We start from the raw sequence: 576716 nt of genomic DNA on the forward strand, positions 1-576716 counted from the left end.
CACAGCCAGGTCACAGAGGCATACCCAGGATTTAATGGGGGGAGGGAAGAGGCCACACTGTAGCGGAACCATGTGGGAGCTGCGTTTAAGGACAAAACACACTAAAAGGACTTTCTGAAAATGCACCTTTAGCAGAGGGAAGCTGCGGGGTTGCTGCGGATTGGCAACAGCATCATCTGTCATGAACGACCCTAATGTGCTCTCTCTTCACACTAAATTGGCCATGTAGATTGGGCCTAGGACCTCGAAGTGTTGGCAACTCTTTATGTTAAATATTAAGACAAGATAATCGGAATATTCTAGATCTTTCATGCCTAAGACTGATATTATATGTACACTTATGTGGGAGTAAGCCTCATTGAGTCTAGTTGGACTTGCTTCTGAGTAGATGTGCATAGGACTGCACAACATTTATACATTAATTAGAGTTAAATAAGTGTATGGTTTAAAAACAAATAGTTTAAAAAGTGCCATATGTTCTTTTCCATATGACATGTAATTGTTGGGGAATTGGCACAGATTGTGTGAGGTTCATATGGGGGAGGGAGGGCGGCACTGTAGTAGTAACACTTTTTAAGAAGTTGACCTGGATTTTAAAGGGCAACTCCATATGCCATTTCTAACTGCAGATCTTTCTTCAAAGCACAATTTTCAAAGCTGAAAAGATTCCGTATATATTGAGAGAATATATAATCTAAGTGAGGGAATTTATGCAGAGAGATAACTATAAGAAGATACTATATTGGCCTATGTGCCAATAAGAACAGATTTTCAGAGGTGCCTTAGCACTCAGCATGAAAATCACCCCCTGCCCCCAAGTAGGATTCCCAACTGACCAGGATAAACAGCCTATCATGTTCTTATGGCTTTAACAGCATTCAGATGTGCACAAAATAAAAGGTGAAGGTTTCACAGCATTGAAATCGGTGTGGCTGCTGTGTGCAGATTCGGTCTGTGTGCAGCACTGGTGGTTTTCTCTTCTACTGCAACCATTTTGAGAGCTCTTCAGCCTTTTCACATCTGATCCATGTGTTAGAGTGTCCATCTGTATTTTTATCATTGCTAGCTGCCTTGAGCACCATTGAGGGTGGAAAGGCAGGATACAAATTTAATAAATAAAAACAAACAAATAATAAATTGAGACAACATTATTGCCTACTTAAATGTGCAGCAAGAGCAGCTGGCTGGAAAGTTGGCAGTTCTATTAGATAGGCATGATAAGGCATGGGAAGAGAAGGCAAGTGTTAACAGATCATTGAGCTGTATCACAGATGATGCTAATCTGACATCTACGACTACTTTGCTGATAGATAGGGGGTTTCCCCAACGTGGTGCCGTCCAGATGCTTTGGATGACAGCTCTCGTCAGTGCCAGTCAGCACAGCCAGTGGACAGCAATAACAGGAATTGTATGCCCAAACATCTGGAAGGCACTAGGTTGGGGGAGGCTTTGTCATACTGAACATGCCTGAGTCAAGAAACTAATTGGTTATGTGTTGTAAGGCATAACAAAAACTGATCATTTCCTGTTGACTATCATGGTGAGTTTGGTATCTGATTGATGTGAACGAGTCCGGGGTTTGGGCAAAAGAATGTTAATGGATTAGAACAGGGGTGGGCAATGTGTGGCTCTCCAGATGTTTTGGCCTCCCGTGATACCTCATCATTGGCTATGCTGGCATGGGCCGATGGGAGTTATAGGCCCAAACGTCTGGAGAGTTACAAGTTGCCCACCCCTGTAGGAGAATGACTGCTTAGTGGTTTTAATAGTCAGTGGAGGTCTCTTATTGAGAGCTAATTCTCAGAAGATGGTTTCTCTGGAATATTCTGCATGGATATTAGAATATCCACACACTTGGGTACCACTTTCCCAAGCCCTTAGTCTAACCTTCCTCAGAGCCTAACCTGCCTCACAGGGTTATCATGAGGATAAAATGGAACAAGAGGAACTGTGTACTCTTCCTTGAGCTACTTGGAGGAATGGTGTGTTATACATGTAGGAAATAAAAATAACAATGAAAATAGTGCTACTGCTTGGGGAGCATGTAACAATATGTTTCCTTGATCCATAAGGAAAGAAATCAAAACACACACAAAAAGGGGGGATGTTGGCATGTTCCTGCTAAAGTTTTTGAAAGAATGAGTTTCAGATTAGCATAAAGCTGCCCAGATTTCAGCTGAAGAGAAGAACTAGGCTACAGCCTTATACCCACATAGATGAGATTAAGCCCCAACGAACACAATGGGATTTGGTTCTGAGCAGACATGTAGGGGATTGTGTTGTAAGACTGCAATCCTGTAGCCACTTGCCTGGGAGTAAGTTCTATTAACTCAGTGAGACTTCTGAGTAAATATGCATAGGATTGTGCTATAAAAATGCTGCTTACCACCAGCCTATTGGGAAGCAAGGGAAGTGTAGCTTAATATTGCTTGAAATATATGCATTTTAATGAGCTGTACTTTCTCTTTCAGTCGCAAATGAGACTGGTGACAAGAATGCTCGGCCGCTTGCAAGATTTGCTCGTAAGTAGTTTGGTTTTGTTGATTTAATTCCTGAATGTGGGTTAGGGTATTTTAGAAAATGTTTTTATTGTAGAATTTTATTGTTTTAAACTGTTTTATTATACATTGTACATCGCCCAGAGTGGCTGGGTGACCAGCCAGATGGGTGATTAATAAATTTAATAAATAAATAAATAAATAAATAAATAAATAAATGCAGTTGAACTACCACCTTCCTAGGAGCCATGCCATATGTCCTGGAAGAAAAGCCTTTCTCCTGAATGCAGATTGCTGGAAACTATCTATGGCAAATGAGCAGTTTACAGTCCCCTCTCTCTGATATTTATGCTTTTTTCTTTCTTCTTTTCTGCCTTCAAGTTAGCAGGTCCCTCTGTGACATCTTTCCTCAAGATGCCTCCACCATTGGGAGCAGTGCCGCCTCCAGATTTTTGAGGGCCCTTGGGCAAGGCACCTTCAATGGGCTCCTCCTGCAGTGAGCCCACTTTCTCACCACCACTGTCACCAGCCTCTATTGCTCCCCATCCTCTCTCTCATCATTGCTACTGCTTGCTTGACCGGCAGAGAGCCAAATAGGCTGTGGCATCTGCTTCTCCTCTTCTCACCACTTCCGTTATTTGGGCCAGAGTGAGAGGCAGGTAAACAAGCAGGTTTCAGTGGAGAAGAAGAGGGGCAACACCAGGGGTCTTTGGTCGGTGAGCCTCTGCTGGGATGTGGGACCTCAACAGGTGACTGATCATGCTGTCCCTAGACACTGGCCCTGGCTGAGAGAAACTGCATTGTTTCCTAGATGCCACCTCCTCTGGTCACTATTTGCAATGAAGTGGCCATGTGTCCTACTTTACAAAGGATAATCTTCTATTTGAAAGGCTGTGGGAAAACAGTCCTCTATTTGCAGGTGTCCTCTGTTTAAAGAGCTGCCTAGTTCAAGACATGTTTAAAGATAAAGAACCCTAAGACGGGAGAGCAGCAGGGGCCTTGAAGTTGCCCATCAGCTGTTAGCCCCTGGTCAGCAGTCTGAGCAGGCACATGGGTCAGTTGGTACCAGTCTTCTGCCCTATGGTGAGATGAATTGTATTTATATTAAAATTATAGTAATTCTTTCTAAATTTGCATCAACACATACATTAGCATATGCAACTTTTATGCAAATCTGCACCTTCTGTTGTCCTCTTTTTTGGTGACGTATTTCCTGCTTTTTTGGTGACACATAAGTGGCCAACCTAATTGGCATGCTCAGTTCAAGCTTAGTGAATAATCAATAAGTATGTAGATTTAAACCGCTAGAAAGGAAGTTGCTCTAGGAATATCTCAGATGCAGTATTCCCATATAGTCACATGATGGCACTGTAACCACGTTTTGCATGCTGTGGACTTAGTAAATGATAGCCATAATGCAAATAAACAGATGATTCACTCCACATATGCAGAGGGGTTTTTTCTTTTTCATTTTTGAAAAGCAACCGCTCAAGATCCAAGGAAAATTATTTTTGAAATTTGGGGACATCACTACATAGCACAAGGGTGCTAATGGCAAAAGACCTGCTGATTGTATAATCAATTAAGCGTGCTTCAAGGCACTCTCTGGATTTTGTCCTATGGCTATTAAATTTCATTACCAAGTTACTGATTCACATCTACTGAGCACCAAAAGCTGACAAAAAGGAGGGAACTCCAAGTTTTGTTGATAATTAAATGCTGAAGGATTTAATGGGATTCATTTCATTGTGATTATCTTCCATAGTGATTCTAAACTACTAAAATATAGAAGTACCTGGTGCTTAATTTCTAGAAAAAGATACACCAAGGCCCAAGTCTGTCTCAAAACACCACTCTCAGTGTCTGTCTGTCTGGAAGCCTTTCCCACAATTCCTGACATGGAAAGACATGTGTAGCTTCTCAGTAGAGATGGTGAATCATAGAATCATAGAATAGTAGGGTTGGAAGGGGCCTACAAGACCAAAAAGTCCAAACCCCTGCTCAATGCAGGAATCCAAGTCAGAGCATCCCAGACAAATGGCTGTCCAGCCTCATCTTGAATGACTCCAGTGTGGGAGAGCCCACTACCTCCCTAGGGAATTGGTTCCATTGCCGTATTGCTCTAACAGTCAGGAAGTTTTTCTTGATGTTCAGCCGGAATCTGGCTTCCTGTAACTTGAGCCCATTATTCCATGTCCTGCATTCCGGGATGATCGAGAAGATATCCTGGCCTTCCTCTCTGTGACAACCTTTCAGGTACTTGAAGAGCGCTATCCTATCTCATAGGATAGCTAACCTATCAGTCTTCTCTTCTCAAGGCTAAACATGCCCAGTTCTTTCAGTCTCTCTTCAGAGGGCTTTGTTTCCAGTCCCCTGATCATCTTTGTTGCCCTCCTCTGAACCCTCTCCAGCTTGTCTGCATCCTTCTTAAAGTGCGGTGCCCAGAAATGGACGCAGTACTCAAGATGACATCTAACCAGTTCTGAGTAGAGGGGAACTAGTACTTCCCGGGATTTGGAAGCTATGCTTCTATTAATGAAGCCCAAAAGAGCATTTGCCTTTTTTGCAGCCACATCACATTGTTGGCTCATATTCAGCTTGTGATCGGCAACCATTCCAAGATCCTTCTCGCTTGTAGTACTGTTGAGCCACATATCCCCCATCTTGTAACTGTGCATTTGGTTTCTTTTTCCTAGGTGCAGAACTTGGCATTTATCCCTATTAAATGTCATTCTGTTGTTTTCAGCCCAGCGCTCCAGTCTATCAAGATCACTTTGAATTTTGTTTCTGTCTTCCAAGGTATTAGCTATCCCACGCAGTTTTGTGTCATCTGCAAATTTGATCAGTATTCCTTGCACCTTCTCCTCCAAGTCATTAATAAAAATGTTGAAGAGCACTGGGCCCAGGACTGAGCTCTGTGGTACCCCACTCGTTACCTCTCCCCAGTTTGAGAAGATCCCATTGATAAGCACTCTTTGAGTCTGGTTCTGTAGCCAACTGTGGATCCACCTGATCCACAGTTTCACCTAGCCCACTTTGAACTAGTTTGCTATTCAGGATATCACGGGGCATTTGGTCAAAAGCTGTGCTGAAGTCGAGGTATATGATGTCCACAGCGTTCCCACAGTCCACAAGGGAGGTTACATGATCAAAAAATGAGATCAGGTTTGTCTGGCAGGATTTGTTCTTGACAAATCCATGTTGGCTTGGAGTAGTCACTGCATTGTTTTCAAGGTGCTTCCAGATGGATTGCTTTATCATCTGCTCCTGAATTTTCCCAGGGATTGATGTCAGACTGACTGGTCTGTAGTTCCCAGGTTCCTCCTTTTTACCCTTTTTGAAAATAGGAACAACATTAGCCCTCCTCCAGTCATCTGGCACTTCACCTGTCCTTCATGATTTCTCAAAAAGAATAGACAGTGGTTCTGAGAGTTCTTCTGCCAGTTTCTTTATTACTCTAGGGTGCAGTTCATCTGGCTAATTACTCATTCAAAGTAATTAGATGTTCCTTGACCATATGCCTATCGATCTCAAGCTGCAATCCTGCCCCTTCAGCCTGTACTTCACCTTTGCTGGGGTGTGTGTGTGTGTGTGTCATAGACCCTCTTTTGGGAGAAGACTGAGACAAAGTAGGAATTGAGCACTTCTGCCTTTTCTTTGTCATCTGCTATCATTTTGCCATCCTTATTTAATAGCTGAACCATTTCTTTCCTTTGTCTTTTACTTTGCACGTAACTAAAGAAAGCTTTTTTGTTGTTTTTAGCATCCCTCGCTAACCTCAGCTCGTTCTCAGCTTTAGCCTTTCTGACGCCATCTCTGCAATTCTGTGCTACCTGCCTGTATTCTTCCTTTGTTGCTTGGCCTTCTTGCGACTTCCTATATGTGTACTTTTTGGTTTTTGGGTCATCTCTTAGCTTTTTGTGAAGCCACATTGGCTTCTTCTGTTGTCTTCCACCTTTTCTTCTTGTTGGAATGGTTTGTAATTGTGCCTTGAGAACTTCCTTTTTTAAAAACTCCCACCCATCTTGGATTCCTTTTCTCGCTAGAGTCACTTGCCATGGGACCTTACTTATGATTGTTCTGAGTTTATTAAAATCAGCTTTCCTAAAATCCAGGTTTGGCTACACTACAGGTTTGGCTTTTGCTTCCTTTAGAACCATGAAATCAAGTATAACATGGTCGCTTTCCCCCAGAGTTCCTGTAACTGCTGCTTTACCCACTAAGTCATCTCTGTTGGTTAGGATCAAGTCAAGGATAGCCGATCCTCTAGTTCCTACCTCTACTTTCTGTAGGAGGAAGTTATCCGCCACACAAGTCAGGAATTTCCTGGAGGGGCCATGTTTTGCAGAATTTGTCTCCCAACAAATATTGGGCAAATTGAAGTCCCCCATTACTACTACATCATGCTTCCTTGAAACTTTGGCTATTTGCTTTTCAAAAGTTTCATCCTCATCTTCTCCTTGATTGGATGGCTGGTAGTAGACTCCGACCACTGTGTTCCTTTTATTCTTTGCTCCATTCATTTTAACCCAGATGCTCTCGATGGGGCTACCAAGCTCATCCTCCTGTATTTCTGTGCAGAGATATGTATTTTTTTTAACATATAGTGCAACCCCACCTCCCTTTCTGTTCCTCCTGTTCTTTTTGAACAAGTTATATTCTTCAGTTGCTGTATTCCAGTCATGAGAGTCATTCCACCAAGTCTCAGTTACACCTATCAAGTCATATTTTCCCTCCTGTATTAAGAGTTCAAGTTCGTTCTGTTTATTTCCCATACTCTGGGTGTTAGTGCATAGATATCGAAGACCATGTGCTTCATAGTCTGGCTTTCTTCCTACATGTTTGTGAAGACTATTATTAGGTGCTATTAGAGCTGTTCTAATATCCATTGAGGTGTCCATTGAGGTGCCTGAGCCTTCGTCCATTGTTACCCCCAACTTTACGTCTCCCTTCCCCGTAGGATTCAATTTAAAGCCCTCCTGATGAAGTTCTTCATGCTGTGGCCAAACACATTCTTCCCATCCTTTGTGAGGTGCAACCCGTCCCTTGCCAACAGCCCATCTTCCAGGAAGTATGGCCCATGGTCCCAGAATCCAAATCTCCCTCATCGGCACCACCTTCATAGCCAGTTATTCCAAATCTCCCTCATAGCCAGTTATTCACCCGGAGTATTTTTGTTTCCCTTTCTTTCCCTCTTCTAACTACTGGAAGGATGTATGAGAAGACTATCTGGGCCCCAAAGTTCTTGAGTTTCCTTCCCAAAGCTTCAAAGTCTGACATGATTTCTTCGTAGCTCCGCTTAGCGGTATCATTTGTTCCCACATGGATGAGAAGAAAGGGATACCCTTCAAGGTTCTCCTCAGTTTGGCTTGGGTTTTTCTCAAGCTTTCTTCAGCTCCCCTGCCCCCAAGAAAACCAGAAACATTCCCTGAGCCAAATAGAGAATTCAGGGAGTTTTGTCTGCCCCTGCTGCCTGTGCCACTGCCTGTGCCACCCGCAAAGCCATATCTGCCACCCTGCAGTGCCTAAACACACTCCTTCCCTTCTCCTCCTCTCCTTTTCCCTCTCCTTTTCTTAACAGGAGTGGTGGCACAGAATCTATGTAGGTTCACTTTACCCTTTTTGGTTTCATGAATATGGCATATGTCTGTCACTGTAAACTGCACAGGGCTTACCTCTGCAACTTCTATTTAAATATATCTGTTTTCACCCTAGGATGAAATCCCCGCCCCTCCCTCCCAAGTTTGCAACATGAGGTGTCTAAGAGTTAAGTTATTCCAATTGGGATCTCAGTGGAAGAGCTAATGCCACATCAAAGTTGAGCATTTGTGTTGATGTGTGTGGATGTCAGTGAGAAATCTCAGTTTCCAGAGATGTCTTTCCCATTCGCTCCCATTACGAGAGGAGCTTTGTGAAATGTTGAACATTAACTGAAGCAAAAAGCATGAATAGTAATTGCGGCAGTGGAAGGCAGTCCCTCTGGGACAGCAAAGTGAAATTATCTCAGATACAGCACATGTTTTTCTTAAAAGCAGTAGCAGCTAAATTTCACATTTTTAAAGCTCACGTGGAATTTCTAAGCTGCAGTTTTCATGTCTTCGTTGCAGAAGGCTGTCAGATGCTGTGCTTCATGAGCTATTTTTGTATATGATTTTCCAAGCCATGGTTTTATTTATGTAAATGTATAACTTGTGTTATCCTTGCTGCTCCACTGTAAGTAGGAAAGAGAGTTGCATGAACCCACCTAAAGTGCTTGTGAACTACTAACTGAAAGGAAATTATCTCCCAACATTAGTAGACACATTAGAAAGACCCCATATTCATACATTAACTCCACATTTTAATAATTAAGGAACTGCAACAGGGGATACTAGGCAACTTAGATAACATTGGCATAATATAGAGAATCAGAATTTTATAGAGCTGGAGTCCTCTCCTAGGCTTAATATTGAGCCTGTAGGTAGTCATGGGCTGGAATTCTGCATGGGCAAATTCTGCATGGTTATTGTTCTTCAGTCTGATGAAGAGATGAGTTCTTGTATTGATTTATTAACATCTTTCATCTTGTCCAGGGTCGAAATCTCAGAACTGCCTGTGGAGCACCATTATTGGTGGGCTTACAGGAAGTCTTAAGGAAAAACAGAAACCAACCATCATCCATGATCCAAGGCCTCCTGAAGAAATATTAGCAGATGAACTACCCCCAGTGGAGAGTCCCGAAGCACTAGTGAAAACCTCATTCAGGTTTGATGGATATAGATATGCATTTCTTAAGCTTGATTTGTCTTAACCATTTGAATACTGAGATTTTGGGGCTGGGAAGGGTAACCAGTATAGCAGACAACTCCCCACTGTCCTTTTAAAAGAAATGAAGAAAGAGTAGCATAGTAAATATGAGTGCTAACCTTTTTCTAAGGTTGTAACCTAGAAAGATACAAATGCTAGAAGACTAGCAAATCAAGCGCTTACATGAAATTTAGCATTTGAAGGATATTGATGCCAGGTTCATAACTGGGTAACCCTTGATCTTTGTAAGCATATAACTGCACCCTGGAAAAGTTCAAGAATACCCTCACAAGATGATTATTATAGGAAGCTCTGGCATGATAAACCCGACAGCATTCTTGAAGGCACACAAAAGGACAGCATGGCAACACCATTAAAAAACCAATGAGAAAGGTCATGAACTACTGGAACAATAGATTTCCTAAAGACAATTTAAGGTTAGAAATACTGTCAGTTTTGTAATGATGGGTATAACATTGTTCTACAATTGGAGGGGATTTTTGGTCTGTCTAATGGTCTTTTTCTGGCCCTAAGATGTATTTTTATTAGCTTTTTATACATGGATTTTGTTTTGTTTTCTATTTCATAAATATTTTTTCCAAAAAAGTATGTGATGTACTATAGTGCTATACTGACAAAACAAGAGGTAGGTCATTACTCTCTTGTTCTTGATTACTCTGTTGATGTTGATCTGAACAAAATGTGCAGGCATTTTATGCTATCAGTTGTTTGATTACCAACAGATTTTTATTAAAAAAAATTACATGATTACTATTTATTACATTGAATGACACTTCAGCACCAATGTTGATGTATGAGGGTCATGGTAGGAATGACAATGTGCAGACATAGTATTAACCAGTAGTGTTAACCAGTGCTCTGTGGATCTAGAGGAAGGTGTGAGATTATACATTGCTTCTACAACTCCCCCCCAATTCCAACAACCCTGATTTAGTATTATATGTGGCCATTGCTAACCTAGATGGAGGTGAGCCAGCGATACTCATAAAGCAGCTAATAGTAGCCTCCCTGGTCTAGTTGCATGTAAGCCCTAACATTTGGTTGATCTTTATGTCTGCATAGCACCAGAACTTTCTATTCTTCTCTGCCACTTACTTCTGTTCCCTTCAGTTCTCTTATTGTTAAGGCCAGTTTGACTAATCAACCTCTTTGTCTTAAGTTTTCAATTAAGCCAGCCTTCCCTAACCTGGATCTTTCCAGATGTTTCAGACTAAAATACCCATCAGCCCAGCCAGCATGGCCGATGGTCAGAGATGATGGCAGTTGTAGGCCAGAACATTTGGAGGAACCCAGGGTGGGGGAAGGCTGATTTAAATGTTTATATCTCTGTACCACAGTAAGATTTAATTTAATAGATTCATATGAGAACCTAGTGCTTCCATTTCAGTAACGTGGGAACAAACATTGTGGAGTGCTGAGTAAAGAATCCCCACTTGGTTACCAAAAAATTCTCCAGCCCCAGCCTTGTATCAACATTTGTTTTCAAGGGCATCTGATTTCTTGCTGAACGTTCTTATACATCATTATGTGAATTCTGAGATTCTCTTTATCCTGCTGTCTAAAACAGGGTCCCCAACCTTTTTGGACCTGTGGGTACTTTTAGGAATTTTGAGAAACTGCTGTGGGCACCACCACAAAATGGCTCCCACAGAGGATGTGGCTAGTTACATAATGGCTGTTGTGGGGGCCTGGCTAGTCAAAAGTGACCTAAATTGGTGTGGGGAGGAAGAGAAATAGTGTGGCTAGAGATTTGGACGGAGGGGGAAATAGCCAGGTAAAGGGGTAGAGGGGAGAAAACATGCAGTGCTAGAGGTTACAAAAGGAGAGAAAGAAGACTGCCCAGACATCTGGTTGACTACTGTGGAAAAGGGACAAAGTCTCAGAACGTTGAAAAAAAGATACATAGTTTTCATTCCCTGAAGTATACCAACACGTTTTGGCCCTTTATCATATATCTGGGCCTTTTTCAGGGGTTAACTGTCTAAAAACTGCCTGGAGGGATCTCTTAAACATTGCAGGATTCATTTTGGAGACATTTTTCTATCATTTTTTTAATGATTCTTGTCACCAAAGATTTAGAACAGTGTATGTTGTATATATAGAGTGATAGCTCTATGTTTATGAACTTGAGCACGCTCCAGGAGAGAGAGGAGGACAGCAAGGCCTGGCGTGCTATGGTCCATGGGGTCACGAAGAGTCGGACACGACTTAATGACTGAACAACAACAATCTCTATGTTTGCTCTTGTCCTTCAATATGGCTCTTTTGTTAACGTGTTCGAGGATTTGGAGAAGGGCTTTCATTATGAGATGGCCTACAAGCTCAGTAGTGGTAACAAAAATAACTCAGCTAGAAGCATTCCTCTCTACTCCCTACCAGCCATGAAGGCTTGTGACTGCATCAAACATGACTCAGATACTGTAACCTGGAACTTTTTCCTGGGGCAGTATTGCTATTTTGTATCTCTGAGCCTGCTGCTATTTGTTTTTTATTTTGCACTTTTGTTTTAATGCCCTGTTTAATTATAAATTGCTTTGAATGTGTGTGTGTGTGTGTGTTTTTACAGGAAAGTAAAAATGATAAAAATGAAAGTGATATAAGTTTTGTAAACACATAATCCAGTGTGAGTGGGCCTGCATTTAGATTACCATAATGTGGCTTTGGTTGCAATTTTTTGCAGTGGCTGCTGGTGGCCAGTCTGACTGGTGGGTTGGAATGCAGATCAGCACAAACAGAGCCAAGTCACTGGAGGTGGAGCCATTGTGTACAGAAGATATTTTAAAGATATAAAAGTTGGCCAGCCAGCCAACAGGACTTTTAAAGACATAACATTGTGCAAAGGCATTCTAAGCCAGCCCATGATTTTTTCCTACATTCACAAATGCATTATAAGCCAGCACATTCCCAGATGAAGTATAAGTCAGGCCATAATTTTTCCATACTTACAATAAAGTATAAGACAGCTCATGATTTTTCTAGGCTCACAAATGAATTATAAGCCAGTTTATGTATTTTTTCCAGACTCACAAATGCATTAGAAACCATCCCATGATTTTTCCAGACTCACAAATGAACTATAAGCCAGTTTATGTATTTTTTTCCAGACTCACAGATGCATTAGAAACCATCCCATGATTTTTCCAGACTCACAAATGAATTATAAGTCAGCTTATATATTTTTTCAAGATTCACAGATGCATTAGAAACCAGCCCATGTTTTCCACACTTACAAATCCATTATAAGCCAGTTTTTTTTTTTTCAGGCTGACAAATGCATTATAAGACAATTATGATTTTCCAGACTCACAAATGAATTATAAGCCAATTTATGATTTTTTTCAGTCTCACAAAATGAATTAAAAGCCACTTTATGGTTTTTCGAGACTCAGAAATGAATTATAAGTCAGTTTATGTTTTTTTCCAGACTCACAAATGCACTGTAAACCAGTTTATATTTTTTTCTAGACTCACAAAGGAATTTAATACCCCTCTTTAGTACCCCATTAAAACAAGTTTACATACCAGGATTGTTCTGGGCTGGTCTGCCTCCTCAAAGCAAATGGAGAACAAGCAAGCAAGCAAACACAGTCATCTATCTCCTTTTCTGCCTCAAATTCAAGAGTTTGATTTACTTGCTTGACTCAGCCAATGAGCCAGCCAGCAATGTGCCCCTGGGCAACCATTGGTCACATGGATGGTAGACCCTCCCCTCTTTTGGAAGGAAGGGGTCTTCTCCTAGGAGAAGGCCTCTAGCCTTTTCAGGCTAAGAGCCTGAGCTCAGCCATTTTTTTGGTAAATCCTCTGATCCAGGGGAGCGTGCACTGCCAGGTGGCCTTGAAAAGCCTTTTCCTTGTGATGAAAGGCTCTTTGCATGTGCATCAGTGTGCACACATGAACAGTTCTAAATAGGATGCTGCTGTGCCAGACCAGGAGTTCTTGGTACCTGCGCAGCATTGCAGCAGCTAGCTGCCACAATGGGAAGGTGGTGGCAGTGTGGTGAATTTTTTGTTGTTAAATACAGGTCAGAGTTGTTGTGGAGGGGGGGAGGTGCACCTCCAGCCCTGAGATTGGAATTGCCCCTGACCTTTTGTCACCAAGCCCCTTGCACAGCAAATCTCCTGGGCCCCAGCATCTTTACAAAGATGTGTCTGGAACTGCAGCTGGAGGAAAAGTAGCTAGGGGGGATGTTTACAAGGGAAAAGTGGAGGGTAGGGGAAGGGTTAAGCAGCCCACCTCCCACTCGTCATTGGTCCTCTGCAAACAATCCATTCCAGGACCAGCCCTGCTATTAGGCAAAGTGAGGCAGCTGCCTCAGGTAGCAGTTGTTGGGGAAACAGCAATGAAGTGTTGAAGGACAGAGCTATGGATGCTATGCAGCCTGCCCTGCACTCCCTAAGCTATCTTGCTGGTCTCGGCGATGGTGGAGGATGCTGTCCCATTGCCAGTGTGGAAGTAAGATTCAGTTTTAACTCTGGTCAACTTCTGTATTTGGAACAGTGTGTATGTGTGTGTGTGCGCCATTTTTCCACCTCAGGCAGCAAAATACCTTGGGCCAGCCCTGCCCACTTCTAATGCTGATTTGCAGTAGAGAAGCCATGGCAGGTTGTTTAAAAATGATAGTTAGCCGCAATGTATCATTCTGGCCCATCAACAGCAGCATGTTTTTGAGTGCTTCAGATTAGCCCAGGAAATTCCAAAACGTTCGTTTAAGAATGCAGAATTAAAGTTCCACTAGAGGGTGCAAAGTAACAACAGAAAATGCATTTACATAGTACATTCTCTTCTTGCACACTGCAGAAAGGTCAGAGAAATGTTAGATATGCAAGAACATGACAGTTTTCTTCCTGAAGTACTTTCTGCACTGGATCAAAACAGCACTGTAATGTTGTAGTATAATTTCAGGTGGAAAGCATAGAGTTACACCAGTGTATTTTCTTTTCTTTTAAGTGCCACTTTTATTTGGAAGTTACACATAAAACAAGGCAAAAGTGCTGGTCTACAAGAAGAAGTAAAAAAAATCCACAGTCAGGCAAAACCTTTATTGAGACCAACAAAATATGCAAGCAATTGTGGGCAAGCTTTAGAGATCTCCAGACCTCTTCATCAGGCAAGATGTTACAAAAGTTGGCGGTGGGTGGGGGGAGAAAGGCTGTCTTGACGTTGAAGTCATGAAGACTGCACGGTCAGAACTTAAGATGGAGTATAGAGGAAGAGATGCAGACTCAAATGGATTAGGCTCTGCTAGGTGTCATGCAGTTTTCATGTTGCCCTTACAACTGTTGGAACCAACATCATGGCTGATGCCCCCACTTTTAAAATTGGCAAACATTTGTCTCTAACCTTTGGTAAAACCCACTAGTTCCTTGGCAGATGTTACCTGAAACTAACATTTTCAAACTTAGTCTGGATCCATCCTGTTGCATCTTGGGAGCTGTCTCCATGACAATGAAAGGGGAAGCGAAGGGAGGCTTACCTGGATTTTTTCAAGGAATTGGCTTTCGTGTGCTGTGGTCTGTGCAAGGCTCCACGAATGAGTACACCGCTCCAGTATAAGCCACTTCACAGAACATACTTCCGGGTGGGATGGGGGGAATTGGAGTACACATCATCAGACTGGCAGGGGCTGCTCAACCAATAAGAAAGCCTCCCCTCTCCCTAGTCCAGGCTCTCCTTTTCCTTCCCTGTAAAATGGTGGATAGAAGTTTAGCCTCATTGACCACAATGGGAGTTACTTCTGAAGAGACCCCTTCCTCAGGCTATGCCTGATTCCAGGCTGTCCTTTTGTACATTCCAGCACTGTACAAGCTCTCGACTCAACTGCGGCCTCAAACACGCCACTGTGCTCTGTTCTTGCTGCAAAGAAGAAACCAGAACTTGTCATGCCCCGTTGCTTAGGAGAGGTGTTGGGAGCTGCGGGAAGGGTGCCTATGGCATTTTGAGGTCAGGCCAGGCCTCCCCTCACTTTCCAAGAACTCTGGATGCTTGGCCGTTTTATTTCTTCCGCCTGCTGGAAGCATAGTCCATTAACTTGCATTTGTGCAGAGAAAAAGAGGGGTTATGCGTGGGCTGGTAATGAGGTATATGACGATGATGGGGTTTTATACTTCTAATGAAGCATGTAGCTGCACATTCCCGTATTAGTCATTATCCCTGCTATTAGGCAGGAAGAGTTCGGCACATTTACCCAAGTGCACACTCACCCAAGTGCACACTCTCTTTCTAACACAGGACGGCCTGCCTTCAGTCTCTGAAAGACATGTTGCTTCTCAGATTTCCATTTGCGTGTATGTGCAGCTGAAACCAAGACAGGAAATGAAATGGAGCAGGAAGCCTTTAGTATTGTTAGTATTATTTGTATGCCTGGCCGCAGAGTCATCGAGCTCACCCCTCCTGTGCTGATCAGGCTATGTATTCTGGGTCTTATAGTTCAAGTGGTAGAAATGATTTTAATAGTTCCTTTTGTACTGTTGGTTTAAATTAAATGCATTTCTTACTGCCAGGGGAGTCCCTGGACTGAAAGGGGTGGTGGTGTAAAATGCTTTTAATAAATAAAGCAGTTGGGACAGACTGATATTTCATTTCAGTGTACTAAGACCCAGTTTTAAATGAGACACTGGGTATGTAAAAGGCACTTAGGTGTGAAATGTTCCAAATCTCTAAGAGTCATAGGACTGGTGGGGGATTCAGGACAGAAATACTTCTTCACACAGCACATAGTTAAACTATGGAATTCAATTCCATAAGATGCAGTAATGGCCACCACTTTGGATGGCTTTAAAAGGGGATTGAAGACATTCCTGGAGGAGAAGGCTATCCATGGCTACTAGTCTTGATGGCTCTATGCTCCTTCCAGTATCAGATACAGTATGCCTATTTATACTAGTTGCTGGGGAACATGGGTGGGAGGATGCTGTTGCACTCAATTCCTGCTTCTGGGTTTCCAATGGGCAGTTGGTTGGCCACTGTGTGAACAGAATGCTGGACTAGATGGACCTTAGGTCTGATCCTGCATGGCTGTTCTTATGTTCTTATGATTCTAAAACCATGCAATAACTCAGCCTTCCCTAACCTGGTGCCTTCCACATGTGTGAGACTACAACTCCCATCATTCTCAACCATGCTGGCTGGAAATGATGGGAGTTGCAGTCCAACACATCTGGAAGGCACCAGGTTGGAGAAGACTGGGCTAGCCCATAAATTCGGCATTTACACACCAGTGTGACTTCTCTCCAGACCAGACATCCCTGATCATTGCACCATTGGGACTGTTGCACGGGTTAAGAGTGCTACAGATGTGGTGCTGGGCTGTGCAGAATCCTGCACAGATAAATACCTTATGGGTGTCCAGTGTTTCACTTCAATGAGGACCAAAGTGTCCATGCACCTCGTGTTCTCAGGGTGCTCCCTTATCCCTGCCACCTCGTTTGTTTCAGTGTTGCATGTTCTGCCGGGAGAGTTTTGAGGATCACCTTGAATGAGACAGCAGTGGTTATCCCCTTCCGAATCCTCCAGCCATCTGAGGTGATCAAGGAAAAGTCTTTTAAGCCATGGCATGCTTTATGTGGAACACCCTTCACAGGGAGACTCACCTGGCACCAAATCTGCTGCATTTCCAGCACCAGGCAACCCCTTTTTCACTTCCCCATGCCTCCCAGCATGTAACCGATGCTGGTTTTCATTGATAGTTTTGTTGGTTTGGCTGCTTTTATTCTCTGTGGTGTGCAGTGCTTAGAGTGTTGGGCTAGGACCAGGGACATCTGAGTTCAAATCTCCACTCAGCCATGAAGCACACTGGGTGACCTTGGGCCACTTGCACTCTGTACTTCAGCCTAACCTAACTCACTGAGTTGTTGTGAAAATAAGATGGGGTTGGGGAAGAACCATATAAACCACTATGCCGAACTTGAAGGAAAGGTAGGCTATACATGTAATAAATAAATAACTAAAGCTGGAGACTGCTGGAAGTTGTAGGACTTTTTTCTGTCTAAACATACACAGGATTGCACCCTAAATAAATAAAATGCTGATTTTTTACTCTATTATTATTGTGAGCTGCCCTGGGAGATTTTTAAACTGAAGGATGGCATGTAACTTTTAAAATAAACAGCAGGCAGCCACAGCAATGTAGCTGACTGCCTTTGTACTCTTTGCATTTCCTCCAGCAGTATGCAGAAAAGTTGCCCAATGTGGAATTAATCACTCGAGAACTTGACGGCCCGTTGGGGTTCTTTTGCTGCATTCAGACAAAGTCATTTAGCATTTTGGCTTTAGTGGCATAATAATATAATTAGACTTCTCTTCAAAATGCAGTTCCAGAAAATGATTTTAAAAAAATCTATTAAAGTTAATTCCTTTGTGATTTTATTTTCTAGAGTAAGAACAAAAGATTTCTCATTCTGACAGCAACTTCAGAGTGACGAGGGTGGGGGGGAGTTGGAAATGACAGATTAACTTCAGATAAATTTCTTTGCTAAACTGTAATTTGGAGAGAAACTGATAAGACAACAGGAACAAAGAGAATATCTAAATTGTTCTGCGTCATATGCTCCATGGTAGGTTTTATATAAATCGTTTTGAATGGAGAGTCTGCCCATTATATTTTGAGTCACCAGACCCCTGCAGGGCTGGCCCCTGCAAGTCCATTCTTTGACCAGCCACAGCAGTGTCTCTTAGGGATCACGTGAAAGACTAAAAAAAGTGTTTGCAGCTAAATTTAGCTTTAGATTTGGGTTTTATACAGGAGTTTTATACAGCTGTTTCTGATGCTTTTTAAAAAAGTGTTAACTGTTTTAATTATGAAATGTGCACATTATTTTACTTTGCTTTGTTTAAAATTGTGTAAGCTGCTTTATGAGCAACATGTGGAGAGGCTGGGTAGAAATCAAATAAATAAGATCTGGGCCCTGCTATGAAAGTCCCTAGTTCAGGCCATCTTACAGTGACCACCTCAGTGTACTGAACTTGTTAAAGTCAACCTATGTTGACTTGCCATGTCAACTAAGCCATGGCTCCTATGCTTGGAGTTGTCCCAAGAATTGTTATATCTTGTTTTGTGGCTTTATCCAGGCACTTGCAGCATCTGTTATTATCATCATTATTAATAATTACATTTCTATTAATAATTACAAAAGTTGAAACATTAAAATACAATATACAAAGTTTAAAAGCCATTTACATGAAAGCATACAAACAACATATAACTAAAAACAACTTTGAATGAAACAACTTTGAACTAAAAGCAACTTAACAAAAAAGACCCAACAATAAAACAACGCAGCTTAAAAACAGTACACAAGAGTCAGCAAAAGGAACCACAGTTCTAATGAGGGAAGGCCTGCTGGAATAATAGTCTTTAATTCCTGCTTAAAAACCTTCAAAGAGGTCAGCAGGTAGGGATATCGCGGGCGCCCAACTGGGTCCGGGAGTCCGTTGGGCCCCCCCCCCGCCCACAACTCCCAGACTGTACCCACTGAGACACTGTCCTAACTCGTCCTCTGGAGCCCCCTCACCCCCCGCTTGCGCCCTCCTGGACTCACCGCAATTGGACTGGTGAGCTCCCGCCATTTTCCCGCCTTTGTTTTCCACGCAAAAAGGAAGTTAAAGAATGCACATATTAAAATATGCACAGTTTGGGGCCAGGTAAGCTTAATTTGTGCAATATTAGAGGTATAATGCCTCTAATACTGTGCGTATTAAGCTTTCCTGGCCCCAAACTACATATATTTAAATATGCACATTTTTAACTTCGTTTTTGTGTGGGAAAATGGCAGGCACTCACTGGATGAGATCATGGTGAATCTGCATAACTCACTGAGCTCATGGGCAACCCAAGTACAGGTGCTGGAGGGGCGAGCAGGGTACACACTTCTGCAGGCCCCCGTAGAACCCGAGCTGGGGTGGGTTCTCACATCCCTACTGGTAGGTCATTCCACAACTGAGAGGCAGGTGGCAAAGGAAAAGGTCCTCTTGCGTGTGGATGCCAATCTCACATTAGGCAGCTGAAGCAGATAGCCCGCAGAGGACCTTAGGTGGCGGACTGGGACATAGGGGAGAAGGCACTCCCTAAGGTACCATGGACCTTGTAAGTAGGGATGTACGAAAGTCACTTACCGTTCCGCGGATCTGCTTTGCGATGTGTGGGGGGGAGGCGCTCCGTCCCTCCCCCTGGAATCCTCGATGGGGGGGAGGCTCTCCGTCCCTCCCCCCGGAGTCCTGCCTGGTAGGATCCGCTCTGCGGGGATTCCACAGAGCCGCCGGCCGGCTCCGCCAGCAGCCGGACATCCAGCTGCTGGGTAGCAGGGACGCAAATGGCGGCTGCTGTAGCCGCCGCCGTTTGCGTCCCTGTATTCAACCGTGATAGGCTACGTAAATATTTATGTAGCCTATCACGTCTCGGTTAAAAAAAACAACAACGCGTACGCAAATGGCGGTGGCTACGGCGGACGCCATTTGCGTTCCTTATTTTTCACCGTCTTAGTCTACGTAAATATTTAAGTAGACTATTACGGCAAAAATAAAGGGGAACACAAATAGCGTAGTGGGCACTATTTGCATTCCTTTTTGATTCGCCGTTTTAGCCTATGTAAATATTTACATAGGCTAAAACAGCGAATCAAAAAGGGACGCAAATAGCGCCCACTATGCTATTTGCATTCCCCTTTATTTTCACCGTAATAGTTTACGTAAATATTTACATAGACTAAGACGGCGAAAAATAAGGAACGCAAATGGCGTCCGCCGTAGCCACCGCCATTTGCGTACGCGTTGTTGTTTTTTTTAACCGAGACGTGATAGGCTACGTAAATATTTACGTAGCCTATCACGGTTGAATACAGGGACGCAAACGGCGTCTACGTAAATATTTACATCAATACAGACAAGATTGCCAACACCACTGGCAGAAATGCAGTCCCAAACCAGGACAGACCCTCCACCATGTTTCACTGAAGGCCGCAAGCACTCATTCGTCCATCTCTCTCCAACCCTTCTTCTCACATATTGTCAACGATTGGACCCCAAAATTTCAGACTTCGATTCATCACTCCATAATACGCTTTTCCACGGATCCTCATTCCAATCTTTGTGAGCTTTAGCATATCTTAGCCTTTTCACGCTGTTCCCCTTCTGCAAAAGTGGTTTATTGGCTGCTACCCTTCCACGAAGACCATTCCTGGCCAGGCGCCTGCTGTTACTCTCGTGTAAGGGGAGGTCACACTCAATACTTGCCACTTTAGCCTATGGAAGCTGTTTTTTCTGATTTTTTTTTTTCTGTTGTTGAATACTGCATACAAATTTCCTGTATTTTCTGGTTGTATTCTAATGAAGAGACTGAGAAATAATTATATATGGTCATTATACCATTGCTGAAACAACAAATCTAATTGTGGCCTAAGACTTTTGCACAGTATTGTACATTTGTATAAGACAGAGTAAACTGTGTTGACTCTATTGGTAAATTTGAATGAAATTGGAATCAGGCATAATATTTCATAAAATATGGCCTAATTCTAAATTGATGCGTTGTTTGATAGATATTTTCAACTTTAAACCATAAACTGGGGAAACTGGGGAAACTGCGTTAATAGGAAGAATGATTAAAATAGTGACTGTAATATTAACTTAGCTTATCTGTTGCAAATAATATTGTTTACAGGGATGCACAAGTATCTGGCTGCTTGTGCCCAAAGTGGTTGACAGTTGTTAGTGTTTGATGCCGGTGCTTGGAGGGCACCCACAAAGTGCTTGCCTCTGCCTCCCTGTTCTCCTGACCCCAAGGGCCCAGTGACTTACCTATGGCAGAGGGTGTCAGGAGCGCCCTGGTGGCCTCTTTCAGTCTACTCCAATAGCCAACTCAAGACTCAGAAAAAAGGATTCTTTTCAAGGCTTTAATCTTTTTACAACTTAATGACTCTTTCAGATGCTAATCACCAGCAACTAAGCAATGAACAGCAGAGTAGCCTATGCTCTGGGTTAGGCAGTTGGTCCCCGTTTGAAGGAGAATCACTTGCAGACCCTGAACTTATGGGCTAGGGAGAGTTCCTCCCTCTTTCCCTTGGGTCCACGGGACGTGATCGTTGCTTGCGTGCCAAACGGGCACTACGCCTCCTTTCCGCGCCCTCCATCGCTCGTTGCTCCCTGCGTCTGCGTTGAGCGTCTAGCAAGCTCCCCTCCCACACTCTCTCACTGCCAGGGTCACTATCTATCTCAGGAATGCTGGCAGGAGGAATCTCTGCCAGCTGCTGTGCCTGTGAGGGATGAGCGGGCTCGTCTCCCACGGATTGCTGTTCCTCCTCAGAATCAGAACTGCTCTGGGGTTCTATGGGCTCAGTTTCCACCCTGACAGAGGGAAGGCAGCAGAGGGGGTGGGAACTATATATTTCAAATGAGATAGATAGATAGATAGATAGATAGATAGATAGAATCTGGTTGAGCATCTTTTCCTGCTGGGGGTGGGATTGGGACTACCTGGAGGAAGTGATGTCAATAACCAGAAGTGGTACAGTCCAGTCCAGCTGTATGTCAGATGAGCATGTGGCATATAGTGTCAATTTCCCACTGGAGATTCTGGGACGAGTAATCCCAGTCCTATCTGCAGGAGGAAAAGATGCACTGCAAGGGCCCGAGGAGAACCTGCTGCCTCCACAGCTGAATGCATTTATAGTCCTCCCTGTGATTGGGAATCCTGTGCGATCAGAGGAAAGCTGTAAGTGCATCCGGTCAAATGTGATTATAATCCCTCTTCAGAGCTTCCTACTTGGTGTGAGAAGGTTGGGGGTGGAGCAGGGTGAGTCTGGCTTTCATAAGTGAGTCTGGCCATGCATGTTGCAAGCGAGATAGTTGCACCATGTTTGCAGCGTAGGAACTAAAGCGTTGGGGCAATATTTTCTGCCAGCATTTTTAAACACCTTTAAACGACCAAGGCAATGGCTTTAAACCATCATGGTGAAGGGGGAGTCGTAGTGCGGGGAGGTTAAACTTTATGTGAGTTGAGCAGGGGCTGGCAACTACTGTTGTTGAATTATTATTGGCAAAGCTGCAATAATCAATATCTGTAACTCTGATGGGGGTTTGGCTCAGTGGCCTTGTAGGCCCGTTCCAACCCTACTGTTCTACTATTCTATGAATCCTTGCACACCTTTCTTCTGCTGAATGGCAAAATTAGGGTCCAGGCAGCCTGTAAAATTATAGGACCTTCCTCTTCTTTTGTGGGGCAAAAATAATGTAAATTATGCCTCTATGTAGAGTTTCCAGCTTACACATTACATGAAATACATGTGAGAATCGCCAGTCTGATCAGTAGGTGAACCAGGCCCATTATCTTCCAGTTCAGTGTGCGATTTTGTTGTTGTTGTTTTGATCCTTGTCACTTCTTTTTGGTCAAGTTATCTGGCAAGAGATTGTGACATTGATCTGTGTGCTTAGCCTGTGATAATTACAGATGGCTCTGACTCTCTCTGTCATGGCAAAAGTATTCACTGACAACTGATATGTGTAAACCAGGGGTGCATGTTCCCCCCTCCCCATTACTCTAAATCAGCCTACCCTCCAGATATTTGGGACTACGGCTGTACTGGCTGGGGACTAATGGGAACTGTAGTCAAAAACATCTGGAGAGCACCAGGCTTGGGAAGGCGGCTGTAGATGAATGTATAGTAGGTACGTTAGAGAATTCCGCCACAGATCCCAGGGAGGCCAAATTCCAGTGAATTCAGCCTCCCAGAATCCATGGTGGAACAGAGCAACCCACCCCACCACCCCGCGAAAGCCCTGGGAAATGGAGCCTACCTGGCTGCGGCTCCGGCGGTGGAGGTGGCTCTGGTGGCGGCACCAGCCGCAAATGGTGGTGGCTACGGCGGCCGCCATTTGAGTCCCTGGCAAGCCGTGATAGGCTACGTAAGTATCTACGTAGCCTATCATGGCTCAGGGCAGGGACACAAATGGCGTAGCCACCGCCATTTGCATCCGTGTCTTTAGCCGTGATTGGCTACGTATATATTTAAGTAGCCTATCACGGCTAAAGACACGGACGCAAATGGTGGCGGCTACGGCAGCCGCCATTTGCGTCCCTGTGCAGCCCAGTGGCCAGATATCCAGCTGTGGGCAGCCCCGGCCGGCGGCTCCCGGAGTCGCCGTGGAGGATTCTGGGGGGAGGGACGGAGCGCCCCCCCCCCCACGGATTGCCTGGCATGGAGCCAGGTAGGTGTTTCGTACATCCCTAACATATAGATAGATGAACCTAGCAGGAGCAGCATGGCTTACTTTTCATTAAGTCAGAGAACTGACATGTTACGTGGGCATCAGATTGTATGTAACGGCTCTTTTGCTGTTCTGATTATTTAATCCAGATAGATGTATTTTGTGGACTGGAATGAAATCAATTTATCACAATAAAAATTGCTCATTTTGCTTTATTGTGTCTTTCCTCTTGAACTTTCTTTGTTAAATGGAAAATCTAATTTTGTGCCAGCTTGTTATGCAGCCATGATAAATGTTGCAGCTACTCAGTGATTGGAGTGAATAGTTACACTGAACAATGTAAGATTGAGTTTAGGTTACCATATTTTTGTCCATCTGGTTCAATCCCCAGCACCTCCCCAGGTAGGGCAGGAAAGAATCCTGCCTGAACCCCTGGAGTGCTGCTTCTATTCGGAGTCAACCTTACTGAGCAAGATGGAGCAAGGATCTGACTCAGTACACCTTCCTATGGTCCCATGTCTTTCTTTTTATTCAATGTAAGACCCAACGTCTCATATTATATAGGCAGAATTGGCTCTGAAATAGTTAAGACTAACATTGCTTTCATTAGATAGGAGCAGTGGTCAGGAGTTGATTCGGCACATGTTGAAGCCCCAGTAAGGGGGGCATTGCCAATCTTTGGAGCCTCCTTGTCTTTCTGCTTCTCCTCTTCACTGTTACTGTCTGTTTCCCTGCTCCCTTTGAGTGTGTAAGCCATGAGAGGAGCAAGGAGAAAGATCAGTAAGTGCCCCATGTAAGCTACCCTTTCTCTCTGGAAGGTGGTGTGGATTGGGCCCAGAGGGAGAGGCAAGCAAATGGGCACTGACAATGGGGTAAGGAGGAGGTGGGTGCACTCTGGGAAGGGGATACACTGAGAGCATCTTGCTCAAGCCCACCCCACCCCAAACCTGCAACTCACATTGGCACTAGAGTTGGCTTGCCAAGTGTGATGCAGGCCTATCATTGGTTGGTGGTACCCAGCGTGTGGCTGAGAGAAATCCTGGCTTTGAAAATGCAAACATGTTTCGTTTCGGTGACTTTATTTTCGGGCCACAGGACTAAATGGAAGCAGTCCTACTAAAATCTTTGAGGTCAGAGATTATTTTTCAAAAGTTTCCCTTTTAACAATTAAACCGAAGTTCTTTTTCAGAGTCTTTAAAATATCTTACTCTGCCTGACCTTTCAACAAATTTAGTGAAATTTAGGAAGGAATATTAATATAGCGCTTGCTGTATAAGTAGAGTTTTACCCCAAATCCATCTACTTGTAGGTAAGCCCATTGATTGCAGTAGAACTTTTTTTCAGGTAAAGGTAGTGGCTAGGGATGGACGAATCTGTCAATTTCATTTGGTCATTTTTTCAGTTAAGTGTGGTTTGTCCCAAACACTGAATGTTCTTAAAAAAGAAAACAACAAAAAAAAGTTAATGTGAAAATTTGTATGCATCTTTGTGCTCATTTCTCCTAATACATGCATTATTGTACACAGTTTTGCCTCATCTACACATTTTTTTGCAAGAAATGTTCCTAATATAACACATTTTGAACATTATTTCTACCAATATATGCATGTCTGTGTGCCGTAATGTACAAATGTTCATACACATCTTTTGATAGAACTCCATTACAAAATTCAGAGAGGTGCACATTTTGAAGAATAACTGAGTTTTGGTTCATGCATTGATTCAGAAGTATGAGATTAGGTAAGTTTACATTAATATGTGAACGGAACAAATGTCTCCCCCATTCCTAGTTCTTACAGTCCAGCTGACAGTCTTGACTATGCCTGCGCAACATTTTGCCCACCAAGCTGAATGCAGGCCACTGGCTATGTATTGTTGCATGCTTGGTGCTTGACAATGTTCCTATTTTTGTAACTTCAGGCAAGGAGCAAAACCAGGAGGTTTTATTATAAATATAATAAATTTATCTTTATTTATTTAATTACATTTCTATACCACCCAATAGCCAAAGCTGTCTGGGCAGTTCACAGCAATTAAAATCATAAAATACAAGATGATAAAATATGATATAAAAGTTTCAAACTGCAGTATAAAAATAAAAAACAGTAACCAGTAACCAAATAGAACCTAGCAGCAGTGCAAAGATTTAAAACACAGTACCAGATTTAAAACATAAACTGAAAAGAGCGGTGAAAAGAGTACAATGCTGGTACCAGGCGAGCCTCTCTGGGAAGCACATGCCACAACAGAAAAGGCCCTCTTCTTAGTAGCTACCCAGCTCGCTTCCTTTGGCAGGGGCTTCTGGAGAAGGGCTGCTGAAAATGATCTTACAGTCTGGGCAGCTGAATATGGGAGGAGACAATCCTTCAGGTTTATCAATGCCTTGGTGGGCCATGGCGGGCTGCTGGGCTGTGTTCATCTTGGTGGGTCACTACTTGTGCAGGCCTAGTCTAAATTAAGTACCACTCTCCAACAGAACACTTTTTGTGAACGACTTGACCGCTCTTTAAGTGCTTCAACAAAATGGCAAGAGAGGATGTGTGAGTGATTTGTGCTTCCTCTCCTCATGCTTGTGGACAGCATTAGATTGGCTAAGGTGAGCATATTGTCCACATGGAGTTGCGCATCCTGCCTATAACCTGAGACAATGCCAAAACTCCCCATAGGGGATATACACATATCTTCCTTTTAGAAGAGGCCTAGAAGTACAGGGATGGGAAGCATAAGGCACTCAGGGTTACTCTCCTGCTGAAACATCTGAAATGGCCTTGATAGTTTGTGTGTATTAACGTTTTGTTTCCTAGGAGGAACCTTTGCATCCTTTGCAGCTTAATCAGGAAAACGTACATTGTAAAATTCATTTGGAAATTGCATTATAATATTTGGCTTGGATATCAGTCTTCTTGTTCTTTGTTACTAAGATTTGGTCCCTGTGGAATATTGAATGTATCATGAAGGGGACTCTGCATGAAAACAAATAAACCTTTCTTTCTAATCAGAAGAGATGATAAAGCTAGTAAAGCTAAATTGCTAGTACATTTGGTCTTTTAACTACAAAATCAAATGCTTTGGAACAGATGGAGAAAATGTCCTGTATGTTCTGTATTTGCTCTATGCAGGCTCTCATAGTAGGGGTTATAAGTTTTGATTCACATGGCTTTGTAGGGACATAACAGTGGCCTTTGTTTTGGCATTGTTTCATTTATTTACAATATTTGTATACCACTCCATATCTAAAACAGATTTCGGTGTGGTGAACATAAAAAGGAAAATGGTAAATGGATAAAAAGATTTAAATACCATATTAAAATTATGCTTTTTAAAAACAGAATGCCAATAAAAACCGTGACTGGTCAGTTAAGGAATGCCTCCTGGAACAGTGCTGTTTTCAGGAGGCACCAGAAGCAACACGATGTTGGTGCCTACCTGACCTCCAGGGGCAGGAAGTTCCAAAGAGAGGAGGCCACCACACTGAAGGCTCTTCTCCTGGTGGACTCCAATCAGGCCATAGGTCCATGTGGAACCATCAGGAGCAGGAGCATGGCCTCTGATGAACTCAGTGACCAGGCAGGTTGGTAAGGGAGATGGCATATGGGGAAACATGAGCTACTCCTTGGATCCTATCTGAGTCCATCCACTGAATTTATCCCAGCCCTGCCCTTTTGAGGACAACAATATCAGGATAAATAAAAGTGATTTGAAATGAATTACTTGTAGTGTTTATTAATGAAGATATATTTTTAAAGTATTCCTCTCAGTCTCTTTACGTCTGAGTTGTAGCCCATTTCTGATCGTAGCAGGACTGCTAGCCCATGGAGAGGTTAATGTCACCCAAATTCAGAAGCTGTAATCACGGCAGAGCCTCATGACTCTGCAGTGGACTGGTGCTCTATTTAAGAAATGACAGGAGGGGTATGACCGTGTACGTATGTATGGGCAGGGGGTATAAGGTGTGTGCTGTTGCATCCTGCAACATTACCTATCTGTGAAGCATTTTCATTTTATTTTTAAAATTTCCACCCTGCCTTTTGACAACAAGATCCCCAAGGCAGCTTACAGCAATCTAAATGGATGGACTCAGATAGGATCCAAGGCCAAGTAACAAAGGAAGAGTACAGGCAGATAGCACAGAATTGCAGGGATGGCGTCAGGAAGGCTAAAGCTGAGAATGAGCTGAGGTTAGCAAGGGATGTTAAAAACAACAAAAAGGCTTTCTTCAGCTACGTGCATAGTAAAAGGCAGAGGAAAGAAATGGTGGTCCAGCTATTAAATAAGGATGGCAAAACGATAACAGATGACAAAGAAAAGGCAGAGGTGCTCAATTCCTACTTTGGCTCAGTCTTCTCCCAAAAGAGGGTCTATGACCCCCCTGGCAAAGGTGAAGTACAGGCTGAAGGGGCAGGATTGCAGCTTGAGATCGACAGGCATATGGTCAAGGAACACCTCATTACTTTGAATGAGTTCAAATCTCCAGGGCCAGATGAACTGCATCCTAGAGTCATAAAGGAACTGGCAGAAGAACTCTCAGAACCGCTGTCTATTCTCTTTGAGAAATCATGGAGGACGGGGGAAGTGCCAGATGACTGGAGGAGGGCTAACGTTGTCCCTATCTTCAAAAAGGGTAAAAAGGAGGAACCTGGGAACTACAGACCAGTCAGTCTGACATCAATCCCTTGGAAAATTCTGGAGCAGATCATAAAGCAATCCATCTGGAAGCACCTTGACAACAATGCCGTGATTACTCGAAGCCAACATGGATTTGTCAAAAACAAGTCCTGCCAGACAAATCTGATCTCATTTTTTGATCAAGTAACCTCCCTTGTAGACCGTGGGAATACTGTAGACATCATATACCTCAACTTCAGCAAAGCTTTTGACAAAGTGCCCCATGATCTCCTGATGAGCAAACTAGCTCAAAGTGGGCTAGATGAAACAACGATCCGGTGGATCCACAGTTGGCTACAGAATCGGACTCAAAGAGTGCTTATCAATGGGAACTTCTCAAACTGGGGAGAGGTAACGAGTGGGGTACCGCAGGGCTCAGTCTTGGGCCCAGTGCTCTTCAACATTTTTATTAATGACTTGGAGGAGGAAGTGCAGGGAATGCTGATCAGATTTGCAGATGACACAAAATTGGGAGGGATAGCTAATACTTCGGAAGATAGAAACAAAATTCAAAGTGATCTGGATAGACTGGAGTGCTGGGCAGAAAACAACAGAATGACATTTAATAGGGATAAATGCCAAGTTCTGCACCTAGGAAAAAGAAACCAAATGCACAGTTACAAGACGGGGGATACGTGGCTCAACCACACTACAAGCGAGAAGGATCTTGGAATTGTTGTCGATCACAAGCTGAATATGAGCCAACAATGTGATGTGGCTGCAAAAAAGGGCAATGCTCTTTTGGGCTGCATTCATAGAAGCATCGCTTCCAAATCCCGGGAAGTACTAGTTCCCCTCTACTCAGTACTGGTTAGGCCTCATCTGGAGTACTGTGTCCAGTTCTGGGCACCACACTTTAAGAAGGATGCAGACAAACTGGAGAGGGTTCAGAGGAGGGCAATAAAGATGATCAGGGGACTGGAAACAAAGCCCTCTGAAGAGAGACTGAAAGAACTGGGCATGTTTAGCCTTGAGAAGAGAAGACTGAGGGGAGATATGATAGCACTCTTCAAGTACTTAAAAGCTTGTCACAGAGAAGAAGGCCAGGATCTCTTCTTGATCATCCCAGAGTGCAGGACACGGAATAATGGGCTCAAGTTACAGGAAGCCAGATTCCGGCTGAACATCAGGAAAAACTTCCTGACTGTAAGAGCAATACGACAATGGAACCAATTACCTGGGGAGATGGTGGGCTCTCCCACACTGGAGGCGTTCAAGACGAGGCTGGACAGCCATTTGTCAGGGATGCTCTGACTTGGATTCCTGCATTGAGCAGGGGGTTGGACTCGATGGCCTTGTAGGCCCCTTCCAACCCTACTATTCTATGATTCTATAAATGAAATATCCTAACACCAATGAAATACGTAACAGAGAGCTAAAAGAAAAAGGAGCGATTACATAAGTTAGTAACAGAGGGCTAAAAAAACCAAGATCAACAACCACATAAACAAAGCAGGAGAATAAGTAAAACAAAACACCTGGCAAAACTAGAATGTCTTCACTGCTCACATGAAGGCCAAGAGAGAGGGAGCCAACCGGACTTTCCGAGGGAAGGAGTTACATGAGATAGCATTTTATTTATTTATTTATTTATTGACCCACCTTTCAACTACAAATGGCACTCCAGGCAGTGTAGTATATTTCAGAATTCTTTATATTCTTATCAAGATGCTCTACTATGGCATGCTCCAGTCTCCATTTCAAGCATTCATGTCCCTCTACCATAAAGATTATAAATGTATTTACTGCCTATAATGAAGCACGTTTCTTGCTACTTTTCCCCAGATCTCATGAGTTTGAGTTTTAAGAAGCCTGTAAAATTATGACTTTTCCACTTTCTGACAAAGTGAAAGTAGAAAAAGTGAGAGCAAGAGCAAATGGCACCTCTGTGTACAGGAGGCAATATTCCTCTGAATATCAGATATTTTGTAGGTGCCTTGGGACTTCTTGTTGGCCACTGTTAGAAGCTGAATGCTGGGCTAGAAAGAATAGTCTGATCCAGTGTTACAATTCTTTCCTTCCCAAGAAAAGGACACAACTGGAGTAGCAGTTCTTCAAAATGTTTAGAAATAACGTAGCTTGAGCAAAACATAGCCAAATCTAGGAACTTCCAATAGCTGATCTACACATTGAGCAAAAACACATGGGCTGTACCACTTCACTGTGAGAGGTTACATGATTGAACATACCCCATGTAAAAATTTCCCTGTGTGTGAAGACATGTTCTAGCCCAGACTTCTAATTTATGTTAGGCGTCTATGTGCAGGGTTTAGTCCTCCCCACCACCACCCCATGCTGCAACGTGTGAGTTTAAGACACCCCCGCCCCACTTGCATTCTGATGTTGGACAGTCCCAGGAGGGGACTTGTTTCCAAGTGCCATTACATTTTTGGGAATAGGACTTTAACATCACAGTCTTATACATGCCTACTCAGATGTAAGTCCCATTGAGTTTAATGAGGCTTGCTCCCAGGGGATATAGGACTGCAGGCTAAAATTCTCAACTTTGGCTGAATCATGCCCACCGTTAGCATTAAAAGGGAATAAATAATGTCAGGTCATAAAACCTTAAAATAGGTCTACGTGCCATGCAAATTAGAGGTAAAAATAAAGCTGTAGGTGAACCTGTTAGCATGTACCTACTTCACAAAGTAGCTTAATATTTGTGAGCAGCCTATTTTATCAATTGTGCCTCATACTTCTCATTTACTTTTTTATTCACCTTTAAACGCCATATAAATAAAAAAGGTGGCAAGCTTCCTCACTGCTTTTAACTTTTGGCTTCATCACCAGTAATAGATGCAGAAGCAAAGTCCTCTTTGAAGATAAAATGATAGTAAATAGTTTTCAGTAACATAGATAAATAAAAAGCCTCCTACTATCAAAGCACAGTGTGACAAGATATGAATACAGTCTCACATCAATTAAAGGCTACAGCTAAGTGCAAATAAGAAGATAATTTTATAGAAAAATGGTATATGGTGTAGTGGTTAAAGTGTTGGACTGGGACTCTGGAAATCCAGATTCAAGTCCTCACTTGGCCATGAAGCTCACTGGGTGATTTTGGGCCAGTCCCTGACTGTCAGCGTAACCTACTTCACAAGGTTGTTGTGAGGATGAAATGGAGGATCATGTATGCCACCTTGGGCTCATTGGAGGAAAGGTGGGATATAAATGTAAGAAATGAATAAATGTGATCGACTTGGCTAACTTGAAGTACGAATGACCATTCAGCTTCTCTTATTTACTGATTAAGGCACAATCATATATTGCGCCTTAAATGATATATCTGTCTACATTGTAAATACATGTAAATACTCAAGCAAACATTGGTTATATGTTGTAATAATCCTGATCATTCTGATTTCTTTCCTTAACATTTATTTGTTAATTTATCTTCTCCATTATTCTAAATTGGTCAATCAGCCACAGGAAAAGATAGTACGGGACTATAGTACTGGTTTATTTTTATAAGCCTTTGCCCTAACTCCTTAGTCCTCCTCCCCATCTTAAATAAAACCTAAGTATGTAAAACTGCAAGAGCTTACTTCCATGGCCGCTCTTGGATCTATTTGAGCATGTCTGTTCACCTTTAATTTCTGTCTCTCTCTCTCCCCCCCCAGAATCACATGCCGTGTTAATTAATTAATTAATTAAAATATTTACCTCTCACCTTTCAGTCCCTCAGAGCATATAACATCATTTGCTCATGGACAAATGTTTAAAAACAATTATGAGAGCCTCTCAATATGGAATTATGACACTGGTAGCAATCCCCCAAGCAGCATTTTTTTGTAGCTGCATCTATCAACAGGAACCAACAGAAATCTAGGATTTCTCACATTTTTTACATCCTTGCTGTGCCATCAACTTCTGCATATCCATGTTTGCCATATGGATTTGGCACACACATGATATACTTTTCAATAAATCACAGAGATTATTTATTTATTTGATTAATATGAGAGGGGCCATAGCTCAGTGGCAGAACATGTCATTTGGATGCAAAATGTCCTAAATTCAATCCCCAACAACTCCAGATAGGGCTGAAAAAAGCTCCGGCCCACAACACCCAGAGAGCTGCTACCATTCAGTGTTAACAATACTGGGCTAGATGGACCCATGGCCTGACTCAGTATAAGGCAGCTTCCTATGTTCTATGTTTCAATGTTCCTACCCTGCCTTTCCACCAAGTAAATAGCGCTCAAGGCAGCTAACAATAATAATAATAACCAAAATTTAAAACAATCACAAACAAATACATTAAAAACAGAATTAAAACACACAGTAAAAGAATAAAGGCCACACCCAATCCAACAGACCAGCATACATGCTTAAATAAAAACGTCTTACATCAGGTAATATGGGAATACATGATTCCTTAGTTATGTATGGCCCAATTCCTGTCTTAAATCAGATCTACTGATGTGTAAAACCACCAGAAGGGTGGTTCTGATCTCTAATTCTGTATGCAGATCTCCAAACAGTGACATTTTGCATAAAACCCATATCCTTCTTCAGTTCTTGGGTGGGCCAATTTGTTCTGCCATTCCTTCAATACTGTGAAGCACTCACTTCATTTAAAGGACCTTCAGTTAAAGTTTTTATACATCCAGCACAGGTTTTATATCCAGTCGTATTACATCAGGGGTAGGCTATGAAGTGCCCGTGGGCACCAACGTGCCCACAGACTCTTTCTTTGGTGCCCACTGAGACACCCCACACCTCCCAATTTTTATTTTAAAAATATTTTTGTATTTTCTTACTGGCAACTGGGATTGCTTCAAAGTGAAGTGGAAGCCTCTAGCTGCTGCCATCTTAATTTCCCATGAATGCCTCTGGGCAGGTTACTTGTTTTTTTGTGATTAGCCATGTCCACCCATGGCAGCCATTTTATTGTACCCAGGATTGTTTCTCAAATTTCCAAATGTGCCCACAGGCCCAAAAGATTGCATGTCCCTGCATTACATGATGGGTTTTGCAGTCTTAAGGTTTCTGTTAGTTCTTGAGCACTGAAGATGGCTTGATGGAACAGGAAGTATTGGGACAATACAGATGGTTGACAAAAACATTGGTTTGATTCCTAACTGAAGTCCTGTTGATTTCAATGGTTTGCTTTAAGTGTGACTAACTTTAGATCCAACACATTAAAAATATAATGAGAAAAGCATTGTGCAGGCTTTCTTCATAATAATAAAGGTTTTTTTAAAAAAAGGTTAAAGTAGTGTGGGAATATAGACATCTTGAAAATATCTCATGTTCATTAATGAAAGTGTGATGCATAAGCAGATTTGTCAAAAACATGGCATATTTCAGATCAGGTTTGGAGGCTATTGAACCACAATATTCAATGTGATTTTTTCAGATTTTTGTACAGATGGATGGATTGGAGGCTGGGATGCTATGGGATGCTTTATCTGAGAAAGGGATAGCAGATAACACAAAGGGTGAGGCTTTAAAAATGAGGATGTAATAGAGATATAAAGAGCTTAATATTCTTGTTTCGTTGAAAGTATTTCAGCATCAAAAACAACTATTTCAACATCAACATTTCTAGCAAAGAGCTAAGCTTAGCTTAGTATGTTCCACACTATTGGTGGCTGAAGAGGGTTAAGGACAAAGAGATGGAGGATAAACAGGGAGGAATGCAGCATTCATCATGCCTATTTTTTTTCTCTTCCATTCAATTACTATGTTATTGTTAAAGTAAATTAGCTGTGTGATTTTCCCTACCAATGATGTCAAGGAGTTTTACCCTATGATCTAGGTAGCATCTGCAAACAAGCAAGTAAGAAAGACAGAATGGGATAGAGAGAAAGGCCTTGGGAGCTTGTTATCATCTCAGATCACTGCATCTGAATGTGACAAATATTGTTATTTGTAAGAGAGATGGTGTTTTGAAAAGAGAATGTGGTAATAAAAACCTTTCAGCAATGCAAGTGCAGAGGGAAATCTAATATTAATCCCCTGCAAGATGAAATGTTCCTGAAGGCAGCTCTGTTAGCCTGCAAACTTTTTATCAGCTGCATGTTCATATATGAAATTTTGAAAGGTTTGATTGCTGTATTTCTCTCCCCCTGCCTCTGCCACATTGGTCACATTGACCTTGTTATGGCTTTGTTTTTGCATCCGTTTAAAGCTAAATGAAATCTAATTGGAGATAGTGCTAATTTAATGCATGAAAACTGTGCAGATAGTGTCATTATATAGTTTAGTCATGAAGGGTGCAATCCAATCATGTTTAGACAGAAATAAGTCCTACAACTCCTAATATCCCCCAGCCAATAGGTGGGGAAGTCCACTGTAGTTGGATTCTTCTCTGGAGCCTACAAAAATCTGGAGTTGGCTCTGGGCAGACAACTCCTCAATCTGCTCTTTTAAACAAAAATAAACATACTGCATGTGAAGAATGAAGCTGCAGTCCTTCAGTCTGATGAGTTGTGACAGATTCAGGTACCTGATTGTGCATAACTGAAAGTGAGAGGACGAAAATGAAAATTGTAGGCAAGAAGCTGAGCACCATGTATAAGACAACCTATGCGGAGGAGAGATTTATCTTGAATATACAGGCTGCTCTTATTGAAAAAGAAGATGGCATTGGCAATGCTCACCTGAGTCTTCTGATCAGTGGTAGGGAATAAGCATGACATGATTTTCTTTTTTGTAAGTAACTGTATGAATATTGTGATGCTCCTGCACCCCAGTCCTGAGAGGGGTGAACTTGCAGGGGCTTCAGCACCAAGTTGGGGAATTTTGTCCTAGCTGTTTGGAGCAGTACTATCTGCAAAGGAAGATGGGGGAAAACTTTTAAAGGCAGCCCTTAGACGACCACAAAACAGTAAGTTTTCAAAGAACTCCTGTCCTGCCATAATTCAGAGGCATACAAAATCTGAAGGATAACTATGTTAGTGCAGGAAGTGCAGAACTCTTTAATGAGCTTCCGCCGTGCATTAAAAGTGTGGTTGTTCAGGCAGGCATTTGGGCTGGGTTAGGGTATTTTAGAAAATGTTTTTATTGTAGAATTATATTGTTTTAAACTGTTGTATTATATGCTTGTACATCGCCCAAAGTGGCTGGGTGACCAGCCAGATGGGCAATTAATAAATTTAATAAATAATAAATAATAATAATAACAACAGGTGAGTTCATACTAGAATACAAACTGATCTGATACTCAAACTGGTACTTTTGAGTATCCCTCGTCCTTGCTCATATCAGCAGCAAAACCTACGATGGTTTGTGACTTATGGTTGAACTGAACACACAAAAGCCGGGAAAAATTTTTTCCAACCGTAACACCAGCCCCCTTTCAAACCACAGCACGCCTTGGGCAAAGGGACCAGCTCATGTGTGGCAAGCAACAAAGGGCAGGAGTCCTTTGGGATGCACACGTGACTGTTGAACCACAGGGCTCTGGGTCATCTCAGGCAACAACCTGAGTGCTTGGACCTGTGAAATATTATGCATGCAAAGTCAAAGTCGTCCCCTCATGCCTGAGTGAAAACAGCTAACATAAATCTAGCAGGTTAACAGTGGCACCCATAGTCTCCACCCCATATGCCACTTCCCATTTGTTCCACTACCCTCTACCCTGTGCCACTGTCAGCAGTGAAGGGGATAACAACTCGAGCCCTGGTACGCAGAGAGGAAGTTGGGATGTCATACTGGATTGAGAGGAGAGCCAATGCTCAGCACAACAAAAAAGTTAACAGTTTGGCCCCCATTGGGCTGCAGTAGCAAACAGCCCCCCCGGCCTCCACCCAATTTCTACCCGCCTATAGGAGTGCAGGAGTTAATTTCAGGCAGCTCTAGTCACTAGCTACAAATGGTATCGGCCATGATTTTAATAGGCTATTAGTGGCTGAAGATACATTTGCAGTGGCTTGTAATTAGCTGGGGAATGGGGATGCATTTTCAACTACAATGTATCAACTGATTGTTGAAGCGTAGCTACCACAATGAGTGCCGCCCCTGCAATACTATATGCTGCTAGCAGCTTCTGCTGATGGCACAAGATTGGGAGAGCTGGAAAAAAGAGAGAGAGGGACAAGAGGTGTAGGCTATAGGGGATATTAACCCCTGCAGTGGTGGTGCAGCCCAATGTGGGGGGGAGCAAACTGTTAACCCTTGTGCTGCTGATCACTGGCTTTCTCTCTGTATCCCAATTTCCTCTCTGCTAGCCGGCACTCAGGCTGATAACTCCTTGATCTTCAGGTACAGAGAAGGGTACAGAAGCAGACAGCCAGAGATGCTTAATCAACATGAAATGAGGGGGAACTGTGACTTGGCATGCATAATATCTCACAGGTCCGAGCACTCAGGCTGTTGACTGATAGGTCCCAGAGCCCTGTGGTTCAACAGTCACGTGTGCATCCTAGTGGGCTCCTGCCCTTTGTCACTTGCCAGACATGTGCTAGTCCCTCTGCCCAAGGCACGTTGTGGTTTGAAAGGGGAAAATGATTTCCCAGCTTTTGTGTGTTCAGTTCAACCATAACTCATGATTCACTGTAGGTTTTGCCAGTGATTTCACAGGTTTTGTTAGGAAGGGTGTGGAGACTCTGGTGTTTATCAGCATTGGAGTTGTAAAAGATTTCCCCACATTTAGAGCATGGGGAATACTCCAGCCCACCTGCACAAACAAAGGGTTTGCTTAGAAGAATACCATGATCACAGTAGATTACCCCTGCAAGGCATGGTTCATGCTGGGGGTGGGTGCCTGGGGGTGAGGGCTCATGCCTGGGGTGGGGGCCTAGAGGTGGGGGCTCCAGGCTGAGGACAGTGATTTGGGGAGGAGCTCTTGCCTAGGTCTGCTGGGTTGGAGCTCATGCTAGGGATGTGTGTCTGGGCTCATGGCTCATGATGGGGATGGGTATCAGCAGTGGGGCTTGTGCCAAGGGTAGGGGGCCTGTGGGACAGCTTGGGTGGGGGATCCATGCTGGGGGAGCAGTTGGTAGTGGAGGTTTGGGTGGGGGTTCATGTCTAGGTCTCTGCAGTGGAGGCTCATGGCCAGTATAGCTGGTGGGGTGAAAAGGGGGGTCAACAGAGGCAGAGACAAGGGGATCACCAGACGTGGACCCAAGGGCACCTATTTTGCTATATACAAGCCTTTTGCTACACAGTTTAACCCACCAACCCCCCTCCCAGTCATTTCTCCAGAATAGCAACAGAGAGAAAGCAGTTTGTGGCTGAGCCCACTTATTGAAAGCAATGGGGGGAGGGGGAGGAAGAAGCCCATTTCACACACAGGCAAACTAAAGCAAAGTCAATGACTGCGAGACAGAGAGAGAGAGAGAGTTTGGGTTATATAATTACATCATGCTAAGTTCACAGAACCAGAGAGCAGGCTTTCTTTTTTTTTAAGGTGGCTTAAAAAAACACACCCCAATGTATCTAGAGTATGTCACAACACAGAGAAAGGCATTTGCAGAAAAGCCCACTTCTCCAAGATTTAAATTAAAGGGAGACTGGAGACCAGGCAACCCATTTCACACACAGGCAAACTGAGGAGGCAGGCAACTAAGAGTCCATAAGTGTAAGTGAGAGAGTTTGGGTTACATAATCCCAGGTGTTTTTTTTTTCAAAAGTGTGGCCAGCAAACACTAAATAGGAAGAATTTAGCTGGGAATATGTATTAATTTGCATGAAAAGGAAAGAAAGGATTTTTAATAGGGATGTACGAAAGTCACTTACCTTTTCGACGGGGTGATTCATGGTGGGGGGGAGGCGCTCCGCACCTCCCCCCGAAATCCTAATCCGGCTGGCTCCACTCCGTGGAGATTCTGCAGAGCTGCCGGCCAGGGCCGCCTGCAGCCGGACATCCAGCCACTGGGCAGCCTTCTGGAACCCCCCCCCCCGCGTACGCAAATGGTGGCGGCTATGGCGGCCACCATTTGTGTTCCCTTTTTTTCACTGTTTTAGCCTACGTAAATATTTACGTAAGCTATTATGGCGAAAAAAAGGGGAATGCAAATAGTGTAGCGGGCGCCATTTTAGCCTATGTAAATATTTACGTAAGCTATTACAGCGAAAAAAAGAGGAACGCAAATAGCGCCCACTATGCTATTTGCGTTCTCCTTTTTTTCGCCGTAATAGCTTACGTAAATATTTACGTAGGCTAAAACAGCGAAAAAAGGGAATGCAAATGGTGGCCACCGTAGCCGCCACCATTTGTGTATGCGGTTTTTTTTTTAGCTTGCCGTGATAGGCTACGTAAGTATTACGTAACCTATCACGGCAAAGGCAGCTACGCAAATGGCGTGGTGGCCGCCATTTGCGTGGCTGCCTTTGCCGTGATAGGCTACGTAAATACTTAGGAAGACTATCACAGCAGCCTGGCCGGATGCAAATGGCGGCTGCTATGGCAGCTGCCATTTGAGTCCGCAGCAGCCAGCCAAGAGACCAGCTGCCGCCACTGCCGCCGGAGCCGCTGCCGCGGGAATATCCGCCCCAGGTAAGCTTCGTCCCAGAGGGGGATTCTGCGGGGGGGCGGGGGGTGGGAGGCTGTTCCGCCACGGGTTTCGGGGGGTTTCGCCACGGGTTTCGCCACTGAAATCTGTGGCGGAATTCTCCGCCATCCCTAATTTTTAAAACCACATGTTCACAATGTGACTCAAATGCATTATATAGCTAAACAAACTGGATTCCAAGCCCAAATTTACAAACAGTTCAGCCCACCAACCCCTCCCCTCCCCAGCAAATGTATCCAGAGTAACAGCACAGATACAGCAATTTCTAGCAGAACTGGCTTCTCCAACACTGAAAGCGAAAGTGAAGGATGGGGTAGAGGGAAAACACCAATTTCTCACACACATACACATGCTTACATGGGAGTAAGTCCCATTGAATTCAGTGGGACGTACTTCTGAGTAGACCTACATAGGATTGCTGTACAAATACCATCATTTAAAGCACTTGGCACACACAAGCAAATAATGGCAACATGTATTCTATCCCAACAATGACAACAAGTGTCATCTTAAGTTGCAGCACCATAAATTGAAAAGGATTTATATTAAGGATAGAATCCACCCACACCAAGCACAATATACAAACGCACATACACAGACATAAGAAATTATCAGTTTGCAATTCGCTCCCCCTCAACACACACACCAATACATTTTACACAGTGTGGCAGCACAGACCTAAATGCATTCCCCTAACCCCAATTTATTCAGTCACAATCCCATGGAAAGAAAGAATATGAATCAACCACCCTTTAGGGGCAGGGCACAGCCCTCTCAGTCCATCACCCTGCCTTGATTGATTGACCTGGACCAAACTGCTCTGCCATGGGGCTCCAGGGGGCCCCTTTAATCCCCCCCCCACTCTGGCTGCATGCCACAGCTCAGTGCGAACATTCTGAAGCCTCCAACTGACTTCTTTCAATACAAACAAAAGGGATTGGGGGGGGAGTTCATATCCCCCTAATCCTTGACCGATCTTGCTGGATTTCAGCCTCGCTGCTAGTTAGCCCATTCTCTCCCAGCCTGGCAAATCTGGCAGCTTTCCACCCATATTTTGTGCGACAGGTGGTTGGTCATGCCTTTTCACTCTTTTTTCTCATATTTTCACACTTATTTTTTTCTGCCGTAGCCTATGCACTAGAAGAACCCCCTGTGGACCTATATCTCAAAGAGCAATGCTTTTTTCCATCCATGAAGCCCTACATGAGGGGCAAATCCTTTTTCCCTATAACATTCCATAATATGCTTTGTTATGGACCAAACCTAGCTAATCCACTAAAAAATTACATTGCTCTCTACGTGCAAAATTTGGGGCAGATTGGACAAAGGAGAACATAGCTATGCCCCCAAAACTGACTTTTTGCCCCTATGGGGAAAATGTGCAAAATGGTGTTCCCAACCATTTTTTTTTATTTTGGGCAAATTTCATTAAAGGCAATTATGGGTGACTCATCTCCTCAGAACACTCTTTTTCCTTCCCAGCTGACACGATATCTGCAGTATTTAAGGGAAAGATAAAACTGTATAAAGTGAGTGATCTTTGTGCAGGTAAGTAGCTCTGTTAGGACAGCCAAGGGCCGTTGAGAGAGCTTCAAAGCAACTTTCATTCAAAAGGAATTAATGTTTGCAAGAAAAAGTTGCTATCTTCCGTCCCCTCCATTTCTGATTCTGATAGACGTATCAAATGTTCTTTTTGAAAATTCTAATACGTGCTCCCCCCACCCCCAAATAGTTCAAGATCTTACTTTTTCAGATATTGTGACTCTCTCTAGGAATGGTCAGATCAGTCTTGGGACAGTTTTCCAAAGTTGAATTATAAACCACCAACTAGCAAAATGTACTTTCATTCCTTTGTGTATAGCTTGAGGACATTTGAAGAAGTTGTTGAGCTTCTGAATAATTTATGACAGCTGTGGTGAACCAGGATGGAGGTGACATTGCACATTTGACCTTTCAATCCAATGAAAAAGCAGCGGCAGGAGGTGGGCTGGGTGGGGGGTATAGAGTCTTATCATATAACAATTCTGTGAGACTGGCAAGGATTAAAAATAACCGTTTTTAGAAATTTACAAAGGGAAGGAACATGACCTTGAGCTTAGCTATCAAAGAGAGGTGTTCCTCACCTCCCACCCTGATTTCAACTCTGTTCTGTTTCTCCCCTTTCCCCTCTCGCCAAGCAATATTAGGTGCCTGAATGATATTGTTTTCATATATTTTGGCTGGTAACAAAATACAGTAGTCTGAATTCTATAATTCTTAACATCTGGTTCCATCCATCTTTACTGAATCTTCAATATGGCTAATAAGCTACAGTGAAAAAAATACCTGTCTGGTTACTTCTGTTTTCTCCATAACCATATTGGCTAGAAATGTATTCTTTTTAAAACAAACATTCAGTGGTGGGATCTAGATCTATGCTAGATCAACTGTGCTGATGGAAATGGACTTCCTCACACCCTGCTTCCCATGGCAGCCCCTCCAGCCCCCTGAAAATACTACACAGAGAGTCAGGAGACCTCTGATGAATGGGATGATCTGTGGTATGAGGGGGAAGAGGGGATCCCCTAAATCAGGCAGAGGGACTTTCTGCAAGTGGAGCCCTTCTCTCATGGATGGCAGATCCTAGATCCAACCCAAGAAGGTCATGATTTGGAGTCCATTATCAGGTTCTGCTGTGGAGGCAATAAGTTATTCATTTTTGCCTGCCGTAAGCAGATTGTTCTAAGTGGAGTGCGCTGTTGGCTTGCTCCAGCTACGTGCTCAGCAAACAGGTGAAATAATTGCACTGATCAGCTATTCTAGCGGGTGAAGGAACCAGGGGCAGTTACATCCAACGCCCTGTTCCCATTGATCTCCCCAAAAAGCAGTTTCTCCTCAGAGCAATATGTATTCAGCCCCAGCTGCTGGATTGGGATAGGAACTAGTTCACAGCCCCCATCTGCACACCTGGTTTCTCATCTAGCTTGAGAAATGTGGAAGTCTATTTCTGTGCATTTATGTCCCCTGACTTGATTGAATATTTGCCCTCAATAAATCATGGACACTGAGGACTCCTTATGTTACTATTTTACTTCTCACCTCTGCCTGTATTTCTGGCACATCCAGGGAAAACATATATGGTTTTAGGGCCAGGGTGGGCAACTTTGGGAGGTCCTGAGGCCATTTTTGCCCTCCTGCCCCCCATAGGCTACAGTCTCTTGAAAAAATGAATTTGTAAAAATGTTTTTAATGGAAAAAAAAATGGCATCAGGAGCACAACCAAGTGATGAAAATGTCAAATTTATCTTGCAAACAAGCTAGATTTGACCTTTTCAGCACTCCATAGTGCTCTGGATGCCCTTTCTCATTAATTTTGTAAAACTTTTTTTTGGAATGGGGGTGGGTGGGGGAGCAGTGGCTGCATGGGCCCATGGGCTACATGTTGCCTATCCCTGTTTTAGAGGAAAAGAAAAGTGAGAAAAAGTAAAAATAAACTACAAGAATGTTATTAGCATTTGAGGGAAAACTGTGTTTTCTATCTGCTTTTTCTTCAGTATAATAACCAAAAACGGATAGTTTGACTTGGGAGTTCAAAGTGTCTCTTGTCTGGTTGTTTATGATGTAATTCTCTAAACTGGAGCAGAGAAAGGCAGGTCCATTAACATAACTACAATTGACAGAGCAATGCTGGGGGCAGGAGGCAAAAAATATCCTTCAGAAATTACTAGGACTGGAGGGTAGGGGGAGGATGTCACCGATGCAATAGACAAAAATGTATGAAACTAATTTTGACTCGGGCTCCATTTTTATAGACATTCCATTTCACAAGGATTGTGTTAAAATGTAAGTGGAATGCAAATGAAGATAAAAGTCACTAGCAAGTGTCCGCAACAGAAAGAGAAAAACCATGGGAAAAAGTACTGCTTCATCTATGGACAGTGGACTTTAGCATTATCTTTAGGAATGGGTACAGTGTTTTAATACCACTGGCAGTTTGTTAAAATAATAAAGCATAAGGTGATGTGATTCCCAAGGGCTTCAATCCTGCATCACTGGCTTGGATAGTTCCTTAGAGTTCTGGCTAGTTCTGACTGAAACTTGGAATGGATTTACAGCCTCACTGAAATCGAAGCCACCAGCCACCACTGTTGCAGACCAAACCTGTGACTCACAAACTGATGAAGCTGATACCCTGGCATGAAACTGACTTGGTGATGGCCACTGTCTTAGATTACTTTCAAAGGGGATTAGACACGTTTGTGGAGGCTAGGTCTATTGGTAGCTGTTTGCCATGATAGCTTCAGTTTTGGAAATATGCCACTGGATAACATAAGAAGAGCCATGCTGGATCAGACCAAGGGTCCATCTAGTCCAGCGTTCTGTTCACACAGTGGCCAACCAGCTGTCGACCAGGAACCCACAAGCAGGGCATGAGGGCAACAGCACCCTCCTGCCCATGTTCCCCAGCAACTGGTGTACATAGGCTCACTGCCTCTGGTACTGGAAGTAGCACATAGCCATCAGGACTAGTGGTGATAGCCTTTTCCTCCAGGAACTTGTCCAACCCCCTTTTAAAGCCATCCAAATTGGTGGCTGTCACTACATCCTGTGGTAGCGAATGCCATAGTTTAACTGTTGCCATTGAGTGGTAGTGGGAGGCACATAACCGCTGGAGGGCTATTGCATAAATGCCTAAAGCTTTATCTGAGGCATCTGGTTGGCCACTGTGGAAAATTGGTTACTGAACTAGATGGGCTTGTAGTCTGATCCAGCAGGGCTCTTCGTACATTCTTATGAGTTGCTTAATCAGGTGCTTAATTATTGTGTGACTTCTCAATGATCCAAAGTAAACATGGAACCAAACCCTATGCGTATTTCTTTGGAAGTAAGTCCCACTAAGTTCAGCTAGGCTTGCTCTCAAGTAAATGTGCATAGGACTGCAGGCTTAGAGAGCCCCATGTCCACAGTCCTCCTGGCACTGTAGCCGTTGTTACTGTCACTACTGTGAGCAGAGGTAGACTTGAAAGGGATACACATGCACACGGCGCATGCAGAATTCATGGATCTTCAGCACATCTCTTACGGCTACTTTTGTCGCCGTTGACCGTCACACAAATGGCTCCACCTGTGGTAATGGTGGCTTGCTATCAACGCTAGCACAGACTGCCTTGCCGGACAGGGGTGGTAAAACTGGACTCTACCCATGAACTGTTCCTTTGTCCAGTGAAATCACAGGGGCTTGTGACAACGTGTGTTATGGAGAAGGGTTACTTTGTATTCTGAAATATTTAATTTTTCAGGCATAGGCAGCATGCTATTGTTACTACAATATTGTTTTTTTCCTGTCACATTGTCATAATAATGATTAAAAGGTCTGAATTAGCTGTATACTGCAAACTGTTCAGGCTCCACTTACTGGGGGAAAAAGTCCCATACCTCAAAACAGATTGGCTCTCTGTTATGTGGAGTACTCTCTGTTCTTTTTGCTACTTTGCATAGCAGAAAAACATTCATCAATCAATGCCAGATTTTCTTATTTATTTTCCTGTTTTACATGGACTTCGTGGCAACCAACTAATTTTACTGTACACGTTTGTCACCAGGGGCGGGAGGGAGGCTTAAGATGTGAAAGAGCCAAATGAAACTAGATTCCAAAGTTTCAACCTCTGAAAATTATGTATTACTAGCCCAGTCACAATCAAAACCATCAATGTCAGTGATTCTTAAATACTGGTGTATTGAAGATCATCATATCAGTTTTCTTGTTCTTTGTGAACTGTCATATTTTCTTACATTATAGATGTCTTAGCTGCTTTAGAAGTTCCTTTTCAGGCTTCAAGTGTTCCTGCACTCTGAACAGCTGTATGGGTGAAGGAAAGTGTTGCTAGATAAAAGGGTGGGTGAGGTGTTGCTAGGTTGGCACATTTTCTTTGTCAATGAGATATTTGTTACTCAAGACATTGCTGTTCAGGCTGATAATAGTTATATCTCGAATAATAGGAGCCTGTGTGGTGTAGTGGTTAGAGTAATTAAGCCTTAGTAGCAGCTTTTCAGCCTTTAGAATGGGGAAGAAACTTCACAGAAAGCTAGAAAGCCACCACCTTTGGCAGTCAGGGGGAAGGAATGGGGCCATGTGAAGGGGGCATGGCTCTCTGAGGAACCCTGAGGGCTGGATTGGGACCCATGCTGGGCCAGATTCGGCCCATGGGTATGAATTTTGACATCTCTGGGTCAGAGTATTGGCCTGGGATTGGGGAAACACAGGACATTCAAATCCCAACTTAGCCATGAAACTTAATGGGTGATCTTGGGCTAGTCACTAACCTACCTCACTGGGTTGTTACGAGGATAAAATGGCAGAGTGGGGGAGGATGTATGCCACCTTGCACTCCTCCTCATCTGGCCCTGAAAGATCAAGGAAAAGTGTGGGTGTGTGGAGGGTAAGTTGTAAGCAGGCACAAGTTGTGACATTGGACAACATCCTCACTGATTACAGTGAACGTCTGTTATGGCATCAGCCTCTGCTTCCCATTTCCTGGCTTTGGGGAATTTTATCCAGCATGAGATAGACTTTACTCTGGCCTTTTAAACTGGCGGGTTTTTTGATAGTTGAATATAGGCTGTAAGGTAGGGGTGGACATCATGCCGCCACTGAATTTGTTGCTGTGGCAGCGGCAGCGGCATCAGAACAATTGGCAGTTTGCCAAAACAGCATCAGAACAATTGGCAGTTTGAATTTCAGCAGAAAACACAACAGTGGCCTAAAAAGGCCAAATTTAGCTTTAAGGACTTGGTTTAAGGCTAAATTTGGCATTTTGGGGTGACCATCATGGTTTACCTTGTTTCGATGCTGCCGCTGCTGAAATTCCCTGGAGCTCAGCGGCAGCGGTGCAGCCCCCAAGGGGTTCCTGGGGGGTTGAAATTGGTCCTTGGATCCCTTGAAGTTGCCCACCCCTGGTATGGAGCATCCATAAACCTAGCAAAAGAAAAGAGAAAGCTGCTGCTTCCCTGCTGGCTGTTTTAGACTGCTGGAAGCAGGGGCATATCTGTGTTCGCTACATATCTCTGTAAGGCACTGATGGTTTTGTATAAACAACAACAGCAGCAGCAACAACAATGCTGCTGCGTCCCTGCTAGCCAGCGGCTGGATGTCCGGCTGCTGGCGGAGCTGGCCGGCGGCTCCGCGGAATCCCCAAGGAGCGGAGCTGGCCGCCGAGGATTCCAGGGGGAGGGATGAAGCACCTCCCCCCCCTAGCGGAACCCGGCGGAGCCAGGTAAGGCCAATTTCATACATCCCTATCTCTAGTTCCTCTGCCTCTTCTAGGGATGTACGAAAGTGACTTACATTTCACGGATTATGTTGATGGTGGGGGGGAGGCGTTCTGTCCCTCCCCCCAGAATCATAGAATCATAGAATCATAGAATAGTAGGGTTGGAAGGGGCCTACAAGGCCATCGAGTCCAACCCCCTGCTCAATGCAGGAATCCAAGTCAGAGTATCCCTGACAAATGGCTGTCCAGCCTCGTCTTGAAGGCCTCCAGTGTGGGAGAGCCCACCACCTCCCCAGGTAATTGGTTCCATTGCCGTATTGCTCTGACACTCAGGAAGTTTTTCCTGATGTTCAGTCGGAATCTGGCTTCCTGTAACTTGAGCCCATTATTCCGTGTCCTGCACTCTGGGATGATCAAGAAGAGATCCTGGCCTTCTTCTCTGTGACAACCTTTCAAGTACTTGAAGAGTGCTATCATATCTCCCCTCAGTCTTCTCTTCTCAAGGCTAAACATGCCCAGTTCTTTCAGTCTCTCTTCATAGGGCTTTGTTTCCAGTCCCCTGATCATCTTTGTTGCCCTCCTTTGAACCCTCTCCAGCTTGTCTGCATCCTTCTTAAACTGTGGTGCCCAGAACTGGACACAGTACTCCAGATGAGGCCTAACCAGTGCTGAGTAGAGGGGAACTAGTACTTCCCGGGATTTGGAAGCGATGCTTCTATGAATGCAGCCCAAAAGAGCATTGCCCTTTTTTGCAGCCACATCACATTGTTGGCTCATATTCAGCTTGTGATCGACAACAATTCCAGGATCCTTCTCGCTCGTAGTGTGGTTGAGCCACGTATCCCCCATCTTGTAACTGTGCATTTGGTTTCTTTTTCCTAGGTGCAGAACTTGGCATTTGTCCCTATTAAATGTCATTCTGTTGTTTTCTGCCCAGCACTCCAGTCTATCCAGATCACTTTGAATTTTGTTTCTGTCTTCCAAAGTATTAGCTATCCCTCCCAATTTTGTGTCATCTGCAAATTTGATCAGCATTCCCTGCACCTCCTCCTCCAAGTCATTAATAAAAATGTTGAAGAGCACTGGGCCCAGGACTGAGCCCTGCGGTACCCCACTCGTTACCTCTCCCCAGCTTGAGAAGGTCCCATTGATAAGCACTCTTTGAGTCCGATTCTGTAGCCAACTGTGGATCCACCGGATCGTTGTTTCATCTAGCCCACTTCGAGCAAGTTTGCTCATCAGGATATCATGGGGCACTTTGTCGAAAGCTTTGCTGAAGTCAAGGTATATGATGTCTACAGCATTCCCACGGTCTACAAGGGAGGTGACTTGATCAAAAAATGAGATCAGATTTGTCTGGCAGGACTTGTTTTTGACAAATCCATGTTGGCTTCGAGTAATCACGGCATTGTTGTCAAGGTGCTTCCAGATGGATTGCTTTATGATCTGCTCCAGAATTTTCCCAGGGATTGATGTCAGACTGACTGGTCTGTAGTTCCCAGGTTCCTCCTTTTTACCCTTTTTGAAGATAGGGACAACGTTAGCCCTCCTCCAGTCATCTGGCACTTCCCCGGTCCTCCATGATTTCTCAAAGAGAATAGACAGCGGTTCTGAGAGTTCTTCTGCCAGTTCCTTTATGACTCTAGGATGCAGTTCATCTGGCCCTGGAGATTTGAACTCATTCAAAGTAATGAGGTGTTCCTTGACCATATGCCTGTCGATCTCAAGCTGCAATCCTGCCCCTTCAGCCTGTACTTCGCCTTTGCCAGGGGGGTCATAGACCCTCTTTTGGGAGAAGACTGAGCCAAAGTAGGAATTGAGCACCTCTGCCTTTTCTTTGTCCTCTGTTATCATTTTGCCATCCTTATTTAATAGCTGAACAACCATTTCTTTCCTCTGCCTTTTACTATGCACGTAGCTGAAGAAAGCCTTTTTGTTGTTTTTAGCATCCCTCGCTAACCTCACCTCGTTCTCCGCTTTAGCCTTCCTGACGCCATCCCTGCAATTCTGTGCTACCTGCCTGTACTCTTCCTTTGTTACTTGGCCTTCTTTCCACTTCCTATATGTGTCCTTTTTTGTTTTCAGGTCATCCCTAAGCTTTTTGTGAAGCCACATTGGCTTCTTCTGTTGTCTTCCACCTTTTCTTCTTGTTGGAATTGTTTGTGATTGTGCCTTGAGAATTTCCTTTTTTAAAAGTTCCCACCCATCTTGGACTCCTTTTCTCGCTAGCATTGCTTGCCATGGGACCTTACTGATCATTGTTCTGAGTTTATTAAAATCAGCTTTCCTAAAATCCAGGGTACGCGTTTGAGTACACTCGGCTTTTGCTTCCCTTAGAACCAAGAACTCAAGTACAACATGGTCGCTTTCCCCCAGAGTTCCTGTAACTGCTACTTTCTCCACTAAGTCATCTCTGTTGGTTAGGATCAAGTCAAGGATAGCCGATCCTCTAGTTCCTTCCTCTACTTTCTGTAGGAGGAAGTTATCTGCCACACAAGTCAGGAATTTCCTGGAGGGGCCATGTTTTGCAGAATTTGTCTCCCAACAAATATCGGGGAAATTGAAGTCCCCCATTACTACTACATCATGCTTCCTTAAAACATTGGCTATTTGCTTTTCAAAAGTTTCATCCTTGTCTTCTCCTTGATTGGGTGGCCGGTAGTAGACTCCGACCACCAGGTTCCTTTTATTCTTTGCTCCATTTATTTCAACCCAGATGCTCTCGATGGGGCTACCAAGCTCCTCCTCCTGTATTTCTGTGCAGAGATATGTATTTTTCACATACAGTGCAACCCCGCCTCCCTTTCTGTTCCTCCTGTTCTTTTTGAACAAGTTATATCCTTCAATTGCTGTATTCCAGTCATGAGAGTCATCCCACCAAGTCTCAGTTATACCTATCAAGTCATAATTTCCCTCCTGTATTAAGAGTTCAAGTTCGTTCTGTTTGTTTCCCATACTCTGGGCATTAGTATATAGACATCGAAGACCATGTGCTTCATAGTCTGGCTTTCTTCCTACCTGTGTCTGAAGACTATTATTGGACGCTATCAGAGCTGTTCTCTCCATTGCAGTGCATGCGCCTACGTCCATTGTTACCCCCAACATTACATCTCCCTTCCCCGTAGGATTCAGTTTAAAGCCCTCCTGATGAAGTTCTTCATGCTGTGGCCAAACACATTCTTCCCAGCCTTTGTGAGGTGCAACCCATCCCTAGCCAACAGCCCATCTTCCAGGAAGTATAGCCCGTGGTCCCAGAATCCAAATCTCTCTCGTCGGCACCACCTTCGTAGCCAGTCATTCACCCGGAGTATTTTTCGTTCCCTTTCTATCCCTCTTCTAACTACTGGAAGGATGGATGAGAAAACTATCTGGGCCCCAAAGTTCTTGAGTTTCCTTCCCAAAGCTTCAAAGTCTGACGTGATCTCTTCGTAGCTCCGCTTGGCGGTATCATTTGTTCCCACATGGATGAGAAGAAAGGGATACCTGTCAGTGGGCTTTATGAGTGCAGGCAACCTTTCAGTCACGTCTCTAATCTGTCCTCCCGGGAGACAACATACCTGGCGAGTCCACGGGTCTTCGCGACATACTTGGGTCTCGATCCCACGCAGCAAGGAGTCTCCCACTACTACCACTCTTCTCTTCTTCTTGTTGTAGGCCTGGGTTTCATCGCCTCTGTTTGACTGACCTTTAGCCTCTTGCTCACTCTCATGCAGGTTCCCCTGTGATTCTTCCTCTGCAGGCTGTCCTCCAGTCTCATCTGCAAGTACCTGGAATCGGTTCCACAGCTCCACCGCTTCCACTGGTGCAGAGTGTCGTCTAGTTCTTCTTCTCCTAACTGTCACCGTTTTCCAAGGAGTATCCTCTACTCCATTTTTCTTCACCTCAGCATTTCCCACTGCCTCATCTTGCTGTTGCTCTTCAAGCTTCTGGTCTGCCCTTTGCTGCTGTAGTTCCCCCATTCTGTCCAAGAACTCTTCGTGTTCTCTTATTCCCCGGAGGGTTGACAGTCGCCGCTCCAGTCCACTTACTTTTTCTGGCCGGGGGGGGAGGTGCTCCGTTCCTCCCCCCGGAACCCTCGAACGGCCAGCTGTGCTCCGCAGCAGCTCCACGGAGCAACCGGCCAGGCCCGGCCTGGCCAGGCCAGAGTCATCCGCAGCCAGATTTCCGGCCGTGGAGGGCTCTGGGTAAAAAACAACAGCAACAAAAAACTGCTATTTGCATCCCTTTTTCATTAACCGTTTTAGATTTACGTAGGCTAAAACGGCGAATCAACAGGGGACGCAAATAGCGCCCGCTATGCTATTTGCGTTCCCCTTTATTTTCACCGTCATAGTCTATGTAAATATTTACGTAGATTAAGACGGTAAAAAGAAGGAACGCAAATGGTGGCGACCGTAGCCGCCGCCATTTGCATACGTGTTTGTTTTTTTTAAACCCACCCCCAACCATGATAGGCTACGTAGAGATTTATGTAGCCTATCATGGTTGGGGGTGGGTTTAAAAAAAACAAACGTGTATGCAAATGGCGGCTATGGCCGCCACCATTTGCGTTCCTTCTTTTTACCATCTTAATCTACGTAAATATTTATGTAGACTATGATAGCGAAAAAAGATGTGATAGGCTACGTAAAGATTTACGTAGCCTATTATGGCTAGGTTTTTTAAAAAAAGAAGAAAAAAGCCATGATAGGCTACGTAAATCTTTACGTAGCCTATCACGTCTTTTTTTTTTTCCTCACAAGCCTGGAAATGGCGGCGGCGGCAGCCAGTTGGAAGACCGGTCGCCGCCGCCGCCAAAGCCACCGCCGGAGCCGCCGCCGCCCGGAAGATCCGCCCCAGGTAAGTCTCGTCCCGGGGGGGATCCGCGGGCGGCAGGGGGGTGGCAGGCTGTTCTGCCACAGATTTCGGGGGGCGAAATCGGCCTCACCGAGATCCGTGGCGGAATTCTCTGACATCCCTAGCCTCTTCTAAACCCAGCTTGTACTTCCGGTAGTTCTCGGTTCACATACTGGTGAAGCCTAGCTTGTAGGATATTGAGCATAACCTTGCTGGCATGTGAAATGAGCGCAATTGTACGGTAGTTTGAACACTCTTTGGCATTGCCCTTCTTTGGAATTGGAATGTAAAATGACCTTTTCCATTCTTGTGGCCATTGCTGAGTGTTCCAAATTTGTTGGCATATTCAGTGCAGCACTTAACAGCATCATCTTTTAGGATCTTAAATAACTCAGCTGGAATACTGTCATGTCCGCTAGCTTTGTTGTTAGTAATGCTTCCTAAGGCCCACTTGACTTCACTGTTTAGGTTGTCTGGCTCAAGTTCAGTGACCGCACTATCATGGCTATCAGGGACATTCAGATCTTTCCTGTATAGTTCTTCTGTGTATTCTTTCCACCACTTCTTAATTCTGCTTCTGTTAGGTCCCTGCCTTCTTTGTCCTTTATCATGCCTGTCTTTGCACAAAACGTTCCCTAGGGATGTACGAAAATCACTTACCTTTCGCAGATTATGCTGATGGTGGGGGGGGAGGCACTCCGTCCCTCCCCCTGGAATCCTGGACGGGGTGGGAGGCGCTCCGTTCCTCCCCCCCCCGGAATCCTGGCCGGCTGGCTGTGCACCGCAGCGATTCTGCGGAGCCGCCGGCCGGCTCCGCCAGCAGCCAGACATCCGGCCGCTGGCTAGCAGGGACGCAAATGGTGGCGGCCGTAGCCGCTGCCGTTTGCATCCCTGCAGTCAGCCGTGATAGGCTACGTAAATGTTTACGTAGCCTATCATGGCTGACTTAAAAAAAAACAAAACAAAATGTGTGTACGCAAATGCGTTCCTTATTTTGGCACGTCTTAGTCTACGTAAACATTTACCTAGACTAAGACGGCGAAAATAAGGGGAACGCAAATAGCGTAGCATCTATGCTATTTGCATTCCCTTTATTTTCGCCGTCTTAGTCTATGTAAATGTTTACGTAGACTAAGACGTGCCAAAATAAGGAACGCAAATGGCGGCGGCCATGGCCGCCGCCATTTGCATATGTGTGTGTGTGTGTGTGTGTGTCTTTTTTTAAAGTCAGCCGTGATAGACTATGTAAACATTTATGTAGCCTATCACGTTTTTTTTAAAAAACCTAGCTGTGATAGGCTACGTAAATCTTTACGTAGCCTATTACTTTTTTTTTTTTTAATCTGGAAACGGCGGCGGCAGCCAGTTGGAAGACCGGCCGCCGCAGCCGCTGAACCGCTGCCGCAGCCGCCACCGGAGCTGCTGCTGCCAGGAAGATCCGCCCAAGGTAAGTCTCATCCCGGGGGTGGCGAGGGGGTGGCGGGCCGTTCCGCCACCGATTTCGGGGGGCCGAATGCGCTGGCATTCGGCCTCCCCGAGATCCGTGGCGGAACTTTCATACATCCCTAACGTTCCCTTGAGATCTCCGATTTTCTTGAAAAGATCTCTAGTCTTTCCCATTCTGTTGTTTTCCTCGATTTCTTTGCATTGTTCATTTAAGAAGGCCTTCTTGTCTCTCCTTGCTATTCTCTGGAAATCTGCATTCAGTTGGGTATATCTTCCCCTTTCTCCCTTGCTTTTTGCTTCCCTTCTTTCCTCAGCTACTTGTAAAGCCTCTTCAGACAGCCACTTGGCTTTCTTGCATTTCTTTTTCTTTGGGATGGATTTCGTTGCTGCCTCCTGAACAATGTTACGGACCTCTGTCCATAGTTGCTCAGGCACTCTTATCAGGTCTAATCCCTGAAATCTATTCCTTACCTCCACTGTATATTCATGAGGGATATGATTTAGGTCATACCTGAATGGTTTAGTGGTTTTCCCTACGTTCTTCAATTTCAGCCGAAATTTTGCAACAAGAAGCTCATGATCTGAGCCACAGTCAGCTCCAGGTCTTGTTTTGACTGACTGTATAGAGCTTCTCCATCTTTGGCTGCAAAGGATATAATCAATCTGATTTCGATATTGACCATCTGGTGATGTCTATGTGTAGAGTTGCCTCTTGTGTTGTTGGAAAAGAGTGTTTGCTATGATCAGCGTGTTCTCTTGGCAAAACTCTATTAGCCTTTGTCCTGCTTCATTTTGTGCACCAAGCCATGCTTGCCTGTTATCCTGGTGATTTCTTAACTTCCTACGTTAGCATTCCAATCCCCTATGATGAAGAGGACATCTTTTTTTGGTGTTAATTCTAGAAGGTGTTGTAGGTCTTCATAGAACCGATCAACCTCAGCTTCTTCAGCCTCAGTGGCTGGGGCATAGACTTGAATTACTGTGATGTTGAATGGTTTGCCTTGGATTCGTACTGAGATCATTCTATCATTTTTGAGATTGTACCCCAGTACTGCTTTTCCCACCCTTTTCTTGACTATGAGTGCTCCTCCATTTCTTCTAAGGGATTCTTGCCCGCAGTAGTATATATAATGGTCACCTGAATTAAATTCGCCCATGCCTGTCCATTTTAGTTCGCTGATTCCCAAGATGTCGATGTTCAGTCTTGCCATCTCATGTTTGACCACCTCCAGCTTACCTTGATTCATTGATCTGACATTCCAGGTTCCTAAACAATATTGTTCTTTACAGCATCGGATTTTCTTTTCACCACCAGACACATCCACAGGTGAGTGTCCTTTCGGCTTTGGCCCAGCCGCTTCACTCTTTCTGGCGCTACTATTCCCTCTGCTCTTCCCCAGTAGTATATTGGACACCTTCCGACCTGAGGGGCTCATCTTCCGGCGTCATCTCTTTTAGCCTTGTCATATGTTCCATGGTGTTTTCTTGGCAAGAATACTGGAGTGGGTTGCCATTTCCTTCTCCAGTGGACCACATTTTGTCAGAACTGTCCAGCATGACCTGTCTGTCTTGGGTGGCCCTGCACGGCATAGCTTATGGCTTCACTGAGTTACGCAAGCCCCTTTGCCACAACAAGGCAGTGATCCATGAAGGAGATCACCCTCCCCGCCCCCGCTATATTTTCAAAATAAAGTACAGTGTACATGTATTCTAACACTTTTGTGATCTCACTGTATTTAGTAACTCACATAAGGTTGGGCTAGATATTTGTATAGTGCTCCATATAGAGTACCGTGTAATGCCAATTGGGAATAGCTTCTTGGCTAGTTCAAACATAACAATCTTCGTCTGATAAACCATTGTTAAAAATACAGGGTTTGATATCAGAGGGTAGTATCCTATTGCACCCATGTGCTCACAGGACCCATGGCTTGAACAATAGGGCTTTTGCAGTTTTAAAAATAAGCTGAAGTGAATATTTCTGTTAGTTTCTGGGGTTATTTTTAGAAGCGCAAAAGCCCCATTGTACAAGTGGGCTCTGCAGATGCGATGGAAAAAGCGGAGGTAGAATAGCACCGTTGGATACTGTCCCATTGGATATTTCCCCTAGTTTGTAAGCATGGCATACCCTGGTTTGTAAGTTTGGATGTTACAGGACACAGTGGTTTAACACACCATGGTATCTTCAGTGAAGCCAGGCATGAAGGAGGGAAGTAGAGGGCCACGAAGTGACCACACAGGTATAAGATTCATTCTTGCCCTGATAAACCATGGTGATTGGACTGGGACTGTTACATCTGAACTGGGCCATTTTATTTATCCTGTGTTTTCAGACATGCCTCTCCTTCCCCCTATCCATTATTGTGGTCACTTCTAAATGAATATGAGAAGGGCGGGGAGTCATGCACATCAGTCCCACCCCCAACATCTCTGCAGAAGGGGCTTCAGGTGGCATTCACCTGAATGAGCTCAGACACCTCTGTGTGATTCGGAGCCCTGAAGAGGACTACTGTAGACAAATGGATCTCGCTTTTTGCATGTGAAAGGGCCCTTACCCAATCTTGCAACCTTCAAGAGGTCCTACGGGTGGAGACATCACATAGGCATAAGATGTATTTTTTTTAAAAAAAGATTAGTGTACAATACTGTGACCTACTACTAATCTGTAAAGTTTTGGCTCACATTCAGTCTGATTAAATGGCAGCTTTGGTTTTTTGTTTTTTTATTTTTCCTGACTTTGACAGAAGCAGGATCCTATTCCTCTTTTGAATTGGCTGGTGAATTTCATTACTGAAAATTAGCTACTAGCTCCATTATGATTTCTTTCCTCAATCCTTGGCATCCATTAGAATGAGAAATTCTGTGATTTAGCTTGAGAGGAGGAGAATGGCACTTTACAGTACTCGTGGCAGGAGTGCGCATTTAACGTAATGTAGAGGGACAGACTAATTTTAGGGGTGTAAGGAATGGATTGCCAGCACACAAATGAGACTGACAACCAGCAAGATGGCAGTGGAACATCTAGGAACCGCCGCTGAAAAGTTAAGATTGTGTGATATCATGGGAGTCTTTTTGAGGGCCTTCCTTCTGTTCGGTAAATAGATGAAGGTGTTTGGGGCTTTAGATGTCAGCATTTGGCACATTTATCAGATACTGTTAAATTTAAAGTTTTGGGGTTGGATCCAGACTTAATTTAGTCACACTTGGGTCCTGTTGAAATCATTGTGAAAAGAATGTCAGTGATTTCAATGGGTACTTAAAACCTACGGTGCAATCCGATGCATGACTATCAGAAGTCAGCCCCACTGAGTTCAACGGGACTTACTACCAGGAAACTGTATAAGATTGCAGCCTCAGTCTGGATTCAAGCCCTTTCCTTTAGGGCCATATAAATGGGGAAGTCCAAGGTCCACAAAAAGGGATCTGCAATGTGCCCTTATACAGGGACTACTTCTGTTATGGTTTTAAAAACAGCAAAGCAGCACATGGGACATTGACAACACATAGAATTCATGCACATGGCTTGGGGCTAATTCACTGGTTATTATGTCCTTACTTGAGGTCTTCTCACATGCTGATCCAAAGCTGAGAGCTGAGCTACACCATCAACAGAAATATGTGGTGAAGCTCTTGCTGGATTGTACTACTTCAGAGTGCAGGTGGGCTGCCTGCATCCCTGCTCAGATCTTCATTGAGGGCCCTCTTGTGTGTCCCAGAAATACGCTTAGCAACAGGGACAGGGCCTTTTCAGTGGCCATACCCAGGCTCTGCAACTCCCAAGGAAGGTCCATCTTGACTCTTCATTAATGGCCATCTGCTTCATGGCCAAGAACTTCTTTTTTAGAGAGGCTTTTAGGATATAAATAGTTTTTAACTTCCTACCCTGTTAGTGATTTGTGTTTTTTGAACCACTGCTTTTAATTGTTCATTGTTGAACTGTGATCTATTTTAATATCTTCTTGTCTATTTCAATTCTGCTGTTTTTAGAAATGTTTGTAATTTTTAATTTTATCTGTTCTAAACTATTTACTTTATCAGCTTTGAGCTTTATAATAGAAAGATGGGTGTTATCAATCATTCAATAGGTTGGTGGTCCTGAATATGTGAATGTGTATCCTTTGAAAAGCACTGTCTTTGAGGTGACATTTATTTTCACACTGGCATTCTGCTCTTGCCAGGGTGGCATAGATGTGGGTGTCTTCACAACAACTCTGTAAAGTAGTCTAAGGTGAAGGACAGCAATTTCTCCGAGGCTACCAGAGGGTATTATGGCTGAATGGGAATTTGAACACAGGTCTTTCTTATCCAACTCCAACTGCACTACATGGGTTTTCAATATGAAAACTTTGTCTGTGGACAAATCTGCTGTACCTGTTACACACATGGACATTGTAGTGACTGAGTGATGAACATTTATACTTAAAGCTTTGTGCATTGTTATGAAAATGAGGTATAGCAATTTATTAAAAAAAATGCATGTGCGAACTCACTCTTGCATGTGATTAGTAGAACTGCTGATGGTTTGTTAAACTGTGCTTTTTCTTGTTTCAGGTTGTCTCACTGTTTGATTTGTGGCTGTTCAGGAAATAATATGCTTTAGCATTTTATTATCAGAAGTTCCCTGGTTTATGATTACAGTTGGTGTACTGGTGTGCTGCAATGAAGTAACAGCAATGTCCTGAGGGCAAACATTCTCCTTGCAATGGAGCTGCCTACCTTGCTTTCATATCATAAAATTTTAAATGTGCCAAAAAATAGTTCTCCATCCCCAGTGTTTTTAGAATTGTGATAGATAGCTACTGTGCTTTTAGGATATTTGTGGGAGAATGAGTCACACTTTTAGTCTTGTTAAATTGAGGCAAAAGAAAGTGAAAGTGTAATTTAACTTACAAATGGAAATAATGTTTTTCTATTGCTGGAAGTATTATTATTATTATTATTATTATTATTATTATTATTATTATTATTATTTTAAGGAGTGGGCAACTACTGGGAAAGTTTTACCCACAAGAGAGTGATCATGAACTGTTTGACACCGTTCTTGCACAAAGTCAGGCTGAATTGGGGACCTGCTTATTCTATTTGTATAGAGCCTCAGCAGTTGTGTTTATTTTATTTATTCATTTCATTTAATTTCTATACTGCCCAATAGCCGAAGCTCTCTGGGCGGTTCACAAAAATTAAAACCAAAGAGCACACAATAAAACAATACAAAATATCTAAAACATTAAAACCACAGTAAACAACATAACCAGAATAAAACCAGAATAAAACCTAGCAGCAGTGTAGGGATTTAAAATACAGATTTAAAACAGCAAAGCTAAAAAGCTAAAATGCCTGGGAAAATAAAAAGGTCTTCACCTGGCGCTGGAAAGAATACAATGTAGGTGACAGGCAAACCTCACTAGGGAGCTCATTCCACAGCCAGGGTGCCACAGCAGAAAAAGCCCTCCTCCTAGTAGCCACCTGCCTCACTTCCTTTGGCAGGGGCTCATGGAGAAGGGCCGCTGAGGATGATCTTAAGGTCCGGGCAGGCACATATGGGAGGAGGAGATCCTTCAGATAATCTGGCCCCAAATCGTTAAGGGCTTTGAATGTTAATACCAGCACTTTGAATTGGGCCCGGAAATGGACTGGCAGCCAGTGCAGCTGGAAAAGTACTGGTATAATATGAGGTCATTGGCCAGTCCTTGTTAACAATCTTGCTGCCCTATTTTGGACCAGCTGAAGTTGCCGGACCATTTTCAAAGGCAGCCCCATGTATAACGCATTGCAGTAATCCAGACGAGAAGTTATCAGAGCATGGATAACTGTAGCTAGGCTATCTCTGTCCAGATAAGGTATACCAGCCTAAGCTGATAAAAAGTGCTCCGTGCCACTGAGTTCACCTGTGCCTCAAGTGACAGTTCTGGATCCAAGAGCACCCCCAAACTACAAACGTGATCCTTTAGGGGGAGTGCAACCCCCTCCAGCACAGGTTGAATATCACCTAGCTGGGCAGACGAACCACCCACTAACAGTACCTCCGTCTTGTCTGGATTGAGTTTCAGTTTATTGGCCCTCATCCAGTCCATTACCGTGCCCAGGCACTGATTCAGAACAGCCACTGCCTCGCCTGGGTTTGATGAGAAAGAGAGGTACAGCCGTATATTGATGGCACCTCAGCCCACACCTCTGGATAACCTCCCCCAGCGGTTTCATGTAGATGTAAAACAGCATGGGGGATAAAATAGAGCCCTGTGGAACCCCATGGCATAATTGCCATGGCACAGAGCAATAATCCCCCAGCACCACCTTCTGGAATCGGCCATCCAAGTAGGAGTGGAACCACTGTAGTGCAGTGCCTCCAACTCCCAACCCAGACAACCTATCCAGAAGGATACCAAGGTTGATGGTATTGAAAGCCGCTGAGAGGTCCAGGAGAATCAAGAGGGTTGCACTCCCCCTGTCCCTCTCCCGGCAGAGGTCATCCCACAGGGCAACCAAGGCAGTTTCCATTCCAAAACCAGGCCTGAAGCCCGATTGAAATGGATCTAGATCTTGTGTTAAAATAGTCCCTTCCTCCACTGTCTTCTCTGGACAGTGCTTTTTTTTGGTCCTCTGTTGGTTTCCCCAGTCTCTTTCTTCTCTCCAACATTCAACTCTCTCCCACTGAATCATCTCACAACCCCACCTCCCCTCCTTCTGAAAATCTCCTATGGCAGCTCCTCAGATCCCAAAAGGGTCATGCTGCAGGCATCCTGTAGGGCGCTATAGTTTATGGAATTACATAAAGTTATAATGTGTTCATCAGTTCACACAGCACACACACAGCTCTGCAGATGTCCTGAACCCTAGATAGGATAGTTTTCTAGTACGTGTGTAGAAATCAGGTGTGAATGCATGCAGACAGAAGCCCGCTTTGTATGATAGTTGCATGAAAGGGCAAAGAGTGTAGAAAGGGGCTGCACCTTTGACTCCGCTCCTGACCACACATGGCTCCTCCCACCATCCATTTGTTCGAGACATCTGAGGCATGCAGGCCTTCTCACTTAGAGCTTGTCTACACAAGGCCGTCAAGCTGCTGTATTACTTTCAGTTTTGTCTCAGAACTGAGATCCAAGCACTACAAAAAGAGCATTTCCTTTCTTGCTTTTCTGCTACACAACCTCTAGGTGATGCTGTGGTATAGTGGAATAGCACAAATACACAAATGGAAAAAGCGTTTTCATCTGCTTTCACGAACAATACTGTATTTTCCCTGTTCTAAAAAAACCTCGCCGAAAGTTCTGTTTAAAAACAGGAGTGAAACTGGAGGGTCACAACATTGTCTAAAGAACCCATAAACAACTCTGAGTAGGGAATGATGAGTGCACACTAAATGCCTCATGTAGAAATGCTCATCGCCCTCGATGCACTTAGGCTTCCCCAGATCCAGGAACAATGCACAATCAGGGTTCCAGGATCTGAAGAAAACTACATGCAGTGGAGGCTCTGATGTCAGTGGGGTGGTGAACCTGCTCTGGGTTTCAGTCAGAACCCTAAAGGAGCTATCCAAGGTCTGCAGGTTTAAGGTCTTTTAGAGTTCTGACTGGTTCTGACTGAAACCACAACCGGATTTACAGCCCCACTGACATCAGAGCCACCAGCCTCCACTGCCTATGTGCATGAAGATTTATGTGTGAAGGCTCCCCCACCCCCATCCCCGGCACTCAGACATCCATGCTAATAGGCTGGGGCGGAGTGGTGGGGAAGAAGCCATGTGTCATCAGGGGCATTTTGAATTGGACCAGACATATTTGTATGAATGTGCTTTATCCCCACCATTCACCATTCTAGCAGATAATTTTTGAATCAAATGGAGATGAATGAAATCAGCACCTCTCCATTCTCTAAAGGTATGATCAAATGTGAGACTTTAGAAGCTACCTCTTCTTTTATTTTGTAAAAACAACCCAATACTGATTTCATACAGCAGAACAGGAACTGTTAAGGAAATTAGGTACTGAAAAGGAGTTGCAAATAAATGGACTTTCATCCATAGAGAGGCATTTGCAATCCCAGACAAAATGAAGGTTAATTGTCATGCAAATAACAGTATAAAAACTGTTGTTCGGTGTTGCTTTTACATGGTTCTGTGCTCTAGGAGGAGAATGCAAAAGACCAGCTAAATGAAGGGGATTAAGTACAAAAATTTTCCATGTACTCCATTTAAACCCTGAAAGCAAAACTGGGGCGGGGGGGAGTTAGCTCAGGATTGTCCAGACATATTTTCTGACCACAGCTTCAAAGAGAATATTTTAGGATTTATAAAACTGAAGGCGGAGAAAAGGTTCAGAGTTGACAGCTAGTAGTGGTGATTTCCCCCTTCATGGATCACTGCCTTGTTGTGGCGAAGGGGCTTGCGTAACTCAGTGAAGCCATAAGCTATGCCGTGCAGGGCCACCCAAGACGGACAGGTCATGGCAGAGAGTTCTGACAAAACGTGGTCCACTGGAGAAGGAAATGGCAACCCATTTGGCAACCAGTATTCTTGCCAAGAAAACCCCATGGAATGTATCACAAGGCTAAAAGAGATGACGTCGGAAGATGAGCCCCTCAGGTCGGAAGGTGTCCAATATACTACTGGGGAAGAGCAGAGGGTATTTCCAAGTAGCGCCAGAAAGAGTGAAGCGGCTGGGCCAAAGCCGAAAGGACACTCACCTGTGGATGTGTCTGGTGGTGAAAAGAAAATCTGATGCTGTAAAGAACAATATTGTTTAGGAACCTGGAATGTCAGATCAATGAATCAAGGTAAGCTGGAGGTGGTCAAACGTGAGATGACAAGACTGAACATCGACATCTTGGGAATCAGCGAACTAAAATGGACAGGCATGGGTGAATTTAATTCAGGTGACTATCGTATCTACTACTGTGGGCAAGAATCCCTTAGAAGAAATGGAGTAGCACCCATAGTCAAGAAAAGGGTGGGAAAAGCATTACTGGGGTACAATCTTAAAAATGATAGAATGATCTCAGTACGAATCCAAGGCAAACCATTCAACATCACAGTAATTCAAGTCTATGCCCCAACCACTGAGGCCGAAGAAGCTGAGGTTGATCGGTTCTATGAAGACCTACAACACCTTCTAGAACTAACACCAAAAAAAGATGTCCTCTTCATCATAGGGGATTGGAATACTAAAGTAGGAAGTCAAGAAATCACCGGGATAACAGGCAGGCATGGCCTTGGTGTACAAAATGAAGCAGGACAAAGGCTAATAGAGTTTTGCCAAGAGAACACGCTGATCATAGCAAACACTCTTTTCCAACAGCACAAGGGACGACTCTACACATGGACATCACCAGATGGTCAATATCGAAATCAGATTGATTATGTCCTTTGCAGCCAAAGATGGAGAAGCTCCATACAGTCAGTCAAAACAAGACCTGGAGCTGACTGTGGCTCAGATCATGAGCTTCTTGTTGCAAAATTTCAGCTGAAATTGAAGAACGTAGGGAAAACCACTAAACCATTCAGGTATGACCTAAATCATATCCCTGATGAATATACAGTGGAGGTGAGGAATAGATTTCAGGGATTAGACCTGATAGACAGAGTGCCTGAGGAACTATGGACGGAGGTCCGTAACATTGTTCAGGAGGCAGCAACGAAATCCATCCCAAAGAAAAAGAAGTGCAAGAAAGCAAAGTGGCTGTCTGATGAGGCTTTACAAGTAGCTGAGGAAAGAAGGGAAGCGAAAAGCAAGGGAGAAAGGGGAAGATATATCCAACTGAATGCAGAGTTCCAGAGAATAGCAAGGAGAGACAAGAAGGCCTTCTTAAATGAACAATGCAAAGAAATCAAGGAAAACAACAGAATGGGAAAGACTAGAGATCTCTTCAAGAAAATTGGAGATCTCAAGGGAACGTTTTGTGCAAAGATGGGCATGATAAACAACAAAGAAGGCAGGGACCTAACAGAAGCAGAGGAGATTAAGAAGAGGTGGAAAGAATACACAGAAGAACTATACAGGAAAGATCTTAATGTCCCTGATAGCCATGATAGTGTGGCCACTGAACTTGAGCCGGACATCCTCGAGAGTGAAGTCAAGTGGGCCTTAGGAAGCATTAGTAACAACAAAGCTAGCGGAGATGACAGTCTTCCAGCTGAGCTATTTAAAATCCTAAAAGATGATGCTGTTAAAGTGCTGCATTCAATATGCCAGCAAATTTGGAACACTCAACAATGGCCGCCATGCCAGCAAGGTGATGCTCAAAATCCTACAAGCTAGGCTTCAGCAGTATGCGAACCGAGAACTACTGGAAGTACAAGCTGGGTTTCGAAGAGGCAGAGGAACTAGAGATCAAATTGCCAACTTTTGCTGGATCATGGAGAAAGCAAGAGAATTCCAGAAAAACGTCTATTTCTGCTTCATTGACTACGCTAAAGCCTTTGATTGTGTGGATCACAACAAACTGTGGCAAATTCTTAAAGTGATGGGAGTACCAGACCACCTTACCTGTCTCCTGAAAAACCTGTACGAGGGTCAAGAAGCAACAGTAAGAACCAGACATGGAACAACCGAGTGGCTCAAAATTGGGAAAGGAGTACGACAAGGCTGCATATTGTCACCCTGCTTATTTAACTTATATGCAGAGTACATCATGAGAAACGCCGGGTTGGATGAATCAGAGGTCGGAATTAAGATTGCCGGGAGAATTATCAACAACCTCCGATATGCAGACGATACCACCCTAATGGCAGAAAGTGAAGAGGATCTAAAGAGCTTCTTGTTGAGGGTGAAAGAGGAGAGTGCAAAAGCTGGTTTGAAACTCAACATTAAAAAAACGAAAATCATGGCATCTGGCCCCATCACTCCCTGGCATATAGAAGGGGAAGAAATGGAAGCAGTGACAGATTTTACTTTCTTGGGCTCTAAGATCACCGCAGATGGTGACTGTAGCCATGAAATTAAAAGACGCTTGCTCCTTGGGAGGAAAGCTATGGCAAACCTAGACAGCATAGTAAGAAGCAGAGACATCACCTTGCCGACAAAGGTCCGTCTAATCAAAGCTATGGTTTTCCCAGTAGTAATGTATGGCTGTGAGAGCTGGACTCTAAGGAAGGCTGAGCACCGAAGAATTGATGCTTTCGAACTGTGGTGCTGGAGAAGACTCTTACGAGTGCCCTGGACTGCAAGGAGGGGTCAAATCAGTCCATCCTAAAGGAAATCAACCCTGAGTGCTCATTGGAAGGACAGATACTGAAGCTGAAGCTGAAATATTTTGGCCACCTAATGTGAAGAGAAAACTCTCTGGAAAAGACCCTGATGCTGGGAAAGACTGAAGGCAAAAGGAGAAGGGGACAGCAGAGGATGAGATGGCTAGATAGTATCACCAATGCAATGAATATGAACTTGAGCACACTCTGGGAGAGAGCGCAGGACAGGAAGGCCTGGCGTGCTATGGTCCATGGAGTCACGAAGAGTCGGACATGACTGAACGACTTAACAACAAAGTGGTGATTTCATGGCTGGGTAGGTGTACAACAAAGGATGGATAGTATAAAAATATAACTCTGAAATCCTATGTTTCTTATTGTTAAACTTTTTAAATGTACTCCTGCAAATCTTGGATTTCCCCCAAGCATGGAGGTCCCTCCCTCTTATTTATGGGTGGGGCTGTTTTTTGGCTACAAAGCTGTCAACATATCCTGCCCAAGTTTTGTATTAGAGCCAAAGGACATGTTACTTATAATACACAGCATGCAGCTACATCCCCCCCCCCATAAAGTAAGCACAGATATCTGATTCAGACTGGGACCCTAGAAGGTAGGGTAAAGGGGCTTTAACATTTTGTCTCCTGTTGTGGTCCCAATCCATATTGCGCCCCCTCCCCACCCCGCACCTGCAATTTGCATAGGAAAAGAGCTTCCATTTGCTTTAATGGGAGCTTCTTTCCCTTATGCCAACTGCAAGTGCTTGGACCATCAATCTGGATTGGGACCATACTGGGGGCAAAGGGTTAACCCCCATACCCATGGTAGTAGGATCCTGATCTGGATTGGATCCCCTACTCTTACTTTTGACTAAGACAAAAGAACAGATGTAGCTACATGCTATGTAGTAAAGGTAACGTTTAGTTTGACCCTTAGAAGCAGTGATGGCCAATGAATATCTAATGAATATCCATGAATTTGTCTAATCCTTTTATTAAGCCATCAGAGCTAGTAGCCATCACCACTCCTTGCAGCAGTGAATTCCACAAGGACATTATATGTTGTGTGAAGAAGTACTTTTGTTTCTCTCTCTTCTCCTGAACAGGTGAGACAGCAACTGGGAGCCAAATGTAGAGCTTTTCTAGACAAAGCTTTTATTCTGCGCTCACCATTCCTCAGTCATGGAAATTTACTGATGCTTTAGATTATGACATCAACCTTCAGTGTTTCTCTCTTCCTTTCCAATCAATTTCCTGGGGGTTTTGGGGGTGGGGAAAATGTGGCCTTTGGGGAAATCGTGAAACAAAGTGCAACTCTTCACAGCGTAGTTGCCTTATTCTGCTTTGTTCCACTATACCACAGTGCCACCTAGAGGCTATGTGGCAGAAGGTAGGGAAAGCCAGGAAAGGGAGAAAAAAAACATCTGTGTAGACATCCGATCTTAATTCTGCAAAGAATCTGAAAGCAGAATTAGCAGGGTTAAAAAGCCTCAACTAGAAAAGTTCGAAACAAGTCATAAGCCTGCTCTTTGACCAGTTTATTATTTTCCAAAATCCAGAGCAAGGAAACCCACGCCAAGCCAATTTGACTGCTTTTGGAAGGATTCCACAAATCAGTGCAGCCGCTTGTAAGCGTGAGGCTGGATATTCTGCTCTTATTCAAGTAATTGTTGGAGAAGATGTCACTCTTTCATGAACTGAAGTAGGGATTTTTGAGTTGGGGAGATGTCTTCTTGCATACTGTGTGGGAAGCCAATTCATCTATAGCCACATTAAAGTTTAAAACAGTTTTTTTTAATGCAATTCTTATTTCTACAGGTTGGAGCTTGTTGTGGCATGAGGAGCAATAACTCATACCACAGAGATTTGTGTTTCCCCCCTTTTTGTTTTGGTTCAGTGCCCAGATAATGTGAAGAAAGAGAAAAAAAAACCTCAGCTATAGAAAGTTACACAAGACAGATTGTAATTCATTTGTATGCAGAGCATGAGGAACAAACCATCATGAAGCACAAGGAAAGTCCTGAGGGTTCTTCCACAAGCAAACCAAATTGCACCTTAATAATATTCATTCAGGAAAGAGATCATTTAAACACAGTATTCCCTTAAGGTGCTAAACTACAAGAGGTCTATAGTTAAATTACCAGATCCATCATTTGGCAAGAGTGTGAGAAAATGTAGGGGAAAAGGCAGTCCCTTGGGTATCATAGGGTAGGCTGAAGTTGTTTAGAGCTTTAGGATGTAAAAAAGAAGAAGCCCTTGAACCAGACCTAGAAGGCTGCAGCCACTTGGCCTGGTACTTCTCTTCACGGCACCGGCCCATACGTTTCTTTTTAAAAATATGTTTTTAAGGGAAGTTGGCATCAGTCATGATGGGCCCTCTGGAGCCTATGTGCCCTGGCCTTTACCCCACTGTGATGGATGCAGACGTCAGACCTGCCCTTTTGCACACCTAACATCCACCTATTGGATATCACATTTCATAGGGACGATGCATAAAGCACTGTTCTTTTTGTTAGTGTGGGAGTGGGAAAGAGCGCTTGCCAAATTCTGTAACATGGACCCTTCTGTTCCTTCCTTTTGCTCCAAGTAAATTGTTCTACTTCCAGGATCTTGTGCCTTTGGTGATCCTATTGAGCATTCTGGGAGAGGAGATTCTTCTTTCCCCTCCGTCTTCTTGGTGATGATCCCGTTCCCTCATTCAATGCTAGATGACAGGCATTACCTAAAATTAAGTTTATGTAACTGTGCAAACATTTTAAATATTTGTACAGAAACTGGCATATAGAAAAATAATAATTCCTCGCTAGATCAACATTTCAATCTATGAAAAATATTAAAAACACTTTAACAAAATGCTTTGGCTTGAATTATTATTGTGGCAGATGTTTTCATATATTTAAATCAAACTTTCCCCCCCATTGCGTGAACTGATGACTAGTAATATATTTTTTAAAAGGGAGAACAGAATCCAGAAGGAAATAAAACAGGATGGAATTTAGATACAGCTGAGAGGGGCCTAAACCTGTGTCCCAGATGCTGGCAGATTCCCCTAAGTCCATCCCTTGACTTGATCCTATATAAACTTATGGCTCCCATTCGTTCCTGTTGGGGAAAATAAAGCACTGCACTTGTAGGCAAATGAAAAAAATAAAAACTAAGTGTGGCAATTCCACACTTAATGCCTACTACAGAAGCAGCAACTGTTGTAATGAAGGCAAGGCCTGCCCACCACCCCCGATTCCAGGTGGCACGGACCCTGGAAACAGTCGAGGGGATAGGGTATGTGGAGAGTACATGCCAGCCCTCAAAAGGGGACTTACAGTATATTTGTAGTTTGTGGAGGGAGGGTTCTTCCTCCACAAATATACAACCCATCATAATGACAGGTACGTTGGTTGTATAATTTTAAAAAATGAAACAGTCCAATGGGATGTCTGATTTTGTGATACATATATCAGGTCAGTAAGGAGCTAGGGTGGCCACTTCTGAATCACCCAAAAGAGAAGGAGGAAATGCATCCCCCCAAAAGAGGATGTAAGAGTGCACAGATTTACATAAATTTTGCATATGCTAATATATAAATATAGATGCAAATATCAAAATTGTTACTATAATTTGAACAGAAAATACATCTTACCATAGTGGGGAAGACTGTGACCAGGTGATCTGTGTATCTGCTCAACCTGCTGTCCAGGTGCTGTTTATGGGCAAATTCAAGGCTCCTGCTCTCCCTTCTGATGGTTCTTTATCTTTAAATTGGACCTGCAGAACACACTTTCAAATAGAGAACTGTCCTCTGTGTAGTAGGAGACATGGCCACCCTATAAGAAACATTTACGGCACAATCCTATGCATGTTCAGACAGAAAAAAAGGCCTACAACTACCAACGTGCCCCATAATGCTAATACGAATACTATTATTATTATTATTATTATTATTATTATTATTATTATTATTTACATTTCTATACTGCCCCATAGTCGAAGCTTTCTCGGCGGTTTACAAAAGAGCCAAAGCTCTCTGGGCGGTAAACATGCATAGGACTGTGCGTTCAATGTATTTTTCTCTTTGTACAAAAGGCTACATAACCTAACTAAAGGTTACAATCTTTTCATACATACCTGAGACTAAGCACTATGGAGTGCAGTGGAAAATGGGTAAGATTGGCTTGTAAGATTCTAATAACTGCTTATGGTGTCCTACCTACCATTAAAGTCTTGTAAAGAATAATTCTCAGTCTTTTCTATTAAAGACATTTATAAAGTACTTTAACTGGAAGATTTCATGATGCTAAGGCCACTTTCCTATTAATGTGGGGGGAAAAAACACTGTTCAGATTTTTTTTAGGACTACTCTTTATTATGATATAATTTAGATTTTATATCAAGATTTCATTTTATATCAAATATTTCATTTTTTATGTAGAACTTCTTAATGGTTTCTGAAATGTCACTCTGCCACCCATTTTCTCGCTAATAAAGCTATTTCCATCCTTTGTACAAGTTCAGTGGTTTTCTATCTAATAAATGGGAAAGTGGCTCTCTCCCTTTTGCTGAGATACTCAAAATGATGATGCAGATGGAAAAATGGCATATCCCAAATTAAGATGTCTTTGGGATCTATGGTTAGAAACCTCTTTCTCAGCTATTGTAGGGATTTTAAGTGGATCTTAAAGATTCCCAGACCCCTTCCTGGTAATTCTGGAGAGGAAAAGACTATTAAGGGTGCAATCCTATGCAAGTTTAGACAGGAAAGGCCTACAACTCCCAACTTTCCCCAGCCAGCAAGGCCTTTCCTCTGTCTAAAAAAACCAACAAAAAACGTGCGTAGGATTGCACCCTAAACCAGTTTAAGTCTGTGGTGCAGATACACTCTTTAGTCAGGGGTGTTGAACCTCTTTCAGCCTGAGGGCCAAATTCTATTTTGGAGACGCTCTTGGAGGCCACATTCTAGTGGTGGAAGTGAGGAAAAGGCAAAAAGGGAGAGGCCAACATACCAGCTTATTGTAGGTTCAAGCTCTTACTACTTCCAGTCACTAAGCCTTTGGAGAGGCATTTTAAACTTTTAGAATGGGGAAAGAACTGCACATTTGCTGGGGCCGGGGTGTGGGGTGTGGCCATCTGGGGCATCCTGGAGGGCCAGCTTTGGGCCCTGCGCTTGAGGTTCTGCACTGCTGCTATAGTGTCTTTCTGTGTGTGTATCTCTCTGTATGCATTGGTTGGGATTTCTAATTCTGCTGCCAACACCCAGCATCCTTGGTCAGCTGCCAGGGCCCCGTCACCTTGGCAAGGCTCTCTGTTGAGTAGGGATGTACGAAAGGCACTTACCTTTCACGGATTATGTTTATGGTTGGGGGGGAGGCATTCCGTCCCTCCACCCAGAATCCTCGCTGGGGGGGGGAGGCGCCCCGTTCCTCCCCCACCCGGAATCCTGGCCAGCCGGCTGTGCTCTGCAGTGATTCTGCGGCGCCGCTGGCCAGCTCCGCCACCAGCCGGACATCCAGCTGCTGGCTAGCAGGGATGCAAATGGCGGCGGCCGTAGCCACCGCCTTTGCGTCCCTGCAGCCAGCTGTGATAGGCTACGTAAATATTTACATAACCTATCACGGCTGACTTAAAAAAACCCACACAAACGCGCGTACTCAAATAGCGGTGGCCATGGCCGCCGCCATTTGCGTTCCTTATTTTGGCACGTCTTAGTCTACATAAACATTTACGTAGACTATGACGGCAAAAATAAGGGGAACGCAAATAGCGTAGTGTCTATGCTATTTGCGTTGCCCTTATTTTCACCGTCTTAGTCTACGTAAAAGTTTACATACACTAAGACGTGCCAAAATAAGGAACGCAAATGGCGGCGGCCATGGCTGCCACCATTTGTGTACGCGCGTTGTTGTTGTTGTTGTTTTTTAAAGTCAGCCGTGATAGGCTACGTAAACATTTACGTAGCCTATCACGTTTTTCTTTAAAACCTAGCCGTGATAGGCTATGTAAATCTTTACGTAGCCTATCTTTTTTTTTTTTTTTAAACTGGAAATGGCGGCAGCAGCAGCCGGTCGGAAGACCGGCCGCCGCCGCTGCCGCACCACCACCAGAGCCGCTGCCAGAGCCGCCGCCGCCAGGAAGATCTGCCCAAGGTAAGTCTCGTCCCGGGGGGGTGGCAGGCCGTTCCGCCACCGATTTCAGGGGGCAGAATGTGCTGGCATTCGGCCTCCCCAAGATCCGTGGTGGAATTTTCGTACATCCGTACTGTTGAGGAATCCTCCAACCTGGTGTGCCAAGCAATGCCGGGGCAGCTAGGTCTAGCAACCATTTACATTTTTCATGGTGCCCTGAATAGGGCACTGTGAGAAATGTCAGTGGCAGTGGGACCCAGCTGCCAGCCACTGCATTGAGTGCTGCTCCCTGCCACCTCTGTTAGGGGCTCAGCAATGCAAGAGGGGGCTCTTTCGAGGGCCATTTGCCCCCCCCCCAACCTGGACCGTTTCTGCCTCACCAGTTTTAAACTGGCTTGCTTGGAGTTTTAGATTCAGCCTCAATACTAGTGAAAAGGCCATTTTCATTTCCATCTTTTTCAATGAATTCTGATATTCAAATGAAACAGGACTCTGTGTTCTACTTGAGGAGAGATGGCAAAGCAAAGAGCAAAGCAAAGACAAGTGGATCCATATGGGTGAGAGAAGTGTATGGCCTCAGAAAAGTGTTAAGAGTAGGACCCTAGGTCATGTGGTGCAGCACTAACTATGCATGGACATGTTAACTACCAAGGGCAATGTCATGTCCCTACTGGAGCTCCCAGAGATGGATGACATCACGGAGCCACCCATGTCAGGAGACCTGGGAGAGCCTGGGCCCTCAAGGGAGATGACAGCAGATCCAATTGCTTGATTACAAATCAGGCCCAATTGCTTGATTACAAAGGAGAACTCCTCAAGAGGAAAGGACTAATCAGGAACAAGGCCCTCCTAATGTGTAGGATTTTTGCCAGAGGGCCTGTAATGAACTGCAGCTGAGCCCTCAGCAGGGCTCAGGAAGCTTTGGCTATATAAGCCTTCAGTTTCAATCCAGACATTGCTGGAATTCCATATCTTCAGCTCCAGTGTACAGTATCCCTGACCTTACCTTGGGTTTGAACCTCCATGCTACTGACCTCTGGACTTTGCCTGCCTATATTTTTGGGCCTCATTTCTACTTGATTATTCTCCTGTGTTATAACCTTGGCTGTGCATCAGACCTCTTGTCTGGAAACCATTTCATTTCATTCATTTATTACATTTCCATACTGTCCAATAGCCAAAACTCTGGCGACAATTTACAAAGGTTGAAAACCTTAAAAACATGATATTGTACATGATATAAAAACTATTTTACATACAAACATAAAAACAGATGGCACGCACGCACACACACATCTATCCAAACAAATTTAACAGTCAACAATAAGAAATCCCATGTCTTGATTGAAAATTTTACCATATGCTTCCAAATGCCTGAGAGTGAGAAAGGTCTTAACCTGTCATCGAAAAGTTAACAATGTTGGCACCAGGCGGGCCTTGCTGGGGAGATCATTCCATAATCTGAGGGCAGCCAACAAGAAGGCCATCCCCCTTGTTGCCACCTTCCAAGCCTCCCTTGAAGGAGGCACCTGGAAAAGGGCCTTAGATGATGAGTGTAGTGTTCAGTGTCATCGATGCTAAGCCCTCCCTCTGAGTAACGAGGCAGCAGAGACTCGCTGCGCAATCCACATACTCTTTATTCAGCCAGTAGCATCTCTTTACCTCTGAAGTGACTACAAAAACCTAGAGTGCCCTCTAGGTCTAATCTGCAAAGTAAATCTTTTGGTAAGAGAGCTACTAAAAGCAAGTTAGTTGCCTTTCAACTCCGGATGGGTTTTCTGCCATGCTCGGCTGGCTTTTTCTGAGTTCCTGTTTTCAGGGAGAATCTTCCCAACCCAAATTCCAATGGGCAGCCAATCTGGTGTGATGCCTCCCACCTCCTCCTCCCACTCTGCCAGCTTAACTTGGTGGTGAATTCTGGCATCTGTCTGTCCTGAAACTCCCTCCCCCTCTGACAGGGCCTGAGTTCCCATGGGGAGGGGGGAAGACAGACTTTGAGCCTGGCCCTCCTCCTCAATAACCCCCTGGGAAGGTTCTTTGCTGACTCCTGGGGAGTCTTGGGGAATTTTCTCCCCCACACCCTTTCTCTGCTGGGCTTCTTCTAACTCCACCTCTGAATTTGAATCAGAGTCTGAAACTAAAACAGAGAGCCTGGGCTCAATCCTGACATACAGGTGAGTTCATGCTGGTGGAGGCACTCCATCAGGTATTATGGTCCTGAGCTGTGTAAGGCTTTATAGATCAAAATCAGCACCTTGAATTAGGCTCGGAAACATACAGGCAGCCAGTGGAAGTGAGCCAGAATATGTGTTATATTTTTGGACCTTCTTGTCCCTGTCATCAATCAGGCTGCTGCATTTTGCACAAGCTGCAACTTCTGAACTGTCTTCAAAGGCAGCTCCACGTTGACTGCATTGCAGTAATCTAATCTGGAGGTTACCAGAGCATAGAAACTGAAGCCAGGTTATCCCTGTCCAGATAGGGGCATAGCTGGGCCACCAATCAAAGCTGGTTGAAGGCATTCCATGCTACTGAGGCCACCTGAGCCTCAAGTGACAAAGATGGCTCCTGGAGGATCCCTATGCTACTTGCCTGGTAGTATTGTGCTTTGACCATTGCCTATATCTTGACCACTGTGTGTCTTAGCCTGATCCCATAGTGGACTGAAACCTTTGTGCTTGACCATTTGCCTGCTTACTTGCCTTGCCTATTGGATTCATTCCTGTATTTGCCAAGCATAGGGTCTGACTCAGCTGGAGCAATACAGGTAAACTGTATTTTTGTAAATACATGCATCAATTGCTTGGAGGAAGAGATGCTGTGGGGTCTAAATGAGATATGCAGTTCAGGGTGCAATCCTATCGGGATAGGCAGCTGCCTCTGAACTTGGAGGCAACCGCCTATCCAATGCAGGGCAGGAGCAGCGTGGAGGGGATCTTCCCTTCCATGCTTCATCTGCCCTCCATTCATGGCTAGACAGCCAATTTCGGCTGTCTAGCTGCAGGAAGTCGGAGCGGGGCGGGGGATGCCAGATGACACAGGAAGCATCGGAATGGCATGTCTGCCCTCTCTGCTCCAGCCTGCCCGCAGGAACACCCTGTTTTTGCCGCCCTGTGCCCCTCTTACAAGCGCGGAACCAATCCATCCTGCCTGCAAGGCAGTGCGGGAGGGAGTGGAGGTCGGTTCCCAGGAACTGACCTATCCTATGGTCATCTAGCTGCTGACTAGCAGCCATAGGATTGCACCCTCAGTCTTGTTTCATGTAGGATGTTTACTGTTCACTTTGGAGAGTAGGCCTAAATGCTGTACTTTCAGCTTCCTTTCATCCCTAGAAAGAAAGTGCCATGGAATTATTTGCTTAGAATTTAAGACTTTACTGAGGTGCTTCTCAAAGGAGATGGTGGAGGAACAGCTTGATTTATGATTAGTCCTAAATGCAAATTCCCTAGCTGTTTATAGCATGGACTAGATCCTTCCACTCATATGTAAAGGCAGCTCTTTTTCCTCCCTGCAACATAACCAATTTTCCAAAGGTTTTCTGTGTTTTGGAATGGTATAGGGTAACTGTATGATGGATTTCAATGAATGATGGTCATTTTCTTCATTGAACTTGTGTTCATGGAGGAAATGATGCACTCTTTTTCATGAATTTGGAGCTTTAGCTAATGAAATATGTGCTGTAGATGCCACTCTTTACGACACATCACACCATCACACCCATTGAGCACATCACACCATCACACCCATTGCTCCATGGCTCACATTGTCTCCATAATGTGTTCTGGTCATAATTTAAGCTGTTTGTCTTGGACAGTAAAGCCCTAAATAATTTGGTGTTACTTAACTTACGGTCAGTTTGTTTGTTATTGGAGTAGTATAGTGGCTACGTTCCTGCGGTTCACTCTTACTCTGTATAAGTGTTACTCTGATAACACTTCGATGGCTGATTCACATGGGGCCACTAGTTTCACGCCCATGCCAGCATCACCCCTCCCTGCAATCTGACCCATAGCTGCTGGCACTGGTAGTCCCATGTAACCCTAGCAATCCTTGCAAGAGGAAAAAAGGCAGGATATTTAAATGTAATAAATAATAATTTTCCCAGCAACAATATATTGTTCCCTGTTGTAATGCAAATTATTTCAGGTTGGCTTTGTCTTGAATGGGTAATGAAGGCCCATTCACTTTACAAAAGACCTGCTCCCAGTGGAGATGAAAATGGCTAGAACTGGTTTGTTGACATGGATCAACACAGCTGCTTGAATTTTTGGACTGTCATTGGGGGTGTTGCTATGGGGGCTGTCATGATGAGCACCTTCTCTTCAAAATTTACCACTACACCACTGCCAAAATGTGTTGAAACCACCCGAATGTGGTGAGAAAATTCATGACTGGCTATATAGCAAACAGTGCAACTGGTTACTCTTAGTGAAATTTCTTAAGATACATTGCATATGTCTTTTTTTTTTTTAACCATTTAAATCTGTTTCACCCTTGTCACACTTTGCTCCCCTTTTAACCCACACACCGACTTTCCATTCGCTCCTTGAGGCATGGAAAAATCCCTTTAGGGAATTGTTTATTTTTCTACAGCAGGATCTTTACTTTGAAATGTGTAGTGTGAAAGTGGATTCCTATAGTGCCACATTTTCACCTTGTGTTGAGCATCCAATGTATGTCTGCTGTCAAAGATATCAAGCCTTTGGATTCCAGCAATCAGTTGAGAGGAAAGGTTCTATATCATAAACGTATCACATTCTAATTGCCACATATGGTGGTTTGTGAGCACATCCTGAGAGATGACATTAGAACAGCCGCAGTTTCCCAGTAAGGTGAAACTTCTCAGATTTATACTGCTGTAACTGATTTATACCACTTATTTCTCATACCCTTCTATTCTCGAGTATGCAAAATACTTGTGCACCCCATCAAGAATGAAGGTCGCATGTCAAGGTTTTGTTGCACTCCCCTTTAAAATACATGTTAAGTGGAAGCCTGATCTGAGTCTGATCTCTGCTTGTGAGTATTTTAAAGTGAGCCATGGTGAGAAAATAAATGCATGCACCTTTCATACATGAGGGGGAATGTATGTATTATATACTCGGGAATCTATACCTGAGTACAAACTGTTGAGTGAGAATTGCCCCTGGTTCATTGTCCTTGATGGGCCCCTGAAATGTCTCTGGAACAGCAGCAATAACACCTTTACCAGAGAGGTTGACCCATATTAATCTGTTGCTGCAAAAAACAATCAACAATCCTGTGGCATCTTATGATGGCATAAGCTTTCGTGGACAAGTCCACTTTATCAGACTGCATGAGGTGTACCACTCAGCTGTTGGGTATAATGTACACATGGGTGAAGAGGAAAATAATGTAAACATTTTTTAATAATAACAATGCAGACTTGGGGGTCTGTTAGTTTGTTACTAAAATAGTCCTATGAAACATGAAGATTTGGTTAACCTGTAGCAAAACAGTGTCGCAGATGGCCACTGGGATTATCCAATGGAGCCTTCCCCAATGGGGTGCCCTTCAGATGTCTGCCCTCCATGATGAATAAGAATAGGAGTTGCAATGCAGCACACCTAGAGGGTGCCAGCTTGGGGATGGCTGATCCAGTGAAACCATTCACGCTAAAGCAGATGCCCTGTACCTGAATTATACCTGGCAGACACCCAGCTACTTTTCTTTACTAAATGCTTCCAAGGATAGAAATTTCATGACTCCATTGAGCAACTTTTTTCTGTTGGTCAACTGTTTGTATAGTCACCCCTTTTATTGATACTGTTTAGTAATGCATAATTTGTTGGTAATTAGCCATACCTTTCATGGTTATTTGGTCACTAGTTGATTTTACGTTCTAAACAGAATTCTCTACCAGTTTCAGAATTCTCTACTTCTGTCTTGTGCCTTGCTTGCTCACGAAGGCAAGGCTGGCTGCACTCTCAAACAGATGACTTTATCAGAGGTGCATTAAAGCAATTGCTTTACTTGGTTGCTCGTTCCATTTTAATTTCCCCCTTTTGGATTACCCTCTCCCAGTGTACTCCTGTACCTTTTCTGTGCTTTTTGCATCTGAAGAGAGAAAGAGAGGGAGATGTTGGCCAGGCTTGTGCTGACAGATGACTTTTCCTCAGTTGTCGGTTTTCTTGCCTGTCAGCAAAGCGGCTGGTAAGTGGAAGAACACGAGAAGGGGAGGGCATTTGTGGGTGTGTGTAGCAAAAAGGGAGAGAGAGGGAGGGAGAGAGATTCAGCACTGGAAGGAATGAGGGCTGCCTTTCATAGCACAAGGCAAAGACGCAGAGTCCAGCGAATAGCAAGGCAGATAATTGAAAGCTGTGCATCTGCCAGTACTTCCAGGCCTCCCATTCAGACAGCTTAATAGTCAGCAAGGGTTTTCTGCTCCACCCTCCCTGGCCCCTGATAAAGATCCTTCAGCTGGTATTACTGATTGTATCCTTGACTTACTGTGTAAAAATATATCTATCTATCTATATATCTGTGGTTGCGTTCAGTCTGGAGATCAGCCTCTAATCCCTTCCATCACTCTCTCTGAGGAGCATGGCATGCCACCACCACTACCTCCAGTGTGCACCTGGAATTCTTGCTGGTTGCACATGCTCCTTCTAATCGAAGTGTGGAACAAGGGGGGTGGTGAGCACTGAGAGGCAGGAAAAAAATGTTTGCTGCTTCTGGTCGCTGTTAAAAAAAATAAATAAATTGGAGCGTGTGCATGGTTCGGGGGACGCATCCATTCTCTCTAAGCTTTAACCAAAGTGAAAACATAGAGCTATGGAGTCTCCAACGAAAGAAATTGAAGAATTTGAGAGCAACTCTTTGAAATACCTACAACCGGAACAAATAGAGAAAATATGGCTTCGTCTCAGAGGACTGTAAGTAATACTTTATTTTTATTATTCTCCTCCCCTCCCTGTCTTCTCTAGCTTCTGTAATGTTGTTTTAGACTTCGGTTCTTTTTCATGTACTTTTTAGTACAGTCCAATGCCATCCACACCTGCTTACTGTATATCCAATAACTTCCAGTCACTTAGAGGGGTAAAACAAAGCCAGAATGTTTCCCTGAAATTGCATGTTACAGTGAAGAAATATCATTTACGGCAGCACAATGCTTTAATAGGCAAGTGTGAATGAAAACCAGCCACACCTCTGTCAAATTAAAACTAAGCATACACACAGTTCCGAATGCTTCTTTGTGCATCCCACCTTCCCCCGCCCAAAGGCTGCTTGAACAAATGTTGAGAAAGACCCAACTGAAATTCACTTTTAATGGCAGGAAATTCAAGTTCAGTTTTATTAATACTTAAGCCTGTCAGCTTGTTTTCTTTATTCAGACTTGTCAAATGAGCATTGTTTGTGGCATGCTGAAGGTATGCCTAGCAGTGTGTGACAGAAGAAAGATGAGGTACCTGAAGAAAAGTGATATTCTATAGCTTAGGAATATTTCATATTATCTTTTTCATGACTGAGTCTCTTGTTTCTCTCTGTGGTGTGTGTGTAAATTATTAGAAGCATTAAATCTATTTAATGGCTGGACAGGACTTGCTTACTTTATTCCATTTCTGATCAAGCCTCAAAAGAGTGTTAGTGTGTTAATCTGCATCTGTCCAGATGTTCAGGCCAAAATGTTTTTTTCTCCATCTTAACGTAGCAGACTGTGATTTCACTAGGGAGATGCTGAGTATGAGGAGAATACATAGAAAAAAGTAACCGACTCCCGCCCCTCTTTCCACTGAAGAATCCAAACTTAAACTTGAAGCATTCTCCCAGCTTGTTGGGGTGTGTGTGTGTGTGTGTGTTTGTGTATGTGGTTTTTTTAACCTGGTGATAGGACATTTTATAAGGAATGTTGACTGCTATTTTGAAAGCATTGTAATTGCCTAAGACCAGGAATGAATGCATGTCACTGTGAGGATTGGTTCCAGGAAGTCTGTTTTGTGAAGAAATGTAATCAAGCCCAATGACAGCTGTCTCATAGCGATTCCAAACAGAGCAGCTCCACAAAACAAAACCCCTTGATTTTTAAATCTCTCTGCTAGATATCATAAGCCTGGCTCATGATTGTCTAAAACATGCTGTGCAGGTTCAGAATATCCCTGATGTTCAGAAATGTGTGTGTTTTCTGGCTAGGCAATAATATCCTAACAATCCACAATGTATTATGGCTGCGCAACCTTGGGCCAGATTCTGCCTGGACTTAGAGAACAGAGCTCATTCAAAAGGTCCATGCTGTATTCAAGACAGCATCATCTCACAGAGTGATGCAGTAGTTGGAACCCCCTTGGAGGTCTCTGCAGTATGTGATCTCTGTGTTAATAGTGCTCCCCCTCTGTAGGTAGTGTCAGGATGCATGCAGAAATGCAAAACAGAGTACCAAATGTATGTTCCCCTTTGAGCTTCATGATCTCTTTCTGTAAGAAGTCATGTGTTTGAAAGGCTCCTCTTCTTCAATGATGCCGCTTTTTGCTAGTCCTTTAGATGTGGACTTGACACATTGCAGACATAGTCTTCCTGCTGACCTTTGGGCAATAGGTATTTCACAGTTGATCTATTTTCTTTGGGTGGGGGTGGGGTTGGTCCCTCCAACATATAAGCAGAAACGCCCAGTCATTTTTAACAAATAGCTTACACATATATAAAAACGTGTAGCTCAAAGGATCAAGCAAGATTTTCAAGAAAGGTACGCAGTTTCATGTAAATAAATATAATAGATCCATCTATTGGCAGGATGGGAATCAATTCATCACCATAATGTACATCTGCAGAGCAATTCACAGGAATTGAAACAGAATAGAACAGTATATCAGAAGACACTTGCAAGGGAATATTAGCTTTGTAGAAATAATAATAGTTGTAGTAGTAGGAGTTACTACTAGCTCAGTATAGTTGCTCAAGCTGGATCTACTTTTATAGCGATCATTTTCACATGGAAAAGACTGGCACTGTATTACTAAGTAATTTGGTTCTGCCTTTGTGCCTCAGATACTACCATAAACCTGCATTTTGTCATGAGCTGGTATAGAGTATTTATATGCTGCATCCTGGGCTAGAAAAGATAATGAAGAATCACAGATTTACAGTACTTAGTATAGTCAAAAAGGCAGTGGCCAGGATCCAAAGGCCTGTGTGCGGAGTTCCACTTGTGCAAGGGTGCTTTTGCAGCCCTCTTTCCCATGGCAGCTCATCACATAAAGTTGGAGGGTCAGAGATTCTTCAGAGTGGAAGGCCTGCAACTGGAAAGGAAAACTGGAAACTCCTTCCTCACAAACAGATGTGTTTTGAACTCTCTAAGGGGCTCTTTGGTTTCTGGCCAATACTTATGGTGTCCTCTGCTCTTTATAGCTATGCTGATGGAGCCACTTACCCATAGATTCATCCTGAGGCTCCAACCGTGTGGACAGTGCCAATTGTTTGGGTCTTGGCAGCCTGTAGGGATGTCAGAGCATTCCGCCACAGATCTCAGTGAGGCCGAATGCCAGTGCATTCAGCCCCCCAAAATCTGTGGTGGAATGAAGGCCCCTGCCCCCCACCCCACGAAGGCACGTGAAACGGAGCACCTACTTGCTGCCGTTCACGCTGCTTTCTGAATGGCGGCCGCGTCTGCAGCCTCCATTCGCTTCTTCATTATAGCTGTGATAGGCTACGTAAATACTTAGGTAGCCTATCACGGCTAACGCAGGGACACCATTTGCATCCCTGCGGAGGCCGTGATAGGCTACATAAATATTTACATAGCCTATCACGGCAAAAAAAGGGAATGCAAACGGCAGCCGCCGTAGCTGCCGCCATTTGCGTCCCCTTTATTTTTGCCATAATAGGCTAAGTAAATATTTACGTAGCCTATCACAGCAAAAGACAGGGGTGCAAATGGTGTAGTGGCCGTCATTTGCGCCCCTGTCTTTAGCCGTAATAGGTTATGTAAATATTTACATAGCCTATCACAGCAAAAAAAAAGGGAACGCAAATGGCAGCCACTGTAGCCGCCGCCATTTGCGTTCCCTTTTTTTTTGCCGTGATAGGCTACGTAAATGTATATGTAGCCTATCACGGCAAAATACAGGGATGCAAATGGCGGCTACGGCAGCCACCATTTGCATCCCTGTGCAGACTGCCCAGCAGCCAGATGTCCGACTGCAGGCAGCCTCAGCCGGCGGCTCCGTGGAGTTGCTGTGGAGCGGAGCCGGCCGGGGAGAATTTTGAGGGGAGGGACGGAGCACCTCCACCCCACCGTGAATGTCACCCTTCGAAAAGGTAAGTGACTTTCGTACATCCCTAGCAGCCTGCCAACAAGGAGAGTAACCATTCTAGGGGAAAGACAGGACAATCAGCCCTGCCCATGTGGTTGCAGGCTTATACATGCTACAGCCATGCCATGGAATGAACTCACGGAAAGCGGCTCTCAGCGGCTATAACAGGTAAAGGACACCTGTGTCAAGCACTTTCAAAGGGTTGATTCTGATGTATTTCCCCATCCACTGGGGAATAAGCATGTAGAGATTCAGCAGAAAATAAATTTAGAACTTTAAAGAATGATATATTAGCTTCTGTCTGTTCCTGCGTACATTTTCTTCCTGCAGAATCATACTTTTTTCATCCCTGGCATAATATTTTACAATTACATAGCTATTGCAGTGCCCAGCTTCTGGACTCTATAGAGGATCAATTACTTTTTATCAGGTGGTAACTACCACCACAGTGTACATGTAACTTCTTGGTAAGCCAGAGAGTCTATTGAGATGACAGTGCTAACCAGCTTGCTCATCTGTACCACCTTCCTAAGTTATAAGGATTTTACACCACGTGCAAATGTGTGGTAGAACATGCAGTAAAAGTACCATCCATATGAGCTCTTTGTATCGTTCTGTCCAGTGGTGGGGAGAATTTTACTACACATTTGCCCTGATCAGAAATGTTGGGGAAGCAAGAGAGTGGTAAAATTCTCCTCATTACTTGGCGGGATAGTACAGGCAAGCAGCTGTAGCTGCAGGTACTCAGTGGCAAAGCATCACTTGGTCAACAGCTGACTGTAGTCAGTGTCTGATCAGAGAAATGAATGCCTAGAAGGAACCTCTGATGTTGCTTAGCCTAACTTCCCTAATGTGATGGGGATGAGATTCTTCTGTTCCCCAAGCCATCTTCTGAACATGAGACAACTGTATTCTGTTGTCAAACCTCTATCACAACCTTCCCCAACCAGGTGCCCTCCAGCCATTTTGGACCAACTCCCATTAGCCCCAGTCAACATGGCCAATGATGAGGAATGCTGGGAACTGTAGTACAAAACATCTGGGGGGCACCAAGTTGGGGAAGGTGGCTCTCCCATCATTAGTGTTCCATAAAGTGAGCACAGGAAGCAAAAGCAGCACCAAGGCCAGATGTGGCTGAAAGGCAATGAGCAAACTGAGCCAGGCATTCCCAGATGACTCTGGCAACAGGACATTCAAATGAATGAGCAAGTGCAGCTCCTCTGTTTATACTCTACTTGCTCAATGAAGAGCTACTGTTTAATATTAAAACATACAGACCACCTTTGTATTAATGTATCCAGGGCAAAAAGATACATCACCCCTTGTGTGGGGGAGTTTGGGGGACAGGCTTAGGAAGACTGGGGAAGAGAATAAATTCTGGTATTGGTGAGGAACATAGGAAGCTGCCTTGTGCTGAGTCAGATCATTGGTCCCTCTAGCTCAAGATGCATTGACCGGCGGTGGCTCTCCAGGGGGTAAGATGGGAGTTTTCCCATCTCTACTTGGGAACACCAAGGATTGAACCCAGGGCCTTTTGTGTGCAAAGCATGTACTCTACCACCAGGGCCAGCCCAAGACATTTTTCTGCCTGAGGAAAACAGCAGGATGGCACTCTCTCCTGTTCCATGTACGAAAGCCAACTGGACTGCTTCTTAAACCCTGAGAGTGGCACAGCATCCTCCACTGCACCTGAAGGAGCAGGTTAGCTTGGGGGGCCACAGGGCAGGCTGCCTGGCGCTCAGCTCTCCTCTCCAACACCTTGCTGCTGCCGCCCAGCATCTGCTGCCTGAGGTGACTGCCTCAACCTGCCTAATGGTAGGGCCAGCCCTGTCTACCACCCTTCCCCTGAAGGGAGAAAGCTCCCAGGATACGTAGTAACAGCTTCTTTTTCTCTTTTTCTTGTTTGCTTGTCAGCATAATATTAACATGGTAACTAACTGTTCCTTCTTGAAAATTAACATAATGTTATGAAATTTCAGCAGTGCTGGAACAAACGTGCCTTGTGAAAATCCTGCAATCCATCTTATGTTGCAAAGCATCCATGCATCTCATAGATGTATATAAGTAGTGATGTATGAACATTTTGCTGCTTCCCTAAATGCATATTCATTGGATTGATTTTTGCAACTCGGACTGCTTCATTGGGGCACAACAAAATGGTTTTTAAAAGCCTCCGGCTCCCCGATCCTAAATTATTGCATCAGCGTTTCTGCTTATGGTGCCAGAGTTACATCATTGTTTAATACTGTTTAAGTGGTTGGTTAGTTTGCCCTTTAGTATTTAATGCCACACTTCACTGGCAAGAAGAAATGACCAGTTCCTTAGCTGATACGACAGATTTTAACAGGCGTAAAACAAAATGCTCTAACTGTCCCTGGGTACTGGTACCAATCTCTTAATAACATTGCCTCTATTTTGCCTTTTGGGATGTTGTTGGGGATGACTTTTGAATTGTATTTGTTTGTTTGTTAATATGATTTATATCCTTACTTTTCCATACATAATGCCCAAGGCTGCTAACAACATTAAAATCACAATATAAAAATACAAGAGAAACTAAAAAGAGCAAAGATAAAGGAGCAGAAATAAAAACTAGCAGCTGGCAGAAAGCTAAAAACCGACAACATACACTAATCATATTACAGGGCAGAAATGCAACAATGAATTCAGACACCCAAAGGCCTGGGGAAAACAAAACCTTGGCCTGGGCCTGGCAGTGAAAGGCCATCAGAGAGGGGGCTAGATAGGCCTCCCTAGAAAGGGAATTCCAGAACCTGAGCGCAGCCACTTGCACTAGAGTTTTTCAAGTTTTAACTCCCTGCCCTGGGTCTCAAGATGTTCAGTCTCAGTTGGGGCTGCATCTTGACTCCAATGTACATCTCACATTACCTAGTGACCCTGACAAGTGAGGATATCTGGCCTGCATTCTGCCCATGGGCAGGTGGGCATCAGGGCTGATGACTGCAGGACATTATAAACAACTGGATAATATTCCTTGCCCATCCCCAAGCATTATAAACAACTTTGTAATGTTTCTACCTCACTTAAGGACACGTGAAATAATTTCAAAGTAATGCAAATGAAAAAAAGTAATGTACTTTTATGCATGTAAAAGTAAATACACATGTGGAAAGATCCTCTAACTCTGTATTGTGTAAATCTCTGCTTTACAGAAACTTCAGATGGACTGTTCTCTACATGATACCTCTTCTTAGGGAACAATCCTATGGCTGCTAGATGGCCATAGGATATCTGGTTTTGTGGGAACCAACATTGGAGCCCACGCTCCAAGGTCATTTCCTGGAGAACCAACCTCTGCCCCCCCTTCAGCGCTGCCTTGCAGGCAGAGCGGAACAGCCCCAAGCTCCACGCTCAGAAGAGAAGCGTGAAGTGGCCAAAATGGGGCGTTCCAGGGCGGGTGTTCCGGTGCAGTATGACACATCCTATGTGTTGTCTGGCAGCCTCTTCCCCTGCTCCACCTTCCCGTGGCTGGACAGCTGAAATCAGCTGTCTAGCCGCAAATGCAGGGCAGGAGAAGCGCAGAGGGAATGATACCCTCTGTGCTTCTCCTACCCTGCATTTAATAGGTGGTCACCTCCAAGTTCAGAGATGGCTGCCTATCCCCATAGGATTGCACCCTTACTTGCTTACTCCTCTCCTTTGGCTGGCTGAGCAACATTGGCAGCAGGAGGCAACAGGTAGAATCATAGCTGCTGAATGAGCAAAGGAGGCCTCATCATACATCCCCCAACATTTGCGCATACACGAGCCAGTTTCTCATTCTTTATCCCCTGTGTTGTTTTTCCCCCTTGTGCTTCCCTTGCTATTCAGTTTTGTCATCTGCAACTGAGCCAGAGCCCATGTTCCTTGGCTACTGCAAAGCATTCCCCACTGCTGTTTCACACATGCAAGTGTATTCCTTAATTGAGGGGTGGGAAACCTCAGGCCTGAGGGCAAAATCTGACCCTCCTGGGGTCCCCTCTGGCCGTCAGGGGTTCCTCAGATTATTACTTCCCCTTCTCCTGGTCCTACCCCCTTTCCTCCAACCACTGATGATTTAGTGGTTTCCTGAATTTTGTGCAGCCCCCCCGCCTTCTGAAAGGTTGAAATGCCTCTCTGAAGGCTTAGTTTCTGGCAGTAAGTGCTTTAAGCAACAATATGCTGGTATTTTTGTACTTTGTATTTTTTACCCTACCCCTTGTGTGTTTGGCCCCACCCCTTTTGCCTTCAGCCCCGCTCACCATTGGAATACAGCCCCTGAGAGCTTCTCTGAAACTGAATTCGACCCTCGGGTTGAAGAGGTTCCCCACCCCTGCCTTAATTTCTCATCTCTTGGTCATTCCACCTACGACAGAAGGTTGCAACAGCTGGGATTGTTTAGCTTAGAAAAAAGGAGTGTAAGGGAAGACATGATGGAGGTCTACAAAATCATGCATGGTGTGGAGAATGTGGACAGGGAGACATATTTCTCCCTCTCTCATAATACTAAAACCCAGGGTTATCCTATGCAGCTGTTTGGTGGGAGATTCAGGAAAGATAAAAGGAAGGAAGGACTTCTTCACACAGCGCATAGTTAAACTATGGAATTTGCTACTACAGGATGTAGTGATGGCCACCAATTTGGATGGCTTTAAAAGGGGGTTGGACAAGGAAAAGGCTATCAATGGCTACTAGTCTTGATGGCTATGTGCTACGTCCAGTACCAGAGGCAGTGAGCCTACGTACACCAGTTGCTGGGGAACATGGGTGGGAGGGTGCTGTTGCGCTCATGCCCTGCTTGTGGGTTCCTAGTCGACAGCTGGTTGGCCACTGTGTGAACAGAATGCTGGACTAGATGGACCCCTGATCCAGCAGAGCTGTTCTTATGTTCTTATGTTCCCTCAATTCTTGATTATTTATGGCAAAATGTGTGAACTGACTCCATGAACTATTATGTTTGAGGTAATTTGAACTGAAAGTTCTCTGGTGTTTGATCTATAATGGCTCAACCTCACATGCCACTCACCACTTGATGTTGCAATAGCGATGAATGAATCTGTCCATTTTGGTTTCTAAGTTTCTCATTTTTCCAATCTTAAGTTCGGATCATTCCAAACTTTGAGAATTTTGTATGTAGTTTTGTGTGCATTTCTCCTAATACATGCATTTTAATGCAATTTTTCTAATTTTGTTTGCAAGCAATTTTCCTCATACAATGCATCTTTAATATTACTTTCACGAATATATGTATTTTATGTGTTTTCCTCTTGTATATGCATTTTTGCAAGCATTTTGTGATTGGAGAACTCCGCTGCAAAATTCGGTGAAGTGTGAATTTTGAAGGATAACTGAGTTTTGAGTCACATGCTGATTTGAAAGTGTGAGATTAGGTAACTTTGCATTAAAATGCAAACAGAATTAATTTCTTTCCCAAATTAATTTAAAATGCAAACAGAATTAATTTCTTTCCCATCCCTATGTTGCAGTCATTAAATCATTGACATGCTTGTGTAGATCAGGTCATTCATAATTAATCCTCAGTTTTTGAACATGAAGCTTAATTGATACATTTCTGGTAGTTGGTTTATGTTGGTAGCAATGCAACTAACTGATCAAATATTTAATTCTTGGCCCTAACTTTTCCTGCTGTTATTAAAAAAACTATGTCGTATATGCACTTTAAACCTTTTAGTGTGAAAAAAACACCAGCACGGCCTTTTTGAGCAGAGGGTTGGACTCCATGGTCTTGTAGGCCCCTTCCAACCCTATGGTTCTATGAGCTGCTTCTTCTATATTGGACACCTATGCTCATTTGACATGTATGTCTTATTTGGAACATTCAACATGCATAGATAGATAGATAGATACACACACACACACACACACATATATACATACTATACACACACACACACACAGACACTGTGTGTGTGTGTATAGATAGATAAATAGATAGATAGATACACACACATACACACACACAGTGTGTGTGTGTGTGTGTGTGTATGTATGTGTGTATATATATATATATATATATATATATATATATGGGGCAGTGCTCTGCTCTCCCCTTTGTTGGAAGTTGGATATAAAACTATATATAAGTTGGATATAAAACAATATATAAGTTGGATATAAAGCTACTTCTTTGTGTGGGGGTCTGCTTTAAACAAACTCTCTCTTTATTTCCGAAGAGAATTCTCTCATGAGGACTGACAAATTTACAAAGCTGTAAAAACAGTGATCCTTAGGCCATGCTGAGTGCATTTTCACAGTTCCCTATCTCCTGCTCATGACAGAGGGGAGACCAGAAAATGGCCCATTTTTCAAGCAGGAGGTGAGCTCCTGGCTCACACCTTTCATATTTGAGATTCTCAAATCTTTTTTCAGTGATCTTCCTTGATAGCTTTCCCAACCAGAAGCAGAAAATGTAGTCCAGTGGATCATTGTCCTTCTGCAATCTGCAATGAACCATTTAGGGTTGCTTGGATTATCCATGATGCTGAGTAAGATATGGGATAGGCTGCAGCCAAACAGGGGCCTTTGCTGTAGTGTAATGATCCCAGTCTGAAGAGTGCCCCCCCTGATTTTTCCCTGAGTTTCTTTTAAATGGCCTTCATGTCAGAACGTGGTGGCTGTCTACATGCTTTTAGGTGTGCTGATAGTGTGATAGACCAGACAATACAAGAAGCTAAATGCAGAAAAACTTTGGGGCTGGATGTGAATTACAGAGGCTATGACGGAGATGAAAGGGATACCTGGGTTTTCTTGGGTCTGTCACTGTGCATGAATACTGTCGCAGGAGCAGAACAGAGATTTTGAGATGAGAACATCTCAGCATTCAAGGCTGGGCTCATGTTTGTGAGGGCTTCTGTGCCAGATGCACTGCGGCTCACCAGTTGCTCTTTTCCAACTTCTGCATGTTCCCTCAGGTGTACATGCCACAGAGGGAAGAAAAAAGTGACATTTAATGTGCAATACTCTTCCATCTCCAGGGGTATTGCACACTCCTCTTGCCTGCCACTCCGATCAGGCCTCCTGTTCCAGGCGGCCCAGAGCCAAGGCCTGAGTGGCCCATCCTCTGGAGGTAGCCATGACAACACCACTCAGAACAGAGCTCCATCCTTCTTCATCTTGTTTAGCTGTGGTATGCTGCTGCCAACATGAAGTTATTGCATCCCTCACAACCTTTGTCCTTCAGGACATTTTTCTTGCTGTTTTTCCCCAGCAATTTCCATTTGGTTGTTACACATTACTTCCTACCTTTGTGCTCCCACCCTCTTAGCTGTGGGTGGTGAATGGCAGCTGACAGAAGCAGAGGGTGGAAATCTCATGATATTGCAGTAGGGTTAGGTGTAGGTTTTTATACTTTTTTCACAAAATAATGTCTGTTTCTGTGATTTTGAGGCCTTGGTTTTGCCTTGTGGGTTGTTAATGGGATGTCACTTTTGGCAAGATGCTCATGTAAACAGCAGGAGGAGAGAAGACTGGAAACAGAACAAACTGAGCCCATCCAAACCACCTCAAGGTGAGCATTCTCACCCTAATTTAGCTTTGTCACATCTATAATTCAGCCGATCAATACGGAGAATTTGACCAATGCCAGTGCGTGGTAGAATGAGCAATAAAATGGTTTATCTGTGTTGCCTCAAGATAATAATATATTGGGCAATAAAGGATATGCATATCTATATCTATATATCCCATATCCCCGGTAAATATGCAACAATAAAAATGCAATGTAATAAACTCTCAGTATTTCACTGTCCCCCCCAAACTGGCTCTATTGGTTATAACGACTGAATCAGTGGCTATTACCAAGGAAAAGCCAAGGCCTCTTCTTTTTTCAGAGCAGAATTTGGTTTCAGGAACTGGAAATAGTATCCTATTGTGTCTGTGTGCTTGCGGGACCCACCACTCATGCAATGGGGCTTTAGTGCTTCCAAAAATAACCCAAAGTGAACGGAAACTCCAGTTTCTAGAACTGGGCAGGTCAGCAGAGTTCGCAGAAGGGATTTCCACTCATTTCCAGGGCTATTTTTAGAAGTGCCAAAGCCCTGTTGCACAAGCAGTGGGACACAGGAGTGCAACCAAACCAGCATATGTGACTGCCTAATGCAGGACTGGTTTCAGTATATGCCATCTTCAGGTAGCTTCCAAGGCTCTGGCAGGGTCCACTGCTGAAACCTGTCCTGCCCCACCCCCCTATAACTTTTGTTTTCTTAGCTTGGTGATCTGAGCCGTGGTGGGCAACAGGGCCAAGCAAGACACCATTTTAATTTCCCTCAGTGCCCTAGTGCAACGCTTCATTGAGAGCATTGTGGGAGATTTAAAATGTGGGTGTCCCGGTCCTGCCCGTCATCACCAGGTAAACCACTAATGCCCACAGACAGAGGAGAGGGCCCACTAGAGGGCATTTTTCTCAGGTCCCCCTGAAATGTAGAGCCAGCCCTGATCTAATGACTGGACTGGAGCCTTGAATCTGTAGGCTGGAGGTCTAAGCACGAATGGTGTGCATATGATTGTAAAACTGGACCTTTTGTAATACCTCTAAAATGTTCCTTTCAAAGGCGTTTAAAACACAAGGCGTTATGATCCTTGCTTGCAGGACTTGATTTGAACTGTGTCCCCAGTCTAAGATATCTGGAGAGGTGTGTGTGTGTGTGTGTGTGGGAGAAACCTTTTTCATTGTCAGGGCTTAACATGAAATGAGTGAAGAGTTCATAAGAAGAGAGCACCCTCTGAGCATGTTCAGAGTGCCTTTGATTCACCAGAGCTAGCAGAAAACCAAAACAAGCCCTTCGCCACACTTCCAGGTCGGAGGGCATTACTTGCAAGTAGGCGACAGCCCTAATACTGCTTACCAGGTATTATAGGCATTGTTCTTCCGCCACTTTTAAACTGATTTACATGAGCTAAAGTTCTTTTCCCTCTGAAGAGTTTGTAGGAATGGTTTTCCCGCTTGCATATAACAAAGCCTTTTTGCTACTGTCCTCTCCATTCTTGATAATACAGTATTTAACCAGCATTGCTAGTCCTGTTCCCTAAATGTTGCAGAGAAGGAGGAAAGAAACAAGCCTTAATCTTACTGCTTGCCTGGGGGATTAGAATGCAAAATTGCTCGGTTCATAATGGCACTTGCTCCAGTTTTAACCAATACAGCTGAAAGGAAATTGCGAATGCATTCTGACCACCTTCCTCCCCCTTCGCTAATACTACTACTACTAATAGTAGATAATAATAGTAAATAATAATATCAAATATAAATTGATTGATTGATTGCATTTCTGTGCTGCCTAATGGCTGAAACTCTTCCTCAGAATTTTATTTGACCTCTTTCACAAAGGGGAAAACCCCCAGAATGAGCACACATAATGTATACTACAGAGAGTGATGACTCCAGAAATATTGGCAGCTACATGCTCAAATGAAGTCTTCAGTCTTTCTGAAGAATTTCCTCAGTTTGCCTGTATTTCCCCAAGGAAGTGCCTGAAATTCTGCAGGCATTTAGGTTGTCCACTGCAAATGCTTATTTAGGACCTAACCAGGTTCCGTAGAAATTAGAGATGGGATCTTAATTGCTTTTAGGAAAGACAGATCAGACCTTTGTTACCTGCGTATAACTTGCTGAGATTACCGCTGCAGTGTATGATATAAGCAAGCATTTGTGAGTGCCACAATCTGATTTCTTCCTTCAAAACAAACATATTGCAAATATTAGTATTCTCAGCCTCTCTTTTTCAGTTATCTCTCTTGATGTGAAGGGCCAGGGAACTCCCAGAACTGTTGATTACACATGGGCCTTGTCCCCTAGGTATTTTAGTTGGCACCAGGGAGTGAAGGTTTTCAAAGTCCCCCCCAAAGCACTGCTTTGTTAGGAAATCTGTAAATTATTCATTTTTCAAGATCTGTCTCTCTGTCTGTCTGTCTGTCTGTCTGTCTATCTATCTATCTATCTATCTATCTATCTATCTATCTATATATCTATCTATCTATCATCTATCTATCTCTTTTCTGGAGGTGTGGGAGTCACTACTGCTTTCTCTGTTGACACTTGCTGTCTTCCTAAACCTCCCTGGAGAGTTTAGTGATATAACAGTGTCCCAGTGTGCATAGTTCCAGTCATTTTAACCAGCTTCTTAGGATTGTATCTATGGTCCTAATAAATGGAGCAAGGGATGTTTTGTCTATGAATTCAATTATAAAAATAGTTTGACTGTGTTAGCAAATGTGACTTGTACATTTTAATCTATCTCTGGGATATGCAAAGGAATAAAGCTCTTGGCATATAGTTAATTCATTTTAAGGTTGTTCAGCAGGCTATTTACTCAAGAAAAACTATGTGTCTGTTAACAACCAGCACACTTAACTACATTTTTGGATCGAGGCTTGCGCATTTTATTCATACAGGTAGTTTTAAAGCCACATCTGTAATAATCCACAGCCTGATCCTATGCATATGTAGTTGGAAATAGATCCTACTGAGTTCAGTTGCACAAGTAAATTCACTAGTAAATGTGCAAAGGACTGTAGCCTTAAAGCCTGATCCTTTGTGTGTTTATATATGGAACATACATATATAGGGAAATGAATTCAGCTGAGTTCAGTTGGACTTACAAGTAAGAATTCATAGGATTTCAGCCCAGTTATTGGAAAGTAAGTTCCATTGACATTGGTGCCTATATTTTTGGTTGGGGCATAAGACAAATTCATTCAATAGTTCCATTTGCCAGGCTCCCAAGAAATAATCTGAGCGTGCCAAAAAGAAACAACCAGAATATAGGCTTTAAAGGTGAGACCGGGATGCTGTTGTGAGCCCTCCACACCAACCCTGCCTGCAGGTGCCTCCTCTTGCCAGAACTTGTTTTGGGAAAGGAGAGGATACAAAGCAGGAAGTGTGGTACCACAAGTCAGCGATTATGAATGAAGCCCAATGTTCAGGAAGATGTGGGCCCGGCACATATTATCTTTAACAAACTGGAGAAGTACATTGCAACCCTTGCTTCTGAATTTCAGTGTGTGTGTGCGCACGCATGTGTGTACACACATAGATAATGGTGAATAAATAAATAGGAGACTTCTGTCATGCTGACATTTCTCTGTAAACATTGGTACCATAGCCTCAATTGGCCTGAATCCAGTGGTTGAAACAGCAATGGAGAAAGTATTGATTGATTGATTGATTTGATATGATTTATTAGCCGCCCATCTGGCTGGCTACCCAGCCACTCTAGGCGGCATACAATACTAATAACAAATTTACATAATCAACTGAACAAAAACAACAAAAACCCAACACTGCTCTACAAAACCCTACCCCACCCCAAATGCCCGCCTGAACAGCCAGGTTTTTAAAGCCTGGCGGAAGCTCATCAAAGAAAGTAGGAAGTATTCTTTATGAATCAAATGAACAATGCGTCAAGCAAAGTTAATTAAAAAGCGCAAGATACTGGAAGGTGAAGCAGTGATTAACTTCACCTCAGTCCATCACGCAGTTTATTATTCAATCATGTAATTGTATGTAAGCTTAAATCAATGCTGGTAAAAGCAAAATGACAAGGCAGAAGGGTCCTGTTTAACACTTCACTGTTGGCTAGGAGATAATGGGCATCACATTTTGAAAAAACATGCTAATAAAAAACATCTTATCCCTTTGCTTTTGGTAAGAAATGAGTCATACCCACAGTCACCCGAGCAGCAATTATTTATTTCCCAAGGTTAAGAGAAAACATGCTTCTTAAATAAATATAATTCTGTAAGCCATCCTGAAAATATTTATATTCAAGGGTGGCATTTGAATGCTTCATCCTCATCCTCAAGATTGGCCACAATCATTTTAGAGGATGAACAGCCTCTAATATTAGAGGCCTAGCAGCACAATCCTACACATGCTTACTTAAACATAAGTCCCATTGAGCTCAGTGGGGCTCCTTTTGGATAAGTGAGTATAGGATTGCATCCTTAAACTAGCTTTCCTCTGTGCTGGATTGTGGCCATTAAATATAGCCCTTCCGAAGCAGGTATATAAGCTTTAAATTCTAAATAGAATGGTAGAATTTGGAAAAGTTGTTTAGGAAGCATGCATTTAAAAGCTAGACTTACACGGTATAAGAACATATGTATGAACTCTTTAAAAAACCCTGCATTCTATTTATTGAGTTTTATTAAAGATACATGCCAAGAAGTACAATAAATACAAGGAAAAAACAATGGACCAAATAAACAACTGAACTAACAGCACAACAAATAAAGCAAACACAGCTCAGATGGATAACACAGAGTATAGGTATGCAGCTACAATCAAACATAGATAACACTGGAGAAATCTCTCCAATCAGCAAGATGCAATTTGTGACAAAACATTAATCTCCCTCAATCCACAGCATGCGCGCGCGCGCGCACACGCACGCCACGCCACGCCAGCCTCTTCAATTTATTAACTTAGTTATACAAATTTGACCCGTCATTGCCTCGGTGATTTTCTTTTTCTTCAGGAGACTTCATATGGAGAAAAAGGAACCATCCATGTATCATAAAAAGATTGTTGGTACTTTTGATTCCTGGCCTCCCTAGCCGAACATGTAAGCATATGACCAAACATTATCTCCCTCCATTTGGCCTTCCAGTCCCAATCATTATGACTGGAAGAAAATGGTAGCTCCCGTGTATTCACCCAAGCTCTTTAAGCCACCAGGAACAAGCAGAATAGTGCATTTCTATTGTACTATTAGAGAGCCAGTGTAGTGTAGTGGGGAGAGTGATGGACTGGGAGCCAGGAGAGCTGGGTTCTAGTCCCCACTTGCCATGGAAGCTCACTGGGTGACTTTGGGCCAGTCACAGACTCTCAGCCCAACCCACCTCACAGGGTTGTTGTTGTGAGGATAAAACGGAGAGGAGGAGGATAATGTAAGCTACCTTGGGTTCCTTGTTGTTGTTGCTCAGTCGTTAAGTCATGTCTGACTCTCCGTGACCCCATGGACCATAGCACGCCAGGCCTTCCTGTCCTCCACTCTCTCCTGGAGTGTGCTCAAGTTCATATTCATTGCATCGGTGATGCTATCTAGCCATCTCATCCTCTGCCGTCCCCTTCTCCTTTTGCCTTCAATCTTTCCCAGCATCAGGGTCTTTTCCAGTGACTTTTCTCTTCGCATTAGGTGGGCAAAATATTTGAGCTTCAATTTCAGTATCTGTCCTTCCAATGAGCAGTCAGGGTTGATTTCCTTTAGGATGGACTGATTTGACCCCTCCTTGCAGTCCAGGGGACTCGTAAGAGTCTTCTCCAGCACCACAGTTTGAAAGCATCAATTCTTCAGCGCTCAGCCTTCCTTATAGTCCAGCTCTCACAGCCATACATTACTACTGGGAAAACCATAGCTTTGATTATATGGACCTTTGTCGGCAAGGTGATGTCTCTGCTTCTTACTAGGTTTGCCATAGCTTTCCTCCCCAGGAGCAAGCGTCTTTTAATTTCATGGCTACGGTCACCGTCTGCAGTGATCTTGGAGCCCAAGAAAATAAAATCAGTCACTGCTTCCATTTCTTCCCCTTCTATATGCCAGGAAGTGATGGGGCCAGATGCCATGATCTTAGTTTTTTTTAATGTTGACTTTCAAACCAGCTTTTGCACTCTCCACTTTCACCCTCAACAAGAGGCTCTTTAGATCCTCTTCGCTTTCTGCCATTAGGCTGGTATCGTCTGCGTATCTGAGGTTGTTGATAATTCTCCCAGCAGTCTTAATTCTGACCTGTGATTCATCCAACCCGGCGTTTCTCACGATGTACTCTGCATATAAGTTAAATAAGCAGGGCGACAATATGCAGCCTTGTCGTACTCCTTTCCCAATTTTGAACCAATCGGTTGTTCCATGTCCGGTTCTTACTGTTGCTTCTTGACCCTCGTACAGGTTTCTCAGGAGATAGGTAAGGTGGTCTGGTACTCCCATCTCTTTCAGAATTTGCCACAGTTTGTTGTGATCCACACAATCAAAGGCTTTAGCGTAGTCAGTGAAGCAGAAATAGATGCTTTTCTGGAATTCTCTTGCTTTCTCCATGATCCAAAGGGGGGATATAAATGCAATAAGTAAAAAATAAATAAAGTACACCAGATGGTTACTGTCCATAGTGTCAAATAGCACATATTTGGGGTCCTTATCAACTGGGCATTCCAAAACTTCCCCAAATGTTGCCAACATCAGGTCCCAGAATTTTGGGGCATCTCTACGACACCTAAAAGAAAGCGCCCACCTGCCCATACTGTTTCCAACACTTTGCAATGCTTTGCGGATGTAGTCTGAATAGTCTGACAGGTGTTGGATACCATCTTTAAAGAGTCATGTTCAGAGCAGAGTCTTTTTTCCCAAGAGAGGAGAAGGTAGAGCACGGCCCACATCTTCCGCTTTTTCCAAAGGCCTTGAAGCCAGAAAGTTGCCTAGTCTACCAGCCTTTGGTATATTAAGTCCGACAGTGTCCAATCCTATATTAAGACCAACATTCCCCCCCTACTTTAAATTCATATGGCAACATGTAGCCAAAGTGAAGCATTTTTCAGTCCCGTGGATTTTACTGGGAAACTTAAGTACATGCTTTAATCTCTCCTATTGAAATCCGCAGGATTTAGAAGTGCTGCACTTTGACTAGATTGTGCCATAGCATGAACATTTGGCTTTTCAGTCTTTTCTAGTCATTACTAAAATGTTGCATTCATTCTCATGTCATTAACAGTAAAATCAACTTCTTAATAAATCATGGCTGATCTAGTAGAATTCCAAAGTGTTAACATGCAATTAAAATGGAGAGGGGGAGGATCATGTAAGCCGCCTTGGGTTCCTCGGAGGAAAAAAATGCAGGATATAAATCTAATAATAGTAGTGATGATGCATTTCATTGCTGGTTTGAAAATTCATTCCATTCAAAGGAATGGAAAATAACTTAAAAAAAGAAAGATCTCGCTTCGCAAAAGGAGCTTGCATCTTTGCATGGTGTGTGTGCATGTGTGTGTATGTGTCCGTCTCTTTTTAGGCTTGTCAAACAGTAATCCGAGTGTTTCAGCCTATATTCCAGAAGTAGGAGAGGGTCTGGCACAAACACGGGATTTAAAATTCTGTGTCACACCAGCTGTTAGGAGCAGACAGGCGGGTGGCAGTGGTAGTGGGCGAAACAATAACAGCCTGATAGATTTACTAGAGCTTAGAGCAAGATACGGTTTTGCTTCTGTGGCCTGGCCTGATGCAACTTCAATCTTTGCTTCTTTTCTCAACATTTAATCCAAGTGGTGGTTGGTAATTTTTCCTCCTCCTCTGCTTCCTGCTGTTTTTGTAGCTAACACCCCAAACAAATTAGAACTGGGCAGTTGTCCATTGGGCTCTACAGGAGTTTCCATGTGTTAATTAATGCCACATAGAGGTTCTGACTGAGCAATGGAATCTACACCCTTTGATTCCTTTCAAGTGCATTTAAACACCCCCCTTCTTTAAGCTGGAGCAGGGATGAAAGCAAAAGATGCTTTCTTGGCTGTGTATTGTCACTGTTTGTTCTGCTAGGATCTCTTCTGTCTTTATTCCCAAATGAGAGGTGGTGCAATTTTGCCCTTCTCCTCAGTGACATGAGGTGTTTTTGTAGGTTTTGTTTCCTTAGGCAGGTAGACAGGATACAGCTAAATGATGTAAAGGCAACATTTATACATGTCCAGTGCTAAAAATGTTGTAGCATCAAGCAAGTTGCTTCATGTCAGTGGCAGATTTTCCATCTTACTTGTAAGGCACAGCACATTTGCCAGGATCTGAGAAGGAGGAAGCTTGGGGAAAAGTCATTTTCACCTCTGTGTTCATTGCTTAAGACTCTTCACAGAAGTCTTACAGAACTGCTTACAGAAGTTGTAATTAGAGCCTGCATGCGGTTTGGGTACCCACCCACCCAATTCTGTAGTTTGAGGACAGTACTAAATGTTCTATCACTGGTATCCAACAGATAGCAACTTGGAAGCATGTGATCCAATTTTTGATCAAAGTGTAAACAAACATGTTTTCAAACAGCACCTAATGATGTAGAATAACAGCATGAGGTGAATTGTGTGTGCATGGCAAACAACATGCTGAAGGACTATCTCAGTGTCCTCAATTTTTGTGATTGTCTTCTTATTTATTGTTATGAAGAACACCTTAGCACCTTACTCATGTCAGTGCGTGCGTGTAACATGCCCAGCTATCTATAAAGAAACATGAAAAATATGTGTAAAACACACCTTCTCTGCCCCTTTTCCATTCCTCTCTCATTTAATTCTTGTTTAGCACATCTCTTTAGAGGTCTTTTTTATGTCTAAGTTCTAAAAAACATACTTAGAGATGTGCTTGACCGGCTTCATTTCGTTTTCATTTATTTCACTTCCATACTGCTCAATAGCCAAAGCTCTCTGGACGGTTTACAAAGATTAAAAACCTTAAAAATACATTATTGTACATAATATATAAAAAAACTGTTTACATGCAAACAGACAGATAACACACACCTAAACAATTTCAACAAACAACAATAAGCAATCCCAGGACCTGATTAAAATCTTATCATATGCTGCCAAATGCCTGAGAGTAGAGGAAGGTCTTAACATGGTGCTCAAAAGATAACAATATTGGTGCCAGGGGGGCCTCGCTGGGGAGATGGTTTCATAATCATAATCGAGGAGAGGGGGGACTGAGAAGACCTTCTTCCTTGTTGTCACATTCTGAGCATCTCATTGGAAAGGCACCCAGAGGAGGGCTTAAGGTGATGAATGTAGTATACAGGTAGGTTTGTGCTGGGAGAGGCACACCATCAGGTATTGTGGTGTAGGGCTTTATAGGTCAGAATCAGCACCTTGAATTGGGCTCAGAAACATACAGGCAGCCACTGCGAGTGGGCCAGAATTGGTGTTATATCTTCTTGTCCCTGTTATCAATCTGGCTGCCATATTTTGCACAAGCTGCAGCTTCCGAACCATCTTCAAAGGCAGCACCATCTAGAGTGTGTTGCAGTAATCTAACCTGGAGGTTACCTTGCCCAGAAGCTACAACCTTTTTCTTCCCTGAACTAAAGGTTTAAATAGTTGGATAGATACAGGTTTGTTTGTGGTGAGAGGAAATTTTCTACACCTGGGCTAGACTCTAAGTCTAAGTCTGGACTAGACTCGAAGTCTTTCTTCCTGGCAGCCTGTATAGCAGAGAGCAGGTGTAGCCAAGATTGTTACACCTCTGAAACCCAATATTGGCTTCTGTATGTGACGAACACCTGATAACTACTTCCATATGGAAAAAAAGCAGCTTTGGGAGGGGGATTTGGAGTACAGAAATAGTGCCTGGGAAGGGGGAACAGGAAATGTTTAACCCATTCCCTGCACACAATTCTCCACTCCAAATCCCTCCCCCCAAATCTCCCCACCCCACACACCCAGGGAAAGTAGCTTGTAGGTGTGGTGGCTAGGGATAGTGTTAAGCCTCTCTCCCCTCCAGGAGGGGGATTTTCGACAGAGAAGCAGAAGGGGGGGGGCACAGAGTACTTGATACTCTCCCACCATATCACCGCTCCAAATCCCCCTCCTGCAAATGCTTTTTCTAAGGAAAACCTTTCAGGCTTTTGAATCACACATTTTTCATACGATGTGTAATGAGGCCATTTGAATCTAAATATTGTGAAAGTGTCCTTGATATATCCCATTGGAGGATATAGTATTCTATATTTGACTAGAAAAGAAGTACCAGTGACTCTGGAACAGGTGCTAATAAGGGCTAAAACAAATTTTAAAACTTGTTTTTAAGCAGAGGTATCATTTGCACCATTTTTGGTGGAAAGGTGGGACATTAAATAAACAAACGAATAAATAAATAAATAAATAAAACATGCTACTTTATGTATTCCAGAGCTGAGGCATAGAACTGAGTCCAAATCAAAGCTGTACCCTTTTCAAAATTAAGCTCACTGCATGGCATGGCATGATACCAATGGTGTAATCAACATAGCATCCAGTCCCTGCTCCAGGGCAGGAGCCCCTCAAGTGCTCAACTTCGTATGTGCTTCACGACTCCCTCCTAATGGGAATGGAGAGATTTTAAACCAGACGTAGCATGATGCCAGCTGATGTTATGATGAAATATACACTGGGCATGTGGTATGCTCAGTGATGGAAGGAACACAGGGAGCTGATTTATGCCAGGTCAGATAATTATGTGCCCATCTCACCCAGTACTGACTACTCTGGCAGGCAGTGGCTTTCTAGAGTCGCAGGCGCAGGTCTTTCCCTTTGCCTGCTACCTGAGCCCTTTGACAGTTATAATGTAACTGGAGGTGCCGGGGATTGAATCTGGGACCTTCTGCAAGCAAAACATGTGCTCGACCACTGAGCTGTGGCCCCTCCCCTAAATGAAATAATGGTGAAAGAAAGTACAACAGTAAAGTTCTTTGAATACTGGAAAATGCTATAGAAATGCTAAACTATAAAAAATATTTTTTAAAAAAATCTCTCTCTTTCTCAATCTTTCCATTAGATCCAGGCAGGTGGCAACCAGCTGAAAATCCCCCAAATCCAAATACCTATTATAATACCAGTAAAAATACAACTAACATGCCTCCATCTGCTCCCAGTCTTACTGAAGCCGGAATGCCAGCAGTCACTTGCAACTTGATTTATGCTGTTTATTAATAAAGGCAGAGATAGTGTTTAGTTTATGCACCATTAATTCCACTATAATGGCACTAACATTAGTAGAAAATGCATGGGGTATTGATTCCACATAGTGAGCTGACTGGCAGAGAAGATTTCAATTTCTTTAAATGACCCCATTAGTCTGCAGGGAGTTTAACTCTTGACATAGGTGGAAGTAAAAATAAGACTTGAAGTTGTTAATCAATGGAATAAAATATCGACTGTACAGATATTACATTCCTGCTCTCTTTTCCTCTTGTCTCCATTGTCATAGGCCCAAATCCAGAGCTCTGTGTAATGTGCTCTCATGTGCACAGAGAGTCCCCATTACTGGAAGCAGCCCTGCCCAATGCTAGCCTAGGTAAACTACTCCCTCTCCCACCCCCAAATTCATAGAAATAGACAAAGTTTCTTCTAAGGCAGAATAGGGAACTGTTCAACACCACCCTATCCATATGAAAACTAAAAAAACATCTGGTGCATGCATGCATGCATAACTGTGTACATGTGTGAGAAGGATCATACTCAATGTTAGGAAAACATTGGCCTCATTCTCGCAAACAGTGGGTTAAGTGCAGAATTGTGTCTGGTATATATAATATTGATGCAGAAGCATTCAGCCATAGAATCTCTCACCTGTAATTGGAAATTTAAAACCTCATTTGCTGTTTGTGTGAACTATGCCCGTATGCTACGGCAAGATCAGAAATGCAAGTCTGCAACATGCAATGAAAATCGAGTATGCCGACATATGTTGTTGGGCATCTTTAAGTGGCAGATGTTTAAATTCCAACAGATATTGTCAAATGCTAACATATAAATATCATTAAAAAAGACTTCTCACTAGGGGTGTACGAAACATACTCACTGGTCTGCTGGGGGCATCCGCGGGGGGGGGGGAGGCGATCCGTCCCTCCCCCCAGAATCCTCCCTGGCCGGATCCGCTCTGTGGCGAGTCTGCGGAGCTGCCAGCTGGGCCCATCCGCAGTTGGACTTATGTCCGCTGCAGGGCTGCGGACGCAAATGGCATCCGGCATAGTCAACGCCATTTGCGTCCCTGCACTTTTCGGTGGTAGGCTACATAAAAATATTTACATAGCCTATCACGGCAAAGAGCAGGGATGCAAATGGCATTGGCTATGCCATTTGCATCCCTGCTCTTTTCATGATAGGCTACATAAATATTTACGTAGCCTATCACCGAGAAGTGCAGGGACACAAATGACGTCGGCTATGCCGGATGCCATTTGCGTCCACAGTCCGGGGCAGCAGATGGACGGCAGCAGACAGACCCGGCCGGACTGGCCAGCAACAGGTAGGGTCTGTCCCCGGGGGACTGGGAGGGGGTAGTCCGTTCCGCCATGGACTCCAGGGGGCTGGATTCTAAAGAATCCAGCCTCACTGGAGTCCATGGCGGATTTCTCCGCCATCCCTACTTCTCACATCCTAAAGAATTAATCCAGTTTTAAACTCTCTTCTTCTGTTGATCTCATTTGATCTCTATATTTTCCTTGCGGATTAGCAAAGCACAACAGATACAGGTAAAAGAAGAGTGATGTGAAGGGACTATTCTACCTCATGTGCCACCAAGATGAATTCATTTAAGTTTTAAGGAGGCCACATCTCCAAAAGGTTCAAACTTTGATGTTAATTACAACTGGATTCTAGAAGACTGTATGGGTAGAAGAGCCAAAACAGACATTACTTTAAATCTGAATCTAGCAGCTATGTCTTTTCTTTCCATTTTTACTCTAGACTGACACTGGGGAGTGGGGTGGGGGATGACCCTAGGGTGGGAGGTAGTGGGGCTTTTAAGATCCAGATCAGGGGCCTGCACCCACTCTAGAATGAAAATGGCGGTGGGAAGACATAACTACTAGATGTGGATTTAAAGTAATGTCTGTTTTGGCCCTAAGACTCCAGTTTGTACTCTCATGACTCACCAAACTTTATAAACTGGAGATAAGTGTAGGAATTAACTTTCAACATGACAGGTTCAAAGTGGAGTTTGCTTGGTTGGAAAACAAAAAAAGTATTCTCACTTGCAAATTTGCTCATTTTACTTAAGTAACCGCAGATACAATAAATAGAGAGATGTGCAGTGTCAATTACTGAAGAGTTAACTAGAGCTGAACTTAACTTAAAGCAATTCAGATTATTTTTAAAACCTGAGTAGGAGTGAAGAAGCAATTGGTTTGACTAAGATATGAAGTCATGTGATAAAGTGGCGTGGGGACTATGCTGTTGGGGAATCTACTTTCCCCATTTCCCATTGTTTTGGGTGGAGGGAAAAAAATAGATGACTGTGGGCTCTTTCACACGGAGCTTTTATCCTGCAATTGAGATTGCTCCTTCACGGAAGTTTGTGGGCTCTTTACATGACACCGTGATCCTCCGAGGCGTCTCCTGCACTAAATGCCCTTTGTTCCATTTTTAAATAGATCGCAGATAATGAGCTATCAAATTAGCCCGTTGTGTTCCGCTTGAGTTTCCTCCGTGAAAAGAGTAAAAGTGGCAAGAAGAGGAGAGAGATAAATGAAAGATAATGGAAGACTCAGATACAGGGAGAAGGAGGGGGAAGGGGAGGGGAAAAAGGAAACACGTGAAAAAGAGAGTCGTTGTGATCCTGCACTTAAAACAGAAGCAGAAAGTCCCATTTTAAATGCAGGATTTTAGGCTGGTGTAGAGATGCCCTGGTTTCCCCAAATCAGTCCACCTCTGAGAGCCGGTTTGCATGGCCAGTTGAAGTGCTTGGCTGTATTCTCATCAACCAGTGCAACCCTGTAGGACTCACTGAGGTGTCAGAGCCGTACTTCTCCTGTTCATATACTTTATATTTGACAGCACTTTCTCACACTGTCCTGCTGGATTTCTGTCATAATTATAGGGAAAGCCTCATTCATGCCAGAGAGTTGCTTCCTAGAGCGGTATGTGTGAATTTTTCTTGAAGATCCAAAACCTCTCTTATAATGACAGTTGCATCCCTGGTATTGGCTAGTTCCAGTCTGAGAACATCAATGCATCTTCAGCAAATGTGTATCTATTTATTTAAACTATTTTATCCTATTTCTCAGACAAAGCAGATTACATACAATCAGCAAAACAAGACGGTCCCTGCCCACAGGCTTATAATATAAAGAAGACACAACACACAAGGAAAAGGGAATGGGGAGGGAAGAGGAAAAAATGAAGCAGTCTTTCAGGAGGACTGGTGGAATGGCTCTCTCCCTCTGTACAGCCTGCTGGAATGGCTGCTGGTGGCAACAATAGAGGAAGGAGGAGCCTTAGCCGGGGCTGGTGGAATAGCCCTACTTGCCCCTCTTCAGGCTGCTGGAGTGGCTGCATTGGTGTTACCACAGTGAAATGATCTGTCTTTCTCTTAACTTCCACATGCCACTTGCACCAGCTTATAGCAGATTCTCGCTGTTGGCAAGAAGGTTAATTCAAACGCCTGTACTTTCCTACCTTCCTTGTTTGAGCCCACATGTAACACAGGCTGCTACAAGGTCCCCATGGCAGTCTGTTTCAAAGATGTCTAAGATAAACTGAAAGTGCATGAACAAGGAGGGTATGGTACAGAGGTGTTCTCAGTGGTTGGCAGTGGTCAAAACTCACCAGTACCACTGTAGCATCAAGTGACAACCTGTATAGATGAAACAGCCAATACAGATCACCTGAGATTTTTTTATATCACCTGGCATCACCTTAAATGTAATGCATGAATTGGAATCAGCTGAATGCATGAAGCTGTGTTATAACTGCTCAGGCCATCGGTCTATCTAGTAGCCCGGTATTTCCTACTCTGATTGGCAGGGGTGCTTTTGGTTCTTGGGCCTGGGTCTTTTCCAGCCCAGGACTGGAGCTGCTGGGAAGGTTATGCTTTAAAAGCATATGCTCTGCTATGAAGCCATGCTCCCTCCCTTTCCCTGTTCAGCTAAGGATTGTTGAGTTCAGGTAGGTTTTAGACTACCTACCTGAACTCAAGGTTTTTTGTTCTTCAGGACTGCTGCTTAGAGGTTGTTCCTGCAAACTTAAAACTGCCAAGGTATTTTCTATATAGCCATGATGACCTTTGTGATGCTTGCATTGCAAATACAGACAAATAAATGTTACCTAGAGATGGGAAGTCTTTGTTACCTCACAAACCAGTGTGGGAACATCTAAGAGTTAGCTGCTCTTGTACCTATGTTATTTTCAACTGTAACATGCAAATGGAAGGTTTATAAAACCAGGGATTTATATTGCCTGCTTATGGTGACTGGTGTGGATATACATGGTGGTGTGGAAATGACGTTGCTTTTGTCCCCAACCAGTTGCATTGAAAGTAATGGGGCTCGAATTAGTTATGATCACCTTTAGCTGGTGTAGGGTCCTTGTCAGAGAATTTCACTGGTATTATTTCCTTTAAAACACAACAATACTGTTATTTCCTTTTAAAAAACAAATACAATTTACTTAATAACTAAGGGCGCAATCCTATGGCTGCTAGTCAGCGGCTAGTTGGCCATAAAATAGGTCGGTTCCCGGAGAACCAACCCCCCCCCCACGCCGCCTCGGAGGTAGCGCAGATTGGCCCCGCGCTCATAAGAGCAGTGCAGAGTGGTGAAAACAGGGCATTCCCACGGGCGAGCTGGGGCGGGGAGGTCAGAGGTGCTGGTACGACACATCCCGTGTGTTGTCCAGCTGCTGCTTCCTGTGCTCCGAGGTCCTGTGGCTAGACAACCAAAATCAGCTGTCTAGCCGTGAAAGCCAGGTGGGGGGACAAGGAGGAGATCTGCTTCTCACCACTCCTCCCGCCCTGCACTGGATAGGTGGTTGCCCCCCGGGCTCGGAGGTGACTGTCAACCCTGATAGGATTGCTCCCTAATACAATTTAATTTTTCTGAATGAAATAAAGTTACATCAGAAAGAAAATGGTACTGAGCAAATCTTTAGGAATATCATTGAATGATTGGAAAGGTGAAATGTTATGTCACAGTGTGAATCAACCACAGTATGAGGCCAGCTCTGTCAAAGAGAGAAGGAAGGTAATATGTTAGAGAACACTGGAAATCACAAGACTACTTCTGAGGCATAACAATGGCCCTGAATTGACTTTTCTCAAATTTAATATGGGGATGCTTGAATAATTTGATGTTTCCAAATTCTTGTACAAAATGACCTGATTCACAGCCCATGGACTAATGTGCTGATCAGAACATAGTTATCCATCAGATTTTGCACTTCTCCAAATGTTGCGATGCAGTTTCCAATGGTATCAACAAAACAAAACACACATTAACATTCATATTTTGAGAGAAAATACACATTAAAATAATATTCAAATGTATATTTAGATGTTTTAAAATGCAGATTAATATGGAAATGGAACAGAATTAAGGTGAAAGCAGAAAAGTGGCAGAGACCGGAAATAGATTAGTCCACCCCTATTTTAATATAGTGGAGGAAGCAATCCTAAGGCCCCTAGACATTGTCTGAGGAGCCATAGGATACTGGGGATCATTCCCCCCTCTGAAGTCAGAGACAGCGCTCCAACCTTGGAGGGGGAGTTGGAGATTCAACCCCCCTCCGCCACCCCTTGCAGCTGGCATGGAAATAACCACGCCGGCTGGCCTCTGAGGTCAGGAAAGCAACCTCTGAGAAGGGGAAAAGGGAGCGTTTCAGTGGGGGGAGGGGGGAGGAGACCCTAGAAGCCAGAATATGAGTTATCCTGAGCTTCTTCCAGCCCCCTTCTTCCCCCTCTGAAATACAGTTGCTAGATGGACTACAAAGATCGTCTGCCACTCCTCCTTCTGCTCTGCATTGGATGATCAGAATTCTTCAGGTTCGGGGGCTTCTGATTATCAAGGGTGAAATCGATAGGATTGCACCCTAAGTGGTCTTGTGAAAGTATTCCATTTGTTGTAAGACCTCAAGCTGCCATATCAAGGAAAACATGTTCTTTTTTCCTGGACAAGTCAATCTGGTGAGGAGTGAGAGAAGCCATCAAACAGATGATGTTTCCTCCAGCTTCCTCCACATGACACTGGTAACTTGGATGCTCGTCCGTAAGAACACAGGCCACTCCTTACACTTCTTGAGCTACATCACCCAATAATAAGGCAATAAGCTCTTACTTTGCTCATACACTACCACATGCAATAACACTTGGAGACACAGGGTCTACTCTAAGGAGGAGTAACATTAGATACAACCCTGACAGGGAATATCAGTTTGTGATGAGGTTAATGGGCCTTTTACCTCAGTAAGGAATCATTTGACTGCAAGAAGTTATTTGCTTTAGTTTTTTCTCAGTAACAAACTTATTGTCTCTTGGATCTGATACTAAAACCTAATTTTTTCATATTATTTAACACTGATCCACTCCCTATCTCCATCCACATTCCACGTTGACCATACTTATTTCTCATTTTTATTTATGCTCTTTTCCTGCAGGAGAAAGTATAAGAAAACATCACAGAGGTAAGATGGAAGAAGAACTAGAAGGCATTTGGGGGGGGGGGGGGAATCACCTAAATATGATTCTGAAATGATTTGTTGTTGTATTAGTATTGGTCTTGTTCATGCTGTGAACCCACTTCACCAGGAATAGGCAAAGTGTAAGAGCCATGGAGAATATCCATCCCACCAAAGCTTTCCCCCCTGACCTGTGTAGCCTCTTATTGCAACTCACCCATGGGGCTGGTTGTTAGAGAAGCATTGGAAAGTGGTGTGGTCATAGGTCATGCCTACTTCTGCTGTCCCCAATCTGACATTGGTAAAGTGGGGTTTGACCTGTACTTCTTAAACAAATCTCATACTGTGCAACCCTATTCATGTCTACTTGGGAGTAAGGCCCACTGAGTTCAATGGGACTTACTCCCAAGTCTGTGTGTGTAGGATTGCACTTTTATTCACATAGTGAGACCAGACAAAAATACATCTGCACCAATGTTTATAGTTCCTGACATGTTTTGAGAATTTCTTATCAAAGGCAATTTTTATTACATTCACAACTTTGAAATAATGCTTAGAACTACTTGCTTGAAGGAAGCAAGCATTATTTGGAAGTTGGGAATGTAATAAGAATTGCCTTTGATAAAGAGACATTCTCAAAACGTGTTGGGAACCATAAACATTGGTGCAGCTGTCTTTTTTGTCTGGTTTTGGTTTTTACAACTTTTTTTAAAAGTCCCTTTTGTAGTTGTTGATTCAGTGGGACCTCCGACTAAGTAAGAATTGGAGGATTTGACCTTGATGTATGAATCTTAATAAACTGACTTCCACTTTCTTCTGAAAAACCTGCCTGTTTGATTTTTTTAAAAAAATGTGTTCTGTAATATAAATCAATGGTGGCCTTGTACTCTTGCAAATACCAAGCAACTCTGCTTTACATCGGAAAGCCTTGAAATCTTGCCATGTTGTAAGGATAAGTGATATGCAGTCCAGTCTTATATATCAGTACTCAGAAGTCAGTCCCACTTTCAAAAGGGCTGTAAATGTGGATAGGACTGCAGCTTTAGTCAGCCTGGACACACTTCCTTGGGAGTAAACCCCCATCAAAAACAATGGAACTGAATTCTCAGCAAACATGCATAGGACTGAGTCAACTGTTAATCATCTTTCTGTATGTTTGCCATAAGAAGAAGCCCTAATGAGAAGCCTGAGTGATTCTGATCTTGATTTGGTTATTTCTGAAGCCTTCTGATGATGTTTACACAGTGGAGGCTGGTGGCTCCGATTTCAGCAGTGCTGTGATTCCATTCTGGGTTTCACTCAGAACCAACCAGAACTCTAAAGGAGCTATCCAAGGTGCTGAACCCTATGGGTTCAGCAGCTTGGATAGCTCCTTTAGTATTCTGGCTGGTTCTGACTGAAAACCAGAATGGATTCACAGGCTCACTGAAATCGGAGCCACCAGCCTCCACTGTGTTTACATTTATTTAGTTTCATACGGTATGATTTCGAAGTGGCTGTCTGTAACCTTTTTTTGTTCTCATTCAAAGTTAATGTGGTGGAGCGTGGAGGGTGGAGTACATTCAAACCGTATCGTGTTTTACACAGGGTCCTTGCAATTTTCACATGATTGCCTAATCATTTTTTAATGTCACTTGAACCTTGGCCATGCTTATGGCAGCTTTTCCTGCCAATGGAGATGTTACCTGAATCCTCCTGAAAGTTCAGAACATTCCTGAAAAGGGTTGCTGAGGACTCTCAGTTCTTACTGGGTCCTCTGGGATCAAATGGTATTCAGCACATGATAGAGCTCAAGGCATAAAGGCACTATTGAATGCGTTCTTCTATGCGACGGGTCTGCTATTCTGGTGAGTCCGGTTTGCTGGCTGAACTGTGCATTTATTTCTTGCAGTGCTTGCTTGAGATAGTGAGTTAGTCTCAGCTCTTCTTGAGGAAGAACTTATTTATTTATTCACGGCATTCATTATAATTGGCCTTAAGATGCATTTTTCTCACCAACAGAATATTTTTATATATATAATTACTTATTTGTTTATTTAAAATATTTCTAGGCTGCCTTTCAGGGCAGAAGCCCTCCCATATAATAAAAACTGATACAGTAACAAAGGAGCAAAAATTCATGCAAATAACAAATTTTATTTTATTTATTTATTTATTTATTTCTATACTGCCCAATAGCCGAAGCTCTCTGGGCGGTTCACAAAAACTAAAACCAAACAACACACAATAAAACAATTTAAAATATATAGAACATTAAAACCACAATATAACAATACAACCACAATAAAACCTAGCAGTAGTACAGGAGTTTAAAATACAGATTTAAAACAGCAAAGATAAAAATTTATAAAGCTAAAATGCCTGGGAAAATAAAAAGGTCTTCACCTGGCGCCGAAAGGAGTACAATGTAGGCGCCAGGCGAACCTCACTAGGGAGCTCATTCCAGAGCCGGGGTGCCACAACAGAAAAAGCCCTCCTCCTAGTAGCCACCCGCCTCACTTCCTTTGGCAGGGGCTCACGGAGAAGGGCTGCTGCTGATGATCTTAAGGTCCGGGCAGCACATATGGGAGGAGGCGATCCTTCAGGTAACCTGGCCCCAAGCCGTTAAGGGCTTTGAATGTTAACACCAGCACTTTGAATCGGGCCCGGAAATGGACCGGCAGCCAGTGCAGCTGGAAAAGTACTGGCGTAATATGAGCTCGCAGGCCAGTCCCTGTTAACAATCTTGCTGCCCTATTTTGGACCAGCTGAAGTTTCCGGACCATTTTCAAAGGCAGCCCCACGTATAACGCATTGCAGTAATCCAGACGAGAAGTTATCAGAGCATGGATAACTGTAGCTAGGCTATCTCTGTCCAGATAAGGGCGTAGTTGGTATACCAGCCTAAGCTGATAAAAAGTGCTCCGTGCCACTGAGTTCACCTGTGCCTCAAGTGACAGTTCTGGATCCAAGAGCACCCCCAAACTACGAACCTGATCCTTTAGGGGGAGTGCAACCCCCTCCAGAACAGGTTGATTATCACCTAGCCGGGCAGACGAGCCACCCACTAACAGTACCTCCGTCTTGTCTGGATTGAGTTTCAGTTTATTGGCCCTCATCCAGTCCATTACCGTGCCCAGGCACTGGTTCAGAACAGCCACTGCCTCACCTGGTTTTGATGAGAAAGAGAGGTAGAGCTGGGTGTCATCCGCATATTGATGGCACCTCAGCCCACACCTCCGGATAACCTCCCCCAGCGGTTTCATGTAGATGTTAAACAGCATGGGGGATAGAATAGAGCCCTGCGGAACCCCATGGCACAATTGCCATGGCACAGAGCAATAATCCCCCAGCACCACCTTCTGGAATCGGCCATCCAAGTAGGAGCGGAACCACTGTAGTGCAGTGCCTCCAACTCCCAACCCAGACAACCTATCCAGAAGGATACCATGGTCGATGGTATCGAAAGCCGCTGAGAGGTCCAGGAGAATCAACAGGGTCGCACTCCCCCTGTCCCTCTCCCGGCAGAGGTCATCCCACAGGGCGACCAAGGCAGTTTCCGTTCCAAAACCAGGCCTGAAGCCCGATTGAAATGGATCTAGATAATTCGTTTCATTCAAGAGTGCCTGGAGCTGTCCTACAACCACCCGCTCAAGCACCTTGCCCAGGAAGGGGATGTTGGCCACTGGCCTATAATTGTTAACATCCTCTGGGTCCAGGTTAGGCTTTTTCAGGAGTGGTCTAATTACTGCCTCTTTTAAAGTGGCAGGTACCACTCCCTCTCTCAAGGAGGAATTTACAACCTCCTGGACCCAGCCGGACAACCCCTCCTTGTTTGATTTAATAAGCCATGAAGGGCAAGGGTCAAGCACACAAGTGGTCGATCGGACTTGGCCAAGCACCTTGTCCGCATCCTCAGGCCTCAGTAACTGAAACTCATCCAATAAAACTGGACCAGACGGTGCTCTGAACGCCTCTACCAATGGAACTGCATTAATCGTGGTGTCCAATTCATGACGAATCTGAGCGACTTTATCCTCAAAGTGCCGCGCAAACCCGTCACAGCGTGCTACCGAGGGTTCCACCGTCTCTCTCCCTGGCCCAGAATGTAACAGGCCGCGAACCACTCGGAAAAGCTCCGCCGGGCGACACTGAGAAGATGCAATGCTGGTGGAAAAGAACTGCCTCTTTGCCACCCTCACCGCCACAGAGTAGGCTCGATAGTGGGCTCTTACCTGTGTTCGGTCAGACTCAGCACAAGTTTTCCTCCACCTGCGTTCTAGCCATCTCCCCTCTTGCTTCATTGCCCTCAGCTCAGGTGTATACCAAGGAGCTGGCCGGGCTCTGCTCAGAGGGAGAGGGCGCTTGGGTGCAATCGTGTCAACCGCCCGAGTCATCTCTGCATTCCACAGAGCGACCTGGGCTTCAACAGGAGCACCAGCCATACCAGCAGGAAAATCCCCCAGAGCCCTCTGGAATCCATCGGAATCCATTAATCTCCGGGGGCGGACCATTTTAATAGGTCCCCCACCCTTGCAGAGGGGAAAGGCCGCCAGAAGTCTAAACCTCAGCAGGAAGTGATCTGACCATGACAAAGGGACAGATGTTAATTCCTCTACTTTCAGATCACCATCCTCCTGCCCAGTCGAGAAAACCAGATCAAGCGTGTGTCCTTTTATATGCGTTGGGCCAATGACATGTTGGGACAGCCCCATGGTTGTCATGGCGGCCATGAAGTCCTGAGCCGCCCCGGATACAGCGGCCTCGGCATGGAAGTTGAGATCCCCCAGGACCATCATCCTGGGGGTCCTCAACACCAAGCCCGAGACCACCTCCGTCAGCTCAGGCAGGGAGTCTGATGGGCAGCGGGGTGGGCGGTACACCAACAGAATCCCTAATCTGTCCCGGGTACCCAACACAAGGTACAGACACTCAAGATCTGCACATGAATGAGCAGGAAGCCTGGAGATGGAGATTGAATTCCTACAGACCACGGCAACCCCCCCTCCCCGACCCTCAAGTCGGTGTTGGTGCTGCACTGAGTACCCAGGAGGGCACAGTTGGGAGAGAGTGACCCCTCCCAGTTCCCCCACCCAGGTGTCAGTAATACATGCCAGCAATAAAACAGCTGACCAAGAAGACAAGTACTAAAAACCTACAAAACAATTGCAGGTACAAACCAGAACAGTCCAGTAATACGTAATCAGGGGAAGGCCGGAGTAAAGAAGCCAGTCTCCAGGGCCTTCCTAAAAGCCTACAATGATGGGACCTGATGGATCCTTGATGGCAACCAATTCCAGAGGTGTCATGCAACCTTGGCTGGATGGCATAGTGTCACCTATATATACTTGCAGGTATATTTAAATCCTTCTGTATAATGGGCCTACTGTGTACCTACTATATACTTCACAGTATATTTTAATTTAATGTGTACTGTATACATCCCTGGAGCAGTGGGAAAACTTTCCCACTGCCTGAGGTGAGAGAGCACACGCGCTTCATTGCAACGCTCTTCCCTTTAATGTGTCATGCCCCCCACCATCTCCTGTACAGATCTTCTGGGACACCCTTCTCATGCCTGGCTCTGAGGAAGAACCGCCTCAGAGCCAGGCTTTTCAGCTTAGCGGGCTCTCTGAAGAGCCATGCCAACTGCTTCCTCAGGCGTCACAGTTCTCCAGAGCCCAGCTGCTCTGGAGAGATCCACCAGCTGCTCTCTTGCTGCGGCAAATGTCATGGTGGGAGAGCAGCTGGCAGCACTCTCTGAAGTACCCATGGGAGACAGCAGTGGAGGACTCTCCTGGCAGGGTGGGAGAGGCAGAATTCACTGTTCCTCGCACTCTGCTGCCTGAGGTGGGGGCTTCATCCCACTTCATGGGAGGGCTGGCCCTGACTGTGTATTTTATTCTGTACTTATTATATACCTTTAAGTCTTTTAATTATCCCTTCCCTTCAATTCAGAACTGGTTTGGACCTCAGAACTATCCTTGTTTTGGAAGGTCAAGAACCATGGATTGCGGTAACACCTGATTAAGGAACAAAATCTTTTTTCAAGAAAACGTTACAATCTCTTTTCCTAGCCTAGACATTTAAGGAGACTGGATAAACAATTGCCAGGATGGAAGGGAAGAAGTAATGAATGACTACTTTGTTCTCCAGCAGAAGGTTGACTCCCGCACAGACTGTCGGGGTCTGTAATAAAGTTGATGCCATCTTGCATAAGACGTTCACAATTTTGGAGACCTGGACATAGGCATATTTAGAGTATTAAATACAAAACCCAACGAAGGATGCAATAAGTGTAGGGGTGGGGAACTCCTTTCACCCCAAGGGCCAAATTCCATTTTGGAGAAGCTTTTGGGGCTGAAGGGAAAGGGGGGGGGACAAAAATATCAGCATATTGGTGCTTAAAGCTCTTACTGCCCGTAACTTATCCTTAGGAGCGGCTTTTCAGCATTTTAGCGTAGAGAAAGAACTGAGGTCCTTTTCTGTTAATCTGCTATTAGCACTTTAATGAGGAATATCTTGTGTTCCTACTGTGTTGACTTAATGTTTTTGAAAACTACTAACGTTTTCATCATAAACATGGGCATTTCACGGCTCCCTAAGCAACACCCAATTTCATTAGTCTCAAGTTTGGAAGGGCACTTGATCAGCAAGCTGTAATGCCAAGTAATCATGGCAATGCCAAGGAACACAGGGTGTTTTAATCAGGATTACTCATTTTTCACATCCAGGTAACCTTGGATAACAGAAGGCCTAGCTAGCTGTTTAGGTAATTAGTACTTTGAGGTTTATTTTATAGAGTAGGATGATCACTGGAGGGAAGGGAGAAAAATTATCTAGAACTGTCTCGTGTCAAGCTGTTTGGCATCATTCTGTTCCTTTAATAGGGAATCTGAACATTTAGGGAAAAGGCTCATTCTACAGAGCACTCTTCTTAAATTAACATCAAGTACCTGACCTGGTGAAAAACTGGCTTGATGACCCTGTGTTGACTGAATGAAAATCAGTGCTGATTGGGAGTGCCAAGTACCTGGCTTTGATTTCATTTGCCTGCACAGTTTGCCCTTGTAGAATTGACTCCAGAGCATGAACTTGCACAAGGCCTAGACATTACTTCATACCCACAACGTCTTGCAAAACAAGAGATGCTTTCTCCCCCATTATTACTATTTTTATTGTGAATTTTCAGCAATACAAAACAAAAGAAAAGACAAAAATGTAGCTACATAAATTTGAATATATCAATTTCCATACATGCATATGAAATGTGTATATATATGAGAATACAACTGACTAAGAATTATACATAAACTTCAACAAAAAGAGACTAAATATCCAATAAATCTCCATTTCCAGGTGGTTATACACCACCCGTTCAAATGTTGATAGCGTTATAAGGTCTTGCATTATAGGAGGTGAGCATTTATCCTTCCAATGCTGTACTATCAGTCTTTTAGGGTGCATATGGAGATATGCACCCTATCTCCTAAGGAGATAGACGTCAGCCTCCGAACTCAGAGACTGACGCCTATCCAATGCAGGGTGGCTGGAGCGTGGAGGGAATCCCCTCTTCTGTGCTCCGGCTGCCCTGCATTTTCGACTACACATATGATTTCATGCGTCTAGCCGGGGACGTCGGAGCAGGATAGGGGGAGGCTGCACAGAACATAGAAACAGTCCACAGTTCCACAGTCCCCTCCCTGCCCCTGGGACTGCCCCATTTTTGCCCTCTCCGTGTTCCATTCCCAAATGTGGAGAAATAGCCAGCATGGAAAGAACTGCACCAGCTACGAGGGGGTAGGGGAGGGGGAGGGAGCGTGGTTTCTGGGAATTGAGCTTGGAGCCCTGGCTCCAAGCTTGGTTCCCAGAAACCAAATCCTATGGCCCTCTAGATAGTGTCTAGTGGCCATAGGATTGCTCTCCCTGTTGTAAAGAGGGCATGGGGAGTCCCACAAAGCAGGCAAATAATTTAAAAGGACACGTACATCAGTAAATATGAAAGAGTGTTCTAATACAAAGTTTATCCATATAATAACATCCTCCCCCAAAGAGGTAACTATTGGGGATTGCCAAAACATATGATTAAAAGAAGCAGTAGCTGTGTTATACCTCCAGCAATTAGCCAACTTAGACAAACTCGTATTGACAAGACATTGTGGCATCCAATGTACTCGGAACAAGAGTTTTTGCTGAATAAGGCATAACCTGAGATTCATGGATGCTTCAGATACAGATGTTAAAGCAGCGATCCATTGCTTAGGCAAAATGGGACAATCCAATTGTGTATTCCATTCCTGACCCTGTATATCATATTTATTCACCAAAATAAGTATTTATAGACATGGATTGTGGGTCAATATAACTGATTAGCCTCAGTAAGTGCTTCCAAGAACAAAGGAGACTCTGCAGCTGTAAAAGTGGCAGGGCCTCACCTAGATTCTAACAAATGTTACAATTGCAAGTATTGCCACTCAGCCTTAGCGGGCAAATCGTATTTGACCCACAAAGCTGAAAACAATAAAAATTCATCAGCAGCACCCCCTAGTTGATCCAAGATAAAAATCAATTTCTCCATCCAGGGTTTCCCTATAGAGTCAACTTAGCATGAGAAAGTGGATCAAAATGTAATTGATGTGACATTATATGCTGCACTTTTCTAACAGCCATAACTCTGGGAGGAACCCTATCGTTTTTAATGTGCCGAGAACCTACTGCCATCCATTTAGAGAGAGGATCCAGACAAGAAGATTCCAAAACTGACCAAGGTGGAAAATCTGATCTAAGTGGAAAAGTCCAAAATTTAGTACAGGTCAGCAAATGGGCCTGATGGTATAAAGCAAGATCTACAAAGCCAAACCCACCTTCTTTAACTGGAAGTTGCATCCTTTTTAAGGCTATCCAAGGCAGGGAGGACCCCCCACCCCACCCCAAATTACAAAACAAAGCATTGCATTTTTGAAAATTTTTGCCAGGTATAAATAAAGGAATACCACATATAACATAAACAACCCAAGGTAAAGTATTAATCTTGAATGCATTTACCTTACCTCACAAACTCAACTTTAAAGATGCCCATCTATCTAAATCCCGTGTAATCTCATTAATCAGTTTATTCACATTTAGCTTGATATTTGAGATATGTCTCTGGGAATAAGCATTCCCAAATAAGTAATAACATCTGGGCACCAAGGGAACTGCCAATTAGCTAATACACTATGAGGTATAGTATCTCTAATTGGCATCAATTCAGACTTTGACCAGTTAATGAAATAGCCAGACAAGTTACCAAAAGTATTAATCTGCTATATCAAAGCCAGAACAGACAACTGGAATTTTTAACAATAAAAGAGCATCAACATAAAGAATAATTTTAAATTTTAAACTATCATGCACAAAACCATGAATGTTACTATACTGTCTAGTAGCACAAGGCAGGATTTCCAAACATAAGTCAAATATCAGATGACAAAGTGGACAACCCTGTCTAGTGCCTCTCTCTAGTGAAAAGAAAGCTTAAAAAAAGAAGACCATTAGTCATAACTCTAGCACTTAGAGTTAGAATATAAATTCTAACCCATTTCAAAACTTCTGCAGGAAAGTCAAAATTACAGAATGTGGCAAAAATAAATTTCCAATGAATTTTGTCAAAGGCCTTTTCAGTGTCCATAGAAACAATGGCCGCCTGCTCAGTTCTATCACTGTTTAAAGCTATCAGATCCACAACTAGTCTAAGATTATCAGCTCCCTGTCTGTGTTTAATAAATTCCACCTGATCTGCTTGCATCAAGATTATGATAACTTCTTGCAATCTATCGACCAGAATTGCAGTTAATATTTTAATATCTACATTAATTAATGAAATAGGCTGATAGTTAGCTCAGTAAGTATGATCTTTGCCAGGCTTTTTTTTTTTTTAACTAACAGGTTGGAAAATATTTTATACCACTCAATTGGAAACCCATCTGGATCCAATGATTTCCCAGAATTCATATTCCTAATTGCTTTTCTAATTTCCTCAATACACAAAGAAGCCATTGTGAAGAATCTAGCATTGTGAAGTTCAACATGAGAGAAAACAGCATCCATTTTTGCAATATACAAATCTGAATAAAACTTTAAACATTGTAAGTTTATATCTATGGGAGAGGTGTATACCGTATCATCTTTGATAGCTGAAATAAAATTCTGATGTTTTTGCTGCTTAAGACAATGTGCCAGAATGCTACACGCACAATTTTCCCAATATGCCTTTCGTAAACAGGTTAAAGCAAATTCTGCCTGCTGTGAAGGAATATTATTTACCTCATATTTAACATTTTGCAACTCCTGATAAAGTTGCAGAGTTTGGGAAGTGACAAATTGGGTTATGAGAGATTTCAACTTCTTATTTAAAATGTTTGTTGCTTTCTTTTCTTCTTATAAGAAGCATAGGCAATAGTTTGGCCCCATATAAAAGCTTTACTGGCCTCCCAGTCAACGGTGCAAGAATAAGTGGTACCCTCTTTGAAATATTCAGATAATTCAACAGAGTTCTGTGATGTATACACCTCATCATTAATAAGAGAAGGTGCCAGAGACTGGCAGGTTGGGCTTGGCAAATCTAAAAATTGCAACCCCAAGCAGACTGGGACATGGTCTGAAACTACCAGCATATGAATCTTGCAAGCATTTATTTGATCTAGCAGAGATGTAGAAACCAAAAAATAATCTAATCAAAAGCAGTTATGGTGGACAGGTGAAATAAAGGTATAATCTCTCTCACTGGTTTGATTGATGCAAAATTCTCCAAGCATCAATCAAAACAAGTTCAGCCATATAAGCCTGAAGTATAAATTTCACCACAGGTTGCCTCTTGGGAGCTGACGTATTCCTATCCAGCAATAGATCTAAGATCTCATTGACCCACAATCAAATAATCATAAGCAGTATCAACCAGTTTGCTAAAACGCTCATGAAACATAACTGGAGAATCATTATTAGGCCCATACACATTAATCATGGCAGTTACTTTATCGATATATTACCCAACCCAAATCAAAAAGCGACCATCAGGATCAATAATCACCTGTTGAACTGAAAAGAGAAGTCACGTATGAATTAAAACAGCAGCCCCTTTCAACTGTGTTGAAGTACCTGTTACATAGACCTCCCTGACCCAATCTTTTGTCAACAAATGTTCATCAGCAGCCATCAGATGGGGTTCTTGTCAAAAAAAAAAAAAAGCCACATCGGCATTAAGCTCTTAGAGAGAACTCTTTTCTGCTTGTTTAAATTCTGCAGTCTCTTGACATTCCATGAAATCATGTTAAACATAGAAAGAAAAATAATAAACATATTGCTCACCCACGCCACATGCAGACAAATCTTTTCAATTTTACAAAGGTTAGCTACTTTTAAATGATACAATGTATAAATCATAGAATTAATACATTTCAAACTAATAGTTATGCTACAACTTACAAAACTAAAATAAAAATTAAAAATTGACATTTACAATAAAAGAAAAAGAAAAACAGGTGTCCCTCATTATACCTACGTCCCCAACAAAAAAGACCCCAATAATTCAATAAAAAGAGTGTAAATAAACAAAAAAGAAAAAAGAAGAACGTCTGTCTTCCAGTAAGCAGGCAAGACATTCACCACAGCCTGCCCCTTTTCCATCAGTTATTAAATACATATACTAAACTAGGATTAAATTGTTATTTTAGAAGGTATTTTAATCTGCTTGTGAGTGCGTAAAATATTTTGTATATATAAAAAGTATATGAAAGGGAAAGGGAATGGTAAAGAGAGAGAGAGACTGGAACAAACTAAAATATGGCCACATGCCCAGAGCATTGATGGCATAAACATTAGCAAGCCTAGGGCCAACTGGCTGAAGGCCAGATTCAAGTTCGTAGGTTCCCGATGATGTAGCTAAAGAATCCATAGTGCGAATACCTGTTAAAAAAGACTCAACTGCTTCAGGTGATTTAAATTTCTTTAACTGATCTTGATAGGCAACACAAAATATGGCTGGAGAACAAATATGATACTGGAGCTCCAGCTGTTTTGCCAACAATCTTATCGTGGTAAATTGTCTTCTCCGATCTGAAACCTCCTTGGTATAATCCGGATAAAGCATAGTCTCATCATTGCCAGAACCTCAATGAAGCTCTCCTCTTTGCCTAGCTTTACAAAGCAGATATTCTTTTGTTGAAGTCTGTAGAAGCTGATGCCTGTAGGCCCCGCTCTGGCTGTGTTGTTTCAATTAAAAGATAAACATTAAGCATTAAAACTCAAAAATAGCAGCAAACAATGCAACAGCATTCAGAACATATTTGAAAAAAATAGTAACAGATTCAAAACAGCCACTTAAAATTACCCACTATATGCCTTCCTAAAAAGGAAGGTCTTTACCAGCTTCCAGAAGGTCATTTGTGAAGAAGTGAGGCTGGTCTCCCTGTTCCAGAGCCTAGCGACCAAAAAGGTCTTCTCCTTCATCTCCTCACACTGGTGTCATTTATTCACATGTGTAGTGTAATGTCAGAAGAGTTAATTCATGTGCGTGCACTCCTTCCTTTCCAAGAGTGGGGAAACAACATGATTTTCCTATTTACAGAAGAGAAGCTACAATCATGGCAACAGCTCTAACTCTTCCAACTGCTAGGATCTGTTACACTGTTACCTTCTGCTATTGGGAAAACTACTTTAGATTAATTCAGATATTAATGGTGACATTGAAGTTCTGAATAATTAGCAAGAGCAGAAGAAGCTGAATGCCAAAGCCACAGTATTCTCAGTAAGAGGTTCAGTGATAGTTGTCGTTGGTATTATTTGGAGAGAGAAAAAGTTTTCAATCATATTAGATATATCTTAGCATCCAGCATTTTGTCTCATTTAAAAATAGCCTCAGTTTATTCTTCCTTAACACTGGTTTAATTTTCTTTTTACATCTTATCTTTTGACTTTGCAGAATGATCTTAATTATCTAATTTTTTAAGCTCCCCAAGTAATTACAACGCTGTTCAGCTCAAATGAAGCAATTCTGTTAAAAAAAACCCAAACCTGATAAGGTAACCAATCAGCAATGCATATGCTATATTCATGGCATGTGAAAAGAAACACCATAGTACTTAATGATCACTTGATTTGTATTAAGATAAGGTGGGATAAAAAAGTTATAAAGAAATTAATGATTGAATTTATCACAGGGGAAATTATCAATTTTAAATATCTCCTGTAAGAAACATAATCTTTGGAATGATGTTAGTCACCCCCTATCAGTGTAAAAGACTAACAACTCATAGGTCAAGCTAGTTTGAACATGTGTACACAGAAGTCTTGGTGGTTCAGGGGTTAACAGGTGTGTGACATATTGTAAATGAAGTCTAGTGTGGGTCAGAATTTGTCATCATATTCAGGTGTATGTGAATTCCCATCACCCTTATCATGTAGCATACCCAATTTCACAGGGATCATATTTCCATATAAGAGCCTAATGAAAGTTTTTGGCTGTATTTCTGTCAGAATGGTCAGAGGCTAAAACCTTATGCATAAAGTTAACTTGCAGGCAACACACTAACATTACAACTAAAGCATCTATTTATCTTCTTTGGCCATGCCAAACATTTCAATTATGGGAAAGTGGCTAGTTTGTCTGTTATAGCAAAAACAACAAAGGACTAACAAGTTCATTTTGGTATGAACTGTCATAGGCAGATGCATCTGATGAAGTAGACTCATTTCTGAGAAGAGCCATAAGACTCTTAGTTATTTCAGTTCAGTTTTTCTGGAGGACTAAGGCTATTAGCGCTCCACTTATACAATGTAGAACTTCAAGGTAAACTAGTTTCATGCCAATGGGGGAATACTGGCTTACATACAAGTACCACTATTTTACATAGTGGTGGAAAGACTTTTTAACCTTCCATCGATAGTGGGGCTCAAATGTACATAATTTATAAACCTTTTATGTACATCTTCCACAACTCCATGTTCCAGGTATTCCTCAACCATGATGAGGTTTGAATTGCCATGTTCAGAGCTTCAGAGCTCCCCATCCTCCTAAATCTAGTGAAAAATTGATGTGTTTACTTTCACAGCCCTACCAGTTCTGAGGCTATCTCTCTTGATGTCTTAGGCAAGATGGCTATGTCCCTAGACTCAACCCAGGGTTTGATCTACTCTAGACTTGTTGTGGTAAGAAGAGACACCTTTTGGGATGCTCATAAATTGTGGATTGTTCAGCTTCCAAATAAGGTAGTTGTTTAAATAAGCAATGTCCACCTTTGTAGAAAAAACACAATTGACCCTTTTGATCATGCATGTGGAGACCATCTGATAACCAGATTAATACCGTACATTTTTCTACTGAAAGCAGGTCAATAGAAATTAATACTTTCCTACTGGATGTCAGTCCTATAGCCTGATCAAGTTTTAAGAGATTAAGGGTGCAATCTAATGGGACTGCCTTCCACTAGACAAAAACCACCAAGATTGGAGATTGGATTCCAAGTATCCTATGCCCTGTTGGGCTGTTGCCAGCAGGGTGGGAGGAACAACTGAGGTGATTTGTGCCTCTCCATCCTCCTTTTTTAGTTTTTCGTCTAGACTGGCCTCTGAATCTGTTTAAAGAGATTGTGCTGCTGGAGCTGGGGCCAGGACTGGAGAGGCCAGAGGATACAGCAGATCTCAGTCACTCCTGTCCCCTCCTTTTGTCACTCACTGGAACACTGCCTTTTTGACCTCAAGAGCTCATCTGAGGTTACTTTACTGACCTTAGGAAGCATCCACCGGTTTTTTTTTTACCATGGTGGCTGAAAGGGGGCAGGGGAGGGGGTGGGGCGTGGGAGGGATCGGAATGCAGTGCCCCCCCCTCAAAGTCATAGGAGTGTTATGGCTTTGGGAGGGGGACTTGAACATATCCTATGGTCCCTGGGAGGCTCTCTCAGGGACCATAGGATTGCTCTTTAAAATAAATTTGCTGAAAAGTTAATCTAGTGCAGGAAAACTCAATAAGATTACCATCACAACATACCAATTTAAAAATACAAACCCAGAGTTTTAGTTCAAGAAAATGTGTATTTGGAAGAGACTTCCAGCCTTGCTTGCCATTTAATATAAGCAAGTCAGTTATTTAATTAATTAGAGAACACCTTCCAAATAGTTCCCTCTCCATTATGTCATACTCTGTGGGAGGTTTACCACACATCTTTCACCAAGCTGAGCTGATTCAACTGCTACATAGAAGCAGGGAAAGCAGGCCAAGAATGAGTGCCCCTTGGGTGGTATCCAATTAAGTCCCCACCACCACCAGAACTGCTTCTATGAGTAGCATGGGGAACTGAACAAATTTCTCCCCCATCCCTACTGGTGACATCTCCCATCCTTCTCCTAAGCCTGAAGAAGGTCAGGGGGTCCAGACCACACACTGTCTTTGGAAAGGATCAGAAAGCAGCAAGAAAAATTACTGTTTCCTAAGCTTTTCCAAGGCTTAGCACAACGGGGACAAGCTTTTGTCCCCCAGCTTTGAAGGCAGGATGCCATCCCTCAGGCATGGGGAAAGCTCATGGTCCATAGTGAGCACAAATGTTAGCCAGCCAAAATGTTTGGACCCTTGTTATGTGGAAGCTTTGTTTTATTGTGTATGCTACAGTCAGTTGCTGCTCAGAGACCTCCTTCAGTTCTCTGACATATATAATCTGGAGCTCCATACCCACTTCTTTGTAGTACAAGTCAGGTGAGATATTTGCTGTAACTCCACCTGTTGGATAGGAGGATGTTCACTGTAACATCTCCAATGTCCTATGTGTTGGAAAAAGAATGCAGCCAAACAACAGAGGTATTGTGATGTTACTTCTCAAAGCAAGATGAGCTTTGAACAATGAGTATTTTAACTAGTGATGCTAATGATGTGCTGATAAAATAAGCAGCTTATCTATCATCTAGCACAACGTATTTGTAAAGTGCAGGAGGCGACTGTTGGTACCAGTGCACTTAGTGGGATAAATGCAGCAGAATGTTGCTTTATTATTTTTGCGATCCTTTCTTTTCTCTCAGTGGAATGGGTACGGTATACAGGGCAAGTGCTGCAGTGACTGGATTGTTTCATCTCCTTTAAAATACAGTGCATCTGAGAGACATCCATGTCCTTCAAAGTTGTCACTGTAATTTTTGAGGATTGTGCTTATACCTTCTTCTACTACTTGACCTGGAGCCACGTTTCTGTCAGCCTTTACATCAGTTCTATGGCTGGCTTGTGATGTCCTTAATGTTATGAGTTTCATGAATTCATTAATACTTGCTAATAGAAGGGGCTTCTGTCTGGGGTTTTACAACCCAAATTTCTATCTAGCAGCTTGCGTTCTTCTTCTCGGTGCTTGTCATACCTGTTGCTCTAGTGTGCTGAGGATAGGACTATCATACTGCCACCACTTGGCTTTACTTGATGATAATTTAAGTTTTCCTGCTCTGCCTTTCATAATGTTTCATACTATTAAGAAAGACCTTGCAATCCATTACATAGACAGATACACTAGTGTCTATTTATAATTTGGTTTCTGTTTCTTGTTTGAGCCAGGAATTAAAAAGTTTCTTTTCAGTTTTCATACGCAAGTTCGTAATAAGCTAGCTTAGCATGTGCTATTTTGATGTTATGGGAATGAGTGTGTGAGTAAACATTATAAAAGGATCTTGGCCATGGGGAATGGCATCACTGGATAATAAAGTGCTATACTGCGCTGTATAAAACCTCTGTTTTAATCCCATTTCTGGTTTATTAAGGAAAAGGAATATCTCAGCAATACCAATGGCTCTAATGTGGAAAAACAACCCATGTAATCACTCCGGGTTGGATTCAGGCATAATCATACTTAGAGTACACCCACTGAAATAAATGGGACTTGGGTCTGGATCTAGCCCCCAGATTTTATTACATAAACTATGCAGTTTGCTGTCAAACTCCTCCCTCAGGTCTCTAACCTGTAACTTGGAGCTGCATTAACAAATCATAGTTGTGCAAGTCAGATGAGAGCTTTGCTGCAGCTGCCCGTGTTGGATGGGAGGGGAACAGTAATGTGTTCTTTTCCCTGGGGTGCCGGGAGTTGAACCTGATGCCTTATGCATGCACTGTCTCTGAGAAAAGGCCCATCTCCTACATATGGCATGTAGCTTTTTGAGAAACTCAAGTTCAAACCCCTCTTGAGTTTGTTTGACTAGTGGAGTGGTTCTTTGAATCCTGGCCATTGCATTTGAAGATACTTTCTTTTGTATGAACCCCACTCTATGATCAGATCATCTGCAGAGACACTGCTCTGGGTGATTTTATTTTCTAAGCCTATGATTACAGGGAATGATGAGCCTCAGGCTCAATTCCTGGCTTTCTCAGTTGGGACATCTTCTTCATGGAATTCTCTTTTCAAGGAGGTTGTCAAGACTGTACTTGGTTTTCTTTTAGGAGGATTACAAAGATGTCCTTCTTTTGAAAGGCCGTTGAGGCAGAGGACTAACGTGATTGATGTTATTTAGTACTGAGAGACGTAAGCAAGTGTGTTGCCATCAATATGCTGATGACGCACAACTCAGTTTCTCCTTTTCATCTCCATCAGGTGATGCTCTGGGTGTGCTAGATCGGTGCCTGGCTGCAACAATGGACTGAATCAGGGATAATAAACTGAAGCTCAATCTAGATAAGATGGAGATGCTGTTAGTGGCTGGTTCTTCTGAGTGGATGGAGGGTTTTCATCTTGTTTTGAATGGGATTACACTCCCCCTGAAGGAGCAGGTTCATAGCTTGGGAGTTCTCCCGGAGTCATCATTATCACTTGAGGCTCAGGCAACCTCAGGTGGTCACTACCAGCTTTAGTATAACTTGTCTTCAGTAGTCTATGCTCTGGTAACCTTCACATTAGATTACTGTAATGTGCTCTACGTGGGGCTGAACCTGCAGCTCGTGCAAAATGCAGCAGCCAGACTGATAGCAGGGACCAGAAGGTCTGAACATATTTCACCAGTTCTGCCCCAGTCGCACTGGCTGCTTGTATGTTTTGGAGTCCAATTCAGGTTGCCCTTAAACTTAGGGATGTCAGAGAATTCTGCCACGGATCTCAGTGAGGCCGAATGCCAGTGCATTTGGCCCCCCGAAATCCGTGGCGGAACGAAGCCCACCCCACCCCGCAAAAGGCACGCGAAACGGAGCACTTACCTGATGCCGTTTGCACTGCTTTGCGAATGGCGTCCGCAGATGCGGCCGCCATTCACTTCCCCATTTAGGTCATGATAAGCTAAGTAAATACTTACGTAGCCTATCACGGAAAAAAAAGGGAACACAAATGGCGGCCGCCGTAGCAGCCACCATTTGTGTTCCTGTTTTTTTGCCTGGCTGGCTTCACTCCGCAGCAACTCCACGGAGCCACCAGCCCGGTGCATTCGCAGGCGTGTGGAGCCTGTGGACGCAAATGGCGGCAGCTACGGCGGCCGCCATTTGCGTTCCTGTTTTTGGCCATGATAGGCTACGTAAATATTTACGTAGCCTATCACGGTAAAAAAACAGGGGCACAAATGGTGTAGCAGCCGCCATTTGTACCCCTGTCTTTCGCCGTGATAGGCTATGTAAATATTTACGTAGCCTATCATGGCCAAAAACAAGAACGCAAATGGCGGCTGTCATAGCTGCTGCCATTTGCATCCACAGGCTCCACACGCCTGCAAATGCACCGGGCTGGTGGCTCCGTGGAGTTGCTGCAGAGTGAAGCCAGCCAGGTTAGGATTTCGGGGAGGTGCAGAGCGCCTCCCCCCCACCGCAAATCACCCCTGCGAAAAGGTAAGTGACTTTTGTACATCCCTACTTAAACTACAACCAACATCTGAGGCTGTCTTCTGAGTGCCTCCTCTGAGGGACAGGGCCTTCTCAGTGGTAGCCTCCCCTCACCAATTTTGGAATGCTCTCTCCAGTGAGGTCTGCCTTGCACCAACATTGTCATCTCTTCAACAACAGGTTGACTTTCTCCTACTCCCAGGCATTTGATGGCATATCATATGATGGGGCTTTCCCCCCATTTTTTATCAGATCCTGGTCGTTCATTGTTAATTGTTTTTAATTTGTTTCATACTGTTTTAGATTTGTGCACATTAAAGCTTTTATATTATGTTGTGAGCTACCCAGAGAGTTTTGGGTGGTATAGAAATGTAAAAACTGAATGAAATTAATGAATATATTCCTGCTGCTATGGTAGTATTGCATTACCTGTGTTTTAAATTGTTTTAGTTTTTTAATAAATGTTTTATATCATTGGAGGGAAATATTTTTCAGTCCAAGGGCCACATTGGCTCTGGGCAAGCATGTTTGGGACCACATGCCAGCAGTGGGCAGGACCGCCCCACAAAGTGGACACTGCTGCTCAATGTGATTGCTCAGACCCCATTCACACAATACTCCACACACACTCATATAAACATGTAAGGTGCAATCCTAAGGGGGTGGCAATATGCCTCTGAATTTGGAGGCTTATGGCCATCCAATGCTGAACGGGAGGAGCAGCGGAGGCAATCTTTGCCTCCATGCTCCTCCCGCTCTGCATTTTAGCTAGACAGGCTTTTTTGCCCATCTAGCTGGGGCTGGGCGTGGCAGGAGGGAAGGAGGCTGTGGAGGCCAGAGGTTTCTTCATAAGCAGCTCTCCCCAGTCCCCTTCCCACCCACTGGGATCTGGGATGCTCCTTTTCCCTCCTCTCTGAGGTCTCCTTTGTGACCTTGGAGAAGCAGTGGGAGCTCAAGGCTCCTTGATCTCAATGGCCTTGTAGGCCCCTTCTAACCCTACTATTCTATTCTATGATCTGAGGTTGGAGCACGAGGTCAGATCTAGGAATCCAAACTAACCTATGCCACCCCCCCCCCTTGGATCTGTCTAGGGGCTATAGGATTGCTCCCTTACTCATATACACATGAGCACACATACACACACACTCCCATCACTCACGCTCCCACATCACCTGTCCTCCACTGCAATCAGACTTTTTAAAAGTCTCCATTGTTGGTAATGGAAGCACTTTTAAAGCCTAAATACAGTGTGGGAGGGATGATTGAAAGGTGTTACAGGGCTGGGGAGGGGACGGTCCCCACCAGTGACCCCCAAATGCCCCCATGTTGTACTAAGGCTTTAAAGCCTCACTTTCTTCTCTGATCGGAGATAAGGGGCCAAAGGGGATTTTGTGTTATGTGGAGCTTAAGTTACTTTAAGGAGGACCCAGCTGGGCATACGTATAGTCTGTGTTGACAAATTAATTTTTTACATAAGAATAATATTAAAACTAAATCTATAGAAGAGGATATCATCATTATATTATCAATCTGGGATATGTATTAGTGGTCCTGTTGTTTAGAAAATTCAGAATTGTGTTGATTGGAACAAAGAGTGCTGTGAATGTGAATAATTGTATCATTTGAAGATGCCCCAACAATTTAAATAGGTATGCCGTTGCTCTAGAAATAACCTTTACTTTAGAAAAATGGTTAAGTTCGAGAGAACCTCACATGCATAACACTAAACCTTTGTGAGATCTTCCCCCATAGATTTATTTTCACAGATTGCTGTAATCTTTACCCCTAGATTCATGTTAGCTAACACGAAGATGGCTACAATCTGGGATATTTTTAAAGCCGTCTGCTGTTCATCAGTGATAAATTTAAATAGTAGTTCAGGGAGCCAGGGAGTTGTAGAATGAAGCCAAGATTTAATATATTTGCAGAGTGTAAACATACTCGGTAAATGTTAGTTATAATATAAATTGGTTAAAAACCTTAAAACATATGTAAAAATGGTTTGACAGGTTTTAAAATTAAAAATAGCTTTTGCTCAGGATCCTTCTTCTACAACAATTCTTAGTATGACATTACCAGTTTAAAGGCCATAAAATATGTCTGGGTTTTTAAAACAATAGCAATGACAAACATTAATATAGCATACCTCCCAGTATTCAAGGAAACAATACAGATACTGGATTCATGGCTCTTTCTCCTAGGGCACAAGCTTATGCATGTTTAGACCAAAGGAAAAAAAAAAGTCCTACAACACCCACCATTCCCCAGCCAGCATAGGATTGTACCTCTAAAGTCTGAATGGAAGCTCTGTGTTCATATGCATTATACATAGAAAAATACTTAGGAAGCTCCTTTATACCAGGTCAGATAATTTATCCATTTAGCCAAGTATTGTAGCTCACAGCAGCTCTCTGAGGTTTCGTGGGGAGGTCTTCCATTTCATCTGCTACCTGATCCTTCTAAACTGGAGATGCCAGGGATTCAGACTGGACTTCCTGCATGCAAAGTCAGTGCTCTGCCCGATGTCCTCTCCCTAATGGCCTTTGATTACCTTGTCACATGACAGGGGATGGCTCACATTCATGTCCTGTTTCTGAGGTTAGTTGAGGTGTTTGGCTGGATACTGTCGATGACAGATTAGACAGACCCTGGGGGCAGTTTCGTTTCCCCCCATTTTTGAATTTTGTAAATCTCAAGTTCTTTCTCTCTTGAATATGAAGAGCTTTGTGAATATGGGTAAATTCTTATAAAAAACAAATTCCCTAGCTATTCCCAGCATGGAGATGACCATGATGCACCTGCCTACCATATACCTATTAACAGTGAAGAGCTCGTCAGAAAAAAGAAGAGGCAACCCTCATTCAGCAACTAGCATGGCTGAATAAATAGGAATTCAAGCCCAGATGTTTAAGAGCTAAGCACTCAGAGCCCTGGCTGGGCCTGGATGGAGAAACCTGCCAGTTTAGTTTTCTCCTATATTCAATTTTTTTAAATCTCAATTTGTTTTTGTCCTGAATGTGGAGAATTTTGTGAATTTTGGTAAATTCACATCAAAAATGAACTGAAACAAACTTCCCACCCATCCTTAATGGACCTTTGATTTGTATGTCCTTAAAATGGATTATTACAACAGTAGGACTGTGCTAAAAATTCTTGATGCCTATTTTGTATTAATTTAATTCAATTCACTTATTCATACAGCAGCATCGGCATGCATGCTGCGTTACAGAATATAAGAGGGCAGGTCCTTGCCCCAAGGGGTTTACAATCTGAAATTCAACACAGAAGAAACAACAGAGGTAGGAAAAGGGAGCCGGGGGTAAACAGGGGAAGAATGTGCAATTATTTCAGTTACACCAATTTAGGCTTAGTTACTTGAAAACTATGGATTTTCACACTATATAGGTTTTCACATACATACCAGTGCACACACATTGTTTTAGGGAGTCCTTGAGTCAGAAAACAGCCTACACATTTCCTTTTGGATGGTCATCTTTTTCTCTCCTTCCGCTTCCTCCCCTTGCCCTTTCTCTGTTGCCTCCCTTGTGTCTTTTTGTAGACCATAAGCTCATGGGGCAGCGACGTCTCTCTTTTCTGAAGCACCACATTAACAGTGCTATAATAATACATAATAATGGAAATTTATTTTTACATCCAGAAACTTTGCAATGCATATAATTGACACCTTCCCAAAGGTTATCTCTTAGCCCCTTTGAGAACCTTACAGTGCTCACAGAGGGTTCTCCCCCCGCCCCGGGTCATTTACATAAGGGTTATTGTGATCTTGGAAAAATCCACCCTGAACTAGGATGGTGAATCTTGGATGGGCAGAGTTGATTCTGGAGGGTGGAGTTTGGAGAATTACCAATTTGGAGCATTCCACTTGCCACTGATTTGTTTTTTGAACAAGAAAATGTTCTGTTCTAAAAGTAAGCTCTGGTGCTCCAGACAGAAACTGTAATATCACTTTAAAAAGAAGCCTATATTAAAAAAATGTATAGTGCAAACCTAAGCATGGGTTATTCAGAGGTAAATCCTGTTCACACTTGTAAGCGTGCTTAGTTGTGGTGAAGCAGTGGTATGGTCAGGGCAGTGAAGGTGCTGGCCCTGTTCTGACTTCAGCTCTATGATGAGCAGTATTAAAACAAAGGGCGCAATCCTATGTATGTTTAGACAGAGAAAAGGCCCCAAACTCCCAGCATGCAAAGCTGGCTGGGGAATGGTGAGAGTCATAGGCCTTTTCTCTATCTAAACGTGCATAAAATTGCAGCTTAACTGTGTTATTCTGCATTGCACATGTACCTCTTTGCAGGGTGGGGGGCACCACAGAGTAGAGAAAAAAGCTACAAAATGCATCTGTGAAGTCAAGTGCTTGTAAATACATGGAGCAACAGTTAGTAGAAGTAGTAGTGGTGGTAAATGCTTGTTGTTGTTATTTATGTACCACTTTTTTGAGCAAAAGCCCCCCTCAGAGCAGGCTACAAAATTCAAAACATAAACAATTGCGAAGAGAAAATACTAAATCATCATCATCTTCATCACAGTATGGCACTGAAACAGTTACTCAACGGGAGCAGTCGGGTTTGGGGAGATGCTGATTAATCTCAATATCTAGTGTTACCAACATTCCAAATGTCATCCCTTATTCATTTCACCCACTTGAGTCTGTCATGTCATTTTGTGAATAGGATTCTTAGAACACATTTTAATGTGCTGGGTATGATAACAGATGGGCACCCCAGGAACTGTCTATTATAATCCAGTTCTCGAGCTTTTAAGGGACAGGGGATTGTTCAGCCTTTGCTTTGGTTCCATGAAGATTGTCTTGACATTGTGTTAAAACAAGCTGGGAAAAGCCTCTTGGGTTTTAGAGGAGAGAACTATGAATATGATCAGCCTTTACGACACTTCTGTTCATCTTTCACAATACATTCCTCCTTTAGATAAGGGACCTGGAGTCCCAACAAAGCCCATTCTGTCACATCACCTGTCATCTCGCCAAAGCGATAATGGCAGAAGAAAAAAGGCCTGCGCTCCACTACTTTTCCCTATGACAGCAGAGCTGGGCAGAGGCACAGGCTGTTCAGAACGTGTAGTGCCCGCCGCAGTGAGGATCTCATTCACCTCAAGTATTGCTTGTAATGCCTGTCTAACTTCATTGCCTGACATGTTTACCCTCCAACATATGTCAGATAAAACCAGGTGTTCGATTTACACGCCAGAGTTCTCCCTTGGGGAGAGTGTAGAGATCAAGTAATTGGAATGAAGAATCTGGTTTCATGGGCACTTGGTGGCCACTAAAAAATTTGCGGGCAGCTTGGCTTCAAAATAAACATGTCCCTATTGCCTATATTTTAATTCTGATTCAAGTCTCTGGCTGCCATTGCTTATGTAACTAAAACGGCAACAGAAGAGGAAAATATCAGTTTTCATGAACAGCATTTAGAGAACTGAGATGACAATCATTATTAGACGTGAATCTATTTAAATGAACCTCCATGTTCAGAGGCAGTACATGCCATTGACTGCCATCATTCAGGAGCAACAGTGGGTACGGATGTTGGAGAATTCCGCCACAGATCTCAGTGAGGCTGAATGCCAGTGCATTCGGCCTCCCGAAATCCGTGGCGGAACGAAGCCCCCGCCCCACCATCCCATGAAAAGCATGCGAAACAGAGCACCTACCTGGTGCTGTTCGTGCTGCTTTCTGAATGGCAGCCACGTCTGCAGCCACCATTTGCTTCTTCATTATTGCCATGATAGACTATGTAAATACTTATGTAGCCTATCACGGCTAACGCAGGGGCGCTATTTGCGTCCCTGCGGAGGCCGTGATAGGCTACGTAAATATTTACGTAGCCTATCACGGCAAAAAAGGGAATGCAAAAAAGGGGACGCAAATGGCGGCTGCCGTAGCCGCCGCCACTTGCGTTCCTGTGTTTTTGCCATGATAGGCTACTTACGTAGCCACTACGCCATTTGCACCCCTGTCTTTAGCCGTGATAGGCTACATAAATATTTACACAGCCTATCATGGCAAAAAAAACAGGAACGCAAATGGCGGCCACTGTAGCTGCTGCCATTTGCATCCCCTTTTTTTTGCCGTGATAGGCTATGTAAATATATACCTAGCCTATCACGGCAAAAGACTGGGGCGCAAATGGTGTAGCGGCTACGGCGGCTGCCATTTGCGTCCCTGTGCAGCACAGCGGCCCCGACTGGCAGCTCTGCAGAGTTGCTGCGGAGTGGAGCCAGCCAGGGAGAATTTCGGAGGGAGCGACGGAGCACCTCCCCCACACCGAGGATGGATGTCCCTGGATGAAACCAGGTGTTTCGTACATCCCTAACAGTGGGGAAGTCTATTTCCTTCATGCCCTGCTGGTGGGCTTCCTGGAAGAACCTGGTTAGTCACTGTGGGAAACTGGAGTAGGGTGGCCACTTGTGAATCACCAGAAAAGATGACAAAAGAGGGTGCCAATTTGCATAACATTTGCATATGCTAATTTATATGTGCAGATCCAAATTTAGAAATGCTTATTGCAATTTAAACAGAAATATACTACACCTTATCATAATTTAGACCAGGTTGTGGCTGGCTGTGACCAGGTGACCTGTGTGCCATACTCAATCTGCTGCCTGGGAGCTAACTCTTGATGGACAGCTTCAAGGCCCACCTCTTCTTTCTGATGGTTCTTTGTCCTTAAACTGGACTTGGACTGGACAGCCCTTTAAATGGAGGACAGCTTCAGAACAGAGGACAGTCCTTAGGCAGCCGTCAAATAGAGGACTGCCTCCTATAAAAGAGGGCACATGGCTATGCTAAACTGGAGTTCGGATTGTGGAAAACTTGGGGTTAAAACCAATGTTAGTCATATTTAGAGTAGACCCATTGAAACAAATGAGTCATGATTAATGCTGGCTGCTCCCAGGGAAGGCTAGGCTGGCTCCCTCTCCGTTGTTCTTTCACCAGCAGGCAAATGCATTTTTATTCAGGCAGGCCTTTGGCATGAAGCTGGTCTGTTTCTCAAGAGGGATCCAGTCAGTTGGGTGCTGATTATTTCTTTTATTGTTGTTTTTAATTGTGCTTTTGATTAATTTATTTTTCATGATTGTTTTAATTATGTCTTTATTTTAATCGTTGTTGTATTATCCAACTTAAGTGCCACTTTTGGTGGAAAGGTGGAATATTCCTTAATGGTGAGGTCTATTTGGAATTTTTATTAAAAACCGTGGCGGTGAGTTCCATAGCCTCAAAGGTTTTTTTCTTTTTTTAAGGAAATATCAGTGGGATAACTGACAGGGCTTCTGACCCCCACCTCTCAACTCTGCAGCCAGTCAAACTTATTCACTTGTTCAACACCCGAGGGCAAGAGACAAGTGAGAACATGTGGGGCTAGCTCTGCCCCCTTAATGATGGTGCATGTGTGAGCCATACCCCTAGCTGATGAAGCCCCTATTCAGCCATTCAGTACCCATAACCAGCAGGTTCAGACTGACACCATTCATGTGTCAGCTGGTGGCATTGGCCAGCATGAAAGGGGCAGGGTTTGCCCTAAATGTTCCTGCCTGCCGTGGGTACTGAATGGCTAAATAGGGTTCCTGAGGGCTCCTTAACTATAGAAGTAACATTGACAAGGTGTTCTCTAAGATAACCTAGGAGAGCAGGAGGGGGAGGGTGCTACAGTGACAGTGATGGAAGAGGGGTGAGCAGGTAATATGGAACGGCTGGAGGTTACACACCATCGACCAATTTCAGGGGCATTATGGATCAGCACACGAGGTGAGCAACTCATCTTTCTCCTTCACTAGTAGCTGGGATGTGTGTGATGACTTTTAAAGAAAGGAAGTCATAACGTGAATGGTAGTCACACAGATGAACTGAAGCAGGGGAAGATTCCTGAGTAATAACTAGGGAGGTGCATGGCAACACAAGCCCACCTCCCCCTGCTCAAATAGGCACAGCCCCCCACCCAGCAGGCCCTTACTCAGATTGGAGCATACACTTCACCTTTGTCACGATCTGCCTTCTCTGCCAGCCCACAAGAAAAAAGGACTGGCAAAAATGGGGCGGGGACAGCAGGCAGTGGAGCGCTCCCATTAACAAAGGACAGGCTCCAGTCCCAGCTTGTTTTGGCGGTGCTGAGGGAGAAAGAAAAATATCTACTTTAAAATGCCCCTGTGGTTTTGGCTTTAGGCCAGGGACAAGCAACCTGAAGCTCTAGGGCCACATACTACCCTGGCCTTGGCCTAATGGTTAAGCGGCCCTTAGCCTAACTTCAAAAGGCCCTCTGAATGCCATCTGGCAAGAGCGATCCGTCCCTTTGACAGGAAGCCTACTGAGCAGGAAGGAAGAGGGAGAGAGAGAGAAAGGGTGACCCGCCTTCTTTTGGCTCTGGCCCAGCCCTCTACTGGCTTTGGCCCCACCCACCCCCAAAGTGCAGCCCCTGAGAGATTACCCCTGAGGAAATGAGGCCCTCGACAGAAAAAAAAGGTTGCCCACTCCTGCCTTAGGCAAAGGAAAGCACTCTGCCTTGTATTATTATTACAAAGGAATTCCTATATAGAAATCGTATACCACTTGAAGCAGCCTTATTATAACACAGGCCCTGACTATGCCATGGCTACTTCAGAATAGGTCCTGGGTTAAATCCTCCAGCAACCCCCAGAAATGTTTCTATCTGTCTGTCTGTCTATCATCCATCCATCTATCTATCCATCCATCCTTCCATCCATCCATCCATCCATCTATCTCGTTTCTAGAGCCTAGCTCTAATGCGCTCTGTCATCTCATATTCAGCTTTGAGTTGATTCATGTTTAGTTTCATACTGAATTCTGTATTATTTATATTCATTCCTTTTCATGTTATTGCAGCTATTGATGTATGGAAGAAAACCAGGTGTGATTAATAAACTGCCAGCAGCAATGAAGATATCAGTACTGTAAATTCTCCACTTTATCAAAAGGCCAATTGTTTAATGTACATGACTAGGGCGAGCTTCAGGCAGGGACGGAAAGCAGCTAGTTCAGTGACAAATGATACTTAGTATAAGTCTTATATTTAAAGTAAAATAGCACTACTGTAATGTGCACTGAAATGTGCTCTTGGCTTTAACTACAGAATTGCTTCAGGTTAGGTGGGGAAAGAAGATTGAAAAGCTGGTGTCTACACTCAGGCTTTGCATAATAATGCCATCTTCTCGATATAAATCTCTGTCAAGGCCAAATGCCAGGACACTATGCTTGTTATAGCAAATTCGTAAAAAATGCCATGGTTTAACAAAAAATGGAATGAAATTGCCTGTTTTATTTCAAAAGCCATCCTCAAGTAAGAATTGTACAAAATGCATCCATGCTGGAGGTTGTTGTGAGATTCTGAAAATCCTGGTTCTTTATTTATTAAGCATGTTTTCCCATGAAAATGGGTTTTCCGCAATAATTATCACTTTCATTGTAGTAGTTTATGATATTCTTCTGCTATGAGCTGGCTAAAAGTATTATGTGTTAGATTCTGGATTACTGTTACGTACCAGGTGACATGGCAGAAGAGGGTATCCATTGGTGAGTTTCTGTGAACCATTTGTCATTCGGTGTGCTCCTTTCATCAAACTGAAAAGTAGGTAGAAATGAAATATGGAAAGAAGGTAGAAGAAGACGTTGAGGCAATCAACAGGGAACAGTTTGCCCTGTGTTTTTCACAAAGGAAAGAAATGCCTTGCAAATGTAAAGCACAATCTTTTCCATATGTTTACATTTTTAATTGATGAAATAATTGTAATGTTTTCCCACTGTGGTGATGGGAGAGAATAAATCCAGTAATCACATTATTAATCATGTCAGTCTAGTTCCATAAGAGTGTCTTTTGATGGGCGACCACACGAGAGAGGGCTTTTTCCACAGTGGTCCCACATCTCTGGAATAAGTTGCCATCAGGGGTCTGCCAGGTTCCATCACTGCAGGCTTTTAAGAAGGCCCTGAAAATGTACTGCTTTCCTCTGACCTGCTCTTGATTATGTTTCACTGGACTGAGTTGTGGCTGCAGTTGTCTGTTGTAAGTTTTATTTTATGCTGGTGTTTGCGGTTTTTAAGATGTTTGTTGTTGTTGCTGTTTGTATTGTGTTTTTACTATTTTTATTGTGTTTTTGCCATTTTTAATACTGCACTGCTTTTTTATTATGTTTTATTATTGTACACTGCCTTGGGAGGGCTTCTGCCCTGAAAGGCAGCTAAGAAATATTTTAAATAAATAAATATATCTATACAAATAAATCAATTTCTGTTCCCTTTTAAAAATCTGACCTGTCTCTTAGTGGAACCTTTCTATTGATCTCACTGTACTTTGAATGGGGTCCTAAAGCCCTTTTATTATTGCACTTTTTTCTTTAAATGAGAAAAGTGGGCACCTTCGCTTGGTGAAAGTTGTGCTTAATTTCAGCAGAGAGAAATTGCTGTTTATTTTGCAAACTCCATGGCTGCCTTTAGCAGGTGGGTCGTTCTAATGAGGAATTTTGTGTCCCTTGTAGAAATGTAGACTAATAAAGCTCTTTATTGGCATCAGTAGAGATTCCTTTAATGGAATGCCGTTCCTTAAAAGTGTGTGGGTGTGTGGGAGGAGTTGTTTACCTTTGTTTCTTCTGACCAAAATAAAAAAATAAAATCCAGGGGGATGGACTGTTTGTTCAGTGGAAGAGTAGAAGGTCCCAGGTTCAATCTTTGGCATCTCTAGTTGAAAGGATCATGTAGGAGGAAATCTGAAAGACCTCTTCCTTGAAACCTTGGAAAGCCAGTGCCTGTCAGTACTGACAATATGGGGCAAGATAGTCAAATAGTCTGACCTGGTATAAGTCAGCTTCCTATTTCTAAAAGTTTTAACATTTGTTTTTACTTAACATGTTGTGACTTGTGAACTGCTGAAACCGTGTTCTTCACTCCTTTTCTCTCATGACATTCTCTTCTTAAGTAATGATTTTTTCTCAAGTTGAGCAGTCAAGAATATTATTTCTTAAAAGGAGTGCAAAATTACTCTTATGGTTTATTTACAAGCCCTTTCCTGAAGAAATGGCACAGTAACTGTAAAGGTGACCTTTCCCCCCATGCTACTGGCTGTTACATAGTGTGTTTCTAAAATTAAACTGTTGCTCTCAGTCCACAGTACTGAATTGGTAAATCTGCTTTCCAGTGTAATCCTATGTGAGTTTACTCAAACGTAAGTCCCATTGTGTTCAATAGGGCTTAGTCCCTAGCTGTGTTTAGGATTGCAATCTTAATCACCAAATAAAATATGCATTTGCTACTGAGTGGTTGTGGGTTTTTGACCTGAATTTTTTGATATTCGTTTCTGTTCCCCTGCTCAGAGAAGATCCAAGGGGTTTATCCTGGCAGGAAAATTCCAGAATCACAATACTAAGCCCCGTGTTCCATTTGCACAAATGTATATATGTGTGCTTAAATTGTTCTCTAATCTTTATTTTAAATTACATTAGTAGAAGTTATATACTGATTGACTTCTTACACGACTAAGAAGTTATATATTGATTCTTTTGTGAATGAAATCTTGTATTGAGTTAGAAGCCCATATAACATTTTTTAAAATCTTGCAATTATACACAGATTTTCATTGTTGTAATGTCTGCCTATAATGTTCAAAAAAGAAAAGAAAAAGAGTATATTTGTTCTTTAAAAAATGGTATTGAGCAGCTGTCTTTTCCTGTAGAACAGAGGTGGGGAACCTTTTTTTTTTTTGCTGAGGTCCGTATTTCCTTGCTGGTAATTTGTTGGACTGCATATTGGGTGAGCAGGGCTGAAGCCAAGGTGGATGGGTTGCCCCATTTTTCTCTCCCTTTCTGCCACTCTCTTTTCTCTCTTTCTGCCACTTGCCACTCCCAACCCTTTCCCTCATACCCTCTTCCTTCCCATGCAGCAGGCTACCAGGGAAGGAACAGGTTGCTCTTGCAATTTCAGGCTGAGGGCCACATGAAATCAGGTCGAGGGCCACATGCTAGTTGCCCATCCCAGCTGTAGAATGTTGCTGATGCTTCAAATACTCCTGGGTAAGGCATTCCTTGATAAAGAAGATGCAAAACTGAAACATCACTTGGTAATTTTACAAGCACAGATACAAGTCGATCTGAATGCAATAAATATGTCCCACGTGTGAAATTAACAGAGATCTAGGTAAAACATCTATCCATATTGAGTATATTGGCTTCCTCCTCAGTCATTCGTGTACATTTGCAACCTGCTGCTCTTTTATAAAAGTGTTAATTAAAACGTGAAGGCAGATGGCAAATCTGAAATGGAACACATTAGGGTAACCGCAATACCTTGATGCAATGTAAATTACTTAGCCAGGCCCAAATACTTGGCTAGCATAAATTGCTGTGATCGTTGTTGTACTAAGTGGCAGGACTGTAGCTACAGTGGGGAGGCTATGGGGTGGGTCCCTCAGGGATATTCCAGACCTCCCTGAATGTTCAGTTTTCATTTAAAAAGAAAATAAAATACTTCTTTTATTCATGGAGATATAAGGGAAAGTGTGCAGGCAGTACCTTCTCCCATTGCCCAGTAAGAAGTAAGGTTGCTCCATCTTCTTGTGTTCTGGCCAATGAATGAAAAGGCCAATGAATGAAAAGGCACTAGGATAAATCACAAGAACTAGGCCCTTCTCTTTTAATATATGAAGGTACATTTTATTTTATCAGTATTTTGGAACACAGGAAGACCATTGGCCCATGTTGCTCAATATTGTTTAGACTGACTGGTAGTGGCTCTCCAGGGATCCAGACCGGGGTCTTCCCTGGCCCTGTCTGGAGATACCAGGGATTGAATCTGGGACCTTCTGCATAACCCCTTGAGCTACGGCCCTTCCCTAATTGAATATCTCTAGACATATTAGGCTACTTGTTTTTATGTTCTGTCTTGGAATAGTTCCCCCTCCCTCTTAGGACCCTTCACCCCAACGTTTCTGGCTGTGGGCTGGTGTAGTAGAGTTCTGCTCACTTTTGAGAGCTGAGAACTCAGTTCAAAGCATTCACTGTGCATTACAACATACTGTGATATGGAACTCTTCTGTAAAGAGGAAATGGACTGTGTACTCTCCAGGGCTTCAGAAAAAACACCCTGAGGCACTGTGAACCAGTATGTTTTGTGTTTGCAATTGCTGTGAGAGGGGACCCCAAGTCCACAACTTCCCTGATCACTGCAGGGCTGGTCTCGCATTCTGTTTGCACAGTAGCCAACCAGATGATTATGGGAAACCCACAAGCAGGACATGAGTGCAACAGCACCCAGCAAGTGGCAGAAGTAGCCACATCTGTTGGACTTCTCTCTGCCATTGATTCACAATAAGGAATCAGCAACCTGGCTATTACTATTGGCTTTAAATCAAGGGTGCATCCACCTGTAAAACAGCACAATGCCCTTGATATAGATCTGGTTGGAGTATACCCAGGAAGTGAAAGAAAGAATGAATGAGAGCAGGATTACTAGTCAGAAGTGGGAAAGCTCCTTTATTGTGAGCTTTGGCACCTAAAGTATGGATAAGAGGATGTGGTTGTGCTAATCCTGGCTCTTAGCTGGATTAACTTTTTCAAAAAGAAAAAGAAAATGCTGCTTGTGCCACACAATGCTGCTTTTTGATGTTTTAGTATGCTTAGGGGGCACAACCTGCTTTAAACACACACACACAAAACCCCTTGCACATTAGTAATTGTCTTTAGAAGAGAGCAGAAACATGTAAATATTTGCTATGTCACATGTTTGCTTCACTGAAGCACCTTTGTAGATAGGGTAGGATTTAAATAATGTTTTGATTGGAAACTGTTAAGCACCTTTTTTGTAAGACAATTCTACTTTCCAGACCTTGGGTGAATTGCATTGTATGATCATTGCAAAGGTTCTGAAGCCTATACTAGAATTACCATGGCATTTGCAAAGTAGCATTTATCATTCATCATGAACATGAATCACATGCCATAAATTGCAATCCTTTATCAGACATTCTAATTTGATTGTCTAAGTGTAACAATTACTGTTTCCTCTTGAGTTCAGTCTTCAGAATATATTAGGCTAAAAAGACATTTTAAGGCAGCATCTATTAATCTTTTTGAAAATTGTGGCTGGTCATCTATCAAGAGTCATGATTTGACTGCCAGAAATGTGCTAGCTTGCATCTGAAATCATCTTTATCACTGTTCAGCAAACTACATAGATTTTGAGATTAGTCCCTATGTAAAGAATCCATGAAAAGTTTGTGACAAGCTTCTGAGCTAGAGAATGCGATAATAAACTTGGAAGGAGATCTGCATTGGAATACGGATCCCTTTTTTCATTATCCATACATCTCTCTTATTTGGTTCTATGGTGGTAGTTGAAAAATGTTCTTCCATCTTTTATGGTTGTATACTCAACATGGATGCTGACAACCAATACTCTTTTGTTGTTCTGATTATTTTTGTTGTAATTGCACTTTGACATGTAGGTGGAATTGGGTTGTCTGAATGGTTCGAATGCCTTGTTGACATTGCAGTCATCCCAGTATCTTACCAAGTAGTCAGTGTATTTACCAAAAGAATACTGGCCATGGAACCTATTTTTCAGACTCCTTTCCTTCCATGGTGATCCCTCAGCATAGACGAAAAACCCACTGCTTGTCTGAATCCAGCCTTAACCTGGTAATAAGCAACTTATTTTTCTTACACCTTTCATCTCATCACCTTGGCTTGTCTTTCATCTGCATTTTTTTGTCTTTCTTTCTATAGCAACCACATCTTCACATATTTGATGAATACTGTTAAGTTCCACATTTTTGGGATGTGGTTACATGATGTCAATGTCAATCTCTCGGGCAAAAGCCTACGGTTGTAACTGAGCTCAGTCAAAAGATGAGATGAACCACCCTTGTGTTGATTTCAGATCTTTCTAGCTTCACTGAAGCTTTTCCACCACAAAGGAAGCCCTGCACATTTAACACAGAACCTGGAGAAGGATCTGTGAAGGAGCTGGTAGGGCACATTCTAGAGCACATGCACAATTCATGTGGGGCTCCAGGAGGGGTACATGCATTGAAGGGAAAAGTTAGTAATGAGAAAGGGAAGGTTATCACAGAGTGACTCCTGATGAAATTCCAAGGAATCAGAGGGTTTCCCAAAAATAGTTTTTTTGGGAAACCGCTGCTGTCCTGTTTACAAACGCTTGGAGAGGATCTAGGGTAGTGATTAATGGCCCACACTGTTCTCAGAGTCCTGTATAGTTAAGGAGCAGGCAGGTAGCAAGGTCAAAGCAGTCTAGGGTCAACGTCGCCAGCACAGTTCTCAGAGTACAGTGGCAGACAAGGATTCAGCAAGAGACCTAGACAAAGGCAATTCAAGGTTACTTACAGGAGTTTCATCAGAAGGAGTGCTAGGGGTGGCAGACAAGGATTCAGCAAGAGCAGTGGTCAAAGGAAGTCCAAGGTGGTTTGCAGAAGTCCTGTGAGAACTACAGAGAGAGACCGTGTCTCAAGAAACTGGAAAATATAATGTTATTTTCAGTAAATACAGACATTCCAGCAACTCTCCCAACCTGGAACTGCGGCTTTTAGGCAGGAGCTGCCAGAACCCCATCCAAGGTTCAGCTGTGGCTCATCAGAGGGTTTTGGTGGAAGTTCTCCTCATGAGAAGGACATGAGGAGCCATTTACTCACAAGGAGTCCCTTGCTGCAATCATGTAGTTCTCCAAGTGTACTGGCTCTGGCCAGGCTCTTCAGGTGTCGACACTCCCGGGGGCTCAATGGTCATTCCATCTCTGCCTCTGAAGCACAGCTCTCTTCTTCCTGGCGGTGGGGGGAAGAGGTTGTGGACCCTCAACTGTCTTCTCTGAGGGGCAGAGACTTCCCAGAGAGACTTCCCATTCCATGAATTAAGTACAAGTGGCCCCAAGTTTGGTCCATGGCTTCTAAAGCTCTCAGTTGAGGCACAGTTGAACCAAATCAATCTATCTCTTTTAGGTTATTCTGTCGGAGGTAGCATTTTCTTCTGGTGTATGTTTCTTTCTGTCCACTTAGCTTGCTTCCTGTAATTTACAAGGGAGCTTTGCTACCTACATTCCCTGAGCCATCTATTTCTTCAGAAATTTCATAAAACTGTCTAACCATCATTATGGGGGCTTTTAGTAACAGTCAGCTATTGATCTGGCAGCCTCTTTCTTATTAACCAAGCTGTTAGCTACCTTCTGTCAGCTATCATGCCACTGATAAATCTTTTGCAATGCTTCTGCTCTCGTTACTTTAATATGATAGTCTAGTAATAACTTCTGGCTATCTGTCAGTTACATATTGATTTCCCCCCTTAACTTAATTATCTCTCCCCCCCCACTAGGGATGGATGAAAGTCACTTACCTGTCCTCGAAGCTTGTTCGCGGTGGGGGGGAGACGCTTCTCTGCTCCCCCCATGAAGTTCAAGCCGGGGGGTGAGGCTTCCCGCCTCGCCCGGCTGAAATTCAGGCCGGGGGGGAGGCTTCCCGCCTCACCCGGCTGAAATTCAGGCCGGGGAGGAGGCGCCTTGCCTCGCCCGGCCACGAACTCAAAAGTTAAAAAAACAAAACAAAACGCCCCCGTGATAGGCTACGTGATGATTTACGTAGCCTATCACGGCTGACTTTGCAAATCTAGCCGTGATAGGCTACGTTAATCATCACGTAGCCTATCACGGGGACGTTTTTTTTTTCTTTGATTGGAATGGCGGCGGCGGCAGCCGGTCGAAAGACCGGCTGCTGCTCCCGCCCCGGACGAACACCCGCCAAACCGCCAGCCAGACCCGCCGCCGGGAGGGACATTCGCCAAAGGTAAGTCCTGTCCCGGGGGGGGTGCGGGGGGGGTGCGGAGAATTTCTCCCCGAAACTTGTTCAGGGGGGCCCCCCGAAGTTTCGGGGAGAAATTCTCCGCCAACCCTACCCCCCACTCCCTCCCCTTTTTCCACCCCACCACCCAGCATTGATAAAGAATGTCTAATGAGAACTCTTCCTTATGAGTGGATAATGTTAAGTGAATCTATGAAAATGCCATTTTAGAGTTTTACCCAATATATTCCTTATTGAGACCTTGCATATCTTCTTGTCAGTCAAGAGAAGATGAATGGAATTGCCAAATCTGCAAGATCAATTTTGTTTGCCTTCGGTGAGGTTTGCTCTTTTGGCTCTGATCAGATGAAGCTGATACCATCAGAAGCAAAGAAACTATAGGGAGGATCGATCTGGCTGCACTGTTGCAGATGATCCACACACAAGGCAACTTTTTGTCCTATGTCCAAACAATCTCTGGCACAATGCAGTGGAGGCTGGTGGCTCCAACTTCAGTGGGGCGGTGAAGTCAGAACTGGTCAGAACTCTAAAGGAGCTCCAACTTTGGAACATCTCCAAAATATGTTCAGCATCATGGATAGCTCCTTTGGAGTTCTGACTGGTTGTGTTCACCAACCCACTGATGTCAGAGCCACCAGCCTCCACTGGTAATATTCTCCCAATATTCATTTGGAAAAGCAACTTCACATAGATTCTTGTTTCTGCTGGTGTCACCTTTGCATTCTTTAAAAGAAGCCACAAGGACCTTGTTGCCAGGCTTTCAGACGTTCTGGATTCTTGATGGCTCCTGCAGCAGAGCCTGCCTTGCTAGGTTACTTTTTCGGTGTGGTTTGTGGGCCATCATGTGGGTGGCTGTGTGTGATAAAGGGCAAAGAAGAAAGCGTTTGCCTTCTTGTTCAGGAACTAATCGTTAGCACAGGTGTTTATGAAGGCATTGTCTCTGTCATGGACAGCTTAGGGCAGGGATTTAGAACCTCCTTGAGGTCCAGCCCCCAGCCCCTAGAGGAATCCCCACTGTCACTTCTGATCTGAGATTCCCCAGCATGCCGCTGTCCTTCCCATTGGATGTGAGTGGTGGACCGACTGGCCCAGGACTCAGGTGGTGCTGGGAGGCGCAACTGCTCTTCCCAGCAACAGCTGAGGTGCTTTATGCACCAGCCATCACCTCCATGAGGATGACGGGCAGCATGCTAAGCCAGGGACTCAGCCAGCTGCTCCTCCCAGTCCCTTTCTCCATGCGGAGAGAGGCATGGATCTCCATGCCTTTCACAGCATGGAGAAAGGCAAAATGGGTGAGGGGCGGGGCAATTATAGCGGTAGGTGTGGCCATGTCCACTGACATAATCCAGTCCATGGAGGGCCTGGTGGTGTCAATGCAGCCCCCCATCACAAACCAGTTCTGCCCCCCCCCCCAGCATAGAGGGAGGGTGGCCAGTTGCAAAAGAGGACTGGGCTCCTGTGCCTTTAACTGTTGTGTTGAAGGGGGCAATTCACCTGCTGAAATTCCTTATTTTACACAACTATTAAAAAGGTTTGGCAGCCCTCTCCAAAACTTAAAGCAGGGATGAGCAGACTTCAGGCTTGTGAGGTCTAATTTTTTTTTTTTTTTTACTAGAACACCAAGATCCACCACTGGTGCAAAAGACGTACACTTGGAATGAAAGAATTCTGAGCCCAAGAATTTGTTTTGAGTTCCAGACCTGAGTGGAACGCACAGTCCTTTACACAGAAAAATCCACTCCTGGTTACTACAATGTTCTTAATTTCAGCCGTATAATTTAGGGCAGGGGTTTGGGGGAAGTTGTTTTTGTTGTTGCTATTTTTAAACTACTGGGAGTCAGAAACCCTTCTGGCTGTTGTGCAAATCACCCAGAGATCTACCTTCTGCCCACACCTGACTTAGAGGACGCACTGGTCAGAAAGCTCATAGTCTGTCTCCAACAAGAACTGAACATAAACAGGAGATGCCTGACTCCACTCTGATACAATTAATTCCAGTGCCACCTAGGGACTAAACTATATAATGACGCTATCGCAGTCATTATATTTATGATTTGCTACAAAAATGAGCGACTGGCAGCTCAGGGGCTCAGTCCTGCCCTGTTGGCTCCCCTGCGTAATCTCCAATCCCTGGGACCCCCTTATTATGTTAAAACAGTCCCTTTCTCCTACTCACTGTAATCAGAAATCAAGAGAAGCTCTTGAGAATGTGTGCCTAATGCAACTCAGTCCTCACAACCGTTTGCACAAGGGGGCAGCTCTGCCAAACTCGCTGAGAGCAGGTGGGGGGAGGAGGGAGAGCAGAGGGTTTTAAAAGGCTCTGTACTCTATGCCTTCGTCTTGAAGCAGCTGACATAAAAGGAATGCACTGCCAAAGCTTCAGCAGTTGTCTACACCGTGAAGGGTCCTGTGCTGTATTTCAGAGACTGCAGGAGTGAGTCAGTGGGTGGAACAGAGTTGCTGATCGCTGCATCCTTGCTCAAATTCATAAGAAGGCCCTTCTTAAAAAAAAAAAAGTTGCTGAGCTTCTTACATTGAGTTGCTGTAAGGCTGGCTTCCCAAATATCAGTACAGCTTTTTAACTTGGGATGAGACGTATTACTATGTCTGGTATGGGATCATGCCAGGGAGTTGGACTACATATTAATTATATGGCTGGAGATCATATTTCCCTGGAGGATGAATGTGTCCAAGCTTATAATGCTCAGCCAATTATGGACTGAGTTGCATCCTCTCCTCCCAAAGTCCTCCTCAAGCTTGGAATGAAAACAACCATCTTATTGGCTCCCTGTCAGGGAGTGTGGGAAATATAGCATGGTGCTTACATGTCCCAAAGTTTCTTGATGCTGCTGTGAGCGGCATCACTGTTATAGAAGGAGTAAGCAAACGGTTCAGTATCAGGGATCACTTTGGTAATATATCATGAGTTCAGTAAAGTGGCTTATCTGCATATTTGTCTAGATAATTAACAGAGGTCTGTTTAATGAGGAAGACATAAGGCCCATCAGTCCATGACAAGAGAGGAAACAGAACTGGGCTGCCTCAAGTCCTAATGCAGCTGGAAAGAACATTATAGTAAATTGCTGGAAGGAAAGCTTAAACACCATCCCCGTCTCTACTTTAGATCTAAATTAATGCAACAAAAGAGAAATATTTAGAGCATATGAGATCCTGATGAGGTTAGAGTATAGAAAAACAATTGATAAATACTTGCTTGAAAGCAAATTATGTTAGGAACTGTTGGGTAATTTCCCCCTTTTGGCAGGAGATCTTAACTACTGTAATATGGTGTTAAAGATAAGATGTTAGTTTTAATGAAATGAAGATCTCTTTTGGAATATTTCCAGCACGTTGGGCACTTGATTTAGAATAAAAATGCTGCTTATTCAGGCTATTTTAATAGCAGACAACAACAATCTAACACACTTAAAATCAGAAGTATTTTCAGAAGCACAAGATTGGATAACTCAATTTGTCTATCGAGGGAAATCATTGCAGCTTGAAAAAATACAATAATATTTTTTGGATTGCTCTTGCATGTGTAATGTAGTGCCAACATATTTACTCCTCCTTCACTTTAACAACAACAACAACAACAACAATTTCATTTCTCTACTACCCCAGTATAGAGTTGAAGCTCTCTGGGTGGTTTACAGCAATTTATAAAAATGCACCAGATTACAAAAACACATAATAAAAGCAGTCTAAAAATTTTAACACAGAAAAATTAAACAATGTGAACAGCTGAAAGCAATGTAAGTAAACAATATTTTTCTGATAGGCCTGTTCAAAAACAGCAGACACACAGATGCCCCATCGTATACTATTAAATGCCTGTGAGTAGAGGATGGTCTTCACCTGGCACTGAAAAGATGACAGTGTTGGTGCCAGGCAGGCCTCAGTGGGGAGCTCATTCTGCAGTCGGGGGGTCACCACTGAGAAGGCCCTCTCCCTTGTTGCCACTGTCTGAGCCTCCCTTGGAGGTGGTACCCAGAGGGAGGCACCAGATGTTGATCTGGAGTCTGAGTATGTTCAGGTCGGGAGAGGTGTTCCATCAGGTATTGCAGTCCCAAGTGGTGTACTAGGTTTCTTACTAGGTTTCCCCTTAAACTCTGACTTGGATCTACAGTCCCCAACCTGGTGTCAGTCAGTGGAAGATATTTCCACTCACCTGGTTGGGGGGCATTCCTTTATCTACCCCCCCCATCTGTTGCCCTTTACATCCTCTGGAAAGCTGCTGTGCAGGGTCTCTCAGCTCACTTGAGAGGGAATGGGGGACTGCAGATGGAGGGTTGGATCCTGGATCTGCCTTCCCCAAGAGGAAGGGCTCCACTCATGAAATATCCCTCCACCTAATTTTGGGGCATTCTCCCCCCCCACACACACACACCAGAGCTCACCCCATTCAGCAAGGTCTCTTGATTCTGTGTAGCATTTCCAGGGGACTGGAGGGGCTGCTGTGGGAAGCAAAGAGTGGGACAGTCCACTTCTGTCAGCGCAGTTGATTCTGTGTAAATCTGGATTCAACCCGGGAAGATTGGCAGCCTACTACTTGGATGCGAGACCTCCTGGGAATCAGGCTTCCTTCATTGAGAAGGGTCTTGTAGGCCCCCTCCAACCCTATGATTCTATGACTATGTCTAGGTCTATGTCCCCTACATGAGTGGAAGTGCTGCTGCTGCAGGATGTTTGGATCCAAACCTATATGGACCCAAGACTCTCTTGCTCCATCCAGTCTAGCTTCTCCATTTGCCTATCAGATATATGTTTTCTGAAACTCAAGCATGTCCAAGATGGAACTACTTATCTTTCCTCCCAAACATTCCTCTCCTCTCTCCCTCTTCATACCCACTGATGGCATCATCTTTCACCCAGCTGATTGGGTATGGAGCCTTGCCTTCACCTTGGATTCTTCTCTGAGCTTTCCTCCTGTTAGATAAAAAGTTCTTGCTTTCGGTTGGAAGAAAAGGATGCCAGGCAGGCAGCAGTGGATCCAACACTATTTTATTGATCATTTTGCAAAACGGGTACAGAGCAGTCAGGACCCCGAGGCACGTGTGCAATAGGGATGGGGGAGAATTTCTCCCCAAAACTTTGGGGGGCTGAGCGCCAACGCATTCGGTCCTCTGAAGGTTGTTCGGGGAGAACTTCTCCGCCCCCCTGCCCCCCCCCCCGGGATGGGGCTTACCTTTCACGAATGTCCATCCTGGCGGCGGGTCCTGGCGGCGGTTCGGCAGGTCTTTGTCAGGGGCGGGGGCAGCAGCCGGTCTTTCGACCGGCTGCCGCCGCCGCCATTACAAGCAAAGTAAAAAAAAAACAAACGCCCCTGTGATAGGCTACGTAACGATTAACGTAGCCTATCACGGCTAGATTTGCAAAGTCAGCCGTGATAGGCTATGTTAATCGTCACATAGCCTATCACGGGTGACTTAAAAAAAAAAAAAAGTACATATGGCTAATGGCGGCCCCCATAGGGAGCCGCCATTTGCATTCCTTATTTGGTCGCTGTAGTCTACGTAAAGATTTACGTAGACTATGGCGAAAATAAGGACAACGCAAATAGCCTCCCCCCCCCCGGCCTGAACTTCGGGGGGAGCAGCGAAACGCCTCCCCCCCACCGCGAAGCAACCTGCGAGACCAGGTAAGTGACTTTCGTGCACCCCTAGTGTGCAAGAACCTTTTATACCTTATCACTTCTATTGTTCTTGCCAATAACCAATGAGACAGTCAGTACATCAGCTTACCAAGCCAATAGCCAATAAACAGTCAGTACATCAGTTTACCAAACGTTAGTCATGAGCGCGTCAGTATGGTTCCCTTTTTGCCCCGCCTACATTTTTCCCGCCACTTGGGCTCTTACATGACTGAGGCACCAACCGGTTATGGAGTCTCTTTTTCTAACACGCCCCATATTGAATATTGAATCAATTGCTAAGTCATGCCACTTCTCCTTGTACAATACTGCAGAAATCCTCCCCTGTCTCTCTGTTAGCTCTGCTAATCTAGGGATGTACGAAAGTCACTTACCTTTTCACAGGGGTGCTTCGCGGTGGGGGGGAGGTGCTTCGCTTCTCCCCCTGAAGTTCAGGCGAGGGGGGGGAGGTGTCCCGCCTCGCCCGGCCGAAATTCAGGCTGGGGGGGAGGCTTCCCGCCTCGCCCGGCCGAAATTCAGGCCAGGGAGAAGCGCCCCATCTCCCCGGCCGCGAAACAAAGCGTAAAAAAAACACCAAAAACCCGTGATAGGCTACGTAACGATTAACGTAGCCTATCACGGCTAGATTTCCAAAGTAGCCTATCACGGTTGACTTTGAAAGAAAAAAAAAGCGCGTACACAAATGGTGGCGCCCTATGGGCGCCGCCATTTGCGTTCCTTATTTGGTCCCGGTAGTCTACGTAAAGATTTACGTGGACTACGCTGTAGTCTACATAAATCTTTACGTAGACTACTGGGACCAAATAATGAACGCAAATGGCGGTGCCCATAGGGCGTCGCCAGTTGCGTACATGCTTTTTTTTTCAAACTCACCCGTGATAGGCTACGTAACAATTTACGTAGCCTATCACGGCTGACTTTGGAAATCTAGCCGTGATAGGCTACGTTAATCGTTACGTAGCCTATCACGGGTGTTTTTTTTTTTTTACACTTTGTAATGGCGGAGGCGGCAGCCGGTCAGAAGACCGGCTGCCGCCCCCACCCCCAACGAAAGGCTGACAAACCGGCGCCGGGACCCACCGCTGGGAGGGACATTCACCTAAGGTAAGTCCCATCCGGGGGGGCGGGGGGGCGGAGAATTTCACCGCCGATTTCAGGGGGTCGAATGCGTTGGTGCTCGGGCCCCCGAAGATTCGGGGAGAAATTCTCCGCCATCCCTATAATACTCTGGTTCATGCTGTGGTCATCTCTGCCTTCACTTTCTTCTCTCTGCCCTTCCTCTTTCATAGCTCGGCCCTCTCATCCCTTCCCTAAACTTTGCCTCCAAAATTATTCATTGTTCCCCTAGTTTTGATGACTTGATGCCCCTCTTCAGATCCCTTCCTTGGCTTCCTGTTTGCTTCCATATGCAGCACAACCTCTCCGTCTTTACTTTTAACATGACCCATGGCCTTGTTTCTGATTATATCAGTGATTACCACTCCTCCAACCCTACCGCCTCCCATTGTCCAAATATCTCCTGTTCCTTTCAGCGGCTTTGTCAGTTCTGTCTTGCTGTCTTCCATGTGTGGAACCCCTTCCCTGAATATGTACATGGTAACACCTCTCTCTCTTGCTTAAAATCCTTTCTCAAAACTCCACCAGTTCTATGTAATCTTTGGTTTATCTCTTTAATCCTCATTCCTAACTGTAACAAAATTTTAAGCACATGGAACTACATTTGCTTGTATCCTTCCTTCTGTTGTTTTCTTTATTGTCAGCTTAGATTGTAAGCTCGTTGAGGCAGGGACTTGCCTAATTTGCTGTGTAACTCTGTTAAGTGCCGTGTACACTGATGGTGTTGTATAAGCAGCGGCAGCAGTAGCAGCAGCAACAGAAGTATATTAGACAGAAGCTCAAATCTAAAGAAACAGTTACACTAAAATTGATAGGACACAGATTAGTCACAACTAATAGGATGTGTGGGCATGACTAAATTTCTCCGGATTTGGGCTACTGAAAAGTGGAGCTCATGACTGCATTTTTTCTATGTCTCTAGGGGTGCAATCCTGTACTCACTTTCCTAGGAGTAGGTTCAGTTAAACTCAGTAGGGCTTAATTCCAAGTAGACGTGTATAGAATTGTACTGTAATTGTCTATTTGCATTAAGTATATGATACTATACAGTACTATTGGAAAACAGCAACAACAATAACAACAGTAGCAAGAATGAGACATTAATATATTGGAGTTTATTAGATCAAGTAATTATATCTCCTCTCCTAATAGAAACACTTAAGTAACAAACATCTTGTTTTTATGGCACTTTGCCACTTAGAAATACATTTATGAATGAGACATCACTTATTTTTACTTCTTGTGAAAATGTCTTAACTGAACAGAATATACATTTTTTAGAAGGCTAATGGTAATTATTAAGATGGTAACAACAAACTGTGGCAAATTCTTAAAGAGATGGGAATATGAGACCACCTCATCTGTCTCCTGAGAAGCCTGTACGAGGGTCAAGAAGCAATAGTAAGAACCGGACATGGAACAACCGATTGGTTCAAAATTGGGAAAGGAGTACGACAAGGCTGCATATTGTCGCCCTGCTTATTTAACTTATATGCAGATGACATCATGAGAAACGCCGGGTTGGATGAATCACAGGTCGGAATTAAGATTGCCGGGAGAATTATCAACAACCTCAGATACGCAGACGATACCAGCCTAATGGCAGAAAGCGAAGAGGATCTAAAGAGCCTCTTGTTGAGGGTGAAAGAGGAGAGTGCAAAATCTGGTTTGAAACTCAACATTAAAAAAACTAAGATCATGGCATCTGGCCCCATCACTTCCTGGCATATAGAAGGGGAAGAAATGGAAGCAGTGACAGATTTTATTTTCTTGGGCTCCAAGATCACTGCAGACGGTGATTGTAGCCATGAAATTAAAAGAGGCTTGCTCCTTGGGAGGAAAGCTATGGCAAACCTAGACAGGATAGTAAGAAGCAGAGACATCACCTTGCCGACAAAGGTCTGTCTAATCAAAGCTATGGTTTTCCCAGTAGTAATGTATGGCTGTGAGAGCTGGACTATAAGGAAGGCTGAGCGCCGAAGGATTGATGCCTTCGAACTGTGGTGCTGGAGAAGTAGGGTTGGCAGAGAATTTCTCCACGAATCTTCGGGAGGCCGAGCGCCGACGCATTCGGCCCCCCGAAAGTGTTGGGGAAATTCTCCGCCGGCCCCCCGCCCCTCCGGGATGGGACTTACCTTTGGCGAATGTCCCTCTCGGCGGCGGGTCCCGGCGGCGTTTCGGCGGAGTTTCGGCAGGGGCGGGGACGGCGGCCAGTCTCCTGACCGGCTGCCGCCGCCGCCATTGCAAAAAAAAAAAAAGTAAAGTAAAAAAACACACACACACACACCCGTAACGATTTACGTAGCCTATCACGGCTAGATTTCCAAAGTCAGCCATGGTAGGCTACATAAATCGTCACGTAGCCTATCACGGGTGACTTTGAAAAGAAAAGAAAAGCGCGTACGCAAATGGCAGCGCCCATGGGGCGCCGCCATTTGCGTTCCTTATTTTGGCACGTCTAGTCTACGTAAAGATTTATCTAGACTACGGCGAAAATAAGGGAACGCTATTTGCGTTGCCCTTATTTTCGCCGTAGTCTACGTAAATCTTTACGTAGACTAGACGTGCCAAAATAAGGAACACAAATGGCGGTCCCCATGGGAGCCGCCATTTGCGTACGCACTTTTTTTTTCTTCAAAGTCACCCGTGATGGGCTACGTGACGATTTACATAGCCTGTCACGGCTGACTTTGGAAATCTAGCCATGATAGGCTACGTAAATCGTTACGTAGCCTATCACGGGTGTGTGTGTGTGTTGTTGTTTTTTACTTTTTTTTTCACGGCCGGGTAGACGGGGCGCTCCTACCCGGCCTGAATTTCGCTGGCGAGGGATGGGGCGCCTCCCCCCCGGCCTGAATTTCGGCCGGGCGAGGTGGGGCGCCTCCCCCCCCTCGCCTGAACTTCGGGGGGAGAGCCGAAGCGCCTCCCCCCCACCACGAAGCAAGCTTCGAGAACAGGTAAGGGACTTTCGTCCATCCCTATGGAGAATATTCTTACGAGTCCCCTGGACTGCAAGGAGGTCAAATAGTCAATCCTAAAGGAAATCAACCCTGACTGCTCATTGGAAGGACAGATACTGAAGCTGAAGCTCAAATATTTTGGCCACCTAATGCGAAGAGAAAACTCATTGGAAAAGACCCTGATGCTTGGAAAGACTGAAGGCAAAAGGAGAAGGGGACGGCAGAGGATGAGATGGCTAGATAGCATCACCGATGCAATGTATATGAACTTGAGCATGGTCTGGAAGAGAGTGGAGGACAGGAAGGCCTGGCGTGCTATGGCCCATGGGGTCACGAAGAGTCAGACACGACTTAACGACTGAACAACAACAACAACATCATATGTTTAACAGTTACACAAGCAAATACTTAAAATTAAGCATATGCTTTGCAGAACAATCACAGGTTAAATCTTTTACTGTTTTTCTAAGTTCTTTAGCTTCTATTTTAAGTTGAAAGTAATCTAAATTGTAAGGGCCAAAACATGTACTTGTCTTTTTTCTTCGCTGGGTCTGATGGCAGCTTTGACGGTAATGGTGGAGGAAGTTTCTATCCAGAAAACAGCCCAAAGGTTAAACACCCACCACCCAGCATGGCTGCTAAAGTCCAAATCTACTTCCCACAGATGCTTTTAATATTTTAAAAAAAATGTTGGGAGATTCAATCATATCTCTCCCAGGTCATGTCTCCTTGGTCCCAGTTGTATTTTAAATCTAGCTTCCTAAAGAACAGGAATTAATGCAGTAGTTTTATTCTGATAGAAAATTTGCTTTTGAGAAGCTGAAGTATAAAAGCAGAACCTTGCCTAGTATTTTAAGCTAGGTGAGATATTTGGGTCACTGCCTTTGCATGGCTTGTAAAATGGCTCACAATGTTCTCCCCCTGCCCTCCCAAAAAAATACTTTGCTGTTACCAAAAGAAGACTTTGTCACTGCTCACCTGTTCCCTGTGTAACTTTGATTTATCACTTGAACTTATTGTGCAGTCAAGCAGTATCTATCTGCTTTTGCAATGGGGCAAAATGTCTGGAGCAAATCTCAGAACATCTGGAACAACTGCTTGGAGCCTCATGCCTCTTATAACTGCATGGCAAAGAGGAATTTAGCAGGTATAAAATTTTCTGTCAGACGCATTCCCATGTTGGGAGTATGCTTGCACTTGTTGAATTTCTTCTGGACATGAAGCTGATAATGGCACAGGAAAACTGCCAGAACGAAGCATGACAAAGGTAATTTGATAGCTCATTATCTGTGATCTATTTAAAAATGGAATAAAAGGTCATTTAGTGCAGGAGACACCCTGTAGGCGTCATCTAAAAGGCCAGCAAACTTCTGTGAGTGAGCAGTCTCAATAGCAGAATAAAAACTCCGCGCGAAGGAGCCCAAGGTCTCTGTTCTGATCTGTCTAAGCCAGGGTGCAGACCCTGGGGGCCAAACCTGGCCCTTCCTGGGTCCCAGTTTGGCCCTTTGAGGTTCCCCAGACGGTCACACAGCCTTTCTCCAACTGCTGATCATTTGATAGTTTCCCGGCTTTTGTGTGGTTATTTCACCATTCTATATGGTTGAAACATTGCTTCTAAGGCTTAGAAGTAAGAGGTAGTAAGAGCTTTAAGCGAAACTATGCTGATATTTTTGGCTGCCGTCCCCTTTTGCCTTTGGCCCTGCCCACCACTGGAATGTGGCCCCTGAGAGGTTGAAAGGGGTTCTGCACCTTTGGTCCAGGGATGTCGGAGAATTTCTCCACGAATCTCTGGGAGGCCGAATGCCAATGCATTCGGCCCCCCAAAATTGGTGGAGAAACGGTCCGCCACCCCCCCGCCACCCCCCCGGGATGGGACTTACCTTTGTCGAATGTCCCTGCCACTGGCGGCTCCCGGCGGCAGTTTGGCAGCGGTTCGGCGGAGGCGGCGGCCGGTCTTTTGACTGGCTGCCGCCGCTGCCATTTCCAAGGTGAAAAAAACAACAACCAACAAACGTGATAGGCTACGTAAAGATTTACGTAGCCTATCATGGCTAGATTTTAAAAAAACACCATGATAGGCTACGTAAATCCTTATGTAGCCTATCACGGCTGACTTTGGAAAAAAAAAAAAAAGCACGTACGCAAGTGGCGGCGCCCATGGGCGCCACCATTTGCGTACGCGCTTTTTTTTTTTTCAAAGTCAGCCGTGATAGGCTATGTAAGGATTTACGTAGCCTATCACGGCTGACTGCAGGGACGCAAACGGCGGCAGCTACGGCCGCCACCATTTGCGTCCCAGCAGGAGGCGAGATTCACGGCTGGGGAGACGGGGCGCTCCCCCCCGGCCAGAATTTCGGCGGGGAGGGATAGGGCACCTCCCCCCTGCCCAGAATTTTGGCGGGAAGGGATGGGGCGCCTCCCCCCCACCAAGAATTTCGGGGGGAGAAACGGAGCGCCTGCCCCCCACCGCGAAGCAAGCTGCGGGACCAGGTAAGGGACTTTCGTCCATCCCTACTTTGGTCTAAATGGACATCCATGAAGCAAGGTAACACCATGGAAAGCTCCAAGTAAGCAACTTGCTTGGACAGTGTGTGGAGTTGGATTGAGCCTTATGAGTCCCTCCATCCAGTCTAGGGCCAGCTCCAGGTTTGAGGGCACCATGAGCAAAGTGTTCCCCCTCTTCTGTCAGTGGGCCCTGGCAGGCTTACCTGGTGAAGGTAATCCCACAGGGTGACCAAGCCAGTTTCCATTCCAAAGCCAGGCCTGAGGCCTGACTGGAATGGATCCAGACAATCATTTTCATTCAAGAGTGTCTGGAGTTGAACGGCAACTGCCCTTTCAAGCATCTTGTCCAAGACTGGGATATTGGCAACTTACCTATTGTTCTTAACATCTTCCGGGTCCAGGTTAGGTTTCTTCAGGAGTGGCCTAATTACTGCCTTCTTTAGCTCTTTAAAGTGGCCCATACCACTTCCTGTCTCAAGGAGGAATTTAGAACCTCTTCAACCCAGCCAGACACCCCTTTCCTATTATATGTAATAAGCCATGAAGGACCAGCATCAAGTGTGGCATATGCCCTGGTTCAGAGGTTCTCTCAAATTGTATTGTCAGTACGTTATGAGCATCGATCAACTATCTACCTTTTATACAGTCAGATTCCTCTTACAACCAGATACCATTTAGAACCAGTTCAGTACTTTACTCAGATGTAGGTAATACAGAATTCTAGTTCTCAAGAAACACTCTCTCAGACAAGATTTTATCTTTTGTCTTTTACTCCAAAGTATTAGCATAACAGCACTAAATACAAGAGCTTATGCATGCATAAATTCAAACACATGAAAACATCTGATATCATTCTTAAACAAGACTTCTAAGTGGAGTCAAGTACATTTGCTAATTCTATACGATAATCAGTATCATGCATACCAGGTTGATTCTACAGGCAACACGTTGGGGAAAGCTGATCCCAAAGGGTAGCTTCCCCTGTTGCATGTTCTGAGTCTCCTTTATATACCTATTGGATGCTATAAAATATGTCTAAACTATTTTTACTATGGCTTATGTTTCTTATCCAAGATTTCCAGAGATAACCTTTCTACTCAAAATTGTCATCTGTCTAAATATGAGTATCGAATTTTGAAGTTTCTTAGCTAGATTTATGTGCATACCAACATACTTATCTAAACATCTTAACTTTCCCTGACATACTACAGGTATGTTTCTGACACAGTCTCATTCACTTGATATCATCCTGTCTTGTGGGCTTGTTTTTCTTACATATTTACTATCTCCAATGAGGCCTCTCAGTCACTTATCTGATGGCCCATCTGACCTAATGACTTTACGATACTCTACTAATTGAAAGTCGTAAACCTGAATCAAACATTGACACCTCCTTATTCAGATTCCTATGTAAGCAATAAAAGGATCTATTTCTAATTGCCTGGTACATCTGGCAAACCTCAGAGCTAAGACATTTTTATTACTCTTGGGTCAGAAACCCATACTGGGTGATATTAGGCATTGAGATCTCATTTTTAATCCCATAATTCTCTTGGAGGCATTTAATTATTGAATTTCATAATTGAGCAGCACGGGTAAGATTATGCAAATGTGGACTATTTGCTTGATCTGCCACACAAGCACACAGCTGGTTGACCGGACTTAGCCAAGCGCCTTGTCCATATCCTCGGCTCTCAACAACTGAAACTCATCCAATAAAGCTAAATCAGTCAGGGCAGTGGATATCTTTGGTGTCCAACCCCAAGTCATGATATGTTCCATGGGGTTTTCTTCGCAAGAATACTGGAGTGGGTTGCCATTTCCTTCTCCAGTGGACCACATTTTGTCAGAACTCTCCACCATGACCTCTCCGTCTTGGGTGTCCCTGCATGGCATAGCTTATGGCTTCACTGAGTTACGCAAGCCCCTTCGCCACAACAAGGCAGTGATCCCGGAAGTACAAGCTGGGTTTCGAAGAGGCAGAGGAACTAGAGATCAAATCGCCAACATTCGCTGGATCATGGAGAAAGCAAGAGAATTCCAGAAATACGTCTATTTCTGCTTCATTGACTACGCTAAAGCCTTTGATTGTGTGGATCACAACAAACCGTGGCAAATTCTTAAAGAGATGGGAGTACCAGACCACCTTACCTGTCTCCTGAGAAACCTGTACGAGGGTCAAGAAGCAACAGTAAGAACCGGACATGGAACAACCGATTGGTTCAAAATTGGGAAAGGAGTACGACAAGGCTGTATATTGTCACCCTGCTTATTTAATTTATATGCAGAGTACATCATGAGAAACGCCGGGTTGGATGAATCACAGGTCGGAATTAAGATTGCCGGGAGAATTATCAGCAACCTCAGATACACAGACGATGCCACCCTAATGGCAGAAAGCAAAGAGGATCTAAAGAGCCTCTAGCTGGTTTGAAACTCAACATTAAAAAAACGAAGATCATGGCATCTGGCCCCATCACTTCCTGGCATATAGAAGGGGAAGAAATGGAAGCAGTGACAGATTTTATTTTCTTGGGCTCCAAGATCACCGCAGATGGTGACTGTAGCCATGAAATTAAAAGACGCTTGCTCCTTGGGTGGAAAGCTATGGCAAACCTAGACAGCATAGTAAGAAGCAGAGACATCATCTTGCCGACAAAGATTCGTATAATCAAAGCTATGGTTTTCCCAGTAGCAACGTATGGCTATGAGAGCTGGACTCTAAGGAAGGCTGAGCGCCGAAGAATCGATGCTTTCGAACTGTGGTGCTGGAGAAGACTCTTACGAGTCCCCTGGACTGCAAGGAGGTCAAATCAGTCCATCCTAAAGAAAATCAACCCTGAGTGCTCATTGGAAGGACAGATACTGAAGCTGAAGCTCAAATATTTTGGCCACCTAATGTAAAGAGAAAACTCATTGGAAAAGACCCTGATGCTGGGAAAGATTGAAGGCAAAAGGAGAAGGGGATGGCAGAAGATGAGATAGCTAGATAGCATCACCGATGCAATGAATATGAACTTGAGCACACTCCAGGAGAGAGTGGAGGACAGGAAGGCCTGGCGTGCTATGGTCCATGGGGTCACGAAGAGTCGGACACAACTTAACAACTGAACAACAACAACAACAACCAAGTCATGATGGTTTTTGAATGACTTTAGGCGCAATCTGTTAGGACTGGGCCCAAACTCATTGCAAAGATTGTAGAAATAGATTTATCATCAGAGTCAGAGGGGGAGGAACCCAAGCCTCAAGGAGACAGTGAAAGGGAAAGATCTTCTCAAAGGCAATCTGATCAGTTGCTTCAAAGCCCAATTGTAACTTCTTCTACTGTGGGAAGTCAGCAACTCTTAGAGGGGGAGGAATTGAGCATAGCAGATGCACGGATAAGACATGAAAGAAAGAGGGAGGAGAGGTACAAAGAAATAAGGTGTGCCACCCAATTAGCCCATCACTGGAGGTCTCTAGGAGGGCGGGTCTAAAAAAGTCTCTCAAAGTCTGCGTTATACAGTAGATTATTGCCAGACTAAGAACAACCGTCTGTCCTATTGTAGTGCGTTCCAAAGGGGGTCTTTAAATAAGCTATTAGAATTGTGTCAGTATAATCAAAGATTTTTGCAAAGATGACCAAGATTATAATGAGAATTGCTACTATACTGATTGCTTAGCATAATAAAGCCTATTCATTTGAATATCGACTTCTTTATAGGTCTGCGCACCGTCTGGGAGGGCTCAGACCTTGACACAATCCTCTACATGTTTAGACAGAACAAAGTACTGCAACTCCATTGAGCATTGAGCAGGGGGCTGGACTCGATGGCCTTGTAGGCCCCTTCCAACCCTACTATTCTATGATTCTATGAACTCCAAGCATTCCCCAGCCAGCCATGCTGGGTGGGGAATGCTGAGATTTGTAGGACTTTTTTCTGTCCAAATATGCATAGGATTGCACCCTTTATTTTCAAACTGACATGCAAACTCTTCACAGCGTACTAGCAAGGGTTCCACCATCTCTCTCCCTGGTCCACTTGCAGCTGGCCAGTTTCCTGTCTGATGATTCTACATATAATTATAGCTGCTTGAGACACCCAGACACAGTATTTGCAATACAAGGTTACCTAAGATTAGTATTATTTATATTACTCCAGAGGCTGATTCACACTTGTGAAAAGCCTTCATGTAGTTATCACCACACAGGGACCATATGGAGAAGTGCATTGTGTTAATTGTCACTCCATAGACATACTACTGATGCAGTTTCCATTAGGGCTGTGCGCCACCTTGGTACAAAGCCTGAATAACGAGGCAAAGCAGAATGATTTGGAAGTGCCCTGTCATGATACAAAGCAGATTAGATTAGCACCAAGGCACCACAAAGCGAAGCAGCTCCTCTATGAAGCGCCTCGTCCGCCTAGTATATTCGGAGCTATTCTTACGCCTTCTGAGCAGCCTAGACAGGCTGTCTTCAAGATCCACTTTGGATCTTGGCCTCTTCAGACATGCTGGAAAAACAATTTCAAAACAGTGAAATGCAAATGGGACTCAGTTCTGCAAAACTTCCACTGACATAAGTGACAATAGTAACAGCCTTGTTTGAGCTAATCTGGAGCGTATAATGGCTGACATCTGCCTACAGATGCCAAGACAGTCACTGCAATGGCAGGATTACGTTTTAAAATGCATTCACTATGAATAATGCGGCATGAACATCAAAGCCTGTTTTTTCTTAAATTACAGGTCCTTTCCCTAAATTAGAACGCCTTTGGAGTTAACATGAGATGATTGCTGCCTGAAGAATGCATTATTTAGGTTTCTTATATACCAGAGTAAGATAAGGGCAGTGGCCCAGGCATACAATGCTTTGCTTCATACTTACTTCCCTTTCCCCATTTTCTTAGACAGGTTGCAGCTGCCCTAAAGTTAAGTTGAATTAGTATTCATTTATTTATTTTTCCATTTTTATTATTACATTTATACCCCACCTTTTTTCCTCTTGCAAGGAACTGAAGGTGGTTTACAAGGTCCTCCTCCTCTCCATTTTATCCTCACAACAACTTTGTGAGGTACATTAGGCTGAGAGTCAGTGACTGGCTCAAAGTCACCTAGTGAGCTTCCTTGTCAAGTAGGGACAAGAACCTGGATCTCCTGAGTCCCAGTCCAACATTCTAACCACTGAACCGCACTGTTTAGTGTTCTTAACCTCCGTAGAAAGTTTTCTTTCCAAGCAATGGTTTATTGATTGCCCCCTATTATAAAACAGCATTTTTTAATCTCAAGAGAACATGACATTACTATGGGAAATGTTTGGCTCACTTGAGGAAACCTGCATAGACAAGGATACTCCACCATGTTTGTTGTTGTTGTTCAGTCATGTCCGACTCTTCCTGACCCCATGGACCATAGCACGCCAGGCCTTCCTGTCCTGCGCTCTCTCCCGGAGCGTGCTCAAGTCCATATTCATTGCATCAGTGATGCTATGTAGCCATCTCATTCTCTGCCGTCCCCTTCTCCTTTTGCCTTCAGTCTTTCCCAGCATCAGGGTCTTTTCCAGAGAGTTTTCTCTTCGCATTAAGTGGCCAAAATATTTGAGCTTCAGCTTCAGTATCTGTCCTTCCAATGAGCACTCAGGGTTGATTTCCTTTAGGACTGACTGATTTGACCTCCTTGCAGTCCAGGGGACTCGTAAGAGTCTTCTCCAGCACCACAGTTCGAAAGCATCAATTCTTCAGCGCTCAGCCTTCCTTATAGTCCAGCTCTCACAGCCATACATTACTACTGGGAAAACCATAGCTTTGATTAGACGAACCTTTGTCGGCAAGGTGATGTCTCTGCTTCTGACTATGCTGTCTAGGTTTGCCATAGCTTTCCTCCCAAGGAGCAAGCGTCTTTTAATTTCATGGCTACAGTCACCGTCTGTGGTGTTCTTGGAGCCCAAGAAAATAAAATCTGTCACTGCTTCCATTTCTTCCCCTTCTATATGCCAGGAAGTGATGGGGCCAGATGCCATGATCTTCGTTTTTTTAATGTTGAGTTTCAAACCAGCTTTTGCACTCTCCTCTTCCACCCTCAACAAGAGGCTCTTTAGATCCTCTTCGCTTTCTGCCATTAGGCTGGTATCGTCTGCGTATCTGAGGTTGCTGATAATTCTTCCGGCAATCTTAATTCCGACCTGTGATTCATCCAACCCGGCGTTTCTCATGATGTACTCTGCATATAAGTTAAATAAGCAGGGTGACAATATGCAGCCTTGTCGTACTTCTTTCCCAATTTTGAACGCTATTTGCGTTGCCCTTATTTTCGCCATAGTCTACGTAAAGGTTTACGTAGACTACATGTGCCGAAATAAGGAACGCAAATGGCGGCGCCCATGGGCGCCGCCATTTGCGTATGTGCTTTTTTTTCCCCTCCAAAGTCAGCCGTGATAGGCTATGTAAGGATTTATGTAGCCTATCACAGTGTTTTTTGAAAATCTAGCCATGATAGGCTACGTAAATCTTTACGTAGCCTATCACGTTTGTTGTTGTTGTTGTTTTTACTGGGAAATGGCGGCGGCGGTAGCCGGTCGGAGGACCGGCCGCCGACGCCGACGCCAAACCGCCGCTGAACCACCGCATGAAAAGAATGTTATTTGGCTCTCTGGTTTAAGTTCCAATTGAAGGACTCAAACTATTTTAGTGAACATTTTTAGTGTACTGGCCTTGAATCAGGCCTCTGCTAGCATACCAGTGTGCCTTCAGAGAACCAGCCGATCTCTGAAGACATGGTGGTATGCTAGCAGAGGCCTTATTGAAGCCCAATGCACTAAAAATGGTCACCATATTAAGGTTGCTTCACATTTCTCCCTGTTCCAACACAGCAAGCTGTTTTTATGAACAGAGTCTTAGAGGGTCTCTACACAAGGCATTTATCGTGTATTCGTGATTGTTCACTCACAGACGTTCGTGGGTTCCTTTCATGACGTTGTCAACCTCTGATGCCTCTCCCATTGTTTTCAAGCAGGAATCTGCCATTTTATAACCCCCCGAAAATGCTGTAATAAATAAAAATCAAGCAATAAAAAACATCGCCATCTGCTGGTGGTATAAAGGAAACATATGGGAAGGAAACCGGCAAAAACAAGCGGGGGGGGGGAGCATGTGTATTGTGCCCATTGTTAAACCTGTGAAGACTTGGGAAGACAAAGCCCCAGTAATGCTGTGGGATTTTTTACTAAATGTGGAAAAGCCTTTAGAAATAGGGAACTTTTCTGCAGTTCACTGAAAAATGTCCAGGTTAAAGTTCTTTGGTGGCATGGAGAAAAACCTGTAGATGCAGCCACTGTGGAGGATAGTCTTCCATGTTTTGGTTGTTCTGTGTCGTGTCCACCATACACTTTGGTTGTGATCCTAAGCAGGTGTATTTAGGAGTAAGAATGTACTTGGTAGGGAGTCACTTTGAAAGGAACAGAAGCTAAAATGGATGAGCAGAAGCCCCATGGGATGCCTCTGTTGCTCAGCTGTGTGGCATCAGATTCCAGGCTCCCACATATAAAATGCTCTCTCTGCACTTAAAAACCATGTCCAAGGAAAAGGTTCTAGCCTACCATTTTTCAAACATTCAAATCTCCCATTTGCAGTCTGAAACGGTGCAGAAGAGCAACAGATATATAATGTAGGTCTTCTGTTCACCTTTCTGGGGTTCGTACGTTTCCCCCTCTAATGTACTTTTGTGCTCTGGACTGGCACGTTTGGCTTTTGTTTCCACTGTCCTCTGATCATTGTTCCCTGTTGTATTTAACAGCCAAAGATGGAATGTAGACCTGGAGTTATTCTTGCTACTGTCACTCCACAGACTGTAATTTCACATAGGCTGAGAGGATGGGACCGGGGTGGGGAGGTTGACCTTTTTCAGGCATTGTATTTTCCCTGCCACTGATGCTGTCATGAGGGAGCATTGAAACCCAGTTTCTGAAATTGGAATACTTCCATCCAGTAATCCCTGTGTACTCTGTCGAGCTGTATGTGATAAGAATAATAGGATTGTTGTTTGAAAAGAGGACTTCTCCTGCTTTACAAGATAAGACAACAGCCTGTCATTTCTACCCCACCCCCGAATCCAAAAACCAAAACAAACTTGACATTGCTGTAGAATCCAGAAATAATGTCAGTAGTCCCAGTTTGTACCTGTTCCTGTGGTAAGTATTGTTTCTTAGCAGTTTTTTCCCCTGAGGTTTGATCTCAACCAGTAGTAGGACCAGGATCTTCTTCAAAACATGACACTTAAATGGAGAGCGTGTTTGTTGAAAGCTCTCCCCATGCTCTTAGGCACATCTTGCTCTGAGACATTTCAGTTTATCTGTGCTGGGGTCGTAGGTAGGTATCTTGAAGCTTTAGTTTATGGAACAGCAGCAGCTAGACCATATTGCAGCACACACTTGCGGGGCCAGAGAGCTCTATCAATAGAGGAAAACATCATAAAATGTCATCAACTTGACCTGTTATTTAAAGATTAGTCTGAGATGGAAGGGAATAACCTTGCAGCCTGGCTCAGGAATGACTCCCCACCCTATTTTTCTAGAAGGTTACCATTCTGGGATTAGAGGTGAGAGCCAGTTCTCTTACAGATATTTATTTATTTATTTATTTCTATACTGCCCAATAGGTGAAGCTCAGATATTCTACTACTGATTTTATTTTTACTGATTTTATTTTTAAACCTTACTAAGATCAGTAATGTTTGTGAGCACTGAAAATAGGGCCTTCCCAGTGGTGGCTCCGATCCTAAGGCATTTCCTCCAAAGAGATATGGCTGGCTTCATCTATGGCTGTGTTTAAGAGGGCTTTAAAATATATCTGTTTCCTCTGGGTTTTAATTGAGGTTGTATGATATTTGCTGCTGTTAGATATTTGAAATTGTATTTTAACTGGCTGAAAACGTAGGGGAACAATAGAGCAAATGGGGTTGGACTGATGCTTCTGCATTCAGAGCTGAAATGGCTGGCCTAGTTATGAATAAAGATCATCTATATTCTATTGATGCTTTTAGTATAGACCCACATGACTAGTAACTCTCAAAGCTGAATGTAGCCACATAGGGCAGCCCACCTGGGGTTCAATTAATATTCTGTGTTTGGTGCCTGCCCCAAAACAGGGGTTGCTATTGCATGTCTGGTGGGCTGGTTTTGGATTCTTGGGGCACAAGTTGTGCTGCAAAAAATCCAAGAACACCACTCTTATTAGAAGAATTGCCTAGAACACTTCCATGATCAACAGTCAACTTTCATTATACAGAAGCAGGAGAGCTGATGAAAATGAGTTCTTGTTGTGGGTGATCTACATAATGTGAAGAGAATAACGTTTGGCAATTCTGATGTTAACAGTATCCAAAGATCTTCTCAAGGCCGGGATGTGTTTTGTACACACCGAAATATTTTTCATCGTTCATTGTCCTCCTCTGCTGTGCTGTGCAATGTATTTTTTCATTAATGGATTATTAAATAGAAGACCAGATCCTGCACATCACACATTCTGTCTCTATGGAGATTTCTTTTGAATGTCATTTGGAAAAAGGCATCAGCATGGAAATGTAATGAAAATGAATAAGCAAAAAGGAAAAAAAGCCTCATTAGTTTGTTATACTTAAACAATAACACAGATGTCTTCCCTATCACATTTATTCAGTGTAATTACATGGAGTACTTGAGATCTGAAGCTTCTGTTAGGATTTTATTCATAACATCAACAAAACAAACTGGTTTCTACTGCTGGATTGTGCCCTGGAGAGTGACAACCCAGAAAACAAAAACAAAGAAATGGAAGTTTTTCCTATTCCCATGCAGAAGTGTCAAAGGCCACAAGTCTATGCCCAGTTGCTCGGGAGTAAGCCCCATTGAGCCACAGTGGGATTTACTTCTGAGCGTGGGCAGGATCAAGGGTAGACCTGGTTGGGCACCTGCTGAGGCCCCACACTCCAGCAGGGGCCCACTGGAAAGAGTCTTACATCAATGGTGTTGCCTGCTCGCCAATGTGTCCTCATTCCCTGCTGTTCCTCACTGCCCATGTTGCCTCCCCTTCCTCCTTACTGTCCGCACTGCTGCTTCCACTTCCTGCTCCATCCATTCTGCCTCCTCCTCCTCATTCTGTTTCCTGTTTGCATGCTGGAACAACCCAGAAAGAGAACTCATGGTTTGTTGTTGGGTTGTGAACTCTCGGTTGTTTAACTGTGGGTGGTTGTTATGTGTGCACTGTGGGTTGTTCATGGGTTGTTGCACCAGGCTACAGAGGCAGCAGGCAAGAGAGGTCAAAAACTTCCAGCCACTCTACATGCCCGTACTACAGCACCACAAAAACACTTGGGAGTCAGGGGTGGGGGGAAGCTGGCAAAAGAGGAGGGAAACAAACAACCCAGGGTTGAGAAAACAAACACAGTTTGTTCAATTGTCTGGCAGACAGAACGTTGATAGAGCAACAAACCCTTGGGTTGACTGTGGGTTAAATAAACCATAGGTTAGCATTATGTGCGAACCAGCTCATAGAGTTGCTCAAAGGTTTATTATGTTCCACTTTCAAATGCCAGGTATGTGTGTGTATGTGTGTGTGTATGCATGTCTGCACGCGTGTATGTGCGCGCACGCGCGTGTGTGTATTGAAATTGAGGTTCTGACTTTGCCCCAGTATAACCAGAATTGGCCCAAGGCGATTTAAAAGTTCAATATATTTGAAAAAATATTTTAAAACTTAAGCAGCAAAGTGAATGTTCTTCAACTTGTTAAACAAAGGAAAGCATGCCACATTGGAAATATTAAGATATGAATTGTTTATAGAAAAAGGTAAATGCAAAAGAATAGCACATGCAGAAGTAAAATGTGAAACATGAAATGCTTACAGGAAAAAATACATTTGTATCCTTGAACCATAAAGCTGTGTGACTGTTACATGCAAAGATTACACCATGCAAAGTAAATACTCTTTAACTTGCTGAGGCTTATTCAAAAAACTATATTAGGAAAATTATATTAGAGCATCAGTTGGAATAGCTATGGCATACAAAAGTTACAGAAGGCCAAACTATCAGCAGTTTGAATTTTTACTTAGCTCCACTTAAACTCCCACGACACGAGTCCAAACTAGCTAAATGCAATTTTTAAAACTTCCAGCTATGTAACAGTGTAGTCCAAATCTTTATGGAAATGGAAGGAGGAAAGAAAAAGGAAAACTTATTCCAAGCAGAGATCTAAGGAACATGCTCCTGTGGATCCATATGAGGACTGGAGGAGGCCTCTCCCAGGGTCCAATGTGTAGGACCCAGCAAAGTCCAGATGGGAAAATTAATCCGGGTAGAAAGTGAAGAAAATGTTATTAAATGGAACAGGGTGGTGAAGTCTGAGCTTCACCAGTGAGTAAAACAAAACTGGGGAAAAACTGAATCTGTTACAAGTTACTCAGGAGCCAAACATCTAGCCCCCAAAAGCTAGTTCAGAAACAATGGCCAGCTGCAGCTTCAAAAATTGAAGAAAGGACCTCACCAAAGTAAGAAATCCCATGTTCTCTCAAAAAGAAGACAGTCTTGTAAACTATGGCCCCAAAGACCCCCCAAACTAGCAAAAATGTGTTAGGAAAAAAAAAGAGTTATGCAGAAGGGGTATGGGGCAAAAGAAAGAAGCGAACAAAGTCCCTCTCCTAGGGTGCAGCTTTTTGATCCACTGACTTCCCTAAGCTTTCCTGCCTTCTGATTCACCAGTTGCCAGCTTGAAATTTGGTTCTGAACTGGTGAACAACATGTTGGGTAGGCAGAAACCTGAAAAAAAAACAACATTTTCCCATACTTTTAGGCATCTGATGTTACCCTAGGTCTTATCAGGGTACATGGGAACACTCCATACTCATGGAGCTGCTAACTGCAGGGAGGAACAAGCATTGTAACATATTGTCATACTGGTTCCACAACTTGATCACAGCTTTGTCAGCATGATTGTCTGCATTTCAGACTCAAGACAGAAAGAATTTTCTGCCCTCCAGGAAAGACAGGCCTGCTTGTGAACTAAAGTTTCATTCCCATTCCATTCTATTCCATTCTGTGGCTCTCTTGTAAACCCTTTGTTCCCAACACCTGAACACCTGCAAAAGGGACCTGAATGATGTGTGTGTGTGTGTAGAAATTTAATAAATTCATTTAGTAAAGGAAGAGATAGAACCAACAGCATGTTCAAAAATCTCTGGCGTTTAGAGAGACAAATAGCCATGTAATGACTCTGTACTAGTTCATGATTGCTATTCTGTGGGGGCTCATTCCTTGATTGATAGCTATAACTGGGAGAGAAAAATTGGGCTATTAAATTGGCATCTGACAAATCATCTCTGTATGTAATTGCTTGTGATTTGCAAAATGATCTGCTTTTGTAATACAGAGATTGATTTCCACACTTAGAAATGGATGAGGAGCAATTTTCAGAAGAGCCTCTTGAAGCAGCATCTGGTGGCTAACACCAGGTTATGTTTTCTTGCACAGAAGTATGTCAAGCTTGAGTTGGTATACACTAGGGAAAACCCCTTTCTTTTCGCAGATATTTATAGAAACATAACTGTACTCTGGTGGCTTTTAGCTGACAACCCAGTGATCTTTTTCATTGTGTGTGTGAGAGATCTTGTTGTTCCTTAGCCATTTAAATGATAAACTTGCCCTTTTATGCTGCTGGTAGTTAGCCTACAAATATATATCGCTAACGATTCTTTTTAAGAGTGGGCAACCTACATAAAAGTCAGTCCCACATGTTAATTACCTGGGGAGGTGGTGGGCTCTCCCACACTGGAGGCCTTCAAGACGAGGCTGGACAGCCATTTGTCAGGGATGCTCTGACTTGGATTCCTGCATTGAGCAGGGGGTTGGACTCGATGGCCTTGTGGGCCCCTTCCAACCCTACTATTCTATGATTCTATGATTCTAAGTACTTTTTAACCTGGGGTGCTGTTGCTAATTTTTATATTTCAACTATGAAATATTTCTTTATTTATTTGAAGTTGTGTTTTTTTATTTGAGGCTATTTAGAAATCAACTTTTGAGCAGGGAATATATAAAAGCTAATTTACAGAAAGCTGCTAGGAGAAAGATGGGGTGTGTGTGACAGAAATCTCTCTATGAAAATGCTTTAATTTGCAGATTCCCTTTTAAGGCAATAATCACTTATTGGCAGAGGAAATATATAACTTCATCTACAGAGAAATTTAGTAAATGCAAAAGCTGAAAAAAATCTGTTACAGCCTGGCTGGCTTTTTCTTTTTATAAAAAGAAGCTACATTAATTTTCCCTTGGCAAAGAACCATTGGATAGATCGATATATACTCCTTGTTCTGAGCTGATGTGTGAAGTCTAGCAGTAGCACCTTTGCTTCATGCAATTCCTCGGGGGGGGGGGATCCCTGCAGTTACTTGAACAGATGAAAAAAAAATCAAGAGTAATCCAAAGTTTTTGAATTTTATACAGCTGAGAAATCATATTTGTTGGGTAGAAGAGCCTTATGGGGGTCAAATTAGATGTGTCTCTAAGCATGTTTTTGAATGATATGCTTGTAACTGGCTATATATCTTTCATTACAAATAGCAGACACAAATCTCCCCCAGTATGAATCAGGACCACAGGGTTGTTGTTGTTGTTTTTTGCGAGGGGGGGAAATTCTTTTCCCCCCTATGCATTTTCCTTGTTGAACATTGCCTGCCCAAAGCTGCTCTTTGCCAGGATTTTATGTTTTCACCAACCCTCCCCCCTTCCTTGATTTAAGAAGTGTTTCTCCTGAGCTAAGCACTTTTTCCTCAAACAAGACCTGGATGTGCATCACGTTGCCTGGCCTGTGAGTCAAAATCAGTTCAGTGATGGGAAATGCTATATTATGATGATGATTTAAAAAAAATAAAAATAAAACACACTTAATCCTTAGAGCCATTTAGCATCTGGAAAGCAACTTGTCAAAAACATAAAGCACATCTAATCCTGTGAGCTGCTCAGAGGCTAAAAGAAAAGCTTTCCCCATAGCATGATTAAGACACATCCAGGGAAAGGAACTTTTATGTGGGTTCATTGCTGCGGCAAGCTGGGCATTTTAACCCAGCCCACTCACACTGATAGCTTAGGTTGCAGTTGTTCATCTAAACAATTATCTTACCCCTACAGAATAGTGCTAGGGATCCCAGTCATTTTGTAGTTTCCAAATAACAATGTAGTTTGGGATCATGGAATGATTTGGAACATTTCTCACTGTCGTCAAAGTGAATTATTGGTGGAATCTAGACTGATGAACCTGCCTTTATTAACATTATAACTGCGTTGTAATAAAATGTTCCCTTTCAGATAATGCTGGCTAAATGCAAAAGGAGCATTTTGTTTGTGGTAATTTTCTCCCTCACCTGCTTGCCAGCATGGTGCATGAGTGTGAGTAAGTTGGTGAGGTATAACCTAGGAAGTTTGTGATAAATATGTTGCTTATTCATATGAATAAAGTGTGAGTGACTTGCACTTCTGTATCTCATGGGAAGAGGAGTAGTTGCATGTATCTTCTATGAAAAGATACGCATTCTGCCATTGATGGGGCATATATCCCCGCTCCTTCACAGAAGACCTGGGCCCAATCTACACAGCTCATTTAGTGCAGAGCGAGAGCACATCAGGATCATTCACAACAAATGATGCTGTTGCCAATCCACAGCAACCCTGCAGCTTCCCTCTGGAAAAGGCGCATTTTCGGAAAGTTCTTTTAGTGCATCTTTTTCCCTTAAACATGCCCTGTCCCCCCACATTAAATCCTGGGTATGCCTTTGTGACCTGGCAGTGACATGACCAAGGGGCCACCCCTTCCCCCCCTTTCCTCTTTTTCCCCATTTGCAGTAGGGCACTTTTGGACACAGCCTTTCTTTCCCACTTAGCACTACTTCATACCGTTTCATCTTTTCACAATATCACAGCACTGCTGTTCCCATTCACAATATGTTGGCTAGCATAGTAGCATAGTAGTCGCTTTACCCATTCACAATACACAGCCTGTTTTTCCCCAGCACAGTAGCACTGTTTCAATAATTCAGAATAGCACAGTAGCTGCTTTACCCATTCACAGTATGCAGCCTGTTTCCACCATTCATAATAGCACAGTAGTGCTGCTTCGATCAATCAGAGAAGCGCAGTAACCATTTTACCCATTCACCATATGTAGCCTGTTTTCCCTATTGACAATAGCACTGTTTCAAGCATTCACAATAGTGCAATAGCTGCTCCACCCATTCAGATTATGTAGCCTGTTTTTCCCATTCACAGTAGCACAGTATCTTTTCATCTTTCACAATATCCCAGTGATGGATGAGAGGGGAGAGGAGTGGGGTAAACTACAGGGACTTCATTCGGTGCTTCTAGTAAACTTCCCTGAGCAGAGGAGTGTGGACAGGGGCGGGAACAAGCCTCTCTCATTCTCTGAACAGCACCTACGGGGTTGATGACTTTCAGTTCTACTCCACCCACCCAAGCCTGAAGTATGGTGGTTTCAAGTACTGCGTGACCCACTAAAGTGGGTTTTTAGGTAGTGTACACTCCGCTTTTCTTGCTTCACATGCTCTGGATGGACTAAAGCTATTTCATGAAAATCTGGATATAACCAGAAACTACTTCTCATTCTGTTTCCATGTAGATTGAGCCCTGGAAGCAGCAACAGTCACTCATGGTTTCTTCCTGTTTGATAGAATGTCCCTGTTTGATAGAATGTCCCCAAGACACCCTGAAGGTGGTAATTCAGTCTGTGGTATTTTATCTAGGATGGCTCGTTTCCACAGGCTTGTGTTTTCACTTGGACAATTCCTACTATATGGAAAATATATATTTAGAGGGGATGCATTCCTACATGTGAGTCACCACGTGATGCTGCATGTGCGATCAGTCTTTACCTAAAGAGTTCTGTACCTTAACATAGAATAAGCCCATACATTTTCATTTTGATTGCATTGAATATCAGAAAAACATTTTAGAAGGAGCCCAAGGCCTAGCAAGAAGCCTGTGGCTGTCTCAGTTGATTAAACCAGCATTTTAATCCATCCATACTTTGGCCTGGTTTGCATGCTGGGCATGTTAAAAAGCTTATTCAGTTTCAGACGTTGTGTTGCATCGCATATAAGTCAGGTCTTTCGTGGCTGTAATACTAGCATAGCAGATTCATGAACTCCTGGGCCACGGATCCTTGACATGCTAAAGTTGCATATCAAGGCAGCAGTGACTGGATTTATACTAGAACCTGAGAATGTGGAACCCCTCACAGGTAACTTAAAAAAAATGCCCGGCATCACATTTAAACTAGGGCCGTGAGTGCCACCTTTCCGTATTGTAAAAGTAGTTTCCAATATAGTTCCAAGAACCTGATCAAATAGCTCCTTTCCTTCATACTTCAAATTCTGTTCTGCTTGTTAGCAGCTACTTGAGGGATACTCAACAACATGCAAGTGTCTTGATAGAATTAGGGCCAAAACAGACATTAATTTAAGGTGATGTCTAGACTAGTAACTACAACTTTTGTTCATTTTTACTCTAGTCTAAGTGTAGGGGTCCTCTTATCCCCCCACCCCCCATGCCAGGGTCCTGATCCAAATTGGGGGCCCTTTGTCTACTCTAGAATAAAAATAAAAGAAAAACAAAAAGAAAAACAAAGACATAGCTATTTGACACAGATGTCATTCACACAACGTGACAAGCCAGAGTATGGGTTGTCATTGAATTATTGGTTGTTGTTGAATCATGGTTGTTATGTTGTGTGAATCCAGCCATTCTAACAAACCATGGCTTGTCAACCATGAAGAGAACCCATGGGTTGTTGTTGCGTTTGTTGGTGTGGTTGCATTCACACAACATAACAACCCATGATTCAACAACAACTCATACTCAGCTCATACTCTGGGTTGTCTTGTGTGAACCAGGTCTTTGGTCCCCAGATACCACATTCATGGGTGTTCTATTGCATTTTACACAAGATGTTAAAGAGAGTAGTCTGCTAAAAGTAGATATTAGCAAAGGCTTGCTACAGTTACTAATTCCTTCAGCTCTGTTTATGGTCTCATTTGTCCAAACAGTTATAGACAATCTGGTTAGAAAGTAAATTTGCGAGCATTCATTTCATTAGTAAAGAAGTTCCTGCACTGAGCAGGGAGTTGGACTCGATGGCCTTGTAGGCCCCTTCCAACCCTATTATTCTATGATTCTAAGTTTTTTCAATCATGCTTCACAAAAAATTAAGATCAATTAGTTTCAAACCAGTTTCTGAAGTATAGTAGTGGTACTATTTTTTAGTTTCTAGAATTTAAAGCAGAAATTTTGGAAGGCTCTGGCGGTTACTTGCTCCATGAACTCAAGTATGCTATTTCATTCCATAGGGAATCCATGAATTTTTGTACTGTATGAAAGTATTAAATAGGTGGCTAATAGTCTTTCATTCCAAAATTATTCATAGATGACCAGCAGGCCAAATTCAATCCTTTTGTATATACAGTACATGCAATTTTGTTATATTCCACAAGACATGATTTTGTTGTCACAATTTCACCAGCTCTCTATTATTATCAGGACCTAAAACAGAGGTAGGCTTAGATCTTTTACTTCTTTACTGTCTTCTGCAAGAATATTTCATCTAATTGTCAAGCACTGAAAATTAGATGAAAGTATTTCTCAGGCTTGGTCCTTACATTCCATTAGTGGCTACTGATAGGCACTAACTGCTTTTAAAATAATTTAACAGCCACCAACTACTACCTAGTAGTTTATGTGTACTAAGAAGAACATAAGGAGAGCTCTATGGATCAGACCAGAGGTTTATCTAGTCCTGCATTCTGTTCACGCAATGGCCAACTAGATGCCTGTGGGAAGCTACCAAACAGGATATGACTGCAATATCACCCTCTTGCTCAAGTTCCCCAGCAGCTGGCTTTGAGAGAAAATGAAAATGGAGATAGTATATAGCCACCATGACGAGTGGCCATTGAGAGCCTTATTGTCCATGAATTGGTCGAATCCCCCTTTAAGGTTGTCTAAGTTGGTGGCCAACACCATGGACAGTATCCAACAGTGACACTGCAAACTCAAATACCACTAGTGGAGCTCCACTGAATCTTTCTGTTGTGCAAGCCATTGCCCATTAAGCTTTGGCAACCAGGTATGTAAGCAGTCACACAACTGGTTGCACAAAGGGTTACACAGAGGGTGTAAGCAGTTGTGTAACCGGTTTCACAATGCTGCAGGACTGCTTGCACAACCATGTTTGTGCAGCCACGTTTGTGCAAATGTAACTTTAGTTGGATTCTTCTCTTGTGTGTAGTTCAGAACCTAGTTTCCACTAGCGCAATGTCATTTGCACTAACGGAATGACAAAGTTGGATACTGCCATATATCTTCACAGTTTATGCACTGTGTATTTACTTGTTTATTTATTACATTTCTATACTGCCCAACAGTTGAGGCTCCCTGGGCAGTTCACAACATTTAAAACCATAAAATACACTTCTGTGTAAAGAACTAGTGACTGCTTAAGTATTTCAATTGGTATTTATATGGGGTTTTCATATACGTTTTCCCACCAAATGGATGAAAGCATTGTGAGTAGCTAAATTACATTACCTAATTACCAATAAAAGTAGTTTAACTGTGTAGTTTGAACTATTTTTCATAACATAATTATTACCATTCATAATTTAACTACTAGCTCCATCCCACAATGTTTATTTTTTGTGGGATAGGTTCCAGCTTCTTCCTTCTGATGAAGTGGACAAGGTAAAGCCGACCACCTGCTTACTTGATCCTTGCCCATCTTGGCTCATTATGGGCTGCTGAGAGAGACTGGGTGAGGGGATCAGGGCGGTGGTAAATGCCTCCCTTGAGGAGGGAGTGATGCCATCAGCCCTCAAGGAGGCAGTGATAAGACTGCTCCTAAAGAAGCCCTCCTTGGATCCTCAAGTTCTGAACAACTTTCGCCCAGTCTCAAATTTGCCATTTTTGGGCAAGGTGATTGAGCGGGTGGTGGCGATGCAGTTGAAGGCACACTTGGAAGAAACTGATTATCTAGACCCATTTCAGTCAGGCTTCAGGCTTCAGGCTTGGGCATGGGACAGAAACGGCCTTGGTCACCTTGGTGGATGATGTGCGGAGGGCTCTGGATAGGGATGAATGCTCCTTCCTTGTTCTCCTCGACCTCTCAGCGGCTTTTGATACCATTGACCACGGTATCCTCCTGGACCGCCTGGAGGGGTTGGGCATTGGAGACACCGTATTGCGGTGGTTCCGGTCCTTCCTCTCCGGCAGGTACCAGAGGGTAGCACTGGGAGAGGAGGTTTTGGACCTGTGGCCACTCACTTGTGGGGTGCCACAGGGTTCCATCCTCTCTCCGATGCTATTTAACATCTATGTGAAGCTGCTGGGGGCTATCATCAGGAGGTTTGGGGTGTGGTGTCATCAATATGCGGATGACACACAGCTCTACCTCTCATTCAAATCTTCACCAAGGTTGGCCATAGAATCCCTGTCCAAATGTCTGGAGATGGTGAGTGGCTGGATGGGGAGAAATAAGCTGAAGCTGAACCCTGACAAGACCGAGGTACTTTTGGTGGGAGACAAGACGAGGCTGGGGGATGTTGACCTGGTGTTGAATGAGGTACGGCTACCCTTGAAAGACCAGGTCTGCAGCCTGGGGGTCATTTGGAATCCCAGCTGTCCATGGAGGCTCAGGTGTTAGCTGTGAGCTGGACAGCACTGTATCAACTCCATCTGATACAGTGGCTGCACCCCTTCCTTCCCGACCATCTGCTCCCATCGGTAGTACATGCCCTGGTCTCCTCTTGTTTAGACTACTGTAATGCGCTCTACGTGGGGTTACCCTTGAAGACAGTTTGGAAGCTGCAGCTGGTACGGAACGCGGTGGCTTGCCTGATTAAAGGCAGCCGCAGGCAAGATCACATCACTCCAGTGCTGAAGGAGTTGCACTGGTTACCAGTTGTTTTCCGGGCCAAATTCAAGGTGTTGGTTTTGACCTTTAAAACCCTATATGGTTCTGGCCCAGCCTATCTTAAGGAGCGCCTCCAGCAACACCAGACAGGCCGCATAACAAGATCAGCCTTGGATGGCCTTCTCTCTGTCCCATCAGCCAGGACAGCTAGACTGGTGGGGATGAGGGAGAGGGCCTTTTCTGTGGAACTCCTTCCCTAGGGAACTCTGCCATGCCCCCTCTTTAATGAGCTTCTGCCGTGCATTAAAAACGTGGTTGTTCAGGCAGGCATTTGGGGTGGGTTAGGGTATTTTAGAAAACGTTTTTATTGTAGAATTTTATTATTTTAAACTGTTTTATTATATGCTGTACATCGCCCAGAGTGGCTGGGTGACCAGCCAGATGGGCGATTAATAAATTTAATAAATAAATAAATAAATATTGGTTTGTTTGTTTGTTTTTTAAAGCATATACTCCATTTTTGATGAGAGGTCTGCATAATACAATAATTACAATACAGTTGGGATACTTAGAATTTATATAGTGCTGGAGGAAGCAATCCTATGGCTGCTAGTCAGTGGTTAGATGGCCATAGGATATCTGGTTTTCTGCAAACCGACCTTCCCCCTCTTCTGCACTGCCTCGCAGGCAGCACGGAAAAGCCTTGTGCTCTGCGCTCGCAAGAGGAACGTGGAGCAGCCAGAATGGGGCATTCCGGGGGACGTTCCAGGGCAGGGAGGGGGGAAATGCTGGTATGACACATCCAATGTGTCGTCCAGCAGCCTCCTCCCCTGCTCCGCCCTCCTGCGGCTAGACAGCTTAAATCGGCTGTCTAGCTGCAAATGCTGGGCAAGAGAAGTGCAGAGGGAAAGATCCCCTCCGTACTTCTCCTGCCCTGCACTGGATAGGCAGTCGCCTCCGAGTTCGGAGGCGGCCACCTATCTGCATAGGATTGTGCCTGAAGGGTCACATACGTTATCTTACTGTAACCCTTTCAACAGCCTGTTGAGAGAATAGTGGCTTGCGTAAAGCGATGTAGTGAATACATAGCAGAGATGACATTCAAGCCAGAGACTTCCTGATTAGTAGATCAATTCTCTTAGCCTGAAACCAATTTTAGTTCTCAGCATCCTTTAGTTCAGCCTTCCCCAACCTGGTGCCCTTCAGATGTGTTGGACTACTACTCCGACTACTACTACTAGTCTAACACCTGGAGGGTGCCATATTGTGGAAGGCTGCTGTAGTTCAAGCGTTTGGCCAAACAAAAATAAATACATGATGTATTTATAACCCTCATAAAAGGACCAAAAAAGTAGCATCTGGTGAATCACACTTGGGATGGAATTCTACAAACAGGGAGCCATCACATCAGAATATGGGAGGCCCTGTGACTCAAGCTGGCAATGTCATTACTTCCAGTTCCAGTGCCATAGGCCTAGGGATGTCAGAGAATTTCACCACGAATCTCGGGGAGGCTGAATGCCAGCACATTCAGCCCCCCGAAATTGGTGGCGAAACGGTCTGCCCCCCCTGCCCCCCCGGGACGGGACTTACCTTGTGCGAATGTCCCTGGTGGCGGCAGTTCGGCGGCGGCGGCTGCAGCGGCCGGTCTTCCGACCGGCTGCCGCCGCCGTCATTTCCAGTAAAAACAGCAACAACCAAAAAAACGTGATAGGCTACGTAAACATTTACGTAGCCTATCATGGCTAGATTTTTAAAAAATTCCGTGATAGGCTACGTAAATGTTTACGTAGCCTATCAGGGCTGAGTGGGGAAAAAAAAAACACCCGCGCGTATGCGATTGGCAGCACCCATGGGCGCCGCCATTTGCGTTCCTTATTTTGGCACGTGTGGTCTACGTAAACATTTAGGTAGACTACGGTGAAAATAAGGGGAACGCAAATAGTGTAGATGCTATGCTATTTGTGTTCCCCTTATTTTCGCCGTAGTCTACATAAATATTTACATAGACTAAACGTGCCAAAATAAGGAATGCAAATGGCGGCGCCCATAGGCGCCACCATTTGCGTACGCACGTTTTTTTCCCCACTCAGCCGTGATAGGCTACGTAAACATTTACGTAGCCTATCACAGTATTTTTTGAAAATCTAGCCGTGATAGGCTACATAAAACTTTATGTAGCCTATCACGTTTTTTTGCATTTTTTTTTACTGGAAATGGCGGTGGCGGTAGCCGGTCGGAAGACCAGCCGCCGCTGCTGCTGAACTGCCGCTGAACCACCGCTGAACCACCGCCAGAGCTGCCACCGCCAGGGGGGGGGCAGACCGTTTCGCCACCAATTTCGGGGGGCTGAATACACTGGCATTCGGCTTCCCCGAGATTCGTGGCGAAATTATCTGACATCCCTAATCCCCAACACATCACTTTCCAGCCTCTGCTTGAAGATCTCCAGGAAAGGAGGCACCACTACCACTGTAGGTAATTGGTTCCGTTTACAAATTGCTTTCACCATCCAGACATTTCTCCTAATGTTTCTCTTAATGTTCATCTGAAATCTACCCTACTTTACCTTAAGTCTTTCTCTTCTCCATGCCAAACATATCCAGTTCCTTCAACCAGTTTCTAGCATTTCTCTAAAATCAGTTTTCTTGAAATTCGAGACGCATGTTTGACTGTGCTTACCTCTGGCTTTCCATAAATCATGAATCCTAGCATTACATGGTTATTTCCCCACAAAGTTCAATTTCTTTAAACTTATTAACCAACTCTTTTCTCTTGGTTAATATTAAGTGAAGGTTAGCCAGTTCCCTCATTCCTCCCTCCATCTTCTCAAAGAGGAAGTTGTCAGCAGATAATATCAGGAATTTGTTGGAGATTCCATGCTTGATGGAGTTTGTCTCCCAGCTGGTATCAGTGTAATTGAAGTCCCCCATTACAACTAATTCATGCTTCCCTGAAACCTCTGTAATTTGTTTCAGGAAAGCATTATCCACATCTTCTTCGCTTGGCAGTCTGACCACACGATGTTTTTATTTTTCTCCATTTATTTTTACCCAGAAGTTCTTTATCTTTGAACACTTGTGAACAAGGTGCATTGAATGCACATGAACATTTGAATGGAGATGACAGTTTCTGGGGATGATGCGTAGTAGAATTAGACTAGACATTACTTTACCCTTGTCCCAGTCATTTCCTGATGATGAGTTTCCATCTGTCCAGCATAATGTGGAAAGGTGGAACACCACATGATGCAGCACTGTTACACATTGCATGTCTGCTCCATACTCCACATGATGACTCCAGTCCCCAGCTGGGGGTAGGGAAACCTATATACATTGCTGCTACATCATATTAGATTTGGTTTTTTCTCATTACATCAGAGAGGTGGAAAATCATCATGAGGAAATGGAGGCTGTGGATGTCTAGACCACCTCATCATTACGTGAAAGAATCACAGCCCTTTCTGTGAATTAATTTATTTCTGTCTGTGGGATTGCTGAGCACAGCCCCTTTTCCCTGACTAAAGTGAAAGAAAGAAAGAAACAAACAAACAAACAAAAATGTCATAAATAATGGAGGCTTGGAATTGGGCGTGCAATAAATCCATACAATCGATCCTTCCCTGCTCTGAAGAAGAAGGGAAGGAATCAGCTTCTTTTCCTCCGGCATATGTCTCCAAATGAAATATTGCTCTTAATTAACCAGCACTAATGTAATCTAGTATTTCAACTGATATAGTGAATGGAGAAATCCATGGATGTGGAAATATTTGGCGAATATTTGATATTCAGCCTCAGTGTTTGACATCTGAAGATCTTGTAATGGCAATCAACATTTGACAATATCTGACTGATATGCAGCCTCAGTCAGTATCTGATGCTAGTATATGTCATGTCGCAGTTCACACTTTACAATACATTCCAATGAAGGGAATTGAATCCAGACTAAGAGAGCAATCCTATGTCCCCTAGGCAGCATCTGGGGCAGGGGATACACATAGGTTTGTTCAGTTTCTGGGATTCGAGGTTGGAACCAGGGCTCCGATCTCAAAGCCCAGAAACTGCACTCCCCTCTCCCTCCCCCTTGTAGCTGGTGCAGTTCTCTCCGTGCCAGCTACTTCGCACTCAAACAGAGCATGGGGATGGTGAAAAGGGGGCAGTCCAGGGGGCGGGGAGGGGAGAAGACCACAGAAGCTACTTTACGCAGCTTCCTATTGGGTCTCCAGGCATCTTCCCTTCCCGAAGCCATGACTAGACTGGCGAAATCACCCATCTAGCAAAAATGTAGGGTGGCTGGAGCATGGAGGAGAGGATTCCCTCTGTGCTTCAACCACCCTGTATAGGATAGTCGGTACTAGGCTCCGATTTCAGAGGCTGGTGACTACCTGGATAGCATTGCACCCTAAGTTAGATATACTGACATCCGACTGAAATTAGCATGAACAGTTAGTCATAGCTTAACTTAAATCTGACTGATTTCAGTGAGAGCTAAGTGGAACTAACTTAGTCTGGATCCCAGGGCAATTATTTAACTACTGCTGATGTTGCATATTATGGTGGTTTCATATTATTTTTTCCTGTTTTGGCTTTCATGCCAATTTTTGTTTCTACTCTGTTCTAATAAATTTTATTACAGATGTTGTTACTTTTTGTAAGTTACTGTGAACAATTCATTTGAGAAAGGTGGCTAACAGGTAAGTAAATTAAAATAAATAAAGGCATGCAGTAGATATCCACATTTGACCATGTCAGGCATACAGCAATCAATATTGTATTGTAACTGACATGTACATACAATACCAATCAGTATTTGATGGTATCTGCTAACTAATTTGCAATATTACAGTTTAATAGATTTTACATGAACATTTTGATGTGATCAATTAAAACAGTTTCATTTTAAAATCAAGATCTATATTTTGAAAAATCATGATTTTGCAGCATTTCATTTCAGTTTTAACACGAGTTCTAGGGAGCAGATTCAGGAGGCAGTAGGACATGTCCTGGCCCCCTCTGCTTCCTCTCCCCCCTCAATGCCTTGCTTTGAGGGGTCCTTGCTCAGAGTAAGGTGTCCATGGATACCTCATGTGTTGTTGCAGCATAAGTAGTCTGCAAGGCCTCCTAGGCTTCAATACTTTGCTCTGAAGACGGGCCACCTCAGAGTGAGGGATCTGGACCTTGTGGGCTCTCGGGAGAGCTGCACCAGCTGTTTTTCTCTGAGGAGTCTTCAAAATGAGGCATCGGGCAACTCCTCCAAAGAGCTGCACCTGCCATTCCCTACAGCATGATTTGCCACATCAGGAGAGTGGCCAGTTCAGTTGTCCAGAGTGCTAGCTGGGCCAATGCCTTGCTCTGTCCCTCAGAGTGAGGCATTGGGCGGGCTGCTCCAGAGAGCCACTCCAGCTGCTTTCCTGTGGTGAAATTTGTGAGGCATTAGCGTACATGGCAGTGGCAGGTGGGGTGGGGGCTCTCCTGGCACTGTGGGGTGTGAGATCCACCATCCCTCCTGATCTGTCACCGGAGGTGAGGGATTCACCCCAGCTTGTGGGAGGGCCAGCCCTGAGCAGATTGTAGCTTCAAGTTGGGGAAATTTAAGGAAGTGCCTGTGCAGCTATGCCAACCCTGCCTTTTGTTCTGCAAAGAGATTGGCCACTGTCATTGTTGGACTGTGGCCAGCATCTTTAAGGGAAATTGTAACTTGATGCCATTGATGTAAGGTAGGGATTAAAAGTTATACATTGAAGCATGAAAATATTGATTTTGATCATACATGTTTTCTAAAACAAAGAAAAAGAAGAATTAGGAATAGATTGTGTATATGTATGTACGAAGTATGTGCATACAGAAAGAGTAGGGCAGATGGGTGCAATTTTTCTTGCATTCAGTTATATTTATGGGAACTCTGTGAAAAGCAGACAGAAGGTTTGTTTGTCTTAGTTTTTAATTTCCTTCAGTAGGGTCAATCCTAAAAGACCATAACAAACATGGGGGATTAGCGGAGGATTTCCCTTGGCACACGGTCTCATTAGATTACTCTCCAGCCACATAGGTATTTTTCCTATTGCTCTACTGCAAAGATGTTTTCCCCATAAGATGTGCATTTTGTACCATACTTGGAAATCTGTACAGTTTGAAGACGTTGCTCTTCACCCCTATGTCAAAGAAACAAGCATGAATTCAACAAAATGTATCATTCTAGGAACTCCTGACTACTTCTACTGACGATAAAAACAACAAAGCACTGTTTAGAAGTGAAAGCCACTGTGGTGTAGAGATGTATGAGAATTTCATTTCAGTTTGCAAATCACTCAGAAATGCCCCGTTCACTACCCCAAATGTGAACAGGAGTGTATTTTCTCTGAAAATGTTCACAAATCCCTGAACTTGCATTCGTGTTCACAAAATGTGTTCTTGAAAAATGCACAACTTTCTCAAAATGTACAATTTTCTCAAAATGCACAACTTTTAAATCACCCAGGATTTAGTCTGTGGAATAAATTTGCAGAACTTTAGAAAAGTGCACAAATTTGGGCTTTTTTTGTGCATGTTTCATGTTTGATAGCTGTTTTGCACAATTTTCCTGTTCATACAAAATAAACTGATCACAAACATGAGTGCAAATTGAGAAGAGACAAGTAACAAACTGATGTTCAGAGAATCTTGTCAAGCCCAAATATCACTCATTAACCCATCCTTAGTGTGGTGTAGCAGTTAGAGTATTGGACTAAGATTGGGGAGACCAGTGCTCAAATCCTCTGGGTGACCTTGACCCAGTCACTAACTCTCAACCTGACCTACTGTACAGGGTTGTTATGAAGATAAAAAGGGTTTGCACATATACAGTGACTTGAATACCTTGAAGGAAAGCTAGGGCACACATTTAATTTTAAAAAATGACACTATAATGATTTGCATTCTTATAATTTGATTAATTACTATTCATTAATTTTAATAAATTAATATTATTAAGTCTTTTGATAGGCAGGCTTCCTTCAGCGTCTTGCCTTGTTCATCATTCTTATATCTGTTTGCCATTTTACAGATCAGAGTCTGAGGCTAAATTCATGACTTAGCAGGAATTTAAACCTATATACTGTCCAACTTCAGCACTTTATTCACTGGAATGTACTGAGGGCCTCTACATGTTCAGAAAGCTCTGTATGCTATCAGTTTTGAGCACTGCTACTGGCACTCCTTTCCAGCCACCTCTGCTGCCAGAAAAAAACAGGCACTGCCAGCGGATGAGAGACTGAGCTGTAGCATTGGCTTTGGAAGTGCTGGAAGGGGGCTTTCCATGGATGCCTGTTTTGGTATTCAGAACTAGTGATGCCACCAAAACTCATAAGTAGTTGGTCCATACGACAATCCATTTCCATATGTACAGTGAGCTGTGAATTTGAAGAATCAGCAGCCACCCGTGAGGTACTGTTCTCTTGCCTCACATACATCTCGCACCCACAGGGACAGTCAGCATGGAATGACTGAAAAAACAGGCTGGTGCTGCTACTTTGTTCTGAGAAAGCACTGGCCAAAAACACTGAGAATGGGGCTTGCGTTACTAAATGTTGTACTAAAACCACAAACTGGTATTGTGAGAAGCATGAGCTTTCCATACTTCGAAGTGTGTAGGCCTTAATTTTGTGTAAGAAGGCACTTTATAACAAGAGGAATGAATTTGGGTGCTGTCGCTGTGTACCAACCTGGTCTACATTAATTGAGAAAGCTTTTTCCAGGCATAGTCCTTTTAAAGAAACTACAGGGCGAGGACAATATGTCATGACAATGGCACAGGAAATGATGTGGAGAAAGCATAAAAGGAGGAAGAAGAAAAGTACACAGTTGGGAGGGTTTCTAAAATGAAAGCAGTCTTGGAGAGCAGAGTGAATGTTTACCCTTCTTACCGTGCTGTCCAAGGCCAGTAGAGGGGTGGCAGATGGTTATTCCACAGGCTAGATTTGCAGGAAAAAGCATTCCAAAGTACCCATAGGACACAAGTAGCACAAAGTTTGCACTCAGGGCCATCTGAAGGGTGTGTGTATGAGAACTAGGCAGCCACCTGGGGCAGCAAATTATGGGGGTGCCAAATGGCCCCCTGAAGGTGGCGGTGCTCTCGCTCCTCCTCCTTGCTTCTCTGGAAAGCCCCACTGGCTGCTTCCCTTCTGCAGCAAGTGCCACAGCAGAAAAGTGACTGGCCCAACTCACCAGAGAGCTCACCTGGCCAAATACTTTGCTTTGAGACATCCTTCCTCAAAGTGAGTGAGGCAGTGTGGGTGAGGTGGTCTTGAAGATTGCCTGTGCTGCCATGGCCGCTTCACGCAGAATCAAGGGGAAGAGAAGGAGGGTGGCTGCAGCTCTAGCTGAGGAGAAGGAAGATAGCAGGAGGAGGGTGGCTGCCAGGGAGGTGGGGAAAGGAGGAGGGTGGCGGCAGCAGGTGCGGGGAAGAGGAGGGCAGTGGCTCCTACCACTGCTGCCTGGAGCACCCAAATACTTTGAAATGGGCCTGCAACCACACTTCCCCAGCAATAACAACCCAAAAGCTGGAGATTGAGAGTGATGCTTTAATAGTGATTAGAGGAATGAGCATCCCAGTGTCAGGGTGGAAACTGAGCCCATAGAGCACCAGAGCAGTTCTGATTCTGTGGAAGAGCAACAACCCGTGGGAGAGGAGCTCGCTCATCTCTCACAGGCACAGCGGCAGGAAGAGATTCCTCCTGCCTGCATTCCTGAGAGAGAGAGTGACCCTGGCAGCGAGAGAGCAGGGGAGGGGGTCTTGCTGGACGCTCGGCACAGACACAGGGAGCGGCGCCAGATGGAGGACGCCGAGAGGAGGCGCTCTGCTCGCTTGGCACTAAAACGGTCGCATCCCGAGGACCCAAGGGTAAGAGGGAGGACCTCTCCATAGCCCCTAAGTTCAGAGGTTTCCCGCTCTTCTCCTTCAAACGGGGACCAACTGCCTTACCTGCAGCTTAAGCTACTCTGCTAACTACCCCAGTCCAGTTCCTTGCTTAGTCGCTGGTGATTAGCATTTGAAAGAGTCATTAAGTTGTAAAGGGAATAAAGCCTTGGAAAGAATCCTTTTCGTCTGTGTCTTGAGTTGGCTATTGGAGGGGGCTGTAAGAGGCAGCTAGGGCGCTCCTGACACCCGGATTGGAATACGTGTTTTCCAGTGAGAAGGTTTTCCGCTGCCCTCACAGAATATATGCAAAACAGGAAGACAGGAAAGAACCATCTTTTTCTGTCAGTGATTATAATAACTGGAAGACTGCTCTAGAGAGCAAAAATGGATTTCTAGGCACTGTGTAATTAGGGGAATAGGTTGAATGCTGTCTCTGTGTACCAGAGAAAGCATTCTGGTCTAGTCTACATTAACTGAGAAAGGCTTTTTCCAGGCTCTGCGTAACAGGGGAAGTGCATTGCTTGCTGTACATTTGGTTTGGAAAGCTTGGGGGTGTCATCAGACTCAGCGCTGATCCCTTTGACTTCAGCCAAGTCTCTGCCCACGTGAGATGTCTAGGAGTTCATTTGTGCACATTTTATCCAAAAACAACCTGCCCCACCTTAATTTCTTGGGCCCCTGCAAGATCGATTTTCTGGATGCATCCCTGCATAGAAGGAGTAATGATAAGGCCTTTCCACTGTTCCTCTTGAGTGATTTATCATGGGTATCAATTTATGTGTAGATATTTTTATTTGTCAGATATAGGGGTATATGTTTCTGGGAATAGCTTTATTGTGGCCTGGCCTGACTATTCCAGTTATACACAATAGAAGATTGGAGTATAACTTCCAATCTACATGGAAGATTCGTACCAGTTGTTGCAGAAATCAAGTCAGAAGGACATCTGTATAGCACCTTCACTGTATTATACTAGCATTTGTTGAAATGGCAACTATAATTAACCTATGTCAAACATTGCACTGTCCTTCATGTAACTTGCTAAAAATAGCAGCGGTGTGAGGAAACCATACAGTATTAAATTTATTTGGTTAATTTTTCCCTCCTCTGTAATTAGAGCAAAGCCTGTGGATAATTGCCATGTCAGATATGCCACCAGAGCAAGGTTAATTTGTGCTTCTATTAATATGGCCTTCTCTTCCTTTGCAAAAAAGGCAAATAACATCTTATTTGACAATAGCTCTTATTTATTAAGGATAATTTGATACATTTGGCCACTGACTCTAGCAACAACTTAGTTAGATGAATCTTTGGGCCCCAAACAATCCTGGTGTGCAGTTCATTGAACAGCCTTTTTTAAAAAATTGCTTGTATTAGCAATAGATATGTTAATACAATATTAGTTTGCAAAGTCAGAGATTTTGCTCGTTGGGTGGGCTCTTCCTCCCAGATGATCTGGCCTGGTGCAGACCGATTAGGAGAATGGGAGGGTCCTGTGGGCGCATGAACTTTCTTCCTCCTCCTTTCTCGTCAGGCTGGTGTGATTCTTTCTTCTCCTCCCTTGCCCTTGAATTCCTCCTCTCTTTCATTTTCATAACTCTGGTTAGCTCTAAAACAACTGTTTGCAAACCCGCTTCTAAGCTTGGTTGCAGAGTGTGGTTTACAGCTAACAATGGTTAGCTTTAATATCAGTGCAGATGGTTAGCTCTGGAAATGAAAAGGCCAGGGAGGAGTTACGACTCGTTCCTCACTGTTTAGCTAAATCTCATTTGGAAGGCATGAGAAACTGATGGTTTAGCAAATAGCAAATATTTCAGCAAAATCCTTACGCGTTTTTTTTTTTTGGCAACCAAATTGGTATGGATATCCCTCACAGTGGGGAGGAGGAAACCGTGAGCAACATTATGTTCTGACAAAATTACTTAGTGGAAATGTTTAATTTAGCTGCCCGCTTAGGATAATTAAGAAAAAAAAGCAATACTCTGATGATTGCTCTCCTTCGGTTTCTTGAAGACTTGTATAAATCATGCTAGTAATGTTAGTAGAGCTAGTAAAACCCTAATTTCTAACATAATTGTTAAATTTCTGTGGTGATTTCTTTTTAAAAAAAACAGGTCTCTTGCATCAAATTGCTCTTGATCTCATATAACACTTGTGCTGCATATTTGGTCATCAGTAATGCCCCATTAAACTTGCATTTGGCTGACAGCTGTATTGAGCCCACCAGCTTCTCTGTATTGAGATTTAAGTGAACAGATTACAGCAGGCTTCAATGTACAGATCACACAAATTGCTACATTCTAATAAATGAAGGAAAACCTCAAAGTAATATGGATTAAGTGTCATAGATTGTATGGTTTTGATGTTTGACCCCAGCAAACACAAAAAATTGGGGTACGTTCATGTTTGGTACTAGCTAGCTATTTGCCTATCTTCCTATAATAAGCCAATTTCATATAATAAATATATCCCAGGCAGCTCCTTGTCAACCCCCTTAATAACATTCAGTTTTTGGTGGCCAGATGCCGAAGAGGAGAGGGCTCTCTTGTACCTTCAGTAGATGTATAGAACAGGAGATTTCTGCAGGTGTAGCTTGCATGACAATCTGGTTACCATACATTCCATTCAATGGTATTAGAGCCTTTGTAGCAATAAAGCCAGATGTAAGGTAAGCTCTTGCAACAGGCAGCAGTGTCAATGCTTTAGCAAATACATGGGCAGCTAGGCAGAAGTTGAGATAGGGGAATGGGGAATACTTAGAGGCAACATAGAAGTTGAGATAGGGGAATGGTGGATGTTGAATGATACAGAAGCACAATATTGGAGAGATGAGACATTTATCAACATTGGTTCAAACAGAATGGTCAAAGTCAGGAGGTTTGCTTGTAAATGAATGACTGGCAAGTAGATGTTCTCTCTCAGAGGTTTCATGTAGATATTAAAAAGCATGGAGGATGAGATGGAGCCTTGCAAGACAGTGAAAGCTAATGGCCATGGTGTTGAGAAGGAGTCCCTTGGCATCCCTTCTGAAACTCTACTCTCTGGGAACATCTCAAACTGCCCTAAAATATGCCCCCAAGGCCCACCTCAGTCAGGTGGCCCAGAAGAATACCATGTTTGATGATATTGGAAGCCACCAAGATGTCCAGAAGAACCAAAAGGGATGCACTCAACACATCTATAAAGTTTCTAATTTTTCTAACTTCTGATTTACTTTTTTGATACTTTCCTAAGGCTGAATGGTGGTCGGTTTTGAAGAAGTTTCCTTATAAAGTACTGTGAGGTAGTTAGAAATGCTGGGTTTTTAAAAATAAAGTTTGAAAATCAAATCTATGAAATACTTCATAGAAGTAGAAGAAGACACAATTATATGACCTATCTCAGCAAATCCATCCTGCCGTTCCTACAATTGATTTTATACCCTCAGTTAGCCTCATGAAGGCAGGTATCTATCAATGGTCACTGCAGATTCACTTATTCATTCTTAAAATATTTATGCCTTGTGGCATTTCTGTGCAGAATCTAACAGGGCACTTGTGCCCCCGCCCTTTCCACCCAGCTGATTTCCTTCTGCAAGTGGTGGGTCCCACCAGTTCCATTGTGCAAACAGGAACCAGCACATACACAAGGGAGATTTAGTGCTTCCTAGGGCAAGACCCGAAATGAGTGGAAACGCTCATTTTTGGAAGGAGGATGGTCAGTGGAGCTTCCTTATGTAAGCTCCACTAACCTGCCTCCTTCCAGAAATGGAACATTTCTGTTCATTTCTGGTTGTCCCGGAAGCACTGAATTGCCATTGCACAAGCAGTGGAGGCCACTTATGCAATGGAATTGTAGGGTTGGAAGAGAATCGGTGGGGGTGGAATCACCCCATTGGATTCTTCCCTCTGTTCAACAAGCATCTTGTATTTGCACAGGGTGCTATATAAGGCTAATTGGGCTGAGGTAACACTGTTATGAACTCTGCTACTATTTAAGAGTGAATTAAATACTGCAGAATGCACAACCTTTCTGCCGGGTTTGATGTCAAACTAATGCAGTGGAGTGATGGTAGCTCTTGGCTGAGCTGCTTGTATGATGGTCTGACCCACAACAACTTATTCGAAGTCTGTGTCTTTATTTGTAAATATATATTTATTATTTATTTATATCCTGCCCTTTTTTCCTCTTGCAAGGAACCCAAGGCAGCTTACATAATCCTGCTTCTCTCCATGTTATCCTCAAAAAAACCCTGCAAGGTAGGCTAGGCTGAGAGTCAGTGACTGGCCCAAAGTCACCCGGTGAGCTTCATGGCTGAGTGGGGTCTAGAACCTGGATCTCCTGAGTTCAGCACACTTAGTGCACCACACTGGATCTCTATTATTGTCCTTAAGAAAAGTTGCAATGAATCTCGAATAACAGACATCTGAAAGTCAACTGATTTAGGTTTTTGGGAAATGGATACACAACTTCAGATGCAGACATATACTTATATCATTTTTAGTAATAATTTTAAATTAACAAATTTATACATTCGTTGGTCTTTAGGGTGCCACAAGAATCATTGTTTTTACAGAATTACATGTCTTTATTGAGGCAGAAAGCAACAGATGCATTTTGTTGTTGCTGATGATAGTTTTGTTATGTATTTCTCAAAGTTCAACGCTGGATCACATTACAGTGGTGGCCATTTTGAAACCGCCAATTTTGGAAAAGTTCCTTTAATTATAATTTTCTGTATTTTTGATATGTTAAATACATTGCTTGTATGAATTAAATAAGATGGGTTTGATTTTCGTTGCAATTAGTTTGACGCTAGACCCCAGTTTTCAGTAGATTGGGCTATAATTGGGCTGAAGTAATATCGTAATAAAATGTGCTGCTCTTGAAGAGAGAATTGATACAGTGAACTGCACAACTTTCTGCCTAGTTCTTTAGGAGTGTTATAGAGGCAGCTTCACTTAGGTAAAACCAATTTAACATTTTGGATTCTAATTTCAAAATATATTAAAAAAATAATGATAATTTGGATCTCCTCTGCCACCTATTGCCATTCACATTCCCTTGCTGGAGCACATTGTCTGCCCCCCCCCCCCAATAAGGCTCCACTCTGGCCAAGTTTGTTTTCCACATTCGGTCATTTTTGCAGTGTGTGTGTGTATCTGCAGTGCAGTTTATGGCAGTGGTAGGTCGGAAGTGGTGGTAGCCAGAGCTAAGAATAGAAAGGTTTCAGGTATGGGGCAGGGGGGTGCTTTGCATAGTGTCTGGGTCTGAATATCTGTGTGGGAAGTAACTTCATCCAGACCCAAGAGACCTGACTCAAACGTCATTACCCACAAAGAGTGTGTTCAGTACTATAGCTGTTCTGTTTATAGTGCATCTGTAATAACAAAATGTGTTCTCTCTGGTTCCTCTCTTAAAATATTAAGAAGAACCCTGTTGAATTAGACCAAGAGTCCATCTAGTACAGCATTCTGTTCACACAGTGGCCAGCCAGCTGCCCATGAGAAATCCACAAGCAGGACATGAGCACAACAGCACCCTCCTGCCCTTGTTCCCCAACAACTGGTGTACTTAACCATACTGCCTCTGGTACTGGAAGAACCATATAGCCATCAGGACTAGTAGCCTTTGATACCTTATCCTCCATGAATTTGTCCAATCCCTCTTTAAAGCCATCCAAATTGGTGGCCACCACTCAGTGTTGGCTTTCATTTAGGCAGCAAAGTGTCCTGCATTTTTTGCTTCTGTTTTGTGATTTGGCATTTAATAGAAACCATGAGGATTGGCCCAGAATATGGATCAGGCCATAGTGTCACTTATGGCAAGCCCAATGGGACAGATCCAATTTCCAATATAACCATTCTAAAATCCTACTGTTGGTAATGGGCCTTGGGTGAGACTCAAATTCAGGATTCAAAAAGATTATTCAGTTGTGCTTAGACAAGACAGCCATAATGTTGTAATGATCATATCATGAAAGGATGTCATAAAAGAAAAGAACTGTCCTAGGATTATAGTATTCATTTGCTTTTATATAGCACTCTTTGAGTATTCAAACCATCTCATAAACTAACCGTCTTAGTTAGACTTACAACCAATAAGATAAATTATTGTTGTTATTTCCACATTACAGATAATGTTTAACATTATTCCACTGAGCAATATACACATATTATTATCTACATAGTGCAGTTGCAGGCTGAGAGAAGAATGCCTTGTCTTAGAGTTATTACTCCATGGTAAAGTGCTTCTAACTCCAATTTATCCCTAACATTACCACTTGGAAAGATGAGTGGAGCCCGGGAGGGAATGGGGGCTTGCTCTATTAGAATCTGGGAGGATAGGGGGCCTCTATCTCCATATGCTGGCTAGCATAGCGTTACATCTCTATATGCATCTCCATCTCCATATACTTAATAAAGAGATTTTGCCTGTTCACTAGCAAAGAGTTCTCAACTACACCAGTAGTATGCCATTAATTAAATTGATGAATAAAATGAATACCTCTTACTATATGGCTCCCTGTCTTAGAGGAAGTGACTGAATAAAGCAGACTGAATCCAGGGAGTGAAAGGCTTGACAAAATTTACTGAATAATGAACAGCCCCCTGTTTAAGCAGCCAGAAGTATAAAGCAACAGAGCAAATCAGGAGAGGTTTCTAACGGAATGAAACCACCACTACTACAGAACATACTGAACTTGATAGTCATTTTATACACAAGAAACCCAAGCTGAAAGGAAACTTCTTTGGCTCCACTGGCTGCTAGGCAACTCCCCCCCCCATCTTGTGACCCCTGTTTGCACCTAAAGCTCTCTGATACATCTAAAGCTGTCAATTAGCTTTGCGACTTGAGTGACCCTTGCTACTGCCCGTAACACCTTGCTTTAAAAACTCCAAGTATAAATCCTTAGCGTGTACCTTTTTGGGGTGTGCTCCCTTGTCATCACTGTTCCAACTCCCTGAAAGATATAGGGGAACTGCAAGGGGTTTTTAAATACTAGTAAACCACTGTAGCTTTCCAGAATGCCTGGTTAAGGAGCACAATTTTGGTATTGGCAGCAATCACCTTGCCTGAATTTCAGGTTGATTGGTGTAAGGCATATGTGTTATTATCAGGAATAAACTCATGGCTCAATGCTACAGCCAGTCCTCTGATCTTGGGGTCTGTGGGAGACCAGGCATAGCTTGTGTGCTACCACCCAAACGCTGTCAAAAGGAGGGAACTACAAGACCTATGGGAATTTTTTTGATAACCAGAGTAGGTTATGAAATAAGATCTGCCCAGCTATAAAAGCTTCTGCATCATGCTTGATCATTGGTCTGTGCAGGGTGCTTTGAACAAATCTAAATCATGCAAGGAAAACACAGGCAGTAATGAGCCACGAATATAGCTGCATTTTCTATTTTTTTTCTCCCCCACCAAAAAATAATTTGTGAAGGTCTGAATGCCTGGCATCTGAAATACTGATTTCTGTTAGGTTATGGGAAATGGAACGGTACTAGCTGCAGATGAAGAAAAGACAAGAAATGTTTTTTGGAAAATTTGATAGGAGGAATTTTTTTTATTCCAAGAAAGCATTACATTAATCTTTTGCTTAATTAATACTGCCAACGGGCTTTCATTAAAGTTATTAAAATCTTGTGTACCCCTGGCAATTTTTGAGAACCCCAAAGACCTAGATTTAATCTTTTCTGCTTTCTTTTGACCTAGAAATCATCACCACAATCCTTATTCCAAATTAAAGACATAGGTTAAGTACTTAATATATGTTGATTATTGCCATTTTTGGAGCAAAACTAAAACTTTGATTTGCTTTAATGTAAATTAATAGGCTGCTGACTGAGCTCTTCGAAAGTTCTCAGTCAGGACCAATCTTCTAGGGAGGTTAATTGGGTGCACCATCTTGGATTGGCCACAGCAAAGTTAGTTCTCCTTTAAAAAAAAAAACCCAGTAGGGATGTATGAATCCCTTACCTGGCTCCATTCAGGGGCATCCGCGGTGGGTTGAGGTGATCCATCCCTCCCACTGGAATCCTCTCCGGCTGGCTCCGCTCTGCGGCAAGTCCGCAGAGCCACCAGCCGGGGCCACCCGCACCGAACCTCTGTCTGTTGCTGGGCTGCGGCCGCAAATGGTGGCTGCCATAGTGGCTGCCATTTGTGTCCCTGCATTGCCGTGATAGGTTATGTATATATTTACGTAGCCTATCACAGCAAAAGAGCAGGGACACAAATGGCGGCCGCTATGCTATTTGCGTCCCTGCTCTTTTCGTGAAAGGCTACTTAAATATATACGTAACCTATCATGGCTAACGCAGGGATGCAAGTGGAGTAGTGGCCACCATTTACGTCCCTGCATTAGCTGTGATAGGCTACGTATATATTTATGTAGCCTATCACGGCTAACGTAGCGAGGGAAATGGCGGCTGCAGACCAGGGCTGCCATTCGCACCCACAGACGAGGGCAGCGGACGGCCGACAAAAGGTAGGGTCTGTCCCAGGGAGGTTCGTGGGGTGGCAGGGGGAGGATTGCTCCATTTTGCCACGGACTCCGTGGGGCCGGATTCTAAAGAATCTGGCCTCACTGGAGTCTGTGGCGGAATTCTCTAACATCCCTAAAACCCAGTAAAGAGTTTTGTGGCCAGGGATAGATGAATCTGTCAATTTTGGTTTCTCTCAGTTTCTCATTCTTCTAGTCTTTCATTTTGGTTCATCCTGAACTTTGAGAATATTTTTTTTTAAGTACGCATGAAAATGTGTATGCATTTTTGTGCACATTTCTCCTAATGCATGCATTTTTGTACACAATTCCCCACCGAATATACACATGTTTTGGGAATTATTTCCCCTAATACAATGCATTTTAATGTTTTTGCTAATAGCAATATAAGCATTTTTGTGAGCACAGTTCTTTAATATACCTATTTTTGTATGTGTTTTGATTGGAGAACTCCATGGCAAATTTCAGAGAAGTCAGAGGATAACTGAGTTTCAGTTCATATATTGGACTGCAAGTGCAAAATTAGGTAAATTTGCATTCAAATGCAAACTGAACAAATTTCTCCCCCATCCCTACTTGCGGCACCTTAATATGGCATAAGTTTTCATGCCATATTAAGTCCATTGCATCAGATGCATTGTGCAGAGAGGGAGAAAAAAAATGATGTCAAATGGCAATGAAACACAAAAAAGTACCATCACATGAAATATGAAACACACATACACCTTCAAGGGATTTTGTGAATACCCTCAAGCAATGATTGCAAAATTCAGATGATAGAATCCCCCAGTTGTAAAATTGGATACAATTTTAATGACAGAAACTTTTTTATGAAGACTTAAAAAAATGGAAATTGGACAAATAAAAGTAACAGACCATGCCCCAATCAAAAGGTAAATAGAGATGGCCCAAGAAATTAAAAGGGATTATATATGGAAATTGAATCCCGTATTATTAACTAAAGAAGATATTAAAGCTAGGCTAAAATGGAATATAGAAAGATATTTTGAAGAAAACAAAATGGGAAACAACAGAAACAATTAGATGGGAAGTGGGCAAGGCAACAATAAGAGGGGTATGTATGAAAGAGTTAAGTTTAATAAAGAAGAAGGAGAAGGAGAGGAGGAGCCACTGGATCAAGACATTAACAGATTAATGAAGCTGTACAGGTATACTGGTCAGATTAGAATCAGAAAAGAAAAGGAAAAAATGAGGAAAGAGAGACATTAGTAATAAATAAAACAATGATAGACACGTTATATGTTAAGCAAAGGTATTATGAGTTTACGGGGAAAAGCTCAAAATTGTTGGTGAACAAGTCCAGAAAAATAGAACTAAGAACAGAATTTTAGCTTTGAATACAAAAGAAGGAATTAAAACATATGAGCAAAAGGAAATAGGAGAAGTACTACAAAGTTATTTTAAACTTTTTGAAGGGAAACAGATAGAAATAAAGCAGATTCAGGAATACCAAGACAAAACAAAAATACCCCCACTAAAAGAAGAACAGAAACAGTTTTAGAAGCTGAGATAGGAGAAGCTGAGATTAAAGAAGTTATAAAAGAATTTAAAAAAACAAATCGCCAGGCCGAGAGGGGTTTACAGGTATATTTTATAGAGCATTTGTGGATGTGTTGGTGGCACAACTGAAGAAATTATATCAGAAAATACAAGAGGGGGCCCCACTCCCAAAAACATGGATATCAACTATAATATCATTGATACCTTAATTAAACAAAGATAAATGTAACTTGAACTCCTATAGATCAATATCTCTACTGAATGTGGATTATAAAATATTTACTAAAATATGGGCAAAATGCCTGAAAGAAGTTATTAATGATTGTAGAGGCTTGGATCAATATGGTTTTTTAAAAAAATAGGTTTATTGCAGATCCAATTAGGAAAGTATTTAGTATGATTAATATTTGCAAGACAAGAAAGATCCCAGTTGTAATAATGACACTTGATCTCTACAAGGCATTTGATGCAGTTAATCCAAAATTTATATTAAATCTGCTAAATAAGTATGATCTGGGGAATATAAGTTTAAACATACAATAGAGGCAATATACATATAGAAACAACAGCAAAAATAAGGTACAACGGATTAGAGACAGAAGAAACAAGGGTTAATTCAGGAACAGGGCAGGGCTGTCCCCTTTCACCACTCTTGTTTACAAAATTGTTAATTGCGTTTCTGGCTGACAGAATCAGGGGAAATAAGGATATTAAAGGGATACTCATCACAAGGGAGAATTCAAATTAAACCTATATGCAGATGACATTTTATTTATGTTAGGAAATTCAGAAAAGGGAATAAAGGAACTGAAAAGAGAATTAACAGAATTTCAACAGGTGGCTGGACTAAAGGTAAATTCAAAGAAATCAGATTTGATGTGTCTGATTATAGGACCACAAGAACAAATAGACATTTCAAAAATGACAGGTATTCCTTTGGTAACAAAAGCATTTAGATATTTCAGGGTTCAAGTCCCTAAAACACAGAAGAATGTGCTCAAACTAAATTATGGGACGTTATGGAAGGAAATAAAGAATGACATAGGCAGATGGGAAAAGATAAATTTAACATTTTCTGATCCAAAATGATGGTATTATCAAAATTTACTTATTTAAAAATGTGCTTCCACAAGAAATTCCATTTAAAAGGTTTAAAACATGGCAAAACAGCATAGAAAATTTTATTTTTAAAACTAAAAGGCCACGAACAGCAAAGGTTTTCAGATACAGATCTATGCAAGAAGGATGATGGGGTATACCATATTTAAAACATATTATGAGGTGTACCCAGTAAGACATATGTTAACAATAAAGAAGGAAGGGACGGGGGTAAATTGGATAGAAATAGAAAGGGAATTCCCCTTCATGGATCACTGCCTTGTTGTGGCGAAGGGGCTTGCATAACTCAGTGAAGCCATAAGCTATGCCGTGCAGGGCCACCCAAGACGGACAGGTCATGGCAGAGAGTTCTGACAAAATGTGGTCCACTGGAGAAGGTAATGGCAACCCACTCCAGTATTCTTGCCAAGAAAACCCCATGGAACGTATCACAAGGCTAAAAGAGATGACGCCGGAAGATGAGCCCCTCAGGTCGGAAGGTGTCCAATATACTACTGGGGAAGACCAGAGGGTATTTCCAAGTAGCGCCAGAAAGAGTGAAGCGGCTGGGCCAAAGCCGAAAGGACACTCAGCTGTGGATGTGTCTGGTGGTGAAAAGAAAATCCAATGCTATAAAGAACAATATTGTTTAGGAACCTGGAATGTCAGATCAATGAATCAAGGTAAGCTGGAGGTGGTCAAACATGAGATGGCAAGATTGAACATCGACATCTTGGGAATCAGCGAACTAAAATGGACAGGCATGGGCGAATTTAATTCAGGTGACCATCATATCTACTATTGTGGGCAAGAATACCTTAGAAGAAATGGAGTAGCACTCATAGTCAACAAAAGGGTGGGAAAAGCAGTACTGGGGTACAATCTCAAAAATGATAGAATGATCTCAGTACGAATCCAAGGGAAACCATTCAACATCACAGTAATTCAAGTCTATGCCCCAATCACTGATGCCGAAGAAGCTGAGGTTGATCGGTTCTATGAAGACCTACAACACCTTCTAGAACTAACACCAAAAAAAGATGTCCTCTTCATCATAGGGGATTGGAATGCTAAAGTAGGAAGTCAAGAAATCACTGGGATAACAGGCAGGCATGGCCTTGGTGTACAAAATGAAGCAGGACAAAAGCTAATGGAGTTTTGCCAAGAGAACATGTTGATCATAGCAAACACTCTTTTCCAACAGCACAAGAGACGACTCCACATATGGACATCACCAGATGGTCAATATCAAAATCAGATTGATTATGTCCTTTGCAGCCAAAGGTGGAGAAGCTCTATACAGTCAGTCAAAACAAGACCTGGAGCTGACTGTGGCTCAGATCATGAGCTTCTTGTTGCAAAATTTCAGCTTAAATTGAAGAACGTAGGGAAAACCACTAAACCATTCAGGTATGACCTAAATCATATCCCTGATGAATATACAGTGGAGGTGAGGAATAGATTTCAGGGATTAGACCTGATAGACAGAGTGCCTGAGGAACTATGGATGGAGGTCCGTAACATTGTTCAGGAGGCAGCAACGAAATCCATCCCAAAGAAAAAGAAATGCAAGAAAGCCAAGTGGCTGTCTGATGAGGCTTTACAAGTAGTTGAGGAAAGAAGGGAAGCGAAAAGCAAGGGAGAAAGGGGAAGATATATCCAACTGAATGCAGAGTTCCAGAGAATAGCAAGGAGAGACAAGAAGGCCTTCTTAAATGAACAATGCAAAGAAATCGAGGAAAACAACAGAATGAGAAAGACTAGAGATCTCTTCAAGAAAATCAGAGATCTCAAGGGAACGTTTTGTGCAAAGACAGGCATGATAAAGGACAAAGAAGGCAGGGACCTAACAGATGCAGATGAGATTAAGAAGAGGTGGAAAGAATACACAGCAGAACTATACAGGAAAGATCTTAATGTCCCTGATGGCCATGATAGTGCGGTCACTGAACTTGAGCCGGACATCCTAGAGAGTGAAGTCAAGTGGGCCTTAGCAAGCATTACTAACAACAAAGCTAGTGGAGATGACAGTATTCCAGCTGAGTTATTTAAAATCCTAAAAGATGATGCTGTTAAAGTGCTGCATTCAATATGCCAACCAATTTGGAACACTCAACAATGGCCGCAAGACTGGAAAAGGTCAGTTTACATTCCAATTCCAAAGAAGGGCAACGCCAAAGAGTGTTCAAACTACCGCACAATTGCGCTCATTTCTAGGGGCGCACGAAAGTCCCTTACCTGTCCTCAAAGATTTTCGCGGTGGGGGGGAGGCGCTTCGCTGCTCCCCCCGTGAAGTTCAGGCCGGGGGGGGAGGCTTCCCGCCTCGCCCGGCCGAAATTCAGGCCGGGGGGGGAGGCTTCCCGCCTCACCCGGCCGAAATTCAGGCTGGGGAGGAGGCGCCTCGCCTCGCCCGGCCGCGAACTAAAAAGTTAAAAAAAAAAAACGCCCCCGTGATAGGCTACGTGACGATTAACGTAGCCTATCATGGCTAGATCTGCAAAGTCAGCCATGATAGCCTACGTTAATCGTCACGTAGCCTATCACGGGGGAGTTTTTTTTCTTTTATTGGAATGGCGGTGGCGGCAGCCGGTCGAAAGACCGGCTGCCACTCCCGCCCCGGACGAAGACCCGCCGAACCGCCGGCTGGACTCGCCGCCTGGAGGGACATTCGCCAAAGGTACGTCCCGTCCCGGGGGGGTGCGGGGTGTGGGGGGGTGCGGAGAATTTCTCCCCGGAACTTGTTCGGGGGGCCAAACACGTTGGCGCTCGGCCCCCCGAAGTTTCGGGGAGAAATTCTCCGCCAACCCTACAGTCATTTCACATGTCAGCAAGGTGATGCTCAAAATCCTACAAGCTAGGCTTCAGCAGTATGCGAACCGAGAACTACCGGAAGTACAAGCTGGGTTTCGAAGAGAATTCCAGAAAAATGTCTATTTCTGCTTCATTGACTACGCTAAAGCCTTTGATTGTGTGGATCACAACAAACTGTGGCAAATTCTTAAAGTGATGGGAGTACCAGACCACCTTACCTGTCTCCCGAGAAACCTGTACGAGGGTCAAGAAGCAACAGTAAGAACCAGACATGGAACAACCCAGTGGTTCAAAATTGGGAAAGGAGTACGACAAGGCTGCATATTGTCACCCTGCTTATTTAACTTATATGCAGAGTACATCATGAGAAATGCCGGGTTGGATGAATCAGAGGTCGGAATTAAGATTGCTGGAAGAATTATCAACAACCTCAGATATGCAGACAATACCACCCTAATGGCAGAAAGCGAAGAGGATCTAAAGAGCCTCTTGCTGAGGGTGGAAGAGGAGAGTGCAAAAGCTGGTTTGAAACTCAACATTAAAAAAACTAAGATCATGGCATCTGGCCCTATCACTTCCTGGCATATAGAAGGGGAAGAAATGGAAGCAGTGACAGATTTTACTTTCTTGGGCTCCAAGATCACCGCAGACGGTGACTGTAGCCATGAAATTAAAAGATGCTTGCTCCTTGGGAGGAAAGCTATGGCAAACCTAGACAGCATAGTAAGAAGCAGAGACATCACCTTGCCGACAAAGGTCCGTCTAATCAAAGCTATGGTTTTCCCAGTAGTAATGTATGGCTGTGAGAGCTGGACTATAAGGAAGGCTGAGCGCCGAAGAATTGATGCTTTCGAACTGTGGTGCTGGAGAAGACTCTTACGAGTGCCCTGGACTGCAAGGAGGGGTCAAATCAGTCCATCCTAAAGGAAATCAACTCTGAGTGCTCATTGGAAGGACAGATACTGAAGCTGAAGCTCAACTATTTTGGCCACCGAATGCAAAGAGAAAACTCTCTGGAAAAGACCCTGATGCTGGGAAAGACTGAAGGCAAAAGGAGAAGGGGACGGCAGAGGATGAGATGGCTAGATAGCATCACCGATGCAATGAATATGAACTTGAGCACGCTCCGGGAGAGAGCGCAGGACAGGAAGGCCTGGCGTGCTATGGTCCATGGGGTCACGAAGAGTCGTTCACGACTGAACGACTGAACAACAACAACAACAGAAAGGGAATTGATGGGATTAAAGGAAGAGGAATTACAGAATATGTTTTTTATAAAGTATGTAAAACAGCAAATAAGAAACAATGGAAGTACAATAAAAGGAGGATTAAAAGCATGGAACTTCAGGAAAGAGAAACTAATGTCAAGGTTTTCTCCATTAACATTGATTTGGGTGCACCGAGAGTTTGATATAAACGGGAAAGCAGTGGGGAAAAATAAGTTGAAAGAAATAAGGTTGACCCACATAAGAAATTTTTATGAACAGCAGAATCCTATAACACAAGAAATATGGAATAATTGTGTAGAAAGTATGGGAATGTCATGATTAGTATGGATGCAAATTAGTAAACATATAAGAATCAGAAGGATAATAAGGCAAAGTACAAGAGATTTAACAGAATGGGAAAAACTTATAGATAATTATTAACTAGGAGATGAGGGTATAATAACCAAAATATATAAAATTCTGATAAAGCAGGAGATAAGGGGGAATGTAACAATAAAGCAAATATGAGAAAGAGATATTGAAGAGGAGATGGAGGAAGAAGATTGGAAAGAACTTTTAGATAGATTTCCCTTTCAAGCAATATCCACCAAAATAAAAGAAGGTGGATTAAAGTTGCTTCAGAAATGGTATTTGACACCAGTGAAGTTAGCAAAAAAGAATAAGAATCTATCACCTTTGTGTTGGAGAGAATATGGAATTAACAGTATTCAAATACATATGTGGTGGGAATGTAGGAGGGTCAGGAAATTCTGGGACAAGATATTTCAAGAAATAGAAAGGATTACTGAACAAGAGATTTGTGAAACACCAGAATTAGCTTTACTGAATATATTTGTAAACAAAAATAGAGAGATTAGAGAAAAAAACATTAGTTGGCTTCTTGGTGACAGCTGCAAGGCAATTAATTGCAAGTAATTGGAAGACAGCCCGGATGCTGACAATACCTTTATGGAAAAAGAAATCTGGGACACAGCAATAAATGAAAAGTTGACACAGAAGCTAAGAATGCACAGAGAAATAAAGAAAAGAGACACCTTCAAGAAGGACTGGCAAACATATGTGGACTTTATGGGAAAAGATTTGAATAGAAGCTTGGTAGAAGCTTATAGAAATTTGTGGGACTCATGAAAAGAAGGAGATAATAAAGGAACGAAACAGGATTAATTAATATATTACCCTGGAATAGAAATAGAAAAAAAGGAGGGGAGAAGAGAACCCTGAAACTGTTCAAGCTGGGGGAGGGATTGGGGAGGGATTTTGAATCAATATTAATGTTTTTGTAATTACTTTTGAAAAACTTTTTTTAAGAACCCCCCCTCATTCACAAGCAATCCCCTGTTACCTTTGTGTGGATGTGGGCAAACCAGTGGCACGAGAGACCCCTGGTTGCCAGACATACTGGCAAACAGGTGGGGGGTGTTACCCAACTGCAGGTGTTTGGGCCAAACAAGATGTAATATTAATTGCATGAATGCAATTGACATGCATATTTTAAGTGTGCAATCCTATGCATGTTGAGACAGAAAAAAGTCCTACAACTCACAGCATGCCCCAGCCAGCATGGTTAGCTGGGGCATGCTGGGAGTTGTAGGACTCTTTTTTCTGTCTCAACATGCATAGAATTGTACCCTAAGACATGTAAATAGCAGCCACAGGAGGGCCTGCACAGCAAAAAGACCACAGAGGGTTAGGAGGTTATGTTTAACTCTTTCTCCCCTACCATAGTCCTGATGAAAATCTAGGGATGTACGAAAGTCACCTACCTTTTTGAAGGGTGACATTCACGGCGGAGGGGAGGCGCTCTGTCCCTCCCTCCGAAATTCTCTCCAGCCGGCTCCACTCCACGGCGATTCCGCAGAGCCGCCGGCCAGGGCTGCCCGCAGCCGGACATCTGGCCCCTGGGCAGCCTGCAGGGATGCAAATGGCAGCTGCTGTAGCCGCCGCCATTTGCATCCCCGTATTTTGCCGTGATAGGCTACGTAAATGTTTACATAGCCTATCATGGCAAAACAACAACAACAACAACAGCGAACGCAAATGGCGGCAGCTACGGCAACCGCCATTTACGTTCCCTTTTTTTTTTGCCATGATAAGCTATGTAAATATTTACGTAGCCTATTACGGCAAAAGAGATGGGCACAAATGGTGGCCACTACACCATTTGCCCCCCTCTCTTTTGCCGCAATAGCCTACGTAAATATTTACGTAGGCTATCACGGCAAAAAAAAAAGGGAACGCAAATGGTGGCCGCCGTAGCCGCCACCATTTGCGTTCCTTTTTTTTTGCTGTGATAGGATACGTAAATACTTACATAGCCTATCAGGGCAGCCTGGAAGGACGCAAATGGTGGTCACTACGACGGCCGCCATTTGCGGGCACAGCAGCTGGCCAAGAGACCAGCCACTGCTGCTGGAGCCGCCGCCGGAGCTGCCTCCGCCCCAGGTAAGCTTCGTCCCAGGGGGATTCCGCAGGGTGGCGGGGGGTGGGAGGCCGTTCAGCCATGGGTTTTGGGGGGCCGAATGCCAGTGCATTCGGCCTCACTGAAATCCGTGGCAGAATTCTCCGCCATCCCTATGAAAATCCCCCTTCCCAATAAGTTACGTATTCCCAGCAGGAAATTCTGAAATTTCTGAAAACACTCAGAAGCATACTCTAATGTTTTGGAGCTCAGCAAGAAAACGAACAAGGGAGGCTCTTTCCAGTTACTATCAATTTTAGCAGCGCCTTCTCCTTTGAACAGTTATTTGCAGACCTTGGCTCAAGTAATTGATTACTTAAAATCTATTTTAACTTGCTACATAGTAAATTATGCCAACAGTGTAGAGTATAGCAGGATGTGGGAGCAATAATGATGCATAGGCTGAAGTGGGTTAAAAATGGTCACAACAGCTTATTCATTACCGCTCACAGAGTTTGGCCTGCCATAGGGCAAGGATCCAGTCATCAGACAGCCCAACTACTAGCCCATCTGCTGAGATTAGGGATGTACAGATTGTGTAAATTCCATTCCATCTGTGTTCTGCGGATTGTCAGGTGCCTTTCGTTCTGTCATCCACTCATTGATGGAATTGGATATTTTTTAGTTTCCAAATTTGCACAGATGTGAATTTGTGCAAATTCGCACATAAAAAAATTCACAAATCACCCCAAATGCGAAAATTCCCTCCAAATGTCCATTTTCATGCTGTAGACTATGGGGGAAATGCACATTTTGGGCTGATCTTTATTTTTGCATATTTTTCTATGACAAAATTTGTGCAAAATTCCCAAGGTTATTGAAACGGTCTGCAAGTCTGCAGAATCTGTCTGACAGGGGGAAAAGCTGGTCTGCTGTGGAATCCATGGGTTGGATTCATAAAAATCCAAATTCATTCAGTTCCATTGTGGATCTCTACAACATCCCTCGCTTGGATGGGGAGCAAAGTGGCAAGAATCGTGGGCCTACCACAGCACAACCACATAATGTGAGCACATCCTGTGGCCAGGTGTGTGGCAGCCATGCCAAACCCCAGGATGGACAGGGGCCTTGAAGCAACACCCTAAGATCCCTTTTGGCATTACCGCAGTGGGGATCCCACCCCCTCTTTACTCCAACTATGGATCCAGCCCAACTTCTCCAGTGCTTGCAGCAAGACATTGTGACATAAATATAGCACAATGCAATTAAAGAATAAACTAACCATATTGCTACTATGACTTAGGGTGAACTAGAGAGAAAATGTTTCTCCTCAGGTCCACTCCATGGTCTCATCAACAGATGCCTACTGGCTCAGCCAGTCAGCTCCCAGGGTGGGGCCTGATCTACCGCACAGCCAGGCAGTGAACCAGATCAGTAAGCTTGAAGACAATCTTGCTCCCTCCCCGCCCCCGTCTCCCCACCTGCACAGAGAGCCCCGCCCCATGTAAATGTGGACCCAGGACTTCATATTGACCTGATTCCTTATTGTGACTAGTAATGCCACCAAATTTTGGAATTTGTTGGCTCTTTGGTCGAAACCCATGTGTTCATAATGCTCACCTTTCTAGCAAGCTTGGATCTCTGTCTTAAAAATTCATAATTAATTTTGGAATTGACTGTGAGCTTTGGAGCATGCATCTAAACTATGCCATTTCTGTGCATCCACTGACTTGATTGGTTTAAGCCTTTTCTTTCTTAAGGACATGAGATGGCGTCACTTTAACCTTTTAGTGAAAGGACTTTTTCTTTTCTTTGGTAAGTAAAAGTGCACTTTCACACTATCCTGTTTGTGTGAGGGATACTGGAAAGGGAATCCAAGTAGGATGAACCTTTGCACATACTGGCGTACTCATCTATGGCTTTAAACATGTGGAGACTGGGCGGGGGGTGTAATCCAGCTCCCCCATCTGCCTAACGCTTTTGAAGTTCTGGACAGGGCGTATGAGTATCCCCGCCATTATTTAACTAGTGCTTTATTTAAAGTAACTGCAGGTTTATTTCCCCCCCAGATTTATTGAATAGGCCTATGAATTTAATTTATTTTATTCTACTTGCTTGAATAAGCCATGTTATCATCAAGCAAACCAATTCCCATCTCTAGTTATATGTGTTTTATCCAGCACATTTGGCCTATAGACCCGAAGAACTGCAGTTCCTGTGCATGAAAAAATATGATCATGAACAGTATGTGTGCAGCTTAATATTATGATGCATCATTGTATTGCCCAAAATTGTGTCTTGTGAACAGCTAGTACCTATATATTCAAATCAGAGTTCTGATACAGTCAATTCTGAGTTTAAAAATAATTAATGCAGTGTTTTTGTCACTTTCTGCTTTGGCAGCCTTTATACTGTTGGTTTTTAAAAATTGTCTGTTGTTGTTATTGATCTCTGGAGCACATTCCATCACTAGCGCCCAGGTTGTGAGAAATTTCTGGCTCAGAAGCTTAAGCATCTAGCACCTACAGGTCCAGCATGTGCGTTTAAGGAAACAGATGGTGACTTGATTTACAACCCCACAGCGAGTGACAATATAATGTTTACTAATGACATTTAACAGGCACCCCCCCCCAAATACAGGTAATTGCATGTCTGAAGCGTGGGTTCGATTGGAGAAATCACAAATCGGTTACTTTGGGGAATACGTTTTGCAAGGATGGAGCAACTGAAAGAAGGAAATCATGTTTATCTTGTTTTTCAGTACAATCCAAAGCGTATGCTAGACAAGTGCCATAGCCGATATGTGCATACCTTGGCTTTGCAGAAAACTGTTGGGCTCTGGCAGCCAGGCAGATGGCAACTGATCTTGGCAAGTCAGAACAGTTTGCTGTGCCAGACCATTATGCTGGAGGTGCTGCACAAAGGGGGCATCTTTAGAATCGATTAAAGAGGAGTAATTCAGATTTATTTTAAGGGAAATCATGGACATAATGGAAAATAGGCATCTTGACAGACCCAGTGAGCATGTGCAAGGTGTTTCCCCCTCACCACAGTCTCCCCATGCATCCTCTAGGATACAGAAGGTTACAGCTGTTGTGACCTTCCCTCATAGGGGAGTTGCTCCAGCCTCTTTATCATTTTAGTTGCCCTTTTCTACACTTCTTCCAACTCTACAATATCTGTTTTTAGGTGCCAGAACTGTACACAACATTATAAGCATGGTCGCACCATAGATTTGTATAAGGGTAGTATGATATTGGCAGTTTTATTCTCATTTCCTTTCCTAATTATGCCTAACATGGAATTTGCTTTTTTTTTTTTTTACAGTGGCCACACACTGGGTTGACATTTTCATTGAGCTGTCCTCCACAACCCCAAGATCTCTTTCTTGGTTGGTCACCGCTAGTGCAGGTCCCATCAGGTTATACTTGAAGTTGCAATTTTTTGTTCCAACATGCATCATTTTACAGTTACTTACATTGAACCGCATTTGCCATTTGGATGCCCATTCTCCCAGTTTGGAGAGATCCTTTTGGAGCTCCTCACAATCCTAAATAATTTTGTGTCATCAGCTAACTTGGCCACTTCATGGCTCACTCCTAATTCCAGATCATTTATTAACAAGTTAAAAAGCATTGGTCCCAATACAGATCCTTTTGGGACACCACTATTCACATCCCTCCCTTGGGAGAGGTAGTTTACAATGTTGAAATACTGAAACAAACAAATTTTCCCCCACCCATACCCCAAACCATCAGAATATAGTTCTCTCAGGCCAGTTGAAGGTCCCTTCAGGAACCTATGTCATGAGCTCCCTGACCTGAGCTTCTGTCTTCCCTCAGGGCACGCAGGTTTTAAGTCGCCCCAGGAAAGGTGGGCTACATACATAGATATGCAGTGCAAACCTAAGCATGTTTGCTTGAAAGGAAGTCCCTCTATGTTCAGTGGCACTGACTCTCTAGTATGCTTAGAGTTGGAGCCTTAGAGAATTTTACGGCTCGAAGAACTCAGGTGATTAGTCTCATCCCCTGCTCTCAGAAAAGGCACCACATGTCTAAAACACCCCTAAAGGATGCTTTCCCATTATTTCCATTAAAATCAGCGGTACAGTTAGGTAATTTTAGACTCTAGACTTAGGGGTCTCACAAGGACTCTCCTCTTTCAGTTTCTCCCACATTTGCATTTTTTTAATTCTCAAATTACTTTTGTCCCAAATATGGAGAACTTTGCGAGTTTTGGTAAATACCAAAGTCATCAAAATAACATACTCATCAAAATGAAACTGAAACAACATTCTCACCCATCCCTACCCAGAATTCCTGCATGATGCCAATTCTCTTATTTCCTTCAGCTCCCTCCTCAGATTCCACCTTTTCTGTGAAGCCTTTGACATAAGCCCCTAGTTTCCAAGCCCTCCCATAACTTAGTCTAACCACATGTAACTGAAACAGTCACATATTCTGTCCCGGTTAACCCTTGCTTCCAGATCCTGAGTTGAATTTTAGGGTGAAACGACCCTAGGGTGGCTACCTACACATCACCAAAATAGAGGAAACTCATTACTAAAAAACAGAACAAAAGAGAGATTTGCATATAATCTGCATATAATTTGCATATGCTAATTGATATTGTATAGATGCAAATTTTGAAAGAATTATTCCAATTTAAATAGAAACACAATATATTTTGGTTCAGTTGTAGGTAAAAACTTTATAGGAAACCATCAGATCCTTTTCAATATCCCTGCCAGAGCATAGTAGTCATTTAGTGAGGAAGGCTGTGAACAGGTTACCTGTGAGCCTGCTGTTTTGGGGCTAACTGTTGATGGGCAATTCAAGGCCCCTGCCTGCTCTCTCCTCTTATGGTTCTTTATCTTTAAACCAGACCTGGACTACACAGCCTTTCGACAGAGGTGCCTTCAAATAGAAGACTGTTCTCTATAAAGTAGGATACATGGCCACCCTAAGTACACATTACTGTAAATGTAGCTAGCACCATTGTCTTTATTTGTCTTTATTTTCTAATAGTGGGGTGTGTGTGTGTCTGATTTTTACTGAGAACACCCCCCTCAGCTGCAAGAGGGGAGGTTTAAATAATCCTTCCCTCCTTAGCCAAGATTTTAATGATAATTGCCGCCCGCGTGGCAATGGGGCTTTAAAAAAAGCCCCCATTGGCACCCATGGGAACTTTTCCCATAATCCCCATAGCTGTGCAGAGGAGGGGGAATTATCCATAAAATCATGGCTGGAGAGGGAAGAATTAAACCTCCCCTCCATGTGGTGGGGCTATGAGTGTCCTAATAAAATTTGGAACACTCCCTTCCCCCCACCCCACACACATGTAGTTTGACTCTTAGATTGCAAGCTCCCTGGGGCAGTGACTTGTCCCCATCTACTGTGAAAAGAAAGACACTTCTGTGTGGGGTCACTGCTGCTAGGAACCATGCTAGGACCCCTTGTGGTATGGAAGAGCCTAGCTTGTTAAGTGCATAAGTGATGGGAATCAGGGCTGTTCCCTGTTTGGTTGTGTGAGTGTAAACTTCAGACCAAAGCACAATGCAGTCCTTTGGGTCCTCCTGAGCACAAACACTGCAAGGCGCATAAATGTTTTATGCTTCCAACTCCATTTCACAGTGACGTAGGGAAAATGCAGAATATCCCTGGTGATGGAAGTCTGCTAGTCACCTCATGCGAAGGGTGGCCCAGCCTTTGAATGGCCAGGTTTACTATGGAAGTGGCTTCGTATAGCTGTGATGCAAGAGGCTTTGCCTGAAAAATGCAGGCGTCATGTACTATGCTGAATTTAGGGATGCCAGAGAATTCCGCGACGGATCTCGGTGAGGCCGGATGCCAGTGCATTTGGCCCCCCAAAATCCGTCACGGAATGAAGCCCCCGCCCCCCCAACCCATGAAAGGTGTGCGAAACGGAGCACTTACCTGCTCCCGTCAGTGCTGCTTTGCGAATGGCAGCCGTCCTGCGGCCGCCATTCGCTTCCTCCTCTTCATAGCCATGATAGGCTACGTAAATACTTACGTAGCCTATCATGGCTAACGCAGGGATGCCATTTGCATCCCTGCAGAGGCCGTGATAGGCTACGTAAGTATTTACGTAGCCTATCACGGCTCAATACAGGGACGCAAATGGCGGCAGCTATGACAGCTGCCATTTGTGTCCCTGCAGGGCTGCCCAGCGGCTGGATGTCCAGCTGCAGGCGGCCGGCCGGAGCTGGCTGGCGGCTCTGCGGCTTGGCCGTGGAGTGGAGCCAGCTGGGCAGGATTCCGGGGGGAGGGATGGAGCACCACCCCCCCACCGCGGATTGCCCGGTGCAGAGCCAGGTAGCTGTTTCATACATCCCTAGCTGAATTTGGCAATTCCACCTAGACTTAGGGATGTACGGATTCCCCACCATCCATTCCAGTGGGGAATCCACCTTGGGGGGAAGGCAATCTGTTCCTTCTCCCCCCTGGAATCCTCCAGAGAGGCTCTGCTCCGTGAGGATTCTGCAGAGCCGCCTGGCTTGAGGGCCGCTTACCTGGACTTGTTTGCCTCCATGCCGATCGCCATGTTGCTTAAAAAAATGGCAATTGGCAGGATGTGCCCATAGACTTATACACAAAATAGAGCTGTGAATCTTGCATATAAGTCTTTAAAAAATGGTGATTGGCAGGATGTGCCCATAGACTTATATGCAAGATTCACGGCTCTATTTTGTGTATATGTCTATGGGCACATCCTGCCAATTGCCATTTTTTACAGACTTACATGGAAGATTCGTGGCTCTATTTTGCATATAAGTCTATGGGCACATCCTGCCGATCACCATTTTTTAAAGCAACATGGTGATCGGCGCAGAGGAGAATGGGTCCGGTTAAGCCTAAAGCCAAGTGCCGTTCCACAGGGAATCCTCCTGGAGTGGAGGTAAGTGGGGCCGTTCCGCTGCAGATTCTGGAGGCTGGATTCCAAAGATTCCGGCCTCATTTGAATCCACAGTGGATTTCTCTGACATCCCTACCTAGACTATCCCGATGAGCCTAGTTCTCTGTAGTCTTTGCTCATTGATCTCTCACATCTGCTCACAAGGGAAAGGGAGAAAAAAAGAGAGGTGGCCAGAATCCAGTTGGACTGTTGGAATCCATGATAGGCCTACCAAGTGTCTGAGTCTTACTGTTAGCAGACAAGCCCAGCATTTAGAACCCAAGAGACAGACAGCAACAAAGTGGTTCCTGTAAAAAAAGTTGGAAAGCTGAGTCCGTGCTTCCCTGTTCAGGTTAATATCCAAATCCAGTCCTCAGATCCTTCTGAGTTAACATATGTTCTTATTCTCACTAATGAGCTCCAAAGCCCATCCATTGCTTGAATCTGCAAGCATAAAATGCAAAGAAGTTGCATTAATTAAAAATAAGTAGACTTGGTTGGCTCCTGAATTTGGCTGCTCTTGCACTCTGAGGAGCTGTGCTCATTTGGAAAAGGCAGGTGGATGTACATGTTCGGTTCTTGCTGTCTACAAGAGCAGGTCTATGCGATGGCAGGGGCCCATCCAGTGCCCCGAGGAAGCTGGTTCGTGAGCAACGCAAGGGGGAAGCTAGCAGCTGCCCGACTCCACCCCTGTGGTGCTCGCTGGCTTACAAGTGGTTGACCTGGCAGCAGCAGCTCTGGAATGGGCCCCTGCTTTTGCTGGGCAACCCCACTTGCTGATGAGTGCTATAAGGGGAGCAACCAGCCTCCCCCACACGAGGAAGGGAGGGGCAAGTGGCGGCAGGCATTGGGCCAAAGTCAGCGCTGCAGCCCCTGCGAGGTCAGCCCGCCCAAGGCCCCCCAAAAGCTGGAGCCAGTCCTGCTGACTCAACTTGTCGTTTGCATTCAGTTATTCAATCTTCAGCCTGAAATGAAATAAGCTGATTAACGAAAATACATGCAAGGAATCAAAGAATAAACAAACCTGTGGAAGAGTTGATACTATTTCTTATAATTCTCTTATTTCATTCTATTTTTCCAACTGCCCCAAGTTATGATACTCTTAGGAAACTTCAGGTACGTCGGTTCATGCTTCCATCTCTCACTATTTGAATCAAATTATGGAAGCTGTACTTTACAGTTTCATAAATATATGTATTCATAATACTTACATAGCACAATATAATAAAATCTCTAAGCAGTTTACACACAAAATACAATAACAGCCACAGCTAAAATACATATACTATGTAATGTGACATAATAAATAGGAACAACTTACAGCAACAAAAATAAAACAATAAAACAGAACAGCTTCATAACCAATTATTAAGCCATACGATGTCACCTATTAAGTTACATTTCATGTTCCGAAAGTAGTAAAAATAGGTTAGATAAGAAAGTAAGTATTGAATATATTTCCGTTTCTCCCTTACATTCATTTTTTCCACAAAAGGTGGGGAGGGACCAATACCAGTTTCTTTCCCCACAGCTTCAATTTTCTGGGAATGTTACATCTCTATTGCACACTAGAATTCCCAGCTATGCTTAAGTATGTTTTGCCTTAGGATACTAAGAGTGAAATCCTAAGGGATAGCCAGGCAGGGTGGGAGGAGGACGGAGGTTTTTACAGGCCCTCCACCCTCTATTTAGTTTTAATTTTTTAAAGCTAGATGGGCATCTCAGCTTGTCTAGTGTGTTTGCCAGGGAGTGGGTGGGAATGGCGACAGAGAGGCTCTTGGATCAAACGGACCCAGGCCTCTCCTCCTCCCTGCCTACTGTCCCGCCCCCTTTTCTCTCTCTCTGATATCTCTTCAGAATAGTATCTGCCTCTGAGTTTTCTGTGGTGGTGGTGGGAAAATTCATGTTTGGATCTCCTCCTTCATCGCTGTAACTCTGTCTACGGCAGCGGAGGAGATCTACCTTCCCATGGCTCTGTAGCTGCTGCCTGGGAGCCATAGGATTGCTCTGTAAACCAATGGGTTGTCACAATCTATTGTACGCTAAGTCAATCTTTCCCAACCTAGTGCCCTCCAGATGTGTTGGACTGCAACTCCCATAATTTCCAGCCATGTTTTTGCCCCCAAACATAGCCGAAATGCAGTAGAGACTTGAAGTAATTTGAGAGATCTGCATCTGCTGCCATGAACAATCTATGATTTATTCTAAACAGCTTCCCTCGTGCTTTAAAAGCATTTATCACATGAAAAGAGAAGATGGCAATGGACTCACTTTCACTGAAAGCATGAAGCCGCTGATAGTGCCTCTGCTTGATAAATCATAGAGGCGTTTATAGATAACAAATGGTGAGAAAAGGCAACATCGTTTTTTGTGGATGTGAAACACACTGTTCTGTTTCAGAGCCCCTCTCCTGTTTGCCCAGTGATTGATGCGCTGTGAGCCACATCTCATCTTGTAAGATGGATGCTAGTGCCACAGTGTTACAGCTATTCATTCTCCCTCTATTGTATATGAATGTTGAACACTCTGCAGAACAAAGCTGCAGGGGGATGTTTAGCCAATTGCATAAAAGACATAGAAATACAAACGTGAGATTCTCTACTTTTGCCTCAGGTCTCCCATGCTATTTGTAGTATCGATTACATTCTGTATTTTCATTATTAAGCAAAAGCAATATGGGGCAGGATACCCTGAGCTATCTGGGAGTTTTCATATACCCACCCAGGGCCAACTCAGTGTGTGTGTGTGTGTGTGTGTGTGAACTGGGGCAGAAAATTATGAGGGTGTCAAACAACTACTCTAAGGTGGTGGCACCCTGGCTCCTCCTCCTTACCTCTCTGGGAAGCCTTGTTGACTGCTTCCCTGCTGCAGCACTTGCCATTAGGAAAGTAGCTGGTACAGCAATCCAGAGAGCTTGCCTGGCCCAAATACTTCACTTTAACAGTCTTTCCTCAAAGTGAGCAAGGGATTCTGGGTGAGGTGGCCTTGAAGGTGGCTGTGCCATGGCAGGACAGGTAGTCTACCTTGGCTAGAATTGAGGGGAAGGACTCCTTAAAGCGAGACATTGAGGGCGAGGTGGGGTGAAGAGAAGAAGGGTAGCTGCAGCCGGAGGTTAGGGAAGAGAAGAAGGGGAGGAGGAGAGTGGTGGCACTGGGGAGTAAAAGAAGAGGAGAGTGGCCCCTGGGGGACGGGGAGAGGAGGTGGAGGGCAGTGGCTGTTACTGCCCTGAGGCACCCAAATACCTGGAAATGGGCACCACGGCTTCTGAGGCCCCCTTTTCCACTGAAATCCTCATGTCCCCCCTCAATATCTGCTCCCAGTAGCCAGTGGGCCATGCATAACATCACCCAATGCAGTGTGAAGAGTTGTAATTGTAAAAGGAAATTGCTTACACATCATTTGTCAAAGCTAGAGATAGAAGCTTTGCTAGCGAATGAATTTGAGAAGGAAGCTTTGCTACCTAATGAATTCTACTAAAGTACGGTTGGAGTGGTGGGCAGAGCTCGCTGGTGAGACTGTAGCTCAGGGAGAGTCCATAGCTCAGTGGTGGAGCCCCTGCTTTGCACGCAGAAGGTCCCAGGTTCGATCCCCGGCATCTCCAGGCAGGGCTAGGAAAGGATCCTGCCGGAAACTCTGGAGAGCCACCTGCAGTCCGTGTGGACAGTCCTGGGCTTAGATGGACAGGTGGTCTGACTCAGTATATGGCAGCTTCCTATATTCCTTTGAAGTGCTAGTTTCAACTGTTCTATTACTAATTGACTCATTTCCTCTGAAGAAAGAGCACAGCTGTTGTAAGGCACCTTGAGAAATCTGATAACCAATTTGTGGAGCAACAGCAAGCTTTTCAAGTTTGGACTCAAAGATGATATAATATTGAAACCGAAAACCTATACTCTCTGGCAAACAGGACTTGTTCCCCCATGGCTCATAGGGTTCTGCCCAGTTATGGTCTTCACCGTCTTATTTGATTTCTCTTAAGAATATACAAGCTTGTGGAGCATTTATACTTGCAAGATTTACTGTTCTACCAATTGTAGTACCTCACGGCAGATTTCTGAAAATTCCATTCCAAAGTAGATTGTGCCCATGTGGGGCAGGAATTCCCGAGACACTGACTCATGTACTTTTATATTGTAATTTCTACACTGCTTTGAGAAGTCGTATAATTTACCCACTTTTGATTAGTTTACCAGGGCACCCAGATGAAAGACTGGCAGTGCATTGTCTATCAGATAAGGTCCCATGTATTACTGAACAGGTGTCTAACTTTTTTTTCTCATTGGCAGGGTTATAAGAATTCCACTGACTGACTGACTGACTGGCTGTATTATTATTATTATTATTATTATTATTATTATTATTATTATTATTATTATTAACATTTCTGCACCGCCCCATAGCCAAAGCTCTCTGGGCAGTTTACAGAAGTTAAAACATTAAAATACAATATGGTTAGGGGTGTACAAAACTCCGCTTATCTGGCTCCGCCGGGTTCCGCAGGTGGGGGGAGGCGATCCGTTCCTGCCCCCGGAATCCTCGATGGGGGGGAAGGCGATCTGTTCCTCCTCCCCAGAATCCTGCCCAGCTGGCTCTGCTCCTCAGCCAGGCTGCAGAGCCACTGGCCAGGCCAACCCACAGTGGGGCCTCCAGCCTCTGCCGGGCTGCTGCGGACGCAAATGGCATCCTGTGTAGGGGACGCCATTTGCGTCCCTATGCTGGCCCATGATAGGCTATGTAAATATTTGTTCCGCCATAGATTTCGGGGGGCCAAATGCGCTGGCAATCGGCCTCACCGAGATCCATGGCAGAATTCTCCGCCATGCCTAAATATGCAGAGTTTAAAAACCATTTACATAAAAGCACACAGACAATATACACAAACAACATATAACTAAAAACAACTTCGGAAAATGTTACAATATTAGCAACATTGGAGAAATTGTATTTTTTGTGTTCTGCTATTTGTGTTCTATATTCTCAATTGAATGGGTCTTATGACCATAATAAAGAGGCAACGATAACCAATTTGTTAATAAACCTTTCTGCACCTCTTGGCTCCAAACAGTTTTGGAAGCCATCTTGTACTTCTTTGGTTTTTGCTTCTGGAGATAGCATGACTCAGAGTAGGGGATGGAAAACAGAGATGTTAGATATTAGATTCCATTTCTCTGAAATGGAAGAGATAATGAATGGAGAAAAGAGTGAATGACTGGAGCAGGATCTCCACTGTTATCCATATCTTAACATCCGCTCACCTAGTTCTAATTGCTAGGATATGTTGTAGTAGTAATGTATGGAGCTGGCACAGCTGCCTCTTTCCTTGAAGCATTCACCAGCTAAGCAAAGATGGTGACTCATTGTATTTCTGTTCGTTACTCAGGCCAGATGGTAAACTCAAAGCTACTAAATGGACGCTTTAATATTGTATTAGTAATACTAGCTGTGAGTCTCAGATTGCTCAGCTAGTATCTTCTCTTTCATCTTCTGGTATTTTAACATGGTGTAAGGTGTGGGGAACCTGTGGCCCTCAAGATGTTGTTGGGCTACAACTCCCATCATCCCTGACCATTGGCCATGCTGACTGGGGCTGATGGGACTTGGAATCCAACATCATCTGGAGGGCCACAGTTTCTCCACCCCTGATTACAGGATACAAAATGCTCTCGATGCCTGCACATTTTAGATGGGCCTATAAAAAAGCCATCTTGAAAGAATGGAGATGCTTTTTTAAAAGGTTGCCTTCTACCTGGGAGGCAGGGAAGCAAGTTGTGTAAGGTTGTAGATTAATTCAGACTGCTCAGTGTCTGTGTGTGTGCTGTGGTTGCCTAGATAACTTATTCGGTCATATTCTAGCCTCCATATGATGTGAATATGAGTGTTCATCAGGAAAGTGTAGATTTTGTGTGAGAAATTAACTTGGACTCCTTTGATGGATTTGTGCAAATCAAATTCTCATTTTCTTCTCATAGGTTGCGATCTTTGGTAAAGCAGCTAGAGAGAGGAGAGGCTTCTGTTGTTGACTTAAAAAAGAACTTGGAATATGCAGCTACCGTGCTTGAATCTGTGTACATTGATGAAACCAGGTGAGACAACTGTTTCAGTAAATTGATGCATTTTTTAATTATTTTTTTTAGCTTTATACCTCACCCTGTTCCTTGGATTCCAATGGGGCTGCTGTGCTCTCATCGATTCCATTACGCGAGCAGGACCTACCTCTTGTGGAACAGCAATTTAGTGCTTCATACAATGATTTGCTCAATGATTTGCTCATTTCCAGACCAGGACAGGTTGGCAGAGATCTGTTATGTGAGCTCTGTTGACCTGCCCCATTCCAGAAGTGAGCGTTTCTGCTCGTTTCCAGTTCCTGTCTGAAGCACTAAACCCCCATTGTGCTGGAGGTAGGCCCCACTGGTGCTTGGGCAGCACTGGATACTGCCCTCAGTGTGTCACACAAGTATTTTCAATATTACTTTTAATAAAGAAAGAGAAGTCCATGTTTCTAGAAATACCATGAACTTAATAAGTAAAAGTGTTGAAGAATGAAAACTTAAAATATTATTTCCATGACATTATGCCGAAGTTCGCAGATACTTTTTCCCACCTAAGTGAGCTACAGCCATCCCAACTTCCCTGCAGTTCACACACATCTTTTATGAGATGTAAATCCTCTATCCCCAAAAGACACAGTATTGTAGGTTGGGGTGGGCAGAAGGTGATCAGAATTGACTGGGAGATTTCTGGGTGATTTGCAGTAGATCAGTAAGCGGTTTTGACTCCCAATGGTTTAACAGCAAAAAGCTGCTGAAATAATAATAAAAAAAACATAGGGAAAGAACAAACATACATTTGTGTGTGAAAGGATTTGTGTGAGCATTCCAATACTGGACTGAGCATGTGCTCAGATGCACTTCAGTCTGCAATTTGATGTCTGCCTTTCAGTGCCACTATTTTGCACCTGGCTTTGGCTGGTGGACCTCAGGGTCATAGTGAAAAACCAAGTAGATCCCTCAAGCCTAAAGTCTACCCATCCCTGTTGTAAGTATTCCCCTGAAGGCTCATCTGCCTGGCCTCATCCACATTACAAGATGGCTAGGTAAATGGAATTTCTTCCACAGTTTTCTTTGGCAGAGAGTTGGCATTTATTCCAGAGTTACTGGAAAGGTCTTCCCAGATCCTGATAGTTTAACCACTTCAAACGTAAGTTGTAAGGTTGTGCTTCCTGTAGAAAAGCATGGAAAAACTTGATGGGGAATTTGTTTTTTGGGGTACTAGGGTCTAGCAAGTAGTGCAAGGATGAATTTGATGCAGATGTTTTTCATATCTGTTTGTCACACTATTAAACAGGCTGTTCCCTCCCTCCCTTCCTCCCTCCCTCCCTTCCTTTCCCTCCCAATTTGTGGAAATGTTTTCAACTTGTAATTGCTCATCCTGAGCCTTGAGATAGGCACAACAATGGAATAGGCACCAGTCATCCGCTTCCATTGGGTGCCCATTTAATTGGAGGGAGGAAATAGTGCCTAGGAAATTACCACATACAAAATCTTGTAATTATCAGATTGTGTTTTGAAAACATGTCAACTACTTATGCAAAATTGACTCCTTGGAATGTTGCAGGCTTACACATGACTAATCCTGGAAAGATAAAGCAGCGGTCTTTCATTGTTCTGAGTCTCTAGAAGTGAGCTAGTTTGCAATCTGAGCGTACTGCTCTTGTCCACAGAAATAACTGAATGTCAACTGTGCATTTCATTAAACTAACAACACACACACACACACACACCAACCAACAGATTTTAGGGGTTTTGCATGTGTGACAATTGTAAACAATGTTGCAGGAGAAATGCGGTCTCTTAGGAAACCTTTATTTACCATTTCTCCCCCTATCCTCCCACAGGCGTCTGTTGGATACAGAAGATGAGCTCAGTGATATCCAGTCAGATTCTGTGCCCTCGGAGGTACGGGATTGGCTGGCTTCCACCTTCACACGGCAGATGGGGATGATGCTTAGAAGGACTGAGGAAAAGCCACGGTTCAGAAGCATTGTCCATGCAGTTCAAGCTGGGATATTTGTGGAGAGGTAATGGAGGATTTAATTGCTTTTCTTCAAAGAGTTATCATACATTGCACATTATACCTTTAACATCAAATGAAGGGTATTTGACCTGGGGGGGGGGTTGATAAAAAAAAGGAGAAGCGAAATTATGAATGGAAACCTGAAAATAAAGAAGTTATTATGATCCATAAAAATCAAAGCAAATAGGTGAACTGTTAGCAAAATTCAACCACAACATCATAATCAGTTGTATTTCAACTATTTTTCATTTATAATGGGTTGGAGCTATACTTAATCATGCTTATGGTATATTAATTTAAATCTCATTGATTTCAATGGGCCTACTCGAAGTATGGCTAAATCTAGATCCAACCTATTGTTTTGTGAGGCCGCAGGGAAGAAACAGAAATTATGGCTACTAATAATCTTTTGTAGACACGAATGACCAGGAGAGCCCAATAGTTCTTTAGAAGAATGAGTTGATTAATTTAATAGGGCGGATTTTTGAACCCCCTAAAAAAACACTAACTTTAGTTACAGGAGACTTATGAAAACTGCCAGATCCCATTACTAAAGCATATTAATTAATTTATATATTACATTTCTATACCATCTATTAACCAAAGCTCTCTGGGTGATTTACAAGACAAAGCTTAAAACCATAAAATACAATCACATAGTAAGATGTAATATAAAACCATAAGTTTCAAACAGAGTAAAACCAAAGTAGGAACCAAGGTAAAAGCCAGCAGCAGTGCAAACATCTAAAAATGCACCATGCTGGCTGGGTCATACTGGGAGTTGTAGGACTTTTCTCTGTCTAAACGTGCACAGGATTGCACCCTAACACGATGCTTAAAACTGAAGGGCTAAAAAGGCTGGGAGAATACAAAGGTGCCCGGTGCCCAAAACACCACAATGTAAGCACCATGCGAGTCTCTCTGGGAGGTCATTCCACAGCCCACTGAAAAGGCCTTCTCCTTAGTAGCCACCGTTAAGCGAACCTTAAGCAAACGGTAAGCTTAAGTGAAGTAGATGCTTATAGTCCTTAAGTGCCTTGTTTGCAAGGAAAATTGCTGCAAATTTTTGCTCCTCTGTGGGGGCGGACACAGCAGCAGAAGGGTGCAAAAATGGTCAGGGGCCCACCCCCGCTTCAGAGGCGACTCCCCCACCTTTGTGTTTCACAACTGCTTCAGTTTGTCAGAGAAGATTAGTATCTTCTTTGTACCAAGGCAGGGCATATAGCCATTATTGGTGGCTACGTCACAATTCTTGAATTCCCTTCCTCTGAACCTCTAGAGTTTGGTATTGACTGTGGTTGGCCTGTGGGATTTACAAAGGATCAGAAATCAAGCCAGGATGTGTACTATCAAAAATAGATGGATAAATATAAATAAATAAATAAATAAATAAATAATGCATTTCCTACTTTACAAATTTGTATAACAAATTTTATAGCCTCAAGAATAAAAAGCAAACACCTTGATGCTGGGGTCTCCAGAATGGATCTGACAGACCTCTCTTTTGGCACCCACCAGGCTCCCTGCCTCTTCTGATTTTAATTTTATTTTAAAATATTTTTAAAAAATTATTCTTTTTTAACTGGGTCATTGCCATACTGCAAAGCAAAGTGCCATTCTCTGGGACCATTTGTATTTGGCTTCAAAATGGTGCTTTTGTGTTTTGGAGCTCAGACCCCACCTCTGCCTTGTACTTAGGTTCTTCGGTAAGTTACTTTTCTTTTAGTCTCACCATTTTGCCTTCTGGTAAATGAGTGTATGCCCCCCATGGCAGCCATTTTATGAATGGGCAACGCATCTCATCACAGCCTTTTTGTGAGAGTTCCCATGACACTCTCTTACAACTCCAAATGTGCCAACTGACCCAAAAAGGTTGGGGACCCCTGCTACATCTTTAGAATAAATAAATATGAAATCTCTCATATATGACAAACACCAAACACATTTTGACCATGAATTGGTCTTCTTCAGTGGTCTAGTAGTATCATAGAATCATAGGGTTGGAAGGGGCCTATAAGACCATTGAGTCCAACCACCCGCTCAATGCAGGAAGCCTGATTCCCAGGTGGTCTCCCATCAAAGTACTAACCAGGGCTGACCCTGCTTAGCTTCTGAGATCAGACGAGGTCGGGCGCATCCAGCCCTTTGCTTCAATGTCTCAACAGTCACAATTTCTCATATAAACACATGAAAAATAGCATCCTGCTTCTCAGCCCAATCTACCAAGTGATGTGAAACAACATTAGTGTAACAGTGGTGTCCAGATGCTGTCTGGGACTCTGGATATGCAAAGATTTCAGTTGTTTGTTACTTTTTGCCTTTGATATGGGTATAATAGTGTTTTTTAAGATAGCAATCCTATGGCCCCTAAACACATTTGAAGTGCCATAGGATGCAGTGCATCCCCCTTCTGAGGCTGGAGACAGAGGTCTGACCTCGGAGAAGTAGATCCAACTGTAGCTCTCCACCGTGTTCCCTCCAGCCACTGCAGAAAGCTCTGACCTCAGAGTCCCAGAAAGGAAGAAATGGACATGTTGGGGGAAGTGGGCAGGGAGGGGTGAGGATGTGAATCTAGCCTATAGGATTGTTCTCCAAGTGGTGACACCAACTGTTCCACTATTGTTGTTTCACTAGACCCCTAAAGAAGACCACTTAATGGTTGAAACATGTCTGGTGTTTGTCATATGTGCAGGTTTTCCGCATGTATCTAGAAATGAAACAAGCTGTTTGCTTTGAATTTTTGTGGCTATAAGAATGGTTTACATGAATTTGAAAAGTGCTTGGGAAAATCATTATTTCTTTACTTGATATTGCACATCCCAACTTGGATGTTGATCCACTGTTGTTGGGTTTGATTTCCTTTTGCGGAACTTATGCCCTAAGGGCTTATTGACAGCCACCAGCATAAAAGAGTTCAGAAAAGACAAATACATGGAAGAGAAAATTATCTCAATCCATTAAGTTGGTCAGGACTGTATTTGGAGTATCCCTAAATACTTGGAGGCCTAGAGGTAATTTCAGACCTACATTTTTAAAAAGCATTTGGGCATAGCTGTTACTAGAGGTAGAATACTGGATTTCTTGCATCATTGTTTTGATTCATTATTATTTTTATTATGGTGTTAGGCTGACTTACCTAAAAGTGAACCTTTCTACTTTTGCAGTGTTATTATTTGTAATAATTTATTATTTATTTATTAAATTTATTAATCGCCCATCTGGCTGGTCACCCAGCCACTCTGGGCGATGTACAGCATATAATAAAACAGTTTAAAACAATAGAATTCCACAATAAAACATTTTCTAACATACCCTAACCCACCCCAAATGCCTGCCTGAACAACCAGTTTTTAATGCACGGCGGAAGCTCATTAAAGAGCGGGCATGGCGGAGTTCCCTAGGGAGGGAGTTCCACAGAGTGGGGGCCACCACAGAAAAGGCCCTCTCCCTCGTCTCCACCAGTCTAGCTGTCCTGGCTGATGGGACAGAGAGAAGGCCATCCGAAGCTGATCTTGTTAAGCGGCTTGTCTGGTGTTGCTGGAGGCACTCCTTAAGATAAGCTGGGCCGGAACCATATAGGGTTTTAAAGGTCAAAACCAACACCTTGAATTTGGCCTGGAAAACAACTGGTAACCAGTGCAACTCCTTCAGCACTGGAGTGATGTGATCTTGCCGGTGGCTGCCTTTAATCAGGCGAGCCGCCGCATTCTGTACCAGCTGCAGCTTCCGAACCATCTTCAGGGGTAACCCCACGTACAACACATTACAGTAGTCTAAACGAGAGGAGACCAGGGCATGTACTACTGATGGGAGCAGATGGTCGGGAAGGAAGGGGCGCAGCCGCCATATTGGATAGAGTTGATACAGCGCTGTCCAGCTCACAGCTGACACCTGAGCCTCAATGGACAGCTGGGAGTCCAAAATGACCCCCAGGCTGCGGACCTGGGCTTTCAAGGGTAGCTGTACCCCATTCAACACCAGGTCAACATCCCTCAGCCTCCTCTTGTCTCCCACCAAAAGTACCTCGGTCTTGTCAGGGTTCAGCTTCAGCTTATTTCTCCCCATCCAGCCACTCACCATCTCCAGACATTTGGACAACCTTGGTGAAGATTTGAATGAGAGGTAGAGCTGCGTGTCATCCACATATTGATGACACCGCACCCCAAACCTCCTGATGATAGCCCCCAGCGGCTTCACATAGATGTTAAATAGCATCGGGGAGAGGATGGAACCCTGTGGCACCCCACAAGTGAGTGGCCACGGGTCCAAAACCTCCTTTCCCAGTTCTACCGTCTGGTACCTGCCAGAGAGGAAGGACCAGAACCACCGCAATACGGTGTCTCCAATGCCCAACCTCTCCAGGCGGTCCAGGAGGATACTGTGGTCAACGGTATCAAAAGCCGCTGAGAGGTCGAGGAGAACAAGGAAGGAGCATTCACCCCTATCCAGAGCCCTCCTCATATCATCCACCAAGGCGATCAAGGCAGTTTCTGTCCCGTGCCCAAGCCTGAAGCCCGACTGAAATGGGTCTAGATAATCGGATTCTTCCAAGTGTGCCTTCAACTGCATCACCACAACCCGCTCAATCACCTTGCCCAAAAATGGCAGATTTGAAACTGGGCAAATGTTGTTCAGAACTTGGGGATCCAAGGAGGGCTTCTTTAAGAGTGGTCTTATCACTGCCTCCTTGAGGGCTGATGGCATCACTCCCTCCTCAAGGGAGGTGTTTACCACCACCCTGATCCCCTCACCCAGTCTCTCTCTGCAGCCCATAATGAGCCAAGATGGGCAAGGATCAAGTAAGCAGGTGGTCAGCCTTACAGATGAAAGCACCTTGTCCACTTCATCAGAAGGAAGAAGCTGGAACTGATCCCACTAAACTGGTTTGCCACAGGCTGCCTCTTGCTCACTAACTATATCCACAGCATGTGGAGTAACACTCCTAACCTGATGAATTTTATCTGCAAAGTGCCTTGCCAAGGCCTCACAGGAGGCCTTAGAATGCTCCAGTGGTTCCAGAGCCACAGGACTGACCAGGCTCCGGACCACTTCGAACAGCCCCCTGGGACAGCACTCTGCAGACGTGATAGAGGCAGCATAATATTCCTTTTTTGCTGCCTTCACCACCACGCGGTAGGCTGAAGATATAGCTCTAGCCTGTGTCTGATCGTCTTTGGAGCGAGACTTCCGCCACCGGTGCTCTAGCCATCTCACCTCCTGTTTCAGAGCTCATAACTGTGGATTGAACCATGGTGCAGTCCGAGCCCTGTTGAGGGGGAGAGGGCGTTTCGGAGCCACCCGATCTAATGCCCCAGTGATTGCGGCATTCCACCCACCCACCAGGGTCTCAACCGAGTGGCCATTGGCGTGCCCCAGAGAATCCCCAAGCACGTTCAGGAATCCATTCGGATCCATAAGACACCTGGGGCGGACCATTTTAATGGGTCCACCATCCCTGTGGAGGGGTTGTGGAACCGAGAAGTCTAACGTCACCAGATAGTGATCTGACCATGACAAGGGGGTGGTGGATATACCCCGACTTCCAGATCACTCCCTGCTTCTCCAGAAACAAACACAAGGTCTAGTGCATGACCGGCTACATGGGTGGGCCCAGTTAGAATATGGTGCAGCTCCCAGGAAGCCATGGTTTCCATGAAGTCCTGAGGTGCTCCTGTGAGGATGGCCTCTGAATGTACATTGAAGTCCCCCAACACCAATAAGTTAGGGGACTGTACACGCACATCAGAGACCACCTCAAGCACCTCAGCGAGGGAGTCAGTCGTGCAGCGGGGTGGACGGTACACGAGCAGAATCCCCAGACTGCCCTTCGGGCCCAACCTCCAGTACATGCACTCAGCAATCTTGGTCTCCTGGAGAGGGGGTCTGGTGAAGACCAAGGACTCTCAGTAGATAACAGCCACTCCCCCTCCCCGATCCCCAGCCCTCGGCTGCTGTGCATACGAAAATCCAGCTGGACACATGGCTGCAAGGGTTGGAGCAGCAGCCTTGGCCAGCCAGGTCTCCGTAATACATGCCAGGTCTGCACCCCCATTCAGGATCATGTCATGGATGAGGGAGGTTTTCTGGGTAACAGACCTGGCATTGCAGAGCAGCAAACGAAGGCCAGAAGATGGAGTCACACCTCCCCCAGCCATTCTTTGGTTCTGGACAGGCCCGGAGCTGGGGACAGATACTACACATCTCTCCCTTGTTCCCCTTACCTGGCATGGCCTGCCCCTAGCACTCCGCCAGCGCCTGCCCCCCAGCCTCGGTATGTTCTGACCCCCAACACTCCCCCCACTGCCTCCATCAGGTGGGCACATGCCCCCTCGCTCCCGCCTATCAGGCAGGCTGCCCACCCCTAAAAGCACAACAGAATCCCCCAGAAATTAACAACAACAACTAAAAAATCCCCTTAAAAATAATGCCAGGCAGGAGTCCACAGTAGTGATAGTGTTGGCGGCGGCGGCAGCAGCGGCAGCAGCAGCAGCAGGCCCAGCAGCAGCAGGCCCGCCTCTTCCCGGATGGTGGCAGCTTCTCCTGTAGGCCCTGGCTCTCCCAGGCCACCTCAGCCAGCCAGCTTATGTAGCCAGCCAGCTTATGTAGCAATAAAATGCTTTATGTAGCTTATGCTGCATAAGAATTGTTACCAACTCGATGGCGTTGCTTGGGATCAGTGATAACCTAAATTCATAAAGCTCTGCATCCACATGAAAGATACTGCATCAAGAAAACATATGCCTTATAAATTGTGAATGGAAGCATAAGTGCCCATTCTGGACCCAGATATATGTATCAGGAAGCCAATGCACGTATCGTATTGACCTGTGTAGAGAACGTAATGCGCAGAGTAGGCCTTAGGGTTGGTCCTAAAATGAACTGCATACAAACAAAACATTACAATGCAAAACAGAAACAACAACAACTCTATTCAGATCAAAACAATTCTTTGTAACATTTAGATTATTTATATTAAATAAATACATGATAACCTTCAATAAATAAAACAACTCAGGCGCTAACACTCAAATGACACCAGTTGTCTTATGTCATACATGACGACTCATAATTGTGTTAATCGGTGTCTAAATGCGGATGACATTTTTTTTTTTACATTATGGCTAAACTATTGATTAGATACAATATTTGTTTACTGTATTTATATCCCACCTTTCCCCACAAAACTGTGCTCTATGAATAGGTGTTATTCAACAAGCCAATTCAATATACACAGGTCAGGGTTGCATCCAGGGTTGACATGGAAAGCCCATTTTCTCCATTTGGGGAGCCCCATGCCTACGAAGCGCTTTGGACCATGTTAACTGAGAAGTAGTCTACACTCACGACGCCAGAGCAACTCTGGATCATTTCAGTCCCCAGATTTAAACACTAGTTTTGGACTTCAATTCGAAACATATTCTGCCAGAGTTAATCATGTCTGCGACAAAGCGGAATGCTGTGAAGAAGGAGGCTGCTTTTTATGTTCTCGTTGACAGGCAAGGCTGTTATTTGGATTACAGAGAATGGTGCCTTTTGTAATTATGCTCTGCTGCAAAAGAAAAAAAAGTGTGTGGCAGTGTTTTGCATGGGAGTGTTAATTGTCAAGAGAACCTTTTAAACTAAACCTGCCATCACACATTCACTCAGAAATAAGTCCAACTGATTAAGTCAAGTTAAGTTAAGTTGAAATAAGTCTACTCTTCCAAGTAAACATACCTTAGCACCCTGATCCAGTGATCCTGTTTCATGTTGGGTTGGGAAGTTTCACATGTTCAACAGCCACCCGATGAGTTTCGTGGCCGAGTGGGGATTAGAACATGGATATCCTGAGTCCCAGTCTAGCACTCTAACCACCACACCACAGTGGCTCTCATATCTGCATCAAAACATCACATGTGGCTGGGTTATGCACAGAGCTGTTTTGCACTTAGGTATGTCCGGGTGGAGCTCTAGGTCCGAATGGAAGAGTTTGTCATAGAAATGAATGCAGGGGCGGGGGGGAGATAAAGGAAGAAGTACCATTGTTTTGTTTGGATAAATTATGTACTTGAAAAGAACTCTGTCCTGTTTTAATTTTAGTGTATAGACTCTTTAAATTATTTTATCTTGACAGAATGTACAGGCGAACATCCAATATGGTTGGACTTAGCTACCCACCGGCTGTAATTGGAGTGCTAAAGGTAATGCCAGTGAGGGTTCTTGCTTATGAAACACTGAAAGGATATTGTGATCTTATGCTGGGCTCTGAGTGCTGTACCTTTCATTCTCTCTGAAATTTAATTTAACTCACATATGAATCACTAAATAGTTTGAAATGTGTGTGGGCAGGAGGGGCCTACATTACATATGAGAATGACAGTTCAGGTGTAGCCTGATGATCTTTGGCCCTTTTCTATGTTTAAAAACTACCAGGAGATAGGGATGTCAGAGAATTCCGCCTCTTTGCCGTAATAGGCTACGTAAGTATTTACGTAGCCTATCACAGCTTACTGCAAGGACACAAATGGCGGCCGCTATGATGGCCGCCATTTGCAGTCACAGCAGCCAGCAGCGGCTGGAACTCCGGCTGTGGCTGGCCCTGGCCGGCGGCTCTGTGGAGCCGCCGCGGAGCAGAGCCAGCCACGGAAGATTCCATGGGGAGAGACGGAGCGCCTCCCCCCCACCACGGATTGACCGGCACGGAGCCAGGTAGGGATTTTGTACATCCCTACCAGGAGAGTAGGGCCTAATCTCTGTGGTAGATAAACAACAAATAGAAAACTGAGGATTGAACAACATCCAGAAGTTTTTAAAGGAGCACATTTAAACAGTAACTTTGACAATAGTGGTGCAAATTTGACATGCAATCTTAATCGTCCAGTTCTATATATACATATTTACCTGAGCAGACTCCCCAGTTCAGACATCTACCAGAGGTGACAGGTTTTACGCAGTCGAGGAGTGGTGCCGGTGCCCTTCCAATCTTACCACACACCATTTGAGTGATTCCTCCCGCCCCCCGCAAAAAAAACAAGCAGGGAAGATTGCACACATGGCATGTCTGTGTATGTAGACATTCCCATGTAGGTATCAACATTACTTTGGGTGAGTGGTGGATGGGAGGAATTCATGCTCCACTCCTCCACTGCACAAAGTCGGTTGTCACTGGTCAATGTGATCCACGTTGGAGTCTTTCTGATTTCAGTACATTCTTTGTGAAAGTAGGGAACTGAGTGTTACAATACACAGTTGCCAAGGCAATGTCAGCACCAGGCATCCTTGGGCACCTTCCAAGGCCTGTCGCTGCTGCGGCCTGCCCTGGGCCCATCTCAGTGGGCACAATTTTACATTTCCCACAGTGCCCTGGAGTGCCTAATGTTGTGTCATTCTAGGGGCATTCTGGGAGATTTAAAATAGCGGCTGTCTAATGCTGAACAGAAGAGTGTTGCTTCTGGTTAAGTGTTCTGAGGGAGTGGGGTGGGGGAGTGGACCATATCCTTGAGTATAGGAGGAAGTCCATGAAGCATCCCCTCAAGCCTGGAGCTGGTCTTGACCGTTGCAAGAAGCCACACTCAAAGTTGGTATACACTCCATACAAGTTAGTTATTAAAGGGATGAGTCAAATAAGACCTTGGGCTTTTCTTTCATCCTGGACCTGATTCCAGCATTACCAGACTAGTGTGGTAACTGCTAAAAATCACCTGTGGGTGCAATAACATCTGCAGTTGGCTTCCAAGTGCCAATTAATGCAACCATTATTAATATAATTATGCATTATACGCTAGGGATGTCAGAGAATTCCGCCATGGATCTCGGTGAGGCCGAATGCCAGTGCATTTGGACCCCCGAAATCTGTGGCGGAACGGCCTGCCCCCCCGCCCTCCCGTGGATCCCCCCGGGATGAGACTTACCTGGGGCGGATCTTCCGGGTGGCTGCGGCGGCGGCTGCGGTGGCTGCGGCGGCTGGTCTTCTGACCGGCTGCTGCCGCCACCATTTGCAGTTTTTTTTTTTTTTTTTTACAGAGACTTTTAGGCTATGTAAAAACTTACGTAGCCTAAAACGACTGGGTAAAAAAAAAAAAAAAAGGCATACGCAAATGGCGGCGGCTACGGCTATTTGCATTCCCCTTATTTTTGCCGTCTTAGTCTACGTAAATATTTACATAGACTAAGTCGGCCCAAACTAAGGAACGCAAAAGGCGGCGGCCGTAGCCACCGCCATTTACGTACGCAGTTTTTTTCCCCCCCCCCGGAGCCCTCCGTGGCCGGAAATCTGGCTGCGGACAGCTTGGGAGCTGCCGCGGAGCACAGCCGACCGCGGAGGATTCCATGTTGATGGTGGGGGGGGAGGAACGGATCGCCTCCCCCCCCCCGTCGAGGATTCCGGGGGGAGGGACGGAACGCTTCCCCCCCCACTATCAACATAATCCGCGAAAGGTAAGTGACTTTCGTACATCCCTATTATACGCATAGGGTTGGATCCAAAAGTTTTCTTCCTCCGACAGAAAGACCCCTTTCCATCAGAGAAAGCTTCTCCCATCAGGATAGGAACTTTTGGATTTAACCTCTTGTTTATTATTAACTCCCCCAAAGTTAATCATTTTCTTGTCTAGCTTTGTTAGAACTGAACTATAAGATCAGAAATTTTACATGATCCATGCCTCCTAGGACTTCAGAATGCCTATGGGGAAATTACGATCTTTACTAATCTTGAAGCTTCATACCTCCCAGTGCCAGCTCCAGGTTTTGCAGAGCCCTTGGGAAGACACCCTCAATGGCCCCCCTCCCTCAGTAAGTCTACCTTCTCACTGCCATTGTTGCCAGCTGCTATTGCTCCTCATCGTCCTTCCCAATCTTTGTTACCACTGCACTGGCTTGCTTGCCAGGAGGAGAGCCAGTGAGAAAGCGGGCAGTGGCGTCTGCTCCTCTTCCTTCTCACCACCATCATTGTCTGGGCCAGAGCGAGAGGCAGACAAACAAGCACGTTGCAGTGGTGAAGAGGAGGAGCAAGTCTGCGGGGCTCTTGTCAGTGCGCCCCTGCTGGGGTGTGGGCCCTTGGCAAGGGCCCAACCATGCCTGCCCTCGACACCAGCCCTGATACTGCCAGCCCTGTGTAGCTGCTGCTGCACGCCTTGTTCCGTTCTGTGTCTGAAGTGGCTCTGACATCTGAGCATGTACATTCTTTGGTAGGTCACTAGGCTACATTCTCGCCTCAGACCCTGAGGTTCTTAGTTTAAATCCTGGAGGCCCTGATAGTAGTTAACAGCTGGGGCTCACAAAGTGTGAGCACGCGCACGTTTGTATTTCCAGCCTTCGTTCTGGAGTTAAGTGCCTGTCAGATCAGTCTCATTAGATTTTAGCCTAAGTAGATTTTATTGTTTACAAATGGCCTGTGTAGAATTGCTTTTACTTTTCCTCTCACAGCTGGAGCCAAGCCAGCCGTACGTGCGCACGTATGAAATTCAGTCATCTCGCTTTTCCAATTAGAATGCCTTGGGGAATTTGGAACTAATCTGCAGCAGAGACTGAACATGGCAGTAAAGCTCCAGTTTAAAGATTTCAATCTTCAATGCATTATTAAGGAAATGTAGCCTTGCTGTGGATGAATATGCTTGTGCCAAGTCAATTGGCAAAGGCCTAAATAGTTGCAGATAATTTCCAGTAATATTCTCCTAACATGCCTCTCAACATCATTCTTGCCTTGGAAGTGAAGGGAAACAGTAGTCCACGTTTCAAGATTTTTCTGTCTTATTAAATATAACTGAAGGAAAAGCCATTTATTAAACTTGCACTCACTGGTTCAGCTATAAAGCAGGGGATTTAAAAAGTAAAAATGTTTACCGAAATGAGCAGATGGGGGTGGGGCATTTCGGGCAGCTTAACCAACATCGCGGGGTAGTTGTGGGGATTAGAGGGGATGGGGGGAAAGCCGTATATATTGCCTGACTCCTGGGAGGAAAAGCATGATAAACATGTAATAAACATAAAGACTACATTCCACATTTGCAGTTTGAAGTGATAGGAGTGCAGTTTTACCCCATGATCTGCTATTTATGTAGAGCAGCTCATAGGGAAGGCTCATAGCTCAGTGGTAAAGTGTACCCTTTGTATGTATGAGGTCAAAGGTTCAATCCCCAGCATCTCTGGATAAAGAAAAGGACCACTTCCCGGTGAGCTGATATTGCACTGGTAGAGTTGTTGATATAATTCTTCTGAATTCATTTGGATCAGGCCAATAAAACTCCCAACACAGCTATTTCTTCCACAGTAATAGCCCATACAAACAAAAGTAGGCTGAAGTAAAACCTACACTGTTAACTAACAACCAATACATCCATCCACAAGTGGCCCCCGTACTCTATATTCAAGTAAATGCTTGCAAAATGTGGTGGTGGTTCCAGAGTAAGTACATTGAGGACCACTTATTTTTAAACTATATACTGAGTTTCTGGAAACCAAATGAAACTAATGGACCTTGCATGCCAGCAGTGCCAGTAGATTATAGTCTTGCAAAAATGTAGTTGTAATTCTGGAGTAAGGGCACCTAGGACCATTCATTCTATTAACAGTCCTGGTCACAGAGCTCAGCACTCTTGGGCAGTTGTTGTGACTCCAGCAACCGAGTAGGACCCACTAGTGCTGACCCCTGCCTTAGGCCCGTAGCGGCCATTTTAATTCCCTGCAATGCTCCCAGTGTATCAAAGTGGCGTCCCTCAGAGCATTATGGGAATTTTAAATGGCTGCCTGCCACTGCTCTTACCAGAGGCCCACCGAATTAGGAGGGGTTTCACCAGAGGGCATTTCACAAAGGGCCCCCTTAAAGCTGAGCCATCCCTGTATATAAACATATAGTAAATTGCAGGTAAGTATTGAAATGAATGGACCTTTCATAGCAGCAGTGCTTGGTAGATTGCAGCCTAAATGCTGTCTCAAGAGATCAGTAGGGATGTCAGAGAATTCCACCACGGATCTCGGATCCGAAATTTATGGCGGAACGAAGCCCCCGCCTCCCCAACCCATGAAAGGCGTGCGAAATGGAGCACTTACCTGCTGCCGTCCGCACTGACTTGCGAATGGTGGCTGCCCTGTGGCTGCCATTCGCTTCTTCATCATAGCTGTGATAGGCTAGGTAAATACTTACGTAGCCTATCACGGCTAACGCAGGGACACCTTTTGCGTCCCTGCAGAGGCCATGTTAGGCTACGTAAGTATTTACGTAGCCTATCATGGCAAGCCCCCATCCCCCCCCAAAAACAGCATACACAAATGGCGGTGGCTACGGCGGCCGCCATTTGCGTTCCCTATTTTTAGCCGTTTTAGCCTACGTAAATATTTACGTAGGCTATTACGGTGAAAAAAGGGGGAACACAAATAGCGTAGTGGGCTAAATATTTACGGAGGCTAAAATGGGGAAAAAACAAAGGAACACAAATGGCTCCCACTACTCTATTTGCGTTCCCCTCTTTTTCGCCGTAATAGCCTACGTAAATATTTATGTAGGCTAAAACGGCTAAAAATAGGGAACGCAAATGGCGGCTGCCATAGCCGCCACCATTTGCGTACGTGTTTTGTGTTTTTTTGGTTTGCTGTGATAGGCTACGTAGATACTTACGTAGCCTATCACGGCAGCTTCACAGGATGCAAATGGCGGCTGCTACGGCGGCCGCCATTTGCGTCCGCAGCAGCCTGTCCGCGGCCGGAACTCCAGCTGCGGACAGCCCTGGCCAGCGGCTCTGCGGAGCTGCCGCAGAGCAGAGCTGGCCCAGGGAGGATTCCGGGGGGAGGGACGGAACGCCTCCCCCCCACTGCACATCCAAGCTGCGAAAAGGTAAGTGACTTTCGTACATCCCTAGACATCAGACAGGAAGCCTGATTTGAACATGGATTAGGAAGGTTCTAACTCATCATTTCATTTAGTGGGCCATTCCACTTCCCAATATTAGCATCCCAGAGATTCAAAAGCTATAATATCAAAACAGTATGATTTTTTTTTTTCACCTTTCACTTCTTGTGTGACAGAATAAAAATTATTTGCAAGTTGGTGGAAATGACACAGGGATATGTCAGAGTACATTGAAGATATATGCTCCTGTTTTCAAAATATTATTTTCACATCAGGCGGTCAATGCAATGTCAGTGTGCGTCCTTCGCACTGTGTTGCTTTTCTGATTGCTTGAGGGAGTTTCAGTTAATCTGAAAACACATTGGGGAAAATTACAGTCAAATTGCATTTAGGATATTCATTTTATAATCAAATGTATAATGTATGCGTAGTGTTAACTGAAATTAAGTCTGATTTGCAGCATGATTGGGTATCTCTTTTTTCAGCCACTCTTCATTACATTTGTACACTTGAATTTACGTTGATTAAAAACTGCAATAAAAACTCCCATTTGAAAAATATTTTGGCATTGACATAGTTAGGTAAACATGTTGCAGTATACTGAATGGCCAGTGAGTACCATTAATTAATTACTGTTATACAATTAAGAATTTAACAGTGAAGGGATTGAATGCGTGATTTTTAAATTGTTTCATGTAGGGATGGATGAATGAGGGTTGTTGAAGCTAAGCCAAGATTTTCCGAACATCAGTTTGCTTCTCATCTCCCCTCAATTTGCACTCGCATTTGCGATCACTGTTTGTTTTACACAAGTGGAAAAATTCCACAGAACTTTCTACTGAACGTGAAAGTTGCGCACACAAAAAATCAAAATTTGCACACATTTAGTCCCCATAGACTAAAGCGGGGGGATTTAAAAGTTGCACATTCTGAGAAAGTTGTGCATTTTGAGAAAGGTGTGCATTTTTCAAGTACATGTTTTATGAATGCAAAGGCAACTTCAGGAATTTGTGAACATTTTTTGAGAAAATGCACTCCCGTTTGCATTCAGGATTGTGAATGGGGCATTTTCCAGTGATTTGTGAACTGAATGAACTTGTCATACATACCCAGCTCCATGTGGCAGGTACTACCACATGGTGGACCATTTGTGTGCAGTTGTGCTCAGTGTTCATATTGGGACGTTTTCTTGACATTATAAATCCAAATAGAAAAGTGCTTCAAAAGAGCTATCCCAGACCCCCAAATTAGAGCTCCCTGGGCGATTATGCACATATTACAGATGGCACACAGACCTTCCTCCATTTTTATGGTTTCAACTGTAGTGAACTGCCTAGAGAGCTTCGGCTATTGGGAAGTATAGAAATGGAATGAAAGAATGAGTGAATAAATGAATGTGGTTGCCTCTTTTGTAAGTTGTTTGTGTCCCATACAAATTGGACATTTTTTTTCTCTATGCCACCACATTCCTTTGCTTTGGGAAGTTTATGGCAGCATGAAGAAAAATGCCCAATCTATGTGATATAATTTCTGCTACCCAGAGATGCCTCACTATGGGCTCCATTACACAGGCGGAGAATTCCACATCAATGGTGGTTCTTTCCCTATCCGTTATCATTGCAGGACTGGGTCGTTCTCGTTAGATGGCTGTCCCCATCACGTTATTTTTCATTTCTTTCCTTCTTACAGGGCTGGTGATGCTGCTTGGGGTGTAGCGATAATTCCTGGTTCCTGACCCTTTCCCTCCCCTTGCGCGTTACTGGCAAACGGGGACTGCCATGCTGTAGGTCTGCAACCCTCAGCACACTTACTTGGGAGTAAGTCCCATTGAATTGAATAGGGTGCTCTGAATCAACAGAGGACATTGATTCTGAGCTTGGTGGGGCGGGGAACCAGATCTGTCTCCCTTTGTTGCAGGGAGGCATTTTACACTCTTCTCCCTCAAGTCAAGAAATGTGCTCAAGCATTTACATGGCAGACACGTGGTCTGAGAGCAATGCACTTCTTTGGTGCCATCTGGTGCTGCTGTTGCTGAGCAGGCGGCGCACTGTGCTGTGGCCAGGATTTGGGCAGTTTGGCAGGGGGGTCACCTTGAAGCAAAGGGAAAATTGCCGGCGGTGGGGGGAAGGTCAGGCGCAGATCTTTTCTTCTTCAGCAAGACTTGAGCAGAGGCAGGAGTTGCCCTCAAACTGTGCGCCCTCTCCTCCTTGCAAGGAAGCAAGAGAGGAGGACAAGCCCTTGCGCCTGTCAAATCTGCTCGGTCTCCTTCCATGCAACCCCGCTCAGGACATGCCCCGCAGCCCATTCTCAATGCCATTGTCATCCTGACCGTGCCCCCAACAACTGAAAACAAATGCCCACAGCTGGTATCTTCCTCTATTGGAGAATTTTACAGGGAGGTCATGGCGCTCCTGTTCCATGGGCTGGAAAAAAATAGCACATTTTTTGCGTTTGGGGAAAACACGGGATAGGCTGGGGGAAATGGCGGGAGACACCCTGGAGGGTAATGGTGTCATCTAAAGAGCCCTCAAACTTCCGTGACAGAGCCATCTCCATAGCAGGATAGAAGCTCCGTGTGAAGAAGCCCCATGTGGTGGCATCTGCCACATGAGACACTTTCTTCCTAGCAAATCAGCATCGCAGTAGCACCGTGTAGTGTCTACTGGCTGGCTTCTGTATTGCTGGGTTGTGCTTGAGCTAGACAAGGGCCAACAATATGGATGGGACCTCAAGACCTGAGTCCACACATGTGTCTGTTATTTTAAGACGAAGGCTGTCATTGTTCTAGAAGTGAACTAGTTAAAAATGCACAAGTGGGGATTGGCAGACTACTCTGCCAGGCTGTCCCCAGAATGATCCAGAAAGGCACTGATTTGTTTCCAACCCCCCCAACCTCTGAAATAAATGGGCTCATTTCCTGAGCAACCCCAGTGAGTTGGGAAATGAACACCCCTTCCTCACCAGCCTACCTTTTCCCAAAGCACTCCCACCACCCTTCCCTTTTCTTGAGTGCAGAGAGTGGGGAAGACAGTGGTGGCAGCAGCAGAGAATAAGAAGAGGGAAGGTTTTCCTTCGGTCTCCCTCCACATCTTCCTGATGTGGAGCATGTCAGGACTAAAAAAAGTGAAAGCACCTCGGAATTAAAGTTTTCTTAAGGGCTGCTGCAGTGGCAGTAGCCCTCAGGAGGACCTCAGTTCCCAAATACCCCCACTCATTTTGTCCTGATGTACTCCAGACTGTATATCTGGAGTACATCAGCATATCTGAGAGGGAGGAAAAGGGAAAATCTTCCCTCTCCTCACTCTCTACCGCTGCTCCCACTGCCTTCTCCACTCTCTGCTTGCAGGTAAGTAAGGGGAAGGTGGAGAGGATGTGCTGGGGGCTGGCAGGCTGATGGGGATGTGAGGGCATGAACCCTTTTCTGCCTGGATATTTTTCCAACACAGAAAATTCTGTTCAGTGGTCCTTTTGTGCCATCCTAGCTGCTTCAGAGCTAGGCTGGGGCAAATATCTGCAGCATCTCTGTACAAAAGGCCTCATTCGCTAGTCTGTTTTCATGAGAAATTGTGGAGGTACCCAACAGGGCACGCACTATATATATAACAACAGCCGCAAGAAGATCATGAGCATGTGTTGTTCACCATGTTTTTTTTTCTGTTCTTGAAATAAGTACCAGGGCATGATTTTGAAGGCATGTGATACAGCAACCTTGCTGAAGCTAAGAAGGTCTGGACAGGAGACCAGTTAGCAACCCTATGTAGACTACTGTTTGTTACATGATGGAAGAAAGGCAGGATAATATAATATAGTGTAGTCTAGTATAAATTAATATATAATAAATAATAGGGAGCAAAAATAAAAATGGTAATCTTTCAAAGTAGCAAAGCCTATTACCAAAGCAAATAGCTGTCTTGTGTGTTTCAAAACCAAAACCAGATTCTGCATTTCTTAAGATCGACTGCTTGTACAATAAAGCTGTAATCCTATATGCGTTTATCTGGGAGTGAGTCTCATTGAACTCAATGGGACATACTTCTGAGTAGACATGCATAGAATTGCACTATAGGTGACAAAAATATGAAAATAGAAACAATTGTGTGTAACGTGGCTGCTTAAAACTAGCAGCATTCTAATGTGTCAAAGAGGATCCAACAGAAAGTGCATTGGCTACTTTGTATGAACGCATTTAAAACTGAATGATAAACAATATGCTTCATGTTTCATAAGGCGATTCTTTCTTTTTGCAACGGATGAAGCAGACACACACTAATGCTGCCATTTCCTTCCTTCACAGAATGTAGACAAGTGGTCCTTTGACGTGTTTGCACTAAATGATGCTAGTGGGGATCATGCACTGAAATTTATTTTCTACGAATTGCTCACACGCTATGATTTGATCAGCCGCTTCAAGGTCAGTAATTCTGCAGTGCCCTTCCCTCTCTGCTCTCCTGCAGTTCACTGAAAGGAGAAATATCACTAACCTTGTATTTCTGTTTTCATCCATGCTATTGACTAATTGTATGTGGGGCAGCCTGACTGTAAGACACTTGCCACCTGATTTAATTAGAATGTTCTTGGAATGAAGTGGGGTAACGTTTCTTGATTTCACTGAAGGAAGGGCTTCCCACCACAAGAGTTCCAGATCTGATGGCCCATCCGCACCATCCTTCCTGCCCTTGTGGTCTGCCATATCTTGATGGAGTTTTCCTCACCCCAGCCCACCCCCATTCCTGCACAGCAGGCCAGCAGTGGCTGGTTAGGATCTGCAGCTTAGCCCTTCCCCTCCAAGTCTCTGAGCACTGCCCCCTGGCTCTGATGAGCTTTCATTTTGTTCATCTTCCATGGCTTTGGATGTGATGATGATATTGGGCAGGGGATGGGGAGTTGGAAGCACAAGGCTCTTGTGCCTTCTGTGTCTGCATCTCTGCCTCAGCCCAAAGAGAGCTTTTGTGTCTTCCCCCGGCATGGAGAAGAAGAAGCTGTCCTCACATCAGGAGATTGCTCAGGATTGCTCATCTTCTATCCTCCACTGGGATCTATTGTCTTCTGTTTTCATCTCCCTCATCCTCTAGCATCTGGTCCAGCCTTCTCCACCCAACCTGGTGCCCTCCTGATGTTTTGGAGTACAACTCCCACAGTTCCTGACCATTGGCCACGCTGGCTGGGACTGGTGGGAGCTGAAGTCCAAAACATTTGAAGGGCACCATATTGGGGAAGTGGACATAGCCTATTGCCTTTTCTTCAGCCTTTGCTGTACTTGAGCAGTGAGAACATAAGTGCCACCAAGACAATAACCCCTCTGGACCAGAGAAATGTTGGACACAGATCACAAACGTGGGGAGGGAAGGAAGGAGCTAAAAGAAAGTATCCCTTATTTCTTCAAGATTTAAAGATAGGAGAGGGGTTTTGTTTTGTTTTGTTTTCTACCTCTAGCTTATCCTTCACATGATGTCTGCCTGCAGCCCAAATGTGGTATGTGAAAAGATACTTCTATGTATTCAGACAAAAATATGATGCATGAATACACTTCATAGAATGTGCTGTGAACCAAAGTTGTACACCAGTATGTTATGATGGCAACAAAGAGAACATTTAATGAGCTATTTTGGTATACCACTCAAGTTTTCTTTTGTTTTTCAATAGGCATGTGTCTTTCAACTAGCACAAAGCTTTACATTGTTTTATACGCCAAAGATTTTCAAATTACTGGCTAAGGCTCAGAAATGCGTCACCAGAACCTTGCTGCATGCATTGCCACACTGCCAGCACTGATTCTCCATAGAATTGTGCAATTACATAATACTAACAGGACAAAATGCCATGAAGCCAAACCCTCTGCTGTTAAACAGAGCACCAGGGGCCACACAAGTGGAGGGCAGATGAATTGGGGAAAATACCTATAGCGCAGGAGGGGGCAACCTCTGGCCCACAGGTTGTGCACTCTCTGCAGGCCCCTCCCCAAGCCCCACCCTCTGACCTGGGAAGAGAAATCCCCATGTTATCTCTGATCTCTGATTGGTGATAACAAGGGCATTCCCCCATGAGCTGCACGCCCTCACTGTGGGAGGGCGAGTGGTGCAAATGGCAATCCACAGATTGCATGTTGGAGGGGAAAGAGGGAAAAACTGTACCCCAAATTTAAAAATCAAAGAAATCCTCACACAGACAAGAACTCCAAAGCCCAAACAAGCTTCCCCCTTCCCCCAATAGATAAAATCTAGGGTTACTATATCCTGCTTATATGTTTCCATATCCTGTCCCATAAGTGCAGGGTGGTTTTCATGTAACTATACAGGATTTTATTTAAAGTGTCAACCCTGGGTAGTAGATCAACTGAGGAAAAGAGGCAATTCAGTAGTTGTTGTTTTTAATTCTCATTTCTTTATTAATGTAGCATTACATTTGGGGTCCCATTGTACCAATCTAAGAATGTGTGGGTGGGGCTCTGGCCTCTGTCTGAAAGCACATTAGACTCCCCTAGCATGTGAGAAGATATACAGTGTTGCTCAGAATCTCACTGGGCGATATCTAATACTGCTGCTGTGGTCCTCTTCAATCAGCAATGCAACGACGGAAGCGGGATCCCCAACTTGTGCAACAGAAAGGTAGTGGTTAAAAAAGCCACTCGGGAAACAAGCAGAAATGCTTGTTTCTGGATCGGAACAGGTCAGTGGAGCTTCCTTCTTCAAGCTCCGCTGATCTGCACCATTCCAGAAACAAGTGTTCCCACTTGTTTCCTGAGTTGTTGTTTTTTTAACCACTAGCGGTGGGCCCCACTGGTGCACAGGTACTGCTCATGGATACTGCCCAAGAAGGTTAAAACAATGTACTATTGTTTTTTCCCCAAAATATATTTTTCCTTCCTATGTTTATGTGTAGATTCCGATTTCTGCTCTTGTCTCCTTTGTGGAAGCCTTGGAAGTTGGCTACAGCAAGCATAAAAATCCATATCACAACCTAATGCATGCAGCAGATGTCACGCAGACTGTTCATTACCTCCTTTTTAAGACGGGTGTAGCAGTAAGTAGATAAATCACTTTTTTAGAGACACTAAACGACGTTGTGCATTATGGGTAGCCCCACTCTTCATGATTTATGACATTGCACTGTGCATATAATAAGCAGGATTTCAAAGGATTTATGACAACCCCCAAGATTTAGGAACACTGAAGTGAGACTCTTTTCCATGCACATTTTCCCCATCTGGTGTAGACTCCTTGGATTACTGTCTGTTGCTTAAACATGTTAGGAATTTGGCTTGTTTTGTTCTCTTAAATTCAGAGAATATTGTTGACCTCCAGGCTGTGGGATTATGGCCAACACCTTCTAATTTGATTAGCAGAGAGAGGCAGGCCAGGCCCATAAACCCTTCTGCCACTTATGCCATAGGTGCCTATCCATGAACTAAAGCTGAGTTGGGCAACTTCCCACCTGTGGGCCGTGCTTCACCAGATAGCACACAATCAGCAGGATTCCCCCCCCATCACTATTTTACCACTGAAATTTGGTGGCAAACTGCAAGCTAAATTTGACCCTTTTAGTACTCTGTAGTGACTAAAAATGCCATTTTTGGTCCAACAACCCATTTTCTCCTACTGCCAAATTTGGTGGGGGCAGCAGCCACATACTGACCATGGCGTGTGTGTTGACCACCCCTGAACTAAAGTATGTAGCAGTCCACAGTGAAAATTGCTCGCCTTAACACTGACCTTCCGGTCAGGCTGGACCACCCATAAACTGGTGCTAGCGGTACTATCCCCATGATTTTCTGCACCAGTTTATGGGAGGGCCAGTTTGAACTGAGAGTTTTGTGTGAAAGCAAACATAATTTTCAGTGTGAGATGCAATGCTACCTCTTTGTAGGCAGACCCTCTGCTTTCCCAATAATAAGTCTTCAGAGGTGATGTGTTAGAAGAGGTGGTTCTCCTTATCAAGCTATGAAATTATCTCCATGCTTAAGCTACTCTTCCAAACATACAACACTTTCAAACATATTCACACGCCTTGAACCACTTCACATTTGACAGAGCAGCAATATTTTATTTTTTATTTGTTTAAAATAGTTCTAGGCCTCCTTTCAGGACAGGAACCCTCCCAAGGTGGCTTACAACAATAAAATAGACTGATACAATTTCATAAAAACAATATTCTAAAACACAATGAACACACACACACAATCAGGGGAAGGCCAGAGTAAACAAGTTGGTTTTCAGGGCCTTCCTAAAATCCTGCAGTGATGGATTCCCGATGGCAACCCATTTCAGATGTGTGGGGCCACTGCGGAAAAGGCCCTCTCTCATGTACTTGCCCACCGAAAGGCCCTTGAAAGTGGGCAGTGAAAGGGCCTCTCTTGCTGTTCTTAAAGTGCAGGCAGGCTGATATGAGTGGCTGATATTGTCATTGCTCAGCAGCACCTTCAGTCTCTAGATCAGGGCCTATGTGCAGATTCCACTCTTCCTCTGGTTTTTTTTATTTTATGAACCATTCAATATATATAGAACAATTTATCTAAATCTCCTACTCATTGTAGACCCAATGAATAAAGAAACAATTAAATGAAAAGTGTAAAAATGTTTAATTGTAATGTTTAATTCATTAGAAGGGGTTGAAATAGTTTTGGTGCCAAGAGCCTAATTAGACTATTTAACATAGAGCTGCCGCCATTCTGTGGCCTCATTTAGATGTAACGCTAACTGATGGTTTAGCATTACATGAACAAGACTTGCTCACATACCCTTCCCCAGGAATATGCTCATATAGTCTTCCTCAGGAATAGAGGAGAAATTCATTTTGTTCACATTTTAATATGAACAGACCTAATTCGTACTTCCTGAACCAATACGCAAACCAAACTGCAGATATCCTTCATTATTGGCACTTCACTACATTTTGCAAAGCAATTCTCTGATCAAAAAATGGATACAAAAATACTTAGATTAGGGAAACCTGTGCACAAAATGTGTATATTGGTGAAAATAACACACAGAAATGCATTATATTAGTGAAAATTGCTTGCAAAAATGCATATATTAGGAGAACTGCTCATGAAAAAATGTGCCAATTTTCATACTGATGTGTTGTTGTTGTTTTAAATCACAAACAAATGATTGTGGAAACAGGACAAAAGAAACTTAAGATTGGAAGCTGAGAAATTGACAGATTCATCCATCTCTGCTTCTGCTCAAGCAGGGCTGTGAGGAGATATGACGCATTTTGTTCCATTTTTAACTAACTGAAGTTTAGTGTTATCTCTGAACACAGACAAACTGTGGTTAGTCTTAACTCTTAACTATGGTTTTCTGAAAGAAGCCAACTTCAGACCATGGGTTATAAAGCTGGCTTGTTTCAACAAACTCTAGTTAAGATCAACCACAGTTTAGGGTTCAGTTGTAATGCTAAATTGTGGTTAATTGAAAAGAGAAGTGAATAAGACCTGCATCTCTTTCTCTCTGTTCCTGGGTCCCATCTACATAAGGGATTTACTCTGGTTCTACTGCGCCTCACGGATGATCATAGTAGACGCCGTTACCCCCACTCCTCATCAATGGTGGGGTTTTCTGCCCCCAAAGCTGCTTTTTGGCAAAGTAGTTTTGCACCAGATTTCCCATCATTGCAGGTTCAGTGCGGTTTGGGAGTCTGTGTGACCTCAATTGGCTTTGATGCGGTCTGTGGGGAGCAACACTGATACGCAGAAGGAAAAGTTGCGTCACGAAAAGGACATGAGGAGAGGTGTTGGCTAAACATGTCTACTTGGAAGTAACTCTCTGTCTTTCATTGCACTTCACTGAGCACAGGAGTGGGGAAAAGGGCAGGCAGCAAGCCTCAGCTCATTCACTGCCCCATAGCTATGCAGTTGATGACGTTCAGTTCTACTCATGGGACTCCCCCCACCCAGCCCTCAACTAATGCAGTTTCAGGTGCTGTTTGCCCCATGAAAGCATTTCTTTAAAAAGAAAGGTATACACCACTTTACTGGCTACATGTGCCATGGGAGGAATAAACTCAAATTCATGGAAATCTGGATTTAAATGGAATTGCCTCAGAAAGCATCTCCATGTAGATGGGGCCCAGGTGATGTCTAGTTTTATGTAACATATAGTGTGACATCATTGTACTATCTGGCTCCCTGCATCTGCTTCCAACAGCCAATTATATGAGGTGGAAGATGAAAAACTGGCCAGTGTGACAGCAACATGGAACATACTGCATAAAGCTAGACATTACTTAGAAGAGAGGGAAGGATGCACAGAGTTTTAGGGGCTCAGTGTCCTTTGGAATGTCTAGTTATAGTCATTCAGCATGATCTGATGTATGTTTACTCAGAAGTAAGTTCTGTTGACCGGTGGGAAGTCAAGTGTGAAAAGGATTGCAGCCTTAGTGTTGCTGTGGAGAAACATAGTTGTAGAGTCTGTGGACTTGCTTGGATAAAATTCAGATTGGTATTAGTTAATAGGAAAACCAAATTTGATTCATGTAGAAAACATAATGGGGCATAAAATCAATGTGTCTTTCCTGCCCTCCCTTCCCAATACTTTTTGCTGCAAACAGAAACAACAGTTAATACAATAACTGCGAAGTGATAAGCTACCCTAAGGGCAATACTGTCTGATATCTGGTGTAAGTCATGATTACACAGGCCTCAGCATCAGAAAATGTAATGAAGGCTCTATAGCTTCCTTAAAGCAGTCCAAAAAAGATGTTATGAGTGCCACGTAGTTTTCTGCAAGATCTAATGTAGCACAGCAGAAAAATCTTGCTCCTTTAATAGGGTTTTTGGGGGAGGGACAAGAGAGCTATCAATTTCATTTTGCTTGTATGAACCCTTAACAAAACAAATATATTTCATTTCAACAGGACTAGCAACCGAGTAACATTTGACCCTGGGATATTTGTCTGCTTCTGTTGTAACTTCCCAGTAGCGATGTCAGTACTTCTTTCTTTCTTTCTTTCTTTCTTTCTTTCTTTCTTTCTTTCTTTCTTATTTATTTATTGCATTTATATCCCACCTTTTTTCCTCTTGCAAGGCACCCGAGGTGGCTTACATTATCTGCCTCCTTCTCCTCTCCGTTTTATCCTCACAACAACAACCCTGTGAGGTGGGTTGGGCTGAGAGTCTGTGACTGGCTCAAAGTCACCCAGTGGGCTTCCATGGCCAAGTGGGGACTAGAACCCGGATCTCCCGGATCTCAGTCCCAACACTCTCACCACTACACTGGCTCTCTATTATCCATACCATAACCCAAATGGACTAATAATAATGGTTCATAAAAAACAATATTCAAGTAAAAAATGGCAAGAATAATCATACATAAAATCATACAAGAAACAGCATAACACAGCTGTGAGTATAACAACAAGTGATTCCTTTGGTACATATAAATGATTTGGCCAAAGATTTTCTGGAAATAAGACTATATTATTTTTATTTATTTATTTATTTATTTAAAACAACTAGTCATTTTTCCAGTGTTTGCCCAAGGTGACAGGAAAGATTAAAATACATAACAGTAAATCTAAAAATTCCGTAGATTGGATCTAGGCATCATTAGTAGATTTCAATGGGAACTAATTCTGCCATCCTATACCTAGGAATCAGTCCCATTGAACTAAATAGGTATAGGACTTACTTCTGTATAGACATGTACAAGATTGCCCTGCAAGTACCACGAATTTAGTCTGGGCCCAGTCCAATAAAATTAGTTCATAAAACTCACTGACACACGCATGCATGTGCACGCACACGGACACACAAAATATATGGTAAATCACAATAAAATATAGCAGTAAGTGATTTCAGAACAAAGTGCAAAAATAATTAACATTATGACTTCAAAAAAGAAAGGTTGGTCCTAGCAGACAGAAGGCTATTGCACCTATGTCATTGTCACTGTCATTGTCATTGTGCTATTGTCATTGTACCTATGATACAAGTTGGGGAACCCTGGAAAGAGTGTTTCACAAAATGGGTACCACAACAGAGAAGGAGGGCCTAGGCCTTTCTTCCTAAAAGCCTGGCCCCCAGTCCAACAAGGCACATGAGTAGCCCCATAAAATAAGATGTGATTTAGCCACTTAGGGCTCAGTTCTATGCATGTTTCGACAGAAAAAAGTGCTACAACTCCCAGCATGCTCAGGCAACATGGGAATTGTAGGACCTTTTTCTGTCTAAACTTGCATGGTATTGCATCTGTAGTTGTCTGGGGAACACAGAGGCTATTAATCTAACAGTTTGGATGCCAGCATTGCCAGGTGAGCGACCTTGGAACCACTTGCCTAAAAGTAGCTGCATGAGTGGCGGCAGGTCAGTGATTAGGGTGGTTGGATGCAAAAAAGGACAGAACAGTAGTGAAGATCACCACTATTAATGGTGCAGGAGCCCTGTCCTCTTCAACATCTGGCCACCCTATCCGTGATGCTGGCAGATGGGATGTTTAACCATTCTCCCATGCCATTTTCCCAATTGAAATATTTTGCCTTTTCCCCACCCCGCAGTGAGGCTATTTGCAGCATCAGTGGGGTGATTTCAATAGGGGGAACTGTGCAACTGAAAATATTAACTCTCCTATGCACATTGCTGCCATGAGCCAACGGTTATATCTGAGAATCTGTTCAACTGGGACTGTGGTTGTTAACATGGGCTGTGCATCAGATTAAAAGCCAATTCTACCACCTAACTGAATTGTGCGCCATACTGATAGAAGGCACACGGCATTATCAAGGCTTACAAGAATAATAAAACACTTTTTTTTCTGAGAAGCTCTGTAACTGCAGAAGCAGTGGGATTCTCTGTGTGATTTGCCTTTGTACTAAATTGAAAAACATGCCTTGTTTTATGGTTAATAAGCAGATCATCTTCATTATATGCAGTTGAAAATTGATACAATCATAGGGAGAAATGGGAAATGGAACGATGATTGCTTCTTCTGTTCCTTGCTGCATTTCTCTTTGCTGTCTTGAAATAACATTAATTTAGTTTGCAGTGTGGAAATTTCTCTTAGTCATACTGTTCTTCTCTGTATAATAGTGAATCCTTTGTTTCAACTCAAAATGCTTTGCTTCATAACTAAACCTCCATGTATATAAAACGCTTGTGAAAGATGGTAATTCCTTATTTTCTCCCTGCTCCTTTTGTTTGATAATTCATTTATTATCATAACCATTCAGTAAAGCAGAGATAATTCATATTTTCCTTGCTGTCCTCGAGGTGAGTAGTTTTCACATTGTTTTTCAGGGTCCCTGAGGTTATTGGAGGTTTTTGAGGGTTCCTCCATGGAAAGTTCAGGTGAACACTTAACCCAGCCTTCCCCAACCTGGTGTCCTCCCATTGGCTGGGAATGAAGGGAGTTGCAGTCCAACACATCTGGAGAGAGCACCAGGCTAGGGACAGCTGACCTAACCTGAAATTTTGTATTTCGATAAATATCTTCCCCTGCAATGCACTGCCATGAAGAAGTGTTTTCAGGTCTCAGTTGGGAGGGCAGCAGGAGCTCAGCAGTAGAGTAAATGTTTTGAATTCCAAAGGTCTCCAGCTCAGCCCGTCTGGTATCTCCAAGTACATGATTTCAAGTAGCATGGTTAGCAAAGACTTTCCCCTGAGGCCCTGAAGAGTGACTGCCAGTCCGAGCTGAGCAAAAATGGCTTAACCAAATTCTCTACCATATTTGCAGATAGCAAAATGGAATTTTGCCAGAAATTATTGGGAGAGGGGGCAGAATTCTTCAACAATTGGGGACAGGTGGAAAAAAAAAGATAACTGCCTGGGGTCTTATGGGTGATGTAGTCCAATGCATCTAGAGGGTGCCGTGTTGGAGAAGGCTGGAATAAACAATAGTAGGCTAGCTGGACTAATGGCTTTTTTTTAGTTCTGTGCTAGAATAGTGGCAGCCAGTGAAAAGGCATCAGAGTGTAGTGTTCTTAACTACCAGGTAAATACCTTCCTTACAAATCAAAATGCCTTTTAAACTTTGACAAAGCAGCATGTTGTCTGACTTCTCCTAAATCTTTTTCTCAGCACTGGTTGACCGAGCTGGAAATCTTTGCAATGATCTTTGCAGCTGCCATCCATGACTATGAACACACTGGAACGACCAACAACTTTCATATTCAGACACGGTGAGGGACAAAAAAAACTATGGAAGAAAGAACATGTAGAAACAGTAGCAGATGAGAATTAAGCACTTAAGGGAGCACTCGTATCGAGATAGACATCAGCCTCCAAACTCGGAGGCTGATGCCTATCCAATGCAGGGCAGATGGAGCACAGAGGGAATCCTCTCCTCTGTGCTCCAGCCATCCTGCATTTGTGGCTAGATGCGCATTTTCAGCTGTCTAGCCACGGCTTCGGGGAGGAGGAGGGAAGGGGCCCAGAGACCCGATAGGAAGCTGCCTAAAGTGGCTTCCACAGTCTCCTCCCCTCCTGCCCTCTTTCCACCCTCTCTGCTCTCCATTTACGAGGGCAGAGATGGCGTCGGTTTGGAAAGAACTGCACCAGCTATGAGGGGGCATGACAGGGGGCAGGGAGCATGGTTTTTGGAAACCGATATATCCTATGGCCATCTAGACAGTGTCTAGTGGCCATAGGATTACTGTATAAAGGCACAATCCTATACATCCTCCAGTGTATTCCCCACCCACCATGTAGGACTTTTATAGGACTTTTTTCTGTCTAATCAACATGCATATAGATGTGTTAAGGTCAAGCACAACTGGAACAAAAATTGAATTGGAGTTTGCGAACTCACATATCTTGCATTAATAACTTTTGTTAAAATTCAGATCAGGTATCACTAGGGGCGTACGAACCCCACTCACCTAGTTCACGGGGGGGTTCCGCGGGGGAGGAGGCGATCCGTTCCTCCCCCCGGAATCCTCCCTGGCCGTCTCCACTCCGCGGCGAGTCCGCAGAGTCGCCGGCCAGGTCCGTCCGCTGCTGGACTTCCATCCGCTGCCGGTCTGCGGACGCAAGTGGCATCTGGCATAGCGGACACCACTTGCATCCCTGTCCCTTCGCGTGATAGGCTACGTAAAGATTTATGTAGCCTATCATGGCAAAAAGCAGGGACGCAAATGGTGTAGCGGCCGCTATTTGCGTCCCTGCTCTTTGCCGTGATAGGCTATGTAAAGATTTACGTAGGTTATCATGGCAAAGAGCAGGGATACAAATGGCGTCCGCTACGTTGGACACCATTTGTGTCTGCAGACTGGCAGCAGATGGCAGTGGGGTGAGCGGACAGATTTGGACCCGGCTGGAGGCAGGTAGGATCCGGCTGGTGCGAACTTTGCGGGGTGGCGGAGGTGACTCAATGGGTAGACTCATTGGAGTCCATGGCAGAATTCTCCACCATCCCTAGGTATCCCTACTATTTGTCATTTAATGATGAGCCTAAATTTCACCCAAGAACCTAGAGTTTTGCTCCACCCAAGTTGACTCTAGCCATCAAAACCAATTTTCAAGTTTATTGAAAATGTTGATTTTGGGAATTTTAAATGAGGGGCTCTGTTTGAACTTTGGTGAACGTATGTTTCTTCCTGCCAGATATTTAATAATTGCATACTGTAGCCAATTCAAGATTTTGTCATATTAACTATTGTGCTTTGATTAGCTTTAAAAACAAAACAAAAGCACCACACTTAGGCTGCAAATAAAGATTATGATATATACACGACATAGCTGCCACCCAAAATGGCTGCCTCATGTCTGCTTCCCTGCTCTTCCTCCAGAATGTCTAAATGTGATACCATTTAACTCCTGACATCAGTGTATTTTGCTTTTCCCCGCCCCTTCCCAGTGGTAGCCAATTATGTGGAGCATGTCGATAAGATATTTTCTTCATTCAGTTCTTTTATTGTTTCTTTGGTTGACTCTGCTCTGTATTTTACTCCTCCTGTTTTTTTAAGTTAATTTTTTTATGAAAATATTATTGTGTTACTATTCAAAGTAGTCACTTTCAAATTATTCACATTCAAAGAAGGGTTGAACAAATAGTATAAAAATTTGCACAAAAAGAAAGAAGATTGCTAAACATATGCATTGCTTAATAGTTGCAGTAATGAAATATAGGTACTCCTTATAACATCTCTGTACTATTATACCAAGAGTACCTCTTTTTCAATATTCTGATACTTATTTTGTTGATTCCAATAATAGATCAGCTTACACCAACAATCTAATAGCCCTTTTTAATTACAGTACCTTCCCAAAATTTCTTATAAAATATGTCTTATACATCAGTGTTCTATGTCATTTTTTTACCCATTCTAGAAATGATGGAAGTTGTTAATTCCAGTATTTTGCCACTAATATCCACGCAGCCACCAACGTATTTCCCCAGATTTATTAGGTTTGATCTAGTCTTTCCAATACTAGAACTATAAAGTCCATGGGTAATGTATACCCTGTGATCCTATGCATTGCTGAAAGAAAGTTATGGCCAAACTTCTTAATCTCATTATATTCCCACCTAGAATAATTTCTAAAATGTATTCTAGAATTGGAGCATGCTCAGTTTTCTGGGCCTTGTAGTTCCTTCAGTTAATTTGCACCATCCCTATCCTACTTTATTAAAGCACATGCATGCCTTGATAAAATAAAACACTACAGAAAAGAAACCTTGATGTACTCATATCTATGATTATACCATACGATCATATCTATAACTCTTCTTTTGCAGTGATTTACTAATATACATGCACTTCTGCATCAGTGTGGTAAAATCCTGCACAAAAGAATCTTGATGCAAAAACATAGGTACAATCCCATCAGCTTTGCCCCCCCGCCCCCCGTTTGATCAGTTTATACAAGTCCACATCTTCAAAATACCGCACAAAAAGAATCCTTATGCAGTCACATCAAAATTGTGTTTGTGCAGTGTTTTGTCAACACACACATGGCACTGGAGATGTAGAAAGGGCAAATTGGCACAGATGAATGGAAGGAACTGAAATCTGTGGCAAATTAGGCATGTAAAGTGGTTTGTACAAAATTCAGAATAAAACAATGGAATAATAGAGAAGTCCTAATTATCAGCTCTAATTTGGAAACAAGACCAAGTAAGTCAGAACTCCAAAATCTGGGAAGAAATTTGGATGAGGAGAGTTTCAGAAGCATTTCTAGGAGCAGGGAGAGAGAAATGCAGAACATTGTGATGTCAGGACCCCAACAATTTGTACTAGGGGTTATGGAAAGGATATGAGGAACATAGGGATGTCAGAGAATTCCGCCACGGAGCTCAGTGAGGCTGAATGCCAGTGCATTCGGCCCCCGAAATCCTTGGCCGAACGAAGAGTCCCACCCCACCACCCTGCGAAAGGTGCACAAAATGGAGCACTTACCTGGTGCAATTCGCTTCCCTATTTTTGCCGTGATAGGCTACGTAAATACTTATGTAGCCTATCACAGCTAACTCAGGGATGCCATTTGTGTCCCTGCGGAGGCCGTGATAAGCTACGTAAATATTTAAGTAGCCTATCACAGCAAAAAAAAGGGAATGCAAATGGCGGCCGCCGCAGCCGCCGCCATCATTTGCATTCCAGTTTTTTTGCCGTGATAGGCTACGTAAATATTTACATAGGCTATCATGGCAAAAGACAGGGGCGCAAATGGCGGCCACTGTAGCCGCCGCCATTTGTGTCCGCAGGCTCCAGACACCTGTGAATGCACCCAGCGGGCGGCTCCACAGAGTTGCCGCAGAGTGGAGCTGCCAGGTTAGGATTTCGGGGGGAGGTGCGGAGCGCCTCCCCCCCACTGCGAATCACCCCCTTCGAAAAGGTAAGTGACTTTCGCACATCCCTAGAGGAACATGACCTGGATCTTCTGATTTTGATGGTAGCTGCATGTACATGAGAACTATAACTGCAGTTTGACAATGCAGCCAATTACCTAGGGTTGGTGGACTCTCCCTCACTGGAGGTCTCCAAGCAGAGGCTGAAGAGCCATCTGTTGAGATGCTCTAACTCTGGATTTCCTGCATTGAGCAGGGGAATGGACAAGATGGTCTACAAGAACCCCTCTAATGCTGTGATTCTATATCCTATCATCTAATTCTGACCTTCTCTTGGATGTCAATAACTTGGGGAAAATGCCCATGGGGCAGCCTTCCCCAACCTGGTGCCCTCCAGATGGTTTGCACGACAATTTCTAGGATTCCTTACCATTGGCCATGTGTACTGGGTCTGATGGGAGTTGAAGTCCAAACCATCTGGAGGCCACCATGTTGGGGGAGGTTTCCCTAGGGGAAGCTGTGAACAGTTGCTAAATAGGAAATTAAGGAAGTTGAATATTGGGGTCATCTGCAGCATTATTGTGGCATGATGGTGTGTATTAAAATCCACAATCCCTTCAGGATGTGGAAAGCTGAGTGTGCAACTGATTTTTTAAAAAGAAAGTTTCAGTATTCAAATCAGAAGGAATAGACAAAAGACCAATATGATGGACTAATAACCTTGTTTCAGGGTGGAAACTGAGCCCATAGAGCCCCAGAGCAGTTCTGATTCTGAGGAGGAACAGCTATCCGTGAGAGAGGAGCCAGCTCATCCCTCACAGTCACAGCAGCTGGCAGAGATTCCTCCTGCCAGCATTCCTGAGGTAGATAGTGATCCTAGCAGTGAGAAAGTGCAGGAACGAGGCTTGCTAGATGCTCGACGCAGATGCAGAGAGCGACGAGCGATGGAGGGTGCGGAAAGGAGGCGTAGTGCCCGTTTGGCATGCAAGCAATGGCCGCCTCCCATGGACCCAAGGGAAATAGGGAGGATCTCTCCCTAGCCCATAAGTTCTGGGTCTTCAAGTGAATCTCTTTCAAACGGGGATCAACTGCCTATTCGAAGCTTAGGCCACTCTGCTGTACCTTGCTTTAGTCGCTGGTGATTAGCATCTGAAAGAGTCATTAAGTTGTAAAAGGATTAAAGCTTTGAAAAGAATCCTTTTGTCTGTGTCTTGAGTTGGCTATTGGAGTCTACTGAAAGAGGCCGCCAGGGAGCTCCTTGACACCTTGGAGATAATAATAAGGAAAGTCAATCTTCCATATTTTAGTGCAAGATTTTGAACAGCTAGTAAGTAGAGTGAACTGATTAAGAACTGAGTAACAGCCTCATGATCTCATTCAACTTAGTATTTGTAGAGCAGTTCCTACCCTCATATCTTGCAATAGCTGTTTAAGTGGGGCTTAAACCATTGGATATCCTTATTATTATTATTATTATTATTATTATTATTAATTTCATTTCTATACCGCCCAATAGCCGAAGCTCTCTGGGCGGTTCACAAAAATTAAATCCAAACAACACACAATAAAACAATTTAAAATATATAGAACATTAAAACCACATTATAACAATACACCCACAATAAAACCTAGCAGCAGTATAGGAGTTTAAAATACAGATTTAAAACAGCAAAGATAAAAATTTAGAAAGCTAAAATGCCTGGGAAAATAAAAAGGTCTTCACCTGGCGCCGAAAGGAGTACAATGTAGGCGCCAGGCGAACCTCACTAGGGAGCTCATTCCAGAGCCGGGGTGCCACAACAGAAAAAGCCCTCCTCCTAGTAGCCACCCGCCTCACTTCCTTTGGCAGGGGCTCACGGAGAAGGGCCGCTGATGATGATCTTAAGGTCCGGGCAGGCACATATGGGAGGAGGCGATCCTTCAGGTAACCTGGCCCCAAGCCGTTAAGGGCTTTGAATGTTAACACCAGCACTTTGAATCGGGCCCGGAAATGGACTGGCAGCCAGTGCAGCTGGAAAAGTACTGGCGTAATATGAGCTCGCAGGCCAGTCCCTGTTAACAATCTTGCTGCCCTATTTTGGACCAGCTGAAGTTTCCGGACCGTTTTCAAAGGCAGCCCCATGTATAACGCATTGCAGTAATCCAGACGAGAAGTTATCAGAGCATGGATAACTGTAGCTAGGCTATCTCTGTCCAGATAAGGGCATAGTTGGTATACCAGCCTAAGCTGATAAAAAGTGCTCCGTGCCACTGAGTTCACCTGTGCCTCAAGTGACAGTTCTGGATCCAAGAGCACCCCCAAACTACGAACCTGATCCTTTACGGGGAGTGCAACCCCCTCCAGAACAGGTTGAATATCACCTAGCCGGGCAGACGAGCCACCCACTAACAGTACCTCCGTCTTCTCTGGATTGAGTTTCAGTTTATTAGCCCTCATCTAGTCCATTACCGTGCCCAGGCACTGGTTCAGAACAGCCACTGCCTCACCTGGTTTTGATGAGAAAGAGAGGTAGAGCTGGGTGTCATCCGCATATTGATGGCACCTCAGCCCACACCTCCGGATAACCTCCCCCAGCGGTTTCATGTAGATGTTAAACATCATAGGGGATAAAATAGAGCCCTGTGGAACCCCATGGCACAATTGCCATGGCACAGAGCAATAATCCCCCAGCACCACCTTCTGGAATCGGCCATCCAAGTAGGAGCGGAACCACTGTAGTGCAGTGCCTCCAACTCCCAACCCAGGCAACCTATCCAGAAGGATACCATGGTCGATGGTATTGAAAGCTGCTGAGAGGTCCAGGAGAATCAACAGGGTCGCACTCCCCCTGTCCCTCTCCCGGCAGAGGTCATCCCACAGGGCGACCAAGTCAGTTTCCATTCCAAAACCAGGCCTGAAGCCCGATTGAAATGGATCTAGATAATCCGTTTCATTCAAGAGTGCCTGGAGCTGTCCTACAACCACCCGCTCAAGCACCTTGCCCAGGAAGGGGATGTTGGCCACTGGCCTATAATTGTTAACATCCTCTGGGTCCAGGTTAGGCTTTTTCAGGAGTGGTCTAATTACTGCCTCTTCTAAAGCAGCAGGCACCACTCCCTCTCTCAAGGAGGAATTTACAACCTCCTGGACCCAGCCGGACAACCCCTCCTTGTTTGATTTAATAAGCCATGAAGGGCAAGGGTCAAGCACACAAGTGGTCGATCAGACTTGGCCAAGCACCTTGTCTGCATCCTCAGGCCTCAGTAACTGAAACTCATCCAATAAAACTGGACCAGACGGTGCTCTGAACGCCTCTACCAATGGAACTGCATTAATGGTGGTGTCCAATTCATGACGAATCTGAGCGACTTTATCCTCAAAGTGCCGCGCAAACTTGTCACAGCGTGCTACTGAGGGTTCCACCGTCTCTCTCCCTGGCCCAGAATGTAACAGGCCGCGAACCACTTGGAAAAGCTCCGCTGGACGACACTGAGAAGATGCAATGCTGGTGGAAAAGAACTGCCTCTTTGCCACCCTCACCGCCACAGAGTAGGCTCGATAGTGGGCTCTTACCTGTGTTCGGTCAGACTCAGCACAAGTTTTCCTCCACCTGCGTTCTAGCCGTCTCCGCTCTTGCTTCATTGCCCTCAGCTCAGGTGTATACCAAGGAGCTGGCCGGGCTCTGCTCAGAGGGAGAGGGCACTTGGGCGCGATCGTGTCAACCGCCCGAGTCATCTCTGCATTCCACAGAGCGACCTGGGCTTCGACAGGAGCACCAGCCATACCAGCAGGAAAATCCCCCAGAGCCCTCTGGAATCCATCGGAATCTATTAATCTCCGGGGGCGGACCATTTTAATAGGTCCCCCACCCTTGCAGAGGGGAAAGGCCACCAGAAGTCTAAACCTCAGCAGGAAGTGATCTGACCACGACAAAGGGACAGATGTTAATTCCTCCACTTTCAGATCACCATCCACCTGCCCAGTTGAGAAAACCAGATCAAGCGTGTGTCCTTTTAAATGCGTTGGGCCGATGACATGTTGGGACAGCCCCATGGTTGTCATGGCGGCCATGAAGTCCTGAGCTGCCCCGGATACAGCGGCCTCGGCATGGAAGTTGAGATCCCCCAGGACCATCATCCTGGGGAAGTCCGAGACCACCTCTGTCAGCTCAGGCAGGGAGTCCAATGGGCAGCGGGGTGGGCGGTACACCAACAGAATCCCTAATCTGTCCCAGGTACCCAACACAAGGTACAAACACTCAAGATCTGCACTCGAATGAGCAGGAAGCCTGGAAAGGGAGATTGAATTCCTATAGACCACGGCAACCCCCCCTCCCTGACCCTCAAGTCGGTGTTGGTGCTGCACCGAGTACCCAGGAGGGCACAGCTGGGAGAGAGTGATCCCTCCCAGTTCCCCCACCCAGGTCTCAGTAATACATGCCAGGTCAGCCCCCTCATCCACAATCAAATCATGGATGAGGGAGGTCTTATTTTGGGCCGACCTGGCATTCAGCAGCAGCACCACCAGACCCGAGGGCAGACTGGTAAGGCTGCCAGGAACCATCAGGTTGGGGGAAGAACCAGAAGAGGGGACAGCTGTAAGGTGTCTAGCCCCTCTTCTCCTCAGCTGGCCTGTTAATCCCCCAATGCCATACCTCCCCCTGCCCGTGACCACAGTTATGGTGGCACCTCCCCCACCCCCTGAGTTGCCCAATAGTCCTCCCAGGCACATATTAAAATATTAGAATATAAAATTCACAACAGTTTAAAAGAATATAAAAGAGATAAAAGAGAACAGCAGCTAAGAAGGAGCAGATAGTCCACGTTTGCCCCTTCCCCTTGTCTTTAAAGCTGCTGCCCTCTGCTGCTGCTGCTATTTGCTGCTGGTATTGTGGCTGCTGGTGTCTCTGGAGTGGCAGGTGGGTAGATCTTCAGGTCCTACGTGACTCCAAGTGCAACGCTAAGCACGCACTTGGCGCGACGCCGAGGCGCTGCCTCTGGCAGCCCCGCCTTAAGTACCTGTGGGCGGGGGCAGAAGCAGGCTCAGGCTCAGGATCCACCTGGTGCAGTTGCTGGCTGGTCCTCCTTCCCCAGGCTCCTTCCCGAGCAGCCTCTGGCAGCCCTGCCTTAAGTACCTGTGGGCAGGGGCAGAAGCAGGCTCAGGATCCACCTGGTGCAGCTGCTGGCTGGTCCTCCTTCCCCAGGCTCCTTCCTGAGCAGCCTCTGGCAGCTCCTTGGTATAATCCATATATCCTTGGTATAATCCATATGCTCCAAGGTGATTTTTAATCTCAATAATGAAAATACTACATACTACTTAAAGTTAATGGATTAATTAATATACTGAAAAGAAAAAGAAAACAACAGAATGACATTTAATAGGGACAAATGCCAAGTTCTGCACCTAGGAAAAAGAAACCAAATGCACAGTTACAAGATTGGGGATACGTGGCTCAACCACACTACAAGCGAGAAGGATCTTGGAATTGTTGTCGATCAGAAGCTGAATATGAGCCAACAATGTGATGTAGCTGCAAAAAAAGGCAAATGCTATTTTGGGCTGCATTCATAGAAGCATCGCTTCCAAATCCCGGGAAATACTAGTTCCCCTCTACTCAGCACTGGTTAGGCCTCATCTGGAGTACTGTGTCCAGTTCTGGGCACCACACTTTAAGAAGGATGCAGACAAACTGGAGAGGGTTCAGAGGAGGGCAACAAAGATGATCAGGGGACTGGAAACAAAGCCCTATGAAGAGAGACTGAAAGAACTGGGCATGTTTAGCCTTGAGAAGAGAAGACTGAGGGGAGATATGATAGCACTCTTCAAGTACTTGAAAGGTTGTCACAGAGAAGAAGGCCAGGATCTCTTCTTGATCATCCCAGAGTGCAGGACACGGAATAATGGGCTCAAGTTACAGGAAGCCAGATTCCAGCTGAACATCAGGAAAAACTTCCTGAGTGTCAGAGCAATACGACAATGGAACCAATTACCTGGGGAGGTGGCGGGCTCTCCCACACTGGAGGCCTTCAAGACGAGGCTGGACAGCCATTTGTCAGGGATGTTCTGACTTGGATTCCTGCACTGAGCAGGGGGTTGGACTCGATGGCCCTTCCAACCCTACTATTCTATGATTCTATGATTCTATAAGATTATGTGTTTCAGATAAGTGTGTAAACAAATTGGTTCCATTTATTAATTACTGGCATATAGTACTATAAAGAAATAATTCAGGAAAGACGTAATATATAATTATATATATTATTTTAGTGGAAAACATTAAGAACAACAACAAATACAATCTCCAGTGTGTAATTCACACTCCCTAAAAGGATGTATATTTTCCACTCACTCTACCCTGTCCTAATCCACTTCTCTGTGCTTTGTTCAGCTGCTACTTTTCCTCTGTCACCTCAGTCTCTTGACAAGACCTATATGGTGCTAGTCCTCTCCAATCCTGCAACTAAGTAAGGCAAGTGATGCAGAAACAGACTAAGGAGATGAGGGTAGGGATGGACAGACTCACCTCCGTCTGTACCACCGGGCGCTCACCGAAGCCGTGCCAGCCATCTGCCCCTGTTCAGCTCCTTGGATGAACTACTGCATGGTCCATGGGCACCCCGCAAGTGCCTGGTGGCCACCCAACCCCTCCGTGAGCTACCATTTTACCAAAAAAAGTACGGTTTTCCATAAAGGTAATGTTGCATAAATGGCAGCCATAAAGGGGCCAATTACTCAACATTACACCTGTAATGTTATGTAAATGGCCCCCTTATGGCCCCCATTTACATAACATTGCATTTACGAAAAAACCCGAGCTGCCATTTTTTCGCAAAATGGTGGCTCTCTGAGGGAATGGGTGTCTGCCAGGTGCTCATGAACCGCATGTCACATTGGTGAACGGGGTCTGGTAAGTGCAGTGGTCTGTGGACTGGGGTCTGGGAGGCCAAGCGGGGGGGGTGTCTGCCAGACTCCACCCCTTCTCGGACTCCTGTGACATCCCTAGTTGAGCACCAGTACAGCCTAAAATGGACCTGAGGAGCATAGAAGCAGCAGCTGTAGGATGGTTTGCAGCTAAGATGAGAGACAACACGCAGGAGAAAAAGGACACCATAAATGGGAGAGTGGAGGAGAGAAAGGGGAAAAGAGAATACCTCCTATCAAATGAAATTCCAGAAGCTCCAGATGGAGATGAAGAAGATCAAAGGATGGAGCAGATGGGCAGGAGTGTGTGTGTATGTGTGAGTGAGAGAGTGTTTTTCAGGGCCAGTTGAAACTTGATCCTGCCCATGTAGAGACCAAAACATGTTTCTGCCCCGTGCGATTGGAATGAACACGTGATTGGAATAACCACCTGCAATATGGACAGCTGGCGGCCATGTGTAATGATTGTTTTAGCTGCCTCCACTAGGGATGGCTGAGATATTTGTTTAGTTCAGATTTCAATGCAAACTTCCCAAATTCACACTACCCAAACCTTAAAACAAACTGGAATGCAGTTTTCCAATGAAATCCACACATTTCTGAAGTTCTCCATGCAGTATGGGAAATACATATATGTGCACAACAACACTTTATTTAATGGGGGAAAAGTGCACATATGCAAATGCGTGCACGGAAATACATTTGGGGGGAAATGTGTGCAAAAATGGGGATTCCCCCCCCCCCCAATCTGATGCAGAATCGAGAAAGACTGAACTTGGCACTGGGAAAATGAGAACCTGAGTGGAATCAAGTTTGAAAGCTTTGCCCATCTTCAGCTTCACATGGGGTGGTGTAAGATTTGAACCCCCTAGTAGACTGACTGGCTGATTGGTCTGTGTAACAGAAGAGAGAGTGGAGGGAATGATTGACAGCTGAGACGAGAATGGAATGTCGCCTGGAGTTAGTGGCAGTTGGAGAAAGTCAGTTAGGAGGAGGACAGGGGCAGTCAGGGAGAAGTCAGGGAAGGAGGGAGCAGAGTTAGGATGGACAGAGATAGTGAGAGGAATTAAGGCCCAGAGGTAGGTTAAGGCCCAGAGGTAGGTGTTTTGAGGAGTCCTGGGAAAAGTCTAGACTCAGTGACCTCTAGGGGCCAGGGCCTTATAGGGGACCCCTAGTTATCTCCCAGTCTGACCAGGTGAGTGTGAGTGAGCGATCTGGATGGTGGTGTGGGTGCTGTTTGTTGGATGATGAAAATCGTACATTTCTGCTTTATATCGAGCAGATTTAGAGCATGCATTGAAACCTCCGCGTTCCCTTATCTAAGAAGAAAGATGGAGAGCAAGAATGTTGCTGAAGCAGCTACAGTTTTGTTCTTGGGGTTGGGAGAGCTAAGTTGAAAGCCCTGTTAAAGCATGAAACAAACTTGCTGGCCTTGGGCAAGTCATTCTCTCACAGGTTAACTTACCATGCAATGTGATAGTGAGGCATGAAATGATGCAGTAGGGATGTGCAGGATTTTCCTTTTAAAATTGTATTTCGTTACTCCATAATTTCTGTCATAAATCCCTACTTTTGTTTTGTTACAGGTTTGTTAAAATTGCATTCGTTTCATAAGTCATTTGTTGTATTCACATTCATTTGGTTATTCCTCTTCATTCTTGTTATTCTTTTTCGTCTTTATGTAGTCCTATATCTACTTATCTGGGAGTAAGTCCTATTGAGTTTAGTGGGATTTACTTCTGAATAGACATGTACAGGATGGCACTGTTAACCCATTGCGTGTGTGTGTGTGTGTGTGTGTGTGTGCTGTTACAGTGGCAATAACAGCAGAACTAATTTCTCTGGCCATTTCTGATAGCAGCTATTTTATTTAACTAGAAGGTTCTAGACATTGTGTCCTTCCATATATTCTGAGGGAAAATAGCAGGCCTCATTAGCAGCTATCATTTTCTTTTCCTGAAATGCCCTAGAACAACACATGTGAGGCATTCTGGGTAAAAAATGGTTGCCAACTGAAATAGCCAGTGAAATGAGCTCCACTGCCACCACTGACATGATGAAGCTCTTTCACCCCTTAATGGCACTAATAGGCATGAATTGGTCACCCACTTATATCTGACATTCATTTTTGGAACAAATGAAAATTGAACCAAATGGGTCCCATTCAGTTCAGTCTTGCATTTGTTCTGAAATGAATACACACCTCTAATATAAATGTAGGAAATGAATAGATGTTGTAGTGTGAGGTAAAAAATCTTTACTACTTCAGGGGAAAGAAATCCCAATCTATGTTTATAGAAACAAAGTCTTTTGCTTTATAGGTCAGATACAGCCATTCTTTACAATGACCGGTCTGTGCTAGAAAATCATCACCTTAGTGCAGCGTTTCGCCTTTTGCAAGACGATGAGGAGATGAACATTTTGTCTAATCTCTCCAAGGATGATTGGAGGTAAGAATGCCCACTGACCTTGGTGGTTGTCAATAAGATTGCTCGAAGTGTACTCCCCAAATGTACTTAGTGGGAGTCTCAGTTCATGGATGATCAGCAGGGGATATAGTCTGGTAGCAGTTGATGAGAGAAGCAGCAGCACTCAAGTTGTGCCAAAGCCTACGAGTTGCAACATAAATAATTTCAAAACAGGACATAATAGAGGGCCATCACATTTTTCTTTGCTGCTGTTGCTACTACAGAGTGTTGTCTAATGAATGGCAGAAAAACAAACAAGGAAAATCTGTGATCAGACAAAAAGTGCACCAGTGCCTGTTAAAATGCTGGATTCACACAAACAACTTGGTGCTCAAAGTTCATTCAAACATATTTCATTCATGAATATGTAATGCATTTCGAGTGGTGTCTTCTTTGGTGGCCATTGTTAAAAAGAAACAGAATCCCAAACTGAAAGTTGTATGACTCCTCAATATACTGTATAGGCATATAAAACCGTTCTGTATACACTGGAATAAAGAGTGCCCACACTTTCTGTAAATCCAGTTTCTGGCCTTCCTTTGTAATCATATTGCTGAGCCATGGGTTTATATTGCTAATATCTGCAGAGATGTATGAGCTTTTTGATGAATACAGATCTGAATATCTACATCAAAAAGCTCTGCTTGTGATCTTCATGCCCTACTTGTAGGTTTCTGGAAAGCATCCGGAAGGATACAGGAAGCTAGACTAGATGAACCCTTAGTCTGATCCAGCAGGGTGCTTCATATAATCGTATGTCTAATGTTGTCAGTATATTACATTTTCAGAATGGGATTTTGAAAAGATGCTGATAAAACTCATAATTGGTTGGTTTATACGTCAAATCTGTTAGCTCTGTAATTCTTGAAGATGTAGTGAGTCAGGACGTCAGTCTTACAAACTTTAATGTTTCTATAATTCAAACTGATATTGATTATGAGCTTACTTATTTTCTCTGTACCTGCACTGTCTGCATGAATAAGCATAAAAACTCCACCATTTTGTGCATACTCTGATATTGATTGCTTTGGTTTCTGAAGGAAATGAAATGTCCCACTGGCAATACACATGTGTGTAGAAGGGTTTTACTTTAACCCTTTATTTACTCCTTGCCCAAACCAATCAGTTTAAAGATTTATAGATGCTGAAGGAGACATGAGTCAAATTGCATTAAGCAATTTTATTTATGAATGCATTTGAAAGTACTGTTCGATGATCTGAGTTCATTGGAATTATTTGTGAGAAATTTGTTAATAAATTATTCATTCCAAACTAAGTTCATTCCAAACTAAGTTAGTTGAACATAGGTTCCATTTAAATAAATGGGACAAGTTAGTCATGACTTCACTTAAGCCACCTGGTTTGCAGTGGGATATGAGTTTAACTTACTTAACCTGGATCCAACCAATTTTTGCATAGATCAACATTTTTTCTGACTAATGAATGGGTTAGTAAATCTAGAGCAGGAGTGGGGAACCTCTGGCTCATGGAGTTTCCCCATCTGGTCTGCAGAGCTTTTCTGGATTCCACTAGGGAGCAGGACTTGGCCGCTGTTATCTCCACTGTGTTATTTACAACCTGTGATTGGAGATAATGAAGCAAGTGCTGCACAGGGGCATCCTTGCAGATCAGAGATAACACTGGAAGGTTGGAAGTGGGGGGGATTTACCCCTGCAGTGCCTTCCCCATGGCAAGGGGTGGGTGGGGTGGAGAAGGACAATGTGCAGTAAAGTCAGTTCCTGCCAGATGCACTGGGAGGATCATTCATCTGCTGCACCTGCCAGGGACCAAATTGCATCAGGGGCCATGGTCGTGCCCATGCCTCTTTGACATCATGTGGCATGTAGAGGGCCGGGGGAGGTCATTTGGCTCCCATCCAATTTTGGTTTCCCTCCCAATCTCGACTGCTCAGAAATGGTTGTTCTCTGCTGCTGTGACAAGTTTGCATGGAAGGACTGAGCAGCAAGGGAGGGGAATTTGCCATCATCCCCTCTGGATGTTTGCTGACCTTCAAATAATTCAGATGTCATCCAATTTGGGAGTTGCCAGTTTTATTACAGAGTCAAGAGTTTGAGGCTGGGAATATTCAGTCTTGTCTCTTAATTTGGCCCATTCCAGTCGATTAACCAAACAATGCAGGTTGTGCCCAGAAATATATAGGCAATAGGTTTTGAATTCAACCCATGCCCATTCAGCCTGGCAAAATCCTGGTAGGTGAAGTTGGGTCCTTTGCAAGCTGTCATAAATGGCTGTCAACATCAACTTGCAGAAATGGTTTTATTTTCAAAGCACTCTAACTTCAAATCTCTCAGTGTATTGCATTTCAAAACTTACTCTTCACCAGAAGGTGACTGATGAATTTGGGAGACTCACAGACATCACACAAAGATGGATGCCAGATTACATTCAGATTACATGTTGCTTCATAATATAACCTTAGTAATATTACTGTAGTATATATGACTGTAATAAAAATAACCATAGTAATATAACTGTAACAGAACTGTAGATTTGACTGGTTTATTTCAATGCCACTGATTTGTGTGGCTGAGTTCAAGTTCAGATGCTTTACTTGAATTGAGACTCCAGTGAACACTGAACTTCTCATTAAGGGTTCAATAATATTTTAAATAGAAAGTTAAAAGATAGATGAATACAATGTGGTTTTGGAGCTTTAATTTTGAAGGGGCTTTCAAGGATGAAGAAGTGAATTAAAATTGGAATCTTCCATTTGTCCCTCTTTTACAAAGTTTATGAATATGTAAAGGAGAATAGTTTCATTGGGGAGAGTATTCTGAATCATAGTGAGAAAGAAACAATTGAATTTCCCTCCCCCTTTCCTTTCAAGAAATCAGACTTTTTAGTTAACTTAAAAGTGCATGATTATTGCACATAGATCACATTTAAACAAGTACTGACAAAGATAACGACAAAGGACTACACTAAAATCACAAAAACAGAGAACAGGTCTCTGCCAAGATGTGTGGTTGTTTCCTCTGGAACAGTGTTTTGTTTTGGCTATTAGGTTCCTTGCAGTTTGCTGAAACTGCAGCACAAGCCCTTCTCTGCTTGGTAAAGCATCTAGGAAAATGTTGAGTTCTTTAGCTTTTTTTGATGGATCCAATTCCGATTATGGTTTCATATAGTTTCATCAGTGGAGCTGTTTGGTTTGTAATTTCTCGTACAGTAACACAACAGTAAGTTTTTTTTAGGGTTCCCATCAAATTCAGGCCATGCTTGCACCACTCTGACAGGTCCTAAAGAGTACACTTTGGTTTGATTTAAATGTGGCACTGGCGGGCTAAAATTGCTTCTCCCTGTGTGGTGTTCTACACAGCTGGCTTTATGTTTGAATTGGGCTATAGCATTAGGGATGTGCAAAACAGCAAAACTCGACCTTGCTGAAGTTCTCCAAATTCCATCTCAAAGCACATTCTGACTTGCGCCCATATCAGATTGCATAGATACACATGAAAATCCATTAGTATTTTCATTTGTATTTCCCCAAATGTACACATAAATTGTGTCTATCTTTGAAATGTATGTATTCTTCTCCTGTTCATGCAAGCATATTTGTGCACATTTTTCAATGGTACTCATTTTTTCATGCGCATTTTTCAAATGTATGCATGCTGTCAAACACAATTTTTTTTGGTCCGTGAATCACATTGCAAGCTCAGAAATGTATGGACTTCAACCGTAGATTGCGTCTGAGTCCGCGTTCAGTCCTGATGGTGCAAACTGGGTAAATCTTGATCAAAAATGAACTGAAACAAATGTCCCATACATCCCTAATTAGTATGCCAATACACCATTTGCTGGGGCCATAGGTCACTGGCGGGCTAACATTACACATGTCGCAACCAAGGATCTAATGAATATGTCAAGACAGCTGCGTGCAATGACTTGTGGAGTACAGTAGGGATGTTAGAGAATTACACCATGGACTGCCAGAGTCCGTGGCGCAACAGAGCAATCCCCCCTGCCACCCCGCGAAAATTCCCCGGGATACCTGTTGTAGGCTGTCAGCTGCCCTCGTCTGCGGCCGCCATTTCCCTTGCTACTTTAGCCGTGATAGGCTGTGTAAGTATTTACGTAGCCTATCATGGCAAAGAGCAAGGACGCAAATAGCGTCCGCTGCGCCATTTGCATCCCTGCTCTTTTCGTGTTAGGCAACGTAAATATATACGTAGCCTATCATGGCTAACGCAGGGATGCAAATGGTGTAGCGGACGCTATTTGTGTCCCTGCTCTTTGCCGTGATAGGCTGTGTAAATATTTTCGTAGCCTATCATGGCTAACACAGGGACGCAAACGGCGGCCGCTATGGCCGCCACCATTTGCGGCCACAGCCCAGCAGCAGATGGAAGTCCGGCTGTGGGCGGCCCTGGCTCGCAGCTCTGCAGACTTGCTGCGGGGTGGAGCCAGCCGGGGAGGATTCCAGGGGGAGGGACGGATCGCCTCCCCCCCACCGCAGAAGCCCCGCAACGGAACAAGATAAGAGATTCGTACATCCTTAGAGTACAGTGCCTAAGCATCAGTTATTATCAACTTGAAACATGGGCCCCCGCTCCTCGTTCCCCCCCCACACACAAAAGGCCTTGTTTGAAAATTGAGGATAGATTGGTGACCTTTAGCTTCTTTAGGTCATATTGTTTAAGCTTTGTACATTTCTGGCTGCCAGGTTTGTACTTATAGCTAGACATGGCAGTATGTTATGCATGTATATTAATTATACATTAGTGACACATGCTCTTTAGATGCTGTCCCCTGTCTCCGGGTCTCTTGTCAGTACTTCTACGCACACTGGAGACCAGAGGCCTAACTCATTTACAGACATGCATTCTGGGGCCTGGAAATCCTATCAGTTGCAGTGGTTCCCACTCTTCCTGGGATCTCAGGGCCAAACTACATGCTACATTAAAGACACAGTTTGCAGCTGCCCCTCTATCTTTTAGTTATAGGGGGCCAAACTGGATTGGGACCACTACATATGAGGAGGGGAGGTTTAAACCTTCCCCTGCCAGCTCCCCTAACAGTTGTTGCCCCTTTCACGAATGTTTGAAAAAAAAACCCCTGCATTGGCTCCAATAGAGTCTTCCTTTTTCTTTCTAAAACCGCTCAAGCGGGGGTGGAGATATTGAGAGGAAATTGGTGGGGGAACAGTTTAAACCTTCCCTTTTCATTTGTGGTGGTCCTGATCTGGATCAGTGGCCCACACACACACTTACCTGTGAGAATCTAAAAATAGAGGGGCAGCTGCACCCTATGTCTTCAATGTAATGGGTAGCTTATGTCAGGGTTGGATCTGAGCCCATAGAGTCCCAAAGCAGCTCTGATTCTGAGGAGGAGATACAATCCATGGGAAAGGAACTCTCTCACATTTCAGAGGCGCATCTGGAGGGGGAGCCCCCCATTGCTCATATTCCTGGGAGCGACAGTGACCCAGGCATGGAAAGGGAGGGACAACTTGAGCTTTTAGACACAAGCAGGCATAGGCACAAGAGAGAGGTTGTGGGAGCTGAGCTTAGGTGCTCAGCCTGATTGGCTCGACATCAACAGGTGCGCTCTGAGGCCCCACGGGAGAGGGGGAGATTTTCAGAGAGTTGCTGCATTTTTTCCCAAATGGAGATCAACTACAATCCTAACTCTTAGAAACTCCTAGTTGGCTGTTTCTTTGTATTTCCCCTGAGACTCAGGCAATTAGCATCTGTAAGCTTCATTAGGTTGAATGGAATTAAAGCCTTGGAAAGCAGCCCTTTTGTCTGAGTGTTGATTCTGGCTATTGGAGGATTCAGTAAGGAACAGAGGCATTCCTGACAGCCTGATCTCCATTTTGGGAAAAAACGTGGCAACTCTCTGAACTTAAGGAGTGGGAGAGGAAAATCTTCCCCTCTCCCGTGGGGCCTCGGGACGCAGCTGTTGACATCGAGCCAATTGGGCTGAGCACCTAAGCTCGGCTCCCGCAACCTCTCGCTTGTGCCTGCACCTGCGCCTCGCATCTAAAAGCTCAAGTTGTCCCTCCCTTTCCATGCCTGGGTCACTGTCACTCCCAGGAATGTGAGCAAGGGGGGGGGGCTCCCACTCCAGCTGTGCCTCTGAAATCTGAGAGTTCCTCTCCCATGAATTGTATGTCCTCCTCAGAATCAGAGCTGCTTTGGGACTCTATGGGCTCAGATCCAACCCTGACAGCTTAGCACTCAGTCCTCTGATGATGATGATTTATCATGCTTGTCCCTCCCTCCTGCTACTAGTCAGATGCTATATCCTGTTGGCTCCTCCTGTCTGTGCTCAGGAAATGCTGGCAGGAACTAAGGAACTCTGGGACTTGTTGTTCTTGAGAGACAGAAATGTGCCACTCTACATGACATGCTGTCCCAAGAACTACAAGTAGCGTGTCATGGATAGGGATGTACGAAACTCACTTACTTTTTCGCGGAATCTTTTGCAGTGGGGGGGAGGCGCTCTGTCCCTCCCCCCGGAATCCTCAACGGGGGGGGGAGGCGATCCGGTCCTCCCCCTGGAATCCTTGATGGCCAGCGGTTCCGGTGGCAGCAGCAGTTCCAGCGGCAGCAGCGGCGGCGGCTGGTCTCCTGGCCAGCCATGGCCGGGCTGCTGCTGCCGCCATTGCCGTCCTGGCTTGCAGCCATGATAGGGTACGTAACAATTTACGTAGCCTATCACGGCTGGGTAAAAAAAAACCCAGCATACGCAAATGGCGGTGGCTACGGCGGCCGCCATTTGTGTTTCCCTATTTTCGAAATATTTACATAAAACGGCGAAAAAAAGGGGAACGCAAATAGCGCCCACTACGCTATTTGCATCCCCCCTTTTTTTGCCGTTTTAACTTATGTAAATATTACGTAAGATAAATTGGCGAAAAATAGGGAACGCAAATGGCAGCCGCTGTAGCCGCCGCCATTTGCTTACACTGCATGTTTTGTTTTGTTTTTACCCAGCCATGTTAGGCTATGTAAATCCTTACGTACCCTATCACGGCTGCAAGCCAGGATGGCAGTGGCGGTGGCAGCAGCCTGGCTGCAGCCAGCCAGGAGACCAGCTGCTGCCACCAGCTGCCGCCACCAGCTGCCGCATCCGCCCCAGGTAAGTACCGTCCCTGGGGGATTCCGTGGGGGGGGGGCAGGAGGCCATTCCGCCACGGATTCCGGGGGGGGGGCGGATTCTAAAGAATCCGGCCTCACTGGAATCCGTGGCGGAATTCTCTGCCATCCCTAGTATAGAAGGCTTGGAGGATGCACCAGTCAGGAAACTAGACAAGAACTTTTGTTTTCTCTGTCCAACCAGAACAGAACAGACCCGGGAAGCTCCTCACTTCACCATGATAAAACTGATACAACCATCTAGTGGCTAAAGTATGTAAAGACACTGTCTGCATGCAGTGTTTATTACAGGGGCAGCCACGAAGGTGTTTCACTAGACAAAATGCACTGCATCTGCCAGCTGGTGATAAGGAGGGGAAGGGCCTTGCCTTTTGTCATCGGGAGATGAGGGTGGGAGCTGCTGCGGCCAGCAGCATGCAACTGCAAGGCCGCGAGTGGGAAGTTTGTCTGATGTGGCTGCAGGCTGCTGACATCATCAAGAGTGATCCTCTACTCAGGGACTTTGACCTTGCACAGTGCTCCCACTGCCTCCTGCTGGTGATGAAAGGTAAGCGTGGGCAGTCTCTTACTCCCACCATTGTTGGGTTATGGCCACTTAGTAACCACCCCACCAGCCACTACTGGTTTCCTGTATTCTCTCTCTCTCTCTCTCTCCCCCTCCCCCTCCCCCTCCCCCTCTCCCTCTTGCTCTCTCTTTTACAGAAAGGCCTGGGCCAGCAAGTCTTAATACTGCCTGTTCTGTTCTAAAATTGCTTCTGATTGGCTCCTGCAAATCTTACAATATCTGACCATGCCATATAGATAAATAAGTCCACATAGATACCCTCAAGCATGATCTACAATTTAGTCTCAATGTTTTCTTCAGGGTAATGGGCTTGCAGCCCAGGCTGAGCCTACCAGATAAAAGTGTCCTCTTTTCCCTGGCCATGTTTTGTCCCCATGTATGGGCAAGTAATTTTAGCCTGCTCAACATCATATTTATATTGGGTCCGATGATTCTGGAACATTACATTTCATAGAAAAGAGAGTGCCCTGACATCAGTTTCTGAAAAGCACTGTGTTATCACTTAGCAAGCAAAGCTACATCATCTGACTAAATTGCTCACTCCAGGTCTGGTATGTCCAACAGATATTCCTCCCCACCCTTAAGCTGCAGAAAAAAAGATAATGTGAAGTGTTCAGTGACGCACACGGGAGTGCAGAGTGAGAATGTCATAAATAATTTGTAGATAGAGAGACAAAAAAAGTGTTTGTTACATCTCTCTCTCTCTCTCTCCCCCCCCCCACCCCTCCTCACTCCTTCTTGACTGGATATCTACCCCAAAGGGAATTCAGGACTCTGGTGATTGAGATGGTGCTGGCTACAGATATGTCCTGTCACTTCCAGCAAATCAAAGCCATGAAGAATGCACTGCAACAGCCAGAAGGGTGAGTCACCTTGTGACACTGTGCAGAGGGAGGGGCTGTATTACAGCTGGTACTTTGCCACTTCATTAAACAGGCTTCAAAAACATCTCTTTGGGGGAAACCAGCATCCTTTGATGTCTGTGCCTATTTCTTTTAACAGCAGTTGAACACACACACACACACACACACTCCCAAAGAGCAAGGATTAAAGTGGAGCTGGGATAAAAGAAGTGCGTATCTTTGCTGTGTCCTTACTATATAAAAGCTTGCTTCTGATCAACTAGAGGGACAGCTGAAGCAGGCAAAACATCCCTTCCATCATGTGACAACAAGTTGCTTTTGGTTCTTATCAGGGTGGATACTGAGCCCATATTGCCCCAGAGTAGTTCTGATTCTGAGGAAGACCAACCACTCATGGGAGGGGAGCTCGCTCATCTCTCACAGGCACAGCGGCAGGGAGAGATTCCTCCTGCCTGCATTCCTGAGAGAGAGAGTGACCCTGGCAGCGAGAGAGCGGGGGAGGGGTTTTTGCTGGACGCTCGGCACAGATGCAGGGAGCAGCACCTAATGGAGGGCGCCGAGAGGAGGCGCTCTGTCCACTTGGTGCTAAAACAACGGTCGCATCCCGAGGATCCCTGGATAAGAGGGAGGACCTCTCCATAGCCCATAAGTTCAGAGTTTTCCTGCTCTTCCCCTTCAAACGGGGACCAACTGCCTTACCCGGAGCTTAGGCTACTCTGCTAACTACCCCAGTGTGTTTCCTTGCTTAGTCGCTGGTGATTAGCATCTGAAAGAGTTATTAAGTTGTAAAGGAATAAAGCCTTGGAAAGAATCCCTTTCGTCTGTGTCATGAGTTGGCTACTGGAGGGGACTTAAAGAGGCAGCTAGGGCATTCCTGACAGTTCTTTTGCCAATGGAGAAGATGATGGAAAGGAGGTACTAGAATCATCACATGTCTTTCTTCCTAGTGTTGAAATGTTGCCTTCAGCTCTGGATTAGAACTAAGAGCTTCCAGGTAGAAAAGAAGGCTTTTTGTGTTCCTTCTAGCAATTCATTTGCTCCTTTCTTCCTCTTGGTGGTTTTTGATTGTTCTTGGGGAAATTGGGGGGTGGGACGGGGCTTTGTTAAGGAAAGAGCTTAATGGCAGCTACCCACACTGTCTTAAAGAGGTACGACACCCATGCTAAGATCTATGAACTAGATTTCATGTGTTGGGGAGCATTACCTTTTTGATGTAGAATTTATATTCCTGTCAGGACAGTGGAAGAGGCTGTAGCTCAGTGGTAGAGCACCTGCTTTGCATGTGGAAGGTCCGAGGTTCAATCCCCAACATCTCCAGGTAGGGCTAGGAAAGAATCCTGCCTGGAACTTTGGAGACCTTGTGCCAGTCAGTCAGTTCTTGTATGGTAAAGTAGGGGAGTCGTATTTCCCAAGCTCATCAGGTGTCCCCAGATAAGATAAATAGCAGCTGGTATTCTCTCAGGGACTGAGGGTTTGCTAATGGTCTAAATGACTTGAGACCAACCTTGTACCCCACTTTATACACTAGGCTACAGATATTATGAGTGATTTCACCTCAGGAATCCCTATGGGAACCAAATGCTGTTAAATATTGCAAACAAACTCAGTCTATAAGCTGAAGGTTAGAGTAGCCTCATTTCCTTTCTTAGCTGTCTCTTTCCTGTCTAATGATGCAGACAATTAAATTGTACCACTGGTTGGGTTTGCAGAATCGACAAACCAAAAGCCTTATCACTGATGTTGCATACAGCTGACATCAGTCATCCTGCCAAGGCATGGGACCTCCATCATCGCTGGACCATGTCGTTGCTTGAGGAGTTTTTCAGACAGGTAACTTGAAAAACTCATTTTGGACTTTTAGTGACAGAATGATAAAGAAGTTGAACAAAGAAGGAGGCGGTGAGATGCTTCAAAGCAGTCTTAAATGCTTCTTTGTAGAAACAAGACAAACCCTAGGGGGAATAAGGAAAAGTAGTTTGGGGTGTATCTTGTGTGTGTGTGTGTGTGTGTGTGTGTGCGCGCATGTGAGCATGCTTTCCATTTATTTGAACAATACCCCACTTCTATATTTACATGTACAGTAGCTTGTATGATATATTGATTACTGCCTTCATTGAATCACCACAGATTTTTCTGTATGATAGATCAGGTAATCAGTAAATACAACAATGAAAAAAGATTTAAAGTAAGCCCCACTGAACCTATTGGGACTTACCTCTGAGTTGACATGTATAGGATTGCACCATTGGTGGTTACTTCTGCAATGACTTCTAATATGACATATATGAATTATCTTGTGGACATTTCAAACACATTCCTAGCCTGCAAAACCCATCAACACTGGTTAAACTTCAAACTTATCTTCCTAAGGGCCTGTTTATTCCAGTTATCCAGAGCTTACAAGCACTGGACTCATATTGACCTCACTGACATGTTTATGAGGTGTTTCAAAGTTGAAGCAAGTTGGCTCGAGTCATCCCTATCATCCCATGATAAGCAATCTGTATAAGTTATCTCAAGTGGGTGGTACCTACTTAGTTTCATTTGCTATTTATTTCTAAAACATGTTAATCACAGTGTGCCAGAAAACTAGCACAATAAAAAAATAGAAGGCAAGTGTACAGATAACAAGCACGGGGAGGTAGAGAAATTTTTACTCTGGGCCTGAATGCTAAGAGGGAAGTGGCCTGGTGGGTCACCGTGAGAAACTGATCTCAAAATTGCAACACCACTGCAGAGAATGCCCTCTGTGAGCTCAGTAAGACATCATTTCCTGTAGAGAAGGAACCCAGTTGAAGGCTGTCTGGCAGATATGTAAAAAATAGGGAGGTTAATAGAGAGGAGACATTCCTTCAGATATGCTGAGCTGATTTATTTATTTATTCAGAGCATTTTTACCACTCTCTTCAGCCAAAAAAAGGCTCCCAGAGTGGCTTACAAAGGCTAATATTAAGTCAGTCCCTGCCCTCAGGCATACAATCTAAGACACAGCACAAAAGGAAAAGCAGTTGGGAGGGAGGAGGGGAAAGAAAGCAGATACATTGCTGACCAGTGTATTGGGCCAGGTTGGTCTCCCCCTTGTCGTGTTGTTCTTCCTGGGAGGCCCGAGGTGCAGCCTCCCAGTGGCCCTCAGTTCTCTGGAGGATGGATGAGGCCAGAGTCTGCAGACCCAGAGAGCTGTCAGCTGGAGCTGCGTGCTCTTTCTAGCAGGGAGGGGTGGAGCGAGCTCCCTGCAGCTCCTCCTCTCTGGCTGATGTATAGGACCAGGTTGGTCTCCCCCTTGTCGTCTTGTTCTTCCTGGGAGGCAGGAGGTGCAGCCTCCCAGCAGCCCTCAGTTCTCTGGCTGATGGATGAGGCCAGAGTCTGATGATGTTTAGGGCTTGTCATAATTAATGCTTCCAATGGGGCCTGACAGCAGACAGTCAGACAGGGCAAGTGGGCCAGTGTAGGAATATTATGTTCCATGCAGTTAGTCCAGTCAGTAAATGGCCTGCCTTGTTCTGCACTATTAGCTTCTGGACCATCTTCCAAGAGTAAACCTCACAAACAGGGTATTACAGTAATCAATACAAGATGGCACCAATTCAACAGTGGTCAGTCTCCATCACAGTACCATGGAAAAATCTAAATACCACTGGAGTGACCTGAGACAGTCAGCAAGAGAATGTGACAGAAACGGTAAAGAACGTCCCATTTGTGCAGAATGGATAACAGTCCTTGAAAATTGATTAGATGAACAAGGCCCTGTTGCTGACCCAAGCATAAAGGAACAGGGAAATAGTTCTTTGCAGCAGCCCATCTAGTTCTCTTATTCAGGATTTAAGAGCCCATTCATCTAGATGAAAATATCCATTCAATTATGCAGACCTGTATGGCAGATAATTTGTATACAGCCTGACTGATCATCAGCTGTCATGCAGATGTTATAGATAATGGGCTTACCTTGGCTATACCATTACATTGATGGCATGGCTCTCCTGCTTGATGCTAGCAGGAGAACAATAAGGCCCTGAGTGCTGGCAGTCTGAGCTGTAGCTCTTTAATTACATATTTTCATGGATTATTTTAGCAGATAGATGATTTAAGCCATCTACTATGTTTCAGTTTAGACAGTGGGGCTGGGGAAATGGACCTTTGAGATGCTTTTGCAAACATATATGCATGAGGCTAAAATAATTTAATGCTACCAAACTAAAATTCAATAGGTCAAACCAGAAACAACATTCACAAAAAGGTTTTCCTTGTTATACTGCAGAGAGCTTCCTCTCCTCTCCTCTGTTGCCCTGACAAGCAGCAGATGACCACATCAAGACTTAAAGAGCAGTGGCCTTTGGGACTTGTGGTCTTCCCAAAAGCTATTGCAAAAAGTAGACAGGTGGTTGTTCTTATTTTCCTAGTCAGTTGGCAACTCTGACTATCACAGCAGAATGTGATGTGAAATAGTGATCTGGGACAAAGCTCAAAAATACGGTGCCATAGAAGACATGTGTGGATTACACAATCTTAGGGATGTTGGAGAAATTTCTTTGGGGGAGGAGTTCAAAGAGTTTTCCTAAGCTCAGCCCTCTGGACTTCACTTTGTTTTTTTGGAGAGTTTTTGCAATTTTCGCAAATTTCTGAGCAATCTGAGTAAATGCTACACAGAATGTCGGGGGCCCTGGTGAATGGGGTGTGCTGTGGTGCAGGAGGGTCCCTGAAAATCGGGTGTGGCCACCTTCTGCAAGTAGGCTCCTTCTATCTATGGATCCCACCCGAGGGATATTTTTTTCTGGTCTGTTGGCGACATGGAAGGAGAGATGGTACTGGAACAGGGAGGGGGATAAATCTGCTGATCTTAAGGGGAAAGAGTCAAAAGTCTCACTGGGCATGTCTAAAGTTCTCTGGATTGTGGCATACACAAGCAAACGCAAAAAAATTCACAGTCAGACTGTACTGCTTTTTTCTGCATTCAGTGGTAAGGTTGCAGTACATCAGGAATTAATCCTGTGTGAGTCCCACTCATATAAGTGGAAAGTGCATGAGAACACAGCTTAAACCCTTTACATTCTTGCTGTATTCTAACCTGCTTTTGTTCTTTCTCTTGATTCCTCAGGGTGACAAAGAAGCAGAACTCGGGCTTCCTTTCTCCCCTTTGTGTGATCGTAAATCCACTATGGTTCCTCAGTCTCAAATAGGTAGGTACAGCCAGCGAGGCTACATTTCTGAAGTGGGGGAGGGGAGTGTTTCTTGGCAGGAATACAATTGCCCAAGAGGTGTTATTTTACATAAACTAAAAATAGAGGAATAATATCTCAATGATAGTTATTTCCCTCAAATGAGTAAGCATTCTGAACCAAACCGCTATTATGTCTTTGCTCGTTTAAAAGGGCAGTTCTAAAATGTAACTGAATTAATTCTACAGCACCAAACAGAGTGCCTGCCATTCTGATAACCACTTCTATAGTCACTCTGAATTAGACATAATATGATGGAATTTGGTGTATTACATATAATGGGTAGCCCAGTCCTATACTGCAGCTAAAGCAGCATTCTATATTACGCACAAAGCTCTTCCCCACCTTCTTTTCAAAGCACTTCAGAGCCCCTCAACTGCTCTGTTTTCCGGGTGCAGCATTGCATTATTGTTACAGAGGCAGGGCCACCTTGAAGGCCACATGTGGTCTTGCCACTCTCAGTCGCCATCCCCTATCTACCCAGAAAAAGCTTTGTGTGGCACAGGGGAGCCATGCAAGCCCTTTAGCATACATCTGGTGCAGCATGTGGCAGGGCCGGATCATGTCCATTTCTCATTGTACAAGGTGGAACTATACTATACCTGTCTTGAGTCCCTGGAGAGCTGCTGCCAGGCAGGGCGGAAAGTACAAGGTTGGCTGGACTAATTTGTTAGACGGCAGCCCCTTATAACCACGAAGGATGGAAATTTAGCCCTTGGTTTTGTTTTTCTGGACAGCGCTTCAGACAGCATTTGACCTTTAATACAAAGGCTCTTATTCATTGCACAAATAATTGAAGAATTAATGGTGAATTACACTGTTAGCAAAAATAATTATAGCAAACAAAGCAAGCACTCAGTCAGTACTAATGACTGATTTATACAGTCCTCCACTGTTCAGCATTTTATTTAATTTCTGCAAGTTTATTGCATCTCACTGGTGTTAATAATTACATTCGCTCTGTAAATCTCATGCTCTTAACATTCTAAAATTTTCATTTCTCAGCCTGCTACTCAATGGGCCACTGCTTAATATCTTCATATAGTGCTTCTGTGATTAAATCAAGAACTATCATATATTTATTTTCCTTTCCTATGCAGAGATGTAAGGTTTTTCTCAAAGATGGTGTCAAAAGACAATAGGAGAATATTCCATTATGTTCTCCTTATATGATTGGTAGCAATTTTCTAGTGAAGTGTAGTTGATTCATTTTCTTACAAGAACTACCATACAGTCATAAATTGTGGGCTGAGGATTATCTACAGTGATGAAATAAGTGTAAGTGACAAGTAGAAGGAAATTGGGTGTTGGATGTGAGTGGGATAATAATGCTGTTACCACCACTGACACTATCAGAGTGGCACCACAAAATACCTCCTCTTACTTCACTTGCAGTTCTCAGTCTGTTAGAGCTGTTAGAGTTGTTCAAATTTATCTGTATTACAGTCTTGTCTCCAACTTCTTGGCAAAAAATTATCTCAACCGAATCTAATGTGGAGTAAACTAAATGACTCCTTTCAGTGAAGCAGAGCCAGTCAAGCGTTTGTGGAATGTATAACTGGTGCATTTTGAAAAGCAAAATGTGAGGTCTAAAGTCAGGGCAGAAGGTGCACAGATTGGGTGGTGGTGGTGGTGGTAAGATGTTTGGAAATTGAGCCAAAATATAATCTGCTGGAACTCACAAAGATTCAATTTTGAACTTGCAAAGGGAAATTTTGATTTAGATTTTGCTTGGCTTGCTGGAGTGGTACATATTCTTTCCTGACTTTCCCATTAGCTCTCTCTAATGTTCCCCAAGCTATCTCCTATGTTCTGAGAAATGTGTTCAAGGATTTAGGATTCAGGGATGTTGATGACATGCTGATAACATTTTTTTAAAACAACAACAACAACAAAAGAGGACCTTGTTATTGAGGTGTTTTTTTTGATGATGAAAAGTTTTCAGTAAAGGTCAGAATAATAATTCCTTAGTGTGTTGTATTCTGGGTGAAATGAATCAATTTAAATGCCTATGCCTGTTTCTGTTCTAAGTGTTTTGCCATGAGTCCAGTGCTGATATCTGAAAGCCAGTCGGCTTTCTCATCATTCAGACCAAATTGCAGTAGAATGCCAAGCCAAAAAATTTCTGTTACTCAACAGGAGGTTTAGAAGATGTAAAAGCTTTTCCTTCTGTCTGAGGCTGTAGGAGGCTGGTTTGATTGGAGATTTTGCTCCTTGTTGTCATCAGTGCCTCTTTCTGCTGATTAGTGTAGTGACATGCTTTCATTTTTGCCCTTTGCCTGGCAAGGAGGAAACCCCACAATTTCATAACATACTGGGCAAATATTGACGATCAGATGGAAATGTCTGAACCTGCTGTGTATTAAATAGCAGGCCTGTGGATTCCTTTTGAATGTTGGACAGAAAGTTATATCCTAGGTGCTCCCAAAACCACACCATTGGCCACCCACAGTGTTTTATGGGCCATTATGTGCTCTCCGCTCTCAGCTTTAAAACTTCTGGCTGCTGCTGACAGCAATGGTCTTTCCCCTCATTATGCATTCCTTTAAGTGCTTGAGTTTGTTCCCACTCTGGAATGGAGAGAGGGGTGGCTTGCTGCTTCCATTTTAAGTCTCATCAGCTGAGTAATTGTAACACTGAGATGGGGAAAAGATGATCTCATAGGAGCTCTTGTAGAGCAAGGGTGGGCAGAAAGTAGATCTCCAGATGTTTTGGACTTTGACTCTCAGCATTCCTGATCATTGACCATACTGGCAGGGGTGTCTAAGAGTTGAAATCCAAAACATCTGGAGATCTAACTTCTACCTACCTCTGGGGCAGTGAAATCAGGAAGACAGTTTGTGGACCACTTGTTGTGGTTTTTGCAGTTTGTTGCTGTTTGGGCCTGTATCCTTTTGGCTTCAGTCACAGGTTGACTGTCCCATAAAGCAAAGAAGATGGGATTTGCTGATTCCTTTCGGACATCTCAACTGCCTAGCTGAAATAACCAGTGGAGGGCTCAGGCATTACTCATAGGGATGTCAGAGGAATTTGAGTGGGGGTGGTGGAGCCCAACAAGCTCTTGTCAGCTCAGCCCCCCGGACTCCTTTCTGTCTTCTGAGTTGGACCAGCTGGCAGAATTTCCATAATTTTTATTTTTTTTTGCGTAAAAGAACATTTGCACACATTTTGGCTGCAAATTTGCACAATCTGTGCAACTTTCAGCTGTTAATTGTGCAAATGTGAGCAAACTACAGCCAGAATTTGTGCAAATTATGCAAAATTGAACAATTTGTGGCCATAATTTGTGCAAATCTCTATTTGCGCAAATTATGGCTGAGGCAGAAAAAATCAGGAAAACTGCTCAGCTCACAAAAGCAAGCTGAGTTGGGCACCCCGTGGAAGTCCAGCGAGCCCCAAAAGGACCAGATTTCCTGGTGGTGGACATCCCTAATTATTCAAGAGTAGAGAGCCATGTAGACAGGTGCCTGGTTGTGAGCCAAAAATGATGAGTTTGGGAGAGGGAGTGAAACCTGTTTTAGATAGGGTTATACTTCCCCTGAACAAATATGCAACTTAGGGCTATTCCTGGACCTAGCACTATCCCCAGATGTAGAGGTGGCAGCAGTAGCAAGGAGTGCCTTTTACCTGCATGGGCTGGTTTGCCAGCTGTAACTTTTCACAGAGAAGATAGAACTCACATTCATGCTCTTGTTATAGAATCATAGAATCATAGAATAGTAGGGTTGGAAGGGGCCTACAAGGCCATCGAGTCCAATCCCCTGCTCAATGCAGGAATCCAAGTCAGAGCATCCCTGACAGATGGCTGTTCAGCCTCATCTGGAATGCCTCCAGTGTGGGAGAGCCCACCACCTCCCCAGGTAATTGGTTCCATTGTCGTATTGCTCTTACAGTCAGGAAGTTTTTCCTGATGTTCAGCCGGAATCTGGCTTCCTGTAACTTGAGCCCATTATTCCATGTCCTGCACTCTGGGATGATCAAGAAGAGATCCTGGCCTTCTTATCTGTGACAACCTTTCAAGTACTTGAAGAGTGCTATCATATCTCCCCTCAGTCTTCTCTTCTCAAGGCTAAACATGCCCAGTTCTTTCCATCTCTCTTCATAGGGCTTTGTTTCCAGCCCCCTGATTATCTTTGTTGCCCTCCTCTGAACCCTCTCCACTTTGTGTACATCCTTCTTAAAGTGTGGTGCCCAGAACTGGACACAGTACTCCAGATGAGGCCTAACCAGTGCTGAGTAGAGGGGAACTAGTATTTCCCGGGATTTGGAAGCGATGCTTCTATGAATGCAGCCCAAAAGAGCATTGGCCTTTTTTGCAGCCACATCACATTGTTGGCTCATATTCAGCTTGTGATCGACAACCATTCCAAGATCCTTCTCGCCTGTAGTGTGGTTGAGCCATGTATCCCCCATCTTGTAACTGTGCATTTGGTTTCTTTTTCCTAGGTGCAGAACTTGGCATTTGTCCCTATTAAATGCCATTCTGTTGTTTTCTGCCCAGAGCTCCAGTCTATCCAGATCACTTTGAATTTTGTTTCTGTCTTCCAAAGTATTAGCTATCCCACCCAATTTGGTGTCATCTGCAAATTTGATCAGCATTCCCTGCACCTCCTCCTCCAAGTCATTAATAAAAATGTTGAAGAGCACTGGGCCCAGGACTGAGCCCTGCGGTACCCCACTCATTACCTCTCCCCAGTTTGAGAAGTTCCCATTGATAAGCACTCTTTGAGTCCGATTCTGTAGCCAACTGTGGATCCACCGGATCGTTGTTTCATCTAGCCCACTTTGAGCTAGTTTGCTCATCAGGATATAATGGGGCACTTTGTCGAAAGCTTTGCTGAAGTCGAGGTATATGATGTCTACAGTATTCCCACGGTCTACAAGGGAGGTTACTTGATCAAAAAATGAGATCAGATTTGTCTGGCAGGACTTGTTTTTGACAAATCCATGTTGGCTTCGAGTAATCACAGCATTGTTGTCAAGGTGCTTCCAGATGGATTGCTTTATGATCTGCTCCAGAATTTTCCCAGGGATTGATGTCAGACTGACTGGTCTGTAGTTCCCAGGTTCCTCCTTTTTACCCTTTTTGAAGATAGGGACAACGTTAGCCCTCCTCCAGTCATCTGGCACTTCCCCCGTCCTCCATGATTTCTCAAAGGAAATAGACAGCGGTTCTGAGAGTTCTTCTGCCAGTTCCTTTATTACTCGAGGATGCAGTTCATCTGGCCCTGGAGATTTGAACTCATTCAAAGTAATTAGGTGTTTCTTGACCATATGCCTATCGATCTCAAACTGCAATCCTGTCCCTTCAGCCTGTACTTCGCCTTTGCCAGGGGGGTCATAGACCCTCTTTTGGGAGAAGACTGAGCCAATGTAGGAATTGAGCACCTCTGCCTTTTCTTTGTCATCTGTTATCATTTTGCCATCCTTATTTAATAGCTGAACCACCATTTCTTTCCTCTTTTACTTTTACTATGCCTTTTACTGTGCCTTTTACTATGCACGTAGCTGAAGAAAGCCTTTTTGTTGTTTTTAACATCCCTTGCTAACCTCAGCTCATTCTCAGCTTTAGCCTTCCTGATGCCATCCCTGCAATTCTGTGCTATCTGCCTGTACTCTTCCATTGTTACTTGGCCTTCTTTCCACTTCCTATATGTGTCCTTTTTTGTTTTCAGGTCATCCCTAAGCTTTTTGTGAAGCCACATTGGCTTCTTCTGTTGTCTTCCACCTTTTGTTCTTGTAGGAATTGTTTGTGATTGTGCCTTGAGAATTTCCTTTTTTAAAAGCTCCCACCCATCTTGGACTCCTTTTCTCGTTAGCGTCGCTTGCCATGGGACCTTACTGATCATTGTTCTGAGTTTATTAAAATCAGCTTTCCTAAAATCCAGGGTACGCGTTTGACTACACTCAGCTTTTGCTTCCCTTAGAACCAAGAACTCAAGTACAACATGGTCGCTTTCCCCTAGAGTTCCTGTAACTGCTACTTTATCCACTAAGTAATCTCTGTTGGTTAGGATCAAGTCAAGGATAGCCGATCCTCTAGTTCCTTCCTCGACTTTCTGTAGGAGGAAGTTATCCGCCACACATCAGGAACTTCCTGGAGGGGCCTTGTTACCTCTAGGCAGAATTACTGCAATGCTTTCTATGTTGATCTGCCCCTAAAAACAGTTCAGGAACTACAGTTCGTCCAAAATGCATCCACTAGACCACACAGTGATTGGAACATACAACTTCAGTCCTGTTCCAGCTACACTGGTTGCTTATTTGCTTCTGGGCTCCATCTGAACTGCTGGTGTTAATTTTTCAAGCACTTAAGAACCACCACCTCTCCTCTGAACTTGCTCAGGCATTCAGATCAATTTGGGAGGCACTCCACTCTGCCCTATTTTGTGTGGTTAGAGTGAAAAACGTCAGGGCCAAGGGGCAAATTCAGGCCAACTGGGGTCTCAATCTACCCCACTGAGTTCCCCAGATGCCCACACCCCCTTTTCCCAACTGCTGATTGTTTGGTAGTTTCATGGCTTTTACAAGTTTTTCCCCATTCTAAGAGGTTGAAATGCGTCTCCTAAGGCTTGGTTACTGGCTGTAAGAGCTTTAAACTAAAGTACACTGGTATTTTTTTTTAGTATTTTGGTCCTAAACCTTTTGTTTTCGGCCGTGCTTCATTTTGCCTTTGGCTGTGCCCACCACTGGAATGTGGTTCCTGAGAGCTTCTCCACAATTGAATTTGGCCCTTAGGCTGAAAGAGGTTCAACATCCCTGGGTTAGAGGGGTGGATGGGTACAAGGGACAGGCCCATGGGTTTTTCTTTGTTTGCTTCTAGACATGCATGGAATACCTTTTTATATTTCAGAAAATTTTAATGTCTTATGGTCTACTAGGGATGTACAAATCCCTTACCTTGTTCCGGTGGTGGCATCTGCTGGAGGGCGGGAGGCACTCCGTCCCTCTCCCCAGAATCCTCCCCGACTGGCTCTGCTCCGTGGCGACTCCGCAGAGCTGCCGGCCGGGGCCGCCCGCAGTCAGACATCCAGCCACTGGGCTGCTCAGGGATGCAAATGGCGGCCGCCGTAGCAGCCACCATTTGTGTCTGTGTCTTTAGTTGTGATAGGCTACGTAAATATATACATAGCCTATCATGGCTAAAGGCACGGATGCAAATGGTGGCTGCTACACCATTTGCGCCCCTATCTTTTGCCGTGATAGGTTACGTAAATATATACATAGCCTATCATGGCTAAAGACATGGCTGCAAATGGTGGCTACGCCATTTGCATCCCTTCCCTGAGCCGTGATAGGCTACATAGATACTTACGTAGCCTATCACGGCTTGCCAGGGATGCAAATGGTGGCCGGCATAGTGGCCGCCATTTGCGGCCGCAGCCTGGCAGCAGGTGGAGCTGCTGGAGCTGCCACCAGAACCACCGCTGGAGCCGCCGCCGGAGCCGCCGCTGCCACCACCGGAGCTGCAGCCAGGTAGGCTCCATTTCGCGGGGCTTTTGCGGGGTGGTGGGGCGGGTTGCTCCGTTCCGCCATGGATTCCATGGGGCCGAATTCACTGGAATTCGGCCTCCCTGGGATCCATGGCGGAATTCTCTGACATCCCTATGGTCTACTGCTTTTAAGATTTGCTTTGCTTATAACAGATATGCCATCTTATTGGTGCTATTTTATGCTTTTAGGGTTTGTTTTGCTGGTTTCTGGTGTATTTATGGTGGTTTTGTTTATACATTTTGTAAGCTGCTTCTGTAAAAGTGGGAATAATAATAGTAGTAATAATGATGATGATGATGATGATGATGGGTATTTATGGCTTCCTTTTTTGAGTCCCTGAATGGTAGGTAGCCCAATAATCCTATTACAGCTGCCATGTAAGGATTTAAGCTCCCCTTTGTCCATACTCATTGCACATTGTGCATGGAAATCCTGTTTAAAATATTCTGTGTGCCTCATGCAGTCCTTGACATGTTTACGCAGAAGTAAGTTATATTATGCTCAAGGGGACTTGGGGTCAGTTCTAGTCCTGGCTTTCTCATCATGAGTAGGGATATATGAACGTTTTGTTCTTGTTCGCAGATCATGCGAACATATCCCATTTGCAACCCGAAATGCAAACAGGAGCACAATTCTTGGAAACGTTATGCAATTTCTCAAGCTTGCATTCATGTTTGACAGTGCACACGTCCACAAGTGCACACTTCCAAAAATGTGCATTCAGCCCCCCGCCCCATTTTCATGCTTTAGCCTATGGAAGGAAAGTGTGTATTTGGGGATGTGCTTGGAAAAGCACACATTTTTCATGGCCAAAAATGAACACTTTTCCTGTTTGGAAAAAAAAAAGACGTCGCTCATGTTCGGGAACAAAAATGAGGTGAGAGGAGCATCGAGGTGGACAACAGAGATGAGCAGGAGCATTGCTCATTTTCCCATCCCTAATCATGGGTATACCTGTATGTTTCCCATATTTCCAAACATGTGGTTATTTCATTAACATATTACATTTTTTAGGTGTATGCTCTAAAAACCATAGCTGTACACCTAAAAACGTAATGTGTGAAATGGCCTTTAGCGTCTGCTGAATGAGTACTCCTTCAGATATGTGACCGCCCTTTGAGATTGTGAAATGCAGAGAGAAATGGGGAAATGAGGCTGCCAGTACAGGCTTTATTACACAGATGATCAACAATCCATGGAATGTGGCTTGGGAACCACTGCTGAGTCTAAATAGTTCTGATTACTCTCATTTCTTGATAGAAAAGCAAAGTTATAATGAATCCTAGGTGATCGGAAGTGGGCTCTGTGTCTCATGCAAACTAAATTAAATAAGTGGATTATGTGAAATCATAATTACATTTGACATTAGCGGCCATATTTTTAACGATGGTGCTTCTCATTTCAGTAACATAGTACCCAATTTCTTTAATTTTCTCTACAAATGGTGGATAATGCATGAAAATGGGTTTCCAATTTTACTGCTTTGAAATATGCACTGTATACCACAAGATACTTTTGATATTAAGCATTTCTTAGTAGCTGCTTTTTGCTATTATATTATTCATCCAAAACAACCTAATAACTGAACATCAAATTTGATTTACAGAAAATACATGAAATTACCTCTGATAATTTCCCAGTAAATCAGATGCAAAGTTTAGAATGAGAAAGTTCAAGGGAATCTATGTGCCACTTCTCTTTGCACATCCTTGACTATGAAGTCTTATTATGGCTTTATTATTACAGTGCTTCCTTAGATTTCAACCTCCAAGTTGGGTCATCACCAGCTGTACTAAAAAATTGGCTCAGATTCCCACAAAACCCACACAAAACAAGATTAGTCCCACCTGCCTTATGCTGAGTTGCTTGCAACACTTTATTTCATCATTTAAAGAAGTACTGTACAATGAGATGGTAACACCTATTACCAGATGCACATCCCCTCTGACTGCATTCTATATGTTTGCTGCAGGTATTTGTCTATTTATCTGTTTTGATAAATATATTGACCTCCATGTTGACCTCCCCTTCCACATTTGGTTCTACTATGTGTCTTTTTCAGGTTTTATTGATTTCATTGTGGAGCCCACTTTCACTGTGCTGACTGACATGACAGAGAAGATTGTAACACCTCTCATTGAGGAAGCCTCCCACTCTGGCATGTCAGGGTTTAGGCGGTCCAGGTCAGTATGTATGTTCATTTTGCAATGGGAGCTCAGCTCCAGATTTAAACAGAATTCTCTGATTTGTACTCAGTGGTTATAATTTGGAGCCCCGTGTGCACAGGAAATTCTCTCCTATAGGAAGGGCATGAATAATGTAGAATGTTCATGCCATATCCCAAAGTTTATCTTCTTGTGGAAGAAGCCCTTACACAGGGGTCCACAATATGCAGCATGAGGGCAGCATGCTCTAGAGGCACCATGGCCTCTAGAGCAAGCCCTACCACTGCCCCTACTGCTACATTGTTGAAAAAAAAAACAAGAAAAAAATGCAAATGCAAAAAAATGCGGCAGCAAGAAAAAAATGGCGGTCAGTGGCAAATCATGACAGGAGTAAATTTGTCCCTTTTTGGCCTCTGCTGTGGTTTGCCGCTAAAATCCAGCAGCAAACAGCCAATTTTTTTCTCACTGCCATGCTGCCAAATTTCAACAGCGTGGCAGTGTCAACAAGAATGTGGCCCTTGAGGGGTGGGTCCGGAGGCTGTAAATTGGCAGTTGCCCACCCCTGCCTAACACACATGGAGCTCCACAGAACCTTTCATTTATAGTTACTATGGTTAGCAATCTGTGTCTGATTCTCTTTCTGGGCAGAGGAGGAAGAACATAGCGATGCTTGATAGGCCATGAAATGTAGTTCATTATCATTAGTTCATATATTGTGCTGATAACCTAGTTGTATTTGGAGTAAATTCAGGAGATAAATTAAGAGATATTCATATAACATATGGCCCAATAGGTGGCTTATCCAACTAGAAGGTTGGATAAAATTAGAAGGATACACTAAAGTCCCCTATATTTTGAGCATTATCCAGCTGTTGTATACAGTGGTCAACTCATGTTTGGTAGTGACTAAGACATTATGCCAACTGAGAGAGATAATATGACTGTTAAATGGATAATATTAGGTAGAAGAACAATACCTTAGTCTGATTGTGATCAATTCTTCTGCACAATTTCCCACACAATATACATATTATCTACTTTAGATATTGCAGGCCCACTGCATACAATATGGTTGGACTTGTAAAGCAGACATTGGATTTGGAATGATGGCAGATTCATATGACCTACCTAGTGTCTCTAGAAATGGGCTGGAGGAATCCAGATCGCCATTGCTCATGATGAAATGGTTATCTGACTGTCTCTTCACTACAAACATCAGTTAATGAGGCGTCCATGTTCCATGTCTGAACCAACTCAGTTCTTGCTTGGAAATTGCCCAACAGTGGGGAACAGACTCAGGACCCAGGTAGATCTGATGCTCCAAAGAGTTCAGGTTTTTCACAAAGCGACAGGCATCTTCTCAGCCCAGAACAGGTAGGCTTAAATCAAATAAGGTTGGAATACAGCCCAGAGTGAGAAGATGGATAGCAATCCTCAAAGGCCGAAAGGCAAGACAGGCCAAGCTAGACATTTCATTCATTCAATACCTTTAGTATCTACATTCTGGGTCTTGCTGTAAAAAAATAATGACTCCTGTTATATTATGCAATCCTAGTCTGAATAGCATCAGCCCCTCAGAAGTTAAAAGATCAAGTGTCAAGAGCACTGGATCAGAAGGAAGTGCCTCACTCAACTGTTCCATACTCACTGTGGACTTCAAATGTTTTAAAACCACCTGGACTGAGGTGGTGCAACAAAACCGAGAGAAGTGGAAAGCACAAGCAACCAAAGGTAATAACAAGAGAATTCATTAATTATAACAAGCAAAATACCCATCATTATGATGGGTGATGTATGTGTGTGTGTGTAGAGGAAGGCTTCCATATGGCAAAGGCCCTTGGGTATTTAGAGCATATCTTCTGTGCACTTTGTGCACAGAGACATTTGCACCCCATTGTGGAATCCCAGTCAGAGGCCAGGTCAGTGAGCCAGGGTCAGGGAGGAGGGGAGGTTTTGTTTACAGTTCACTCCAAATGCAGTACTTTAGTTGAATGGCAACAATTTACCTACATGGGGAAAAATACAGAGGGAAACCAAAAATACTCAGGGAAACCATAGGGTGGCGATTTCATCTACTATGACTGAAGCCTGCTCCTAGCTTCATGAACCCATCCTGGGCTTTATTTCTTGGTCACACTAGAGTGTCACAGAATGCTGGGAAATGGCTTTTTTGTGTGAATGAAAACCAGTAATTAAAAAAGAAGTTCTTCCTACCTTCTCTCATTCAAGTTAATTTTCTATGCAGCATCCTGACTTAAGCGTACTTTTTTTGTTTTGCTTTGTTACCACTCCAGGGTAAACTGAGGACAGTAAGCCAAGTGAGAAGATATATCAAGAGGCAGGGAGCACAGTGGCAGCACTGCTGAAGGGAAAGGAGGGTGGACAAAATAGAAACCTAGCAAGACAGCAAGGTGAAGAAAAGGAGGCTGTAGGAAAAGTTCACACAAGGTCTCATGACAGTAAAGCTACATGCAGTTGGGAAGATGGGGTGTGACTCAAGTATGTGGTGGGGGGCGGGTACCAAGGGGCGGGTACCAAGTGGGTAGCTAAAGCAGCAGAACAATGAGCTGTATGATTGGTGGTAGAGGCAATAATTGAATAAGTGAATCTACAGGAAAATTGGGCTGGGACAAAACATCACATAGACCACACTTCCCAAATCTGGTTCCCTGCAGATGTTTTGCCTTTCAACTCCCATCAGCCCCAGCTAGCATGACCAGTAGTCAGGAATGCTAGAAGTTATAGTCTGAAACCTCTGGAGGGCATCGGGATGGGGAAGGCTGACATAGACTATAGGGAAAGGAGTGGATGTAAATAGTCCTCCACAAAGAAAACAGAACTCTTCTGTAGGGATTATGAGAAATTCTTTTCAGTTTGTTCGATCAGGATTTACCCAATTCTAGGGATGTACGAAAATCACTTACCTTTCGGGGATTATGCTGATGGCGCGGGGGGAGGCGTTCCGTCCCTCCCCCCAGAATCCTCGCTGGGGGGGAGGCGCTCCGTTCCTCCCCCCCCCGGAATCCTGGCCGGCCGGCTGTGCTCTGCAGCGATTCTGTGGAACCGCCGGCCGGCTCTGTCAGCAGCCGGTCATCCGGACGCTGGCTAGCAGGGACGCAAATGGCGGCGGCCATAGCCGCCATTTGCATCCCTGCAGTCAACCGTGATAGGCTACGTAAATCTTTACGTAGCCTATCACAGCTGACTTAAAAAAACAACAACGCGCATACGCAAATGGCGGCGCCCATGGCTGCTGCCATTTGCGTTCCTTATTTTGGCACGTCTTAGTCTACGTAAACATTTACGTAGACTAAGATGGCGAAAATAAGGGGAATGCAAATAGCTAATTAGCCTTACGCTAATTGCGTTCCCCTTATTTTTGCTGTCTTAGTCTACATAAATGTTTACGTAGACTAAGACGTGCCAAAATAAGGAACGCAAATGGCGGCGGCCATGGGCGCCGCCATTTGCGTACGCACGTTGTTGTTTTTTTAAGTCAGCCGTGATAGGCTATGTAAAGATTTACGTAGCCTATCACGGTGTTTTTTTAAAATCTAGCCGTGATAGGCTACGTAAATCTTTACATAGCCTATCACGTTTTGTTTTGTTTTTTTAAACCTGGAAATGGCAGCGGCGGCGGCCAGTTGGAAGACCGGCCGCCGCAGCCACTGCTGCTGCACTGCCGCCGGAGCCCCCGCCGGAGCTGCCGCCGCCAGGAAGATCCGCCCCAGGTAAGTCCCGTCCCGGGGGGGGCGTGGCGGGGGGGTGGCGGGCCATTCCGCCACCGATTTTGGGGGGCCGAATGTGCTGGCATTCGGCCTCCCCGAGATCTGTGGCGGAACTTTCGTACATCCCTACCCAATTCACACCTTCCAGACTGAACATGGACTCAGATGCAATCTGCAGTTGAAGTCCATACATTTCCAAGATTGCAATGTGATTCATGGACCAAATAAATTCTGTTTGACAGCATGTGTACTTTTGAAAAATACTCATGAAAAGAATGCACACTTTTGAAAAAATATGCACAAATACACTTCAATCAGTGGGCGAAGAATGCATACATTTCAAAGATGCACATAATTGATGTGTACACTTGGAAAAATATGCATGAAAATACACACAGATTTTCACATGAAAAGAAAAAAACAAAGCTTGCAATCAGATACAAACTAGAATAAGAATGAGCTTTGAGATGGAATTCGGAGAACCTTGGTGAGCTTGAGTTTTGCTTATCTGCACATCACTACTCTTCTGGGGCTCCGGCTGGCTTTTCCAGAATTGGTTATGTTACTCAAGTGAGTGCCTTGTGGTGCCCACATCGCTCCAGATTAATAAACCTAACCCACTTTCAATCAACCAGTTTTGCCACCAACACAGGCTTCTATCCGTTTTTAAAAATATATAATTAATTTAATTTATTTTATATTCTCATGCATGTGAAATATATATATATATATATATATATATATATATATATATATATACACACACACACATACACACACACACACACACACACACACACAAACTAGGACAGGAGATACCCAGAATAATGCATGTGTGCATAAAGTGCCAGTCTCAGTGCTTCTGGTTTATAAAATGAGTAATGTTTTACAGATTGTCTTCCAAATTCTTTCCAGAATGTAGAAATTCTAGAAAACTTCAAGACTGCCTTCTAAATGCTTCCTAGACTGTCTCCTTAATCTGCTACATATATGTGCCTTGCTTTAGTTTATGCACTTCTTGCATTGTATCTGTAACCCAGCTGGAGTCTGAATTGTGCTCGGTCGGTCTGTGCTGAGCTGATTCTAGGTGTATAGAAGTATTGCTTGGTGTTGGGAAGCTTGTAAGTACATGAAATAGCTGTACACCTTAGATCAGGGATAGGAAACCTCTGGCCTACAGGGCCTCCCCACTGTACGCTAGTGAGGAGGGAAACCCCTGCTGTTATTTCCAGTCACTGACAGGAGATAGCAGTGGGGATCCCCCTACAGTGAAGAATCAGACTGAGGCCTGGTTCACATGTCACAATGAGTGGGATGAATGGGAGCAATTGAGTGCACCGCCTCTGGTGCACTTGTCACTTCTGCTTTCAATTAATAACCTATGATTGCCCCGTTCGTAAGTCATTAGTGTGATATGCAAACCTGGACACTCTTGGTTGTTTAGGGGTTAAACAACCCAGAGTTAACCCACAATTCATTGTCAGGTTAACTCTGGGTTGTTTAACCCCTAAACATCCCAGAGCATCCAGGTTTGGATATCACACTAACAACTTACGAACAGGACAATTGTAGGTTGTTAATTGAAAGCGGAAGCGATGAGTGCATTGGTGACAGTGCGGTCACTCGCTCCCACTAGATTTGGGGAACTTGTGGGTTAAGTAACACATGAATTGCCATTACATATGAACCAGGTCTAAGAGTAAAGGTTATGACATTGCTTGGGCTGAGGGGAATGCGATTCTTCTGGGAAACAAAGTGTGCGCTCTCCACACAACTTGTTTCATAGCTGAATCACTGGGAATGTAGCTGCTGCTTCCAGGGTGCAGCCCCCATTGGGCCTCCCAACCCTCCACAGTTGCCCACCTCTGTTATAGATGGTGATGATGATTATACAATAAATGCTGGAGTACACAACTTGAGACATTTCTGAACATAAGAAGAATTCTGCTGGATCAGACCAAGGATTCATGTATGGTCCAGGATCCAACAATGTCCAGCCAGATGCTTTTGGAAAGCTCACAAGGAGGCCGGATGGCAATAGCCCTCCCCTGGCATATGTCTCCAGCATCTGGCATTCAGCGTCTGAATGTGGAGGTTCCACTTAGCTGTCATGAGTAACTGCCATTCATAGACATCCTCCATGAATTGCATGTATCCAAATCAGCTATGCACGCTACATATTGTAAAAAAAGATGAATGACTTGCATAATTCAGCTGTAGGGGCTAATTTACACAGGCATGATCCTCATGGGACCTCTAATTCCAGGCAAGCAAGAACAAGATTACAGTTCACTATGAGTGCCATTTGTTACCATTCTTTGAAGGCCCAAGATGGGGACCTGCATCCTGAAACTAAAAATGAGATGAGAGAGGCCTTTCTGGTAAATCCATTAATTGATTTTCTTTTTCCCTCCTGTTCATTTTGTCCTTGCTCTTGCTGAGGATGCAGAAGAAAAAGCGAAGAAAGAAACAGAGGAGAATTCTCAACAGGGTACAGATGACAAGAAAACAGAGGAGAATGAAGGAAAAAAGCCAACTGAGGAAACCACTGCCACCAAGTCAGAGAAGAGTAAAGAAGGGAATTCGGGAGAGAGCAAGAGCACAGAAGCCAGTAAGAGTAATGTAAATGGGACTCGTCAGACTGGTGGTAGCAAACATGATGCTTCTCAAGGGAAAACTGTAACTCAGGTGGAAAAGGAGACAGAGTCCAATCCTATAGCAGGAGACCAGAAGCGGCATGTACAGAATGGTAAGTCCTCGTATGGGCTCATGAAGAGGTAAATTTACTGCCACGCTCATTTGACAGTTCTGGAGCTGGTGGATGGTTCCATAGATCAGGTGCATATACTTAGCCCCAAATCTCTTTTAAAGCTTTCCAACACAGACACACACACACACACACACACTAAGGCAGCCTCCCCCAACTTGGTGCCCTCCAGATGTTTTGGACTTCAGCTCCCATCAGCCCCAGCCAGCATGGCCAATGGTCAGGAATGTTGGGAGTTGTAGAACAAAACATCTGGAAGGTACCAGGCTGGGCAAAGCTGCACTACGGTAAGAGCAGCTGTATTTTTTGTTCCATTTTTTCTGTTGTAATTGCAAATGTTAATGGCTCTCAGTACAAATTAATTAATGGTAGACTGTAATGAGAAACTGTCTTCAGTTGGATATTTGTGTTAATTTAAAAGTACTTTAAAAATATTGGGATTAAGTGCACTTTGCTGCCAGTGATAGCTCTCTTCTGCTGTCTCATTCACTGGGGCACCAATTTATAGTGGCTTGCATAGTTATAGAAGCAGTGAATTTTAATGTGGTGATACACAACATTAATCTCCTTAGATGCATCACACTTTTCTTTGTTGGACTTCTACTATCTGGGGATAGTTTCATCATTTCTTTCCAGAGTTCATTATGTTCATCATTCTACCATGCAGCTAGCAACAAGGAAGAACAGCTATTATAGATCCCTAAAGCCACCCTATTCATTAAGAAATTCAATTCTGTGGAAGTTGTTCAGACCAAAATACCCTCCTTGCCGTAGTCTGAAGTGTGTTTTAGCAAAAGCTTCTGTGTCTTTTCAGAAAAGACACAATGTGAGTTTATAATCCTTCATGATCTTTGACCTCTTGCAGTCTTTTGTCTTCTCTTGGTGAAGGAAAATATTAATATCTCATTAATGTTGGTACTTCTAATTAACCAAAACCATGAAGGAAACACTGAGCTAGAGTTGGCAAATTATCAGTTTTGCAAGTTGATCTTCACTGAAGCATCAGGACTATTTGCTCTTCAGAAAAGGGTACCATAATCTCAGCATGGTCCTTTTCCTATCTGAAGTAATTTCAAGACTGGAGCACAAATGGATGCAATTTTAAGTCTTAAGCTCCAGTCTTTAAATTACATTAAATGTGGAGGGATATGGATTTGACACTTTCACACTACCAGGCTCCAACTTTTATAGGTTGTCTGCATACTTCTGTTGCCACAAAAACTGTGCTGTGCATTTCCCCAATCCACTTTTCAGGGCAGTAGGTGTGCTTTTGGAAGGGGGGCAAAAAATTTTCCAGAGAAGGAAACATCCCACATGTTAACCTTGTTTGCTGCCTTTCCCCCCATGTGTTGCAGTTTCATCACCATTGTTTTAGGATCATCTCCTTCTGGGCATTGATAACATGGAAGTTATGAGAGAACTGAACAGTACCCAAAACAGATCCAAAAACTCTCAAGATGCTGGAAAAAATAGTTCTATTCTTTAAGAAGCCCAATGTGTTTCCACCCAATGTATTATTAATTGCCTCCCTCAGGGAGATTCTTAAAAAAGCTTTCAGAGAACTCTTGTCAAGGTTGTCTCATAGATCTGAAGAAAGATAACCAACCAAAATTGACTACGTGACAATGACATGCAAGCAATGCAGGGTGAGGGCAATGATGCATGGATCAGCATTACTCTCACTCTTAATGGAAAACAGACAAACAAACAAAAACCTTTCTGCCATGTTTCAGCAGTGCCCAGAACTTGCTGAAAGGAATGCATTTTTTTGCCACTACCAAAAAATTTAATTAAAAGGACCCATCCTTGCAGCTCAGCTCTTGTTTTTATAGTGAATTACATTTACTTCTTTGGTGAATTGTAGTTAATTTTATACTGAAAAATAGCGTGTTTTATAGATATTTGTGAATTGGAACATTGGCAATGATCTATATTGGCCGAGGCTCCAATTCACTAGTGTGTTCTGAAGGTTCACATCTGCATTCCCTATTCAGGACTTCCTGTTATTACTGACACTTGTGATTAGCTTCACAAATGTACAAAACGCTTTTTGAACTGTAACTGAAACAAACCTTAGTTGAGCCTATTCAGGACTTCCTGTTATTACTGACAACAGTAATAACTACTGTGGATGGCTAGTACTGTGAATAGGCTCAACTAAGGTTTGTTTCAGTTACAGTTCAAAAAGCATTTTGTACATTTGTGAAGCTAATCACAAGTGTCTCATCCCATCATACACTGAGAAAGGCAGCCAGCTCTGGCTGGTGCGCTTATCCAGCAGCCTTCCAGTGATGGCGCACACAGTTAGCTGGATCAAGAACCATGCACACAAAGGGTGCAGCATATACATTATCTGGATCTTTGATTTGGGGCTGTGTGTTCAGCTGCTGATGTCTATCACACCAAAGGAAGGATTGCCAGTTTCGACAGTGCTGATTATCTGCTTGGGGAGGACAACTGAAACAAGGCCCCTACTTCCCCCTCTCAACAGGAGGAGAGGGAAAGTTGGGCACATGGGTTGGATCCAGATTTAGGTGCATGGAACTGGGCTGGTGGAAGTGGGCTTCCATGTCCCCTCTTCCCCATGGCAGCCCCTCCAGCTTCTTCAAAATGCTACACAGAGGGTTAGGACCCTGCTGAAAGGGGCAGGCAGTGTTGTCCAGGGCTGAAGGGGAATGGGAGTCCCCGAAAATTGGGCAGAGGTACTTTCCATGAATGTTGCTCTGTTCACGGATGCTGCCGCCACCCGATTTTGTGGGATCCCCGTTCCCCCGTCACCCTAGACTACCCCATTGAGCAGGGTTCCTGACCCTCTGTGTAGCATTTTCAGGGCAGGGAAGTCCACTTCCTTCAGCCCAGTTGCACACATGTATGTTTGGATCCAAACCCATGAGTTGAAGCTACTTTGGGCAAATTGTGGTTTGGTGTTGCACCTGAACAAGCGGTGGTGCAAGATGTCCTGCAACGCTGCTGCCCCCGTGCCTCACTCTGAGAGGTCCTTCCTCATAGCGAGCCATTGTGGGTAAGGTGGCCGTGGAAACTGCCTGTGCCATCTTGGCATAGGTAGCCTCCAGGGCCACCTTGTCCACAAAGCCTCAGTCTGCAGAAGGACCCCTCAGAGTGAGGCATTTGGGCCTGCCAGACTCTCTGGAGAGATGTGCTGGCCACTTTTCTGCGGTCACATGCTTAAATCCTCAGGGCGACCCCTCAGACTGGGGCATCAGGCAGGCAGCTGCTCCAGAGAGCTGTGCAAGCTGGTCTCCTGCTGCAGCATTTGCCTCAGTGGGAGAATGCCTACCCACCATGGTGTCTCATGAGATGACAGTGGGGGCCCTCCTGGAGGTGGGAGGACACAATCTGCCACTCCTCCTCATCTGCCATCTGAGGTGGTAGATTTACTCCACCTCATGGGAAGGCCAATCCTGATCATGATTTGGGACACTGCTTGAAGGCAATTATTTGGGATACAAAGAAGAGAAACGAGTTCTCAGGATGCAAAACTAATTTTATTTTTCCTATAATAAATGGGTTTCCTGTAATAACATTATTTTTGCATCCTGAGAACTCATTTCTCTTCTTTGTGATCTACTTTGGATGCTCACCTCCTTCTGTTTTCTTGATTATTTGGGATAGAATCTGGGGGATCTCAGGGAATGGGGGGAAGAGGGAAACTGGACAAACCATGGTTTGCCTGTATGTCTGGAATGCCAGTCATGGTTTGGCATCTAAGTTATGCTTAACCCAAACTGTCATTTGGCATAACATCTCAGCTTATGCCCTTCCCCTCTCTCTTTCTTGTATGTATATCTTTCTACCGATAGGTGGTTAGGTAGATAGATGTAGATAAACTATAGCGAAATTCACTGAGAGTTCATTTTGGTCAAATTTCTATAGACTCCAAATATTGTTCCTGTCAAAAAACTTTGCATTCATAAACGCTGCCCATCCATCCATCCATCCATCCATCCATCATCTATATATCTATCATCTCCTCCTGTGTATTTACATCATGTCCCCCAGAGTATGCCATTTACAGAGCCGACTGAGTCAAGTTATGAACTCAGTACACATCTTCAATCTACTATTACTTACTTTTACTTCATCTAGATATAATTAGTCGAATTGCTTTTAACTGTAGACTTACCTATCTCTTTGGGAGATGTGTGGTATTATGAAGGCCTGGCAGTATTATATAGTGTTTGCTCTGATTAGATCTACACAAGACACTTATTTTAGTTTAAACCAGTTGAACTGTCTCAACATCCCTCAATCCTGGGAATTATAGTGTGTAAAGGGTGCTAAGAGATCTGTGTGACAAATCCCTAGCCTTGGTTACAGAATTACAGTTCCTTGAGTTCTGTAGAGACAAGAATTTATAGGGCTCAGGTGAAATGTCCTTGTCTCTCCCCCATGCTTTTTCAGTCCCATTCACAGGCTGCAAAAGTGTGTGTGTGGGGGGAGCATTTAGGAAATTATTTTGGAAGTGGGGGCGTGATGTGAAATTTACTGATGCTACCAGAAAGCAGCAGTGTGCTTTCTGGTAGCTGCCACCAGCTGCCATGTTTACTTCCCACGATAGTATAGATGTGACTTCTGAAACATCAACCCAGACAACAGACACCACAGGGCCTCTGTATTGTACACAGGGCATTTTGGGGGATAGAACTATATCAATTTTAAATTTGGGGAAGGTTTAGGGATGTTGCGAGCGCCCGGCAGGATCCAGGAATCCAGCGGACCCCCTTCCTCCGCCCCCTGGACCCCAACTCACTGAGCCATGGGGTGCTGATAGACCCAGTCACTGAGCACCCTGGGGATTGGCAAGCATCTGGGAGCAGCCCGCCTTCATTGCGAGCTGCCACCGTTGTGCGTAAAATGGCATCTCGGCCTCCTCTGGGAAGAGGGTGAGCCTCAATTGTGTGCACAGTGGTGACCCCCAGAGTCCCCGTCACTGCGCGCCAACCACCCGCTGCCTCCTCCTTGCAAGGAGGAGACAGTGAGCATTTGGTGCGTGGTGACGGGGACTCCTCAAACTGTGCACTCTCCCCTTCTTGCAAGGAGGGGAGACAGTGCAGTTGGTGGGTGACTCCTGCCTCCACTGCCTGACTCAAGCCTTCACAGGGTCCTTGCAAGGAAGAAACCCGTGAAAGCTTGACAGGCAGCAAAGGCCGGGCGGGGTTGCCTGCCAACTGCATGCTGTCACCTCCTTGCAAGGAGGGGAGGGCATGCATTACCTTCTGAGAAGACCCCACCCAAGCCCCCATTATTGTGGATAATGGTGGCTCGAAGGCAGACAGCCCTGTGGCTTTGCCAGGGACTCACCAGCTCATGCAGTGAGCTGTAAGGAGGGCTGGGCAGCAGCAGTGGCTCGGGAAGTGCCCACCAAAGCTGGGCACATGTGAGTCCATCCATCCCGAGGAAACCTGAATTTTGGAATCTGAGGCTTTGGAAATCCAGTTTCGGGAAATTCAATGAATATAATAGAGAAAAAAACTCTGCATTCTTTCGAATAGCTCAGAAGACTCTAAAGGTGAGAGTAGTAAAAACTCGAATCTGTTTGCTATATTAATTTACACAATAGGCTGCCTCCACTGATTTACTAGCTGAGGTTTTTATTTGTTCAGTTAAAGATATAATTGCCCTTCAATATGTGAAGAATAATTCAAACTACAAATCAGTTGCTGCAGTGTCTAGAGTGGCTAGCTAAGCACTTCATTGTGTCTTAGTGTTCATGGGCATGCATTCACATGCCGTGCACATGAGAGTAAAGAGGCACCTAATCCCCACTTTAGGTTCTAGAGACCCTATGGAGAGGGCTAAATTCTGAAGAATGACAACCTGAGTAATGTGCATGGGCAAAACTTCAGCAGCGCATCCCCAAAAGGCAAAAATAGGGAGAGTGATTCTGTAGCTCTGGGGTCTCCAACTTGATGCCTAGGAGCACTAATGTGCCTGCAGATACCTTTCTTGGTGCCAGCCAGCTCCCTTTACCTTCTGAATTTAATTTCTTTTCTTTTTTTCTAAATGAAACAATGAATAACTGAGAGGCTGTCATGCTGCAAAGTGAAGTTCCAGCCTCCAGCACACTCTTTTTATTTCCAAGAATGCTTCTGGGCCCCATTTGGGTCCCAGAGGCAATCTTAGAAAATAAGAATGTTGGTGGCTACAGCCCAGCTGCCCAGACAAAAGCAAAAGCGAAGCTGGGGTGGTGGTGGTAGAGGGTTTCCCGTGGTGCTAAAGGGGTGTGTGTGCTCTGGCATGTTGTGTGTGTGTGTGTGTGAGAGAGAGAGAGAGAGAGAGAGAGAGAGCTGTTTGCTTGTTTTGCCGTGGTTAATTTTTCCTGAGTTTTTGTGTGTATGGAGGGGATGTTTGTGTTTCTCTGAGCATCACCAGTTTGCCTTCTGTGAAATGGGTCTTGTGTTATGCTTTGTGGGGGGCAAACATGTGATTTGGCATTTGGTGCTCAGAACCCGCCTCTGCCTTATACTCAAGTTTCTTGGTGAAGTTACTTGTCTCTGAGCCTCATCAGTTTGCCTTCTGTGAAATGGCTTTTGGAGCAGAAAACTGGGTTCCAAAAAGAATGGCTTTGTGTTTTGGAGCTCATACTCCCAACTCTGCTTTGTATTTAGGTTCTTGGGCAAGTTACTTTTCTTTTAGTCTCATGAGGTTGCCTTCTGGGAAATGGGTATTTTGTAACCAGCCATGCCTACCATGGTAGCAGTTTTGTGAATGGACAAGCCCCCTTCTATGGCCGCTATTTTGTGAGAGTGCCCATTATACTCTATCAAAATTTCAAATGTGCCCACTGACCCAAAAATCTTCTAGTCTACCCAATCTGGGGGAAAAACAGCATTTTCCTTATACTTTCTGGGTATTTCCCCCTCAGTTAGGTTTGAATGTTTTAATTGGGTGAGAGACATTTTCTCATTCTCATACTGAAGACTGTTCTCCTTTATATGATTTCTGACTTCCAGGTGAATTAAAGGAAGATAATAAGAGGTCAGGCAAGAAAGATCAGGGAAATGAGTTAAAGAAATCAGAGGGCAAGGAACCATATTATTTTCTCTCCTGTTTCTTCATCAATCCATGTGGCCTAGGCAGGCAATACTATCTGGGATGTGAGTTGTTCTGTATGAACCAGCCAAGGTCAACTATTCATAAATCCAAGAGCCGCTTTACAGCAGAGCTGAATTTTTGTGAGTTTCAACTTTCATGTTGAAATTGACAGATGAGATTTTTCCCCTCAAAAAACCATATGAAATCTCTCTATTTTTCATCTAAGTCCTGGATACCGATCAGTGCTTCACAAAACTGTTTCTCAAACCCCAAACTGTAATTTCCTTGAAGCTCTGAAAACGGTGAGGGGACACAACCCGTTGGTGCTTCTTGCCCTGTTTCCTGTGAGCAGTGTTTTGTGTCCAGGACCTGAATGGAAAACAGACAGATTTTAATAATGTAAGTTTATTTCAGTAGTTACAAAGCTAAAATAATATAGGCAGTTTAAGTCAGCTGTAAAATATGAGCCTTGAAATTTGTGTGAAAATGGGGAGTGTAACATATGGACACATTTTTGAGACAAGCAGTGTAAAATCTGGACCTGATTCCATAGGTTTGCCTTATATGCATTTGCTCTCAGAAAACAGAACACCCACTACCCTGTCTATGCAAATACCAATATTTGCCAATTTTTTGAAAGTAACATGTAAAGTAGGCATGTGTGAAATCAAATTATCTCATTTTCTAAATTATATCCACCAGGAGTTAATTATGCTGTTTTTCATCATTTTAATTTTAAAATAACTTGCTTCTTCTGTGCATCATATCATTATAAATTATGTTCTGCACCAATGATTTCAAATTCTATCCATTTGTCAGTATCTAGTATTACATACAATTGACCACACATTCATTGATGTGCACCAATGCAACTACAATCCAACGTTGTAAGTATGAATTCAGGCTCAATATCCAGATAAACTGTCTAGTTTGGGAGTAGGAAACACATATGATCAAATACCATGTGATAACAGAATTGTGTGAATGGTTTTTTAAATAGGGATGTATGACCATTTTGTTCCTGTTTGCAAATCATGCAAACATGTTCTGTTTGCAATCCCAGATGCAAACGTGAGCAGGAACACAATTCTCGGGAAATGTTTGCAATTTCCCGAACTTGTGTTTGCATTCAAAAGTGCACATTTGCACAAATGCACACATATACATATGCGTGTTTGTCCAACCCCACCCCCTCTGCATTTTCACACTTTAGACTATGGAGGTAAATGCATATTTTTGACTGGGGGAAATGTGCATTTTTAAAAATGTGTATAGTTTTGAAGTGGAAAAACTGCACAGTTTTAAAAATGCATGCTTTTTCTGATTAAAAAATGCACATTTTTCCTGATCAGGAAAAAAAGATGCTTGCATCTGAGAATGCAAATGAGGTGAACTGAGCTTTGAGGAAGAATTAGGAAAACCTCAATGATCTCAAACACTGTTATGTTTGCCCACCCCTATTTTTAAAGCATGAATAACAGGAATGTGGGGGGGGGGGAGGAAGATGGATATAATCCTTTGCCCCACTGCCATCACAATTCAGATCACATACCTGCTATCTGGGGTACTTTGGTAGAATTAATTCAGAGTTCTGAAATGAGACATAGGAATCCTTAAAATAAATTAAATATTTGTATCAGGAGTAAAGCTCCCATTTCACCAGGGCCCTGATCCAGAGCACCCGGCCCACCTGCTATTTACTAATTTATTTATTTTTTAAATAACACAATTGTTAATGGCATGAATAGTCTAGGTCAGCCCTTAGTTCCACAAATGATGGTAACTGTTAGTAGAATAATAGTAGAATAATGCTATGAAATATCTCTGGAATGAAGCTGGACAGCCATCTGTCAGGGATGCTTTGACTTAGATTCCTGCATCGAGCAGGGGGTTGGACTCGATGGTCTTATAGGCCCCTTCCAACCCTACTATTCTATGATTCTATGATTCTTACTGGACATAAATAAACCCCATTGGAAGTTACAGTGGGCACACTATGGGTATTATTTCTGAAACATCTGCAGGATTTGAATGCATTTGGGCATGATGGCAGAAGGCATTGAAACTATGCCTGTTAAAGGGATTGATTTGGAACCCCATCCCTTTCCACTAATTGGCACTGTTGTTGCAAGGCAGAATGTTGAGGCCACTCCAACTGACTATCATTAGCCTCAAAGTTCGAGAACCCACGGAAGTGGCTCTAAGACCTCTTTCCTGCTTCTAAGCAAAACTGTGGCCTGTGCAAACCAGTTAGTATATTATTCACTTTATGGCTGTTTATTACGCATTTGAATGAATTATGATTGCATATACAATAACTGTTAACTATTAAATGTCCTTTATTTAGAAATATAAATGGACATTAAGCATTAGTGATTTATAAGGCTCATTGCACTAATTAAGGGCACAATCCTATGCATGTTTAGACAGAACAAAGTCCACAATTCCCAGCATGCCCCAACCAGCCATGTTGGTTGGGGCATGCTGGGAGTTGTAGGGCTTTGTTCTGTCTAAACTTGCATAGGATTACACTCTTACAGTGTTTTTTCTGCTGTTGAATCACTGGAGATGGGTTCCTTTGATAACTGCCTCATATGAATTAATTTCTCAGTTAACACAGTAGGAAGAAGTAGTGCTGTCACAGTGCGTGGCTGTAAGCTGCCATCATTGTAGTTACCCACAATGCCTAGATGCAGCATCACTCCAGGGCATTCTGGGCAATTTAAAATGGAAATTTCCTAGCTGCCCACTATTGTTGCTTTGAAAGCCTTTGTGTGTTTTAGAACCATAACTGATAGTTCAGACTGAACTATTCAGTTTGGCCTGGTTGCCAGTTCAGAGATGGCTACAGTAGTCTTTGTTGTGCCACTCCAAAAAGTGAATGAACTTTTGAGCCCAAAGTGCCTCCAGGCTGCTTTTCACCATGGTGGGGGGAGAGATTTTTCTCTCTCCTTCCCCCTTCCAGCTTATGATTCTCAGCCATACTAGTATGGTTGGCTGGAACATTTGAGCAGAACTTCTTGCCAGATGAAGGCAGGGGTGGTAGAATTAAAATGGTGCAGCCATCATAAAGTGTTTAGCTAAGAGAAACATTGGGCCCAAATGTTGCTATTACCACAAAGACCAGCAATGTATGATAAATACCTGAGTTTGTATGAGTGTGTGTTGGGGGTGGGGGTTAACTATCATTTGCTCCTGAGTTAGACCTAGAGCAGTGACTTCTATCTTTTCTGTTCCCTCTGACAGTTCTTAGATAGGATGATAAGGTTGGTTTGTTAAGGCCCAGGGGAAACAGCTGGGCCTTAAGGGAAACACTTGAAGCCCCACAGTTTCAACTGGTTGAGCAACTTGACCAAGAAATCTACCTCAGAGTACTCTCTCCTACAGTCCTCTCCATTTTACAGATCAGGAAAGGGAGGCAGCAGAGTGAAGAAGCAGCCCTTTTTTTCTTTTCACTTTCAGATGGGGGCACAGGGAGCACAGTGAAAGCAGAGACGTCATTAAGCAGCCTCCCTTTTTCTCCCCTTCTTTCCAACGGGGATAGGGCGGGGATAAGGCAACTTATGTCCGTCAGCAAAGAGGGAAGCCTGAAAGAGGGAAACTTAGCAATGTTGGGAAACACCACAGCCACCATGTCGAGTGCATCTCAGTCTCCACCAGAGGGCATAGCTGGACAACTTTCTAACCCTTAAAAGATCAGTGAGAGGCTAAATTAACAGTTGGTGCCGGGGATCTTGGAGCCGGGCAGAGATGATACAGTAGCGAAGAGGTTATAAAGGAAACTGCAGCCATGCTTGCCAAGCAACTGACAAAGTTTCCATCAGTGCAAGAGAAAAAGGGGAAGGTAGTCCAATTCCTCTTCCTCCTCCCTCCCCTTCTGATTCCTCCTCACCTGAATATAACATATCCTTGGGGAAGAGAGCTAGAAGGGATAAAGCCCAGCACCAGCATAAACGTTCGGGCCATGGTGCTAAGAGACATCACCATAAGAGAAAGGCTCCCACCGTTTCTCCTGACATTCCATTGGGGAAGCTATTGGCATTCCACTGGGACACATTTTACCATGAGCTCCATGGGTTTTTTAAAATGTCCCATGATAGTCAATGAGAAGCACAAAGCTTCTGTTTTCCAAATCTTGACTTGGGTTCAGTACTGGGAAGAAGAGGACTGAACCCAAGTCAGTCCAAGCAAAATCAGGTCATTTTCTGAAGCCCTGAATTGGGGTCCAAGTCAGAACAGGGGATCATTGCACACCTGTAGTTTAGATATTTCTTCCTCTAATTATAAAAGGTACAATCATTGACCAAATGTCATGCCTTGTCTGAGGCTCCACTTGCCTAGCTTTTTAAAGGAAATCCGAGACATTCACCTGCTCCTTGTGCTCACATTCTATAGATGTGGAAATTCCTGTTGTAAACCCAAACCTAGTCCCTTAGAAATGTTCAGGTGATGAAAATAGAAAGATATGTCAGAAAATCACTTAGGCAATCAAATAAAAGAATTGTCTTTGATATATTTATTAAGATTAAAGTTGATTCTTGGGTTCTTTATGTAGAAAGGCAGGGTCTACATTAAAATAATAAAATATGTACATTTTACTCAAATTGACATTATTTAAACTGAATGCTTTGCTGCTTATAAGAGTGACGTTGTTAATCACCTTCATGAACATAGAGTATAAATATGAAATTTAGTCTGAATCACAAATGCAACCCTCTTCTCCCCCCCCCCAATCTTTTTTGGGTCTACTAATTGGTCATCACTCAGTGCTAGTTGTTCTTGGTTGTCTTGTGAAATATTTAGCTATTGGTCAGGAAATAGGATCAGAAACAGGAGACCAGGCTCATGCTGTGGACAGCCAGAATGAATAGCTAAACAAATACCCATAGGGTGAATGTTACTCATCCAGTCTGTTGAGATGAATAACAGCCATATGTGTAGAAGTCATCAAGAAGTGGGCATATGAAGTTGCTAGAGATGTTGGACAATTTCATTTGATCTATGTTTTGAAGTGAACCAACCAAATTCACACTTCCTGGGCTAATACACAGATTGGAATACAGTTATCCTTCAGACTGAGCACTTCTCTGAATGTTGTGATGCAATTCCTGGCTAAAAATTGTACACAAAGATGTGTATTTTAGGGGGAAATGCTTACAAGAAGGTGTATTTGGGGGGCATATGTGTACAATTTAAGTGGAAATCTTTGTTTGTATATCCTATTTTTTCCTCTGAGGAGCCCAAAGTGGTCTATATTATCATCCTCCTCTCAATTTTATCCTCACCACAAGCCTGTTAGGAAGGTTAGGCTGAGAGTCAGTCTCTGACCCAAACTCACCCAGTGAGCTTCATGGCCAAGTGGGGACTTGAACCTGTGTCTCCTCAATCCTATTCCAACACTAACCACTGCACCACACTGACTCTCAATATCCATGTGGATTTTTAAAAAATAAAAATGAAAGAAAATGGGCAGAAGAGATTTATGACTGAACACATGAGAAACTGACATGGACCAGAAATAGAATGATCCATCCATCTCTACAACTTGGAGTTCAGTCCTATGCAGTTTGGTCATACCTACAGAGAGGTAAGACCCGCTGCATTCTGTGGGGCTTGCTCCAGTGGCGACTGGTGGTGATTCCATTCTCAGTTTTAGTTACCACCAGCCAAACCGCTAAAGATGCTATCCAAGGTGCTGAACCTTATCACCAAAATGGGTTCAGCACCTTGGATAGCACCTTTAAAGTTTTGGCTGATGATAACTAAACCCTTTAATGGAGTTCCTAACCCTGTGGAACTGGAGTCACCAGCTGCCACTGGCTTACTCTCACACAATGCACATAGGTTTGTACAGACCAGGCAGTGTGTGACTAAGTGGTGGTGATTGGATTGAAGAGTACCTATATGTCCTTGTGGGGAACTGCTATAGATTTGTGTGGTGTGTTTCTTGCCACATTTTGACAATGTGAGGTCCTGATATGACTCTGGGAAATTTAATCACAGAGGAAAGTGAATGTTCCTGTGCATGCAAAAGGAATTAACTGGGAGTAGTTAGTGAGAAAAGCAAGGAGGGGAGGCAAAGAAAGAAAGATCCTGTCAAAGGTTTCCAGTAATGTATGCAGTGCCACTAACATTGGAATGAAAGCACAATTGTCTGTCAGACCAGAAGTCACTGGCATCTACTTACTCACAGAGGATTAACCTTCTAGTCCTCAGTGTCTGGATTAGGTAGTTACCAAACTATGTCCTTCATATGGATCCATTCTATTAGCTAAGAAAATCTGGAAGCAACATAATACACCAATGAGGAGTGAGGAGGACACATGCATGTCTTGAGCAATGCTCCCATCTAGTGGCCAAAATGTAATTTACAGAATTGATTATTCATTGTAGAAGCTGAATCTAAATTGAGCTTCACCAGTTCCTGTCTTTTTCATATCCTTATAAGCATGGCTAGCATCTGTAAAGGACTACACACTGCCTTTTGGTCTCTAATGTCCCTGCCTGCCTGCGTGTCATTGGCTGCCAAATATGTAAAAGCGGTGAGCCAAATAATTCATTAATTTTTTTGTCCAAATTATTTCCCAAGAGCGCTTTTCAGGTACTTGATGTTGCAACATAGTTAAAATGCTAACACAGCATTCTACATTAATAGCAATCTATCCAGTTTGGGGTTGTAGTTCTACACCTTAGGAGAATCTAGCACCCATGTTAACAAAAGGTGGTTCCCCCCACCCTTTTAATAAAAAATCGATCATTTCCATCAACAACTTTGGAACTTTACAGTGAAGTACTATTCGATCAGTGACATAAGCACGGCAAGGACTTTTGCTGGGATTGCTGCAAATCCTTTGTTGCTTTTCTCACTGATGCATGCTCATCTCTTTTATGCACACAACTACCAGTGCAATCCTGTGCATGTTTACTCAGAAGTAAATCCCACTGGATTCCATGGGATTTTGTAAGTGCATTTGGGATTGCATGCTAAGCAAAGTAAGGCATGGCTTTGGCGTAATAGAAACATGAAGGAAAGGAAAGGTTCCTCCTGTGCAAGCACCGGGTCATTACTAACCCCTAGAGGGACGCCACTTTCGCTGGCGTTTTCATGGCAGACTATAGCGGGGTGGTTTGCCATTGCCTTCCCCAGTCATGACTACCTTTCCCCCAGCAAGCTGGGTACTCATTTTACCGACCTCGGAAGGATGGAGGGCTGAGTCGACCTGAGCTGGCTACCTGGGACCCAGCTTCCACTGGGATTGAACTCAGGTCGTGGGGAGAGTTTCGGTTGCAATACTGCCACCTACCACTCTGTGCCACACGAGGCTCATTAATAGAAACATGACTGAGGATAATTGCAATTAATTAACAAATATTGGCTGCCTTCTTAGCAAAACCTAAACACAGGAGCAATTCACACAAACATTTTTGAAGCTGAAAACATATGAAGTGGGTTAGGACATCTTCATGCGGGAGCTTTTCATCAATAACCACATCCTGATAATTGTTAGCACACAAGCAATTTTCAGGGCATGGGAATGCCATTTTATCACATGGGGAGTAGGCGGTCTCTTCACATGACTATTTTATTACATGAAAACTGAGGGGCTTCCAACCCAGGGCCAGCCCTTCCTTTAGGTGGACTGAGGCAGCTGCTTCATGATACAGATTTTGGACACAATTAAACGTAGCGAGTTGTAAATCATGTATTATATTTTTACTGTGGATTTTCGGTCTCAGACACCAAAATTTCTTCCACATTAGAAATGGTTATGTTTATCGATCCTAGCTCCTTCATAATTGTCTGGAGCAAAATTTTGTGTTGCTTTCATTACTTCAGTACTGGGGAGTGCCTCAGGTTCCCCCCCCCATTAAACCCCTAAAGATCTGTGTTATGTCAGAGACAGTGCATCGGTTTAGATCCAAGCTGTTTGTTACCGTGCTAGTGTGTAGATGATTAATCACTTTAAAAATGTCCTCGCTGTTAGGAAATTGGAGCAATAAACAACTTCTTATGCTACAGTGCAAGTGGAATCAACCAAGGTGATTCCAAAGCAAGCTGAAGGGAATTTGTCCATCACTAATTTTCTTGTGTATTCAAAACTACAGTCTTTCTTTGTTCAGCAGGGATCTCTCACCAAATAAGATGTGTCTATGTGCAGCACATAGACACATCTTATTTGGCGAGAGATCCCTGCTGAACAAAGAAAGACTGTAGTTTTGAATACACAAGAAAATTAGTGATGGACAAATTCCCTTCAGCTTGCTTTGGAATCACCTTGGTAATTCCTAGAAATGTTACCAAAGCTGCATTTCCAGGACAGGAAATATGAATCTCAGGGGTTTGGAATGCTTGCCTCAAATATGAGGTAAGTCTTATGACCCTTGAATTCTTCTCTGGTTTGGATTTTCATCTGAGCCAGAGGCGAATCCTACTGCTTCCTCCTCCCCACCCCCCAGACAGACCCCCTCCTAATCACTTACCTACAATCCTATAAACCTCCTTCCCTTCTTCCATCCTATATTGTTGCTGCTCCAGCAGTGGCAAGCAGGAGGAACAAATGAAGGGAGAAAGGTCTCTCCCCGCCCTCAGTAGTGTAGTGGCAAATCCAGAGGTTCAGGGTCCCTTTATGACAGCCACAGCCACATCCCCTCACAGCCACACCGCCTTCTAAGATCGTACAATGTTGTAAGATATACAGCCTTCAACTGGGATCCAAAAACAGTGCAGCTGAGAGTAAGGCAGTGGTATGTCAATTGGACAGCTGAGAAAAAAAATGCAGGGGTGTTAAAACCTTTTTCACTCACTCACTCACACTCAAACATTTTAGGTTTTCAAATTATGATACTTTATGGAAGCTTCACCCTCTCAACTCAGCCCTCATGGACAGATCCCTTCTCATTTAAACAGCCCCATTGCAAACTCCCTTAGCACCCCAGCATTACCCATTAGCCTTCCCTAAGCTCCTTCATTATATCTCTCCCCTCCCCCAACAGAAACATCCACACACCCAGCTGGATTGAACTGCACACACACACACAGTGATGTTGTGATGAATTTGGAAATGTAAGCACTCATTGTGACAGTCTCCAAGGGCAGTCCAAAAATTTCAGGCAGCTGTGTTGATCCATATCAAAAAACCAGTTCTAGGAGTTTTCATCTCCGCCAGGAGCACGTCTTTGGTAAGGCGAATAGGTCTTACTTGCCCATTCCAGACCAAGTCATCCCAAATACTTTGCATTCCAACATGGAACAATGTATTGTTGCTTGGAAAATTCATTCCCCCCACAGCTACAGTGAGGATTGCAGCTAAGCTCAGAGGGAACAGGGAATTCTGAGGGGGGTGGCAGATGACATCAGAGTCCCTGCTAATGGAAAAGTGCTGGGGCTGCGTCCCTGGGAGCCCTGCCTCCACTGCACCACTGCTCCCCCTCTCATCACTTGACATATTGCTGCACAGTGCACCTGGCACAGGTTGTCACCAGTGGGAGCTTTCCTACCTCCGGATACAAATACCTGCTGAATTGAGACTACAGAAGGACAAAGGGTTAAAGCTGCCATGCTGCACTCGATCCAGATTACACACACACACACACACACACACACACACACACGCTGCTGAGGCTGCTATTTAGTAAAGAAAAAACAAGCATGCAAGGACCAATCATGCTCTTATTATCTTATCTAGTTTGGCCCTAAAATGAAAGCTGATTAATGGCATGTATTTCTCTGTTTTTAAGGCAAGAACTTGATGTCGCATGGTTACCATCAAAAACAGCAGGACCCTGCCTCATTGCCCATCTTCTCTAGCAATCCAACATGCATGTTCCAAGTTTAACCACTTACACTAGCAGAAACAGATTAAGTGGCTGGGTAAGCACAGGCAGTTTTTGAAACCTCTATAGCTATTGGCTGTAAGAGCTCTAGCTTCAGCCCACTGAAAGTAGCACATTTCCAGCTACCAGATCTGCTGATGTGGTGTTATGGAATGTTGATCAGAGGTTTAAAAACTGTCAGCATGAAAGCCCCAGAGAGAGATGGGTACTATTGGTGGGAAAAGGGTTCAGTAAAAAAAGAAAAGAAAAAGTGCTGTGTTGGGAGTGTTGCATGAGAGTGATATGTGAACGGCTAGTATGACCATATGAATATTGCCTCTGCGTGTGTGTAAATTTGATTGCTGATGTCAGAGTGAAGAGGAAGCTGATATGGCAAAAACCAAAATCTGTGAATTTATATAGGTCTCCGTTACGTTTATTATTTATATAGCAGTTTTAGATTCTGTAGGATGCTTTAAAATATTTCACTGTCCTCATCCAAAACTTGTGATATGTTACTCATATCTGATGTCTCACTGCTGCTGTCCCCATTTTGCAGATGTTTTCATGGGGTTGAAAGCTGGATGACTTGGTTGATGGCTTCTCAGCTGTGTCTAGGTCAATATTTGAATCCAGGTCTCCTGTCCAGGGTCAGTACTTTATTTGCTGGATCACAGTGGGATGCTCTCTCTATTATGTTAACATATTTTAAGGCATCTTAAAATACGTTAAGAAATTGGGGCATGACTCCATATGGAAGAAGGTCAAGCTGTTACATTTCTTCCATATGTTATGCACCAGGGTGTTTTAATACTATGAGGACTCATGTCTCCTCACGTCCAGTAGTCATGGAGGAGGAGTGAAACTCTCAGATGAGCATTACATTCTTAGTGGAAAACAATTCAAAGTCTCTTTTGTGTGTGTTTAGTGTGACATTCACAGCAGATATTGTTAAACATTAGCATTGTGTAGCATTTCTTGCATGACTGTTTCCTTCCTAATGCCCATGCTGATACTGAATGGAATACCACCTGGGAACTTGCTTACATCAGTATGCATAGTTAGGTGGACTGAACATGTGAATAAGGCTGCAATCCTACACACACTTTCCTCCAAATAAGTCCTATTGAACTCAGGGGGGGGGCTTACTACTTGTGTATAGGATTGCACTGTAAATAAAAGGAATTTGAATCACCCATTGCTTATACAAGTAAATCTATGTGTTTAATCTGGAATCTGCCTTGGGTCCCTTTTGGGGGTCAAAAGTCAGGGTAGAGGTTTTCTAAAACGAATAAATTAATAAACTGTACATTTATTGTATGAGTGCTTAGTGTGGCACTTAGACAGTGGTTTTCAGTGTAGCAGTTCAACAGGCTCCTTTTGCAAATATTGTTTATATTGGTGGCCATTATATTGTAATATCCAGTTACAGTAAGTTGTAAATTGCAGTTGTGTGCTCTGTGTGTGTTTTTGAACTTTTCATTAGTGCTGAATGAAAATGTTTCCTCTCCCCAGATTCACCACCATATTCACAGGCAACGTATTTGGTTGGACCATTGTGGTGACTTCGGGGGCAGAGGGAAATCCCCTCAACTCCAATTCAAGCCCAAACCTGTTTGAGAACTTATGGCATAAGACTCCTCTTTATTCATTTTACAATGTGTTGTGTAATTTGGTGCAGTTTGTTGTACATGTATTTCTAGGGAGTTGGCCACTAGGATGTAAGAAGAAGTCAAGCATATTTTTGCAATCAGGCAAGAACTGCTTAGGAAGATGACTAAATTAGATACTGTTCCCAAATACTGATGCTGGGTGGAATCCAAACTGCCCTGTGCATGTCCCTAAAGCATTTGTGCTTAACTACTGGGTCTGTGTCCATTTTCTTCATACACCTCACATTGTATCTTCGGAGCTCCCCCCCCTCCGCCTTCTTTGGCAAAAACATGATGTGCTTCTGTGTTAGGGAAGAGCATGAAATAGCTCAAGTTGAAGCCCATAAGCAGCCCTTTGACTCATGTTTGGTGCCTGAGGGTAGGGTGTAGGGTGGCCATATGTCGTACTTTACAAAGGACAGCCCTCTGTTTGAAGGGCTGTCCAGTCCAAATCTGGTCTAAAGTTAAAGAACCATAAGGAAGGAAAGCAGAGGCCTTGCAGTTGCCCATCAACAGTGAGTACCTGGACAGCAAACTGAGTAGGCACACAGGTCACCTCATTCCAGTCTTCCCCACTATAATATTGTATTTCTATTTAAATTATACTTATTATTTCTAAATTTGTATCTATATGTGCAAATTAGCCAGTGCAATTTTGTTGTTGTTGTTGCAGATCAGTGTCTTCTTTTGCCCTGTTTTGGCGATGTGTAAGTGGCCATCCTCCCTGAGGGACAAAATAGATGCCATGTGGGAGATCTGTGACTGGATCTCCCAGTGTTTAATTTTAACTTAAAAGCAGTCAGTGGCACTAGGGGAGAGGGACTTTATCACCCTTTCTCCTTGCTCTGTTTACCTGATCCTTTAGGGAGAAGCTGTAGCTCAGTGGCAGAGCACATGCTTTGTATGCAAATAGTCCCAGGTTCAGTCCCTAGCATCTCCAGGTAGGGATGGGGGAAACTCCTGTGTGAAACCCTAGAAAGCCACTGCCAGTCAGTGTAGACAATACTGAGCTAAGTGGACCAATCCTCTGAATCAATATGAGGCAATTTTCTATGCCCCTGTCTAAATTCTTCTTCCCTCAAGCTGTTAGCCCCACATAGAAGCTCTGTGGCCTAAAAGTAGCAGCAAGATATCTAATGAGTTTACATTGATTTAGAAATACTGGCAAAAGTTGCACACATCATAGATCTTGAAAAGCTAAGAAAGCAGTGGGACCTCCAACAAAATGTTGTAGTGTGGTGCTCTTGTTCAGGGTTCCAGCCAGCCAGGATACTCCATTCCATTCTTGCTCCCCCTGGTTTACTGCCCCCCCCTACCCACCCCAACAGACAGTCAGCATTCTGTGGTCAGTCTTCATTTGGCTGCTCTGGGGTCTTTCCACCCGTTTGAGTTTCTTTTCTAAAGACTTTTTTTGGTACTTCTGCAAACCATGGGGTCCCCCTGAGCCTGCTTATACCTCCCTCTTTGGCTACATAAGGCACCCGGAGAATGAGTTTGCTTTTAGTTTATAGGGTGGCATGATATTTACAGAGAACTTTTTTCCTTCCATTTTTTCACACTACTTGGATAGTAGGGAGGAACACTGACAACTTTTTCTCTCTTTCTCTCTCTCTTTTTTTCCAGATACAGAAGAGTAAAAAATATATATCACATACACATACGTAATCAAAAAGAGACTGCAAATTTCTTTCATCATTTTAATTGATCTTCATTATTCTCCTCCTCCTCCTCCTTCCACAAAGACCTATTTCTGGGGAGGGCATTACGCAGCTTTCCAAGCCACTGCTTCTTTTCCTCCTCTCACTGGCTACTTCGCAGTTAATGACTCTGGGGGCTTTCACTTCAGGATTTTTTAAAACTTCTTTTTCATGTCAGTGAAGGTTTTTGGCATTTTTTTTTAAATGAAGTTTCCCTTTAGCAAAATGACTCTTCTTTTGGGACTTACAGATAAAGCAAATGTGAGACCTTTTTATGGTAACATGAGCCCCAGCTTGCGAAAAATATTCTGACATGGTGAAGCAGAGATCTGACCCATCCGTGGAAAGAGGCTTGAAAAACACTCTTTTTCCCCATGAGTTATTTTAATGTACAAAAAGAAAAGGAAAAAAAAAAAAGACAGACAGAAAGAAAGAAAGAAGAAGCATTGAATTGTCTGTCCATTTGAAGCCATGATCTAAAGCGTTGGGTTTTTGTTTTTTACAAAAAGAAATCTGCCTATTTTACAGATAAGCAAATTGCTGAATTCCTAGATAGCTTTATAGTATTTTTCAAAAACAACAACAAACATTCTCTAGATTTCATTTGCTGGATTGTTCCTTGATTTGTATCTTTGATTGTCATTGATTTAATCCATCATCTTGTTCATTTGGCATTGTATTAAGATGGTTGCTCAAGCTCTGGGTGAATGTGAGGATTGTGTTCTGAAACAAGCACATTTTTTAAAAGCCGCATCTACACGACATGATTATTTCTAGCCTTTTCAGCCAACTCTCAAAACACTGTGGGAAACATATCAGTTCCTCCTTTGAGACTTGTAGAACAAAATCTTTCATCGCTGAATGGCCTGAGTAAGAAACAGTTAATTGGTCAATACAGGTAAATGGAGTATAATGCAAATTCACGTCTGCCTGACTACGAACCAGTAAGAAATAAGAGGGGATTGGAAATTGCATCTCAGCCATTGCTTGCAGGTGATGTTGTCCCAATACCAAAAGCTTTCAGGACTGGGAGAGTAACGCACCCTAACCACAGTAGCGCAGCAGCGTGTTACTACAATGTCCACTACTTACTAGCAATGTTGGAGAAATCTGTTTTGGGGGTGGAGCTTCCCTTGGTTCAGCCCCCCTGCACTTCAGTCCATTTTCCATGAACTTGCCCGACTCGATCTCTATCATGTTGGGTCAGTTCGCAGTTTTTCTGTATTTTTTTACTTGCACAAATAGAGATTTGCGCAAATTTCGGCCACAATTTCTGCAAATTATGCAAATTGCTGCTGTAATCTGTGCAAATTTCTATTTGTGCAAATAAAAAACTATTTGGAAAAAGTTCTCAGATTTTGGGGAAAAATCAAATCGGGCATTCCAGGGAACTCCATCAAGCCAAAAATGAAACAGATTTCCTGGTGAAAGACATCCCTATTACTTATCTCCTGTCCTAGAGATAGTTGCTCATCTTTTCTCTCACCCACCCACAGGGCATTGGAAATTACAAGCCTGATCTAAATCTCCACTGCCAGAATGCATACCAGGGGTGCAGAACCTCTTTCAGCCTGAGGGCCGGATTCCATTTCAGAGATGCTTTCCAGGGCTGCATTCCAGTGGGGGTGGGGCCAAAGGAAAAAGGGAGCAGGGTCAAAAATGCCAGCATATTTTAGCTTAAAGCTATTACTGCCAGTAACATCTTGGGAGAGACTTTACAATCTTTTAGGATGGGGGAGAAACTGTACTAAAGCCAGGAAACCACCAAACAATAGGTGGTTAGGGAAAAGGGGGCAGGGCCAAGGCGGGGCCATCAACCCCACAGGGTCAAATTGGGACCCCATGAGGGCCAGATTTGGTCCCTCGGCCTGAGGTTCTGCACCCCTGCCATATACACTACTGCTATTAATTGTGATTGATTGTGACTGGTATCCTGATACTATGCAAATTTATTCAGAAATAAATCCTGCTGAGTTCAATGGGGTATCTGAAATGTAGAGTATATGAAAAGCACTTTACCCAAGCATGATTCCATGCAGCCTGCTTAGGACTGCACTTAGGTTGCAATCCTATACTTACTTACCAGGGAGCAAGTCCAATTGATCTCAGTGGGACTTACATCTGACTACACATGTACAGGACTGCACTATTCAAGGGTTCATAACCCTTGAAGAACTCTTTAATTGACATGACAGGCCTCATGGAATTCTGCAGAGGTTAGTTATTTCTGCATGCCTCACATCCCAAATAAATCAGCCCTTATTCCAAAGTGTATGTGTATAGGATTGCAAACCTCTTTGATTGTCCAACTGTCTGGTCTGGTCTGGCTGGATCCCTGGTAACTGTAGTTTTGCCATTGAGCTAGGAATCCTTATGTCTCAGCATACTCACAAACGGTTGGATCCAGATTTCTGTTGGATTAACTGGGCTGGTGGAAGTGGACCTCTCCACTCCCTCTTTTCCATAGCAGCCACTTCAACCCCCTCAAAATGCTATGCAGAGAGAGTCAAGAGACCCTACTGGATGGGGTGAGCTGTGGTTTGTGTGTGTGGGAGAGTGATACACAAAAACTGGGCAGAGAGAACTTCCATGAGCTTCCTTCTTCTTGAGAAAGGCAGATCCTGCATCCAACCCAAAGCTTTCATGTTAGGCCAGTCTGAAATGTAGATATGCTTGTAGTGACTTGCTGTTATGTGTACCTTCCCACTAAGGCTCAGAGTGGAAAATAACATTTCCTTTCTCATCCTTGATACTGTTCTGGAAAATGGGAAATTGAGGATAAAAAAGATAGGAACTTGCTTAAGGCCAACTCTATAGGGCAGGTTCCCCCAAGCTCAACTCCATAGGGCAGATTGCCCCAAGCTGGCACCCTCCAGATGTGTTGGTACACAACTCCCATGGCTGGCTGGGGTTGATGGGAGTTATAGTCCAAGACACCTGGAGGGTGCCAGTTTGGGGAAGGCTGCTATGGCGATTCTAAAGCCAGATGTTCCAAAGGCTAGGAAGTTTTTATAAAGATCTTTACCAGAACAGGAATGGATTGATGAGTGCAGCCTAATCCTTTGTATGTTTACTCCGAAGTAAGTCTCACTGATTTTAGGGTCACTTATTCCCAAATAAATGTGTACACAGGACTGTAGCCTTAATTTTCTTTCTAGAAGTGGGTTTTAGAAAAGATTCATAGTTCCTCATTTAGGATAACAAGCCAAATATCCCTATTTAACCAAACAACCTCCCCCTCCGCCCTCTGTGATCAAAATATAAGTGGAGGAGTTATATACTTTTTGGAAAGTTTATCTATTCCTCAGTTTTCATGTGCAAAAGTGTTGGTGGTTTTTTCTTTTCAGCATCTAGAATGCTGCTCTGTCCCCTGCCCCCCGGTCAAAGAAAATTACCTGGGTAAGCACTAAAACCCTCTCTACAACACAAGCACAAACAATTTGAGGTGCTTTAAATAGGGACATATGAGAATTTAATTTCAGTTCATTTTTTATCAGGTGTTACCAATTTCACAATGTCTGGACTGAATACTGACTCAAATGCAATCTGCAGTCGAAGTCTGTACATTTCCAAGCTTGCAACGTGATTTGCGGGGGGCCCAAAACATGTGTTTAACAGCATGCATACATTTGAAAAATGTGCAGGAAAAAAATCGTATTTTGAAAAATGCACCCAAACATGCTTTAATCAATGGAAGAAGAATGCGTACATTTCAAAGATGTACACAATTGATGTGTACGTTTAGAGAAATATGCACAAAATACGCACAGATTTTCATGTGAAAAGAAACCCCTCTCACAAAATCACAATCTGATATAGACACAAGATAGAACAAACTTTGAAGTGGAATTTGGAGAAATTTGACAAGCCCTAGTTTTGCTTGTACACACATCCCTGGTTTTAAACAATTATCTCGCTGCCTGGCTCACTTCCAGTATGAGAGCCAGGCTGCAGGAAAAATGGCTTAAAAGCAATGAAGCACAGTGAAGTAAGGCAGGGGAAAGGGCCAGATTTCATTTCCCCTTTTTAGTAAAGTGTGGACCCCAACACACACCTCTGTTTTTAGTCTATTAATTCATATCTTCCTGCTATTCCAATTGACTTTCTTCAATGCCATTCTGAGTCATACTCATTCATTTATTTGAAAGCTTCTCTTGTTGGTGAGAGTGTGGCCTGGAAACAGTAGTAAGGAAGCAATGGCTTTTGTGTTCTCCATCCCCAGGTTGTACTTACTGTCTGTCTGTGTGTGTTTGTGTATTCCTATGTGTTGAAGGATTTCCTGCCACAGACTCCTTATCTGGCCCAGTACAAGTCATTTTCTCTCTACCTCCATCCACCATCTGTAACTTGTAATAATACTGTGACCTGCATCTCAGGGAGGATATGAGGACAGAAATGATACACACTGGAGGGAGTAACATTTATTGGTGAAGACATCACTGTTTCATTGTTTGTTTTTTCTTTACTCTTTGGGCAGGAAAAACAGGGTTATGGGTAAAGTGTGCTAAGGGGTAACTCTGACTTTCTGCAGCCCTCCACTTATTAGTTACCCCTCAACAATCTTTGAAATGAACTATTAGGGTGGTGAATGGGAGTATGTTTAAAAGATTTGCTGCCGTGGGCTCATTTTTTGGCCTTTGTCATCATCTCAGTTTCCATCCTGTAAATGGAAATTAATAGTATGAAGCTAAGGGACTAGAAACTAATCCTACGAGGAAAGATTGAAGGAACTGAGTATGTTTAGCCTTGAGAAGAGAAGACTGAGGAAGGACATGATAGCAATTTTTCACGCAACCTATTTTCTATCATCCAAGACTGTAGGACACGAAATAATGAGCTCAAGTTCCAGGAAGGTAGATTTCGGTTGAACATCAGGAAAAATGCCCTAGTGGTCAGAGCAGTCAGACAATGGAACCAACTTCCTAGGGAGGTGGTGGGCTCTCCGTTGCTGGAGGTAGTCAAGCAGAAAATGGACAGCCATCTGTCAGGGATGCTTTAAACTGGATTCTTGCACTGAGCGGAGGGTTGGACTCAGTGGTCTAAATGGCCCCTTCCAACTTTATGATTCTAGGCCATGAAGAGAGGGAGATTGGGTTTATGATACTGAAGGATTTTCTGCCAGGGGGGCTCATTGTCTAGCCTTGGGCAAGTTGCTTTCAGGCTTAGTAGCCCCTCTCTATATGGAAATAATTATCTTATGGGTGTTTTGAAGGCAAGCATGATCAAAAATAGGGAGCAATTGTGAGCTCATAATTTAAATTTATTCTGTACTTCTAGTGAGGGAGAAACAGAAGCAGCAAATGGAGCTCAAATGGGAGAGAATGTGGGGTGCAGCTAGAACATACATCCCTAAACATGCCAGCAGTGTCACTGTTTCTCCTTATATGGAACCAGTTTTTAAAATTTTATTTTAAGGAAAACACTTGATATACTAAGAACGCTATAAGACTTGAGTTCATTTTTAATCAAGGATAGCTGCAGCCCCGTTGCTTCTAAACTTGCAGTTACAATGTTACAGAAATATGCGGTGCACACACACAATTTGCTTAACAGCACAGTTGTATACATATCTACTCAGAAGTAAGTGCCATTAAGTTCAATGGGGCTTCCTCCCAGGTAAGTGGATATAGCATTGGTGCTTCAGGGTTCATTGACATATATACTGTGAGCAAACTTTGTGCCCACACAGGAAACCCGCATTGATCTTCATTCCCAGCACTGTTGTAACCACGTGACTGTCACAGTTTTGTGTAAATGTGTTATTTTACTATTTTCAAAAGTAGGCAAATTGACTAGGGATGCTGATCTACCTTCTTTCCTTCCCCTCTCTCTGACTGATGATTTTCAGTCTGGATATTAGTTCCTGTAGCACGTAGCAGTTCCTTTTGTAGGATTGGATCCAAAGTCACACAAGTGGACTTCTGCTGGTGTAACAGGACTTCCCCATCTTTTTCTCCCTCCTGCAACTCCCCCTCCATGCACACCCCAGATCTGCTGTAAAGGGTCCCCTAACCTTCTGGACTGGAACGGATTTTGGGGCATGTGGGGCGGATGCAGTGGGGAGGGGAAATCTGTTCTGCTAGTGGTTTTGATCCTTCTAGAAGATGACTGGCATTGGCTCCAACCCAGAGTATTCCTTCTACATTTTTTAGGGTTTGAAACTTCTTTCTCTGATATGTTGTAAGTAAGGCCCAACCAGATCAAATGTGTGGATTCACTTATGTATCATGAGGCATTCTTTTTTCTTGATATTTGTGCAAATGGTTTGATCACTTCCCCTGAAAAGTACAGTTTAAAATCATGTTTAGTTCAATTTTTGTTTACATTCATTTACAAAACAGTGTAGAAGATAGTGTGGCCTTACACAAGTTGGGAGTAGCTTAGGTAAAACAAGAAATAGAGCTGTGGGTACCATCTTTGGGAACCACCAGCCCACCCCTGTACAAAAAAGAATAGGCCCAAAATGAAAGATACCACCAGCAGCTGTAGTAATGGACAGAAACCTTGCCATATGTACCTTGTAGTACTGCCCATCCCACCCCACCCAAGCATAACATACTGCTTTATATAAGCTGTGCGAAATTTAAGTGTCTACCTTTTCTTGTTGTTATTGTACCCAGAAGTAGGTTGAATTGCTTGGAATGAATTCAACTTTCACCTGATATTGGGGCAAAATTAGGGTTAGGTGTAAAATTTCTGTACAGGTTTTCCATGAATTCATTAACATAGAATTTTCCATTTCTAAAATTCAAATCCCCCAAATGGTGAAAAGCAATGAACCCTGAATGGCCTGCCTCCAGGCCTCTTATCCAAATCAAGTATCTTTGCATAATGCAGCCCCCATCTTATGGTCTTCTTTCAAGCCCCTGCATTTGAGTCTGTTTGAATAAAGGAATCTGAATTAGTTCATAATTTGTTTTTCTAGCAGTGCTGTCACTTGGATAAAGAATAAAAATGGTTGCTTTATTTAACAAATAGAGGCATTAGACGTTCCCTGGCATTCAGAAGAATCCCTTTGAAGTAAATAACAGCAGAACTCAGTATTCTGCTTCCTTAGCACCAAGTTTTATAACTGTTCCTGCCTTGGTAGAAGAACGAACTGTGCTGTAGCTACTGAATCTGTTTGTTTCGTCTTTATCATATTCCTTAAACTGGCATTTGCAAGAGTTACACAGCATCATATCCTGCTGTGCTGTTTCAGTGCTTACATAGTAAAAAAAAATAAAAATACAGTTGGTAAGTGGCTGTTTAATGTGTGTTAAATCTAATCAATACATCAGGGGTTCAGCCCCATTGGAAGCAAAATAATTATTTGTTTCTAATGTGTGAAAGCCACAACCACAATTCAGGCTGTCCAAACATAAAGGACTGGTTTCTACCATTTATGATTTATTTTTTGCACTTAACCTGTACAGAAAGAAATACAGGCATGTTTGTAGTCAATCTGTGGGATTTCCCGAAGTATCTAGCAACTCAGTCCATAACCAGATTAAGGCTGCAGTCCTATACCCAGTTACTTGAGAGTAAGCTACATTGACTTCAGTGGTGCTTCCTTTTGAGTAGACACACATAGGATTGCACTCTAAGCCAATGTGCACAGATTTATGTTTGAGGCTCATGATCTTTTGAGCCTGTCATTTTTAGTCAGTCTGTCTTTTCTCTCCCCTGCCACGGGCTCAAAAAGTTGTGTAAATCCAAAACACTGCTAATGGGCACAGAATCAGCTCAGCCTGCATTGGCACTTGATGGATAGAAACCATTCTCAGATGTCTCTTTGTGATTAACTCAAAATACCTGCCCTGGACTCATGGTATATTTGGCAGCACTGGCCAGGTTTCATACAATGAGGCTCTGGTAGGAGGTCTGCAATCAGTAACTGGATACTGACATTTGCAATGCAACTTTTTCTGACCTCCTTTTGCATCTTTATTTTTCTGCTGAAATTGGACACTGTGTAGGCTCAACACCACCACGCAACATGGTTGGGCAAATGCCACAGACCAAACTGCTGGTGAGATCTTGCAGCAGCAGGAGTGTATTGTTGCCTGCCTCTTCTGCTCTTTGGCCGTCACAGTTACGTCCACTATATCTTCTCAAAATCCAATGTGCTGGAAGTTCCACTTCCAGCACATTGTGGCTCTCACCACAAGCACATAGGGGCTGCCACTAGGGGCTGCCATTTCTTTGTGCGGTGATCACCCTTTTTAACCTACAATGCACTTCTGGCACATTGCATTTTGGGAAAATAAAGATGGTGGCTGCAACGACAGCCATGGAGGGCCCATCCACCCAGACAGGAAGGATCCAGGACAGTACTCTTCCAAGGGATACTAAAATCCTAGAGCTGGCTATGATACTGTATTTGAACTGTGTCTGTCACACACCTGCACAAACAACACAACATAATGAGAATCCCCTGGATTTCCTTGGGATGCACTTAATAAACTAATTCAATTTCTTACCCATCTGTGGCCCAGTCTATATTTATAGCAGTTCATGTGGTCAAGCTGTTTCTAGTACTGTACAGATTTGGACTGCGGGTGCAGGAATGTTCCCGCATACAGAAAACCCCTTCCAGATACAAAACTAGATGTCACGGAGCAGAATTTTATTCCTTAGCCTATTCTCCTTACCACAAGGTTTTCTAGTGGTGGGAACTTCTTTTCAATGGGGAACCATGCAGTTTCCCCTCTGCAGTCTAAAGTAGGTCAGTCCAAGAGCAGCTTTAGCACATCATCTGTGTATGTAGCCTGGGTCTAAGTCCAAGCCAAAGGTGTGCCATAGGAGGAGTCACAGTGTAATCACGTTATCTTCACCAGCTAACTAGGACACAATGCTTATAGGAGCAAAATATGTTACAGGCATAGGTGTTGCTGTGATTGATTACTAGTGGTAGAATGAAGTGAGCATTTCCTTATGTTTTTCCTGGATGATATTTTTATACTCTTTTATATACAATTAAAAAAAAACTCCTTAGTATTTTTATTTGTAGAGTTCTGGTTACAGTTTTCTCGGAATACCCAGTCTCTTGCCGAACCCAAATTCCCCCCATGCTCCAATTTCATTTACCTTTGTACATCTCTCTCTCTCTCTGCTGCTGTCCCCCTCCGTGCTTCTTCTTCTTCTTTTTTCGATGGAGAAAGGCCATTGCATATGCATCGTTAGAAATGAGTAGATACTTGAAGGCCTTCAAAACCCTGTGCTTTGCATTGAAACCAGCTAACATTGACCCCCTATGCCCTTTTTTGTGTCCCAAAGAAGCCCTGTTTGAGGCTAGAGGGAATACGTCAGGTAGGGATGGGTGGGAATTTTGTTTCAGTTCAGTTTTATACAAATTTACCCAAATTTGCAAAGTGCTCCATATTCAAGACAAAAAGACACTGAGTTTTTTTTAAAAAAATGAATGTAGGAGAAACCAAAACTGGCAGATTCATCCATCCAGCCCAGGGCTGCGAGTGCTTAGCTCTTAAATGTCTGGGCTTGAATCCCTGTGTATTCAGCCGTGTTCGTGCTGAATGAAGGTTGCCTCTTCTATTTTCTGACAAGCTCTTCACTTTTAATAGCTGTATGCTAGGCAGTTATATCATGGCCCTCTCCATGCTGGGAATAGCTGGGAATTTTGCTTCATTTTTTTTTTTTTATAATACTGTACCCACATTCGCAAAGTTCTTCATATTCAGGAGAGAAAGAACTTGAGATTTACAAAATTTGAACGTGGGAGAAAGAGAAACTGACAAATTCACCCATCCCTAATGTCAGATGCTTATATGATGTGCATGGGGTAATTCTCCATCCAATGGGTTGGATTCAGAGTTACACTGGATTAACTGTGCTGATGGAAGTGGACTTCCTTGCCCCTTCTTTTCCACAGTAGCTCCTCCAGCACCACCTGACAGAGAGTCAGGAAACTCTGCTGAATGGGGTGAGTGGAGCCCTTCCTATCATGGAATGTGACTTCCTCTTGGAGAAGGTAGATCCTGGATCCAATCCATTGAAAATGGTGTTTTCCATCAGGACAGACAAAAGGAAGTACTTCTTCACAAAACATGTAATTAAATATGGAATTTCTTACTACAAGATGTGGTGATGGCCACTCATTTGGAGGTCATAGGAACAGGATCAAACAAATTAATGGAAGATAAAGCTATGAATGGCTACTAGCCATGACAGCTTTATGGTCACCCCCCCTCTCCCGAATACCAGTTGCTGGAGAGCAACTACAAAAGGTGGCTATAGTTTTCATTAGGGATGTACGAAACCACTTACCTGTTTCATAAGTGGCATCCACGGTGGGGGGGGGGAGGCGCTCCGTCCCTCCCCCCGGAATCCTCCCTGGCCGGCTCCACTCCACAGCGACTCTGCGGAGCAGCCGGCCAGGTGCATCCACAGCTGGACATCCGGCTGCAGCAGGTCTGCGGATGCAAATGGCGGCCAGCATAGTGGCCGCCATTTGCGTCCCTTCACTGAGCCATGATAGGCTATGTAAATATTTACGTAGCCTATCACGGCAAAAAGCGGGGACGCAAATGGCGTCCGCTGCGCCATTTGTGTCGCCGCTTTTGCCATGATAGGCTACGGAAATATTTACATAGCCTATCACGGCTCAGCGAAGGGACGCAAATGGTGACCGGTGTAGTGGCCACCATTTGCGGCTGCAGCCCGGCAGCAGCCACAGCCGCTGCTGGAGCTGCAGCCAGGTAGGCTCTGTTTCCCGGGGCTTTCGCAGGGTGGTGGAGCGGGTTGCTCCGTTCCGCCACGGATTCCAGGGGGCCAAATTCACTGGAATTCAGCCTCCCTGGGATCCGTGGTGGAATTCTCTGACATCTCTAGTTTTCATGTCCTCCTTGGGATCTTCTCAGAGGTATCTAGCTGGTGACTGGGGAAAAGGGGATGCTAGAGTAGATGGACCTTTGGTCTGATCCAGCAGGCCTCTTCTTATGTTATGTTGTGATGCCAGAATTTCCTTCTTCCATAGTATTATCCAAAGTCATGTTATGAAAAGATGCTGTAAGGCATTCTTTATATAAGTTGAAATTATGAACATGCGAAGTAGTGCAACTGCTCTAGAAGAAGGACTAGATACATTTTTACCTGTATCACTTGATGAACTTCCCCAAATATTGTATAGCTAGCATTGAGTCTCAATGAACTTAGTGAGCTTTGTCAAGGAGGAAGGGGTATCAAATCTATATCAAATCTGTATCAAATCTAAACACTCTAGTCTTGTAGAATAATTTCTCTCTAAGTTGGCATTGTGCAGGGATCTAAATACATTGTTTAGGATTTTGTCTTATTATTAGCCAGAACTTATGATGGAGGTATCTCAGCTGAAATGAATTAAGGGCCATTTCATAGTTTCTCACCAAGTATACAATCAACAGGAAGCTGTGTGTACCTGTATGACATACAGGTTTACAAATATGTGTTTCTCACGTTCACAATTAGGTGTGTGCATAATACATCTTAAGTGTAGACCTAAAACGAAATGAGGAGGGAATTGTGTAAATTCCTTAGGGAATTGTGTAAATTTGTCATCCACAGCCCTATTCCTAAGAAAAGTAGGGATATGCCAGGGGTGGGGAAAACATGCATATGTAATTGCACCTTCCAGTGATGGAAAGCCCATTCTAATTAATCGCTAAAGCAAGAAGGGTACTGAAGAGTGTCCAGAATAAAACATACTGGGTTTGTTCCAGCCTAGGATCCAAAATGTAAGTAGTTCGTGGGTGTCAACTGTTTTGAGAATTATTTTAAAGAACATGTATTTATTGTAATTTTTATTGGGAAGAAGAGGCGTGTCGTCTCTAAATGTATAAACCAATTTTCCAGCTTTTCAGGTTATTTCCCCCCTGTAAATGAGTTTCTGTATGTTCATCTTATTCTTATTACCAAATAAAAGCAATGAGATCTCCACTTGGTATGAATTCCAGTTCTGTGCAGTGGTGGGTCTTCTCCACTCATCTAATGGAATAATGGAGCTGACTGAGAGTGTTACTGCCTTGCAGGATTTTATAATGATTCAGTGGCAAAACACACATCTTCATGTCCATAGTACTGGAGGAGATTGAAGGCTTTTCCACCATTACCTTTAGCACTGTGGCTCCATCCCACACCATTTGGTAACATCTGAGGTTGCATGGAAGGAACCCATGTTGCTACTTCTTCCCAGGCTAGTAGTGCCCTGCACTCCCACTTTAAATGTAAAAATATGAGTTTATAGGAACATTAGGCTGGACTTTTGCCCTGCTGTTGCTAGGGATGTTGGAGAAATCGGCAACGGAATCAAATGAGTTCAGTTTTATATGAATCCAGCCCACGGAGTCTGCAGTGGACTGGCTTTTCCCGAGTGGCACGGATTCTGCAGACTTGTGGACCAGGTTTTTTTTTACTTTACGGAATTTTATGCAAATTTAGTTGTAGAAAAATACGTAAAATTAAAAAAAAAACACAGTCAAAAATGCACATTTTCCCCATAGCCTAAAGTGTGAAAATTTGCATTTTGGGTATTTGCGTATTATGGGGGGTTTCGTGTTGGGGGGATTTGTGCATTGGCAAAAGTGTGAATTTGCACAAGTTTAGGAAATTGGAAAAAAATTGATTCTGTCAATGAGCGGATGACGGAATGAAAGGCACCGGACAATCCATGACACACAGATGGAACAGATTTTACAAAACCTATACAGCCCTAGCTGTAGCAAAGGGGTGGGGTGGGAGTGTTCAGAGATTTTTTTAAAGGCAAGTGAAAAAGAACTAGATGGCTCTGTCCACTTGCCTTCTTTAAGCTATTGCAGCACAAACCTCTGTGTGCATCACATCACGAAGTACTGCACTCCAAGACGCCAAGTACCACTGATTAAAAGAGTAAATGTTGAAGGATATTTTCTCTTTGGGTTCACTCAAGTCTTTTAAGACACTCAGCAATGCAGAGGATAATGCTATGGCTTGGCTTAACTGTATTGCATTCACTATCAAGTAAGGCAGGCTGAAAACAAAGGCTTTGACAGGAAACCCAGTTTTTCACATTACTAGGTCTATCTATAATGCTGACATCCTGACTCTATTGATCAGGACTGCATAACTTCAGATATGCATTGTGGCTGTCCAGATGCCTGACAACCTCCTTGTTTTTGGAGCCCACCAACCACTCATGGGGCTGCAATCAATTTGGCGGGAGACAGGTTGTGCAGGCCTGGTTCAGGTCCATGTAACTATGACAGGGTGGAGCATGATTCCTATGGCAGTACTATCTGTGAGGGACATGGGCACATCCTGCTTTGATCCATGCCAGTCTCTTTCTCATTATAACTAATTATGAGATATGAGATGCACAAGGCTGCAACATATCCATGGTGATGGCATAACAGCCTGGTTTGATTCACAGTGCCAACACACACAGCCTTAGACTGAGTGAGACCACTGGTTCATCTAACTCAGTGTAGTTTGTACCAGGGATGGGGAATGTATGGCCCTGCAGATGCTGTTGGACCCATCAGCTATGCTGATTAGGATTGATGGTAGAATCATAGAATCATAGAATAGTATGGTTGGAAGGGGCCTACAAGGCCATCGAGTCCAACCCCCTGCTCAATGCAAGAATCCAAGTTAGAGCATCCCTGACAAATGGCTGTCCAGCCTCGTCTTGAAGGCCTCCAGTGTGGGAGAGCCCACCACCTCCCCAGGTAATTGGTTCCATTGTCGTATTGCTCTTACAGTCAGGAAGTTTTTCCTGATGTTCAGCTGGAATCTGGCTTCCTGTAACTTGAGCCCATTATTCCGTGTCCTGCACTCTGGGATGATCAAGAAGAGATCCTGGCCTTCTTCTCTGTGACAACCTTTCAAGTACTTGAAGAGTGCTATCATATCTCCCCTCAGTCTTCTTTTCTCCAGGCTAAACATGCCCAGTTCTCTCCGTCTCTCTTCGTAGGGCTTTGTTTCCAGTCCCCTGATCATCTTTGTTGCCCTCCTCTAACCCTCTCCACTTTGTCTGCATCTTTCTTAAAGTGTGGTGCCCAGAACTGGACACAGTACTCCAGATGAGGCCTAACCAGTGCTGAGTAGAGGGGAACTAGTACTTCCCAGGATTTGGAAGCTATGCTTCTATTAATGCAGCCCAAAAGAGCATTGGCCTTTTTTGCAACCACATCACATTGTTGGCTCATATTCAGCTTGTGATTGAAAACAATTCCAAGATCCTTCTCGCTTGTAGTGTGGTTGAGCCACCTATCCCCCATCTTGTAACTGTGCATTTGGTTTATTTTTCTTAGGTGCAGCACTTGGCATTTATCCCTATTAAATGTCATTCTGTTGTTTTCTGCCCAGCACTCCAGTCTATCCAGATCACTTTGAATTTTGTTTCTGTCTTCCAAAGTATTAGCTATCCCGCCCAATTTGGTGTCATCTGCAAATTTGATCAGCATTCCCTGCACTTCCTCCTCCAAGTCATTAATAAAAATGTTGAAGAGCACTGGGCCCAGGACTGAGCCCTGCGGTACCCCACTCGTTACCTCTCCCCAGTTTGGGAAGGTCCCATTGATAAGCACTCTTTGAGTCCGATTCTGTAGCCAACTGTGGATCCACCGGATCGTTGTTTCATCTAGCCCACTTTGGGCTAGTTTGCTCATCAGGATATCATGGGGCACTTTGTCAAAAGCTTTGCTGAAGTCGAGGTATATGATGTCTACAGCATTCCCACGGTCTACAAGGGAGGTTACTTGATCAAAAAATGAGATCAGATTTGTCTGGCAGGACTTGTTTTTGACAAATCCATGTTGGCTTCGAGTAATCACTGCATTGTTGTCAAGGTGCTTCCAGATGGATTCCTTTATCATCTGCTCCAGAATTTTCCCAGGGATTGATGTCAGACTGACTGATCCGTAGTTCCCAGGTTCCTCCTTTTTACCCTTTTTGAAGATAGGGACAACGTTAGCCCTCCTCCAGTCATCTGGCACTTCCCCCGTCCTCCATGATTTCTCAAAGATAGTAGACAGTGGTTCTGAGAGTTCTTCTGCCAGTTCCTTTATTACTCGAGGATGCTGTTCATCTGGCCCTGGAGATTTGAACTCATTCAAAGTAATTAGGTGTTCCTTGACCATATGCCTATCGATCTCAAGCTGCAATCCTGCCCCTTCAGCCTGTACTTCGCCTTTGTCAGGGGGGTCATAGACCCTCTTTTGGGAGAAGACTGAGCCAAAGTAGGAATTGAGCACCTCTGTCTTTTCTTTGTCATCTGTTATCGTTTTGCCATCCTTATTTAATAGCTGAACAACCATTTATTTCCTCTGTCTTTTACTATGCACGTAGCTGAAGAAAGCCTTTTTGTTGTTTTTAGCATCCCTTGCTAACCTCAGCTCATTCTCAGCTTTAGCCTTCCTGACGCCATCCCTGCAATTCTGTGCTATCTGCCTGTACTCTTCCGTTGTTACTTGGCCTTCTTTCCACTTCCTATATGTTTCCTTTTTTATTTTCAGGTCATCCCTAAGTTTTTTGTGAAGCCACATTGGCTTCTTCTGTTGTCTTCCACCTTTCTTCTTGTTGGAATGGTTTGTGATTGTGCCTTGAGAATTTCCATTTTTTAAAAGCTCCTACCCATCTTGGACTCCTTTCTCGTTAGCGTCGCTTGCCATGGGACCTTACTGATCATTGTTCTGAGTTTATTAAAATCAGCTTTCCTAAAATCCAGGGTACGCGTTTGACTACACTCAGCTTTTGCTTCCCTTAGAACCAAGAACTCAAGTACAACATGGTCGCTTTCCCCCAGAGTTCCTGTGACTGCTACTTTATCCACTAAGTCATCTCTGTTTGTTAGGATCAAGTCAAGGATAGCCGATCCTCTAGTTCCTTCCTTGACTTTCTGTAGGAGGAAGTTATCCGACAAGTCAGGAATTTCCTGGAGGGGCCATATTTTGCAGAATTTGTCTCCCAACAAATATCGGGGAAATTGAAGTCCCCCATTACTACTACATCATTCTTCCTTGAAACATTGGCTATTGCTTTTCAAAAGTTTCATCCTTGTCTTCTCCTTGATTGGGTGGCCGGTAATAGACTCCGACCACCAGGTTCCTTTTATTCTTTGCTCCATTTATTTCAACCCAGATGCTCTTGATGGGGCTACCAAGCTCCTCCTCCTGTATTTCTGTGCAGAAATATGTATTTTTCACATACAGTGCAACCCCACCTCCCTTTCTGTTCCTCCTGTTCTTTTTGAACAAGTTATATCCTTCAATTGCTGTATTCCAGTCATGAGAGTCATCCCACCAAGTCTCAGTTATACCTATCAGCTCATAATTTCCCTCTTGTATTAAGATATCAAGTTCGTTCTGTTTGTTTCCCATACTCTGGGCATTAGTATATAGACATCGAAGACCATGTGCCTCATAGTCTGGCTTTCTTCCTACATGTGTCTGAAGACTATTATTGGGCACTATCAGAGCTGTTCTCTCCATTGCAGTGCATGTGCCTATGTCCATTGTTACCCCCAACATTACATCTCCCTTCCCTGTAGGATTCAGTTTAAAGCCCTCCTGATGAAGTTCTTCATGCTGTGGCCAAACACATTCTTCCCATCCTTTGTGAGGTGCAACCCGTCCCTTGCCAACAGCCCATCTTCCAGAAAGTATAGCCCCTGGTCCCAGAATCCAAATCTCTCTCGTCAGCACCACCTTCGTAGCCAGTCATTCACCCGGAGTATTTTTCGTTCCCTTTCTATCCCTCTTCTAACTACTGGAAGGATGGATGAGAAAACTATCTGGGCCCCAAAGTTCTTGAGTTTCCTTCCCAAAGCTTCAAAGTCTGACGTGATCTCTTCGTAGCTCGGCTTGGCGGTATCATTTGTTCCCACATGGATGAGAAGAAAGGGATACCTGTCAGTGGGCTTTATGAGTGCAGGCAACCTTTCAGTCACGTCTCTAATCTGTCCTCCCGGGAGACAACATACCTGGCGAGTCCACGGGTCTTCGCGACATACTTGGGTCTCGATCCCACACAGCAAGGAGTCTCCCACTACTACCACTCTTCTCTTCTTCTTCTTGTAGGCCTGGGTTTCATTGCCTCTGTTTGACTGACCTTCAGCCTAGGGATGACAGAGAATTTCTCCCCGAAACTTCAGGGGGCCAAGTGCCAACGCATTCGGTCCTCCAAAGGTTGTTCGGGGAGAAATTCTCCACCCCCCCCAGGATGGGACTTACCTTTCACGAATGTCCCTCCCGGCGGCGGGTCCCGGTGGCGGTTCGGCAGGTCTTCGTCAGGGGCAGGGGCGGCAGCCAGTCTTTCGACCGGCTGCCGCCGCCACCATTGCAAGAAAAGTAAAAAAAAACAACAATGCCCCTGTGATAGGCTACGTAACGATTAACGTAGCCTATCACGGCTAGATCTGCAAAGTCAGCCGTGATAGGCTACGTTAATCGTCACGTAGCTTATCACGGGTGACTCAAAAAAAAAAAAAAGCGCATACGGCTAATGGCGGCCCCCATAGGGAGCCGGCATTTGCGTTCCTTATTTGGTCGCTGTAGTCTACGTAAAGATTTATGTAGACTACGGCGAAAATAAGACCAACGCAAATAGCGTTGCCCTTATTTTCGCTGTAGTCTACGTAAATTTTTATGTAGACTACAGGGACTAAATAAGGAACGTGAATGGCGGCTCCCTATGGGGGCCGCCATTTGCGTACGCGCTTTTTTTTTTTTCAAAGTCACCTGTGATAGGCTACGTGATGATTAATGTAGCCTATCACGACTGACTTTGCAGATCTAGCCGTGATAGGCTACGTTAATCATTACGTAGCCTATCACAGGGGTGTTTTTTTTTTCTTTTGAAGTTCGCGGCCGGGGAGATGGGGCACTTCTCCCCGGCCTGAATTTCAGCCGAGCGAGGAGGGAAGCCTCCCCCCTCCCGGCCTGAACTTCGGGGGGAGCAGCGAAGCGCCTCCCCCCCACTGCGAAGCAAGCTGCGAGACCAGGTAAGTGACTTTCGTGCATCCCTACTTCAGCCTCTTGCTCACTCTCATGCAGGTTCCCCTGTGATTCTTCCTCTGCAGGCTGTCCTCCAGTCTCATCCGCAAGTACCTGGAATCGGTTCCACAGCTCCACTGCTTCCACTGGTGCAGAGTGGCGTCTAGTTCTTCTTCTCCTAACTGTCACCTTTTTCCAAGGAGTATCCTCTACTCCATTTTTCTTCACCTCAGCATTTCCCACTGCCCCATCTTGCTGTTGCTGTTCAAGCTTCTGGTCCTCCCTTTGCTGCTGTAGTTCCCCCATTCTGTCCAAGAACTCTTCGTGTTCTCTTATTCCCCAGAGGGTCGACAGTTGCCGCTCCAGTCCACTTACTTTTTCTTCCAGCAGCGTGATCAACTTGCACTTGTTGCAGGTGTAGGCCCTGTTGTTCTCAGGCAAGAAAACAAACATTGCACACACCTTGCAGGTCACCAGCACTGGAGAGTCTTGTCCTTCCATAGCCTCTTTTCCCTTTTTGTGTCTAGCTTCATGATTGTTCTAGACTAGCCTGTGCCTGCTCCTCTACTCAGTAGAGGTTAAAAGCAGAGTCCCACTGGTGTGAAAGTGTGTGTTACAAGACAAATAAATGGAAAAAAGTTAGTTAATTTTTTAAAAAAAAATGTTAGGGGCCTCCCCCTTGACCTCCCCTGTCAAACTCCCCTGGCCAACTCCTGTTCGCTCACTCTCTGGGAGCTTGCCTGCTTCTGTAGTCCCTGGACCAGCTGGAGCAGCTTGCTCTGCTCTGCTCTGCTCTGCTCTGCTCAGCTGGGAGGCAGGAAACAGGAGCAGCTGTAGGTGCAGTCCAACAACATTTGGAGGGCCACACATTCCCCACCTCTGGTTTGCACTGATTGGGAGCAGCTCTCTGGGCTATTTCAGACAGGTGTTGTCCTCAGCCCTACCTACAGATAGCAGGGACTGAAGCTGGAACCTTCTGTATCCAAAGCATGTACTTTACCACTGAGCTATAGGCCCTTCTCCAAGGGTTGCATGTTCCCTCCTCCCCTTCCCCTTTCCTCTGCAGCCAGCAAATTCTGTGGTTTGTAAACCGTAATGTGCATGTAAATAAACCAAGATTACAAACCGTAGTTCGATCCCAGTTTGGGATCCTGGTTTGCCACAAACCAGGATCAGCCACTTCTAATCTCCTCTAGTGGGAAGGGAAAAGGGGAGCTGGGAGCATGCAAGCTCATGGCTCGTGCCGGCCCATTCTCATATCACCAAACTGAGGAAAAAGACTACTGATGCAGAAAAATTAATATAGTTATGTGCAACGGAAGCCATTGCTATAATTCACATTTGTTCTATTTTTAAAGGTTCAAAGCAAGTTATGAAAGCCGCACCAGTACCAGATTCCACAAATCGGCTTACTTTGCCAGGTTAGTGGGTCCACCGTGTTGGAAATATGCATTGAAATACACTCAGATATAATCTAAAAAGTTGCTAATTAGTGTTGTTCTATTGTAAGAACTGACTCTTCCAATTCAAATATTTTCATGTATCTGCTCACCAATGCCAACATTAATGGTTCATAATGAGACTGTCTCTACATCTGCTGTGGATCAGTGGTCAAATGATTCATTTCTTTTCAGACGTATTTGTTTTCCATCTTGTCATCAATCTATAACCTAAACTATTATAAAACACTTTAATCTGTAATTAATTTTGGGTTTTAGTCAGTGGTGGTTGGGAAATGTGCTGGATCACATGGAGTTGGAAAGGGGCAATCTCATCCACACTCTGTGCTTAGGAAATGAGTGTTACTATATCATCTTCCTCTGCTTTTTAATTTGTGTGTTTCTTACGATGAACAAATGGGATTCTTTTTACCTTCTATTATATAATGAATAGGGTTGCCAGCAATTTTTACAGACTTGTCTCCTGAGCCTTATAACATAGAATAAGTAACAAGCAGGTCTAGTAAAAAATACTTGACAATGCTAATTTTGTATTATGAATTCTTTACAATTTGATTTGTTTTCATATGACTACACTGCTTCCTTCCCAATTTCTTTAAACGTGGCTCATAAAACTGGACTCAGAGGGCATGCTAATTCTCAGTATGGATGCAGGAGGAATTTGATCTCTGCAAATTCCTACACAAAATGATCTGATCTGCATTCTCAAACTAATGTGTAGATTAGAATTTAGCTATCCACCATTTTTCACACTTCTCCAAATGTAGTCATGTACTTCTTGGCGGTTAACTGTCTCAAAATGTACAGTTAAGGCACAATCCTGTGCATGTTTAGACAGAAAACAATCCTACAACTCCCAGCATTGAGGCATGCTGGGAGTTGTAGGACTTTTTTTTCTTTAAACATGCATGGGATTGCACCCAAAATACATATTTGAGAGAAAATATGCATTTAAATACATATTTTGAAAGAAACACAGATTTAAATATGTACGTAGATAGATAAATTTTATTATGATCATAGATCAGCACCTTAAGTATGTATGTATGTATTTATTCATTACAATTATTAATTAATTAATTAATTATATATAATCCTACTTACCTGAGAGTAAGCTCCATTCAACTCAATGGGACTTACTTCTGAGTAGACATCAATGGTATTTCACTGTATGACTGCAATCCTATGCATGCTTACTTGGCAGTATCCTTTGAATTTGGTGGGGTTTACTTCCACATAAATATGTACAGGATGTCTAATTGAAACCAATGGGACAAGTTAGTTACAACTTACTTAATTCCCATTGCTTTAAATGGGACTTGCAATGCAGAGCAATCTTATGCATGCTTACTCAGTGTAACACCCACTTTGTCTAATAGGGCTTACTCATAGATAAGTGTGCAGAAGACTGCAGCTGTAATCATAATGAACTTTAGCTGGGTCAGAGCCCGTGTGTCCAATGCCAGAGAACTGAAAATGATTTGACATCATAACATTTCTTTACCCCTACTTCAATCGAAAGTCTCCTTCTAATGTGGTGGAGCTAGTGACATCCCTGAAAAGTAACAACACTGATCTCTGAGAGAAGCTGGATATGAATTAAATGCCTGAGATTCAATCAAACTATGCATTTCTGTCCTCACTGCCCTGTTCTACTTTAAGTAGAATCAGGTGGAAATAAGTCAGCTTTACTAATAAGCACAGTACAGCTGTACATAAGTCTTTAAAAATATTATGTCATAGTTTTGTCATAGCTGAGTTGTATATTATGGCCATGTGGCAAACAGTTACATTTGCTAAGGTAACACCAAGTTCAGCAGATGTTTCTTCCAGACAATCCAGCAAGCCAGCCATAATGATCCTTGGATATTTTTCCCTCTGACACCTCGAATCATCACACACTATAACACCATCATGTGGACAGTGACTGAAAATAAAAACTCTGGCACCCAATCAAGGTGCACTTTATGAAGATCATTGTTATGCCGGTTGCCCGAAGCAATTTTTAAACTAAGGTACTGTACAGTCAATAGCAACTAAGTATTCTACCCAAGTGCTGACTTCCTCTAGCTGCGCTGCCTAGTGTATTATTAGAGGTAGTATTAGAGGTAGATAACTTCTGCTTCAGTTTGTCCGGTGTTATCTTTTTTTCTTTTTTAAAAAAACCCATTAGGGTTGACATTCTTTTGTGTATGTATTCTACCTTTCAGAAAACTAAGAGATTCTTCAGAAAACAGCATTCCCATACCAGCGTGCCAGCCCAATTGCTTGGAGGCATTTTTAGGAAAAACATGCGCTTCCCCGCCACCAAACGTGTTCAGGTTAGTATACGTATTTAGCCATGATGGCTCATCTACATAACATGTTGACACGCAAAGGTCTAATCTAAAACCAGATCTGGGATTAGAATTCTTCTAAGTCTGGTGGCATAGTTATTTTAACAAGCAGGAGCCCAGTCCAGTGGGGCCCATAAATTCACTGAAGCAGGCTTCCACATGCATGTTTCAAGTTTCGTGGGGACCTGTGTGCTTTTACGGACACAGACTATGGATGAGGAGTGAGTGGAGAAGGCGAGATCATTGGTGGCACTGGCGGGTGCCAAGCTGCTGATTGGCCAGCTGCCCTCCCCTCCTCCCCAAAATTATAGTGCCTTTGCTCTCGCACCTCTTTAACCTTGAGCCAAGAAGCTAGGAGAAATGAGGTTGTATCATGGAGGCGACTGAACGGCTGATAGGGCTGGGCTGGGCTGCTTCACTGATCTGAGTGAGGAAGAATCTTTCTTTTCTTTCTTTCTTTCTTTCTTTCTTTCTTTCTTTCTTTCTGGGGGAAGAAAATTAGATTGTATAAGAGGAAGGCAGAAAATGCCATACGGGCAAAAGAGGACCTGCAAGGAGTGGGCTCCCCTTCCCCACCTTTGGATTTTGCCAATGCACTGTTTTCCCCCTTTATCCCTATGCAGTACATTTCCCCCTCTGCTTTGCTTCATTAAACTGAATAAGGGCAGCAGCCCTTGGGCAACAACATCTCCTGTCGTCCCGACTCCCTGGCGTGCTGTTAGCCAGCGCATCTGGGCAATGAAGAGGAGGGAGGGAAGGGAAGAAATGCCCTCATATTGTCTTGCTACTTCTGCCTCTGCTGCTGATTGCGGATAAGGAAAGGAACAGGGGAGTGTATGGAAGAGCATGGCCAGCCCAAGACATTTTGCTGCCTGAGGAGAAAGGCAAGATGGTGTCCCCTCCCATTTCCCAGAAGCTGATCAGGCTGGCAGTTGAATCTTACTTCAACTCTGGTCATGGGACACCATCCTCCACCTCACCTGAGAGCAGCAGGCCAGCTTAGGGGGTGCAGGCCAACTATAAGGAAGACACAGCTCTGTCCTCCAACAAAGGGGAACAGCCAGGGGGGCTACTGCCCCCACTACACCACCCAAAATCTGGTGCCTGAGGTGACTGCCTTGCTTTGCCTGTTGGTAGGGCTGGCCCTGTGGTGGAGATGCCTTTGGGGGATGGGGAGGGTAGGCAAGTAATTTTTCTGAACCCTCAGATTCACCCGGGAAAAAATTATGCAAGACCTTCCATTTTTCTGTGTGTGGAATGTCCAAGTTAATTCGAAGTGAGCTTTGGAGAGTTTGCCCAACTCTATATCAGGGAGTAATTCTTCATAGTTACATAAATAATTAAGTTACTACTCTGATTTGAGAATTGAAGATAATAGTACTTGTCCACTTCTAAATGTTTTGATCCAAAAATTAAAAAATTACATACTGAACAGACCTAGTAAATCTTTACTGCAGTCAATAGACCATTCCAACTGATAAAATCAATTGCATACATAGAGCAGAACATTCAGTTAACTTTAGGAAAACAATTAGTCATAATAGATCTAATAAAAATAGCCAGATTCAGGAATTTGGCCACTTGCTCGGTAATTGACTTATCCGAGCTCTGAAGTAATAGGGTCATTAAGAATTCAGTAGGGTGACCAGGGAAGGACTGTAAAATAGGATTTAAAAGATCATTCCTAGCCCCTTGATAAAAACTGCAACACAATTAAACATGCCATATAGTTTCCACCTTGGCAATATTACAAGGACAACATCTGTCAAGCAATGAAATTTTGTTATATCTGCCATCTAAAAGTTTAGAGGGAAGAACGTTAAATCTAGCTAACAAGAATGCTCTCCTATATTTAGGGATCATTAGCCAGCACAGATAGGGCATCCTATCTTTAAAGAAAGAAAATGGAAAAGACTGAGGGGAACATGGACGCCAAGCAGCATCCTGGAGGTCTTGTAGGTCTATGTCCAACAACATCTGTTTCACAATTGATTTAGCACTTGCTAAATCCTTAGATAATAGCATGAGAGGTGAGAGCCCTATCAAGATTATTTTATTCATCATGGCCTTTGACCAAGGGGCTTCAAAGGAATCTGACAAGATCTGGAATACCAGGGAGTTTATAGGGAGCACCAGTCTCTAGCGAAGCCAGAAGTGAATAGCATGGATCCACGCCGGACAATTTACAGAGTTCAGCCTCTAACTTCAAGGCAGCTCCAGAAACACACTTAGGGACACCGAATGACACCCTAAGGAAAAAATGACTGGATGCCTTCAAGAGTGCATTTAAAGCATGGGAACCAAACTGGTGCCCTGTAAAGAATCTGCTAAATGATGTTGGCCTTAAAGACCTGGACAGCAGCTGGGAGGAATTGCCCACCCCTCATATAAAAGAAGCGGGTTATTGCACCCACATTTTGTTTAGCTTTGGTCTTAACATACTTCCCCTGCTCTCTTTAGGAAACATTTTCATGAAACCATATGCCCAGATATTTATAGAAGCCCACTTGCTCAGTTCTGGAGTTCCCCATGAACCAGGAAAATCTGACCTTACATTTAGAAAAAAACAAATCCCTTAGAGTTTTCTGTAGAGTAATCAGCAAAGCCACACAACAGGCTCTGAAGGCCCAACCTAGTCTGAGAGACCAAGACAGCACCATCGCCATATAGAAGTAGAACTTTAGTATGACTAATCTTGGCCGGGTGAGAAGGTCATGGCTCCAACACATGGGGAAGAGCTACCAGGTACATATTACATAGAACAGGAGCAAGGACACAGCCTTGTCTTACTCCATGGGATGCAGCAATCTCATTTGTAAAATGGCTTTGTAGGCTTCAGCGGACCTGAGCAAAGGTGTTAGGGTAAAGGAACTGAATCAAAAACAGAAGTCTTTTGAACAGACCTAGTAATGGAGCACCATAGTAACACATCTGGAGGGCAACAGGTTGGGTCAGGCTGCCTTATACTGTGCAGCCTGTACTAAACTGATGCAAAAAACCCAGCATGAGTTTAGCAGAAGTTTCTCTCCATATTACTCTCCTGTATATCAGCAGCAGTCATTTTTAAGTGTATTTACATTAATGTGTACGTTTTCCCCCTAGATTACCTGAACTCAAAAACCAGCAACAATGAACATCCATCTTAAGGAATCAGTGGCAACAATTTATAAAAACAGACTTTTCTTTTTAAGTTGATTTAAAAAACAAAACCTTTTATCCTCTTTGGTTTTTTTTAACATTATGCTCTGAGCAATGAAGCCCTGGAATAACTCTACTTCTGTTCACAATGCTAATTTGTTATATTCTCCTCAAGAATTATATACAGAGACAACTTGAATGGAATGTATGCAGCCAACTGTCCCATGTTGCTTTCTTTAATAAAGTTACGCCTCTCCAACGTGCATTTTGACACTAACTGGTTTTTTCTCTGCGTTTGTATGACTACGACAGCCATTCCACACATTTTTGCACCATGCTTACATTCAAATATTGAGGTCAGTATGTAACAAGGGCTGAGTGTATTGGGCATTACACCCACAGTGTTGGGCATTACAATCCCAATAAGGGGCATTCCCACAGGCTCAAATACCCATATTCCTCATGTGATGACTAATTCCTCCAGCAGCCATGATTGTGTGCAGTTAGCCCTGGGAACAAAACCAGTAATGGTGCCTTTCAACTGTTCCAGAGCGGGAACTGGCATGTGGGGTGGGGTTGGATTTACTCCTCTCTTGGAAGTAAATCTGTCAATCTCGGTCTTGGTTTTTTGAAGTCAACCTCGTTTTGTCCCATTTCCACACAAGCTTGCCTTTGAAAAAAACAAAACAAAAACCCTGTATGGAATGTGTGCACATTTTTCCAAATGTATGCATTAATGTACATATTTTTGGTGCACATTTTTAAATGAATGCATTTCCCCCCAAGTACTTTACCCAGCTGAAAAACTGATTGGTGCGCACTTTTCTCAAATACATGCATTTTGTGTGCACAAAAATGTGCATATTTTATCTGACACAAGTTGCATCAGAAAGCTCACAAAAATGTGGACTTTCGAACATAACGGTCTCAGCTCCTGAAAAGCCCAGCAGATGCCAAGTGAGTAAACTCAATGGAACAAATGTCTCACCGATCTGTACTCCTTCATCCTTCCGAACAACTTATCAGTGCTATCAACGATTACATGACAGGGGGTTGAATCCAGATTTAGTCATACTTAGAGTAGACTCACTGAAATTAATGCGATGTAATTTAGTGATGACTCCATTGATTTCAGTGGGTCTACTTGAATCTGACCCTACTATGCTGTGATAGATTTGACTAGCAAACCATCCAATATTGCTATCAATTTCTCCATCAAAACTGATTAAGGCCGAGTTGGGCAACCTTTTTGACCCTGAGGGCTGCTTGCAGTGCTGGGTTGGAGGCTGTATGTGTGCACACGTATGGGCAGGTGTGGGTACACACACGTGCATACACACATGCATGCACACACATTTGCACACACCCCATGCATGCATGCATACACATAGACACACACATGGGAATGGGTCGCTGGGGCGTGGAGAAGGCTACAGCCGCCTCCTGCCCCCAGTGACCCCAGCTGGGATTGCTGCTTCTCCACCACCATTGGTGGCACCATGATTGCAACACTGGAACAGCAGTTCTTCCCCTGCAGACCAGCTCAGACCAGCTTGTCTGTTTAAGGGATATCATAGCAAAATACAAATTTATGGAATGCTGGTAACAAAATAAATAAATTGCTAAGTAACCTACCTGGGAAAAATATTCCTTAGGAAAGAATGATATGGTCATATAGTATTTAAAATGCTATTTCTCTGAAATGTATAGTATGGGGATAGAAGGTGCTCCATGCCACTGAGTCTGCATGTGCCTCTAGTGACAATGCTGGATCCAGGCGTACGCTCAGACTACACACCTAACCTCCGTTAGGAGGTCTGCAGCCCCCTCCAGGATAGCTTGACCATCACTTAGCTGGGCAGACAAACCACCCACTAACAGTACCTCCTGTCTGTATCCCATGCTTCCTCCAAGACATATGTGAACCTATCGCATTCACAACAACCCTGTGGGTTAGGTAAAGTGACTTGCCTAACTGAACCTTATCACTGAGCAGGAATTAGGACATAGCTCTGATCCAAGTCCAGCACTTGATTCACTACACCACAATGGATTTCTCTTTGCTACATAGTTCTAAACGTTTCCCCCTAAGGAAAGTTGTCTTCCACATGGTTAGGAGCGGCGAGTTATATCTCTGTTCACAGGCAAGCAAGGTGGCATGAAGTCTCAATTACCATTACTGAAGTCGCAGGGAAGAGCCAGATTTTAGCAGCTCAGCCATACCTGGTTCCACTTCAGCAGTCTCAAACTTTGTTTTAAAATGGTTGAGTAAATATCTGAGGTCCTGCTCGAATGTGGATGCTCATTGCTGTTGCGGTAATGCTTGGACGAAGAAAGGCAATCACGATTCAACGCCATTTGAATGTAAAAGATTAAGGCTGCAATCCTGTACCCACTTACCTGGGAGCAAGCCCTATTGATCTCAGTGGGACTTACTTATGAGTAGACATGATGATGAGCAATATTTATATAGCACTTCTCATCTGAAACAAATCCTGCACGCACACGCACACGCACACACACACATGTATCATGAGATTGGTACAAAGACAGCTCATGGTTGGGAAAAGCCAAAGCAAATAGATATATTTTAAATAAATGCCTAAAATGTACCAGTGTTGTCACCTGACATACTTCACTGGGGAGATCAGTTCACAGGATGGGCGCCACAGTGCAGAGAAGGCCTTCTCTCTGTGTCATTGCCAAATGGAAATCCGCAGGCTGTGGCATGGACAACAGGGCCTCCTCTGAAGATCATAATGGCTTGGGAGGTTCGTACAGGGGGAGATATTACTTGAGATATCCTGGTCCTGAATTGTATAGGCCTTTGTATACAAACACCAACACATTAAATCTAGCTCAGTACTAGTTTAATGTGTTGGTATTCATATGCAGGCATAATATGTGCATTGCAAGGCAGCCCAATCAATAATGTATACATTTATAGCTTGCACTATACATCTGTGCTCTCCTAGTGACCACCTGCCTCTCCCTAGGGAGGTCTAGTACAAGCCTTGAGAACAACTAGAATCTGGTAAATCAAATGCTCAAGACTTGCATCTGAGTGGGTTGAAACGGACATTCAGAAAGGATACGAGATAAATAGCTATGTTGTTTTTTTCCCTTGTAAACCCCCTTTCCATAGTTTTTGTGCAAGTTCATCTTACCTGCCCTTTTATTTATATGGATTACTGTGTGTCTATGGAATGAAAGAGTGGAGGGAGAGAATCCACAGACTCCCACACTGGATTAGCCTGCATTAATTTTGTTTTTATCTTCTTCCCCTCCAGCCATCAAACCTCCAATGCACCATTCCAAAAAACCCAATTTTGCCTCAACAAGTACCACCTTCCCAACATTCAACAAGAGAACAGAGGATGACTTGGTTAAATATAAACTGCTTGACCAGAGGGGCAGAATGAAGAAGATTCAGCATATTTCCCAGCACTGGAATAGGAAATAGACCTGGGTTTCCAGTTATTAATGGTGAACATCATGGAACAAGAGCAAAAACCGCTTTGAAAATGACACAGATTACTGAATCAAAACAAGCAAGTAGGTAATGTAACCAATGCAATGCAAGCATTATTCAGACATATTCACCCTGGTTCACCAAAGATGCCCAAGATGCAGAAGCAAAAATCTCATGATCTGTCTGCACAAAATTGTGCACCACACAAAACCTCTGCATCTGTATTCAGGGCTGTGTGTGGACAGAGTGGTCATTTCTGGACTGTGTCCACACACATATCCCCTAACAGATTGTAGTCATGGTGAGCTTTGACAGCCAATAACCTGTTGGAGGAGACACTGAATCCAATTTTATTGAGAGTATTTTGGGCTCTAAGCATTGAGCAATATGGCTTGCTGCCTTCAGTTATATATACAATGGAGACACTAGAGGGCCAGTGAGTGAGAGCCAGTGTAGTGTAGTGGTGAGAGTGACGGACTGGGAGCCGGGAGATCCGGGTTCTAGTCCCCACTTGGCCATGGAAGCTCACTGGGTGACTTTGGGCCAGTCACAGACTCTCAGCCCAACCTACCTCACAGGGTTGTTGTTGTGAGGATACAACGGTGAGGAGGAGGATAATGTAAGCCGCCTTGAGTTCCTTGCGAGAGGGAGAAAGGCGGGGTATAAATGCAATAAATAAATAAATAAATAAATAAATAGAGGGGGGCAGGAGTGTAAGTGCCCCCCAGACAAGTAGCTTGCCCACCCCTTCCTGGCTCTCATGGTTATATAATGAAAGGCATTTTTCACATGCTCCCCCCCCCCCGAAATGCACTTTGCCCCCTCAATATTTACTCCCCAATATTCCTTTTTCTGGTGCCACTATAGCATGCACGAAAGAGAAAGAGAGCATAAAAGGCAACCTAAGCATCGAAAAAGCAGGCATCTCCTTCTCTAGACCAATGTCATTGGAACTTTACTCCACAGGACATGATGTTGAATGGGGCCCCTCCACAGAATGGTTCTCATCTGTAGCTGATTCCTACTAATTCAGTGGTTTTCCTTTGCCATGGTTCCCCAGACCCCTCTGTTCCCTGGTCAGTTTAGGAGGAGCAATGCTTAGAGACAAGCAAGGCGTTCATTCCAGAATTAAACTTCGAAAGATGATAGTGTTGAAGCATAATTTCTCACTGTATGAGCTGGTATGCCAAAGACATTTCTATATAATGATATCTATCCTTGACCAAAGGTCTAGGCCTAAGGGCCAAGTCTGGCCCTCCTGGGGTTCCAGTTGGGCCCTCTGGGGTTCCCTGGATGGCCATGACTGCTCCCTCTGGCCCCAGCCCCTTCCCCCAACCACCAATCATTTGGTGGTTTCCTGGCCTTTAAGGAATGTCCCCCATTCTAAAAGATTGAAATACTTCCCCTAAAGCTTAGTTACTGGCAGTGAGGCCTTCATGCTACAATATGCTGGTGTTTGTTTGTCTTTTTGGCCCCACCCCTTTTGCCTTCAGTCCCACCCACCACTGGAATGCTGCCCCCAAGAGCTTCTCCAAAATGGAATTTGGCCCTTGAGGTTCCCAACCCCTGGCCTAGACTCTAGGGCCTAGGGATTCGGGAGCAGCATGAGGGTTACTGGTTTTGGACAGATAAAGAAGACCCTGCAGAATGAACTGCTTGTCAGAATTCAGGGAGAAAAGGAAGGCAATTGTGACAGCTACACTTCCGATGGAAAAGTGGGGGAATCAGGGACAGCCAGAGACAATTTGGTGCCTGAACCACGACAGTGGGTGCCCTTCCTGCCTCAAAGTCATGATGCATAGTACCCAAGACTGGCCACTTTATTTTGGCAGCACTGGAAAATCCCACAAGGATCTCTTCCTGGGAGATAAAAAAATACAATAATAACACATTACAAAGTAAAAAATGGCTGCCCTTTCGTGACACCCCAAATCAGCTGTCTGAGGCGGCCTCCTCCTCAATCTGGTAGGCCAGAACTGAGGATTATGTATCTGGTCAGTTAGTTGTTCTGCCAGGTTCACTATGGAGCCTTCCAAACTCTCCTAGGACAGGAATTTTAATAAATGGAGAGATAGCAAGACACTGGCACCACAAAAACTGGAACCGACAAGGAAAAGATAGCATTGTATAGTCAGCAAAACTTGGTTGTCTAAAGACTTCTCCCGAAAACATGTAACTTCCAGGTCTCAAATACCAGACTGCAAATGGGCAGTATATTCTTTTCAGTGGAATGTTTTTATGTGTTTAAGTTACTTCTCTGTACAATCCTCTGTAGTGGATTGGAGCTGTATTTTCTACTTACACCTAATTTCATAGTTTGCTGATCACTCTCTTTATCATCTCCATTACTTTAACTGGGGGCGTACCTACCCTGTCGCACAAAGGCTTGTAAGATTGTGGGGGAGTGATTTATCTCTCAGAATTTATGACATAAATGGAGGATATTTTTTTAGAATACATTGCTTGTAAAGTGCCATTAGATTATCTGCATAAAAGGTTGTATAAAATACAATTATATGAGCCTTCTGTATGTGTATGTGTTTGTGAAAGGCTTCCTTTGCCCTGTGTGTATCTGGATGACATCACATTTTAATTTTATAAGTCTTCTAAATGATGGTGTTTTGTATATTTAGGCTTTCATATTGGAATATGGAAAATATCTCTTAGGCAGCCAAATTAATTGCAGGTACTGCTGTTCATCTTAGTGATACAACGCTGCCATCTAGTGCTTGTACAGGAATACACAATTGTGTTTGCTCAAGTTGCTATTTAATTTTATGCGCCATAAAGGTTTATTTCACAACCCACATAGTGCTGAAATGATCATACACATTCAAAATGTTTTGAATTGCCCACAAACAAAAATATTAAATATGAACACGAACATGGGCCTTAAATCTCTCTGAGGCTGAATCTACACATAGCTTTGTAAAATAATGAGCAGTGGAGACACCATACCAGATGAGGAGAGGAGAGCAAAAGAGAGTTCAATGAATCTGGCTACTTAGATATTCTGTTGAATAATATGCTTGATTTGCACATTTTAACCAGAGTCCATGAAACAATGACCATCGAATTTACTAAATGCAAGACATTTATTATAGTATATGTAGCTGTTTAGGAACACCTCTAGATTAACACTGGAATTCCAGGCATAATACAATCATGGTCACTCCATAATATCTCCACAGCACTTTACCAGCGTTCTGCAGTGTTCATCTTGAAGAAACCAACTTGAAGAACAGAAGCCCATTTAAGCACAAGTAATCAGCAAACTCTTTGCTGGACTACCATGGAAGAAAGAATTGACAGATTTACTTGCATGGAGAAGGAAAGTTGATTGACAGGAACTAGAAGCTCTTTAAGCAAACACAACAAATTATTTATTGTAGAGTAACTATGGTGCAAATACCATTCAATCTGCCAACAGAGTCTTCATAAATTTGGCTTCCAGAAATATACATGGCTGAGATCATGTTGTATTCATGAAAACAAACTGATGGCTTTATAGTACTCTGAGAATCTCACCATTCATTTAGTTTCAAAATCCTGTTACCAGGCCTCATTGTTGCAAAAAAAGAAAAGAAAAAAGAAACAAAAAAAACCCCCTTGAAACATGCAGACTATTTCTAGTATAGACTTCAAAAAGACCAGCAGGGATTTTGATGAGCTTTCTAGCACTTAAGGAAGCAGAATGTCTCACTATAGTCAGCCCACCATGCATTTCAATAATATTTTGAAACCCCATGTATCTCAGGGTTCCCATTCCTACTTCTTCTGTTCCACCCTGATGTGTTGTTTTTTTTATAAATCCAAATCTGCACATTAAGAAACTGTATACAAATACCTCATCTTGATTTTTTAAATCCAGTTAAACATTTTTTAAAATATTGGTTATGGGGAGTGGTAGCATTTAAAGTGTGGAAATCATGTCAGTCGCTTTAATTATATTCCATCTCTATATTTTAAATTTAGTTGCCTCTCCCAATGGCAAATTAGAACTAATAAATCTAAAAACATAGTAGGGGTCTGCTTCCGCTTCAGCCAACTCAAACCAAATTGGGCTGATTTGGAAAGATTCAGCAGATGTCTGCATCCTCTGAATCAGACCGAATCCAAATCTGAACTCCCCCAAAGCTGCAGGAGGAACCCAGAAACTCAGATAATGTAGCTTGGATCCAGATTTAGGCATGTTGGTGGAAGCAGACTTCCCTGCCCCCCTCTTCCCCATAAGAGCTCCTCCAGCCTCCTGGAACTGCTACACAGAGGGTTGGGGGACCCTGATGAATGGGAAGAGCTGTGGCACAGGAGAATTGGGGACCTCCCAAAATTGGGCAGAGGTACCTTCCATGAGTGGAGCCCTTCCATCAAGGGAAGGCAGATTCTGGATCCAACCCTGTGTCTGCAAAAATCAATAATCTCATCTTTTCCTATTGCACATTCTGTGACGTTGGTGCCAATCAACCAGAAAACAAAAACAGAAAAAACCTTTAACAGTTTTTCATTCATCATAACTCCCTAGCCCCTGCACCTACCCTTCTGATATTTTAAAGGTTTGTTTTGCAGGGACACCTCTGTGATGCATGCGATTTTCATACAACTGCTACTAAACAAACAAAACACAGTTTTAAAAGCCCACAGATTGGGGAGGGGAAAATAAATCACTTCCACTCCACCCCCAAATTTGCAGAGCTCCCTTCCAGTAAGACCACTGCACCTATTCTTTTAATTTATTTTTGCAGTTTTCTTAGGGTCACCTCTGTGCTGTATGCCATATTCAGAACACAGGGGGATAAGTGCATCTTTGGTAACCCCCCCATCTGTAAAAGCTGCTCGTTCACAAAAACCCCTGCACCTATTCAGTAGAAACTGGCAGTGTTGATACCCCTAGAAGAGGCAACTATGCCTGAAAATTTCATTCAGTTCTCCCAAGGATTTCATCCCCTCACATGGGGCTACTTTGCCAGCAAATTTAATTAATTTTTTTCAAAGAACAAAAATGTATAGTCATTTGTTGATTTTTAGTAATAGTCAATCTTTGGATTTCCAAACAGCACTGAAAGACCACACAATTCAAGCTTGAGAGGAGTACAGAACATGAACTGGAAAAGCTAACATAAAACCAAAAACCAAAACAGAAAAGAAGTTTCTGCTTATCCAAAAAGAAGGTCAAAGATTAGAAGAATAATCTACACAAATAATTCATATTCTACTGTCTCCTTATCAGATTACATGGTATATAGCGCTACAAATACTACAGACGCGTCACTTGCAGACAGTTTCTTTACAGATGGCACTGCATTTTCTAATTTCAAAGTTGCTAAGATGGATTGCTCTCATCAAATTCTAATTCTGAGTGCTACATTAAATCTACATTTGATAATGACAAAAATGCAACGAAATCACTTGTACAAATGAAGATAATAACCAAACATTGTTCTATAACAGGAACTACTTGGATTAACATTAACAACTATGGGCTTGATTCACCAGTTATTAACAGCCTAACCTCATTTTAAATAGCCCATAGAGGTTCCTTCCTCACTAAGATATGAGTTGATATAGTTTAAATGATAGCAAACGTGATTATCAGCTACCAGATTGCTTATCATTATTAGGTGATACCCAGTGATAAGAGTGACCTCTGACAGCTGACTCAGAATTGCATTTTCATACATTCATGTACCCCAAGTGATAATGAGACAATATTTGCAATGCGTGCAATTAACCTAGAATTAGTTCAGGGCAACCTAAAATGCATATCATATAGACAATATGCAAAAATATAGCTGCTGTCTGTAAGCAACCCCAAGCATTGACTCAAAGGGAGGAGAAGGCTGCAACAGAATGTTGACCAACATTGCAGCATCTGTGATTGAAGTGAAAGAGGAGCTTGGCTGGATTGAAGCTCATACATGGCCTCAAGATGGAGGGCATGCATGCTATTGGAAGAAAGGTGAGGAGAGGGTGGTGTTGGGATGGTGAAGGAAAACTGAGTGGGATGAGGGCTGGTGGGGAATGTGTCTCATGGGTGGGACAGAATAGTCAGGAGAGTGTGCAGGGAGGCCATTTTGTATTTATCAACACATGTGATGGGTGTTTGACCTCAGTTTTAACAGAATCAGAGTCAGTGCCAGACTCCACTAACAAGAATTCAATCCTGTTGTGAAGTTTTACTTTACTGGCTGTTTGAGGAGAAGGGTAGGGGAGACCCTGTAGACTGTGCATTTCTTTTGATTAATTGCAGCAGCTACCTAAACCATTGAAGGCACACTCTGATTCCTTTTCAGCGTACATTTATATAGGAAGAACATGGGCCATATAATCCATATTTAATTAAACATGTCTCAGCATGAATATATGGTACATATGAAGGCATACATGCTATATTTCTGATTGTGTGTGTGTGTGTTATTTAATGGACTTTAAAAAAGAACGCCAGCACTCCATCATTCAGAATTATTTACAAAAATATGGCAATATGACAGGAACCTAAAAAGGTGAAGTGTCTGACTCCTTTTCTTCGTCTTCAACAATCACGGTCTGCTTATCTTCTTTAATTAGTTTAATACCTGCAACAAGGGAAAGGAGACAAGTCAGATTAATAAGAACAAACAAGGGCCATGAACTCTGAGATTGCTAGTAGTGACTGAAGTCTGATGGCTGGTAAGGGAGCTGTGTCACACTCTGGTCCCAGAAATTGCACTGAAAACAGATTTGCAGATCCAGAACTTTCAGCACCAAAAGAGATTCAACACATCATCAGAGGCTTAAAAGAAGCTTAGATGTTGTTTCAGGGAGTTCTGCTTTTGATTGGGGCAGAGGCAGTATTTAACTCTTTCACTTATGACGGGGTGGAGACCAATCCTCAAACTTGAGGGCTAAATCTGGCCCTCCTGCAGTCCCAGTATGATCCTCTGAGGTTCCCTGATGGCCACCCATCTTTTCCCTGCCCCCCTTTTCTCCCAGCCACCAATCATTGGGTGGTTTCTCAGCTTTTGTGCGGTTTTTCCCCCATTCTAGAAAGGCTGAAATAGCTCTGCTAAGGCTTAGTTGCTGGCAGTGAGAGCTTTAGCTAAAACATGCCGGTATTTTTGCCCCATCCCTTTTGCCTTCAGTCCCATCCACCGCTGGAATGTGGCCCCTGGGAGTTTCTTTGGAACTGAATTCGACCGCCAGGCTGAAAAAGGTTCCCAAACTGCTATTATCACATGGGGGCGGGTGGGGTGGGGGGATGCAGTTACCAGTATCATGAGAGAAAAGGCTGGTTTCTGTTTTATACCCAATGGGTTTAACAGCAGCTTCCATGAGAAAATTTCTCCCAGGAAAATGGTACAGGGGAAAGAGTTAAGTACTTCCTCCCTTGGTGCCATTGCTTTGAGTAAAATCAGAGGGTCGAAACCAACTGTTTTTCTTTCTTTTTTTTTTAAGCCAGGCAATCCAGTTATAGATCTCTCACTTCCCCTCAGCTTTCTTTTTCCCAGCAGCCTCCAATCCATGAAATTTAGCTGGGAGGCTAGTCAGAGAGGAGGGGATTATTCTCAACCTGGTTTTGGAATGTGTGTGTGTGTGTGTGTGTGTGTGTGTGTGTGATGGATATGTGCCTTTCCTCACATATTTTCTCCTCTAGTGAAGGGAACGAGGATAGGCCTTAACTTTTGCAGAACAAACTGAGAACCTGGTGACGACTGGTAAGATGATAGAACAGATTATACAACTTCAGATGGAGAGTGGGGGTACCAGTTTTGAATGCTCTAAAACATCCCTGCAAATAAAAAACGCATACCAGGAACAAATGTTCTAGCCCTGCCCATTGCCTGCTATGCTGGTTTTCTATTTGTTGAAAGCTTTTAAACGTGCATTCACAAATGTAATTTAAGTTTTGTTTTCATGAAATGTATGACCTTCAAAATAAGGGCTATCTGGCTACCCAGTTCGGCTGGATGTTTTGTGTTTTTAAACTACTTATTATTTTCTCTAGGTCTTAAGAACAGTTACAAATTTCAGCAGATTTGATTAAAACCACTATGTGGCTAACAAAGCAAAGCAATGATCTTTGGCATTGGCTAGGATGCCAGAAAATCACCTTATTTCCCTATTTGTGAATAGATGTTTATAGCATTTATTTCCTTCCCATATTTGTCTATTTAAGGATTAAAGGTCTTGGACACTGTGAGTGCATCGTATTCTCATGTATGCAGTATTCAGCCATAGACAGTTCTTCCTGCCTGTGGATTTCCTCTCCAAAGGCTGTTTTGTTTTTTAACTTACTTGGATGGCAAAGCTCTCCTATTCTAAAGGTTGTCCCACATTGGTCTGAGCCCTGGAAACCTCAAAACGTGTGGCTCATTCTAGAAGCCACTGTCTTCCCTTCCCTATGGCCTGGTTTAACCTCCTACAACATAGAAGGTGTATAGTGTATACAGATATTCTCGTAAATATCTTCTGGTTTGTTACAGAGTCTGAAAATGGCATCTATGCATTTACAGGCCAGCATTAACATTTTCCATGAAGTGTTTTGGGGCCTTTCTTGACTTTCTTGTGATTGGCTGCACTCAACGATTTTTTAAGCACCACCATCAATAAAGGGTAGCACACATAATAAGATTGAATTCATGGAATACTTGCCAATTACAAGGAGGGTGAAAATGTTGCGCTTTTCGTGTGCTTTCCTTTCTATTATAAGTAAGAATAAACGTATCTTCAAATACTGGCCTGGCTTAAGAATGAAACTGTTCTATGAATTTTGTTTGTGAGCTTCTTCAGCTACTTTTGGAGACAGAAGCTACTATCCAGCACATAGCTAGTCAGACTTGAACCCATTGGCTTAGGTTGCAATCTTATACACGCTTTCCTGGGAGGAAGCCCCATTAACCACATGAATCTGAGTAAACATGAATAGGATTGCACTGCACAACAGCCTTAAGTGCACCTTACTGCAGCCTGGATTGCAGTGAGAGGGCTTGTCTTGATGGACTTCTGTCTTGGTCTTGTAATTCTCATTCTTAAGGTAAAACAATTGTATCTACTGTGTTTTGTCAAATACTGAAGAGTATGGGTCCTCCATCTGAAAACTGGGAATAATTGTGGCCTCATTTATTTACTTACCTAGAAAGCAATTATATAGCCCCTAGACAGCATCTGGGGGACCATAGGATGTGGCGGATCTCCTCCCCTTAGGCCGGAGACAGAGCTCCAACCTCAGAGGCCTGTAGATCTCTGACTGTGGATCTCCCCTACCCCAGTTTCTGAAGGAACAAAATGAGTGTGTTGGGGGTGGGATGGGGCCAGGGAGCCACTGGATCCAAAGGCCTCTCAGCTCCCATCCCTGCCCTAGGAATTAGGGAGGGTTAGATGGGCTCAGGCCCAAAAGCTATTTTGGAGAACAGAGAGGCAAAAATCCTCCGGCACTCTTCCCACCCTGCGGCTGGACCCTGAGAGGGAATAGGATAGACAGAGGGCTCGGACATCATCAAAGGGTTGTTGTAAATAATGGCATGATAAAGATGGCAAAATATTTGACATACTACAGTGCTGTAGAAATGAATAATTATTGTGGTTTCACTAAGCTGACTAACTCCCCTTAAAAAAATAAAAATAAAACAAACAAACAAACAAACAAAAACATACCAGGGAGAATGAACTGCACAAGCATTTATTCTCCTCATTTATAAAAAGCTGGTACAGCTATTTATACACTAGTTGAGGGACTTCACAGTCTGAGGCCAAGCAAGGCTCCGTAATAAATCAGCCTCCGACTGCTTCCTGTCAGTGGGCTTTTAGCCTGAGGGTAGTTATGTTGATTCAACTAGGCCTTTCCCTTGCCATTTTCCTTCTTTTCTGCTATGAAAAATTCTTCAAAGAATGAAGCGCTTCATAAAGTCTGGAGATTAAGGAAATGAAGCAGGGTCACACAGAATGGCTTTGTTCACCTCTGCATCCCAGTCAAAGGAGAAGTGCATCAATGAGAACCCTTCAGTGGCCGAAATGAATGGATTGTGTTAAAGTTGAAACACAAAGCAAGGGATGTTCTTTATGACGGATCACTGGTTGATGCTACATATGTTTAGTGGGTGATTGATTCTTATATGGGTCATGCTTCTATGGTACTAAATCCCTTAAAGAAGGCATGGATTCACCCAATCTCACCTGATCTCAGAAGCTAAGCAGGGTCAGCCCTGGTTAGTACTTGGATGTAGGGATGGGAGAGAATTTCTCCCCGAAACTTCGGGGGGCCGAGTGCCAACGCATTCGGTCCTCCGAAGGTTGTTCGGGGAGAACTTCTCCACCCCCCACCACCCCACTGGGATGGGACTTACCTTTCATGAATGTCCCTCCCGGCGGCGGGTCCTGGCGGCGGTTTGGCAGGTCTTCGTCAGGGGCGGGGGCGGCAGCTGGTCTTTTGACCGGCTGCCGCCGCCGCCATTACAAGCAAAGTAAAAAAAAACAAAACGCCCCTGTGATAGGCTACGTAACGATTAACGTAGCCTATCACGGCTAGATCTGCAAAGTCAGCCGTGATAGGCTACGTTAATCATCAAATAGCGTTGCCCTTATTTTCGCCGTAGTCTATGTAAATCTTTACGTAGACTACAGGGACCAAATAAGGAACGCGAATGGCAGCTCCCTATGGGGGCCGCCATTTGTGTACATGCTTTTTTTTTTTTTCAAAGTCACCCGTGATAGGCTACGTGACAATTAACGTAGCCTATCACGGCTGACTTTGCAGATCTAGCCGTGATAGGCTACGTTAATCGTTACGTAGCCTATCACAGGGGCGTTTTTTTTTTCTTCTTTTGAAGTTCGCGGCCGGGGAGACAGGGCACTTCTCCCCAGCCTGAATTTCGGCCGGGCGAGGCGGGAAGCCTCCCCCTCCGGCCTGAACTTCGGGGAGAGCAGCGAAGTGCCTACCGCGAAGCAAGCTGCGAGACCAGGTAAGTGACTTGCGTGCACCCCTACTTGAATGGGAGACCGCCTGGGAATCAGGTTTCCTGTAGGGATGGTGGAGAATTTCTCCACGAATCTCCGGGAGGCCAAATGCCAACGCATTCAGCCCCCCGAAATTGGTGGGGAAATTCTCCGCCGGGCCCCCCCCCCGGGATGGGACTTACCGTGGCCAAATGTCCCTCTCTGCGGCGGGTCCCGGCGGCGGTTCGGTGGCGTTTCATCGGGGGCGGGGGCAGCGGCCGGTCTCCCGACCGGCTGCCACCACCGCCATTGCAAAAAGAAAAAGTAAAGTAAAAAAAAACACACACACCCGTGATAGGCTACGTAACGATTTTCGTAGCCTATCACGGCTAGATTTCCAAAGTCAGCCGTGATAGGCTACGTAAATCGTCACGTAGTCTATTACGGGTGACTTTGGAAAAAAAAAAATGCATACGCAAATGGCGGCGGCCCATGCGCGCCGCCATTTGCGTTCCTTATTTTGGCACGTCTAGTCTACGTAAACATTTACGTAGACTATGGCGAAAATAAGGGCAACGCAAATAGAGTTCCCTTATTTTCGCCATAGTCTACGTAAATCTTTACGTAGACTAGACGTGTCAAAATAAGGAACACAAATGGCAGTCCCCATGGGAGCCGCCATTTGCGTACGCGCTTTTTTTTTCTTCAAAGTCACCCATGATAGGCTACGTGACGATTTACATAGCCTATCATGACTGACTTTGGAAATCTAGCCATGATAGGCTACGTAAATCGTTACGTAGCCTATCACGGGTGCGTGTGTGTGTTTTTTTTACTTTTATTTTCGCGGCCGGGTAGACGGGGCGCTCCTACCCGGCCTGAATTTCGCCAGTGAGGGATGGGGCGCCTCCCCCCCGGCCTGAATTTCGGCTGGGCGAAGCGGGGCACCTCCCCCCCCTCACCTGAACTTCGGGGGGAGAACCGAAGCGCCTCCCCCACACCACGAATCAAGCTTCGAGAACAGGTGAGGGACTTTCGTCCATCCCTAGTTTCCTGCATTGAGCAGGGGGTTGGACTCGATGGTCTTGTAGGCCCCTTCCAACCCTATGATTCTATGATACTTTCTATGAAATAAATACCTCCTTTCATATTACAGCTAAATACACACGATTAATGCTGCAGCCCTATATCCACTTACCCAAGAGTAAGCCCCATTGAACGAAGCGGGACTAGCTTCTGAGTAGATATGTATAGGATTGCACTGTAAAAATCATACAAATAATGAAGTCCTGGAAGGCCAAAGCTACAGCCTGCAGCGGGACACTGAGGCTCATGTACACAAACAATCTCGCCTGATCTCGGAAGCTAAGCAGGGTCAGCCTTGATTAGTACTTGGATAGGCAACTGCCTGGGAATCAGGCTTCCTACACTGAGCAGGGGGTTGGACTAGATGGTCTTGTGATTCTGCGATAATGGCTGTGATAACCTTCACACTATTAGCATGTGACAACCCTTCTGTGTGCTGCAGCTTATCATGCTGATCAGGCCAGTGCCTTGCACAAATATGCAGAAAAGATGGTTTGCAGCGAGGCATAAAGAGCCTGCTTCACAAGGCGAGCTACTATTTACATATGGGCTGCCATTGCATCTAGTGGACCTGTGACACATAAAATGGCCTTCACTTTTATGACTAATCTCTGTTTTGAAATCAGACTTTCTGGCAGAGGTCAACCTAAAATGTCAAGGTGCTTAACCTAATTCTCCGGATCTCCAGAGGAAGGCATTACTTCTCAGAGTGAGAGGTCAGAAGTCATAGTCTTAAGAGTGCAATCCTATGCATGTTTGGACAGAAAAAGGTCCTACAACTCCCAGCATGGGAGTTGTAGGACTTGGGGAAAAATCCAGCACATGTTTAGACAGAAAAGAAGCCCTGCAACTTTTTTCCCAGAAAGCATGGCTGGCTAGGGAATGCTGGGAGTTGTAGGACTTTCTTCCGTCTAAACATGCATAGGATTGTGCTCTTAATATATTTGTATACTGCATTTTCCACAATACATTGTGCTCAAATCGGTTCACATAGCAAACAAATACAATAGCCATAATTATAATGCATTACCATCCAATATTAATTCAGTTACACTTCATTTAAGACATATCAACATTTAAATAAGTGCAAGATATACCAGTAGGTCATTTAACAGTATCTGGTACCAATAACAATATATACTTACATTAAATAATTCATTATACCAGCCTTCCCCAACCTTCTGCCCACCCCAAGATGTGTTGGATTACAACTCCCAGCATCTCCCAACAGCTGGTGGGCCACAAGTTACGCACCCTTGACCTTGTTGCTAGCAGGAATGTCACAGTTAGTCATGACATGCACCATTCATTCTAATGAGTCATCTACAGTACACTGCTGCCGGTGTGTCACACAGGAATATCTCTACACCAGCCTAAAATCCTGCATTTAAAACAGGGCTTTCTTTTTCTGTTTTGCAGGTTCACAACAGACTCTTTTTACACGTGCTTCCTTTCCCCCCTCCTCTTTCCCCTCCTTCTCCCCCTTCTCTGAGTCTTCCATATGTTTCATTGATCTTGCTCCTCTTCTTGTGGCCTTTCCTTTTTCACAGAGAAAACTCAGGAAGAACACAAGCGGAGTAATTTGATAGTTCATTATCTCACATCTTTGTCATCTAAAGGGCCCGCAAACCTCTGTGAGTGAGCAATCTCAATAGCAGGATAAAAGTTCCATGTGAAGAAGCATCAATGCTGCCATCAGCTACATCAATGCTGACTTCATCCAAAATACTCTGTGGGAAAGCATGTGACTATTAACACCGCAATTCTATGCATATTTACTCCGAAGTAAGTCCTACAGTGTTCGGTGGGGCTTACCCCATAGCAACTATGTATAGAATTGCACCCTAAGGGTTTTGAAGAGAGAAAAAGCGATGACCTATGTATGGTGTATGTGTGTGTGTGTGTGTGTGTATAATTTATTATTTCAAGGTATATTCCACCAAAGTGCTTAGTTACAATGATGATAAAAACACAATAAAACATTTACAAACTGCATCAGTAGGGGGGTTGGGGAGAGGAGGAGATAAAAACTATTAAGAATCAAAACAGTCAGCGATAGAACTCCAAACACTGGCCACATTCAGACTTGTTAAGAGAAGCTGTACATTAAAAAAAAAAAAGCACATAAGCTGAATAGGTGAAAGGCCTGTCTAAATAAAAAAAGTCTTTGCCAGGAAACAGGTCATCAGAGAGACGACTCGGCAGTTCTCCGTAATCAAAGCGCCCTCTTGTGTCCCTGCCAAATGTACCTCATATATTGAGAATAAAAGAAGGGTCTCAAGTGCAAGAGAAGGTCCTTCAGGTTCCCTAGTCCCAAGCTGTTCAGGACATTATAGGCCTTTACCAGTACTTTGAATTTTTGCCTAGAAACAAACTGGGAGCCAGTGCCATTCTTGGAACATGGGATTCACATGCTCCCTTAACTGGCCTCATGTTTAAATATTGGGTTGGATCCAGATTTAGTCAAGACGTACTTGCCCCATTGATTTCAGTGGATCTACTCTAAGCATGACTGAGTCTGAATCCAACCCATTGATTTAAATCATTTGCATCATGTATATTTTTACATATACTTTGAATTATTTCCTGAAGATACCTTTAAAAAGATGCACCAAAAAGGATCAGAGGATTTGTCTTGAATGAGAAGACTTCACCATGGTCTGCCATTTTCAGCTCTTTTATGAGGAAAACCATTTGGGTAGACAGTTATGTTCACAGAACTATTAATTAAGTGATATAACAACCAAAATAACTAGTGTTGGTTTGCTAGGGTTGGGAGACAGCCTGCTTCCTATGTCTTTGGCAGCTGTTTGAGAGGAAGAAAATACGTAGCATATATTGAGCTACAGAGAAAATAAGAAAAGAGTCATTAAGTTTGCCCATTTGGTTAGCACTGCACACAAGAGCCAAGCTGAAAATAAATATTAGGAACAAGTGACTGAAAAGACACTTTGATTTGTATTTGCAGCAAATAACCAGGTGGAGGCTACTCAGGTGGAGGAATGGAAAACTGAGATTTTATTTGGCCAAACTTTCTACAAGAGCTCATTTAGTCATTCTCTTCCTCACACTCACGCCTGCCCAACATGGTGGTTAACCAAATATCAAAGAAGTATAAATAGTTCTGAGCCACACTGAGGGCCGATTGACATGATCATTTTGGGGTGGTCATGTGACCACGACCTCTCTGTTTCAGGATGGTAACTGATCTTGTAAATGTGTTGACTAGTGTTGTGATTGTGGCTCTGGTTCATCATGTTCAAGTCAACTCACCTTTCAACATTCTTTTCAGGATGTGGTATGCAGCCTGAATCTAATAGTTTTTTTTTCATATTGTTATAGCAGTGACTGTCAAATGTGTCAGATCTCTCTAAGACAAGTAACCAAGCCATAAAAAATGTCAACACATTCGCTTCACCATCTCACGTATAACTCAAAGTAATCATTTGAATCCCTAAGGCTGCAATCCTATTCATGTTTAGACAGAGAAAGTTCCTACAACTTCCAGCATGCCCCAGCCAGTTGTAGGACTTAGGGAAAAATACAACACATGCTTACACAGAAAAATAAAGCCCTACAAGTTTTTTTCCCAGGAAGCATGGCTGGCTGGGAAATGCTGGGAGTTGTGGGACTTTTCTCTGTCTAAACATGCATAGGATTGTGCTCGAAGTGGTTTTGTCATTAGACCCAGCCCATCCTCTTTTTCATGTCAAAATAAAATTGACATCTAAACCAGTGGTTAGCAACCTATTCACTACCAAGAGTCATAGTAGACCAGCCCTGTTGATAACACCTGCCATGGTGAGGGTCAGACAGCTACAGCCACCGCTATCTTACTTATCCCTGGTGCTTCTGAGCTCTGCCCGGATGTACATGTTGGGAATAGGGTGGGGCCCAGAGGCATTTGGTGTAAGAAAGACGATGGTGACAACAGCTGAAGTTGCGTCGCCTACTGCTTCTCATTACAGCAATGGTGAGTAACAGGTGGGCCGCAATTTGTCACCCCTGGCCCATTCTCTCACCACAAGAAAGCAGTGATTTCGGAAGAAAACAAGGCAGACAGGGAGCATGCGCCTTGCTTGGAAGCAGAATTGCTCTCCCAGGAGCATGGTTCTGCTTGGGAGGCTCCCCGTGTCCCTTATTTCCTTCTCAAATCACGGGGGCGTTTGCTGCTGCCACCATGACATCAAATTCACCAGTGGTGGCAATTTCAGAAGCACTGCGGGAGGGGAGTGATCCCTGGGGGTGGGGTCTGGGGGTAGGATGTGCCCCCCCCAATCCCTGGAAGTTGCTCACCTCTCATGCACTGTGATGGATTGAGGGAATACTGGCCAACTGGTATAGTGCTGCTTTCAGGACTGCCACCAGAAGCAGAGGCTGCTGGCTCTGATTTCGGTGGGGCTGTGATTCCATTTTGGGTTTCAGTCAGAACCAGCCAGAACCCTAAAGGAGCTATCCAAGGTCGCAAACCCATTTTAGATATAGGGTTCAGCACCTTGGAGAGATCCTTTAGCTGGTTCTGGTTGGAACCTAGAATTGGAGCCACCAGCCTCCACTGACCTCCCGTCTCCTCTGCTGCCTGCCACCATCCCCATCTATCCCTGCTAAGCTGGGGTGGAGGCATCAGTACTGTGGAGCATCTTGGTCAGGGCCCTGTCAAACTTGGTGGTGGCCCTGATATGGAAAATGTAGAACTCCATTTGGAGAACTACAAGTAAGCCATGTATTCTGTTTATAGAAAATGGCAGTGATTCAGCAAACCTTATGTAAATCAGGACCCCTTTTTACCTTCCATACCCAATAATGAAACAACTTTGACTGTGCTTATGGCACTTTTTCTTTTGATCATCATCAATGAATATAATTTATTTTGACATGATTCTTTTTTGACAGTCCATATCTGCTGGATATATAACATGTTTCTGTTATTTGTAGATTTTTCAGAGTGAACCTAAAAAAGTCATGTCTTACCAGTAATGTCAACATACTTTCTGCTTCTGAAAAAGACAGCACTCCATCTAAGCTTGACCAGTGCTAAGTTTCGGAACGGATAGCTTGTTTATTAGGAAGTGTGAGACCAGATGGTGACTTTTAGCCAACCACTTGAAAATTGGCTGATGAATTTGCCAGTTATGTGACATAAAAGCATAATAGACGTAGTGTTCCTTATGTTTTCCTTCTAGTTTTGGAGCCTTTTTTTGATCCATTTTGAAACTTTTCTCAGCAAGAGATGGCTTTTAAAAAGCTGATCAATGAGTTAACCCAGTGTGTGCTGGACAGCATTTGGAACACTAGTAACATTGTGTGTGTTCCTAAGAAAATTACACTTCTTTTAGACTGAAAGTCTGTTAATGAATGACACCTTTGTTTGCTACATAGAGGGATGAACATTCCAGGGGACATATAGATAAAGAATTGCAAAGTAAGAGATAGAATAGTTAGTGGACATACTCCTGAGGAGAGGGGGGAGGGGGAGGAATTATGGGTTTGAAAGGAATGGAAAAGAGAAAATATATATATAATCTGAGGGTCTTATCTAACACTAAGAGGGCTGTATGTTTTACTGGCCTATCAAACAAGGAATGCCACAGTGAACATGGCCATACACTCTCAATATTAAAAAAACAAAAAACAAAAACAAAACATAAATGCGAAGAACACAGTCTGTTCAAGACCTATGCAATGGTACTTAGGGATGTGCGAACCCATCCCCGTTCGGGTTCTCCAGGCACCCGCCCAGCTCCTGCTCCCACTCGCCAGTCCCCAGACCATGCTCAAGCCCCTCCCACACTTGGCGAGCAGCCTGCACTCACCCGGTGGCCTCGTGGAGCTCTGCGATCACCATTTTTTGAAAAATAAAATGGCGATTGCAAAAATGTGCAAATGTGCATATATGTGAATATGCGGGCTTGCAAAAATGCACAATTTGTGCATATGCAAATATGTGCATTTTTGCAATCGCCATTTTATTTTTTTAAAAATGGTGACCACGGACCTCGATGAGGCCGCCGGGGTGAGTGTGGGCTACCTGCTGAAAATGGGCAGAGGGCAAGCAGGGGCTCGGTGAGCAGGGCTTGGAGGTGCGTGCAGGCGGGAGGCTCTGCCAGATTCCTGGATGGAATCGAGCACCTACACCATCCCTAATGGTATTTTAAATGCCTTTTACTATTCTCTTTTACATTTCCCTTACCTGTAAGTACAGGTGGTGTAGTTATTGCGGGTGTATTTTTTCTTCTGGGTTTTTTCTGTTCTTGTTCTGTTTTTTGAAATGTTAGACTGGTGTTACTTTTTGGTGGTTTCTCAGAGAGGTCACACCTCCTAATTAAGTGGTCCGAAAGGATGCCTATAGAAAAACCAATCAATGTTAGACTTTGTAAACCATCAGGATCTTTTCATCAGCATGAGGTAATGCAATGACCAGCAAAAATCCTACAGAAGAAATACCCCCACCCCACATCTCTAGTCCAGCGCAGCTTCTATTTTTTTAAAAAAAGATTGTGTTAGAAATAAAAGTAGGGATGTAATAGGGATGTCAGAGAATTCCGCCACGGATCTCGGTGAGACCAAATGCCAGTGCATTCAGCCCCCCGAAATCTGTGGCAGAACGAAGCCCCCCACCCCGCCACCCCACGAAAGGTGCGTGAAATGGGACACTTACCTGGTGCCGTTCGCGATGCTTTACGAATGGCGTCTGCGTCTGCGTCTGCCATTCGCTTCCCTATTTTTGCCGTGATAGGCTACGTAAATACTTACATAGCCTATCATGGCTAATGCAGGGATGTGTTAGCCTATTACCTATCATGACAAAAAAAGGGAATGCAAATGGCGGCCACCGTAGCCACTGCCATTTGCGTCCGCAGGCTCTACTCAGCGCTGGTGGCTCCGTGGAGTTGCTGTGGAGCGGAGCCAGCCGGGTTAGGATTTCGGGGGGAGGTGCGGTGTGCCTCCCCCCCACCGCGAATCACCCCGTCAAAAAGGTAAGTGACTTTCGTACATCCCTAGGATGTAATGACACTAGGCCTGGGTGGCTTTTCTTTTTTTCTTTCATTTAAAGTGTATTGAATTTTATGGTGTAACACACCCCATCCCTTCTACCCTTCTTAAGTTCCCTAACATAGTGCAGGGCTCTCAGGCCAACATGCAGCAAAACCAGTCACATGATACCTCATATAGCAGGGGTGTGGAACCTCCTTCAGCTGGAGGGCTCAATTCTGTTTCAGAGCCACTCTTGGGGGCCACATTCCAGTAGTGGGTGGTGCTAAAGTAAAAGGGGCTGGGCAAAAAACAAAATAAAACTCCAACAATACTGGCATATTATAATTAAAGCTCTTACTGCCTGTTACCAAGCCTTAGGAGAGGCATTTCAACCTTTTAGAATGGGAGAAAAACTGCACCAAAGATGGGAAACTACCAAATAAATGATGGGGGAAAGGGGGTACATCCTTCTGGGGAATCCTGGAGGGCTAGATTGGGACCTATGGAGGACTGGATTGAGCTTGAGTTTCTTCACTGTTGGCAAAACAGCATTTACACATACTGCTGTGCATTCACATTAGGCAGGGCCTTTAGGGGTGTGGCATATAGAGCAGATAATCACAAGACCACAGCAGCTATAAAGTCTCATCAAAAAGACTGCTGGATGCAGGCTTGAGGAGGCTCCAGCACAGGTGCCTTCTTGCAAGCGCCTACCTTGGTGGGCCCCAGCAGACTCACCTGGTGGTGGTGGTGGTGGTGACAGGCAGAAACAGCACTCTGAATAGTGTGAAGTGGTGGGGAAATGCCATTTCATTTAACCACAATGCCCCGAAGCAACATTACCTCAGGGTCATTGTGGGAAATTAAAATGGTGGCTGCCAGACCCAGCTGCTTTTAAAAAAGAGGACTCAGGCCATGCCTCAGTGGTGGGCCCTGCCCCTGAGAGTGCCATGTGCTAGTCCTGTTAAAACCAACAGGACCATGCCAGGTGTGAGTCTGTTGAAAGTTGTGCCCTTGAGGTAGAAGTCTTAACCTGCCCCCACCTCAAGAATACCATGATGAACAACATACTGTAGAAATGTAACAATAACGTAGAACAGCTTATCAGGATTGAAAATATAGAAGCAGGACCTCTGTGGCTTGGATGGGAATCTCTAGATCTGAGCATGGGACCCGGTCTAGCAAGTGGCCTGGCATTGCATATGATAAGGCTTCAGAGCCCTGTATTGCAATACAAAGCAATAAGCCTCCACAGCATCAGCTTCTACAGTTGGCAGCCAGCTTGAAGCTTCTGGATCAGTCAGAGGCCTGGTATAAATCCTAGATGCCTGCTATCATTGCAATATGTAAGATACAGCCTTTTTTGTCTGCATCTTACATAGCACTATAGAAAGATTGTGGAAGCAATAGCAGAAGATATGCTGTTACTCAATGTGAGGTCCATGCACGTATAGGGATATCAGAGAATTCCGCCACGGATCTCAGTGAGGCCGAATGCCAGTGCATTTGGCCCCCCGAAATCCGTGGCGGAACGAAGCCCCCCGCCCCACCAGCCCGCGACAGGTGCGCGAAACAGGACACTTACCTGGTGCCGTTCGCACTGCTTTGCGAATGACGGCCACGTCTGCGGCTGCCATTCGCGTCCCTATTTTTGCCGTGATAGGCTACATAAATACTTATGTAGCCTATCACAGCTAATGCAGGGACGCCATTTGCGTTCCTGCAGAGGCCGTGATAGGCTATGTAAATATTTACGTAGCCTATCATGGCAAAAGACGGGCACAAATGGCCGCTACGCCATTTGTGCCCCTGGTTTTTTTTTGCCATGATAGGCTACGTAAATATTTACGTAGCCTATCACGGCCTCTGCAGGAACGCAAATGGCGGCCGCCCTAGCCGCTGCCATTTGCATTTCCCTTTTTACGTAAATATTTACGTAGCCTATCACAGTGAAAGATGGGCACAAATGGCGACCGCTACGCCATTTGCGCCCTTGGTGTTTTTTTTGCCGTGATAGGCTACATAAATATTTACGTAGCCTATCACAGCAAAAAAAACACCAGGGGAGCAAATGGCGTAGCGGTCGCCATTTGTGCCCATCTTTCACCGTGATAGGCTACGTAAATATTTACGTAAAAAGGGAAATGCAAATGGCAGCGGCTAGGGCGGCCGCCATTTGCGTTCCTGCAGAGGCCGTGATAGGCTACGTAATATTTTGGCTATCACAGCCAAAAAACAGGAACGCAAATGGCGGCCGCCATAGCCACCGCCATTTGCGTCTGCAGGCTCCACTTGGCACCTGCGAATGCACCCAGCTGGTGGCTCTGTGGAATTGCCGCAGAGCAGAGCCGGCCAGGTTAGGATTTCGGGGGGAGGTGCGGAGTGCCTCTCCCCCACCGCGAATCACCCCATTGAAAAGGTAAGTGACTTTCGTACATCCCTATGCACGTATCAGTGGTTCCATGTGCAGTAGCTAAGTGACAGTATCAATACTGCTAACCTGCCATTGGTGGTGGGGTATGTATTGCTGGTGTATCTTTCCTCTTCGGTTTTTTTTGTTCCAGCTCAGTTTTCTGAGACACTTGAAGAGTTTTCCCCTGTTTTGGTATCTTTTTGAGTTCACAGCTTTTAAGCAACTGTTCAGAAAGATCATCTGCATTTTTAAAAAGGAGACATAATTATCAAAACCATCACATAAAATTTGACTTTAGGCAGCAACTTTCTCACAAGGTTTGCAGTTCCCTGAAAATATAGCTTAAGAACAATCACAGTCAAGGATTCAAGAGAACACAGAAAAAGTTCAGGGTACAAGTCAGCAGAGGGTGGTGGTGGATAAGTTAATTCAGAACACTAGCAAATGCAGGGGTGGGGTTACTAAGAAACTACACTTCTTATTATGTGGTAGGTGAAAATCTAACATATCTGTTTCTGAGCCAAATTCAAAGTGTTGGTGTTGTTCTTTAAAGCCCTAAATGGCTTGGGACCAGTATCTAACAGTATAGATATCTAACATATAGACATCTATACATATATCTAACAGTATAGTATCTAACATCTCTTCCCATATATTTATTTATTTATTTATTTATTAAATTTATTAATCGCCCATCTGACTGGTCACCCAGCCACTCTGGGCGATGTACAACCCACCATAAACAATTTAAAACAATAAAATTTTACCATAAATTTTTTTTTAAAAAAATACCCTAACCCACCCCAAATGCCTGCCTGAACAACCACGTTTTTAATGCACGACGGAAGCTCATTAAAGAGGGGGCATGACGGAGTTCCCTAGGGAGGGAGTTCCACAGAGTGGGGGCCACCACAGAGAAGGCCCTCTCCCTCGTCCCCACCAGTCTAGCTGTCCTGGCTGATGGGACAGAGAGAAGGCCATCCGAGGCTGATCTTGTTAAGCAGCCTGTTTGGTGTTGCTGGAGGCGCTCCTTAAGATAGGCTGGGCCGGAACCATATAGGGTTTTAAAGGTCAAAACCAACACCTTGAATTTGGCCCGGAAAACAACTGGTAACCAGTGCAACTCCTTCAGCACTGGAGTGATGTGATCTCGCCGGCGGCTGCCTTTAATCAGGCGAGCCGCCGCGTTCTGTACCAGCTGCAGTTTCCGAACCGTCTTCAAGGGTAACCCCACGTAGAGCGCATTACAGTAGTCTAAACGAGAGGAGACCAGGGCATGTACTACCGATGGGAGCAGATGGTCGGGAAGGTAGGGGCGCAGCCGCCGTATCAGATGGAGTTGATACAGCGCTGTCCGGCTCACAGCTGACACCTGAGCCTCCATGGACAGCTGGGAGTCCAAAATGACCCCCAGGCTGCGGACCTGGTCTTTCAAGGGTAGCTGTACCCCATTCAACACCAGGTCAACATCCCCCAGCCTCCTCTTGTCTCCCACCAAAAGTACCTCGGTCTTGTCAGGGTTGAGCTTCAGCTTATTCCTCCCCATCCAGCCACTCACCGTCTCCAGACATTTGGACAGGGATTCTACGGCCAACCTTGGTGAAGAGGTATATATATAGGGATGTCAGAGAATTCCACGACAGAAATCCATCGCGGAATGGCCTGCCACCCCCCGCCCCCCGCGGATCCCCCCCAGGAAGAAACTTACCTGGGGCGGATGTTTCGGATGGCAGCAGCTCCAGTGGCAGCTTCGGCGGTGACGGCGGCTGGTCTTCTGACCAGCTGCTGCCATTTGCAGTCTGTGTTTTTTTCTCCCCCCCCCCCATAGACGTGATAGGCTATGTCAAGACTTACGTAGCCTATCATGTCTGGGTAAAAAAAAAAAAAAACGCATACGCAAATGGCGACGGCTACGGCCACCACCATTTGCCTTCCTTATTTTTCGCCATCTTAGTCTACAAAAATATTTATGTAGACTAAGATGAAGACAAGAAAGAGGAATGCAAATAACGCCCAATATGCTATTTGCGTTCCCCTTTCTTTTCATCGTCTTAGTCTACGTAAATATTTACATAGACTAAGACGGTGAAAAATAAGGAACGCAAATGGTGGCGGCCATAGCCACCGCCATTTGCGTACGCATTTCCCCCCCCCCCAGAGCCCACCGCGGCCGGAAATCCGCCATGAATAGGGATGGCGGAGAATTTCTCCACGAATCTCGGGGATGCCGAATGCCAACGCATTCGGCCCCCCAACATTGGCGGTGAAATTCTCCGCCCCCCCACCCCCCCGGGATGGGACTTACCTACCTCAATTGTCCCTCTCGGCGGTGGGTCCCGGCGGCGGTTCGGCGGTGGCGGCGGCTGGTCTTCCGACCGGCTGCCACCACCACCATTACAAAATAAAGTAAAAAAAAACAACACGTGATAGGCTACTTAATGATTTACGTAGCCTATCATGGCTAGATTTCCAAAGTCACCCGTGATAGGCTACGTAATGATTTACGTAGCCTATCATGGCTGACTTTGGAAATCTAGCCGTGATAGGCTACGTAAATCGTTACGTAGCCTATCACAGGTGTGTGTGTGGGTTTTTTACATTTTCTTTTTTATTTCACGGCCGGGGACACGGGGCGCTTCTCCCCGGCCTGAATTTCGGCCGGGCGAGGTGGGGCGCCTCCCCCCCGGCCTGAATTTCGGCCGGGCGAGGTGGGGCGCCTCCCCCCCGGCCTGAATTTCGGCCGGGCAAGGTGGGGCGCCTCCCCCCTGGCCTGAATTTCAGCTGGGCGAGGCGGGGCACCTGCCCCCCCGGCCTGAACTTCGGGGGGAGAACCGAAGCACCTTCCCCCACCGCGAAGCAAGCTGCGGGACCAGGTAAGTGACTTTCGTACATCCCTAGCCATGAACAGAATCCGTGAAAAGGTAAGTGACTTTCGTACATCCCTACATATGTACCTGCTCAGACCCTAAGGTCATCTTTGGAGACCCTCCTCTGGGTGCTCCCACCAAAGGAAGCTAGATGGGTGGCTACAAGAGAGAGAGAGCCTTCTCAGTTGTGGCGTCCCACTTATGGAAGGAACTCCCCAAAAAGGATTGCCTGCCTGACACTTACGTTGTTATCTTTTTGGTGCCCGGCAAAGGCCTTTCTTTTCTCCCAGGGATTTTAGAGGCCTAGTTCTAGATTTATATGGCTGTTTTATCGATTCCTGTGCTGTTTGTTCTTTTGTACTGTATTACATTATTTTAAATTTTTGTAGTGTATTTTATATTTTTAACTGTTTCCACTGCATTTTAGACTTTTAACTGTTTGTAACTCACTCAGAGAACATTGATTACTGGGTGGATTAGAAAAGTAATAAATAAATAAATAAATAAATAAATAAATAAATCTATCTCAGGTTAAGGTGTATATGAACTCAGGTTTCTTAGGAGGCAAATCACATAACCACTTTTCATCCCACAAGCTGATTTTTATGCCATTCACAGCACAGTGCAAAAGGACAAAAGCAGTGTGGGCAGAGCCCAATGTGGGTTTGAATGGCGGGCCAAAATAAGTTTGGCAAATTGGATTTTTGGGGATTGCTGAAATCATTTTGCTTCTCACTACCATGTTAGTCATAAGAGCATATCCCACAAACATTTGTGTCCGGTTTGTGAAGTCAGAGCTCTTTACAATGCTGAGGTAAATTAAAGATTCTGAAACATGAGCAAGTGTGAGGTGTGGGAAGGGCATAGTTGGCAAAGTCTAAATGTCTCCTGGTGAAGCAGAAGGAAATTCAGATTTCAAAAGGTTTGCAGTAAAGTTTAAAATTCTCTAGACATTGTTATGTAATTTTTTGTCTGGAAAACCTTGTGGATGGCCATATTAAAGGAGAAAGGATTTAAGCTCAGTGTTGTTTTCTTCTATCTCTTCTTTAATTAATTCACTGCTACAGCTTTGGCTAATATTTATATGCTGAGCCCAGCAGAAAGAAAGAAAGAAAGAAAGAAAGAAAGAAAGAAAGAAAGAAAGAAAGAAAGAAAGAAATCTACGCAGCCCCACCCATAGCTTCTCCATCTGGCATCAGATGCATCACCAGAAGGCACAGTCTATCAGGTTTCATGAGGAGCAGTTGTTCTGCTGAGGGGTGTGTGGGGGATGGGATGGCAACGGACAGTGCTTAATGATGCAAAGAAGACCTTTCTCTAACAGCAGGCACTGACATCACCTCCGTAAGACTGACCTAAGTGGTTACAGTGAGTATCTTGCCCATCCAGTCTGTCTTCTGAGGCATCATGTGATGGCTGCACATATTCAGTTGACATCATGGAAGAGGGCGTTCTTTTGAAGCTTTGAGAAACAAAATAATACATGCTGTATAGACAGTTATGTCACATTCTAATCTCCCTCCCCCCGCTTCAATTTAGGATGCATTTGTTTTCTCCCCCCCCCCCCCGCCCAAATCTTTAATTTTTTCCCAGAATGTTATTAAATTGACACAACCATAAAGGATCATTTTGTATAAAAATGATCGCTCTTCATAAACAACAACAAAATAATTGCAACTCAAGGCATGCTTCAGTAATGCATGGAATGCTTTGGCAATGTAAGGAATGTTTCAGGAACCACTAACACTTTCTGGTATTTGAAGATGGACTCTGATATCTGATTATGGGGTACAACGTGAGGCCCCATAAACTAAGCACAGCCAATGGGACATATTTTATGGTCTCTCAGGTTCTTGGCAACCCCACTGTTTGCAGGTCCAAGCAGGCCACAAAAACAGGAGGTTTATTCAGTCCTTAATGGGCTGCCACCCATGGCTAGTGGACTGCATTTAGTTTGGAGAGTCACAGGTCATGCGGTCCAGTCCTACATATTCAGTCTTATTTTGCCTTCCTGTCTCTTTCCTTGTCATAATGATCTCCTAAAAATTCAACCATCCAGTATTTAAGTGGCTTGTTCATTGCACCTTTTATTCATTCTAAGAAAAGCAGGAACACCTCTCAAGACTGTCCACCCCTGCCAAATGTGGCTATGTACATGTGCCTATATTTTGATCTACGGATCAGCAATACGGTTGCCATCTTTTTTTGGCAGGTCTCCTGTTTCTTTAAGGGCTGGATGACAAAGAGAGATTTAACAAATGGGTGTGATTGTTGTTCCCCCTGCCTGGCATTTACTCTGTACCTTTGGGTGAATATGAGGAGCATAGGGTTTTGGTCTTAGGTCAGGCTTGCACCTTTAGTTTGACATATATTTCATCACCAACCCACAGTGTATATAAAAAAGTGATCCCCACCACTGCCTCTGTCCCCATGAATGGTTAGACCCATGAACAACTCCAGAAGGCATGCAAACATTTCTGCAGGTGGCCTTTAGATATAATCAGTCTTCCCTCTGCCACAAAAGAGAAGTTTGAAAAAACTATGCATGTGATTTTGTGGACTTTTAACACCTGGTATAACCTAAGATTTGCTGCAACCACTCTTTTATAAGAAACAATTAATGGGAATCACTGTTACTAAGAGGTTTATCAATTGATATGCGGAGAGTGCAATCCTATGCATGTTTAGACAGAAAAAAGTCCTACAGCTCCCAGTATTCCCCAGCCAGTGAATTCTGGGAGTTGTAGGACTTTTTTCTGTCTAACTAGGCATAGGATCATGCCCTAATACACTAAGTCCAACAGATCAAAGGGACTGTAATACGCTTCCCAAAGTCTGACCACTATACCTTTTAGAAGAAATGTAATACTGCAACCTTATTATGGATCTTTGTGATATTCAAGACAGGCCTATGCTCCTTTGACTAGTTGCTTGGAATTAGGGATGGCATGGGCATCTGATTCAGAACCAGGAATCTGGTGGAACTGCCCCTGCCCGCACCCCCGAGCCCCACTCACCGGGCCCTTGTCCCTGCTTGCCCCTTGCCTGTGCTCAGCGAATGGCCTTCACTCACCCCAGTGGCCCTGTTGAGCTTTGCAGTTGCCATTTTTTGAGAAATAAAATGGCGATCGCAAAAATGCATGTATTTGCGCACATGCGAAAATGAGCATTTTGCGAATGCGCATATTCACATATGTGCAAAAGTGCACATTTTAAAAAAATACACATTCTTGCACATACACAAATATGCATCTTCACAAAAATGCAAATTTCAACATGAGAATATGGGCATTAGCAACATGCGCATTTTCGCACATACAAAGATATGCACATTTTTTGTGATTGCCATTTAATTTTTTTAAAAAAAAATAGCGACCATGGAGCTCAACAGGGCCACTAGGGTGAGTCCGGGCTGCTTGTTGAGCATGAGAGGAGCTCGAGTGTGGTCCGGGGACCAACGAGCAGGGGCAGAGGCTGGGCGGGCTTCCGGAGAACCTGGGCAGAGGTGAGTTCACACATCCTTACTGGGAAGGTATCAACAGGAATGTTAAGATATCATGATAATATGGATTTCAACAGTGGAATGGGAGGGATAAAGAACATGGATGTTGACAGAGCCCCTGTATCATGTAGCAAACACATTCCTGTTCATATATTCATTGATTTATAGTTTTTATCTCTATTTCATTGTTGTTAGCCCTTTTTTTGGTGGAAATGTAGGATATACATTTAATTAACAAATAAAGAGGTCACATTTCTCCACTCAGCTGCTTTTCTTCTAGAGCAGGGGCAGGCAGAACATAGACTGGGATCTACTGGTAGATCTCTGTGGGTGATCTGATGAATATCGGCAAGGATTGCTGACTCCCAGTTGTTTAACAACAGTAGTAACAAAATGATTCCTCACCCACCCTAAATTATACTGCTGAAACAAAGAACGTTTGGGGTAACCAGGAGTGGATTTTCATGTGGAAGGACTGTGAGCTCCATTCAGTTTTGATACTCAAAAATAATTCCTGGGCTCAATGTACTTCCATTCTAAGTATGTCTTTTTCACCTGGTTCTGGCTGGTGGATCGCAGGGTTCTAATACAAAACAAAGTAGATCCAGCAAAACTGAAATCTGCCCAGCCCTGTTCTAGAGACCTGTCAGATCATAAGACTGAAGTCTGAGGAATGGCCACTCTAGCACACATGTGCTGTGCACAGTAATATTTTAGGAAGACATCCCACAAAGGCCAACTTGGGAAAGTGATATACCAGGGAGGGAGCAGTAACAGAAAATAGGTAAATTGGGGTTATGTGGTTTGGGGTAATTCCTTCTCCCCTTCTATCTGTTATACTGTTAATTCAACCCTGCACCGAACAATGTGTTGTAAATGGTTCCTAGTCTTGTAAATGGTTTAACACCTTTGGCCAACTTGCCTTCAGAACTCAGAGAAAAAACAGACATGATTTCTCCTTCTCCTTCTCCTCCTCCTCCTCCTTCTTACCAAAACTGAGAGCCAGTGTGGTGAAGGGATTAGAGCATCCTCATCCAACACAGACCCTCCATATGTGGCCATTGACCATGCTAGCTAGGGATGATGGGAGTTCTAGTCCACATATCTGGAGGGCACTAGGTTGAGGGAAGGCTGAACCCTTCCCAAAACAGGAATGTGTTTGCTGCAGACTGTGACTGCGGAGACCAGGTTCAGATCCCCAGTCAGCCATGAAGCTCACTGGGTGACTTCGGGCCAGTCGCTACCTCTCAGCCTAGCCTACTCTACAGAGTTGTTGTGAGGTCTCACCACAGCAGAAGAACCTGCTGTAATTTCACATTTTTATCTTCTTTTCCTTTCCTCTTGAATGACTTCCCAGCAAAGGTTCTGACCATGTAGTGACCATCTTGCAGGACTGGGGTGCAGGGAAACATATGTAGTAATGTAGCTAAAGAAAGGCCACCCCCATTGAAAGAGGGTAGTGGGGGGAGTCAACTTTATTTATCTTTGGCAGACTGCATGCATTCTTGTCAGTCTGTTTTCCACCTGTAAAATAAGATTACAAAGTACTGTGCCCCTCAATGACGGATATAAAAATTAATAATGCAATTATTGCGAAGCCTGTGTGGATTTGTGCATGACCGTGGGGAACACCTCCTCTCTGCCGTTGATGCACCATAGCTCTGTAAGTGGCAGCCATGCATATTTTATAGAGTTCATGGCCTGCGGTACATATGCACATGCTTTAATGTAGTTTGTAAGCCTGCAGCCTTCTTGGAGGAAAGGGAAGCAGCAGCAGGGTGCCCATGGAGTAAGGGAATGGGCAAACTGTGATTCTTGGAATTACAATCGTGTTTCAAGAGAGACATGAGTCAAGCCTGCCTTTCTGTTAACATTGGTTATTTCTTCCTTTATATGCCTGACAGCTGTTATAGACATATAACAGTTCCACCACAGTCTCTAGTGTCCTAGAGAAGAAAATGAAATTTGCTCTCCCATTCACATACATCCTGCAATTAGGGCCAGCATCAAGGTTAGGCATGGTTGGGCACCTGCCATGGGCCAACACCCCAGCAGGGACCCACTGTCAAGTGTCCTCTGGAGTTGTTCCTCCTCTTCACCATTGCAACTTGCTTGTTCACCTGCTTCTTGCTCTGTCCCAGGCAATGGTGGTGGTGAGAAGGAGAAGTAGATGCCACTGCCTACTTGCTCGCCGAGTGTCACGCAAGCAGATGGTAGCAATGATGAGAAAGAAGATGAGGAGCAACAGCAGCTGGTGACAATGGCAGTGCAAAGACAGACTCAGTGACGGAGCGGGCTCATTGAGGGTGTCTTGCCCAAGGCTCCTCCAAAACCTGGAGCCAGCACTGCCTGTAATTATCTCTCTGCAGATCCCCTTTCTCTTCAAAACACAGCAATAATAGGGTGCCGGTGGTTTGAGGAAAATGTCCCACTCTCTATTGCCTTGCAAAGCCATCAAGACCTATCCCAGTCCATTCTCGATTATTAATGCGGTAAATCCATATGGAGTATAATCCTATGCATGCCTTCCCAGAAGGAAGACCCATTGAGTTCAATGGGATTTACTTCCAGATAAGTGCGTATAGGATTGCAACCTTAAGGTTCATGTGGTGTGCTTGCCAAGAAATATTGTCACAAATACCACCCATAGGTTCATGTGGCATCTGGCCAATTGAAATTGGTGAGCTTCTGGTTCATGTAATCATGGAACCCAGCACTCGTAGGCTAAATTTTGCATGTGTCAGCAGTTATCCTTGGAGTGAGCCAAAAGCTAAGCTACACATAAAGCTACACTTGGCATGCACAGACTTCTGTGCACCAACTCATATATGCCATGGAATTTAGATTTCTGGAAATGTAACTTTTTTTCTTCTTTTAAACGTTTCTAGTCTTCATTATAAATCAAAATACAATTGAAAGCATACATGCAATGTCTGCAAAAAGGCTCCTGGATTTTGTAAGTACAATGTCTGGATACTGTATGGTGGTTACCTGGTTCTCCTTTGTGTGGCCTCCTGCCAGATTCCTTTTCCAATAGATCCCAACCACCATGCTTTCATTCTACAACCATGTTGCTACTTGTCAAAAATATCCTAATACTGCAAAACTGTAAGAATCTGAATGATTCAGAATAATAGCATACTCCAGAACTCCTTGTAATAGTTGTGCAAGGAATACTACTGATGCTGCTGCTGCCAGCATAAGGACTCAGTCTTATGAATGTTTAGACAGAAAAAATCCTACAATTCCCAGCATGTCCCAGCCATAGCTTGGGGCATGCTGGGAGTTGTAGGACTTTTTTCTGTCTAAACATGCATATGATTGCATCCTAAGAATTTCCTTTGTTAAGCTGTCATCTAGGGATCACTGTTGTATTATGCAGTGATGATACCCTGATTTCCTATCCCTATGCCCGCAGTTTCCCCCTGCTAATGCAAATACTGCAGGAGATAGAGATGAGAGTGTTGAGAAAAGTGGAGCTTGGGTGGGGCTCTAGAACAGGGCTGGGCAACATGTGCCCCTCCTCACATTTTAGCCTACAACTTCCATCAGCCCTAGCCAGCTTAGGTAATGGTGAGGGATGATGGGAGTTGTAGGCCAAAACATCTGGAAGGCCAGAGATTACCCACCCTAGAGAGAAGGATTAGAGTCCTAAATCCACCTTCTAAAGGGTATCATGACAGAACAAACAGCTGCTAGTTTCTGGATGTTACTACAGCTTTATGCTGTAGTAACCCTTAACAGCAGCAGCCCCTCACACTGGTGAAAAGCATTGTTGAATGAACAGCTGCATCACATCCATATTTGCTGGTCAGAAAACTATCATTGTCAACCACAGCTAATTCAACAACCAACATATCACCCTTTCCTAGAGCATAGCGGGGTAGGAAGTCTGTCTCTTTTTGGTCATTCAGCGCTTCTAAGGATAGTGATCCCTGAAAGGATGCACTAAACAACAGGCTCCTACATTTTAGGTCACACTGCATGATACAGAGTTATGCCCACCTCTGATGATTTTTCTCAAAATAGTTACATGCCTGTGGTTTCATAAAGTGAGGATTCATGAGCTAGAGATGCCAGCCCAACCTGACCTCTTGTATCTCAAGCCTGGATTGCAAGGTAGTCCATATTTGCAGGTCATCTCCACATTACCCAAGAGGATGAACAAACAACATCTATATCCTGAGATGCTATTCCAGCACTTTTGCCCCGATGTTAAAGAAGGGTCTCCCTGACTTCAATGAAACTTACTTCTTTGTAATGCATTTAAGGTTGGGACGCAATTTTTCTTTTAGACTTAAGCACATGTAAAATTTTCTCAGAGTTGAATGGGTGGTGCATGAAAAGTAGAAAAAGCATAGTAATAGTACATTCTCAAGGGAAAACATAAGGAGGAATTGAAATATCTGGTTTTTAGCTATACCCTGGTAGCATTGTGGCAATATTTCTAGGATAAAACTTAGAAGCTTAAAAACCAAATAGGGTAGTCATTCTCAAAATTTCCTCCTAAAGCAATATTAATTATTTCTTTAATTAAAAAATACCCTCAACTCTACAAGCTGTCATAAAACTAGAGTGTACATAGAAGCATCATGGTTTTTCATTCTCTGTGAAGGACATTTTTTGCAAGGTATGGAATTTTTTTAAAAAATGAATTAAATACTATTTGCTAAAAGGAACACATTCTTGAAGTGATTCAGAGAATATCAACTTGAAAAGAAAAAAAAAATTGAAAGACCTTCAGCTACCACAGTGGACAATTTAGTCGTGTAGAAGAAAAACATCTACCGATTCCCTCTCCCCTCAAACTTCAAACAAAAGCTTTTATACTTAGAAATGGCTCTAAATGCTTTTCAGCATCTGGTTTTCAATCTAGTTAAAGTGACATTCTGAGAGTTAAATTGATTGAACCCCGTGGATTTAAAACTCAAACAGCACCTCAATGCTATGCACATTTAACTGGATTTAATGATTTCATTGGAACTATTTCAGATTTCAATGTAAATCTACATCAGTCTGAATACTTAACTGGGTTAAGTAAAACTCTCTTACTTTTAGGTGCAAAAGTGCATTTAGTTATAGATGCAAAGTGAATTAAGCTAAAACACTTCTGTTTAAGCTGATTTGCACTGCAACACTAATAGCCTAATCCTAAACATACTTACTAAACTTATCCTAGACAAGTTCCATTGAAACATGTAAGTTCAATGGATTTTACTTCTAGGTAAGCGGGTCTATGCTTGCAGCCTGCAATCCTATGTACAATTAGCTAGGAGTAAACCCCATTGAACTCAATGGGACTTACTTCCAGGTAAATGTGTATAGGATCAGACTGGTGAGTATACTTGGACAGGTGACTGGAAATACTGTCTCTTTAAATGATTGAGACTGACTTGCACATAAATGTGTTCAGGACTGAATTGCACAGCCTAAAGTCCAAATATCTCATCACCATGAGAGTATAGATCAAGCTGGAAAGAGCATTCAAATAAATTAGATTTTTTCCTCTCTCTGAATATATGGGCATCAGCATCTCTCTCAGTTCTCTGTGCTTTCAGTTCACAGTTTGCAACTCTTCCCAGATAGAATTGTGTCTGTCAGCCTACTTTAAATGGACCTGACAGAGGAGCTGATCTGTGACCTTTGCTACTATCGCAGCACAGACAGATATTTGTTTCCTTAGCAAGAAAAAATATCTCCCCACCCCTGCCCCAGCAAAAGTACGGAAGAACTTACCAACCAGTGGAGCTGGGATAGGTGTGATATGGAGTCAGTGTTCACTGGAGCAGGAACTTTCTCCTCTGTTGGCACTGAATGCTCCTGCACGCCTTATCTAGGGAGCAGCAGTAGCCGTTGCTATGACAATGCCTTGTTTCCCAAGTACCCCAGGAAGGGAAAAAAGAGTAACCTTTAGCCTGTGCACTAGCAGGTTTTTATGATGGAACGCTTGCCGCTTTTCCGATCGGTGTCATAAAGAGGAAGGGGAAATGTGCCAATAAAAATGCCAAAGGAAAATATACCTAACAAAACAATTTGCTTAAAGGGATTCACATAGATGGAGGCCGAAACTGCCCAGTGATATGTCAGTGTGTGAAGGAAAAAAAGTAATGCACATGGGCAGAGCAAACACAAGTCTAAACTTGTAGCGAATAAGACATTTCCAGCTCAGATGCCTGTCAGATCCAAATCCGTGTCTTTTCCCAAAGGCTAACAAGCTAAATGGTTGCTGAGCAAAATACAGAGTGAGGCGGCGAGGCAGGGGACTGGTTTGGATGCAACACATAAACATTCAGAGCAAGGTACGTCGCGTCTAGAAATGAGGTTTTGCTGACGACTGTGGTGGTTATGTGTGTTTATGGATTAGTTTGTTGCATGGACTTGGCACACTGGTGCCATTTAGGGACCCAGGCGGGGAGTCTTCTGTGGCTACTGTGTACATGCCAAGAGTGACCAGAATTGGCTATTTTAGCCCAAGGCTTTGGATAGAGGCTTTGTTTGGAATGGGGAAAGACATACAAACATGCTGGGTCTCTGTGAAGCAAGAGGAAACTTTCTGCCCAGTTGGCAGTGTTATGAATTGGAGCCCTTTAACCATTCACATGAAAGGGACTTCACCTGGGCCATTTCCTTTACAATATTTAGCAGCACCAGAATTGCTGACAACTCATTGTTCCCATTTCTGTGTTCCTTCTATTAGATGGCCATATATGATCTCACAGAGCCAAAGCTTCTTCCATCTCCAGATATGAAGGGAGGAGCCCACATGATGCAAACTTTGTAGGATTATCTAGAATTCACTGGCTCTCTCCAACAAGCCAATGGAAATGATTGGTTCCCATTACCTTTTATATACTACATTACAATGGGTTGGATCCAGATTTAGGTGCATGCAACTTGGCTGGTGGAAGTGGACTTCCCTGCCTCCGCCGTTCCCCAGCAATTGCTCCAACCCCCTGAGAATGCAACACAGAAGGTTGGAGGACCCTACTGAAGGGGCTGAGCTGTGGTGCGGTGAACAGAGGGGATCCCAAAAAATTAGACAGAGGTGTCTTCTGTGAGTGGACCCCTTCCATCAATGGAAGGCAGATCATGAATCCAGTCCCTAATGTTCAAGCATATTTGATGCTCTCCAAGACAGAAGACAGGGCTGGCCATCTTGCAATCTACAGTATGGTAATGGCTCACACCAGATTTTCCAGCTCAATCCACTCCTTCCTTGCAAATGAGACATCTGGAGTAACTCCCCAATGGGAGGGGTTTTCACTCAGAAGTCAGAAGCCAAGTCAAAAGCAGTGTTACAGCTGTGTGCAGCTGCTTACATTCCCAAAGAGAGGCCTTTGTGATGATCATAAAAGTGCTGATCTGACACCCATTGGAAAATTTCATGTCTAGTTTGGTCCTGAAACATTTGTTTTCTCCCTCAAATAACTGATATTTGAGGATAACCTTTTCCCAGCCTAATCCTACTAGAGCCAAACATAGAGGATTGGATCCAGTTGATCATACTTAGAGTAAACCCATTGAAATAAGTGACTAATTTAAGGCCCATTGATTTCAATGGGATTATTCTAATGATGACAATATCTGGATCCAGCCCAATGTTTTCAAATGCTTTAGATTAAAACAAATAAACAAATCGGCTGACTTTTGCTCATTGGAACTAAGGGCCAAACTAGGTATGACATCATTCATGCAGCAGCAACCATGCAATTAGCAAATGCATGAATGTTTTTTTAAAAAGCAAACAGCTGACATCCCCCCACCCACCCCCGATTTGGGCTGGGATTTTGCTGGGAACGGATAGAGGGGGCTTTAATCCTGTAGCCTCCACTGTGGTCCCAACCTGGACTGCTATTTACTTTACAAAACCATTCATGCCATTTCTAATTGCATGAATGGCAACACATCTAGCTGTCTGTGAGCAGATAGAAAGTAGTTAGCACAATTGCTACATTTTGATAGTATTCGATATTTTATGTTTTTAAACTATTTTGCTCTGTACTCCCAGCCTCTGAGGGGGGATGGATCTGAATAAATGAATTGTGTTCACCCCCAGAGATATATAATTCAAAATCACAGTGACCTTAGATACATGAGCCATTCAAGCATTCTACAAGCAGGATAAAGCCCATAATATTTTTCTTTCTGTACATCATTGCTGGGAAATGTTTCTTCTGCTGTGAGCCACATTCCATTGTGAGCCATATGCTGGCAGTGGGCAGGGCTGCAGCTGGCGGTGGGTGGAGCCAGGCCAAAAATAGGCATGGCCCTCTTCTCTCTTTCTTCTACCACCCACTGACCTCCACTATGCGCTCTCTCTCTCTCTCTCTCTCTCTCTCTCTCTCACACACACACACACACACACACACACACTTCCTCCCTTCCCAGCAGGTTGCTGGGGAGTGGACAGTTCGTTCCAACCACAGGTAAAAAAAACCTGATAGCTGGCTAGGGGCTGCTTGCCCACCCTGCTGTACATGAATTACAGCACTGCCTTGAAGTGGTACTTTGCAGGGTGACACTGCTTCTGCTGCATTTAATAGGAAAAGCTGGGGAAGATGTTCATACTATGGGCCTAAGCACTGCACTTCAGCTGGCATTAAGCTCATTCTATGGAACAGTGTACAGATCTGTTTAATGAAAGTTCCAGGTTGAATTGTCATCACAGTATTTCAAGAAATCTCCTAAATTGTGTTGCTGCTTTAAGAGCCTCTCTTGCCTGTGGTTTTTAATTAAAGGGATATTGATTGAGAGAGAGAGAGAATGAGAGAGAGAGAGAGAGAGAGAGAGAATGTGTGTGTGAGAGAGAGCACGAGCGAGCGAGAGAGCAGAAAACAATGGTTGTGATCTCATAAGAACAGATTGCACAAAAGCCTTTGAAAACGGTAACATGCAAAACAAAACAAAAACCTCAAAAGAGGCTGTCAAGTGGTGGTGTTTTTTTAAAAATTGTTCTGCAGTAACACAAAGAGACATATACAAAAGAAAGAGACATCTCGGCAAGTGGCTATAGAAAAGCAAGTAATGAAGCGCTCTGTTTTCATTACATAAAGATCCAACAACTGAGCTAAAATAGACCCCCATATTCAGAGGTGGTATTCCAGATGCTGGAGTCATTCAGCAAGACATGGCGAACTCTATCTTGCTCTGCTTGTGAGCTTCCTGGCCACCAAAGGAAACAGTGCTGAACTAAAAGGACATTTGGTCTGATCCAGCACCAAGGCTTGTAGGAGATGCTATCTGGGGGCAGTCAGGACAGGGCAGGAAGAAAATAGGACCTTGGATAGCATAGCTCTAAGCCGGTACGGCTGGCTGGAACTCTCTCCTCCTGTCTCAGCAGGGAGCGAAAGCCAACTGAAACCTTACGCAGCCTGACAAGGCCTGAAGTGTGGTCAGATCGACACCTCCTGGGGCACATCTAGATGTGCCTTTTACTCCGGGGCTGTTGTGAATGGAGGTCCTTTTGATTAGACGACGCAGTCGCCACCTCGCAGTCTTCTGCGGTTTCTGCATGGAAAATGTGAATTTCCAAGGTGTAGTTTTCCTCCAAATTTTTCAGCTGCTGCAGCTTCACCGTGACGGGGTGGGCTGTCTACCCATCCCTCGGGGTGACAGCGTAGTTTCCGGTGGGCGTGGGGTGGGCGGTGAGTGACAGTGTGACGCCTTTTTCCCCTTCCCCTCTCTTCCCTCCCAATCGCTTCCCATCCTGCCCGCAATTGCAATGGGAGAGGGGATGGGAGAGGGAACCGGAGCTTTGTGCTGCCACCGCCACGAGCAACTGCGCCCTTCTCTGCCGGGTGCCGTTGCTCGCAGTGGTGGCGACAGTGCTCACCAGGCTCCTGAGCTACAGCAAAACTGTGCAGTAACTAGCCCCCGTATATCTAAGTCATTGAGCATCCACAGTGCAGGAGCTGCGCAGCTCCAATGATGCAAGAGACCCAGTCGACACCACGTAGATGGGGCCCTGGAGGAGCTGACCGGACTGTTAAAGGGCCCTTGCCTGTTTTGTAGTCTTGAGTATTCAGTGGAGGGGGGGAATGGAAGTTCTGCTGGGGACTCATCCTCTGTGTCAGGGGATGATGGCAGGGCTGTGTCCTCTGGCTGCGATGGCCCTGAATAAGAGATTGACTGTCCTACCGCCAAGGGAGTAGCCTATGCCTTGATCTCATCAGAATCCTCTGCTGGATGCTTGAAGAGCATGACAGAACCTAAACCTTGAGAAGGAAGGTTTAGTGCGGTCCCACAGGGATCTATATTGGGACCAAATGCTTTTCAGTTTATCCATAAATTATATGAAATTAGGAGTGAGCAGTGAAGTGGCCAACTCTGCAGATGACATCAAATTATTTAGGGTGGTCAAAACAAAAAGGTATTGTGAGGAGCTTCAAAAGGATCTCTCCAAACTTGGAGACTGGGCATCCAAATGGCAAATGCAGTTCAATGTAAGCAAGTGTAAAGTGATGCATGTTGGGGCAAGAAATCCCAACTTCAAGTATAACTTCATGGGATCTGCACTAGTGGTGACCAACCAAGAAGGAGATCTTGGGGTTGTAGTGGACAGCTTGATGAAAATGTCAACCCAGTGTGCAGCTGCTGTAAAAAAAAAAAAAAAAAAAGGCAAACTCCATGTTAGGCATAATTAGGAAGGGAACTGAGAATAAAACTGCCAATATCATACTACCTTTATACAAATCTATGGTGCAACTACACTTAGAATACTGTGTACAGTTCTGGTCACCATACCTAAAAAAAGATATTGTAGTTCTAGAAAAAGTGCAGAGGAAGGCAACTAAAAGGGGAGTGGAACAACTAGGCTACAACTTCTGAGATTGTTTAGCTTGGAAAAAAGGCGAGTAAGGGGAGACACGATAGAGGTATATAGAATTATGCATGGTGTGGAGAATGTGGATAGGGAGACATTTTTCTCCCTCTCGAACTAATAATACTCGAACCTGGAGTCATCCCATGAAGTTGATTGGTGGGAGATTCAGGAAAGATACAAGGAAGCACTTCCTCACACATAGTCAAACTATGGAACTCGCTACCACAGGATATAGTGATGGCCACCACTTTGGATGGCTTTAAAAGGGGTTAGACAAATTCCTGGAGGAGAAGGCTATCAATGGCTACTAGTCCTGATGCCTCTCTGCTACCTCTGGTGTCAGAGGCAGTATGTCTATGTACACCAGTTGCTGGGGAACATGGGCGGGAGGGTGCTGTTGCACTCGTGTCCTGCTTGTGGATCTCCCGTCAACAGCTGGTTGGCCCCTGTCCTGTGTGAATGGAATGCTGGACTAGATGGACCCTTGGTCTCATCCAGCATGGCTCTGATGTTCTTATGTTCTTAACCTGTAGTCCTCAAGATGTTGTTGATGGGGCTGATGGGACTCTAAGCCCAGCCAGCATGGCCAATGGTCAGGGATGAAGGGAGTGGTGGTAGTCCAACAACCTCTGGAGGGCCAAGTGACAAGTGATAGGACTGCTCCAGACCAACGCAGAAATCCTGGGTGCAAACTCTGGGATGCTGCACAAATGGTCCACTTAGACATTGATCCCTATTGGAAAAGCAGTGGACCTTTTGCAAACAGGCCATGCCGCTTCTCCATGAAACTATCATGGTTTCAGATTATGTTCAGTGAAAATGGGCTGAATGGCATGGATTCCATCATCCAAGCTATGCCCAGGACTGCTGCTGTACTACTTATATGGACCTGGTGGGATAGCGAAAGGGCATGCTGTGGGCTTACGGCTTCTCCTTCTTCTAGTCAGTGTTGCAGTGGCTGCAGTATGAACCAATTTTGCTGCCTCTGTTGCCATCATCAGAGCAGAACTCACCCTTTTCCCTACTTTTTTGTAAGTCTTGTGCAGTTGTTTTTTTTTAAAATAACAATTGTTCAACCCTACACATACTTATATGGGGAGTAAGCCCCATTGTACACAGTATGATCTACCTTGGAATAAACATGCACTGTTGCATACATAAATTACACTGTTAATAATACATATATAAATTGCAATAACTATTAATACATAAATTGCACTGTTAGTTGTGTAAAGGTGAAAAATGAGTCAACTCAAATGCTGAGCTTCCAATCCTGAATTCTATGAGAATTCCAATATGAACTCAGAGCAGTCTTATTTATGGGTGGGAGCAGAAATAGTGCCTGTTGGCCCCACCCTCATACTCCACACATTCACCTTAATCTCCAAACAAAACCTCCATGCGTACAACTTATATACACATAGCTACTCACCATGTGATCAGGAAAACTCTGCTTTTTGCAGAATTCTTAACGGAGTGTATAGAGAAGCTATTTGCATACAAGTTTTATGTGCAAGTTGAGTACATGGATGTCAAGGGTGGAGCCAGCAAGCAATATCCCACCCACCCTCTGTACATTCAGTGTATGCAGATATGCCACATGAATATGTCTAGAGTTCCAGCTAGAGTGACCTCCCTTCTTCAATATATAGGACAATATAGGGACCACCTGCTTGTGTGCAGTGCTGGCCCTAGGTTTTGAGGGCCCTTCGGCAAGGCACCTTCAACGGGCCCTCTCTGTCAGTGAGTCTATCTTCTTATCACCATTGTCACCAGATCTTCTTGCTGCTGCCCCCCTTTCTCATCACTGCTACCACTTCTATGCTTGTCAGGCAGAGAGCCAGTAGGCAGTGGCATCTGCTCCTCCTCCTTCTCACTACCACCATTGTCTGGGTTAGAGTGAGAGGCAGGTGAACAAGCAGGCTGCCATGGTGAAGAGGAGGAACAACTCCAGCAGGCTGTCAGTGGGCCTCTGCTGGGGTGTGGGACATCAGCAGGTGCCCTACCATGCCTACCCTTGATGCCAGCCCTGTTCATGAGCATCCCTTTGAGCCCAACTGATCCCTCCACTGCAGAAGGTGGGGAAGTGTTCAGAAGCAGGGGAATTTATTAGGTGAGCTGGGACTACCACGCTCACACAAAACTGGAGGATTGTGAAGAATATGGGCCACTGTAGATGTGACGTTAATTGCATGAATGCAATCAATGTGGACATTTTAAACAATGTAAATAACAGCTGCTATTGGCCCTAATGGAGGCTTCCCTTCCCATGCAAAAGCAGCTTCAGGGGGGCGATTTTCATTGAGCCCACAAAGAAAGTCAAACTGTTCCTCCCACCATTGCAGTCTCACGCCTGCTCTAGCTCTCCTGAAGTTGCTCTTTACATTTTTTCAAAATATGCATGTTAAGTGGTACGGCACAATTAATGTTACATTACATGTAGTTTATTCCTGTATCTGCTGCCCAACACTGGTATGAAATCCATTTCTTGGTATGCACTGAAAACTCTACCATGGTTCAATTAATGAAGGACATTTACAAACAAAAACAACAAAGGAGTGGCTTTCCTTTGGGGCATGCAAACTAGCAGGCTCACACATACACCCGACACATAAAGTAGGATGCTGAGGTTACAATGCCCTCAAGACCTCTGGCGAATGATATTCAAAAGAGCAACCCCTAGGGAAAGGCAGCTTAAGAAGACGACTCAGTGAGTCCACCATTAATGTTTGCCACTAAGAAGTGTCCAGATGCTATTCTTCCAAAGTTCAGCTGCTAATCTAAGATGTAATGGTGCTTCCTCATCTTCTGCTGAATGAGGAATGAGACTTGGCAGGCCAAAATGATGCCCTTGGGGCTGGCTTCCATTCCATGGGATTTAGATCACACACTTCATAGTACCTCTCTGGGTTCTTTTGCCTTTAGCAGTCCTTTTGGATTTTTTTGCACTAGGATTGCAGTTTTAGGCAGTTTAAGCTGTGAATTTTTCAGTGCATGTTTTAGAATTACAGAGCTGGATGGTACCTGAAAGTCTAAACTCCTACTGCAAGCAAACACACACACACACACACACACACACACACACTGTCAGTGTTCCTGGCACTTGATATAGTATTAGAGGGCAGGACCCTGTTCTGAGTAACTGGCTAAAGAATAGAAAACAGAGACTATGAATAAATGGACAATTCTCGCAATGGAGAGATGGAAACGGGGGGGGGGGGTCCACCAAGGATCTGTATTGGGACCAGTGCTTATTAACTTGTTAATAAATTATCCAGACTTATGGCTCAGCAGTAAGGTGGCCAAGTATGGTGATGACACCAAGTTATTTAGGGTGGTTAAAAGGAAAAGAGATTGCAAGGAGCTCCAAAAGGATCCCTTTAAACTGGGGGGATGGACATTAAAATGGGAAATATGGTTCAGTGTAAACTAGTGTAAAATGATGCATGGTGTGCATATGGAATTCACTTCCACAAGATGTAGTGAATGGCACCAGTTTAGATGGCTTTAAAAGGGGATTTGACAAATTCCTGGAGGGTAAGCGTACCAATGGTTACTGGTCATGATGGCTATATAGTACCTCCAGTATCAGAGCTAGTATGCCTATGTATACCGGTTGCTGGGGAACATGAGCAGGAGCGTGCTTTTGCACTCATGTCCTGCTCGTGGGGTTCTCATAGGCACTTGGTCAGCCACTGTGGGAACAGAATGCTGGACAAGGTAGGCTTTGATCTGATCCAGCATGGCTCAGAAAATAAGAAAAAAGAGAGAGAACCAAGTTACAATTTAAAATTCAACACAGGGTAGACAATAGAAGGCAACGGAGGAAGGGATAAACAGGGAAAGAATATGTATTTATTTTAATTACATGTACGTGGGCTTAGTTACAGTAGGGTATATAACATAAGATTGCAACCAGCAATAAAACCAGATTGAAGGTGCACCAATGTCAGGAGATGGCTATAGACCAGGAAACTAAATTGAACAGGAAATTTAGATCTAATCAGATCCTATTTTATCAGAGCAGAGAATCTAAAATGGAATGAATTGATTCTATTTTTGCCTTTTCAGGGTTATAATCATAGTGTGAGGATACAGTTTTGACACCCTCTTGACATTTGCTTGGTGACAACATGAGGAGGTTATTGGTTTTCCCATCCTTTGTGCTTTTAGTATCTGTCCTTGGCAGTGGCTCTCCATGAGCTGTTTAATTTAATCAGCGGTTACACATCTGTTTCCATTTGTTTTAACAAAATATGATCTACAACTTAACAGATATGAAGTGATATTGAATATAAGCTGTTCCTGTATGTCTTTCAAGATTGTCTAATAAAAAGTGAAGACTAGTAAAAACACAAGCTTGGAAATACTAAGATACTGGGCTTACACGTTGAAGTTATTAGAAGAAGTAAATGCTCCCCTTCTAGGTAAGAGTGTATGCAGCTTTGAGCTTAAATACTCATCGTAGCCCAATTGGGTTTTCTTTTTTTAAAAAAGTAGATTACTTTAAGTACAGCATGAACACCTTTTATGATCTGCTTATCCTGGGGGCTGATATGTTAAGGGCACAATCCTATGCATGTCTAGACAGAAAAATTCCTATAACTCCCAATTCTGGGCATTGTAGGACTTTTTCCTGTCTCAACATGCATAGGATTGTGCCTTAAGGCAATGAAAGATACCGCCAGTGCTTTTGGTGGGGGCCTTGGTCTGGGTATTATGACCCAAGTCTTGTGCTCTTTCCCCCTAATTCTTTTATCCATATCTCTTCTTGTCGCTTTCCTAGATCTGTGTGGCCCTCCTTCTCCATGGCTTTTTGCTAGGGTTGCCACCTTTCTTCTTCTGGCAAGAGTCCCGTGCCTTCAAACAGCTGCATGACCAACAGGAGTTCAAGAGGTGATGCTTTTCTAGAATGGAAATGCAGTGATGGGGGAAAAGTGTCACCTGCTAAATTTAATTCAGATATGCAGCTACCAGTGGGGGGGAAATTGTTGGCAACCATATTATTTACACACTATCCTTAGTACTTTATTTGTGGTGGTGCAAATGATCACAGCTAGAAGCATGATATAAAAAAACAAAACCATGGTTATGGTACAACAGTCACACCATTCTTTTCTTCAGCCTGCATCAACCTGGCTAGGCCAGGAGCCACGGTAACCAAGCACCTCTGTACCAGAAGCTGGCTTCACACTCTTTATGAGGAGGCTGGCCTTCTCTGGCCTCCTCCTACTTTTACACTGAATGGTCTGTGAACTATTAGTGGGGTACATTTTGAAATGGTGGAAGGATTCAGACACCGGGCTTTTGCCCATCCCCACCCATTTCAGAGCACACTGTCCAGAGTCCAGCCTGATCCAAAATAGATCTGTAATTACTGCTGTCATGGCGTGCAGCATTCCCTGGCTGGAGATCCCCTTACTGTCTCCCCTACATCATGCAACTATCAGGGCAAAAGCAGATGGCACAAAGGGCCCCAGAGAATGCTGCAATAGGAACTGAAGTCCCAGCTCTGTGGCACATGCATGCCTGAGTGTTCAAGGGCTTGGGGAGAAATGAAGGGAAGGGGTTTAGTTCAGTGGTAGAACACCTGCTTTGTGTACAGAGGGTCCTAGGTTCAATCCACAGCATCTCCAGGTGGGGATGGAAAAACCCCTGCCTGAAACCTGGCAGTCAATACTGGGCTAGAAGGACCAATTGCCTACATCAGTATAAGACAGTTTCCTATGACCCTAAATGGTAATTGCATTCCCTGTATCTTTGGATGTTGCAGCAAGCATGCTCAGCAGCATCCAAGGAGACATGGGAAGTGTATTTCCCATAGTTCTCAATGTTGCCAACTTCAGTCTCTGCTATGGCACTCCCTAGAAGCCTTCCCCACTATTTGCAGAATTTGCATTATCTCCCCCCCCCCCGGCCATTTTCTCCCATCTGTCATTTAATGTTCTTTAGTGGTGATACACCAAAAACTAAATCCACACTGTATTTAGCCCATGACAGCATGTGAATATGTCTGGCTTGAGACAAAGAAGTTAAAGAAATGCTGGGTGGGGTTTTCTGATGGCTGCCATGGGCTGAATTACGTTCCTTGACTGATGTCAAAAGGTGCATCCCAATTCCATTAAAGGCTGAACAAATCCCAATGGACAGAGGACATGTTTGAGAAATGCTTGCTGGCTTGCTCTGGATGAAGTGTCACATCCAATGAAATGAAGGAGAACTTCCTCTCAGTTGCTCAGAGGCTTTCAGTGCTAAAATAATTCAGTTTTGCTAATAGGCAACCGAGGGAGCAGTCCAGTGGCCCTTAGACAGCGTCTGAGGGGCCATAGGATACTTTGGATTCCCAGCTCTGAGGCTTCTGACTTTGGAGGAGGGAATCGGAGCTCTGCCTCCCCCCCCTGCCCCCTCACAGCAGGTGCAGAAAGACCTGCATCAGCTGCTCTCCGCGGTTGGAAAAGCAATCTCAGAGAGGGGGAAAAGGGGGCATCTCAGTGGGTGGGAAGGGGAAGAGACTGGAGAGGCCAGGATACGAGCTATCCAGAGGCCTCCTCCAGCCTCCTCCTTCCCCCCTCAGAAATGCCTTTGCTAGATGGGCAAAAAAGCCCATCTAGTGAAAAATGCAGAGTGAGAGGATGGGGAGGTGCAGGTCGTCTCCGCTGCTCCTCCTGCCCTGCATAGGATGACCATAAGACTCTGAGTTTGGAGGTTTACAATCAACACAGTAGGATTGCACCCTTAATCCATTTACATAGGGCAAATGATACTATAGCTCCCCACCCCTCTAATAACATCGATTTCTATAGAGTTTAAGTAGGAATCAATTTATGGGAATGTATGTATGAAATAGGAATATATTTAGGCCTCTCACAGATAAAGAAGGAAAATGTTTCTCTTGGGCGTCTATCTTTTGTTAAAATATAGGATCAGTTAAACTTGATGCTAAACTCTGCATTTGACTTTAAGGCATAAGCTGTTATTTATTATGAGTGAAACTGACGACAAGGCATGTCTGCCTTAGCTCACATATTGATGTCCCCTTTTTGAGACTTTTACAGCCAAATCACCCCAATCCAGTGAAGATATCTAAATTGGCACAAAGTATTTTCTGCACAGGGACCTGTTTTCATGGGGGTGGGTACTGGTTGTGCAATAAGCTGATTCATGTGAGGATGGGGAAGAAAACTTACTTGGAGATCAGCGTCTTCAAGATCACAAGGGCTAGAAGCATTTATTAGCGAAAACCTAAATTCTGAAGTATAATGTTGTTGTATAATATTGTATAATGTAATTTGGAAGTATTATTTTACCAGTAACCAGAGATACCATTCACCCAGGCAGCACAGATCCTGGGAAGGAGGATGGGAGTGGGACACCTCCTCCCTAATTTCTGGCTCCATTCTGGAACTGAAGGGATGGGTGATACCTTAAATTAGAACAGGCTTAGGACAGGGGGGAGGCAACCCTGGAGTTCATCCGAAGTGGCACCCAGAACCTGTAGAACAATGAAATGTTGAACCAACTGGGAACAACAATCACAGTACTATCAAATTCAACTTGTATGTAACTGGAAAATTGCCAAGGAAGTCCAACACATTTGATTTCAAATTAGGAAACTTTTTTTTTTAATTAGTTAAGAGGAAGTTGAAAGGGAGATTCAAGATTTTGAGAAGGGAGAGCTGATATCAATTCTGAGCTAAAAACACAAAGAGTTTTGGGGAAATCGGCCAATTATTATCATCATTGTTAAATTGATTCCAAGGCCAGTAAACATCCCAAATTTTAAGAAATGCCCAATTCACACATTTGTCTCTAAAGAACCTGCACAACACATTCCTGAGGTAAAAACTAATTTTAATATTTCATGTAACCTCCACTAAGAGCCCGATTTTTGGTGCCACAGCTGGGAGAAGAGTTCTTGTCTTCGCTATTTTAAATTCCTACCAGCAGATGGTGCCTAATATCACAAAATCAGGTGATCAGAAAGGAGACACTTATTGGAGGAGGCCACACAATGGCTAATTCCCTTATTCCTAACACTAGGCCTATAAGTAACAGGATTAAGGAAAACCACAAAGTCTTCCACAACAAAACAGCAATTTAGATGGAACCTTCCATAAAGGTCATATCTTATGATGGCTTGTTCTGTCAGAATACACCTCTTGACTCTTGCCCATAATATCTCTGAAATACAAGCCTTCCCCAGGGCATTTTCAGGTATACTTCTTTTTGATATATTCTCTCATAAAAGTGATTTGAACACTCATCCAACAGTCATAAAAATATACACAAATGTGTTTGTGGGTTATTTTATTATCCCAAGCCATTTTCCAATGTGTCCTGGGGTGGTAAAATGCCTCACAACAAGAAATGTGTCTGCGGTATCAGAAGTAGGTCATAAACTCAAAATATTAGAAAAGTATCATAAACTGTCAAGGTAAAACTTTAGGTGAAACTTCATTATTACTAAAAACTAAAGTTGGTTGGTGTTGTGAGGTATTTTTTCTACCCCATAACATTTTACATTTCTGTCTCTGGTGAGGTAAATGTTCCCAAATGAAATCCCATGGTTTGTGTCAACCTACTAACACCTGCTTAAGCCTGTTTCCCTGGACCAGTTTTCTTTGGAAAATCTATGGGAAATTTTTATACCCCAGGTATGTTGCCTGGTTTGGGGGACATAAAAACACCCCAATGTCAAAATCTATAGATTCTGGGGATATTTTATGCCTCACATCTGGTTTGTTTCCAGAAGAAAAGCAGTAAGGGGTAGGAGGCTGAAATTTGGAGATACTATGCAGGTGACAGAAAACAATAATGTCGTGGGAGGATAATGTTGTAGGTCTATTTCTGTGTAAATTCTGCAATGAAAAGTGCATTTGGCCCTTTAGGCCACCCCATTTTAGCAGGGTTAACATTTATGGGGAAATATCATGTATATAAAAGAGCAGCTTAGATCTGATTCTGTCAGGTGCTTCAAAAATTCTCTTGTCGGAAAATATCACTGTAAAACAAATGCCATCAATCAGTCTCTTCCTTCTGTTGCATCATTACTGAAAGAATTTCGGAAAGATCTCTTCAGCTGATAAAAAGATAGAAATAAAAAGAGTCAGGAGTTGAGCAAACCTGGCCAGACTAATAGTTTAAAAATATACCATAGAATCATAGAATAGTAGGGTTGTCGAGTCCAAAGCTCCTGCTCAATGCAGGAATCCAAGTCAGAGCATCCCCGACAGGTGGCTGTCCAACCTTGTCTTGAATGCCTCCAGTATGGGAGAGCCCACTATCTCCCACTACCATACACACTGAACCCTGGGAAACTTCACGATGGGTAGATCGGTGAAGAAAGACGGCAATATTAATAAAAATGCAACTGACACTTCTGCTAAAGTTGGTAGTGTCTTTTAAGTCCTTTTGGGATAGCCTGGTTGGAGTGAAAGGCTCTACTAGGAATCCATAATGCTTTTAGGAAAACATAGTGCTGGGCAATTTCCTAGATTCTTAAGCGAAACCCCTCCCACCTCCCTGGGACTCCTCCCAATCAGAATGTCAGTGTGTGTGGGTGTACACTACAATTTACCAGATGGCCATTTATGTTGGGGGGAAAGGGTTTCATGCACTCCACTGGACCGTGTTGTACACCACTGCAAACCCCATATTTAGCTGGATTCACAGTGGCACACAAACAGTCAGATTCTCTAGGTGGCAATCACTTCACAAGAATGGCTCACAAGATGTTAGAAGCTACTGCATTAATACATTAAAAATGCCACCACATGTCTGAGGTTCATCTCTATTGGCTCACTGAGGACCATGACAAGCAAACAGAACAGCTTCATAGTTTACTGTCAAAGCAGAGTGAACTTTCATATAAGTAACTTGACCTTATTTTACACATTATGGGTACATCCTTTGTACTTCAGAGTCCAAACTGAGGGAAATAAAGTTCCACGCATCAGATCCTGTCACTGAAGTTGATCTAACACAGCAGGATTAGCACAAGGTGAACCATCCAAGTCGCACCTTTTCCCCACAGACTATAAGGTAAGATAGATAACCATACGTTCAATAAATGAACATTTGCCACCATTAAATGATGCCAAAGATTTGTCAGTGGAAGCAGCCACTTGAGGGTCATATCTTAGTTCACCAAGAATGCAGTCTTTGTGAACTAAGGATGACCTCTTCCTATGAATATGAAGAGCATTCAGCGCTAGGGCAACAAGACGTTAGCTGGCAGCTCAGTGTGCTAACTGCAGCACATTGCACATGGCAATGGCATGTTTGCAGCAAAGATGCTGTATTATTGTACTGCTCCAGGGCACAGATGGGCAACTGGTGGCTTGTGAGGTGGATCTGAACCCCAAAGCAATTTAGTCAGCCCCTGGCCTCCCTACCAAATTATATCCAAATATGGTAAAAGGGTTGTCCACAGTTTTACTCCTAAAGCAAGCTGAAATTATTTCAAGCTGTGATGAATAGAGATGTGACACACTTTCACGCTGCAGCTCTTTTTTGGATGTAAATGGTCAGGTCTGCACGACTGCCGCACCCTGAGCACCCTGCAGAGCTCTTCCTGCTATACAGCACCACTTCGTTAAAGAGTTTGACCACTTCCTCCTCCCCTTGCCCCCCACTAAAGATCAGAGAACCAGAAAACAGGAGTCCCATCCCTGCTCTAGGAACCAAATGGAAATTAATTCTTACGTTCTGTATGAAGGCCTTGAAATCTATTTTTGGCTGAGAAGGACCTTTGATTTCTTTTTTACTGGTGTGAAGTTCCTTGGGGTCGGATGCAGGACTGGTCTTGCCTGATGCTAAAGCTGAAGCCTGAAGCTGAGTTTGTCTGAGTAAGGAGGCCGAGGGGCTGGATGGGACTGTCACACTCCTACTGGGAGGCCTGCGGTGGATATCCTTTGAACACCCGGCTCTGGCAATGGAAGCCGCAGCGGCAGCATCTGGAGGAGCGCGTCCATTCCTAGCCCCTCTTTCTTCCCTCCAGTCAGAAATTCCAAGTTCTGAGCACAGATGAGACTGTTCACCTAACAGTTGATCCAGCTGCTGCAAAGAGAAGGGAGAGGTGCTCTGTTGCAATGAACACACGTATTAAAGGAACTAAAAGATGGGTTGAGTCAGCAGTCTACATACAATACACTGTAATGCTGTGGGGCTCCTGCCTGCCTTTTAGAAATACCTGCCACCTTGTTAAAACTGGGCATAATACCACCATCAAATGCTAATCACGTTTACTCAGTTTCAGAGCCTTCCTGCCTGCTGTTTGATGATGGTTACAGAAGTGCTATGCTAAATTTTTAGACATTTCCATTTTTTGTCCCCAGATTTGTATATTTGAGGAGGAAGAACCTTTTGTCAAGCAGCTGAGCGAATTACATGAAGATTATTTCCCACTTTTTCTCCATGTCATGGGGCACCAGTGACGAATTTTGTGTACAAAAGCCACAAAGTCTGCAAAGGTTTGGGGGCTTCAGAGAACTCTGCTTGAACTTGTCTGTCCCAGCTCAGGAAACCACCTGACCCGACTGAGCTAAACTTCAGCTGAGCTCCCTTATCTACTCTCCATAAATCCTCTGCCCAGCCAATGTGATGAGTAGAAGTCTTGATTAGTCCTGCCTCTATTCACATAGGCTTGGGGAGAGCTTACAGAAAATGCTGCCTTAAAAGGTCCACCGCCTCAGCCAGGGCCAGCCCAAGACATGCTGCCGCCTCCTATTCCATGTACCAAAAAGCAAACTGGACTGGTAGTTGAATCTTTCTTCTGACACACCTGAAGGCAGCAGGCTAGCTTAGGGGGCGCAGGCAGGCCACATAGCCCACAGCTCTCTCCTCTACCACCTTGCTGTCACCTTCCAGCATCTGCTGCCTGTGGCAGATGTCTCACTCTGCCTGATGATAGGGCCAGCCCTGGCCTCAGCTTTACGTCAGCCAGGTTGTGTAGCTTTCCCAAGCTTGGACACTCAGGCTGGGGACTGTTCAGCCCCCTGGTTCCCAAAGTTCAGAGGCAGCACAGTTCCTGGGAACCTTAAACCAACCTTCTGGAGCTTCTGTATCATTCTTTCCAGTATCCAGGACTTGGATGAAAAGGAGATAAATTTTCAAGGAGTCATACAAAAGCACACCAAGCCAGGGGTACGTTTTGGCCATAATGAAAGCAACCCTCAAACTAGGGTTTCCAAACTTGCAGTAGTTTGCAGTAGTTACCTTCCACAATTCTCACAGGCTGACATATATGCTCTCACCTGCTCTCTTCAATCAGGTTATCTGGCCAGCTGTTCGATGGTCTCTTTCTTCACCTCAGGGAAGGATGTCTGTTCAGAAGCCCTATGGTGGCAGTCCAAGAGGGAGGGGCCATCTCAGCAGGAACTGAATGGTGAGCTGCTCACCAAGCTGTTCTATTTTTCCTTTGGGAGTTTCTCATATCGTTCAGCCGCTTTGGATTTGAACTATCCTGTTTCCACTGTGCAATCCTGCTCCTGGCTGTTCTATACCAGCTGTTATGCTGAAGGATAACTGGCCTAGCTTTTGACCTGTGACAGGCATCCTGGATATTGCTTCTGGGAAGCCTTCTGACCTTTCCTGGGCAAGACTAGCCATGTCCTGGCCTACTCTGATAGCTGCAACATCTATGATGTTGCACCTGTCATTTACTTCTGTCACGTTTTTATATAAATCCCCATTGCCCTCCTGCAACAGTCTTTAATGAGGTCTAGATGATCGTTAATACCTTGCCTGACCAAATTGCATCTAGGTTACATGGACTCAAGTTTTTTTTTAGGACAACAGGCCTATGAATTGTATTAAAAAAAACCTCTAGTGCAGATGCTGAAATACTCTGGCTACAGTTCTGGCTGTAGTAATTTGCTGAAGCCCCCCAAGGGTCTTCAGAGGTAGCCCCATGCAGAGCACAATGCCATTCATCACAAGGCTGTCTGCTCACAGAACGTACCATTAGAATTCCTTCCCTAACCTGGTGGGCACGATCCTGCAGCTGGCATTCCAGTTCAGCAACCTCTTGACGAACAGCTTGCCGCAAGTCCTGCAATTGTCTTCTTTCCTCTCTATGGTAGATAACAGAGTGGCAAGGAAGAAGAGAGAAATGCAACCTTCAGTGAAGCTTCTAGATCCCTTAATATCATCAAAATTGTATTTCATAGTTAAAGACAATTGTGTTCAACACTAATGAAATTTGCTTATTTAAGAGCTGGTCACAATTCATTTCCTGTACTTGGGAGCACTATGGATCAATAAACTTGAATTGGGGCTGGGACAGGCTATCCTAGTAAATTACTGTGTTCTTAGTTAATGTTAACTCTTGCATTCAGAACTCTTGCATTGCCTCACCCCACCCAAATGGTATGGTAGATGGTGCAAACCTGTAGGGTTAGTTGCAGCAGGTCTGTCCGAAGACAAGTGGGAAAGGGGATAGAACAAACCCTGTGTACCATTTATGCCACTGACATAATTGTTCTGCTTAGAGATCATTCTGTTCCGAATGCTGACATTCAAATGTTATATATATTTTTATGTATAGTTTTTGTCGTGCACATTATGGTGTGACAAATGCTATGTTGTGCTATGGACTGTCAGCTGCTTGTATATGCGATGCCATTACCGTCCTTCAATTGACATGGTGCTGGAAAAGAGAGCCTCTTGCTCTGTCAGGTGGTGTTCAATCTCATCCAACCGTTCTCGAAACTTTTGGCATGAATCTTTCATAACTTCAATTTCATGGACTGTGCACTAAAGATCAAGATCAAGAAGAGGCAACAGTTCACTGTGTATTCGTACCTCTTAAAGGTAGGCAGACAGATTTGTTGAGACGTTCCCACCCAAGAAGCTGCACATCCTTGGGCAGAATCAACTTGAGGACCTCCAAGTACTAATGAGAGTCTATTGAAACCTATGGCTATGCATGCATACATACATGCATAAACACACACACACACGTCTGCACACATACATGTAACCATTTATAAACCCAATAGTCATGCGGTCCCACATGAGAAATGGGAAAGGGCCATAACCCAGTGGTGGAGCATATGCATCACATGTAGAAGATCCCAAGTTCAATCTCTGGCACTTCCAGGTAGGGCTAGGAAAGAAATCCTGCCTGAAACCCTGGGGAGCAGCTGCCAGTCAGTGTTGATAATACCGGCCTAGATGGTCCAATGGTCTGATCTCAGTATAAGGCAGCTTTTTATGTTCCTGAGACAAGATCCTTGGAAGGGAAGGGTGCCTGACTTCATGGACTCAACAAAAAGGCTGTGAGCCTGGTCTTCCAGGTTCCCCTGGCATTTCCCATACATCTCCTCTTCTATGCTCCTCTGGTTATCAACATCTCTCTCTCTTCCTTGCCATTCACTCCCCTACTGGGAGGGCAAGAGAGGACTGTCTTTCTCCATTCTACTTCCCTGTTACATCTGTCCAGGATACTCTGATAAGGGAGAGGATCCAGAGACCACAGGTTCACATCTCTAAGCCAGGAACATACATAAACAAGAATCAACTTGAGGACCTCAAGTTCTGTTTCTGGTTTGATTTTCGTACTTGTCAGCCATGCAAGCAAATGGCACAGGACACCGGAGAGAAAAAAGAGTGAGAAAGTAAACCATGTGATTAAATCTGGCTTGTTTGTTTGGCTCCAGTTACAGATCTTGGCACAGTGGAGTGTTGTCAAGCCACTGCAATGCTTACTGAGAAAAAAAGCATATTGCTGCTTTTATATGGAAAAGTATAGTGGGGCCTTGTAACTTGAAAGAGCTTTTTGGTTGGGTTGTGAGTGATTTATGAAACACTGCCATCTTGTGGACATTTACAAGTGTCAGGGCATGGTCAGAAAAATCATGCACCGTGTTGTGAATGTCTCAATGTTGTGAAACCCATTTTCTTCCCATTGATAATTACGTTGTTCACACTGGAACCTCCTCGGCTGGGTTTCAAATACAAAGAAATCACTGTAGGCCAGATATGTAAGCCCTCCTTGAAACATAGCCCCATGTGGTCTGAAATATGAAGGAGGCAACAGTGGAAACATACCCTGTACATTGGGCTCCTTTCTTTCTTCATGGAAAGTACATATTTTATGGAAATATATTCATGGAAATATGTTCTTTCTTCATGGAAACTTAACATATTTTATGTGAAAACCAAATATATCTCAAGTTACGGGTAACACACAGGCCCAATGCAGATGACAGTTTCGTGTTCCCTGACTGCATGGAAACGGGATCAGGACCACTTTTAGGGATGGCCAGATGCCTCCCAGCTGGGGTCCTCCGGGCACCTGCCCAGATGCTGGCACAGCTCGTGCACCCACAGACCCGTGCCCAAGCTCCCCCGTACAGGCTTAACTGGGCCATTTACGCCTGTAATCTTACATATATCGGCCATTCATGGTGCCATTTTGCATAAGATCAAATGCACACATTTTCGTGATTGCCATTTTCTTTTGCAAAATGGCGATCGCAGAGCTTGCTGGACGGGCCCGGGGTGAGTGTGGGTGGCTCAGTGAGCACACAGGGAGCACGAGTGGTGCAGGGGGCTCAGTGGGTGCGGCTCTGGACAGCAGATGGGGGGGAGTCCGCTGGATTCCTGGTCCCAGTCGGGCACCCATGCCATCCCTAAATCCACTGGCTTTACCACCCACCTCTGTGTGTTCAGCCAAAACTCTGAACAGAACCGATGTGTGTACAACTTGTATGCATATAATATATACTTTGCATACATTGTGCACAAGCTTGGAAACCACCGAATGATAGATATCAAATAAAGCCAGTGGGGCTAGGGGAATGGGGCATGCCCATCTGTGGAACCCCAGAGGGCTGGCTTGGAACCCCAGGTGGACCAGATTTGTCCCCCATGCCTGAGGTTCTACACCCCTGATGTAGATTCTGTGCAAAGGTTTGGCCAAACTTACAGAGGCTGGGGGGAAGCCCAGTGGGTGCGATCCTAGTTCCACCTCCACACATTCAGTGTATGTGGAACCATTGTCTGAACAGAGCCACAAACATTTTAGGCTGGCCAGCTTTTGATTAAAAAAAAAAAAAAGACTGCTCTCCACCTCTAGGAGAAATCTCAGAAGGCAGAGCAAGGTCATGTGAAGCCAGATCAGAAGACCCTCCAGTTAAAAGAATCAGGTAGAAAACAATGTTCAAGAGCTCTTCCTGAAACCCTAGAGAGGGGCTGCCGGTCACAGTGGGCAATACTGGGCTATATAGACAAATAGTCTGACCTGAGGCAGGCCAGACTATTTTTTCTTAACTAATCTGGGGTTCACGGATGTTTTGGACCCCTTCCCCCGTCTCAGTTGTTCGACAGAACAGTTTTACTAGTCAGCCTAGTTAGGGCTCATGACCAGTTAGCACCCCTAATCATAGTTCATTAAGAAATAGACTCACAGCAGAAATATTTCTCATTGCTGTGTCCTGCAGCAGCTTGAGCGTTTTCAGAAGCTGCAGCTCCGTAGTGGTGCGAGATGAGCAACTTGCCATGGGATGCTCGCACGGCGGAGCGAAGGGGAAAGACCACATCAAACAGCAGTGACGGGAGCTCAAAGCGCAGCAATGACCTCTGTGCTGGCCACACCGGGCATTAAAAGGTTCATGGCAGCGAGATCTGTATTTTCCATAAAGTCCTGTATCTAGAGAGGCAGACTTCACAAGATGGCCATGCCCATGAAATGAAGGGAGTCGATGAAACAGGGGGAGCGCGTCTTTCTTTCTTTGGCTCCTGTCGGTTTGAATAGAAGCTTCCCTCACTTGCTTATCTTCCCTCTTGGATGCGCCCTGTGCTGATGCAACTAGAGACTCATCCTTGGAGCACTGGGACACCTTGGATGTGAAATCCATAGACTGACCTTTTGCCGCAGTTTCACCCAATGAGATGCTGTGCATATTTGACATCAGTCTTGAAGGCATCTGGACAGTGACAGATTTCAAAGGAGTAGTATTCAATTCAAAGCTGAGAACACACCCATCTTTGTCCAATTCGGTGCTTGTGGGTAATATATCCAAGGATCTAATTTCTTCCTTTTTAAAGCAGTAAGGGGAATGGCTAGGGTCTTGAAGAGAGCGTCTTGAAATAACATTGATCTCTGGCTGTGCAACAATGATGTCACGCTCCATTTTGGAGGCTCTAGTTATATCCAAAGGTCTAAGCGCACCATCTAAATCCACATCCTGACAATCACTGGTGACATCTGAAACTGGAATGGGGGAGTCCAATTTTCCTGAAACCTTCATGTCATACAACTTTCCTTCCACACACACTACAATACCTCCCAGATTGTCTTCTTTACATACATCTCTAATCTTCTCTTCTTCAGTCACAGGTTCTTCACATCCTTTTCTATCTTCAGCAATTTGGCCATCACTAAGTCCATTGAGAATTATGCAACTTTCCTTTGCAGGAGCAGAACCTACAGCTTGGTGCATTTCACTACAGTCCCAAAGGACATTACTTTCTGGAGGGCTAATATCAACCCAGTTCATATTGTCAGCACGACAGCATGAAATACAGTCTTGTATACAACTATCTTCTTTCTCCAACTGTCCTCCTCTTCCTTGCATCTCCTCCTCATCCATCTCAGCACTTTCAGACTGACCACTGAAAGTCTCATACAGATCATCTTCTTTGTTTATGGAATAGAAGACTTCTTCTCCCTGAAAAGTGTGTTCCCTGCTCAGGCTGGTCAACGATACACCATTGTGACCATCTGCTGTTGATGTGTTGGCAACAGGCCCCTCTGTATGGGGCTGAAGATCCTGGCTAGTCAGAGCTGAATCTTTCCTGTGTCGCCGAAATGCTTGGCAATCATGAGGGCTGCCGAGTCTCACGTTTCCAGGCAGAGACAAGCCCTGAAAGAAAGAAAAAAGACTGCATCAACATTAATATCGGTTGGCTCCAGAGCAAGTTCAGACTGAGAAAAAACAATGTTATTTCACAGGGAACTCAGTTCAATGAATTTGGCTACAATCCTGTACCCACTTACCCTGAAGTAAGCCTCACTGAACTCTATTGTGCTTACTTCTGAGAAGACATGTACAGGATTGTGCTGTTTTCTGGATCCAACCCATTGTTTTCAGCATAATTACTTCATTCAGTATTTCTCTATCCTTTTAACAATTAATTCAGTGGAACAGTGATGATAGTCTTTCACTATACACACATAGCAGAAATAACATATATGTATGGGACTGACTTCAGAATAAAGATGCATAGGACTGGGCTGCACAATCATACCAAGGTAGCCCAGAATGGACCATTCTCATTGGAAACCTGACTGGTTCCCTAGAAAAGCCCCTTGAGGGGATGTGATAAGGCCTCTAGAGCAGCTTTCCCCAACCGGGTGTCCTCCAGACGTTTTGGACTTCAATTCCCAACAGCAGCCAACATCACCAATGGTCAGGAATGCTGGGATTTGTAGTCAAAACCATCTGGAGGGCATCATATTGGGGAAGGTTACTCTAGAGTTTTGGTAGACAGGGAGTTGCAGTTGATGCACACAGCGGCATTGAGTGGGGATCAGGGGAGATGAACGTGGCCAACTCCCACACATTTGAAATTTGGGGTTAGGGCTTCCAGGCCACAAGGGATAACTTCCAGGCAGGCTTTTAAATCCTGGCACTTATTTGTGTTGGAAAATAACCCCTGAAAATTCTGGGAAGCGGGACATGATATTTAGCAATGACATCCAATACTAGATTTAGAATGAAGTCTAGTATAGACCCATCTCATGATCAGCAGAATTGCCCCCTTCCAAACCCAACACTCAATCCAACACAAACTTCCAAACCCCTTCCAAACCCTTCCAAACCCAACACTCTAAAAACACTCAATGGTTTTTCATTGGTTTCAGCTTCTCACTCCCTACTCACCTGTGGCGGCAAGGGCTCCAAAGGATCTTCGAGAAATCCACTGCTGTCAGACTGGCAACTGCTTGTTCTTGTCACTATTGTGTCTATAGTTAGAAAGATGAAGGTGGGAAGAACACTAATTGAAAATGAAAACTTAAGAGTTATATTTCTGATGGTTTCAGCACATGCTGCTCATGACAGTCAAGAGATGGGAGGGGGGAGTCTTATTTTCCTGTTCTGCACAATGTTTGTAGTTCTAAAGTTATCATAGGTATCTCCAGGGAGAGCCACCAAGACTCTGTCCCTGAAGCCATATAATAGGGGTCAGTAATGTGTCTGATGTGTCTCCAGATGCTGATGGACTGCACCTCCCATTATCTCTCACCAGCACAGCCAGTGGTGAGGGATGAAAGAAGACACAGTCCAAAAACATCTGGGGGGGCATATATTCCCCATTCCTGCCATATAGGATATGAGGACCACCAACCCAAGGAAGCAGAGATAGTAGGGGTGTACATACATTGCACAACATGCACCATGCCTCTTCCCCATGCCCAACTTGAGAAAAAGCCTATGTGAGTACAAATTGTAAGTGCATAGGTTCTGTCCAAGCAATCAGGGACATGATCAAAAAGCATGGCTCTTGATCATGCATGCAATGCCTCTGACCATAAAGGTGGTATGCATGTACATGTAGGCCCTTTCAGAAGTTGCGCTGAATGTGTGTGGGCCACGGGCAGGGTCAGCAGGCATTTATTATTACAGGAGTGGCATGGCAGCTGCTTTCCATGGGTTCAGTCATCTGTTGGGAACAACAGGTTGGTGGTGGGCAGGGCCACCCATGGCTGGGGCCAGAGACAGAAGTGGGTGGGGCCACCCCCCCGCTCTCGGCCACCTCCTTTTCTCTCTCCCTCTCTGTCAAGCAGGCTGCCGGAGGAAGAAAAGGCCTCTCTTGCCAGAGGACTAAGTGAATCAATCCCAGAGGACTTCTGAATTTTGGCCAAGGGCCCTATGAAATTAAGCCGAGGGCTGCTGGCCGCCTACCCCTAGTTTAAAGGCTGACCATCACATGGGTGGGGCCAACTATCCAGAGGTCCTCCTTATCTCCTGGTCAGGCATGGTGAGTGCATGGTAAGGACCTGTGCAATTTGTCCCTCTGCAGGAGGGGGTTGCCCTTACAGTATTACAGCAGGGTCATGAGATGAACATTTTTTGGACATCTGACAGAGGACAGTCCTCTTTTGAAGGTGTCCTCTATCTGGTGGGCTGTCCAAGTCTGGTTTGAAGATAAAGAACTATCAGAAGGGAGAGCAGAGGCCTTGAAATTGCCCATCAACAGTTAGCACCTGGACAGCAAACTGAGGAGGTACACAGGTGCCCTAGTCAGTCTTCCCAACTACGGTGAGATGTCTGGTATTTATATTTAAATAAGAGTAAGTATTTCTAAAGTTACTCCTATACTTCTACATTTGCATGTTGTTGTTCTTCAGTCATGTCTGACTCTTCGTGACCCCATGGACCATAGCACGCCAGGCCTTCCTGTCCTGCGCTCTCTCCCAGAGTGTGCTCAAGTCCATATTCATTGCATCGGTGATGCTATCTAGCCATCTCATCCTCTGCCGTCCCCTTCTCCTTTTGCCTTCAATCTTTCCCAGCATCAGGGTCTTTTCCAGGGAGTTTTCTCTTCGCATTAAGTGGCCAAAATATTTCAGCTTCAGCTTCAGTATCTGTCCTTCCAATGAGCACTCAGGGTTGATTTCCTTTAGGATTGACTGATCTGACCTCCTTGCAGTCCAGGGGACTCGTAAGAGTCTTCTCCAGCACCACAGTTCGAAAGCATCAATTCTTCAGCGCTCAGCCTTCCTTATAGTCCAGCTCTCACAGCCATACATTGCTACTGGGAAAACCATAGCTTTGATTATGTCGGCAAGGTGATGTCTCTGCTTCTTACTATGCTGTCTAGGTTTGCCGTAGCTTTCCTCCCAAGGAGCAAGCGTCTTTTAATTTCATGACTACAGTCACCGTCTGCGGTGATCTTGGAGCCCAAGAAAATAAAATCTGTCACTGCTTCCATTTCTTCCCCTTCTATATGCCAGGAAGTGATGGGGCCAGATGCCATGATCTTCATTTTTTTAATGTTGAGTTTCAAACCAGCTTTTGCACTCTCCTCTTTCACCCTCAACAAGAGGCTCTTTACATCCTCTTCGCTTTCTGCCATTAGGGTGGTAATGTCTGCGTATCTGAGGTTGTTGATAATTCTCCCGGCAATCTTAATTCCGACCTGTGATTCATCCAATCCGGTGTTTCTCATGATGTACTCTGCATATAAATTAAATAAGCAGGGCGACAATATACAGCCTTGTCGTACTCCTTTCCCAATTTTGAACCAATCAGTTGTTCCATGTCTGGTTCTTACTGTTGCTTCTTGACCCTCGTACAGGTTTCTCAGGAGACAGGTAAGGTGGTCTGGTACTCCCATCTCTTTCAGAATTTGCCACAGTTTGTTATGATCCACACAATCAAAGGCTTTAGCGTAGTCCATGAAGCAGAAATAGATGTTTTTCTGGAATTCTCTTGCTTTCTCCATGATCCAGCGAACGTTGGCGATCTCTAGTTCCTCTGCCTCTTTGAAACCCCGCTTGTACTTCTGGTAGTTCTCAGTTCACATGCTGCTGAAGCCTAGCTTGTAGGATTTTTAGCATAACCTTGCTGGCATGTGAAATGAGCGCAATTGTACGGTAGTTTGAACACTCTTTGGCATTGCCCGTTTTTGGAATTGGAATGTAAACTGACCTTTTCCAGTCCTGTGGCCACTGCTGAGTGTTCCAAATTTGTTGGCATATTGAGAGCAGCACTTTAACAGCATCATCTTTTAGGATCTTAAATAGCTCAGCTGGAATACTGTCATCTCCGCTAGCTTTGTTGTTACTAATGCTTCCTAAGGCCCACTTGACTTCACTCTCGAGGATGTCCGGCTCAAGTTCAGTGAGCGCACTATCATGGCTATCAGGGACATTCAGATGCTTCCTGTATAGTTCTTCTGTGTATTCTTTCCATCTCTTCTTAATCTCATCTGCTTCTGTTAGGTCCCGGCCTTCTTTGTCCTTTATCATGCCCGTCTTTGCACAAAACATTCCCTTGAGATCTCTGATTTTCCAGAAAAGATCTCTAGTCTTTCCCATTTTATTGTTTTCCTCGATTTCTTTGCACTGTTCATTTAAGAAGGCCTTCTTGTCTCTCCTTGCTATTCTCTGGAACTCTGCATTCAGTTGGATATCTCTTCCCCTTTCTCCCTTGCTTTTCACTTCCCTCTTTCCTCAGCTACTTGTATAGGGATGTACGAAACACTTACCTGGTTTCGTCCAGGGACATCCGCAGTGGGGGGGAAGCACTCCATCCCTCCCCCCAAAATCCTCGACGGGGGGGAGGCGATCCGTTCCTCCCCCCAGAATCCTGCCCGGCCACGCCGCGGAGCCGCTGGCCAGGCCAACCTGCAGCAGGGCCTCCAGCCGCTGCCAGGCTGCTGCAGACGCAAATGGCATCCTGAGTAGGGGACGCCATTTGCGTCCCTATGGTAGTCCGTGATAGGCTATGTAAATATTTACGTAGCCTATCACGGCTAAAGCGGGGACGCAAATGGCGTCCTGAGTAGGGGGCGTCCTGAGTAGGGGATGCAAATGGCGTAGGGGACGCCATTTGCATCCCCGCTTTAGCTGTGATAGGCTACGTAAATATTTACGTAGCCTATCACGGGCTACCATAGGGACGCAAATGGCATCCCCTATCACAGGCTACCATAGGGATGCAAATGGCATCCCCTACTCAGGACGCCATTTGCATCCGCAGCAGTCCAGCAGCAGCTGGAGCCGCCGCCGCCATCGCTGGAGCCACCGCTGGAGCCGCAGCCACAGCCGGAGCCACCGCCAGGTAGGCTCCGTTCTGGGGGACTTTCGCGGGGTGGTGGGGCGGGTTGCTCCTTTCTGCCACAGATTCCGGGGGGCCGAATTCACTGGAATTCGGCCCCCCTGGGATCCGTGGTGGAATTCTCTAACATCCCTACTTGTAAAGCCTCATCAGACAGCTACTTTGCTTTCTTGCATTTCTTTTTCTTTGGGATGGATTTAGTTGCTGCTCCTGAACAATATTACGGACCTCTGTCCATAGTTCCTCAGGCACTCTGTCTATCAGGTCTAATCCCTTAAATCTATTCCTCACCTCCACTGTATATTCATCAGGGATATGATTTAGGTCATACCTGAACGGTTTAGTGGTTTTCCCGACGTTCTTCAATTTAAGCCGAAATTTTGCAAGAAGCAGCTGATGATCTGAGCCACAGTCAGCTCCAGGTCTTGTTTTTACTGACTGTATGGAGCTTCTCCATCTTTGGCTGCAAAGGACATAATCAATCTGATTTCGATATTGACCATCTGGTGATGTCCATGTGTAGAGTCGCCTCTTGTGCTGTTGGAAAAGAGTGTTTGCTATGATCAGCGTGTTCTCTTGGCAGAACTCTATTAGCCTTTGTCCTGCTTCATTTTGTACACCAAGGCCATGCTTGCCTGTTATCCCGGTGATTTCTTGACTTGCTACTTTAGCATTCCAGTCCCCTATGATGAAGAGGACATCTTTTTTTGGTGTTAGTTCTAGAAGGTGTTGTAGGTCTTCATAGAACCGATCAACCTCAGCTTCTTCGGCCTCAGTGAATGGGGCATAGACTTGAATTACTGTGATGTTGAATGGTTTGCCTTGGATTCGTACTGAGATCATTCTGTCATTTTTGAGATTGTACCCAAGTACTGCTTTTCCCACCCTTTTCTTGACTATGAGTGCTACTCCATTTCTTCTAAGGGATTCTTGCCCACAGTAGTAGATATAATGGTCACCTGAATTAAATTCGCCCATGCTTGTCCATTTTAGTTCGCTGATTCCCAAGATGTCGATGTTCAGTCTCGCCATCTCATGTTTGACCACCTCTAGCTTACCTTGATTTATTGATCTTACATTCCAGGTTCCTAAACAATATTGTTCTTTACAGCATCGGACTTTCTTTTCGCCACCAGACACATCCACAGCTGAGTGTCCTTTTGGCTTTGGCCCAGCCGCTTCACTCTTTCTGGCGCTACTTGGAAATTCCCTCTGCTCTTCCCCAGTAGTATACTGGACACCTTCCGACCTGAGGGGCTCATCTTCCGGCGTCATCTCTTTTAGCCTTGTGATACGGTCCATGAGGTTTTCTTTGCAAGAATACTGGAGTGGGTTGCCATTTCCTTCTCCAGTGGACCACATTTTGTCAGAACTCTCCGCCATGACCTGTCCATCTTGAGTAGCCCTGCACAGCATAGCTTATAGCTTCACTGAGTTATGAAAGCCCCTTTGCCACAACAAGGCAGTGATCCATGAAGGGGCTACATTTGCATATGGTGATGCATAAGTGGCCAACCTACCAATCCCAAAGGGAGTAGAGAAATTAACTTTAGTAAAAAGCATTAAGCAAGGTATTAAGCAAGTTTTTCATTGCAGAATATTAAGGCTGCAATCATACACATTTACTTGGGAGTAAGTCTACTTGAATTCAATGCGACTTACTTCTGAGTAGACATGCCTATGATTGCACCGCACACTGAACTGCATGGGGACTTGGGGCAGATCTACACTAGGCAGCATCACTGCGCAGCTAAATTTTACTCACGCATTTGGAACTCGTAGGCACATTGTAGGAAATAACATGTGGTACATGAGTTCTTTTTTGTGTGCAACTGCATGCCATACTTGGAGCCACACGGTATCAGTTATGTGAGAAACATGTGGCGATAGCTCGGTCATGTGTGAGGGTCCTCCTCCCTAGTGCCATGAGATGCATTGCCACATCTACCTGCAGAGGACTGTACTTGCACGGGTTTTTCCTAACATAGTTCTGTGCGCGCGCAGCTGAGCAGCAGCAGAGCTGTGAAGCAGCAAGTGCAGGTGAAAAAAATAGATGTGGGGGGAGGGAAATGTTTGCTGCCACTGCAACATGACATGGAGGACACTGGACTTCCTCCTTACAGAATGCCCCAGAGTTAATTGTGCTCACCCTGCCCACTGCTAGCCACTCCCAGCTGGAAAAGTTACAATACTACCAAGGCAGCACACACTTGAATATGCGCCAGAAGAAACCCACAAGAAGATTTAAAAAAAAACTGTGATAAAATCAGTCTCAAGAAATCTGGAATACAATGGAAGAAATAGCGTAAGAATAGTGGGTTGAAGATTGCATTCTGTGCTGCGCAAGTAAGTCAGGCATTACAGTGACGAAATAAACCGCTCATGTCGATCCCCCATTGTTCTCCTTTCCCTCTCGCTGCCTCATCACAAATTCATCTTCCTGGTAGAAAATTGCTCCAGTTATTCAGATGCAAAACTGTATCTTAAATGGAACAAGTTCCCCAGACCGGAGAAGGGGCAAGAGGGGGGCAAGAAGAGAGAGATCTGGGGTCTCATTTTTAGCCCTTTTCATGTAATGCTGGAAGTTTAACTGCTAAAATATTTCCTTAAGCGGAGCAACAGCATATTCCAGAAAGGTCTATCTCAACAGAAATTCTGTGTCACAGGGAAGCTATGAAACTAGACAACCACGCACACACCAAACTAAGGAAATCAAGCAACACGGAACAGCACAAAATTATGGCCAGCAGGTGGCAGCAGCAGACAAACCTCCAAAGTAGAACCACCACGCACAGCACAGGAACAGCTCCATGAGCAGAATGCTTTTCTTGGAGGTTCTCAGAGGTTCTTGGAGGCTCTAGCCCCTGTTTTAGTACTTTGTTGTTCAAGTTGGTCATAAAAGTAGCAATGGAACAGAAATTTTCAAAAGACGAAGGCTGCAATCCATGCACACTTATTTACCCAGCAGTAAGCAAGTAGGACCTACTTCTGAGTAGGTCTTCTCCACTATGGTGAGGTGCATTACATTTCTATTTAAATCATAATCGTTATTTTTAAATTTGCATCTAAGCATATAGATTAGGATAAGTAAATTTTATACAGATCTGCCTTTTGTGGTGATGTATTTCCTCTTTTCTGGCAATGCAGAAGCGGCCACCCAACTCCCATGCCTGCAATTCACTTTGAAAATGTCGTTCACTGCTATTGCGTGAATGGCATTGTATCTAGTTTGGCCCCAAGAGCTTTCCCAGATGATCCGTCTATGGCCAACTACTATGAAATCATTCATTTGTTGCACAGGATTCAGGCATCTTACTGCAAGGTAGCACTTTGTTGCAGATACATATTATCCACCAACCCTCACCCCCACCCCCTGTGAACTATAATATCTTGTCCATCGGAAAATGGGATTTGGCCCCCAGACAGTGTGTCAATTATTGTAAGTGCTATCCAGAATGTTACTGTGCAAATGTAACAGACACCTATTGAATACTCCCTGAGATATCAGTGGTGACAAGCAACACAACATTCATCCTGTCTGTCCATGGAACAAGGGATAGGGCAGAAATTCTTGAGGTTCACATTTAATGTGAATTTGTCTAGTGTTGTACTTCAAAACAATATGGACTGATGTTAACCAATGTAGATTTTGTATTTTAGAAGAGGAAGCCCACTTTAGAAGGATAATGGTATATTGTTTTGCTGCTGATAAAAAAAATTGTCAGTCTCAGAGTAAGAGTGAGGTTAATAACAGCAGTGCAATACACCAGACCACCTTAACAATGGCCTTTCATCTCCCCCCACCCTCCAGGAAATGATACATCTTTGCCAAGTTCTCACAATGTCCTTCCTTCCCAGTTGTTCATATTATCTTCATCTTACTAACTGGCTTTAGTCCAATTTCTAATCCCTGCCAAACAGTGAAAAAGCCGGCTGACATCTGTGTCGAGCTCTAATGAAATGAGGCACAAAGCTATGAGTGTCAGAAGTATAGAGATGATGCAACAGACGTTGGACGAAAATGGTGTTGGAAGAACTGAGTGTTGGGGAATTCCACAACTGAAAGGTCTTTCAGGGAGAAGAATCACTGAAGGCTCTCTACTGTCAATGGAGGAAAATACAAGGAAAGGCATACAGCAGTGCACACTTTAAAATTACCAGCCAGGGATGTTTGGCCTTTGTCGTGGAGACCATTAGGCAATAAAATGTGCTCTAATTTCACTGCTGCATTTAGTGGGAAACACAGAGCCAGTTCATGGGTTACTTTTGCCAGCTCTCTTGCACATATGGAAGTGCTGTGCCAGAAAACTGGGCTGTAGCCCAGTGGTAGAGTACATGCTTTCCCTGCAAAGATCCCAGGTTCAATCCCCAGCATTTCCAGATACAGCTGGGAAATATTCCTGCCTGAAACCCTGGAAAGCAGCTGCCAGTCAGTTTAGTCACTGCTGAGCTGGATGGATCCATGGACTGACTCGGTACTTCCTAAGCAAAGGCTCCAGGCCCCCATTTCTGCTGGGTTTGGTAGGGATGGACAAACCTCTCTGTTGCTTTTTCTCTCACTTCCACACTTTCACAACTTGATTCCATCCTATTTCCACATCAATTTGTGAACTTAACAGAAATGTATTTTTAAAAGGTTTGGCCGAAAACATACAATATTTTTCTGTGTGCATTTCTTCAAATGTACACATCTGTGTGCAATTTTTCCTAATGTGTGTGTATTTTTGGCAAGTAATTCCCCCTAATATATGCATTTTGAACCACCAGGTCCCCTAATGAACACATTTGTGGATGCAGTTTCCCCCAGTGTACATATTTTTGCATGTGTTTTTAAGATCCAAAACAGCACTGCAAAATTCTCAAAAGTGTGAAAGGTGAAAGCTAACAGCATTCCAGGTCACAGATTAGTTTGGGAAGTGCAGACCTGGTCAGTTCTTACCAAACTGTGAACTGACCCAAACTCACTCCCATCCCTAAGGCTTGAAGCCATGGCAGAGAGAAAAGGAGCTGAAAGGGTAGTTATAAGAGAAGGGTTAAGAACCCATCCTTTCCAGTGATACACTTCTGAAATGCAGACACTCATCATGACAGTCCCCATAGCCACGCCCCCAAGTAGAGGCAAAAAATGCAGGCAGCTGTGTTGATCCATATCAACAAACCATTTCTAGTATCCATGGAGTCTCTCCATGCAAGCCAGTATACTGGAAAATCCATGTTCTGGCTCACATGGAGAGCCTCCATGGATAGGGACGTATGGATGGTGTAAAATCTGCTCCGTCTGTGTTTCACAGATTGTCAAGTGCCTTTTGTTCCGTCGTTTGCCCACAGACGGATGCGAATATTTCTTTCATCGTGCGGAAAAATATGGAAACAATTACATAAATATTTAAAGTATTTACGTAAGTATTTGTATAATTTACCTCAGTACGTAACATGGAGTGTATTGTCCCCCATTCCATTCAACTCAGCAGAAACGTATGTATTTTTCTATCGATTTGTATGCATAAATTTCAGGAAAGGAAAAAAAAAAACATCCCGAAGTCCATGGAATCCGCACGGCCTGAGGAGGGCTCTCCGCAGTAGATTCCGCAGGTCAGATTCTTAGAAATCCGAGCTCATTTTAATCCCTCTCAAATTTCTCCAGCCTCCCTATCCATAGATACAGGAGGATCTCCTCTTCAGATACCAGTAGAGGATGACAGACATGTCAAGGGAGAGGGCAGGGGCACAACACTCCCTTTCATCTCATGTTTGCTTTATCCGCTTTTGGAATACCTGAATAGGACTATAGAGAATAAGTCTATTGCTGGCTACTAGTCATGATAGCTGTATGCAGCCTCCAGGTTTCAGAGGCAGTGTGTCATGGTCAGAATGCCAGAGTGGCCTCTGACTGGCCACTGTGGAAAGCAGGAAGATGGACTAGATGGATTGGTTGTCTGATCCAGCGGGGCTCTGATGTTCTTAGTCAAGGAAGGGGGAGGATTTTTTGACACTACCACTTCTTTAATCTTGATTGATCTCTGCAAGGATGCAGATACTTCAATCTCTTGCTGAAGGGAAAAGCGGTGTCTGAGATTAGCTCGAGGCTTCTCCCAAAGAATCTTTTGGATTCTGTGTCACATGCCAGAGACACATCTCTTCTCACATCCTCCTAGCAGCCATAACAAGCAACCAGCATCTCTCAGGGTGGCCTATGCTCATTTGCAGGCAAGCCAAGGCAAGGTTAGTAGATCAGCGTCTTTTGGGTGACAAAGTGACACACTCTTATTTACTAGCATGCAAGCCGCACAGTGACATGGAAGAGGTGGCAGCCTGGGACCCCTGCGACAGTTGGTGATATTACTGGAGTTACACATGAATTCGTTTGGATATCATGCATAACTTTCCTACATCAGGCTGATGCTGGGAAATTCCCAATAGATTACCAGCACTAAATCATCGTTATAGCACTCAGTAGCGAAGACAAGTCCTCTGTTCATCTAGATTAGTTGGTAGACCTTTAAACAATTATTTCCCTCCTCCCCCTCTTCTCCCCTCACAAAGTCTTTTCCTTCTGCCATCATTTGCTGCAAAGGCCACAATGTGAAGATCGTTTGGGGAGGAAAAGGAGAAGAACACAACAGAAAAAGGTCACGTGATAACAGAACTAATCTTGAGGAAGAAGGAACGTTACCCAGAAGCAGCACTGGGCAGGGGAGAAGATATTAAATGGCCACCGCAGAGAAAGAATTGAGAGAGAGTGCGTGTCATGTGGTGGCATTGGAGGCCGGAGGCAAATGGCTAGCGGTGCCTTTCATGGGCCTCCTAAATTAGCAGTCCATGCCTACAAGGAGTGCTGCTGGCTAGTCACCAGCTACAAGCTGACATAGTGCTGACTTCTCCACCCCATGCCTCCCTACCACCACACAACGCCTTCTGAGAATGCTGCGAGGTCCCCAGCCGTTCACTATCCCTGACATACCTTCTCCATGGCCTGGGAGCCTCCAGCATCAGACAGACTTAGACAGATAGGAATTCTCCAGGTTTTACACTGATGAATGACACGTGCAGTCTGGCCCACACTGAACCTGGGAGACTTGGGTCTGGATCTCTCAGCTCAAAATTGCCACCCCACATCAAACAGCTGGAAACTGGGTCCCAGAGCCTGATTTTCAGTGGAGAAACAGCAGGTGGGGGGGATACTTAAGCCCCTCCCCACCCATCGTTTCTCCCCTGCTCTAATGCTGTCCTCCCCCCAAGCCAGTTTTCCTCAAGATGTAGCAAATACATACCTGGAACCTTGGCTGGGGAGAGGGGCAGGCTTTGTGGGGGTGGCGGGGAGGCAGGCTGGTGACTAGTGAATCACACTCCTCCCCCGCAGTACTTTGCCAGTGGAAATTCCCCTCCCTGCTGCTTCCAGTTATTTGATGGTCACATTGGTTACTAGACCCTACTAGCAAATGTTTAGTTCCAGCTTCTTGCAATCACATTTGCTAATTTCATAAGCCCTTTACATTAGGTAAGGACTTAAGCTAGCCATGGTGCCTTCCAGTTATTTTGGACTTCAACTCTCATCAGACCCAGCCAGTATGGCCAACGGTCAGGAATGCTGGGTATTATAACCCAAAATATGTGAAGGGCACCAGGATGGGGAAGGCTGGTTTAAGCTGCCCTATACACCCATCCATTGTCCCATATATTGCAACAACTGGGGAAGAGGTAGAGAGAAATTGTGATATAATATCGCTTTTACAAGAACCCTATGATTTGTTTTAACTAGTAGCTGTTCTTCCCCAAATACAGGACTGTGCACTAACCATCTTACTTCCTGCCCATGGTTATACCTTAAAATATGCAGAAATATGTTTTATATATAAATAAATATAGGAAACATGGAAGAAATAAATACAGGAACATAGACGCCTAAGAGGTGTATTTTGAAGAAACATGACAAGGGGGGCGGAATAATAAGTACATCATACCTTTTGCTCTGAACGTTAGCATTTGGCAAGCAACTACCATCTGTAAAAACCAACAGAACTTGCCCTGATGCCATTAGAAATAGGGAAAGCATTGTGGTCTCTCTCTCTCTCTCTCTCTCTCTCTCTCTCTCTCTCTCCCCATCAAGCAATAGTTCCCATATGTACTTTACTGGGGGATAATAAACAGGATTCACACTACTGGAACACAGTCAATTAAGAAAAATGCCGATTGCCTTCTGCAGATATTCCCATGGTGCCAAACTGTATGTGAAGAGATGGCAGGGAAGAGGAGGAGGAGGAGAAGTGAAGGTGTGATAATTAAAAGAATTGCCACTCAATAAGTCATGGGAGCTAATGTGTCAGCTCAGCATGCTGGGGAGGTAGAACGTACCCAGCTGCTGGAAAGACTCAAGTGTGGTTCAGTCCCTGGCACCACTTGTTGGGGCAAGATGAATCACAAAGGCTGTGAAAGTGAGTTTCCATGCTACCATGTGCCAGATGGAGGTGGTTACTTCTCTGATTGATTGTCTCTTGGGCCGCAAAGGGGACGTTTCAGCCAGCAAAGGCTGTTGTGTTGGCACAGCTGCTTCGGGGATCAGCCATTCCTTCTTTGGTCAATGCCTCCTTGGGAAAAACCACCTGACCACAGCTGCTGGTGGGGGGGGGGGAGGAACAGGGGGACCATCCAGAAAGAAGACCTGAAGGGAGGGATGGAGAAGTAAATGACACCAACACATGTGAACACCGGTTACGATTAGTGGTTGCTGCCTCTGAGCTTCTAGCCTTGTGTTATGCTAACGGGGAGGTGGGGGGCATGGGAGGGTGAAAGATCACCGAAACGTATTCGAATTTCATTCATGTGCTTCACAAAGACTGGCGGAAAATGGGAAGTATGTGTTTGCGTGTAAAACAGCTCCACCCCCAAGCACTGAACACAAAATTCTTACAACACGTCTATGGATGCATGCAAGGGCAAGACCACCAGGATTGGGCTGCCCCAATCTCCATTATATTTGGCATCCTTCAGCCCCCTTGCACTGCCCGGCAGCCTCAAGTGGGAGCTTTACCATAGATCAATTGCCAGTAAACGCAGTACAGCCTCCTGCGGGGAGCTAACTGCCCGTCAGACATTTGCTGGGTCCTCCGAATACAGGACAGTGAGCAAAGCTTCATTACTGAACAATGGCGTTGGCTGCCAGAGCTTACAGATTTGAATAAACAACAAATAAGCAACATCTGCTCCAGCATATGTGTATGGTGGGAAAAAAAGTCACAAAATAAAAGAATTTGTAAATGCCAAAAGCAACACTAAACTGCCAGTGCTACTGTAGAGTGAATTTTTAATTGCACATGCATACAAGGCAGGCTGTGGGTATTAGTCTCACATATGTCTGGTTGCTGCCAACCTGGGAGTATAGATGAATTTAATTAAATAAGGATTATCCCTTCTCCCCAGTACAATTACTTATTTATAACAATGATAAAATTGCCTAATAAAAAATTGTAATATTTTGTTTTTTTAAAAACACGCACGCGCGCACACATGAACACCACTGCTCGAAAACACTCTGGCTTTCTTTGTAAGGCATTTAGGGATGCTTGGAGTTTGAGCGCCTTTTAGAATTAAGTCTCTGCATTCTGCTAAAGGGAAAGAAAAGACGAAAGGAGAGCCGTGAAGCTTGGCACAGTTAAACAGACAGAATCGACATTCAGGAGAAATGACAGACAGCAGCCAAGGAACGGTCTTCCACTGGTGGCATGCGTATGTACAAGGTTTAAGCAATTGGGTACGGGCAGAGGCCTAGCCATCAAGCCAAGGACACTGGAAATCATTTCCAGCAATCATTTCCATCTAATAAAATGTCTGTCTCTGTCTTAGTGGATTACTCTGAGCAACTGGTCATTCTTGCACGGGCTCAGCTCAGCTGCTATCAGACTACCTGGCCCCACCTATTTGCTTGCTTGACTACCTCCCAACTCAAACACTAGCTCCTTCCAGATGCATCGCCATCACAGGGGAAACATCACATGTTGAATTTCTGCCAGCCACAATAACCCTGCCCAAAACGATGGTAACTTCACCATATATTCCCTCCAATACTCATCTTACTATGTTTATTGAATTCACACAGCAAAACAAACAAAAAAACAAAACCCCACCCCATGTGATTACATAATGGTTCGATAAGGGTTAGTAACGAATGAATGGTCAAAGCTGCAACCAAGACAAACAAAAAAAGTTTGTCTTGCAGGCTGCAAATCACACTACCTGATGGAAGGTCTCTCCCGGCATGAACTGACCCGTACACCACACCCTGCATCCAAGGCCCTCTTCTGGGAGCCCCCTCCGAGCAAAGCTCAGAGAGCAGCAACAAGGGAGAGGGCCTTCTTGGCGGTGGCTCTCCATTTATGGAATAATCTCCCCGATGAGGCCCACCTGGCACCAACACTGTCATCTTTTCAGCACCAGGTTAAAACTGCCCTCTTCTCTTAGGCATTTGGCAGCATATAATGAGTCTCTTGATTGTCTCTGGCTGATTTTTTAAAATTGTTTGAGATATATGTTGTTGTGTGTTATTTGTTCTATGTCATTATGTGAATGGTTTTATATTTTATATAATTTATTTTAATGGTTTTTAATTTTGTGAACCCCCCAGAGAGGTTCAGCTATGGGGTGGTATAGAAATATTATAAATGAAAAGAAAAGAAATCAAGCAAGTCTAGTCAGTGTTCATTCTGAGTCATAATTTTAAAAAGTATAAAAGGGAGTGATGCAGCCGCCATTTTCTTTTCCAAACCTGTGGCCACAACTGCCCATCAGTATCAAGAAACGTCAGCAATGGCATTTGCGCCTTAGACATTTGACCACTGACAGTATTTTATGCTGCCATTTAAAGATTGTTCTAGCAGTTTGCATCTGAACCTCCAGCAGCCTTCCACAACCTGGTGCCCTCTAGATGTTTTGGACTACAGCTCCCATCACCTCTGGCCATAGGCAATGCTGGCTGGGGACAATGAGAGATATACTCCAAACATCTGGGGGCCACCAGGTTGCCTGCCCCTGAACTAAGCTATCACATTTATTGGTCAAACAAACAATGCAGAGCTGATGTAGCGTAGTGGGTAACGGTGTGAACTATAACCTGGAAGCACCTGGTTCAAATCTCAGCCAGGAACTCTCAAGCCTCTACCTCATCCCCTCCGGAAAATAACGATTACTGCTAGGGAATTATTAAGGCTGCAGCTTATTGAAGGTGACTCACTGAACCTCCAGTTGAACACCCTGCTGGTGTGTTATGAAAGGAGATATGGAGACACATGCACTGTCCCTGTCCCCTCCATGCCTGACCTCCTTTTCCCGGTGTTAGCTGAACATGCTTCCAGTCTTCCTGCAGACATTCCTAGTCAACATGGGGAGGTCAGAGGCAGGTGGCGCACGAGTCCTTGTGTCCCTTCCGTGCTTTCAATTTGGTAACAGCTGCATAGCACTTCTGAAAAGAAGATATTCTCTCCAGCCCCTTTTACTAATTTCACTCCAACTCCTAACAAGCACCCCATCGATCCGGATAAAGCCCTCCTTCAAAATAGTGCAGATTAATGTGTTGAATAAGGAATTCAGGCTATGAGGGAATATTTTGTTGACCAGTCAGTTATATTTCGGATGCTCTCCTGTATGGCAAATTTGCAAAAATATATAGAGCTATTATGTTTGCTAATACCCACCTGAAGTGCTTTCAAGAGGATTTCCCCAGGAAGATTCATCCTCAAAGCTCTGGATCTGAAACAGGGAAAAACCACTCCTTAAAGCAGCTTGTCTTTTATTATTAAAAGTATATTTCTTCTCTTCAACGTTAGGATTTGAAACTAACGCAACACTAAACCTTCCAGATGTCTTGTTATTGTTGGTGCCTCTTTTTAAAAATAGTTTTGCGCTTCAGGCTGTATAGAGCCAGTGTAGTGTAGTGGTGAGAGTGACGGACTGGGAGCCGGGAGATCCGGGTTCTAGTCCCCACTTGGCCATGGAAGCTCACTGGGTGACTTTGGGCCAGTCACAGACTCTCAGCCCAACCTACCTCACAGGGTTGTTGTTGTGAGGATACAACGGTGAGGAGGAGGATAATGTAAGCCGCCTTGAGTTCCTTGCGAGAGGGAGAAAGGCGGGGTATAAGTGCAATAAATAAATAAATAAATAAATAAATAAAAGAGCCTAGAATACATTTCCCTTCCACGTGCCAATAGTGCTGGGTCACACCTTCTGGAGTGAACACGGACGTGGATGAAAACTGCCATCAGAGTCCATACCTTTCTGAGCGTCCAATGTGCAGACCCTCAAAAATATGTTCGAAAAAATGGATGCTTCTGAAATTTGCACACAAATATGCTTCAATCAATGGGAGAAGAATGAGTACATTTCAAAGATGCACACAGTTGATGCATACATTTGAAAAAATATGCACAAAAATACACACGGATTTTCACGTGGAAAGAAAAAAACAAAGCTCACAATGTGATACGGACTCGAGTCAGAACAAGCTTCGAGATGGAATTCAGAGAACTGCGGTGAGCTTGAGTTTTGCTGATTCGCACAGCCCTAGTCAAAGCACAGTGTTGTCAAGTGGAAGTCACTCCCTCTAATAGTGAACTTAGATGGTGAGTGCCAACAGAAATGAAGCCAAAACAGGCCCACTGAGAAACAAGAGGTATGAGCATGTTTAGGGAACCCTGAGGTTTGCAGAAGTACAATCTTTTAAAAAACCCAACAACATAACTGGGCAACCCACTCTCCCCACCCCAAGAAAGCCCAATGAGGACTGAGCATCCTTAGTAGCCATGGCATGTTGAGTGTCAGTTGGAAAACAAAAACAAAATCCAAGGAGATGGAGGAGGAGAGAATGGCTTGCTTGGACCCTGAACATTTTGTTGCAAGTCTCACTCTGGTTACCTAATGACTGTCATTAAAATGTTATTGATATAGTCATCCAGATATCCAAAACTTACAATACACGAAACTGAACGCATCCCACTAGTCATGTATGATGGACTGCAAGGTGCTTGACAATCTCCCCTCTCTCTTCTTTAATGAGGCTGAAGCTGGCTCCTGTTTCCCACTCTTCGTTCAAAAATGGGAGTTTTGTTGATTCCCTAATGGGCTCTCATTGCAGCTCGGTTGAATTGCACTAAGTTAAGTCACATGTTTAAGATGACAGAGCTCCTGCACCTTTAATAGTTGTGTAGGAGAGGGAATTCTAGAGAGTGTCGTTAGTCATGCAAGCTACCAACTGCTGAAATTCCCTCTTCTGCACAACTGTTGAAAGGGGCAGAAGTCCTGTCCTCCTGTGCATTTGGCCACTCGACACAGGTTGCATAGACCTGTACTGATCTCTTTTACAGATCGCTACAGCTGATCTAGTAAAGTATTTATGGCTTTTACTCCACACCTGAGAGAACAACTTTGGCATTACCCACAGTGGAGGCTATGCCTATCACGGGCTACCGTAGGAACGCAAATGGCGTCCCCTATGCAGGATGCCATTTGTGTCCGCACCAGCCCAGCAGCGGCTGGAGGCCCTGCTGTGGATCAGCCCGGCTGGCGGCTCCAAGGCATGGCTGCGGAGCGGAGCCAACCAGGCAGGATTCCGGGGGGGAGGACCGGATAGCTTCCCCCCCGTCAAGGATTCCGGGGGGAGGAACGGATTGCCTCCCCCCCCAGCGGATGCACTGACCGGAACCAGGTAAGGGATTCGTACATCCCTAGAAGATGCACAGCAGAGGCAGCAGTTACTACAGCTGAGCAATCTGTCTCTTTCTGATTAAATATCTCCAGGGCTGGCCCAAAACATTTTGCTGCCTCAGGTGGAGCAGCATAACTTGGGGAGGGGAGGGACACACCCCAGTGAGGTGCACAGGGACCAAAGCCAGGCAGGTTACATTGGCATATGAGGCAGAAAATCCCACAAGCACCTCTCCCCCTTGCTGGAATTAAAAAAGCAACAACAACAGCAACAAATGAAGTAGTTAACGATTTGCTGACCTTTCAAATCTTCTGTCCAAGGCAGCTGTCTCACTCTGTCTAATGGTAATGCCAGCCCTGAAATTTCTATCTTGATTTAAGCTGTGATAATCTCTGTCGCCTCCTTGACACTTTCATATTCTTTCTTAGTCTGCTGGGCTGACCTCTTTCTGCCCATTTTGCTCTTTGGGACATGTCCATTATCTTTCATATCTTACAACGTCTGCTGAACTGGCTACAGAAATTGAGGGCACAATAAATCTGACCCCAATTATTGGCCCAACTACAAAGGGCTGTTTACAATGGCCAGGTAATGTTTGATTTACTGCCATAAGGCAACAGCTCTGTTTAAACGTGAAATCTAAGATATTTCTATAAGTTCCTTAGAGATGACACAAGGTATAATGAATGAGATAAATATGGTAGGGCTGCGCACCGCTGTGGCTCTGGAGCCGAATTCTGAGCCAAAGCGGGGTGCTTTGGGCCACTCCGAGCCACACCCAAAGTGGGCTGAGTCACTCCAAAGCCCTTTGGCACTTCAGAGTGATCCAGAAGCCTCTTTGAGAGAGTCACCATTGCGACTTCCTCTGTTTCCAGAAATTGAATCTTGCATAAATGGCGGCTGTAAGGCCGTCATGTATGCAACATTACAAGCATAAACACCTGTAATGTTGCATACATGACAGCTTTACAGCCGCCATTTGCACAAGATTCAATTTGTGTAAACAGGAAATTGCTAAAATGGCAACGCCCTTGAAGAGGCTGCCGGCGTGCATCTCGAGGGTCCAGGTAAGCAGCAAGGGGCTCGTGCAGTGTGTCGGTGGTGTCCGGGAGGGGGGACTCCACTTCGGCCCTCCAAATCCCACTTCAGCCCTGGAGCCCGAAGCAGGTTGGATTTGACCCGAATCGCCCCAAAGCGGGTTGCACCCACCTTGGAAGCCCCAAAGCGGGCTTCAAGGTGGGTCGGGGGGTCCCTACACAGCCCTAAAATATGGTATATTGGGGTCAGTCATTTTCCCTCTCACACTGCTTAAAAATATTGTCCCCTTCACACCATGAACACAACTTTCTCTCTCTGTCTCTCATACACATGAACCCATAATCAGTCTCAATTGGTATGCAATGAAGGATGGAAACAAACCATTTCAACAGTCACCAAAAAAAAGAAAGGAAAAAGTGAATGCTAACAATAACTTTAACTCAAAAAGCTAGCACAGCAAATACGTTAAGGAAACAATTATTAAAATCTTAAGTAAAAGCATTTAATGTAGATCAACAGAATATAAGCACTGTACAAAAACACCTAGCTCTCCCCCTGGACTGCAAGAAGGTCAAATCAGTCAATCCTAAAGGAAATCAACCCTGAGTGCTCATTGGAAGGACAGATACTGAAGCTGAAGCTCAAATATTTTGGCCACCTAATGCGAAGAGAAAACTCTCTGGAAAAGACCCTGATGCTGGGAAAGACTGAAGGCAAAAGGAGAAGGGGACGGCAGAGGATGAGATGGCTAGATAGTATCACCGATGCAATGAATATGGACTTGAGCACACTCCGGGAGACAGCGCAGGACAGGAAGGCCTGGCATGCTATGGTCCATGGGGTCACGAAGAGTCGGACACGACTGAACGACTGAACAACAACAACTCCCATACCTTGTTACTCTACAATGAATATTTCAGTGGTGATGCCGTGCCACACGGCTCATAAGCTGGCATCTAAAGCAAATGGTAAAAAACCCAAAGGATGTTGCTAGCACCAAGTCCATCTGCAAACAACATTCAATTTTTAGACTTCCATTTGGTGTACAAGCTGGCAGGACTTGTAATTATCCCCTAATCACTACTCTGCACATGACCAGGAAACAAGATAGTTTCAAAATAAAGCATCTAAGTACACTTGGGCCACGAGAGCTTGCTTTTTAGGACATGAAGGGCTTAGAACGAAATGCTACAGCACTGCCTTTTATGGCCTTCCCCACGTTCCCTGCAGAAACAATGCTGAGATCTAACTAAACTCGAAAGCAATCCGTTTTAGCTTTCCTTCTAGAAGTTAACTACTGCACATGATACACCTCCATTTCCTATCCATGTCTAATATGTAACAGTCTGCCTTACCTCTTCCATCTCAAAGGAATCTGAAGGCTTCCAGCTTAAGCCAGGTACTCTCCTGAGCCTATGGGTCAAACGCAAATTGGACTCCTTGCGTGGTCTGTCTTTACTAAGCATCTCAGATGTGGAAGGAAAGTGGGGCTGTTTTATAGCTAGATGAGGCAACAGCCAAGTTCTGGTAGCTCTGGGTTGTGGAGGCTGGGATACAGTCATTGCCTCCATCTCCTCACTTGGGAACAGTTCTTCTTTTAGAGAGACCAAGGCAGTGTTGTCAGACAAGCCAGTCCTGGTTGTTATGCATAGGTCCACATCAGTACCAGCAGCAGAGGGGTCGTCTTGGGCCGTGAACGCACCAGCATTTCGATAAACGTGAGGGCCATACATCGTTGTCTGCCTAGACACTTTTCTCAGGAGCTGACCTAGCCTTCTCCTCTTTCCCTGCGTGACCAGCAGTTTCCCCTTAGGTGTGTCTCCTGTGCTATTCTCCTCACCGTTTCCCTCTTCTGACTTCTGCTGCAAAGCGTTGACGTTGTTCAGCAAAGAGGAAAAAGCACTCGCCACATGATCCAGGACTTGCAATTGCCGAAAACGCCCTTCAGTTTGAGAGAGATGAAAACAAACGTGCATTTATTTGTTGAGTTACAGACCAAATCTAGAAAGCTTTAGTGCACTAAGGAGGGGCTGATCCTCTAAAGCCCAAATCATACATTAGCATTGCAGTGTGGCTGCTGTCACAAGGCCACACCTTTGCGGCCGGCTCCCACACGGTGGTGTATGCATATAGTAATATTAAGTGTAACTGTGGGAACACATGCCCTGAATGATGGCACCCTGAATGATGCACGGAGCCCTGCTGCTTGTTAGAAGGAACTCCATAACCCTTAGGGCCCAGGTTTGTCATGATAAAGATACCACATATGTAAATTGAGCTTAAACTGGCTACTTTAAGTGATGAATGGGGAAGTGGCAAAAAAGCTGGGATTTTCTTTAACCATGTTTCATTCAGCAAGATGGCTCTGCAGCACACACTTCAAGTTCTCCTTAACAACCTGCTAGTGCTCCTCACACTTTCAATAAAACAGTGGTGAGGTGGGCGGAAGTACGGAAGTTTAGAATAGACGAGAAATAGGCTCTGTGTTCCTTGGCAACCAGAAATGGACAAGCCATATTTAATAATAAATATTAAATATGTTTTCCTGTTTGTCAAGGAACATAAAGCTTCCTTCTCATCTATTCTAAACCTGCACATGGCTCTTGTCTTCTAACATCTGGGTGGATTTTCTCCCACCACACACCTTGGTACTAACAACCTCCATATGACATCTTCACATCACATTTAGGAGCCCTGTGAATGTTGCTCTAGTCCAGTCTTCTCCAAGTCAATGCCCTCCAGATGTTTTGGACTACAACTCCCATCAGCTCCAGCCAGCATTGTTGGGGATGATGGGAGTTGTTGTCTAAAATTTCTGGAGGGCGCCAGGTTAGGTCTGCCTTAGCCACAGGGGAGCTGCTTTTCTGGGAGTAGGTCCTGTGCGATAGAGCAGCATCTAAATGACCCAAGCAGGGGGAGCTTTGTCTGCATGATCAGTCCTTGTCTACATAGTTGTGTTATTTCATTCTCAGTCCAGCTGCACAGTAGTTGCTAATGGAAAAGTAGATCCCATATGGCCAAACAGCATTCAGTTCTTAAGGCTAAATATATAGTTGTCCTCTTAAAGGCTACAGCATTTAAACCACATGGGCGGTTCTGCCCATCTGGCGGAGGCTTCAGGGAGGGGAGGAGACTGGGGACAGCTGAGGATATGTTGTAGCCCCATGTCCCCAGTCTCCTCCCCTCCCTGCTCCTGGGACTGCCTCCTTTTCCCCATCTCCGCACTCCATTTTGTGAGCACGGAGAGGTAGCCGGTGTGGTTCTCTCCATGCTGGCTACGAAGGGGAGGGGAGTGTGGTTTCCTGATTCCCAGCTCAGAGCTGTGTCTACGAACTTGGAGCCAGGAAACTGAACAATCCTATGTCCCCCCAGATGCTGTCTAAGGGACATAGGATCTCTCTCTCTCTCTCTCTCTCTCTCTCTCTCACGCACACACACACACACACACACTTTAAAACATTCCGACAACTTCTTTCTCTGAGCAATTGGAAGTTTTGTGAACAGCGTGTGCTATTACACCAGCTCAGCCAATCAGACTCAGAAGCTTCACAAATTCATTATAATATATAGTAGGTCAAATTCTCCTTTCAGTACCAAAGCAGGTGCACATTGCATAGTTTAGTTGAATGGGCCCATATAGAGCCCAACTCTGAAACAGAGATCATCGTCATCAAAACTCTTTAAGACAGTTACAGATGGCTGTTGTCCAAGAATACTTTGCAATGTTTATTAGCAACTATTATATACCTCAGTTGATTTCAGTGAATAGTTCACTGTATTAACCACTAGAAGCCCCAGAGGCTATATTCTTGGTTCGGAGCAACAGGAAGCCATGTAAGAGAGGGAGAGAGGAACGGGGTGTGACTTCAGCAGAAAACGTAAACGACAACTTTACTGGTTGGCATACAAAACCTCCATATAGGTCTTGTTTAAAAGCTCATTCAGACTGGTAGGGCAAACATGGTTCTACAACTTGGCTATGAAAGATTTCACATTTCAGTGGGATTTGCTGAGTGATATGTGAGCTTTTGATTGGAACTTTAGCTTTTGGCCTTTCTTTTAGATCCACTTATGAATTTCATGCATCTGGAAAAGGCAGTGCTGCTACATGTGTTGTGACTTTAACCCTTCCTGAACGTCAGAGGTGCTGCTGCCACTTTGAGAGAACCACTGGAGAGATTAGGGTGGAAATCATTGGGATTCTTGGCTGCTGCTTTTCCTTAGGAGCTGCCAGATGCATTCCTTATGAAGACGATCAGCACTCCTTTGGAACAAATCCCATGCGAATGATATATTCCAGGGTGGCTTAAATCTCTCCATCCAAACTTCTGCCCAGATGTTGGGGTTCCCATCTTGTTTATGGAGCGGCACCAGTGCTTTAGCAATCCAACATTCTTCCATTCTTCCGTTTAAAAAAAAATTCTGGACTTTGTTCAAGCAGCTGTGCATGAGTAGTTTACTACAGTTTTCAGTTTGCCTCTTGTTCTTTACATGTTACTGATGCAGCATGGAGCAATAAAGCATTAAGATTCCTTTGTACGCTATTCAATTTAATCAATGCACATCTTCTTTTAACGGTGTTTTGTTTATTAGCATTATAGCACTATATCTCAATAATGCTATAATACTTTCCCCCTAAAGTAGTACTATAGGGGTATAGTGCTACATCCCTATAACGCTTATTTTTATTTTTGTCCAATAAGTCAGTGCCCACATCAAAACCACACCTCAAAAAGAAAAAGGATGGCAGGGCAGTGTGGGAGATGGTGTTACCCTTCCACCCTTCTCAAAAAGGCTGGACTTTCTCTTGTAAGAAAAATATGGAAGGAGCACTGGGAAAACACAGGAGGATTACAAGAGGATGGCGACATTGTGTAGTCACCACCACCAACCCACCCCGTAAAATGTGAGTGAATGAGCCATGACAATTCCACAATAAATCCTCATCTGGAAGCAAGCCCAAGCATCATTTATACTTACCATATAAATTGGGGTTTTCTACATCCATGCGCTGCCTTTGAGCTTCGATAAAGACACGGATATTGATTCCTTTAGCCATGGAAGCGCAACTGATAAACCGAGAAGGGATTTTAGTGCAGATATCCGGTTCATCTCTACCAAACCCCAAATCCAGCAGAGTCTCAACTGGATCCTTTTCCCAGAAATCTAGCCATTCAGTGACGCTATGGAGAGAACAGCAACAGAAATTAACTGGCCTAGCTGATATGATCTCTCATTTCATTTATATCCTGCCTTTGAATTTTGCAGCTAGACAAATCTATAATGGCATTTGAGTAGCTGGCAAACAGAACACCAAGCAAATCAAAGGTGAGAGTGTAAAAGGAAATCTGTATGTTCTTAGAGATATAAAGTGGGCATTACAGGAGTTAACTCTATTTACATGTATTTATTTGGCCTTATAGCTTATACAGCTTATAGCCTGACTCTTCCCATGGGCTCAAGCCAGGTAACAACACACATGTCTATTTTAATAATCATTACCTATGTCAAGGATTTCAACAGCTGCCAAATGCCTTCAATGAGAGAAGAACAAGCTTCTGCTGTGAAAAGGGAAAGCATCCATGTGTTCTTTGGCTCTCTCTTTCATGTAGCTGAATATAGTTTTCCCAACTGCTGATGAAGTAAGTCATTCTTTATCTGATTGCTAGTGATAGCGGCAAACTCTCCCAGTCAAGACTGCAACTGGGCTCAGGAAAACAGAATGATTGCTCCCCCTGCCAAACCTGGAAACACTATTTAATTTTATTTCAAGTCCAATTCAGACCCTGTGGTACCCCTGATTTAGCCACTGGGAATATTACAGGGTCAGATCCTCCTGCCATCATTTTTTAGTGAGACCCCAAACCCTTCCCTCTCATCCCTCAACTTGCCTGCCTTCTCCTCTTGTCTGCCTCCTGCCAAACCTCTTTCCCCTATCCACAGACTTACCTGGCTTCTGCTCCAGTAGCATCAGCAGTAGTGGAATAGAGGAAGATCCCTTTCTTCTCCTCCTCTCTCTGGCACCTGGCACACTACTATGGCTTTGAGAAGACACCAGGAGCACTGGGAAATATAGTTTCAGTAGTATGAATTACAATAGCACTGGGAAAACCAAATTTCCAGGCATGCTTGACACTTTGCTCAGAGTCTGAGCTGTGTGCCAGGTGCCAAATGAAGCGGGGGAGTGCCTCCCTCCCTTCATTCCACTGCCACTGGAGCACCAGGAATGGAAAATGGATGGGGAAGGGAGGGCTTGGGGGGCGGGGTGTTAGTGGTGAGAAGGTAGAGGCCAGGGGCTTAAATTCTTCTCCAGCTCAGATTGAAATCCGAGCCATAGAAGAAATTTCAGTGGCCAACAGCTGGTTGGCCACTGTGTGAACAGAATGCTGGACTAGATGAACCCTTGGTCTGATCCAGCATGGCTCTTCTTATGTTTTTTTGTTCTTATGTTAATGCTCCATGTATATTTAAGATGCACATTAAAAGCTACCGAGTTACATTACCCAGAACATTTGGATAAATAGAAAATTCTCAAAAATGGGACACTATCTACATGCAGTTAACATTGCATTTCCTGCAGCACAGAATGAATGTGGATAGCCAGACTATTTGGCTGGCTATAGAACATTCCTAATTAGAACTAGATTAGGCTCCCACCATGGGCATGCAGGTCAGATGAAAAGGAAGGGATCTGAACATGAATATTTGAGTCCTTAATGTTCTTAAAGCTGCCCAAAAGAAAAATGCCCAAAGATGGGTCCTCACTAGCTTCTAGCACTGTCACTCATGATGACAGACCACACTGATGCACAAGAAAGTGAAGAGGGACCAATCAAATTCCTCAGGTACACATACTCACACTCACACTCAACTGTAAAGAGTCACAGAGGAGCTCATGCATCACCTACCAGGTGTACATGTCTACTTAGATCCACCTTGCACTTACAGTGTAAAAGCTATAAACACTGAAATTAGGCCAACACTGACCTTTTGGGGGCGCTGGGGACAGGGTGGGATGAGCCGACATTGTTCCATCTTGAGAGAACGGGCATTTCTGAAAACTGATGCAAGGATCTATACGGTAGGGGAAAGCAGCAATGAAAGTTGTTTACACTCGAAGTCCTCTGGGATGTCATTATAATTTCTTTCTGGAGTAAACATTTGCATCTTTATTTTAGCTCAAAATGTTACTTTTGTAGGAGCTCTTCAGTCGAAAAGCAGGCACGATACTGTGGCAAACACATTTGTTCTCAGGAACAGTATGTTAAAGTAGGTGTTAGAATGTAGGTGTTAGGTACCGGTAAATGCTAATTATAAAGGTGGCAGAGCTTCTTTGCTTTTGACAGATGGCATATCTTTGGGAGTCTTTGGGGAGCACACTTTCCCCAGCCACCTACCTTCCAGAAAGATATAACTGCTTTTAATAAAGCTTCATACAGAACACATACAATCAGCAGTACTGGAAGGAATGTCTTACAACCATTTCTTTACTTTGTTGAGATTTCTAGTATTATTTGTTAAGGGCTTTGATGTTTTCAAGGGGCTACAAGAGAGTGGGCTGTGTTGTCCTTAAAAGCCACAAAATGTTCTCCATCTCCTCCCACTTGTACACTCACAAACAGCCAGCAGACTTCCATCCTGTTCTAAAGTACACTGGGTGGGGAGGTAAGCCAGCTCGCATACAGCATCCCTTTAACTTCTCTACCTGCATTTCCCTGGCTACCTAAGTGTACTTAGTGTGTTGGGAAAACATCATACCAAGTGCCTTTAGGCTCTATGTATGAGAAGTGGAGTAGAAGAAGCTCTCTTATGTATGTTGATGGATTTGTTTGCTTGGGAGTGTTGTGATGAACATTTATGGGTGAGCACATGCTAGTGAGCACATGCTAGTCTATGGGGACAGACTAACTGCAGCTTTGCCCACGTGCTTTCTTTATGCAATTGTGTGTATTTATGTAGCGATGGACAAATCTGTCAATTTCAACTTTTTTTCTGTTTCACATTTTTCCAATTTTAAGTTTGGTACATCCAGGACTTTTCAGGCTTCGGTGTGCATTTCTCCTAATATGTGCATTTTTGTACACAATTTTGCCTGACATACACATTTCTACCAGCAATTTTCATAATTTAATGCATTTAAAATATTATTTTCACTAATATATGCATTTTGTGTGCACGTTCCTGTAACATACAAACTTTTGTACTTACTTTTTATTGTTGGAGAATTCCAAATTTGTAAAAGTGAAAATTTTGAAGGAGAACTGCATTTCAGCTCACATACTGGTTGGAAGGTGGGAAATATTAGGTAAGTTCGCATTAAAATGTGAACTGAACAAATTTCTCCGCCCATCCCTACATATGTGTCACATTGGGAAATGTTCATGAATACTGTTCTGCTGTGATTTCACCAGCTGGAAATGGACAGCCAGAAGAATGGAAATGGCTGCCAGCTATCACTGTGTAACAGCCAGGTTGTGTGACTGTTTCCCCATGTGAGAAACTGGAAGCACCATGGTTGCTTCCATGTAAGAAAATCTGACTGTGTGAATTTATTCATTACATTTTTAAACCGACCAATAACCAAAGTTCTCTGGGCAGTGTCTGAACTAAAAACAGAATGTAAAGTAACAATTAAATAATAAACAAGTCAAATAAATCCAAGAAAAAGCCACTAGGAGCACATCATAAAACCAAGAGTAAAACCAACAACAGTGATAAAACAGGGTGAAGATCTAAAAGCACTAAAAAGAGTTTCTAACCAGTCCAATTCTTACCCACATCCTGTTGTTAAGATATATGCATCAGAGTGCAATAGTTACTTAACCTGCTTGATACTAGCATGTATTAGCATGAAAGATTAGTCCATATTTTAGCATGAACACTTTACATTTACACCCACATACAATTCTGGCTAATTATACATAGCACATTAAGCTTAATACTAGGAAAATTTAGATGTCATCATTAAGCTAGCAGATATTCTTCCTGCCATCCCACAGTTAAGACATCAAGAGTTTCTCTACATAATTAACTGTATTGCCTATCTGGAATTTTGAAATCCAGAAGTGCATAGTTCACATCATGCATCTAAACACAATGTGTAAACCTACCGCATATAGTTTTGCACAGTCATTTGTACCATTCCTGATGGAGGTGAAACAGCTGCAAAGAAATACAATTCATTGATTTTTTTAAAGTGTCTAACACTCAGAAATACTGTTAAGCCAGATTATTTAAATTAAGTTTTGAACTTCACTGCATGACCAGACATATTTGTGAAAAGGAGGCAACGGTATGACAACAGTAATTTATTCAAAGAAACAGTTCCTGGGAATGGATTTTTCAATTATAATGTATTTGAGCTGTGACATAAATCAACACAAATTAGACAGATACTGGCAGTATTGTAATATGTGACAGACTTTTTTTATCCAATTCTTTTGGACTAGAAAGTAGTAGCCCACGTGGTTTTTGCAAAGGTCAATTTTCAGTGCAAAAGTTGCCCTGACAGCATAACTTTTAGAGAGAGAAACAATCCCACAAAAAAGCAACTCATCCTTCATGAAAAATTGCTCTCCACGCTAAACAATGCACAGCTTGATCCTGCCTATTCTCTTGGCAAGCTCTTTGGCAGTGGGGGGTGGGATCATACTCTGCATCATGCTAACACGGGGCCCCAATTAGGTGAGTAGAATATTTAGAATTTTGAGGAAGGGTCATGGGCACTCTCTCAAAATGGCTGCTGTGGTAGGCACAAAACACTCATTTCCCAAAAGGCAAACTGGTGAGACTAAAAGAGAAATAACTTGCCTAAGAACCTAAGTACCAGGCAGGGTCTGCTTGAACTCCAGAACACAAAAAAACTCTTTTGTACCCAAATAAAGATGTCGCAGGAGGACAGCACTTCACTTTGCAGCATGCCAATCTCCCACTTATTATTATTTTTTTTCCAATGGCAAAAAATCTTTAAGAAATAAAATAACAATCCAGAGGATCAGGGAGCCTGGTGAGCATCAAGAGAGGTGTCTGTGGGCACATTGGTGCCCATGGGCACCATGTTGAATGCCCAAGTTCGATGGAATCCCTTCTTTAAAGTGGCAACAGCATGCAACAGCTTTGAGCAGCAGCAGATCATGCAGCAGACCACACCGCTGATTGCTTTTTTTAATGTGACAATTGACACTTTAAGGGAGCAATCCTATGAATGTTTAGACAGAAAAAAGACCTACAACTCCCAGCATTCCCCAGCCAGCTATGCCACCGAGAACGCCCTCTCCCTTGTTGCCTGGGAGTTGTAGGACTTCTTTCTGTCTAAACATGCATAGGATTGTGTGCCTGAAGGCAAGCAATGCAGAGTGGCATCTGCATCTATATGTCTCCTCTTGGGAAAGCACCTGCAAAGGGAGGAGGAGGACACCCCCCATTCCTGGAGGTGAGCATGTGGTCCAAAAGATCACTGAAATTCTTGTGCATCCCTAAATGCCAAAACCATAAACATAAAGCAAGATGGAATGGGTAGCTGCAAGTGTTTGCATTCCTGCTGTTTGTTAAAGGAATGGATTTAAGGAATACGGTACTAAAACATATATAGAATGGGCATTTAAAAAACCAACAAGTGCAGCCATCGGGAAAAGATCCTACTGAGGAGGCAGATGACTGAATTTTGGGGGATAGAATCAGCCATCAGCCAACAGCCCATCACAGGACTACAGCCCATATCTTAGGATTACGCACACTGCATTATCTCCTGCAGTCTCCAGGTTATCCAAGTTTGATTTCAAGTTCTACAAAAAATAATTCCAGACCACACCCCTGAAATGTCTCGCAAACCAGGATGCCCTGTGGAGTATTGTAGAAGTACACCAGACCAAGTGACTGTACCTGACCTGAAGAAGTTGACTTTAGAAGAGAACCACAGAATCTGAGTGTGATTGTTCAGCACTTGGCTATTTAGGGGGCAATCCTATGGCTGCTAGTCAGCGGCTAGACGGCCATAGGATATGTGGTTTTCCAGGGACCAACCTTTCCCCCTTCCACACTGCCTCGGAGTAGCCAAAACAGGGCATTCTGGGTGGCGTTCCAGGATGGGGAAGGTGGAAATGCTGGTACGACACATCCTATGTGTCGTCCAGCAGCCTCCTTCCCCGCTCCGCTTTCCCGCGGATAGACAGCCAAAACTGGCTGTCTAGCCACAAATGCAGGGCAGGAGAAGTGTGGAGGGAACGATCCCCTTCGTGCTTCTCCTGCCCTGCATTGGATAGGTGGTCGCCTCCAAGTTTGGAGGCGGCCGCCTATCCCCATAGGATTGCACCCCTAAGCGCCCCTAATCAACAGAGGGTTCTGAGATCGGAACCTTTTGTCTATCTTATGTCCTGCTGGCAGGAGTCAGGCAGGGTGAGAGGAGGACTGAGGCAATTCCTCCACCCATTCCTCCAAAAATAAAAACAAAGTCAGCTCTGAGCCTATCTAGCTTACTTAATCCTGGTGGGTAGGGACACGTGGCAATGGCGAGGCCACAGGATACTTAAGATCCCAGTTTCTCTTCTCCCCTCCCTGCCCGCCAGCACACCTCCTTTTCTTCTGCTCTACAGTTGTGACTGCTGCGGTGGTTGGGAGGGTGTGGAGGAGGGAAGATCCACAACTGGATCTCTTTCTCCATGCTCGCAGCTCTGTCTGTGGGGGCAGAGGAGGAGATCCACAGTATCCTATGGCACCCCAAGGGCCATAGGATTGCTTTCTCAATAAATAATAAAAACTAGTATATCAAATGTTATTATACATAACTGCTTTATGAATAAAACTGTAGCATCTTGAATGACCTGTTCACTGCAGTAAATAATGCTTTGTATCTGAAGGTTATCTATTTGCACTCTAAATTGACAGTGTAAAGTAATATCCAAAGATCAGGTATCAAAGAGTGTCTTTTTTAATAAGCAGAAAACAGAAGATAGAATGTGAAAGAAATTCAGGAGGTAAAACAGTTTGAGAACAGTTTGGGTTATGTTATAAGTGGGACAGAAAACTAGTTACAGAGCCATCAATTTAATAATCTGTCTTTTAATTTATTCAGTTTTGGCCTCTGCCCTTGGCCTCTGCTCTTTTTAATTATACTTCTAAAGAGTAGGTGTTAGTCTGATTGAGCAAATGTTTGTTTTGCAAAGGATTTCTATTGACCTATTTTACACACCTTCCTTATACCACATTATTGTCAAATACAGTGCAAGTATTGTCTTACCTGCTGCATTGTCTCTGTTGTCCTGTAAACCTTTGCTTGCAGATAAGCTATTGAAATAAGGGTGGGGGAAAGGTTGTTGTTGTTGTTGTCCAAGAGAAAATATTATATATCCAGAACTCTCATCCACTTATTTACAAAACAGATGTGAGAAGGGCTCCACCTAACAGAAAAGATTCTTCCTAACTGTTTAACAAATGCACTGGCCTGATACTGTTTTTCTATATCCTTCTGTTTGCTAACCTAACATTTTACAATCCTAGTTCCTAGATAACCATTAAGATAGAAATTTGCCATTCAGGCAGCATACTAATAGAAGTTTAATAAAAATTAATGTTGCTGGTCATTAGGGATAAAGTAGAATTTTGGAAACGTGTGATTGGAAACAAGCTCCCCCAGTTCAGAAATCTCTGAGCTATTAGGAGTTGAGCACAAACCCCATCCACATTTTGCCTCTCAGCTCACAGTGGCACCAGTGCTCTTTCTACAGTATCCCTCCTTCCCACCCCTTTCCCATGCTTTCACAAAGTGACCACGTAGCTAAAGAGAGAGGAGGAAAAGCAGGGCTCAGTGTCAAACCTGATGTTTTAAGAAGTTTCTGTATTCCAGAAACAGCTTAGCTCTAAGCCATTGGTTCTAAGCTGTTTCTGCATTCCAAGATGTTCCTGCTGATATGAACTCAGGGAAGGGCAGGTCTTATCTCTCTCTCTCTCTCTCTCTCTCTCTCTCTCTCTCTCTCTCTATCTATCTATCATCTATTTATCTCCTTCTGACTCATTGACAAGGATAAATAAAATATCTCTCTCAGAGTTGAGTGCAGTTTCTAAGACTTTTTACTCTACAAAAGGGGTAGACAAATTTGGGGAGTCCAAGCCCACTTTTGACCCCCCCACAGATCCACATTCCTGCTGCTGCTTCCATGCTGCCAAATTTCAGCAGCAAACCACTACAGAGGGATAAAACTGACAAAGTTGGCTTGTTTTCAAGTTTCCAGATCTCTTCAATTAAGGCTCCTGGGCTGATTTATTTTGCCCATCGTGTGTGTGTGGGGGGGGGGGGCAGAGGGGAATGAACTGGGGATGGTGAGGGCCATATGTGGTCCACAGCCTTCCCACCTATGCTCTACACACAACACTTAATTGCTCTGAGCCAAACTGCTTCCTCATTTTGCCACCCTGTGGCAAAATTAATTTCATCAGTTTGGGAGATGGAAACAAATTATTGGCAAAATTGGGGTGGGGGGGTCGGCCGCTTACCAGTGGTAGCAAGAATTCTTAACAAGGCAGTTTTTTTTAAACCCAGAATCTAATGGAATGATGCCATGTTATCATGCTGCTGGCAGCCACTGGGTCAAAGAGCTCTCCTTGCTGCTGCAAAACTGGCAGTGAAAATAGGGTAAAGAAATAGGAGCAATTTCCCCTTCTTTGTCCTTTACCTCCCCCAAATTCAAGCTGAACATTTCCACCTGAGAACTTTCAGCTTAGCCCTATTTTCCTGAACATGCTTGGAGCCTGCATTACTGGTTCTAGGAACAGATTTTTTTGTTTTTTGTTTTTTGTTTTGTTTTTAAATTCAGCCTGACTCATTTATCAGGAGGAATTATAATAAATAAACTACAGTCCCCAGAGCTTCTGTCAATAGTGGAGGGTTCAAGCCACCTTGAGCACCATTTATGGGGGTAGAAAGGCAGGGTATAAATCAAATAGAATGGATGAATAAATAAAGTATTTCCAGAGCTGCCACGTAAATGGTTCCCCTGATGCCTCTGCCACTTTGTGACACTATCCAGTTAAGGCACAGTGATGCTCAGCAGTGGACACTGGTAGCCTCCGGTGAACTGCCTCTGAAGCTGCTGTCAATGATGTTACATCACACATTTTCTTTATTAAACATTATGAGGACAGGAGAGGGAACCATATGTGGAGTTGCTGGTTTGGGCCCATAATCTTCATCATATTTCCTCTCTCAGAATATATACATTTCTATCTAACTAACAGTCTACCTAGCCTGCCAAGATATTGGGCCAGTTCACACCATCACCACAGCCCACCATGGCTTATTTAAGCCATGGTGGGCATGGCCATTTTGAATATTCAACCAAGGCATTGCCATGGTTTGTCGTGTCATCCAAACCTGGTTGGCACAAGTTGTTTGAGGGTTAAACAACCTTCAAATAACCCTACAACAGACCCTACAACAGACAACACAACAAACTATGGCTATTCCCTGCTGGTGGTTGAATATTCAAAATGGCCACCTTCATGTGCTGCAACTCACCATGGCTTAAATAAAGCTGCAAACCCAGTCACTGTCAAAACTGATTCTTAGCCACTCTCTATGGCCCTTCACAACCTGTCTACCCGGGATTTGTTCAATGAATATGGTGAATACTGAAAGTGAGTTTTATAGATTCAAAACATATGCTCTTCCAGTGAAAAAGATATAATTCAATGAATGTCTCCCAGTAAAAGTTTGAAGCCAGAAGAACCCAATTCCCTTTCAGCAGTTCCAATGAACAACAAGTACATTTCATTTTGGGAGGAAGAGGGTGGGGGTTAAAGCTTCATGGACTCTGAGCAACTGATGCTGATGGTGCTGGAGTGGAAACACTATCCCCAAACATACCTCTAAATACAGGATATCTCCTTTCTCATCCTAAGACAGCTCTATTTCTTGGCTCCCCAATCTTAAACATACAGTATTTAGAATTAATAGGTGATTGATTTCACATATTCTGTTTTGGAGTTCTTTCCAATAAAGTATGCTTAGGATCCCAGTACTAAAGGTACATTTGGCTCATAATACTGAAACAATATATGCCAATGATAAGAGTATAGAATTATAAGGTTTTTTAAAAAAATTCTCATGCTATTCAGCATTGGTCATACATACTAGAAACCAGAGTCCATCCAGTTGCAAAGGTTTTCTTCATTGGGGTCAACTAAACATGAGACAGGATAAAATATGAGTTATTTATCCATCCAGCCATCCATCCCACCTTTCCTCCAAGATGCTCAGAGTGACATATATGGCTTCCTCCCCCTCCATTTTATCCTCACAGCAAACCTGTGAGGCAACTTATGCTGAGAGAGCATTACTGGTCCAAGGTAGGGAAGAACTGGAATTTCATTTCTGTTTGCAAATCATACAAACATGTCCCATTCGCAATCCTGAACCCAAACATGATTAGGAGCGGATGTCAGGATTCCTTTAGCCCCCACTTTATTTCAATGATGAAAACAAACACAGAGAGGCTTCAGTCTACAGCTTTTAATCCATTACTTCACAGTGACTCTCGTTCTACAAAGGAATGCCTTCAGGGGATTCAAAAGGAAGTTACGAGAGTTGCCCGCCATTTGAAGAGGAAGGCGGTCTCACTAGCCTAACTTAAGCGGGGGAGGTTCCTCTCTTGTCATGAGGCCTTTGAGTGCAGCTTTTCATGCCAGGCCAATCGGGTAGACCGTCTAAGTTCCACCCCTGCCTTTTCTCTCTTTGCTCTGCGCCTGTGTCTGGCGTCCATTAGATCAGACTCCCCAAACCCCACCTCCTCCTGTTCGCTGCCTCTCATGGGGGGGAGGGTGAAGAGGGACCCTCATCCTCAGCCAGCTGGACGTTTGTAACCTGAGAGGCTGGCCCAGTCATGTCTGGACTAGCCTGGGAAAACACCTCCCCCATGTCTGGTGGTTCTCCTTCAGAATCTGAACTGCTATCCCACTCCCTGCACTCAGAAACACCCCTGACATCAGGGTTTCTTGAGAAATGTTCACAAATTCTTGAATTTATGATCACACTTGAAAAAAATGTGTGTGTTTTGTTTCAAAATGCACACTTTGAAATGTGCATAGGTTTTTTTTAAGTATTTTCATGCTTTAGTCAATGGGGGGAAGTGCATACTTTGAAAAAGACACACTGAAATTTGCACTTTTTCCGTTTGAACTGTGCACATTTCCCATTCAAATGAGCTGGAAACAGGTTGGAAACAAAAATTGGAGTGAGCCAAAATGAGCTTGAAAGTGACTTTTGGAGAATTTTGGCAAGCTCAAAAAATAATTGCTTTTCCCAACCGTAACCATTGGGTTTCATAGTGTGGATTTGAACCTGCGTCTTCCCACTCCTAACTGGTTAGAAAGTTACCAAATTATTCAGAACTGATTTACAAAACACTTTCATTTTTACTAGTACTAATCGTTTTAGGAATACTGCTTTACTAGTACTAATGTACATGCTACAATGTTATTCATGGCAGAAACTTAAGGAAGCAGATGATATGAAAGGGAAAAACAGAGTTGTGCAATACATAATGGGAAATTCAACATTAACAAGTGATTGAAAAGTCAAATGCAAATATGATCAAAAGACTTTGGCCATGATCCACTATGGCAGTTCAAACAATAAAGAGTCTTGTGGCACTTTAAAGGCTAACAAAACTATTTTGGCATAAGCTTTTGTATAGTCCACTTCATCTGATGTATCACCTTAGTGTGTGCAAGTAGGAGTTTTCCATTGCTAGCTGGAGCCCCATAGCGGGACATAAACTGTGGTCTGTTGTCTATACAACTGTTTTAATTTCATGTTGATACAGGGATGTCCATCGTTTGGAAATCCAGCACTTTCTGCTGCCTGCCTGTGCCTGGCTCAGTTTGCATTCGTGAGTTGAACTGCAAGTTTTTCCTGAAATCTGGGAACTTTTCCATTTTTTAAAAAAATGTGCATAAATAGAGGTTTGTGCAAACTGCTGCTGCAGTTTTTGTAATTTGCGTACATTGCAGCTGAAATTTGCACACATCACATAAATCGCAGTTTTGCACAGATCTGTTTTTATGCAGATTTTAAAAAACAGAGAAACTCCATGACCTGGCCTGACTTGATGCAGATCGAGCTGGGCCAGCTCATGGAAAACGAGCCCAAGCCCAAGGTGCTGAGCTGATGAAACCTCATTGAGCCCCCCTCCCCGGACGGATTCCTCCCACATTCCTATATCACTATGACCTAAGGTCACACAATAAAATTCTACTAATGCTGCTACAAGTTACTTCTGTGGCTATTTTTCTTTAGGGATCCTGTACCCCCTCTAAGTCTTAACATAAACTAGCAAGGCATCAGCATGTCTGGGGGCAAAGAGGGAAGCTACTGTCTATACTTGGGATTCAGCTTCTACTGATAAGAATAAAGCCAAGCAGTTGAAGCAGTACACAACAGAAGCCACTGAGGAGAAGGCCCTGATGCTACAGGGAGGCAAAAAAGAACCCAAACATACACAAGATCTTAGCAGCAGCATAGAAGAGGCATCCAGTGGACTTAGAGATGGATGAGGGCACAATACAAGTATGGACAAGCAGCAACAGACCATTGGGATCCCAACATCAGGACTCACGCAGAAAAATGAAGGAAATGGGGGCATGGACAGGAAATTCGGAATGAGATGGTTGGCTGGCATGGCTCTGGAAACAAGGGAAGGAGACACCACTGGTCCTCCTAGGAGAGATGGGTGAGAAGGGATTCCATGAGTCTGTGGATTGCAGAGGAGAGTTTTAAGGTCATACTTTTCCTAGAGTTCCAAATGGCATAAGCTAGTTCTGCCTGGTGATAGCTAAGCTTACCAAGAGGTGAGTTAGTCTGGAACAATAAGGGTGCTCAAGATATAATGTTTAGTGATGGATCAGAGCTCTGCTGATCCATATCCACACAGAGGGGGAATCGGCCAGTTGCTGCTAGTCCTCTTGTCCAGGTGGCATCTTCCAGTGCACCAAAACAGCGATAGGAAATAGGAGCCATTTCAAGCAGTAGGAAGTATACCTTCTCTGATCAAGGTATCATCAGGTAGGCTTTTAGAATAGAATAAATTAAAAGAAAAATTGAAAGGAGGAAAGATACTTACAGTGGAGGCTAGTGGCTCTGATTTGAGTGGGGCTATCAATCCATTCTGGGTTTCAGCCAGAACTCTAAAGGAGCTATCCAATGTGCTGAACCTATTTTGGGGATAGGGTCCAGCACCATGGATAGTGCCTTTAGAGTTCTGGGTGGTTCTGACTGAAACCCAGAGTGGATACAATGCCCCACTGACATAGGAGCCACCAACCTCCACTGAATACTTAAGATCTTAAAGACTTCTTAGAATTTCTTACCAAGCTTTGGAGCAGAAAAAGGGTTGCCTACTGTTGCTTTGGGAGCTGGAAAATCTTCATCCAATTCTGTCCATGACATTCTGGTCGATAAAAGGAGTCCCTTCTTCTTTTTTTCAGTGATAATATTGGTTCCATGATGATGGCACTCTGAGGACATCTCAGTGTTCAAATTATATGAAAGGCTTGCGAAAAGAAGGAACAGGGGTCATCTTTATATAATTCATGAACATTCGAACATTTGGCATAAGGCAGGTGTGAAAAGTCTCTGTCTAGAAGTGGAGAGGAAGGATCTGCTTGAGCATTAGAGCTCTGGAGAAAAAAATAATAGTCCTGCTTTGGACACACTGGGGGATAAATGGCGGTGGGATGAGTGGGGAGAAGGCAGTATTTCAGGACCATGTATTATTTTCTTTTGTGTGTGTCACACCACTTATAGCAATGGCACAGGTCAAGCAGGTACCCACTCGTTTTTCCTTTTTTAAAGCAAAACATGCTGTGCCCTTTGACAGCCATACTAACAGACAGGGCAATTTAATTGTTTCAACAAGTTTTTAATTATAGGAACTCAGGGGGATGGATCCAAATGTAATCATATATATAGTAGACCTGTTGAACTCATAGAGTAGACTAAGGGTGGGGAACCTTTTGCAACACGAGGGCCAAATTCATCCCAGGCCAGGGTGTTGGGGGGGCACATACCAAGGGTGGCCAGGGCCCCTGCCCAATGTGGGGGACACTGCTGGCATCTGTGTCCCCCACAGTTTCACACACAGAGACACACACCTTATTTACACACAGCCAACGAGCCCCACTTTCTCTGCTGATAAATGCAGAACAGCAGGAGGGGGGGCATTTCCCTTGCCCCAGTGCCAACATAGGAGCCTCTATCAGTGCTGGGGTAGGAAAAAGGGCTTCAAAGTTAAGCCTTTTTCCCAGCAGTGCTAGGAGAGAATGGAGGGTTTATATCTGATCTGCTGAAGATCAGAGATAAGCCCTTTACTCTCTTGGAGATGGGTCAGGGGAAAGGGGCAGTGCATGGGGAAGAAGCTTGGAGGGCCAATAGGCCACAGGTTCCTCATACCATGAGTAAACCCATTCAGTGGATCTACTCTAATTATGACTAAGTCTGGATCCAACCCATTGAGGTAGGGAACCATCCAGATGTTGATGGACTCCACCTTCCATCAGACCCATTCAACATGGCCAGTAGTCATGTATGGTGGGAGCTGTTGGATTACAACATTTGGAGGCCACAAACCCCTGGTGTAGAACCCCATCTCTGATGTAGAAGATATATAAAGGCTCCTGAAGAATATTCTCATGTGGCCTGAAACACATGGAAAGCAACTGCCACTCACTCCCCAAGCTGGCTGATAATCAGAGGAAATATTAAAATCTCATCCCATCCACTTAATTCCTACCAACTTGAAAGAGATTAAAAAAAACAAAAACAAAACAAAACACCTCTTACACCACATGGCCACATTTCTAGGAAAAGAGTGTCCCATAGTGATGATGGGACACCCACACCAATTCTCTGGGCTGATGCAGACATAATGCCACTGGCATTACATTATGGAGCCTTCAAGGGGCCTCTGGCTAGGGATGTGTGAACACAAAACCTGAGCTCACCAAGTTCTCCAAATTCAATTCCATCTTGAAGCTTGTTCCGACTCAAGTTCATCTCAGAAAGCGAGTTTTGATTTTTTTTGCATGAAAATCTATCCGTATTTTTATGCATATTTTTCCAATTATACGCATCTTTGACATGTACACATTCTTCTCCCATTAATTAAAGCATACTTGTGCACAATGTTCAAAGGTACACATTTTTTCAGGTGCATTTTTCAAATGTATGCATGCTGTCAGACACATTTCCTTTGGTCCGCGAATGACACCGCAAGCTCAAAATGTATGGACTGCAACTGCAAATTGAGTCTGAGTTTGTGTTCAGTACAAAAGGTGTGAAGTGGGTAAATCCTGATCAAAAATGAATTGAAATTAATTTCTCATACATCCCTACCTCAGGTTCACATGCTGCTTCCTCCTTCCCCTCCCCTCCCCTCCCCTCCTGGCAGACTAGGATTAAACTATGGCTTCCAATCTGAGTTTTGTGAGTGGCTTTGAATCAATGGCAAACTGTGGTTTGCCAAAAACTAAGACAGAAGGGAGGGAGTTGCAGTACCTCGGGCTCCTCGTAGGTTCGTCCATATAGCACCAAACCAACGGTCAGTGTGAAGTCTGAACCAGCCCAATGCTAATTGGAAATAAAATCGCCCTTCTATATGAGAAGCCCCTCAGTCTCAAAAGCATGACAAAGGGGTGGGGGGAGAATTAAGCCTCTGGCCCCAACCAGAATGAAGAAGAGATGCAAATGGCTTACGTAAAAATAACAATGTAAATGTGATAACACCTAGAACAGGGATGGGCAACTTTGGAGGGGCCACACCTAGGGATGTCAGAGAATTCCACCACGGACCCCAAATGAGGCCGGATTCCAAGAACCCGGCCCCATCAGGGTCCGTGGCGGAATGGAGCACTCACCTCCGTGCCACTCCGGATCCGTCCAGGCCACCTCCTTCACGTGGTGATCCTACGGAGCTGGCCAACAGCTCCGCAGCGCTGGCAATACGGCCGGCCGCCATTGCCATGCTGTCTCACTGTGCTAAGTCCGGACGTAGATGGCGTCCACTACGCCATTTGCGTCCCTGTTTTCACGCGATAGGCTATGCAAATTATATTTATGTAGATATTTGCATAGCCTATCGCATGAAAAAACAGGGACGCAAATGGCATAGTGGATGCCATCTGCATCCAGACTTAGCACACCGAAACGGCACAGCAATGGCAACTGGCCGTATCGCCAGCACTGCGGAGCCAGCCACTGGCTCTGTAGGATCACCGCGAAGCAGAGCCGCCCTGGATGGATTCCAGGAGCAGGGATGGATCGCCTCCCTCCCGTGGCCCCCCCCACCTGGTACAGGGTAAGTGATCCGTCCATCCCTAGCCACACCCCTCTCCCACCACAGCCACTGCTGCAACTGGAAGTAGCCGAACCACTACCAGAAGTGGCCATGCCGCTGCATTCACAGTATCATTGCATCCCCTACCCCAGCCCGCTAAGCAGCTGTCTGGGGCCTGGGGGGAGTGCAGTTCTGCTGGGAAAACAAGGTGTTCCCCAGATGCCTTGTTTTCCAGCAGAATGGCTGGAAATTTGGCAGCAGTGGGGAGCCATAGCACAGAGGCAGGAGACCCAGTGGAGACCATGAAAGTTCCCCAGGGGGCTCATGTGGCCCATGGCTCATGTATTGCCCACCCCTGACCTAGAATAACTGGAGGTTTAGAAATGTGGAGAATTTAAGGAAAGAAACAGGATGATGCCATCGGCCTGACTAGCCAGCTGTCTAAGGGAGAAGTCACACAACTGTGGAAGAATGCCAAAATGCTGTGTCACTGCCTGCATTTTAATTACTCTGTGTGTCAGGGTGTCTCTGAGCGCAGGGAGTGGGAGAGCAGTTCCGATTCTGAAGGAGAACCATCAGACATGGGGGAGTTGTTTTCCCAGGCTAGTCCAGATATGAGTAGGCTGGCTTCTCAGGTTATAAACGTACAGATGGCTGAGCTTGAGGGTCCCTCCTCACCCGCCCCCCCCCATGAGAGGCAGCGAACAGGAGGTTGACCTAATAGATGCCAGGCGCAGAGCAAAGAGAGAGAAGGCAGGGGCAGAACTTAGACTGTCTACCCGATTGGCCTTGTGTGAAAAGCTGCACTTAGAGGGCTCACGACAAGAGAGGGACCTCCCCCCCTTAAGTTAGGCTAGCGAGACCACCTCCCTCTTCAAACGGCGGGCAACTCTCATAACTTCCATTTGGATCCCCTGAAGACATTCCTTTGTAGACAGAGAGTTCTCTAAGAACTTGCATCTGTATGACCCTGTGAAGTAATAGATTAAAAGCTGTAGACTGAAGCCTCTCGTCTGTCTATGTTTGGGCACTGAAGTGAAGTGGGAGCTAAGGGAATCCTGACACTGTGCCATCTTGGCATAACTGGAAGCCTGTGTGGCAGTGGCAGAGTAAAAACTTTATGTCCACGGAAAAAACAGGAAATGTACAAACTCAGTCCATGTACTGGATTGTGTGAATCAGTCCTGAAACTGCAGTTGTAGATCTTAATAACACTGAGCATGATCAGGATGGAAAAGACTGCATAGGTGGGGGGTGTGCGTCAGTGGAAATAATAGTAATCTTAGCATGTCAGCGGCAATGGCAAAGAAGAGATCTGAAGAATGGAAAACATTGAAGATCCCCATAATCCTTGGCCATTGGCCATACTGGCTGGGGCTGATGGGAGCTGTAGTCAAAAACATCAGGAGGACACCACGTTGCCTTCCCCTGATTTAGAATGTGCAAATAATGATATGGAGGGAGCAATCCTATGGGGATCATCGGCTGTCTCTGAGGTGACCACCTATCCGATGCAGGGTGGGCAGAGCGTAGAGGGGATCTTTGGACAGCTGATTTTGGCTGTCTAGCCACAGTGCTTCAGAGCTGGGCGGCAGCGGCTGGACGACACATAGGAAGCATCATACTGGCCCTTCCGAGGTCCCCGCCCCTCCTTACCCCTGGGAACACCCTCTTTCCTCCTGCTCCATGATGCTCTTACGAGTGCGGAGCCTGGGACTATTTGTGCCATCTAGGAGGTGGTGGGGGAGCGGGAGGGAAGGCCGTTTTCTGGGAAAAAGCAAAACCCGAATAATCCTGTGGCCATCCAGCTGCTGTCTAGTGGCCATAGGATTGCACCCTAAGAAATGTAAGCATTGCACAGATTGTGCCCTATAATACTGACAGTGTAAGAAGCAGCTCAGGCACTTTAGGGTGCAGGTGGGTCTATTTCTGGAGGCTTATGCATCCAGATAAAAAGAGATTGGTTATCTTTCCTGAGCCAGCACTACTGTACACTAGAATTGATCCAATGTTAATAGAAAAATCCCTACTGCCAGGATATTATGCACTCATTTTCATAGTAGACCATGAACCTTAATTTACAAGAACCAAATCCTCCAACAACCAGACATTGGACGTCAGAGAATGTAATGCTGCTAAAAATAATTAAAAAATGGTTTGTAGAAATAAGAGGAGATGCACATGGAAAATGATATAAAAGAAAAACCTCAGCATATGCAGGCATAAGATAAAGACATAAAGCTATAAAGGCCGTATAATCCTATATGAGCCAAAATCATAAAAAATATAAATATGAGCAGCTGGAGTTAGAAAAGCAAGATTGGGAATTGCATTTTTAAAAAACTTAACTGGCAACTTATTGCTCCAAGAGAGTAAAATCGTAAAAGCACTGCTGGAGGCCCTAATTTCAGTGGGGGTGTGGGGGACATAGTGTACTCTACTCTTCATTAGATAAAGGCTCTTGTGTACAGGGCAAATTAATCAGGAAGGTTATTGGCTCACCTTAATATAAGCAGAAGGCCCTGAAAGATGAAAATGGAGTAACCTAAAAGACAAACAGCTCAATCCCAAGACTTGCCGCTTCAGAAGGGGCAGACAAGCAGCTACAACAGAGCAGTGCTGCACAATCGTGCGGACGCATCCCCGTGGCATCATGGGTATATTCCCTGTTGCATACCTGTGCTTCAGGAAGGCCTTCACAAAATGCTAACTGAACAGAAATAGATATTACAAGGTGTTATCCATAGGGTCCTATGGAACATTCATGGTGGGTAGGATGGGATGAGGAGCAGGAAGAAGGAGTTCTCTATCTCCCCTCCTTTGTCCTCTAGACATGTGTTCACTAGGAGGTCCCTCTGTGAGTTGCTTCTGTTGATGACACTGTAGAGAAGCCTCTGTTGATGACACTGTAGAGAATCCTCCCGACGATTTGGTCTTCAACTCCCATCAACCCCTGCCAACACAGCCAGTGGCCAGGAATGCTGGGAGTTATAGTCCCAAACATCTGGAGGGCACCAGATTGGAGAAGACTGCTGTGGAAGGACCCAGTAGACCAAAGGTAGACAAACCGTTGGGCCTGTGGACACAGTTGGAAATCTGAGAAACCATAAAATGGCTGCCATGGGTGGGCATGGCTAGTGATAGAGGACAAGTAACCTGCCTAGAAGCATTTATGGGAAATTAGGATGGCAGCAGCTGGAGGTTTCCACTTTGCTTTCAAGTAACCCCAGCTGCCAGTAAGAAAATATAAACATATTTTGAAATAAGGTCTGGAAGGAGTAGGGTGTCTGGGGGCATATTGGTGTCCGTGGGCCCCATGTCGCCAACCCTGGAGTAGAAGCTGCTGATGGTGCTTCAGGCTCACAAAGCCCAGGGGTTTCCTAGGCTGGGTAAGTTCATGATAGCAGCGGGTCCCACTGCAAGTTAGCTTCTTGGAGGTGACTCAAAGGCAGCTCCAGTGGTTGCTGCTGCCACAGCACTCTCAGCCCAGAAATTCTCAAGATTGCTGTGGTTCCTGTGCCTTTCTTCCCCCTCAAGGAGAAGGTGGATACATGAACCATGAAGCGGGGGGCGGCGCGGGGAGGGGGTGTTACTAAAGCTGGGAGAAGGCAGTTGTGCACCCACTCCCTCCCAGACTGACAGGATTGGCTGGTTCTGTTGACATTTGCACACAACAGCCTGTAAAGCCAAATACACATATGTGCCCTTTGTGGGGTGGATTTCATTGTGGTACATATAAAAGAGACCCAACGCCATTTGAAAGCCTATTAGACTTGAGGCCAGACTCCAATATGCATCTGTTTTATTACTCATCACCTTACGATTCCAGGTTCCTGTTATCTGATGCCATCTGATAAGACTCTACTTTTCCTTTCCATCTAAAAGATAGATAGTCTGGATCTGTGAGAACATGATGGATTTGTACTATTGTTTATATTGTTGTTGTCTTTTTAAATTCTGATATTTCATACAATTTTAATATTATTGATGATTTAATTATATTTTTAACTTTTGTATATTTCTATTTATATGTTTTAACTGTACACGTTTTTAATGTTGTGAAAGCCGCTTTGAGTCCAAGTACTGGGAAAAAGGCAGGATATAAATATAATAATCAGAAGAAGAAGAAGAAGAAGAAGAAAAAGACAGATAGTTCAAAAGGGGTGGTCCAAACCAAAAGTGGCCCATTTGCTTTCATAAATGGCTGGTTGGGGAAAAAAGGAAAAAGAAAGCCACGGGATCCGGGGAGCCATTTCCTTGTTGAGTGCAAACATTTTCACACTGTCCTGATGAAATGTACTCGTCAGTCAGACATCAGTTCTCTTTCCATGGGCACACGGCCAACACTGGAATCAAGCTTTTCCAGAAATGTATAAGCTCTGGACACAGGTGGGCAATTCCATGTTGGGAAGTTCCTCAGTCTAAATGCCTTGGTTTTATTGGCATAATTGGATTTTAAAGATTTTAATTCTGTATTTTGGTTCTTTCCCCCCTCCCTTGGTTTTACTGTTCACTGTTTCAGAATTTTACTGGATGTAGAGCAGTATATAAATCTTGTAAATACATGCATGCATGGGAACTTTTTGCTTGTTCAGTGCAATAGCTAATATCCAATGTTATGCTAGCAGAATAATGACAAGAGTTAACATTGTGCCACAAGCTTGCACAATGGCTAGCAGTTGCACAACCACTAGCAGGACAATTAGCACAACTAGCCCAAGAAACACCCAGCCTATGGTTGTCATAATGAGTTCTGCAATGCCTTGCGGAATAGCTTGCAGAATGCCTTGTGCAACAACTTACATAACAGCTTGTGCAATGCCTTGCAGAGTATGAAAACCATTGAAATACAAAACAGAATGTAAAACCATACAATTAAAAGCAACATAAAACACAACCACAAAACTCACAGCTAGAGGTGGGGGGGAAATTTGTTGAGTTTGCAGTTTGTACAAACTTACCAGATCCACACTTCTCCAATTAATATGTGAACCAGAATCCAGTTATCCTCCAGTATTCACTCTTCTCCAGATTTTGCAGTGTAGTTCTCTGAACAACAACAAAAACACAGAGAAAACCTTACACACAAAAAATGAAAGTACTATGGAAAGTGCACAAAAATGTATACATTATAGAAAGGAACATACCAAAAAAGCATTATATAAGGGGAAACTGCTTGCAAAAAAAAGAGAATATATTAGGCAAAACGTGTGCAAAAATGCACATATTAGGAGGATATGAAAATGCATATAAATTTCCATGTGGATTTTTAAAAAAATGGATGTGGAAATGGGATGGAACAAACTGAAAGTTGGAAAAGTAAGAAACAGAGAGAAACTGAAATGGGCTTTTATCCATCCATATTTACAGCACTCCAAAATTAAACACAGAGATTTTACACAGTATATAAGTTATTACACTGTGTTCTAACTGCTCAGTATCACTGAAATGACTGCTGTTTGCATAAATTGAAAATCTCCTTTAGGTTACAATCCTACACACATTTACCTGGGAGTAAATTAATAACCTGCCAAATGCCTGTGAGTAGAGAAGGTCTTAACCAGGTGCCCAAAAGATAACAAAGTTGGACCCAGGCATGCCTTCTTGGGGAGATCATTCCATAAACCAGGGGCCACTATCAAGGAGGCCCTCTCCCATGTTGCCACGTTCCAGGCCTCCCTCAGAGGAGGCACCTGGAAGAGGGCCTTAGATGATAAGTGTAGTATATGGGCAGGTTCATGCTGAGAGTGGTGGTCCATCAGGAAATTCAGTCCTGAGACTTTTAAAACTTTATAAGTCATAACCAGCACCTTGAATTGGGCTTGGGAACATACAGGCAGCTAGTGTAAGCAGGACAGAATCAGTGTGATATATATTCAGATTTTCTTCTCTGTGTTATCAATCTGGCTGCCCCATTTTGCACAAGCTGAAGCTTCTGAACCATCTTCAAAGGCAGCCCCTGTAGAGTGCATTGCAGTAATCTAATTTGGAGGTTACCAGAGCATAGACGACTGAAGCCAGGTTATCCCTGGCCAAAGCTGGTAGAAGGCATTCTGTGCCACTAAGGCCACCTGAGCCTCAAGTGACAAAGATGACTCTAGAACACCCAAGCTATGAAGCTGCTCCTTCAGGGGGAGTGCAACCCCATCCAGAACAGCTTGAGCACCCTCAATCTGATCAGAAGAACCACCCACTAACAGCACCTCAGTCTTGTCTGGATTAAGCCTCAGTTTATTAGCCCTCATCCAGTCCATTGTCGCAGCCAGGCATAAACTGTTTTGCAGTTTCTTCACACAGTTTATTTACATATCAATGGGAGGCAAATGTATCAGACAAGTAATTAATCTGAGCCCACAACTGACATTTCTTTTTGATAGCACAGTGAGACTCCTGATATAGCCAGTTAGTGACCCAAAACAGGGTGCTTGTAATCCAGAAAGTATTGCCTCCGGATTGAGCCAATGTCCAGAGGGGTAGCTGTATCAATCTGTGACAGCAAAAGCAGTGACCTTAAAGACTACTTTAAAATTATTTTCAAGAGGAAAGCCCTTTTTGTATCTTGATGGTTTGAACTGAAGGCTATAGAATGATGAGGGGGAAAAACTGAATTGGAAAAAGTGCATTAGTAAAACCCATTTAGAATTAATGCCATATAAACACCAGGACACGACAAACTGTGCCTGAAATACTACTGGAGAAATTATGAGATATGATCTAGGCTAAGTGGTTAAAAGTGTTTGTCAACATAGCTAAAGGAATGGAATGAGCTCTTCACCTGACAGAGACAGAATGCAAATCATATGCTGCATTCAGTCATAAATACAATGCCATTAGAAGCAAGGCAAAGGAAGTAGGACGAGGACTGCCAACTTTTTCACCAGCCACTGCAGCTGTGCCTTTAATGCCAATGTTCAGGAATGAGCTGGTGAGAAACACCCTTTTCACAGGTTGCCTTCCACGCATAGACTATTTTCCTGGAGAGGGAGTGGGTCTGTGCCAGGTGGCCTGTCCCCAATACCATGCACCCTACCAGCCTTACCCCAACATCCATATATTGATTACATCAGCAACGGGGTACCTAAGTGCAAACACTTTTACCTGGATAGGGTCTCATAGTGATCAGGACCATACAGCTGTACAGACAGACAGACAGATGCCACCCAGTGAGCAAATGGTGGGGGAAGCAAGTGTGCCCCCTCCCCCTCCACATGCATGGTCTTTGTATGGAGGGCAACCTGTGAAAAGGGCAAATGTTTTTCATGATACTGTGAAAAGCTTTATCTACTGACTAGTGAAAATCAAGCTGCTCTGAAAGGGTCCAGAGCAGGTGAGGATGGATTTTCCTGGTCAGTTGGCAACCATAAGCAGAACCCATGTCAGATCTATTATATGGCTATTAATCAATTAAAGTGATGAGTATCACTTTACCTACCTGTGGATAGGGGTGAGTGAATCTGTCAACTTCACTTTCTCCCACATTCAATTAAAAAAAATAATAATCTCAAGTTCTTTCTTGGAATTTTGGCAACTTTTTAAAATCAAAAACGAGTTCAACAAAATTCTCACCACTTACACCAGTCAAATTCAATATGTACAGCTTTTCCCAGCGTGGAATAGCAACATAGCTGATAAAGATGAGGAGCCTGTCAGAAAAAAGAGGTGGCGACCCTAATTCAGCACTAACATGGTTGAATACACAGGGATTCAAACTCAGAGTTTTAAGAGTGAAGCATTCAAAGCCCTGGGGCTGGATGGACAAATCTGTCAATTCTGGTGTCTCTCACATTCTATTTTTTTTAAATATCAACTCTTTTTTGTCCTGAATATGGAGAATTGTGAAAGTTTTTTTAAACTCCTATATGCTGCTTTGAGAGGCATACAGGATAAAAATATTAAATAAAATAAATGCATACATTTAATTAAAACAAACTGAAGTGAAATTCTCACCCATTCCTACATGTAGATTTCAAATGTACTAACCTCTAATTAGGGTGGCCAGATGCAAAATTGTTCATGCAAGCTCTCCTGCTGAAAATCCTTCTTCTACACAACTGTTAAAGGTGGAGGAGCCCTGCTCTCTTTTGCATCTGCTCATCCTACCTCTAATGTGTCCTCTGGCAGAATACACCCTTTTCATGTACACATGTCCTCCAATCTGAAATCCACATGTACTTCTTCATGCAGAAGTTCAGGTTGCAGATTCCATTTTAACTCCTAACTAGAGGGAAATGAACCTGAGTACAGATGGTGAATATAGCTAAAAATCTGCTTCGAATTCAGTGCAAAGCTCAAAAAGACAGGGAGAAGAAACTTGTTCAGCTTTGCCTTCCTTAATATTCAGCACCAAAAGGGGGAAAAATATCCTTGGGCTGTAATGACTACCAATACCCTGACCATAATCTAGCATTTTCAGCGCCCTTCCTTCTAAACAATAAATAAGTTCCCAGCCCTGTGTTCCCTTACTTGGAAGTAATCTTATCTCCCCTCCAATCAAGGAGACTTCCAAATAAGTATGGCCTGTAAGCAAGCACCATCATTAACAACACAATAAATACATTAGATTCCACTGCCTTCACTGAAAACATTTATACAAGCACAACTTTAAAAAAGATATCAATGAATGAGCAAACACCAAGGTTTGGCAAACTTTAACTTAATGGAAATATTAATAATATGAAGAAGAGAATCACAAAATTTACCACTACAGAAAAGGGTCCTTAGATGAGGCCGAAATCCAATCTGGGTTGGTTTCTGCAGCTGCTGCGGGCATATAATGGGTTTATCCTTGCTAGTCTGGTGCCTCTGTAATGGTGTTTTTCCACAGACCCCTGGACTGAAAAGGCAAGGTACGGGAATTTGTGTTCCCGGGCTGCCTTTCCAAACCCCATTGAATTAAAGAACCTTCCATGAATGGCCAAAAAGGGCTTTCTGCCAAATGCTGGCGTTTTGAGTTGACAGCTACGATGGATTATTGTTTGCTTGTCCTCTCAGCCAAAGGAAGAGCAGAACAACGAGTCATCAAAGTTTTAGTCATATGGAGAGTTTGGAGGAAAATTTGCTGGATAAAAGAAGGAGACAGAATTGAAGCAGATTCTAAAACAGGGACTCCTCTTTGCTTTCCTTCCAAAACAAGCCACTGCTATCCCTTTAAAACAGTTTGACCAGTGGGGGGTGGGTTACACTTCACTAAGGAAGGATTGCAAACCTATCCCCCCTTTTGGGGGAGGGAGTTGCCATGGTTATACTGCTAGATGATTCAAAGGCCTCCAATTTGCATTGCAAAGCATCAGCAAGCAATGAAGGACAGACAACTTGATATTCTGAATGCAGACAGCTCCTGGAACTTTCATTTGAGAGCTGGCAATAATGAACTTGTACAGCAGTGCTCGAGAAGGACTTATCAGAAGGACTTCCAATCAGAATCATAACCGTGTGGCCTTGTAACCTGTAAATAGGATGCCTCTTCTTCTTCCTTTACTAGTATCAAACAAGTGCTGTACTAGAACTGTGTGTTGGTTTCTGTGTATGCCTATTAATTTACTCCCTCCCTTCCTGCAAGCTTATGATAAACTAGGAGTTTGACTTACTTCCCAGATTTGTTTTGGAGAAGGCTAGTAGGGATCATCTGACCTGGGCTTTCTTCCAGTCTTTTTGAAGCCAACCTGACATGAGGTAAGGACCTTGTGTGCAGGGGTGTGCAAAATCCACTGGAGGAAATTCATTGCTAATGTCTTTTCCTCTGGGATGTAATGGATCTCTGTGGAAAATGCATTATTCAGAAGGGCATTTGGACAGTGCTGTCAATACTCCTTCACATATTCACTTTGATTCAACTCTCCAAAATGTTTCTGAATATGGATGTTGTGAGAGTCCGAGAGGGGATGGAGTTCAGTGGCATTCCCCCCCACCATGTGGCCTCCCAAACTCCAGTCTGCCCCGCTTGCCTGACTCAGCGTATGCCGAGTCGGGCAAGCACAAGGGTCCCTGCTGCCTTGTCGAGCCACCATTTTGCATAAAATGGCAGCTGGTTCTTTCTATGTAAATGGCCTTTTTATGCAAATGGAGACCATAAAGAGCCCATTTATGCAAAATTACAGATGTAAATGACAATTTACACCTGTAATTTTGCATAAATGGCCCCTTTACACCCACCATTTGCGTAAAAAGGCCATTTATGTAAAAAGAATGAACTGCCATTTTGTGCAAAATGGCAGCTCAGCAAGGCAGAGGGTGGCTGCATGCAGTGGCTTGCACAGTGTGGAGAGCAGAGGCGGCCAGCTAGCGGGGGTCCATTGAGTGGCACACAAGGCGGACCCTGGTGAGTTCGCCCATCTCTATTTCTGAACATGGATTTTCACTCATGATCATAATGCATGATGAATCTTTTAATCTTAAAATTGCACAGTCATGTGCATGTGTGTGTGTTTTCACAGGACAGCCAGGTGTATCATAGGACTGGTACAGTTCAATTCTATAAACATCTACTCAGAAGTAAGCCCTACTGAGTTCAATGGAATGCACTCCCAGGTAAGTGCATTCCACTGATGCACTTACCTGGGTGTGTGACCTTAGTCACCCTTCCTGCTTCCAGTTCTGAAAGGGAGGCAGCCGCACAGATGAGCAAGGCCAACTGTCTATAAATGGAAACAGCAAACAGTAATGAATCAGGAAGTCAATGTACTCATTTAAATGGGTCTTGGCATGAAAATGTTTTTGTGGCATAAGATTAGGGCAGTTGAATTGTGCAAGAGAGTTAAAATAAAACAATAAAAAGATAATGGGTGCTTACAAATGGAGGTTCCTATTGCTACTACTGAAAAGGCACTGCGCATCTATTGCCATTTTTCTTTAACAGATTGTTCTGCGATAATAAAAAAAAAGATGGAAGAAGCAGACAGAAAACACAGGAGGGCTACAAATTGAAGATGACATTTTCTGGACCTCCAGTAAAATTTTGTGAATGAGGCACAGTAACTGTACACAAAAAGCCTCATCTGGAAGACATGAGAGATGCTTGTTACTTCGGTGCTGATAACTCTCAAACAAATCCAGGATGAACTTGAGCGAAGTGATGAAAGCACAATGTCATTCAATGACATGACCAGTAATTGTGCCTCACAGTGCAATCCTATAGATATCTACTCAGAATTAAGCCCCATTGTGCTCCCAGGTATTTGGGGGTGTATATGATTGCAGCCTAAATATTAGGGGAGACAAGTGACTACACTATTTGAAGTAGGCCTTTATCCAGTGTCCTACCATCTGGGGAGGAACATATGGGAAAAGAGAAAAGGCATTCTTTCAGGAAGCCCCAGCACGGACCATGTTGATGTTTGCAGGTTGATCACAAAGGGATGGTTCCAAGTGACTAGGATTTGGGAGTGCTGGGTCAGGTATGGTATACCAGCAGAAGGTTTAGCTGTTTTACAGGGTTGCCCCCATAAACAAGATGATTTCAATATTTCCAAAATCGTTTGCTTATAGCAGGGGTGGGCAACGTTTGGCTCTTCTGAGTTCTTGAACCAAAACACCCATCAGCCCTAGTCAGCATAGCCAAAGGTGAGGGATGATGGGAGCTCCAATCCAACAACATCAGGAGGACCACAAGTTGCCCACCCCTGCCACAAGCAAAAAGAAGCAACCAAACCATAAAGCTACACTCTGCAACAGGTTCTGGAGCACAAGGAATACATGCAACAAACACACACACAGCTATCTCACACAACTGGAAGTGATCTACGCAGTAGTATAGTGGCAAATTCAGAAGTGTGGGGTCCCTTCATGATAGTCACAGCCACACACCCTCACAGCCATGCCCCCTTCAAAAATTATACAACCTTGTAAGATTATACAATACAAATGAGCTTTCAGTCACTTTGTTTGGAGTATCCGGTCACCCCAATTCAGAATTATTAAAAGGTCCATTTGAAAAGAACACACACACACAAAGTCATGTACAGCAACTTGCTAGAAAAAATGATTTGGTTAATCATAGAATCATAGACTAGTAGGGTTGGATGGGGCCTATAAGACCATCAAGTACAACCCACTGCTCAATGCAGGAATCCAAGTCAAAGCATCCCTGACAGATGGCTGTCCAGTTTCATCTTGAATGCCTCCATTGTGGACTAAAATGGTTAGTCCTTTTTAATTCAGGAAACAATACTACTAATAATAATATCATCATAGTATATTTATTATTAATTATTATTATGAAGAGCCATTGCAACCAGGTGTGAAGCAATGCCCCATTAAAATAAATGGAACTTAGTTCGTGGTGACCCACAACTCCTTTAAGGCTGCAATCCTATACACATATATTTGGGAGTAAATCCCATTGAACATAATGGTACTTACTTCTGAATAGACAAGTAGGATTGCCCTACAAGGCTACAAGCGTAATGACACTCACTAGGGAAATAAACTGAAGTCTGAATCAGCCCCCTGTCAGTTGCCACGGATGTAGACAAAACACACTCGAGTGGTGGGTTAGGAACAGACTTTTACTGGAGATATAACAAACTTACATCTCAAGGTAAGCTGGCTGAGGTCAGCATCACTTGTAGGAGGAAGAAGGAAGAATATAGGAAAACAGAGGGAGGAGACAAGGAAAAGGCAGAAGAGGGCTGTCATTCCCTCCCACCTTACACATATTAACTCTTCAAGTTCAGGTTAAGTGACAGATGGCCCTAGTCCCTCCAACATAAACTCCGCTGAACACATTGGGATTTACTTCTGAGTAAACAAACCTGGGATCCCACTGTCAACCAGAGAGGTTGGATCCAACCCCAGGCCCCCTCCTGTGCCTTGAAGGACAAATTTGATGTGCCAGCAAACAGCAGGTGAAAACTTTTCATTGGATGGTGCTAAAACATGACCCCTTGCTAACATCTGCACATCAAGCCCACTAGAATCCCTCTCCCACACACAGCAAACCCCACACGAGCAACAGACAATGGCGGCGGCAGTGCCCCCTGCCCCTGCCTTCTCCTGCTGTGGCCAGCAGCAGCCCTGAACAAGTGGCTGGTGCTGCAGGATGACGGGGGCAGCACCGGATGTGCAGGCATGGAGCACGGATGGGCAGCTGGGTGGGAAAAGGGTCAGGTAGCTGAGGGGCTGGCTGGGGATGGTGGAGTTGCAAGGCATGGTGGCTGCTCAGGGGGGGTGGAAGGCTGAGAAGGGAGAGCTGAGGAAGAGATTAGGGGGTGCCGAGAGGAGGCTGCAGAGCTCCCTCAGGCTCCCTCTTTCACCCCCTTTGTCTGGCCGGCTCTGCATGGTAGATGAGAGGCAGCCACCAGTCGCTCACACTCCCTTCCTCTGCTCCCTCCTCAGTGCAGGAGCAAAGCACCGGTGCGACCCCGGAACACTACACCCCTGGATCCACACACTTCTTCTGGGAAAGATAACAAGATTACCACCTACTATGACGTCTTTATTCTCAAACCATTGCTAGACAGCCCATTAAGAGGACATTACAGTTAACATCCCATTGTGTCTTGCATCCTGATCCTAACCATTTTGTCTTGGGAGTAAATCCTGTTGCTCTCAGTGGGGCTTATTCCCAAATAAGTATGTGTAGAACTGCATAGGGTAATCTCTAGGAACACTTTCTATCATGCAGCTTGAGTAGGGTGGCCAGATGCAAAAGAAGACCGGGCTCTTGCACCTTTAATAGTTGTATAGAAGCTACATCTACAGAAATTCCCTCTTCCGCACAACTTTTAAAGGTGCAGGAGGAGCCCTGTCTTCTTTTGCATCTAACCATTCTATGCTTGATCCATGTTGTCTAGGATAGGATCAACATCACAAATGTCCTAATTTTTGCTGGTTCTATACAGATTATACACCACCCAAGATGACCATCACACCCATACATTTTAACTTTTGATTTATTTTTTTTTACATTTTGGTTTGGTTTATTTCAATGCAGCTGTTTTAGTTAATTGTATTAATATATACATATTTTACTGATTTGTTTTTATTTTATAAACTGCCTTGAGAAGGTTTTTATCTTTAAGGAAAGGAAAGGTTCCTCCTGTGCAAGCACCAAGTCACTGCTGACTCCTAGAGGGATGCCACTCTCGCTGGCGTTTTCATGGCAGACTATAGCGGGGTGTTTTCCATTGCCTTCCCCAGTCGTGACTACCTTTCCCTCAGCAAGCTGGGTACTCATTTTACTGACCTCGGAAGGATGGAGGGCTGAGTCGACCTGAGCCAGCTACCCGAGACCCGGCTTCCACTGGGATCGAACTCAGGTCGTGGGGAGAGTTTCAGTTGCAATACTGCCACCTACCACTCTGCGCCACACGAGGCTCTTTTTTATCTTTAAAGGGGGTATCAAAATATGTTTTAATAATAATAACAACATGTTTCCCCATTCTTCTCCCACTCACACTCCATATTTAAACACAGAGCATTGGTAATTTTGATCTGAAGATAAGGAAGTAGCAAAGTACTGCATTGGGATCTTGTCATTTTTTACAACTACACCCCATTCACACCATTACAACCGGGGTGGGGGTGGGGGTCCAAAATAAAAAGCTTTACCTATTGAAGTGTGATGCCTGAATGACATTTCCAAAGGCTTGTGCTGAGACAGAATTCTAGCTGGTAAATCTCCCAAGTAGTATGTCCCATCTCTTGTCAGCCAAAGGCAGCATTTAAAATACTTTAAGAGCTTTTACCAGGCAGCTCCTAAAGGAAGCAAGCAAAGGGGAGAAAACAAACATTTGCCTAGCCTTTACTGACAACAGACATTTTCATAATCCACGCCCAGCTCCATGTCTAAAGCAAAACCTGTTTTTCAAACATATTTTATCTGGTATCCTTTAAGATCAGTAAGATCAAGATCACTCACAAAGTACATCACATCTGGAAGGGGAGAGAACAGACTTTTTATTTAGCAAGTTCAGTTGTGATATTCTGTAATGTAAAGCCAAGATATTGTCACCAGTAGATTTTTTATTTATTTATTTTTTGAGAGAGAGAGAGAGAGAAGGGGGGGGGAGAGAGCACTATTTGACTGCTCTAGAAAGTCAAATCAAATTAAGATTTCTAGCAATTAAGATTGTAGAGGTTGAAGTATATGGCTACTGAAGTCCCAACTACGTGGACATTTCAAGGGTCAATGATCAGTCAGAACAAGGTCTGAAATGTATGCTGTGTTTTGGAAATGCCCCTAAAGTGCCCAACAATGGCCTCCTTTCGGGTGGAAGTTATCATACAGATAAACTTTGTACTGGAAAGTTCTTTAATATTTACTGTCGTATATGTTCTTTTAAATTATTTACCTGCTTCTTGGCATGCAACACATGGTCAGCGTAAATTGATTTTTTGTGCCCTCTTGACTGCTAAAAGACTGATATTACAACACTGGAAGGATAAAAGCTCACTGCCTGGCTGTAATGCAATGGATTGAAGACCTAACAACACTAGCAACATTTGAAAGAGTGGTATGTAGGTGCCACTTGCGAACGGATTTATATTTGGATATTTGGTCTTCTTTTACTGAAGTTTATGTATAATCCATTCCTTCTTTTTTTTTCTTTTCTGTTTGTAGAATATTGCAATATTTGGAACTGAGGCCATTAAAGCATGTAGTTATATTTGCAAATTTATTTTTTGTTTGTTTTTGTTTTCTTTTGTTTTGTTGAAACTCACAATAAAATTTTATTTTTAAAAAATAAAATAAAATGTATGCTATGCTATGCTATGCTATGCAATGCAACTAAGGTTACAATGGGTTGTTGTTGTTTGTAGCAAGGCTCCTGTGCTGCTGACGGCTGAATGACAAGCAAAAATGCAGGAGTTGAGGAGCAAGTGGCTAGAGTGCTGGGCTTTGCCTGGAAGACTTGGATTCAAATCCCTACTCAGCCATTAGACTCACTGAGTGACCCTGAGCCAGTCACTTTCTCTTTCCATTTACATCACTGGATTGTTGCAAGGGTGAAACAGGACAACTTCCATGTATGCCACCCTGAGCTCTTTGGGAGAAAGAAATAAAATAAATAATTCCCTGTCGCGGCATCTGCATTCACCTGCTGAATTTTTCTTCTCAGATGGTTGCTCAAAGCACAGGAGCCCTGCCGGGAAACATTTTGGCAATTCTAGGCACAGCACATGTTTCTTTTTTAAATGATCCTTTATTAATTGGATAGTGTTTCTCTGTCAAAGTTCAGAGTCAGGAACGTAAGACACTGCCTTATACTGAATCTAACCATTGGTCTATATTGCCCAGTATTATTGACACTGGCTGGCAGAGGCTCACTCCTGGGCTTCAGGCAGGCGGTTTTCCAGCCCTACAAAAGATGCTGGGGATTGAACCTGGGACCTTCTGCAAGCAAAACAGTTACTGTACCACTGAACCACACCCCTCCCCTCCAAATTATATATTAGCCAAATTATAAATTAGCCACTGCCCCCCTCTGGAACTGCTGTGTCAGGCAATATCCTGGAGTTCTGGATAATTCCCAAACTCATATAGGTAGGGCAGCCAGATGCAAAAGAGAGCTCCTGCACCTTTCATAGTTGTGCAGTAGAAGGAATTTCAGCAGATGAAGCTTGCATGACCAGCGACGTACCTGCTGAAATCCCTTCATCTACACAATTACTCAAAGGTGCAGGAACCCCGTCCTCTTTTGCATCTGGCCACCTGATATGTAGGATATTAAAGAGGATTACAAAGTTCAACAGACCAATAAAATAAAATAAAAAGACCCTGAGGCCTCACCATGTATATAATCACAGATCTCTCTTCCTCTCTCCACTGCGAGAACAAATAAGAAAGTAGACAAGCAGAAGCAATTTTCAAACCTTGGTTACAAGCGGAGAAGAACGCAGAACAGTGCTTTTGGTCTGAAGGGCATTGTCTAGCCAAAATCAAGAATTTTAAGTCCTATTCTTATGTGTAGAAAGTGAAAGTGTATGCGTAACTGTTCTGCTGAAATCAGCTGGATTTTCTTAAAAATAAAAACTTGGCTGGATCATGTCTATGAAGTTTGTGAAACAAGAAAAAATATAACAAACAAAGCTAGTTTGGGGAGTATAGCAACTTATTTGGTGGGAAACTCCCCTCCCCATGCCAAGTGAGCGTTTTTACTAACCTTCTAGCCTTTTACCCAAATGTATTTCCCTGTTAATTTTTTTTAAATAATGGAAATGGTCTTAGTTGGCTGCCACCACTGCAAATGAATACTTAATACTTAATTTTTAATAAATCATATTTTTCTTTCTGCCTTCTAGGCATTTGGAGGTGCCTCAGTTTCTCCTAGAAAATCCCAGTATCTATTGCAAGTAATGTATGGTACGTACAACACAGTTTTGGGACAACAGAGAGATACAAAGATCATAATCACATTATTGAAATATATAAAATTAGGTTTATTTTTCTTAGAAAATCAAATAACTTGGAACTTAAAAGAAAATAGAAAAGAAGATATTAACTCCAAACTGGGAGAATTGGCATAAAAATGTCAAATGTGGGTCAGTACAGGCAAGTACAAAATGATGCACATAAGGAAAAATTATTCTAACCACATATATGCTGATGGGGGATGAGCTAGCAGGGAGGGATTGACCAAGAAAGAGAGCTTGGGGTTGTGATGGGTACCTTGATGACAACATTGACCCAATGTGCAGCTGCTGTGAAGGCAAATTCCATGTTGCAGATCGTTAGGAAAGGAATCAAAAATAAACCTGCCAATATCATACTGCCTGTATACAAATCGGTGCAAACACAGTTGGAATACTTTGCACTGTTCTGGTCACCACCGCTCAAAAAGGATATTATGGAACCCGAGAAGGTTCAGGAAAGGGCAACCATAGCAATCGTGGGGCTGGAGCACTAACCCTATGAGGAAAGTTACAATGTAAATAAGCTCTTTAGCTTAGGAAAAAAGGCAAGAAAGTGAGGGGGGTGGAACATTATAGCAATTTATAAAATTATGCAAGCTGTGGAGAACCCCCTTCCTCATCATACTAAAACCTGGAGTCATCCAATGATTCTGAATGGTGGGGGATTCAGGACAGATAAAAGGAAGTTCTTCCTCACACAGTGTGTAATTAAACTATGGAATTCACTACCACAAGATATAGTGATGACCACTGTGACGTACCTGCCTGGGTTCCACCTGTTCCCCAGCCTCCACCTCTGAAACTGAGAAACACCCCTCCACCCAGGAAATGCCTGCTTTCACCTGGATCAGTTGTTCCCACTGACACCTGAGCTTCAGCCCTTTTACTGTCTCGGGGTTCCAGAAAAACTCAATTATGCTCAACTGGTTCTCTCAACCCACTACAGGAGAAGCAACAAAGAAAGAAAATGGTAGTGTATCAGTTCAAACCAACACATGGGAGTCTGTATTTAAAAACAAACAAATAAAAGATTTATTTGTTACACAAAGAGTTATATGTTATTATTATTCATTAATGCTTGGTCTTAACTTCCCTACTTTACCTCTTCTAAAATCCTACACACAGCCCCCCTTACTAACTAGATGTTGCTTCCACAATCCCTAAACCCCTATCTGACTAACTTTCAGTTCATTCCTTATATAACCCCAGAATCCTCTTTCTCTCTCTCACACACACACAAGCCCCTCCCACCTTTCACACTCACTCACTCACTCACTCCCAGTTAACCCTATCTTACCTGGGTCACACGTAACAATGAAAACACATACATTACAATAACAGGCATATGCTACAGCCACCAATTTGACTGCTTTACAAGGATAAATTCATGGCTGATAAGGCTACTATAATAGCTACTACTCAATGGCTATATATATATCAGCTTCAGTATCAGAGGCAGTATGCCTTTTAGTACCATCTGCTAGGGAACATGAGTTATTGCACTCATGTTCTGTTTGTGGTCTTCCCATAGACATCTGGTTGGCCTCTGTGGCAACAGCATGCTAGACTACTAGATAGGATCTGATCTAGCATGGCTTTTCTTATTTTCTTACTCTTTCTTAAAAAACAAACAAACAAACAAAACACACCCCACACACAACTCTGTGCCCATGCAGGTAAGGTATACATGCTTTCCCCATACACACATTGCCCAAAGGGAAAAAAGAGCAAGAATAGGAATGTATCTATAGCAACAAACTCCTCAAAGGAAGTTCAGGATATTGTCTGACCAATATCCAATGCCACCTCTGTCTTTCTGATTTACAGAGACATAAGGTTGATTGGACAACAGTTTGAAAAACAGAGAGAGAGAGAGAGAGAGAGAGAGAGAGAGAGAGAGAGTTTGATTACCTATGTGACCAACTGACAAATAAAGAAACAAAGGGTGCAGTCCTATGCATGTTTAAATAGAAAAAAGTCCTACATCGCCAAACATTCCCCAGCCAGCCATGCTGGGAGTTTTAGGGCTTTTTTTCCCTGTTTAAACGTGCATAGGATTGTGCCTAAGACAGGAAAACTGATTTTGCTGACTCCCAAAATAGAGATGTCACCCTTTTGAAATGGAAAGCAGTGATGTCCAGTTGGCCAAACCTTAGAAATCATGGCCAGTGTAAATGAGGTTCTTGAGTCTTTGGTGTCTGGTCTGATCACAGTGTTGAGCTCTTACATATCTTCGTTTCATTCAGCACAGATTACATAAAACTATAGCCCCTTTCAGACACTGAAGAAATGCATGCAGATGAAAGCTGGGTCATGTGTACCTGTGCGTGCACATCTGTATGTGCATTGCGGCCTTTCTGCAGAATCAGGAACACGGCTTTGTTCAGGCCTGTAGCACTCTGAATGGCCAGCTGTGCCTGCCAAAATCTGCTCATCTTCTCAGCTGTTGTGGATACAGGATCCTTGCCTGCTATTCAGTTCAGTTGGTCTAGTCTAAGCACCAGCAGTGACAGTCTTCCACCCTTAAAGGTGGATTAGAAAGAATTTAAAATAAATAAAATAAAATAAGCACCATGTACGTTTGCACAGCTTTAACACATGCCCTCTCCAGCAAAGGAAATCATTACCTTGTCGTGGTGCTGGAGCTTGAGCACCTCAATGACGTCATGAGCTAAACCGTGAAGGGACACCCAAGACGGGAAGGTCATGGCAGAGAGGTCAGACTAAATACGATCCCTGGGGAAGGAAACGACAACCCACCCCAGTATTCTTGCCATGAAAACTAAATGGATCAGTACAAACAGAGATATGTCGGTATACCATTGGAAGATGGGACTCCCAGGTCGGAAGATGGTCAAAATGCTACTGGGGAGGAACAGAGGATAAGTTCAACTAGCCCCAGATGTGATGACGCAGCTAGCTCAAAGCTGAAAGGATGGCCAGCAGCCGATGGTGCTGGTGGTGAACGACGAATCCAATGTTCTAAAGATCAACACACCATAGAAAACTGGAATGTAAGATCTATGAGCCGGGGCAAATTGGATGTGGTTACTGGGGGGATGTCAAGATTAAATATAGACATGTTGGGTGTCAGTGAACTGAAATGGACTGGAATGGGCCATTTCACATCAAATGACCACCAGATCTACTACTGTGGACAAGAGGACCACAGAAGAAATGGAGTAGCCTTCATAATTAATAATAAAGTGGCTAAAGCAGTGCTTGGATACAATCCGAAAAATGACAGAATGATCTCAATTTGAATTCAGGATAAGCCATTTAACGTCACAGTGATCCAAATATACGCCCCAACCACAGATGCTGAAGAAGCAGAAGTAGATCAGTTCTATGAGGATCTGCAGCACCTACTGGATAGTATGCCAAACAAAGATGTTATTTTCATTACAGGAGACTGGAATGCTAAGGTGGGTAGTCAAACGACACCTGGAATTACAGGCAAGCATGGTCTGGGAGAACAAAATGAAGCAGGACATAGGCTGATAGAATTTTGCCAAGACAACTCACTGTGCATAACAAACACTCTTTTCCAACAACCTAAGAGATGACTTTATACATGGACTTCACCAGACGGTCGACACCGAAATCAGATTGACTACATCCTTTGTAGCCAAAGGTGGCGGACATCTATGCAGTTGGTAAAAACAAGACCTGGAGCTGATTGTAGTTCAGATCACGAACTCCTTATTGCACAATTTAGAATCAGACTAAAGAGAATAGGGAAGACCCACAGATCAGTTGGATATGAGCTCACTAATATTCCTCATGAATATGCAGTGGAGGTGAAGAATAGATTTAAGGGACTAGATTTAGTAGATAGGGTCCCGGAAGAACTATGGACAGAAGTTCGCAACATTGTTCAGGAGGTGGCAACAAAAAACATCCCAAAGAAAAAGAAAACCAAGAAGGCAAGAAGGCTGTCTGCTGAGACACTGGATGCAGCCCAAGAAAGAAGGAAAGCAAAAGGCAACAGTGATAGGGGGGGATATGCCCAATTAAATGCAAAATTCCAGAGGTTAGCCAGAAGAGATAAAGAATTATTTTTAAACAAGCAATGCGCGGAAGCAGAAGAAGATAATAGAATAGGAAGGACAAGAGACCTCTTCCAGAAAATTGGAAACATCGGAGGTAAATTCCAGGCAAAAATGGGTATGATCAAAAACAAAGATGGCAAGGACCTAACAGAAGCAGAAGAGATCAAGAAAAGGTGGCAAGAATATACAGAAGATCTGTATGGGAAAGATAATAATATCGGGGATAGATTTGACGGTGTGGTCAGTGAGCTCGAGCCAGACATCCTGAAGAGTGAGGTTGAATGGGCCTTAAGAAGCATTGCTAAGAACAAGGCAGCAGGAGATGATGGTATCCCAGCTGAACTGTTTAAAATCTTGCAAGATGATGCTGTCAAGGTGATGCATGCCATATGCCAGCAAATTTGGAAAACACAAGAATGGCCAACAGATTGGAAAAAATCAACTTATATCCCCATACCAAAAAAGGGAATCACCAAAGAATGTTCAAACTATCGAACAGTGGCACTTATTTCACATGCCAGTAAGGTAATGCTCAAGATCTTGCAAGGTAGACTCCTCAGCAATTCATGGAACGAGAATTGCCAGATGTACAAGCTGAGTTTAGAAAAGGCAGAGGAACTAGAGACCAAATTGCCAATATCTGCTGGATAATGGAGAAAGCCAGGGAGTTTCAGAAAAACATCTATTTCTGTTTTATTGACTATTCTAAAGCCTTGGATTGTGTGGATCATCACAAATTGTGGCAAGTTCTTGGTGGTATGGGGATACCAAGTCATCTTGTCTGCCTCCTGAGGAATCTGTATAACAACCAAGTAGCAACGGTAAGAACAGACCACGGAACAACGGACTGGTTTAAGATTGGGAAAGAAGTACGGCAGGGTTGTATACTCTCACCCTACCTATTCAACCTGTACGCAGAACACATCATACGACGTGCTGGGCTTGATGAAGCCAAGGCTGGAGTTAAAATCAATGGAAGAAACATTAACAGTCTCCGATATGCAGATGATACCACTTTGATGGCTGAAAGCGAGGAGGAGCTGAGGAACCTTATGATGAAGGTGAAAGAAGAAAGTGCAAAAGCTGGGTTGCAGTTAAACCTCAAAAAAACCAAGATTATGGCAACCAGCTTGATTGTTAACTGGCAAATACAGGGAGAAAACGTGGAGACAGTGACAGACTTTGTCTTTCTAGGCGCAAAGATTACTGCAGACGCTGACTGCAGCCAGGAAATCAGAAGTCGTTTACTTCTTGGGAGGACAGCAATGACAAATCTTGATAAAATAGTGAAGAGCAGAGACATCACACTGACAACAAAGGTCCACATAGTTAAAGCAATGGTATTCCCCATAGTAACCTATGGCTGCGAGAACTGGACCATAAGGAAGGCTGAGCGAAGGAAGACAGATGCTTTTGAATTGTGGTGCTGGAGGAAAATTCTGAGAGTTCCTTGGACTGCAAGAAGATCAAACCAGTCCATACTCCAGGAAATTAAGCCAGACTGCTCACTTGAGGGAATGATATTCAAGGCAAAACTGAAGTACTTTGGCCACATAATGAGAAGACAGGATACCCTGGAGAAGATGCTGATGCTAGGGAAAGTGGAAGGCAAAAGGAAGAGGGGCCGACCAAGGGCAAGATGGATGGACGATATTCTGGAGGTGATGGACTCGACCTTGGGGGAGCTGGGGGTGGCGACGGCTGACAGGAAGCTCTGGTGTGGGCTGGTCCATGAAGTCACGAAGAGTCGGAAGCGACTGACCGAATAAACAACAACAACAACAACACATGCCCTATTTCTGACCTTCCAAGCAGTGGAGGCTGGCGGCTCCGATTTCAGTGAGGTTGGGAATCCATTCTGGGTTTCAGTCAGAACCATCCAGTTCTCTAAAGGAGCTATCTGAGGTACTGAACTCTATCCCCCAAATAGTTTCAGTACGTTGGATAGCTCCTTTAGAGTTCCGGCTGGTTCTGACTGAAACCCAGAGTGGATTCACAGCCCCACTGAAATCAAGGCTGCTTGCCTCCACTGCTTCGAAGCGATAAGAGAGAGGAGGGGAAGACACCTGCTAAAATGTGCCTAAAGACTTTTTCTAGAATTAGCAACATTCCTCAAAGCAGTTTTACACGTCCCAACATTCGGGAAGGTGGGGAGATTGGAGAAGCTTCATCTGTATGTGTGTGTGTGCATACAGGGCTGGCCCTAGGATAAATAGCACTCTGAGCGAAGAGTGCCTTTGGTACCCCCCCCCCCAGCCGTCAGTTTTGCAGGATCACCCAGAGGATTCGTGGGGCCTGCTGCAGGTGTGATGTCCATCGAGAATGACTTTGCTCAAACCCTTGATCTCTCAGCCACTGTGCAACAGTTTGCACAAGACGAAGTTTGAAAGCCACATTCTGAGCAGTGCCAGTGCACTTTGCAATGCAACTGAACTATCACAGGTTTTACTTATAATATCCTTTTGTTTTGTAGCTGCTCTATCTTTCAGTAAGCATTCTTTATTTTAGAATATCCATTATTTTTAACTTTAAAAATAATAAAGAAAAGCTATACATAAAAAAGTATCCAGCTGACCTCTTACAGCTTACGGTTTTATTTTATTCGAATTTATATAGTGCTTATAGTGTTAACAGTATTTGAAGTGCTAAGTGCTCGGTAACCCTGCCTCAAAGTAAAGTTGTGTTTCATTGATTTTTACCTAGCGCAACTGTTGTCAAAATTGACATTTAAAAGAAACATACTTTAAAGCTAATCGAAGGAAGATTGTTTTTTTTGAAGTTAGTAACCTAACAACCAGTAGAACCTTGAATGAAAGGTTACCGTCACTTGCTTTTTGCCACCCTAGCTCACTGCAGACAGTACATTAAAAAATACACAGCCACTGAGCTCAGTTTGGCACCCCCTCAGTTCAGCGCCTTGGGCAACCACCCAGCTTGCCTACCTCTAAGGCCAGCCCTGTATGTATATAAATATATCCTGTTGTGCAGCTGTTAAAGACAAAGGCAAAATTGTTGGTAAATCTATCTATCCTATTGAGAAGCCTATGGTAAAAATTCCCACTCACATTAATTGAGCAATGATAATCCTCTTCATGTTTTGCTCAAAGAAGGTCTGTAGTGGATGCCTAGTTTCAGATGCATAGTTCTTTTGAAAATATTACTAATTTTTACAACCATTACAGACACACACACACACACACACACACTGCTATGAAAGCACGCTACCTCCTAATTCACTTTGAAAGAAATGCGAACAGTTTGGTCTATACATGCATGTACACGCATCAACACACACACACACCTACTATGCAAATAATTGAAAGTATGGTTGATGATGATCTGGCTCTTTGAAGCAAAGTTGTTCCCATCAGATCTATTTCTGGAACTCTATGCAATGGAAAGAAAGAAAGAGAGAGAGAGAGAGAGAGAGAGAGAGAAAGAAAGAAAGAAAGAAAGAAAGAAAGGACATTTTTAAAATAACACCATTATGAATAACAAGCTCATCCCTGGAGGTGTGTTGTGGCATATGTTTCTCAAGGGGAATGTCAAGCTACATATACCAGAATTTAAGTTGCATTTCTCTTGGGAGCTGATCCCACTTAGCCACATTAAAATGAACATGTATATATGGTGGGCACATGTGCATGCACACACACAGACACACTCACAGAATTCTCTGCAAGTGAACAGGCAACGCTGATCGACACATTAGCCTTAATCATGATAATCGAATCTTCAGAATTTTAGCTAACCTTGCTACAAAAAGATTAATGGGAATTAGTGTTTGTAAGGTTGGTGCTCTTAGCCACCCAGATTCTAAAAAATCTCCAGCAGCATACACAATTTCACTCCGTGGGATCCAAACAAATGAGCCAAACAAAGAAAGCCCCGCTTATTCATTCCTTTTCTGCTGATTCAAACATTCAGAATAGCACACAATATAGCTTTGGCTCCGGAAAAAAGGCACACGAAATAAAAGATACCCTCCAACTTTCTACAAATGCAAATACAGACACGCTTGTGTTCTTGTAGCATCCTGCAATTAGGGTCACTTCCTGAGGGGGCCTCTCATTTCACTTTGCAGAAGGCGCTTCTCTTCTCTGCTTGCGGTACATTGTATTCCTTGACACAGCTTGTCCTGAGCTGGCTTCTGAAGAAATATTTGTGAAGGCCAAATGATGCATTTATTTATTTATTTATTTATTTATTTATTTATCTTACGTATTTACAGCAGAAGGACCTGGTTTCGCATGGATGGGAATAGGCCTTATGTTGATACAGCAAAGGCTGCAAGGAAACTAGGCAGTTGTCAGCGTTGGACACATTGTGCTTCCCCTGCTTGAGTGAAGCCATGCCTGCTGGCAGCCCTAGGCACACCCCTGCCATGAACTCCCCCACCCTGAGGCAGAGGTCTTCCCATTCCACTCCCCTGGGGAGGGGCTGGCCCACATCAGGGAATAGGGAGCAGACATATAACTCTGTCCCTCAGCCTACTAAATAGCCCTTACTTTGACACAGTAAAGCCTTCAAGGAAACCTATGCAGCTGTCACAGAACTGGACACATTGTGCCCGCCCTGTCTGAGTGAAGCCATGCCCACTGGCACCCCTCGACATAGTCGTTGCCAAGTGCACCTCTGTAGCCCCTTGAAGGACGGGCCTTTCCCACAGCAGGGTGAGGAGGCAGGCAGGCAACTTTGTCTCTTGGCCTACTAATCGCCCCTGGCCTCACACGGAATTGACTACAAAACTGGTTAGGGAAGTCTGCCCCTAGTGACTGAACATATTGGAGGGGACTGTCCATTCCACTCCTCAGATGGGGGGCTGCCCCACAGCAGCGGGGAGAAGGCAGGCCTATAAATTTATCCCTCGGCCTACTAATCTCCCCTAACTTCAAAGTATGGACTGCAAAGCTATGTGCTGGTTAGGGGCTGAAGATGTACTGCAGGATTCAACTACATGGACACATTAGACACATTTAAATTAATTAAAATTAATGTGTTTTTCAAACAGAATATCTTTGACATGCATATCCCTAGAGTCCCCTTAGTATGCATGCAAAGTTTCAGGTGTCTTGAAGCTATGGTGGTGATGGACAGACAGACAGACAGACACATCTATTATTTTAGATTTACAACATTTGTATGCTATCCCATATCATAAACTTCTTTCGGCAGCTTACAGTATAATAAAAAAAACATAAAAAGAGTGAGCTACAAAATCCAACATAAAACTTCTCCAGGCAGCTTATCTTATATATCTAATTCAAAATCTGGAGTTAGTTGGTCATCCCTTTTTGACTGCCTTGCCATTGACCAATTCTCATGAAACACACTTCACTCGAAAGCCCTTGACACCCATTTCCAGGAGTATAATGGTTTTCACTATAATTAAAAGTCAGGAGTATTTATGTCCATAAAGCTTTTTTTTTTTTTTTTAAAGAATTAGGCTATTTTATGTAACAGTGTACTATAAAGTTTTGTTTTTAATATCTAAAATGTCAAGTATAATTAAACAAACATAATTAATTGAAAATTGGAGCAAAATGAAATATGAACACAAAAAAGTCTCTGTACACCTTTATAAACACAGGTGCAGTCCAAAATACAATGGTATGTCAGTAACATAAGGCCTGTAAACAAATCATGAAGGGATTAAGAGAGACCTATCCCCTTCATGGATCACTGCCTTGTTGTGGTGAAGGGGCTTGCGTAACTCAGTGAAGCTATAAGCTATGCCGTGCAGGGCCACCCAAGACGGACAGGTCATGGCAGAGAGTTCTGACAAAATGTGGTCACTGGAGAAGGAAATAGCAACCCACTCCAATATTCTTGCCAAGAAAACCCCATGGAACGCATCACAAGGCTAAAAGATATGACACCGGAAGATGTGCCCCTCAGGTCGGAAGGTGTCCAATATACTACTGGGGAAGAGCATAGGGTGTTTCCAGGTAGCACCAGAAAGAGTGAAGCAGCTGGGCCAAAGCCAAAAGGACACTCAGCTGTGGATGTGTCTGGTGGTGAAAAGAAAATCCGATGCTGTAAAGAACAATATTGTTTAAGAACCTGGAATGTCAGATCAATGAATCAAGGTAAGCTGGAGGTGGTCAAACATGAGATGGCAAGATTGAACATCGACATCTTGGGAATCAGTGAACTAAAATGGACAGGCATGGGCGAATTTAATTCAGGTGACCATCATATCTACTACTGTGGGCAAGAATCCCTTAGAAGAAATGGAGTAGCACTCATAGTCAACAAAAGGGTGGGAAAAGCAGTACTGGGGTACAATCTTAAAAATGATAGAATGATCTCAGTACGAATCCAAGGTAAACCATTCAACATCACAGTAATTCAAGTCTATGTCCCAACCACTGATGCCGAAGAAGCTGAGGTTGATCGGTTCTGTGAAGACCTACAACACCTTCTAGAACTAACACCAAAAAAAGATGTCCTCTTTATCATAGGGGATTGGAATGCTAAAGTAGGAAGGCAAGAAATCACCGGGATAACAGGCAGGCATGGCCTTGGTGTACAAAATGAAGCAGGACAAAAGCTAATAGAGTTTTGCCAAGAGAACACGCTGATCATAGCAAACACTCTTTTCCAACAGCACAAGAGGCGACTCTACACATGGACATCACCAGATGGTCAATCTCGAAATCAGATTGATTATGTCCTTTGCAGCCAAAGATGGAGAAGCTCCATACAGTCAGTCAAAACAAGACCTGGAGCTGACTGTGGCTCAGATCATGAGCTGATTCTTGCAAAATTTCGGCTGAAATTGAAGAACGTCGGGAAAAACACTAAACCATTCAGGTATGACCTAAATCATATCCCTGATGAATATACAGTGGAGGTGAGGAATAGATTTCAGGGATTAGACCTGATAGACAGAGTGCCTGAGGAACTATGGACGGAGGTCCGTAGCATTGTTCAAGAGGCAAGCAATGAAATCCATCCCAAAGAAAAAGAAATGCAAGAAAGCCAAGTGGCTGTCTGATGAGGCTTTACAAGTAGCTGAGGAAAGAAGGGAAGCGAAAAGCAAGGGAGAAAGGGGAAGATATATCCAACTGAATGCAGAGTTCCAGAGAATAGCAAGGAGAGACAAGAAGGCCTTCTTAAATGAACAATGCAAAGAAATCGAGGAAAACAACAGAATGGGAAAGACTAGAGATCTCTTCAAGAAAATTGGAGACCTCAAGGGAACGTTTTGTGCAAAGACGGGCATGATAAAGGACAAAGAAGGCAGGGACCTAACAGAAGCAGAGGAGATTAAGAAGAGGTGGAAAGAATACACAGAAGAACTATACAGGAAAGATCTGAATGTCCCTGATAGCCATGATAGTGCGCTCACTGAACTTGAGCCGGACATCCTCGAGAGTGAAGTCAAGTGGGCCTTAGGAAGCATTAGTAACAACAAAGCTAGCGGAGATGACAGTATTCCAGCCGAGCTATTTAAAATCCTAAAAGATGATGCTGTTAAAGTGCTGCATTCAATATGCCAACAAATTTGGAACACTCAACAATGGCTGCAAGACTGGAAAAGGTCAGTTTACATTCCAATTCCAAAGAAGGGCAACGCCAAAGAGTGTTCAAACTACCACACAATTGTGCTCATTTCACATTCCAGCAAGGTGATGCTCAAAATCCTACAAGCTAGGCTTCAGCAGTATGCGAACCGAGAACTACTGGAAGTACAAGCTGGGTTTCGAAGAGGCAGAGGAACTAGAGATCAAATCGCCAACAATCACTGGATCATGGAGAAAGCAAGAGAATTCCAGAAAAACGTCTATTTCTGCTTCATTGACTACGCTAAAGCCTTTGATTGTGTGGATCACAACAAACTGTGGCAAATTCTTAAAGTGATGGGAGTACCAGACCACTTTACCTGTCTCCTGAGAAACCTGTACGAGGGTCAAGAAGCAACAGTAAGTACCAGACATGGAACAACCGAGTGGTTCAAAATTGGGAAAGGAGTACGACAAGGCTGCATATTGTCACCCTGCTTATTTAATTTATATGCAGAGTACATCATGAGAAATGCCGGGTTGGATGAATCAGAGGTCGGAATTAAGATTGCTGGGAGAATTATCAACAACCTCCGATATGCAGACGATACCACCCTAATGGCAGAAAGCGAAGAGGATCTAAAGAGCCTCTTGTTGAGGGTGAAAGAGGAGAGTGCAAAAGCTGGTTTGAAACTCAACATTAAAAAAAATAAGATCATGGCATCTGGCCCTATCACTTCCTGGCATATAGAAGGGGAAGAAATGGAAGCAGTGACAGATTTTACTTTCTTGGGCTCCAAGATCACCGCAGACGATGACTGTAGCCATGAAATTAAAAGACGCTTGCTCCTTGGGAGGAAAGCTATGGCAAACCTAGACAGCATAGTAAGAAGCAGAGACATCACCTTGCCAACAAAGGTCCGTCTAATCAAAGCTATGGTTTTCCCAATAGTAATGTATGGCTGTGAGAGCTGGACTATAAGGAAGACTGAGCGCCGAAGAATTGATGCTTTTGAACTGTGGTGCTGGAGAAGACTCTTACGAGTCCCCTGGACTGCAAGGAGGTCAAATCAGTCAATCCTAAAGGAAATCAACCCTGAGTGGTCATTGGAAGGACAGATACTGAAGCTGAAGCTCCAATATTTTGGCCACCTAATGCGAAGAGAAAACTCTCTGGAAAAGACCCTGATGCTGGGAAAGACTGAAGGCAAAAGGAGAAGGGGACGGCAGAGGATGAGATGGCTAGATAGCATCACGGATGCAATGAATATGAACTTGAGCACGCTCCGGGAGAGAGCGCAGGACAGGGAGGCCTGGCATGCTATGGTCCATGGGGTCACGAAGAGTTGGACATGACTGAACGACTGAACAACAAACAACACTTCAAATGTTTCAATAAATGCAGTTAGTTAAGTTAAACCTTTCATTAGATTGGATCCTTCTCTGTGAACTGTGTTCACGGGGAACCAATTATCTTGTAATAAACAAATATAAAAACAATGAGATACAAAATCAAACATAAAATGCAACATAAAATACAAGAAGAAACAAAACTCACAGCACCCCCAAAATTAAAAACACACATTTTAAAACTGAGAGGTCCAAACTGCATGACTTATTTAAAAGGCATGGGTGAACAGAAAGTCTTCACCTGACAATGAAAAGACCACAGGAATCGTACCAGGGAAACCTGTCTCTGGAGAAGCTGTTCCACAGTTGCGGTGCCACCAGCAAAAAGACCCTCCCTGGTCATTACCTACCTCACTTCATTTGGTGGGGGAACTCAGATAGTTACATATGGCAAAGGTGGTCTTTCTTTCTTTCTTTCTTTCTTTCTTTCTTTCTTTCATCACTATTTTATGGTATTTTGTGGTTTTACATTTTGTTCACTGCCTTAGGAAGATTTTCCCCAAAACGTAGCTTATAAGTCTTTAAAATAAATAAATAAATAAATAAATATCAGGTAACCTTGTCCCAAATCATTTAGGGCTTTAAAGCTTAATACCAGCATTTAAAATTGGGGCCAGCAACAGACTGAAAATCAGTGCAGCTGAAAAAACAAAGGCATAATATGGTCAAATGGCCCAGTTCCATTTGGTAATTTACTGGCCCTATTTTGGACCAACTGCCGTTTCTGAACTTTGTTTTTTTTTTTTGTTTTTAAGGCAGCCCCACGTACAACACATTGCAAAAGTCCAAATGGGGGGTCACAGGGCATGTGTCATTGTTGCCAAGCTATTCCCATCCAGGTAAGGTTGGAGCTGGTGTATCAGCTGAAGCTGAGAAAAAGCACTTTGAGACACATAGGTCACCTGAACCTCTGATGACAGTACTGGATCAATAAGCAGGGCAAAATGTATTTATTCATCCATTCATTCATTTGATTTCTATACTGCCCAATAGCCAAAGCTCTCTGGGCAGTTCACAAAAATTAAAACCAAAAAGTGCAGAATAAAACAATATGAAATATGAAAGCATTAAAACCACAATATAACAGTAAAACCAGAATAAAACCTAGCAGCAATGCATATGTTTAAAATTCAAATTTAAAACACCAAAGCTAAAAGACTAGGAAGCTAATGCTAAAATACTGGAAGAATAAAAAGGTCTCTACCTGGAGCTGGAAGGAGTACAACGCAGGCGCCAGGCAAACCTCTCTAGGGAGCTCATTCCACAGCTGGGGTGCCACAGCAGAAACCCTGAGCAGGCTGGGTCAGGAGTATTCTCAAGCTATGACTGTGACCTTTTAAGGCAAGGCTGGGGAACCTCTTTCAGCCTGAGGGCCACATTCCGTTTCGGAGAGGTTCTCGGGGGCTACGTTCCAGTGGTGGGTGGGGCTGAAGGTAAAAGGGGTGGGGCCAAAAACCCCAAACATTGTTTAGCTTAAAGCTCTTGCTAAACCTTGGGAGAAGCATGTTGACCTTCCAGAAGGGGGAAAGGACTGCACAAAAGTCAAGAAACCACCTGTCAGAATTGGATCGTCCTTCCTTTCCCTTCGCAATCAACACTACAATAGTCAAAGCTTCATGCTAATACAACTTTATTTTAAGAACATAAGAAGAGCCATGCTGGAACAGACCAAAGGTCCATTTGGTCCTGCAGTCTGTTCACACAGTGGCCAAACAGATGTCAACCAGGAACCCATAAGCAAGGCATGAGCGCAACAGCACCCTCCCACCCATGTTCCCCAGCAACTGGTGTACAAAGGCTCACTGCCTCTGGTACTGGAGGTAGCACATAGCCATCAAGACTAGTTGCCATTGATAGCCTTTTCCTCCAGAAATTTGTTCAACCCCCTTTTAAAGTTATCCAAACTGGTGGCCGTAGCGAATTCCATAACTATGTGCTGTGTGAATCATAGAATCATAGAATAGTAGGGTTAGAAGGGGCCTATGAGACCATCGAGTCTAACCCCCTGCTCAATGCAGGAATCCAAGTCAAAGCATCCCTGACAGATGGCTGTCCAGCTTCAATGCCTCCAGTGTGGGAGAGCCCACCACCTCCCTAGACAATTGGCTCCATTGTCGTATTGCTCTAACAGTCAGGAAGTTTTTCCTGATGTTCAGCTGGAATCTGGCTTCCTATAACTTGAGCCCATTATTTTATGTCCTGCACTTTGGGATGATTGAGAAGAGATCCTGGCCTTCCTCTCTGTGACATCCTTTCAAGTACTTGAACAGCGCTATCATATCTCCTCTCAATATTCTCTTCTCAAGGTTAAACATGCCCAGTTCTTTCAGTCTCTCCTTGTAGGGCTTTGTTTTTGAATCCCCTGATCATCTTCATTGCCCTCCTCTGAACCTTTTCCAGTTTGTCTGCATGCTTCTTAAAGTGTGGTGCCCAGAACTGGTCACAGTACTCCATATGAGGCTTAACCAGTGCTGAGTAGAGGGGAACTAGTACTTTACGTGATTTGGAAGCTATACTTCTATTAATGCAGCCCAAAATAGCATTTGCCTCTTTTGCAGCCACATCACATGGTTGACTCATATTCAGCTTGTGATCTACAACAATTCCAAGATCCTTCTCGCTTGTAGCATTGTTGAGGCAAGTATCCCCCATCTTGTAACTGTGCAATTGGTTTCTTTTTCCTAGGTGCAGAACTTGGCATTTATCTAGGGTTGGCGGAGAATTTCTCCACGAATCTTCGGGAGTCCGAGCGCCGACGCATTCGGCCCCCTGAAAGTGTTGGGGAAATTCTCTGCCGGCCCCCCGCCCCCCCCGGGATGGGACTTACCTTCGGCGAATGTCACTCTCGGCAGCGGGTCCTGGCGGCGTTTCGGCGGCGTTTCGGCGGGGGCGGGGGCGGCGGCCGGTCTCCCGACCAGCTGCCACCGCCGCCATTGCAAAAAAAAAAAAGTAAAGTAAAAAACAAACAAACACACACCTGTGATAGGCTACGTAATGATTTACGTAGCCTATCACAGCTAGACTTCCAAAGTCAGCCATGATAGGCTACGTAAATCGTCACGTAGCCTATCACGGGTGACTTTGGAAAAAAAAAAAAGCGCGTACGCAAATGGCGGCTCCCATGGGGTGCCGCCATTTGCTTTCCTTATTTTGGCACGTCTAGTCTACGTAAAGATTTACGTAGACTACGGCGAAAATAAGGGCACACTATTTGCGTTGCCCTTATTTGTGTGTGTGTGTGTTTTACTGTTTTTTTCGCGGCCGGGGAGACGGGGTGCTCCTACCCGGCCTGAATTTTGCCGGTGAGGGATGGGGCGCCTCCCCCCCCGGCCTGAATTTCGGCCGGGCGAGGCAGGGCACCTCCCCCCCCTCGCCTGAACTTTGGGGGGAAAAGCAAAGTGCCTCCCCCCCACCGCAAAGCAAGCTGCGGGACAAGGTAAGTCCCTTTCGTCCATCCCTACATTTATCCCTATTCAATTTCATTCTCTTGTTTTCAGACCAGTGGTCCAGCCTATCAAGATCATTTTGAATTTTGTTTCTGTCTTCCAGGGTATTAGCTATCCCACCCAATTTTGTGTTATCTGCAAATCTGATCAGCATTCCCTGCACCTCCTCCTCCAAGTCATTAATAAAAATGTTGAAGAGCACTGGGCCCAGGACTGAGCCCTGCAGTACCTAGCTCATGACCTCCCCACTTTGAGAAGATCCCATTGATAAGCACCCTGAGTCCTATTCTGTAGCCAACTGTGGATCCACCAGATCGTTGTTTCATCTAGCCCACTTCGAGCTAGTTTGCTCCTCAGGATATTGTAGGGGTGCACGAAAGTCACTTACCTGGTCTTGCAGCTTTGCGCGGTGGGGGTGAGGCGCTTCGCTGCTCTCCCCGCGAAGTTCAGGCCGGGGGGGAGGTTTCCCGCCTCGCCCGGCCGAAATTCAGGCCGGGGGGGAGGTTTCCCGCCTCGCCCGGCCGAAATTCAGGCCGGGGAGGAGGCGCCTCGCCTTGCCCCGCCGCGAAATTAAAAGTTAAAAAAAAAAAAAACGCCCCCGTGATAGGCTACGTGACGATTAACGTAGCCTATCACGGCTAGATTTGCAAAGTCAGCCGTGATAGGCTACGTAAATCGTCACATAGCCTATCACGGGTGACTTAAAAAAAAAAAAAGCGCATACGCAAATGGCGGCCCCCATAGGGAGCCGTCATTCGCGTTCCTTCTTTGGTCGCTGTAGTCTACGTAAATCTTTATGTAGACTACAGCGAAAATAAGGGCAACGCAAATAGCGTTGCCCTTATTTTCACCATAGTCTACGTAATCTTTACGTAGACTACAGCGACCAAATAAGGAACGTGAATGGCGGCTCCCTATGGGGGCCGCCATTATCCGTACGTGCGCTTTTTTTTTTTTTAAGTCACCCGTGATAGGCTACATGACGATTTACGTAGCCTATGATGGCTGACTTTGCAAATCTAGCCGTGATAGGCTACGTTAATCGTCACGTAGCCTATCACGGGGGCGTTTTTTTTTCTTTTATTGGAATGGCGGCGGTGGCAGCCGGTCGAAAGACCGGCTGCCGCTCCCACCCCGGACGAAGACCCGACGAACTGCCGGCTGGACCCGCCGCCGGGAGGGACATTCGGGAAAGGTAAGTCCCGTCCCGGGGGTGAGGCGGGGGGCGGGGGGGCGGAGAATTTCTCCCTGAAACTTGTTCGGGGGGCCGAACATGTTGGCGCTCGGCCCCCCGAAGTTTCGGGGAGAAATTCTCCGCCAACCCTAGGATATTGTGGGGCACTTTTTTGAAAGTTTTGCTGAAGTTGAGATATATTACATCCACAGCATTCCCACAGTCCACAAGGGAGGTTACCTGATCAAAATGAGATCAGATTAGTCTGGCAGGAATAGTTCTTGACAAATCCATGTTGGCTTTGAGTAATCATTGCATTGTTTTCAAGGTACTTCCACATGGATTGCTTTATCACCTGCTCCAGAATTTTCCCAGGGATTGATGTCAGACTGACTGGTCTGTAGTTCCCAGGTTCCTCCTTTTTACCCTTTTTGAAGATAGGGACAATGTTAGCCCTCCTCCAGTCATCTGGCACTTCCCCCGTCCTCCATGATTTCTCAAAGAGAATAGACAGTGGCTCTGAGAGTTCTTCTGCCAGTTCCTTTATTAGTCTAGGGTGCAGTTCATCTGGCCCTGGAGATCTGAACTAATTCAAAGAAGTTAGGTGTTCCTTGACCATATGCCTATTGATCTCAAGCTGCAATCCTGCCCCTCCAGCCTGTATTTCACTTTTGCCGGGGTGGGCGGGGCAGTCATAGACCCTCTTTCAGGAGAAGACAGAGCCAAAGTAGGAATTGAGCACTTCTGCCTTTTCTTTGTCATCTGTTATCATTTCGCCATTCTAATAGCTGAACCACCATTTCTTTCCTCTGTCTTTTACTATGCACTTTGCTAAAGAAAGCTTTTTTTGTTGCTTTTAGCATCCCTCACTAACCTCAGCTCATTCTCAGCTTTAGCCTTCCTGATGCCATCCCTGCAATTCTGTGCTACCTGCCTGTACTCTTCCTTTGTAGCTTGGCCTTCCTTCCACTTCCTATATATGTGTTCTTTTTTGTTTTCAGGTCATCTCTAGGGATGTTAGAGAATTCCACCACGGATCCCAGGGGGGCCGAATTCCAGTGAATTCAGCCCCCCGGAATCCGTGGCGGAATGGAGCAACCAGCCCCATCACCCTGCGAAAGCCCCCCGGAATGGAGCCTACCTAGCAGCGGCTCCAGCTGCAGCTTCAGCTCCGGCTTCAGCTCCGGCTGCGGCTTCAGCTCCGGCAGTTTTCTCCATGATAGGCTACATAAATCTTTACGTAGCCCATGACAGCTAAAGCGGGAACACAAATGGCGTAGGATGCCATTTGCATCCACAGCAGCCCGGCAGCGGCTGGAGGCCCCGCTGCGGGTTGGCCTGGCCGGTGGCTCCACAGACCGGCTGCGGAGCGGAGCTGGCCGGGCAGGATTTGTGGGGGGGAGGAACGGATTGCCTCCCCCCAGTCGAGGATTTCAGGGGGAGGGATGGAGCGCCTCCCCCCGACCACGGATGTCCCTGGATGAAACCAGGTAAGTGTTTCGTACATCCCTAGTCATCCCTAAGCTTTTTGTGAAGCCACATTGGCTTCTTCTGTCGTCTTCCACCTTTTCTTCTTGTTGGAATTGTTTGTAATCGTGCCTTGAGAATGTCCTTTTTTAAAAGCTCCCACCCATCTTGGACTCCTTTTCTCATTAGAGTCACTTGCCATGGGACATTACTTATCATTGTTCTGAGTTTATTAAAATTGGCTTTCGTAAAATCCAGGGTACGCATTTGGCTACACTCAGCTTTTGCTTCCTTTAGAACCAAGAACTCGAGTATAACATGGTCACTTTCCCCCAGGGTTCCTGCGACTGCTACTTTATCCACTAAGTCATCTCTGTTGGTTAGGATCAAGTCAAGGATAGCCAATCCTCTAGTTCCTTCCTCCACTTTCTGTAGGAGCAAGTTATCAGCAACAAAAGTCAGAATTGTTTGGAGGGGCTATGTTTTGCAGAATTTGTCTCCCAACAGATATCAGGGAAATTGAAGTCCCCCAATGCTACTACATCATGCTTCCCTGAAACATTGGCAATTTGCTTTTCAGAAGTTTCATCCTTGTCTTCTCCTTGATTGGGTGGTTGATAGTAAACTCCAACCACCATGTTCCTTTTATTCTTTGCTCCATTTATTTTAATCCAGATGTTCTCGATGGGGCTACCAAGCTCATCCTTGTGTATTTTTCTGCGAAGATATGTATTTTTAACATGTAGTGCAACTCCACCTCCCTTTCTGTTCCTTCTGTTCTTTTTGAACAAATTATTTTATTTATTTATTTATTAAATTTATTAATCGCCCATCTGACTGGTCACCCAGCCACTCTGGGCGATGTACAACCCACCACAAACAATTTAAAACAATAAAATTTTACCATAATTTTTTTTTAAAAAAAATACCCTAACCCACCCCAAATGCCTGCCTGAACAACCACGTTTTTAATGCACGACGGAAGCTCATTAAAGAGGGGGCATGACGGAGTTCCCTAGGGAGGGAGTTCCACAGAGTGGGGGCCACCACAGAGAAGGCCCTCTCCCTCGTCCCCACCAGTCTAGCTGTCCTGGCTGATGGGACAGAGAGAAGGCCAACCGAGGCTGATCTTGTTAAGCGGCCTGTCTGGTGTTGCTGGAGGCGCTCCTTAAGATAGGCTGGGCCGGAACCATATAGGGTTTTAAAGGTCAAAACCAACACCTTGAATTTGGCCCGGAAAACAACTGGTAACCAGTGCAACTCCTTCAACACTGGAGTGATGTGATCTCGCCGGCGGCTGCCTTTAATCAGGCGAGCCGCCGCGTTCTGTACCAGCTGCAGTTTCCGAACCATCTTCAAGGGTAACCCCACGTAGAGTGCATTACAGTAGTCTAAACGAGAGGAGACCAGGGCATGTACTACCAATGGGAGCAGATGGTCGGGAAGGTAGGGGCGCAGCCACCGTATCAGATGGAGTTGATACAGCGCTGTCCGGCTCACAGCTGACACCTGAGCCTCCATGGACAGCTGGGAGTCCAAAATGACCCCCAGGCTGCGGACCTGGTCTTTCAAGGGTAGCTGTACCCCATTCAACACCAGGTCAACATCCCCCAGCCTCCTCTTGTCTCCCACCAAAAGTACCTCGGTCTTGTCAGGGTTGAGCTTCAGCTTATTCCTCCCCATCCAGCCACTCACCGTCTCCAGACATTTGGACAGGGATTCTACGGCCAACCTTGGTGAAGATTTGAATGAGAGGTAGAGCTGAGTGTCATCCGCATATTGATGACACTGCACCCCAAACCTCCTGATGATAGCCCCCAGTGGCTTCACATAGATGTTAAATAGCATCGGGGAGAGGATGGAACCCTGTGGCACCCCACAAGTAAGTGGCCACGGGTCCGAAACCTCCTCTCCCAGTGCTACCCTCTGGTACCTGCCAGAGAGGAAGGACTGGAACCACCGCAATACAGTGTCTCCAATGCCCAACCCCTCCAGGCGGTCCAGGAGGATACCATGGTCAACGGTATCAAAAGCCGCTGAGAGGTCGAGGAGAACAAGGAAGGAGCATTCACCCCTATCCAGAGCCCTCCTCATATCATCCACCAAGGCGACCAAGGCCGTTTCTGTCCCATGCCCAGGCCTGAAGCCCGACTGAAATGGGTCTAGATAATCAGTTTCTTCCAAGTGTGCCTTCAACTACACCGCCACCACCCGTTCAATCACCTTGCCCAAAAATGGCAGATTTGAGACTGGGCGAAAGTTGTTCAGAACTTGAGGATCCAAGGAGGGCTTCTTTAAGAGCGGTCTTATCACTGCCTCCTTGAGGGCTGATGGCATCACTCCCTCCTCAAGGGAGGCGTTCACCACCGCCTTGATCCCCTCACCCAGTCTCTCTCTGCAGCTCATAATGAGCCAAGATGGGCAAGGATCAAGTAAGCAGGTGGTTGGCCTTACAGATGAAAGCACCTTGTCCACTTCATCAGGAGGAAGAAGCTGGAACCGATCCCACAAAACCGGTTTGCCACAGGCCGCCTCTTGCTCACTAACTGTATCCACAGTGTGCAGAGTAACACACCTAATCTGATCAATTTTATCTGCAAAGTGCCTTGCCAAAGCCTCACAGGAGGCCTTAGAATGCTCCAGTGGTTCCGGAGCCACAGGACCGTCCAGGCTCCGGACCACTTGGAACAGCCTCCTGGGGCAGCACTCTGCAGACACGATGGAGGCAGCATAATATTCCTTTTTTGCTGCCTTCACCACCACGTGATAGGCTGAAGATATAGCTCTAGCCCGTGTCTGATCGTCTTTGGAGCGAGACTTCCGACACCGGCGCTCTAGCCGTCTCACCTCCTGTTTCAGAGCTCGTAACCGCGGATTGAACCATGGTGCAGTCCGAGCCCTGTTGAGGGGGAGAGGGCGTTTCGGAGCCACCCGATCTAATGCCCCAGTGATTGCGGCATTCCAGCCATCCACCAGGGTCTCGACCGAGTGGCCGTTGGCATGCCCCAGAGAATCCCCAAGCGCGTTCAGGAATCCATTTGGATCCATAAGACGCCTGGGGCGGACCATTTTAATGGGTCCTCCACCCCTGCGGAGGGGTTGTGGAACTGAGAAGTCCAACATCACCAGATAGTGATCTGACCATGACAAGGGGGTGGTGGATATACCCCCGACTTCCAGATCACTCCCCGCTTCTCCAGAAACAAACACAAGGTCTAGTGCATGACCGGCTACATGGGTGGGCCCAGTTAGAATATGGTGCAGCTCCCAGGAGGCCATGGTCTCCATGAAGTCCCGAGGTGCTCCTGTGAGGATGGCCTCCGAATGTACGTTGAAGTCCCCCAACACCAGTAAGTTAGGGGACTGTACACGCACATCAGAGACCACCTCAAGCACCTCGGCCAGGGAGTCAGTCGTGCAGCAGGGTGGACGGTACACGAGCAGAATCCCCAGACTGCCCTTCGGGCCCAACCTCCAGTACATGCACTCAACAACCTTGGTCTCCCGGAGAGGGGGTCTGGTGAAGACCAAGGACTCTCGGTAGATAACAGCCACTCCCCCTCCCCGATCCCCAGCCCTCGGCTGCTGTGCATACGAAAATCCAGCTGGACACATGGCTGCAAGGGTTGGAGCAGCAGCCTCGGCCAGCCAGGTCTCCGTAATACATGCCAGGTCTGCACCCTCATCCAGGATCATGTCATGGATGAGGGAGGTTTTCTGGGTAACAGACCTGGCATTGCAGAGCAGCAAACGAAGGCCAGAAGATGGGGTCACGCCTCCCCCAGCCATCCTTTGGCTCTGGACAGGCCCGGAGCAGGGGACAGATACTACACATCTCTCCCTTGTTCCCCTTAGCTGGCATGGCCTGCCCCTAGCGCTCCGCCAGCGCCTGCCGCCCAGCCTCGGTATGTTCTGGCCCCCAACACTCCCCCCACTGCCTCCATCAGGTGGACACATGCCCCCTCGCTCCCGCCTATCAGGCAGGCTACCCACCCCTAAAAACACAACAAAATCCCCCCCAACAAAATAAAACAAACAAACAAAACAATTAAAATCCCCTTAAAAATGCCAGGCAGGAGTCCACAGGGAAGGCCTGGTGGCGGTGGTAGCGGCGACGGCGGCAGCAGGCCCAGCGGCTGCAAGCACGCCTCTTCCCCGGTGGTGGTGGTGGTGGCTTCTCCTGCAGGCCCTGGCTCTCCCAGGCCACCTCAGCCAGCCAGCTTATGTAGCCCCTCCAGGGAGGGGCAGGTGGAGCAGCACAGCTGGCTCGGTACCTGGGGGCCTGGTCCTGCAGGGACTGGCGGTCTGCCAGGCAGAAGTCCACAAGGAAGGCCTGGTGGTGGTGGCAGCGGCGGCAGCAGCAGGCCCAGCGGCGGCGGCAGCAGGCCCAGCGGGTTATTATATTATTAAATTATATCCTTCAATTGCTGTATTCCGGTCATGGGAGTCATCTAACCAAGTTTCAGTTACACCTATCAAGTTATATTTTCCCTCCTGTATTAAGAGTTCAGGTTCCTTCTGTTTGTTTCCCATACTCTGGGCTAGGGATGGCAGAGAATTCCGCCACGGATTTCAGTGAGGCTGAATGCACTGGCATTTAGCCCCCTGAAATCTGTGGTGGAACGGCCTGCCATCTCCTGCCCCCCCGCGGATTCCCCCCGGGACGAGGCTTACCTGGGGCGGATGTTCCGGACGGTGGCGGCTCTAGCGGCAGCTGGTCTTTCAACCAGCTGCCGCAGCTGCCATTGGCATCCTGGTCTTTGCCGTGATAGGCTACATAAGTATTTACGTAGCCTATCACGGCAAGCCAATTTTTAAAAAAAGGCGTACGCAAATGGCAGCAACTACGGCGGCCGCCATTTGCGTTCTCTATTTTTCACCATTTTAGTCTGTAAATATTTACGTAGACTATTACAGCGAAAAAGAAGGGGAATGCAAATAGCATAGTGGGCGCTATTTGGGTTCATTTTTTATCGCCGTTTTAGCCTACGTAAATATTTACGTAAGCTATTACAGCGGGGGGGAAAGGAACCCAAATAGCGCCCACTATGCTATTTGCATTCCCCTTCTTTTTCGCTGTAATAGCCTACGTAAATGTTTACGTAGACAAAAACAGCGAAAAATAGGGAACGCAAATGGCGGCCACCGTAGCCGCCGTTTGCGTACGCCATTTTTTTTTAATTGGCTTGTCGTGATAGGCTACGTAAATACTTACATAGCCTATCACGGCAGCCTGGGTGGACGCAAATGGCGGCCGCTACAGCGGCCGCCATTTGCGTCCGCAGCAGCCCGTCCGCGGCCGGAAATCCGGCTGCGGACAGCCCTGGCTGGCTGCTCTGTGGAGCCGCCGCAGAGCGGAGCTGGCCGGGCAGGATTCTGGGGAGGAGGACCGGATCGCCTCCTCCCCCCGTTGAGGACTCTGGGGGGAGGGACGGAGCACCTCCCCCCCCACTGCGAAAAATTCCACAAAAAGGTAAGTGAGTTTCATACATCCCTACTCTGGGTATTAGTATATAGACATCAAAGACCATGTGCTTTCTTCCTACTTTTTTTTTAAGGCAAGGCTAGGCGTTAAAAATTAGGCGTTATTAGAGCTGTTCTCTTCATTGTGGTGCATAAGCCTTCATCCATTGTTACCCCCAACTTTACATCTCCCTTCCCCGTAGGATGCAGTTTAAAGCCCTCCTGATGAAGTTCTTCACGCTGTGCCCAACACATTCTTCCCATCCTTTGTGAGGTGCACCACATCCCTTGCCAGCAGTCCATCTTCCAGGAAGTATAACCCATGGTCCCAGAATCCAAATCTCTCGCATTGGCACCACCTTCATAGTCAGTCATTCACCTGGCGTATTTTCCTTTCAATTTCTATCCCTCTTCTAACTGCTGTAAGGATGGATGAGAAAACTATCTGGGCCCCAAAGTTCTTGAGTTTCCTTCCCAAAGCTTCAAAGTCTGACTTGATTTTTTCATAGCTCCGCTTGGTGGTATCATTTGTTCCTACATGGATGAGAAGAAAGGGATACATGTCAGTGGGCTTTATGAGTGTAGGCAACCCTTCAGCCACGTCTCTAATCTGTCCTTCTGGATGACAGCATACCTGGCAAGTCCATCGGTCTTTGTGATATACTTGGGTTTCAATCCCATGCAGCAAAGAATGGTCTTTCAATCCCACAACTACTCTTCTCTTGTTGTTGTTGTAGGCCTTGGTTTCATAGCCTCTGCTTGACTGACCTTCAGCCTCTTGCTTCCTCTCATGCGGGGTCCCCTATACTTCTTCCTCTGCAGGCTGTCCTCTAGTCTCAAACTCAAGTACCTGAAAATGGTTCCATAGTTCCACTGCTTCCACTAGTGCAGAGTGGCTTCTAGTTCTTCTGCTCCTGTCACCTTTTCCCAAGGAGTATCCTCTACTTCATTTTTCCTCGCCTCAGCATTTTCCTTTTCTGCCTCAGCTTGCTGTTGCTCTTCTAGCTCCTGTAGTTCACTTTGCTGCTGTAGCTCCACTGTTCTTTCTAAGAACTCTTTGCCTTCTCTTATTCCCTTGAGGGTTGATACTCGCTGCCCCAATCCTCTTACTTTTTCTTCCAACAGTGTACTCAACTTGCACTTGTTGCATTTGTAGGCCATGTTGATCTCAGGCAAGAAAACAAACATTGTACAGACCTTGCAGCTTACCATCACTGGAGAGTAGGGATGGTGGAGAATTCCGCCACGGATTTCAGTGAGGCCGAATGCACTGGCATTCAGCCCCCCGAAATCCATGGTGGAACGGCCTGCCACCCCCCCCGCCCCCACGTATTTACGTAATATTTAGTCTACGTAAATATTTACATAGACTAAAACGGCGACAAATAAGGAACCCAAATGGCGGCTGCCATAGCCGCTGCCATTTGCATACGCCTTTTTTTTTTTTTTTTTACCCAGACGTGATAGGCTACGTAAAGACTTATGTAGCCTATCACGGCTCCCTGGCTGGACACAAATGGCGGCCGCTACAGTGGCCGCCATTTGCGTCCGCACCAGCCAGTCCGCAGCCAGAAATACGGCTGCGGACGGCCCTGGCTTGGCTGGCTGCTCCGTGGAGCCGCCACGGAGCAGAGCCGGCCGTCGACGATTCTGGGGGGGAGGACCGGATCGCCTCCCCCCCCCACAAACACAATCTGCGAAAAGGTAAGTGACTTTCATACATCCCTACTGGAGAGTCTTTTCGTTCCGTAGTCTCTATTCCCTTTTTGTTTCCAGCTTTCTGATGGTACTGGAATAGCCTGTGCTTTGTCCTGTATTCACTGGAGTTTAACAACAGAGTCCTACTGGTATAGAAGTGTGTGTTACAAGAAAAATAAATTTTAAAAAATTGTTAGGGACCTCCCCCTTGACCTCCCCTGCCAAACTCCTGTCTGCTGTCCCTGTTTGCTTGCTTTGATCGCTCTCTCTCTGGGAACTTGCTTGCTTGTATCGCCCCTAGACCAGCTGGAGCAGCTTCCTCTGCTCTGCTCAGTTAGGAGTCAGGAAACAGACTGAAACTCCTTGTCCACACAGCTGCTGAGAGTAGCTCAGTACCTTCAGTCCCAGCTCTCAGGACATGCCCCTTCAATTGCAGCTCTCAGGAACTCATGGTGAGCACACAGCGACTCAGAATAGAAAGTCCCTGGGCTTATTCCAGCCCACTCACCGCTTTGCCTTTGTCTCCTCCTCCACTGCAACTCCCTTGCCAAACTCCTGTTTGCTGTCCCTGTTCGCTCGCTCTCTGGGAGCTTGCTTGCTTGAATAGCTAGGGGTGTACGAACCCCACTCACCTTCATCTGCTGAGAGGTCCACGGGGGGGAAGGCGATCTGGCCCTCGCCCCGGAATCCTCCCTGGCCGGCTCCACTCTGCGGCAAGTCCATAGAGCCTCCAGCCAGGGCCTGTCACTGCCAGACTTCCGGCTGCAGCTGGTCTACGGATGCAAATGGCATCCGGCATAGTGGATGCCATTTGCGTGTCTCCCTTTGGCCATGATAGGCTATGTAAATCTTTATGTAGCCTATCACGGCAAAAGAGAGGCATGTAAATGGCATAGCGGACGCCATTTGCATCCTTCCCTTTTGCCGTGATAGGCTACGTAAATCTTTATGCTATTTTGCATCCGCAAAGGGGCAGCAGATGGACCCGGACGGACCTGGCAGTGCCAGGTAGGATCTGGCCAGGTCAGACTTCTCGGGGTGGCGGGGTGGTGTAGTCCATTCTGCCACAGACTTGGGGGGGGCAGATTCTAAGAATCTGGCCTCATTGGAGTCCGTGGCAGAATTCTCTGCCATCCCTATGTATAGCCCCTAGATCAGCTGGGGCAGCTTCCTCTGCTCTGCTCAGTTAGGAGTCAGGAAACAGCACTTCCTTTTATCTGTCCTGAATCTCCCACCAATCAGCTTCATGGGATGACCCTGGGTTCTAGTATTTTGAGAGAGGGAGAAAAATGTCTCCCTATCCACATTCTCCGCACCATGCATAATTTTGTAGATCGCTATCATGTCTCCCTTTACCCTCCTTTTTTTCCCCAAACTAAACAATCCCAGTTGTTCGAACCTCCTCTCACAGGGGAGATGCTCCAGCCCCTTGATCATTTTAGTTACCCTTTTCTGCATTTTTCCCAGCTCTACAATATCTTTTTTTAGGTGTGGTAACCAGATCTGTATACACTATAGTTGCACCATAGATTTGTATGATATTGGCAGTTTTATTCTCAATTATTTTTCTAATTATGCCTAACATGAAGTTTGCCTTTTTTACAGTGGCCACACACTGGGTTGACATCTTCAATGGGCCATCCACCACAACCCCAAGATCTTGCTAGATACTAGTCTCTCTACAAATGCAGATTCAAGGGAAACTCTCAGGCTGCCCCCAGGCCCTAAACAACTAATCAACAATCTCTAAGCAGAGGAGATGAACCAGAGGGTAGAGAAGTTGCTGGCAGCTTGGGCAGGAATGTCCTGGCCAAGCTAGCTTCACAATAATGCCCCTCCCTTAGGGTGGCTCCCTCTTACATTGGCTTCCAAGAGTGGCTATCCAGGTGGAGCATCTGAGCCCTACCCCTAACTTTTCCCACTTCGCTTTGCATTGTGCCCTAGCATCTCTCAAGTCACATCCCTCTTCCTTCTCTTCCTTGGAAACTTGTGTTCTCATGGTGGAATGAGGGGGCAGGGACTCAGCCTGGGCCGTCTGTTGGTTAAGGTCTTGGGAGGACTCTCTTCCAGCATTTTGGTTCACTAGGGAGGGTCCCTCACCTGGCTTCTGATCTAGCTGCTGCTCCAACTCTGATTCAGATTCAGAGCTGTCAAACGTCTCAAGGCACTTATCTCTGACACCACCAGATGATCAGTGGTGGGGGAAAAGAGGTTGGGGCCAAGGGAAGGGGACATGTCCTTCTGGTGAGCTCCACAGGGCCAAAGTGGGACACACACCCCAGAGGGCTGTATTCAGCCCCAGGCCTGAGATTCTGCACCTCTGTTTTAAGAGGAGTGCAACCCCATCCAGAATAGGCTAACATCCCAACCCTGGACTGTAGGCTTCCTAACCAATGCCACCTCTGTCTTGTCTGGATTGAATTGGAGTTTGTTTACCCTCCTCACTGTTATCAGTGATTCAAAACCTCCATGGCCTCCCTCCCCAGAATATCATGGAAAGGAGATACAGAGCTGAGTATCATCAGCATACTGATGAAAATCCACATGCCATCCTCAGATAATCTCTTCTAGTGGTTTTAGGTAGATGTTGAAAAGTGTACGGGACAAAATCAAACCCTGTGGGACTGCATAGACAAAAGGGTTGAGCACAAGTCCCCCAGTACAACCTCCTGAAACATTCCTTCCTGCGAGGAAGGATGGCTCCTCCAGAGCCATCACACAATGGTGCCCCCCCCCCCGCATCCAGCAAGACAATTCAATTAGGCAAATTCATGGCAGATAAAGCTATCAATGGCTACTCATTACAATGGCTATATATTACCCCCAGTATCAGAGGCGGTACGTCTCTCACTGCCAGTTGCTGGGGACGATGATCAGGAGGATGTTTTTGCACTCATGTCTTGTTCATGGGCTTCCCATGGGCATCTGGTTGGCCACTGTGTGAACGGAATGCTGGAGTAGATAACCCTTTGGTCTGATCCAGCATGGCTCTTTTTATGTCCTTAAAGTGGTTCAGAAAGATACCACAGTTGATGGTATTGAAAGTCACTGAGAGATCCAGAAGAATCAACAGGGACACCCTCCCCTATCTAGCTCCCAGTGAAGATCATCTATTAAGATGATCAAGGCCAGTTTCATCTCAAAACCAGGCCTGAAGCCAGACTGAAATGAGCCCATATAATCAGTTTCACCCAGGAATTCTTGGCATTGGGTTGCCACTACCCAATATCCTGTTTGTGAGTTTCTCTATAGGCATCTGATTAGCCACAGTGGGTAACTGGACTAAAGTCTTTGGTCCAATCCAGCAGGGCTCTTCTTGTGTCCTTATGTAAAATGAGGCAGTTCTTCCTTTAAAGGTGTCCTAAAAAAACACCTTTAGAAATAAATTGTTTAAAAAATTTCCCCAAATTTCTCCTAAAGGGAAAATAAGTAGAAAATGGGGACAGTAATTGATCAGATACGGGTCCCAGAAAAAAGACTCAGTCCCTATATAATAAGTTTGTAAAAGATAAATAATTTTAAGTCAGATATAGCTGAAAAAACTGGAGTGGGAGGTGTTGATCGTAATTCATTAACTGAACAGACGAGTTACTGTCTGCCACCAGGGGTCATTTTCACCTAAGAATAAGTAGGCGGCTTTATGTGAGAGGCCAGTTTTTAATATTCTGACAAAGGCTTACACATTAATAATTGGTATAGCTTACACTAAAGATTAGGCCACCATTACCACAAATAAATCATGGCCTGTAAGGCAGAAAAACACAACAAACACCTTTAAAAACTGTTCTCACTAGGCATTACAAATTCAGTATGGGTTGTGAAGTAGCAGCAGCATTCCTGCCTTTGTCATAAGTGTGTGTGTCGCATATTGGTGTTGTTAGGCAACTGGGTTGATCTGAGAATTTATTTACTTTCCTGAAGTAACTTTGCCTGCACTACGCTAAAATGTATCAATCTCAATATGAATATAGTGCTTAAACCAGAGCCATCTGTTCCTTGCCCTTTCCCAAGAATTGTTCCACCACCATAATCTGTGGAGCTTTTCATCAAAGGATTGATTTTGCCCTCAGCACAACCCCAGTGGCATCACCCATAAGCTGTATGTGTTTACTAAGAACAGAGGTTGGCACAGGCACTGTATTTACATGGAGTTATGCACACGTATGCACACGCAGACACGCGCACGCACGGATATTATTCTTCATAAAGTAATTCACTGCAACTGTTTCTATTCCCTTTCTGTCAGTTTGGTTTCAGGCTTTGAAAAAAGTAACATTGTACAATTTAACGAGTACCAAACACAAATAATCAACCTGCTTACTTGATAACAGTTGATAGGTGAAGACAGAAAACAAACACACAGATTTCAATTCAGTTCTGAAAGTCTTTGCTTGTTTATAGGCATTTACTAAATGCCTATAAATGGATTCTTTAGGTGTGGTATAATTCAAATTTCAAAAAATAAGAATAATACAATACCTCTAGTGTTGCTATTATTAAAAACATTTAATGGCTCAGGTTCTGTGCTTAAACATCGGGTTGACGTGGACAGGGTGGGAGGAGCAACGGAACCGATCTTTGTATCCCCGTGCTTCTATCGCTAGGTTTTTCTCTAGATGAGCTTTTTTGCCCATCTACCAACAGCACTTGGAAGGAGAGAGAAGGATGCTGTAAGAGGCTCATAATAGCTCCTATTTTGGCCTCTCCAATCTCCTCCCCTCCCTGCCCACCAGAACTCCCCTTTTCCCCTCTCCAAGGTCAATTTTCCAATCTTGGAGGCCTGCCAGTGCAGTTCCTTCAGTGGTGGCTGCAAGGAGGTGGTGGAGGGGGGGTTGGATCTCTGACTCCCTCTCCCGAGCTCGGAGTGCTATCTCCGACCTCAGAGGGGGAGAATCCCCAGCATCCCATGACCCCTCAGACAATGTCTTGGGGCCATAGGATTGCTATGTCACTTTATGATGTGTGCACATCAGAGTTTCCCTTTGCCTGATCCTGAAGGCATCCCTGAACTTTTAATGGCTGTAGCACAGCAGACAGAAGTTAGGAAATTGCTGTGGTTCTTGCACGGTTTGCAACAAGAAATATGTATTTCTGTGTACTTCCCATACTGCTCAGCAGTTAAAGCAGGGATAGGGACCTCTTTCAACCTGAAGGCCAAATTCAATTTTTGGAGATGATATCAGGGGCCACGTCCCAGTGATGGGGTGGGGCTCAAGGCAAGTGGGTGGGATCAACATCAAAAGGGGCGGGGCCAGAAATACCAAAACTACCAGTATATTGTAGCCTTAGGAGATGCATTTCTACCTTTTAGGAAAAACTGCAGAACTGGGGGTGGGGGGACTGCAGAAAAGCCTGGAAACCACCAAGCAATCAGTGGCTAGGGCAATGGTGGTGGGGCCAGGGGAAGATTGCTTGGGGAGCCCCAGAGGGATGGATGACTCCTGAGCCTGAGGTCTATGTTAATCTCTATGTTAAAGGTGTGGGCTGTGTGTGAGAGAGACATTTTGATCCCTGAGGCAGAATATGCAAATGGTGACCTACCCACCTCCATGGTGGTATGAATAGCAATATATATATATATAATTGAAAATTTGCTACCTTTTAATAGTACCTCCAAATCTGCTACACACGGTAGCCACTGCACCGTGTCTGATAGGAGGGGCAGTCCTGCCTGCCTTTTGGTACCTCAATTTAAAGCATGCACAAGGCCTCAGTTACCCCAGTGCCTTCTTATCTGAATTCTTCGTGTGTCTTTTCATCATATATTAGGTAACCCAGTGTCAACAGCACTCCCATATATCCAAACTTCTGATTATCTGAATGTCCCTCAGGCCGCTTGGTTAAATTAGTTTGTATTGTATTTGGAAGAAAAATAGTGAATCACACCTTCTAAGTTCATTAAAATGTACTACTTTGAAATTATGATTCACAAATTAATGCTTGGCAAAGTAACAAGATCCCAATTTCTTCTCATTTTTACACTAAGGGCTGAAAAGGGAGTTGAAGAAGATTAATTACATTGCCTGCTAATCAATGCAAAGACATATTTTTCTGCTCCTCCACCTCATAATTTTTATTTCATCTAGTTTGAATTTTTTTAGGGTTGCCAGATGTCCCAGTTTCACTGGGACAATCCTGGTTTTTGAAGGTACATCCCATCTGCTCTTGAAAATATTCCTCTTCACTGCTCTCTTGTAGATTGTGCTTTCTGAGCAGCCAAGCAGCAAAGGACTGTGGGAGCGGAGCTGATAAATTATTATCCAACTATAAAAAGCTACCCAAATTCCCCTAATGCTGAAAAATTAATTCTGCCGGGTGATCTTGTCACGAGAAGTTGACGGTCGCCATGACATGTGAAGAAACTGTAGTAACAAACTCCGGTGTTGTTCATTAATTGTAACATGCATAAACAGTGTGTTGGTACTTCCATGCTTAGTGTTTAAAAGAATTCTTTGAATTTGGTCTTGTTATAATGCATACAGAACAGCTGGTGTATGTACATAGGCTAGTTTTGCAGGTACCAAACTAGATAATTTGACTACATGAGACAATAGAATATGTTTTTGTGAAGGTTACCAGTTGGCTGGCTGGCTAGCTTGCTTGCTTGCTTTCTGACCAATTGCCAGAAAAGCAAGGTACAAGGTATCTTTTGGGATACTGTATTGCCCCGGCCATGGGCTTCGATCTCTTAATTTAGAGGTGCCAAGATAGTGATAAATCAGACCCAGGTTTACTTACAAGGAGTAATTTATTGAGTAACTTACAGCACACAGGCGTACCCAATGGCTGGAACAGACAGCTTCTCTGAACCCAGAGCCATGGGGTATGATGGGTTTTATGTTAGCAATGAGGCAGCATGACAGCAGCAAGTGCCCCCTAACATTCATTCACAGCATAGACTAACAGCACTTGGTTCTCAGCACAGTCACCTGCAGCTTTAAGACAAACAAACTTCGCTTCCCAGGCAGAGTGCTTGATAACACTCTCACTCATTAGTATGGAACGTGCCGAGGCCACTATCGGCCTTGTGACTCCTCTCACATGCTCAGAGGCTCACTAGCAAGGGAATTGCACCAATAATGAACTTAAGCAAGCGTTATGGATCTCTAGGCCCCTCTAACACTACAGGTGACTTGATTACACTCCTGGGGCCAATGCAGATATTTTACAGAAGGAGTTACCCAATGGTGTAGTAGAGCCAGGACTCTCAGGGATACAGGACCAACACAGTATTGTTGTTGTTGTTGTTGTTGTTGTTGTTGCCACTGCCATTCATCTCAGATTTCCCAGATCCCTTTGAACTTAGCTACAATCCTCACAGTAGCTGGGGAGAAATACATTTTCCCAGCAACAATGTTCCCTGTTTTAATTTGGGGATGACGGACGCCACTGCGTTTGTGCTTGGCAGGCACTCCAGCAGCCACCACTGCTGCTCACCTGGGCAAGCTGGGCCGTGCGAGCCCCTGGAGGGCTCGGTGACCCTTCCGCTCACGTCTGGGTCTGACTTGTACACGTCTTTCCTTTGCCTGCCCTCCTTTGCGGCCACCATTTTAACGCAAGATGGGGGCTCTTGTTTTTCCTAAGTCTATTGCTGTGAACAACAGTGGCCCTAAAGGGCCATTTCCACAACAATAGACTCATGAAAAACAAGATCCTCCGTCTTGCGTTAAAATGGCGGCTGCAAAGCAGGATAGGTGAGGAAGGATGTGTGTGTGTGGATGGGCCTGGTAAGTCCTCCTGCTCCACCAGTGTGGCTGCTGCCACAGTAGCCAGGATGAGGGGAGGAGGAGGAGAGGGCACCACTCTCCTCCCCTCTTCCCCCCATCCTGGCTACTGCGGCGGCATCGGCAGGGCAGGAGGACAATGAGAGGGAAGCCCCTCTAGTCATCCTGCTGTCCCACTGGCACTGCTGTCACCATGATAGCTAAGCTGGGAGGGAGAGAAGGAAGCTGCATCACCAGCAGCCCAGGTTGGCAGCTTGCAGCAAGGTGCGAGCCGATCCCAGGTGCTGATGTCAGCACCACATGGCTCAATGAGCAGGGAGCCTGAGCGCAGGGGAGTCCTCAGGCCTCCCGGTCCCAGTCAGGAGCCCACAACAACCCTGGCTGTATTTGGGGGTGGCTTGGTTTTGAGTGGGCAATAAAGATCCATTAGCTTTATGAAAGACCTGTTCTAGGTGGAGGTGAAAAGTGCTAGAGCTGGTTTGTTGATATGGATCAACACAGCTACTTGAATTACTGGACACTACTTGGGGACATGGCTGTGGGGTATGTCATGATGAGCACCTGCTCTTTGAGATTTACACCACACCAGTGCGTTTACCTTATACTTGCAATGAAACCAGTTTAATTGGAAGGCTGCATCCAGTTTAATCAGAGTTTAGCAGAACATAATAGAGGACAGAGGACTGGGGGGGGGAAATGGGCAGGAATTGGCAGCTGTCTTGTCTCCTGCTGCATCAATGGTTTTAAAAGCATATGTGAATGCTCTCCGGGTTGTAACCTGGCAACCCTACAAGGCTTAACCTGCTAAATGTCTCTTTGTTGGGCTGCTGTTAAATGTCTCCTTGCTGGGCTACAGTTGCCACCTCTTGAAACTATACATTCTGGGATCTGGGCAAAGTCTCGGGGGCTAGCGGGGGTCGAGTCCAGAAGAGATCTGGAGACAGAGCCAAGGCCAGATCCCAGTGAAGTTTTCTGTAGGTCTAGGGGCAGAGCCCAGCTATCTATTCACCTCAGGTGATTGTGTGTGTGTGTGTGGGAATCTTGGCTGTGGGAAGGGGGATGGCCTTGTGCCTTGCTTCTCTGGCATCTGGCCTAAAAGCACAAATGATCCCTGGTCACACCATAGTTTTCTGAGTCTGCTGGAAACTCTGTCTCATTCATGGATCATGAAATATTGAGCTGGCGCTGAGTTCAACAACCTGGCTCAGCAGCCCTATCCAGTTGTTTAAATTGCACAATTGCAATCACGTGGATGGGCCTCAGGCCTTCCAGTGTGCAGCAGAGGATTCTGATGAGGACGAGCCACAGGCTACTTCCTCAGGGATAGGACAGTCAGTGGCTTATTCAGGGCCCGCTGAGCCTGAGGACACAGCCCTGCCATCATCCTCTGGCTCAGAGGATGAGTTACCAGCAGAACTCTCCGTCTCCCCAGCCTTTGAAGTCTCAGGCTACAAAATTAGGTGAGGGCCCTTTAGCAATCCAGTCAGTTCCTCTAGGGGGGGCGGTGCTGACCACACTACAAGTTTTGTCAACCACGTAAGGCTTCAGTTGGCAGTAGCTACCCGCTGGGGAATATGCTTCTGTTGTCCTAGTAGGAGACAGTTCCAGCCAGCAGGACCCACTTGGAGCTCTTCAAGGTCCTATTTTCTTCCTGCCTTGATCCACAGTCCTGTCTTGAACCTACTACCAGTTTCCCCTGCAAGTGTTAAGGCAGCCTGGAATGGGACAGGAGCCTGTCCCCCTAGCCCTGCTGTTGCGTCCCCATCAGTTTCATCCCCCTGCTGTACATGCTTTGGAGGGATGGTCTGAAGAGGGAGCATATTGTATGCATGTTTGACACACACACACCCGATTTAGAACCCCGATTGCTCAGGGTTCGAAATCCCAGGAAGAGGTTGTGAGCATACCTCATGTCCCCCTCTTCAGAGCTTCCCCTGCCCCTGGGGAAGGCAGGACTTATGGGGATGTGACGGGAGGGTTGGAACTAGCAGGCACCGCCCTATTTTCTATTCCACATTCTTTTAATCTCATGATTTGAATGACTAATTAGAGCTTAATTTATGCTGCTGACTTCCTCCTGCCCCACAAATCTGGCTTCCAATAAAAACTAATCTGGCTTTTACCTCCTAAATTCTAGTGCCTGGTCCAAATGACAGAAAACTAACCTGGTCAGGGCTTTGGGATTGTTATATAATGAAAAGTGGGTAATAAATTTCATAAATAAATAAAATAAACTCCTTCTGTTTTTAATCACAGAACAATGATATAATGACTGCCTTTCACTGGAATCCAAGGAACTAATGTGGACAGTTAAATCCCTTAGGCTGCAATCCTAAATACAGTTACTACTACTATGTGTAATCCCCACTGAATGCTTCCGAGTAAACATTACTTCTCAGTAAACATGGATAGGATCATGCTGTAATAACTAGGATTGTCAAAGGAATCCACCATGGATTCCAATGAATTTTGATTTCTATGACTCCAACCTGTGCATACTGCGGCGGACTGGCTTATTCCAAGTTGAGCAGATTATGCAGACCAGCTGCCCTTTTTTTTTAACGTGGGTGGGTGGATTGCACAACTTCACACTTGAGTGAATGTACATTAGCACATGTGTGCAGTTATGCAAGTGGAACAAAATTCTCGTACATACCTAAAAAAATCTGATTCCATCAATGAAAGGATGACAGAATGAAAGACACCTGACAATCCATGAAACATAGATGGAATGGAATTAAGAAAAACTGTACACTAGTTATTACTAGTTATCACTAGTAATAACCCAAACTTGTTGTTTTTTTTACTTGGCAGCAAGTCCCAGTGAGTTCAGCGGGACTTACTCCCAAGTACATATGCATATGATTGCAGCCTATGTCCTATTTATTTTAGGGAGCAATCCTATGGCTGCTAGACAGTGGATAGACGGCTATAGGATATGCTGTTTTCTGGGAATTGACCTTGGAGCCCGCACTCCGCGGTCGTTTCCAGGATAACCAACCTCCCCCTACATCTGCGCTGCCTTGGAGGCAGCTCAGAGAAGCCCTGTCCTCTGCACTCAGAAAAGGAGGATGGAGTAGCTGAAAAGGGGCAAGGCTGGGATGTTCCAGGGCAGGGAGAGCAGAACTGCATGTACGACACATCCTATGTGTCATACTGCAGCCTCCTCTCTTGCTTGGCCCCCTGCGGCTAGACAGCTGAAAAAAGGCTGTCTAGCAGATAAAGCAGGGCAGGAGAGGCATGGAGGGAATGATCCCCCCCCCGCCCCCAACCTTCTCCTGCCTTGCTTTGGATAGGTGGTCACCTCTGAGTTTGGAGGCAGCCGCCTATTTAGATACGATTGCACCCTTGATGTCCTAATAGGTGGATTGTGCCCAGCATTCTTAAACGTGACGATGGCCAATTTTGAACAAAAAACAACACCCCCAAAATAAACAGAACCAAAATATGTAAGGATAACTTTTCTGCAAGAAAGAAATCAAGGTATTATGCCAATAATTCTCTGTCACTCCTTCTTTCTCCAGGGATAGCAGGGTAGGTCTTCCTTATGAGTGCATAATTTTCTCCGCCTGGACAGATTTCCAATTGTAGCAGACATACCGGGGGAGCATGAGTAAATTAATTGCAGCGTAGACTGCAATGTATTCACCAAGAAAAACATCCAGATACGCTCAACATGGTGTGTGACATTTAAATTAGAGGGGGATGAACTATCGGGAATTTGAGAATTGTCAACCATTACCTCTGTCGCCAGTTAGGCAAAGTTAGCTCAAGCTAAATCCTCTTAAGATATAATAGGCCATGCTCTTTTAAACAGGGATGGGTGAGAATTTTGTTCAGATCGTTTTTGATAAGAACTTACCAAAGTTTCTTCATAAATGGGACAGAAAGAACTTGCGATTTTTAAAAAATAAAAAAATTGAATGTGGGAGAAAATGAAACTAACGTATTTGCCCATCTAGGCAGAGGATGTTGAATGCTTAGCTCTTAAAAGGCTGGGTTTGAATCCCTGTGTATTCAACCATATTTGTGTACCCAATTCATGTTGCCATCTTTTTTTCCTGGCAAGCATCTCATCTTTAACATGGCACACAGGTACAACACAGTCTTCTCCATGCTGGGAATAGCTGTACCTACTGAATTTGGCTGGTGCAGATGGGTAAGAATTTCATTCAGTTTGTTTTTTGATATTCATAAATTTCTTCATGTGTTCACAAATTTCTTCATAAATAGGATGGAAAGAACTTGAGATTAAAAAAGAAATTGTGGGAGAAAGTTTAAATTGCCGGATGCAGTCATCTTTACTTTTAAATGATTCATTTCCTTTCTTAAAAAAAAAAAAAAAGCTTTTTCGCTTTAGGCCCTGTGACATTGGGCCTGGTACCTTTTCCCCGAAAAAAAAGGAAACCAGTCCTACATCCTACACACACACACACACACACCACAACACACAATATTTTTTTCGTCAAAGTCTACAATCCTAAACACACTTACTGGGAAGTAAAAACCCCATTGAGGCTAAGATGACTGATTTCAAAGTATAAGTATACATAGGACCAAGCTTACATTTAAGTCTCTCATCATTATCTGTCCCAGGGCACAGTGTGAAGGCACATAAGGCAGCCATCTTTCTGAAGCTAAGCAGTCTGGGTCTGGCCAGTGCTTGGAGGGGAGACCACTTGGGAACCGCATGTAGCCACCTGGAGTTCCACTATGGAAGAAAGGTGGGATACAAATGTAAGAAATAAATAAATAAATTCTAAGCAGCAAGACTAATCAATCACATTCTAATATATTGAGAAAAAGCAAAGACTGTAAGCAACAAATCTGGATCTGCTGGACCAGGCAAGTGGCATTGTGTAAATATCCACAGAACCATTGAAATGTTACCCTTACTGATCTTCCAATAACCTGCATGCAATCCTCTTCACCAAATAGATGACATACTGCTTTTCTCCAGGGGGTAATGGCTTCAAGGCAAAATGATTAATGTGGGTCTGCTTCTAAAGGCAATCCAGTGGAATGTATTTGTACATGATCTACCGATCCACATTCTATCCACAGCAGTTCTGTGGATGCTCAGCCCCGCTTTTAGTTCCCTCCTTTATTCAAATTGCAATACATGTTGAGAATACATGCCTTCTCCTCTGATATACTTAATTTCAGACCACATATCATTAGACTATTCTTTACAATTTTCAAAGACCTCCTGCCAGGGCACCCATACTTAGTCAATTAAATGCCTCCAGAGCACAAAAGCATGTTCCTCACCCCAGCAACTTGTATTCAGAACTATATTTTTTCCTGAGAACATGCATATTCCATTTAGCTAGCATGGCTAATATCCACTGTGAGATGCATATTGTTAATAGCTATTGGGTTGGATCCAGATTTAGTTATGCTTAGAGTTAGGGATGTGCAAATCAGCAAAACCCGAGCTCACCCAAAGTTCTCAGAACTCCATCTTGAAGCTCATTGAGACCATATCTGATTGTGAGCTTTGTTTTTTTCCCCTTTTTTCATAAAAATCCAGGTGTATTTTTGTACATATTTTTCCAAATGTACGCATCAATTGTGGAAATGTATGCATTCTTCTTCCATTGATCCAAGCATATTTGTGTGCATTTTTCAAAAGTATGCATTTTTCAAATCTATGCATGCTGACAAATGCATTTTTTAAATCCATGAATCATATTGCAAGCTTGGAAAGGTACAGACTTCAACTGCAGATTGCATCCCAGTCCGTTTTCAGTCTGGAAAGTGCAAACTGGGTAAAACCTGATCGAAAATGAACTAAAATTATTTTTTTCATACATCCCTATTTAGAGTAGACCCATTTACATTGGTCATGACTAACTTAAGTCTCATTGAGTTCAATGGGTCTGCTCTAATTAAGTCTGGATCCAACCCATAGGTCACGGGGGTGAGTGGAGAGTGACCAGGAGTTACTACAGCATGAGCATTTAGGAACACCCCTGGTGCCACTATTCACATTTATGTCATATAGTCTCCCCACAAAATGAACAGCTGTCCTTTATTCATCATTACTAATGCAAGGCTTGGTGGTGGTGATATGCTAGGAGTTGTTAAATGCATGATCCAATCCATGCTCATGGAATGCCATTATGCACCAGTAAAAAAGAGAATCAGGTACTAAATCTCCCGGATGATTCTCCAGTTGGAAGACTTAATGGCAAACAGAATACCAATGTGGTTAGCAATAGGCTGAAATGCCCACGCGGACAATCTATGCCCTGCCCGGCCTCCTTAAAATTCTAGTTAATTGGACTGGCAGATCTAACTTGGTATCACTACAGCTTTGCACTGTGGCCCAGCAATGTAAGTGTGGTTACAAGAAAGGGTTGAAAAAGGTTATTTCCAGAGAAAGGACAAAGTTAGACTTCAAATAATCCAGAGCAGGTTTCCTGGAATAAATGGCCATGGTTATTGTTTATTGCCTGCATTTCATTGGGAAATGCTACAAGAGCACGATTCAAGTTTGTGGCACTCAGGTGGTTAAAGCTGCACAATTTGCTCTTTGAAGCTCCAATTTTGCTGACTTTATTTCAAGGCAATCAAAAGTACCTCATTTGCATTCACATTCACATTAGTGGCCCATATGTTAGCCCTGTTTAAAAGCTATATGCTGCATTCATTATGAAATATTTGGTTTTCTCATACTTTGAAATTATTGTGATACTGTTACAACACTTATTATATTTAGCCTAAAACACACAGTATTTTTTCCTGATTCGGTCTTTTAGCGGTTGTTTTTGTTGTCCTCGTTGCTGGATTTGTTGATGATGACAGCTTCTACCAGTGCAGTTTTATTTTTGTTTACAGCGTAATGGCAACTTGCAAAGCAGCGAAATAATTCACCAGCCAGCTCTTTAATGTGACAGAATCTTATTCCTCATACCTAAGGCTTCATTACAAACCCAATATTTCAATCTGCCTTTGCAGAAGATTTCAGAACAGCCGCTGACGTGATACATGTACTTTTCAGACCCGGGCGTGCTGTTTAAATAGCTTTAGAATAGCCTTTCCCAACCAGGTGCCCTCCAGATGTGTTTGACTGCACACTATCTATGCTGGCCATGCTGGCTAGGGATGATGGGAGTTGTAGTCCAACACATCTGGAGGGCACCAAGTTGGGGAAGGCTGCTTTAGAAAATGTCAAAGCTAGAGTATGGCCTATACAAGTATTATTCAGAATGGCTGAATATTTCCAACATTTTAAATCCCATCTATCCCCCAGGTTGCTCCAGTAGTGTACATGGTTCTCCCCACCCACCCATTTTATCTTCACAACAACCCTGTAAGGCAGGCTAGGCTGAAAGAAGGTGACTAACCCAAATCACTCGGTGGGCTTGAGGCTCTGTGAAGATTTCAACCCAGGTGTCTCTGGTCCTAGTCCAACAATCTGACCACTATATCACTCTTATTCACAGAATACTTTCAGCCAGACAGATGAGGTGCATCAGTTTGTAGCAGGGGTGCGGTAGACTCCGCATAACAGCTGAGCTGAGGTGTTCAGCAAAAAAATATATCAATCGACAAATGTCTGATGGTGGTCGTGGGGAACAGCTTTGCCACTTGGATTTCTGGAAACTGGCTCAACACACACACAAAAAACCCTGGCTAGGCTAGGGGTGTTAGTATTGTATTACATATGATCCAGGTGAGGTCCACAGACTGGGTTAAATTTTCCAGTCTGCCATTCGCAAACCTGCAGACTCAGATTTTTTTCCCCCGCCCACAAAAAACATGGAGATAAATTCGAAGCAATTTACAGAACAAGAGTCTTAAAAAAAAAAAAAAAAAAAGTTGTGGGAGGGGGCAGTATTCGGCTTACCAGCAGTGACATAGCAAGCATTGTGTGTGTATGTGTATGTGTATGTGTTTTGTTTTGTTTTTAGAATGAAATCTCTGAGTTTGTGCAGTTCCTAAAGACTTGGGTCCTTTCATGAGCATTCCCCTGAGTTTGCTGGCTGGGAGATTGCCTGAGTGTCTCTCCAAGACAGGCGAAAAGAGCTCTTTCCTTGAAAGACTCAGGCTCTTTCAAGGAAAGAGCCCTTTCCCACCCTCTTTCAAGGGAAGTTCCTCTTCCCTCCCTCTTTCAAGGAAAGAGCCCTGTCCCTCTGTCTTTCAGGGAAAGATCCCCTTCCCTATGTCTTTCAAGGAAGCAGCCCTTTCCCTCCATCCTTCATGGATAGATCCCCTTCCCTCCATCTTTCAAGAAAAGAGCCCTTTCCCTCTGTCTTTCAAGGAAAGATCCCCTTCCCTCTGTCTTTCAAGGAAAGAGCCCTGTCCCTCTGTCTTTCAGGGAAAGATCCCCTTCCCTATGTCTTTCAAGGAAGCAGCCCTTTCCCTCCATCCTTCATGGATAGATCCCCTTCCCTCCATCTTTCAAGAAAAGAGCCCTTTCCCTCCATCTTTCAAGAAAAGAGCCCTTTCCCTCCATCTTTCAAGAAAAGAGCCCTTTCCCTCCATCTTTCAAGAAAAGAGCCCTTTCCCTCTGTCTTTCAGGGAAAGAGCCCTTTCCCTCCATCTTTCAAGGACAGATCCCCTCCCCTCCATCTTTCAAGGAAAGAGCCCTTTCCTTTTGAAAGTTGCTCAGGCAAACTCTCAACATGGCAGACACACATACACACCTCTCACTATGTTACTGCCGGTAAACAGAATACTTCCCCCCCAACACACACACAACTAAATTTTGGAAATGGGAAATTGGGGTGGCGGTCACATGTCTGCAGAATCCACTTGACCTGCAGATGCAGGTCTGGCATGATATCGCGGACAAGAAATCTGGACTCAGATGAGTCCATTGCAGATTTCTCCAGCATCCCTAGACTAGGCTACTTTTTTCTAGACAGTTGACTACCATATGACCTATAACTAGTCCTGGATGAATTATTATTCCCTTGTGCAGGCCTTGAGAGGTAGAGCTAGCCTAGAGTGGCCAGGTGTCTTACTTTACAGAGGACCATCCTCTATTTGAAAATCCGCCAGAGGATGGTCCTCTGTTTGAAGGGCTGTCCAGTCCAAGTCAGGTTGAAAGATAAAGAACCATCAGAAACCATCAGAAGGGAGAGCAGGGCCTTGAAGTTGCCCACCAACAGTTACTACCTGGTCAGCAGGCTGAGGAGACACATCTGGTCACAGTCTTCCCTACTATGGTGAAACCTAGGCTAGCCCAAGACATTTTGCTGTCCAAGTCAAAGGAGAAGATTCCACTCCCTCCCATCGTTTGTACAAAAGCTGACCAGACTGATAGTTGAATCTTACTTTGCCAACAGGCCAGCATCTTCTAGTGCACCTGGGGGCAGCAAACTAGTTTAGGGGGTGTAGGGCAGGCCACATAGCACACATAGCTCTGCCCTCCAATATCTTGCTGCTATTCCCTGCCCCTTAGCATCTGCCACTTGAGGAAGCTGCTTCACTCTGCCTAATGGTAGGGTCGGCCCTGCTTGAAACAAAATAGTAACTTTATTTGGGCAACACTATAATTGGACCAAATAGCATAGGCTATCCTATCCAAAGGTGCAATCTTGGATTCAGGCCTGAACCTGGATGGCCAAGAGTGAGTTTGTAACTGAGGCTAGTGCACCAACTGTGCCCTTTCCTGGAGATGTCTGATCCAGCCATGGCCGTGCTTGCCTTAGTTACATCCTGTTTGGACCACTGTAATGTGTTCTATAGTGCAAACGCTGGTTTGAAACTCAACATTAAAAAAACTAAGATCATCATGGCATCTGGCTCCATCACTTCCTGGCATATAGAAGGGGAAGAAATGGAAGCAGTGACAGATTTAATTTTTTTGGGCTCCAAGATCACCGCAGACGGTGACTGTAGCCATGAAATTAAAAGACGCCATGAAATTAAAAGGAAATCAACCCTGACTGCTCATTGGAAGGACAGATACTGAAGCTGAAGCTGAAATATTTTGGCCACCTAATGCGAAGAGAAAACTCACTGGAAAAGACCCTGATGCTGGGAAAGAAGGCAAAAGGAGAAGGGGACGGCAGAGGATAAGATGGCTAGATAGCATCACCGATGCAATGCATATGAACTTGAGCACACTCCAGGAGAGAGCAGAGGACAGGAAGGCCTGGCGTGCTATCGTCCATGGGGTCACGAAGAGTCGGACACAACTGAATGACTGAACAACAACAAACAATGTGCTCTATGAGGAGCTGCCTTTGAATAGTGTTTGGAAACTTCAGCTGGTCCAGAATGTGGCAGCCAGACTTAACAGGAAACATGTCTCCCTTGTTACAACAGATTCATTGGCTATCGGTCTGTTTCCGGGCACAATTCAAAGTGCTGGTTATGACCTGTAAAGCTCTATGCAGCTTGGGACTAGGCTACCTGAAAGAAAGACCACATTCTGCTATATGAGCCTGCTTGTGTTTTAAGATCTTCAGGGGAGGTCCTTTTCTCAGTTCCACCTCCACCAGCCATGCATCTGGTGGGGACATGAGAGAGGGCCTTCTGGGTGGCTGCTCCCAGGCCATGGAAGTCCCTGCTGAGAGAGACTAGATTGTTGCCCCCCTCTTTGTTGTCCTTCCATTGGCAGGCAAAGACGTTCTTATTCAGGCAGGCCTTTGGCAAGTAAGCTTGTCTGTTACAGAAGGGGTTTTTAGGGTGCTATGTATTTCTTTTATTGTTGCATTTTTAACTGTGTTTTTATGGATCTGTATTGATGTTATGTTTTTTTAACCTGTATTTTACTGTTATTAGTGTCTGGATGGTTGTGTTGCATTGTGTCACTACAGAAAGTAATTGGGTAGGGATTGTCTTCATTGTTTGTTTGTTTATAAGCCACTCTTGGGAGTTTTTTGGCTGAAAAGGAGAGTAGTGCTTTTATATTTATTAAAATACATGTCCCTCATGTGGTATTATATGTTTTGTTCTGTGCACACTAATTGCTATTAGTGATGAGCTGATCCAGAAGGAGTCAGCTCTCATGGCCTTAAGTGTCAATGGGACTGGGACCCAGGTAGTTCTGACTGGATCATCTATTATGTCTCTTCCATTGTCTTCATCTTTGACCTTCCTATACAAAACTGGTGGTTATTTTCCTCCATTGTACTCATGTGTTCCTGGAAGTTCATCCCACAATCAAGTCATTACTGATAGTCTTCAGCACACCACAGGACTCTGTCATTTGGGCTTTTGCATCTTTTCCTCTCACTTTTCATGTGCACCAGAGGTGAAAAAGAAAAACTATCAAATTAAGCAAAGTAAAATATCGAAATGAATTAGGGCAGATAAAAGAGCTGACAATATAATATTACACTATAAAAGGAAGTTATGAGGAAAAGGAAGTTTAAAACCTAAATAGTCCACAAACTGGATGGGTTTACTGGAACATTCCCTCAGCAGATGTTTAACATGCACCTCACCCATTTTCTTCATACACATTTTTTAAAAAGAGGTATATTGAGTCAGGTTGGTAGACTTTTTAGCAAGTATGTCAAAGGTGCTGTGATGGCAGCCCAGGTCAGACACCTGTCTGGGTGGCAATCCAGTTCTGAGGTGGAGGAGTGGGCATACACCCTTCTCTTTCTTAAAGTAAGATGTGAGAGAAGCACTGCATGCAGAAAGCCAATGTGTGTGATGATCACTCTCGCTTTTTGTGTACCAATACTGTGTAGTGGGAATAGTAATAGGTGTGGGCTGAGATGGGTGACATGGGATGTCTGTCACTGGGAAATCCGGTTCTTTGTTGACTCAATAGAGTTTAGTGGCATGTACGATTCATTTTGTGTCTGCGAGGTGAGCCGCGGTGTCTTCCCTAAACTCCAGGAACATTTTTGTGCATGTTTTGCAGGTTCTGCAATTTGCACAAATTTCTCAGCAATTTGCAAAAAATATGGCTGAATGTATGCAAATTTGCCCAAATTTGGCTGTCATTTGCACAAATTGCAGAACCTGTAAGAAAAATTGTGCAAAACGCATGGAAAACTCTGTAGCTGAGTTGGGCACTGCAGCAGGAACCAGAACAAAGTCCAAAGTGGGGGCCAAACCTAGGAAACTCATCAAACTCCATCCCCCAAACAGATTTCTCTGACATCCCTATGGGTGCCGCCACACCCTCATCTTAATTCAGGAGGAGCTCAGCTAAAGAAGCTGTGTGTGTGTGTTTTTTTAAGGAAAATGGGTTATATCGTTTCTAAGCATGTTACACAATTTAGATCCCATCATGTTCCTGATGATATCATCAGGGGTGTCAGGAATGATTCTGAGCATGTGGAGATAGCAGCTCAGACTCAGAATGGGAACAGCCAGAACCGGGAGAGGCTCCCTCCCTAGTGAGCTCAGTTATGGATTCTTCTCAGGACCTTGGCACACAGATGGCTCAACCTGAAGCCCCCTCCACTTTCCTCCTTCAAGAGAACTCAGGTTTTGGGGGAGGAGGAGAGTGCAGGGTGTGACTTGAAGGATGCTAGAGTCAGGGGCAGAGCGAAGCAGGAAAAGTTAGAGGCGGAGCTCAGATGTTCCACCCAGTTGGCTAGGCGTGATAGCCTATGTAGGAGGGCACAACTGTAATGGAAGGGCACCCCCCCAGGTATTCTTGTTTGAAACTGCTGACATCATCTCTAACTCCCACTTGGCTCCTCTATTTATATTCGTAATTGTGTGGAGTAGTTGTTTTCCTTTGTAGCCTGAGAGTCTCTGAGGATTTGCATTTGTAAGGAACCTGGTCATTAACTAATAAAGTAGTGAGCCTGAAGCCTGGTATCTTGGAGTGTGTGATTATGAAGGGAGAGGACCAAGGGATTCTGACAAGGAGTGTAACTAGACCTGAGCCTACCTACTCCAGCCCCACCTGAGAATCCCCAAGCCCCACAAGCCTCCAACCCAGCAATGGGGAACCTCTGGCCTGCAGGCCTAATCCAGCCTTCCAAGCTTCCCTGTCTGGCCCACTGAGGTCCTCTGCCAAGCTCTGCTCTAGGGATGGCATGGGAGTCCAAAAAGGGGGTGGAGTCCAATGGATTCCCCCCCATCCACCCTCGCGGACCCCACTCGCCAAGCCCTGTGGCACTGACGGACCCAGCCGCTGAGCGTGCTGGAGCTCGGTTAGCAGCTGGGAGCGCTGTGGCACCCCAGCGCCCTTGCCCTAGCCTCCTTGGGAGGAGGCCAGAGTGAGAGTGATGTGGGCTGGCTGTGCTGGGACCCATCCTCTCTGCACTGGCTGCTAAGGAAGTACTTGACAGCCGGCACAGGGAGGAAGGGCCTTGGTGGCACCCCGGCGCTCTCACCCTGGCCTCCTCCCAAGGAGGCCAGGGTGAGAGTGCTCGGGGCTAGCTGTGCTGAGGACTCGGCAGTCAAGCCCCTGTGCAAGTAAAGCATAAGGGCTTGACAGAGTCCTTGGCGTGGAGAGGAGGGGGAGCTTGTGTGGCTCAGCAGGTGGGCAGGGTGAGCAGGGAGGCTCGCTGGCTGGGTCTGGGCTGCGCAAACTTGGGGGCAGATCCTCAAGCTCCCCCTGCCTCAGATGGAGATGGGTCCATCTATCCCGGCTCTGCTTTCTCCCAGGGAGAGGAAACCCTGCTCTTACCTCTGATTGCTGATCAGAGATAAGAGCAGAGGTTTCCTCCCTTAGTGGTACAGAAAGGCTGCCTTTATCTCTGTGCAGAGAGAAGCAGGAATGATCTCCTGCCTCTCTCTCTCCCATGAATTTGTCACAGAAATTCTCTGTGCAGAAAGCAGTTTCCCTGGTGCAGGGAGAGGCAGTAGTGATTGCTCTGTGCCTCTCCCTGCATGGAGGAACTCTCCCATGATAGAGGAACTCTCCAAGTGGAAGAAGTGGAGTTTATGGGAGGGGATTGGCTTCAGAGGGGAACATCCCTTGACATTATCCAGCCCCCAGGGGGTGGGCCCAAAAGCAATCTGGCCCAATGGGCTGAACTGTTGCCAAGCCTTCCTCTAAGCGTTGCCTTTTCCCTTTCCTCCCCCAAACTTACCTGGCAGCAGCCATGGCAACAGGGAGGCCTCATGAGCATCTTCTCTGTGAGACCTCTATTGTTCCTTCCTGAAATGGCAGCATTCTAGGCAGCAAGGGCCCTGGGGCATGTAGCATTCAGGTTCAGAGTGCTTAACATGTCTACTAAGTACTCAGGTGACATGAAAAACTACTGGACCCAAAGACTCTTGTGCCTAGGACAATATCATTACCAGAGGCCAGGAAGCAATGGTGGTCCCACAGAGGAGAAGGGAAGAAGGTGGCCACAGTGGCAAGGTGTGATTGTGCTGGGATGAACTCATTGCTTTGGTGAGGTTTGGGGCTCGATTCATTAGGAGTTGGGAAGGTTGAACTAGTGATGGGCAAGCAGCCTTGCACTCAGCCCAAAAAACGTGTGCGCCTGAGCATCAACACTGGATGTCTGGAAAACTTCAAGGGGAATCTCTGAGCATTCAACAGCAGTCATACTGGTGAATGCCAGCCTTCCACTGGCTGCTGGGAGGTCCCACTGGGCTTCCTGCCAGCCAGGAATGATGCAAATGATGTCATTTCCTGTATAGAATCATGGGCTTATAGTCCTGGCAGGAAAAAAGATGTTCTATGCATCATTTGCTGCAGGAAAGAGGTCCTACCTGCACTGTCCAGTCTTCATTTGAATCCTTTGCCAGCTGTTTCCCTATCCCTATTCCCAGAGGTCGGGGTATTGGCCTTGGGAGATAGGGACAGGATAGTAGCTGGCTAAGGCCAGAGGTGGGGAACTGATGCCTGAGGCAACTGCTCCAGCTGGGCCATGCCCACCTCAGTTCTGGCTGCAACAATCTGAGCAGGGGTGCTCGCAAAGTTGAGCACCCCACTGGAATTCTTGCGCCTAATCCCTAGGCTGTATAACATGATGACACACACACACCCTGCCCAAAATTTCACACAGAGTCAGCATTAGTAGTAGGGTAGTAGTACGGCTACTACATCAACACAATGTTGGTTTAGCACCACTACAGTACTAGGCTGTTAGATCAAGTTCTTAAAGTATTCAGGATTAAAAATACAAAATGAATTATTTGTTGTCCTACAAAATGCTAAATAACATTAAAAATACTAAATAACTGGAAGGACACATACACACACACACATACAGTATATCAAACTCTAATGGAGTAATGGTAACGCTATTAATTCATACCTTCATAAATCAGCAATAATGTAAATATGTATGTTTCACCACATGATGTCACAATATGCCTACAATATGTGAAGATCATCGGCATATTCTAAGACCAGCAATTGTTTGCACGCTTCAGCTACCGCAAGATCATTGTTGGTAACTGGAACTCTGGCCTGTCAATCTGTGCGGTTCTTACTATACACTCAAATATTATTGAGAACAAGCAACGTCTTCTCTCAAAGGTCCCCTCCATACAGCAAGGAGAGCTGCGGATGAAATGCTACATAAAACATACTCCAAAATAAATGGAAATAAGTTAGCAGCACTATTTTTGCTATTACGCACGCTATTAGCAATGGACAAAAGAATGGGATCTCCCCTCCTTCCTGCATCCACCTCCCACCCCAGGTAAAATCTGTGCACCAATTGCACTGCTAACAGATGGAATAAGAATAAGAGTGTTTGTCTGCACTCACTTTGTGTACTGCGCAAACTATGTCAACAGATGGAGATAGACGGGGTCAAATGCATGATGTCAATACGTTGGTACTAACAGCACCGCATTCATACAAATAGAACTCATGCCTCAAAAGCTGAGATTGTAGTTCACTTGGACAACTGAAAATTGTAATTCTCCAAGATAACAAGGACCTTGTTGTTGTTTATTCACTCAGTCACCTCCAACTCTTCGTGACTTCATGGACCAGCCCACGCCAGAGTTTCCTGTCGGCCGTCGCCACCCCCAGCTCCCCCAAGGTCAAGTCCGTCACCTCCAGGATATCATCCATCCATCACTTCCTGGCATATAGAAGGGGAAGAAATGGAAGCAGTGACAGATTTTATTTTCTTGGGCTCCAAGATCACTGCAGATGGTGACTGTAGCCATGAAATTAAAAGACGCTTGCTCCTTGGGAGGAAAGCTATGGCAAACCTAGACAGCACAGTAGAAGCAGAGACATCACCTTGCCGACAAAGGTCCGTATAATCAAAGCTATGGTTTTCCCAGTAGTAATGTATGGCTGTGAGAGTTGGACTATAAGGAAGGCTGAGTGCCGAAGAATCGATGCTTTCGAACTGTGGTGCTGGAGTAGACTCTTACGAGTCCCCTGGACTGCAAGGAGGTCAAATCAGTCCATCCTAAAGGAAATCAACCCTGACTGCTCATTGGAAGAACAGATATTGAAGCTGAAGCTGAAATATTTTGGCCACCTAATTCGAAGAGAAAACTCCCTGGAAAAGACCCTGATGCTGGGAAAGATTGAAGGCAAAAGGAGAAGGGGACAGCAGTGGATGAGATGGCTAGATAGCATCACCGATGCAATGAATATGAACCTGAGCACACTCCAGAAGAGAGTGGAGGACAGGAGGGCCTGGCGTGCTATGGTCCATGGGGTCACGAAGAGTCGGACATGAGTTAATGACTGAACAACAACAAAATCTTGCCCTTGGTCGGCCCCTCTTCCTTTGGCCTTCCACTTTCCCTAGCATCAGCATCTTCTCCAGGGTATCCTGTCTTCTCATTATGTGGCCAAAGTACTTCAGTTTTGCCTTTAATATCATTCCCTCAAGTGAGCAGTCTGGCTTTCTTTCCTGGAGTATGGACTGGTTTGATCTTCTTGCAGTCCAAGGCACTCTCAGAATTTTCCTCCAACACCACAGTTCAAAAGCATCTATCTTCCTTCGCTCAGCCTTCCTTATGGTCCAGCTCTCGCAGCCATAGGTTACTACAGGGAATAAGGACCTAGACTTCTGAATAAATCTACCGAGCAAATCCAGACTTATCATGATGAACTGGCCGAAATGCTGATCAGCTTCTTTTTAACAAAAAAAGGGACAGGTTGTTTGTGGTACCAACAGTTTCTTCATTACATAGAGACAACAGAGGCCAGAATGGTTGTTGTTGTTGTTCAGTTGTTCAGTCGTGTCCGACTCTTCGTGACCCCATGGACCATACCACGCCAGGCCTTCCTGTCCTAGCTCCATGTCAAATTCTCCCTCTACCTGTTATTTATTTATGTATTCATTCATTCATGTTTTAAAACTGTCCTTCATCGACAAAGGATCCCAGTGCATTGCACATAATATTATAAAAAGAGAAATACAATACAATTATAATGTTGATGATGATAATAATAATAATACAAAATTAGAGGCATATTAAAATCTATTCCAGCCAAACAATTGAATAAATAATTTCAGAGAGAGAGAGAGAGAGAGAGAGAGAGAGTTTAGGCACCCTAATCATATCATTTCCCTTGATTGAGAGTTAGTGTGATTTCGTGGTTATAAAGTTGGCCTAGATCCTGGAATCAAACAGCGGAGGCTGGTGGCTCTGATTTCGGTGGGGCTGCGAATCCATTTGGGGTTTCGGTCAGAACCAGTAAGAACTCTAAAGGAGCTATGCAAGGTACTGAAACCATTCTGGGGATAGGGTTCAGCACTTTAGATTGCTTTTTCTTTTCTTTTTTTTAGAGTTCTGACTGGTTTTGACTGAAACCCAGAATGGATTCACAGCCCCATCGAAGTTGGAGCCACCAGCCTCCACTGGAATCAAATGGCCACATTCAGATATGAAGTTTACTGGGTGACCTTGGGCTGGTCACTATCACTCACCCTTACTGACCTCACTGGCTTGTTGTGAGGATAAAATGGAGCAGGGGACTATATATGCCACCCCGAGCTCCTTTTGCAGTAAAACTTAACCATAAGCAGCTGTTAATATGGGATGAGGATGGGTCTACCCACAATGGAATGACATTCCAAGACAGTTTAGAGTGCCTAAACAAGATGTAGTGAGGGGGACAGTGGTGTAGTTGCAAATTTTTAAGTGCAAGTGCTCAACGTGACAGTCCCATAGCCACGCCCCCAAGAAGAGTCCAAAAATTCAGGCGGCTGTGTTTATCCATATCAACAAACCAGTGCTAGCAGTTTTCATCATCTCCACCAGGAGGCAGTCTTTTGCAAAGCTAATGGGTCTTAATTGCCCATTCAAGACCAAGTCACCCCAAGATACTTTGTATTATACCCGGGAACAATATATTGTTGCTGAGAGAAAATTCACACACACACACACCCCAGCTAATGTGAAGATTGCAGCTAAGCTCAGACAGAACTGGGAAGTCTGAGGGGAGTGACAGATGATATCAGTGTCCCTGCTAATAAAAAAAGTGCTGGTTCTACATCCCTGTGAGCCCTACCTCCACTACACCACTGGGTGGGCAAGAATTCAAGGGTTGCCATCTTCAGAACAACCATGTGTCAAGCATAACATCCAGTGCACCCACAATACTTCATATTTTAAAAATTAAACAAACTTTTTTGGTTCGTACCTTCTCTCAGTCACTCACTCAGGCCTGAGATTCATATATTTTACACGTGTTGTAACTCTAGTGTTATTAGGGATGTATGAACATTTCATTTTTGCTCTCAAAACATGCAAACGTGCCCTGTTCACAACTTCAAACATAAGTGCGAGCATGTGTCCTTCGAGAATGCTTGTAAATTGCCAAATTACGTTTGATTTGCGCAAATTTCCTAAATTTACACACATTTTGTAAATTTACGCAAATTTCATAATTTGCACGGATTTCCCCCTTAGACTGAATCAGCCCTGCTTTGGTCTATGGAGGAAAATTAGGAAAGTTGCATATATATTTGCACAAATCAAACAGGGGAAGTTGCACAGGTTTCATGTTTGATCGCTGCTTGATTTGCTCAATTTCCCCGGTCGCAATCACAGTGAGCAGCAATCACATATGTGAATGAGAAATGGGCACAAGATGAGCAGAGAGCCAGTGTTCAGAGAATTCTGATGATCTCAAACACTGCTCATTTGCCCATCCCTAATTGTTATTGGTGTCATTCACTGCTGACATTTATTTTGAAGAAGGGAGGAGTTATGGAAAATGGGGACTAGGACAGGAGTGTGGTGTTATTAAGAAGAGAAAAGAACAGACAAGCATGTTGCTTTTAAAGCAGGGAGATAACAGACCAAGGACAAGGAGCCAATAGGACAGGTTAGCCAGGGAGGCATTGGTCAGGAGATGCTTCACATAGTGATTTGAATGGAGTATATAGGCCTTTGGCAGCAGGTCCAACACACATACACCCTGAATGTGAAACGATCTTGAACAATGAAATATTTCATAATTGGATGTAGCGTTCAGGGAGTCAGACAAAGTGTGTCTCACTCTCCAACACATGCTATCCAAGTAGAAAAAGGTGGTGTAAAATAATAACAACAACACTGAATTAATTGAGTTACAATCTCTCAGCTTGAGTGAAGAATGAAGTTTGGTTTTACTAAAAAGAAATTATCTCCAAAACCTATGTTCTAAATGGTCATACTATTTTATTGTGGCACAGCCTTCTTCTTCTTCTAAACACTAATTAAGTCAAATGAAGCTTTTGTGCAATGGGCTTCTCTAATTGCTACCAATAGTTTATGGCAAGTTCAAGCAGACAGAGATTTGGGCTTGGTGTTTTGATGTCTTGCCAGAGTAGAAGTTCCTTTTTGTTGAAGCAATTATCATGGCAAAGAGGAGGGGTGGTGGTGGAAGTGCTTGAAGCCGCCGCATATATCATTTTCAGTCCGTCAGTTTTAAGGAGAGTTTGGGGAGGCTCTTTTTGCTTTCCAATGGATGTATCATAGGAGAAAAACAGCTGAAGGTATCAAATGAAATATGGCTTGTCATGAAGGGCTAAAAGAGAAGACAGAGAGGACACAGCAGTGGCTTGGACAGCTCCTTGTTTAAATGCATATATGTAGTGATGATACAGATTAATGACAGCATCTCTGTGATGCATTTCAATAGAACAAGCTCACTGTTATTTATCCCATTGGAGCTGCTCAGCTGATGGTCACAATGGCAAGTATTGACATTCAAGGAAGCTTGGCCATACTGTCTGCTCATAGCCACAATAAAGGTACCCAGGCATAACTTAGGGCCAGTCTACACTAGTGTTTCATCCTGGTATTGTACTGTCTGGCTCATGCGAGGGCACATGGCATACTCCCCAACCCATTCTCCTGTCACTATTTCTCCCTCAATATCCCCCCCCCAAAAAACTACCTTTATAACTTCCTTTGGTGCTTGTGGTTTCCATATGCTATAAAGACATGTGTGTTCCAATTCAGCAGTATTATAACTCTCAATGGTGGAAGTGGCTTTAGCTGAAGGACCTGTTTTGCAACATTTTCTACCACCCTTGCCCCTTCCCATGGTAAAGTCTACATTTTTTTTTCTCCTACTCCTTTAATTCCCTGATCTTTCCTCACATTGATCTCCATAGGATTTGCAGCAGGAAATCCTCAATTTTTTATTGCAGATTTTTTTTACTGCACACCTACACAACTACACACCTGCACACCTACACAACTGTGAACAACTACACAATTTATTTTTAAACCATTCCATCTAGGGATGTGCGAATTCACCCCTGCCCAGGTTCTCTGGACCCCTGGCCAGCCCCTGCCCCCACTCGCTGGTCCCCGGACTGCGCTCGAGCCCCTTCCACTCTCAGCGAGCAGCCCACGCTCACCCCAGCAGCCTTGCCGAGCTCCATGGTCACCATTTCTAAAAAAATTAAAATGGCGATTGCAAAACGCGCATGTTTTTGTATGCACAAAATGCGCATTTTTGCGAATGCGCATATTCTCATGTGTGAAATGTGAATTTTGTGAAAGCACACATTAGTTTCATAAAATATGCATTTTTGCACATATGCAAATATGCGCATTTGCAAAAGGCACATTTTTGCATACGTGAATATGTGCATTAGCAAAAGGCACATTTTTGCATGCCTGCAAATTTGCACATTTTTGCAATCACCATTTTATTTCTCAGAAAATGGTGACGGTGAAACTTGACAAGGCTGCCAGGGTGCGTGCAGGCCATTCGCTGAGAGAGGGCAGGGGGCGAACAGGGGCAGGGGCTTGTTGAGTGGGGTTCGGGGGTGCAGGCAGGAGCAGGTCCGCTGGATTCCCAGACTGAATCGGGTGCCCGTGCCATCCCTAATTCCATCACAGCTGCTAAGGTGCATATGCAGTTGGTTTGTGTATGTGTGGCTATTTCTCACTGCATACCTACACAATTGCGTTGCAGTGAATAACCACACACTTTATTTTCAGACCTCCATTCTTGCATAGTAGTGAAGATCTGCATATAGTTAATGGATGGCGGCAGGGGGAGCACACAGATAGCAGTATGCTCTCCCATTTCACCCAGAATTGCAGCACTGTATAGTGGCATGTGCTCGCACTATAAACACAAACAATAAAATACATGTCACCATTCAAACCCCTTCTACTGCCATTGCAACATTATGCATTCAGTGTAGCACTCAATGATGTTATAAACATGGTTGATACTGCACTATATTCATAACCGTGTGTCCCCAGAGCAGCTAGGGTTGTCCATCAGGGGGAAATTTTGCTTTTTTGGGCCCGACAGATCCCCACAACAGACCTAGCTTGACTTGTACTTGTGAACCGAGCCGCATCATATCTCTCAAAACCTGGGAACTTTACAAAGGGTTTTTGGCACAAAACTGCGGGGCAAATGGTGCAAAATTGCAGGCTGATTTGTGCAAAAGTCCAGCTGTAAGTAGCACAAATTGTGCAAAGTCACAGCCATAAATTTGCGGCAGCATTTTTGTGCAAATTGCACTATTTAAGGCCACGATTTTGTGCAAATCATGATTTGAGCAACCACCCCCAATCTGTGAGTTGGCCCAACTTGTCGCACGCCAAGTTGGGCCAACTTGCAGATGAGTAAGCTGGACTCCAGGGGACCAAGCTGGAGAAAACTTGCCAAACTCCACCCCATGAACAGATTCTCCTGACATCCCTAGCAGCAACTGCATTTTGAAAAATACTGGCACAGAAGTACCTCACAAACAAAATGGGCTCTAGTGTTGATTCTCTCTTACAGTTTTCCAGTGGCCAGATGCATTAAGGAAAGAATCATTTTCTGGGTCATCAAGTGGAAACTTGGGTACATGGCCAGTATGGCATAGTGGACAGAGCATCGAGCTTGGGTTGAGGAGACCTGGATTCAAATCACTGTGCAGTTCTGAAGCTTATTTGCTGGGTGGTCTTGAGAAAGTCATTATTTCTCAGCCAAACTTAGTTGTCACAATAAATAGGTTTGTGCCACTTATGCCACTCTTAGCTCCTTGGAAAAGGGCACAATACAAATCAAGGAATAAGTAATTTCTGTGGTCATGGATAGAAGTTGAGAGAGTGACATGTACAATTAAATTGAATACAATTTCTGGGAACATAGCACTCTGGCTTGTATTCATGTTCAGGGGCTCATTGATCATCATGTTAGGGTCAAAAAGGGTCAGATTGATTAATGGAATCAATTAATGGAAGAGGGAATGAATTCCAATTAATGGAAGAGGAATTAATGGAAGAGGGAACTTCATCCACATGAAACTGTATGCTTTCAGACACCTGATGTAGTATGCTTCTTCGATTGTTAGCATGGTTGCTCAGGACACATGTCTCTAAACACGTCTGCAGACTACTTCTCCATGTTCAGGCAATTAGTCATTCCAGAACACACTTCATGGCATTTTGCTGAAATGCTGCGCTAGGAGAAGCATTTCTCACTGCAACCCTGGCACTATCCTGCCAGAGGACAGGCTGCTGTTGGCCCAGTAGAGCTGGCCCAAACTAGCATGTTCTGAAGAAAACAGAAAGGCACCCAGCATATAGCTTTGGACTGTTTAGTGAAGGTAGCACAGTCAGTGCCCATGCAAGGTACTCAAGGGAGCAACAGAAACAAGATCAGAGCTTTTCAGGAAAAGAGCTTTTATTTAGGGATGGCGGAGAATTCCGCCACGGATTTCAGTGAGGCCAAATGCACTGGCATTCAACCCCCTGAAATCCGTGGTGGAACGGCCTGCCCCCCCTGTAGATCCCCCCCGAGACGAGACTTACCTGGGACGGATGTTCCAGACGGCAGCGGCTCCAGCAGCAGCTTCGGCGGCGGCGGCTGGTCTTTCAACCAGCTGCCGCGGCCACCATTTGCATTCTGGCCTTTGCCGTGATAGGCTACATAAGTCTTTACATAGCCTATCACGTCTGGGTAGAAAAAAAAAAAAGGCATACACAAATGGCGGCAGCTATGGCGGCTGCCATTTGCGTTCCTTATTTTTCTCCGTTTTAGTCTACGTAAATATTTACGTAGGCTAAAATGGCAAAAAAAAAAGGAATGCAAATAGCGCCCACTATGCTATTTGTGATCCCTTTTTTTTCGCCGGAATAGTCTACGTAAATATTTACGTAGGCTAAAATGACGAATAAAAAAAGAACGCAAATAGCGCCCACTATGCTATCTACGATCCCCTTTTTTTTCGCCGGAATAGTCTATGTAAATATTTACGTAGACTAAAATGGCGAAAAATAAGGAACGCAAATGGCAGCCACCATAGCCGCCGCCATTTGCGTATGCCGTTGTTTTTGTGGTTTTTTTACGCAGACGTGATAGGCTACATAAAGACGTATGTAGCCTATTACAGCTCCCTGGCTGGACGCAAATGGCGGCCGCTATGGCAGCCGCCATTTCATCTGCACCAGCCAGTCCGTGGCCGGAAATCCAGCTGCGGACGGCCGTGGCCTGGCCGGCTACTCCGCAGAGCCACCGCAGAGCAGAGCCAGCCATTGAGGATTCCGGGGGGGAGGACCGGATCGCCTCCCCCCCGTCGAGGATTCTGGGGGAAGGGATGGAGCGCCTCCCCCCCCCACAAACACAATCCGTGAAAAGGTAAGTGACTTTCATACATCCCTAGTTTTATTGAGTAAATGGAACACAGAGTAATTATTATTAAAATAATAAATAAATAAATAAATAAATAAATAATATTAACATCTCTATACCGCCCAATAGCCAGAGCTCTCTGAGAGGTTTACAAAGGTTAAAAACATTAAAAATACAATATACAGAGATTAAAAACCATTTACATTAAAAAAAAACACGAGCAGACAATATATACACAAACGAAACATATATCTAATCTAAAACAACTTCAAACAATCTCAAAAGCAAAGAACCATAACCATGAGACATTCCAGGATCAATTAAAACTTATCATATGCTGCCGAATGCCTGGGAGAAGAGAAAGTTCTTCACCTGGCACCAAAAAGATGACAATGTTGGTGCCAGGCGGGCCTTGTCAGGGAGATCATTCCATAATTTGGGGGCCACCACCAAAAAGGCCCTCACCCTTGTTGCTATCTTCCGAGCTTCCCTCGGTGTAGGTAGCCGGAGGAGGGCCTTAGATGTTAAGCGTAGTATATGGGTAGGTTTGTGTCAGGAGAGGTGCTCCATCAGGTACCAAGCTGTGTAAGGCTTTATAGGTTAAAACCAGCACCTTGAATTGGGCTCGGAAACATACAGGCAGCCAGTGCAAGCGGGTCAGAGTCGGTCTTATATGTTTGGACCTTCTGGTCCTCGTTATCAATCTGGCCACTGCATTTTGCATGAGCTGCAGTTTCTGAACCGTCTTCAAAGGCAGCCCCACGTAGAGTGCATGGCAGTAATCTAACTTGGAGATTATCAGACCATAGACAACTGAAGCCAGGTTATCCCTGTCCAGATAGGGGTGTAGCTGGGCCACCAACCAAAGCTGGTAGAAGGCACTCCATGCCACTTAGGCCACCTGAGCCTCAAATGACAAACATGGTTCAAGGAGAACACCCAAGCTACAAACCTGCTCCTTCAGGGGGGAGTACAACCCCATCCAGAACAGGTTGAGCACCCTCCATCCAGTCAGGAGAACCACCCACCAACAGCATCTCAGTCTTGTCTGGATTAAGTTCCAGTTTAATAGCGCTCATCCAGTCCATTGTCTCAGCCAGGCACCAATTTAGCACATCCACAGCCTCACCTGAAGAAGATGAAAAGGAGAACTAGAGCTGTGTGTCATCAGCATGCTGATGATAACACGCCCCCAAACTCCGGATGACTGCACTCAATGGTTTCATGTAGATGTTAAATAGCATGGAGGACAGAACGGACCCCTGCAGCACTCCATACTGGAGAATCCACAGGGCCGAGCAATATTCCCCAAGCACCATCTTCTGGAGCCAACCATCCAAGCAGGAGCAAAACCAGTGCAATGCAGTGCCTCCCACTCCCAGCTCAGACAATCGTCCTAGAAGGATACCACAGTCGATGGTACTGAAAGCTGCTGAGAGGTCAAGGAGGATCAACAAGGTCACACTCCCCCTGTCTCTGTCCTGACATAGGTCATCATACAGGGCGACCAAGGCTATTTCCGTGCCAAAACCTGGCCTGAACCCCAACTGAAATGGATCTAGATAATCGGTCTCATCCAGGAGTGTCTGGAGTAGGGATGTAAGAGAATTCCGCCACGGATCCCAGGGGGACCGAATTCCAGTGAATGTTGCTGTGTTTAATTGTGTACTTTTAAGAAACATTGGGCTTCCTCATATGGCAGGGGTAGGGAACCACTTAGGGATTGTATTTTATTTAGCAGTATATAAATATCACAAATAAAAATAAATGAATAAAACCCTCTTTCAGCCTGAGGGCCAAATTTCATTTTGGGGATGCTCTTAGGGACCAAAGCCCAACATGAGCTTTTGGATGGAAGAACTAGGGATGGAAGAATCAGGGGTGTCATTGAAATTCTCCAAACTTCACTTCAAAGTTCAGTTCAGCTCACTCCCATTTTAGAATGGGAAAAAACTGAATAAAAGCCAATAAATCACCAAACAATCAGTGTTTGGGGAAAGGAGGAGGGGTCAGGGAAAGGGGTGTGGCCATCTGGGAAACCTCCCCAGGGATGGATCCCTAGGAAATCCAGATTTGGCCCATGGGCTGAGGTTCCCAAACCAGAGAAATCCATGCAAGTCTCTGGATGAGAGCATTTAGACCTGATTTCGTTTCCTCCTTCCCTCTTTGTGGAGAGAAGCCACTACTCAGTGGTGCAGCACATTCCAAAGATCCCAGGTTTAATTCTCATGCTCTCCAGTTAAACATTCTCTGCCAGAGACCTTGGAGAGCTACAGCCAGAGTAGACATAGTGGGCTCAGTGAACTAGAAGTCTAAGACAGGTGACAGTAGCATACAATGCAGATATGGGACCCTGGAGAGACAGTAGGTCTAAGAGTGGGGACAGAAGGGGGAGTGGTTTAAGCACCTGTGAGCCATTGGGATGGGATAATCAGAGGCTGTGAAGAATGGAAGTGAAGCATGGTAGCTGTGGGAAGAAAAAGAATGTGTGTGCTAGGGATGGACGAAAGTCCCTTACCTGGTCCCGCAGCTTTTTTCGGGGGGGGGAGGCGCTCCGTTTCTCCCCCCGAAATTCTTGGCAGGTGGGGAGGCTCCCCGTCCCTCCCCGCCAAAATTCTGGCCAGGGGGAAAGCGCCCCATCCCTCCCCGCCGAAATTCTGGCCAGGGGGCAGCACCCCGCCTCTCCGGCCACGAAAGAAAAAAGTAAAGTAAAAAAAAACACATGATAGGCTACGTAACCCCTTCACGGATCACTGCCTTGTTGTGGCGAAGGGGCTTGCTGGTTTGAAACTCAACATTAACAAAACTAAGATCATGGCATCTGGCCCCATCACTTCCTGGCATATAGAAGGGGAAGAAATGGAAGCAGTGACAGATTTTACTTTCTTGGGCTCCAAGATCACCGCAGACGGTGACTGTAGCCCTGAAATTAAAAGACGCTTGCTCCTTGGGAGGAAAGCTATGGCCAACCTAGACAGCATAGTAAGAAGCAGAGACATCACCTTGCCGACAAAGGTCCGTCTAATCAAAGCTATGGTTTTCCCAGTAGTAATGTATGGCTGTGAGAGCTGGACTATAAGGAAGGCTGAGCGCCGAAGAATTGATGCTTTCGAACTGTGGTGCTGGAGAAGACTCTTACGAGTCCCCTGGACTGCAAGGAGGTCAAATCAGTCCATCCTAAAGGAAATCAACCCTGAGTGCTCATTGGAAGGACAGATACTGAAGCTGAAGCTGAAATATTTTGGCCACCTAATGCGAAGAGAAAACTCTCTGGAAAAGACCCTGATGCTGGGAAAGACTGAAGGCAAAAGGAGAAGGGGACGGCAGAGGATGAGATGGCTAGATAGCATCACGGATGCAATGAATATGAACTTGAGCACGCTCCAGGAGAGAGCGCAGGACAGGAAGGCCTGGTGTGCTATGGTCCATGGGGTCACGAAGAGTCGGACACGACTGAACGACTGAACAACAACAACAGGCTATGTAAAGATTTACGTAGGCTATCACGGCTGACTTTGGGGAAAAAAAAAAGTGTATTTGGTTCCAACGCTATTTGCTATTTGCGTTGCCCTTATTTTCGCCATAGTCTACATAAATCTTTACGTAGACTACCCATACCCAAATAAGGAACGCAAATGGCGGCGCCCATGGGCGCCGCCATTTGCATACGCGCTTTTTTTTTTTTTCAAAGTCAGCCGTGATAGGCTACGTAAAGATTTACGTAGCCTATCACAGCTGACTTTGAAAATCTAGCCATGATAGGCTACGTAAATCTTTATGTAGCCTATCATGTTTTTTTTTTTTTTACTTTGAAATGCCAGCGGCGGCAGCCGCCGGGACCCGCCGCTGCGAGGGACATTCGCACGAGGTAAGTCCTATCCTGGGGGGGGGGCCGGGGGGGTGGAGAATTTCCCCACCAATTTCCGGGGGCCAAATGCATTGGCATTCGGCCTCCCAGAGATTCGTGGAGAAATTCTCCGACATCCTTAAGACTAGGGATGGAAGAACCAGGGATGTTCTAGTTCACTGAAATTCTCCAAACTTCACTTCAAAGCTTGGTTCAACTCACTCCCATTCCCATTTGCAGCCTGTTTTGTGTGTGTATTTGGATGTGTGTGTGTGCGTGCGTGCGCGTGTGATTCAAATGGGAATAGTGTGCAGATTTCAAGGGGCAAAAGTGTGCATTTTTCAGAAGTATGCACTTTTCCTCCATTGACTAAAGTGTGAAAATACGATTTTTTAAGAGCATGCACTTTAAAAACACACACACTTTAAAGTGTGCATTTTTAAAAGTGCACTTTTTTTAAGTGCACATTTTCCAAGTGCAAATGCAGGTCTGGGAATCTGTGAACATTTTTGGAGAACGTGCGCTCCCATTCACGTTTGGGGTTGCGAATAGAGCATTTTCAAGTTATTGTGAACTGAACCAAAATTCTTGTACATCCCTTGTCAGAACATTGGTGTGTGGAGGGCTGCCAGGAGTGGTGTGTCTTGTGGCTCTTGGATATAGGACATTTTTTGTATCTGGGTCTTTGACATAGGAAATATAGCCACCCTATAGGCTATATTCTAGTACTAACAGATCACTGATATGTCTTATGGAGTTTTTCCCTGCTAGGAGTGTTAAGAATTTGTACATAAGAAATGCGGGGAGGGGAAATGATGGTAAAGCAGCCAGCACGAAATCAGTGGTGACTTGAATATATACATATGGACTGTACTCTCTCCAGCTACAAAAGGTGTCCTGAGCCAAATATGGACCCTTCTTGAGTTTTGCTGTAGAGAGAATCAGGCCCACCAGCTCTGTTTCTCCCTTTCCAACAGAAGGAGATAAGCAGATAAGCAGATGGAACTCTGGCTCAGTTGATGGCAAAACTTCCAATGACTTCTGTGGGGCCAAGATTTCACCCTCCTCTGGGTCTGTTTGAATAGCTGTTGTTTTTCACCACTACTATCACCCCCCTCTGCATCTTTCCTTTAAAGCAGCAATCCTAAGGAGTGAGTTCCTCCAGTTCCATCGTGAGGAGAGTAAAGAGACTGCCAAGGAGGCCTCGAATTAGAAACATGAATTTTCTTCCCCTCCTACTGGTTAGCGGGCTCAGCTTTCAGCTAAGGCAAGCACCAAAAAAGGAAAATCAAATGAACAGTGAGGTTTCTTCGGGTATGAAGTGCTTTACAATTAAGTAAGGTGCTACAGAGTTGGGAGAACAGCACTGATCATCAGTTATTGGTAGCTCTCTGCTAGGCTGCAAATGAATTCAGTCCGGGACAGCATTCCAAATTGCTCGCACAAGCTTTCTTTTTATTATTTTTATTTGGTTATGCTCTGACTGCCTTCCAGAATTGTACTTAATGCCCTTGTCTGAAGTTGTTCAAATGGCACCCCATGGCATAGTGTGACAGTGAAAGGATATTGCCTTTGGAAGCTGCTAATGGTCCATGAAAAGAAAACAGCAGAAAAGGGGGAAGCAGTTGTTCCAAAATAATCACGAAGAAGGAAAAGAAAGTCTTTGTGCTTGTCGGCTCTCTGCTGTCAGAAGCTTGCAAATGGACAAATCACAGTTTTGAAGGTAGCTGCATTAAGGTTTGTCATCATGTTTATCTAGAATGAAGGGAGTAAGAAAAATAATAGTCTTTAAAAAAAAAAAAAAAAGACCAATGATTTATAACAGGAAAATCAAGAATAATCATCCTTTCAGTTTATAGCCATAACTCATGTTCTGTGATTTGGTCCTTGTGAATGGAATATGAGCTGATAAAGCCTGTTTCTGGATGGTATCACTTCAGATTGTCTGTGGGGACTCACATGATAGAATGTTCACCTATGGGGAGGGGGTGGGAAACGTTCCTAAAGATACAAAATGAGCACGTCAGGAATGTCCATGACATCAGGCTTTCTATGTGGAAGCTGTTCTTTGTTCTTTACAGACCTCAATCATGGAGGGGTGGGAAAGGACAGTTTACTGGGACCCAGAGATCCAAGGGAGCCTAGTCCTGGCTGCAACCCCATTACCACGAGGACAAAAAACAATGAGGCTACGTTGTGGATCATGCTTGAGGATATTTATGGGCATTTCTTTCCCTGTATCTGTGTGCCTATTGTCCCGATCACCGCTGATGTCAAACGGTTGGCTAGTGCTCCATGAACAATCCCTGTCAGCTATTTCCATCCTTAGCTTTTGATGAATTCCCAGACAAAATGCACAGCAATCGTAATTTCACCTTATCACTGATATTAAGTCTGTGTGACCATCACAAGTTTTCAGGTGTGCCATATTTTAGGAGATATCCCTATTCGAAGTTCCATAAAGTGATTCCTGTTTATTTAGGCAACAGTAACCTTCCCACCTTATCTGATGCCCTCAAGATGTTTTGGATGATAACTTCCATCATCTGTGAGCACTGATCATGTTGGCTGGAGCTGATGGGAATTGTAGTCCAAAGCATCTGGAGGGCACCAGGTTGGCGAAAGCTGTGCTACAGTGTGACAGCAGGTTGGCCGGTAGGTAGATAGATAGTTGGTTGGTTAGATATCACACTATAAGCTAGAAATCACTGGAGCCTAGTAATGGTGTTTTTTTAAAAACAACAACAACAATGAATTGCCTTATTCATGTTTCCTTTTTCATTAAAGCAGCCCTTACTTAGGAGAACTGGAAGGTAACAGAATGGTAGGTAATAGAAAGATCAAGCCATGCCAGTTCTTATGGTAGCTGAGGAGACTTGGCATTTTGGTGGTTCTCTTATGCTCTCACCATGGTCTAAACAAGCCAAGCTACAGTGAGAATCTGGCTCCAAAGTATCCAGAATGTGATGCCTTTAGCCAAGAAATAAATCTAGTTTGGTCTTTAGCAACCCCCTAATGTAATAGTTTATTGCCATGCAGTTATGCCATTTTGCTCTCCTCCCCAACAATACCATAATATAATAATAACAATACTAATAATAATATTTTGCATGGAAAAAAACATAGTGCCCTAAGAGAGAGGCATGTGTACTGTGTCGTGATTTCCCAACAGAAATTAATTCCAAACAAATTTACATTCCACATTTAAAGAAGACATAAATTATTCATATTTTCATATCATCAGCACTCGGCATGTCTTACACCGGGGTACCTGTAATTTTTCAGTTTACCCATTTAAAAATTTCACTCGGTAGCTCATTAGCATGTGTTTTGTGTTGCTATTCCACTGAGGTAATTTAATAGTCTTCAATAGAATTATGTTCAATTAAAATGTGTTGGCTTTTATGATTCCAGATCTTTTTAGCTTTTAATTTAATTGCTTTAGGCCTCAGTTTTACTTAAGTACTACTGACACACCTTGCTTACTAACTCTGCTTGCAAAGTATGGAAAACTGAAGAGCATATGTTGAAGAGCATATGTACTTTTTCAAGTACACTGCTATTTTCATTCATTTTAAGCCCTATTATCCAGAGTTTGATCCAGTAATGCTTTTTTAGCTGCTGGGGTGTTTTGCTACCCCAGCTAAGCACCTCCACTATCTTTAGAAAGTGTGGGGGAACCATAAGCTCCACTTTATTTGGTAGTCAAACACTCCTGTAGGCCAGCATGGAATAATACTTGGTTCCTGGTAGTTACTGGAGCCAATGGGGTTCACCACCTTGGATAGCTCCTTTAGAGTTCTGGCTGGTTCTGACTGAAACTCAGAATGGATTCACAGCCCCACTGAAATCAGAGCCACTAGCCTCCACTGTTTGCAGCCATAACACCATGAGACTTGAACGAGATTCCCTTTCGTGAAATAACTAACAGATGAGACCAAGCTCTTTGTCAGAGCAATGGAAGCCAACACAATGTCACATGCTATGAAGTTGCTTATGCCAGTGTTGCTATGATATTACTCTGGTAATGCGGGCGCATACACCAGCACAAATGCTTTAGCAAATGTTAACTTATAACTTCCCACATAACTGAAAAGCCTTGTGTGACTGGATGTTTATAATGAAATGTTCATGTGCCTGCAATTTCATCCTCCAAGGATTTCAGTTCAGGGTTTGGTTATGACATTCAGCCCAGGAAATACAGGCCTATGACCCAGACTATGGAGTTAACACCCGGAGCCGCATGGTCTCAGAACCAAACTCACAGTTGCATGCATGCTTCTTTCTCCCAACAGTTTGATATGAAGAGAGAATCTCCCAAAGCTGGAAAGTGATGGTCCTAGTTAAGGCTACATGCACTTAGGACGCAGTCCTATGTAGGTTTAGATGGGAAAAAGAGTCCTACAACTCCCAGCATTCCCCAGCCAGCTACACTATGCTGGCTGGGGAATGCTGGGAGTTGTAGGATTTGCTTCTGTCTAAACCTGAATAAGATTGTGCCCTTACTCAGGTACATCAACAGTTTAATCATTGTGCAACAGAAATGCCTGTGGCATTTGCAACAATATATAAGAAAGATAGAAAGACTAACAACAAAGTATTACATATATATATTTTAAGCTGAACATTTCGGCTTCTGCCCTCATCGGTAGCTGTGCTGTTAGCTGGTTATCAGGAGTGGCAGTTTGGAATGCCTGGAGATGAAAATTCCTTAGGAGAAAAAACTATGATTGGTGACCAAGGTATGATTGGTGTAATGCTTACAAATTGTCCTCCAGATGAAGGCCATCGAGACTAAGTTCTGAGTCTATAGATCCAGAAATTTCCCCTTTCGTCAAGCATATCAGGGGCTTTTGGTCTTTTACACCAACCCCCCGCCCTCATTCTGCAGTGCTAGGCATTGTACAAAAATAAGAGATAAAACAGGCCTTACCTGAAAGTTTATGATCTCAAGGTAAAAAGAAGACACATTAGGACAGGAAGGAAAGGAAGTTAAATCAGGAAAAACCAAGGTTTATAGATGTTTCTTATGGATGCACTTCAGTGTTATTACAGAATAAGAGAAGCAAGGTTAAGAGAATCTACACGATGCTATGTAGCATGCAGCTGACCACCTCTTTGCTTTTCACCCACAAGTAAGTGTCCAAGGCCCTTATCTGGATCAGGACCACCATGCATGGAATGGGGTGGTTTAAAACTCCTCCCCAGCTGCTTGTTTTACAAAATCCCGCCCCCAGTGAGGGCTAAAGCGGGAGGACTCTATCAGGGCTTCGTGTATTTACTTGTGAGTAAAAACCAAGAGGAGCAGCAGCACACTTTGGGTTGGATCCAGATTTAATCATACTTCAAGTGGGCCCACTGAAATCAATGTGACTTAAGTAAGTCTTGACTAACTTAATCCCACTACATTCAATGGGTGTACTCTAAGTTAGGGATGCCTGTTTCTGGGAAATCCATTTCTTTTTTTGGTTCAGTGAAGTTTTGCAGTGTGCCCATCTTGGTTTGCATTTGCAGGCTGAACCATAGCTTTCCCCCCGAACTCTGTGAAATTTTTGCATATTTGTTTTGTAGCGAGCTGTAATTTGCCCAAATAGAGAGTTGCACAAATTATGGCCAAAATCAGTACAAATTGCAGGCAAAATTTGTGTAATATGCACACATTGTGACTGAAATTGGTGTATGTTATGCAAATTTGTGCACAATTCAGCTGTAAATTGCACAAATTAAAACACAGAAAATCTGCAAACTGGCCTGACTTGCCATAATCCGAGTTGGGCTCTGCATCGGAAAACAGAGCAAAGTCCAGGGGGGCCAAACCAAGGAAAGCTCCTCAAGTTCCACCCCCAAACTGATTCCTCCAACATCCCTACCCTAAATATGACTAAATCTGGATTGAACTTTACGTATTTAATGTATTCTGTTGTTTGACTCTGTGTTGTCAGACAGAAGGACATTGCAGTGATAGGGAGCTGCAAAGGGAAAGGGACATCGGAAGGGAATGACATACACAGGGTTGTTGCTTTCTGTTTTAAATTTGTACCCCCACCTTTCTTGCATCAAAAGAACTCAAAGCTCATAGCACTCCAAATTGGTCTTCCCTCTAGGCACTGGCCAAACCCAAACTTACTTAGCTCCAGCAGGTGGCACTACAGAGTGTCCCATCAGACCATGCCCTGACCTGGGACTGTTCTTGTGAGCATAATTGCAATAATTATTGTAAAGCACTTTTCATATAAAAGGTATTGCTTTTACTGGTGGGTTTTGGCCACATGAAAAGCGGGAGGACTATTTAACAACAGATTTGTTAAATGTAGGCATCTCTCTCAAGTGCCTCTGCCACTCTGCACGGACAAATTATTGGCCATTGAATCTCATGCCAAAATATATACAGCACTGCGTTTTCTAAGCTGGCTTGAAATAATTTGCAACATTTGAGCAGCAGGGGACAGACGTGAACAGAAAATTCACAGAGTGTTCATAACAATTCACAAAAGATGTGCCACATTGGTTCGACTGTCTTTCCAGAAACCATGAGGGGACTCTTTTCAAATCTTTGAAATAAAAGAGTAACATCAAACAGCACATAAAACATATAAGATATCCTAAGGATTAGAAAAAAATACAAAGTGTTGTTTGGATTCATAGAATATGAAGCTGAAGACACATGCACAAATACAAACACACTAAGGGCACAATCCTATGCATGTTTACACAGAAAAAATCTTACAGTTCCCAGCATGCCCCAGCCAGCATGGCTGCCCAGAGGGATGCTGGGAGTTATAGGACTTTGTTCTGTCTAAATGTGCACAGGATTGCACCTTAAGCTAACCAAAGAAGAATTTATATATCATAAGCCTAAAAACCGTTTATTTGGCTTTTAACTACAACAAAATGTTGCTTTGCATTCAAGATTCAAGTCACTCCATTCCCCCTCTGCCCCCAACAGCCCAATGAGCATGATTAGCCCTCATTAGCCTGATTTGGTTCCCCCTCTTCATTTAAGTTTATTTTGGGGGTCACACAGATGTGGCCAATCCCAGCTATATTAAAATCTTGGTTTTCTCCTTTGATTTCTATGGGTAGCACTCAGTTCCATCCCTGGAGTCATTAAAAATACCTTCTCAGTGCAAACCCGAAAGTGACCAATCCAGACAATGAGATGGTTTTCTCTGAACTCTGTATATATCTGTATCTCTCCTTCCCTCCTCTCTTTCCTGTCACTCGATTCCATTCCCCCTCCCACTTGGTTATTAGTTTTTTCCTCTCTCAGAGGTTTTCTGCTGGAGGCTGTTAATCTGCTGTATTTACTTTAGGTTTCGTCACAGCCTTGAGATCCAAGAACTACACGAAGAGTGTTTCCTTTCCAGCATTTTCATTACATAACCGTACTACACGTGGTATAGTGGAATGGTGCAATTACACTAGTGGAAAAAAGCATTTTCTTTCGCTTTCACAAATAGTACCACATTTTCCCTGCTCTAAAAAAACTCACCGAAACTGCTGTTTAAAAACAGAAGTGAAGTGGAGGGCCACGGCATCAACAAAAGAATCTGTAAACAATTGTAAGTAGGGAATGACGAGCATTCAATAAAAGTCTTGTGTAGAAAAGCTCTCAGTGCACAACATTCCATGCCACTGAGGGTGTTTTTTTTTTAAGGTCCTCCTCTTATCATAATAATCAGGGTAACCTTCCACCTTGAAGATAACCCTGAGCATTCTGATACCTCTCTCTTGTGCATGAGTGGTGTGGTTTTGGCTACTAAACATGAGCATAGGGAGATTTGAATCAGTATTAGGAAGGATGATGAGGTGAATCTTGTTTCCTGTATTAACTGCAACTTTGAACAACAAAAGGTAAAAAGAAGGAGGATCATATGCAATAGAAAACTAATCCACAGGAAGAAGAGGGCAAGAAAGGATCCTGGGGCAGGGCGGGATAGGATGATGGGAAGATATACAAGAGCTGTTTTTCAAGCCCCTAGAGGGTCAGGACTATAAGCATCCAATTAAAAAGGCCAGAAGTGAGTCCATTGCCCCCTCTTTAATGAGCTTCCATCGTGCATTAAAAATGTGGTTGTTCAGGCAGGCCTTTGGGGTGGGTTAGGGTATTTTAGAAAATGTTTTTATTGTAGAATTTTATTGTTTTAAACTGTTTTATTGTACGTTATACATCCCCCAGAATGGCTGAGTGACCAGCCAGATGGGCAATTAATAAATTTAATAATAATAATAATAATAATAATAATAAAAAAATCAGGCCAGAGAAGCAAGCAAACATCCAAGAGAGAAGAAGTAGGGCAGTTCTAGGAAAGAGGAGCAGGCTGGGGTAAAGCCTCCTGACACAGGTGGCTTTGGAGATGCTACCCAGCTTTTGCCAACATGGTGCTCTCCAGATGTTTGGGATTGCAATGCCCATGGCCAATGGAAAGGGAGAGGCAGTCACAATTGTCATCCAAAACATCTGGAGGACACCCAACTGGGGAAGGCTCAACTCATTAGTTGATCTGACTAGGGAACTAAGGCCAATCCCGAATCAACCATTCCATAAGGCCTGCCAGGACCCCTATTGGCTCCCTGGTCCAGGTGGGCTGATGGGCTGCAGTTCCGCTATCTAGCCAAGATCTGGGTGGCTCTAGGGAATGGACAGACTCACCCCCATCTTCATTGCCAGGCATTCGTTGAGCCACCACCACCCATCCACTCCTGGTTGGCTCCCTGGACAAGCCACCCCATGGTCCACAGGCACCCAGCGAGTGTCCTGCGATGGCCCAATCCCTCAGCAGGCTGCCATTTTGTGAAAAAATGTTGCCTCAGGTTTTTCCCTAAAAGTAATGTTGCATAAATGGCAGCTGTAAAGGGGCCATTTATGCAACATTACAGGTGTGAATGGATTGTTTACACCTATAACGTTGCCTGAATGGCCCCTTTACAGCTGCCATTTATGCCACATTACTTTTACAGAAAAACCCAAACTGCCATTTTTTCACAACATGGCAGCTCGCTGAGGTACTGGGCAGCTGCGGGTGCTCGCAGACTGCGCAGCGACTTGGCGAACGGGTCCGGTAAGCATGTGGTGGCTCAGCAAACAGGATCCAGGAGGCCAAGTAATTTTGCATCATTTTTCCTGTAATTTTGTGCAAATGGACCCCTTACAGCCGCCATTTATGCAACATTACATTTATGGAAAAACTGAAGCCGCCATCTGCAAAAAAATGGCAGCTTGCTGAGAGAATGGGCGGCCACCAGTGAGCAGCACAGTGAGCAGACGTGGGCGGGTGGGCAGCTGGCAGGGGCTCAGCAGACAGGCGGCGGCATGGACAGAGGTGAGTCCATCCACCCCTATCTTCAAACTGCCTTTTTTCTTGTAGAAGTACATTTTAGTGTAACACATCATAAATGGCTTTCTGCTGAATTACGTCACACACTAAAGCCTATTCCTACTGCAGCAGGAATGTGAAGGGCTAGTTCACTGGAGTTAGTGTGTAAAGCAGAAAACATGATAGTTTTTCAAACAGATGGAAGATTAAGGCCCTCTTGTTTTCTTCCTTTTGAAAACCCCGGCATGCTCACTTGTTCAATACCTCTCTTGTCGCATAAATCCAGTCTTCGGATTAAAAATCTGCTGCACTCCAAGATATTGTAAGTAAAGACTTGATTTTTCCCCCCTAATTACATGATTGTCATTCCACCTTCCACTTGTTTTGTATAAGTGATTAATGATTGTGCAATGTGTGGGCTTTTCATTTTACCTGTTTAGCACATCTGAAACTATCTCTTGCATGTGAATTCATGACAATTTTGCCGCCATATTTTCTCAACTTATTAAAAGGGCTGCACTTTACCAATATAATTGCAGAGTCGATTCATTATTTACAATCCTAGTCTTAGCCTTCATATCTACTTAATATGGGTAAAGTGTTTAGTTTTCCATTGTAGTCCAGCTGCATCACTGGAATCAAACTTGTAATTGCCTCTTTGGGATTTAAAACCATTATACTTGTGCTTTTATGTTCTCTTTTGTTTTGCTTGAATCACTTTTTCAGGTCTGTGAAGTACAGCTGGCACAATAAAAGTTTGATCAATGCATAACCAATGTGGTGTATATTTCTTCCAGAAATATAAAACTCAGGTGAAAAATGTTAATCTACGAAAATTATCTTTGTCAGCTACTTATTCCTGGAATTTAAATTGGCTTCAATTTTGAGGAATATGGTTTGGCCTGGGGTTTTCCAGTCTGGATTTTACAGCAGTTTTATGTTTTGTGTACTTTTGACATATTGAAACATAAGACTGTCTGATGTAAAGTTTCAATTACCAGGGATTTTTTAAATTTTGTGGCTTACAATTTAATACCTGTCTGTATAAGATCATCATAGAAACACAAATGACACAGATGGGTAATACCTGTGAGATCAGTCCATGTCCTTGACATCTACAATATGTCTCTCTGATACTGCTGTGGTTATCTCCTATTTCAAGAAAATGAAAGGGAAAAAAAAGTCCTTCCAGTATTTCAGGAATATTTAGAATTCAGATGGTGCAACCTTACTGCAGAAGAGGTCAGTGAGGCCATTCCAAAGGATATAAGTTCTAAGAATGGAGACCAATGTTTCTTCCAATTCCTACAACTAATTCACATGGCCAAACTGTTCGGGGCACATATCACATGTAAATAGTGATAGAGCAAAGATGATACTTAGTTTCTCCAGCCCTTTACATGTGTCCCTTAACAGACAGAGAGGTGCAGTGGCCCTCAGGAAATCCTTCACCCTGAGAACTAGTCATACTTCAGTCAACCAACCAAGATTGATGCCCCAATCCAGCTGCCTGTTTTGTGTACAAGAAATCTGATCCATACTCAAGTGTATTTCCTCCTTGAATGGCTTTCCAGTTCATATCAATGGAGGGAGCTGATCCACACACAAATTCCTTTTTGCACACTGTAAGGTTCTCCTAGGATTCTGGAAAATGCAGAGAAGTGGTCCAAGCAGAGTATGGTTTTATTCAGTGGAGGCTGGTGGCTCCATTCTGGGTTTCAGTCAGAACCAGCTAAAGGAGCTCTCCAAGGTGCTGAACTCTATACCCAAAATAGGTTTTAGCACCTTGGAGAGCTCCGTTAGAGCTCTGGCTGGTTCTGACTGAAACCCAGAATGGAATCACAGCCCCACTAAAATCCTAGCCACCAGCTTCCACTGGTTTTACTTAGACCAACTGTAGTATCAAACAAGTATTTAATTTGAGACCTACCAGAATCTTTCATAGCTGCCTGACCAAGTCAAACTTGTGCACAGAGAGAGGGGGGGGGGGCTGGTTTATACAATTGCTGAAGCCCATCATGGCTTAATAAATTGGGTCGTTTTTACAGTCCATGGATTGTTTTTAGGTTGTGTGTGGTCTGTTAACCATGTGAACAACCCACCCTGCATCATAATAAGCCATGGCACCTGCCCTCCCCCCGCCCCCCCCCCCAGTGGCTTGAATATTCACAATGGCCGCCAGCACACACCGCAACACACCATGGCTGAAATAAGCCACAGTGGGCTGTGGCAATCATGTGAATCGGCCCTTTGAGTCCTAAATTAAACCTAGGCTAGAAATGCTCCAGATTCTAGTATGCTAGAACTGCTAGGAAACCATGGAGCAGACTTCTAAAGACATTACACACATTTGGCTCTGCCCCCTGAACTGCACTAAATGGAAAGTCCATGTGCACAAGAGAGTCAACTAATTGGCAATGCAACTGCCTTAACTAGGGATGAACGGATTCTCCACATTCTGTTTTGCTCTTTTCCTGCCTCTGTTCTGTTTGTTTTCAGGTTTTACATGGAGTATTTCTATAATTAAATCTGGAAACAGTATGCTTGCATGTTGTTTGCTCATCTGTCAAGTAAAAGGGATGTTCATGCAACTGTGAACACTATTGCATGGTGATTTTTTTATATAAAAAAATGCATTAAAGCCAGTGCTTTAATGTGATCACCTGTATGCATAGCTTATCTAAGTGGAAGACATTCCCATGGACAAAAGGAATGGAAGGCAAAATTGGTTTTACAAATTCTATAAAACCAAGCTGGAATATTGGCAAAGGGAAAAACAAGGGGTACCAAGGTAAATCAGATCCATTAAATGTGGGAGGAAATTACAGGGAAGGAAATTCAGAAACATCCCTAAACTTAACTTTCAACATATAATTCAATGAACGCTGGAAAAAATACAACGATATATTTCCTTCTTTACACAGTGACTCAGACTCACCTTGATCAAACATTTACACATGCTTGATGGTTTCCAAAGTAGAATGACAGTGCCTCATACTCCTTGCTGGGTTTTATACACTGTTTACAGTTCGCTTAAGTCAACAGAGAATTAGGTGCAAGACATTAGAAATGGAATTAAATAGATGGCCTACATGTCAATAAAGTATTACTGCTGAGTTTCTACTCCCTTTTCTTCAGCAAATATGTGGCAGCCTAGGTCACACTAATGTGGGCTTCAGCCCAAATCTGTACACTCTAGAACTAGGGAAAACTTTGCCATCTGGAAAAAAATGAATCATTCTACTATCTTCTGCAGCTGACCTAACTTATCCAGGTTAAACAGAAAGCAATGTGCACTGGGCCTAATGTACAATTTTAGTACATTTCACTGCAGGGCACTGTCCTGATGGTCTCTCCAGCAACTTCGGGTCCATCATAACAGAGGTTCTGAGACTGCATAGCTCAACTGCTATGCAGTAACCAGCAACATTACTGTGACTGGACTGGACACAGAAGTTGTAAGAGACCCTACCAAGAAGACACAAGCCGATGATACCCTATTCCTGGGCCAGGAATGTTGCAATGATGTTGTTTGCTCTGCAATGGATTCAAATGAGTTCAGATTTTTATGTATCCGACCTGCGGATTACTCAGTGGACCAGCTTTGTTCAAGTCACACAGATTCCATAGACTTTCAAATCAGTTTTTCACATTTGTGCTGATTTGCGCTCACGCTAATGCGGGTCAGTGCATTTGTGCAAGTGCACATTAGCGCTAATGCACCCTTATGAGTTAGCACAAGTAGAAAGAAATTCTGGTTTTAAAAGCCTGACTCCATCAAGGAGCTGATGATGGAATGAAAGATGCTGGATAATCCACATGAAACACAAATGGAACAGATTGACCAATTGGACATCTCTAGTTGCCACTGCTTTAACCAGTCGCAGTGGCATCAGTGACCATGGTGCTGCACCTTTGAAGTCTCTGAAAATGTGATGATTCCCATTCCTTGATGTGGCCTGGGGGACTAGTTGTCCTACTTTGCAGAGGACAGTCCTCTATTTTTGAGAGCTGACAGAGGACAGTCCTCTATTTGAAGGTGTTCTCTATTTGATTGGCTGTCCAGTCCAAGTTGGGTTTGAAGTCAAAGAACCATAAGGAGGGAGAGGCAGAGGTCTTGAAGCTGCCCATCACCAGTGAGCATCTGGAAAACAGGAACACAGACAACCCGGTCAGTCTCCTCCACTATGATATGCATTATATGTATTTAGGGATGGATGGACTCCCCCATGCCTGGCTTCGTTGGGTGCTGCTCACCAAGCTGCTGCCGCTGCCTGCCCCTACTTGCAGTGCTGCACGAGCTTCGTTGCAGCCCAGTGAGTGCCTGACGAAACTGCAGGGCTGCCCATCCTCCCTAGCGAGCTGCCATTGTGCGCAATGACAGCTCGGGTACTTGGCGGCTGTGAAGGGGCCATCTATGCAACATTATAGGTGTGAATGGAGCATTCACGCCTGCAATGTTGTGTGGATGGCCTCTCTGCAGCTGCTAATTATGCAACATTACCTACCCGGAAGTACCCGAACTGTCGTTGCGCAAAATGGCGGCTTGCTAGGGAGGATGGGCAGCTGCCGGGTGCTTGCCAAGCCATAGGGTGCTCACCAAGTGGGTTTGCGAGTGCCCCGTGGTTCAGTGAGCAGGGTCCAGGAGGGCGGGCAATCCAGGATTGGACTCCACCCCACTGCTCCACAGGCTCTTGTGACATCCCTATAGTATTTATTTAAAGTATTTTCATCCTGCTCCTCAGCCAGAAGTCCTCCTGGACTGCCTTACATGCAACCAGTAAAACAAGACAGCTATAGATATTATAGTTATTATTTCCAAATTTGCACCTATACATATACATTTGCATATACACCTATTATGCAAGCTGTTGCCCTCTTTCGTCTTGGTGATGCAAAATCTCTGTTCTGACAATGCATAAGCAGCCACCCTAGACCTGGGGTTTCTGTGCTCATCCAGGTTTATTTGGGATATGCTCTGAGTCACAATCAGCTGCTTGTGCAAGGAGGTTATGCCAGTTCAGCAAGAAACTTCGGTGGGTTGTACCCTTAATCTTTTAATTGACCCAGAAGCAACCTAGTTAATCCATAGCCGATGGGTAAATAATAGAATCTTCAGTTTGGTTCTCTCTTCAGCTTGGTTCTCCCAGGATTGTTGTATATCTATAAGGCCCAAAAGTCCTTTTAGAGAAATTAATAGCGGAGCAGCAAAGACTACAACAGAAAGGGGGTGGAGGAGTTGCACTGCAACAGAGAAATACTGACATCACTGCTCCAGTAACTTTCTGGAACTTATCTTAGGTGATTTTCTAGCAATCAGGTACTGATCATACATACCTCACTTGAATAAGGGTTCTTTCAGATTCATTCAAGGAGAGGTTCCATGCTTTTCCCTACCAAACTAAATGGAGAAAAGACCAAAGAGGAAGGAGGAGACAATTCCCAGTTCTGTTGGACTTCCAGTAAGCACTTGTCACAGTCATTTCCCCTCTCTTCTCTTCCCCTTCCTACAGGAAAAGGTTGAATGTCTCAGCTTGCTGAAACGCTTGGGAGGTGTGAATTGGGTAAATCTATAAAAAAAACCCAGTGGAGCAAATATCTCACCTACCTTTACAAGCAGATGTACTGCAGCCACTGAACAGCAGTGACTTTCAGATGACCAAAATCATTGCAGATAATCAGTATATTTAATGCACAAACTAGATAAATGCATGCCATCCTAAACCTAGGATTCTTTCATCATAGCCTATGATGAATATGGTGTGGAAGGGGACTTCTGGAACATCATCCTGTCAACATTCTCCCCAAACCCCATATGTTGTTGTGTTTTCTTTGTCATTATTAGGGTGGCTGATGAAATGTTAACAATTGTGTCAGGAAATCCATTTTCCTTTTGTGGTCCAGCCACTGTAAAAACCATTTCGTGGAGATGGGCGTGTGCATGCTCATTGAGCCACCTGCGTGTGTTATTTCACGCTGTTCTGGTCTTACGGCCCTTCAAGGCTGGAGCAGAACTCTTCGCAATTAGACTGAATGATTCCAGCTGAGAACTTTCCACCCCGCAGAAAGCCTGGGGAAACTGGTCAGCCAGCTGGTGATTGGCTAAGGAGGCTCAACTCACAGTTGTCAATGGTTTTTGAGTATAAAACAAAGGGGGCTATGGCTTTGTTTGGTTTTATGTGTCTCTGTCTGTTTCTGCCTTGGCTTTGGACTCCCTATGTCCTTTTGGTCCTGTCCTATCTGAAGACCCATGCTTAGGTGCATACAGGCAGTTTTAGGTAACCTTTGTTGTTTTATCTTGAAGCACTGCTTCCAAAGTCTGCTCTGTTTTGCTGTATGTTATCCCTTTTCGTAATTAAACTTACCACCGATCATAATTAGAAGTGTGTGCTTTACTCCAATTAAGCCTTGGTCCTAATTCCAGAGCTTTTCTTTTGGTTAGTGATGTTGTTTAAGGTTTGAGGTCTAGGATTTTGAAATAGAGGGTGCCAGCTTGGGCCCTTATTTCTTAAGCCCTAAGGGTGCCTGTAAGGGCTGAGAGTCCCCTGGTTAAGATTGAATTGGACAGAAGGGGTGATGGCAGCCTACTTAGCTGGGTTGGTGTTCAACTTGGGCAACCTTTTGTCTCTGCCTACGCTGCTGGGAGCTAGGGCAGCCCTCTTCCTCCCTTCACAAATCCCTTAACCTTCCATCTTTCTCATTTTTAAGCAATTAGGCTCCATCTGTAATTTCAAGGGGCTCTCTGCAACAATTCAATTCCCATTGAGTTGTAGGTTTTAAAGCAAGTAATGATGGTTCCAAGGTTCCAAAATTTGTTCCAACGTAGCAGTGTGGTTGTATATCGCCACTTCTTAGTTTGGTTGCAGATAGCCATTTCTTCATTAGCATGTCCAGTTCCATCCTATCTACTAATTCTCTGACTGCACAAAATGGCACAATCGATGCACAAGAGGCAGATATTAGTATGCTTCAGGGAACCCCAAGATTTGGAGAACCTTATTTAGGGAGGGAAACTGGGGGAGAGGGGCATCCAACCCAACCCAACCCAATAAAGACTGTGCATGCTGAGTGGCTATGTAATGCTGGCTGAGTGTTGAGGGGTTGGGGCAGAAAAAACAGGCAAGGAGGGAACAGAATGGAGTATCTTTGAAAAGATCATAGCTGACTGGCTGGAACCCTGAAAAGGAGTATTCCATGCTGCTATATTTTGTTACAGAATCCATTTGTAGGGATCTAGACACAAAGGTATCCACTGCCAGCTTTTGGAATTATAGTGTGCCTCGTCCTGCTGGTTCTTGGAGACAAGGGGATTTTCTACATGAACCTTTTAACCTACCACTTTACCAAGGCTTCTGATTCTAGATTCTTTGTGGGATTAAGATCGGCTCCTATACACACACACCCCACGAGGGGTGTGTGTCTTTCTCTACCTTTCTATATGTTCCATTATATAACGACTAGGTGGTACTGTGGTATAGCAGAATTGTGCAATTACACAAGATTTCTATGGCATTACAGAGACCATTGAGAAAATAATAGCAGATTTTCCCCGTTAAGGAAAAAATATGCCATAATGGTCACAAAGCATGGATGAAGATGATGCGTAAATGACCCACAAACTACTGTGAGTGAGCTCACAATAAAAGCCTCATGTAGAAAGGCTCAAGGACCATTGTGTAAGAACTTCTCACGACTGGAATGCCATAGCCCTCATGCTGCTTCATCTAGGAAATTCTACTGTGGATTCGCTTGTGGTAAGAAGATCTATCTGACTGTTGATTTGCCATGTTAATTCTAGTTTCTGTGACCTAAACCAGCATTTATGGAGGAATGGTCTCCCTAGAGTGTGGGAGGACATTTGCAATTGCTACAGTGTGTGAGTGCAGCTGGTCTCTTTATGAGCTTGACATTTTGATGAATCTTTTATCCAGGACCAGGACTGAGTTGAGAAGCTGGGAGCAAACAAACAACCCCTACAGTGCATTGACTCTAATCTGAAAGGTATACATCTGAAGTTCCTCTTGTTAGACTTGCCAGATGCTAACTTTTGGGGTCTGTGATATGCACTATGAAAAAACCACTTTCCCCCCACTGTGAAAGTCTATGGATTGAGTGTTTGGCTCAGGTGATGCATGGCATGTCTAAGTGCAATGCAGAGAGGTGGTCGTTTTTTCCCCGTTTTAGTATTGCTGCTACACATCAGCATTATCCATGGGTGACATATTTGATGTTTCAATGGGTGAAAGTACTATTTACACAAATCTGTCATGAAATTACAGATTAACAGTGAATTTGGATGATCAGGAGATTTGTGTGAAGAATAATGGTGTTACAGCAGCCATCCTCTAACTCAGGGAAAGGGAACATGGGACCCTTTGTACGCTTTACACTACAAGTCCCATAATTCACAGGCATTGACGATGCTGTCTGGGGCTGATGGGAGTTCCAGTGCCAAACATTTGGAGGGCATTGGATTGCCTAACCTTGCCCTAACTGCTGATAGGTGCCACTCACAAATTCTTGCTAAAGAATACATTGAAACCATCAACATAGCTGCACAAGACAGCCTAGAACAAGGATTATAGGTCCTCCCTGAATTCACTCATAGTATGAGATGGCTGCCTTGAAGAATAAGGACTGGGAGATTGAAGTGCTGTAGCTCAGTGGCAGACTACATGCCTTGCATATAAAAGTTCTCAGGTTCGATTTATCCAAGGAGAGTATAAAACCATCAGGATGGCCCCAATGGAAGGGGAACCTGGAAGTCATCAGGAACACCCTGTGTGATTCTAATTCACCCTGCAACAGAGATTCCTATTGTCTGACAGTTGGAAGGCTCCCAGTAAAGAACGGACAGTAAATTGACAGGCCTTTTTCTCCCTTCAAGACTTCTAACTTCAAACTAGAAATGATGCTCTTTGAATTGTTTTTGGTATGAATACTTTTCTTTCCATTAGAGATAACTCCAATTATTAATTCCTCAGACACACATCATCAGGTAAGCATTATGTCAAGTGGGGTCCAGCATGGAGCAAGTTTATCCCTTGCTAGACAAAATCCCACAATGATGGGATGTGACGTTACACGTCTGCATATATGAGTTTGTAAATGTAATAATGTATTCCTGTTATAAGTATATGGTTATGGTGGGTGTCTCTAGAGTGAGAATAGGATGTGTGACAGGAAGAATGGTGAACTGGCATATATGATGACTGGCTGTGTGTGCCAGTAGGGTTAAAGTATTGTGCTATATAAACTGTGTGCTGTGCTGTGCTGTGCTGTGCTGTGTGAGTCAGACAGGGTTAAGAACAGAGACAGGGTTATGATTTGATACAGGATCAGAGATAGGGAATTGATGTATTAAGATTTTAGAACGGAGAGAGAGAGAGGTCTGTGGTGAATGTGAAGTGTTTGATTTGGGAGTGTGATCTGGTCTATGGTGTATGAGAGAATATACATTTATAGAACTATTAAGAGTTGCTTATTTATTGGTCAACAACTTATTTGCTGTAATTAATAACATTTATTTGTTTAACCAAATCCTACATCTTCTGTTTTTGGCTATGTAAGGGGAAGGTAATAAAGGAAACAGTAGAGGTGATGCTATAAACAAGTGTGTCCCACTGTGGGCAAGAATCCCTTAGAAGAAATAGAGTAGCACTCATAGTCAACAAAAAGGTGGGAAAAGCAGTACTGGGGTACAATCTCAAAAACGATAGAATGATCTCAGTATGAATCCAAGGCAAACCATTCAACATCACAGTAATTCAAGTCTATGCCCCAACCACTGATGCCGAAGACGCTGAGGTTGATCGGTTCTATGAAGACCTACAACACCTTCTAGAACTAACACCAAAAAAAGATGTCCTCTTCATCATAGGGGATTGGAATGCTAAACTTAAAGTAGGAAGTCAAGAAATCACCGGGATAACAGGCAGGCATGGCCTTGGTGTACAAAATGAAGCAGGACAAAAGCTAATAGAGTTTTGCCAAGAGAACACGCTGATCATAGCAAACACTCTTTTCCAACAGCACAAGAGATGACTCTACACATGGACATCACCAGATGGTCAATATCGAAATCAGATTGATTATGTCCTTTGCAGCCAAAGATGGAGAAGCTCCATACAGTCAGTCAAAACAAGACCTGGAGCTGACTGTGGCTCAGATCATGAGCTGATTCTTGCAAAATTTCGGCTGAAATTGAAGAACGTCGGGAAAAACACTAAACCATTCAGGTATGACCTAAATCATATCCCTTATGAATATACAGTGGAGGTGAGGAATAGATTCAAGGGATTAGACCTGATAGACAGAGTGCCTGAGGAACTATGGACGGAGGTCCGTAACACTGTTCAGGAGGCAGCAACTCAATCCATCCCAAAGAAAAAGAAATGCAAGAAAGCCAAGTGGCTGTCTGATGAGGCTTTACAAGTAGCTGAGGAAAGAAGGGAAGCGAAAAGCAAGGGAGAAAGGGGAAGATATACCCAACTGAATGCAGAGTTCCAGAGAATAGCAAGGAGAGACAAGAAGGCCTTCTTAAATGAACAATGCAAAGAAATTGAGGAAAACAACAGAATGGGAAAGACTTGAGATGTCTTCAAGAAAATCGGAGATCTCAAGGGAACGTTTTGTGCAAAGATGGGCATGATAAAGGACAAAGAAGGCAGGGACCTAACAGAAGCAGAGGAGATTAAGAAGAGGTGGAAAGAATACACAGAAGAACTATACAGGAAAGATCTGAATGTCCCTGATAGCCATGATAGTGCGGTCACTGAACTTGAGCTGGACATCCTCGAGAGTGAAGTCAAGTGGGCCTTAGGAAGCATGACTAACAACAAAGCTAGTGGAGATAGCCATGAAATTAAAAGACGCTTGCTCCTTGGGAGGAAAGCTATGGCAAACCTAGACAGCATAGTAAGAAGCAGAGACATCACCTTGCCGACAAAGGTCCGTCTAATCAAAGCTATGGTTTTCCCAGTAGTAATGTATGGCTGTGAGAGCTGGACTATAAGGAAGGCTGAGCGCCGAAGAATTGATGCTTTCAAACTGTGGTGCTGGAGAAGACTCTTACGAGTCCCCTGGACTGCAAGGAGGTCAAATCAGTCAATCCTAAAGGAAATCAACCCTGACTGCTCATTGGAAGGACAGATACTGAAGCTGAAGCTCCAATATTTTGGCCACCTAATGCGAAGAGAAAACTCTCTGGAAAAGACCCTGATGCTGGGAAAGACTGAAGACAAAAGGAGAAAGGGACGGCAGAGGATGAGATGGCTAGATAGCATCACTGATGCAATGAATATGAACTTGAGCATGCTCCGGGAGAGAGCGCAGGACAGGGAGGCCTGGCGTGCTATGGTCCATGGGGTCACGAAGAGTCGGACACGACTGAACAACTGAACAACAACAACTCACGGATAGAGGATTGAATGTGGGTTGGACCTGAGCCTTAAAGGTCCTAAGGTAGCCTGATTGTATATGGGGAGGTGTTTCCTGCTTGGGGTGAAAAAGGCCTGCTTGGGGTGAGAAATGTTCCTGCTTGGGGTGAGAAATGTTCAACATTTTCTCTATTTGTCCAGCTAGGAACCTAGTCTCCTGGGAAGATCTCCAGCATGAGTGGAAATATATTGCATGAAACTGTACAAGTATACAGTGGTGCCCTTGTAAAGCTCCCATTGCAAAGGAGAACTTTGACTGCATTTAACATTGCCTTTGAATGTTGCCAATTGCATTGCTCCATGGTTATGTTAAGAAAGTGTTATGCTCTCCCCACAACCACTGCCTCCTATGATCACAAGATGTGATTGGGAATCTGTTACTCAACATTTCTTGCTCTGTAAAACATTTCAGCATTAATGCTAGATAAAAACTGACATACATTTTGGACTTTTCCTTGGCTTCACTTTGGTAGTATGGTTTTGCTAGTATGGTTTTCTATATGGTCAAAGGATTACTAAACTTACTTGGTACACAAATTACCTGTAATAATTGTAAGCAAACTAAAATCAATATTGTGGTTCTTTTCCTTAGAAGCATGGAGGTGGGGGAGAGAGAAAGAGAGAGAGAGAGAGAGAGAGAATAAAACGTGTGCCTACAATTTAATAATTGTAAAAACCTGAGCTGAAAATATAACATTATATCCTTTTCAGCACTGAGCATCCACATTTCCCACTGACAGAAACTCAAAGGACCTTGAGCTGCAGTGGCAAATGTTGCCCTCTTTTTTGCACAACCCTACTGTTTGAGAGGCCTTTGTGGATTTTGATATATTGTTTTATATTGGAAAGGATTATTTTATTTTGCATTTTATCTTGTTTATTGTTAGCCACCACAGATACCATATTGTGTGGAAAGGCGGATATAAATTCAAATAAATAAATAAATACATTTCATCCTTGTAGTTCTATTGGAAGGGAAAGAAAAAAGAACGTGGAGTGGGGACAAATGGAAGAAAAAAAATCAATTTTATACCAAGCTCAGAGGTCTACGAACAAATATTTTAATCATCTTCCATTTTTCTAACAAAAGACACAATGAACACACACGCCTGCTGATGCTTATTCCACCCTTTTTCGCCTCATCTGGCAGCCGCTTTCCGGTCCAGCAGACACTAGCATCTAATGAGTCAAACTTCCCATTTTCAGACTAATCAGTCGGCTGCACTAATTGCAAATGCAAATATGCAAATTTATATTAATTAATTACTCTGCTAATTAGTTCTGCGGTCTTTTTGGGTAATAAATCATTGTGCAGTGGAAAGGAAACAAGTCCTGTCCCATTTCACTCCACATAAAAATTTAATGCACTCATTGGAGAAAATATATTTTTAAAAGTCTATTCCAATCACTCTGCTCCTACTGATGAGTCTCCTAAAGATAGGTACCATTGTGAAGAGGCTTCCACTTCTTCAGCAAATGCCATCACTAAGGTGCCTGTTAGCAATTTAATTATCACATTATGAGCTTCAGAAAAAAGCCAGTTTGCTGTGCTGCAGGCTGTGACTTCGAGCTCACTGGGTTCACACATTTTCCTGCAAACACTTCTAAGTCAAAGGATGAATATGCAGAAGAAAATGTTGCATCTTCTAAAACTGGGTGGGAAGGGATAAGTATTGCAATGGGTTGTCAGCAGTTGTGACTAACCAAGAATTCAGTCCAGTAGATAAAAGGACTTTTGTCCTCTTCACTCTGGCATACAGGGTACATCCCGTTGTCATGTTGTCCCTGATTTTTTGCGGATGTTCAAACATGGGAGATCTCACACAGCTAGTCTCTTGTGTGCTTTGGGAGTTCAGTGAAAATGGAGCCAGGGGAATAGATGGGCATTTGCACTGGATGGGCTTTAGAGGGCAATGAATAAAATTTGAGTGCAAAAGTGGAAGACCCAGTCAGTGGACTACTTTGTACACTGAAAAGTGCTATCTCATTAGTCAATGACTAATAAATAGGAAACTTTGCCAGTTTTATCACCATTTTGATGGTATTTGCAGAATTATCATTACCATTCTAATAGATCCAAGTATCTCCACACTGGACCCATCCAAAAGTTGAAAGTGTGTTATGTGTGACACCACAGCTTAGGAGGCTGGTTAATTAAAGCATTAAAACTGTTCCACTGAATCAAATTAAGTGCATAATACAGAATAATAAATGGATAATTCAGACAATTGATAATCTAATATATCCATTTATATTACAAAAAAGGCCTTTCTCCTGTGTTGCTCCCAGGAACTATGACTGGTCCCCATTCCATCTGCACTCAGGAATGGAGTCAAGACAAATCCTTTTAATTTAACTTTTTGCAGTGTTGCTATAGTTTTTAAAATTTTGAAGGTTATTTTTAAGGTTTAGTGTGTCTTTATTTGGTTGTGATTTTTGTTTTCGGATTTTATTTTATTTTTGTAAACTGCCTTGTTTTTTTTTCCAGAAACATGGTACAGAAATGTTTTAGATGATGATAACAAAGACAGACTAACAGTGTAATTTCAAAATGTATTTAGAGCTAGACATTTCGGCTTCTGCCCTCATCAGTACCCATGATGTTAAATAGATACCAAGAGTGGCAGTTTACTATGCTGGTAAATGAAAATTCCTAAGGAGAACCCCCCCCCCCCCGAGGTATGAGTAGTATAAGGCTTATGAATTGTTCTCTAGATTAAGGCTATGTTGTGATATAGATATAGAATGATTTTAATTATTTGTTATTTTATTTGTTACATTTATATCCCACCTTTTCCTCCAAAGAGCCCAAGGCAGCATACATGATCCACCTCCTCTCCACTTTATCTTCACAACAACCCCGTGAGGTAAGTCAGGCTCAGAGTTAATGACTGGCCCAAAGTCACCCAGTGAGCTTCATGTCCAAGTGGGGACTAGAATCCAGGTCTACCAAGCCCCAGTCCAATACTCTAACCACTATACCATCCTGGCTCTCAGTGATAAGATGGGATGGTTAAAATGTTTCCAAAGCAGCACTCCCCTATGGCCTTGATTATCCGGCATGAACAAAACCTTAAACAAAGAGGAAAGGCAAATAAAGTGCAAGATGCTGTGATGCCTGTGAACCAACTAGCTGCAAATGTGAACAAAGGAACACCCCACCAAAATACCCAGAGTAAGTATTAGCTAATCAGGCCTGGGGAAAATTCCTTAATCTCAAATCTGATAGTCAATTTGGATCATGAAATAAAATCTATTATTGATCTTAATAATAGATTTATTATTATCAATAATAATTGATATTATTAATCTCAAATCAGATAGTCAATCTGGATCATGAAATAAAATCTATTGCATGAAATAAAATCTCATTAAATTTAAAATCCATCTCCCCAGAAGACAACTCCTCTATTTAGTTATGGTGGCAACCACCAATTCACAATTGGAATATGGTGGAACCCCTTTGTGATCTCAGTAAAAAAACACATAAACATTGAAAACTTGGTTTATGGGCTGTTCACACAAATGCCACCTTGCACTCACTAATCTTTCTTGCAAATGCCACCTTGCACTAACTAATCCTTCTTGTGGATTTCTGGAGTAAGGAACCCAACTTTGTAGGACCTTCATCTGAATTAATATATATCATTTATCTGAATGACTGTATATCATGTAAATATGAATGTATCATGTATATAAGAATGTATATCATCTGAATGTATATTTTGTTTCTTGTATCAACAGTCAATGAATTGGCCACCAGCTAATATCTATTCCCTTGGGAATTCCCTCCCCAGAAAAGCTCACCTGAACCTGACTTTGTTATCTTTTTTTTTTTTTGGTAGATGTTTGATACTGTTTTTGATCTTACTGGCATGCATTTTAGGTGGCTTAATATCACTGCTGTTCATGTTTTGTAATCACCTGCTTTATTGTTTAATGAGATGATAGTTAGCTTAAAATGTTGGTTTTTAATTGTTAGCTGCTCCTGGAAGGTCTTTTATACAGTTAAAGAGTGGGGTTAAAATGTTTGCAAATAAATAATAAATGAAATTAATAACACAGGCAGAAAATGATGGATTGGAGAGGGCAACATGTAAATTAGCACGTGATGAGAGCTCTCATGAATGAACAAACCTTCCTGAAATGAAATCTGAGGAAAGTTGTCTTTCTAACGGCCTCTGTGTCTCACCTTGCTTGCCCTATGTTACTGAACTACCACATAGATTCAAGACCAGTTCATCCTAGTTCTCATTAAGGAGGGACACCTATCTCTGGGGAATACCGTCGAACTGCAGATGGGGGCCTACGTGAATGAACACTCCTGTATACACATTTTCCAGACCCACAGAAAAGTAGATGTCAGGGAAAAGAGCCACAGAATTGCCTTCCCCCTGACATAGGGCATCCCAAGTCATGCTGCCTGAGGCAGAACTGCAGATGGTGCCTCCACCAGGTCAAGGTGCAGAGCCCATACTAACCAAGTTGTTCTGACACCTGAGACAGAAAATCCCACAAGTGCATTGCCCAGGCAGTAAAAATACAACAATAATAATTCAAATCACCAGCAATTTGCTTCCCTTTTAGGACACTCAAAATCAGCTCTCCCAGATAGATAGATAATCAGCTCTCTCACTTTGCCTACTTGTAGGGCCAGCCCTGTTGGGCTCTTTTTCTTCTTTTAATAGGGAAGCACCATTTGTATCCCCACTTGCAGTCTGAATTGGTATTACAGAGATGCAGGTTTATCACCTGAATGAGGGCTCAGTGTGGACTTTACTCACTTTGGTTGCAAAATACAAAATAGCGGCAGTAAAGACTGGTAAAGTAGTGGCTTCCCTTCATCTTTTTGAAGAGTGCTAAGAGAGGTAGTAGGTGAACTCTAAGATTTGCTAGTGACTGTGAACCAGGGAGTAGTATATATTTCAAATTAACTAACCCAGAGGAATGTGACCTTACAAGGGTGGCCACTTATGAACTACCAAAAAAGAGGAAACACATCACCAAAAATGAGGACAAAAGGGGGCATCTATTTGCATACAGTTTGCATATGCTAATTTATATGCAAATTGTAAATAAGTATAATTTAAATAGAAAGACAGTACATCTCGCCATAGTGTGGAAGACTGTGACCAGGTGACCCATGTGCCTGCTCAGTCTTCTGTCTAGGTGATGCGGTCGGGCAACTTCAAGGCCCAGCTATTCCTCCTGATGGTTCTTTCTCTTTACATTTGACATAGACAGGATTGCTCTTCAAACAGAGCACGGCTTCAAAATAGAGGACCATCCTCTAGTAGACCTTCAAACAGAGGACTGTTCATTGTAAAAGAGGACATGTGGGCACCCTAGACCTTACTCATAGCTATTGTACAACTCGAGGTCTTCTACAGCTTGATTGTTTTGAATGAAGCAGAGAAGAAAATAATTACTGAGTCATTCAGAGAGCCAGTGTGGTGTAGTGGCGGGAGTGTTGGACTGGGAGCTGGTAGATCCGGGTTCTAGTCCCCACTCGGCCATGGAAGCTCACTGGGTGACTTTGGGCCAGTCACACACTCTCAACCCAACCCACCTCACAGGGTTGTTGTTGTGAGGATAAAATGGAGAGGAGGAGGATCATGTAAGCCGCCTTGCAACAGGAAAAAAGGCGGGATAGCAATGCAATAATAAATAAATAAATAAAATAATAATTACTGTGCAAGCAGGGCTTTGATATTCAGATATGTAAATTAATTTGTTTAAAAGGCAAGACGGCATTGTTCTCTTTCCAGATTTACAGGCACACAGCAACACCAGGAATCAAACTATTCTGCATTTTTAGCCACCCCCACTCACCATGGTCCTTGTCTGCAATTAGCAAACATTTCTCTCCGAGAACCTCCAAGTTCGCAACAACAACTATGTAAGGGTTTTGACAATTCTCCACAGGTACTGAATAAATAATTTATATCTACTAGGTAGTGGAGGGACTTTGTACTGGCTCTTGGAAGTGGCCTTTAAATTATTAACATGAAATAATTGGCTGAATCTGAAGTAACACAAGAGAGACACTTCGCAACAGAATCAGCAAACCCCTTTTATTTCAGCATTTATCCTCAATTGTAAAGCTATGGGAGAACTGGTTTTAGCAGCAAATCAGATTGGGACCCTCCAGAAGAAGATACTACGAATCTCAACACTTATCGAGTGCACTGATTGTGCTTCTCTGGGTTGCAACGGCAGCTTTGGTTATTCTTAGGCAGTGAAGACGTAGCTAAAGTACAGCTAAAATGGCTCCCAGAAATAAATTATTTCTTCCATCACTAAGTTTCCATGGAGTAATGGAATAGTCACTTGATGGCAGATTACAATCATTTCCTTCAGAACTGGAATGCCCAGATTTTTTGAATTGATAAACAATGGGTTCAAGAAAGCATGTGGTCGTCTGATACAGGTTGCTTATCCATGTATCACTTTATTTCGGCACCTGGATGTGCTCAACATTTTATTATTAAGGGCGCAATCCTATGGGGATAGGTGGTTGCCTCCAAACTCAGAGGCGACTGCCCATCCAATGCAGGGCAGGGGAAGCACGGAGGGGATCGTTCCCTCCGTGCTTCTCCTGTCCTGCAGTTGCAGCTAGACAGCCGATTTCTGTTGTCTAGCCACGGGAAGGTGGAGTGGAGGAGAAGGTTGCTAGACGACACATAGGGCCTTCCCCGCCCCAGAATGCCCCCTCGGAATGCCCTGTTTTGGCCACTCCATGCTCCTTTTCTAAGCGTGGAGTGCAGGGCTGTTCCGCACTGCCTGCGAGGCAGCGCAGAAGGGGGGGGAGGTCAGTTCCCAGAAACAACATATCCTATGGCTGTCTAGCCACTGACTAGCGGCCATAGGATTGCTCCCTCCACCATTATCAACTGATGAAGGGTCACTTACCCAACCAATGTCTCTCAGAAGACCGACTTGAGGGGATAGGGTAGAAAGCAAAGCAACTCTTGGGTCCTGGTGGCATCATACCATCTGACGCTGACCAGCCCAGGTAGGATGAGGCTGCTAAGGTCTTCCTCTGTACACCTTTAAGGTGAGCAGGCAAAAAAAGAAGGCCTGGACCAGTTCAGGGACTGATCCAGCACTTGGAACCAGGGTGGAGTAACCCATGTAAGGTAAACAGCAGGAGGTGTTTCCTCCCAGATCTTGTCTTTTTAGGAAGCCCACACTGCTGGATAGAATTAAAGATGTTGTATATGCTGTTATCCTGTGGCAGATTTTTGCTAGATTCATGGTATGGCCCTTTATTAATCCCATAAGTGTCTCTTGTCTTCATTCCAGGGTGTGTGGGCAAAAGGCACACACACACACACACACACACACACCTGCTGGAAGAAAAAATGTTTGGATTCCAATGACATCTTGTTCTGTATAGAGTTAAGAATTAGCTGGCTTTCCATTCTGCTTGATTAATCACTCTGAGTAACACGCACATTTTGCATAATTTACACCAAGAAAGTTATTCCAGTAAAAAGATATTACCTGGCTGAGTTTCTTAAATCCCAGTCTTATGCTCTGGTGCTGTTCCTAGAACTATGTTCCATTAATTAAGTTAATATCATCTATTGACGTGTTCAGGTGTTCCCCATATTTCTTAAATGCTCCTGGATGCTGAGCATCAACATTGCTTGTAAATTTTGGCAAAACTTTTAATCCCTTCACAATCAGAAAGCACATTTACAGGGTGGGTGGGTTGCTCCTTCCTTCCCATGGCTGTTGTGGAACCAGCAGCTGCTAGAGCAGCAGCAGTAACATCTAAGGACTGGGGAGAAGACATTTTAAATCACCCTGCCAGAGCATCAGTCACCTTAGCTGAATATGTTTATTGTATCCTAATTTGCTGTCATTGCCGGCCACCTTGGAGGCTGGTTGTCAGGCAAAAAGGTGGCATATAAACAATTTAGGGTGCAATTCTATGCAAGTTTAGACAGAAAAAAGTCCTACAGCTCCCAGCATGCCCCAGCCAGCCATGCTGGCTGGGGCATGCTGGGAGTTGTGGGACTTTCTTCTATCTAAACTTGCATGGGATTGCACCCTTAAATGAACAAACCACTTCCTTGTTGGAATAGAAAACTGATAGATATAGCCCTCTTTGTGGAACTAACTCGTAGTTCAGCTGGCTAAGTGTGTCACTTCCACAAGCAAGTTCCATTAAAGTGAGATTATGGAGATGGAGTCCACAAGAAATGAACCTACCCATACACTATGTTCAACATCTAAGGTCCTCCTCTGAGTGCCTCCTCCAGGCGAAGCTCGGCAGGCGGCAACGAGGGAGAGGGCCTTCTCAGTGGTGGCCCCCCATCTGTGGAATTTGTTCCCTGATGAGGTCTGCCTGGCATCACCATTATTATCTTTTCAGCTCCAGGTTAAGACCTATCTCTTTTCCCAGGCACTTAGCAGCACATGATGGGTTTTAATCGGCCCTGGATGTATCTTTAGTTATGACTGACAGTTCAAAGTTGTTTTTAGTTATATATTGTTCGTGTATATTATTGACTGTGTGCTTAATGTTAATGGATTTTATCTAACTCTCTATATTGTATTTTAATGTTTTAACTTCTGTAAACTGCCCAGACAGCTTCGGCTATGGGGTGGTATAGAAATGTAATGTTGGAGGAGGAGGAGGCTGTAAAAGTAGTGGCAATATCAATATTATTTTTCTACACAGATTCTGTGTCTAAATTCTGGTAGGGCAACAATACTTATACTAAATGGCCATCTCGAAGACAAAGTGGTGGGCCAGGATCCCAATCCCCTCCCAATACTGGCTGCCAAAGCTACCGATCCTTCCAGACACTCCACCTTGCAACCAGATTGAACAATACAAGGGTGGGGTGGATCTGACCCAGGGGCTGGCAGTCAACAATTCCAAGCATACACGCAACCACTTAGATCAGGATAGGGTAGGGGGAGCACTCACCCATCCTCTGTATTTCAATTATTCCTCTGGCGCTCCAATATCTCTTGTTATTAAAACACAATGGACATAAAAAGCTGCCTTATATGCAGTCAGGCTATTTGTCCATCTAGCCCAGTATTGTCTACTGTGACTGACAGAAGCTCTGCAGGGTCGCAGGCAGAAAGCTTTCCCATCACCTGCTACCTAGAAACCTTTTAACTGAAGGTACTGGCAGTGGCAATGGAACCTAGGGGTAGGGATGTTGGAATTGTGCAAAATCCATTCCGCCTGTGTTTTGCGGATTGTCAGGCACCTTCTGTTCCGTCGTCCCTTCACAGACAGAGGCAATTTTTTTTTTCGCTGTGCAGAAAAATATGCAAATAATTCCGTAAGGGGGTTCACAACAATTTACATAATTTACATTTATTTATTTATTTATTTATTTATTTATTTATTTATTTATAACATTTATATACTGCTCCATATCTAGAACTGATTTTGGAGTGGTGAACACAAAAGATAAAACAGTAAAAGAATAAAAAGATTAAAACACCACATTAAAATTACACTTGTTTAAAGACACAATGCCCATGAAAACCATAACCGGTCAATTAAGGAATGACTCCTGGAACAGTGCTGTTTTCAGGCGGCATGGGAAACAACACATTTCTGGTGCCTGCTTGACCTCCAGGGGCAGGGAATTCCAAAGAAAGAGGGCCCCCACGCTGAAGGCTCTTCTCCTGGTGGACTCCGGTTGGGCCATATGGCCATGTGGAACCACTAGGAGCAAGGCCTCCGATGACCTCAGTGACCAGGCAGGTTGGTAAGGGAGAAGGCGCTCTCTTGGATACCCTGGTCCTGAGTTGCTTAGGGCTTTGTACGAGTACTAAAACCTTGAACCTGCCCTAGTAGCGAATAGGCAGCCAGATCAGTTCCCTCAGCAAAGGAGTTACATGCTGGAAAGGGGCAGCTCCTGGCAACAGCATAATTTATCTTAGTACGTAATATTTAGCATATTGTCCCCTGTTCCATTCAACTTTTCCCCGTGTATATTTACCAGCAGAAATGTGTGTATTTTCCTATGAATAAATATGTGTAAATTTCAGGAAAGTAAAAAAAATAAATAAATCCAAAAGTCGATGGACTCCGCGTGGCCTGAGGAGATCAGTCCACAGTGGATTCCGCAGGTCGCATCCTTAGAAATCTGAGCTCATTATAGTCCGTCTCGAATTTCTCCAGCATCCCTACCTAGGGGCCTTCTGCTATACCTCTGAGCTATGATTCCTCCCCATTGAGCACTCAGGCTGTGTACAGGGAGCCCTGTCTGAAGGTTAAAATCCTGCCCATCAGGCTATTTGGTAGAGCACAGTGGGACGATTGCCACCTTTCCCCTCCCAACTAGCTGAGCAGTGGAACTTTACCCTTAAAAAAAGAAAAGAAAAGAAAAGAAAAGAAAAGAAAAGAAAAGAAAAGAAAAGAAAAGAAAAGAAAAGATATCCCTTCTGGGGGTGGAGGGGGCTCTTTCAGTGGTGTTACTTTACTTACTTCAAAATGCGATAAGGCAGCCCAGCTGCATTTGGGGCACCACATATGCGTTCTGCTGCATGGGACACTGGACCTCTGCCCCAAAGTCCTATCTTGAATGCACCATCGCCTGGGAGACCATCTTTCAAATTGCACTGAACCAAAACATGCTGGGTGGCCTTGAACAAGAATCTCCCAACGTTCGTGGTGAAAGGGGATTTGTAATGACTCATTTTCCAGGGCATGAACAACAAAGTCAGGAATGGAAAGCACCTTAAACGTAAAGAATGTGAATATCGTACAAGGGATGGGAGGAGGACAAAGAAGGCCTCTCTTTTTCTTACATGGACAAAATAGTGACTTTTCATGCAGTCCATAAAAACTGGCATCAGTGTGAAACATTTCCCAGCAAACCAATGTGAATTATTATAGTTAAACTCATGTTTAAAAAGATATGGCTCTATGATTGTACAACAGGAAAGAGGACAGCTACAAAAATTACATATAAAAGCACCGGAGTGGGGTTTGTTTGGTTTTTTTGTTCTTTGGTAAATGTTCTAATGGCAGAGAAAAAGCACACATGCAACAAAAACCAAAACCCCACAAAATCCCCAGGGGCAAACAATAGAATGAAGGGGAAAATGGTTGCTACAAACTACCTAAGCAAAAAATAAAAATGCTTGCAGGGGAAATGGCAATAAAATAGAAAAAGCCATTTATCTATAAAGAAGCTTTGTGATCAGAGGCTTCAGGCTTTCCCAGGAGAGGTGCTCCATCTCACCCAACCTGTGAGATCTCTGGAGAAAAGAACTGGAGCTGAGCATCCTCTGAATAGCTTATCTTTCGGGGAATGGTGATCTGTCAACCTCCTGTGTTCATCTCCATGCCATATTTCTGAAATGTATTCTGAAATGATTGGGTTATTTTTTACATATATTTCCCCTCTGTATTGATTTAATATATTACATTCCTTGCAGGTCTAATACACATCTGTATTTCTGCGCACAGCACAATGCACTGGCCGATGTAGTAGTTATTCCTAACCTACTACTAGGTTGCCACCTCCTGGCCACCAGTGTCCAAGTCTGATATCTTCAAGATCACAGCGGCAGAGGAAACTTAAAGCAGGGTTGGGCACCACATAGGGTGTTGGGTGGCCAGGGGCTGCACATATGTGTGCGCACACACGTCACACATATACACACACACCACATTATATCTCTGCCTACATGCATAAACACACACATATCACACACTTACAAACACACACACATCACACACTCCCCCCACTGAATCCTATCGAAGATTGTTGGAGTGATAGGGAGGCTTCAACCTCCCCCTTCCATCCCAGAAATATCGAACAGTATCACTGGGATGGGGGTGAAGTTAAACCCTCTCCCTCCCCTCGCATCAGCATCATACCGTTGTAGCTGAAGATTGCTGCAGTGAGGAGGAGGGAAAGAGTTTCACCTCACTCGCCCCCATTGCAGTGATCCTCCAGGGAAAGAGGATGTGTGGGGATGACTGCTTGTGTGCCCTCTTTCCCTGGAGAACTGGATGTCTGCCAGCCTGAAACAGCTATTTGGCAGCCTGAGCGGAGTCCATTTCTCCAGGTAAAGAAGGTGCATGAGATACCTCCTCATCATGCTCCCTCTTTCCCTGCAGCTTCCGGCTCCTGCCAGCCAATGAGGCCTGCACAACATGCAGGACATGGGCTGTGTATTGCCCCCCTCCCTGCCTTAAAATAATGTACATTCTTACAGCCCCTTAGAGGAAATAGATTTATTCAGTTGCAGTTTCTTTCTTGCTAGTTCTCAGCCTACATTGGATGACTGGAGATGGCGAGCAGCGTTGTGCTTGCACCAAAACATATTTGCACTCTTCCAGCATTAAAGAAGAACATTTGCAGAGCCTCAGGGGGGCTCTCTGAGCCTTCCATTTTATGCTTGAAGTGCACAAAGCCTTCCTCCAGGTGATACACCCTCCCTAAGGGACAAAAAACATATGGAAAAACAAAGGGTGGCATTAAACACTACAGCAGTGTGGTGAGGGCCACACATGGGACCTGCCACCACGTATAAAAGGCTCTTCTTTGTTTAAGGATTCAGTCCTATGCATGTTTTGACAGAAAAAAGTCCTACAACTCCCAGCATGCTCCAGCCAGCACAGCTGGCTGGAGCATGCTGGGAACTGTAGAACTTTTTCCTGCCGAAAACATGCATAGGATTGTGCTCTTAGTTACTGTTTTCCAAACCAATCCATGTAAAAGTTTGGATATGAAATCCTTCAACAATCCAATCATGTCTGAAGATGCAGACATATATGTTAGTATCCACGCTGTGTTCAATGTTTCTTTTTCACTGTCAGCTTGGTTTCTTTTCTGTATCCAGCTACTCCACGGAGCCTGTTTCTCTCTAATACCGAACAGAATATTTCTTTCTTGTTTGGTAAGTAAAAATTTACTTTAAACCTGAGTGCTCGTGGATGGCACTGTGAAGGTGTACTGGAAGGGAATCCAAGAAGGAGGAGTCAGCCTGGAGTGGCTGGCAGGTGAGAAGGAAATCTAAGCTTCAGCTGATGGAGGTGCCTCTTTTGCAGCTCCTACTCATGCTGCAGCTGCTTGCATGAGCTTCAGGGGCTCCAAACAGACTGAAGGGTGAAAACAGTCAGTCAGAGAGTAGCGATGCATGACATCATGACGCACAGTATGACACAATAGTCCTGTTCCCAAGATGCACGTCTTTGATGTGCATGCACAATAATTTGTATCTGCACAACAAAATCCTGAAGTAATAGGGCAATTTTGTCTGAGTTTGGGTGGAGGAATTCATAACCTGACGAGCAAATTATGATTTCTGTTGAGGTACATTTACCCACCACTAGTCTTGTGTGCGTACATGGGTATATGCCCTCCAGCTGCCTGCATTTGTGCTTGACTTTGGTCTCACCCATGTGTGCAGGATGCATCATCCTTCTCTGAAGCATATGCTGCTTGGCTTAGCCTGAACTGTCATTTCTCACCTGGGTAAGGCTGGAAATGTGTTCAGAGAGCATGGTAGGGGGCAAGGCAAACCCATAATATACCCACACAATGCCACTGCTGTTTTCTCCTGCTACAACCACAACAGCATATGGCTCCATCTCCATATTTGTATTTGTATACGAATACAGATGAAAACAGACCATGACACACGATGCGTTGTGCACATTTGCAGTCTCGCATACAACAATTCCCAAGATACACTGTGAATCTGTGCAGGCCCACAAGGGCCGTGAGTTTAGATTCGAGTCAGGTTGACTCAGAAACACACTGTTGCTTTGACATGTTTTTCCTCATGAGATATTATTTTATTTCAAAATAAGGCTAAGAAAATTGTGTTTTTCCAAATCTCTCCAAGATAGCTGGGTGCACTTTGAGTTCAGTGTGAAGCAACTCTTGGGACACACCCTTCCCTAAAAAAAAATGTTGACCAGCTAAGCAGGGAGACAATTTTAGTTGATTTAAAAGATCCGTAATCTGAGGAGCTAAGGATACAGCCCTACCATATGTTGATCAACACCACTGGCTCATGCTGCCCTGTACTATCCACTCTGAGTGCCAGTAGCTTTCCGAGGTCTCAGGCTGAGGTCTTTCCCTTCCGAGATGAGCTAGCTGAGACTCTTTTAACTGAAATTGAACTAGGGATCTTCTGCATGGAAAAGGAAATCAGGGCACACCTTCCTTTGGGATACATGCATGTATATCTGCAAGTCTAAGGGAAAATCTAAGCAACTCATAAATGAATGCAGAATTAGTAGGCAGCATAAGGTCTGTATGGTATACTCATCCCTCCAAGAACTTCTCCTAGAAAAGCTTTTCCATCCTTTCTTTCTGTGAGATGACCCACAGGAGCAGCATGGGACTGTAGAGGCCCGTGGGAGACTTAGGGCACAATGCTATGCATGTTTAGACTGAAATAAGTCCTACAACTCCCAGCATGCCCCAGCTAGCATGGCTGGCTGGGGCATACTGGGAGTTGTAGGACATTTTCTATCTAAACATGCCTAGGATTGCACCTTTAGTGAGCTTATACTAAGAGGTTCATACAACCCCTCACACACTGCAAGCATGTGTGAGGGGTTGTGCCAAGTAGCCCCACCCCTGCCACCGACATGTATCCCAGCTATGCCCCAGGATTGGCTCTTGCCTTGCCTTGGCATGCCTCGCCACATGGACGTGCCCTGCACGCATACAATGGTCTGCCTTTAGGGCCCCTTCTGTTGAACATGCAGGCAGCGTGAGTCATGGCTTGGCATGGGCGGGACTAGACAGCACTCCCCCACAACCCTCTCATGCTTGCTTTTGGGGTCAGTGTCAGGGGTAGGTAGGCATAGGGAATGTCATTCCTACATGAAATCAGGATTGTTGGCGATTCTAACCCTCCGTGATCTTTTTAGGGAACTTTGGGTTCTTCATTTCCTCTGACTCATTTGAAACATTACTGAAATATCTTCAGATGATATTATTCTGGTAAGGCTTAGCAGTAGCAGTATCTATTCCAATCCTTTGAGTAAATACCCCCCAAATTCCACCCCTCGCCCCAATCCAAAATCACCATATAAAGTTTGAGGCTTTCATTTTGAATCACCAGGATTTTTGCATTTGCAGCTGTTAACTTTTTATCAACATCTCCCTGAATTAAAGACCCCCTAAATATGCATCGACCGTGAAGATCATTATGATTATGGACCCTTAACATTTAAAATAGTTTGCGTGTGTGCATGTGCATTTATCTACTTACTCCCGCTCTTTCACCAACTATAGGTTGAATAGCAATTAACACTAGACCACAGCGCATCCAAATTAACGATAGCCCTGCCAATTCTAATTGGTATTCTAATTAGTCCGACAATTCTACTAATTAAGGACATTAAACTTTTTAACAAAGGCTATCTTTTCTTTTGTACTGCATGTGTTAAAATAGCTTTGGAAACATGGTGGGGGCGGAGGGATAAGAAGGTTCACTTACTGTTACTGAGATGTAAAGGTTTTATTTCTTTTTCTTTTTTAAGGATTTGAGAAGGTTTTTGTATCTGGGAACTAAATATTAATACTGACTTAATTTGGTCTTTCAAATGTAGAGATGAATATCAGAGACTAATTTCTGACTGTATGTAACAAAGGGATGCGTGAAACTCTGCTAAAATGTTATGTCAGTCTTATTGAAACTCTTTATACTTCCCTTGAAATTCCTCAGATGTTTTATCTTAAGCAGGTATCTCAATCTTTACCTCAGAATTTGCTTTAGGAAAAAAAAATCAGTGGAAACCTGGGATGAGCAAACATACGCTCAGGAGTTTTGATAGTTTTAGGGTTGCACTAACACTTATCAGAACAGTAATTTGTGATCATTTTATTAGTGTTTTTTTTTTCTCCTGCCTTGAACTGTTGGAGAATTTCAGCCTTGGTCACAGGAAAATATTTGGTAATCCCCCCGTCTCCCATTTCTCCAACGGAATAGGGTGGAGCATTTCAGACACAATTGTAGACACATATTTAATATTGTTTAAGATTATTTTAATATTGTTTAGGGAAACAATGGCCCCTGCTACTTACAGTTATCCTCACCAAGCCCATCGCTTCCTTCATCCATCAGTGTGAACCAACAACAGAGTTTCATTCAGTATTTTAACTGAGCCAAAATTTGTGAGAAGAGAATGTTCTTTTTTGACCCCATAACCCACAACTGCTGGGGAATTCCAGTCCCCTGAAATCTATTTAGTGACATCCCCCCAAGCTCCAATTTTGCCACCCTCAAATACGGTGTTGGGGTGCCATTTTTGCACAACCCTGGTTTTATCAAAATATTTCCATCTGCACTTAGAATTCACAATTCACATACGCAAACAAATGTGTTGGACAGGATGCGTACATTTGAAAAATACGCATGAAAAAAGGCTTCCTTTTGAAAAATGCACACAGATACCCTTTAATCAATGGGAGACAAATGTGTACATTTCAAAGATGCACACAACATCCATTTTTGAAAAATAAGCACAAAATCATACACGGATTTTCATGCGGAAAGAAAAAAAATGAAGCTCACAGTCTGAGATGGACTTGAATTGGAATGAGCGTTGAGATGGAATTCAGAGAGCTTCAGCGAGCTCAAATTTTGCAGGTTTGCACATCCCTACAGCAGAGGGACAGAACAATGGAAAATGGGTCCATAGAGGAGGTGCTCTGGTGTGGAGGGTAATGCCGGGGCCCTCTGCTTCCACATTTTTAAACAAAAGTCAGGATCCAAATGAACTGTGATCACAAAGAGGGCTTTCAAATTCAATTTTTCTCTAATGAAAGTCATCATCCCCATGCTGCTCCATGACAAACTGCTTTTGAAACTAAAAGGAATTTTGAAAACAGCTTGTGATATTATTTATTTAATAACTGTATATACCACTTACCATACTTTTTTAAAAAAAAACTCTATTTTTTATCATCTTTTTTATCATGGAAACTCAAGGACTTTGGGGCCCAGATAGTTTTCTCATCCATCCTTCCAGCAGTCAGAAGTGGGATAGAAAGGGAAAGAAAAATACTCTGGGTGGCTACGAAGATGGTGCCGACGAGAGAGATTTGGATTCTGGGACCACTGGCTATACTTCCTGGAAGATGGGCTGTTGGCAAGGGACGGGTTGCACCTCACAAAGGATGGGAAGAATGTGTTTGGCCACAGCATGAAGAACTTTATCCGGAGGGCTTTAAACTGAATCCTAAGGGAAGGGAGATGTAAAGTTGGGGGTAACAATGGACGAAGGCACATGCACCACAACGGAGAGAACAGCTCTGATAGTGCCCAATAATAGTCTTCAGACACGTGTAGAAAGAAAGCCAGACTCTGAAGCACATGGTCTTCGATGTCTATATACTAACACCCAGAGTATGGGAAACAAACAGAACAAACTTGAACTCTTAATGCAGGAAGGAAATTATGACTTGATAGGTATAACTGAGACTAGGTAGGATGACTCTCATGACTGGAATACAGCAATTGAAGGATATAACTTGTTCAAAAAGAACAGGAGGAACAGAAAGGCAGGTGGGGTTGCACTATATGTTAAAAATACATATCTCTACACAGAAATACAGGAGGATGAGCTTGGTAGCCCCATCGAGAGCATCTGGGTTAAAATAAATGGAGCAAAGAATAAAAGGAACCTGATGTTCGGAGTCTACTACCGGCCACCCAATCAAGGAGAAGACAAGGACGAAACTTTTGAAAAGCAAATTGCCAGGGTTTCAAGGAAGCATGATGTAGTAGTAATCGGGGACTTCAATTTCCCCGATATTTGTTGGGAGACAAATTCTGCAAAACATGGCGCCTCCAGGAAATTCCTGACGTGTGGTGGATAACTTCCCCCTACAAAAAGTAGAGGAAGGAACTAGAGGATTGGTGATCCTTGACTTGATCCTAACCAACAGAGATGACTTAGAGGATAAAGCAGCATTTACAGGAACTCTGGGGGAAAGTGACCATGTTATACTTCAGTTCTTAGTTCTAAGGGAAGCAAAAGCTGAGTGTAGCCAAACGCGTACCCTGGATTTTAGTAGGGATGTACGAAAATCACTTACCTTTTGGGGATTATGCTGATGGTGGGGGGGGAGGCACTCCGTCCCTCCCCCCGGAATCCTGGACAGGGGAGGAGGCGCTCCGTTCCTCCCCCCCCCCGGAATCCTGGCCGGCCGGCTGTGCTCCGCAGCGATTCTGCGGAGCCGCTGGCCAGCTCTTCCAGCAGCCGGACATCCGGCTGCTGGCTAGCAGGGATGCAAATGACGGCAGCTGTAGCCGCCACTGTTTGCGTCCCTGCAGTCAGCCGTGATAGGCTATGTAAGTGTTTACATAGCCTATCACGGCTGATTTTTAAAAAACACACGCGCGCGTACGCAAATGGCGGCGGCCATGGCCGCCGCCATTTGCGTACGTGCGTTTTGTTTTGTTTTTAAGTCAGCTGTGATAGGCTACGTAAACATTTACGTAGCCTATCACAGTCTTTTTTAAAAATCTAGCCGTGGTAGGCTACATAAATCTTTACGTAGCATATCACGTGTTTTTTTTTTTAACTGGAAATGGTGGCGGCGGCGGCCGGTCAGAAGACCAGTGGCCGCTGCCGCCGCACTGCCGCCAGAGCCACCGCCGCCGCCAGGAAGATCCGCCCAAGGTAAGTCCCATCCGGGGGGGCCATTCCGCCATTGATTTCAGGGGGCCGAATGCGCTGGCATTCGGCCTCCCCGAAATCCGTGGCGGAACTTTCGTACATCCCTAGATTTTAGGAAAGTTGATTTTAATAAACTCAGAACAATGATAAGTAAGGTCCCATGGCAAGCGACTCTAATGAGAAAAGGAGTTGAAGATGGGTGGGAGTTTTTAAAAAAGAAAATTCTCAAGGCATAATTACAAACAATTCCACCAAGAAGAAAAGGTGGAAGACAACAGAAGAAGCCAATGCAGCTTCACAAAGAGCTTAGAGATGACCTGAAAACAAAAAAGGACATGTATAGGAAGTGGGAGGAAGGCCAAGCTACAAAGGAAGAGTACAGGCAGGTAGCACAGAATTGCAGGGATGGCGTCAGGAAGGCTAAAGCTGAGAACGAGCTGAGGTTAGCGAGGGATGCTAAAAGCAACAAAAAAAGCTTTCTTCAGCTACGTGCATAGTAAAAGGCAGAGGAAAGAAATGGTGGTTCAGCTATTAAATAAGGATGGCAAAATGATAACAGATGACAAAGACAAGGCAAAAGTGCTCAGTTCCTACTTTGGCTCTGTCTTCTCCTGAAAGAGGATCATCTTTATGTAGGCTAAAACTACGTAAATCTTTATGTAGGCTAAAGCGGTGAATGAAAAAGGGACGCAAATAGCGCCCGCTACACTATTTGCGCTCCCCTTTCTTTTCGCCATCATAGTCTATGTAAATATTTACGTAGATTAAGACGGTAAAAAGAAGGAACGCAAATGGCGGCGGCTGTAGCCGCCGCCATTTGTGTACGCGGTTGTTGTTGTTTTTAAACCCACCCAACCATGATAAGGTACGTAAAGATTTACGTAGCCTATCACGTCTTTTTTTTCTTTTTTTTTAAACCTAGCCATGATAGGCTATGTAAATCTTTACGTAGCCTATCACGTCTTTTTTTTTTTTTTTATACACAAGCCTGGAAATGGCGGCAGCGGTGGAAGATCCGCCCCAGGTAAGTCTCATCCCGGGGGGGGATCCGCGGGGGGGCGGCAGGCCGTTCCACCACGTAGTTCGGCGGGCCAAATGCACTGGCATTTGGCCTCACTTAGATCCGTGGCAGAATTCTCTGACATCCCTAGTCTGGATATATGAATCAGTCTAGACCCCAAACCTAACATCCCTCATTTTGACCCCTCATGTGAATGTCAAGGGGTGGGAGAACAAGGTTTATTTAACCAGGATGGGAAGACAAACAGGTTAAAACAAGTTTAACAATATACAGGTATTCCAAATGAATAGTTGTGTTCATACTCATGTTTCTTCAGCTCCTCACTTTTTGGCCTGCAGGAAGCTTAAACTCCAGGCTGGGTGTAAATATGCCCTAGGCCTGATGTAAGTGGGCTTAAGGCTTTGCTAGGGCCTCCCTGATTTGAACATACAGAGGATGAGCTGTGGAGCATCCTCTTTTTCCTTGTTCCTTTTCTCTCAATGGATATGTGCCTCAGTCCAAGCTTAGTCCACATTCCAGTGATAGTCTCTCTCTCCTATAATTACACATGTGATGAGGACAAGATTGGTCATAAGGCTACCCCAGTTCCCACAGGCCACCATTTGCATAAAAGACCCCATTACGTAAAAGGAAGAACCATCATTTTCTGCAAAATGGCGGATTGGCGAGCAAATGGGAGGCTCGCCGAGTGCTAATCGACCACCCAGCATCTCACAGCATGTGGTGAGTGGGGTCAGGTGGCTGTTGGGGTTTGGTGAGCAACACGTGGCATGGGCTTGGGTGAGTTTACCCATCTCTACTTTAGGGGACTATCTGCTGGAGGACAGAGAAAATCTGCCAGTCTGTGTGTCAAGCCCCTGAACACAAACATTTCACAATGTTGTCACAGCCATCGTGTGGGGTGATTCAAAGTGGCCTCGTAGAGGAGGTAGCAATATGTAAACTAGCTAGGGCTGCCAACCATTTTACCAGACACTGATCCTGTGCCTTTAGCTACACATCTGTACATATTGGAAGGTAACAAAGTGTATCTCCTTGCTGTGAAAAGCTGTGCTTGCTGATTTCCGCAAATCCAGACGTTAAAGCACAGGAGGAGTATGATATTACTGGTCCGTCAGCAACCCAAAAACTTGCTGTTAGTATATAACAGCAAGTGAGCTGGGAATAAAGTTGTCATGGGCACCCTGAAAACTATTGTTTGTGCTGAAAAGCCGAATAGGAAAAACAGTATTAACTCAATAATACTGAAGCCATGGAATACTCTTCCTATGGATAAGCCAGTGTTGGCTCCAGTGTTGATGGGGCCCTCAGCAAAGTGCTGCCTCATGTATCTTCCACCTATATTGGTGGACTGCTCCCCCTTAGGATTAAAGGAGCCCTCGCAGCACACCAGCAGCTCACAGAAGCAGCCATATAGTTCCTTTACAATGCCCTGGAAGTTGACTTCTGGGGTACTGTGTGCAAACAACATGGCTGCTGACACCAAAGTATGGTCACAAACACAAAACATGGTGATAACAATGCTTTTGTGGTAGGAGTCATCTTTTTTTGTGCCAGCAGCCATGTTTTTTCCTACACAATGGCCCAGAAGTTGACAATTTCCAGGGTATCATCAAAAACAAATGTGGTAGTTGCTGGGAGCTGGTAATAATGTTGCTGTCTTCAAGATTGCCCAGGGCAGTTTCCAAGCACATGGTGGTGCTGAGCCTGGGAGAAGCAAAATTTATATTGCTGCCAAACAACACTGCTATTTCCTAGGGATGTATGAAAGTCACTTACCTTTTCGCAGGGGTGATTCGCGGTGAGGGGGAGGCACTCCGCACCTTCCCCCGAAATCCTAACCTGGCCGGCTCCACTCCACGGCAACTCTTCAGAGCCGCCAGCTGGGTGCATTCGCAGGCGTCTGGAGCCTGCGGACGCAAATGCATTCCTGGTTTTTTTTGCCATGATAGGCTATGTAAATATTTACGTAGCCCATCATGGTAAAAAAACAGGGGCACAAATGGCATAGCGGCCGCCATTTGCGTTCATGTTTTTTGCCGAGATAGCCTACGTAAATATTTACATAGCCTATCACTAGGGATGTACGGAAGTCACTGACCTTTTCGATGGGGTGATTCGCGGTGGGGGGGAGGCGCTCCGCACCTCCCCCCGAAATCCTAATCTGGCCAGCTCTGCCCCGCGGAGATTCCACGGAGCCGCTGGCTGAGGCTGCCCGCAGCCAGAAATCTGGCCGCTGGGCAGCCTTCCGGGAAAAAAAACCCTGCATATGCAAATGTAGGGATGTACGAAAGTCACTTACCTTTCCACGGATTATGTTAATGGTGGGGGGGGAGGTGTTTCATCCCTCCCCACAAAATCCTCCATGGCTGGCTGTGCTCTGCGGCAGCTCTGCGGAGCAGCCGGCCAGGCCCAGGCCAGAGCCGTCCACAGCCGGATTTCCGGCTGCGGAGGGCTCTGGGTAAAAAAAACAAAAAAAACCTGCGTACGCAAATGGCGGCGGCTATGGCCACCGCCATTTGTGTTCCTTATTTTTGGCCGTCTTAGTCTACGTAAATATTTACGTAGACTATGATGGCGAAAATAAAGGGGAACGCAAATAGCTTAGCGGGCACTATTTGCGTCCCTTTTTGATTCACCGTTTTAGCCTATGTAAATATTTACGTAGACTAAGACAGCCAAAAATATTTGCGTTCCCCTTTTTTTCGCCATAATAGCTTACGTAAATATTTATGTAGGCTAAAACAGCAAAAAAAAGGGAACGCAAATGGCGGCTGCTGTAGCCGCCACTATTTGTGTATGCTGGTGTTTTTTTTTTGCTTGCCATGATAGGCTACATAAGTATTTACATAGCCTATCACGGCTAGAGATGTACGAAATGTACTTATCTTTCTGCAGATTATGTTTATGGTGGGGGGGAGGCATTGCGTCCTCCCCCCGGAATCCTCGATGGGGGGGAAGTGCTCCGTTCCTCCCCCCCAGAATCCTCGATGGCCGGCTGTGCTCTGTGGCGGCTCTGTGGAGCAGCTGGCCAGGCCCAGCCAGACCAGAGCCGTCCGCAGCCAGATTTCCGGCTGCGGAGGGCTCTGGGTAAAAAACAAAACAAAAAAACCCGCGTACGCAAGTGGCGGCGGCTACAGCCACCGCCATTTGCGTTCCTTATTTTTGTCCATCTTAGTCTACGTAAATATTTACGTAGACTATGACGGCAAAAATAAAGGGGAATGCAAATAACGTAGCGGGCGCTATTTGCATCCCTTTTTGATTCACCGTTTTAGCCTACGTATATATTTACGTAGACTAAGACACCAAAAATAAGGAACGCAAATGGCGGCGGCCCTAGCCACCGCCATTTGCATACGCGGTTCTTTCTTTTTTTTACCCAGCCATGATAGGCTACGTAAATCTTTACGTAGCCTATCACATCTTGAAAAAAAACAAAAAAACAAAAACCACAAGTCTGCAAATGGCGGCGGCGGCAGCCGGTTGGAAGACCAGCTGCCGGAGCCACCGCCGCCGGGAAGATCCACCCCAGGTAAGTCTCGTCCCGGGGGGGATCCACGGGGGGGGCGGGGGGCAGGCCGTTCCGCCACAGATTTCGGTGGGCCGAATGCACTGGCATTCGGCCTCACCGAGATCCGTGGTGGAATTCTCTGCCATCCCTAATCATGGCAAAGGCAGCTACGTAAATGGCATGGTGGCCACCATTTGAGTCCACAGCAGCCGGCCGAGAGACCAGCTGCCGCTGCCACCACCACCACCGGAGTTGCTGCCACTGGAACATCCGCCCCAGGTAAGCTTCGTCCTGGGGGGGATTCCGCGGGGGGGTGGGAGACCGTTCCGCCATGGGTTTCGGGAGGCCGAATGCCAGTGCATTCGGCCTCACTGAAATCCATGGCGGAATTCTCCGCCATCCCTACCTATCACAGCAAAAAATAACAGGAACGCAAATGGCAGCGTCTACGGCGGCTGCCATTTGTATTCCCTTTTTTTGCCATGATAGGCTATGTAAATATTGACGTAGCCTATCACAGCAAAAAAACAGGAGTGCAAATGGCAGTGGCTATGGCGGCCGTCATTTGCGTTCCCTTTTTTTTTGCCATTATAGGCTACGTAAATACTTAAGTAGCCTATCACAGCCTCCACAGGGACACAAATAGCGTCTCTGCATTAGCCATGATTGGCTACATCAGTATTTACGTAGCCTATCATGGCCTAAATGGGGAAGTGAAAGGCAGCCGCAGATGCGGCCGCCATTCGCAAAGCAGCGCAAGCGGCACCAGGTAAGTGCTCCGTTTCATGGGGTGGAGGGGCTTCATTCCGCCACGGATTTCGGGGGACTGAATGCACTGGCATTCGGCTTCACTGAGATCTGTGGCGGAATTCTCTGACATCCCTACTATTTCCCCAGAGCATTTCACTGGGGCCAACGTTTTTTTTCTCAGAAATTATATCGGTACAACATATATATCTTTACTCAAGTTTTTTTTCCTAAAACTAATTGAACATGCAACACTAATTTAAATTAGTTAAATTTTTTATTTGGACGGGCACTTTCAAGAAAGGGAAGTTCTACTCTTTTCAGAAAATGAGGGTGAAGAATATCATGCAGCCGAACAAAAACAGAGTGTTGAAATTCATAATTAACTTACATTGAATGTCATCACATTAACTGATAATTAGAATATTTAGTTGGTATGAATTCATATTATGGAGATGTATTTTTTGAAAAACAACGTACTGTGTTTTGTAACCAGGTAACTAAGCGTTAGGTCTCCTTATACCCCTCTTTTTAAATAGGAGAAGTCAGTTGACCTCTTTGCTTTGCTCTGGAGAAATTGAAAAACTAAGTTCAAATTGTTTGTTATTCCATCAACTAATACTTGCTAGGTGTCATTATATCCCTGGCTTCTAAGTCATATTGGTATTGGATAACAAGCTTAACTATATTTAACCCATATTGTTTATTTAAGACTCCAATCTTGTAATATCTTGGGTAAAATTTTACTGAAGTTAATAGGACTTGCATAAGCCCAGTTCAGAAATAACATAAATAAATAAAGCTTCCCACTTTAATAAAGCTGCTTTATGAATGAGCTGCATCGAGCATTGGGTTCACATGCATCTCCTCCCTTTCTCTTTTACTTCCAATTTTAAACAAACCACAGTTCCCCATGATGTCTGAACTTGGGAAACTCTGGTTTGTTTAAACTATTGTTAGGTAGTACAAGCCAGGTTCAAACTGTGGTTTCAAATCCTGGCTTGTTCTGAAACTATAGTTTAAACAAACCATGGTATTCTGAGTTCATAGGATATAGGGAACTATGGTTAGTTCAAAACTGGAAATGAAAGCATCTAATCATGTCCCCCAGCATGCAAAACAGAAGGAGAGGAGCAGGGACATCATCTCCTGAGCCTGAAAATTGCCATGGCACGGGTTATTCATGCAGTTGGCAGGAAACCACCTGAACCAGGACATCGTGTCAGGTAAGGTTGATGCTGTGGGCCTCTATCTAAACCTGAAGTCTAGGTTTTTGAGCTTAGAGTCACTAAGATCTGCAACTGGCACTAAATGTGGTGCCTGAAATGAAGAAAGCTAAAGCCACTGCTGTGCCTCATCAGGCAAAGTGGAAGGCTAGGATCCCAGGATTTATGCTGAGCCTAGCCAATCTGGAGGTTTCATGCTGCCTGCGAATCACAAGAGTTAGTGTTGCTCTGAGACCTGAGTACATACAACCCTCAGTAGCTCAGTAATCTGAAGTCTAGGCTATGAATATATAAGAAATTAATTTCAGTTTGTTTTTGAACAGAATTTATCGAGTTTGCACCTCCTGGAACTGAATGCAGATTCGAATGCAATCTGCGGTCAAAGTCCATACAACATTTCTGAGCTTGTGATGTGATTTGCAGAACAAAAAAAAAATGCATTTGAAAAAATGAATTCCTTTGAAGAATGCACACATAAGAATACATAGTTGGGGGGGATGCTTTAATCAATGGGAGGAAAATGCATACAATTGCTGCGTGCCTTCTGAAAAATGTGCATGGAAATATGCACAAATGTTTATGTCAAACCCCTCCACCAATGTTCACAATCTGATACGGACTTGAGTCAGAATGAGCTTTGAGGTGGAATTTGAAGAACCTTGACAGACTTGAGTTTTCCTGATCTGCACATCCCTCGTCAGACCTCAGACCATGGGGTTCCTAGTTCAAGCCTTGGAGCTACAGACACTGCATTGACCCAAACATAATGCCTGTGTAAGGTTTCCACAACAGCAGTGAAACATCATAATTTCTGCCTTCGTGCAGCATGTGTTAGGATTGCCCCATTTTTCTTCTTAAAAATAAAAGCCATTTGTAAGAATGGGGTTTATGATTATGAGTAATATATTCAGTACGAATGTGCCTAGTCTGAAGTACGTGCTACTGAGTTCAATACTCCTGGGTAAGTGAGTTTAGGATTGCAGCCTAAATAATGCTTTTGATACGAATGTGTGTGCACTGAGTCTGAAATCAGGCTTTAAAAACAAGTTGAAGCCTTTCCAGTTCTCAGACCAAAGCATCACAGAAGTCACACCAAAATGGAATATTCTGAAGACTTCAGACCGCAGTGCTGAAAACACAATCCAGCCAGAACCTCTCCTGTGCAAACTATGCTCCGTAGCCCATGCCCTATTCATTTCATAGGGCATTCACACGAAACATTTCTAGCAAATCAGAGCCAAAATCAAGAGTCCCATGCAAACTGACTCAGGTGTCCAGCAGCTCCCCCCTCCATGCAACTTTGGAAACCCAGGAGTTTCCAAATCAGCTGGCTATGCAGCATGGAAGGCCTGCTGCAGAAAGGGAAGAAAGGCAGCTGTCTTGCTGGACGTGTGTAGCCAATCCTTAATCCAAACCAGTCCCACTTCCATCGGACTGATAACATCACAGTAAACTTTGCACTTCTATTATATGTTATTCGTAAAGCACCTAAACTCACTAGGCAATGTTCAAAAATAATTTTAAAACAGTCGACTTTCCACATGCTTACAATCTAAGAGTTTTATCTCACCCATTCCCAATATTAATCTAACCCAAAGAAATGTATAAAAGCAAATGGAAGATAACCCTAACATATTTTTAAAATACCAACAAAGATCCAGTCCACCTTCTGCCTCAGTCACTTCCAGCCACTGATCCTGCCTAATCTCAAATAAAAAGAAGGCTTAATTTATGGCAGGCCAAATAAACCCCTGCTTCTGTTCAAACCTCTGTCAAAAGCGCCCACGTCAGTCGAAAATTAGGGTCCTTAACAGGCAAATGCAAATGCCCCCCCCACACACAAGTATACCTGGTGCTGCAAACTGTGCTCCAGAGGTAGCAATAGAAGGTGGTGGCTCCTATTTCAGTGGGGTGGTGAATGTGCTCTGGGTTTGAGTCAGAACCAGTCAGAACTCTAAAGGAGCTATCCAAAGTGCTGAACCCTATCGAGTTCAGCACCTTGAATTGGTGCTTTAGAGTTCTGACTGGTTCTGACCGAAACCTAGAATGGATTCACTGCCCCACTGAAATAGGAGCCACCAGCTGCCACTGAGAGGTAACGTTAACATGTGGGGCCACGAAGTTTGGACACCATTAAAGGTAGGGATGGCAGAGAATTCCGCCATGGATCTCGGTGAGGCCGAATGCCAGTGCATTCGGCCCCCCAAATTCCGTGTCGGAACGGCCTGCCCCCCCACCCCACCCGCGAATCCCCCCCAGGACAAGACTTACCTGGGGTGGATTTCCGGGCAGCGGCGGCTCCAGTGGTGGCGGTGGCAGCGGCGGAGGCCAGTCTTCTGACCGGCTGCTGCCGCCGCCATTTCCAGATTTTAAAAAAAACGAAAAAAAGTGATAGACTACGTAAAGATTTACGTAGAGTATCATGTCTGACTTTAAAAAACAAAACGTGCGTACGCAAATGGCGGCGGCTACAGCTGCCGCCATTTGCGTACCTTATTTTGGCCCGTCTTAGTCTACGTAAATATTTACGTAGACTAAGACGGTGAAAATAAGGGGGAACGCAAATAGCATCCGCTACGCTATTTGCATTCCCCTTATTTTCGCCGTCTTAGTCTACGTAAATATTTACGTAGACTAAGACGGTCCAAAATAAGGAACGCAAATGGTGGTGGCCATAGCCGCCACCATTTGCGTACACACGTTGTTGTTTTTTTTAAAGTCAGACGTGATAGGCTACGTAAAGATTTACGTAGCCTATCACAGCTGACTACAGGGATGCAAACGGCGGCGGCTATGGCCGCCATTTGCGTCCCTGCTAGCCAGCGGCTGGATGTCTGGCCCAGCGGAACCCGGCGGAGACAGGTAAGGGCAATTTTGTACATCCCTAATTAAAGGCAGCCAATTTGTAGATTGTGAAGAGCATTCACATTTCACTCCAGACAAAATTGGCATGCAGCCCTGAGATGTTTCTCAAATGACAAACTGGCCTTTGGCTCAAAAAAGGTTCCCTCCTCACACATCTTGTGCTAAGCTCTGCCATCACAGATCACACTAGACCTGTGAGCACCAATGGATTCAGTCTGGAACACCCCCATCCCCCCAAAAACCTGCAGGTCTCCATCCACTAGCTCCATCTTGAGTCCACCTTGGCCTCTGCCCCGTGATCCAGAGATTCTGTCCCCATCCCGCACAAGACCATAACCAACTAGGGATGTATGAAACACCTACCTGGCTCCGCGCCAGGTAAGGATGGACGAAAGTCCCTTACCTGGTCCCGCAGCTTGCTTCGTGGTGGGGGGGAGGCACTTCGGTTCTCCCCCTGAAGTTCAGTCTGGGGGGGAGGCGCCCTGCCTCGCCCAGTCGAAATTCAGGCCAGGGAGAAGCACCCCATCTCCCCGTCCGCGAAAGAAAAAAGTAAACACACACACACACACACACACACACGATAGGCTACGTAACGATTTACGTAGCATTGCCCTTATTTTCGCCGTAGTCTACGTAAATCTTTACGTAGACTACCCGGGCCCAAATAAGGAACGCAAATGGCGGCGCCCATAGGTGCCGCCATTTGCGTACGCGCTTTTTTTCCCCCCAAAGTCACCCGTGATAGGCTACGTAATGATTTACATAGCCTATCACGGCTGACTTTGGAAATCTAGCCGTGATAGGCTACGTAAATCGTTACGTAGCCTATCACGTGTGTGTTTTTTTTTGTTTTTACATTTACTTTGTAATGGCAGTGGCGGCAGCCGGTCAGAAGACCGGCCGCTGCCCCCGCCGAACCGCCGCCGAACCGCCACCGGGACCCGCCGCCAAGAGGGACATTCGAGGGAGGTAAGTCCCATCGGGGGAGGGCGGAGAATTTCACCGCCAATTTCGGGGGGCCGAATGCATTGGCATTCGGCCTCCCCGGGATTCGTGGAGAAATTCTCCGACATCCCTAGCGCCAGGCAATCCATGGGGGGGGAGGCGCTCCATCCCTCCACCTGGAATCCTCGATGGAGGGGAGGCGATCCGGTCCTCCCCCCCGGAATCCTGCCCGGCCGGCTCCGCTCCGCACCAAGCCACAGAGCCGCTGGCCAGATCCAGCCACCCACAGCTGGACATCCAGCTGCTGGGCAGCCCTGCAGGGACGCAAATGGCGGCTGTCGTAGCCGCCGCCATTTGCGTCCCTGTATTGAGCCGAGATAGGCTACCTAAATACTTACGTAGCCTATCATGGCAAGGGGGAAAAAACCCAGCGTACGCAAATGGCGGTAGTCGCCGCCATTTGCGTATGCTGGGGTTCCCTCCCCCACCATGATAGGCTACCTAAATACTTACGTAGCCTATCACGGCCTCCGCAGGGATGCAAATGGTGTATTTACGTAGCCTATCACAGATATGAAGAAGAGGAAGCTAATGGCGGCCGCAGGATGGCTGCCATTCGCAAAGCAGCAGAGACGGGAGCAGGTAAATGCTCCATTTCGCGCACCTTTTGTGGGTTGGGGGCGGTCGGGACTTCGTCCCGTGCCTTTCATGGGTTGGGGAGGCGGGGGCTTCGTTCCGCAACAGATTTCGCGGGGCCGAATGCACTGGCATTCGGCCTCACCAAGATCCATCGCGGAATTCTCTGACATCTTCTATAACCAACTACTGAGATTTTAAAATTTATTTCATGGGATAGGATTCCTATTATCAGTGCAAAAGATCTAAGTGTTTACTCTCAATTAATTTGTGTCAGGGGTAGTTCACACATTCTGTGACTATTTTTTTTTTAAAAAAAAAACACCCATACACACCTGGATTTGCTGTTGTATATAATCTTGACAGGAACCAACAGCTAAGTGAGACTTTCTGCCAAATGTACCACAGATGCTTACATTCATTCACTTTACATTTTTAGGTGTACACCTAAGAAATGGAATGTGTGCAGAAGCCATAAATAACCCAAATTAGACAAGATCAGTACTGGGGTTCTGCCTGGGATATTCCAACACGAAACACTTTCTGAGGGCATCACTCGTGAGACTTTATGTTAGGTGCAGCTAGGAAGCATTCCAACTGACCTGCAGAAAGCCAAACAAGTTCTTCTTTTTACTATTCTTAAAGGCAAGACTAGTATTCCATATTTATTTTGGAACTACACTCAGTAGGGAGTGTAAGTATTCTAATTATTTGGAGACCACCAGCAAGTTTCCACTCCCCTCTCTTCATTTAAGATGGTGCCTCCACTTAGCACTCGCTCCTAGTACTAAAAATCTATGCAACAAGAAGCACCCTGATTCAATGGAGGATTACGGCTCTGATATTGGTGAGGCTGTGAATCCATTCTGGGTTTCAGTGAGAACCAGCCAGAACTCTAAAACAGCTATCCAAGTGAAACCTTGAATAGCTCCTTTAGAGTTCTGGCTGGTTCTGACTGAAACCCGGAATGGATTCACAGCCCCACCGAAATCACAGCCACCAGCCTCCACTGCCCTGATCACTTAGCCTTCCATATCTTGACCCAATCCAAAGATGCATGGATGCATGCACGCACGCACACAAATGGGTTAGAGAAGAAGTCAAAGAGGATCTCATACATCCTTCCCTTATAGGGAGAGGCTGTGAACACCTACTTTGCATGCAGAAAGTCCCCTGTTCAATCACTGGCACCTCCAGTTAGGGCAGAAAAAACTCCTGCCTGAAATCCCAGAGAGCCTCTGCCACTCAGCACAGGCAGTACTGAGCTAGATGGACCATTGATCTGACTCAGTATGAGGCAGCTTCCTATGCTCCTAACTGCTGGAGATGCTTTGGGTAGGCCTACTTCATATATACATTGGGCATCATGATGCATGTTTAATAGTTGTTAACTGACTGAAATAGCTAACCTGTCTTTGGAAGAAAGCTTATATACTGTTGAATAACACTGACCCTTGAAAACACAATCAACCTTACCAAGATTTCAGAAGGACTACTATTTACCTGTTCCCAAGCTCCATTTCTCTGTCATTGTTTTTTTTAAGACCCATGTGTATTGCCATGTGTATTACAATTTCGACCTCTTAATTTAGAGGTGCCAAGATAGTGATAATCAGACCCAGCTTTACTTACAAGGAGTACTTTATTGAGTAACTTACAGCACACAGGTGTACTCAATGGTTGGATCAGACAGCTTCTCTGAACCCAGAGCCATGGGGTACAAGGGGTCTTATACCATACATGTTAGCAATGAGGCAGCATAACAGCAGCAAGCACCCCCTAGCGTTAATTCCCAGCATAGACTAACAGCACTTGGTTCTCAGCTCAGCCACCTGTAGCTTTAAGGTAAACAACCTCTGCTTCTCAGGCACATCTTGATTAGATACTCTACTCATTAGTATGGAACGTGCTAGGCCATGCTATCGGCCCTTTGACTCATCTTCACATGCTCAGAGGCTTACTAACCAGGGAATTGCACCAATAATGACCTTAAGCAAGCATATGGATCTCTAGGCCCCTCTAACACTACAAATGACTTGGCTACACTCCTGGGGCCAATACATTCCACCCTAAGATGATCAAAGGCAGATAGCAGTCTGCCCTGCTGTTTCATCACCAGGGGGTTGACATCTACTTAAATGTGTACTTTAAAATGTGACAGCCATATAAGCAAGCACACAAACCTATGAAACTGCCAATAACAGTCAGAATTATTGCAACCACTCGCTTCCACCCCCACCCCACCCTGATTCTTTGAACCAGTCTGAAATCGGTTTGAAAAGGGACTCCCCTTCTAGGTGATGTATCTTCTTACTTTGCACATACAAAGCCTTTACACAGTGATTTATGCTAGTCATCTCTATCTCAGTCCCTTCTAGTGCCTCAGCAGTGTTGTTCAATACCGTTTCTATTGCTCTTCCAAAAATGGCTACTCCACCCCCAGGTACCCCCTCTTTTTCTTTCTCTTTGCCCTCTTTTTTTCTCTTCACCTGTTCCTTCTTCTTGCCTTTCTCCTTCTCCCTCTCTTTTCCCCTTCTCCTGCTCCCCCTCTTTGCCTTTTCCCCTCTTCTTTCTTTTTCTGTCTGCCACTTTCTCTTTATACAAGGGATGTACAAAAGTCACTTACCTTTTCACGGATTCTGTTCGTGGGGGGGGAGGCGCTCCGTCCCTCCCCCCGGAATCCTCAATGGTGGGGAGGCGATCCGGTCCTCCCCCCCAGAATCCTCAACGGCTGGCTCTTCTCCACGGCAGCTCCGCGGAGCAGCTGGCCAGGGCTGTCCGCAGCCAGATTTCTGGCTGTGGACTGGCTGGTGTGGACGCAAATGGTGGCCGCCGTAGTGGCCGCCATTTGCGTCCAGCCAGGCAGCCATGATAGGCTATGTAAGTCTTTACGTAGCTTATCACGGCTGGGCAAAAAACACACAAAGAAAACCCAGTGTATGCAAATGGCGGGGGCTACGCCAGCCACCATTTGCGTTCCCTATTTTTCGCCAATTTATCTTACATAAATATTTACATAAGATAAAACGGCGAAAAAAATGGGAATGCAAATAGCGTAGTGGACGCTATTTATGTTCCTTTATTTTTCACTGTTCTAGCCTACATAAATATTTATGTAGGCTAGAATGATGAAAAATAAAGGAACGCAAATAGCGTCCATTACACTATTTGCATTCCCCTATTTTTCGCCGTTTTATCTTACATAAATATTTACGTTAAGATAAATCGGCGAAAAATAGGGAACACAAATGGTGGCCACCGCAGCCGCAGTACGCTGGGGTTGTTTTTTTTTTGGGGGGGGGTTGCCCAGCAATTCTTACGTAGCCTATCACGACTGCAAGGATGGTAATGGCAGCGGCAGCAGCCCGGCCGCAGCCAGCCAGGAGACCAGCCGCCAGAGCCGCTGCTGCTGCTGCCGCCGGAACCATTGCCGCTGCTGCTGCCGCCGTGGTATCTATCCCAGGTAAGTGCTGTCCCGGGGGGATTCCACGGAGGGGCAGGGGGGCAGGACACCATTTTGCCATGGATTCCAGGAGAGCGGATTCTAAAGAATCCGGCCTCACTGGAATCTGGCGGAATTCTCTGCCATCCTACTTTATACTTTCATTCTCTTTACTCCTATCTTTCTTTGTTTGCCTTCTGCGTATTAACTCTGAAAGCTCTGTCCCGGGTGGCACTAACATCTAGAGGTGTATGAACCCCACTCGTCAGTCCACCTGGGGGTCCGCAGGGCAGGGGAGGTGATCCGTTCCTCCCCCCAGAATTCTCCCTGGCCAGCTCTGCTCCGTGGCAAGTCTGTGGAGCCGCCAGCTGGGTCCATCCGCAGCTGGACTTCCGCCCACTGCCGGTCTGCAGATGCAAATGGCATCTGGCATAGTGGATGCCATTTGTGTCCCTGCTCTTTTCATGATAGGCTATGTAAATCTTTATGTAGCCTATCATGGCAAAGAGCAGGGATGCAAATGGCATAGCGGATGCTATTTGCATCCCTGCTCTTTGCTGTGATAGGCTACATAAAGATTTATGTAGCCTATCACAAAAAGAGCAGGGACACAAATGGCGTCTGCTATGCCAGACGCCATTTGCATCCACAGACCGGCAGCGGGTGGCTGTGGACTCAGCAGATGGACCCGGACCCGGACCTGTCCAGCGGCAGGTAGGGTCCATCCGGGCGAACTTAGTGGGGTGGCAGATGGGGGTTGGTCCATTCCGCCACGAACTCTGGGAGGCCGGATTCTTTAGAATCCAGTCTCTCATTGGAGACCATGGCAGAATTCTCTGCCATCCCCACTACTAACATCAAACCATTGGGAACCACACTCAGTGTCATTTTGAGTTGCAACTGACAATAAAAATGTTTGTTCAATACCACATAGTATTTAAGAAATCATAAAATGCACACAACAAACTTTCATTGAAATCTAACACTATGACTGAAAAACATTTCTTGCATGGTGAGGCATGATGGAGCAGGTTCAGCAATCATACTGCTCCTCTAGGCTGCATGGTCAGGGCTCATCAAGATCAAGGGAAGGGCCTACCCACACATACAAAGAGTTCTAGGCCACCGCTTTTGCACTGGCAACTCCCTGCTGCTTGAGTTCTGACAGAGCGAAGTCCAGAAGTCATAGATCAAACTCAGCCTGCCGTACACTGAGCTGACTACAAACATACAGACACACAATCCACAGCAACAAGAGTTCAAGGCCATGAAAAGCCTCACAGTACTTTTTATGGCAAGTCTCTAACAGTCCAATGTTCCACTCCATGTGCAAAGTGCCTCCTAAAAGTCTAAACGATGATGGATCCAAACAGAGGAGGCTTTGGGCAATGAAGACGAGATGTTTCTAGCAAAGGCTCCCTGCCTCTGCATCAGTTGAAAAGGGGAAGTTGTGACTAGGGATGTACGAAAGGCACTTACCTTTTGCGGATTATGTTTATGGTTGGGGGGGAGGTGTTCCGTCCCTCCCCCCAGAATCCTCGCCGGGGGGGAGGTGCTCTGTTCCTCCCCCCCCCTGGAATCCTGGCCGGCCGGCTGTGCTCTGCAGGGATTCTGCGGAGCCGCCGGCCGGCTCCGCCAGCAGCCGAACATCCGGCTGCTGGCTAGCAGGGACACAAATGCAGTTTGCGTCCCTGCAGTCAGCTGTGATAGGCTACGTAAATGTTTACGTAGCCTATTACGGCTGACTTTAAAAAAAAAACAACAACGTGCGTACGCAAATGGCAGCGGCCACGGCCACTGCCATTTTCGTTCCTTATTTTGGCACATCTTAGTCTACGTAAACATTTACGTAGACTAAGACGGCAAAAATAAGGGGAACGCAAATAGTGTAGCGGACGCTACTCTATTTGCGTTCCCCTTATTTTCGCCGTCTTAGTCTACGTAAATGTTTACATAGACTAAGACGTGCCAAAATAAGGAACGCAAATGGCGGCGGCCGTGGCTGCCGCTATTTGCGTATGTGCGGGTTTTGTTTTTTTAAAAAAAAGTCAGACATGGTAGGCTATGTAAAGATTTACGTAGCCTATCACGGGTTTTTTTTTAAACCTAGCCGTGATAGGCTACATAAACCTTTACGTAGCCTATCGCGTCTTTTTTTTTTTTTTTTAACTGGAAATGGTGGCGGCGGCAGCCGGTCGGAAGACCAGATGCCGCAGCCGCCACCACCGTACCGCCACCGGAGCTGCCGCCGGAGCCACCGCTGCCAGGAAGATCCGCCCCAGGTAAGTCTCGTCCTGGTGGGGTGGGGGGGCAGGCCGTTCCACCACCGATTTCAGGGGGCCGAATGCGCTGGCATTCGGCCTCCCTGAGATCCGTGGCGGAATTTTCGTACATCCCTAGGTGTGACCCTACCCTACACCCCTTCCAGATCCCTTGACAGACAAGGGCCTTTAGCCTTTTAGCAAGGCTTCTGACTAAACAGAGCGGCACTCCTCAGCTTTCTAGCAGTGACGCTTCAACCTGCGCAATGTTTCTGCAACTTTTACTCCATTTCTATCAGGTTCTCACAGACATCTTCCAGCTTCCCTGCCCGCCAAGGCTAAACCAGCAGCGGACAGGGAGTTGGGTGACTCTCCCTAGCTCTGCTCTGAGCACTGACAAGATCACACAGGCTCACACAGACTCTGACATTCTAAAAACTGAATAAGCCTAAACTCTTCCAGGCTACTTCTAATAAAATCTTGGCTATAACTTACAAGGCCTCACTGCATTACTGAAGCTGGGCCTTTGACATTATCTTTGCTCTCATAACACTTCTTTACTCTAAAAACTTACCCTCCTCCCTTCACACTGTCCTGGCTTGGTTGCTCGGAGACTGGTGAGGGGAAGTAACTGCCTAACTAGGGAGCTTGCAAACACATTGCCAGTGCGTTTGAGCTTTCAATGGGTCTACTTGGAAATCTAAATCTAAGCTATTTCAAACACATTAAAAACAACAAAACCATCACTTTTGCAAGGAGAAAAGGAGAGCTAATTGGCTATGATGCCTTCCCCTTCTGCAAAAGTACACTTAAAGTTACAGGGCAGTTTTGAATTGCATGGCTCTTAACAACAAGGGAACAACAATTATACTTATAAATGCTTCTCAAACAAGGACTAAGGAAACTGAGGCTTGCATGGGGAGGGGGGGCTCTTGGGGCTATTAATCACTAGGCAGGCTAGCTAGGGATTCACAACATGACACACACTCCCTTCTTCTTTTCCCTTAACCTGGCACACAAAACAAAGTACCAAAACTCAGAACATTGTAGGGAGAGAAGGGTTGCCTTCTACTTACATTCTTTATGCATCCATCAATCTTCTTTGGGAGGCAGCAGGGTGATTTTGTTGTTGTTGTTTATTCGGTCAGTCGCTTCCGACTCTTCGTGACTTCATGGACCAGCCCATGCCAGAGCTTCCTGTCGGCCGTCACCACCCCCAGCTCCCCCCAAGGTCGAGTCCATCACCTCCAGAATATCATCCATCCATCTTGCCCTTGGTCGGCCCCTCTTTCTTTGGCCTTCCACTTTCCCTAGCCTCAGCATCTTCTCCAGGGTATCCTGTCTTCTCATTATGTGGCCAAAGTACTTCAGTTTTGCCTTTAATATCCTTCCCTCAAGTGAGCAGTCTGGCTTTATTTCCTGGACTGTGGACTGGTTTGATCTTCTTGCAGTCCAAGGCACCCTCAGAATTTTCCTCCAGCACCACAGTTCAAAAGCATCTGTCTTCCTTCGCTCAGCCTTCCTTATGGTCCAGTTCTCACAGCCATAGGTTACTACGGGGAATACCATTGCTTTAACTATGCAGACCTTTGTTGTCAGTGTGATGTCTCTGCTCTTCACTATTTTATCAAGATTTGTCATTGCTCTCCTCCTAAGAAGTAAACGTCTTCTGATTTCCTGGCTTCAGTCAGCATCTGCAGGAATCTTTGCACCCAGAAAGACAAAGTCTGTCACTGCCTCCACGTTTTCTCCCTCTATTTGCCAGTTCTCAATCAAGCTGGTTGCCATAATCTTGGTTTTTTTGAGGTTTAACTGCAACCCAGCTTTTGCACTTTCTTCTTTCACCTTCGTCATGAGGTTCCTCAGCTCCTCCTCACTTTCAGCCATCAAAGTGGTATCATCTGCATATCTGAGATTGTTAATGTTTCTTCCAGCGATTTTAACTCCAGCCTTGGCTTCATCAAGCCCAGCATGTCGCATGATGTGTTCTGCATACAGGTTGAATAGGTAGGGTGAGAGTATACAACCCTGCCGTACTTCTTTCCCAATCTTAAACCAGTCCGTTGTTCCGTGGTCTGTTCTTACCATTGCTACTTGGTTGTTATACAGATTCCTCAGGAGGCAGACAAGATGACTTGGTATCCCCATACCACCAAGAACTTGCCACAGTTTGTTATGATCCACACAATCCAAGGCTTTAGAATAGTCAATAAAACAGAAATAGATGTTTTTCTGAAACTCCCTGGCTTTCTCCATTATCCAGCAGATATTGGCAATTTAGTCTCTAGTTCCTCTGCCTTTTCTAAACCCAGCTTGTACATCTGGCAATTCTTGTTCCATGAATTGCTGGAGTCTACCTTGCAAGATCTTGAGCATTACCTTACTGGCATGTGAAATAAGTGCCACTGTTCAATAGTTTGAACATTTTTTGGTGCTTCCCTTTTTTGGTATGGGGATATAAGTTTTAGGAAAGCTGATTTTAATAAACTCAGAACAATGATCAGTAAGGTCCCATGGCAAGCGACGCTAATGAGAAAAGGAGTCCAAGATGGGTGGGAGCTTTTAAAAAAGGAAATTCTCAAGGCACAATTACAAACAATTCCAACAAGAAGAAAAGGTGGAAGACAACAGAAGAAGCCAATGTGGCTTTTCAAAAAGCTTAGGGATGACCTGAAAACAAAAAAAGACACATATAGGAAGTGGAAAGAAGGCCAAGTAACAAAGGAAGAGTACAGGCAGGTAGCACAGAATTGCAGGGATGGTGTCATGAAGGCAAAAGCTGAGAACAAGCTGAGGTTAGCGAGGGATGCTAAAAGCAACAAAAAGGTTTTCTTCAGCTACGTGCATAGTAAAAGACAGAGGAAAGAAATGGTTGTTCAGCTATTAAATAAGGATGGCAAAACGATAACAGATGACAAAGAAAAGGCAGAGGTGCTCCATTCCTACTTTGGCTCAGTCTTCTCCCAAAAGAGGTTCTATGACCCCCCTGGCAAAGGCGAAGTACAGGCTGAAGGGGCAGGATTGCAGCTTGAGATAGACAGGCATATGGTCAAGGAACACCTAATTACTTTGAATGAGTTCAAATCTCCAGGGCCAGATGAACTGCATCCTAGAGTAATAAAGAAACTGGCAGAAGAACTCTCAGAACCGCTGTCTATTATCTTTGAGAAATCATGGAGGATGGGTGAAGTGCCAGATGACTGGAGGGGGGCTAATGTTGTCCCTATCTTCAAAAAGGGTAAAAAGGAGGAACCTGGGAACTACAGACTAGTCAGTCTGACATCAATCCCTGGGAAAATTCTGGAGGAGGTGATAAAGCAATCCATCTGGAAGCACGTTGGAAACAATGCAGTGATTACTCAAAGCCAACATGGATTTGTCAAAAACAAGTCCTGCCAGACGAATCTGATCTCATTTTTTGATCAAGTAACCTCCCTTGTAGACCGTGGGAATGCTGTAGACATTATATACTTCGACTTCATCAAAGCTTTCGACAAAGTCCTGCACGCTGCTTCTCTTTAGCTGACCACTTTTCCAGCTGCAGAGATTCCAACGCAGTTTCCAGACACACTGGTGTGTAGGGATGGCAGAGAATTCCGCCACGGATCTCGGTGAGGCCGAATGCCAGTGCATTTGGCCCCCCGAGCTCCATGGCGGAACGGCCTGCCACCCCCCCGCCCCCCTGCAGATCCCCCCTGGGACGAGACTCACCTGGGGTGGATCTTCCGGTTGGCGGCGGCTCCGGCGGTGGCTTCGGCAGCGGCAGTTGTAGCAGCTGGTCTTCCGACCAGCTGCCGCCGCCGCCATTTCCACTCTTGTAAAAAAAAAAAAAAAAAGACGTGATAGGCTACGTAAAGATTTACGTAGCCTATCATAGGGATGTCAGAGAATTCCGCCATGGATCTCAGGGAGGCCAAATGCCAGTGCATTCGGCCCCCCGAAATCGGTGGTGGAACAGTCTGCCCCCCCCGCCCCCCCAGGATGAGACTTACCTGGGGTGGATCTTCCTGACGGCGGCTCCGGCGGCAGCTCCGGTGGAGGTGCGGCTGCTGCAGCAGCCGGTATTCCAATCAGCTGCTGCCGCCACCATTTCCAGTTAAAAAAAACCAAAACAACAACAACAAAAACCGTGATAGGCTACGTAAAGATTTACATAGCCTATCACGGCTACGTTTTTTTAAAAAAATGTGATAGGCTACGTAAATCTTTATGTAGCCTATCACGGCTGACTTAAAAATAAAAAAAATCCGCACGTACGCAAATGGCGGCAGCCACGGCCGCCGCCATTTGAGTTCCTTATTTTGGCATGTCTTAGTCTACGTCAAGACTACATCAATAAGGGGAATTTGCGTTCCCCTTATTTTCGCTGTCTTACTCTACGTAAATCTTGATGTAGACTAAGACATGCCAAAATAAGGAACGCAAATGGCGGCAGCCGTGGCCACCGCCATTTGCATACACACATTGTTGTGGTTGTTTTTAAGTCAGCCATGATAGGCTACATAAACATTTACGTAGCCTATCACGGCTGACTGCAGGGACGCAAACGGCGGCGGCTATGGCCGCCGCCATTTGAATCCCTGCTACCCTGCGGCCGGATGCCTGGCTGCTGGTGGAGCCGGCCGGCGGCCCTGCAGAATCCCTGCGGAGCACAGCCGGCCGGCCAGGATTCTGGGGGGGGGGAGGAACGGAGCGCCTCCCCCCCATCCAGGATTCTGGGGGGAGGGACGGAGCGCCTCCCCCCCCCCGTCAACATAATCCGCGAAAGGTAAGTGCCTTTCGTACATCCCTAGCCTATCATGGCTAGGTTTTTTTTAAAAAAAAACAAAACGACGTGACAGGCTACGTAAATCTTTACGTAGCCTATCATGGCTGGGTGGGTTAAAAAAACAACGCATATACAAATGGCGGCGGCTACGGCCACCGCCATTTGCGTTCCTTATTTTTGCCCATCTTAGTCTACGTAAATATTTACGTAGACTATGACGGCAAAAATAAAGAGGAATGCAAATAGCGAAGCGGGCGCTATTTGCATCCCTTTTTGATTCCCCGTTTTAGCCTATGTAAATATTTACGTAGGCTAAAACGGGGAATCAAAAAGGGACGCAAATCGCGCCCGCTACGCTATTTGCGTTCCCCTTTATTTTTGCCGTCATATTCTACGTAAATATTTACGTAGATTAGGAGGGAAAAATAAGGAATGCAAATGGCGGTGGCCGTAGCCGCCGCCATTTGCGTACGCAGTTGTTGTTGTTTTTTACCCAGAGCCCTCCTCAGCCGGAAATCTGGCTGCGGATGGCTCTGGCCTGGCTGGGCCCGGCTGGCTGTTCCGCGGAGCTGCCATGGAGCACAGCCGGCCGCAGAGGATTCCGGGGGGAGGAACGGAGCACCTCCCCCCCCCGGCCAGGATTCCAGGGGGAGGGACAGAACGCCTCCCCCCCCACCATCAACATAATCCGCGAAAGGTAAGTGACTTTCGTACATCCCTACTGGTGTGCAGTCCTCTTCAACCTCTGGCCATGCAATCGGGTCACACAGGACCACCAATTGCTTTGTGGCCGGACCCCACAGCTCCAACTCTGGACAGCCTGGGAGAAGGTATAACACGCTGACAACCGCATCCTCCTTCCCTGGGAATCTGAACATAGCAGTATTCTTGGCACCCTGCTTGCTGCACCAAATGTATTGCCCAGGCCATGGGCTTCGGCCTCTTAATTTAGAGGTGCCAAGATAGTGATAATCAGACCCAGCTTTACTTACAAGGAGTACTTTATTGAGTAACTTACAGCACACAGGTGTACTCAATGGTTGGATCAGACAGCTTCTCTGAACCCAGAGCCATGGGGTACAAGGGGTCTTATACCATACATGTTAGCAATGAGGCAGCATAACAGCAGCAAGCACCCCCTAGCGTTAATTCCCAGCATAGACTAACAGCACTTGGTTCTCAGCACAGCCACCTGTAGCTTTAAGGTAAACCACCTCTGCTTCTCAGGCACATCTTGATTAGATACTCTACTCATTAGTATGGAACGTGCTAGGCCATGCTATCGGCCCTTTGACTCATCTTCACATGCTCAGAGGCTTACTAACCAGGGAATTGCACCAATAATGACCTTAAGCAAGCATATGGATCTTTAGGCCCCTCTAACATTATAAATGACTTGGCTATGCTCCTGGGGCCAATACACCATGGGCCAAAGTCAAGGGAAGAATGCCATTTTTACTTTTCACTTAAGTGTGACAAAGCCTCAGGCCTTCCTCACTTCAAACCTTCTTGCTTCTGTGTGGTTTTGTTTTTTTGCTTCTTGTCAATGCAGTGTGAGTTTAATTGCTCAATATCTTTGTGCCTTACATTTAATTTAGAACAGGCTGCATGCTTTGAAACAAACTGCTCATCTCAGCATGTATTTACTATATACTATTGTACTCTTTCACCCAAATCCCACAGTCCTTATGGAATCAAAATTCTTGTGAAGCCCGAAGGATGGTGGGTTTCTTTTACCAGTCCAGACCACGTGTGGTCAGTCCCCAGTCTGTAAATAGTCACAGATAGGGCTGGTACCCAATTTATTTATTTTTTAAAACTTAGTTGATGAATAATAATAATAAGGGGTCATTATGATATGGTAATGTTATGAATTAACATTACATTTGCATAAATCTGTATGTGCATAAAGCCAATAGTTCCAAAGAAAAAGACAGATCAGACTCCTGATCTTCTCAACCATTGAAAGCAATCACAAAAGCGGGCCCATGATTTGGGATAGGTTTTGCACCGGAGAACCCGGAGAACACTTGTAGAGAAGGTGGTTCAAAAGCTGCTTTCTGTGGGAGCCTGTTCCAAAGCTGGGTGAAAAGGGAACTCCAGTTACTAAGTGGCCATGTGACCTGCTTTATAAAAGATGGCCCTCTGCTGGAAGGCATCCTCTGTTTGAAGAGCGGTCCAATCTAAGCTTTCCAGTTCACAGTTCAAAGATAAAGAACCATAAGAAGGGAGAGCAGAGGCCCTGAAACTGCCTATCACCTCTTAGCAACTGGACAGCAGACTGAGCAGGCACACAGGTCACCAGTCATAGTGTTCCCTGCCATGGTGAGATGTGTTGCATTTCTATTTACATCCCAGTAGTTGGGTTGGATCCAGGATCTGTCTTCGGCTGATGGAAGGGCTCTGCTCGCAGAAGGTGCCTCCACCCAATTTGGGGAGATTCCCTCCATGCCACAGCTTGCCCCATTCAGCACGGTCCCCCGGCCCTCTGCATAGCATTTTCTGGGGGCTGGAGGGGCTGCTCTTGAGAGGAGGGGGCAGGGAAAGCTATTGCACGTGCCTACATCTATATCCCACCCATTATTGTAACATGTGCATCTATCAATATAAATCAGTATATACAAATTTTATGCAAATCTGTATCCTCTTTCATGGTGATGCATTTCTCTTTTTTTGCAGTGAATATGCAGAATGCTAAATATGGAATTTGATGCCTTTCAGTCTCTGTATACGAGCACTGCCTCGCTGAAGGCAGAGTAAGGCAGAGTACACATTCCTCCTCCATGCATGTCTTAAAAATCCAGCCACCACTGATCTTTCACAAAGTGTTTCTAATGGGGAAGCAGCAGAGGGGAGGAGGGTGCTTAACCCTTTCATCATCCGCTGCTTTGTCCCTCTCACTTGCCCAGACACATTTATCCCAGATTGTGTATCCCAGGGAAATGTGTATCCCAGACACATTTATCCCAGATCCATGTTTCTGGTTCTGCCACAATGGAACCAGCAGCTTGGAGGACAAAAATAATACAGCAGTGGCTGAGGGACAGGCTTTCCTCCTATTGCTCTGCTGCTGGAAATAGCACTCTTCTAGCCTGGTTTTGAAAAGTAGAACTGCTGCATATAGCACTACTGCATCAACTGGGTATGGCCAGTTTGGGGTGACAAGTCCTAAAATAGCTATATATTCATCGTAAAGAATGGGTTTATTTTTAATATCATTATGTTTTGGCCCAGGATACGTTGCAAAATGGTGAATGCATATGAACAGCAATGCACGTGATTTGCATATCGTGGGTTTGTATTGCACAATATGAAGTCATACAGGGGGGAAATCCTTCTCCAAAGTTATTAGGCATGCACAGTGCATGCTTTTAAAACCTTGACATTGCAGCTATTTTGCATTGCAGCAATTTATTTGAAAACCCGTTAAAAAGCCACATGGCAGATTTTAAAGACTGCAACATATAATGTTAAGAGGGTCTTCCATGATTTGCTCATATTCGTCTTAGTGCAGATATGAAATACATATGAAATAGATGGTTTTGCAATGCCTTTGTTGGATTGGTGTTGTGCTTTAAATAGCTTAACAGAAGAAAGAGACTGATGGAAATGATCTTACACTGACTGGAAATATCACTGTTCCTAGAATGGCAATTTATTGCTAGATAAAGTTTCCTCTAGTTTTGTATGTTTTTGTTTTTAATGCAACACTTAAAAACTGTTTAGTTGTTCAGTGATTTGCAAACTCGGTATACTCTACATTTGTAGCATAGTGAATGTTTCTATTAAAGGGTTAACAACTAATCTCAGTGCCTTCTAAAAATAAATCCCTCTCCTTCCCTCTGTCTAGTTGTATTTACACAAAATATGGTTTGTTTGATACCCCATTGCAGAGCACTTTGGACAGATTCAAGTGCTCGGGATTAGAAAGAAATACCTATTCAGTCTGTTTGGGGTTGGACTGGTGACAAGGGGGAGGTATGGAACCCATTGTGTACTGGCACTTGCCACATAAGTTTTAAGATCTTGCCACATAAGTTTTAAGATCTTGCCCCCATTCAATATATTTCTTCGTACACACAGGCCTAATTTAGATTACGAGCTAATGGCCTGTATCTTTTCATGGCAGTAAAAAAAGTAGAGAATGTGGGATTCTTAAGCTAGAGGCATATAAAAGAGTACCGTAAATTGATTTTTTAAGCACATCTCCTGTTTTCTTTTTAAATACCCAAACAGTTTTAAATAGCATTTTGCAATAATGATAGGATCAGGACCAAGGAACATTAATGTCAAACTTGAGTCCACTGCAAATTAAAGAAGATGAGTCATAAACCCTTTTTGGTGGGGAGCAGGGAGGGGCGGATGGAATCATGCTGGAAATGCTGACACAGATCCATAACAAAAGCAGCTCTGCCAGGGATTACTTTAATTTTAGATGCAAATTGTGTTACTGCACTTTCACTTTAGCGAGAAAGTCGGAAGAAAAACAACAATACATGGGCACAATTTTTTAATTTTATTTTTAAAGCACCATCTATTTTCTTTCTCAGTAAAGCAACACGTTAACTATCGATTATGTATGTGCCTCCTTGGAGATGTGTTACTCCTGAAAAAATAAGGTGGAGTTTGCCAGAAGCACTCTGCCATGCTTTGCTGGGGAGTTGTGGGGGGTGTTGTTAGCTCCATTTAACCATTACTTGCCTGCTGATGTTGTTGATAAGACAAAAAGGAGTAAGGGAGGGTGGCTGGGAGGAAGAACAGATAGTGCTGGACAGGTAGCAAAGGAAGGAGAATGTAGAGTGTGAAAAGAGAAGGAATAACGAAGCAGAGAAAAAAACGGTTGAAAAATCAAGAAGGGGCATATTTTGAACAATTTTCTCAAGCAAGGAATAAGATATCCCCAACTTGTAAAGTTCTTTTTTTTTTTTTTAAGACAAAACATTAAGAAAACCCTAAGGAAAAAAAAAAAATGATGGCAATGTATATGTGTTACAGGAAGCACTGATTTCTGAAAACATCACATACTTCCAAGTTGATCCGTTTCCCCCTTAATTAAAAAAAATACCTCAAAGAAAGACACTGGAATATTTCATGCACCATGACCAAAAGGGAAATAAGCATACACTGTTTATCAAATTCAGATGTATTTTGGGAACACCCCCCCCCAGATTGCTCCCAACAATATTAGCTCAGGAACCGCTTCTGAGTAACCCCACACCTGAGCCAAACTTGCAAGGCGCTTTTTCACTTCTTCACTGACAGCAGCTCCTGTCTTCAAAATATCCAAGCGAGCATATGAAATTCTGATCGATGTGGCAAAAATATTTTCTTCAATTAAAAGTCAGCTTATTATCAAGTGGAAAGAAGATATACCTGTGGACAGGGATAAAAGTGAAATGTTGACATTTCATCCTGTTCAACAAAACTGCAAAAATGCACCTACTGCATGTGAGATGCTGGTGTGGATTTCCCCCCCCCACACACACACACACTCTTCCTCGCTCTCCCCTATCAGCCTAACCTTCTGTGTTGATACATGAATGCCGGTACCCACTTACAGGGATGCCAGATGATCAGTGCAGAATGAAGGTCCCAGGAGAAAAGATCACATGGTTTTCTCTGCCCTGTGACGTCACCAGCAGATGGCATGGGTACCAGCTCTGGCAGTTGGCATCAATGTCACTTTTTAGAGATCAATGAGATAGTGCAGATATTCACAGATCTAGACTCCAGGAGACGATGCGACATTCAGATTGAAACGATTTGGAAGGCTAAAAATGAAAACTGATTATTGAATGAGATTTTTTTAAGGCCAAGGTAATGCAGATAAATATATATATATATATATACATATATATTTAATTGGTGCTGCTGAGTGTGCATGCAAGTGTTTTAAATATACAGGTTAAAAAGCCTTGTGTTTTATGAATGCTGTGTTTGCTTCCTCTTCTTCTGTTTCAGTGTTTCTTAAATGTTCTTGCATACTTTTACTGGTTATGTAATACTGCAAGAGTGC

The 576716-nt window shown here is 44.2% G+C and overlaps 4 protein-coding genes across 15 annotated transcripts in view; 2 read left to right on the forward strand and 2 right to left on the reverse strand.

Annotated features, from left to right (window-relative positions):
- Positions 1–76253: 76253 nt before the first annotated feature.
- PDE1C (phosphodiesterase 1C) lies at positions 76254–333411 on the forward strand. Its single transcript, XM_084859810.1, has 16 exons — positions 76254–76354; positions 104811–104837; positions 211921–212034; positions 213846–214028; positions 222138–222204; positions 232141–232257; positions 234726–234866; positions 241858–241958; positions 254789–254917; positions 263383–263484; positions 265194–265314; positions 268577–268658; positions 278254–278374; positions 279912–280087; positions 284534–284833; positions 333239–333411. Exons 1-16 carry the CDS (start codon positions 76254–76256, stop codon positions 333409–333411), a joined length of 2055 nt encoding a protein of 684 aa, XP_084715936.1.
- A 3083-nt stretch (positions 333412–336494) lies between these two features.
- PPP1R17 (protein phosphatase 1 regulatory subunit 17) lies at positions 336495–359189 on the reverse strand. The gene is made up of 4 exons (XM_084860405.1): positions 359025–359189; positions 354890–355042; positions 351605–351757; positions 336495–339992 (listed from the first exon to the last, which is right to left on the reverse strand). Exons 1-4 carry the CDS (start codon positions 359152–359154, stop codon positions 339913–339915), a joined length of 516 nt encoding a protein of 171 aa, XP_084716531.1. The 5' UTR covers positions 359155–359189; the 3' UTR covers positions 336495–339912.
- A 17577-nt stretch (positions 359190–376766) lies between these two features.
- Positions 376767–445552, reverse strand: ITPRID1 (ITPR interacting domain containing 1). 12 transcript variants are annotated; one of them, XM_084857936.1, is made up of 17 exons: positions 445385–445482; positions 441392–441471; positions 435799–435886; positions 427875–428056; positions 424642–424690; positions 421753–421799; positions 418628–418679; positions 416505–416591; positions 414498–414700; positions 410873–411459; positions 406471–406525; positions 390884–390966; positions 388406–389863; positions 385621–385748; positions 384955–385066; positions 382698–383051; positions 376767–381072 (listed from the first exon to the last, which is right to left on the reverse strand). In XM_084857936.1, exons 4-17 carry the CDS (start codon positions 428029–428031, stop codon positions 381016–381018), a joined length of 3429 nt encoding a protein of 1142 aa, XP_084714062.1. In that variant the 5' UTR covers positions 428032–428056; positions 435799–435886; positions 441392–441471; positions 445385–445482; the 3' UTR covers positions 376767–381015. The 12 variants fall into 12 exon arrangements, with proteins under 12 accessions (XP_084714062.1, XP_084714061.1, XP_084714059.1 ...); XM_084857935.1 differs by lacking the exon at positions 441392–441471 and having other exon boundaries at positions 445385–445552; XM_084857933.1 differs by lacking the exons at positions 441392–441471; positions 445385–445482 and adding an exon at positions 443250–443345.
- A 127308-nt stretch (positions 445553–572860) lies between these two features.
- The window catches only part of NEUROD6 (neuronal differentiation 6), a 6966-nt gene continuing 3110 nt past the window's right edge, over positions 572861–576716 (forward strand). Inside the window, exon 1 of the mRNA XM_084857946.1 lies at positions 572861–573025. The gene's annotated coding sequence lies outside the window, so the exon portion shown is untranslated. The remainder of the gene's footprint in view (positions 573026–576716) is intronic.

This window comes from Heloderma suspectum, chromosome 5 (genome assembly GCF_057233095.1).
Source record: "Heloderma suspectum isolate Gila_16-S chromosome 5, 16-S_ref, whole genome shotgun sequence".
NCBI lineage: Eukaryota > Metazoa > Chordata > Lepidosauria > Squamata > Helodermatidae > Heloderma > Heloderma suspectum.

Bases quoted from the DNA above. Each gene is read 5' to 3' on its own strand.
- PDE1C (XM_084859810.1), top strand. From the start codon at position 76,254: ATGGAGTCTCCAACGAAAGAAATTGAAGAATTTGAGAGCAACTCTTTG. The intron at 254,918-263,382 runs GTAAGAATGCCC...TCTACCCCAAAG, and splicing joins CTCTCCAAGGATGATTGGAG to GGAATTCAGGACTCTGGTGA. The intron at 268,659-278,253 runs GTAGGTACAGCC...TGTCTTTTTCAG, and splicing joins GGTTCCTCAGTCTCAAATAG to GTTTTATTGATTTCATTGTG.
- PPP1R17 (XM_084860405.1), bottom strand. From the start codon at position 359,154: ATGTATTATTTTGTTTCTCAAAGCTTCAAAAGAACGCCCTCTTCCATG. The intron at 355,043-359,024 runs GTCAGTCTTACG...TTAAAAATGCAG, and splicing joins TACTCACTGTAACCACTTAG to ATGATCTTTCTGAACAGTTG. The intron at 339,993-351,604 runs GTAAGGGAAATG...CCCTTGTTGCAG, and splicing joins TACACCACCTGTACTTACAG to GTATTAAACTAATTAAAGAA.
- ITPRID1 (XM_084857935.1), bottom strand. From the start codon at position 428,031: ATGTCCTCAGAGTGCCATCATCATGGAACCAATATTATCACTGAAAAA. The intron at 424,691-427,874 runs GTAAGAAATTCT...TCTCATGTTTAG, and splicing joins TTTTTCTGCTCCAAAGCTTG to TTGACCCCAATGAAGAAAAC. The intron at 385,749-388,405 runs GTGAGTCTATTT...CTTGATCTTTAG, and splicing joins CAATGAGAAATATTTCTGCT to TGCACAGTCCATGAAATTGA.